This window comes from Harpia harpyja, chromosome 2 (genome assembly GCF_026419915.1).
Source record: "Harpia harpyja isolate bHarHar1 chromosome 2, bHarHar1 primary haplotype, whole genome shotgun sequence".
Lineage (NCBI taxonomy): Eukaryota > Metazoa > Chordata > Aves > Accipitriformes > Accipitridae > Harpia > Harpia harpyja.
Genome location: NC_068941.1, coordinates 82,658,155 through 83,234,870, shown reverse-complemented (window position 1 = coordinate 83,234,870; position 576,716 = coordinate 82,658,155). Strand labels below are relative to the sequence as shown.

The 576,716-nt window shown below is 38.8% G+C and overlaps 6 protein-coding genes across 21 annotated transcripts; 2 read left to right on the top strand and 4 right to left on the bottom strand.

The window, feature by feature from the left end:
- Window positions 1-2,753: 2,753 nt before the first annotated feature.
- RNF212 (ring finger protein 212) lies at window positions 2,754-24,617 on the bottom strand. The gene is made up of 12 exons (XM_052781022.1): window positions 24,506-24,617; window positions 22,843-22,904; window positions 18,699-18,773; window positions 15,886-15,942; window positions 12,745-12,803; window positions 10,538-10,602; window positions 10,379-10,448; window positions 9,524-9,569; window positions 8,110-8,173; window positions 6,206-6,278; window positions 5,232-5,428; window positions 2,754-2,791 (listed from the first exon to the last, which is right to left on the bottom strand). The coding sequence occupies exons 1-12, from the start codon at window positions 24,615-24,617 to the stop codon at window positions 2,754-2,756; spliced, it is 918 nt and encodes a 305-aa protein (XP_052636982.1).
- Window positions 24,618-27,166: 2,549 nt separating this feature from the next.
- Window positions 27,167-33,193, bottom strand: LOC128152669 (transmembrane emp24 domain-containing protein 11-like). Its single transcript, XM_052811234.1, is given in 6 exon segments — window positions 27,167-27,510; window positions 28,358-28,504; window positions 30,726-30,851; window positions 31,606-31,706; window positions 32,599-32,787; window positions 32,790-33,193. Coding segments are annotated over 6 exon segments (840 nt in total). The 5' UTR covers window positions 32,917-33,193; the 3' UTR covers window positions 27,167-27,360.
- A 5,174-nt stretch (window positions 33,194-38,367) lies between these two features.
- Window positions 38,368-45,374, bottom strand: LOC128138951 (spondin-2-like). Its single transcript, XM_052780731.1, has 6 exons — window positions 44,929-45,374; window positions 43,905-44,130; window positions 43,322-43,545; window positions 42,863-43,054; window positions 41,614-41,788; window positions 38,368-39,402 (listed from the first exon to the last, which is right to left on the bottom strand). The coding sequence occupies exons 1-6, from the start codon at window positions 45,094-45,096 to the stop codon at window positions 39,224-39,226; spliced, it is 1,164 nt and encodes a 387-aa protein (XP_052636691.1). The 5' UTR covers window positions 45,097-45,374; the 3' UTR covers window positions 38,368-39,223.
- A 142,947-nt stretch (window positions 45,375-188,321) lies between these two features.
- On the bottom strand, window positions 188,322-435,738 carry CTBP1 (C-terminal binding protein 1). 9 transcript variants are annotated; one of them, XM_052780713.1, is made up of 10 exons: window positions 435,639-435,738; window positions 381,622-381,782; window positions 228,475-228,629; window positions 215,447-215,591; window positions 211,374-211,580; window positions 205,300-205,514; window positions 201,220-201,350; window positions 198,897-199,024; window positions 195,311-195,428; window positions 188,322-189,794 (listed from the first exon to the last, which is right to left on the bottom strand). In XM_052780713.1, the coding sequence occupies exons 2-10, from the start codon at window positions 381,677-381,679 to the stop codon at window positions 189,608-189,610; spliced, it is 1,344 nt and encodes a 447-aa protein (XP_052636673.1). In that variant the 5' UTR covers window positions 381,680-381,782; window positions 435,639-435,738; the 3' UTR covers window positions 188,322-189,607. The 9 variants fall into 9 exon arrangements, with proteins under 9 accessions (XP_052636673.1, XP_052636681.1, XP_052636675.1 ...); XM_052780721.1 differs by lacking the exon at window positions 435,639-435,738 and adding an exon at window positions 232,045-232,261 and having other exon boundaries at window positions 381,622-381,781; XM_052780715.1 differs by lacking the exons at window positions 381,622-381,782; window positions 435,639-435,738 and adding exons at window positions 233,766-233,854; window positions 258,360-258,571.
- A 505-nt stretch (window positions 435,739-436,243) lies between these two features.
- Window positions 436,244-490,198, top strand: MAEA (macrophage erythroblast attacher, E3 ubiquitin ligase). 7 transcript variants are annotated; one of them, XM_052780728.1, is made up of 11 exons: window positions 436,520-436,598; window positions 444,213-444,310; window positions 453,890-454,072; window positions 457,714-457,917; window positions 473,774-473,896; window positions 474,773-474,886; window positions 476,972-477,048; window positions 483,609-483,717; window positions 487,551-487,684; window positions 488,374-488,569; window positions 489,005-490,198. In XM_052780728.1, the coding sequence occupies exons 3-11, from the start codon at window positions 453,965-453,967 to the stop codon at window positions 489,098-489,100; spliced, it is 1,161 nt and encodes a 386-aa protein (XP_052636688.1). In that variant the 5' UTR covers window positions 436,520-436,598; window positions 444,213-444,310; window positions 453,890-453,964; the 3' UTR covers window positions 489,101-490,198. The 7 variants fall into 7 exon arrangements, with proteins under 7 accessions (XP_052636685.1, XP_052636684.1, XP_052636686.1 ...); XM_052780725.1 differs by lacking the exons at window positions 436,520-436,598; window positions 444,213-444,310 and adding an exon at window positions 436,244-436,443; XM_052780724.1 differs by lacking the exon at window positions 444,213-444,310 and having other exon boundaries at window positions 436,447-436,598.
- A 25,393-nt stretch (window positions 490,199-515,591) lies between these two features.
- Window positions 515,592-574,392, top strand: UVSSA (UV stimulated scaffold protein A). Of its 2 annotated transcripts, XR_008234195.1 has the most exons (14): window positions 515,592-515,768; window positions 516,112-516,442; window positions 520,645-520,765; window positions 522,539-522,973; window positions 524,168-524,277; window positions 524,906-525,034; window positions 540,746-540,854; window positions 554,406-554,583; window positions 555,854-556,006; window positions 560,928-561,111; window positions 561,974-562,085; window positions 564,765-564,828; window positions 567,252-567,435; window positions 571,488-574,392. XR_008234195.1 is itself a non-coding variant. In XM_052780711.1 (13 exons), the coding sequence occupies exons 1-13, from the start codon at window positions 515,671-515,673 to the stop codon at window positions 571,579-571,581; spliced, it is 2,238 nt and encodes a 745-aa protein (XP_052636671.1). In that variant the 5' UTR covers window positions 515,592-515,670; the 3' UTR covers window positions 571,582-574,392. The 2 variants fall into 2 exon arrangements, 1 of the variants encoding a protein (XP_052636671.1); XM_052780711.1 differs by lacking the exon at window positions 564,765-564,828.
- Window positions 574,393-576,716: the final 2,324 nt, after the last annotated feature.

Here is a 576,716-nt window from a genome sequence, read left to right as displayed (position 1 = left end):
CCCAAAAGAGTGGTATGACTAAATAAATTTGTTTAGAGGTAAGTTAGCACCCTCTGGTGTATCATTAGTGTACTGCAAATTTCCTTAAAGATTAAAGGACATTGATTTCTCACGACAGCAAGAAAATTTTGGTGAAGATGGATGCCTAAAAGATGAATATAGAAACTTGTGTGCTTATTGGCAGATAGAGGAAGCTTTGCTTTTTTTTATTCTCGTCCTCTTAAAGAAGAAAATACTGAATTAAGTATTTTCAATTTTTTTTTAACAAATGATAAAAGCATTGAATTTGGCAAATTACATTCCTCAAATGGCTTTTTTTCTTTTTAATTGTTTTTTTTCTAGCAATTATTTTGCATTATATGAGAGCCACTTAGACGTACGTTTTGAAAAATTTCACATTATAGTCACTTCATTAACTTGTGTTTTCAAAATTTTCATTTCGTCTGAACTGGGAAGCAAGACCATGTCTTTCAAAGGTATTTCTACTCAGCATGTATAGCTCCTGTGCCTTTTTTTTACTCAGATTACATTCTGTTTTCTCTTAAAAATGCATTTCAAAGCTGTAACATCTCTGAAGATGAGCATTTTTTTTTCCCCTTCAGGATGGGACTGTGGGCTCAAATAGATTAAGTAGTACCTGTTAAGTAAAAGATACTACTGGATACTACTAAGTAGTTCAAAGCAGAAGTAAAATTATATAACTACCCATTTTTATACTACTTTTCTGTATTCATGTGATGGTCCAAGTTCTTTTCTCAACCTACAGCCACAAAACACACTCTGCGTCAAGATTTTTCCACAGAAAAGGTGAACTGGTGAAGATTACCAGAGCCGTGAAGATCATTATTGAATTTGTGTAGAAACCACTGTAGAGAGCAGCAATACAGCAATCATTCAGCTCTCTGGGTATACTTATTCACATCTTTGAATGACAGGGTGTATTTTTCATTATTGTTAGTTCTGTAGAACTAGCATATGTGACTCCTTCCTATATGATTCTTTCCGGGGAACCTTCAGACAAGTCCCATTCACAGACACAACTTTGCAGCTTTATCAACCTCAGAATCTGCCTTCATTCACAGCCATGCAATCGACAGCAGCAGGGTGGGGGAGTAATAAAACCCAAATATTTCACCTGATTGTAGAATGCAACTTTCAGCAATTATAAAAGCTATAGTATGACTCTGCAGTGTGATAAAATAAAAATTAGAAATAATACGGTCTTGTGATCCAAACAAACAGAAAACTATTGGGGCACAACTTATGTGGAAGCTGGCAATCATATTTTACTAGTCTCATTTTTCAAGTTATTCTAGCTCACCTGGAACTAAAGGAGAGTAGGAATTTTAAGAAGTTACACCACACTCCTTTACTTATATATGTCTGTGGTATCGTAAAACTAAATCTTTCAAATAGAAGTTTGCTTGAAAGGAAATTTACTTAGAAATCCCATCTAAAGTTGGAAGTATAAGAATATTGGGGAGGAGAAAACACACAACTTTCCATAGTAAAAAAGTAAAAGCAGTTTTACATTGAAATAAGGGAAATGTGAAGCTTAAAATTTGTTATGGAAGCTCCTGATCCAGAGATGTTCACAAAACAGTTGTTTCTCCACCTATTTTACTCTCATTCACAGGGCACACTTGCCAGTTAAAAACTCGTTGCAGTAGCTAGCTAGGGAGATGATGTAAGAATAATGAAACCAAATTCAGAGATAGTAAGAACAATCATTCACTCTTGTGTTTTCTGGGTGAATTAACACTTTGTCTCAGCATCACAAAAAAACTTCTTTATACTCCCCTTTCTGTTCTAACTTTTCTTTCAGGTCAAGCAAAACATTTCAACCCAAAAGAAATTCATCATGTACTCAGGGGACTTTCTCTCAAAAAAACAGCTTTTAGTTTTATTGTTTTTTAAATAGTCCAGGTAAAGTTAGGGACAAAACAAAACAAAGGTCCATATTTGGTGACTCAGTCATAGCAAAATTTTGCCAGACATACATACTAATAGTGGGGATTTCAACTTAAGAGTTATTCTCAAAAGAAAAAGGTTGCATTCTGGCACCCATCATTCAGAGTATCCAGTTGCTGTTCCTGTGTGAGAGTAAAGGTAGTCTCCACTGTGTTTTGTCTGTTCATCCCAGTTCCCCCATTTTGTTCTATTTTGGGAAGAAATCATTGCTACCTAAATCAAATGGTAAACTTCTTGGAGTATGGAATAGCTACTGTATTATGAGCTAGGCAGAGCGTGCTAGAATGTAATATCCCTCAAACCTTACCCCTTTCAACAGTGCAAACAAAAAGTGATCTATTGAGTAAGATCCAAAATTTGGAATTCTGGAATCAAAAGTCCATAAATTACAATTTTTTTAGGACTGGGGCTCATCTCTAATACAGGTACAACCATGTAAAATAGAGTTCTGCTGCAGCTCAATGCATTCACAGCAAGGAATGCTCATTGAATATATAATCATGTTTTGTCTTAACACTTAGTTTATAAAGGCTGTTTATTTATACAATATATTTTAAGCCAAAATTTCTAAAAACAGCAAGAGGATTTTGTAGTCCTGTTTAAAACTACCGTAGATGTTAATCAGCAAGATCAGTGATGTCTGAAATACATTATTCATGCTGAATAGTTAGCTATTTTATGCCAATTTGACATTTTATAGAAATTACAAATACTGTGATATCCAAAGACTGTGTAGGGCTTCTCCAGATGCTTATTGACTAAAACAATTCACAGATGTTTGCTTATCTTTCTGTTGAATGTCCTCCAAGATTAGTTGATCCTAGAACAAGAATACAAGTACAAATGGAAAAAAATTTAGTAAGACTAAAGGAAAACTTTATTCATGTAAATTATTTTGATATCTTAAGGAAGAAAGAAAGCAAAAACTATCAAAAATTAAAAATAAAACCCATACATTTTGATGAGAACTTTTGTATATCTCTCTTTATGAATCTATATATGCTCCTTTGTATTTATATAAAAGAATTAGGTTTCTCTTTCCGTAAAAGCATTTTTGCCTTATTCCAATTTCAGCTACGCAAGTGAACGTCCAAAGCATTGTTCTGCATATGAACTGCAATTAACTTGTAACTGTATAGCTCAAAGACAACTAATACTTAAGTTAAATATAGCTGCTCTTTTGTTTATCTTCAATTTCCAGTACATTATTTACAGATTCTATCAGGTTCATGCATTATTTGACATGCTATATCACTGTTCAGAAATTCCACAAGAAAAACAATTATGATGTACGCTTCCACAAGTTATAAGCATTCATAACTTGAGTGCAAGTGAATTTCTTAAAATACATTTATTTTGGTTTCATGAAGTTTCATGAACTCAAAACTGCTTGGGATGTGTTACTTCTGGAATAGAAAGGTCACATTTCTTAATATGGACTGAAAAATGCTTCATAGCTGAATTATCCTTTTAATGTAAATAACAAAGATTTCACTTGCACTGTAAACTCTGCAATATGAAGAATTAGGGTTCCAAGATGTGATCCGTCAGGGTACTACATAACCTTATCTAGGCTCCCTTTCCCACAGGAGGCTGAACCAGATGATCTTTCAAGGTGCCTTCCAACCTGGGCTGTTCTATGATTCTATGATTCTATGACTCTATGATTCTATGATTTTATGAATTAATCTGCCCCAGTGCAACTCCTACCTACACCCCTCTTGGGCTGGTCTCTATGCAGCTACTTTTGCTAGTTTTATGCTGCACTCAACAAATAATACCCTAGACTATCTCCCTTTTTACTGTCACTTGTGGACATTTATGTGGGTGTCTTGAGAGCTAGATCTTTAAGAAATGTGAAGCTGAGACAGAAAATTTGGCAAATGAGAGAACAGTACTAGGATTGAAAAAATCATTGGGATTGGGAAGATTACTACTGAAGTCTGTGACAGGATAACAGGTAATTATAAAAGAAATAAAATTAATATCATACAGATTATGGGAAGAATCACCAGCAATAAATCATAATTATCATCTAAGCCTTTTCTCCCAAACTGTGAAGACACAGAGCGTGTGACAGAGAAGTACAGTGAAATAAATAATAATATTTATAAAACATAAAAATAAAAGACCAGAAAACGCTTTTGTCTTCTTTAACTTTGTTCCCATCATGTCCTTATTCTTTGCTTTTTTGTTTGGTCTGTTTGTTGTAACTATCCAGAGTGTCTCTTTTGTGCTTTTCTTGCTTCGCAGGAAAAATAACCTTTAGTGTCCTCTCATCTTTTTTCCTTTGGTCCATCCTGCTTCCTCTTTTACACTAATATTCTGCATTCTTATCTCCATCCTTCATAAATTCTTGAATCTGTTTCATCTATAGCCTTTTTTCTGTCCCATGCCCTGTTCTGGGCTCCTTTTCTACTTCCCACCATTTTAATAACCTCACCTTTTTTTCTCTTCCTTAACACACCTTCCTTCCTCTGCTCTGTCTCATCATCTGCTCATTCCCTATCCATTGTTAATTTTCAGAATGAGTTCACTCATTTGTTCATTTCCATTAATATTGCCTAGTTCCTAATAACCAGGTAACTAATATTTCACTTCTTAATCTCAGAATACTGCAGTTTCCTTTTATATTCTTTCTTTTCTCTGTTGGACATAGTGAGATGTCAACTGTCACCCACTTTCTACAGCGCGACATTTAGTCACACAGGAGCTGCCTCCCATTCATTCTTTTCATTATAGACATTTTTTTCCTTCTTTTCCATGTGTCAACTCAACTATTCTGCTTTATTAAAGGACTCCTGTTGACTATCTCAGTCTTGCTATGACTCCCACTGAGTTTGCTGCACTTCCTCCACTCATGTGTTTCTTTTCTCTACTCCATACTTGGGACTTGTTGCAAGATTAATTTTTGCCGAATTATTACATGCTTTGCATTATTTAGAATGGGTATTTTTTCTAGAAAACAATTATGGATACTCTCAGTTTTAAATCTCTTTTAAAATATCATTCCAAGATGAAGCAAGAACACATTTTCACAGCAGATATTCTATTGCACAGAAGACTAAGGCAAGATACAGATCATAAACATCAACATTTTTCATATTTTGCTGACAGTCTACTTCCAATTTTGAAATATCATTTTTGTGTTGCTTAATTTACTTCTTATTTACTGTTCTCTAGTAAATGAGTAATAAGCATGTTATGCTGAAAATTTTTCAGGAAGTGTTAAATGTTGTTATTTTATAAAATATACTTGCCTAAATGCTGTCTTTGCAGAAGTCCAGAGATGGTGATTGGCTGTCTTGTTACAGATGACTGTGGGGAAGGTGATGTAAATGGATACAACTGAGGGGTTCTGAAATCAGAAGCAGCCCATGACCCCCTTCTACTGCTTTGTGATCCAGATGATGATGTAAGTGAACATCCACTATGTGGTAGTTTTATAGGTGTGGATCTGTTAATGAAATTAATTAGTGGATAAGATTTGAGGCTACTTTCATAGTACAAGAGATTTCAAAACCACTTAAATTCAGAGTGCTAATATTTTAATAGAAAATGCTATAATTTATTGTGTTCTATATATTCCTTATCAGATTTTTACTTCTTTAGGATTTTTACATATTTTAAAAAGCAGAAGGAGAAAACAAATGATATGAGAATCAGAAATGGAAAAAAAATATTTTGTTATATATACATTTTAAATTTGTGCTAGGAAGATTATTTGGCTTAATGATTATAGAGAACAAGAGTTTACTTTTTCTGGAACCATTTTAAGTTTTTTCTTTATGTTAATAATTTTCACAGTTTGAGACATTTTCAATGTTTAGATGAAAAACCTGAAACACCTACTACATGCTGCATGAAGAGGTTCAAGTTATTCAGAGAATAGATATTGTGTTGTCAGCTCTGATTTTTAGAAGAATTATAAAGCAGAGAGGTCGTTGCACTTTCTTACTATAAAATTACTACCCTTTGTGTAAAAGTACCATGACTGTAGATGTCCACAGCTACAGGAACTCAGATTATCTCTGCACATTTTTGAAGAAAGCAATTCCAAAATAAAACCTTCCAACAAAATCAAACACATTCATATAGGTGATAGCTAGCCTGCACAATAACATTCTTCAGATATAGAATATAGCCTTTAAACATACAGATTAATATAGGCCAGACAAGAGAAATTTCAGTCTCTCATAGGAGACAGCAGCATCCTGAAAAGGTATTTAATTACCTTGTAGATCCTGCTCTACTATTTTGACTTGACATTATTCCAGATGACTGAGTACCTCTGTAGGATACACTACCTGTAAGAATTGAATTTTTGAAAGCAGGACCAACATGAATTACACATTTTACTTAAGAGATAACCTTGGAAACAAAGATTAGTACTTTAAGTGTATTATTTGGGACAAACTCATGATCGGTTTATTCAAGGATTAGAAATGGTGCACAATTACAACAGACAATGAAAGATAAGGAATTGGTTGACAAAATGAAGTCACCATGTCACTTGAGAAAGGATTAAAATAGCCCTAAAAATTAATAATGTGTTTTTACAATTTAGCACAGACAAGACATTTGCTGAGGCATGAGTTGTCTTCCAGTACCTCTTGCTGGAAGAAGATCCAGCAAAAGTAAAAGCTATCAAAAGTCCTCAGCAGTACTCCAACAGAGGGTAAAGGTGAAAAATTGTCTTTAATCTCAATAGATTAATCCTATATAGAGGTTAGATGTCACAAAAACATCATATTGCACCATTCCTGCAAAGCTTTTTGAAGTTAAACACTTATGTTGGTTTATTTCACCTTGTCTCATTTATTAGACTATTATTAGATTATCCAGATAGCTCTGCTGAGGTTTTCCACTTCTTCAGCTATCCTTTTTTGCCCCGTCCATCTCTGAGAAGGAAACTTTCTTTAGTGCACCATTAAATCATTGTTTCTACTTGCCCTTACTTTTGCAAGTACGCTTTGATTCATTCAGCTTTGTCCACTGCAAAACTTTATGGGTTGATTCTGGTATGTGCTGAACAAATAACTGTTCTGCATATACTTTTACTATCTCATTAAGTATCTATTTATATTTAAACACAATAAAAAAACAGTTAACCTCAACTCTTGCCGTCGTTATCCATAAATTTATAGGCAAGCATGCATTTAGGAAGGATGCGAGTATATAAATTGGACATAACATAGCAAAAGCAATTTTTGCTCCTTCATTACAATTGCATTGCAATTGCATTTGTCATTGTTTCGGGACATTTACACCACGTAAAAACACAAGAGTGCTAAAAGCTCCTTAAGTGGCTAGAGATGATTCTATTAACTGCTGAAGCCAGGTGAAAGACTGCCTGAGAATGGACTGTTACAGAAACACGCTGAATGTAAAACCAAGAACGGGAGGGACACATGAATGATAGACCTGCAGAACATTAGGAATATCTGGGAAAATCCTCACGAATAAACAGTACTCAAGGAGACTGCACTAATATCAGTAGGCTGTCATTCATGTCTTATTTACCTCAGAGTGTTACCCAAGCTCTGCAACAGCCCCGGAATGAAAGGAAGTACAGGCAGGTAAAATGTCTTATATCCTATTACTGTGATATGGTGAAAAACAAAAATCACCTTTCTGAAGAAATTCTTGGTCTCAACTTAATTGCCTTGCTTTTGTTATGAAATACTTTGTAACTTCCATTTAGTTTCCCCCCTTTTGCTCATGTGATTTTTAACATGACATTATGGACAATGTTAATCTCTGGTAACTATAAACAAATATAATTATGAAGGTTAATAGAAGGTCAACAACATATATGGCAAGTATGCCTGTTCTGTTCAACCATACACATCATTACAGTATTTTCTTTGCAACTGTTGCCTATGATTGCTCAGCAAAAATCATTTTGGTTACAAGTAATTATACACAGAACAGAGTAGGTCAGTACTAGGAAGACTTATTTCATTCTTCATTTTTAACCATTTCCCATCTGCTGGATTGATGCATACATGATAAGTTCCTTTTACCTCAACACAATTCAAGTTTGCTCAGTAAATTGCTAATATACAGATTTTAATTTATTAATCCTCTTAATGCAATACAAATGTTATCCAGTTATGAACTTCGATTTTTACTCACCCATACGTCCATCTTGAGGTGGAGTTATTAATGATAATCTTGTTGGACCAGTCGGTGTCTCAGGCTAAATGAATGGCAAGGTATTAATTACAGTGTAATAAGTATGTTAATTATTTAAGTATTTTTAGCAATAATGTTACGTTTTTGAGGTCTATAAAGCCTGCAGATTTCTGGTGCTCTCTGCTGCCAGTTTTGTTCATAGCACTAAAATGCAAAACCTCAGAATTAAGTTGTTATTTTTTACAGATCTACAGGGACAGAAAAAGTACATGTATTTTAGTTTTATTCCAAGAAGTCGTCTCTGTCACATTCACATAAGAAAAATATCACTTACATAATTTTCTGTGCTAAGATTCCATTCTTAAGCTATCACCTGTTCCTGGATGTTCTCTCTCCTAATCTGAATACTAATACAGTGAAAAACTCCTGCCTTCATTCTCATGTTAGAGATGTCATTCCAAGCTTGCAATTCCTTACTCAAATATCAGGTTCTAACACTGCTTTTAGACCACTGACTTCTACACCTAGCTTTTTCTTAACACGTGAAGATACTATACACACATTGATGCCCCTGAGCATAGACAGAAGCAAGGTCACCTGGTCAAGCAGCAAACAAAATTGTTTATGAAAGGTGAAAGAAAATGACTGGCTTGATTTGTGGCTTAAAAAAACATTTATCCATCAGAAATGAAATTTCAGGAATGTTTTGAAAATCAGTGTGATGTGGAGTGCCAAGTGATTCACCTCTTGTAACTTCAGACATCTGCAATGACAGCATTTACATCCAGCCTGATCCCCCGAAATTCCCTTTATGGTCAAGGAAGAGAATCAGGAATGAGACCAATAAGTTCCCTTTAGAATGAGATGAATCACACATATTAATCCGTAGGTTATACCTATGGATATAGGTCTATCTATGGATACAAACAATCTATAGGTTATTAAGGAAACCTTGAGATGCTAGCATAAATCTGCCCTGCAGACATCTACATGAGGTCTGGTGAATGTGGAAATCTTACATATATTTCTATTCCTTAATATATTAGAACTTAAATTTAATTGCAACTCTCAGTTTCATGCATTACCAACATTTATTTTGGAAACAGTTACAACATTTTTATAACATAAGCGCACTGAGATTTCAAGAATTTGCCATTTAATTTAGCATCAGAAGTTTAAAATATAATTCCAGAAATCAATGTTGTGATTTATTTTCTTTTGGTTCCTTTTTTAGGAACATCTGACTTCTACTAAGCATCAAGCATAGCTGAAATCAGCACATACATAAGAATTTTTTTGAAGGAGGTGGAGGGACGATCCTATTTTTTTGCAGTATTAACAGAGTAGGAGAAATCAAAAGCATTTGTATGTAAATATACATACATATATAAACATATATAAAAATACCACTTACTTTCCTCATTGGTGAAGGTACAGGATCAATCTCCATTGACTCCATTCTTACAACAAAGTTCAAAATAAGTATGACATTGTAATAAAAATAACACATTCATTATAACGACTAAAATTACGCTATATTCTCATGTTGTATTTGACTAATAACAGAAAAGCATAATACATAATGCATAACACATATGAGTATTTAGGACTTGTTCCAAAACCCACTAGCAGTAAGAAAAATCTATTGATTTTGAACTTTGGTTTAGACATTCACAGAGAAAGTTATTTTATGATTAGCATTGTTATTCTTGTATTTAAGTCAGAATAAATATGCATGTTTATGTATTTGTCACTTGTCTCCACAACAAGGGCATTCTGAAATTTTATTTTTTATAAAAAATAAAGTCAAAGTCACAGGTATGGAAATCTTTTAGCTTGAGCAAGTTGTATGTTCAATTTATTTAAAATTTAATGAGCCTTGTTGGAGTTCATCCCATCTAACTTTAGACAACTACAATGTATATATAGGTGTCTGTACAAGTCATTAAGTTTTTCCGTGCAGTCAATGGGAAGAGTTCCTCACTAATTAATCAATCTATCCAGAAAGCCTGTAGAATAACGTGCATCATGCCTTAGAATTTTTTCCAGTGATAACAAAGGCAATCTATAGAAGTAGTTATGATGTACACTTGGATAGGTAAGACCCTCTCCAGTTCTTTCCTACTTACACAGTTTGCAGAAACAAAATGCAAAATCAGAAAATATACTTATTTTAAACTCACTACCAAAAAAAATGGCTTTCTGTATAAAATATCAGTATATTGTCACTGTTAAGATTTTCATTGAAAATTTACAGATTTGTACCTACATTTCAGAAGAGGAAGGATGACTAGGATGAAGAGAACATGAAGAATAACCATCTTGTTTTCTTGAAGGAACTAAAGTCATTAATAAATTTAATATTAGAACATAGCTATATCTAGTGATATGTATTCCATAGTTAGTATCTTAAACCAACACTTCTTACTGGAAAGTGGATTTCTACTTGCACTGGAAAATGGGCGTTGTGTAGTTTGTTCAGGAAGTTTCATACTAAAGGGGAAACAGAAGAAACAACAGGTATAAATTGAAAGCTGGTTTGGTTAGTTCATTTGTTTAGCTGGTCAATAAAGCATAAAATCAAAGCATTTTGTTCATCAATAGCTGGTTTTAACGTGACACTATTTGCAATGAAGCAAAATAACAATGTATTTGATTGATAAGCTGTTAACTACTTCTCTTTATCATAATGTCTGTATCAGTCATTACATGCCCAATAATATCAACTTAGGATAACATTATGTACTTTATGGAACAACAGATCTTAAAATACAACTATTAACTACAGTTGAGCCAAAAATCTTCATTTCGACGTATACATTTTCCAAACTTTAAAAAATCGAGTTATCAAAAGAAATGTTGGCATATTTATACTATTCATCAACAGCTATGTAAAACTGATACCTTTGCCAATGACCATAAATAGAACATATCTACTGGGCATGCAAGTCGACGCCCTAAGTCACACTTTCTTGGTAGACCTCTGAAAAATCTGAAATTCAGTAAGAACTCTGTGTGTGGTATAACCAAAATTCTATTTATTTGAAATGCAGACAAGAAAAAGGAGGCAGTGGATAAAAATGTATAAACTATGATAATCCACCACATACATAGTTTCCTTTATACTGTTTTTCTTTCCATTATAGTACACCAAGAAGCGTAAGAGAGCATAACACAGTATTATGTGCATGTCAGAGTCAAAAGAAAGTCTACACTGAAAAAGCACAGAAAAGGAATAAAGATCAACAAAATTTTGCAATTAAATTGCTGGCTTCATGAACTGGCTTATTAAGGAGATTTCAGCACCCTTGATCACTGGTATTCATAAAGTGGCATTCATGAAGGGCTTCTCTCAAGAAGATGGATCTATAGGGAGAATTACATTGTAACTATACACTAAGTGCTCTTAATACCCATATTCACTAAAAGGGAAAAGCAGACAATGCCTGTTAGGGTTTTTTCCCAGATATTTTTGAAATCTTAGAAAATGGGAAGGATAAAATAGGACATAGAAACAAATGCTATATGGAAAATTTCATAATTTCACCATAAGTGGATCACAGTAGATCAATCTGATATCTTGTTTTGTTTTATGTTCTGGTAAGCAGATTTTTTTAAACAGTAGTAAGATACTACATTTTTTCTGTGTTAATTCAATTTAAACATTAGAGTGCTGTATAGGTCATGTGGACTTTAAAGCAGAGATAAGAGTGATTAATTCAGGTATGTATGCTATAAATAACGTTAAAAGGGAAACAGCAACAAAAAAGGATGAAGACAGTGCAGAAATGTTTTTAGACGTGTCCCCTTCAGTTTAGTCTCATAACTGGTCCTGTTTAATATACTCCCTGATGACTCAGGGATAGCCCGTAGTTTGTGAAATCTTGAGACAGAAAGTTCTGAAGGTAGAAAGTTACATCAATATTGAGGAGAACTACATAATGATTTAAAAAATGTGATATTTTCAAACAAATAGTTGAAATAAAATTTAATGAAATGAAAAGTAATAGCACAGAGTGCACTTAGGGATCAATAAGAACTTTGTCTTTAAATTGGAAATAAATAAGATGGAAAGATTAACGTGTAACAGCAGGGGAATAACAATGAGCTACCTCTTGGCTATCTCCTTGCCACATTTGTGAAAAAAGACTAATTTGAGTCAAGAAGTTGATTTTTACAAGAAACAGAGAAGATGAGAATCATGTTACAAAAACCTGGTAATTTTGCAAATGGGCTAGATACTAGGAAAGATATCATAGCACTTTCCAAGCTGATGTTGGAAAGCCCGTTGGAAAAAAACCAAACATGTTCATGTAAATGCAAATAAAAATTTTAAAACTTAATATCTATATGATAGAGATTGCTAAAAATTCATTTTTAGAGTAACTACTGACTTGAATTTAAAAATAAAAGAATTCCTTCCTGACAGGCTTGATTAATGTGAAGAAAATCGACCTGGTGACAGAAATAACTGTTCATTTATTTTTATAAAAATAAGCTTCTTCTATTTATACAACACACTATATGAGAAAGGCAAACAAAGCATGACTTTTTTATTGTTTTATCAATTAAACTTACTGTTGTTTGATTACAAAGACTATTTCTCATTTACTTTTGCTGCATTAAACCTCTTACCATTGTATCTGATGCATTTGTTGTGTTACTTTCTTGAGAGATTCTTCCAACTTTACTGTCTGTGAGAAAATCATAGATTTAAACAAAATCTATTTGTGTGATATACAACTCCATTTTCATACAACTAGTATTCTAAAGTGTTGAAAGGCTGTTTTCTATTGGTTTTAATTTTAGATATCATTGCTATTCCAGATTTATTGGGGCAAGACTATAGCTGTTATATGGATCCATTAAACAGTCTGAAAAATATATGCTTCTTTTTGGCAGTTACAAACTTAGTTTGATTACCTTTTGTGAAGTGTGCTGGTGATATTGGATAAATGAATACTAAGAAAAGTGTTTAAAAATAGTTTGCTTTTATTTTTATTCCTCTTTTCCATATCTGATGCAAAAGTTATGTTGCATTTAATATGAAATTATCTGGAAAAGATACCAACAACTGTACAAAATACCAAATACCATGTTCCCATTATTTCTCATTTCAGATTCAAAATTTATTCAGTTCTTTGCAGTATCTATTTGTAATAAGCTTATGTGAAGAGTATTTCCTATGTTATAGACACAATCAAAAATATCTCCATTAAAGAATGTTATGAGCTTGCAAAATTGAAGAACATTAAGGTCAAGAACATTAGGTCAGCTCCCTAGTATGTGTATTTTTTACAGTCTTTCATTACACTATCATACATCATATTTTATGAAGGATGTAAAAATTTACTCAATAGCCTCAATACTTCATCTATATTTTACCCTTAATTTCCACTGTGTGACCTTAGTCCCTCATTACTTCACACTATTCATATTTTGATTTGAAGACAAATTATGAATTTTCTTGTTAACTTTTCATGCTTCTCCTCAAAATATTATTCAAATTCTTTAATAACATTACCTGATATACCTTTATAAAATCATATTTTTTGTGGGAGATATATGCTCTTTTTGCAGATATGAAACTCTGCAAAACAGATTAAAGACAACATCTAATTTATGTAAGATTTGGTTTTGTGTACTCTTCTTTTTTCTTTTTCCTAATGAAAGCTAGGTTTGATTAAGAAAGTGACCAGTATAGATGTCAGGAACAATGTACTTTACCCTGTCACTCTGTAGGACTGCATCATTTTTAGGCCAAAATGCCTTAAATAAGGTGAATAACTATTTGGGTTTCAATACCTTTGGGTTCTAGCACAACACAGGGTCTAGACTTGCCAGGAATATGGACATCAAGTGCCCACACCACACACTATCACCTGCACCGCAGTATCTGTACAACTGACAGAAACAGCAACATAGAAGCTTTTATCAATGTCGTGAGACATGTTGGTTGAGAGTGACAAGGATGACATACAAGAAATAAGGAAGGGGGCCACAAACAAGATAGCCAAGCATGAGAACCTGATTGTGAATTTCCTTATGCAGTACTCCACCTTTCTCAAAAGCCAACACCTGCAGAGTGGAGAGTGGCAGGAAGAAGCACTTGTGTCAAAGGGTAGTTTTGTGCTTCTTCATCTGCCCCGGGGTCACTGCCATTTGCCGAACTGTTTATACTGATAATCGTTCTTGCTCCATCCTTTTCCCACTCACCTTCATCTCAAAGACAGTGGAAGGAAGACTCAGATGGAGATTATAACCCTGAGTGTGAGCATCTACTCCCACTCTCTCATCCTGTGTGCCTCTGCCAGCTGTGATCTAGCCTTCCCCAGCTCCTTCAGACTCCCTCCCAGTAGCCCTGAAAGAGGGAGCATTGCTAACTGAAACTCACAGGAAGGAGATGAGTATGTCATTACACAAGGAAATGCTTCTCTTCCTTGCTTACCTCAGCCTCACTGTCAAGCTATTTCTCCACCAAAATAGCCTCACCAGTGCTAGCCATAGCTGCACATAGGATATTTAAGACAACCAGCCTCTTCTGACCCTGATCCAATGAAAGCAGATTTAAAATACTAATACATAGAATGGACAAAACAACAATAAAAACACCCAAAACAGTGTGCCATTGAAATAGCAACCAACTAAATCTTCAGCTCTTTCTGTACTGTCACCTAAACGCCTTCCTTGGGTCAAGCAGCATCCTTGAGTATTTTACAACCACTGCTAAATGAATACCTCAACAGTAAAGAGCTTAGAAACTTACCATCAAAAAGTAACAAAACTCTGCACAGATTCTTTGGAGATCAGATTTCTATTTATGCAAAATTCTGTTAAGAGCTTTATTTTACTTTGTCTACAGTTTTCAGGTTTACCATCTGGAGTCAGTACAATAGATTAGAAGGGGGCATAAAATCAGGATTCCTCCATGGCCTGGCTTTGTAAGCAAAAGGACAGGACACTAGGACTTATTCCAAATGCAGTCATGGAAGACAGTGGAGAATGTGACACAAGCACTTAAGTTTCCAAGCTGTTCTACCCATGAGAGCCATATCAGATGCTCTCCTCACACACAAAATGGCCAACTGGCCAGCTATATGAGTTTGCCTCTGTCATTTCATACATTGGGCACCTACTGATGGGTTGATTCACCAGTATTGTCAAGTAGCTTTAAGTAATATACCTGGCTGTGTCCTTAGAAATGAATGAAACAGCCAACTATTTTATCAAATATTTAGAAGTGGCTGAGAAATGAAAAAGAAATTTTCTTTCCAACCTACAGAGGAAGAGGCATAGTCACAAATCCAGTACTTCTCCACAGAATAATTAATTCTATTCCTCTTCCCATTGAGCTATCCCTATTTTGGGGTACTAGCCTTTAGCCTCATTCTCCATTGCTCAAGCTTCTCATTTAGTTTGTCAGCCCTAGTCTTCTTTTCCTCTAGGCTTATCATCTGAGTACCAGTCTCTCCCCACCTCTTCCACTTTGTCCTCCTACAGTGAAATGGTTTCTTCTCTCCCTGTCCTTTGACTCTCCATTTAATCTCCTTCACCCCACAGCTAAAATCTGTTTTATTAAATAATAGTAACCATAATTAATAAAGTCCTCACAGATTTTAAACAATTAAAAACTGGTATTTATAGTGACAGAAATGAGGCAATCCTGATAAATTACTCTAAGTATTCCAATAAAAGATGAATATATTTTCTAAAAATAAACCAAAGTAACAAGGCAAACATAAGCAACAAAAATAAGAAAATCACAATTAGAGTTACCTTTTGTCTGTGGTATGCTAATAAATGTTTACGATGTTTTTCTTGAAATTCTGAAATCTAAAAATAAATACAGTTATATCAAGCTTCACCTAATTACATTTACGCAACCTTAGCAAAAAAGTCATGGAGAAGAAATACTTCACAGTATTCAAATTTTTCTATATTTTAATAAGTATTTAACATATCTTCTTTAAATCCTCCCCAACAAAACATTCTAAGTTATTATCACTATTAGAGAAAATCTTATAAAGTTTATTTAATCTAGTATGACCTACCCGAGAGTTGGTAGATTTGTTTCACTGAATTTATATTTTAACACTATGTTCAATTACAAGGTAAAGACATTGGGAAGCCAGTTTAGCTGTGGTGTTTCTTACTCATTAGTGCTAAGCAAACACATAAAATTAATGGCAACATAAAAAGTAATGTGTCTTACTGGTAATTATAACTTGCCTTGTAAAAATATCCTGTTAATTAAAAAATAATTGTTAGACACACTGTCTGGTGGTGTGTAAGCACTTCTTGTGTCCAAATGAGGATCATAAACCATGACAGGTTAAAAGTAAAAACATACAAGGTAGGCAAGACAAGAGCCTGAGGAACAAATTACAATAGGCAATAACTTACTAATAAATCTTTCTTCTGATGTGTAAGAAAACTGCCAGAAAATGTGTAGGGATAGAGACAATCAAAAAGAAACACTCTGAGAAGATAAACCCATAGTGGAGTATCTATTTGAAATGGCTCCTTTTTATTCACTGTAGAAGAGCCTGGGAGGTTCCCACTGAATACTCATCAAAGGATCAGAAGTGTCTTCAGAAGAACTGATGGAAGAAACAGCCACTCAGAAAGTAATGGTTCTGAGCTGCTTCCAACCACTCAGAAATGAGGTCTTGGGTCTATAAAGGAGAAATCTGTAAAAATGTCAATTCAGTGCTCAGCACCAGTCAAAAAAAGCAAATCAGGTCTTAGAAGTGGTTAAAAGAGGAATAGAATAGGGAACATCATTATTCCACTTTAAAAAATATATGTTACTAAATCCTGAGTCTGCTTAACATCTCAGAAAAGATATAGTAGGTCTGGAGATAGTTCAGATTAATCAGAGGTATGTAAAAGCTTCAGTAAAAGAATGACCACATACAATATGAGTCTTCATGGCTGAAAAAAAGACATTTGAAGAACGGATATGTTAGCAGTCTACTGATGATTAGCACAGATGGAGTGCATGGGAATGGTTACTTTTTCCTTTAGAATGGGATTCAAGAGTATCAGACGAAACTAGCAGGTAGCAGGTTAAGACCTGAAAAAGGAAATCATCACACAGTTTACAACCTGTGGACTTCCCTTCCATAGTATGCGATAAATGCTAAATATTCAGAAAACAACTTGACAATTACATGGGGAAAAATATCTACCAAAAGCTTTTGAATGCAGAGGCACCAACCCCACCTTGAGAAATCCCTGTGTCACAAACTGTTGAAAGCTAGGAGGCTGTTCTGAAGACATATCACTACATGCCAGCCTTGCTCTCATATGAGAGAGTGCCCGCTGTTGTGACAGGATATTAGATTAGATAAGTCTTTTCCCTAATACAGCACAAGCTGCTCTTATGTCTTCTGATGCTGGCAGAAGTTCTGAACATACCTTAATGCCTTAATTATACTCCAATATGTTTTCCATAGCTTATCTCAGGCTACAGAAAACCCACCTTAGTCTTTTGAGACTGTGTCCTCTTTTTACTTTCTTTGATGTGTTACAGAAGTTTGTATTCACATGGGATTGGTGGTATAGCTGTCTGGATTTGTTCAGTTTACAGAATAACTGCTGATCATTGTACATGCTGTTAAAAGTGGAAGGCTTCTTGTTTACCTTGCGTCACCTATGCATCTTAGGAGAAGGAGTGCTGAGAATAGCGACCGTGCTCAGCGTTGGAGAAGTTTGTGAAGCATAGAGTAGAGCAAATGTGAATCCATAATAACCACTGAAGAAAGCAGGTGATCTTCCCCGCATTACTTTCCTGCTAGATCAGGAAGCTCACCACAAGATCAAACAAGTACCAGCCCAAAGGAAATGAGAATACACAATGAAGGTTACAGGTGGGTTCAGGGAGAATGTACTACCACAGTTCAACCTAAAGTGGTTGAAACTGCCACTGAAATGCTCAGTAAGAGGGACAAGGACAAGGACAATCCCAAAGCCAAGCTGAAGAGATGCAGAAAATGAGGAGGGAATAGCAGTTTATATGTATTCGTTTATCGCAGACAGCTACTAAAGTTCTGGACTGGAAACCAAGCCTGAATGAAAGGATCCTGCCTGGAGTTTACAGAAGGCAGGGAGGAAATTTACTTTGGAATCATTTATTGCATTTGTCTTAAAAAAAGCAGACCTGTTTTGATTTAAAACAAGAAAAAAAAAAGAAAAAGAGAGAGAGCGCATGCATTCAGCTCAGGTCTTTAGCCCACTCAGGTTTTCACTGTGTAACTTTTTATTGCTATAATTAGGGCACACTATCTGGGCATGTTTAAGGTTCTGGCACATCTAATTTTTCACCGCATGACATTGAAAGTGATTTTACACCATTAAAATAACCAGACTAGTGGTCCTCAGAGAGAGTTTGAAAACATAAGCAGTGACCGTGTTGAGTAATTTATGCTTTCTTAAGAACTTTGAAACGGTGGAATTAAGGAAGAAAAGATGGTAATAAGCATGCATTCATTTTCAAGCATTCACTCATATATTTTTCCAATTTATATAAAAATCAGTAGAAGTTGCTGATTATTTTATAGAGTTAAAAAGTTTTAAGGCAGATTCACCTGTGATATTTCTTTTGAATATTTCTTGCATAATGTATCTATTCCCATGAACAGTGATTGAATATCAGGATTTGTCTACCAAGAAAAGAAAGTGTACCAAGGTTAGCATTTTTATTTGCAAGTTATATTAAATAAAACATTTTGTGAAGTGTTCCTTAAACTGATTGATGTATATAAATAAAAAATAGACAGCTCAAAGGTGGGATGATACAGAAATTGAAAACAAGCACAGTTTTATTTAATGCCCTTACTAACCATCTGGAAGGCTTTGTGCTTTTGTTTAAATATATTACACACATATATACTTATTGTAACTAAGACAATAACCGTTTCCAGAGGACATTCAAGGAAGATGTTTTGGTCCCCTGGAAAAGGCATTGCCTTCAGACCAACAGCCAGGTTTCTGGCAGTCCCTTTCCAGGCTTTTTGGTTCTCACCGTCCCCAGCCACATGGATGCATCTTATACTCAGTTTTGTTTCAAAGTCCTTTTCAGAATAGCTCAAATGCTGACTGGGATCCCTTTATCACTCCTGCCTGTTGAGTAGCAGAATGCTATCCTAGTGGAAGAAAAAAGCCCTAAAATGATAGTTGAATTTTTCAAGTATTCTATGACTGAGACTTTTAATCAGAGATCATGATATGGCCTCAGAAATGGCCATCTGTGTTTTTAGAAAATGCTAAGTGCTCTGTACCTAAGCTATCAGTGTAATAAAGATATATTTATTATTTATGGTGAGAAAGAAATGCTACAAAATATAAAGCACATCTCAGAATGATACTGACATTTGGACATCTATCCAAATCTACAAAGCAATGTAGATAACTTAGTTAAGTGTTACTTTTATCCAGAATACATGTATTCCTAATTTATTCATGAGAAAAACAAACAAAATACAACCCCAAAATAGTTATACTAGTTATAGTACTAAGTTAAAATAGTTATATTACTAAGAACTAACAGTGATCATATTTCAATTATCTTCTACTGTAACAGTAAACAGCCTTTAAAAATGAGGAATTTAGCAAAAAAAAAAAAAATCTACCTGTAAACTGCAAACTGGAAGGTTCTCTGATGTATTGTGATTGTAAAATAGAAGATAGGCTTACAACTAGTCAAAAGTTCAATAAAAAAGCAAAACCAATCCCAACGTACTTAGATGATAAAAGAAGATTGTCCCAGATAAAAGGCATCCTTCATGTAAGGAACCACCTTTCAAAATCCAGTCAAAAAGAACTGAAACTGTTGCAGGCAAAATATAAATTAATCCCAGAAGTACTACAGAATCTCAGAAAGTTTAAAAAATTGAAAAATTAAAGAAAGGTGAATTATTGAAACAAATAGGATGTAGGCCAACTGTAAATGAAGCAACAGTTTTCTAAGCTACTAAGAAAATAGAAATATAAGCTATCACTTAAATTAAAAATATTGTATTGAAATAAAAAGGAATTAGGCTTTGTTTCATTTAGAAATGTACATATAGAGAGACAATATTTTTACCTACTCCAGAAATAGTATAACACTAGTATAAAGTCAAATATCCAAGACTAAATACAGCTGTATTTGCCAAACTTATTTTCAACATGTGTTTATATTATATATTTTTAATAATAAGAGGGAATTAAGTCTTATATGTATGAAAAATAATTACATGAGGAGCTAAATTAATAACCTGGATTTGCAACAGGTTTATATTTTTCATTCCCCATATTCTGACATCAGCTACTTTGATGTCCTGTATAGCAATTCATCTGAGCAAAGATGGCATGCACTGTTTGGTTACTGTAGAACTGTGCATGTGGCTGCCAAATGCACTTCTGATTATTGATGAGCTGTACTCACATTTCTCTCACCAGGAGAACTAAACTGCTTTTCCTTGCTTTCCCCAGCTACTAATTTTTATAGAACTCACAGGAGGAAATTAATTGTATTTGAGACTTCCTCTGCTTTTTTGAATTTGGTTGACATTAGCCAAAGCATTCAAAAATTTCCACAGGGTAAATTGACAGACTGAGAAAGAGAAAAGCAGATAGACAGGTAGCAACCACAGTCTAACCTATCTATGGTATTTAAGTAAAGAAAATACAAACAGGACAATAAAATTTCATCTAGAAAAATGACTGTATTCATAAAAATACATTTGTCATCTTTAAAATGTATTCATATGAGGCAAGCTCTAGAAACCTATTCAGGGTCCTAAAAAAGCAATGACCTTGGTTTAAGTACCTACCAGATCTGAAAAAAATAAGAAACAACCAGCTTCGTTGCTGATGTAAGACTCTTTAAAATAAAGGTTTGTATAACACTGTTAATATTTTATCTGTTGCATGGAGGAGTAGCAGATGTTAATATGATATTCTGAAATAATGAACAGTGAGATTCTGATTTATCATAACACTTCACCATCCTCTGGGAAAAAGCAAGTGGGGATCATGAGACATAGAAGGAAGATATAAAGGTGACAAGCATCCATTACTGTAAAGATGAGAATATTTAATGTGTAGATGTTGATTGCCCCAATATGCAATTTAATGAGGAGTTTTAACACATTTATAGGACCTCCTACTCATTGGGAATTCTTCCATAGCATCAAGCTCATAAAGGTTACCAGGTATATTTCCACTCGGGTGCCTGAATTATAGAGTCATGACTTTTTTATATGCATCTTTAATTATCATTCCAATCATTTTATCTGTTCTTAATCAAGGCTAAGCAATCATCATGAATGTCTTTTTTAAAGAATATGGTAATTTGCTTCCTTCCAGTCCTCCAGAGCAGTGGCAGGTTCTAATGAAACATATAATATTTTTGTTAGTATCCCAGTCATTGCATTTTTAAATTCCTTCAGTATTTTTGAAATAAATTATCAAGTTCTGTTGAAATGCTGCAATTTAAGACTGATCTAACTTCAAACTTAGCTTTGTTTTGAGCAAGGTGTTGGACAAGATCACCTCCAAAGGTCCCTGACAACCTAAATTATTCTGTGACTGAAGTTAATAACAAAACTTGCAGCCGGGATAGGCTGATATTGAAAGCTTATTAAAATACCTGCTTTAGAAGTTTTATGAGAGGCTTTTTGGGTTTTTTTATTTGATTACTGTGTGCATTGTTCCTTTGTATTATGTTTGCATTCTGTTGGTTTGCTGTAATTTTTTACTTTTGGTAGCATTGTCTTCTTCACCCTGTTTCAGTTTTGCAAGGTTCTGTGTTTACAAATATGAAATATAGTGTAACAGTTTTTTACTTTTTTATATACAGTATATAGAGGTAGAGATTTCTGTATGTAGATATCATCAGCTCAGTTTTAAACATATCTAGAGAAATCATGACCTCCTTCAAGGTCACCTCTTCAGGATTAGTCCCAAATTGTCCTCTGTTTCACATACATGATTGCCTTACAGCCTTGTAGGACTTTATGTGTTAGCTGTATTGAATACTCTTAGTGTTTTTCTTCTACCATTGTAAGGCAGGCTTATCTCTTAGGTAGGCATCAGTCTAGGAAAATATAAATGTTTTCACAACCCATTTATGAAATTAGCTAAGAAGAAGATGGTTCCTGGGAGAAATGGGAAAATTAGATCTTTCTAATGATTTATCAAGAAAGGGAATTAAAGGCTATTAATTCTCTAATGAATAACAAGAATTCCCAATAATTTTCCAGATAGTCTCTTAATCACATGGCCATGAGGAAAATAGTTAAGCTTAAGAGAAAACAGGGAAAAAAACCCAATACACTTGAAAATATTGATGCACCACCATGCAGATTTTTGATTCCATTCATTACATGAATAATTCATTACAGTCCACTTTCTCTGATGTACAAATGGCAAAGTCAATAAACACTTTTCCACATTTTGAAAGTTTGAAAGTTACACAGCAGCCAGTCACATTTCTTGAAAAGGTTGGAGTGATTTACAGTCCAGCAGAATCTGAAAATGTAAAAACTCTCTGTAGGCTTTTATTTGAAGAAATCCATAAAACTAAAAGCTGTTTAGTGCATAAATATCTAAGTCTACCAACCTATCATCAGTAAATACTCATGTCACAGTTGGCAAACAAAAGGGAAGTATTTTGTAATGCAAATAATTTAGCTGTTAAGCAAACTACAGATTAATGTAATACAGCAATAGTAAAGCTTCATTTACCTGTTTTGAAAGGACTAATGTATGACAAGGAATTCTACAGATCAAACATTCATCTTTTTTGCCTGTAAGGTAAAGGCACATTTAAAATATACATCAAACTGAATAGATATTGAATACCTATTTAACAGAATTTGATGCTTAAACCTTTTTTTGGAGCTTGTGGAAGGAATCTGAAAGTTATACAAGAAATGCAAATAAGCATGAATAAAGAATTTGATTCTATAACCATTATACACAGTTGCACAGGGAAAATGTGTGTGAATGTCATCAGGTGTTACTCCTGCAAATAAGCATTCATGTAAATGATTTTATGAATATCATTTGTGTCACTGAATGCAGGTGACTTTTAGTTCTGTTGATTTAAATAGGACTACTTGCCTGGTTTAATTAAATGTATGCTTAAGTGCACTAATGAGTTAGAGTCAAACAGATATATGACTTTTTAGATTGGGGCCCAGTCTGGCTCGCTTGATAAAATACATGAAACCTTAACTTCAAAGAAATAATAATTTTACCTTGTGAATTTTTCCAGTGAAAAATTAATCAAATCACTTTTTAAAACATCACCATTTTTTAAAATGTCTATTTGATTATTTGCAAACATATTAGCAAATAATTCTAGTAAAGGCATATTACTACAATATTTATAATTGATAATTTTAATAGCTGCTTCTTTTGTAAGGATTCTAAGGATCAATGTTTATAAACATCTTTAAAGAGTTAAATTTAAATCTGATATTATCATTATTATTGAATCCACAGCAAAAAAAAATACATAATGTCTCAGTTTTTTTCTGCCAAACAGTATTAAGAGCAGAAAGGAAAGCTGTTGTTCAGGTTCTAGGAGCCTGCAAGTTGTATTTAGAGGCTGCATTTTATGATCATCTCTCCTCAAGAGCAACCTTGTGAAAACTTTTAGTCAAAAGTTTTTAATTCTGAAATACAGGTTGATCATTTATTCTGTGTGCCCTTACAAAAACCAGGGCATTTAGCATGACCTCAAAGGCAAAAATATTGATATTTGTCTGTTATTTTTTTCCTTTTGCAAAGCAACTTCCTTATTCCGCTATCTTTTCCAAAGATCTTCAACTAAGCACATCACAGGAGCCCCAGAATATGACTCAGGAATTGCATATGACACAGAGGAGCTTCAAAACATTACCTCCAATCCTCCTAATGCTGCTGAAAATTTTCTAGTGTTTCAGTGACAATACTGAGATTTAAAATGTCTTAAGACTATTAGCAAAACCTGCACTAAACAAATCCTATGCTTTGCAAATTGCTCTTTCACTAATGAAAAAGCATGCCCTTTCCAAAATTAGACAGAACAGAATGCCATCTTATGTTTTTTACAATGCAAACATGGATCATAAGTATCCAGACTCAAATTTTATTAAAGCCTCCAGTTTTCTGTATCTAAGGCTTGCTCTCAAGGCCACATTGCTCCAGCCAGATTCATCTGGAGGCAGACACAAGTGGTTTTTACTGTTTAAAGCAAATCAATACCAAGAATTGAAAAGGTTGAGAAGAAGAAATGCTCAGGCCTTTCTTTTTTCCACAGTGAGTGAGAAATGTTAATGGTTAAGGTAGATGTGTACACACCAGCACTGCGTGACCCGCTGAAGCAGAGGGCCAAGCCGCCCGTGCCTGCAGCAGCCATTACCTTTCTGGAGGCAGATCTCACAGATAACATGGCCGCAGCTTGTGAGGCTGAACCGTGGGGTGGGCTTGCGGGGCTCACAGAAGCAGACGTTGCAAAAGACCGGGACGGCCATGGGGTGGAGGCGCAGGAGGGCCGGGCAGGGAGCAGGTGGCTGAGGCAGATGCTGACCCTCCTTGCCACCCCCGGGGTGAGGCCTACAGGCCTCCCTCCGCCATGTTCCTCCAGTCTGAGGCACTGCCGGGCCTCAGGTGACGGGGGGTGCTGCCCCTCCCGTGGGGGGGCCTGAGGGCAGCAGACCCCCCAAAACAAGGGTTTTTTCTGGCCTCTCACTACCAAACTGGAGAGGTGCCCACAACAGGGGATCCTCTCTGAGAGATTTCTCCCTCCCTTCCCCAAAGGTGGGCGACTGAACTGGGCCAGCCGCCAGGGCTCTGGGTAGGTGCTTTGCCATGAGACCGGTCCTCCTGACAGAGGCGGCCATGCAGCAGGGGCTGCCATCAGGACAGTAGGTGTGTGGAAAATGGTAATGTTTTTTCCCTCTTTTAAATGCAGGAATCTGGGAAGGTTATTAATTTACTGTCACAGGTTGGTTGTTGCTTCTTTTGGTGAGGAAAAAGAGCAAAACAAGCAGTTTTGATTTTCATTTCTTAGACTGAAAAAAACCCAGGGCTTGCTAATTTCTCTTGATGAAAATTTTAGGGGGAAATTCCCTTACAGACCTACTTGCAGTGTAGGCTGTAGCTCTGGGTACGACAGAGCCACAGACTGCATAGGAGGAACCTCCGGCTTTTAACTTCTTAAAGAGTACTGCCCCCAAAGTGCTTCCCAAAAGAGCTACGATTCAGCTTCTGCTTTATAGAGTTCATTAAAAATTTTGAAGGAGACTGAAAGCATTTCATCAAAGCAAAGATATTAATTATTATTACAGATAAAGAATGAAGCACTCTCAAGCTATAGTCAAGGCTCCAGGTCTCAGTGCTGGTTTGAGTCTAGACCTAATTAATACAGAGGAACATAATCAGCTCCTTTATAAATTCTGACATGGTGCCTGTCCATTTGGTTTAAAAGCTTAAGTGTATTGTAAGTTTGTCATTGGGATGTAGTTAGGAGCCTTACACTAAATATCAGCTAAGGTCTGAACCACAACCTCATAGCAACCTTTTGTTAAACTTTCTTCTTGGACTTCATATACCATATGGTTATGACACATCTTTCCTTCTTTCCCACCACCAAAGATGTTATTACAAGACAGGTTGTAAGTGAGTGCTCTGTAAAAATGAATTTAATAACACTTATTTACTGGGCATTTCAAGTGACAACTCTAAAGTCTCAGAATTTTTAAATATAGGACACACCTCAGTGAGTAGCTTGATGAGATTTTGATTGATTTAGTCCATAGAGCATTGCTTTTTGTCTCTGCTTTGTATCAACTGTATGGATTCTCACATACTCACAGCTGTATTTTCATTCCCATACTGTAAACATAAGTGAACTTAAAGGGCAATGTCATTTCCTTGCTAGTGAAAATACAGGGTGAGAAGATAGAAAAAAGAAAGCAAGCAGTGCCTTTAAAACAATAATTGGGCTACAGTTTTCAGCTTTCATGACCTGTTAGACTACTGAAGGGTCTGGAAAGACAAGTAGGAAGCCAAACCACAATATTCTGCTACCATAGTGCTCTCTAGAAACTTCTTCCAGTTTCTTGTTTTTACATGTTAACCAAGTGCTGAGATGGGTCATGTTATAACGACCTCCAACTCCTTCTTACACTACTGCAGTTTGTCAAGCTGATTATCTGAATTTTTAACCACAGCTTTTTACTTGTAGTTGCACAATACTGTATCTACTCTACCAGTTGTACGTAAACTAGCTAAATTAAGGCATAAAGATATAGTCAACCAAACTGCAATAACTAAAATGGAAATACACAATTAAGTCAAAAACTGGTAAGTTCCTTAGACAGTCATGTTACAGTTACTGAATAATGAAAACAAAAATAATTCTCCAACACAAAAACAGACTGAAGAATTTAGTGTAGGAATAGCTTAAAATAAAATACATAGGCACAAATTCAGTGTTTACCAAGAAACCTGTAATTTGGTTTACTTTAGCATACTTCATAAAAACTATAATTTACATAAACAACTGTGGGAGACGTCTGATCTCAATTCTATAGCCTAATGTATACGGCTTATCTGGAAGTAAATAGTAATTCCAAATTGTTTGTCTGGGTCTCTCTTTTCCATGGTAATTGCTGCAACCACTGATCATAATCTTAAGGGTGGGCTCCAACAGCACTTAAAACTTTGAATATTTAAAAAAAAAAACAGTCACAATTATATTTGAGAAAAAGCTAGGTGTTACACATACATAGGTTGAGTTCAAGACACTCTCACCAAATTAAGCACCGCAGGGGATATAGTTGTTTCTCTGCCTACTATCTGAATCCTAGTCAGTCTGAAATGCTGAACTGTTCATGGTAGTACCAAATAAGATTACTAAGCAAGTAGAGAAATTTAAAATATTAGGAAACATTTTTAGATTTCTATTTTATTAACAATCCAGAGTTGAACTTAAATGGTGCCTTAGTCACTGAGTCCTTCTTTGAGATTTAGCTTTATATCTGTAGAGAGAAAAAAACTGATAAAAGATGGGATTCAAGGAGTAAAATGTAAGGGGATGCCAGAGGTTGTGATATAGATGGGGAAACCAGAGTTAGAGTAAGAATCAGAATAGAAGATGAGAGAAGCTTGAGAATCATATACAACCAATTTTCTCATAGGTGCAGGGTTTCTTTGGATGTTAAGTATTACATGGTGTGCAATTTTTGAATCTGTGCCTTTACTTTATAAGACTTAAACAAGCTTCTTAGATATGAAGAAATCTCTGAGAGATTTGATTTGCCAGATTCCAATGGAGATGAGGATTAGTGTTTGTACAATAGCCCACCACAAAATATTGCTGTTGGTTTCTTCACTTGTCTTCCGAAATTTTTCTTCACGCTCCTAAAGAAAAAAGGAAAAGCATAATTATTACGTTTTGGCATCTGTATGTTTCATGCTGCTACCCAGGAAACTAGGCAGGTATCCCTCTTCTGCATAGTAATGAACAAACACTTTTTTCATGTTGATAAAAATGAAAGTTTGTTCTTATCCATAAGGTGGATACCTTTACAAATCAAACCTGAGAAGCAGACACACTGTCTCCTGAAGCAGAAAGGCTTCCCTTGTTGACAAAAGATATACTGTGCTAAATGTGTTCCATTAGTACAGGCTTAAGCCTTTCTAGGCTTACAGTCACTTCCATATTGCAGTCAAGAACCTTTCTGCAGTCAAATTTTTTTTTTTTAGGTAACTAGTTGATATATTTCAAACACAGTCTGACTGCCTGTGTATGTATAGAAATGTGAAGACAACGGGTGTACACTTGCTTGAAGGAGGGCTTTATTTCTAACTGCATGAAGATATATAAATATACAGTCATTTCCTTACCCACTCCAATAAAGTTTATGCACACAGACCAGCATGGAAACAACAGCTGGCAACATCACCAGCAACAGTACCTGCCACCTGCTCAGCTGCTGTTACTGACTCTGACCAAGAAAATTATATTTGGAAATTCCTGCTTTAAAATAACACCTGTTGCTATGAGTTTGCAGTGATTAATTAGTTTTTATGTTACAGCTTAAAAATATTTTGCAAGGTAATGTAGGCTATTTTGGTTAAATACCAATAGATTTTTATGAGTTAGTTAAAAATAACACTGCAATTAAATAATAAACCTCATAATACTTTATAAATCAATAAGCCTATGTACAATATTTTTAACATTTCCATCAGAGAACATACATACTCTTTCATAGTTTTGTTCTTTGGATATATGATGAATTTGCTCAATTAGATGTTCTAGTCTAAAGTTAACTTCATTCACTTTGTCTTTGGCTTGAACAACAGATTCATCCAAAAAATGTTCTCCAACTCTAATGTCCAAATGGATACGCTGCAAACAGAAAAAATATTCTCATTACTGTGTCTTCTGTGTTTTCAAAATTCCTAAGAAAAAAGAAACAATGGGTAATTTCCCTTTCAGCTCATTACAGGGAAATGGTTTTAGTTGCTTATAGAAATCCTTCCTAAAATAAGAATCAGGTGGGATATTTAAAGTGTTTCTTAATTTTATTTTTAAATTATTATACAAATTTACAATCTTAACTAATGTTAAGGCATTATTTTATGCTTGTATTGATTCAACTACCATGAAAATGTTTTCTGTTCTTTGTCAAAACTAGTTAAAAAAATGAGCACCATTAGGACTGCTCATTGTATTTCACTTTCCATCCTAATATTGCAGAAATTCTTCAGTAGGACTGCAAGAATCTTTTTATAGATGGACTTCTAGGTTTCCTCCACTAACAGTTAGGAATATAAGACTGGAAGGAGACCAGCTGAATCATTATTTGCAGTTTGTCATAGGTATTAAAGCAGAACCATCCATAAGGTTTCTTTTTTCTTTCTCCACACACGGTTTATCCAGTATGAAATACCTCCCAATATCCTATAAGCTGTCATACGATCTATAGCAAAAATTCCCCAAACCTGCCAAGCAATAGACACATAGAAAGAAAAGAGAAGAATGGAACTTGCAATATTATGCAACTTATTTTGGCATGAATTAAAAATTTTACTAAAACTAATAGGAGAAATTTCTCCTAGAAGCCAATTTGTACCTAAGACAAAATAAAAATTTTTAGCCAAACAGATAATCTGCGGAAATCCTACAGCTTGGTATTATCACAATAGAAGTTTGATCTACTCAGACATCAACGCAAAATGAGGAGCACATCTTCTTTCAGCTCTCTTAGAGTTAGCTAACCTAATATCCAGAAATCCATCTCACAGTCTTATGGTAGCCTTCGTCCATTAATTTATTTAACTTTGGTTTGAAGCAGTTCAGATAACCACCACTGCATCTGGTTCTTCCAGAAAACCACTTAAAGATTTAACTTAGCTAAAGACTGTTTTTCCTTTTGGTATCTTTATTCTTGCAGATATAGTTATAAAAAGCAATATTTTCCTTTTTTAATTCTGTGTTCTTAAGCTAAACAAACCACCCTTTTTAGTATTTGTGCTGTTAATGTTCTCCTTCCCTGCACCTGTTCACTTCTTTTAAACAGGATGACCAGAACTGTACATGGTGCATGCATCATGTAAAATGATATTAATACAGCTCCATCTAAACCAGATAAAAATCTCCTGGCGTATCCTCAGAATCATATTCATGGTGTGTAGTTAACTATGACCAACCAATGTTTTATCCCCCTTAGCTGATGAGCTCCACAATTTTTATTATTAGAACCTAAGTGCTCTTATAATGTGTATGATTAAATTTCCACTCATTTCCATAAATCAGTCCATAAGAACACCTACTTAATCCAGTGTAATAGTCCCACTTCAGTACTGTTAACTCTTCTCAGTTCTGTGTCATCTACATGTTCCCAAAGCTTACATCTAGGATTAAATTTAGCCTACCTCACATAAGACATTTACGAGAGGTTTATATCTAGCTGGTTACCTAATGCTTTTGCAGTCAACTGGGAAAAAAAAACCACCCCTAGAGAGTAATTCTCACCTGTTCAACTATCTGAGAAGAGGCATATAGATTAAATTTTCAAAACAGTGTTTATGAAATTGTTTGCTGACATACATTAGAGCCATGATATCACCTCTGATGGCTTCTTTTTTTTTCATAATCTGCATTAAGACCAACTTTATTGGTAGTAGACAATATCTAGTATGATAATATGTTCTTAATTTTAATATCTTTCAAAAATTACGATGTTAAATTTTCTTTAGGAATTCAGTCTAAGTTAGTGAAGACATGGAATAACTTTATGACAAGTGTTTGTGTTAGTCAATCTTACATGTCTATCTTTCTGAACCAAATAGTTGTTCTTATTGATCAGAATCTTTCACATACAAAGCACTGTACAAACATTAAATCACTCTACAGTTATTAGTCTTACCTCTTTAATAATTGACTTAAATATCAGAACAGAGTCTTTTTATCTCTTCATCTTCATAATTCTAGGTTTGTCTTCTTTAATTACTAGGAAATGTTGAATTATCTGCTGGAAATTAGACCAACTTCTAATCTAGTTTGTAATCTCTGCAGATTGTAAACAATTGATACTATTACTGCAAAGAATATTTAATATACCTACCAGTTTACTTCCTGCAAATGCCACAAATCTTGTGGAGTTAGACTGTAAACAGATAACATGCTCCCCAGATAGATAGGATGTAAAAGAAAATGTTCCTTGTGGCCCATACAGTTTTGACAACAGTACCTGTAATTTAGATATTATATATGTTGGGTATGTACATTATAAACACCAGTAAAACAATCAAAAAACAGTACTGTGAATTGGATGTAAAAAGTAATCAATTAACATCCTGACATCATTAAATTTATCTGAATTTCAGAATAGATTTAGAGGAAAATAAACAATTTTAGCTCACAGTGAACACTGAAATGTTATAGATTTCTGCAGTGTACAAAAACCAATGCTCTTTAAAGCATTTAAAGTTTGAAAACTTTAGGCACAGAAATAAATTGTCCATTGCTGAAAAAGCTCAGGACCTCATGACAACACAGGCAGTTGGTATGCATGACGGCTATATGCACCTTCAAGGTAATCTTGACTTTTGCAGTTTAGTTTATCATCAGCCTTCCTTTCTGCTGCTCAAGTACATTCTGTACCATTTTACTTCATTAGTGAATTTGCATTTTTTTAGAGTTTAACCTGTTTTCTCAATTGTCACTTACTATTCTTAGTGACACAGTTTCCCAAATCTGGTAGTAATGCAAAAATTGTCCACACACATCATTATCAAACATTGCCATTTCTATTTACTTTGATAGAAATCACAAGGTGCTTATACCTTTCAGCATCAAAATAATGAAGATGTAGATTTACTTTTAGATTAAGACTGTACATTTACTTTTTCCCCAAAAGTGCCTATTATTTTTAGATATTGCTGCATGCCAGTGCCAAAAGTCACCTCATAAATCCTACAGAAACATTTGTAAAGCATATTTACCTCAGCAGCAGGAGTTGTGACAGTCACAAACATTCCCAAACCAGGAGCAGACTCCAGAAAGTCTTGCTTATGTATATCCCAGCGTTGTACTTTGTAATTCCCTGAATAAAAACACAGATAAAAATCTGTTAAATAACATGCAGCTTAATATTAAACGTCTTTATTGCTTTTTCAGCAAAAATATAAAGATAAATGATTAACAATAAAACAATGTATGTATTTCATGTGCTTATGATTAAAATTGCTCAGGGGGCATTTTATAATGGTGTGAAATCCAATAAATTTTTACCACACTAGAAAATGTTTTAGAATACTACAAAAATGGTTGATTAACAAGTAATACTTTCTGATTACTTCTAATGCTCTGGCAAGATTAGCATACAGAAGGCATGCTGAGACCTCCAAAAGCATAAGTGTGCTGTATTCAAATTACATTTTTAGGATTGTCTTTCATATTTATCACATTATTTATAAAAAAGATGATTATATATTATTTTTACTATCCCCTTTCAATCTTACATTTACAGTCTTGTAGATGAATTTAATGTGCTTGTGATATCCCAGGTAAAATGGAACTTTAGTACATCTTGAATTGCTTCTTTCCAGACCAGCATTAATCAAAAAAGTAACTCTCCCATTTATATGGGAAAAACCATGTTACAGAAATTCTAGTATGAATGAGTAAATCAGTCAGAATGTACAGAAGCACACATTGAAGCAGCAATTCATCACTACTGTAGAATTAGAAGACATTCTTTTACTTCATATAGTCAGTTAAGCGCTCCAGAAACCTGCATTTCTTTGTGTGATGGATACACACAATGTGTGAGGACATTATGACTAACCCCTGCTGCAGGGAGTTATTGTCAGTGTGCCCTCTTTCTTATCACCATGGTTTTAGCATATTCATCAATCACAGATTTTCCTGCTACATAACATGCTATCTTTATTATTGCATAGGTTAGACATCATGTAGCATTGACAGGTACCTACCAATTACCAACGTGTCGCTGGGAATGTCTTCGATTATGCATTTCTCTTCTCTTTCTCCACTATGAAAATACAAAGCAAGTGAAAAAGAAATGCAAAAGTTCATAAGAAATCCTGTTAATTGGCTTTTCATGGTTTTTATGTATCCTAGTTGTACTGCTTTTGAAGATAACTGTTTACAAATGTATGTAGTCCTGTGGTCATTCCTTGTTTGCTTCTTATCAGTGTATTTTTGAGAGAGAAAAAAAACTGTGAGAAAAGGCAGCTGGTGGTTAAACATTTATAAATAACTACAGCATGTTCTGCAGAATGAGATAACATGAAAAAGATAACTTGTAAAGTCTTTCTTCTTTCCCAGCATCTAGATTAAAATTTTATTTTACACACATAGAAGAACATGAAACTGGAAAGGACCTCTCAGGTACTTGAGATCAGTTCCCTAGATTACTGTAAGCAAGCACATTGGCGCTCTCTTTCCATAAACTGCTCAGTTTTTAGCTTAAATGAATTTGTTAACTTATATTTCCCATTTATTCTGGGTGATTATTCCAGACCTTCACTCCTCTTTTATTAAGAAATCTTGTAATTTCCAACCTAAATCACTGTACATACGTATACTCATGCACAAAACCCACAGGGTCTCCATAAAAGGGCTGAAAGAAATATGAAGAAAGTCAAAAGAACTTGAACAAAGAAGAATCTGAAACACTAATGAATATGATACAGCAGGAAAAAAAATAACAAAATTAACATTTTCTGAATAAGATTTTTTTACATAAGAATGTATTTTCCTTAGATACTGCCTAATAAATTCTCTCAAGTTATAGTGTAAATCAAACAATGATTAAGGTTTTTATTTTTACCCTTTGTACTAATATAGATCAATCTATATGTCTGATGATTTACTCATTTACCACTCAAGTGTTCCTTGTCCTGTAAACTGAGATCACTGTGTCTGAAAGGTTAGCCTGAATGTGAGAGGATATGTGATCATTTTCTAGCAGGGAAGACCCACTTATGGGATCTTTTCCAGTATGGAGGACCCATTTTCGATCTCATTTTCCCCTTCAGAAGCTCACTACACTCCTGTTGAAGGCTCTATAGTTTGATCACTGACTCTCTCCAACCCTGCCATGTTCCTCAGCAGCACCTGGCATTCGCAGATGAAATTGTTCACTGGTGTCCTTGAATGTGTCTTTGATGAACCTCACAGTTCACTTCAGAGTTCTGTCAGCTTGACTTCAGGATATGGGATATAAGCTACCTCTACTGCACACACACATGCCACATATGTTGTACACAGTGCCATAGACAGGGAAAACACCATTTCCTTGCTGGAATTTTACCAGCATTTATTTTGCTTGAAAAGGTGGAAGTTGGATTTTATTTTATGTTTTGTTTTTATATAGCTGTCAAATGCTCAGCTGCATACGTTGCACCCTTAACACTATGCACACACCAAAGGATCATGACTAGCCCTCTTCTCATATTGTCCAACACCTCCTCTGAATTTTTCTTTCAGTTACCTCATAAAATGTCCCATTTCCATTTACTGTTATTTGGTTATACCTATACTAGTAAATAAAACTATGTTGGTCTTCCTATCCATTTCTGAGCAGCCCTTCTGGGAATCTGCTTTGGCAGGAGATGCATTCTGCTAGCGCTAGTAGCCGCAGAATTGGCTCCATCATAGCACAAGAACAGGTATTTTCCTAGTGTCAGGGAATAAGGGTGGACAACAACTCAGCTTCAATATCTGTAACCTAAATACCTAAAATTTCAGGATGGTAACTCTTACTGGATTATTTCACATCTGCAAAAGAAGGACTGATTCATGTTTATTGCCCTTCACTGTACCTACTATCTATGAAGTTGCCTCAGTAAAAAAATGTCTTTGTCTAACATTGGCACAGGCTTACAACCATCATCAGTTCAGTCCATTTCACAGCATGAAGTATCTTCACAGACATTCTAGCACAAGTAATAGTTCACCTCCTAGAAAAATACAACATCTCTGTACGGATAAAGAGATTGTCAGATGAGGAGACTTGATTCCTTAAACATTACTTCTTTTTCTTTGACTCCACATGGTTAAGGATAGAGGGATACAAATTGCATCTCATGGCCATTGAATCCTTAGAAATCTCAGGGGTGATATTAGGACTCCATTACTACTTCAGCATTTATACATCAGAAATAATTTTAGATTATACAGGATCTCATCACGTAATTGGACTCTTATCCCTCCACCACAGGGAGATCTTGACTGACATGCACCTGCATAAATTCTCATGCTATACTATACCCGTAAGAAGTATACGTTTGTCTGCAGATTGTGAGCTACTTAAGCAATCACCCTTTTATCTTTTAATTGACTACTTGAGGCTTCCAAAATTCCATGTTCCAATGGTAGAACACAACATGTACAAGGGGACACCAATTTATCCTTCACTCTGCCCAGACCAGTTGGGACAGGCAAATTACTTATGTACTTCTGGCTAGCAAATGCCACCATAGTAGGGCTGCTGGACTTCAAACAAACAAAAATAAGTCAGCCTCCAGGTGATCAGGTTGTCATGTGGCATATTGAGAGCTTTTTTGTCTCAGGAATTCACAGTACCTGTAAATTATCATGGACACGACTTCTGCATACTACATCCCATTAAACAGGATTCATCTGACTTCAGAATTGCTGTATCATATTAGATTTTTTTTCTGAACACATTAAATATTGTCATGGAACAGTCTGAGTTACTTTATTATGTTGGATCACTCATGACAGATCAGATATTCCCAATGTTCTTCATTACCTGGGAATATCATTAAATGGACTTTTTTGCCTTCAATACCATCAGGTACTCTCAGATCTTTTGTTTGCACGCCAGTTATATCCTGCTGGGGACAGTGCTCATTCAGTGGTCAGAAAGGCTGGCATACGCTTTCCCTCCCCTTCTACAAGTTAGGCACACATTCGTTTCCATGACCATGCTCAACTTCGTCAGTGTGGTGAGGGTATTAGAACTATTTTCAATGAATCCAACACTGTCCCTCCACAAAATGATCTTTAACAACAGACCCTGTGCCGTTTTGGCAATTGCCTGCAACATTTCATAGCAGGCTTGGTGGATGAGATTTGGTCAGTTAGAGTTGGCCCACTTATGCACTATGCTTACATAGTATAGAGTTGGCCCTCTGATACAGCTTCTCCCCAGTTGTGGGAATGCATATTTCCTTAGCAAAATGGAACGGGGCCTCAAACTGCGGTTAGTAAGTTTGTTTCACACACCAACCCTGGGCATCCATCCCAGTCATTCTGAAGTATTTGGTAGAACAAAATGTCAGCCCTCTCCTGTAGTCCACCTAAGGCTCAGACAGCCAACATTTATGGTATGGTACCAGGGAGAGCTTTTCAGTTGAGTTCAGTTCATAGATCACATCAGTCCTTCCTGCAGCCTGACTTATCTACAAAAGTACCCTCATTTTTTCCCAGTCATTAACCACCAAGGTGCTGTATTGGATGTCTGCAAAGAAGCCACAGCCCATAGAAAATCATAAATATAGATACAGCTTCAGCTGGCACTCCTACCTACCAGGAGATAATAGGAAGAGCTGCCATGTGTTCACAGCTAACTGTCCTTAAATTCCTTAAGGTACTGGACAAGTTGTTCTCAGTAATGAGATTCCCTCTTCCACTATAGGAATTGAATTTGATGTTCATGATTTTTGTAGGACCACAGTTCCAGTTTGGGGTGACTTTTTTGCTGCTACACTTACCTTTAACTGTGGCTTCCATTCTGCAAGAATATCTGCCAAGGCATCAAAGCTGATTCTTCCTACAAAACATTCTTGCTAAAAAAATTGTCTTTACAAATCCATTTCAAGTTTCCTCCCAAGGTGTTTTCTGAGATTAGTTTAACCCAGAAATTAATTTACCTGTTTCCTTCCCTAAATCTCATGGATTTAGGACCACAGCATCTTGGCTGCCAGCCATCTGTAACACTGGATGTAAGGGAAAGGGAAGGAAGAGCTCCTCTGTGTTTCTTCGCTGTCCCAAAGTTTTTAATAAAGACAAATCCAAAACTGTGCTGAAAGTAAAAGCTACAAAGGCCTAGCCATATCCACATAGGGACCACGTACCTACTAATCAGTTTAATAAAGATATGTTATGGGAAATGTGCTCCATCATTAGAATGTGCTTCACTGGAACTCACTGTATCCACAGTCTTGCCAAGAAATGTCTCCATCCCTGGTGTTTGCAAAATGAATGCCTGGAACTATATTTATGGCCAAACATTATACAGCCACAAGGGCATCCTTAAAGAATGCCATATTTACCAAAGTCTCCTGAAGTCACTGCTTGCCAAAAAAACCATATCCAGGTAACTGGATAGGAAACTTCTACTTGAAGTTTCTGCAGTGAATATTCATGTATGTAAACACTCTAAAATAGAAAAGGTATTTATCACTAACTGGAGTTTCCTGAAGTGTGTTGGCCTTTTACATATTCACTTCCCTTTCTACTCCACCTCTCCCTCTCATCCCTTCTCCTTCAGTGTCCTTTGGGAAACTTTTGGCTTCAGGAGTTTGAGTAAACACTGGGACTGCTCCACATCCAAATCATATCTTGTAGGACTGAAATCTTAGATTCTGGTCATGTATACAATTACAGATGCAGATAGATACTCTTTACTGGACCTAGTCCTTTAGCTGTTCTGGACATGTGGGGAAGCAAAACTCTAGTGTTTAGGGAACTTCCAGGAAGGTTCCTCCAAGGATAGCTTGTGGTTTGTGGGTTTGTTTTCACTAAGTCATAACTTAGACTTGCATCTGATTTCTGCCCAAGACCATTATTGAGTTTAGTTTATCACTCATTGATCAATGAATTTGAAATTAGTTCCTGTCCTCAGAGAATACTTAAATATATACTTCAATATATGCTTATGTTTTCTGAGATGGTGATAACTGTGTAACTATATAGTACACAGGTTTAACAGAAAAGAAAACACAGAATGAGCAAAAAGTAATATAAAAAGAAGAAAGAAAAAAATTGAAAAGGTGGAGAAATTAACTAAACACAAAATATGAAAATTATAGTACAATAACACTATTTCCATTACAGAATGGAAACAGGGGAACTGAAAAAAATAGGTATAATAAAAAGAGTAAGTGAAGCAATTTTGAAAAACAGGCAACAGTGGGAATCTGAAGAATGCAAGATGTAGAAATTCCTATACTTAGCTCTAACAACTGTGCATTTATCAGCATTTGCAGGACCAACTTAGTCTAGTCTGATAAAGTTTCAAATTTCTTTGGGTCTTTGGAAGATTTATCTCCTGGAAAAAAATTTAGAGAATCTTTTAAATGTTTCAGCCCTACAGAGAATACAGTGTGCTCCTTTACATAATAAATTTTCTGATATTTGGCATATTCCAAAAAGAACCTACTCATATCAACTCTCCTGTTCAGTATCTGTGCTGTGTATTTGTAACATTGCAGAGTGCTGTAAAAGTTTTGTGGGCTGACTGTAAACATATTCTATTGAACAGTGTTATTCCAAAATTCTTTTCCTAGTTGGTAGCCACAACTCTTTATAAGCCATATGTTACATTCATTTTATAACGGTTATTTGAGCATTAAAACTTGCAGTCAGGAACAGTCTCTGACATACTGTGTTTTGTTATATCCGTGTATACCTCGATTTTAGATAATATTAAAACATTGGTAAGTTTTCTCTGTAAAAATGTTAGGATGACACAAATAGCAGCAAGCACATTTAAAGAAATATGGACACATTTACTGCATATATAAAGACAATGATATAATTTATGTTATGGTCAACGTTGTTAACTTTGAGATAGTTCTCTCATGAGGGACACATACCACTAATGAGTCAGTTTTTAAATCTCAGCTAACACTTTTAATTAAGTTCAGAGGTTTTCTACTATTATCCACACTTCTGATTATTTCTAATAATTTTGTTGGCTGAGTGTCCTCATGACAGATATTCTCCTCACTTTTGAGAAAAGAAAAAGACATTTTTATGTATTCATAAGTCTCAAGACAAGTTTACTCAGTTATACTATTGTCTTAATCACACTGCAAACATCTGGTCACTCCGATTTATGTAAGTAGTTTCTGAAGAAAAGTATGTTAAACATGTTTAGAAAGACGACAAAAATGCCAATAAATTATAAAAACATAATTTAGAGAAAAAATTAATTTCTAGGTATAAATAGCTGTAGATAAACAAATTACAATATTTAAGAACGTTATTAGTTTAGATTCTGTCACTGAAAGATTTTTACATTGGTGAAGTATAATCTTTCCAAATGTCTTCTTTTCTGCCACTAGAGGGTACTCCAAGAACTTACAGTATATTTATAGCAAGGCTTTATTTGGTGTTTTTTGGTCTGTAAATGATCAAGTACTGTTGTCATACTAAACCTTAGGAATTTAACCCCCCAAAATCTTGATATTAAACAGGAACTTTCAAAACCAGTCTAATATACCTTTTCAGCAAAATAGTGCAGCATACCCAAATTATAAGGAACATTGACTGACATGTAGTTTAGATTTAGTTAATCTTATCCTATTTTTAAATTATCTAAATTATTATCTTTTCTTTATTTCAGACACAATTCTCTGGTTCACATCTTGTTTCTTCATCCAGATTTGGACAAGGCATTCCATTATTGGCAGGCTGAAGAAGTACGAAACGGGTTCTGATCTTGGTCCCTGTTTTTCTGCAAAGACCTCTACAGAGACCCCAGGAAGACCATTGTGAAACCTCACAGTCCAGTGGTGTTTCTGCAATATACACAATAAAAAGGTAACCTTACATAAATTTGTGCTTAAGGCAAATAGTTGGCAAAGTATTAAGGAATGATGATCAAATAGTGTCCTTTCTTATACAAAAATAAATGTGTTATTACTAAAATCCATACATTGTCTCATAAATAAAAATGTCTGTTTTCAGCTCCTACGCTCATCAACACTGGTATTACTACTATTATTATTATTATTATTATTATCATTATTATTATTACAGTCTAGAGACTGAGGTATTATATCAGTAGTGCAACATATTATCTATTAAATTGAAAATACAGAATTCCTATCAAAGAAAACTATGCTTAAAATAATTGCATTCAAATGATTGCATTAAAAAACATTTGCTGTCAATTTTATAACTCATTTGCCTTTGCATGGCTTACTAAAAACACCAGGATTAAAGCTTTTCTCTGGTTTATTTAGGTATATTCATATTTCTTTGCAGATAGATATTGTTCCTATAGTTGTTCATATTGAATTCCATTTAACTTTTGTTCCAATTTGCTTCAGAAATAAAGTCTCATTTTATTATCATTAAATCATGTTGCTATTGTTTGGTTTGTACACTACAGTTCCCTTTGCCAACAAAGATATTCTGTCATTAGAAGCTTTTTAATACTAAAAGGGTTTTCAATATAGTTTTAATTTGCTGCAAGAAAAGAAATCAGGAACTCTACTTTTCATAATGTATACTTCCACTGAAAATATCTCTCATAAAAATATAGGTGACTATTCCTTAGCAGGTTAAATAAAAATATTGCTTGTCACAGGAAATTGCATCAAAACTGTGTATTACAGCATCTGTGGGTAAAATACATGTGCACAAAACCAGCTTTAAATGCTGTACTAAATGTGTGACCTCTGGTATAAATTTCTGGTATTACAGTGGAACTCACCACTTCTGTTGTGATCACTCATTCCCATGTTTCTAGAGGGAATGAGGGACACAGTTTGATCTCTGGTAATTAAATCTGTCCTTTTGATTCTGGAATATGTTTTTAAATAATATACAATAAAGTGGAGATATATCATTAAAAATGATTTTTTAAATAACATACTTTAAATGCATTGTTTTAAATGTATATCCTAAAAAGGGCCAAATGTTCCTTTCAGATGTTGTGGGAAAGGCAGATGACTGAAATGGGATATGTAGCACTCACTTTTAATATGTCTTGTTTACCAATAGAAATACATTAAAACACTATAAATTGATAAATACATTTATCAAAGTATAAATCATGCATTATTAGCTGTTTAATGAGCTTTATTTTAGCTACTGTGAGGTGTCTTCAGCACAGAGTTAGAGGCATGCAATCTTCAGACATTCTGGAGAAGCTCTTGGAACATGGCAGCTCTTCTAGCTCTTCATTGGGGATTTAGCTTATTGTTGTCTCTCAAATAGTATTTAGGATGTCAGTCGTCTTATTCTTAACCCTTCCTCTTTCACTTTGTAAAAAATCACTCAAAAAGTGTGAAGAGAAAATCTCAGCAGACACTGTCTAACTGCTATCTTTCCCTTAGAGCAAATATTATGTTAATTACGTATTTGTTAATTTGAAGAATTGAAAATTACCCTTAAGACTGACCTGAGTCAGTAGTTTGCATGTCTTCCTACCTAAACAAGATTATTAGCTAATATTTTTAAGAAAAGAAAAATGAGAGAGAACATTATTTTTATTGTCAGGATGTATGTTTCTATCACAAATATGTCCAAACCAATTGAATTATATCAATTCTTATTGCACATAACTATCAAGCCCTCTGACCCAGCAAGAGACAAGAATAATAGTACTTTTGTTCCATCATCATGTACAAACTTACCGATGAATATTTACTTCAAAGTTGCAAAGAATTTGGGAACTCTGATTCTGATCAAGTGTTGATAAACAATAAAATTCACTGATTTATGCTGATAGTAAGGCTTGAGTAGCCCTTACTATGGATATAACCCAAACCTTTGAACCATAGCTCAAATACGCAATCCCTTCCTTATTCTTTCAGGGATTCTCTTTTATGTCAATGGGCTTGTTTGATTTCCCATGTGTGAGTCTGGAAACTATTCCTATGCAGATAGGAGAATATTCTCCCTAATCACCTATTTTATCCACATTGCCTGCCAGATTTCCACATATTTTCTGAGTGAACGGAAATAACAGAATTGAGCATATCAAAGTACTAATCACTTACCTGAGACAGAGTCTATTATTTCATTGCTTTTAGCTGGAAGATTAAAATAAGGTGCAGAAAGACCCAGCTGGTTTTTCTTTAATTTCACCATTGTTACTTGAGCAATAGGTGGCAAAATTTTGAGTTTGGGATAATAAAATGAGTTTGCTGGGTGACTTGGAGAGGAACAAGTGATCTGTGAAATAAAAAGGGGAACCTTAAAGGAACTACATCATATTAGTAAGAAGATAACTGTAAAATCATGTTTACACATCATGCTAATACTTTTTGGCAAGTAAAATGCATATAACCAGTTTCTATGAACCTCAGTTCACACAACTACTGCTGGTAATCCCAGAATTTTTATGCATAATGCTTTAAGAATGGGCACAATGATTTGTGCCAACCTTTGGATAGAGGACTGCGGTGGGAGGTACTGAAAACACAGTAATGTATGGAGTGGTTTGATGGGAAGAAGTGGATGTTATTACAAGGAAGAATACAAGCATATTAAATAATAGTATTAGGTATGCTATAGCAGCTGTCATATGCATATAGGACGCCAAATGTATTGTTTTCCAGCTTCTCTGTTCCTTTTCTCATTACTCATTAGCACAGCATTTGGCTCTAGAAAAACTGACCCTAAAGAAAGGATTAACTGAATGCTTATAATATTCAAAATATTTGAATCAAAATCCTTTGTTCCCCACCACCCTTAAATGATGAAAGCAAAGTGTGAGGCGTATAGAGCATCAAGTGAGAAAGAGATTTAAAGTGGGGTCACCGGAGTAGCAACTAAGTTCTCCTCTGCTTTCCCTTAGCTCCTTTCCCTCAACTGTAACAGTTTCAAGTTTCACCAATACTTTTAACTGAAAACTCCTCCCCACATCAGTATTCACTACGAAGAATTTTCCTGTTTAGATACACATTTAGTAATGCCAGGACTTTTGTGAACATTTTTATTTTCCTGGTGTTTTAAGAATTGTTAAAAATCATCTAAAAATACTCAGCTTTTAAAGAAAATACTTCAAATGTAGAGCCAAATCTTCACGAACCATCTGCATTTACCTCATAAATTTGAAAGATACAGAAAATAAACAAAAGTAGTAGGGTTATCAGCTATGTAATAAATTCATATAGAGCATCAGCACTCTCAAATGCTGAAATCAGTTTCACAAGAGTCTATTGTGTAGTCATTCAATAGTTATCTTTTAAAGGGAGGACTCAAAACATATAGGTATGAAGTGCTAAACTACGTATATACACCTACCTCTGTAACTGTGTCCTGTGGAATAGTGGCAAAGTTTGGGGAGGAAAATGTGAAACCACTATCAGTTCCAGCATCATAAGGAAATAGGTCTACTGATACTTCTTCCATCCAGTGATCTCCTTCACAGAGATTTAGGCTGTCAATACCCACAAACCAGTCAGGGCTTGGAACAATTCGTACAACAAATGAAACCTAAAGAAACAAAATGATCCATCAGGATTGCATTGCTTATTTTGAAATGCTCCAGTCCTGCTTATAGTAATTTTAACTTAAAATTTTTTAAATAAATGTCATTATGCTCTTCTACTTTATAGAACCTGTACAGTGCTCCCTGCAATGTGACATGCTTTTTAGTAACTCTTGCATTATACTGTTCCTACAAGTGAGAACTCAAATATTTAATTTTGGGTGCTAGTGACATAAAATAAACTTTTAAAATTAATATGTACATTTACTTACTAAGGGATGTCTTGAATGTGCTTCTAATTCAGTGAAGGTTTGTCCTGTACCACTGGAAATGGCAGGAGCAGAGAAGATTCCGTGTACACTCTGAATTTTCTCTCCAGCTTCTTCTATTTCTTTCATTAATACCCATGCTTCACCCTTTTCAGCAAAATCACGTACACCATTGCTGGCATATTCATTTTTTTTCCACATGCTGTAGTCAGAACTATGAGTAACACCTATTTGAGTGAATACATGGCATGACATAAAAGTCTGATCTAGATTGTCCCTATTTCTTCAGTTTCTCTGGTTTATATCTGAGGTTAAAAAATATGTGTATAAAAATGAGTGAACACGAAAACATTTGGCTTATCACTGTTTATTTCAGCTGCAGCCAATTGAAAACAGAAGTCAATTGAAAACAGTTGTAGATTTTTGAAAGCATTGTGGATACTTCAATTTCTGCATTTTACTCTTAATAACTTCAGCTATTTTTTTCCTTTTTCATTAGTTATCTTAAAATTGACTATTTAGAAGAAAAAAGATCACAGTGGTCAAGGCATTTATCTGTTTTTAAAACTGTACATGCTTCACTTACCTAGCATTGATGACCACTGTGCTGGGGGCCTATAAAGTGGATACTGCTTAGGGAAAGCAGTCTGACTCCATTTCCCTGTGAAGATTATGCTGTACTTCGCAAGTTCCTCTGCTGTGCAAATAGAATCATCACCCACAGGCAAGCTGCTGGCATAACCTAGTATTGTTACAAGTAATGTCCAGATAACTTTACAGGAGCAGTAGACAAACATCAGGTTTTCCATTCCCTTCCACACAAAAAGAAAAAAATGTTAGCCATATTAGTCACACTAAACTCAAAATTGAATAACAGTTACCTAATAAAATGTAACGTACCATAAGTTATAACCAAAAAGAAAGCATATATCTGAAACACTAAGAATTGTTATGCTTCTAAAAACATTATTATAATGCTTTCAGATTTGATATATACCACGCTATATACTACAAATCTGTAACGTTACCTGGGACAAGTGTTTCTAATGAAAACAAAAAAATCTTAACCTTGTCCATAGTACTACCTCTGAGAAAAATCTGTTTCTGATTTTCTTTTGAAATCTTATTAGAGCCACATCTTGAATTAATTAGAGTAGCAACTGTTTCTGTGGAAAACATTAGTGGTATATTTATTCTTCTAAAGATTAAATTGCAGGTTACTTTGCCAAAAGAAATGATTTATTTTAAATTTGTGTTCTACAAAGGCTGGTTTATGGCATAACTTTTTAAGTCAAATACATTTTATATTTATATAAATTACTTTGCTGTCATAACATGGGCACTAAAACATACATTGTAATTGCTTCAGATTGTTTAAGCTACACAGTTGTTAAAAAATAATATTTTTTAAAAGTTGCTGTCATAGGTTGTGTAATTTTTTAAAAAATATTAATATGGTAATTGCATCAGACTGTTGAACTCCAGCAATTGTTTAAAATAACAGCCTTAAAAACTTATTTTTAAATGCTTTTGTCCTTTGAGAAAACTACACAAATATAACTAAAACGCTAATAATATATTAATTTGTAAAAAGAGCTGTGAATACTCACTAAATATTTCCTCTGGAGCACTGGTAGGGGGAGAGCACCTGCTTTTGCTGGCAGCTGAGTTGGTCTGCAACAGAAGACAGTAGGAGTCTTGCTATTTATGCCTGAAGAGGGTCCCTTTGGTCCAACAATTATTGTAATCTTTAGACTTTCCAGGTTTGCAAAAAGCATGCCATCTTCTTGTTTGCAATCTTTTTGGATGAACTATCAGAGGTTTCCTGTCTGTCAACTGATTCAGGTTCCTATCAGAAAACTGTGATGCCGAATAGACGAAATGCTTTAAAAAAAACCCTTGGATTCTTAGTAACAGTTCGAGTTTTCTGGTGCCTTTACAGTTCTCTGCTCTTATTAATGCCTCCAAGCTATACAAATGAACTGATTCCAACACTGAAATAGTTCTAGTGAATACACTTTAAATGAGAAGCATGTTTTCTTGTAAGTTTTATTGTCTGACAGATGCTCCTTCCAAACATTTACAGAGAGCTTGCTCACTCTCACACACCATATGTATGTGTTCAAATAAAAGGGGTGAGGCAGCTAAAAAAGTCAAGAGGAAAAAAAGTTACATTTCATAATTGCACACACTCACACAGACTGTGCCTCCTGCAAATATGAATTAATTTAAAGTAGTACAGTGTATATTTTTGTGTTCTACAGTACCGTATGCTGGATGATGAAAGGGCTCTGTAACATTGTGGTTTCTTTGGAAAGAGTGGTTTTGGGAAGCTCTGAGATTTTTCTTTGCTGTCTTCAGAGTAAAAACCCCAAATAAAAATCTTACTACAGTTAAATCATACATCCTCTCTAGCACAGTACATATACTTACATCATTAAAATTATTTAAATTGTCTATGAAAAATTATGCATAATACAGTGACCTAATTAAGAAATAATGTTTAATACTGATTTTAAATTATTTTCTCCACCACCTTTCAAATAAGGGAAAACAAGGGCTTTGTGCCATGCCTGTAAGTTTAACAAATGCTGTTGTGGCTGATCAGCAAGTGAACCATGAAGGAAGTCTTTCATAGAGTCTTCTTTTGCAATTGTGAGGAATGTCACTTAAGTACTTCCACAGATCTCTAATATGATGGTACAGCATATGGAAAAAACCCCGCAGTTATTTTTCAGATGAAACTCCCAGGCCATCATATATAGCTATATGGTAGGTATATAGCTAAAGTGACATGCTATTGTCCACGGCGAGGTGGTTACCAAACAATCAGTCTGAGCTTTGTGGCACTTAAACTGGAAACTTACCCTTCCCTTCTGCCCTCCACCCCATGGTAAATCAAGAAGAAAAGCCAAGAGATGAATAAACTGGGATGTCTGAATGGAATTTCCATTGATTATTCTCCTGGTAAAATGGAATCTGTTGCAAGTTTCAACATAGATGGATTCAGCACCCATAACCACAATTCCTGTATATCTGGATAGATTATGGGAATTCTGTAGCAGGTTAAGCCATCTAGACATGAACATGCCCTTTATTTCCAAGACCCCCTCCTCCTATGTTAATGCAATGTTTTCCATAATTTATTTCTGTTCCAGGAGCCAGACTCCACTAAGAAAAAGAGCAAAGAGACTTCATGGATACTTTTATACCAGTTCTTTGAGTCTTTGTTGAAGGATAATATTTGAATTACATCCAGCTCACTCCCTCCTATGCACAGAATTCCAGATCCACAGGTTCCTTAGAGAATTGAGTCTACCTACATCAGAAGTGGGTGATCTTTCCAGCCTATGCAGCCCTCTAGAAGAACTATACAAAGGTCCTACAAGTTTTAAAGTATATTGCTCAGAGCACTTTTAAAATTACTTAAGGCTTACTTATTTATTACTAAGTAGCTTTAAGCTTCAGTAGGCTTTGTTGTTTATCATCACAATTACCAAACCAGCTAACTTCACATATTGAAACATACTGTGACACTTCCAGGACAATACTTAAAATGAGAACAAAGCAATTAGCTCTGAATCCAGCACAGAATTATTTAATATATTAGACTAGCCTTTTCCTTTCGAAGAAAAATTACTGCCAAAAGGCACATCACCAGACTAGATCATTCCGGTTCCATGACTACATGTTATGAATGTATCCAGGAACAGGACAATACATGCAGGCTGCATAATTTGGCACAGCTATTATAAGAAAAACTTACTAAATGATAAAAGAACTGAATCATTGGAAGTCATTAACTTGGGAAGTCATTTGAGGTTTCTAAGTACAGAGTAGACAAACAAATATCAAAAATCACAAAAGTTATAGTTGATTCTTCCCTTGGAATAGGAGTACGTGGTGCTTTGTACTGAGCATCCAAGAGGCCTTCCAGTTCTACAATTCTGTGTAATCAGTTTATCCTTCTTCTAGAGCTCCATTACTCCAATTTCTTGAGGTTATCTTACTCTTCAACATCAGATATGCAATTAATGGAATACAACTGAGTCTAGATATTTTATTTTCCTACGTTACCAGTGTGGGAATGTGACACTTTGAAGCACGTCTTCAGTTTGAAAACCGAAGAGGGATTCTTTCCTCAAAGACTGCAAACACTTACAGGGAAACTGGATTATAGTCCTTATTCTTGTTCTCTGATTCTGGTCCAAAATGGAGGTTTTCTTCCTTACCATTCCTACATTGGACCTTTCCCTGTTTACAATGAGGGCTCTGCTGTGACAGATTTCTCAGGATTAAAATCATCAGGACCTACAGACTCATTCTGGTCATTGTTGGATTCATAATGAAATTGTTGGGCAAAATACAGTGACTGTAAATTTATTTAATTATCTTCTCTCCTGTCCCTGCCCCGCCACCCCATGGCTGAAGTAGGGGGAAAACAGAGAAAAACATAGACCTAACTTGAGGACTCCCAGTCTTATTTCTTTAAATAGAAACTGTGCTAAGCATAATCAGTCTCTGACATTGTGAAGGACATCAAAACACCAAATGTATCTCATAGATGGGAAGAAAAAAAACAGAAAAAAAAAAAAACCCAAACCAAAAAACCAACCCAGATTTCCACTCAATGGATTACTTTCATGGCTGGGAAGCCACAGATGCCAAATTTCTGTGGGCCAGCAGTTGGAGAAAAAAATTGCTGTGGGATCAGAACCTATGCTTGCATTCATTCTTCAGTTTGTATGTCCCATTAGAAAGCAGCTGAAAACTCATGGAAAACTGGAAAAAAACCCTTCCATTCAGAAACCATTTTGCCTGTATATAGAATTGGACTTTCTTCTTTCTCTTTTACAGCAAAATACATTTTATTTTTCAAGTTTGTGTTTCTTCAGGTACACCTATTTTCTGTCCACTTGCATACCTCTATAGACCCCGAATGCTAGAGGGAGTAGACATACAAAGCTTGTTTTACTTGAGCATCAGTGCCAAATTGTGCCTTGTGTTTAATTTTGCTTGCACAAGTGTGCAACTTCTGCTGTTTTTTGTCAATAAGACAACAGTCTTACAGTTCCTGCAGCTTTACCAAGATTCACAGGACAAAAGTTGGAAAGTATAAAGCAAAAATGGTGTCCAGATATTTTTCGTTTTTAAATAACAGTCATAACTGTGTCTAAAATATTCTGTATTTTTGCTAACCAAAAATAATTAATAAAACAAGAAAACAAGGAAAAAAGCCCTACTTAAAAATATAGCAGTATAGTAAATATCATGTTGATTCTTGAATCATTTACATCATATGAAAACATTTATATGAACATGTTTAGGCTATCACACAGGAATATAGGACTTTAAAGGGTGTAAATTCCATTTTGATTAGTCAGAGAATAGTTTAGCCCTTTTTCTACTAAGCAACAAGGTTTGCATGATTAGTTACATCTTTTCTATTAAACTGTAAGATTAAGAGAAAGGAGGTTTAACTAAAATGATTGATCTGAAGTTCAGTTCTTTATTCAAAACAGAAGCTCTAGAAATTTTGTATTTATATTCCTGAAGTGTTACCACACATTACAATTTTACTAAAACAATTTCCATTTTGATGGTAAGGAGCGTATGTGCAACTTTGATATTCACAGGCTGTTTAATGTGCTTATGACTAGCTAGCATCTCTTTGTCTACCAAGAAAAACATAATATTGTATTACTTAAGAAGGATTATACAGCCATACTTTCTCTCCTGTAGTTACCATGGATACACATACGATTACGGACACTCAGCAATGCCAAAAGGTTTACATTCAGTCAAAACCCTCTGAGCTCTAAGTTGTAAAATCTCGGTACCAGAGTGGCAAGCAGCAGAATATTTTATCATGGAGAAATTGTGGTGTTGGTTTGGAAGCTTTTATAAAATAAAGCATTTACATAGGAGAATAAAGGATTCCCAATATTGGATGGTACAACAGTAGTGAAGGCAGCTTTAATCTCTGTTTATCTTTTGGGATAAAAATTTAGTTTGCAGATTAAGGTACCTAAAATGAGTGTGTACATATGAACTAGATATGTAAACTGCCACTATAAACAATAGAGGTCTACTTCTTATAGTCAATACAATCTAGAGAACTGTTCAGCTCACCCTTTCATCCATACCTTATTTGACCAGATGAATAACTGATGAGTAGCTCTCTGGTCTCCATTAACTATATTTATAAGCTCTCCATTGATCAGACACCTAGCTCTCTGTAAGCATCTACACATAAGTAATTGATTCAGGCATCTCTATCTTTTGCTGAATCCGAAGGCAAGTGGACTTCATTAGATGTTCTCACTGATGACTGTAATCAAGGTTCAACCTGCTAGTAGGGAATTGCAAATTCACTCTGTATTTTGAGTTTAGAAATTCCCTTTGTAAGGGTGTTGGGTTTGGGCTTGGTGGGGGGGCGATTCATTGTTGTTTTTTCTTTTTTTAATTCAGGGCTTACTGAGAATTCAAGTCAAGATAAGGAAAAGGATAAGAAAAAATCCCAGTTTTATTGACCACAATGACACTGATGAGCAACATCTTCTGCCATCTTCTGCATTCTTCTGTCATCTGTATTTAAGTCACTTCTAGTACTGAAAAACCTAATATGTAGGCCAGCATTAGATAACCAATTCAAGGTCCCCTGTGACAGTGACCAGAGACTATGCTTCTCTTTGGGCTTCTTCCCCTGCCCACAGCTTAGGTTCACCCAAACTGTGCAACAACAACAAACATATCATCTTTCCTGTTTTCCAAAAGAATTTGCAAGAAGATCCTAGAATCCCACCCTTTTCTGCATGTCAGCTTCTTATTTTCACCTCCTTTACACCAGTAAAAGGTGGCTACACAGCGCGACACACTGAAGAACTGACCCGGTTAATAGCAAATCTTTATAAGTTAGCTTTCAGTCAAATCAATTCCTTCATTTGACTCGCTGTTTGACACAAGAAACACACTAGAACAAGCAGCTCCCAACAGAAAAGAGGATGGAAGCACCCATGTCAGTGGAAACACGGGGTTCAATTTACATGGAAGTGACAGCGTAACCATGGATTACACATTGGTTAATGAGACTAGGGATTGTATCCATCAGTGCATCCATTGCCTGGGGGTTCTTTGGCTATTCTGGTTTGCTGAGCTCTCTAGAACCCAAGGTGTTTGACTTTTCTGGATAGCCACCTTCACCAGCACTTTTGGTTTCCTAATCTATCATTTATCATATTAATGCAGAAGTTGTCTTCCACTGTATGAGTATCCTTCAGAAATTAACTACTGTTAGTAAGGTCAGATCCATTTTTTCCTGTTTCACCATGGTCCTTCAGGCATAACATGTACAGCTGGTCGTTCTTGGCTCTCACAAGCACTCAGTCAGAACATCCTGATGACCTAACCATCAAGGTTATCTATCCAATTCATCTGTAGCAGAAACCATGATTTCTTGTAATCTCCTTTATAAGTAGAGTTATCTTGGCAACAATGAACTCAACTGGAAACAAATCATTTAAATCCTCTCCACCAACTCGGCAGCTAAATAACAAATCAGGAGCCTCCTTCCCATACGATGGCTAATGTTTATGGTGGGTACGAAGCAGACTCACAAGGCCTATGCACTCAAGCAGCTCCTTTGTCCTGGACTTCATCGTCGTTCAGACCACCGCATACCTGCAACGGCCAGCTGGTACTGCCACTGACTCTTTTTGTTTCCAAAGGGTCTTGCAACAGGATGTTAGAGGAGGAATTCACGCTATCTTTCTATCCACCAAAACTCCGCAGAGCTGAGGAAAAAACCCAGCTTCTTGACCTGTTCATTAGTCTGATATTCTGAGCTGTGGGATGAGGGTCAGCTTTCAGAGCACTGTGCTAATCTGTGGAGTGCATGCACCAGCAGTTTTAGCTCACTGGACTGTGTAGCATGCATGACTTAGCAGAACTCTGAAACAAGCTGAATATGTAGAAGATGCTGAAGGCAAACCTTGCAGACCTGAGCTGGACACTTGTGGGAACCCCTGCTTTTAAATTTACTTCAGATATTTGCAGGAAAACCTCTAAGTGAAACAAAAATTGCTCTGAAGAGAATCTAATGTGTATTGTATTACAGCTTCATTACAGTACAGGATATTTTGTGGTATTGTGCACACACACAGTGTAAAAAAAAAAGTGTTTTAATTACCATATTACTTAATTCCACCATTCTTCTGTAGGATTGAGTATACAGCCTGTGTAGAAAACTCTGTGGTCATTGCAATATGGTAGTTTTCAAGTTTACTGTACTTGTTCAACATACCAGTTTTAGTTTTTTGTTCCACTGTTTCCAATGTGAAGAGTTTGGGGGGTTTTTTTGTTGGACTTCGTCCTTCTCACATCCTTTTGTTGATAATAGAACTGTCTTTATTTCTAACCCTCACTTGTTAATAAATTCAGTAGTTTTCTATTATATCATAGACAATATTTAAGATAGCTGTCTATACAAAGGTTTAAGAAGAAGAGAACTGAAAACTGGCTAAGGAAAATGGAGGACAACACCACAGCAGGATAATTAAAAGAATAAAAATTAGTTCTCATTTTGTGGAAAATATGGATTGCATCTTCCAACAAATCCAGTCTTCCTATTATATCTTTCACTTCATTTGTAAAGTGGAATGAACCTGTACCATTAACATTTGTACTTCTTGTTTGCCATTGAATTTTCACTGGAGAAAGATTTAAACACTAAATAATTCTATTCATACCACTACAAAGACTACTTTTCAAAGTGTTCACTTTGTAAGACCAATTTGATGCTTTCTTTGCCTTGTAGAAATGTCAATCCTTTATCTCTGTGGCAACACTGTAGAAGACCACCAAATTATATTTCTAAAGCAGTCACTAGCAAGGCCACTCTTTGTTTATATTATTTCCTGCTTCGCAGTCAGTTTTGTTGATTTCTCTTGTATTTTTTCAAAGGTCTTAAATATATCAAATGATAGCTGTGGAGTTATTAGAGTTGCATCTTTAATTCATGTGAATAATGAGGTACTGTAAAAAATGAATTGATCTTTTCTGGGAAGTCACCCATATATCACAGTCTGCACATAGCTCCAATTCAGTAAAAGATCCATTATTTGCCACTATAGCACAGTATCTTCTTCCTACCCCAGTACTGGTGAGGAGTCAGTGCAGACTTAAGGGTAGCATCGGAATGAGGAGTTGTGGTCCACTGGCAGTGTGGGACCACATTTTTGGGACCAAGATATTTTTACCTTCCCCCATGGAAATTATATAAGAAAATCAGTACAACTTTCCTGTTTACATATATAATACTGTCATCATTCCTTAGCTTGGTTATAAATATGACATAATCACACTAACAAAAATTAGGAATTTCCAATTTAATGACAGCTGATGAAAAAAGGTTATGTCATTCGAGAGCATAAGAAGATCTTAGACATAGTAAAGGCCTCAGGCACTTGCAGTGTTGCATTCAGCATTCATTAGACCTCATCTAGAATGTTGTATCCAGTATTTCACCCCCGCCTTAACTTCCATACAAGAAAGACATTGATAAACTTGAGTCAGTTCAGCAGATAGCCACCAAGTTTTTTCAGCCTCGAGAAGGGAAGGCTTTCAAGGGAACCTGACGGTAGCCTTCCAGTGCCTATAAGGAGGTCATCAAGAAGATAAATCTAGACTCTTCACGGAGGTGAACGTTGGGAAGATGAGTGACAATGGGCATAAACTGAAGCAAAAGAGGTTCGGACTGGGTATAAAGAAAAACTTTTTCACCATCATAACAGTCAAGCAGTGGAGCAGTTGGCCCAAAGATGCAGTGCAGACTCCCTGCTTGGAGGCTTTAAGACAAGACTGGATAAAGTCCTGAGGTACCTGATCTAATCTCAAAGGTGACCCTGCTTTGAGTAGGAGATTAGACTAGAGACCTCCTGAGGTCCAAAAAATTTCACCTGTCTAATAATCTCATAGGCTCTCTCCACATCTGGGATTACTCTTTCATAAGTAATACCTGGAATGTAATTGCAAAATTAAGGTTTGTAAAGGAGGGGGATGTAGGGCTGATTTCTATGGATTACATGAATCCATGTCTATGCCGTGCAATGGAATTCAGTGCAGAATTCCCTGAGTTAGCAGCAATCAATCTCTCTCTGAAACTCGAGACACTGAAGTTAAATGAACATGGTGAACATGGAGCTAATTAATTGACTGAGAGATGGGATCTATAAATTCAGAAAGAGGGTCATGCAAACACAGTTATTTTTCTTTTGATTTCTGAGGAAAACTCCATGCAGCTATCTCTGCACATTGATCAATGACAGCAGCTTCCACAGAGGTGTTCGTGTGCTTGTGGAGGATCTCTGGATGAAACACAAATAATACTGTAGAGAACTAAATGCATGCACACGGAGTTTATTATGGGAAACTTCAAGTCTTTTGTGACCCTCCTTACAAGAAGTAATATTACCAGGCTTTTTTTAGAGACTTTTATAAACGTTGTGAAGTCAACTCCTATCAAATGGATATTCTTAATTAACAATACTCCTATCATTATGCTGACAAAATCAAATAGTCAGCCATCCTCATTTAAAACATTTGGACCTGGGAGGTTATCATAAAGACATTGTGCTGCATATATAAATATTAGTTTTATAACTTGGCTATAAATATACCCCCATGCACAGAAAGAAACTTTCAAGAGAATTACCAACTCTGACAGCAGAAAAAAAAAGTAGTTTTCATGACATACACACCCAAGAGCACAAAAGGTCTTAAAAGTAGTATAGAGCAGAAGAAACAAGACTGTTATATATAAGACATTATTGTTCTCTTGTCTACAACAAAAAACTTGCTCTTCTCCAGAGATAATGAATGAAATAAAATGTTCTATTCACCCTTTGGTTCTCAAAAAAACTCAGGGGAACGTGAACTGTACGAACAAATTTTTCCTAAATCAGTATTTTTGCCAGTATTGCAGAAAGTGAAATTATAAAAAAAAAGTATGCTATTTTGAAATTGAAGAAAGCTGCTGTTTAAATAATGGGTTATATAATTTCTTGTAATTGTTACTGCTGTTTCAGATCCCTGCATTATTAATAATCATAAGTGCCTGAATGTGAATTTTATTTATCAATTATTAGAGCGAAAAAGTGAACTCAACAAAGAGATAACAAATTTAAGTTTTCTCCATTATATTCTGCATTATCTACAAATTATGCATAAATTGATAGCACTTTATATTTCGGGAAGCTGTACCGCTCCTTTACTTCTCGTACTTCTAAAACTAAATCAATGTCAAGTATCATGCTAGGAGGCACTGTATGGCTAGAAATGCTTGAATGGATTTTAAATTCTCAAGCACTGGTATAAATATGAATTAACATCAACAGAAACACTCTACAATTACACCAGCGTGAACATAATCAGAATCTGACCTGTTCTTTTAAAAGATGTAAAGCTCATATTGTAATCTCTTTTGTCAATAGAAAAGCGATTGACCTGACCACATTTTAATTAAGCACCCTGAATTCTGTTTGCAGATTCAATTAAGAAAAGATATTATTCTTCACTTCTTGTCCTAACCTGTTCTTCAAAGTTACAGTGCAGTTTACTGAATATATTATCAGTTATGGGTTCTGAGAAACTGTCTGAGCAGTTGTTTGGACATTTTGTAATTATGAATAAAATGCACTATTAGAAGAAAAAAAAGAAAATTGCATTAAAGTGCTACAGCTACCATTAAAACCAATGGTAAATAAGCACAGAACTGGGGAAAGACTTCAGTGATCATTTACATTCTTCTCTTTCTCAGTCCCCACATTTAATTTGCTGTGTGAGCAGTAATAGCCCTATATGATCATTATGACACATTTCTGTCTCTAGAATTAGTATAACAGAAAAAAACAGACCAACCAAAATCAGAAATTTAAAAGCATTGATTTAATCATCTAAATAATGGGTCCAATATTCTGTAATGAATGAATTTATTCCTAAATGTTTCTTGAACAATATTTATTCAACTTACTTTACAGAAACACAGAAACACCAGTTGGAGAGACCTCTGGGGATCTCTTGTCCAACCTCTTATTCAAAGCAGGCTGTCACCTAACTAGGTCAGGCCAGCTCTGCCTTTGTCTGGCCGAGTCACGAAAAGCACCAAGGGTGGAAATTTCCACCACCTCCACAATTAACTCGTTCCAGTGCTGCAGCACATTCCTTGTGGAAAATTTTTTCCTCCCCAGCAATCTGAACGTCCCGAGGTGCAATCTGTGGCTGTTGTCCCTTACTACATCATCTGCCATTACCAAGCCGAGTTTTGGCTTTGCTGTCTTTGACAGGAAGCATGCTTCAAATGATTGCAGGCTGTTATTAGGTTGCCCTTGGCCTCCTCTTTACTAGACTAAACAAGCTCAGATCCCTCAGCCTCTCCTCACATGTCATGTACTTTAGTCTAGCTTGTCTCGATAGCCCTCCACTGGACCCTCTCGGGTCTCTCAACACCCCTCTTGATTTGAGAATCTCAGAACTGAATCCAGTGTTCAGTGTGGCCTCACCGGTGGTGAGTACTTGGTGTAAGAACTTCCCTCAGTCTGCTGGCCTTGCAATTCCTGATGCAGCCCAGTATGCATTTTGCTTTACTCACGATGCAAGCATGCTGCTTGCTCTCATTCAACTTGGCATCCACGGTAATCCCCAGGTTCTTTTCAGCATTGCTGCTATTTAGCCAGTCAGTCCGAATCCTGAGTTGATGCATGGGATTATTTTGCCCCAGCGGCAGAACTATGGACTCTTTGTTGAAGTTTTTTATGTTGGCTGCCTCCTCAAGATTATGAAGGTCTGCGGGGAGAGCAGATGCATTGTTTGTCTTGTTGGCCGCTCTGCTGATTTAGTATTGTCATCAAATTTGCCAGTGGTACCCTGTTTCATCAAGTGCTGTATGTTTATAGCACACTGTTGAATGATATAAAGAAAAGGCTTCTACCGTTTTTTCAAGTGTGGATCCTCTGCCTTTTCTGGAAGTCCCGAAGTCTTTCTCTGGGACTTCTCCTTTTAACAAGCCTTTGTTACCAATACTCTGTTTAACACGTCTCGTTTCTGTTACATCTCCTACTTCTCATGTTCACTATTTTGAAAACTACATCAGCATTTGCTTTCCCTGTTATTCTAATGCAGAAGCAGATGTCTTTATCTTCATAGTGATTTTGACACTTCTCTTGGCTAAGTAACTTTTGGCAAATTAGGTTGTGTAAGCAGCTTACTACTTGTGAGTAAAATAGTCAGAGATACCGTGATGCCAACAGTGAAAGAATTCTCAGAAGCATCAATCTGCCAAACTTTGGACCACCCCCAGCAACAATATCAATATTTGTCCTTTAATAATTGTCCCAGTGTTATAAAAACTGATATAAACACAAACAGTCATTTCATTGCATCTGCAGGTAAGTAGATCTCTCCTGATTCTTAGCACGAGAAGCTACATTTACAGATGCTTACAAAGGTGACAGTAGTGCCTGACCTGCCTTTTTCCTCATGATAATAGAATAAAATAAAATATTTCTGAAAAAAACAGTTTGTAAAATCTACTGTGAACTACATAGTAATTTCTGAAGGTAAATCTACACATGTTATGTCACAAACTTCAAACCATTATCACAGGAATCCCATCATTTCACAGTGTCAAATTATTTACAGAGTTTCTTTGTTGGATACCTCAACAAAGTCTCATCAAATACGGCAAATCAGACAATCAGAATTATACTTATTGCCAACCATTACTCTCTTACACCAATCCATTAGCATCTCAGCTAGCTAGTGTAACATAACAGATATTAACAAAGCAAAGTACGGTGCAGATTTGCTCAATAAAGATGATGCAGATAGGATTTAGGCTACAATGCTTCTACAAAGCATGTGGCATTTGGATTTCAGTTCGTGTTCAGTAACATTGCCAATTACCCCAAAACAGGAAAGGAAGAGGGTTTAAAAAGTGTGTAATTCTTTATGCTCAGTTTACAGAGGGATCAATGTCTTTTGTTGATAGTTTGGTCCTATAGCTTATGCATTTATTTCCCTGGATTGTACTAGGATTGCTCGAGGATATAGGACAGCAGAGAACTTGGCTGACTCTATGGGGTCCCACATGTCTATGAATTTGTAATGTTGAACCAGAGATTGTATAAATAAATGATGTCTTAAACAGAATAGAAAATATACTTTGTTTGCAGTGTGTATTATATGATAGGTGCTTTCCTGGAAAACTGAAATGTTTGATTTTAGCATCTAGATAAAGAAAACCAGGCAAAAAATGAGGGAAACAAAACAGTATTAGAGTGTGCTCTTAAATCTCTTGTACTAACAAGAAACTAGTTGTCATCACTAATTAGATCAACTCCAACATTTTAAACAGCAAGCTTATTTTTCCATGGTTTCTAGTCCATTATGGTAGCTATTTGTCTCCTACCAGCAGGACTGGCCAAATAAATTACACCAGGGATAATTTACTAATATTTCTGTGTTCATTTCCAAATAAGGAAGAGAAGGGCTCCATCCCAGAAAGCTTAAACATTTGCCTTTATGAGGTTTTGATGTGACTCTGAGGAGGTCTGAGCCTTGAGGTAGTACTAACCAATCTTATCTGTAGAATGAGCATACCCCAAAACACTAAAGTAATTCTAATCCTTATGTTTTCTTAGAGCACAGACAACCCCTTAAAATAGAGCAAATGCAGATCTTCTGGATGATGCAGATAAATAACAGGTTTGAAAACAAATCTTCCCCCTGTTTTTCTATTTTCTTTCAGAATGAGCCTCTCCTTCCAGATGGTCTGGAGTCCAGCTATTTGCACTGCCTTCCTGGGTTGCAGCAACCTTCACACCGTCTCCCTCTGGGTCTCTAGGAATGTATCCTCTCCTTGACCTCTGAGGCTTGGCTGTAGATCTGCTCCTTTGCAAGAAGCAAGCCATGTGCTTTGTCAGGAGTCTTTCAGTCTGCATGCAGGCATTGTAATCTCTTCCGTTCCCTCCTCCCGTCCACCTGACACAGGGTGCCACAGCCAGGAAAAGCAGAGGCAGCCTTTCTCGCTGCTGTTCTGTCACACCCTTTTAAACCAAATGAGAACAAAAACAACAAAAAAAACCAACAAAAAACCACCACACCAAAACCACCGTAAAATACAGACTAAACCAGGAACAAAAACCTCAGTTTTGTCATCTGTCATGAAGGCAAAAAGCAGTAGAAACTGGAGGCACTCTGTAGTGCCTCCACCTAAACTGCAAAGGCTTTCCCAGTTTTCAGGCTCACGTGCACCCTGTTCATTTCCTTACCTCAGGTGAGACCTGAGGTGAGACCCGGGCTCATCAACTCCCCTTAGGCCCTAGTTTCTGGGGAGAGAAGACGCAGGTATATGAGCCAGAATCGTTCAGGGTTATGCTCATCTTTCAGAGTCTGGATTACACTAGCATAGTCCAGAATGAGGATGATATGAATATACTTGTATTAGGCAATACAGAAAAGAGCAGATGGATAGATCTTACAAAATAATTAAAACGTGTCCACCTCTTTGTCTGACCTTTCTAGTCACCTCTCAAAGATGTTGTCAAATAATTGTCCAGCTTCTAACACTGCTACCTGTTGTCATGGCATGATAACAAAATACAAGATTAATTCCAGTCTGTGCAGATGAAAAAAAAAGCATGATATTAGAAAGTTTCTACTTCAGCAAAACTTAGTGAAAGAGGTGGTTATTACTGAATGTAGGTTTTTATAGGAATGTGACATTACTCTGAGTTGAAGTTCTCACCTGAAGTAGGAACAGTCTCTGGGATGTGCTACTGTTGGATGCTAGAGGAGAAAATAAACTAGAAACAGGAATTGAACCCTTTTGGTAATATGAATGGCTCTCCCATAACCACACCTCACCTTTTTTATACGCTCTTCTCTTCAGCAGCATTCATTGACTCTGTCAGATTTCAAAAACTCTATCAGTTCAGTTAAGCTACACAAAACTGAGCAATTCCAAACCCTGTTTTCTGCAGTTTACCAGCTTTAACTTTGCTTAGTCATGAAAAATATTACCACTGTTGGGATTCACCGTGGCCTGTGTGTATGTCAGTCCATACCCTACTGCTCACTGCTTCATCTTGCCATGTGTTTCTTGTCGTGTATAAACTCAACAGATAAATTAGATTCATCACATCTTCACAGCATTTCCTCATAGGCCTTTTCCTTGCTGATATTTCCTTCAGATAGATTGTAAATTCTTTCTGAAGCTTCCTTGAAAATCCATTCCACTCTACTATTTTTTATCTGTGGTAGCAAATATCTTGGCAGACACCAAGTCATTCATGTTCATGCCCAAAATGTCAAGGATCACTGTATTTTTCTATAGAGACATTCCATATGCCATTGATAGTGATTTTTCACTAAAACCTACTATGGTATTTCCATTATGAAACCATTGATAGCATTTAGGATATATTCCAGGTTGTATCAGCCCTTAATGAAACAGATTTCCAACTCCAACTTTTGCATTATAACAGCCATTCATAAGCTCCAGGAATTTCTGAAGAGGTAAAGACTATTTATTAAAAACCAAAAAAAAAAAAAAATCCCCATAAGTAGATGTTTGTAAGATCTGTAGACATCTTCATTTCACTTCTCAAGGGAAATCCAAGACAGAGGCTTCAGAGATCACACTGGGGAACAGAGAATATGTCCCACTTTTTATACCCACCTGTTCAGTATTCAGAAAAGGGAGACAGAGTTTCTCTAGAGAAACTACAAGAACACAAAAATTATATCTGTTTTTTTAAATTTAAAATTTTTAAATTGCATCCAAGATAACAGGTATATATATAAGCAGTCTAGGAAGCCTTGTTGTTTGTAAGTATTCTGTTTCTGAGATGTTTAGAGATCCTCTTTTCTGCATAGCAGAAGAGGCAATATCGCTAACAAATTAAAGACAATGATTTAAAAAAGAAATTAATCTTGCCCCCAAATCTGGAAGCCTTCACAAATTTAAAAGTGGAGGGGAAGAGACACCATGAGAATGATTTCTAGGAAATGTTATAAAATTAACAAAAGCAAACTGTGAGTATTCTCACCAGTTATAAAGGAAAACTATATATATTTCAGTTAAAAATATTTTCTTAGACAGGGTAATGTGGAGTGGTAGGTTTGGACCTTGTAAATTACTTGCCAAGCTATACTAATAATGTAAATGGAAATATATTATAAGCATGGTAGTACTTATACTAAAAGGACAGCTGAGGTGTTCTGCATATACAGTACTGAGAGAAAAGAGTAGTAGTATGCTTTTATAAGCCTACCTCCTTCAATTTATCCATCAGACTAGCAGACTGAAGGGACGTATTAAGATATCACAAATCCTTTTGGCAGTAACATCTGGAAAATCTCTAGAAGTAGCTTAATTTTCTAGAGTGAAAAAAGACTCTCGAGTCAGCCATAGTATTTGGTACAAGTCATCAAGGCTCTAAGTTTTCAGTCAGACACAAATATAGGGAAAGGATGTGGATTAAGACATCTTTTCACTCAGGAATATGGCAAGAAAATACTAGAAACTTACTGTAGTTACCTCATAACTGAGGTCCTAGAAAATAAATAAATAAATGCATGCATAAATATATAAAATCCAGACACAAAGAAGTAATTTTTTGGTCTAAAATCCATATAGATTTTTCATGTTATGTTACTACCCTCTGACCCTATTCAATTCGTTTGGGTGTTTTCAATATCTGTTGTTTATATCCTGTATTTTTAACTCTGATGTAATATTTCAGAGCATGAAAAGGCTATTAGGGTAACGATGGACCTTTTTTTTTTTTTCCAGCATTCTTTTGCTGACCTCTCTTGAGTAATACTCATGTGTATTTATTACTTAAGCATGTCAGTATTACCAAAGCACAAGAAAAAAGGGAGGAAATCTAAATAGCTTAGAAAATCTTGTACCTCCGCAGTTGTCACATGGACTGCTTTGCTTTGGGTTTTTTTCATGTGTACAGTGATGAAAGTTCATTTCATATTTTAGAAAAATTAAAATATTTAGGTTAGAATATCCGTTCACAGAACACCTCTCATATGTTCATATTTCTCTGGAAAATGTAAGAGTGACAAAATTAATTCATTCAAAAGAATGACACAGCAGTTAGTGGATTTAGTAATTCCAGGGGATTTTTGAACTATTTACCTGGCTGAAACTCTCAATCATATTTGTTCTTTGAAATCTTAATTTCTCTTTCAACTTATTGCATGGAAGTGTATTTAATTTCATAAATGTTTTTCATTTTACTCATACACTTAGTAACACTGAAATGAGACATTTCTTCTTTCATTTTCTCATCATGGAAAATTCATGAAAATGTGAGAGCAATGCAGTAGATGGAAAATTATTGCCTTCTCTCATAAACTTGACCAAGAGAGATTCAGAATATTTACTAAAATAATTTCAGAACACAGCAATATTTTCAAAGTTGGACAGGTGCTAAGTATTTTGTTTTGTTAAGTTGGCTAACCTTCCATAATCAAGTATATCCCTTTTCAAGTTAGTTTTAATTGTTTCTGTCCAGCTTTTCAGTGAGCTACTTAAACACAATCTTACCATACTTTTCAGATGATCAAATCTGCTTACTAATACCAACTTTTCAAGCAAGGGCATCAATATTCTCCACCTTGGCAGAAAGAAATCCAATTACTTATACACTTTTTAGGTTGTTTTGGTTCTAAGAATCACAGAGTGAGCCCACATCAACATTTTAGCTCAGGTGTCATCTTTTGAAGCAATTTTCCTGATCATTCCCATTTAATAATGCTTTCATTCTTGTTATGTACTGGTCTTGGATCCCCACACAAACTGGATTTTGGAATGAAAGTGAGTAGAAGGTGAGCTTTGGCAAACAGTCAGTCCACAGCATGACTAGAAGTAGCCCAGCATTAAAGCCTCCTGAAATGTGTGAAAGCCAGATCCTTAGTACAGACTGTTTCATTTTATTAATCTGCTTATATTGGTCTCTGCTACTTGCTAATGTGGACACAGTTTCCAACTGGAATTTGACTTCATAGACCCTCACAAGGTGCAGAACCAAATTCTCAAGTCATTTAGGCACTTAAAATGTCATTAAAATGTATATAGGACTTAAGGATGTGTTCTCCTTGGGACTTATGAAAATTTCATTAATTTGTTATCTGCATCTTTAAATGCCTAAGTATCTTTGGAAATCATAACCTTATATTTCTGTGCTGCAGTTCCACTTTCTTAAAATAAGGGTAAATAGTAAGACCCAGTTTGTCAGAATCTGATGAGGATAAATATATTAAAAATTGTAAGCTGCTCAAATCATGGAATAAGAGAGTTGAATCAATCCGTAACATAGATTGCTTTCAGATATCACAGATCAAGGTTAAACAAAGGCTAAAGCTCTGCATGCATGATTTGCAAATGCAGTTATGCTAATAGCATGATGATCTTAATTAGATGATCAGCTGCATATCTGACTTTTGATAATAAGTCCTAATGTGACTTGCTAATCAATGTCAGATATGGGAATAGAATGTAGAATTTCTGACTTGTGAATCCATGCACTAATTGCTAAGCCAGACTGCCTCCCTAATGTCATCCTTCATTTCAAAATGTTCTATCTCCTGCTTGTACTCATATCATGTATTATTTGAACAGCTTTTTGTAGATCCACAGACTGTTAAGTCCAGAAGAATCCACTATAATCATACTATCCAACTTCTAAATAATAAGGGCCAAAGAATTTCTTGCTGTTTCATATTGGGACATTATTGTTTTTTCTTTTTACCATCAATTAACATTATCAGTCTTAATCTTTGACTGGGCTACAGAACATTTTTTTCAAAAAGACAACTAATTTTGATTTCAAGATTCCGAATGATGAATTTGTCACTTTCTATGAGAAGAAATGTCAGTTATTAATTGCCCTCAGTGTAGTGAGATGCTTGAAAATAAGGTCAGATTCATCCTGGTTTTAAAAGTTGCATTTAATTGCCAGTTTAAATGTTTCTGACTTCTGCTTTCAGCCACAGTAGTATCTTGTTATGCCTTCAACTGCTAGATTAAAGATTCCTACATCTCAGATCATAGACTGCTGCATAAAGGAGACTATGAAAGAAAATTAATCACTTTAATCACATCGCTTAATTCACTTTGGGAAGTAGTTCAGATAGCTAAGAAAATAATAGAATTATTTTTGCTTCAACTGTATTGTTTTTCTTTTTAATTTAGCAATATTACAGACAAATCTTAAAAAGGTACTATTACAAAAATGGATCTTAAAGTGAAACTGAAAGATTTGCCTGGATTCATTCTTCTTTCCAATGGACAATCCCTATATTCTATACCTGAAGAGCAGGGAAAGAAAGGAGGGAAACCATTTTTTCTTCCTGAAACCAAAGTGTGTAGTTGTCAGCTGTGTCTTTGGGTTTTCTCGACACACCAGAAAATCATCTTAACTGGGATTCCCATTAATTAACTCACCGGAATAAATACAGCTGTCAAAGCAAAGTAGGGTATTGTGGAATTTCCACACACAATAGATCATTAGCCCTTCAATGGACGAATGTTAGAATTAATAAAACTGAAGAAGTACATGAAGCTGACATGACAGCACACTGAATCGAAGCCTCATTTATATAAAAGTATTACGTGAAATAGTACCAAAATTTTATATCAGGATGATGCTTGTGTATAAATTTGCTATCAATTGAAAATATTAATATAAAACTGAGAATAAGAACTTAACTTACAAAAAAGACAAAAGAAGGTGTTTTTCCTCCTGAATACATACTATTATATACAATGGTACATATGCGATAATATGTGCAAAAAACCAAATCTATGAAAAAATGTTATACCTGTATTTAATTTTATCTCTACAAAATTATATGGTAATAGATTGTGGCCTAATTGTAACATGATGTGTTATTTTTCATCTTATGCAAAATTTTGCGGTGGGGAAGGGGAAAACAGCAAGATGTTTCTCATTAAAAAAGTGCATGTTTGCTGCTGCAGCTGCAGCTTTGGCTTCATTACATAGTTTGAGCTCTCAAAGGGCATAGAAAGGAACACTAATAACCACTATGGCCCCAAACTTATCACCTCCTAAATACAAATGGAAAATTTAGACAGGAAGAAAATTAGACTTGGTTTCTCTTCTACTAAAAAACTTTCACTAAAGAAAAAATACACATTAAGTTATATAGTCAAACCATTGCTAGTGAACCAAATTCTAGAAAAGAAAATAATAACTTTTCAGTAATTTTGAAAATGTCCGATTTCCTTTTTCTCCCTTTGTAACGCGCTTTTCCAATCAGTCTCCTTTTCACCAAGAAAGCCTGCATGATAAAGAACTATACAAGCAGAAGTTCAGCTCCCACAGAGGAAAAAATCCACCATGTAATTCTTTTGAATATGTACACATGTATACCAAAAGATTCCATCTAGATAGCAGTAATATCCACAGTATAAATTGTGGAATACTATAAGAACATCCATTTATCATGAACTTTCAACTCCTCACCTTTGCTCTGCTCATGACTCCGTTCCTCCTGGGATGAATGGAACAGTACCAGACAGTCAGAAATCTGCCAAAAGTGGGAGTTCTATGAGACTGAACAAAAAGTTGATTTGCAAAGTGAAAATAACTGGCAAAAAAAAAAATCTATAGGGAAGTTCTGAAAAGTAAGGGGAGGGAAGGTTTCTGCCTTTCTTTTCCCAAATGCAGGATTCATTTCTTAGCATTTTTTCCAAATTAAAACACATGAAATATAAAATAAATTTTAAAAGCCTGGCAAAAAAAAAAATACTACAAACACCAGGGTGGAAAATGGAAAAGAATGAACCACAGATAAACACCTTAATCACAGCTCTTAACTGTATACTGGAAAGTGCTCAGTGGTACAAGGTTAGTTTATAAATTTGGATGGAATGGAATGAAATCATGTATTAAATAATAAATGAGGAACTGGAAAATAATAAATTCCGAAGACTCTGGAAACAAAAATTTTAATAGTTTAAATAACGAAAGGTCAATAAGTTTTACTTAGATGATAGAGTAAAATAACTTTTTGTCCTGTATTAATATACCTTGTAATTCCAGTGATTAATATTCTAGAGAAGGAGCGTCTTTGTTAGTTTCATTATGCTACAGTGTGAAAACTAGCCACATGCATCCTACTATTATCCTTCCAGTACACCCTCAGCCAACACAGAAAAGATCTGAATTATGTTTCTAATATTTACTAGGTTAAAAAAGAAAGGATACTTTAAAAATTAGATCTCCTGACAAATGAAAAAAAGATGGCCAATTTTCAAATGTTACCTTCTAGAGAATCCCCAAAAGGCAGACACATTTCTGCAGGAATTAAACAGAATTATTTTGTATATAATTAAAACTCTGAAACCATTGCTTACTTACCAAATTTGACCTTGGTGCTTAGTGATAACAAAAGATGTAATATCTCCTTTGTCCATCCATTATAAACACACATCAAATATTGCAGAGGGAGCATCTGCTTTTAAGAGGCACTTACTTTGGAATGACAGACTCAGACATGTAATGTACTAAAGTCATACATTTTGATTTCTATTACTGGCCTTCACAATTATCATCAGTATCTCTATAGTGTGTTTTTCCTATTCTGCCAAACAAACCATATTTCTGTTAATTATATGACTAAATTAGTCATTCCAAACTTAATACCTCCTAAAGCCATCAGCAGATGTTCCCTTTATAATCATAGATGTCATTCTATAAATGATTGAAAAGGAGATGTTAAATGGAGTGCTATGAGTAAATGCTAACTTTGGCATTCTTCTTGTCTAACTTTAGCTGTCTAACAGTGTAGCATCTGGCCTGCCTCAGTCAAACGGGCTGTCTCCATAGGCAGTGACACTTCCAAAAGGAAATTCATCCTGTTTAAAAACACAGAGAAGAAACAACCCTGTCACACTCTTCACTGTCTCTAGAGGCAGCCTGGTTATTTAGCCCAGGCAAAATCGCTACCTTTTAAACTGCAAACTGGTGAGACCGATGCCATCTTTTAGCTGAATATGGTGACAAACTGCAGGTCAGATTCAGTTCTTAGTTTCAGCTGATCTTGTTTTACATTTCAGTTAGATCAGAAACCCAGTCTTGCAGGAAAAAGGTGTCTCTGCACAGTAAGTCATACTTCTCGGCCACTTCCACAGGTGGCCTCCCAATCAAATGCAAGTCACATGAAGTCCCAGATAAATATTCTTAGACTGCTGATGCTTATTTTGAAGTTAAAATCAACAGTAATAAACAGTAATAAATTTATCTCACTTATGAGTTCAATATAAGGATTTAATGCAATATTTTTAAAACACAGAGGACACAGAGCAGAGAGGCAATGGGAGGAAAAGGGATTTACTTGGACTTTCAGTTGCATCCTTTAAGAATACCATGTCTCTTCTATTTTCTTCCTTGCTGCTCTATCAATCTGCACCACAATTTACTACTGAATGAGTTTGCAGGAGAAAAAAAAATTGCTGTTTTTCCCTCTAAATAGCTATCAGCGTGTTCTTTCTCTATAAATCCTAGTGAGATCCCTGGTGGTGGCATAACTGTTAACAAATACAGAAAGTGATATGGAATAGCTCCATTTCCCCAGCATATTAAAACTACAGTTGTCAGCATTTAATGTCTCTGATATCCTTAACCCCCTACAAGTTGTGGAATTAGCTAAAGCTTTGCCTCCAGGTATCCCATCAGGATGCTCCAATACAGAGATTTACATTCAGTGTAACTCTTTAGGAGTAAAATATCTTTTTTGACATACTTAATGCGTCATAATAACTGCAAATTTATTGTATCAAGCAATAACCACTTTCTCCTTCATACATGCCTGGAGCAAGGAAGAAACATCACTATTACCATAAGTATGCTACACTGAATGAACAAATATGCAGAAGCCTTACTGCAGACTTCAATCATTTACATTATTTTTAAATTATATAATTTTAAAATATGTTCTTTTTAGAGTCATAAATGAGAATGGAACAGATGGTTAGAGCTTAATTTAGAGTAATTTGTCTATTAAAATACACTGCATTGCCAGTGAGTCTTCATTATAACACTAGCTCATTACAAGGGAGTTGTAATTTATGGGGTAGACGGAAAGGTATTGGACCTTTAGGAAAAGTTTACAATCTTAGAGGATTCACTAGGAGAAGTGAACACAGATGAGCGTTTCAATATAGGATTTTTGAGGAAAAAAATGGGAAAAGCAAGAAAGACTTGAATTAAGATTTATGGTCCTTTCAGTCTTCCCAGTGTTTCTAGACAGAAAGGATATTCGCATGCACAAACAAAAGGACCTAAGGACCCTCTTTATATAATTTTATTAATGGATTTCTTAGTTTGCACTGACTTTTAACTGTTCATCAATGTAGAAGATTACTGTTTCACATTACAACAATAAAGACATTTTTATAAGTAATTTCTTGGAAGTATTTTGAATAAGCAAATGATGCATATTGGAATTCATTATTGTGTTGTTCTCTGTGTTAAAAACTTATTTTAAAACTTTTTCTTTTTAGTACAAAAGCCCAATAAGGCTGTTAATGTTTTCAGTCTGTATTAGAATTAATTTTATGTTCATTGTCTATCTTTAGGGGAAAGGAATGAGCAACAGGGAGGCAAAAAGCGTACATAGGATATAACAATTTGGGTTAATCAAAGCTAAAGGTAATGTGAGGGACTTTAAAGGGACATAGAATATAGAAAGTGTAAGTTTCTTTCAAAGAAAATTCTCTGCTGATATAGTCAAACTGACATTAAGTGAAATAAACCTTTGCGGTCTTCATATAACTTCCCCACGTCTAAGTTATGTTGTATAATATATATGCATATGTATGTATATAACTTCTTATATGGAAATGCAGTGTTCATGTCTGGTTGTGTACTAGCAGCAATAAGAGAACACTGACAATGATTAAATATATTTAAAACTGCAGTATCATGTAAATCCTACAAATTTTAATTGTGACAAAAAGTTAGAATAATTGATTAGGGATGGTGCTGGGGCGACAAGTTCACATCGTCCCACAACCCTGAGGAAAAGCAAAACCATAACTCCCACCTCCTAAATGAGGGCCATAATCACAAACTCCTGGCTAGTTTAGTATTCTCCATCTTTCTTGTTGAAAGATGGTCAATCAAACAATGCAAGATTCACTGGGACTAAAACAGGTATGGTTCTGTATCTAGTGGTTAGAGAATTATTTTAATGTGTCATTTAAATTTGATGTGTCATGCACATTTATTGTACCAAGCATTAATCCTTTTCTCTGTCATACATGCCTGGAGCAAGGAGGAAACAGAAGTTTAGGACAGAAAAGTCCTAAACTCTGGTTTGCCCCAGCACCAGATAAGTATTTTTTCCACAACTGTATAATGCCTGAGAATTATCCACATATCCAAAGGCAATTTCTGATTATTTTAGAACTAGGTTACCGATGAAGACCTGCTGTGCAATGTCTAATTTTCTAGTCTTATATGAGTGTGTTTTATTTGATGTAAACAAAGTATTCTGCTTTCCAAAATGACTGTATAAATTCAAGCTTTGCTCAATTTAGAAGCTCACACACAAATATGGCTAGCATGAAATGGAAAAAAAATGAAATAAAAATCCATCCTACAAGGCTACCAGTTTGTTTTAAAACACTAACTAAATTTCACATAATGGTAGTTTCAACTGGTAGCAAGAGCCTCATCTCCTGGATTATATAAAACTAGAAAAGTGAAAGAACAAGATAACATTGTATGACTTCCTCTTCTCAAATTACTCTGAAGCTTGCCAAATACGTATTTTCTCAAGCTTGTTCCAAAACCATGAATAAGTGTCTAATATTCCCCATAGCTTCTATCTAATTTACAAAGTATATTTTATAAATATTAGTAGATATGTTTTATCTTTTTGTGAAATATCCAACCAATTACTGAAGTGTAAGACATGGGTGATGACATTTGGTACTACAGTAAAAGAAAACATTTGCAAAATTTTATATGTAGTACGGACTTCAATTTTTAAGTAGAAATGAGCAAATAAACACAAACAAAACCCGAACACCAGAACTTGATGAACTAAGAAAAAAGGCAGTTTAAGATTGTTATGAATAAAATTTCAAGTCACTTCTTGGTATGCATAAACTATTTTAAAACATAATGATAAGAACTAATTTTTGAAAGTGTATAAAAAGCGAAAGAGTCAGAAATCTAGTCATATATCCTAGTGTAATCATTTTAGACTTAGCATCATAACTCCCAGTTGGTCACCCAAAGCACCCCTTCCACCTTGATTTTTTAGAGCAGCAGACGTTGTTTCATTTTATTCTAAGTCGGGCATATAAAAGCAAGTCTCTCACACAGTCCAGTTCTGTTTCTCCCTATTGACTACAAACGGAGCTTAAGGTAACTAGCTGAAACTTAAAAATCTAATTTCTGGGTTTCCAAAGTTCTATGAAAGCAATTCCACCCTATTTTTAAAATGTGATTGTGTTATATGTCTTCCTTGCAGTATATTTAAATACAAGCTTTAAATGAGCCATTTTATTATGGCATGAAGTCCAACGCAAACTATTCTGCTCTACCAGGAAACTGTCTAGTCCTGTTAGTTGCACATACAGGGCTCTGACATTCTGCATGGTGATGCCTATATGTGTTTCATACTTACATGGAAAACAACATCTTCCACCCTAAATTTGAACTTCACTGCCCTTGACTACCAGCTACTGGGTATTTTATGTAGTCCTCCTTTAGATGAAATATATATATATAAATATTTATAAAAATATTCTGGTATCACATAAGCTTCTGCAGGTACTTAAAGGCAAAATTCAAGTAACATTTTCAAGCAGTAATCATGCAATAAACTGAAGAGTTCAAGCTGCATGGCAGACAATAAGCTGTAGTTGTAGTTATTTTAATATTCTCCAAGATTTTAACACCTGTGAAAAGTCTTTGTATGCTACCAATACCAAAATGAGACACAGTGTTCCTTTAATAGTCTCATCAAATACAATTTCTTCCTTCTTAAGAAAATCCTCCTAGATCAAAGATCATGTTGGATATTTGTCAAATATCACTTGCTCAGTTTCAGTCAAACATATTTAATGAACTTTTTGAAGCTTGTGTTTTCCCACATTAGAGATCATTTCCTAGAAGGTAGTTCTATATATAAGGAGAAATAATTAGCATGAAGAGTATTAGACTACTTCCAGAAAGAATGAAAATATTAGCAATACTGGTCAATACATTTAATGAAAAATATATTCTGTGAAACAAGATTGATATCATTCTATAAAAGACTAAGTCTAGTCAAAAATTTAACTGTGTTAAGTTTAAATGCATTTAGGCTTATTTTAGATATACACCTGTCTTCAATTAATGTCTTCGAGGCACACTGAGATCCTCACATGAGAAGCACTGTATTTCATAAGTGCAAAAATAGTTTGACACTATCTCAAACTTTGGAGAATTTCCAAAACAAAACTCTAATCCTCTGGCAACCGACAATATGTTATGGGATTTATTACATTGCCTGCAATAAAAGTCTTGGCAGTGTGGCTTCAGGAAGGGTTGCAAGGATGGCCTTGGTCATCCCAATACTGAACCCAACTGCTGAAAGTCTACAGGGCTGTACAGTTACATGCTGCATGCCAGGATCCACACTCTTCAAGGATTCCCTGCGGACAGGGTGGACTTACTTAGAATCAAAAAATAGCTTCAGGATGAACAATGAAAGGATTAGTATCAGTCCTTAATGCTGAAAATAGTGATGCTGTGAATGGACATAAAACCAAAGCTATTTGTTTACCTATTAAATATTCCTCCCCTAAAAACATAGCATCCTATGTATTCCTGCTTTCCAAAGGTATCTAGAAATAAATCCAAATACAGACAGGTTCTGAAGGAGGGAAATGGAAATTCCCTGCTCTTATGTTTGGCCTCCCTGGAAGATTCAGTGTTGCAGGGCTATTAATTGTGGAGTGCTCAGCACGCTTTCAATGGGTATTGAAAAGGCAGGGTTTCATTTGGTTCCAGGCTTGCAAGCAACTGTAAATAAAATGCTCTGCTCTTTTCTCTAAAGAGTAACAACACTCTAAAGAGTGACAATAATGCCGAACTGTACCACAAATGGTTTCTGAAAGCAATAATAGATTTTTATAAGTTTAATAGAAATTCACTTTTCTGTATCTTACTGGAAAAATGATGGCTCCAGATGATTAAATGAAATGTGTGTAAATATTCAGAAAGGTTTTATAAACTGGAAACCTTTCACCTCGTCAAAGCAGAGATTTTTTTTGTTTGAATAGCAAATATACAATAAGATTTATTTTCAACATCTCTTAGAAAATGGTCAGGCTAATGTCTCATAGAAATAATCTGAATGTAAGAAGTCCAGCAAAGCACTTATTTACTCAAGTATTATTTTCTAACTGCCAAGCAATTTCTAAGCTACGTTATTCTTATCAATGTACTCCATAGTTTATCTCTTAAAACATTCAGCTTACAAAGCCTTCCTTTACAGAGACAGGCATTAAGATTCATAGCAGCACATAACTGTGTAATGGATGGGTGAATATTTGTTTGGTCTACAGCTAAAATTAACATCTCCGCCTCAGACTTTAGTTATGAAATAATGGATGCCAGTGTGCACTGGGGCCAGTGGCTCCCTTGGGCTGAACACTGAGAGCACCAGAGGGTCCCCACGGGGTCATCCCACTGCCAGGGAGCAGGGCAGGCTGGGGGCCCTTGGGGGCATTCCCAAGCCCAGTACATCGGGCATCTCCCTGGCGACAGGGACAGGCTGAGGCCAGGCTGGGACACCAGCCCACAGGTCCAGCCCAGCTCAGTAGCAGCCAAGGTGGTGAGGACAGGGCTTTAGCAGAGCTTAGAACCAGCATCCTACAGCATCGCTGGGGCAGGGACGGGTGGCCCTGCGTTGAGCTGAAATGGGGTCCTTGGCCCATGGATGGGGCATGGCTTGGGGTCACAGGTGAGGCTTCTCAGGGCCATTAACACCTACTGGTGTCCTCAGGGTCCTGACAATGTAGATCAATTTTAAAAAATTAATAAAGTAGTAGAAGATGGAAAAAGCAAAATCCTGTTAGCAAGAGGAAGGCTTTAAGTGTTGGAAGCCACCTGAATAGAAACTTTTCTGTGTCCTTGAAAACACTTCCTATTCTTTTTCCTGACTGTTTTGGATTTGTGTGGTGGGGTTTTGGTAGCAGGGGAGGGGCTGCAGTGGCGGCTCCTGTGAGAAGCTGCTCGAAGCTTCCCCGGCTCCAAGTCGGACCCACCGCTGGCCAAGGCCGAGCCCATCAGCAACAGTGGTAGCGCCTTTGGGAAAACAGATTTAAGAGGGGAAACCTGCAGCAGGGGAGGAGATGGGAATGTGAGAGAAACCCCTGTGCAGGTACCGAGGTCAGTGCAGAAGGAAGGGAGGAGGAGCAGGGGAGGAGAGGATGCCCCTGCAGCCCGTGGTGAGACGGCAGGCTGTCCCCCCCAGCCCATGGAGGGGAGCGGGGGAGCAGATGCCCGCCTGCAGCCCGGGGAGAGAGGAGCCCATGCCGGAGCAGGTGGGTGCCCCCAAAAATGGCTGTGATTCCATGGGGAAGCCCGTGCTGGAGCAGTCTGTGCCTGAAGGACTGCAGCCCGTGGGAAGGACTCACATTGGAGAAGTTTGTGGAGGACTGTCTCCTGTGGGAGGGACCCCACACTGGAGAAGGGGAAGAGTGAGGAGTCCTCCTCCTGAGGAGGAAGGAGCGGCAGAGACAGCGTGTGATGAACTGACCCCAACCCCCACTCCCCGTCCTCCTGTGCTATTGGGGTAGGAGGTGGAGAGAACTGGGAGTGGAATTGTGCCTGGGAAGAAGGGAGGGGTGGAGGGAAGGTGTTTTTAAGATTTGGTTTTACTTCTCATTATCCTGTTCTGATTTGATTGGTAACAAAGTAAATTGATTTTGTTTTTTCCCAAGTTGAGTCTGGTTTTTGCCCATGACTGTAATTGGTGAGTGATCCCTCCCTGTCCTTGTCCTGACCCACGAGCTTTTCTTTTTATTTTCTCCTGCCCATCCCACTGGGGGAGGGGAGGAGCAAGCAAGCGGCCTCATGGTGCGTTGTTGCTGGCTGGGCTTAAACCATGACAACTAACCAGAGTTAAAAATTTCAGTTCTAAACACAAGACTATGAGCCAAAGCTTTGAGCTGATCACCAAAAGTATCATTAGCTGCACAACTCTCTCCAAATAAAGCCTTCTATTCTCTGTGTACACAAAAATTGGTATAGTCCATTAATGAACTTATTTACATTTAACAGATTAATAGCTTCTGCTCCAGGATTTATAAGTGATATCTCAGTCACTTGAAATGAGACTCAGCACCATTGACTGCATCCAGTGACCTGAAAATATATTTTCCCCACAGCTTTTGCTGAAGATTTCAAGCATTAGCCTACACTTTTTATGACAACTGATGCTCTGTAATGTACATCACTCTAAAACATTTTACAGTGCCCTGTATCAGCCCTGAAGAACAAAGATAATTGGGAAAGCCAACATAAAAAGTACATACATTCTCAAAATACTTCACATCTTCAATGACTGCCCCCAATATACAACACATACAAATTACTGTGAGAGATGATATTAATGTTAAAGTTTTTTTGTTACTTTGATTACAAGTAACATCAAATACATTACAAAACTTTGATTTATATACTCAGTATTGGACATACACTTCTAAAAGGTTAAGTTTTTTACTTATGTTTGGAGGAAATTCATTTGAATGACAACATAATTTGAAAATTTTAACTCATTCCCCAGGAGAAGAGCTGCAGTCACACTTCACTCACCTCAATACAAAGTTTGTGCATAGGTAATTGACTCTTAAATGCTTCTAGAGAAAAAAAGAAATTATTATTTTGCTCTTCTGCATAGGCTATAAGATCATCATTGCTGAGATCCTGGCAACACAATAGTATAAAAATTTGGGGGTTGTTCAAGTGTCAGAAAATTAATTGAAACACTTCTTAGCAGCTTTTGTGCATGCAGTTTAGTACTTTCATAACTGTGCTAGCTGCCCAAATCATAACTGGAAGGAAGAACCTAGTAAAGGGAATAATTTAGGTTAAGAAACTTGCAAATCCCATCACTGTAAGATAGGTGGTCTGGCTCATGTACCTTTTTCAAGCTATAGCAGAACACACACAAGGTCAGTGGGGGCACCTAGCAGCTTCTTTTTTTGTTTGTCTGTTTTTTTTCCCCTAGGAGCAGTAACATTCCCTAGACATCTTTGGGTTTTAGTAGAATTCCAGCTACCAGGCTTGTGCTGAAGTGCTCAAAATTTGAGACACCTGAGATGTCTCTGCACCTGCCTTGTGTCTGTAGTGTGGTGGGACTGATGAACTAAACATCTGGTTCATCTTGCCTGTCAGGCAGTCCTGACAACATACAAAGCATAGACAAAAGCTGGCAAGCCTCTGGAGGGTAGAGTATTTCTTTGAGTTGTACTTCATACAGAATCATATAGATCAGCTAGAGTATCTACCTCCTTGTTGCCAGTGCTTTCTAAGCCAAATTTATTGATTTAATGTGAAATAACTCACCAACGTCTGAGCCAGCAAAATATCATGTTAAAGATGTGTACTTTATCAGCCCCTAAGTGAGAAATGTTACTGATTGGTTTCTTTGACCATAGTTTGCTGTGTGCACAGTATACTGTACACAGTATTAAAGAGGATGTGGCTGAGCAGGAAAAGAGACCACCTGTTTGTCTTATCCTGCCTATACACACTGGATCAGAAAGAAGTCCCAGGAAGGAGAAGCAAATTTCTACTTCCCTGAAGACAAATGACCACACTGAGCCTGGAGAATATTTTAGAATGAAGGTAGGGAGAGATGCAGTGAACTCAGAGATTCTTGCCCGGAAGACTAAGGGGAACAGGAGGATCTTACTGCAACTGTGAGCAGAGCCAAATGGCTCAGAGGTAATGGAAAGAAGATTTTTCTAGAAACATATAACTGTCTGGAGTATATGGTATTTAACTGATATTATTCTAACTTCTGGACACCCTGTATTCTCCCAGAACAGACACTCATCAAGTTCCCTAAAGTGGGTGGGCAGGATAAGTAGTCCCCACTACTAGAAACCTCATGAATCGTCTGATACATAACTGAATGCATCCTTACCATAGCCAAAAGAGTGGAAACTTTTCAGGTCTCATCCTGCTTCAGATTCTTTTTCAGAAACATCAATACAAAAGAGAGAAAAATAGTACAGCCTGCTTAAATTCATATCAAAAGAAAAAGGATCCAAAACCTCTGAATATCTCGAGCTGCAAGGTACATTATTCTGCACATTACCATGTATAAGGGTGACTGAGTGTCCACACTCATGAAGATACTGTTTTTCAGATGAGGAAAAAATTGTCTTAATACATAGACAGAGTTGTAAGAGAGAAATGTCTGCACTGGGTTAGAGGAAACCTCTGCTTGCAAAAAATAATAAAGGTATGAGCACAGTACTCTGTTTAGCAAAGAAAAAAGTCATCTGTGCAAGTGTCCAGTGACAACAAAAAAAACCTGAAAGTAGAGAAAACTATTTGTCTTATAAGAACCTTGAGCCATCCCAGACCTCCCCTGACAACCTTGGAGCATCCCGTATCTGAATCTTAAGTCATTCTCCAACAGCCCCAGAGTATTCTTCATCCAAATCATAACTCAAGTGAAATGGTACTAGCGCAGCTGGAATCCCCGTAATTTGTTGATGGCTATAGTCAATCATCTCCTGAACCTATAAGCAGCAGTACTAAGTGAGGCCCTTTGAGCTTTCCTGGACCACGGCGGGCTGCGACCAGCATCTCCCTCTGAGTGGGACGCCTCTCAGAGTTCGCAAACTTTCCTGTTTGTGAAGATCGGAGGTCTATCACCGAAAGCTTACGGGCCCTGGGCTGATACTCTCTGTTCCTTGAGGCTTGACTCTTCACCTGTTGAGAAATACGCCAAAGCATTCAATATGAATATTTTCACTGAACTCAAGGGGAATTTTTAACAGGTATACTGCTTTTGCTTGCTTTTATGTCTATCTCTTAGTGCCTTTATGCATGTGTGTGTACTAACCTGAATACTCTATAGCAAGTATATTACAAGTTATTGCTTTTCAAATCTACTCTTAAATTACTGTCATGAACTTTATTCGACTGTGAATGAATCTCAGGCTGTTATTATACTCATAATCCCTTAGATATAAGCCGTTGACCAAGTCTGGGACTAGGAGTTGATCCAGCCGCACCTAGACTCCGACAGGAGTTTAGAAAGCAAGGGGGTCTTCTCTGAGCCTCGTGACTCAGTGGGAGGGTCTCCGTTACCCTTTTAAAATTCCCCATCTCTGTACAAATCATGAAAAATCAATTCTAACTCGATTTTTCGTTGTATATTTCTCTTTTTTAACTAACTACATTTTCAGTCTCTGTATACCTAATATTAGCCTGATTCTAACTTAATTTTCCTGTGTGCATTTCATCCATGTATTAAGTAATAGAGTGAACCTTGCCATCAAATTCTGTGAAGTCGCACTTTTATTTAAATTCCTGTTAAATCATTTTTCTTTTGCTTATACCATTGGAAGTGATTTTAAGTGGTCCAAACCACTCCCTTTCGTGACAGCAGCTCATCAAAATATTTGTCCTGCAGATAAGAACCTACCCTTGACAGCACATTGCCATTTGCTCTTCTCACAGAATCAGTGATTTTTCCTCTGTATCTTGCAATACTAACCATTCATGAATAGCATCCAGATTTACACTAATCTCGCCAAAAAATTATTCATGAAAAGATAATCATAACAACAGATCCAATTCAAGTATTCCTAAACCTCTCTGCTTTGCTAGGGCTCAAGGTCAACAAACAAACATTCAAGTGCACTAAAAGTCTGGGCAGAAGAGCACTGAGGGACTGAAGGTCAGCAAGTGCTTATCTCCTGTGAGACTTAATCCAGAGCCACAAGTCTCTCTATTTAGATTCAATTCCATCTTTCTTGAATTCTTATAATCAAGCTCAAGCCTATCTTTTTTACATCCCCAGATACAGTATCCTTGCCCATTGGCAAATTTCAGACATTATCTCAGCTTTTCAGATGACATTTCCACAGATTATTATGCTGCAAAGCCTTCAACTTCCAGTATTCATGGGCTCTTATGTGGATATCGTCCAACAGTTAATCCCTTCTTACAACCTCTGAGGAATTGGAAATATCAATAAAATAGCCTGGAGCAGGTTCTGGAAAATTTCTTAAGTCTCTGAAAATATGGCTTACAAAACCCCAAAAAACAAACAAACCTTCCTGCCCCCATCAGCTGTTCATCCTCTTGGAATAAAGATAGATGTTTATCTCTAAAAAGGGAAGTGAAAAAACAAAATCCAACCTAATTTATGGATCATGAGCTGATGAACATCACATAAAGACTAATGACTAAAAACCTAAAGAAATGCTTCATTTACAACAGGATTACAACTTTAGCTATTAATCCAGTCACATAAAGATTGACTTCCAGCTGCCTGCAGCAGACTAAGACTTCTTGATGTACTGAATTGCACTGGATTGAAAGTATTGAATTGCACAGGAATTGGCTGGAAGGTCATATTCAAAGAGTTGCAGTCATCATCTTGATGCCTGAGTGGAGAGCAGTGACAAATGGCATTCCTCAGGGGTCAGTATTGGGACCAGTGCTGTTTAACGCCTTTGTCAGCAACATGGACAGTGAGATCGAGTGCACCCTCAGCAAGTTTGCCATGGACACCAAGCTGTGTGTTGCGGTCAACACACTGGTGGGAAGGGATGCCAGCCAAGAGGGACCTTGACAGGCTTGAGAGGTGGGCCTGTGTAGACATCATGAAGTTCAACAAGGCCAAGTGCAAGGTCCTGCACATGCATCGGGGCAATTTGAGGCACAAATACAGGCTGGGCAATGAGTGGATTGAGCGCAGCCCTGCGGAGAAGGACTTGGGGGTATTTGTGGATGAAAAACTGAATATGAGCAAGCAATGTGCGCTCACAGCCCAGAAAGCCAATGGTATTCTGGGCTGCATCAAGTGTGGCTAGCAGGTCGAGGGAGATGATTCTCCCTCTCTACTCCGCTCTTGTGAGACCCCACTTGCAGTACTGTGTTCAGCTCTGGGGCCCCAACATAAGAAAGACATGGACCTGCTTGAATGGGTCCAGAGGAGGGCCACAAAGATGATCAGGGGGATGGAGAACCTCCCCTATGAGGGCAGGCTGAGAGAGTTGAGCCTGGAAAAGAGAAGGCTCCAGGGAGACCTTATAGCAGCCTTCCAGTGCCTAAAGCGGGGCCTACAAGAAAGCCGGAGAGGGACTTTTTACAAGGGCATGTAGTGATAGGACAAGAGATAATGGCTTTAAACTGAAAGAGGAGAGCTTTACATTAGATGTAAGGAAAAAGTTCTTCACTGGGAGAGTGGTGAGACACTGGCACAGGTTGCCCAGAGAGGTTGTGGATGCCCCATCCCTGGAAGTGTTCAAGGCCAGGTTGGATGGGGCTTTGAGCAACCTGGTCTAGTGGAAGGTGTGCCTGCCCATGGCAGGGGGGGTTGGAGCTAGATGATCTTTAAGGTCCCTTCCAACCCAAACGATTCTATGATTCTATGATAGCCAGGGTCTTTACAGTTTCATCTACTGCCTTTTAAATACTGCTTTTTCTGTGTCTTTTTTCAAGTGTTTGATAAGTTTGCGGGACTACAGGTTACTGGAATGTAGATGGTGTGAAACATTGACACTGCATATATTTAACCATCACAATCCTTCCAACCGGATAGTCTTCAAAGAGTTTTATGTCTGTGACGTTATCAGTGGGAGTCACACAGTTATTTATGTCTTCAAAGTGTTTGGTGGTATCCTAGTAGTTCTTAACATACATTACCTTTTATATTTCTCCTGCACAAAGTCAAGTGATATCCAAGAGTCTTCTTGGTCCTTTTTTTGAGGCCCTCTGGCTGGCTGCCACTATTCTGTTGTGGTCTTCAGTCTCGCAGAGACTTTATAGAGTATTGATAACATTATCGCACATTCCATTGCACTCTCCATGTCCTGGCAAGTTTGCCCTACACTGTATTTCCACCATAAGTGGCTTTTTTGAGTAACTTTTATTCTAACCTCACAGCACAGAAGTTTCAAAAGCATGTCTTATAAACATTCAGGTACACTTGGTAGGGCTTTTTTATAGTCATTTTCTAATGACTTGGAGATAAGACTCTAACCCAAATTATGCAGTTATTCCAGATGCATTTTCTAAGCATATTAGGAATCTATTAGCTAGAGCTTTGGCCTGCTAGTTTTAGATGAGCATTTTTGCTGGTTTGCCATTGAAAATTACACTTTCACTCTAATCATTCTGCAGGATAATAGCATTTTAGAGTTTTGGTCATGATAATGATTTTTTTTTTTTCTTTAAAAGATCTGGGGTTTGAGCAATTGACAATTTACTTGAAGGATTTCTTACCAGTTCAAGACAGCTGCGCTGAAAATGTCAAGGGTTGAAATGATGCCTTTTTTGTAGGCAGCTACATCCATCTTTATTAGCTACAACAACATTAAAGACATTCTGTGTTCTTGTAGTTTTAAAGACTGTGTGAGGAACTATTTCTAGCTTCATCTTGCCTCTAGGTGTACCATTTCCTTGGTTTCCTTGTCTGTTGGTTCGTGGGCTTCTTACCAAGACTCTGTATTTGTCCACTGGCTCCTGAATGAGGTTACTGTAGATGAACAACACTTGGCCTCACTTTTCTAGTCTAATGTTGCTGTTTACCCATGTTCTTGGCATTAAATTGCACCTGGCTCCATAAACCAGTGGCAATTGAATTTAGTCATTGGTCTAACAGCATAGTTGCAAACATAGAAACGGAATCATTGGCATTCTTCTGGAAAACTTCATCCTCAGCGTCTCTTAGTCTTCTAAAATTACACTGAAGTTATCCTTCCCCTTGCTAGAAATCTTTACAGCCTTGGTGATTGTTACTTATTTTTTCCTTCTTGAGATAGCATGACTGTAGAGGATAAAGTGATTCTCTTTCCCACACATTGTGCTTTATTGCCTAAAGATAGGGCATATTTCTTTCTGCCTTTCTGCACATTGTTTTCCACATAATGTGCACCATGATAAGTATGCCCGTATTTCAGGTCACCTGTTTCCCTTCTTGATTCTCATGGTTTGAAGCCCTTGTACTTTGAATTTATTATCCATGTAATTATGTTGGTATTAATTTTTATTTTGTATTAATTCATTGTCTTGACCCTTTTACTGGGGATAACATTTAATGTCACATTGTCTGGAATGACATCTCTTGTGTACAATCCTATCCCTAGTTAAGTATTTTTAATATGTTCAAAGTTACATGTGGATATTGGATTTCTCAGCAATGAGAAGTCCTTTTTTAGCTGCTTCATTGAGGGTGTGAATCCAATGTTCCTCTATACTCTTACTACATGTGTGTTGTTAGAATGGTATGATCTTAGATCCACTTCCAATAAAGATGAGGGACCTTACCACCACTTGAGAGTATTCCTTGCAAAGATACTAATTTCCTGATACCTTACCAACAGGGTATTAGATGACTGGGCCTGCAGGCTCCCCTGTGCTGCATCCACACTGGGGGTCAAATTTGAAAATTCACTGCTTTGGACATGGAACCTAGACTTGAGAGCAGCTTTGTAGAATCCCTTTAACTGTAGTATAGATGTGTATAGATATAGGTGGCTGAAATTAAAGTCCTATATAAATATCTTTCCCAGCCTTTTTGGTATTTTTCCAGATAATGACATGTTGCAAACTTATTCTTTTCATATTTTCCTTCATTTTCCTGTCTATATCCCTCATTGTCTTTGTACAGACACCAGTCCTGCCTCCCCACTGTTTTCATGCTTGTAGAAGTAGAATTTTATCTAGAACTTCATTATTCCCTGTGATCTGAGACTTCCCATGATACCTCTGAGCTTTGTTTCCAGTGCTGACTTGTTTCCATTTACTACATTTTTGTGTTTGCTGATGCTTTTGTTAGATTGAGCACTGTCACAGTGCTTCACTTACTCTTTGCTAGCTAGTAACACAAACATACTTAAATCCTTGTAAAAACTAAAAATAAGCCTGACAAACCTATCAATTCAACTGTAAGCTACAACAAATGCTATCAGGACCACTTTTGCACAGGCTCTTGAATATTTTTATGGTACTTATAATATATAGGTCCCAGAGATTTGTTTTTCCTGTTCCTATTGTAAGGGGAAGCACTGAAATCTTATAAAATCCCTGTCTACCATCACCTTCTACATCAAAGCTTTTCATATCCTGGGCTGCGTGAAAAGAAGCATGGGCATCAGGTCACAGGAGGGAGGTGATTTTCCTCCTCTACTCTGCTCTCATGAGACCCCACCTAGAGTATTGTCTCCCCTTCTGGGGTCCCCAGTACAAGAAAGACATGGATCTGTCAGAGCAGGTCCAGAAGAGGACCATGAAAATGGTCAGAGGGATGGAACAGCTCTCCTGTGAAGAAAGGCTGTAAGACCTGGCGTTGTTTACTCTGGAGAAGAGAAGACTCCAGGGAGACCTTATTCCAGTCTTTCAATATATAAAGGGGCTTATAAGAAAGAAGGAGAAAACCTTTTTACCAGGGTCTGTAGTGACAGGACAAGGGACAATGGTTTAAAACTGTAAGAGGGTAGATTTACATTGGATATAAGGAAGAATTTTTTTTATAATGAGGGCGGTGGGACACTGGAACAGGTGGATGTTGTAGATGCCCCATTATTGGAAATGCCCAGTCAGATTGGATGGGACTTTGAGCAACCCAGTCTAGTGAAAGATGTCCCTGCCCAAGGCAGGCGGGTTGGACTAGATTATCTTTGAAGTTCCCTTCCAACGCAAACCATTCTATGATTCTGTGATTCTCCATCACTGTTTGAAGAGGTTAACAACTTGTCTGATCCTCCAAACGCTTACCATTCCCTTTAACACCTCCATTCAATCCAAACAGTTCATCAGGAATACTTTTGTCATTGTTTTGGGTTTCTTTACTGTAAAGTGTAAATTTGTTGAACACAAAACTTTGTTGGTAATGTATAAGTTTAATTAATTAACTTTTTATTAGAAGCCATTTCTGGGGTGCAGAATGAAATTCATAATAGGCAGGAGAGTTGTTGTCAAATGAGTCATTTCACCTGTGGCACACCAAATCAAAGCTTACCTGATTTCAGTTAGGGACTTGAATCAGGAGCTATTTGAAGTGGGCATTCTACCACAAGGACCATGGTTACTGTAAAGTGGAATTCTCATTTCCCCTGACTGCAGCTCTTCCACATTATGTAAATAAATGTTTATTGGAGCAGCAAATTGGACAAGTGCCTGACATAGTGCAAGTTTCTTAACCATGGCTCTTTTAAATAAAGTGAAGAGAATGTACCTTTCTTGGACTTAGAACTTTCTGAATTAAATTTCTGTATTTCCAAAACAATTTCAGTAAATTGCTTCCAGTTTACCACTACCTCTGTTTCAGGGTATTACACTGTCGTTTCAAATTCAAAACAGAAGAAAGTTGGAGACTCTGCAAAAATTCAGGAACAGTTGAGGCAACTGTAGCGGAAACAAGTATTATGCCCAGTAGAAGCACACTAAATACTACTGATTTCTGCATCAAAGTTACATGCATGATAAATGTTTCATGCAACATTAGTTCTTCATGGATGTTTCAGTAGTTTATTCCTCTGTACCCTAGTCTTAAGGAAATAGAGTAACACTTCACTGCTTTCGGTTTTGGCTGCCACTGGGCTGAAGCTGAGCTAGAGATTATCCAGAGGATAGTAACAATAATAATCAGAAATCTGGTGTAGCTGTTAGTCTTGTTCTGTTTTACATTTAACCACTCAAAAAGTAGAAGCAAAAACTAAAGATTTCCAAACACTTAAATATTAATTGTAGACATTACTAAAATTCTTATGCAAATTTTGCATGATATTGGTGGCAGGGCTACAAAACACACTGTCAGTCTTTCTCCTTTCTCATCTTCCCAACCAAAATAAAAATACATATCTTTTTTCATCATTTATAAGCCAAAGAGGCAATATCTTGTATTATTTAAGCTTGACCTCTCTTTTTATAGAATAGTAGTATTAGTGGGCATATGAGAAAGTTCTTGCCAGAATTCTCTTGACTACAATTTTTTATCTAAAATATGAGGCTATAAAAGTTGGAAATACAGAGACCTTGAGGGTCCATATAATGACACACTGGGAGGTAACATAAAGGCAAAGGATGTACAGCACTATTAAGAAATGCATTAAAATGACATTTTTCTTTATACATACTTGATACTAATGCTTAATATTTAACGCCAGAAAAAAAACTCTTATTAATATGTTTGGTAAGAGCCTACAAGTTTAGATGGGTATTAGAAGATAATAGGAATTTAACAGTATGACAGGGTTCCTTAAATCTAACACCATCTCAGAAAGGGATACCTTATGTAGTCTTGGCAACTTCAAACTTAGGTCAATTTTGTTTAGACATATATAGTCCAAAATGCATATTACAAATCTTTAAAAATGTGTACCTTTGATATTTCTCATTATATGTATTTTGTATCATTATACCACAGTGTTTTAAAGATGCCGTAATCACAACAAAGGCAGCTTAAAGATAAACATATAATCTAATCAGGATATATAATAGAAATATTTCCTGTGAAAGACTTGAGGAAGAGGAGGAAAAGGCAAGGACATGAAATATTACATGATGTCCAAAACCCAAGCACAAGAATTGAAAAAAGAGCAATTACTCGAATTGTTCCATTTTGCAATCATTCCATATTGGACTACAGAAGTGCCTGGAGCAGTTACCATCAGTGATTCTAGTAAGGAAAATGTAGCACGAGCAGTCTCCAACACATGTCAAATTTAACATCAATTGCAACAGGCAGCCAATTTCACAAACTAGCTGAGATGCTGGAATATCTAAGTCATACCATTGTCATTAGTGGGTTAAGATTACTTAAAATCTGTAGTTTCATTTTTAACTCTCTGTTCTTTTTTTTATAGTAAGCAATTTTAAAACATTTTAAAATTTTGTCTGTCGGTAAATCTGACTCGTACTGATCTGGCACGTGTTAGGCTTTTCATTTCTTTAAGTGTGACACTCCCTAAAGCCAAGTTACCACAGCTCTCTTGTACAGTTCTGTATTCGATACAATATTCAGGAGACAAAGGAAGTTCACCCACTTCTCTGCACAGAAGCCTCCAGGTTTGGTCATGGTCATTACCAGCTTGGAAGAGACATCTTCCTATGAGTAACAGTCACAGGCTCCTTAGCAGGCAATAACATATGAGACCCTATAACAATCTAGCATTTATATGTTGTCTGAAGAAAAGACACATTTGTATGAAAAAAGGAGGAAAAGTTATTATAAAATAGTGCTTTCATTTCCCCTACACGGAAAATCTTTACTGAGGTCTGAATTTTCTTTGATTTTGTCTATTTCATCCCTTCCTCCTCTCAAAAAATATTTGAACAAGATCATTAGGCTTAAGGATGTTTTTTTCAGCATTACTGACTGGATAATAATGGAAAAAGGTTTCAGGCTGTGCTATGAATAGAATGAATCACCGAATCCTAGTATTTCAAGATGGAAAAGACTTCCTAATTCATGTGCTCCATCCTTTTGACTAAGAGACTACTCTGTAAAGCAAGGTCAGATTCTTGGATATTGTATTAAACTGTTTAAACTGTAGTACCTTCAAAAATTTTTCTCACGACTGAAATTAAAGAACCAAAGTCTTTTTTTTAACATTATCTCTTAAAGGCTTTATTTAGTCAAAAGTGAATGGGAGTCTTACTATCAAAGATGACATTTATGCTATGTCAATAAATAAGAACCAGAATACTTCTGCTACTAAGATAAATGAAACATTTGTTTATCTACACATTCCTTTTGCTCTGTAAGTGTTAAAATACAAAACAATGACAAAAGTTTATGAGTAAAACATGAAAACAAAGCACATCTTTCTTTTTAATTTTGTTTGGTAGAACAGAAGGGAAAGGTCTCAAACTCTTATGCTTTCAGTGCTGTTAAGCAGATGTGTTCACTCATGATCTTCCACTTCAAAGATTTTTCCTACAATATTTATTCATATAAATTGCTGAAAGTTTTCTAGCTGCCTTGTACTTACAGCTACTGCAAAATACATTTTTAAACATCATAGGAAAGAGGAGATGAATCATTTTCATTTTTGCTAGTTCCAAAATATGTCATAATGACTTTAACAGTGCAAGAATCTCTGGATTACCTCTGGCAGGGGAAGGATATGGAGGAGGGAAGATGCCGGGGTTTCTTCTCTGTATTAACATCAGTGGAATCATCTGGAGTTCATCAAGTATAGGTCTGTTTCTAGTATCAGTATTTTGAAACATGCTTTATATATGGTATGAGGCTACTCAGCTGGAGCATTTTTTTTTCTCAGCTCAACCTCATTAACTGAATAAAATAGACTGCTAAGACCTTCACAATTTTTTCCCTATAGCTGCCATGTCCATATGACTTGTCCATCTACAGATTCTTTCTTATGGCATCTGTCAGTATCAGTAGGCAACAACATTTCAGATTTCATGAGACAGTACTCTGCAAAGGAATGAGAAAATATTGTCAGTTGAAAATTGACAAAATATGGTTGCCTGATAAAGCCACTGTGTTGTTCGTATACATCAGCTCATCCAAGAGAAATGCTGGTATAAAATATTTTCAGCCAAACTGTAGCCCATTGTGTACAAAATAAAAATAAACTTGTGGTGGGACATAGCTAGTACCATAGTACTGGGAATCAGGATTATTAAATATTCCTCTAATCAGTTTGTCCTGTTAAAATGGTTGTGTTGCAAAAATATCACAACTAAATGGAGGATTTTCAAGGCTTTCTTGAATTCCTGCAGATTTCACAGTACTGGAAGAAAGCAGATACTTTGCAGTGGTAGCCAGGGCCTCTCCACAGTACTGACACAGTAACATGGATCATTCTGAAGCTATGCTCCTGTCCGCATTGCACACATCTGGCCTGAATTCTGGCTTAGAGAAAACATTAAAAATGAAGCAGAATCCTTACTCTCCACCACCCCATGAGGCTCAGAAGCCTTTTTTCCCTCCTTTTCCCATCCATCAATATTCAATTTTCCCATCAGTTTCTTCCAGCACAATGACCAGATAATGTATTGAGGAAGTGTTTTATCACCTTCTCCAATTAAAAACATGAAGAATCTGCCCCAGAAAACTCTTATTTGTACCTGTAGGTCCTGAAGAACTTCCGTTAGCTGACTACGAACTATGCTAAATTTTCCTGCCTTGAACACTAAGAAAGGAACAAATCTTTGGCTGCCACCATCAATGTCATTTTAAAAGGCTGGGACTCACAGAATAGCTGAGGTGGGAAGGGACCTTTGGAGATCATCTAGTCCAACCTCCCTGCTCAAAGCAGGATCAGCTAAAACAGATTGCTTGGGGCCATGTCCAGTTTCATCTTGAATTTCTCCAAGATGGAGACTCCACAACATCTCTGGGCAACTTTTCCAGTGTTCAACCACTCCCACAATTTTTTAAAAAAATAATAAAAAAAAATCTTACATTTAAACAGAATTTCCTGTATTTCCATTTGTGCCCATTACCTCTTTTCCTTTTGCTGTGCAGCACTGGAGTCTGGCTCCACCCTCTTTACATCATCCCATCAGGTATTTATACACATTGATAAGATCCCCCAGTGAGCCTTCTCTTCTCCAAGATGAACAAATCCAGCTCACTCAGCCTCCCCTTGAGTGTCCAATGCTCAAATCCCTAATAATTTTTGTTTACCTTTGCTGAACTCACTTTAATATGTCCATGTCTTTCTTTACTGGGCAGCACAGTACTGGACTCTGGACTCCAGATGTGTCTCACCAGTGCTAAGCAGAGAGGAAGGATCACCTTTCTCAACCTGCTGGCAATGATCTTCCTAATGCAGCTCTTACCAAGGTCCCTTTCTGCAAATTCACTTTCCAGATGGTTAGTCACATAGTCACGCTTGAAACAGTCAGGCTCTCCCCTGGCAGGATCATTGGTGCCCATGTAGAAGAGCAGAGGGAGATAATAATCCAAGGGCCATTCAAGCCTAGGCAGCCTCTTTACAATGTCCCAGGTCTGAACTCCCAGCAACCAGCAAACCTCCCTGGACAGCAGGTCTGGCCATCAGATGGAGCCTCCCTTCCCTAAAGCGAGGAGTTAGTTGCCTACTACTATCACTTGCTGCTTCCTCCTGGTGCTCCTGCATGATTCAGGCTCATCAGACTTGGTTGCTTTGATGGAGAGAGCTCCTATTCCCTCATCTGAAGCCAGGGCACTGAACATATTCCATAGTTGCAGACCTGCAAGTGGAACATGAGCAATCTTCCTGATGCCAGAAGTCACCAGCTTCTAGCCTTTCCCATCATGGGAGTCTCCATTTCCCAACCTGATGAACACAGATTCTGCCTGTCCCTTCTTCAGTGTAGCTGGGAGCTCAGGGTATTGTCTCTGCAGGATCTCTGAGAAGATCTGCTCAATCCCTTTCTCCTCGTATCTGATGCTGTGCAGTCTGCTGACCTCCTCCCATGGCTCTTTTACCTGGGGACACAGCTCCTGCACCCATGCACAGCTCCTGCAGGCAAGGAGACCATCTCCCTCTGCCTCAGGAAGACTGGAGCTTGTGAATTCTGCCTCTTACATCTCATTTGAGGTAAAGAGGGTGTATAACACATCAACTTCAAGACAGATATGTCCTGCAGAATACAAATCTGCTGATGGTGCTGCATATCAGTTAATGGTAACAGGATCTCCATGGTGTAGCAGTTTCAGTTCATGTGTTCACTCACAAGAGCAAAACGGTTATTAAACTCAGCTTACCTAACAAGCAACACTGTCTGAACACATCACCCTAGTCACAAGCAGGCTCTCATGATCTGGTAAAAATTGCCAATCACATTTTTTTATTTTCTGGGTTTTTTTAAACCAGCTGCCTTGATTGCCTGCAGCCTTTCTCACAGATGTAGCTGTCACATTCTCTGACCTCTGCTCTGTGGTCTTTCTCTGTTTGGAGTCTAGGCACTGTGAATGTGAGCATCTTAGAGGTTGTTTCATATAACTTTATTGCATCCATATTATCTTTATTTTTATGTCTCATTGATCCCTGATCACATTTCTAACCTTAGGTGAAATCACATTTCTTGTCGTCTTAATTTCTATTTCCTCAGGCTATCATTTAAATATGGTTGGGGTGAGACTTTCTTCTGTGTTTTTAATTCTGTGAAGTATTTTAAGATATGGTTTGTGAGAAGGAAAAAACAGTATGTGAAATACATCTGTTCTCTATCCTTTGCACTCAGACTTGTAGTTTGAATGTAATCTTATATTTTGCTGATTATAAAAACCCATGATTTTATTAGTCATTGTAGTGCTGCTAACCTCAAGCACTCAAATACTGTGTGTAAAACCCCAAAAGTCCTATGGTGAAGCTTAAAACCATGAAATCTAAAAATATATACATGAGGACATTTCATTTCCTGGGTTAAAACCTTTAGGGCATATTGAGGTCAAATTTTCAAACTTTTTGTGCAAACAGGAAGACTATAAATAAAACTCTTTTAACAAAAGTTTATCTATCTCCTTCCTTTCAGGAGCATGGACAATGAGAATCATACTAGTCACAGTATCATAATAAAAGCTGGCAATATTTCCATTTTCTTGCTAGTAGGGTGAACAGTTTCCTATTTTTCCTGCATGCTGATATTTTTTTGCCATGCCAGGATTTGCAGATAATGTTGAACTAGGCTTTATTTATTTCAAGTGTGATGGACATTAGGTCACGTTCCAAAGGTGGGGAATAAACCTACAGACAAAAATTGCTTCAGACAGAGGAGAAATGAAAAGAAATACCCTCTGCAGTGGTAGAGATTTTTATCTATGTAGATGAGGCTCAACCGTACAGCCATTCAACGGCAGAAAAGCTGAGACTGATAAGGCTTCTGGAGAAGTAAGAGGGGGAAAATAGGACAGGGAGGGGAAAAGCTAACATGAAGTAGTGGAGTGTCATTTTAGAAGGTATTACTAGTAGAAAATTGGTTCTACATTTCATTTTCCACCATCTCAGGCTCTAGCCATCATCATTTGTTAATATAATTGGATAGTCAAGTTACGTACTTGGATGTTTTTGGCAGTTTTGCTGTCTCAAATACAGCTTTCATAAGCTACATGGTCTCCCTGCACTTGAATGACGACTAACCAAATGGCTGCCATCCAATCAAGGAATGGAAATGATTATGAATAGTTTTGGGATGTATACACACACATAATGATAGCTATGTGGCTTCTGTAAGGCCAGTCTCTCTTGAGTTGCAGCAAGATCATTCTTTTTATAAAGGGAGAATAAAGTTACAGGTATACTTCAGCTATTGTTATTCTGAACATGCAGTGATTGCTATACTCTATGCATACCTAAGCAGAGAAAGTGGGTAACAAAAAACGTAGGGTCTTCAGCACAAAGGCTCAGACATTTGTTGAAGATGCAGATCTGCAAAAAGCAGCCGGAAGATATGCCATCCTTCTGGATACCTTGGGACTAATCTGAGCAAACACATACCTTAATTACAAGATATAAAATACTCTTGGACATCTTCATTCCTCTCAAATGCTACTTTGATTGAATCTATTTCTTAGGGGGTATCCTGCCCATGCTGCTTCTCTTAAATAAAATCCAGCTCAGAGAATCACCAGGTATAAAGGAAAAAAGTAGTCTGAGCTAGAGCCGCAAAATGATTTACGAGCTGCAAAAATGAAGCATCATAAATCTAATTTTTTTGGCCAAGCCACATTCACAACCCTGTATTAGGTGACCAGACTCTCCAAGTGATGCCAGGGAAGTATTAGACATCTCAAAATGAGATTCAAAACAGTGAAGTCTCTGGGGAGGGAGCCATCTAGAACTGAGCAAAAAGGAATACCTAAGAACATGTCCTAAATCCTGCCTTTTATTTAAACCTGCAGAAAAATACCTCCTGAGTTAGGGGTCATTTCCTGAACATAGGAACATGTCATTTCCTGAACATACCTACCACCTCTCTTTCAAAAAGACGAGCAGAATTATTCTTTTTGTGTCCAACAGGAGCAAATTACACCACCATTATTCCTCCCTCCACCTCACACTGTAACCCCCAGTACAAATCTGATTAGTCTCCTCAACCAGGATATGGAAGAGACAGACTCAAATTCTATCCTGTCTGAGGACATTTCAAACCACATCCTCCAACTTCTCTGGAGGGCATCTTCAGCACAAGGCAGCTATGAACCAGTTACATTCTCCATTACTCTGGTTGAAAATGCTCTATTGCACAAGAATAAACAAACAAATCAAGATGCATTGGAACAGCAAAAGCAAAACATAAGAGTGATTCTTCATCCCAGTGTTCAGGACCATCACAGGAAGGGAACATCGTCAGGTACCAGTTTCAGTCCCAGTGTCAAAGCCTGCTTCTGCATTTTATCCGGTGCCTGCTTCAGGTAAAATATATTTACCGTTATGAATACACATTATGTTTGCCATATAAACAAAGGATCCATTCAGTTTTCATTCTTTACTCATTTTCTGTATAAGGAAACAGGCACAAGTAGAGCAACATGTCACTTCCTTGCAGAAACAGCATGGAAAAAAACATGGAATTCATCTACATCTAACTCACTCTTGCTATCAGTGAGCCAATATTTGAAAATAGGCAATAAAAATATCCATTAACAACTGACAGAATATAGGTCAGTTCCTACAATGAAGAACCCACTCTGGCCACACATGGTTTTAAGAGATTGCTCCCTTCTTTTTTAACCATCTCTTTGTAATACAAACCAAGCTACCATACAACATAAAATTAGGCTTAAATGCAGTGGTTAAGAATAAGGAATTTGCAAAACACTAAAATTCAAGCACATTTTAGCAAAGTAAATAGTTTGGTTTTTTTTTTCTTTTAATAGATAATGGAGGATATTTTCATAAATGTATCCTAGCAACTTAAAAATCTACGGATATATTGTGTTTTATTTCTAATTCATATTTGGAATATAAAAAAATAAATCTAAGAACAAAAAACTTATTAGATTTTTTCAGACTAAATAAAATCTTGAATTAGCTGATTAAAGCTGGAAACAGACATCCTGACCTCAGCATAATTAAAACACCCTGCAAGTTATATAGTGAAAGACTGCTGGCTCTAGGTAGTGCTTGTTAAATGTGTTCTGTTCTTTCCATAAAAACATAACTTAATTTTCTGTATATGGTTTCAATTTGTTCAACTGTCTGTATAAATTACCAGTATTACATTTCGTCTTTCCTGGGGAAAATACAGTTGAATTTCACGTCAAGAAATGTTGACTTTTTTTATTCTTTTCAATTCTTTACCCCACCCTGCTCAGTGGAGCTGCAGTTTTTCCTTTTGTATTTCCAAGTCAATGCCATCCAAATACAGGCTTCTCTTTGTTGCCATTTTTATGTGTATCAGTGTCTCCTAGGAGCAGTAATAATTCTCGTTAGCCCTTGCACAACCCCCAATCAAAAGGAGCAAATTATTTAGACTTATACTTCTTGGCTTTCACTCTCTTCCTCATAAAATGTCAGAATATCTCAAAGATCAGGAGATGAGCAGGTCTTTGCTCATTAGTCTGCCCTTAGTTCCTCACATCCAAATCTCCTCCTTCAGCAGGATGCTAAGAATTCTGTCCCTAAACCCCCAAAATTCTTGAGTAAATCCATTGTTATGAATGAGACTCGTGAGGTGCTGAAAGTTAAATATGTGCTTAAGTGTTTTGCTGGATAACAGCTGGAACATTCAGCACTATATGGGACTAGGATCTGCATAATTTCCTATACTTTTTATACCTAGAGAAAATGGCCTAATTCCTTTATGTAACAACACAAGGATCAGCAGAAGGGTCTTCTGTCTGAACCAGGAAGTTTAGGGGGAAATGCACGAAGAAAGAAATATGATCAGCATTTTTCAAAAGTTAATAATTAAAAATTAAAAAGAAAATAAGTGTGATGGTATATTATGTCTAGTTAGTGATAGGTCCAATTCAGAAACTTCTCATAATTTTAGGGCATGTTGTTTAAACTGTATAAGAAAATTAATGCTAACTCCAAAGGTTTGGATAGAAAAGTTGATGAAGTGAGAGGTTTACTTTGGAAATATTCCCATGTTACCCTCTTTCATTAAATAAATAAACACCTTTGATTTAAAAATTTTGCCTTAGTCAGTCCTCTAGCTGTTCATTTGTACACTATTGGATGTGATGTGTCAGCCTGTGGTCACAGGATACATTAAAGAAAAGGTGCTGAAGATACAGATGCAAAGCCCTTAGACCACTAAACACCAGTTAGAAAAACAGACTTTAGATCTGTGTTAAAGGATGGCCACTAGCATGAAAACAGAAACTTTTAATTCAGTTCACGCTGATATCAACTATCCACATCTCTGACTCATTTTGCTGCTTTGTGAGAGGGGTGTAGCAGTCCTGATACCTATCTCTATTCAGCATGGGATTTCAGGGCAAAATTGCTATAAAAAAGGGGCAGGAGGAAAAAGGAACAAGGCTTCCCATAAACAAACTTAATTACCTGAGAAATATGGCAAGAAAAAGTTGGCACATGAGGGAAAAGCATCTAGAGACCTGATCCTGCCAACACAGAGGACCTGCTTTTCCACTTCCTTATGCTTTATAGTGTCGTGCTTATGTGAAGAAACTAGAAATTGCTTTACTCATGCTGGTAGCATTTTACACTCACTTTTCACAGAGGTAAATGATGGCTCATGATTGAATGGAGGATGAGGTGTGCATCATTGGGCTTATGCTTCTGCTTTGAAAAATAGAAAGTCTTCAGAAATTTCCCCATCTCACCAAGAGGCCAGGGCAATAACTAGATATCTGTGTTTTTAATCCCTTTCACGTAGGTAGGTACATGTATGAGTGCGCGTGTATGTATATTTATGGAGAGAGAAAAGACAGATTATTTCTGACCAAGGACTTCATCATCAGTCAAGTAGAAAAATACTCATTGACCTCAGCAGTGAAGTATCAGGATCAAAGTTTCTGACAATCGCATTTAGAACATGTTTTTTAGTAAATGGAAAATACACATACATCTCTGCTTTTGTAATACTGTAGTTCTTGCTGGTTTTTTGTTTGACTGTCATACCCACCAACTTCTTTTGATGTTGTAGGTAATCAGAAAGAAGCTCAATGACATTTTCCAAGATGTTTCAGGGTCCTGCTCCTAAAAAAAAATTAACATATAAGAGGAAAATGAAAATGCTTTTTCTGTGACTGACTTTCCCTTTAATAAACATGTAACACCCATGACAAACAGAAGGATGGTCTTTTCCATTTGATTTAAAGAAGGTAAATCCATGTTTACAGCAATGCATTCATAGTACATTTTGCTAGGAAAGTACAAAAATATCTGCAGAAATTTTCTGAAACAACTGAGAAATTCCAGACTGTTGACTGCTTTCTACCTTGTACTTTGTGTAGCCACTGTACTGAGTAGGCTGAAATGCTACTTCTTTTATTTGGTAGGGATTCGAAGCCAGGTCATACCATGTATGACCTCTTAAGTTTTTTAATTCCCCTTCATAAGGTCTCTGCAACTTGAGTCTCCAAACTGTACCTCTCTCAGCTAACCATTCTGTTAGGTATTTTGCAAATAATTACCTGGTCAGCAGATCCTCTGAGGATCTGAGACAGTCACATCTGTGGGTATTACAAGGTAACAAAGTGAATTATAGAGGAACAAAGAGATGTTTGAGTCACACTGAAAATTTTTGTTAGCTGACCTATTTAATCCTTTAAAGTTTTCCCCTCTCATTGAATTTTTTTTCAATACAAAAGGAATTCAATATATACTTGCAATACTATGATTACAAAAAGTAAATAAATAACTAATCTCTAACAGCCACTGATGAAGTAATTCTTATCTGAACTGATTTACTTCTACCAAGTCAGCCCCCCGGGTACCTTGACAAAATATTGGTTCTGCATTAACCAGCTTCTGCCTCTGGACAGTAGTTCAGAAAGTGGAGTACATTATTACCGCACAGGGAAACATTATAATCTAATGGAGATTCTTTACCCATAAATTAAATATAATGAGCCAATTCAATCCCTAATATAAACCCCTGAATGCTAGGATTAAGTTGATCATGTGTTTATTTGTTGAGGAATGTAGGCAGTAAGAAAAAAAGAAGGTGATGCCAAACTTGGTGTCAATAACATATTGGTTGTGCAGAATACTTTCTAGAGATTGTCCACAAAAGTTTACTTTTGAGAAATTATTACCCCAGCAACTCTGCCAAGACTGAGCAGAGTAGATTATGTGCTGCAGATGCATAAATTAGACTAAAGACTAGTAAGATTTATGTACCTGGGGTGCTATTCTTACACATACCAAGGTTATTGACTTCGGTGACAGCACAGGAAATGCTCGTGCTTTTATGAGGATGTACTTTGTGTCCTAGTCACAAACTGGCCTTGTGCTGTTGTTCCAGATGGCTCCTGTTGTCTCACCACGTAACTGTCCCCCTTTCAGCTAGCTGCTACAGCCCTCAGCCCTGTGCTGGACAAGAGACCTGCAGTATGCTAAATTAACTCTGTGCTGATTACTGCTGTTTTACATAAGTTGCGTTGAGAAGGCATCAGGCATTTCCCATTCAGTTTATAACTCGTCAACATACAGATCATGTACACGACTCTGTAAACACAGAAAGCAACTGTTGTTCAAATCTGATGGCTAATGACTTTCCCATCTGTTGGCTGGAAGTCAAGGGCAGTTTGAACAGCACTTAGCACAACGTGTAGAGAGCACAAACACCACACAGCAACCATCCCCGGTAACTTATCAAACAGTTTTTCCAGATATACAGCTGTTTCAGAAAACCACGTTCACAGAATGCTTGATTATATCACTTGGAACTTTCTCTGTATACAAAAGTCTACCAGTCTAAGTCTTAAGGAAATTTAAAGGAATGAGCACTCCAGGACTGTATGGAGTTTTCACGTCTCCCAGTTACCACTGAACTGTGGTTTATTTGTGAAACTCCCACAGCAAGTTCTTGTAACTGACAGCTGATAAAACCTGTTGATTATCAAATATTGAGCAAAAGATTGCAAAAGTCGAGGAAAATGTCACAGAGTTCAAGCCTGCAAAACACGCCCCACTCTTGCATCCATCTAGAAAACACATATTTAATAATAAAAAGATTGAGAAGTACCACTGATGACTTACTGAGCTCATAAAATTTGTTGCAAGATGGAGTGAAATGACAGAGTTCAATGTCATTGCAGGAAGCCAGAATCATTCACTGGCTTGGAGGTTACTGTAAATCCATAACCAAGATCCAGATGACCTGTTGGTGAAGATTTCTTTGCTTGTCTATCTATAAATACAAGATACTGTGAACTGTCTGCTATGCAAAGCAGATGATACACATTTTCTCCTCAACTCTTTCTTCTCAGAGCATTAGACATCCTACAAGACATTTCAATTCTGTAACTCTGTGTGAAACACCCGTCTCCCAGAAAAACAAACAACAGGCCCGGAAACATTTGTTTTATTTTTAAAAGATATTGTGCTATTTTTTCTAATGAGATTAACTTTTGCAATAAAGGAAACAGGAAGCGGGTGAGCAGAGGGGTCAGAAAGGTAAAAGTTGTGCATATTTGTTTCCAGTCAATGTTGTGAAACCATCCCCTCCAAACTACCACAAATCGACTCTCAACAAATTGCACAACAGTGCTTGTTTTGAACTGGAAAGATCTCTTTCAGATGAGCAGAGAAAGATACCAGAAGATGTAAAACTAACTGAGAAAGAGAAATGTAGTGATATACGTCTAAGCAACCACAGCCAAAGCTCTCACCCAATGTGCATGAAGCTAGTGCTTAAGTGACAGAGGCAAAGGAATGCAAAAGACAGCTTCCAATTCATGCAGGGGTTCTGAGTATACACTAGAAAAATTAGGGAATATGCTAATAAAAGGGGTCTTTTAGATCAATCTTCTAAAACACAGATTATATTCAGAAAGTCAATATGCAAATCTTAAGTTCAGAACAATGAGTGGTGAATAAAAAGGAGAAAAATACAAACAAAAAAGCAAAAGAAAAAAAATCCCAAGGAATCGCTTTACAAGAAAAAACAGAAGAAAAATAAAAATATTCCAATGTGCAAAAGAAGAGTGAGTTCAGAATAAAACTCAGTTGTTTGCATATTTTATTCCAAAAGTTCTAGCTACCTCCACCCATGTACTAATGTGCTTTCCAGGTAAACTATATCTGCACAACAATACCTCTAATAGACTTCATGGAGCCAGCTGAACTCCCTTCCCTGTCATAGGCACCACTAAAATCAGAAACCTAGATATGTAACGTATGGCCAGAAACTGAATTTTTCTGCCTTTTGATGCCCAGGCAGATTAAAAGAAACAAAACAGGATATTAGATATTTTGACTTCCCATTTAAGCTAAATTATATTTATTTTTAAAAAAGCTCTTTGGATTCTTTCAGGGACTAGTGTCATCAGATAGGGTAAAACAATGTTAGGAGAGCATTAACCACAACATGACTGCCCCAGAAAGACACCACAGAAATGACCATTTGCTGATCCAGCTGCATTGACTAAACTCGTTGTCAGGACAAGCTGCAGTAGGCTGACAGCTCATCTCCCACAGTAAAAGCCCTAAACAGCGATTCTCCCTCACAGTAAAACTTTCATTCAAAGTGAACTATTTTTCACCATCAGTTATAAAAGAGGCAATATTCCTTTGCCCTTCCAATCTTCCAAACATGGGTTGATTATCATAGTGTCTCAAAAGAAAAGGACCAAAATCAGAGAAGGCCAATAAACTCATTGAGTTGTTTCCTTCCCAATTTATTTTGAAGCAGATAAAGGTATTTGGTTACACCTGTCTTTTTAGCTGTAAGGCTGTAGGTGTAAGGGCAGCCTCAAAGTGAGGATCAAGGCCAACTTCCCCCAACATACATATTATTTATGTATTTATATGTACATTTATACATTTTTATGCATGTTTATATATTGCTAAAGTGTCCTCAGAGCCGACATGGAAAGAGCCCATCTAGTGCACCCAGGAAATTAAATTCAGGCACCCAGTATTTCAAGATGCTGTCACTCTTACCCGCTCTGTCCTTGCTGGGGCTACATCTACAGCTCCTGTCTGCCCTCGCAGAAATGCTACTGGGAAGACCAGGGAGCCCAGCTTTAATCCAGGCTGCCTACAAGGACAACGGGCACGTCTGCCCCAGCGTCCTACAGTGCCCTTTGTAAGCACAGTTACACAAGGTGTCACCCCCTCCAGCCAACCGTGTCCTCCAGCACTACTCCGTCCACCTGCGCGCTCCTCCGACCGACCCCGCTCTGCACCCCTCTGGACCTCAGCTGTGGTGTCCAAACACAGCTCTAAGCTTGTAGATTTTAAATGACTCCCAGGACAACTGAACTAAGATACAGTGTAGAAGTTTTTGCCATATTTGCTGCCACTTTGGAAATTTCCAGTTGAATAAAATTTTCAGCAAAGAAAACTTCAATGAGCTTGATAAATTTTACTGATAAAATCTGGTGTGTTAAAGCATCTTCATATGCCAAACTTTGTTAGGTTATGCTTTGTTCCTTCTGTATTTCAGATATCCTGTAAGAAAGCATCCAAGTCCTTTAGTAACTCTTGTCTTTTGTTCCAAAAACTGTGACTAAAAGTGAGGAAAAATTGTAAAATTTACAACTTTTTTTACTTGAACTAAGTGTGACAATGGCAGTGGATGGATCAGATAGATACAAATCTAATTTCTGCAGAGCACAGTTGGAAGAGTAGAGACCTAAAACTATAGAATCAGAGCGACAACAACAGGAGTCTTTCAAAATCTCAGACATGTAATACAAGTTCATGGCAAGCAGCTAAGGTTCATATGACCCATTGGTCTTTGAATGATTTTATTTTTCTAGGCTTTTGAAGAGCTTCAGTTCATCACTGCCTCCACAGTCAGTTTTTGTTGTTGTTGCTGGGGGCTTTTTTTCAGTAAGAACGTCCTGTCATGAGCTCTTTGCTCATTTTATTGAAGGGTATTTTTTGTAGATCGTCTCATGGGAAAACTCCATTTAATATTTTTAAACCATCCTTGGGAAGAATCTCTATTGCCCTGAGGACACATCACTGGAGTTAGGAAAAAGAGCTCCAGAGTCGCACACACTGCATTCTCCTATGGGGTCCGCATTACAGAAACCACAGAACAGCCATTCACTGATATGTTTTTAATTATGTATATTTTTTACTTTACTTTGTGGTTTTCTTGTAGCTTTTACTTCTGTGACATCACTTTTTCTTTTTTACATTAAAAGCCAGAGACAGAAGGGGAAGCAGACACAGTCCGCCAGAAACATTGGGAAGGATTTTTCAGATTAAGACAACAGTTTGCAACTTTTTTTTCTATACAGTTCCTAATGATGAAACCTATTACTCCCCTTCCCTCCCAGACTTTTGAGATATGTCTCTTTGGACTGTGCATCTGTACACCTCCCAGAACAGCCAGTTCTAATAGCTTTAGACACATTAACAAACAAACAGATTAAATGATGTGTTGTCTTTAGGAACTGATTATTTGATGCCTGAAAAAAAGGGCTTTTAGGCTGTTATGTTAAATTTTCCTTACAGAGTAACCCAAACCAAAAATCCTACTCGTGAACTTTCTATTACTATATTTTTGCTATGCCAAGGGAAGAAAACTCAGCATAGGTGGCATAGGAAGTACTTCACACTGTCTTTACCCGGAGAGCTGCTCCTGCACTTATTCCTCCTTTTACCTGCATTCTTGCTGACAAAGGAGTTTGTCAGACACGTTTGATTCGCATGTAATAAAAGCCTGAATAGTTGTGGTTGCAAGGAAATGTTAAAAGTCTGTAAATACCAAGTGTGGTTCCCATCACACATAAAAGAAAACAAACTGAGCTCTATCTGGAAAATATCTTTCTCACTGTGCTTGAAAAAGGAACATCATGTCACAATGATTCACTGTTACATGCTGATTTCGAGTGAATACATGGAGAGTACACAAGCAAAACCCTATTATCTACGTACCATAGCATTGAAAAGGCGAGGGGCAGGCTATGCTATTATGGCCTGCATACAGTGCCCCAGGACCTATAAAGGGCGTTTCAGTCCACGCACTGACTGCATGCCTTCCATTACACTTAGTGTGGGGCCCAGCATGTCCCCCAGCGATTTCATCATATCTGCCATTACTAAGTTCTCAGAGCCAACAAACTCAGTTTTTTTCCTACTCTTTGTGATACAACATGAACTTTCCTTGTTTGGCTTATGATCCAAGAGACAAATGATGGGGAAAACATTTCTGAAGCTCTTTCATTTGTCAATGACAAATGCAGAGATTTATATGAAACACCAGCAAAATGGAAATATTGACTCTGATCTTTCAGTTCAGATGAAAAGTGCTACCTAGGTGAAAGTGTCATTATTGTTATGAATCAACTGCACACACGTCACAGGCATAACCAAGTAATGTTTATTGCTGGTAAGTTTTGTAATAATCATAGTTTCCAATGAGGACTCTTTAGTTAACGATCGAACTCTACGGGTGAGTTTTCGAGAATTGTCTAAGTAAATTCGGTGCCAAGTCAGATGGAAAATTGCTGAGAAATGGGTGCCTAACTCCCACAGGGCCTTTGAAAAAAGGCTCATCTTGCATTAATTGGAAGTGGGGAGGAAACAGAAATTCAATATAGTATCACAACAAAAGCATGAGAAAGAAAATGGCATACTGAGCAACTCTGAAGGAAAAGTTCTGTGTCACTGAAAGACAAATTATTGTAGAATCTTGTTATTTACTGGCATTGTGCTTTATTTCACCACCAGGAGACAGCAGAAATTAAAAAGATGCCCTGCAATGTCTCGGATCCTTCCTTTCAGTTCTCCACAGCCCTCAGTGGCAAACTCCATTCAACCACAATCCTATCTCCAGCATTATTCAACATCTGTATGGAGTAAAGAGGAGAGACAGACAGATACCACAGGGATGGGACCAGAATGAGTGGTACACGCTGCTGCTCAAGTTTCTCTCTGCTTCAGATCACAATATCATTGTCTATATTTTTCAGTATATGCCTAGAGGGAAAACAGATAAAACTGTTAATGATAGAGAAGATCAGGGTGATGCTGATCATTTCAAGCAAAACAAATACTTTCCACAGTATCACCTATTTAAGCATCCATCCTCAGATTGTTCAGTATCTCTTCAGCCCTGGAGGTCTTCTGTGCTTCTTGTGCTTCTGGAAGTTCATTTAATGACAGCATAAGAAACACTGACTTGCATCTGAAATGGGATCGAATATTGCAGGAATCCAGATACTGACACACACTCAGTGAGGAAAGCTTTTTCACTTCCCCATAAGCTTTCCTATCACAGCTCTATCCCTGAAATCTATTGTGTTTGGGTTTTTTTAAACAGTTACTGAGACAGCAGCAGAAGTCACCACAGGAGCCACATGAGGCTTTCATCCTCTGCACTTGCTCACTGCACTGCACTGAATAGACAGAATATTGTCTTGACACTTAAAGTCCTCCCTGGATTTCACTCTAATTAGCAGTTCTTTCCCTCCTCACTAATGGCTGTCCAAGGACATCTACTTTTCTGTGGAAACACGAGTGAATGGGGGCACCACTTCCTAGGGAGGACTGGAAACTGTTCAGGGACCACACACAGCTGGGAACTTACCCCAATAACAACTCAAGCAGCAACGCATCTACTGAAGCAACCACGTTTCCTCAAGTAGATGAAGAGTTGAGTGAGAGTACTACTGCTCTAGCTAGTTTTGAATACTTAGTGGGTCAGATACCACAATGAAAGAGGTTGCCCAAATAAGCAGGCACTGGGGCAGAGACTTTCATTTGACTCACTTATACTTACTTAACTAATGGGAATAAACAAAGGTAGCCATAAGCTCATGGGTAAGGGGCTGCACTTAGATGGTGCTCACTTCTGAGTCAAAAACTCAGCTATGACAGTGAGCTACAGGCTCTTTATTCAACTCCAAAGACCATTTGCACTTCTAAGAAGCATAAAGGACCTGATATATAGCGAAAATAAGCCCTGTAGTAACAATTCAGAGACCACCATAACATTTTACACAGTTTGAACTGCTTTTACTAATTTTCACAAAGAGAAGTCTGTAATAAAATGCATCCTGAGTTCTTGTTCTGCATCCGTATGTTAGAAAAATAAAAATTTATCATGAAAAATGATTTTTCTTATGATTCAGTTTTTTCATCTTGCTGAGTTGTTTCATGAGCCTCCAAATTAAATTTGTGGTAGAGCCGTGGGCTAACAAGGATTGTGCCCAGTTTATGTCAGGAAACAGCTGGCTGCAAGACAAAATATTTCACGGGATCCTTTGCAACTCTGTGGGTGCCAACCCTCACAATTATTCTTGACCTTTCTCCTGCATGCAGCTCCTCAGCACTCTAGCAAATGCTGCAGCTTTACACAATAAGAGCTGAAAAACCTAATGATGACCAACAGGCTTTTCTGAATGTGTTTTTTTCAGTACTTCTTTCATTTCTTGATCATTTGTTTCCTCCTATTTAAAATTGTTCTTGTTGAACTTCCAGTTTTCCCCCTTAGAATCATAGAATCATTTAGGTTGGAAAAGACTTTTAAGATCATTGAGTCCAACCATCAACCCAACACCACCATGTCCACTAAACCATGTCACGAAGTGTCACAGCTATGTGTTTTTTGAACACCTCAAGGGATGGTGACTCCACCACTTCCCTGGGCAGCCTGTTCCAATGCCTGACAACCCTTTCAGTAAAGAAATTTCTTCTAATTTTTAAGAATTTTTTTCTAATTTTTTCTTAGTAGGAGCCTGCAGTGGAAGTGGTCTGGTGAGAGGGAGTGGAGAGAGATGATGATGTGCAGCACCTTCTTGAGACCAACAGACTGCAATTAAAAGAGAAAATTATTAGTTACTATAGAGCCCCAATCCTAGCATTTTAATTAGGGTAGAAAGATTCCTCCATTGCTGAAATTCAAAGAACAGGTAAATATCAATTGTTTTGCAACAGGCCTCCATTTTGTCTTAAGAAAAAGCAGTCGGTTAAGTTGAAGGCGGGTGCTAGTCAAAGAAAATCATCCTCCCTTCCAAGTTCAGTCTTAGGTTTTGACCTAGTTTTTGACTTACAGGTTACAAGAAGGTGGCAGAGGTGCAACGTGATGAAAGGGTGGCAGCACTGCAAAACCGGAGAGCTGGCTTTGCTGTGACAACTACATGATTTCCATTTTTTTATCCCTGCAGTGATGTAATGACACCAAGGTGGGAAATGCTAAGCTTGACCTTGCTCAGAGCATATGAAATCCCAATGCTCGTGGGCTGCTGCAGCCTATGAAAAGGGGAATGTTACAGGCTTACAAGGAGACTGCAACCATGCTGGAAACCCCACATGGCCTCATTTAGATAAGGGCAAGCTTTCAGCTGGAAAATAAACCCTGTGAGTATGAACCTGGAGCATTTGTGAATTACCCTATGCATAGTGAATCTGGGACCATAAAGGGACCCCCCCAGTATCTGCAGTATGAAGAAGGTCTCTGGAAAGATCTCTGGTGTAAGAACACAAAATTAGTCTGTAAGAAGGAAGTGGAAAAAACAAAGCTGACTAAGATTTTTTCAGTAGGAATATTGGGAGTCTCAAGAAACCTCAAACCACTGTCTGTGTTTTATTTTAGCTGCATCTGATACATATTGACTGCAGGGAACAATTTCTAAGCGCTTTCCAAAAGTTTAACTGTCTATGCTTTTATACATAATATACCAATATTATGTAGTAAGGAAAGACTGGCAACTAAGGTTGAGAGACTAGATCAAGGATTTGAGATCCAACATTTGCAACAATCTGACTGGGGCATTTAAAAAAAAAATCTGTTTATTTTGCAAATAGTTCTTATTTCTAGAGCCAAAAAATGATTGTAAAATAATTAGATTAGTAACCAGGAGTCCAAACAAGTTTATTCAGCTTATTTTACTGCTTGTGTTGATGACACTCTCTTTTGTCTTCATCCAGTAGCGGGAAGTGCTTTATCATCTTCTGGTTTGGAAAAAGACCCAAGCAGCTAATGTAAAAAAAATATATTCTCCAGTAGCTGCAGCATGATTAATTTTCCACCCCACGAGATCACTGTGAGTTTGAAAGCACCCTAGAGCTTTATTTGCTACATTATAGTCATCAAGGATCATAAAGCATCTTCTTCCTTCCGCACTGCTAGCACTTCAGAGAGCCAGTATGGTTGAGTGGAATGAGCAAAAGGTTGAAAACCAGGAAATTTTTATTATAAACCTAAACCAGCTTGTGACTTGCCTTTGGCCTTGGTTAAATAATGCTGGACTCAGTTCTCTGAAGCAATATAGTCCTCTACTCCAGCTAAAGAAATTATAGACTCTAGCCCATATGACATGCAGACCTTGATATCTGCATTATAAAATGGGGATAATAATACCAATGTTTTTTCAACAGGTACTTTGAGGTTTATTGGTGAAGAGCAGTAGGTAACAGCAAAACGTTTTCATTAAGGTCTGTAAATCATATGCAAAAAGAAAGATTACTCATAGTTGTTCCACATCATTCCCCCCAGATAAGCACATAGAGGAAATCCTGCACATTACATTTCCCTGTTGCTATACAGAAAGTTGACTTGGGGACTTCTCCCTTTTCCACATCATTAGGACAGGCCAATCCCAGCAGTAGTGAATGAAAAATCTGGGGTTTAGGCGGCTCCCCCAACCCCCTGCAACCGTAACCCTCCATACCTTAGAGTTATGGTGGTGCCTTAGGAGTACAGTGGTACTTAGAGGTACCTAAGCCCCTCAAAACAATAACAGACATGATTACTGTAAAAGTTTATAAGCTTACCCAAAAGCAGTTCAACTCTTCCATCAATCTGTAATTCTTCATCTCCTATGGGGTAAAGGCAGCTGGCCAAATGGAAACATGCCCTGGGACAGAGAGGGACAGACTGAGGCGGGGTAGGTAGGACCACGCACATTACTTTTATTAATGCCACCACGGAAATAAGCCAGAGAAAAGAGTATGTGTCCAGATTGCATCACCATGACGGTACTACTCTTGAGTGGCCTTCAAGGATGATCCGTAGAGAAACAGTTCCTACTGGGGAGTGTATAGGAGGGAGAACATTGGAGAGAACAATGTACAACTTGCATAGGTATTTAGAAAGCTGCATGGTTTGGAGCAGGACAACAGATTTACTGCCCACTACTGCTGTGGACAGCCACACAGAAGCCATGAGGACTATTCACAGAAGCAAAAGTTAGACAAAGACTTTTCAATATCAACATCCCAGTATTGACCTGAGTCAGTTCTGCCCACAGTTGTGCTAGAAAGAAACAGATATACAAATATATTCAGGACACAACCTTCAGCATTACTTTTGAGAAAATGTGTTTCTCCTTAACATCTTCTGGTTCTGTGTCCATAAATTAATTATAGTTTAGCCACTCTGTCAGGTGACACTTGAAAAGAACTGTACAAATAATTATCTTCCTGTTTTTCAGGGTGGTATTGTTTAAATAATATTAATAAAAAAGCATGTAATCTGAAGCTAAGGTTCATCTGCATCTTTTTAAAATGCCATTACACTGAATTTGTCCCCATTTATTTTTACTCACATAATTTTTCCCATCCTATCCTTCCAGTTCCTTGCTTCTCCACACGAATCTTCTAGATGCCAGAAGAGATCTGTTTGGCTGTGTGACTTTCAGTGAAAATACAGAATAAAAACCAGAAGTATATGGAATATAAAACACAATTTTAGCAGTGAAAACTTCTGAGGTATATTTCTCCCAGTGTACTTTTATATCAAAAACATTTAATTGGGTTAAATGTAGCATTAATCTTCATTTCACATATTGGATGCATCAGGCTGATGGCCTATAGCTGCGTAGCTCCCTGCTATACAAACTCATCCCTTCAATTTACTTTTTGTTCACTTTGTTCAGTTTCTGAGGTGATGAATTTAACACCTGGTACCATTTTCCTCGTGCCTCTTGTTGTTCTCTTAAGGATATCAATGCAAGCCACAATCCATGAGTGTTTATGTTCAGTGTCACCCCAGCACTGCCAGCTGAAGACAGCATTGCACCATTTAAATAGATTAATTTTCTTGAGATGGACCTTGCTACTAGTCTCTTTTCCAGCTGGACAGAATAATTAGGTTGTCTCACCTCAGCCAACAGAGAGTTTAATCCTCAAGCCCTCGATCTTCCATAAATCTGTCTGCAGAGAGCCACTGCTAGAAATTCTTTGTCGTTTATGTCATATCTTGTAAAATCTGTTGAGCCTACTTCGAGCATGTGTCTGTTTTGACTTTTCCTGAAGAACAGTCTCTCTCTGGAGGGAAAGTCTGAACCGTACCATTTATCTTTCCATGCATTCAGATAGGCAGTTGTGAAAGTCTTTTTCTCATGGGGATATTTTCCAATGAGTCAGACTTGCTTTCTCTGGATTGACAAGTTCTGACAGCAAAGTATTAATACTATCTTGCAATATTAGTCAACCGGACTCCAGCTGAGAGCTGAATAAAAAGACAGACCTTCATCCTAAAGCAGATTCCCAGGCAAGGCTCCCATTAAAGAAAAACAGGACCTTTTCCTGAGTAATCAAGAGGGACTAAGAAGAGTAGGCAGGATTTCAGATGTCTTTGAGTGCATAGGAACTGACAGTTGGGCCCACAAAGTTTCTCCATAAAGTAACTCTATAAACTTATTTGTGTTTAAAATATATGACAAGAAACAGCACAAATGCACTCTTTTTGATAATCCTGAGCCATCAAAAATCAATAATTCATTCCGCTTCATAATCAAAGGCAGTTCACAACAAAAAGAGTTGGCAAAAAAAAATCTGAAACATCCTTTTCCTTATTTTTATCATTGCAGCACAACGCAGATAAATGAAACAGCTGAGCTAAAAGCTATAAAAGCAGCATTTCCTTCAGATTGAAAATTGAAGAGGAAAAAACAAGAAATGATCTTAATTGCTAATCCCCATTCATGCTGGATCTTTACCAGGTCCATACTAATGTCTTCTTATTCTAAATAATTTTTCTATTTCCTATCAAACTTCTTTTCTGAGAACTTCTAGCATCTATTCGTTATATGAACTTCTTTATTTCAGATTCAGTTCTGGTATTTAAATAGGAAAATACAGTGTCAGATTATTCAAAAAAGTAATTCTTAGAATCACAAATTCTCCATCAAATATTACAGCCCTTGTTGCTCACTAGAAGAACTGGATCTTAATTAAAGAGAATCGACAAATGATTTTTTCAAATTCAAGAGCATGGTTATTCTTCTCAAAAGAATGAGGGTCGGGGGAGAGAAAGAGGAAAAAAGAGGACAAAAGAAAGAGAGAGAAAATTAGCAAACCTGACTGGAACAATCCAGTCACACCTGAGCTCATTTCTTTGAGTCCACCTGAAAAATAGTCCCATCAGTTATGCTGCTTTTACACATGGCATTGCTACCATAAAAGAAGTATGGTTGCAGGTCCCAAGAGTGGGAACTGAAGTTCAAACACTCACCAGTCAGCCAAGAAATGTAGAAAGCCCCAATGATTAGCTGCAAGAAGCATACCTCCGCAGGAAGACGTCGGGGGAACATGCCAGGGGAAAGGGCCACCCGGTGCCTGCTGCCATCGAGAAGTGCCTTTCTGCCGTCTTCAGAGGGGCGTGGAGCAGATTCCAAATCCACGGTGTGGATCAGCAGGCAGTGGTTATGTTCTTTCCTTGGGATATTCAGAAAGCAAATGGATGGTTGAGCAGAGGGTTACAACAGCTCAGAAAAGCTGTGGATTTCAAAGATTCCTAGCCAGAAATATGATATGGAAGTGTTTCTTCCTTTGCACAGTTACCAACCAACACTCACATCTATTTTACATATTCATACAGTCCTCTTTCCCCCTGCACATGGACACCTCCCAGTCTTGTAATATTTAACCTTATAGCATTCTTCTCCATTTCTACATAGATTTTCCTTGGGCAACTGAGGCAGAGAGATTAAAGGTTGCAAGGGGGAAGGCGGAGTGAGAACTGTTCAGTATCAAAGCATTGTTATTGGGTCTTCAGAAGTGCCTAGATCCACAAGAAATACAAGGACCTGGGTGCAGAGGTGCTTTTAAATGCTCCCTGTGTGCCTGCTGCATCTGTGCTTAATATCTTTCCAAAACGTGGCTCTGAATTATTTCTGTCAGCTTAGTGAAGTGGAGAGTGTCAGAGCAAGAAATCCCAAGTCTCATTCTGGCACTGACCATCATTTTCTTCCTTTCCTTTTTAATTTCTCTCATTTTCTCTCTCTTGATGACCCTAAATAATGTAGATAGTCCAAGGAAAACAGGACCATATCTTTTGCTGGAAGAAGAGCAAAAGAATGGAAATTGACTCAATTTGTTCTGTAACAGCTCACAGCTGAGATACGTGGAAGTTGAAATCAGACAAATTCAGACCAAAAATAAAGCTATGCCTTTTTTTTTTTTTTTTTTTTCCAACAGTGAAGATGATTAATCACTGGCACAGCTTAAAGATGTCTGCAGGATTTTCCATCACTAGGAACTTATAAATCAGCATTGGATGGCTTTTAAAAAGAAATGCTCAAGTTCAAGCAAAAATTAATTCAGGGAAGACCTATGACCTCTGCTACATGGGATCAGATGGTCACAGTAGTCTTTTTTAGTTTTACAATCTGTTAATTAGATCTTTCTATCCCCTTCCCTGGGATCACCTTTTCAATTCTACTCCTTCTCAGCGTCAGAGGTAATTAATTCTTGAGTTCCTGTAGATTTTTCTTCTCAGGCACCTAGACAGGAGGCAGGTCTATTAAAAATACCATTAACCCCTGCAAAGCTCATTTAGCTGCTACCATTTCTCATACGCAGGACACTTGCTCATCAGATGTCAGCGCAACGTCTAGAAGGAAAGCCCAAATCCTAGAGCAGCAAGGCAAGTCCTGGAAAATCCTTGTGGGTTTTGGGGCATCAACCACATTGTGGAGCACATTTGCAGTAACAATGACAGCCAAATGTGGCTGTAGCCCGTTCTCAAGCTCAAATTCATCTTCCATCTATAAATCTGAGAACTATGTATGGTTTGAACTTCAAAGTGCTCTTCAAGAAGCCAGCCTGAGCATGGATGGTAATTTATTCATAGAGACTACACAAATTAGCCACAGGCCAATCCACCAGTAGTTTGACTATGAAGTTTGACTCTTCATAAGCACAGTACCGTTATTTTCAAGATGTGATATAAGCAACCTGACACTAATAGGAATAAGAAACACTTCAGCCCATTATGCTTGAATGTGATCATCCATTCTTCACTTAAAGGCAGAACTTCTGCATAATTCTCACTGGCTGTCCCCAGTAACCACAAATCTATTCACACTGGGGTTTTGCAAGAGACTAGCTAAGACCTGATTGTTGTTAGCAAAAAGATTTGTCTTCCAATCAAGTTTTAATGGCTCAAGAATATTTACCTTCTGGGTTTTTTCTCAAGATGCAAGATTTTAATTTGCAAATACCATCATTCAACATTTGTAGCCACTCCATGAAAAGTATACATTCAAGACACTTGTCCCATTTGGGTACACCTGCGTACCCCATTCTTCCTAGAATGCCTCTACACTTTGTTACAGGCGTAACTAAAGGATAGTACAGAAACACCCAAGCCAGCTCTAAACAAACTTCTTCAGACTCTGTAAGTACCCTAGGGCAGCAGCATGGACTTCAGTGCACACAAATTTTTTCTGCACCGTGATTGTAACATAAGAACACATTCATCACCATTCAGCACACACCGAGATAAGACTAAACTGATAATTCTACATGCATTACTTAGTCCCTGAGACAGGCAAATGGTTTAAATGATTTGGGGTTTTGGTAAATACGTCATTTAGAGAGACAGCAGCAATTGCTAGTGTTATCCTTATTTACATTTATATCCTTATTTCTAGTGTTATCCTTATATACAGGGATAATTTTTACAAATGATGACTTAATAATACACTTTTTCCTATGACCTCAAAAATGCACCTTTTTACAGTAAGGGAGATTTTATTGATGAGGCATACCCACAGCAGGTCATGAGGCCAGAAAGTAAATTAAAATCTTCTCCCTGTATGAAAAATATTAGACACAATATTTTATATAATATTACTGCACTACTGTTGGTTGCTTGGCATCAGAGGGAGACACTAAGTGCTGCCAGCTCAAAATCCCCCCAGCAGGGCAAGATTCATCTCACTTAACTGTATATATCTACAGTGTGAACACCTATATCAAAGCCAGTCACCTTTAGTTTCTTTTATGTCACTACACAGTTTTAAGATTGAGTTAATCTGCCTTATTTTAGATGTCTACTGTAGGGTGAGATGAATCACAACCCAAAAGTGCCCATTTCTCCCCACTGGCTATAAAAAAGCCTTTACAACTGTCTCCGCTGTAGACATCTGCACTGCAAACTTTTCCTGTTGATCAGCCTGTGTGGCTGCTGTCTCCAGCAATTGCCATTTTAATAGGTTGAGAGGACATGTGCCAAAACATCATTACTGAATAGCATTAATAAAATTATATAGGCAGCCCATGTCAGTCACACAGCAGATGTTTAAGTGCTGCAAAAATGCTGTGACTTTCTGAAGGATGTAGTTGTAGGTGGCCTAGAAAAAGATGAAGCCCTTTTTTATGCAGATACCTGTTTCCATGCACCAAAGTATGACAAGCACTGACTTAAACACTGAGCTTGGAAGAGTGGCCAATCCTACAGAAGAACTGCAAAGAGCTCCCAAAGAGCTCTGTTATATTCACAGAGGTGCAGATTGCACACTGGATACATTCATTGAAAATAAGTAATTTTTTAAACTTGGACTAAATTAAGATGATAAAAGAGATATCTCCCTTCCTGCTGATTCAAATAATTGATTTATCTCTTGATTGCTAAGCTGTCAATTACTGTGAGAATGAGGAATATAACAAACTTCAAAGACTTGCCTTTGAATTTTTATGCCATATGAGTGGCTTTGAAAAGTTTCCTCAGAGTGTCTATTTAGTCATTGAAACTGCTGCTTTTTTGCATAGGTAGAAAACCAACAAATTTCAGTGCTCTTTTTACTGGGCAATTATCCTTTTGCCATGTTTCCTGAACTTGTATCTACTTCGATATAACAATCTACCACGACAAACTCTTTTCCCAGCTTATAAAACTACCATTCTTCGAAGCTGATAGCAGCTGTTTTGTAGCTGTCATACCACATAATACGGGTAAGGTCACTCCCTGTAGCAAATTTGTAAGCTAAATTACAGAATTTGATCTGGTGCCAAATTCTAAAAGCAGAGATACCGCATTATGGTGAACTGTGGTGTCCAGAGTTTAATGTATTTCTTATTAGAATCAATGGAAAGTTTATTTCAATGAGGGTTGGATTGAGTCCTAATTACATGTCGACAAATGCTTCCCGTATGCCAATTCTGGCGTTAGGACTGCTGTTGATTAGATGTCCTTATAATGTACTCTTCAGTCCTGTGGCCAGTGAAACAATTAATTTCTATTGTCAAAATTAAATTTAATTAAAGCTAACTTTATTACTGAACACCAGATAATTCACCCTGATATTTAATTAGATAACAGTCTCACTTCCAGTTCTACCAGCACAATTTTCCACATGTTGTAAGAGTGTAAAATTACTAACTGCACAATGACCAGTGTCTATCAAATTGCTTTGCAGATACAGCAAGATTATAGCAATCCTGATTACAGTTCTCTTGATTCAAGAACAAGGTACATTGCCTTTTTCTATATCGTATTTCTTCCCTTGTCAATGATAGTAAAGGTTCTTAAAAGTCTTGGACTGGACTACAAGTACATGGTTATGTTTCATGACCACTTGAAAACATGAATCTGGATTCACCTCTTAACAAAAGAAGCATGAGTCTTCCTTCTGGTTTTAATGTAAGATAGATGAAGATCTCAGAGAAATAATCACAGGAAATAATAAGGAAAATCAAGGATTTTACATCGTAATGCATCTCTGTTTGATGTTAGTGTAGAAATTGGCCACCTGATAGCTGGACCTTATATTGGGCTGAAACTTTCTAATATATTCTTTTTATATATATATTTCATGTTCTGCTATGAGGCTGGTCCTGTGTATCGATGCGTGTGTGCATGCACATGTGTGTGTATATGTTTCCCAGTCATTTTTCTTACAGCTGTTTTTTGATGGTTGATCTTTTTTTCCCAAATGCAACATTGTTCTCTCTTTTTCATTTTTGTCTCTCTGCGTTTAATTTGTCTTCTGGGTTGGGGGCCACTGCTGGCTGAGGATCTGTCCTTCTTGTAACTGAGACACAGCTATTTCTGTTCCTTAGCCCCTGCTGTGCCAGAGGATTTATTTGTGTGTGGCTATTTGTTTCTGGGCATTGGATTAGACTACTAACGGAGCAGTTTGGGAGGTAAGGAATGCTGGGAACGGCTTTGTGTCAGCTCTGCTGAGCTCCAGAGCCTGGTTTTCAGTCTTCCTTTTACCTAACTCTCAGATTTTCCAAAGCTAGCTGTTGATGACATGGGACACCACTATTTTAGGAGATGTCCTTGCTCTGCCTAGTTCATAGTAATCTTTCAGGCACTTCCTCTTGTGTGCCTGCCTCAACTCTACACCGAGCAAAGGGTGAAGGTGTCCGCTGCAAAATTTCACTCAAAAGGCTCTACACAATCAACAGAATTATGAGTATTTACACCAGGCGAGGATCTGCCCCATGTTGCTTCCAAGTATATGACAAAGAATTATGTTCTTTGACAGTACAATATGTTCATATAGAAATGGGTAGGCTTTCATGAAAAAGAATAAAAAGTAAGGCTTCAAATTAAGACTATTTGATTCAAAAAGCAGTCAGAATAACTTCAAAAGCAGCTGCTTAGGACTTTAAAATTATTTCACCATCCATACTGTCTGGAGGAAATAAGGTGTGAATTCAACTACCATAAGGGACCACAAGGTGGGCCCAGCAAGAATAAAGCTTGTGAGGCTTGTAATGAATAATAAGATATACAAATTAATCAGCAATTGTCACTTCGGCACAGTAATCAGACATCAGATACCCACAGCACCTGGGGTGTAGTCCTACTGAAAAAAAATATATGAATAACACCTTAATGTAATAAAGACCATGACATAGGCTGTATTCAGTACAGAATTTCAGTTCTTTGGCATTCTCGGCAAAGGAAACTAGAGTGCTGTTCCAAGTGTTTAATAAAGCCAGCTAGTATGATCAAGTGTAAAATCTAATACCTTCTTTCTACAGTTTTAAATCTTCTCTAGTTGGAAAACAAACAGTGTGATCAAGCAACCTTTTTCCATACTAGGGACAATGATCCCACGTCACTAATGTTATGCACTTCACAGTATATATATTTTGTTTCGCAAAGAAATGAACATTTAGCTATTTTTTTCGATGGTATTATCAACAGCATTTCAAGTATATCAAGTGAGCTGGGGTGAAGAATGACTGTAAGATAAGGCATGCATAGCGTAAACTAAATTAAACAAAGCAGAAAAGATTACATATGGTTCTAAGTAATGTTATTCATTTTCTTAATCCTCAAATAGAGTCACTAAATTACACTTCCAGATTTAGTTATGATATTTACAAATGACTTAACTGTACATTTAAAGAGGGGAAACTGGCTACAAATGGGGGCAAGCTCATAATTTAAGGTCACAGTGGTGCCAGCACCAGAGCAAATGCTTATTACTGGGGTATTTTTGGTCATGGGGAATTCTCTTTCGCTAAGAACAAATCCCAGGAAAGCATATTTTTATTACATCTTCCAGGCTTTATGTAAATATACAAGACAGAGGACCTTTCTTTTTAAAATGCTAGGAACTGGAGGCACAGCTGAGATTTGTTGGAGAATATTTCCTTTCAAATCATTTGTATGAGCAACCCAAAAACTAAACTATAAAAAAAAATATGTAAAAAAGAATGAACAGGAAAATATTGTATGAAAAACATGGCATCTTGCTGGAGGCTACATAAAATCGCTTCTCTCTTCCTCCCCTAAACATAGCACCTCTAAGTATAAAAACAAAAAAAGTTCAAAATAAGGTTACCAGTTTTGTTTCTTTATAACTGAAAACAGAAGGTGCATTTTTTTAAGATTGTATCATTCTTGAGTTCAGTTGCCCAATTGCTCTCAGAAATGCTCTCTCATCTTTTGATATCCATTGTCCTTACAATTTTTTTCTCCAGAGTACCTTTCATCTAACATCTGTCTCCTTTTTCTTGGTAGAAAACCACAGTGCAGACCTAGACTTTGGAAGAAGTGTAAAGAAATAGAGTCCCAAAAAACTCGGATGTAGTACTGTGATTTACAGAAAATTAAACAGAGTTAATTTTGGCAGGAGCTAAATAAAGGCTATGTCATACAGCGAACTGAGCTGGGCAACACTCATAATGACTTTGGAGAGCAACTCAAGTCCAGAGAGCTCGGGTTAGTTTAATACAAGTTTTATTTTAGTAAGAATTTGGTGGGTAAAGAAAGAAAAATAGCAGCAGCAACTGTTGCCAATAGTGTAGGACTCTGCCGGTATAAACTATGATGATTAGAAGTTACTCAGTTTTGGGGGATGTCTCTCCACCATGTACACTTTGCCAAAGAGGTACTGGCTATCACCCACCACAGGAAATTACATTCTTATATTTATATACTTAGAAAGATACACCATCACATTGTGGTACCTGAAATCAGCCCCAAACAGATCCTTGCAGTTCAGTGGGAGATTGCCTAGATGACAGCAAGGGCAGAAGCTCCTGAAGGTTTTATTCTTATAAATCATTTTACTTGCATTCATTACTCCCATAGGAAAAAAGAAATAAATGTGCCTTATGCTTTTGAGATTCATTTCTAATGATTCTTTTCATCAGACAGCTTAAAGATGAGTAAGTTTCAACCCAGTGAAGCAACAGTGAAATACATGACGATAAAGTTGGAAACAAGTCCCATAGAGAACACAGAAACTAGTCTCCTCCCCTAACTGTCATTTAGGATTTCCCCCGGCACCCAGCTGTGCAAGCTGAGAGCAAAATTCAGCAAAAGTTCACTTCCTGAGTGTTACTGTTCAGGATCATCCTCCAAAATTAACTTGGTAAGCTGAGCCTGCCTTGCCTGTCTCTGAAACTCCACTCTGAACCATCACCCTTCTTTTCCAAGATGAAAAAAACTCCCTTCTCACTCTTTTTTATCTTTTTTTTTTTCAGAATTCCCCCTTTTTTTAATCTGTTAATATTTCTACCAACTATGTTTGTGACGATCCCCCAGTCTGCCCTCCTGCATCCAGTGGGATGAGTCCAAACACAAAACCCAGCCATGCCAAGTGCAACCCTCCACTATGCATGGCTTTTGGAGGTCATAATCTTATGTTCCTAGACTTAATACTTCTAGAATGCATAGAAACTTCTGATAATTACAACATTTTTAAAAATGCCATAGTAATTTAGAAATCACATAACATGAGTATTCATCACTGTCTTTCACTTGCTTCTGGGTCTCCAGTAGAGAAAACGCATAACAGATTAATCACAGAGACCTGGCATTTGGGGAGCTTTGTCTAAAAGCTTTTCACTTTTAACCAGGCTGGGTTAGCACTGGCTGCTCACACCTTGCCTGGATCTAAATGTTGGCATTTCTTGCCTCCCACCACTATTTTTGCTGCCAGAGCGAGGTATGTAGTGCCCCAGCTGCCACGCCACAGAGTTTGTGTGTCTCTGAGAGCAGCAGATTTTTCTTTTCAGGCCAACAGATAAAGTTTTGTAGCTGGTATGCAAGCACTCGGCTTTAACGCCCCAAATCTAATAACCAGAAGCATTTTTCTTTCTGTTCCATAGAAGATGCTGTCCTTGTTCAGCTAATTACAACCTAATGAAATCATAAATGCAGGGAGGAAAAGCTTCCCTCAGTGTGTAGGACTGACCTTAAGATCACCCTCGAGTCCAGATCTGCTGACTAGTTGTTAAACAACCCCGCAGCACGTTGCCCAGATGCCCTCTCCGGCCACAACAGCAGCTCAGCCAAACGTCCTGGCATACAGAGGAGTCTTCTTCACCTTCCTCCAGCCACCCTTTCTCTGCACTGCATCTGGGTCTGGAGCATCGCCTGCCCCACAGCGATCACAAAATCCCCTGTTCTTCACATTGAAGTGTTCCTTTCCCTTCTCTACCACCCACAAAAAGAGGAGAGACCCTGTGTATGTAGCAATCACTAGAAGAGGTCTGGAAAGGACACGTCTTACAGCTATGTTCAAGAAACAAGAAGTCTGTTCCATAGATTACACAAGACAGTAGAGAGAAGGAAGGGTAGCTTTAATTTCAGACTGGTCAAGGATACAGAATTAGTACTTAAATTCTTCTTTCTGAAAAATGAGCAAGATAAAAAGTTATAACAGAGGGTTCCCCCGAACTACTATTTTAAAAAGAAGATGAAGAAGTCTGGGCTTCTCCTTAGCTAACAGCATTTTCATATGTACTGAAAAAGTGAGTCACTAAACAAACTATACCAACCAAACACTGAGGTGTTTCTGGAATTGCATCATTTCTATGAAGAAGCTTGCAGCCTCAAAGCCGGCCAGTGAAAACCAAAAAGGCCTGTCTCCAGGTCTGCGTGCACACTTCAGTTTTTGGTGGCTTTGTTCAGGAGGAAATTTCTCTATGCATGACCTTCTGGCTCCCAGATAGAAGCCATTCACTTAGCTCATTGCATTACAGAGTAAAGAAGTGAGTCAAAATGCTTGAGGTCTTTCCCAAAGGCATTGTATGACCTTGGGCAATTCCCTTCAAGACTATTTGAAGATCTGATATTAAACAGCAACATCCACATTTAGTAAAATAAATAAGACACTTTTACGCTAGCAGCTGGCGGGCATCCTCACCTTCCAATGAAAATCTGAAGACCTTTTTAATGAAGTGTGCTGGAGCCAGAAGCCCGATTCTGCTTCCAAAAAAAAAAAAAAAAAGAAAGCACACCTCATTAGATGCCAATATGACCTTTCAAGTACCTAAATTCAGAATCATGAGGTTTCTTTTCTTGGTACTTCTATTTTACCCCGTAAAATGGTGAGATTACATTTACCCATCAGACACAACATTTTGAGGTTAACTTGACAGTTTGGAAAGTTTTCAAACTTTCAGCTGAAGAGCCCCACCAAGGCTTACAGCTCTGTAATAATTACAGCTATTAAAACACATATTTTGCCTATGAATTTCAGTGTATAGTGCTTCTACAGACAGCATTCACAAGCCATAAGCAGTCACAGTCAGTCATGCAGGAAGAAGAAATGGAAATTTTGGAAATAGCCTTTTAGGGTGGCGGAAGGTTCAGGAAGGGGAATTCATATCAGTGAAAACCAGACAGTGTAGGACCTACACATGGAAAATTACCCCACAGAGACCTTAATAATTTCAATTCAGTTATAAAACTCTCAACACAGCTATCACATAGGGAGAAATGGCTGACCATACCTCATACGGTCCTCATACCATTTTCAAGTCTGTATTTTCTATTGATTACTCTAATTAGGAAGCCCACCAATGTGTAGGAAGTGGTTCCGCTGTGTAATTCCTTAGCTATTAGATCCTGAACTGCTTAGTTTCTTAAGCAGAGAAGTTACAGTGTCCTAAAGATTGAGAGTCACATTTCTACACCTACATTCCTGCAGCTATCACTTTTTAAGGATGCTCATTGCTAAGCCAATACAAACTGAAATGAAATTACAGACTGACAGAAGAAAAATAAGAAATGCAAATGTGTCAGTCTTGAGGAAACCCAAGCACCCAAGACATGAACAGCTGCAATCCAGAGAGAGTGTTGCTCAAAATAATATACTTACTGTATTTCAAACTCTTAATTTCTGTTAATTCACACTGGAAAAATTTCCTCCCCTTACATTTGTTATGTGTCTTATTACATTTGGGAGATTGTTTGTCTCAATTTATTAGTAATACCAGAAATTTGTGTTTAGCAGTTTACTGTGCTGTTTCTGCCCACAAAGAGGTCAGGTCTCCATCTTTTATTAGCTCCATGTTTTTACTTTTTTGTCTCAACAAACCTCTTGCAAACTCCTACTACACACGGTTACAAAGGACCATGAAATCTAGCAGGAGGAGGTCCATTTGTTCATCCATCTTGCAGTCTCACAGTCATCTACTTCAATATGAAGCTGTAGATATGTTTATATTATCTCTAGCAGTTGTAGTACATTCATGCAAACCCAGCTCTCCTTAGTTTCCGTTTATCTTTATGTGTTTAATCCTACTATTCTGAACTGCACTGTCAACAAAATAGTTCTTTTCCAATAAGAAAATTATTAATTTTCATGTGACCAAAACTAATGACTATTTCCACATGCAATTTTTAGAGCTTGTTTCGTTCTCCTTGATGTAACCTTGAGTCTCAATTTCCATGGTTTATATTATTCAGTTTGGATATAACACCCCTATAATTTCTTTCCTGTTTAGTACTTGATATATGTTCTCAAAATTAATCCCATCTTAGAAAATCTTTTTGTCTTAGAATTTCTGCAAATAAATCACTGTGTTCTTAGATAATGGAAATAGTCAGTGATTAAATTCAATTTGATAGGGTATGAGTGAAATTTCTGTGACTAGTTATCAACAGTATCTTGATTTTAGGTTTGGCTTTATCATTTTATCTCCTACATTTACAGCTGCGTGTACTTTCCTTCAGCAGTTCTCCATATTTCATTTTGCAGATTGTTTTCTGCAGGCTTGTGAATATATGGGTATTTGGCAGTGATTTTATAACCTATAATCAGAACTGAAAATTATAGTGATCCCACTTGTGTTATTATAGCTTAAGAATGTGTCAGACTTTCCATTTTAAACTTTTTACTTTAAAGAATCTACAACTGCTCTTTCTTTACTGCCAAATATTTCTGCAAAATTTTCAATAAGAATAATGTTATTTATTAATTTGAAATTTTTCTCAGCACTTCTGGCAGTGAGTGTGAGGAGGTAGCTTCTCCTGAAATTCAAAGAAAAAAAAAAATCTCTAATTTCCTGCCTCTCTATTCAGTGACCACATCTTAGCCAAAAAAAGTTAGATGGGTCTTTTTTTAAGGACCTGTAGTATTAATGCAGTAGTGGATAGAGGGATTACTCTAGAATGACCGGAATTATTTCCTTTCACTGGAAACATAGTATATTCCTTCAAGATAGTGCCAAGATTTTTCTGCCAGAAGAACAAGAGAATGGATAAGAGAATCAGCTCTCTACTCTGATCACACAGCCTTATTTATTTTAATACATGTTATCATCCAAAGTAAACCAGATGTTCTCACACCCCACAGCATCCTCTAGATGAGGGAACTGTAGATGTGAAAATCAGAAAGTGCTCTTCTAAGAGCTGGCGATAGGAGTAGAAACCTGAAGAGAATCCAAGGTGAGACTGGCCAGGAGACACTCTCATAGCATCTGCTTCCTTGACATTTCCCACTGACATGACTAAAAGCTAGGATCCTTGCTCTGTGGCCCATTACAACACCTCCAAATGTTGCGTGCAACACCCTACCTTCTCTTCTCTTTTTTGCCTTCAGCAGGAGGAAAAAACTGTACAAACGTAGTAAAATTTGGCCCTCCAGCTTCTTAACCCTGTCGGTGAAATGACAGGCAGTGCACACAAATCCATCCTAGAAAAGAGTAGACTGCGTAACTGCTAGTATCTCTCACCTTGTTGCTCGAATTTTAGCTATTCTCAACTTCCAGACCTTTGTTCTGTCTGATGTAGCATAATGTAATTTCCTTTAAGTTTCAGCTGCCTATTCTACCACCAGCTCCCGTGGGACCTTGGGCAAACAGTATAACCCAGATTTCCAGGGAAGCTGGGAAATTACAGTACCCTCAAAGAGCTGTGAGACGGGTCAGCTTGCTCTGGTTTGGTGATCTTACCCCTGAACACTTTGGCCCTGACTAAATCTAGGCTTTGTGGGCATCAGAGTGGATCTCAAACACAGAGAGGCAACCAGCTGCCAAAAAGCTTTGCCATTTCTTCACTGTCTCCATTTACAAATGGGAGATTGCAACGGAAATTGGTTGTGCTGTAGAAAGAAAGAGTGCTGTAGAAAAAGTACAGTAGGAAGAAAGAGAGACTTCCAGCTTCATTCTGGTGATGCAGACCACTTGGGTCTGTAAATGAATCGGAAATCTTGTGAGAATAGTCCTGGTTCTGAGGCTCTCTGTGCTTTCATTTCCACTAATGTATGGAAATCTGACAAAACGGGATTTTGTCTCCTGATATTTGGACACATCCAGTTCTAGTCCTCCTTAGTGAGAAAGATTTCTTGCTGAGCTGGGTTTTTTCCCAGTTAGTTTGCACAAAATGCTGAGGATTAGAAGAACTCAGCTCTTGACGTACTTAGCTCATGTTTTTTACGTAAGTTTTAAAAAGGAAATAATAATTATGAAGATTTTGAGATATCACATGCCTCTTTTTCCACTACAAAATACGTCCTGTTGTCAGTATTTCCATTCGCTCTCATTGACTATAACCAAAGGCAATGAGCATAAAACCTGGAAGCACAGTCTCGCCTTCAGTGGATTTTCTCCAAACCTCAATACGGCATGTCTGACGTGAACACATATGGAACATCTATTGCCTTTGAACTAAAACCTACAGTGAGAGGTTCTTTAGAAAAGCAGACGGCGAAGCTGCCAGCAATGTGAATGAGAGTTGGAAGTAAAGAATGAGAAAACTTAATAACCTCTCTTCTCTGTGTTTCCAGGTGATTCCCTGGCTGTTGTGTTAGATCCTCAGCATCAAAGGTGGGTGGCAGAGATCAGAAGCAACCTTAAGCATCAGTATAAAAAACTGGACAAAGCAAAAATCCCTGTCCTAAAGGGCACTGCCCCTGCGAATCTTATTTCACACCTGCAGTCCCTCTGATGTCATTGGGTGAGCTCACGTTGCCTAAAATTCATCCATACAGACAAGGACCAGCTCTGGATCTTCTCCAACAAGTAAGCCATGCTTTAGACAGGGAAAAGGACTGAGTGGTAGATTGGCACCACACCACACTTTGTTGAAAGCTGGTTGGTCAAGAGAGCCATGGAGGAGCTTGCCTGGGGTGGGTAAAGGGCTGGTTTTAAGAAGTTGTCTCTACCCTACAAAGTCAGCCCTGACTCACTGGTTTCCCAGTGTATTGCATTCATTGAGGAAACTAAAAGCCCTGAAGCCAGTGCACAGACCCACAGACGGCATCACTTTCCCTCCCCGGGCAAAAAGCTCGCTCCTGAATAAAGCGTTGTAGTCACAGGAGTCATTTTTTGCCTGCAAACTTTACATTGGAAACCCTTGTGAATGTGACCCAAGCTAAACAGAGAGAGTTCATAAGCTTTTGGGGGTAGCATATTCCATATTTTCCCTGCAGTTTATTGGCAAATTAATTCTAATGCATTCAAATTACATCATGAAGTGTAATGTAGAAATATTTCATGAAGGTTACCTTAATAGAGTGTGAAAACCTGATGAACGGTAATTCAGAGGGAACTGCTTGGCCCATCTCCTATTTACTTGGAAACATTACTGCCTTAAAAAAGCCCTTAAATATATTACTTGTTTTTATGGCTCAAAAACCTTTAATTTGAAGATTTTTATGACTCCCTTACAATACACATTGATTTAAAAAATGTTTTAAACTAAAACGGATCATTTACTGCCAACTGTGCTTCGGGCATATCATTGATTAGTCCAAGTGTGATAAAACAACCTTGTTTTTATTCATACTTTAAGAGAATAATAAAACCTGCATACTTGGAAATACTGAAGCAATATCTTGGCCCAGAGCTATTTAAGTATGAATTATTCACATCTAGTTTATTTTTTTTCTTTTAAATTCATGAATCCACAGAATGGTTTTGTAAAGTGTATCAGTGAAACCATGTTTCTAATTATTAAAGGGGGGGGGTGGATCAGAATGCATCATATATGTAAAGGGGTCATTTTTTACTTGTCATCTTTTGCAAGCCACTGTGAATCTCCTTGGGAATTAGTTATTCAGTATTCACACTATATTTTAACTTGTGGCCCATACAGATAGAGTTACTTTGTTCAAATAACTTTTGCAAACAAATTTATTCTCACTCCCTGTAACACTGGAACTGCCTAAATATACACATTTAGGGATTTCACAGACAACTGACTGGGAGCCCATTGCCCAGAACTCATCTGGAGTAATCAGAGGAAATTACAGAAATAGAAAGACTGGTTTTGCATCTTCAGCAGAAAAGGGTCATGTAACAGAGATAGGGTGTCTATCTGGATATTACGGTGCTGCAAGTGGGACTTTTTCCTTAACTGCTGCAAAATGTCATAGACAGAAAAATCTTTTGTAAGTGAAAAAAACAAAACATTAATCCTACCTTTGCAATCCTTCCATCCTGTGTAACCTAGCAATGCTTTCTGTGTACACCATGGTCTGAACCGAGACAGCAGAAAGAATGAGACTGAGATAATTCTTTTTCTTGTTCCATCACTGAATTTCAGTAGGACCTCAGCAAATCACTTCACCTCAGTGCACCTCCAGTCCCTACACACATACACACACAAGGCTTTGGTTTATTTGGAGCATAAACTCTTCAGTCCAGAAAACACTTTTCTGTGTGTTTGTATAGTACTCTGTGTAACCCTGGGCTTGATAAATGGTAAATTAATAAAGAATTTTTTTCTTATACAATCAAAGAAAACTATATGGGTTGGAAGGCACCCTGGACATCATCTAGCCCAAAAAACAGTTCAGAGCAGGTCCAATTAGATCAGCCTACACAGGGACTTGTTGAGTTTTGCATATCTCCGGAGACGGAGTTTCCAAAACCTCTCTAGTTCTGTGCTCGTGAGCGATCAACCTCATGGTGAAACCCTTTCTCCTTTCATCTAATCAGAATTTCTTCTGTTTCAACTTGTGCCCATTGCCACAGGACTCCAGGAAGAGTCCTCTCTATATTCTCAACTAAGCTGCTGGACACAGCAATAAGATCTCCCTTTGCATTCTCTGTTTCTGCTCATACTTCATGTTCTCCAGCCCCTTGACCATCCTGAGGACTCCCCACTCACTCTGATATATCCATGCCTTTCTCGTACTGGGGATCTCAAAACTACACAAAACTCTAGATCCTACTTCACACATAAGATGATGTTCTCAAAATCTTCTGATGTTTTACCTGTAGGTTTTCCTCTCTTTTAAAGATATTTGTAATCAGTAGCTTAGAACTGAGTACAACTACCATAGTAGTACACCAAGAATGATGCTGTATATATGTGGCTACCATACCCATAGACAAAATCCTAAGAATACACCAAGTCCTCAACAGTAAGACAGACAAAACAGAATGATTGTTATTGGAAGAAGGCAAAAGCTGTGGGTAGCAAGCAATGGCTTTAGATGCTGATTGTCTCTGCCAACTTGAAAGGAACATCTCCAGACAGCCATAGCAGATAAAATAGCCCTGTAGAATGGAAACCCAAAATTGAGGAGAGTTGGCAGATACTCAAAAAATGAAAATTCTCTATGCCACTAACCACAAAGTGCCACCACTTACCATCTAGTCTTACAAATAATAACATTTCAGACAAAAATATATCATGGAATGGCATTAGCAGACTGTGTGGAGCTTCCAAATAGATCTACACTGAGATTTGCAACACTCACAGTTCTTCCTAGGACTTACAAATTTACTTGAATATTTGTTACTGAACACACCTAGATTTTTTTAAGTCTGAAAAATACCAAGCAACTCGGCACAGAACTTGCAGCCATACGATCTGCAAAGAAGCCAATCCCTTAACTTGGCTTCAGGGCCACATGTTGTTGTACTCTCCAGATGTATCTGCTGTGCTGGGCTTAGCACAAAATTAGCCTGGAGGAATTGTGTCATTTCTCACTTTTACTCCACAACTAGGTGGGTTAGAGGGCTTGTCTGAGATGGAGGAAGCCCCATGTTTAAGTAAATTAAGCTCTTCTCTGCATGGCGCTCTTTCTAGACCAAGGCGATTCTTCTGTACATGGCTACAAGCAAATGTCTGGAAGTCTGTGAAATTTTCTGTATGAAAGACAGGTGTTAGAGAAGTATCCATCGACAACAAAATGGGTCTTCAAGGTGCTGAAAGTAGAAGCTTTAATGTGGTTTACATTTTCTTGTGCATCTAGGGCCAGATGTTAATCTTTAAACAGGCATTACCATCCTCAGTACAGAACTGCATGTTTTGAAAAATTCCCATCTCCTGGTTCAACTCATCGAAATGTATTAACCTTAAATTCTACACAGGTATAGTCCCATCACCACGATGGGACTTCTCTGCAGTTTGAGGTAAACCAAGCCATGTGTTTGAATATTTGCACCAAGAGAGTCAAACAACAGAGGTATTCTCACCTCATTGACATTTTCCTAGTTTTATTTGGCTCACGAAACATTAAAATTCTGGAATCAGAAAGTAAAAAGTATTTTAAGCTGCTGGACATGATGAAAAGCAATGCCTTTGAGTAGCAGCCTGGCAAATCTGTTGGGGAGTGATTAGACATTAATAGCAGCTTCGTATACTTAATAAAGTTTGCATAGCCAATTTGCACTTTATAAAGTGTGGCATTGTTCTGGAGTGTGGCCCTGGCGTGGACTTTATGAAGCATGCAGGAGGCAATACAGACTTTATGAAGTCCACACTGAGGATAAGTATCAAATTAAACAGGAAAAGCACACCAAGCCCTGATATGTGACTTGGAAACGCATGCCCATCTGCTCCCTGAAAGCTCCCATTTCATTGATGCCATAGGTTTGCACTCAAAACACAAGTCTTGAGCATATATTACTAGTTTGTGAAATTATTTTAATATTAAAGTGTTCAGAATCTTAAGTAAATTCTAGTTGTAGTAGAAAAAAAAATCAAAGAAACTACAAAACAGGCATGAAATACACTAGTAGAAAAAAAATTCATCAGCATAGTCCTATGTGGTGACTTGTATGGATCTTTCCATAATAAGCTGTACAACACAGAGAAAAAGCATGATTGGCAAAACTGTTATTCTGTGGGTTTCTCCTGCAGACCTCCTTCTTCTGACAAAAATCATAAATTGCTCTTGAAAACCAGACACTCATTATGGGACAACTGATAATTTGCAGAAGGAAGGTTTATAGAGCACAGCAGAGGAAACCTCTTTCAAGTGTAAGCCCTGATCAGTGCAATAAAAAGCCATGGATCTTCCAGGTCTTCCTCTAATTACTAAACTTCTTTTTCTTCATAATGGCACAGCTTCAGCAGGACAGGGAAAGAGGAAAAGTGAAAAGGAGGAGGTGTGAAGATCCCACCTCTCAGATCAGCCAGGAGCCTCTCAGTTTGTTGCTCTCAGAGGAGGTAAGAGTAGGTCTTTGAACCCCAGAGGATGAAGAAGGAATTGAATTTGGGTGTCTCACTTCCCAGGCAAGTGTCTTCTGACCTCAAGCTATTTCATAGTGTTAGAAAAAATAAATTGCAGCTCCTGAATGAGCATGTTTTAAAGCTAAGTCTTCTGCTCTGATCATTGGATGCGAATTTATCCTCAGAAGTACCACGGCTGTTTTTGAGATAGGCATCTTGTAAAAAGCATACAGACAGGGCAGGTATCAACCATGAAAGAACTGAAATATCCAAAACTCTTGGGCGGCAGCCTCCCTGTCTTCAGGTCCTGGAGAATGGATGAAGGCACCTCACTGCAGCCTGAAGCAAGGCACCCGGGGAGGTGGGATTCAAGGTGCAACCTCTCTCTCAGAGTTTGTTCTTGGCTCTTGGCTTACCTTGTTGGTTGTTGCTGAGGTCACCCTGGGGCACCCAAATCCCCAGGAATTCCCACTGTAAAGGGAGCTGAAGCATCCAAACGTGACTTCTGCCGCCCACGTGCGAGGAGGCCGGGTACCTAAGAGTGCACTCTTGTGCTTAAATGTTAGACAAGTACATACCTTCCTGGTGTCTTGACCCCTTTCAGTCAGCAGGGCCTGGCCATCACGTCTTTACCTTCAGCGAGGGCACACACTAGCTCTGAATGGCTGTGCTCTAAGTTTCAAATTGGGCAAAATTCCCTTTATCCAAAAGGAAACCCTGCTTAATGAAGGGCGACAGAGGTTGGCTTTTGTAAAAGTCACATTAATAAGGCTGGGTTTTGGCTCTTCCTCTTCACACCCTTATGACCCACTGTGCAAACCAAAGTTTAAGTTTGCGACTTTCCTTCAAAACATTACAAACACTTTTATATCTCATTGTAAATATAATCTATATTGAGCTTGGCTTACATGGTAGATAGAGAATGAAACTTCCTTTTTTTTTTAATTTCTCAATGCATGGGTTGCCTGTGAAATGTAGAAAGTAGATGGTTTATTAAAAAAGACACAAAAAAATTAACAGCTCTAAACATTGTATGGATTGTTTTCCCTACTTATCAAGCTATCGATTAGATTAGATTACCTTAACTCACTTTTGAGGACAACTGACCATTCAGATCCATATTTTGATTAAGTATTCCACAAAACCTCTTAGTTTACAAGTTGGTCATTTCAGAATTATAGTTTTAGTTGTCTCACATACATAAAACATTTTAACAGGTTTTGGGTTATTACGCCGTGGACACTGGAAGGGATATTTTCCTTTTTAATTCAAAAATTATTAAAGTATGGAATTACAATGTAGATGACACCATCTTTCCAGCTACCAAATCTATGAGCTAAGATGATTGATTTTATCTAGTTTAAATCAGTATGAAATTGATTAAATGACCTGGCAAATTCTGTCATTCAGCTTGAGAGAGAAAAACCCAGTGCAATGTTTCAACAGCTGCTTCATTGCTTGTCCATTACTTAACAACTAAAATACAGCAGTTTGTGTATGACTAGGCAATGTACAGATATTGTTTTAGAGCATCATTATGAATCTGGTAAATAGGTTTAGGCTAAGGATATGAAAACAAACTCTCTGTAATTTTCTGTAGCAGTGTTTAAAGGGCTTATGATTGGCAGCATAACTGATTGTATTGACCAAAAGAGCCGTGGACATCTGGCTTTCTAGTCCTACAGATGAAAGACCATATGTTATAAAAAAATATAGTGTGAGAGGGAAAAAAATAGTTGTAGGCTAAATACATGAGCAGGGGTCAAAGCTAACGGCAATCCAATCCTGTCACCAATGTTGCTCCAACAAGGGGTGAATGATACAGGGCTGTTGGGCAATGCAGAAATGTTGTTGACTTGTTGACCAACACATAGTTGAGCTGAAGGCTGAATATCTCTGAAAACCTCAGGGATCTCTTTGCTTCACCTTCCCTGACGATGAGAAGAAAAATAGTTTACAACGCAAATACCTACAGCTTACCAAAAGTGTCTTACGTCAGTACCTTCAACTGTTTCACCAAGCTTCAACAGAGTACAGTGTAACTGTTCAAGATCAAATTAGGGCATATTACAATTTTCAACATCAATCCCAGTTTTCCCATGCTTGCATTTCTGGAAACAATGCATCCATTCAAATTCATTGCAAGTGAGTTATGAAAGGACTGAAGCCCTCCATTCACTCGTAATTTACTGTTTGATGCCTTTTTTCAAATGCTAATGTCAAAGTTGCGGTCATAAGCTTAAAATCATTTGCTTGTGCTGTTCCCTATTTGAGCTCACAAAAAGACATATGAATTTTATAGGCCCAGCTTACAGTGTGGGCTGTTAAAACAGCAATACCTCTAGTGGTTTAGAAAAAAAAAAAGTTATTTCTTAATGTAAAACAGGAAATAAAGATGTTGCTTTACATAACACCAAGTGCTACACAGTGGCATATCTTTCATTTTTGTCAGTGATCGATGAAAAAGAACATATACTGAAAATCGTGTATGAAAATTGTGCTCAAGAAATGAGGGGTACAGATTAGAGATCTTTACTCTTCTTCAATTCAGTATAATACATTTCAGAGACTAAATAAACAAAATTCACACCAAGTTGGCTGGCATTTTGAAAGGTGCTAACTCAGCATACTGCTGCAAGTTTCTGCTGAATTGAGCACTTTTTGTTCTTTGAAACAAACATCTGTGATTCAGTGTGATAGATTTTAATATAGTTAGACAATACAACAAGATGTGTTTTAGAGGAAAACATCAGTATGACTGAATGGTTCTTGCAAGCTCCACAATACCCACTTTTAAATTATATTGAATAATAGATTTCTCTCCAGATTACTCCTATCAACTAAGAATAATCTTTTGTGTTATTAAGTGAAGTCCACAGAGCAGATAAAAAGGTATTTTTTTTTCCCCAAAACATGGTATCAACCATTTTAAATTGGAATTTTTACGTAGCATACTAAACTACAGCATTTGTGTATGCCAATGTTTTAAGGTGACTTAATGCATTGAATTAAAAGGTGCCAAGGCACAATATGTAGTACAGCCAAGCAAACTACAAATCGCAGAATCATTCACTTCTATTGTTTGTTTTCACAGTCTCACTAGGTAAAGTTACTCAAAGCAGTTCTAAACAAGAGCAAGGTGGGGGCGGGGGGGAGTAAATTCATTTCAGGACTAGGAAAAGGATGTTATTCCCAAAACAGTTAAAAAATATGACCCCCAAGCCTGAACAAGCTTCAGTCTATATTGGGCTTTTAAGATTTTCATAATCAATTTAATTCCAACCACCAGCTAGGTGTGGCCTTTTATAGTTCTTCCCCCCAGGTTTTATAACCATTTTATGCAATATGGGCCCCAAATCAGACAACTGCTTTGATTTCAAGGTGCACAGGCTGTAAAAAGAGCATACGGTCATTGCTCCTTGCAATCCCAGACCTAGCCTCCTCAAGGAAGCATGAAAGTTCTCTAGATACTTGCAAAAGACCATTGCATAACATTTAATTTCATGTTCAGTAAACATTTCATCACTGGGTTCAGATGATAAAGCAGATACAGATGTTCATTAGCAACAAAAACATATGCAAACAAGGAAGCAAACCAAGAAGCTGCTAGCAACTGAAAAGTCCACTGCTGACCATCACATGTTGCAGAGTCACAAACATCTATCTTTAGACCAAAAAAGAAATCTGACACCCCCCCAATCTGTAGAGTCCAAATTAGATTTTTCTCATCCCACCCACACTTCAAGGACAAGGCCATTTATACAGCATATATTTAAGCCTCAGTGGCCTAAGCATGCAGAAGAATTTGCAACTTTCCAGCCAACCAGGATTTGCTCCTACAAATCCTTCCATACAAACAGTCTTGCCTACCACACCTTTTTCCAAAAATCTCCACTGGCTGAGAGGCAGAGACTCACAGCTTGGCTTTGCTGATCTTATTTCTGCTGGCAACAATAAGTAATAAGAGATTCCTCCTGGGGCCTTTTTCAGGGGTATTTTGTCTCCCAGCTTCCCAATGGAGGAGGAAAACAGAAAGAAGATCATCTGCAGGGACCGACAGCTTCTGGTTGTCATGTCAAACGTCCCAGACTCTATCCCTGTCCTCTGGAGGGAATCATTCACATGGAGAGGATTAGCCAAAAGGATTAGCGTGCAGCCCGCTTATCCACACGCACAGCTCATTCAACTAATAAACCAGCACCTTTATGCATTTTCTGCCTTTTAACCTCTCGGTTTCTGGACTTCTGATACTCATCCCTTTAGGCATCACCATATTTTAGGAGATGCTAAATACACAATTGATGGAGGTATGTTGGTGGCTAATCTGGCATGTCTGAGTCATTTCTCATCAGCCACAAGATGTCAGTGTTGCTGAATGTTATTATTCTTACCTGCAAAGAAGCATCTATAGATGTTGCTGAGGGTGGCTGTCAACACTGGGCTTTATTCAGTAAGTCTAACAAAAAAACCCGAGAAATAACACACAACCAAGGACAATAAAAATCTGTATGGCAAAGCACAATTTGGCATTAACCATAATAAGTAAAACTTGAACTACATGGTTACTGCTGCCACCTTCTCCTAACGTGCAAATCCTTGTGTCTTTTCACAAGGCCCAATTCATGCAAGACTTGAGCTTGGTAGACAGTCCTTGCACAGCGACATCACTTGGGAAGGGGCAACCAGAGATGACACCAGAACTGTTTCATCATGAAGAAATTAGTTCATCCCACCAGAAATGAGGCTGTCCAGGAACTCTGACTCTACCAGTTCTCACTAAATATGATATCTGAAATCAAAGAACATGCTAATAGCTATCTCCCTGTTTTATTCTCGGTGTGTACTTCCACACCCCTCTGGCTCTGGCAGCAAACTCTACCCACATGGCTCCATCATAGAGATCTTTCCATGCCCAGACTTGTTTCCTTTCTGTACCACTTCCCAATTGTATAAGCACACATTTTTGTAAGGCCAAACTACAAGTGAGTTTACTGGACTATCTGGTTTTAAAACAAACCCTTCCCAAAAGGCCAAGGTCAGGCAGAAGGAGAACTTTTGAACCGATATTGTTGTGGACTCAATGTATTGTGAAACTGCACCTCGGATTTCCTCTGCAGACCGACCGACCCATATGTCAATTATTTTTCTGCTTCCTTCTTGGTTGCAGGAGATTTGCTTCACCAAACACTGACTTGACTTCCACTTCTAAGTATAGCAGCGCACGGGTACAATTAGCATGAGAATTCCTGTTTACATTGTTTGCTGCCATTCATGTCCTCTGAACTTGTTTACTTTTGAAATCACAGGAAGCATGACTTTGGTGGGAGTAGAGACAGGACTGTTCACCGTGAAAAAAATTAGATGAATAGAGATAGATGAATTTATACACACTTACAGTTATAAAAATACACAATGGAAACATGGTTATTTGAGTTGGGAAGTTAAGTAGACAGTTTAATACCTTTGATCCATCTATACTTTCTTTTCGAAAATACAAATATATCTCCCAGTAGCAATTCCAAATATTTCAATTATGGGGAGCGTATTTAGGGGCAGAAGAAGATTTTACCTAATTCTTACAACCTTTCCCAGCTGCCTTCCCTGCCCCTCTTTTTCTCCCCGAAACACAACCCATTCTTTGAAAAATACTGCCATAGGCAAAGCAGAAAAAAATAAACCTCAGGGAAAGCCTTTCTTGTTTCCAAATCTCCCCTCCGCTTGCGCTGAACACCTCAACTAGGAAAATCCATTCCCAGTTTAATAAAAATCCTTCTTCATAAAGACAACTCCTGACAGATCCTCCCTGTTCCATTAAAGAGTCTGGCTGTAGTGACCATAAATCCTTATATTTATCTCCATCCCATCTTTGCATTGTGTTGAAGGCACCATTTTCTTTGCCGGAGTGAGAGATTCCGTTTGCCTGACACATTCCTGCCTCCCCTGTTAGTGACAGCAGGCACAAACATGCCAATATTCACAGGTCTCAAGTTGCTGGCGTGCCCGGCTGTTGTGCAGAGGCGCGGGCTGACTCCTCGCTGCGCGCACAGTGACCATTTGTCTGCACTTTCCGGCTGCCTGGAAATCTGGTAGCTTAATGCCCAAAGTGGTAGAGTTGGCAGCAGCGCAGTGGAGAGATTCTCAGAAAAGCCTGACGGTTTCTGTTGAACTAGCTTGCCTCATTAAAAAGTTGCATTTGCTGGGGTCATCTCAGGATGAGGATGACTGGGATTTACTTTTTTTTTTCCTGGGGTCCCGCTCAGTAAAGGATGTTTTCACGCAAATTCTAAAATTTCCAAGCTATTTACCAAAACTACGTAGGCTTGCTGAGACTCTGTACTACAAACCCTCGGGGAGATGGACGTTAGTTTTTAATATAATTCCTGGAAAAGTTAAAGAGGTGACTGAAGCAGGGTTATTTGATCCAGCTCATACGTACGTAGAGGGCTAGCTTAGCTAAACAAGGTATTGTGCTTCAAATAACTAGAGCAGTCTAAGAGGTAAAGGTTGGGACGGCATGGGAAAGGATTTCATCAGCCCAAAATTAATAAAGGCAGGGATGGAAATAGAAGACTTAGAAACTAGAGAGTGGAGGAGTATCTAATTTCAGGCACTCTAGTGTAAAGGTGAAGAAGCCTCATTAATGTGCTCTCTGGCATAAGCCAGTTCTGGCATCAGAGCCCTGCCCTAAGGGTATGCCTTTTTCACCTGCTTTTTTTTTTCCTCCCCCTAACAAACTAGGGATTTTGCTGGTGGGAAGTAGGGCGAGGCATAATCCCAGGGCACTTTTTTTTACTTTTTCTTTTTTGAGTGGGGACTTACAGAAAGAAAAATACAGTTCTTATTTTAAATTATAAAAGGGCAAACTTCAGCTGTATTGCTTAATTCAGTTTCACATGCAATAACCTTTCAAATGGTGCTTGAAAGTCAAGTCAAATTTCAATATAAATGATATTGCCAGGTTAACATTAACGTATGAGACACTGCCCTTTATGTTTCACTATCATCCCTTTGAATGTGTTGAACTGTAATTTTAATAGAATCATAAAAATCTTCAATTTCCTCTGTACATTTAACCAATGCCAAGAGCAGTAAAAGAGCTATGCTTCTGTCTCATTTGTAAGGTTTGCGATTATTTTAATATCTCTGTTCTTGCAGGTCTTGTGTACTTAGATCCTAAGCCTGTTACCTCTTTGCTTAGAAATACCTTCCCAGTAAGAACTGCTCAAACTATTTTGTCCTTACTTGCTTCTTCTAACAAGGATGTTTGTAAGAATTGGAAGCTACAAGTGAAAAAAAAAAAGGGAGGTATGGAAATATTCTGAAGCCAATGTGCTTCGTAATTTGACTTCAGTGAGTATTCAGCGCTGTGAATTAAACAAGGGCACTGGAAATTTATTTAAATATGTATCAGATGCTGATACATGGTCAGGTTTTAATGTGATAAATTTAAGCCCACAAAGTAATTTCTTGAGAAACATTCAAATGACAGAAAACAGTGGGAGAGCAAAGATGCAATCTCAGCTTAAACTACAGCCTTTCAACACATGGCTCTGTCGCTGCAAGAGGGAAGACGTGTCACCGCAAGAACCACGGGGGCAAAGCGGGTGCAGGAGAAGTGTCACCCCGCACCCGCAGAGACCAACGTCAGTGGCTCTGGCACCTCATCGCCAATGCAGCCACCTCGCTCTACCACAAACGGCTGCGCGAAGGGATGGAAAATCAGCCCGTGCCAGCTGGGAGCCGGGGATGCAGCCGTTTCTGTACTGGATGAACAAGCAGTGGTGGATCAGGTGTGAAGAGCCTGACTCATCCCTTCCCGCAATGCGGCAAACTTGGCCATGAGCAAGAGCTTTGTCTCCCCAGCCAAACGCAACCCTCGCCCAGCACGGACGGGTGTCCAGGGTCTGTCGTACCACCCTGCCTTGCCATGCCCGGCGCTTCCCAGCCTTCCCGCCCCACAAATCATCCGCTCCGGAGGTAGCTGTAGGTTTGGAGCAGCCACCTCGTTCGTGCTTTCCTTGCCCAATTTGAAAGAGGAATCACTTGTACCGGCTGAGTGCCTTTAGAAACGATAAATGCTGCACAAAGGAATATAGATTTCTGGTTTTTAATTATTCCGCATTCAGGCTGTGAACAAAATGTGACTGCTTGGACAGAGGCGGCTTGATTAGCACTTCATAATTCACAAATACGTGGATTCACTTCTAAAAAATTTTGGTTGCCTTTTTTTTTTTTTTTTTTTTTTGCCTTGACATCTCTGGGGAAAAGCTTTCATCAAAAGCTGCTCTGCTGTTTCTTCAGGAAAAATATTGGTTTGGCCATGTGAAAAGGCAAAATGAAATATTCCAGCTCGCCCCAATGCTTCTGGGGCTTGAAATATGACAGGAACATCATTTCAGGGATAGGAAAGGCATTTTGCTACTTTTATGAATATTTGTCCAAACTTGGCCAAAACAACGACTTCACCTTACACAGTTTCAGTCAACTCGCTAAGGTTGCAAGGTGCAACTTCCGAAAAACTGTGGAAGTGGAACTCCAGTCCCAGTATGCAGGTGCAGAACTGGAGTTCCTCAGGCTTCTCCTGCCAGGTATTGCAGGTTGCCCTCAAAAAAATGGGTTTATTAGGCATTAAGCCATAGGTTTCACATGTATTACAGGACAAGTCTTTCATGGATGACCACTGGCAGGTCATCCTATTTTTTTGGATGCCTTACTACAGACACCAGCACCATGATTTCCCCGTATCTTTGCTATGAACACATAAAGCACTAAAAAGTACTAAAGGCTCTGAAATAATAGAATATCATAATCATCTTATCCTGGTGCCTTTTTGACACAGAAGTGTCTGGGTCCATTCAGTATCTGTACGATAGATCTAATAATGCTGTTTTACAGCGCCATTGTGAACAGAAATGTAGTAGTTTGGGGGAATTGTTAAGATACTGTAAAAGTGAAAAGGACAGAAAGCAGCCTAGGATGAAACTAATAATCCCATATTAGTTACTAAACAAAGCCAGAGGCCACACTTAATATTGGGACTAAAATACCTGTGATCACATCATCTGAGAGTTCAGCACGATGCAAAAGAATCGGGTAAAGCTGGGATTTCAAAAAAATCTTTAATTATGGTATTTCTTAACCTTAAGCACTTGATTTACCCTTAATATTCACAGAGTGTAGGATCTTTTCTTGTACTCGTACATCAGCTATGCAATGCACCCTCTCTAAATTCACAGCATTTTGATCTAAAACAGCCTGAATATTTGGAAAGGATTTATTGTGTGCCTAATGATTGACTTCTTTTCTAATCATGGACTAATATTCTAATTTCTTAGGAATTTCCTTTAATGTTTTGCAAGATAAGCAATGATTTTGTATGATTGCATATCCTTACATTAGCATTAGCTACATCCAGCCTCACCATGGGTTTATTTTTAGTGGAAAATGTTCTGAGACTTTACAATTTAAGCATCAGTCGTGCAATGAGACTGACCTACAAGAACAATCTGGATCATCCTTTTTTCAGAAGGCCACATGTATAATGTCAGTGGGACATAACGCTTTAAGTCCAGAAAATGCTTAAGTGTGCTTCTGAATTGGGGCCTGGATAACACATCAGTTATGGTTATTTGCAAGTTACATTTCAATATCCAGCTTTTCAGGCTGTGTGTTTTTGTAGTTGCAACTTTCCACCTCCCCCGCACTGATTTAAGTGATGTTATTCTTGGCTAATAGTAATTGTGAGAAAATTGAATTCCATCTGTTTCCACCAAAAGCAGAAAATAGAATGTGAGAATCAATAGAAGACTGCACTTGTTATACACATTTGTCACAATCAGTGACTTTGCTAAGGAAACATGTCCGCAGGTATGATTTGCAAAATAAATAGCAAGTCGCAGCATCTGATCACCAGCTGGCTTATTTAAAAGTCAGAGGCTCTTCTGACAGCTATGGATCATGAACTTTCAGACATTGCACAGCCCCTCCAGACTTGTGCAAAGGGAAAGACGTCTTTCACTGTACAAATGGACAGATTAGAATTTTAATACAACTATCGATCTGGCTGTACATTCATCATCAAAGTTTTGGGTTTACATCTGGTAGTTTCTCCATCTTAGATGATCATTTTCTCATATTCATGCTGATTACTCCATATCCCTTGTAATTTCATACGTAGTTACTGTGCGTCACCAGAGATTTCTATATGACTAATATCAGCATCGTTTCAGGTTTTCTCCCTAGTTAATGTTGTCAGAATTGAAATCTCTGTGGCTTCCCTCGGCTGAGCTGTCTCACTCATTGGTCATGACCAAACCACAAAGAAGCAAACACACAGCACTTTAATAAGTCCTAGCAAGCCCGTACTTCATGTACAGGCACAACACCAGTCTTTCTTCAAATCCATAGTCTAGCCACCTGGTAGGACACACCAGGGTCTTATCTGCCTGGTTTTATCACAACCATAAGCTGGGTGGATCATTTCAGGAGTCCTTCAGCAAGAACTGCTAGATTCCTTCCCAGAGTATTGTGTGTTTAATGCGTACTTTATCGCAGTTCGCAACACCTTTGCCTAATTCTGCGACAGCCTCTGTGTAATACAGCCTATTTTTGCAGATGGTGCTGTGACACAGCAGTGTCAGCTCATGGCTTCTCCCTGTGTCAACAAAATCCAGTTTAGTGGTGATAGCGGAGCATCTCCTGCAGGCACCATCTCCCTATCCGAGCAGGCAGCACACCCTCTGCAGCCCACCCCATCCCCAAATAAAGCACAGCTCTGCAGTGCAGGAAGGCAGGACCCGTCCTTCTATCAGCCTGGTTGCTGGGTAGCTTGGGATCTCCTCAGCCCTGTGCAACCCTCACCCGCAGGTCGGTGGCACAGGGTGAAGCTGGGCTCACCTGCACCCACTGCCACCAGGAGGAGGACCACGGCCACCCCAGTCGCATTAGCCAAGAGTTCCTCCCAGGAATAACAGGCGTGGCTCGTGAATTTAAAAGGTGATCCGGGGGTTCCTCAGTCCTTACGAGACTTACAGTCAGGTAACTAGAATGGTTTTCATAAAATGTGGACACTCAACCTTAAAAGCTCAAGTGCCTTGAGCTTCAAGGTTAATGCCTGTTGTTTGCCAAAATACATAGGAAAAAAGGTGTGTTTGACTGCTGCACAGCAACAGTAAAAAGAAAAGTCATTAAAAAAGAGCATTGTTGGATGAATAATGCCATTATGTTAGTTAACAGTACGCCTTCATCTGGAACTCTGTTTGCCATACCTGGGCTTGAATTTTAGCAGAGCGTACATGCAGTAAAACCTGGAAAGTCCAAAGTGGTTAATTACAATGTTCAGCAGCCTAAAAAGACTCCCATAGGTAGAGAGATTTAAGGCAGTATAACAGCCTTCAATTTAGAGGGAAGCAAGTAAAAGGTGACAGAACAGAGGTGTGTAACATAAAGAACAGCTTGGGAAAAATAGGGTAAAATTGGGTGTTTAGTTTTTCCTAGAGGCTTCCCTATAGGTCAATGTAGTTATAACATAAAAATTCTTAAATGAGTCAAAGAAATATTTTCTACAGTGCCTAACTGCTATGAAAATGTTGGAGGAAATAAGGATTCAACAGCTTTAAAAGAGGGCAGACACTTAAATTTATATCTGCAATTATCCTAAGTGAAATAAAACATATGGAGATCGATCTGTAGCAGGGTACAGAACAAAAGCCAGCTGCTGAATTCCAAACTCTGAATGATATGGTTTTATCATATCAGCTGACAGTAAGGTGAAGCTCTTATAATACCATAATAATGAGCCATAGTTCCATAGTACAGTGAGTGCCATATGTAAACAAGTTTTTTCCAAGTCTCGCTTTTCAAAATTCAAGGGTTTTACAAATGTCAGTAACACATACAGTAGTATAATATTCATAGAGGTTACAGAGAGAACTGCAGGTATTATTCCTCTCCCAGTCTATGCAGAGTCTCTCCCTGCCTTTTCCAGCAGGAAACGGCCAGCTTAGAAATGGGGACAGCATGTGGCTCCAGTCAAATTGAACATAATGGGAAATGGAAAACACTGAATGAGGCAAAAGTTCATGAGTTTGGTGCCAGTAATTGCATACTTCTAAGCTTGTTTAGGTTTTGGGGGGGGGGTTAATGGAAAAAAAAACCAGTGAAATAAATCATATCTGGGAGGAAAATTAAGCTCTCTGAGGATGAAAGCATGAGTCAACTGAAGAGCCAAGATCTGAAGGTAAAAGCTGTGGCAGACCCATATCCTGCATTAATCAAGCAGATGATACAGAGAGATGTACCGTACTGACCAGCTGGTTATCTGCTTCCTGTCTACAGAGGCAAGATGTGCCGACTCCATGTGCCCTAGCACAGTCTGAACTGTAAACCAAACCCCACAAAAAGGATAACCAACGTCTATCTTGAGAACAACAACCCAACCCAGCACATCTCAAGCTGAACACGTGAGCCTCTACAGCCAGACGGAAAGGTAAATGTCAAAGCAGGGCTGAAACAAAGCCACATCCTCGGTATATTAGGCACAGATGGGAAACCTAATACACATATATATATAGCTGTAAGCATGCACATACATGCTGAGCAGTGAATTACGCCCACAACATTATGAGCCCAAGAATAGTAAAGTTTGAAAGGGCTGGCATCTTCTCAGATGAGATTTCATTGCCTGCCAGTTACCCATCTATACATATTCTTCCTTTAAACAACTACTGCAGGTTCATATTAATGCATTTTTTTTAAATATTACAGAAGATAGAAAGTCCCCACCCTTTGTTTAAAAGGTGGTGTGAAGGGTGTTTGGAAACATCCTGGTTTTAAAGATTTGGCCTCTATTCTTCCCACATGACTTTCTGAGTTTTGAATCTTTCAGGTGTACTCAGGTCTGATTTCCAGGTCACTTCTCATGACTGGAAGGAGCAGAAGCCAACCTGATTTTTAGAAACCAGTGTTTTCATTAAATGAACTGCTCACAAGAGCTAAAGTTTCAAGAATGGTCATTAACTAATGCAAGATTCATAACTAGAATCATTTCTTAGCAATACTTTATCAGATTAAGTTATTTTAATCACTTCGATACTGCCAAACACAGCTTTCAGTGCAGCTTGCTGGAGATCCAGTCTGTGCATACAGACCCACCGCCCTACCTGTTTGACTTCCTGCTATTTCCCCACAAGCACAAACCATTTCACCCACTGGAGGTCTAGCAAGGCTGTGTCTTCTGTTTCTTTTCTGTGCTAGCCCAAAAGAAGATAATCACAGGAAAGAAATTAACCTCTTCATCATCCCTGTCTTTCACGTGTACACACACACACATACATATCTTTCCATCCGGAAGGAAAAGCAGGTTCCCCTTCTCTGTGCAGCTAAAGCTTGATTCTTTTTTTACTACCAGCTGCTTCCAGCTGCCTGGTTTCCCAGTCCAGTAGAGATACTTAGCCTTTCTGACTGCAGCAGGTAAGTTCGCAGCATCCACTGCAGCAAAGCTCTGATGGTCTGATTGTGAATTGGGTTTGATGGTGTCATTAGGATGCTGGGACTGCCCTGCTAGCAAAAAAAGACTTATAATGACCCAAGAAGCATCCAGAGGAGCCACGGAGAGAGAGAGAGAGATGATAAGTAATGAGAGATTAAATTATATACATACAACTAAATGATGTGTGTATATATATATATTGATATGATGAAAAACACCCCAAAATGGAGGTGTGCTGGTTCACAAGGTACTCCAAAACAGTTTTATTCTGGCCCAGTAAAGATGAATACTGACTTGGCACCCATGACAGCCATGCTCCAGTCTCTCAAGCTGAATTAATTACAAAGCTGCACTCTAGAAATATTAATGATAAAAATATTATCACCACCACAAGCACTGCAGTGGGATGGTTGATAGACCACATTGCTACATTAAACAAGACCAGTAAAGATAAAGAAAAGTGATCCAAGAGGCTGAATATTCTTAACTATTATGGGACAGGGTGTTGGTGTAGATAGGTGAGGGTTTGGCACTCAGCATCTTTCAAAAGCTTCATGCAACAGCTTGCACTTGCAAACTGTTGTCAGTGGTGCTGCCCACCATGCCACGAGCTGAACAGACTTCATGTGATGTGAATCTTCTTGCATGAGAAGCCCTGCTAGCTCTGGGAAATCACCTCTCCAGGTGCACTGCTACTTCTCTCTTCTTCAGCAAACGTAACGGAAACAATTCTCAAAGATAACATTAATACCGAATTTCAGATGTATATAAACAAGATATCAATGATGTTCAGCATATCTCTGAAGGTTCGTGCTGCAATGTGTGGGTGAGAGTCCTGAGCAAAGCAGCTCCGTCTTTGAGTAATTTGCGAAGAACAAAACTGGTTCCAGCTCGTTCTTGCAAGAGCATCTCAGCACACAGCTTAGCCACAAAACATTTCCCGTACTGTGATATTTATCAGCCAAGCAATCTGCAGAACTCCCTGAATTTCAAGGGGAAAATGTGGCAGATTGTTTGTTAAATGCAAGTTACTAAAAGTGGTAAATGACTTTTTTTTACTACCTTTCCCTGATACATGCAGCTGAACACACAAGTCACTGAGTTCACTGGAAGTCTGGAAAAACTCACAGTTCCGGAGTTAATCATTAACATTGTGGGGTTACAAGGAGGTATTTTTAAGATTGCCACAGCATGTGGGAAATTCCCATGTGCATTCCCTGCAGGTTTTCAAGAAATAGCCTTTTCTATTTGGCTCAGATGCTTCTGTAATTGTTTACATAAATTCAATATGAAGTATCAAGGTCAGATTTTTTCCAGAAAGCCAAGGAAAACAATTTACCATTCTGTTGTATGAGAAAACACCAGAACAATTCCAGCATTAGCCAACTTCCTTTTCTTTCTCTTGCTTTATGTAGTATTACACTACATGGCAGAAAACACTGAAACTGTGCTTACTTAAAAGAGCGTGCAATCTGTTGGATGCAGAAATCCCAAGCTGAGAGAGGTAGCAACAAGTTTAACCTCACATACTCAAAGCAAGGCTATTTCCCTTCATTTTATTTTCCAGATACCCAACGCAAGCTGCAGTATCAGCTCAGTTCCCAGCAAAATCTCTAGGAACCTAAAAAATTATATTCATGTAATTATAATTGCTGATTTTTGAAGGGACCGCTATCTCACACTTAACATTACTAATGGACATGATAGCCAACAAGAACCTTTTTTTTTTTCCTCTCAAATTAGTAAAGTTCCTATCAAATCAAACCATTATCTGCTGACATTTTTTCCTAAAAAAACTTCACTCAGACGATGACGTTTGGGCTGCCTAACCCCAAGGGCTTTGGAGGCTTTTTTGAGAGCTGGAAAAGTCATCTAGTCCTTCAGCTGCTTTGGGAAGAGAAACCCTCTTCCATCCTAACCCTACTCAACTTGGATAGAAACCTACTGTAAGACCCCCTGGCCATGACCCCTAGTGGGTGTTTTGCCACTATCAATGGAGGTTTCAGGATTGAAGCCAAAGGACTCCAAATGTTGTTTGCCCACAGCTGTGATCATAAAGATGTTCTCTGAGCATGCTTTACCTAAGAGCAAACAAATCCACCCCATAGCTCAACATAATACAAGCCGAAAATGTCAGTATTTCTTCCAGGAAGGGAGAAGCCTCCTGATCAACCCCAATAAAACATACATCACGAATCCTGTAGGGCTGTTTAGCTGATGTTTGCATCACAGCTGGTTCTCCTGACCCGCTGTCATGCTCAGAGGCTCACACTGGGAACTCACTTCTGTGGATGCACTGCTTGTGAAATTTCAGCTGATATAGACAGTTGGAGACCAACGTAGACCAGTAAAAAGTATTTCTAAGAATTAGACATCTTTGAGAATGGTGCCACTATGTATTTTCACCATCTTCCTTTCACCTCCTCTTTCCATTGGAAATTTAGCACTCCTTAGGGTACCGGAGTTCAGCAAAGATGTTGAAGTTCCTCTAGTCTGTACTGCCTACCCAAACACCAGACCAGATCCAAGACTGGGCATTTACCAAAGACTGTTTTAACAAAGGCTCCTGAAAAATCCTTGCTGCGATGAGCAACACACCCCTTGCAAAACAAATATCAGGATGAGAAAATGCAGCCACTGAAATGTAGGTTTGGGCCAATGCTTGCAGGAAGGACACTGATCAATTAGTCTGAGTCCAGAGGAAAACAACAAAAATTAAGAAAGGCTTAAACCCCATAAATTATGAGGAAAGATTAAAAGGATGGGATATGTTTAGTCTAGAAAGGAGAAAACTAGGAGGAATCATGATAGCAATCTCCAGATGGACTTGTAGCTGCAGAAGAAAGGAAATTACCATCCCCTGTGCTCCCTGGGAGCCTGGAAAGAAGCAACAGTGTCACACTGGCCTCGAGGGGGACATGAGCAAGGCAGTAGGAAAGAAGTTTCTAACATTAAACAGTGATAAGCCCTAAAAGCATTTCCTAGGGAGGTTGCGGGACCTCTGTCACTGGAGGTTTTTGAAAACATGTGAGGCAAACATATGCCAGGAGTAGTTAGTGTGAAGCCGATCCCACCTGGGTGAGGAGGTGGACTGGGTGACCTCCCGAGAGCTGTCCCAGCCCTATTTTCAATTATTCTGTTCTTTCTTTCTTAAGATGTGTGGAGCGGTGTGTAATTGCTTGTCACAACCTGTTTGTAAAAAGCAATTGTCTTACGAAATTCCAATAGGATACTCCAAGATGGCACATTAGAAGCGAACGCTGAATCTTACCTCATTTCTTTACATGACTGCCTTTGACACCACAGACTCTGTTGTCCAGTCCTGTTTTTCCTCTGGCTGTCACAGGTTGGCTCCAAGATTTTTAAGAGCACATTTAGAAACTCCGGTGAAAAATAAGTCTCTGTCTCAATGAATAATTAAAAACAAAACTCAAGATGTATTTAGAAATAGAAAACATGGGTAACTAATGCTGTAATTGATGGTAAGACATTAGGAAGGAAAGACACACAGACTAGGATATATCCTCCAGTCATGTACTGCACTCTAAGATAAGCAAATACACAAATGAATTCAGCAATTTGGTTTTGATGCGCCAAAAACATCTCTGGAAAGAATATGAGTATACTGCTTATACATACTCCCCTTCCAGCATTCTCAGTAATTCAGGTCCAAAACTACAGAGGTATTTTAAGTTTTTAACTCTATTCCATTGGGAACCAGGTAGCTAAGCATCACTGCAGAGCTTAGAGCTCTGAGCCCAGATTTATACATCAAGTCAAATGTCAGCCTGAAGAGCCTTCCCAAGGTTGGCTGGCCATGGCAGGGCTCACCTAAGGACTCCAAGTGTCGTTTGCCCACAGCTGTGATCATAAAGATGTTCTCTGAGCGTGCTTTACCTAAGAGCAAACAAATCCACCCCATAGCTCGACGTTTCATGCAGGCCTGGAGCGCTTGGTAAAAGGTCAGAAAACCACAACAAAAACATTTCAGAATGTTTTTCATTACTTCCTCCCACCTAAAAATGTTCTGGTTTTGAGGCTGTGATCTTTTCAGAAATTTGCACAGACTAAAGTCTTCCTTATTCCAGGTCCACATCTCTTTTTTTTTTTTAAAAAAACATCACCTCCCTCATTTTTCAGGAATTCAGCTGGCAATTCAAATAGTTTATTTTTGAGTTAATAAGTTATTGTACGATGTCTACTAAAAACATCTGAGACAACCATGCTGTTGTGTGGGCTGACTCTCTGAATTATGTCCTTCTTCCTTTCTTTTTTAAGGGTTTTGCTGCTTCAAAACTCCATTTAGATTTCTTGCGATTGTTTGGACATGTGTTGCGTCCTGCAGACACTGCTCTCATTTACAGGCTTTGGAAGATCAAAGAATTGTTTCTAGCCTTTGAAGCTCACCACTTTAAAATCTACCTTCCAAATTACTGGAAGAGTTTTTTTCATCATCCTGGCTTCCTATGCTACCTTTATAAGCTTCTCTCCCTGACCCACACTAGCCCAATGCCTATCTTAATCTCACCATTGATTAGATGCAGTTGATGAAATGTGATGCCTGTCCCTCTGCTCGGTCACCGAAATCATCCTGCTGGAACCCTGCAATGCAAAAGCAGGTGGGGGAAAGAAGAGTCTCTCCAGGCTGTAGCACACAATATTGTCCAGCACCATTTCCATATGCCATGGTGCCTCCACAATCTCCTCATCCAGTAGAAAACTTTGAATGGTGCCACAAAGGTTTCTTCTGAAGGAGAGCATTTTCATTCCAGGGAGATGGAGACGAACAGGTGGAAATGTAGTTTGCCATACTGATTGCCTGCTCAGTGACAATTCCAAGTGGAAGTCTCTTGTGAAGCTCAGTCTCAGACATCCTGCCTGATAATTGATCTTACGCTGTATTTTTTACCCTGGTGCAACCCATCGTGGTGGGAGTCTTTCTCAGCCTCAGTGGTGACACAGCCATCCATAACTTCAATGGAGCCTGTGAAGCCACGTGTGTTCCTCCTGTTTTAAGTGGACTGCTATTTAAACATTTTTTTAAAAAAATCACAATAACAGAATAACAATGGGAATATTTTAAACTAATGAAAGGATATGTTCTGATCATAACTCATTAACTCTAGAGTGAAAAGTGCTACTATCCAATAACCCTAATTACAAGTAATAACTTCTTTCTCCTTGGAACGGAGAATTTCAATTCACTGCAGATTCAAAGCAATTTAACAGCAAGACTGACAGCAGGAACAAGAGAAGAGCCACATCTATTTAGACAACATAAAGCAGCGCTTGCTTTACAACAGTGTTTTTTGACTGACTGAACAACTGGGAAAAGTCAGCAGGGCTGCTTTTTGAAGGAAAAGACGGATATACGTAAATTCATTTGGGCATGACAAGCCGATAGTGAACGCAACAGCAACACAATTACGTGCCTTCAAAAGACAATATAGACGACATGTTTCTTTATTCATGTGATGCCATCAAAAATAAATAAACAAACGAAGTGAAAAAGGCACGTGGGCTGCAGTATTATCCCACCGCGAAACACTCACTTCTAGAGAGACCTTCTGCAAGGGCAGGAGTCCCCCAGGCTCTGCTCCAGAGCATACAGCCCCGCGCTGCCAGGAAAAGCTCTTCCACAGAATAATTAGACAACAAAACCAACTGTGAAAAGCTTTGGGAGTCTGAGTCCCCCGTCCTCATCCTTCACAGTAAATAAAGGGTAAGTGATTGCCTTCGTATGAAAACAACCTTCCCCGCCACATCAGAGAGTGGCAAAGGGAATTACAGAAACCTCCGAATTCATACAGGTCTCACAGCACAGTGCTGTGGCAAGGCGAGCCTGGAGGATTACGAAAGAGTAATTACTCTCTGCAATAGTTTCTCTTTGTGTTGCTTTGCTCTAAGGATGCTGTACAGATTGCTCTCCTCTCCGTTACCAGAGCAAATTACGTCCCGCAGCCTATGAGCCATCTCGTCAGATGGTTTTGGGATACCCTGGAACAAAGCGACTCAAGGCTGAGGTCTGCTAAGAACCTGGACGTGCAACCTGGGGCGTAAGTCTTCATGTGCGTATTGCAAAAGAAACGTCAAAAAGTTACAAAAGCCCTTGTAAACAACAGATAAATTGTACCATATTATTTCAAACTCATGCAAACCCAGAGAAAGTATTCACAGACCAGCACAGAAGAGCCTTTTTCTTCAAAAAAAAAAAGTGCGAAGAAATGCTTTACTGTTTCTTCTCAGTCAGGATGAGAGGAAAGGGCTCTTCATGTCCCTGCTGATACATCAAGGATCCCCACTTTTCCCTGTTCTCACTTTAATGCTGCAATCCACCCACCTTCCCATCTTGCTTTGAACCAAGGAGGACCAGCTGACGTTTCCTCCGAGACCACAAATATGATACCAAGCACAGCAAGCAGAATCACAGACCATTATGGAACCAGATTTTGCAATCCTTTTTGCTCCACTTCCTCCCTTGAAATTAAAGCCTCATGGGGCCGTGTCACACCATTGCAGCCAGAAGCCCTCTCCTCCTCCAGCCCAGTTTCTTCTGCTCCGAGCTGACACCACGGCTTGTTGCCATCAAGGACACAGCTCCCTACAGCAGTAGATCTGAATGCTGGAAGGGGAGGTTGCTTTTTTTTCCACATATCCGCAGTGCTAGACAGCAGAGTGAATTCAATCTATAATACAGGAGGCTCTTCCCACAGCTTTTTCTGGGAATATGGCAGAGTTACTGATGTCTTCTGTTTCCTGTAAGGCTTATTTCCTGTGATGAGTTTGAAAGTAAATTTAGAAAATACAGTTGGCTGTATATTTTGTTCTATAAAACACAGAATACTCTTGTGTTTGGGGATGGCAGCTGAGGGCTTTTTGAGGCAGATTTCAGCCTAAGCAATGTCAATCTCTGAAAAAAATTAAATTACACTGTCCCCCATAGTTGGGATTAATTAGTCTTATTTTCTCAGGCTTTTCCCTTAGATTAATAGACTGCCAAGAAGACAGAGCACAAAGGTGCTCATACCACCTCATCTCATGCCATTTAAACATCTTTGATATTTAGTCTTGCCTAGAGCCCCTCCTGTAGCCAAAAGAGACAAATACCTTAAAAAGGGCAGCACAGAGCCCACTGCTATGAGCGGGCAGTCTGCTCTCCTTGGGCAGTGCAGTGGAAGTTTGCACCATCTTTTTCGATGCTTGCCAAGAGATTGTGCTTTTGGAAGGCTAATGTTAGATTAGATGAGAGTAAAGGGATGTTTTTACTGCAGACGTAGCCTGAGCTCCTCCCCAAGTGCTTCTTCTACTCTTATCCTCTCCCGTTTGACACAAGATAACTTGCACCCAGTCCTGCTGTGCGTTCGGCCCCTCCTGTCTGGCTTACTGTGGTGAGAAGGGTCCCAGGTTCTGCTGGAACATAAGCTGGAAACCAAGGTTGGGAAAAAATTGCTGTCCCAGACAACTCTCAGAAATTTAAAAAAAAAACAAAGCCAAACAGACTTGTTCCACGAAGGCCAAAATGTTGCAGCGTGGAAAGGGCTAGCAAACCAAAACCACACAAAACTCACACTGGTCAGTCACGGTACTTCATATATATGTTTTTGAGAAGTTTCAGTGAAATACGAATCTTTTATTTCTTTTTGTTTCCAGAAGGCATATGGCAATTTCAGAATATCAATTTTGAAATGTCACTGTCTTTCAAACTGACCAATCTGCTGAAGCTTAACCTTTCCTGCCAGTATGTTCCACTTCAAACAATTGGCAGGTCCTGACGAAGTAATATTTAGGTAAAAAAAAAACATTTCTGACCAGTTCTGACAACCTTGCAGAGCACACTGCAGCATGGATGTAAGCTACATCAGGCAAGTGCCAATGTTTCCTTGGTTCCTTCCCACAGCTTCCCAAATGACACATATCAAATGGCTGTTGGTCCGTCCAGCCGGCCGAGAAAGTGAGCAGATGACTTTGGGGCCCTTGCACCCCTCGTGAGTTCAAATAAAGCACACAATAAAATAACCAGGCTGGTTATGTTTCCATTTACTTTTTTGCAAAACATTGAGCGTATAGAAAGCTGGTGCTCAAGATGGTGGCTTGAGAGGACAAGTCAATCTTCTTTAATCATGGTTTAGATTCTTCTTTGAAAGACATAGGCACTGGTAGATATTAGTCTAGGGTATTTTAACTGTGCTTCCTTTGGATGACAAGATTTTCTTAAAAAGAATTAGGTTCAAAAACATAAGCATTCATGTTCATGTTCACTCTTCTGCATGCTCCACGTTACCCTTCTCCAGACCTCTCTGGCATCTCTGTCCTCCCGGTCGCTAGCATATGGCTGAGCATGTTTCTGCTTTGGAGGGAGAAACATTCTCCCTGGCTGCTGCCAAAACTAAAAGCAGTTCCTGATACTAATTCAAGTTCTTGGAAGAGTGCATTATTCCCATTTGCAGCTAATTGTCAGGTTAGAGATTCATGATGGAAACTGATTCCAAAATAATACGAGAGGCACAGATGCACATCTTCAGCAAGCCTATTTATATGGCAAAAGCCCTATCCTAACTCCAGGCTACCGATGGACAGGACCTGACATCCTGAAACCATTCTCACAAATGTTAGGGGTGCAAGATAACATCTCAGTCTGGGTGGCAAAAAGTTCAGAGATTTGTACACCTTGAGATCATCTCCCAGGTGCAGATGCTCCACTGCCCGTGCGCAGAGTAGACACGGCGCCTGGGCTCTCTGCTCCCCCACCTTAAGCCTGCGTGTAAGCGTGTGTTTATCTTCAGGCATGAAGATTTTTAAAATGCTTTCATTGGCTTGCACCGGGAGGTAGATGGCAGGATTAATAGCTGTTCTTCAAAGCTATAAACTGCATGGTGTGTTTGCTCAGACTTTGAGCCATGAGTTACTGCTGTAATTAAATCCAGAAGGAGAGGCCATAATAACATTCTGACTTGATTTCCAGTGGCAGAGCATTGATTAAGAGAGCTACATAATAAATGAGAGGCATTTCAGAATCACACTGTTGATGTTATCTGTAATTTTTTTATAATTAGAAAAGCCTAAAGAAAATTGTATATTATAATTACATGCATTATTAATCCTACTCTGTTATAATACAAATTCTTCTATGATTACAGGTTGCGGCAAGCTTTTTGTAATTTTTTTTTAAGAGGTCCAGTGATTTGGTTTACAAAAGCCCTTCGAAACAACAGATAAATTGTACCATATTATTCCAAACTCATGCAAAACCAGAGAAAGTTTGAGTTGATGACTCGAAAATTCAAAAGGGAACAAATAGTTTAGGGGCAATTGTTTTCCTGTTTAAAGTCTGTGGCACAATGAAAAGAACATTCATATAGCTATCTTTTATGCAGTCCTTCTCACAGAAGTCTTGAATAATTGAATGTGGAAGGAGGCAAGTAGGATGTTTAATGATTAAAACCCAACAATATATAGTTCATTCAGCTCCTTTTGAGTGAAGTGACCTGAGCACAGGGATTTGTTCTTGAATAAAATTGTATTCTACCATCCTATATGACTATTTAGTGTATAATATATCTTTTCAACTCTGTTCGCTTAAATAAGAAGGGAGTTAGCAGAAGATACACAGAGATTCTTAACTCACTGGGAAAAGTGACTGCAACATACATAAAGGTCTGTATTTCCAGAGAAAGCAGAAACTCTTCAAAGTGAGGTTAGTTAAGACAACCTCTCAGTCATATCAATAACTGGTTACTCTTACAAGCAGTCCCACTGGATTCAGAGGGATTGATTTCTCATATGAACAACTGGTCAGCAAAGTGAATAAAGGTTTAATCATTTGGACTAAATTTCTTCAGGTCTGATTTAGCCTAATTCATTTTGCTTGATGCAACAGATAAGGCCCAGGCGCCACTATTCTTTTTGCAATTCTCCATGCCCACGTTTTAGAGAGACATTTGAAGGCTCTTTTTGGAGATACCAAAAAGCATTGTAACATGAGAATTAAGTGTAGATTAATAACTAAGTTGCACCTTTCATCACCTCTTTTCTATCCACAACTTAATTACAGGTACAAAACCAATAGGATAAATGGTAAGATGCATTGAAAGCCCTTTAAGTGCTTGAGGGTTAGCACAGCATCTCTAAGGTTTCATACACTCACATCAGACAGCAGGTAGATCTCGTACACTACTTGAGCTGAGCTGTTTGATGCAAGTTTGGGTGAACTTCAACATATCTGCTAATGTCTGATTCGCATCTTAACTAATCTGATGAACGAATTCCGTATCCAAAAAGAAACAAGAAAACTTTTACCAAATAGTAAAGCCAAAGCGAAGTACCTTCATCACCCTCAGGAAGACAGAGATAACAGGAGCCACTTGTAGTTAACCACAGACCTATCCTGAAACTTCAACAATGCGAATACGAAGCTCCCAGAGCATGGAAGTGGGTAAGTGGAAACACAAATAGGCAATTCTCTCATTTCTGACCCCACAACATCAGTAATCACCCAATCTCAGCAAGAACAGCCATCATGCAGAGCGGATCCCAAGATCGCTTCTTCCCAGAACTGAAATTGATGAGCCAAGACCACCAACATCAGAGGACCACCCAACGCCAGCCTTTGCCAGCCAGAACCATACAACTCCCATTTGGTTCATGGAAGAAATAAGGCTACATTAATGCCTGGTAACGACTGTTTGGAGAATTGTTAAAAGGAGGTTCTGAACACGTTCCAGTCACTGAGTGTTGATTCTGGCAGGCGCAAACTGAGCCATGCTTGGTCCCACACTGAGCCACTGCACTGCAGTCTGGGTCTCCCTCCAGATGGTTACAGATGCCTCTGAATGGGGACCAGCTGGTTAATGTTTTCTTGCCTTGGTTACATGCAGATAAAGCCATTTACGTCATGGTTACTTTTGACGGAAAGTGGTTTTGCTTAATTCACTTTAGGCTCAATAAAGGGCGTTCTTTTAGCTGGAGACAAAAGGGTTATTCTGACAGGTTATGGAAATGTTTTGCAGGTTTGCCTGTGATTTAAATGCTTGATCCAATCTTGACTGAATTCTCTTAAGGCAGACGTAAATGCCCCAAGTGGTGTTGTCACATTAAATGCATTGGTTGTCTTGTTCACTTATTAGTTGCATTTTGCCATAACACGCACTGACTGGCAACGAGCTTTGATTTCAAGACTTCTGGAGAGACTCCAACCTAGAAGAGCATTAGTCACCATCTGAATTTTGTCGTCATCAACTTCATGTTGTATTTCAAGATGTTTACCTTGAAGAACAGATTCTTCTAGCTCTAATTCTTGTAGGCAAGAGATTTCCTTCTTTAATTTTTGTGATTATTGATAATTAAAAGGGATGAAGAAGCAATATGAAGGAGAAATCTTCTTGCTCCCCAACTGCCCAGGATTACATCAGAACACAGGTTCACCTAGCTGAAACAACACTGATTAGACTGGAAATTGGCACTGTATCTGATCTTACCTCGGAAGTTTCAATGCCAGATCTCATCCCCAGAATATAGTTGACTTTTACCTTTATTATAAAGTAATTTTCCCTCTGTTGTGGGAAGAATTCACCTTTGTCTGACCTGCCAGATCCCACTGTATCAAAACTCCCTTTGCATAGGATTCCTCCATCCAAGAATTCTGAAGCACATTTCTTCTTCTTTATGGATTAACTGGGGTAACCCAATTCACCTGAGCAGATTTAAATGCCACCTGGACCAATCAGTTAGATTTTCTTTCTTAATTCATAGATTTTCTTAGTATTACTATTATAAAATTATTAATTTCTTAGTACATTATTTAAAATGTTAACTATTAATATTTTCCTTGCTCATCCACAAACAGATCAGATATCTCATGCCCTAAAGTACTTCTTATTCCCCTTTGACAATGAGGTCAAGGCACACAGCATCAGGAGTGTAGATGTTTATTTTTGGTCAGATTCATCCTTGGTGAATCTGGATTTGCATATTCGAAACTTGAGACTTAGAAAAACAGGCCTGTTACGAGCATGAAGAATAGCTGCTACAGTAACAAACAGTTCATTTCATCAAGAAGAAATGATTTCTTGTGAAGTGTTATCATTAACAATATAAAAATAACCACAGATTACCTTGCCTGTGTTAGGAAATGTGCTTTGCTGGTACCCTAAACATGGAAGCGCAATATAAATTTTGTGCATTTTCTTTTTCCACTAACTGCTTGCTGTGCCATAAAAAGAGTCTCTGACTGCTAAAGTAAATTGATTCCATGTGCCAACACCCCCACAAAATTAGCGAATCTACTAGTAGATGCACTGTCCCTTTATGGAAACCCGTATCACTTACTGCTCTGGGAATAAGTCTGATGGGGTGATTCAAGACCATCTTATATAGCACACAAGCAATTATTGCTGGAACAAGAACTCATTTTATACAAAGCTGTATTTATCCTTAGTTTGAAATGACACTGCTTCAAATTATCTGAGTGACTCTATAGAGACTATGTTCAGGCAGTTAACTCATTAACATTGCAGTCTCCAGATGGGCGAAGACAGATCACGCAGATTTACACGTTTAATGAATAGCCAAATACGGCAGCTCCTTTAAAATTTTATCTAAATATTTTCTAACATAGCTAAGAGTTCACTCTGATCTATTTTAGTGTACTGCTTACAAAATCTATAGTGCCTTTGAAAGCAATCCATGGGCCGGTTTGTCTTTAAAGGTGCTGTAATATTTGCTGAATATAGTTGGCGACTTTACTTGCCAAATTATGGCAAAAACTGACATCCCCTGACTTTGAATAAACTTTGCTTCATGTGTTTAAACTTCAAATGCGGCTAATACCAATGGTTCATCTACATGTGGTTGTATTTGTGCTGCTGGCCTGCACGTTTGAAGCTAAATCAAGTCTGACAGAACTGAGATGTGACACTATATTCTTACTTAAGAGACTGTGGAACTCCTCATAAGAGAAGCCCAGAAAATATTTACTTCTGCAGTATCCCAAATCCTAACGAAAAGGTGAATGTAGAATTTAACTGAGCCCTTTTGTAGTCATTTAAAAAAAAAAAAAAAGAAAGAAAGAAAGATAGATAGATAGATAGATTTATTAAAGATAAATCAGAATAGGAATGTTAAAACACTTACAAACGCTGGAGTTTTCATTCCTTGGAGGACCACAACATGGTATAAACCTACTATCTAGAGAGCTTCCCGATTCCTGCATCAAATTCCTACACCAAGAAAACACTACTATGCAGGAAGGCACTGTGCCTGTAAACAGACTGTCGTATCATGCAAGGCCACCAGTTGTCAAGCTGTATTCTCAGACGATGCCCCATTGCCTTAATTTAAGCCTTTTTCCAAAAGAAAGCACACAGAATATGGCCCATAATTTGCTATAGTGCCCTATGTTGCTTCAGCAGAGGTACAGTCTGCAAACATCCACAGGACTAAAAACAGAGCAGAGCTTTTCACTGCAACGTAGCAAGATTCACTGCTCAGAAACTGAAGACAACGCAAATCAAAATAATTATCATCATTATAAACATGTGTCTTCAAACAGCTGGAACAGTGGTGGTAAACTCTGCCTCCTCCAGCGCCCTAGTGAATACAGATACTGGTCAGAAATCAAACAGAAGTTATGCAGGAAGGATTCACTGGGCAAGGGTCGATGGGCAGAGCTGTGATTTTTTATAATTTGATGATATATTTTGGACAGAAAATCCATGAATCTAAATCTTTTCAAGTGTCATGATTTTGATTAATTCATCCCTCTCCTCTCTTTATGACATTTTTAAGAAATTTGCAGGCCTTTGCCTGATCCTTTTATCTCTCCTATGAGAAGTCTGCTATTTCACAAAAAGAAATGCGTGAGGTAATATACTTGTGTGTTATTAAAGCGTCTCTGCTTGTAGACGGATGCATGCTCGTATGTTGCCATGTTAACAGCAGTTATATGAAACATGGTCTCATTACTCGTTAGAAGCTCTTGGAATGAAAAGATTACTTCAGCTACACGATACTGATTTTTTGTGATCGCTGTACATCCCATCTGCATTTCTTTCTGACTCCAGCAGTCCTACTGTGAATGTGAATTTCTCAGAGAGAGAGAGAAAAGGGAAACTAGCACCTTGTTTAACTTCCAGCCTGATGCCAATACTCTTCTTATTGCAAGACAGAATAATCAAGGACCCAAAGTAAATTAATTCTCTATTCAAACATTCCTATCAGAAATTATGTATGGCAGGGTTCCCTGAAAATCACCAGCATATGGAGGATTTCTTCAGAGGTTTACAGCTCCCCAGGCCCTCTCAGATAAAGACAACATAGTTAGAGAAGGGAATAGCAAGAGAGTTAGAGTGATGAACAGCATCATGTTGCCTTAACAGAATGTATACCATCCAAATGATGGCATCTTTGATCAGTTGGAGCCAAGCCCTCCCATAACGGCGTCTGACAACTGCCCTCTCCCTACTCACCTCAGGTATTTAATTACACATAAGTGAATAGCAATAAACGAACTGCATTATGCAAAGCAGTACCCCCTCAGGAAGGAGATAATGACATGGCCATAAGAATTCCTCCCAGTAAGTCACTTACATCTCCAGATTTGCACAGAGTCATCAAACAATAGCCCTGGAAGGAATCAAAGTTGCCTTTACTTGAAGGTGGTATCGGCATATGTCATTCCTGACAGATGTTTGTCCAATCTGTTCCTAAAGACCCTACAGTCATAGGAACTTCACAACCTCTCCAAGCAACCTATTCCAGTGCTTTATTGCCCTTGCCCTTCGAGAGGTTTTCCTAATGCTCAGTTTAAATTTCCCTTATGTTAATTTATGAACATCACTGTTTGTCCTAACCATCATGAACACAGAAAACCTTCTTGTCCTCTTTAAAATGGTCTTTTATGTCCCTGAAGGGGATTTGCGTCAGCCTTTTTTTGTGCCACTACATAACCCCAGGTCTTTCGATTTTTACTCACAGATCAGAGGTTTAAAAAAAAAAAAAAAGGTAAAAACCCCACAACCTTTATCAGAAGGGGACATTGAACTCTGTTCTGTCCATCCACAACTCTCTTAAAAATTCATTGATCAAAGCTGGCCATAGTATTCCCACGCTGAGCAGAGCAGAGACCACTCCTGTCTGAACCTGATAGTGGGATGTTTGTCTTTCTCACAACAGCATGCAATTGCCTACCTGCAGTTAATTTTTGATCTGTTATAATGAAGGATTCTTTTCTGAAGAACTGCTTTCTAGCCATTTTTTTCCCAGCCTATTTTCTTAGCAAAGTGTTTCTGGCTAAGAGTACTTTGCACTTGTCCCCTGATGAATTTAACCCTGTTTTTTCAGACATTTCTTTAATTTATCACACAGATAACCCCTTCCTCCAATATGCTTGCAGTCCTCAGTTTTATGCCTGCTAAAAAGTTACCAAGCAAACTTTAATTTTTTTTAAATCAAGCTACGTGACCTTTGTTCCTCCCCAATCCAACCCGCAAGGGTTTTTTTTCAGTAAAGGAAATTAAAATGGTTTAACACAACTTATTTTTGACCAGCCTATGTTGACTGCTATTCATCTTCCAATTATTTTTGTAAATGTTACAGACAATTTGTTATGGTTGACTTTTTTTTCCTCTAGAACTGTTGTTAATCTGACTGGACTATAATTCCCAAGCTACTCTGGGAAAAAAATATTTTTTCTTCTTCTCCAGTATTCTTCAAGCTTATTGTAATTATCTGCAGACAGCTTTCATTCTCCATTGAGTAGCAGACCAATCCCCCCTTTGATCTTCGTCATTCTATTAATAGTTCTTACAGAATTATTTCTGGTTATCTTTGAGGTCTCATTTTGTGCCTCAGCCTTTCTGGTTTTATCCCTGAACGCTTGTGCTGTTCTTTCAGATTTATTCTTAGAAATCTGACCTCTTCTTTTTTTCTGTATGTTTCTGTCTGGTGTTAAAGTTACAGAAAAACCCTTCATCATCTACCCAACTTGGCACCTACTGAATTTCCCATTCTTGCATTTGGACAGTCTGAATTCAGCCCTTAGCTTACTCTGAAGAACTGGCAACTTTATCTTCTATTACCTTTACCTCTTAGGAGATCTTATTTACCAAATTTGAGTTTATTGATATCCGTCTTCTTGAAACCCACTGCTTTTATCGTGATCTCTCCCACCTTCCCCTTCTGATACAGAAGTCCTGAAGCAATTTAAAAAAATTTAGAAATCATCCAGTAAGTATAACAGTCCCCCATCATTTAATGATAGTAAAGTTAAATACACAGAGGAACAAAATGTAGCACTTCAGCTGCCAAGTAGGAAGAAACAATACTTAGGAGGGGAAGCTTTAAGAGAAATGGGAATCTACCAGCGTGTGCTCATGTGGTGTCAAAGCAACCCACAGCTTCGGTGGACCTTGGAGATTGTTTCCATCCAAAATAATGAGAAATTTTCTGATTGTCATGCTCTCTCAATCATAAAGTTCTGTTCTTCTGTTTACCCTCAAAATCAAAGTAATAATCTCGATAGTGCAGCCAATACAGAAAGCATGAGCATGATGCCTCTCGCTGAGCAGTGGCACCGTACTTCAGCACACTCTCAGAACCCTTTTGCATCAACAGCTTTCAATTTCTTCTGTGGACAAAGCATAAATTTTCAACCTTGAACTTCTTAGGACTCATTTATGCAATACAGCACTTCTCTGTGCCCCAGCACAGAAAGGGAGCTCATCCGCATCTCTTTTGAGGTGTCATTCATGAGTAGGCACATAAGATTTTAAGCACTTGCTTAAGGACACAGCTTGCCCTCATGGGCCATTTAACCCCAAATGGAATAACTTCAGAAAACATGGCAATTAGTCCAAATAAGCCTTTGACTCACAAGCATTTATCCACCACCCAGAAGCAGATATTTGAACAACTGTGGTTTTGGAACAGCATCCCCCAGTGCCTAAAATAACCCAGCGAGACCTCTCATTATAGAAATCAGCACTGAAACCAACCCCTTCTTCTGCACTACTTACTCCATACCAGCCTTCCCTTCCTGGACCTGCTGCCATTTCTCTATGGACAGCGATAGAGGTTCATCATCTTCTCAAGGGAGCAGGACCTGCAATCTACCTGGCAGCTAAGCAGCTCCTCGTTGAGGTTTCGTTCCTAGAAAGACAAAGCCCAGATGTACAACAACCCTCTGGCTATTCTACATATCCCCTGTGGGATTGACCCTGTTCGCTCACATGTAGTCGTCTCACCTCCTGATGCTGCCGAGAGAGAACCGAGACCCCTTTTTGGCTGATGGAGAAGGGACATGGCTTTTGGAGGCTGTAAAGGACTGAGCGTGGCATGCAGCAGCTGATGCCTATGTCTGTCAGCAGAGCTGACTCCAGCACGTAGCATACTCCAACAACGCACTGCACACTTGTGGAGATATTTCTTTGGGTGCCCTCAACACCGCAGTAGATGGATGCCTGTTTCAGGCCTTCCCCTCTTAACACAAGGCTTATGACTTTTGAGAAAGAGGGGAAAATGGGGATGGGGGTGTTTCGGATGCCTGTAAAATAATAAAAAAAATCAAGTTGGAAAGACCCGAACAGCGTTAGCCTTTCTCTTCAATATGCCTAAAAACATATTAAGAGAAAAATCTCGCTTTTTTGTGCAGTTAGACATTTTACTCTCTGGCCTGTGGAAATAGAGGCAACAGCTGCCCTTTTGGCTGGACAGATGAGCCCCAAAACATTGTAGGCACACCAATGGCCAGTTATTTCTGGGCAGGAGTCCAGGGGCTGATCTCAGTCCCCAGCCTTCTGCAGGGCTTGGGAGCAGCCTCTGTAGGAAAGCACGTGCTTTTTTTTCTCTCTCCTTTCGGGGTGATTATCAGCAAGAGCCACTCTCAAAATGCATCTCTCTCAACATTTGAAGAGGCAGCAGAATACCCTCAGTGGAAAATCCCCACATCTCAAAGATCCTGTGCCTGGAAGCTGGCCAGGGCTTGCTGGCCTGCAGACCAGATTGCGAGACTCGGCTTTGCAGCCAAGAATTTTCCCCGCTGGACCAAAGAAATGCAGGAGTCCGTTTCCAAGCAGCAGCGAGCAGAAAAAAAAGTGCAGGGGGTGAGACGAGTCCCAGCAGTCCACAGCAGGCGAATGTAAGCTGATATTTTGCATCTCTAGCCCCTGTCTGCTGTGTGGTCCAGCAGCAGCAGTGCGCCTGTGTATGTTTCCCAGGAAGGAGATGGTAGGAAACAGCAGATGTTAAGAAGACAACAAACCTGAGCCCTTCCAAGAAGAGCTGCCTGCACTGACCACGGGAGAATATCAAGGGAAGAATTGGGTTAAACTCCTCTTCCTCCTTCCCAGTAATGTGTACCACTGAATCTACCGACTCTGTCCCAGCACCTACACACCAGATGGTCTTCTCTTGAACAAAGTCCAGCCAGGGGAGCTGGTGACTCCCTTTACTCAGTCATCTCTGGATATATTACTCAGTTGAGACTTGGGTATAAATCCTAAATTAACCCGAGATAGCTCGAGCCCCATCTTCCACAAACTGTGGAATATTTGCCAGTGGGAGTCTGTTAAATCCCTGAAAAATAGTGTAAGCAGAAATGACTTGGAAGCAACTTTCCCTATCCCACCCCCTGGATCACTGCTCCACCAAAATTTCATAAACTTGTTCTTCTCGTTACCACTTGCTCTCCACAGCAGCTCTCGTTCCAGCTGGGGAAGGAGTGTGCTGAAAAATTAATGAGGAGATTTAAATATCTGATTAAAAGACAGGTAGATGGAGGGAGGATAAGGGAGAAGGAGGATTATATGTTTTAAGGGAAGAACAGGCTTATGGATGCCTCTGGTTCTGCCACCTGGTAGGTGTAACTTGTCTCTGCAGTAAAAATGGATCCAAATGTCTCCTCTGCTTTAGAGGAGACCAGATTCATGTCTGGATCTTGCTATTATCCTCCATTTTCACGAGAGGTCAAAACTGCTCTTCCTGGCAGTTCATACTGGCCTCTGCTGCTCCAGCTTTTGTTTAATATTTCCTACTACTTATTTTTGACACATTGTAGTGGTCAATACCAGGGGAAATTATGTTTCCTTTGCTTTCCGTAACAGCGTCTCCCACAGTTTACTGGGCCAGACCACATGTAAGTTTTCATTAGTAATTAAACAAGTTTCATCACTGCTTTAGGGGAACAAATTGATTGACCAGATTTGCAGGTACAGCTTTGTGTGCCTGCAGGCTTGAATCGGTCACTGCATTGACTGCGCTCTGCTCAGAAAACTTTTCATCCATTAAAGCTGATCATATCTTTTCCCCTCCTTTGCTGAGAAAAGAAAGGGTAATTAAAAAAAAAATAGTAGTCTGAAATAAAGTAACGCTACAATAATGAAGTAAAATTATATTAAAGGCAGAGCCTCATGCAGAAGGGCAGGAGAATTGAGTGTTCAGAGTGCCACGCCATTCCCAGTGGGCCTCCACACTGGGTAGGCTCTAATCAATGACACATGCAATTTCTGCAAAAGACAGCCCAAAGGCACACCGGGGTGAATTAGAGAGACAATTTCAACCCTATCCTGATTTTCCTGCTTTTATGAGTTTAAATCTGATCTTTAACTTTGTTTGAAAACAATTTTTGTGGTTTAATTAGATATAGTGACAATAAGTCAATAGCCAAGCTAACATTTTCTGGTCTCCAGCCTGGAAACAGTGAAGTACTGAGTCCATGGCAGAGCTAGGAGTCTATCTACACATCTTAAAAGCCTTTCAAGCCTGCAGTTTAGCTCACTCTTCCATGTGTACCAATCTGCTAAATGTCCTTATACGTGCTAATATTTTCAGATACCACCTTCTAAAGCCTGAAATAACATATATATGTTTCTGTTCTAAACCCACTTCTAACAGTCTGTGGTTTGATAGTTTAAATCTTCTCTTCCATTCGTCAAGCCTGCATTAATTTGCAGGGGAGGCATGATTCAGTCTGAACCTTATTGATAAAACCAACTAATGGCTGGAATTTACATAGAAATAATAGAGGCATCAAAAGCTATCCAGGAGTTTGAAGCATCAGAAATAATCACAGTGCATTGAATAAGATCATATGAATAATTCAAGAGCTTCAGAATCACAGTTTTGGATTCCTGTAAGATCACTGTTCTTTTTTCCAGAATTGTAAGCTTAAAAAAAAAGAAAAAAAATCACATCAAGCCTTGTACATTTATTTAGCTCATCTTAAAAAAATTTTATCCCACACCAGTAGCTCCCCATGACCAATAAGAGTAAATGTAGGTGTGTCAGACCAAAAACAGTACTGTTTTACAATAGTTTTCTAAAATACCTACTTCCTAGGCAGCAAAACTTCTGATGAGAAATAAAAAATAGGTATCACCTTCAATTTCTAATTTTTTTAAAATTTCTTTAACAATTTGCCCTAAATATTTCTGTCCTGCTCTACCATTAACTACTGCCGTAAATGTGGGACAATGGCAGAGTACTGGGCTAGCCCAGGACACCCTCTGGCTACTGTAAGTAGCCTTTTTCAAACAATCATCTCAGGCAATTCCTTCTTGAATGCAGCCTGTGTGGGTGCTGTGCCAAAACACTTATTGCAGTGACTGTGCCCAGGGCTCTGCACCGCCGCTCTGTGGTGTCCTCTCCCCTGGCCCACTCGCTGAATGCTTTTGGGGATCTTCCTCACACCTCAATTTCCCAATGGCTCTATCGGCCATTTTTATTCTCTATTTCCCCTTCCTTGGTGCTTCAGCCCCCGTTTGCTCTGTACTCGGAGGGCTGCTTTAGCCCTTGCATTCAGAGCACCGCATGGGAAGGGTGGCCCAGACTGCAGGAATTAGTTGCCCTTGGAGAGGGGTAGGGGGCAGGCCCAGGTTACAGCCCCGTCTCTAAATGTATTTATTATAAGAGATACAGCAGGATCTTGTTTGAATAGACAATAGACAGGAAATTAACAGTTAAGGCTGAAACTCTAGGCCTTCATTCCTGTGATTAAAAGAAAACAGATATCATGCCGAAAGAGAAAGACAATTTCAGCTTTCATGTAGCACTGTCCTTCAAACGGTGCTTCACATCAGGCATTATTTCTCTGCAGAATTTAGCCATTAATTTCCTTCGTTTAAAGTAAAAAGCATCCACAAAAGATTATAAAATGCTCGGTATTCCCAAACAGACAGATGATAATGGCTCATCCTGAATATGCCATTCTGTCCCTCCACACAGATATTAAATGGCGGAGATAAATCGTGGCTTGGGGGTTTACAGAGGCATCATGTCAGTGATAGCAATGGATTACAAACTTCCTCCTTTAGACAGCAAACACCCAATTACCAGCATCATCTTCCTTCATGCTTTGAATAGTGAAGGAGGGGCTGGCATCTGTAATTTTTCATTTCTCAATAGATGGAAGCTGATACAGTAATGCATGTTGCAACTGAACGCGTTGATATCCAAAGTCATTCATAAACAAAACGCCACATTACACAACCCGTGGGGACATTACGGTGAGAGCAAGGAGCCTGATCGATCTTTGCACCCCTGTATAGTGTGGGCGTGCGTGGGGAGGCATGCAAACACTCTGGACATGTTTGCACCATGAGCAAATACAATGCTTGTGATAAAAACATGTTCTTCAACACACACATAACACATAGAATAATTTTTTCTGATCTCATAGCTGACCCTGTTTTGAGCAGGAGGCTGGACTAGACACCTCCTGAGGCCCGTTCCAACCTGAATTATCCTATAAAATGGAAGGGAATGGCTTATATCAGGCAGCTGAAATCAGTCTTTAATGTTTGTTCTCTCCACAGACCAGGTAAATAGAGAGTTCAGAAAAGGTAGTTATACTGAGCAATAACAATTAAATGCTCATTACTTAATGAGAAATTAAAGGTTTATTAGGAAATAAGGGGGTGCCAAAAAGCTCTGTGAGTCCATGGCGTTTCCTTTTGGCCACATACAATAGCAGGGACCTTTGAACAGTGACCCTGGTGAACGCTTTTCTTCCAGGACAACAGAAAGGCAATACATGTCTTAATATCCAGAGACATGTGCCACCTGGGGCATCTTACCACAGCAAAGCTCACCGGTTCCTTTTCTTTAAGGGAAGGGTGCTGAAGGACCCAAATCTTTACTTCCCTATGTCTTTTTTAAGCCAGACACATTACATTAAGTAGCAACACGCTGCATCCTACCATTACCCCTGTTTGGCCTCCGCACACTCTCACCAAATTCGCAACACCACCAAACTGGATTAAGTGGTTCTCACGCTGGAGGACAGGGCTCTATTCAGAGGAACCTGGACAAGCTGGAGAAACAGGCTGATGGGAACCTTGTGCAGTTCAACACAGCAAATACAAAGTCCTGCATCTGGGATGGGATAACCCTACACAGCAGTACAGCATAGGGACTGACTGGTACTGTAACTAGGGCTGTGAAATCTTTTTTGCAAATAATCAAAATTTGACTGCACAAGGCTTGAGCAACCTCAGCTAACTTTAAGCATGGCCCAGCTGTAAGCAGAGGTCCGCTCAGGTACCTTCCTCATCGCAGGGGGGTTGGACTAGATGACCTTTAAAGGTCCCTTCCAACCCAAACCATTTTATGATTCTACGATTCTACGATTCTATGAAAAAATGTTCTTTAGAAACTTGCTAGCAATAAAACGTGAGAGAGTTAGCTGGAAACAATAATTAAACATAAATGATTAAAAAAAGATTGATCCCACTTGCAAGCATTTAAATATGCCAGCTGCTAAATTACAACATTGGCACAGACCTGGATGCCTGTGCCCATTTTAAACAGCGCTCGATGAGATCTGCACAGATAGCTGGCTGCCCGTGCTGGTCCCCATCCTGTGAGCAGATCAGTGTGCCTGAACCCTCTGTGACCAGAAGAACATTGAACCGAAACCCCCATGACTTCGTGGGGACTCCAGGGTGAGACATGTACGCACCAGTACGGCCTGGACCATGGGATCACAATTTAAAATGGCCTGGTGCGGTTACAGGGCTCTGCAAATTCCTTTTTAAGTTTCTGCTTGGGGAGAGGCACCCAAAACCTAGAAAGAAGAAACACCTCACCATTCCCAGGGGGAATACAGAGCAAGTGGCATCTGGAAGAAGATGGCTAGCAGGTGGGCACGTCTCTGATGCTGTGGTTGTAACCTACATGCATTAGGCACTCATAAGCACTGGATGTAAATCCCAGACTCAAATCCAGCAACATCCAAGCTACCTCTCCCAGCAGTTCCCCAATCCCATTTTTCACTGCCCAGCATTTTATTAAGTATTAAGGCACAGCACTGGACCCTTCACAGGCACACATTCCCAAGAACAGACATAGGATAAAGCTGCAGATAGGAAGGAAGCAATCACGTACACACATTAGCCCCTGTGAATAGGGACCGCGCATATAGGTTGGTTCGATCGCTTACTCCACCTGCTCCATTTGCAGGCTGAATCATTCCAGCATGAGCAAGAGCACTAGACAGGGTACGGGGCCTCATGTGAGGGTGCTCCACTTCCAGTTAGGGCTCGAGGCACACACTGTTTAATAGCTGATAACATAGCACCAGATTTCCGTACACCCATGCTGCCAGCTGGAAACAAAGGAACGACGGGCACGTATGGCTTGTCCTCAGGAATCTTCTCAGGTCCCTTTCACCATCACTTCTGCCCACAGGCGGGTATCAAGCTGCATGTCATGTGCGTCTCCTGCTTTCGTTAGTCATTTCGTTTGTAGGCAAGGGATCACGTCTGTTGCTCCCTTAATTATGGAAAAGTTGTCTGTGCACAATTTAAACAAGCCCCCGTTCTGCTCTGTATCAATATTGAACTTCCTGTCTCTTCGATGCTCCAGCTTGCAACCACGAAACATTTGTTCATAGCTGCAGGCTATGTCAGCGAGACTTTGACAGAGCAACGAAAGAGTTCCTCGTTCAAACAGCACTGGTGAATCGACCGGAGTGTTGCGAACGCTGTCAGGATTGCAGCCGACTGGAGCTGCACCGGCTCGCGGCTGGAAATGGTATTTTTCAATATGTACAGTGAATTCTGTTGCAGCACCTGCATCTCCCTTGGGAGGTGTTGCCAGTGCTCCTGCTAACCTGGCCTTTCAGCTGTGAGTGAGCATCCAGGCACGTATAGCAGTGCGTATAGCCTCCACTTCAGGAGGCTGGGGTGCTACTCTGCTAGATATCATATGGATGTGCAGGAAAGGAAAATCTCCTTTGCAACGGAGGGACACACACCCCAAGTACTTTGAAGGCCCTGCAAGTCCTTCCCACTCTCCACAGGGAAATCAAGCTCTGATCTTAGGCATCCAATTTAGGCATGCAGTACTCACTGACTTACTTAAATACCTCCAGGAAACATTCACAGCCCTGCAGGACAGGGCACAAGCAGTGAGAAAACACAGCCCAGGAACAAAGCTTTGTGTCCGTGTGTTTGCCAGAGGTTCCTTCTGACCTTCTCCAGACCTGTGGGTACCACCAACAGTGACCAGCAAGAAGAAACCCTGAGGGCACTGAGCTAGCTGGCTACTGAGTGGCAACAGATGATATCTAGGGGTACTTTTTGATCGCAAGTGATGCATGCTGCTCTAAATTGTTGTAGTCTGGCAGCAGGGAAGAAGGTTGTCTGCTGACCTTGTCCTTGCAGCTCTGGTGCGGGCAATGTAGAAACACTGGGGTGGATGGGAATGCTGTGTCTGCCCCAAGAGCAGGCAAACTTGCTCAACAGGGTCTGCTGCAGAGGCAATGGGCAGTTTTGCTTGCAGATCTTTGCCTGCTGCTCCCCATCCTGAGGAAAACTGAGCTGGCTAGTTCTGGTTCACATCCAAAGCAGATCTTGCTTTAGAGATTTGGTGGGTGCTTGCTGGGACACAGGGTGCAGGAAATCGCACCCCGAGGTCAGGGTCTGTCCCACAGCCCTGGGGACAAAGGCAAAAAGAAGCCCAGGAGAGACGTGGCTGACCAGGGCCCGGCACTGCCAGCAGAGAATGGCAGCGGCTGGCAGCATTGCCAGCAAGCGGGAAGATTGCAAACGGAGGGGGTCGTGTCCCAGAGCCCCCGACACACACCTCACCTTCCACATCTCCACACAACATGCATGGTCGGGATGCCCAACCCAGGCAGCTACAGCTGAAAACTCCATCTCAGTAGCCACAGAGGAACCAAAACACCACTTAGCCCATCTTCAATGACAAAGGTCTAAAGTTTATGGTAAGTTTTCTTGTTTTACTTCTCTCTAATTAGAAGAACACTTAAAAACACGAACTACGCACCAGCATTATTACGCACATCGAGATACACTGTATTTATGCCTTGAGTCGTTTCATCACAGAGGCAAAATCAGGCCTTTGCTGATTGCTAAATGCCGGGAAACTTTAATGAATTGGTTTTGTTATACAGGATAAATGACTTCAAATCTATCACACCATAAGCGAGGGCTTAACTTTCATTTGCATAATGAGTAAAGCAAAGTTGCAAATCACATTATTACACAGGTAATAATTATTTATGCGAGGGTTGACTTATTTCTGGTGGCTTCGGCGCCAGCTTTTCAAGTGATTGGTGATTTTGGACCCTTCTGTTCTGAGCTGTCCAGCCTGACCTAATCTTAAAAAGGCTTTGAAGGTCAGCACTTTCTGAAATTGAAACTTCACTGAAGTTATCCTCCTGCTCATACAGAAAATCACTACTTGCTTTTTCAAACCCCAGCTGTCGCTGCTCAGTCTCATGACCATATATGAGCAAGACTCAAGGAAACAGAAGATCTGTAGGCCACAAAAATGCTAGCAGGGTGTGACTGTTTTACTGCAGGAACAATAGTAGGGTGTATAACTCGATATATAGAAGAAAAATTTCACTAACCAAGACAATCCAAACAAATGTCACATCCCTGACAAGTGCTGGCACTTGAATTTTAACTTATGTCATTGGGACTTGCTGCCAGGTAAACTCCAAGTGTTACAGCCTGAACATTAGTCAGAGCAAAGGTCCATCCGGAGCCCAGTGTCTTGTGACTTGCACGGGGAAAGAGAGGACATAACTCTTGGCCAAACCCCCAAGCTTCTGGCAAACCAGGAGTTTAGCAACAGCTTGAGCAGAAGGTTGCATCTGGACCCCTGCTGGTTTTGGTTGCCACCACGTACTGACCTCCTCACAATTTCTCAAAGCCCATTCTGAATCCACTTTTGCTTTTGCGACAGCCTGTGCCAAGAAGGTCAGTGACCTCAGTTATATTCTGGGTGAAAAATACTTTAGTCAGATTGTTTCCTTGCTACTAGTTCTTGCTTTGTGCAAAATAGCAATGAGTCAAGATCAGCACACTTGGCTGAGCAAACCCTAACCCCGGAGAGGACCTTCTCCAAAGGCCCTAGTTCTTCCATAGCCATTACCAGTCCTTGGACCTTCTCCAGTTCTCCTTGGTGCTCTTGAGAAAGTGTGGCCAGATCTGCAGGAAGCATTTAAGCCGAGAGCATAATATGGCTTTATACAATAGTGAAATGAGGGTCATTTTATCTCACCTGGAGGTGTTCAGATACTTTTGCCTTCAGACACCTTCATGTCAAGTACTTGAGGCCACAGATGAGTCTGCAGATGGAAAAACTACAGATTTACGTGGACTTTCAGAAATTATGACTCCAGGTCTTAATTGCACCTCAAAGTATAGTGCCAGGGGCCAAGAGGGACACAATCCTAAAATTTAAAAAGCACACTCAGCATGTCAGGGCCCATGTGCTTCCCACTGCTGGCTGTTATCTCAGTTCAACACATCCAGCACTGCACTTTGAGGAAAACAAGCATGAATTATCTGTTGGTGGAGGGGCTGTCATGCACTGATGTGTCCAGAGCACATGAATGAAACCTCGGGTCCAGCAAAGACAGGCCAACAGATGATGTGTGCTCCTGCTTCCCTTCTGGAGCTTGAACCGACGTCGTCTTCTGGCTTAGTTTTGAGGTTTTACAATATGACTGATCAAGTGCTTAACTCAAAGCTCCCTCCCTGCGCTCTGCCTGGCTTTGGTACAAGCTAAAGCCACAACGTGCAGCTTTAATTTATACCACTAGAATAACATGCTCAGTTGTTCCACCAACAGAGAAACACACGTCTCAGAAACATCTTTTGCCAAAGTCTCCCTTTTTTTTGCAACAAGCCCGCTGGCCGATCCGTTGGCCAAGCATGTCCTTCACTACCCTGCAGCAGAGCCCCAGCTCCCCTCTGGCACTGCACATCCAGCAGAAAAGAGGGTCACCGAAGCACAGCAGGCACCACAGCTGCCCCCTCCTATTTCCCACCAGACACAAATCCTCCCTCCGCTGTGGCAGAGGGAGGAAGGGGGAAGATTTCTGCAGCTCCAGAGGCTTGTGGGCATCTCTTTCAGGATGACTGGGACTGCTAAATAAAAATGACCGTGTGAGAAATGAGTTGTCAGAGCCATTTTCCACCAGATTGGGTGGGCAAGAAGCATGTACACACCGATGCCAGCAGCTCAGCCACAGCTTCAGGTCCCTGTACTCCTGGAGCTGGGGCAGGCACTGCCGATGTTCCCATGGGGACTTCAGCAAGCTCTCCGCCAAGGGCTGACGCGAGCACAGCAAATGCTGTGTGTACACAGCCCCAGCTCCGCAAGCACAAAAAGCACAGACAGGATAATAAAAATATTGTTTAAGGTGGTGTAAGTAACCACATGGATATGCAGGAAGCCTATAAATTCTTTTCGGACTGCTTTGGTGCACTCACGCTTGCAGATTTCTCACGCAGGAAAGGTGAGGCAGAGAACAGTGCTTTATAAACTGCAGATAAGGACTTGACTGCAAGGTTTATTGATGGAAATGTGATAAGCAAGAATGAATGGCAGCACTGAAAAGATGGTCCCGCTTCCAAAGAATGAACGGAAAAGAGTGTTTAGCTGCCTTTGTAATCATGTGGCTTTTATTTCTGGCTGCAATTAGATATCACCTGGTGTCTCTCCCAGCTATGCAGAAATTGGGACTAATACAATAAGAGGTCCTTTCCCACGTGCAATTTTCAAGTGCCTGTATGACATTCTATTGCTCAGGTGATAGCTAACACTTCCAAAGGCATGTAAGTCAGGTAGAAATGCTTTCCTTTTCAGATATGGCTTGGATCTCAATCTGCAGGGTATTCAGGCAGTTAACTTCTGGTAAGGCATTCAACTTTCACCAATATTCATGAAAATCAAAGTGGGATGATTAAATAGGAAAAAGATAGCAAGAATCTTTCTGTATCAGGGTTTTAGGAGTCTAAGTCTCAATGATCTTCAGCTTGAAAAGGGCTCTGAAGAGCCAAAACTGTTTTCCAAAAATGGAGCCACAATCTGTCACCATGGGGTCTGCAGACTCACCTTCCCACTTCTACCACAGCAGCCAGGACTTTTTAACAGTCTCTCAGGACTTGCACCTCAGTGCCCTGAAACCCTACAACGCTACTTCAGGCAGGGCTGCGGGGGGACAGGACATCTTGTCTCTTGGTTTATTCAGCAGTACCAGGACTTTCAGGTACATGCTTCATTATCCTCCCTTTGCGTCCAAATGCTTTTTAATGACACAGCTAGGAATCAAGCAGAACTGAACTACCCCTGATGTTTAAACACCTTTGTTTTGCATTATGTATCCATGCAGAAAAGCGTTTGAGCAGTGGTTTTCTCTTTTCCCGGGATATCTTAAGATGTTTTTTCCCCAGGAGTGCAGCTTCTCTCCAAGACCACTTGGAAAATGACCTTTCGGCACGAAAGTGTGCGTTGGAACATATGGCCAATCTTTATCTTGGCATGCTGGGGAGGTTAGCGGAGGTCGCTCCCAAACCAGGTCACTGCTGCTGCACACCTGCTACCCAGCTGGAGCTGCTCTGGCTGGACACAGCACAGCTCCGCAGCGCAGAAGGGGCCGTCCCATGCACGAGGGACCACTGCGGACAATTTACAAAACCCCAGACAACTTCTACCTCCCGTTCCCCATCCACTCAGCTCCTCGATGCCTGTTTAATTTAACTAGCCACTCTGAAATTTAGGCTTGGAGATTAGTTGGATGGGAACTCGCGCTGTAGATGTCAACAGCACAAAGGGCAGATTTTAGCGTTTAGCGTTTCCGATTCAGACTGGAAGTCCATGGAAATGCTAGAGCGTTTCACTACTCCTATAAATCCCAGTCAGCAGAGAGGGCTGCAGCTGTATGAAATACTGACACCACTCTGAAATTATATATCCCTGCAGTACCGGCCCTGCTCCGCAAACTTGAATATCAGCCCCACAGCTGAATCTTTCTAAAATGGTCATCAGATGATTCATGCAAGTTTCTTCTTCAGAAAAATAACAGATGGGGTGGGTGAATGAATAAAGGCCAAAAAAATCACAGCAGACATATCTTCTCTAAAGCCTTGCAAATACAACCTAGACCTAATAGATTGTGGCAATGCACCTGCCAATATAACACTCTTACACCATCTCTTGGGTCCTAACATAGATCATGGCCAGAAGTGTCATGTGCATCGAATGAGGTCAAACGCTCTTGGGGTTCTGCTGATAGTGATGACTTCAGAAAACAGAATTCACATCTCTAGATGACCCTGCAGAAAGTCATTTATACTCATTCCGGGAGCAGCAATTCCCTGACTCACAAAGGTGCTGTAGGATGAGCAGTTATTGTCTGGTCGAGCCACCTCAGCTCCACTTCTACAGTGTAGCTGCATCTAAGACCACAAACAGGCTACGTGAAGCACAGCGTACTCTGTGTCCCTGTACCACCAATAGCCCTCGGACACTTGTGCCTCCGTTGCAGAGATATCCCACATCTCCTCTGCTCACTGTGTCAAAGCCTTCGGGAAGGAGCCAAGGCTGTTTTGTTGACACAATACCATGGGATAGATAGCAGCCAACTTAAGTCAGGCCCTTGCTCCTGACTTATCTCATAAATAGGAGCACACTTGGGCAACACAAAGAGACAGTCTGGACCCAAGTTTCTGTCCCTGCTGTCTACAGCTCCTGCGTACCAGTTCTGACCTGTACTTAAAATAGCAATGAGATAGGACTCTGGTGTTAATGGTCATAAAAGCACTTGAGATTAGGCAGACATCACATTTTTTTCCATTTAAAGGCAGCTTATTTTATCAGCAATCTGCATACTAGACTTACTTCTATTTGAGGCACTAAAAAAACCCAGATCCCAACATCTGGAAACACCAATACTAAGACCAGTAAAATAAAAAACATTTAAAATATAGGTTAAGAATAAGGCACTAGTGGGAATGCCACACATGTATCAGCGCTTAATACTTACCTAATGTGAAACATGGCATTATACAACCCTGTACAAACTAAACTGATCGGTCAAGGCTGGCCTTAGACGATAAGTATATGAGCCAGTCCCAAGGAGAGGCTGCCAAGGCTCTACCACCTTCATTAATATTTCTGATGCAGTGGCTTGGAGGAGAGAAAGTGGAAGAGCTGTCTCCTATCCTGCTGGTCTTTCTGTCCCATCAGAGGGGCCAAGAATGGGTCCTTCTTGCTGGTTCTGCTCAGTGAACCGCCAGCAGGACCCTGCTCCAGGCCGTGCCTCTCATCTCCAGGGCAGCCAACAAAGCTCTGAGCAGATCCAGCCTGGTGGGAGACACGATGGAAAAAAGTTGTTATTTAGCCCAAATCTTCCCAACCAGCCTGGGTTCACTCTTAACACATCCACTCTTCCCCGCTAGTTGGTCAATCCTGCAAACAAAGCAGAACTCTCTAAGACATTTGTGGAGATCCTTGCAGATTGGGTTTGCTGCAACTTGTTATAACACTAGTAATCACAACGATCCATACAGCAGAACACTGATGTAGTCACTGTTTGGTTTCCAGCATCAGTGTCAAGTTAGTGTCTACTGTTATACTGAATTAATCACATTTACCTGCTTTTGAGATGCACTTGGAGACCGGTAGAATAAGTCCTCTATGCATAATAAATATGCACAACTTAAGTGGAAACTGTTCAAATAAAACTTGGTGTCCCTGCAAAAAAAGCAACCCAAAAAGAGAGAGATTGAAACTGTGATCAACTGGAATTACCTCTTAAGTAGATTTTCACCAAATTCAGAGGATCAATTCCGTAATACTTTCTTAAGCCAAGTTAACTGCCCCACGAGTACTGGTGTAGGATTCCAGATGGAGACAAAATTGAGGACTCCACTGAGCAGGATAAGTGTCCAACTGTGCTTTTCAATGCCATGAAAAATCTAGAGAAAAGCCAAAGTGGATGGATTCCAAAATATTTTAAACAGGCAAACTCTTCAGTCCAGACAGCTGAGAAAGTCCTTGATACATGATCAGAGCATGAATGACAACCTGAAAAACTGTTATCAACACACCTTGGAGTCTGTGAAAACTTAATTAAGAGAGGATAATAATTGCTTTATAAAAAAAAAGGCGAGAAAGTGCTATGAAATTTGTAACTTTACTGAGTAATTTTGGGGTAGATAATTTAAAAGACCTGTTCCATCCTCTTGTAATTAGCTATAGGTGGGGTAAAAAGACAGCCATGGAACAGAGTGTCTTCATCTCACCAGACATCAACATCTGCAGTGTAGGTGTCTGGCCAAACAGGACACTCTCAGGTACCCCTTAAGAATGGGACGAAGTGCTCTGACATGACATGCTTTCATCTCCATTGATCATAAAGGGAGTTTACATGGCTAGGAGCTAGAACTATCACAAGTGTGAGCAAGTTTAGACTATGGCAGAAGAAAGTTAGGTAGGAGGTAACGGGATTCAAAGATATTACAATTGCAACCTTTGGAATATTGCTTTCATGTATTAAATTGCTTCGGTATTACATGAAGAAAGCAAGGAAGAGAAGCTTGTATCATGATTAGCAAGATTTGCTGATTTGAGCCATTCCTTCATTAAAAAGTGGCCTCTCCATCCTGTAGGATTATCTTGTATATTTTTCATCTAAACTGTGACAGAAGTCTTCCCATTGGAAGGGAGAAGCAAGGAAGGGGTGCTTCACAACTCCAGTTGTGTCTGCTGGCCAGGTTCTTCGTGTGGACTATGCAGCATTGACAGATTCCTCCCAGCTGGAGGAATAACTCCAGGATATCCTGGGAGTCCTACAATCATCCCGCACCAGGAGAGACACCTTTCATCCAGGGAGGCAGTCAAACTAGACACGGACAATTCCACACCCTGACAATTCAAAGGGACACAAATGAATGTTGAGTCAAGTAGGGAAAAGATCTCAAAATTTCAAAGGCAGATGTTCTGAGCAACACAGAGGTGCACACATTCCTGTTATTGAGGGTCTTCAGCACAACCACACCTGGGTTCAGGTTTGAAAACTTGCTATGAAATACAAAACCTTACTAGTGGGTAAGCAGCTTGTTGTACTTGGAGAACATCACCCCTTCCTTGCTTCTCCCTTCCGATGGGAAGATTTAGGATTGCCTTTTTTCCTCCAAAATTCCTGCCATGATGAAAAGCACAAACACTAACCGCTCAGGTGTTTCTGTCAGCGACTGGTTGATTAATAGAAAATTCCTTCCCCACGTCTGCCATTCACACAGCTAGCAGAGAGCTCCTGAGAGCAGTAAATTAGAGATGTAAGGAAAAAGCAGTGGGAAGGAGAGTTTCCAGGACTGTCCATGCATTGTTGGCATACCCCATTTATAAGTGGCATTGATCCACAGCTAACAGGAGCCAACTGAAGCACAAAAGCTTAACCTGGAAGCAGCCACCCCTGAAAGCATTTGGATTCATTTTTAAAAAGAGATTTATTTTTTTTACGCTGGTAGATCCAAACCACAGTGAAAGATTTTGTTTCAATTTTACCAATCAAAGCTGAAATATTATTTTTTGCAGAAACTGCTTTTTCCATCAAAGAAATTTTCAATTGAACATTTCTGATTGGTTTTAAAATTGTTTTTAACGTCCCCTGTCAGTATCAGGATTGGTTTCTGGATATACTCTGTTTATTTTACTTTCTCTCTTAGAAGATATAAAACCTGATGCAGCTTGAAGCTTCAGTAGTATTTTTATTGAATGCTGAGATTATAGCATTCAATAAATGCTATAAATCAAAAATAAAAAAAATTATAGCTGCCAGAGACTGAATTGTTTAAACAAACTTTCCAAGGCCCCAGTGAATGTATCTCCAGGAATGGATTGAGATGTCAGGCGAGCAAAAGCTACTTGATTTTGTAATTCAGAATGACTTTTTACTCATATAAACTTAATATAGCCCAGACAAACTCACAAAGCATTTAAACCATGTAACAGTTTAAATATTAGTTTAATAATCTAGTTGGTATTATTTGCAATGTCTGGAAATGCAGTATTATATCTGGAAGGCATCTAACCAGGAATGTGGAATACCAAAGCACCATGCTCTTCTTCTGCTCTTTTGGGACGGTCTTCAGTTAGGGAGGTTTGAAAAAGACCACACACACGTTTAATATTTTAGATTTGACTCTTCTAGTTGTAAAGTTGGATTCTATTGTTGGATTAAGACTTGAGTATTTTCGGGCAAGCCTAATGGTAACTCACCAGGCGTATTTGTAGGTCAGATCTTTGTTCTCACATAGTGTGACACTGATTAGACCTTGCCTTCTTGCACATGACCAAAAGTTGAGCAAGGTCTTTCTGTCACGCTGAGGTCACTGAATGAATCCATCTCAAAGAAGGAATTACTGTGGAGGAATTCTGTACCAGCCTTTGACACCAAAGTGATACATGCTAAAAATAAACCCCCAAAATGATTTAAAGAATTTTTACCCCCAATCGTTTCAGCGATCCGGTTACAGGATAGCACCACCAACAGCTGTCTTGGCACAAATGAAGGGTCGGGAAAAAGTGGCTGGAGGGAGGAAGGTATTTCTTAAACCAACTTTGCCATCAAAGCCAGTGCAGTGTGGACAAACACCCGTCTTTACTCCCCAGGAGGTTTATGAGCACACCTCGAGCTGACCTCGGGTACCGGCTTCCAGACACGACTGCAGAAGCAATTCATTAGCGACCCACAGTGCAGCTGACAGGTAGCACAGCAGGACGTGAACTTGATTAAAGACACTGGCAGGCCAGGTAGATTTAGATCAGCGTTAGCGTGATAAGGTACTGACCGCTACTTGCTTTCCTCAACCACCACCGCCTCATCAAAACACGTCCCTCCTGACACCAGACTGTCTTCCATTTCTGTGGCTGATGCTGCACCCAGAGTCCCAGCACACCACAATATCAAGCCCAGCACGGTAGAAAATCACTTGTTTTCTCCACCGCCCGTCCAAGATGTTTGGGACTTTCCAAGGGACCGCACGCCACCTCAGCGTATTTACTTTTCCCCACTGTGGTTGGCATACCTTGCTGGTATCACCGAGCAGTAAATGAGGAAAACGGGTATTCACTACACCACTCCCTGCATGCTTTTTTGTTTGACACTTTTACACTGTTAACAAGTTCAAACGGCATCCTGCGACAGGGCTCATGAGCATATGATCCCACCAGGCTGATGCTCGGCATGCCCATGCTGCCCATGTGCTGCTGGAGGGTGCTCTCCAAGGCCTTAGGGACTCATCACACACCTCTCTGCCACGTACATTTGCTGTCCTTTGCTACACAGGATGGATAAGCCCGAAACCCTGATGCTCCAAATTCAGGTTCAGCCTCATAGGGTGAGAGTTTCTCACCTGAAACCCTCCTGGATACCTGACCCTTGCTGGCCTGAGTCTCCTCAAACAGCCCTTCCAGCAGTACCACCGTGTCTACAGACTGGTCAGAGTTTAATTTAATTTCTTTTTTTTTTTCATATAAACAAGAAAACAGCTAAATGATTGACTGCAGCAATCTCAGCCAGCCCACGCTCCACGCAGACTATCTGCTGTCATGTATCAGGCCCTTTTACAGCGAGGCAAGCGGGAGCAGGGCCAAGAAAGTTACCTCGGCTCTGTCCCAAGTGAGAAAGCAATTGGGGTTTGCAGCAAAAGCCCTTGGTAGTAGGTGAATGCAGTGAGCAATTTCCCAGTGCAAAGCACTGCTCTTAAAAGCAGAACTCTGAGCACATGACATAAATCAGATTTCTGAGTGCTTCTCATCCTTTACTTTTCTCAAATCCTGCTGGAGAAGTACAAAAAGCTCAAGTTGCAGAGTACCAGTGCTGCTGATTCACAGCAGAAATAGCAATAACAACAGCCTGAGCCCGCTCGCCATGACCCTCTGCAGAGGTCCAGGACTGGAGAAACCACAGCTTTGATGCGGTGATGAAAAGCCTAACCCAGTTGATGTCTCACTATAGCGAGAAGGTGGAAGAAAGCTTTTCTCCCCATTGCGCCATGCCTCAGCACCTCAGAAATTCGGTGTGGCTGCTGGGGGATGTGCAGAGAATCACACACAAAGCTGCTGCTAGAGCAAAGTCGCAGCATTTTACCCCCGCGATGAACTTTTTCTCTCATTTCCATTTTCATTGAAATATCAATTTGCATTTATTAAAAAGCCCTTACCCTCCTCTCCAGAAAAAAAAAAACAACCACCCTGATCTAAAGAAAGAGATTGGTTTACATAAAATCCTATTAGTTTAGCTGATTGCTTCCAAAACATTTCTGAGAAAGCCTTCCATTACCATACAAATGGTGCTGGGCCTTTTTGCAGGCTAACTGCTAGATAGCGTAATGATTTGGGCAAATATTCATCAAGACAGCTGCTTCTGCAAGCGCTGATGTGAGCCTGCTGCACGCCATTTAAGAAAAGAGCGAGAAATAGCTGATCTCCTCCACGAAGGCAACAGCTAAACCAGCACCCTCTCCCTGCATCCCCACGGCAGCACCCCGAACACACGGGGAGCACACATGTGGGGGAGCCTGGGGGTCTGTGAAAAAGGATGAGGACAGAAACGATGGGAGAATTCGGGAGAGGAGAAGGAGGCCGGTAGCCTGGCGTGAACGTGTGTGGGGATCACGTGCCGGAGAAGAGCAGCGAGGGAGCGTGCGCGCTGCCTTGGCCGAGAGCTGCATTCCTCCTCGGTGTCATCATTTTCTCCTCCTCGCCGGAATAACCACGAGATCCCACAAGCTTTTCCCGGCCGATGAAGCCAAGAGAGCTAACAATGCTACAGTTTTACAGACCTCTACGTAAACAGCTCCCGGAGGTGCTTCCGTCAGGTCCATCCCTGAGGCACAGCTCCCTGGTCGCCTCTTTGGGATTGCAGGATGCAAACTGGGTGATGTGAAAAACAGCCGGGAGCGAGGAGATCACCTTGGTGGCTGGGCACTGCGGTGGGCAGGAGATTCTCTGGGTTTGTAAAAGGGAAGCTCACCACTGATGGTCTTGCAAAGTCTGCAAAGACAGCCAAGTCAGGGCTTTTGAGTCACTGGATAAATATGGTCCTGTGCAGTCGTGTGGGTGCTGCCTGTCCCTTTCCTGTAAACACAGAGCATTTCTTAAATACTCCCCAGAGGTGCTTTTGTGAATCAGACAGCCATGTGAATAAGGCAAGGATCCAGATCTAAAACACCATCATAAATTTGGTGAAGATCCCAAAACTGGGAAAAGAGCCTGCACAGAGCTTGTTTTTTTACTTTAACAACAATCATTGCAATCACCTTCAAGAGAACAAACATCTCACTAATAGCAGTCACGGGGTACAACAGGATGCAGTAACAACCTCTGTAACTACTGTAATGCAGAAACCCACAATCAGCCTCATTGGCCTTTAAGAAAAAAAGGGGGCGGGGGGGGCAGAATCGGTGACAGCTAAAGATACAGCATGAAAGCGCAGTAAAAATTCAAACGTTCAGCAGCTATTCCACATAACATTTACATGTAATTTCCTGTTCTAATAAGCCAAAATGGAACACACCCCCCCCCCAATCTAGAAGAGCTACGGTACCAAGGAGCTATCGCCAGCCATTGCCAAAAATAAAATAAAACATCAAATTCTTGGTACTTTTCATCAAGGGGGTGAGTGAAGGGAACACGCAAGTCCTAAGGCTGTGTCTCGACTTCCCTGCGAGCACTTGGCAATCCCACACCCCCAGCTCCAGGCGAATGAGTTGAATTATCCTATCTGGGCCTGACCAGCACTGGTAACCAGTGGCTCCTTGCTCCCAGCCTGTTTTAGGAGCTCTGCGTGGAAACCAAATGCACAGGTGGATTGCGAGGTGCTCTTCCATCTCAAGCGTTTCAGCGACCAGTACAAACCAGGGACACAACACAGGCTGGGCTGTTAATGAAAGCCACCCAACACGCAGTGAAGGTGTGTGTTTTAAAACAGGCACCCAGTCAGTTCAGCAGCTTTGTCCCCATTCTAGGAAAATTTTCCCAAAGACACCTCTTTCCTCAATTTGTAATTTTCTGAAGACCTAACACATCATTTGGGGGTCAAAATGGCACCAGAGCTGAGCAGGCACCCTCACTGTTTTTTGAGGTGACAAAGCACAGAGGGACCATCTAACAAAAGAGACTTAATCCCGTCTCGCCTTAATCCCAACTTGCAGAGGAAGCTGGAGGGACAGATGCCCTGAGGGACAGCCTTCCAAAGCGGTGGACTCACAACCTGTATCTGCCCCCGTGTTTATGCCGTACCAGTATGATCAGTTCAGCACGGCTCTTTCAACACCAGCAGCAACTTCCACGTGTGCTCATGGCCGTGTCTGCCACGGTGGATAGCACAACACCTATTTGCAGGTCAATGGCTATTCTTCTAACAACTGAGCTAAGCTTTCTGGGAATGTAGGACTTGGACTAACCAACTAGGCTGAGCTCAGAGGCAGGTCTCAGACCTGACGCTGAGGGTCAGCAGATGCAGAAGGGACTACCAAAAAACCAGTTTCCTTCACCTGCCTGCTCCCAGCCTGGCTTTCTCTGCAGCTGGCATGTGTGAACAAGAAGCAGCAGACAGGCAGCAGACAAAATAACTTTCTCCTTTCCCCGCACTTCAAACCCTGTCCACGATTTTCCAGCTGCAGCCTGTCCCTGACGCCATGAGAGAAGTAGAGGGGAGCCAAAGGGAAAAACAAAAAAGCCCTTTCTGAAGACATCAGGCCCATTGTACACTGGGAGGGAAAACCCTTACTGATTCGAGCCCCCTTCCCATCTGCTCCATGGAGGTGACTGGCTGAGGCAGCGGAGCATGAGATTTGATTATAATTATTGTCTTAACGCAGAGCTGAAATTGTTCCGAGCACGTGGAGCTTCTGGGAATAGGCAAGCATCCAAAATAATCTTTGGCCTGCAAACTCTGTGACAAAGAGATGGCATAAACCGACAGACATCGCAAAACCCTTCGGAGTCTACTTCCCATCGAGCAGGGTTGTCCCCGTCAGTCTGCAATTTCACCTCCAGACAGCTCCCGCTTTCGTTCCGGCCTTGGCAGACACGCTGTTTTTCAACAAGGAAAAAAATACGCATATCGAGGGACCATAAACCAGCTCAACCCAATTAAATCAAACCCAGCGGCTGCCGGGCTGTGCTTCTCTCCGCAGTCAATTCTGATCTGGTGCCTGCCGTGCAAAACCGGTGACATTATGGACTGCAGCAACACAATTAGGACCAAAGCCCAAATCTATAAAGGTATTTAGGTGCTTAAGTGGCAGTTAGACATCTATATATCTTTGCGGAGAGACACGCCGTTCTTGGGGCACAAAGAAGTTTTCCTACAGAGAAGAAACCAGCTCTATTACCACATATATTCCTGAGAACTCCTATACGGCTCTTTGCGTTGAGCAACACCTGTAGCTCAGGTTGTGAGAAGCCAGATGTATGGGGGCACGCCACCTTCCCTGGCCACTCCTTTTTCTCTTAAATTCCAGAAGTTGGAAGCATTTACTACTCCCCTGCTTCTCATTAAATAAGCCTGACTTCCCGGAGGCCGTGCAAAGCTTTTAGTAGTTAGCAGCACATGGTAAATTAGAAATAACGGGTTTGCTGGCTGGACTGTATCATGCTGTACGTCCTTGGGAAATACGTTTGCAGCAGTGCACGTCACGAGCGGATGCTTTCTGTCTACTAGGTGGTTCCTGGTAGTATAACAGAACTTGGTGAGCACCGGGGGGATTTCACATGATAATTGGCCAGTGCGCACAAGGCTTAGGAGTTGGGCTGTTGGCATCAGTGAAGCAGGATTTGGTCTCTCCCCTGAGTCTTGCTAATACCCAGATACTGCAAAGGAATCTAAACGGCTTATGCTATTCCAGGTGGGCAAAGCACTGTGTAGGGTAGGAGATCACATAAAGTCGATCCAGGAGAATTAGTATTTCTTCTGGCTGTTATATCCTGCCTAATTCTAACTCCTCCAGGAGTTATTCCACCACAGCATCTGTACAACGAGCTATGAAATTCCTATTGCGCTGACTTGGCTATGGGTACCCCTGCAAAGGAAATTCACTTAAAACACCCTTCAGAGCAATTCAAAGTTGGAATGGACAAGGATAATCTGCAAGCAGGTTGCACGGGTACTGCTCTGAGTTTTGAATGAGAGTCCTTCTCAGTGCCTTCGTGTTAAAAGGTTTATTTTTGTGACTCTCAAGTAATGCATAGCGTTATTTCCCTCTTCCAGCATGCCCCTTCTGAATCACATTTTCTCCTGGTATTTGGAAGAGCAAACGGCAATAAGAAGTGTGAAACCTTTGTGGCCTCGCCAAGTGTGAACCAGCCTCCCTGCTGGGAAAGGTTCTAGGAAAGGACATTTTGAACAATGGAAGCAGGCGCTGCCAATATTCAGTTCTAATCTTTTTGTCAAGTGCAACATGTTTTTGTTAATTTTACTGCTGCGTCAGACCTGCGAGCCCTGCCTGCTGTGCCCAGGCTCCTCTCCCAGCAATCCCACGCCGTGCTGATTTGCTTAACCTCTGGCTTGTTGCACATCTCTATTACTCTGAGCGGTCGGAGAAAGCCCCGTCCATTGATTATAAATGCTGAACGTCTTAAAGATATTTCATATCTGATTAAGCACTTTATAAGTCTGTTCATGCAAGTATCAGGCCAGATTTCCTCATTTTGTAGGCATAAGAAAATATTTTTTGCTTAGTTCAATAAAACCATTTGTATTCATCTTTACTGATTCCACTATTGTTTTCCCTTGCTCAGCAAGATGTATATTACAGTCTGTTTAATTGTGTGTTTGATCTTTACTACTTAACCAGATCTATTTATCATTACAATGCATCAGTACATTATAAAGCTTTCAGGCACATTTATCAACATAACAAAGCTCCTGCTACAGAAGAGTCCTCCAGGGAAATAAAGCAACAACAACAAATACTTTAATGCAATTCACTTAACAGTACAAATATTTGTAATTACAAAAATCTTTAAGTGTGCTTCTTCCATAAATGGCACATTTTACTTAAAATTGCTTTCATAATGTGATAGTGCCTCCAGTTTATGCAGCTGATGGCTTCCTCAAATTAAAGAAAGCAAGGCCAAGTTAACCACTTTCTTATATGTTCCCTTTTGCTAATGTGAAGGCAGAACTCCAGTTCACTGATGTGCTATTGAAAATTTGGTTACACCTAATAAAATGAGAATATTTTAAAAACACTAGTGCGTGATTAATAACTGCTATAAATACATTACGGTGTGAATGCAATGTTACAGATAGCTGCAAGCCATGGTTGAACTAAGTCTACAACAATCAATTAACCATTAATTGTAACATCTGTTAATCATTGATTAACCCTTTATAAATAACAAATACATTACCCTTGCTGTAAATTGAGACCACCAGGTTATATTACATGGCTATTCATGTTTCTCGTGTCTATCAAAGACAAATACATGTTGTCAATCTGTTGTAATTCCAGCACTATTTTTATATATTTAACATTCTTGGAAAATATGTTGTTACTCCATTAGCAAGTTATTTTTTTTGCTTTTGCCTCGTAGCAAATTATTGCAAACTGAAGTCAGCTTTTATGGCTGAAAACAGCCAGGTCACAAGAAAGGCCTGGGGATATTTGTTTTTTCTTATCATGCAGTGAGTCATACTCAGTTTTTCTATGGAAAGTGCCTGACCCGGGCATTGCAACTGCAGTTCTCTGCTATGGCACATGGAAACAGGACTCGCTAGCACTTGGCCTGACCTGAGTAGGCATCCAAGGGACCACGGTGGGCAGCCTGAACTGAGCTCTGAGCACCCTGTGCTTTTTGTTCAGAAATCAGGGTAGTGCCCAGAAGAACTTTTCAGACCTCCAGCTATCCTTCCACCTACAATGAAGAATCCTGCCTCCAGACAGCAGTAATGGGAGACTCATCTTCACCAGACCCATCACACGATTAAAATAGCCAGAACTCCTTGAAGCCACGAGAACTAAAAGTGAAATTATGAACACCAATACTAGAATTTCAGCACTAAGATTCTGAAAGCAAGTACTCAAAAGTTAGCAAAATCCAAATGTCCAAAATTTTCTGAAACCTCAGCGTGGCCACATGAACATTAAGATGTTTAAGTGACAAGTATCGTGCTGTATTTTCCATAGCATTACATATAGCCTTCCATTCAGAAGACCAATGCTCCATTAATAAATGACTGGTCAAAAATCTGCCTCACACCCACTGTTTCTGCTTAGACCCGACCTATTGCCATTGTTATTGTGCCTAATTTTAACACATAGGCTTTAATGTCCAGTCTGCCAGAGACACAGAGAAGCAGAGGAAACCTAATTCTGCCATGTTTCTCATCATTCCAGAACAGGATATTCCCATCACATTCCAAAACATGGTATTTCAGATCATCGTTTTGGGGCAAAACAAATTCTCTGCTCTTCCAAGTGAAACCTTTGCCAAGGGAGAGGGAGCGAACGTGCCACTGAAGGCCGTCGCAGGACCTAGGTGTACAGTGGATGAGTTTCACGTCCCAGCACCTATGAAGAAGAGGTACCACTACCCAAAAAAGCTACGATCAGCAGATCAAGAAGGTACACGGCTGCAAGCAGTATTGTTAGGGAACAGGACAAGGGCAGGACAGGCTTGGATGCGTGAAAGCTCTCTGAAAGGAACCAGCCAAAAGCACTGCTGTCACCATAGAGAGGGAACTGGAAACTTCCCTGTAAGGGCCCCTGAAAGCTATTGAGAAAACAAAAAAACAGACCATGATGGAAATCTGTAACTTGAGACATGTCCAGTAGGCAAAAGCACAAGGAGTATTCCACAGAGGACAAAATCTCATAGAGTCAGGATAACAAACAGCGTAATCTACGCCCAGGCTTTAGAAAATGCCTAGGGTGTCTACGTCTCCCCTCTGTTTTTTAATGAGCCTTCATACCTGTGCCTGTAAAATATGTGGAGCAGGGACTATCTTCAAATATTCATTTACATGTTTACAAATACAAGAAAGCATTTACAGAGCCTCTATCCTGAATAGGTCCCTGATCTTCGAGCCTTCTGTAATTTAAGAAGGGAAACGACACCCGTACTGTGATTAACAGGTGAGCCAGGACTGACACAGCTTTATTAACAGTCTCACCAGACTGTTTAATACCTTATCCTCTTCAAACTCTGTGAGACGATGGCAAATTCCACCGCTGAAATGCAATGGGCGGGCTTAAACCTTCAACGACTGATACATAATTAAGAATGGGAGCATTTACAGACTTTTAAAGTGAAGATTCTCCACGCGCAGTATCTAAATATGCCATAATAGCTTATTAAAAAAATAGTATTTATAGAGGCGGCTTAAAACAGTCGCAGGGAAAGCAGAGCGCGTTGTTTTAACGGGGGTTCCACAATGTCGCTTCCATGCACAAAGCGTCTGTTTTGCCACCTAGTGGCTATTGCGGGGGGACCGCCGGTATTTTTGTGCCTTTGTCATCCGCAGTGCCCATCAGCTCCCAGGGCTTGGGGGAAAGTAGCAGAAGGAGACAGCAGCAATTAAAAAAAAAAAAAAAGCATATGTAACAGTTACAAACCAGATCACCCGTAGTTCTTAAATTTAGCAGAGAAATCAGTAGAAAAGTTCACGTATCACAGCGCGGGTGCTCCAGAGCCAGAATACAGCCCTGGCTTGAAACAGCGAGCAGATTTCTGAGAAGAGAATTTGAGAAAACAACAGTTCAGGGTCTGACTTCGTTGCTATTGTAAAATGCAGAGGTTGGCATGAAACAAGCTTAGCTCATCTGCCTCACTGAAGCCAAAGGTTTGGGTTGGTACCGCAGCAGCTGCCACTCGGCACCTCCACAAGCTCAGGCTTGTCAGGTGGGAAAGCACATTATTACACTGCATTCTTCTATTACATTTTCATATATTTAACTTACCGCGAGGGTCAGACCGCAGTTTCTATCCCCTGACACGTTCAACCAGGTGAAGGCTACAGCAGGCAAACCTTCCCTCCCCAGGCTGAGCACGCACTGCATTTCTGAAAGTCCAGACCCCTGGAATGAACATACTAAAAGATAATTAAAAAAAATTAACATACCACAAACAACAAAACATCACCCTTTCTACCCAGCAATCTACCTCCCCAAAGGAATTTCAGAGGCTGATGGAGCTGAGCCTAAGCGTCTGTTTAAGAGCATTTCCAACATTTGGAGTTTTAAACCTCACTATAATAGATATTGGGCATGAATTATCAGATGTGGATTATCAAAGTAGTTTTTCAAAAAGAGCACCACAGGTTGGAGAAATTCCATCCTTCTGTGTCTTCTGGCGATGGATTTTCAGTGGGCTGTACATATCTGGAGAGAGAGGGGATAAGAAGCAGTACACAGAGGTATCTCTTTTGGATGGCACTGCATTTCTATAGTGTGCATTTCCTAAGTAATGAAGCCACTTTGAAACTAGAAAATTAGATTCATTGCCATGAGAAGTTTACACCAGACACGCTCGGATCTGCAAAGACGGTCCCTGGTTTATTCTACTGTAACCCCAGGCACTTAATTGGAAAGACTATATACACGAGGAACTATTCCTCTTAAGCTTTACTTAGGTCACTGAAGACAAGCAGAAGAGAGAGCCCAGACAGATGAATCTAGTTTTAAGAACAGCCACCGTCCAAGGGCTAGTCAACAGCCTTTCCAAAGGAAAACCTGTAGTGTCTGCTTAGATCTGAACTCACAGCTGTCTTTCACAAATACATCACAAACGACTGGGAATCACTGGCAGCTCCACTGACAATTAATTGCAGATGAAAACTCGAATGCTTTGAGGATCGCAGCAACATCAGAAACCTTACCCTACTTCCAGCAACGTTGGACAAAACACACAAAGAGCATTTTCCAAATGGTGAGGTTTGGTCCCAGAGCCTGTGTCGTCGGGAAAGACGTTCACTGGAATGACACATTTTGCTCTGGGATGCATATGAAAATTCAAGTGGGATGTGTGCCACAATCCAAGGGGTCACGATTTAATATTGCTCTTTCAACAGACTTAGGACTTTTATTTTTCTGTAAAATGGGATCCGATCTCAGCTACTAGTTACATGATGCAAAACCGTGCCTTTATCCTTTGAATTTACAGAGACTGAAAACCTCTAAAAATGAGCTTTGAGTCACAATGGAGATTTTTCATCTCTTACCTGTGCTTCTTGCAATACGAGGGCTGTAGTCTGCGCTTAAAATGGCTGGCCTGCAGGAGCGGAAAAAAAAAAAAAAGAAAAAAAAAAAGACAGCTGTTCAGAATATGAATTCTTGAAAACCTCCAGTTTCACCAATCCATTTCAAAGGACAGGCTTTCCACTTCATGCTTGGAATGGAAAGTGATGGCATTGGAGCTAATTACAAATGGCTATAACTTAAGAGAGAAAAATAAATCTATCACCATAGCTTTATAACACGATAAACACGTTTCACGTACACTAGGCTTTTAAAAAACATGGGCAAGCAAACAGCATGTGACCGAAAACCCGTAGCAAGAAGAAGTTGGAAGTCCCCTGACTCCATTTTAATATGAAAAGTACTGGTGCTGACAACAGCAAATACGTTACTGGAAAACACCAAAAGCAGATTCTCTTTCTGTTGTGGTTTAAGAAGAGTAAAATACAGCGCAGACTTAGCTTTACATGAGGCTTAACCAAAGTCCTACTAAACAGCAACGGAGACTTAAATGAGATTTACTCCGATGCTTTTAGGTGTGCTGCAGAGCAAGTACTGCTGCGTGCTGACTTCCCGGGCAGGGGAATATGCTGGGAAGCCGACAGCTGTGTTGGAGGCAACTGGCTTGAGAATTCAATCCATTGCATTGGGTGGGACATTTTGAAAGTGGCTGGAGGGATTTGGAAACACAAGTCTGAGATGTCAGCCCCTCGGGAGATTTATTTTCAGATGTTGATTTGCTGCTTAGGGTTTCTCCAGGGAGGACCAGCTCCACAAGCTTTTCCCAAACTATAGCACAGATGAAGAAACAGCACTGCCACATCGACACGCAATTGTCTACTTCTAGTATGTCAAACTTGATAACGTAAAAAAAGTTCTTGTGGCAATTTAAGCTAATAATTTTGCTCCTTTTTATTACTTTAAATCTTTGCAACTCAAAACGTATCGAAGTATTTAAATATTTTTTTTTAAACTTCCTTACTTTATTTCTTGAGCGGATCGTCAACGCTTCCAACCGGCAACCACTTGTCCTTTTTAGGCAGCACATGAAAGAAAGGGGATAGATATGTAGTTAAAGACTGTGCAAGTAACAAATGTCTTCAATGGATTGGCATGCTCAGAGAATGATCTACATCATCTTGGAAATGTCTCAAATGCCTCTAATCATCCCAAGGACATACTTTAGTCTGTTTATGGTGGCCTTGACACAGTGTCACCCCCCCCCCAAAACAAACGATGCTCCTTCAAGAAAACACTCTGTTATGGCTCTGAGCAGAAATGTAAAGGCAAAGAGAAGTGCTGAGACTAGATTTGAAGAGCTGTAACTGTTTCTGTAGTTACAGAAAATGTAGGAAAGAAACTCCAGATGAGGAACTGCATGAAAAAAAGACCAACTGGGCAATCCCAAGCCCAAAAGTGGATGTAAAAAAATAGAATATTGGATATGGGTTTAGCGAGGTAGTGTGCATGGAGGTCAGCCAAGGAGAGAGCTGAAAAACAACTGGTCTGTGTCGAGCTGGAACTCACGGATGAAAACTAGAACTGACCAAAGGACATTTTTTCTAAAAAACAGAAGAGTTTTAAAAGTAACTTTCCAGATCCCCCGAACGCTAGAAGGAAACAAGGAAGGACAGGAGGCAGATGCTGAGGGACAAGCAGCCTGATAAGAGGTACGAGAGCCAGATAAGGTCCGTTCTGCAAGAGGCAGACACACAACGGGTGCAGACGGGGGGACGAAAGCGAGCACTCGGACTACGAGAGCAGGACCACTGCATTGAGCATCTACTCAACATGGAGCTTTTGCTACTAATGAGGCGCTCAGCTCTACCTAGGCAAATGCGATTTGAAGACTGAGACGAGGATTAATCAAGTTCTTCAAGCTCTTGTCACTGCAGGAAAATAGCTTACCAAGGAAATCGGAAAGTCAATGGAAGCAAGAAGACAATAGCTGAAAGTCAGAGACCCGAAATCCCATAATTTCATCTGCAGAAGATAACCATATTGGACTATGTCATTCAAAAAGAGCCACAAAGGAAAGGATGTACAGTATAATGAAAGAAACTGGAAAAGAAAACAGATGAATAACACAGTTTAGTCTTCCTGGAAGATGTGTCACTGACCTCAGTACAAAGGCAAATTGGCTAAAATGTGACATGCTCACTAAATTCAAGTCAGCCCACATGACCTCATGTTCAACATGAAACAATAACTGGAATTTAGAGAGAGGGAAAGCCAAATTAAATAAAGCAGTTTAAAAATTATAGTGACGGTTATCCCCCATCTAAACAAACTATCAAAGGAAATAGCAAAAACCCCATCACTTGACATTTTAATATAAAGACTAGAAATCTTCCTGAAAGATTTACTTAAGTCAAAACAGTAACAGGTTTAATGAAGAAGCATATCACATTTAATGGCTTTACTAAGTGGTCGGACAAAATGATCTAATACTACTCTCTGCCCTTAAAACCAATGACTTTTTTTTTTTCTTTCTCGCTCCCCCTCCACCTTTTTTTTTTTTTTTTTTTCCAATTTACAAAAGGTAGAAAGGTTGGCGTGAACTGAATAAAGGAAATACTGGCAGCGCTGCCTTCTTCAAGCAGAACAAGGGACGTTATTGAAGCATCCACTGAGATTAAACGAGAGGAGAAGAAAACCCTTTGGTCTGAGGCAAGGAGTAAACTGTTAACGGCCAGACTACAGCAGTCACAGTCATTTGGAAAGTCAGCCTTAATCATTTGAGGTGGAAGGCTGCACAAGAAAATAATAAGGCATTTTCTCAAAAAAACATACTAAAGGAAAAAGCCTGGAGGCTTGTTATAAAGGAAGCTGAAGTGTTTTACCCTGAATGGAAAAGGCCTCTAGTTGTTGGCTTGGTCACAACCTTGTATGACCTTTAAACAATGTTCTCACATTTTGGACGGTAAAAACAAAGTTATAAAAAAACCCCCCAACAAAATCCCAAACACAAAAACAAAACAAAAAGATCCAACCCAAGCTGCCGGGCCTTCAGGACTGACTCCCAGTCACCCCAACTGGAAACCTGTCCCAGGACCTCCCTGCTGATAGAGATCTTTCCCTAACCCCCATTTATGCTTGTCTGTTCATATACCAGCATTTCTTTTAACATTTCTCCTTCCTCCTCAGCATTTCATTTACTATTTATAGTCACGTCCCCAACTCAGCCTTCACTTCAAGCTGAAAAAGCCAAGTTACTCTAATTTCCTCTCACATAAGCCCTCCACACCTTCAGTCATCTTGAGAGCCGGTCTTTGCTATGACTTCAGCTCAAGCTCACCCTTTTGAAAATGCATGACCAAAACTAGACATCGAATGCTCCAGGTCCTGTGTAGCACCTCTGATCCACTCTCACCCCTACCAAAAGTGCCGGATACATCTGCCATCATACTGCTCTTTTCCACAGCTGCCCCACAGTGGCAATCAATCAGGCCTACCATGGGAAATCGCTTACGGCTCCTTTTTCTAACAACTTTTTGACTTGCAACAACTTGACTTCGCATTTGCACAACTGGTATCTCTCCGCTTCTTTGATACCATCAAATTCTTGTGCAGGCTCCAGAGCCTCCTGCGCACTGGTGATACCTACAATCTTTCAGCTAGCAGCAGTTTCAGTGGTTGGCCTCCTTCTTGGCCAAGATCCTTAATTCAAATACCACCACCAAAAAAAAAAAACCCTGTTTGAGGCAGGCACTTTGATTACCTCCTCTTTCACCTTTCAACACTGCCTCAGGTCATCTGTGGCCCTCTGCTGCCATCACCTCCCCAATTTATATTTTCCCACTAAGTGCATCTTCTTCTGTCTGAACTTTATTTAGCACATCCTTTACCAGACAAAGGAAATCTAATCACATTTCCACTATCCAACAAAAGCAGTCGTAAAAGATATAAGGTTAGTCTGGCATAACAGCCTTTGTTTATTATGGTACACTTTTCTAATTAGTCATTTACTCCAAGCCTTTAATTTTTTTAATTCAGCTTTTCAGACCATAACCCAGAAGTCAGTACCCATCAGTCTTGTCATTGCCTGGATGGCTTTTCCTTTCTGCTCCAACAAAAGCAGGAAACTGGATGACTCTCCGCCAGTCAGACCGAAAGATATATTTCAAGCATTAGCATAAAAAATATTGAACATGTTACTACCACAGGGGCAATGCCCTATCACACCCAATACACACACACACAGTGCAGTATTTCAGGCTCAAATCCTGAAGAAGGTTGTGCCTGAGCAAGCACAGATGACGGCTCAAAAATATGCAGTTGAAGGACAGCAAGCTTCAGAACTGAGCCTGAGAACTGCACACAATAAATACTGGTGCCTTCATTTCTAGTTCATCAATTTATTGATTCACTGGAAACAAAGCTTACTTACATAAGCCACATCCAAACCGATGCAAGAGAACGAAAAAAAAAAACCAAACCACGCTCTTGGTTCTCCTCAGGAAATTTGGTTGTAAATGAGACTGTCAGTGATTCTTTGCAGCCAGATGTTAAATGTTTGTTTTACATATGTTAAAGAAGCATCTTCAGCCTGACAAAGAAGCATCTTAAAACATGAATTATCAATGAAATATGAAATGCTACTTCAACTGCAGGAGACTGCATTTGGTTTTTCCAAGTTTTTGGCCACAAAGCTGCTAGAAGTGTCTTTGCTGGGATAACCTGCAGCTTTAGGGCTCTTTTCTGTTATGTTTCATGGAGGGAATAGGAATGGTTTTACCATCAAATAAATTGTAATGGATGATGGTTTTGGCTCTAAATGTTCCAAGGCAAAAACCTTCCACTCTTCCATGGAGACAAAATTACACTTTACATAGTGCTCCTTGGGTACAGACCTGCAAATTTCAGTCTTTCCTGATTTGCAGCCTCCTAACATTTTCCTAACAGAAGTGGAAGCCACTTTGTAGACTTGCAGGAAATGAGGGACAGTAACTTTTCATAGATCCCATAAAAATAGCTCACTAACCTTAGGTGCACAGTTACTAGTTCAGATTAATAGCGAATAAATAGACAAGAGACCACCGAGGAGGTTTATGTTCAGGTTCACTTTTGCCCATCCTGGATTTCCTTCTTGCAGCAGCTACACTTTTGTCTTGCTTTTGTGAACTGCGTAGGGATGAAGGACATCTTATCCAGGAGCACAGGAAAGGCCAAACCAGCTTCCAGCTGAAATCCAACCTGCCTTGAAAACACTTCTGCCTGTGCTCAAAGAAACAAACTCCTTCAACGAAGCAAATACAACTACGTCCTGCTGCATGCTTCCATCATCACAAAAGCAAATAAAACAATGGACACTTCTCATGTTGGACTTCGGCAAAAGACGTTTATTATTATTATTATTATTATTATTATTGTTGTGTTGCTGTTGTACCTCCTCTGCTCTGCCCACAGTGGTGGCATAAATGCTGTTACCATATTGTAGCTGATGATGCCGGTGTACAAATCAAAATCCATCTTAATTTCAAACTCCATTAGAAACACAGGAAAAAAGATCAACATTTACGAAATGTAAAGGGAAAAATGGTATGGAAAGAATTTTTTTTTTTATTTTTCAAGCTTCCAAGACAGTATTACAAACAACAGAGAGCAAAGTAAAGCTAGAAATGAAATACTTGACAGCATCTGTTTAAAAATTACAGCTAAGAAACCTAATAAAAGTTGAATAAACAGTTACTAGAAATAAAAATTTTTTACACATATGATATTTGTCTGGGATTTTTATTTCTTTAAAATAATTCATACAAATGGTTACAGTCACAAACATGATTTTAACCAAAAATATTGCTAGCCTACCACATTACCAGGAAGGAATCAATGTAGGCAATGAAATGCTGCTACTTTTCAGTAGTCTAGTGCCTTTTTCGCATACCACCAATAATATATACTTTAACTGGTGACAAAAAGCACAATGCTCGTTTATACAAAACCTTATTTTGTTTTTCCTCAAAATCTCTTTGCAAGGTTGTCTTCATTTTGAAATAAGGGAATTCATGCCAAAATTAGGAGAAACTGTTTTTCTTTTGTTTACTAAATTATTCTAAAAAATAAGACAAGCAGGTAGAAAAAACAATGCACTGTGTGGCGTAGAAAGAAAAATGGGAAAAATTCATTGTCCTGAGAAGTTTGCCAACTGCCTCATTTTTGGGCATGTTTTAAAATATAAAAGAAAGGATTTTTAATCTCAAAATTGGTTTGTTGAATGCCTCCCTTATGTTTTTCCTTGTTGACAGCTAAGCAAACAAACCCTTTTTAATGTTCTAAAAACTGTACACAGACAAGTACATTCATGATATAATTAACTACTAACTTCTCTTGCTTAACAAAGAACCCATAGGACACAGAAACAGTGAATCAGTCCACTGGACAGGGACAAACTACAATTTATACGGAGGAAAAATGTTTCCAAATCTTCTTTTTGTCTCCCACCTTTTCCTTTTATACTGTATATTGGACCAGTTTCTAAACCAATAATCGTCTCCTCCTGTAAGTTCATGGTTTTGCCTTTAATCAAAATCCAGGGTTTTGTTTTGTTTTGTTTTCCACACGCTGAAGTTGAAATCTCCGATGTTGGGAATGCTGTTTTTGTAGGCTACAATTGGTCGCTTGGGTGGTCTCTATCAGCTTCTGGTTTGACAGTTTGGCCGGGAGAAGGAGCATGGGGCGGGTGGGCTACAGCAGGGAGGCCGTGTGATAAAGACATAGGGTTGGGGACTATTCCTTCTACTGCTGCAGGTATGCCAGTTGAAGCCACACTTACAACGCCTGGGGGATACCTGCTGAGAGAAGAAAACGAGAACATTCATTAAAACCAAGAGATGACTGACCGGAAAGCCCACCTTGCCTCCTTCCAGAGCTACAGAGATGCTTCTTTTGTTTTCAGACCAGTAGAAAGACAGTTGGTTAAGCTCCAGATGAGATACCATATGCAGATGCTGCTTAAAGAAAGCAAAATATGCTGTATCTTACCCAAACGAGAAATAAAGGTTTGCTAGATTGCTTCTTCAGATTTCAGATTTAATAGCATGAGTGACAGCATAGCAAAGGAAACAACCTGGAAGTCTTGCTCCTCTCAAAGTATACCTCAACAAGAAGTAATTCCGTGCAACACCTATCTGTTCTCTATGACTCTTCCTCAAGCTGACCTTCAAAAATTTTTTTTCTCATGCAGAAATTTTAAAATTTCATTGTTGTGGTTTGGAAAAATATTTCTTTAAACTAATCTTGCAGTCATAGCTTTCTGATAGCTCCCCAAAAGACCAATCATACCCACACGCTCTTAAGATGACAAATTCAAACCTATTGCACCTGAGTAACTTTTTCAGCATCAAAGTTGCCACTATACTTGTCTGAAAGAGAACCAATACTAGTTATACAGAGGACAAGTGCTTCACGCAGACTGCAAGAGAGAGAGATGCAAACACGAAAACTATGAACAGTTTTAAAGATTTCTTACTCTACCTGGATGAACACCAAGGCCTAAATATTTTATGAATTCAACAAAAAAATCATCCTCTGATTCAGCTTGATTTTATGACGGATCTGGTATTATCAGGCTAAAAAAAATATCTTGCAAATCTACTGTTTCAATCCCAAAGTTCAGATGTAATTGATGGACACTGGTATTTCACAGTGCTGTATATAAACAACAGCTACACATCAACACTCTTAACAGAAATGTTTTCTTTTTAGCCAAATACCTCAATACCCATTTGCAAGTGACTCATCCCTTGTTCTCTCTTGCTATATTCTGCTCACCCAAGCATCCTAGCGAGACCGTTATCCATTTAAAAGCCTAAACACACAAACCTACCACTTACTCACTGTGGTATTTGCTACCCTAGTATTTACTTAGAACTAAATGGGAGAAAAGGCACTTGCAGTCTTGTCAAGCTTTTTTCAATTATCACGTTACTCTGCTGTTGATTTTCTTCTCATCAGTTTAACACTGAATGCATCAGAGAATTTCACCTCATTTCAGTACCATCTTCTCTAAAGTAATGCGTGTTTGTGCTGCTCATCCCAAGTTCCCTCAAACTGATAGAAAATTAGTGTAGAACTTACGCAAAACTCAGAGGAGGAAAAAAGCTGGATGAAAGCACATTTACGTGTTGTTTTTTCTTCCACCACAGAAATATCACGGGAACTGTTTTTTGCCAACACTGTGCCACAGGGGCTCAGTGTGGCTATCTGACATGGCACAGGAACAACAAAGACACCATACGCTGGCCTGGTCATCCTGCGAAAGACTCCTACAGATCATAACACTGACTGTCATCTGGGATGGATAACCAGTATGTGAAAGATCATACCACCTGTAGGCCAGAGAACTTTGTTCCCAATTGTACACATCTTTACAGGGCTTCCCCTATGCTAATTCCTCTCCAGAGGCTCCTTAGAATTAATTTGCAGTTTCTAACGGAATTAGTTGCTTGTTTCAGTACCTTAATTTGAATCTTGCTAATCAAGTTTGCTTCAATTCCTGTGAAAACTGTCAGACTGGCTATTGTTTTATTTATTCAAATTTAATTTTGAAACAGCTTATCTGTTACTCTAGGTGCTTTGTAAAAAAACCCCATGAAATGACAAAACCTTCCATTTAAAAGCCCAACACAGCAACCGTTTCCAACACAATCTTTACTTTCTAACAACATATTCCCCGAGCATCAACACACTGGAGCTGGGAGAAATCAAGGAGAGAGCAAATTCTGTAACTGCGCTTCCCTCAGGAAGAAAAGTCAGAGCCTCCCCTTGTGAAAATGGACGGTGCTGAATCAGAAGCATCAAAAGTTACCTTATGAGCACATTAAGCCGTTCAAACTACACATCTGTAATTCTTCAACTCCAAATATTCTTTCTGTATATAAAAATATTCCCCTTGGACACCAAGTTATAATAATTGGGATTCTACCTGCCAGCAGCTCTCCTCAGATACAGGCTTCCTACAGACTTTTAGTAACATCCAAAAGCCTTACAATTGTTTTTCTCGTCCTAAAGCTACACAGTGGCAGTAGCCAAAAGACAGATAACACAGCCCTCTACAGAAACTGTAGTTTGCTTGACAATTCCTAATCCTATTTTGCCAGTCTCTTTTCATAATTTTTGTCCCTTTTTAATTGAATCATTAGTGTTGTTCAAATTGTATCTCTTAAAGGAGGGCACATAAACTCAAGAGTCTCTACACATGGGCATTTCTATCCTACATAACCTTCCCCTATGTTGCTATGCTTTTCTATTCTTAACCAGCAAATACATTCCCTCCAGCACTTCATAAAGTTGCTCCCAATCTTCCTCCTCTGGCAGCCGTAAGTTGAAACGTTTTCCAGGTAAAATGTCCATTGCATTAAAATTTTTGTGAAAGCAGAAGCGAGAGATCAGTTACACCTCCTCTGCTACTTCATACTTTTCCTTCCCCTTCCCCCACATAATCTTAACTTACAAAGAAAAATACAGTAGCACTCTTAATTACAACTGAAAGGTAACTTTGATTTCTATGTTAATCTCCTGTATTTTTTAAACTACAGAAGCACCTTGAACTCAATATGTTAAGCTCTGTTCAAGAAACTGAGTCTGTCCCAAAAGAGCTTAAAAATGTAAGTGCATGCTGTTACATTACATTACAGAGTCTGAAAATTACCAGTGAAATACCTCAACATGAACTAACTCCTGAATTACCAACTTGTAACTATTCTCATCCAAGTACCTCTTCAGTACCTGTTAGAAGGCAGAGAGATATGTCAACATGTCTATAAATTGCACAATCACTGTTTACTGGCTGTCAAATTTCACTTTGCCTATAACCTGCACGCTCTGTGACAGAAGAAAAGGCAGGGATTTATTTAACAGGCAGCTCAGTAATAACACAAAACCAGGGTATATTATGCTGCTTCACCGAGACTACTACAAATAGTTCCTTCTCAGGAATATCATTAATCTTTACTCATGGGATAGGTCCCGTTCACTTGACCTTTTGTGTTGATAGGGCATCTTGCATTTCACATAGTAAATGGTTTTGTATTCCACAGAATACGATGATATTCAGAAGACCTAGATTATATTCTGCTGATGAATGCTCAATCTTCTTTGCTTGTGATAATATCTGATAATTTAAGAGCTCTGTCCTACATCGAAATACAAGTGATACATCCAGAATAAAACAGCCTCGTTAGTTTTAGTTCACTAAACTTTAAACTTTAGTTCACTAAACTTTAAACTTTAGTTAGTTTTAGAGTTATTTGCAGTTTTTAACATAGAAATTATTATCCCAGGTCTTATCTTTTAATGCAATTACATGACTATGATACAGTTATTAGCATATCTGAAACATCATACTGCCTGTGAAAGACTCCAGAACTCAGTTAGTTGAACGTAATCTTGGACTGCAAAGAAATGACAGAAAAATTTGCTTCAAACAATCAATTCAAATTTTATACTTAATCCAGGTAGGAATTAAGCATCAGCAAACACTGCTACTGAAACCAATTCCTTCATAAAGCCTGAGCTTGAAGTTCCGCATATTTTATGCTGCACAAAATAGTAACTACCTTTACCCACACTCAAACACTATTCTATCACCCCTCCAAAAAGAAGCTTTCAATATTTTTTGTATGACCCTTAACTTCTCCCTCAAAATTCCCCAAATGAGGTTTCTTTATTGAAAAAACTGACTGAAACAATGTCTAAAAAAGGCATTCAGTTCTGAGTTTATCCGGCTTAAATTGAATACATATGGTCTTTACCTTGTAAATCATTAACTCCCAAAACATTCCTAAGTTAAAATCCATTTCTAGCTGTGAAGCCTGCTTCTGCTCAACTTGTGACCCCCAAAATGAGAACAAACAACTGCATTTTATTTGGGCACGCAACCCTGTTCCTAACTGCCATGACAGGGTTGGAGTTATTACCCCCAGTTCAGCAACACCTGCCTCTAAGCCTCAACTGCATTCAGCTATACCCTCAGTACTCCAAACTGAAGTCAATGAAACCACATGCTCTGTGGAGGAGAACACATGTGCTTGAACTTTTCATTTAAGCAAATAAAATCACCGTTCTTCAGATATTTAGGGCTACGGGTACTTTTTCCAAAAATAAACATCTTGACGTGATGTGAGATATATGCGTGTTGATCAAATCAAAGTTATTCTTTTCCTTTGGTGCACTTATGGCTACTGATATAAGGAGATTATGGCAAAGGGGCGGTGACGCTCCCCCCTGTCATCTCTCCATCACTTTCTGATGACACTGTTAAAAGTCATTGGGACACAAGAGCTTTGCTTCACTTCTCAGCAGTGCACAGCTGGGTTCTCATATGGGGTAACACACACACAAAAAAATCCTGTTATCTATTAAAAGTATGGGGCACCCCTCCTAAAGAAGGACAAAGATAAGAAAAATGTATGAAGGAGGACAGTAGAAATATTAGGACAAAGAGGTATAAAAAAAAAATAATGAAAGTACTGCACTGTCCCTTCCCTCAAGGCACTGAGGGAAGCAGCTGTCTGTAGCTTTCTCGGCCACTTTCATCCTATTTATGAGTAAATACCATACTGGAAGATAAAAAATTGCAGACGTTTTTCATAAATAAAAATTGTGTGAAGCTGGCTACTAGGAAAAGTCTGCTGCTAGAACAGCTGCTAGGGATAAAGGGACAGAGAAAGACTCTCAAGCAAACAAAGTAGCTAAGGAACGTACATATTAGACATAAAAAACTTGCCCCTTTCTATTAATTATTAAGAGCTGCTTTCACAGTTGATTGAGAATACGTAGATCAAGCCCCTCAAATGCTTTTACTTAAAAATTAAATGTGGAATTTAGAAAACACTATTTTAAACATATTTTCATAATCATCACAGGCTATTCCACTGTATTCACTACTGAGTTATTTGTTCTCTCGTATGTCTGGAGGTCACAAAACTGCATAACAATAGCTTATTATTGGAAGTCTTTCTGTAACCCACTGCTGTATCATTACCTTCAGCAAAAGGAACATAAACTTCCACTGCACTCACTGGAGATCACCAGAAGTGTTTTACTGGAATATACAAAACCCTGTATATTGTTCAGGTATTACTAACCACACAAAAAAGATAAGAAAAGGAAATGTACTTATGCACTACATGACCGACTTCAACTAGCAAAACAAGATCATTCTCCTGAATGCAACAATTATGAAAACAATATAGCTGGGGCCTAATCCAAAACCACTTCTTTTATTACAAGGAAGGTCTTTTATTTATTCTGGAATACATACCTCTGAATTAAGGAAGTACTTCTTTTACACCTGCAGCACACTTACCTGTATGCAGCACCATTAAGCTCTGGATGAACAACTCCGGGATCCATGCTGGCCCAATGTGTAGCTGCAGTCAAGTGATCTTTGTTAACACAGTTTTTCAGACTGTCTGGAATACGACCTAGGATGAAGCGAGGGAGAGAAAGTAAAAAAACATCAAAATTGCGTTCCTTATGTTCTTAATGTATCTATGTTAAAAATAGTTATAAATATTTGCATATTTACATCAATACATAAAGTCACACTAAGAGCTTATTTTTGATCCTTGCTGTTCTCCTTTTGTCTGGGACCTAGTTAATAATGGTTAAAATGTTCTGCGTAATTTTTACTTCTCTGTCTCTCTTGTCATTTGTATACAGGGTCTCAATAAAACCATAATCAACAGGAGTCATGCTTTCCAAGAAGCTAAAACTTGAATATAGAGCATGGCTGCCACTCAAATTCAGTAATGTAGTCTCCTGCTCTCTGTCTTTAACTTCACCTTCCTCCTTTTCTCTCCACGTGTAACAGCAATAAAAACACTTATTGAAGAATGTAGGATTCTGAATGGAATTTTGCCGTAAACCTGAATACGACCGACACTTTTTTCCTGTCCTCCTGATCTTCCCCCTCTTTATCTCAATTGCTCTTCACATTTATTTACTATAACGTATTAATCCTCAGCCATCTCTTTCATTCCTACAAAAAAATTAAAATACACTAGAAAACTCCCTTCTTCATTTCTTCAAAACTTTTGCTTAACCTCTGAAGTATAACTGAAGTTTTAAGACACGGGTACTGGAAAAATCTGTCAGCCTGATTCAGCACATACTGGACAAGCCTCTGACTGTCTTCTGCAGAACTACCTCCAGCCCTGCAAAACATGACATGAACAGATACAACACACATTTTCTTCATGGCAACAGGAATATTTCCACCTATTTCAATGGGAGATCAATTGGAGCCTTTGTTTTTTTCTGACATCTGTTTTGATGTATCTTTTCTATAGTTTAATCTTACTGTGCATTTGCACTCACAGAGGTAGAAAGAGGTAAGTTCAAGTCTACCACTGCTACTGTTGGCAACAGCACTCCAGAAACGCTTTCAAAAACTGACCATGCTCCATCATTAAAGAATTCAGGCTTTTTGTCTCCAACTTCCTACTGGAAATTTGATTAAGGACTTCACTACTCTTTGCCTGCTCTTTATATCCATCAGCCTGGCCACAATGGGGCTGTAAAAAAGACTTTTCACAGAATTGCTTTTTGTCTAGTGGATACCATCAAATACTTGTTACTCCATGACTTGAGCTTATGTCATTAAAACTTCCTGCGTCTCCTATGCACAAGCTGAAAGGGTTTCTTAGTTCAATATCGGACAAGATAAGGTAAATGCCCCATTATGGGTGAATTCCTACCATCCTCCTGATTAGAAATCATCTTCTAAATTTAACTGAAATATACAGCCATCTAAACTTCTGCCGAAATCGTCCATAAATTTAAACAGTATCTTTCTTCTTCTGATGCTTATCCTTCTCAAGTATTTTTAAACTGCAATCATGTCTTCCTCCTTGCCCCTCTCATTCTTCATTTTGCTAACTTCTGTAGGCATGTTCTACTAGTCTCCCCTTACAAAACAGTATTTATTTGTTTAAAACTTGTAACAACCTTTTCACTTGCCATGCTTGCCTTCCTGTTTCTTCCACTACTGTTTTCAGTGGTCCTCCTTATTTAATATTTTGCATGTTTCGATGTTCAAAGATATATTTAAAGATATTTAATCTCTGCTTATTATTTTTATTTTATACATCAGAACATCATTGACTTTTTGGTAACAGCAGAACCACCTAACATCTTTATCGTCAGATGGCAGTCATAGCTTGCATTCCTTCATCGTACACCTTTTTCCAATTACCTTCTCCCTCTACACACTCTCTCCTCTGTGTTCCCCTATGGCTTTCACATATCCAGCTTTATCCCACACTTCCTGTACCTTTCCTACATTTGTTTCACTGCAATTCAATGTCATTCTCACCTCCCTAACGTTGGCTGCAGTTTGATCTTACTACAAACCATGTGCAAACACTGAAGTGCTGACAGCTTCAATACAAATCAATGATACAGATCGCTGATAGCGCAATCACACACTTTAAGAAAATATAGGTCTGTCTTCCTAGGCACATGTGTTTGGGCTATTGCACAATATTTAACATAAAATTAGCTCCATATAGCTGACTCTAATTCAGTTTTCAGACCATAGCCTATTAATGCTTATTTGCACATCAATTATTCCCCTAGGTAGGTACTGTATGCTGGTTTGTGCAATCTCTCCCAGAGCTATTTGGGAGCTCGCAATAGTTATACAACTTAATTAATGTACTATTAGAGTTCTTCTGGAGTATAAACACAAGGACCAATTCCAGCAAAGGGATGGTCAGATTCTTTAGGTTACCTCTAAAACACAGAGAAATAGTGCTGTAAAGGGCAATTCAGATCAGGAGTTTAAGAGCTGCCTTTAATCACCATCCAGAGGAGAGTCTTCTTTCTGCACAGGCCATAAATGAAGCTAAATTGCCCAGCCTCTCTAGGCACAAGATACAGGAAAGGCTACTGCTAGTGCTTTTTGTATAGCAGAGCAATGTGTTGGCACTGAACTACTCTCAAGGTGACACAGATGGCCCCTCATGTCTGCAGAGCATTCAGTCTATATTGCCAAGGGGGAAACAGCAAAGTCCTACTAAAGAGAGAACATTAGTGCTTAATGAATCATTTTCCAGTATGAAAATCCTTCCTTTTATTTTAGGCTACAAGGGATTCAAACCAATGCCAAATGGCTCACTCTCCTCATTTTATTTATTAGCAGTGCATGTTCAAGACATAACTGTTTTCTCTTATGTGAACAGTTTACAATTACATGGTAGTTATATAACAAAGAGACTTTCCTCTTTAAAATGCCAGACTTCTTTAGCAATGCTTTAAAGACAGGAACATCTAAAATGCAGTATCCTCCCAACAAAATACTGAAAACTTTGTTTTGAGGTAGAGAATGTGTTGTTGAAATATGAGCATTACTAGGAACAGCATGAAGCTCTAGGTGTTTTATCTCCGAGCATTACAGCCTTAAAGACACTGAAACTCCAGACCGTCCTCTAGGACAAATTTGGATGAACTTTGGAAAATACAAAGGAGCCAAAGAGAAAAGATTGAAGGAAACAGAACTGCTCATGACAAGTATAAGGGCGCACCTAGGAAAACATATGAAAAATACCAGCAATATCTGGATGACTTGCAGTCAAACCCATCAAATGGGTAATATTTACAAGCAACAAAAGAGCAGTGGATTTTTCACATATAAGTACATTTCTGTTATATGGAAAAAGTACTTATTTTGCAGTGCCTGCCTTCTCTGTAATTGCAATGAACCTCCAACATGATCTGTTCTAGTTCTGAGAACAGACTTAGTGGGTATTTGCTTGTTTCTATGTCCCAAATATTAGAAGTAGTAAACAAAACCTAAGGTTGGCTCTTTCCAGCATCTTTCAAGACTGAAGAATGAAAAGGTTTGTTAAAAAGAAATACACACTGAAGGAGCTAATAAGGTGAGTTAGTACCTGTGATCGCCCTTCGGATCTCTCGTGCTGCTTCCTCCCGCATCTCAATTGAGGCTTGTTCACTATACCAGGCTGCATGTGGGGTACAGATCAGGTTTGGTGCATCCTTCAAGGGGCCCTGACTAAAGCTAAATGAAGATTTAAAACAAGATCAAATGACAAAAAATATTGGGGGGGGGGCGGGGGGGAAGAGAAGGGGGGGAAGAAGAGGGGGATCCAGATGGATTTGTACATACACAGATTAATTTCTACAACAGGAAAGAATTGCATTTCTATTCCTTGTTGGGTTTGGTTTTTAATTCTGTCAGTTAATTTAATACACTATTCATGGTACAAATAACCAACAATCACCTCTCATAGACTCAAGGGGTAGAACCTAATTCTAGTAGCAACATTAGCTTCTGTCCAATGCACTTATTGCTAACTACAGGCACTGCCACTCCAGTTCTGGTGCAGAAATGCATAAAGCAAGACCCAAATCAATTCAGGATGCCATTCCATTTGCCCATTTCATCACAGTTTTACTGCATTAGCCAACAAACCTGTTCTCTCAAGAGTCACTGTCAATGTGACATTTAAAGACAAAATCTTACAATTATTTCCAAATAAGAAGTGTGTCCATCAGCAGCCTCAACTTTTTTTTTTTAATTCAGTTATTTTTTTCCTGTTATTTTTAACTATTTTTTTCATTCCTGTTCCTTAATAGAAACTCCACGGAAAGAAGGAAATTTACTTTACAGATTGATTTTCAGGGAAAGCAATGAATCTGTGTAAAAGTGCTATCACAGATACAGAGTAAAGAAACTGAAAATAATGGAAACTTGCTCCTCCTGTTTATTTCCAGTTTTAATAATCTTACAGCCAATTGTAACAACAGGAGAACAAATATTTTAAGACAAAAGCGTGCTTTCAGAGTTGGTCATAATTCATAAAGTAATAGATTTCATCTGTAGTTCAATAAACATCAGAATATCTGGCAAAACTCTTGAATAAGGAGTTGCATGCTGCGATCAGATAGACATGCAGCACTGAAGCCAAAGGAAATTGTGGATGTAATCCTGCAACTGAATCTCTGCAGATGGCATCTCCATGCAGTAAATGGGGCTTCCTATAGGTGCAATGGTCTGCTTGTGCAGATCCGAGATCTGAATTGGGAAGAATGTATGTAGCTGAAAGTCCCTTGAGCTGTTAGACTCTGGCTTTGCACAGTACTACTGCATTGTAATGACTACATTTAGAAGTAAATGAATGCAGGGTATGCATAAATAAAATTAAATATTTGTGATGTGGCATTGTGTCTCAGTAGACATAGAAATTCTACCTAAATGGATACTATTCTATTTTTTTAGAGCTTCTATTCCCCGCCAAGCTGATACAAGAGAGACTGTCCTCTCTAGTCTATGCAACCTGCCCTCAAGTCCTGAATCTGTTCCTCTTCAAAAACTTATGTGGGTTGTTCCAGCTAAAATTAACATTTCTCCCTGCCCAGACTGAACAACTGAAAAAGGCTTGTCACATACAAGCACTAAGCTACAGCAGTCTATTCTCATAACTCTAACTCAGAAGTCAGGCTCAAGACTCAAGGACATATCAAATAGGCTCGTTTCTGATTAGGAGTGCTGATACCGTAATACCGATGCCACTTTGGGGAGTGGTACATTTCTGCCTAAAACACTGGACTTCTCAGTCAGTCATTCAAAAACTAAGGCTTGTACTACCAGCTCTGGTAATGACAGCAGAGTTACTACTCCTCTGACAGGGTAGAAGAAAACAAAACCTGCGCTCTGACCATTTTCCTTATCTTAACTTTTTTTGCAACCTGTTACATTTATGGCTTTCCTGCAGAGGCAATCTGAACAGAAGTATGTCTTTTCCTCCAGAAAGGTGTCATAAAGTAGTTACTTCTCACACCAAATCTCAACTCTGCCTTCTGAAAGAGTCTGTTCAGACATCAACATTAGCTGCCTCCAGAGTGGCATCAATGACAAAGGAGCACTCCCCTCAAAACTATGATACAAAGCCATGCCCAGGATTTGAACCCAAGTCCCTGCTATTTCTACTAAATAAACCCATTGGATTTCTTTTTTTTTTTTTAAGGAATTAAATCTTGGATGTCACTTTGTTCACTTCTGACCACATACACAAGCTCCATCTACATTTGCATTAGTCCAGTGCTGCACAGATTCATGTTGCTTTACTAAGGAGCATTTAGCTAGGAAATGAAGGGAAAACTCAATTTACTCGTTGTTGTTGATTGTATCATGCACTAAGACTTAAAAATAAGAAAGTGAACAAAATAAAAAGAAAAGAAAAGGAAAAGCACCTGAATGGTTCTGACTCATGTACATCTAAGGCTGCCCCTCGTATCCTTCCTTCCTTCAGGGCCTGTGCAAGTGCTTTTTCGTCTACTAACCCACCTCGAGCTGTGTTGACCAGGAAAGCCCCTTGTCTCATCTAGGGAAAGTTAAAAACAAGAATGATGAAATAAAAATAAATGAAATAAAATCGTTGTGGCATTATTTTTTACTCAAAAGAAGCATCCATTACAACAAAGGCTATTCAGCTGGTTTAACCTGTAACAGTTGTCTTTCCATTGGAAAGTACCACAAAATGTGATGCTTCTAACATAAAATGCTATTTCACAGCACTTAATAACCTTTTGTTTCTTGTAAGCAGTGTCTTTTAATAGAAGCGTTGTTTCAGATATTGTGCAGTAACATGATCAAAAGATACAACTGTGCATATGAAAGTGACAGATCATTTTATGCCTTTTTATTTCACTGTGAAATTGCATGAGACAGAAACTACAGCACATTCTTAAACAAATTCATATTTTGTAGTTTTCAACTTTCACACAAATAAAAGCCTACATGAATTTTCCAGAAAAATCAATGCTTTTGGATTTTCAAACACTTTTCCCTTTAGTTGCCAAAACACAGTAGATCTATGTTGTATTTATTTTTGTTACTTCAGCTTCCTCCTCCCTGTGAGACTGTTCAAATAAAGGTCTAAAGAACTCTTATATTATTCAATTAAAAGGCATGAAAATGAATTTGGTTGAGAACGCTGTGTACCCAGGAGAGAAGCTGTGCTGTGCATTGTGCAGATTAGCATTGTAGATGACACTGTGTGGGGAGAACTACAATAATTTACACCATAATATATCCACAACATGAAAACAAAGTGGCGGTTTAAATAAGAGAGATGGTACGGAAAAAAAATAAATTACTACATCCTGCTTCCAGCCACCTTAATACTTCACCTTTTACCAGATGTCTCAAAACACAGCTTCTGATCTCAGAAGCATTTCTGTGCATGAAAGTAAGCCTATGAAGAGCAGGAAACATGAAGATGAATGATAAAAATCTCATTCTGTACTGAGTCGATCTCTCACCGCAAGAACAAGAAAACCCCAACATTTTGACACCAAGTCAACTAGTTGAAACCTACACATCAAACTAAAACTTATGTAAATGGATCCTTACTCTGAAAGACTGACTTGAAATACCAAATTCATGAACAACAAGGAGGTTTGGATGAAAGTCAGCTACGAGAATTTTTTTTACATGAGATCATAGGAAATATTGAACAATTAACATGCATATGCTTGCAGTAAGGCTATAAGAAAAAAACAACAACCGTATTTTACTGGCCAACTCTGGGTTTAGTGTGGCCCTGTCTCTCTCCATTTGCAGACTCTTGGGCTCACAGGAGAACCATCTACTCGTCTGTATAGCAAAACCAAAGTTGACTTGCAGGAGCAAAACTAAGGGATACTTCTTTTAGTTTTATGTAATTAACTTGGGAATTAGAACAGTGAAAAAATGGTGGCATGATCTTAAGGTGGTCTAGTAACAACAAGACGTTCCTGATGGGAACTATCACTGCATCTCCACTACTTAAGTCAGGTGAGAGAACTAGATCAAAACTAGCACAGGAGGGCTCACCCAAGTGACAATCACACCTGCTGTGCAGATATCCCATATAGGCTTCTGGGAGCTTATACACCCTTCCTACTTTTGTGCTCTTGCAAATAGATAATTTGAGTTTTAAGTATAGCCTAGTGTACTTATATGCCCTTTGAAGGACTTCAAAATTTTAATCAAAGTGAACCCTGCTAAAATCTTCTGCCCAACCTTAATAACCTTGCTTGAGTATTCATTTTAGGACTATATACAAAACTCTAAAGCTAGTACTAAGTCCAAATCAAACAGAACATGGCTGCATAAATGCATTCTAGTGGGAATGAATTACATGACTCATGATAAACTATAAGGGTGGATGCAGCTGGAGATGACCCTTAACAATGGGTGGAAGCTTGGAAGAGCTTCACAGCTACAACTGCTGACGGCTGTTAAATTCACCTACACTAAACCTGCATAGCTGCTTTAAATAAAATGTATAGCATTTTAATTGCAGCGCCTTTTTCTCAAATCTGTAAAACCAAAGATGACCTCAGCTTCTCTTAAGAGCACTTGATTACCATGGGTTCAATAAACACAAGCTTGAAAGGCTTCTCTGAGCTCCTCTGGGACTACAAGGCCAAGCACAATGGCTAGGCAGAATGCTGACTAATTAAAAGGAAAACCTACTGAAAGAGAAGACTGCACCAAATTTTCAAAGACATTTTAAGGTTATGTAATTTCAGATTCTGAACATAATTCAGGGCGAGACTTCAGTGAAATGAGATGCACCGTATTTCCCTGTCCTTTGTTTAAAAACTGGTTATTACATGAGCATGCAGTATTGGACAAAAACGGCATGCAACGCTCTCTAAAAATTTTACGCCAACTCTAACATCTGTCAGCCTAAAAAAGCTATTCTGCTCTTTTTGATTCATATTCAGAAGATCTGCTCTATGCAAACTAAGCAGTCAGAGGTGTTACAATTTTATGGTTTTCACATCAGCTGTTACAATACAGACTGCTTTATCCAAACTTTTATCCAAAGCAAGAACTATCTTCTAACATTTTAATCCTCGTTTTAATCATGAAGGATAACAAATAGCAAGGTAAATGCTTATGATGTCCCTTCCAGTACAGACTTTATTATATGCATTTCATTTCAGATGGTATCACTCAGTTTTAACATGTTTTGTTTTGTTTGTTTCTCTGATTAATGCACTAAGCTCTCTCCAAAGCTCATTGCATTTATCCACCTCCACTCAAAACCTTCCTGTGGTACACTGGCCCAAGTTTCACAGTCCACTGCATAATGACTGACCACAGCTAAGCCTCCAGACAGTCCCACTGAATTCAGTGTGATCCTGTTTGGGTCTACATGTTTGCTTGCAAAGACATCTAACCATGTAATAACCATTAAATGTACCTGAGCACACAACAAAAGAGAACGTTCAGGGCAGGGTGACAGAGCTCTGTTCTCTTAAGACATTTGCATTTTAAACTTCTTAATATTTTAGAATTTTAATTCCCAAACCCTGATTTTATGTTGGGATGGATTGGCAAAATCCCTAAACTCTCAAATCAAGCAGTGTGTTATATTGTCAGTTTTCTGCCATGATCCTACATGACTGTGGAACATGTTCAGTCATTACTTCAGTTCTCCTAAAGTTCAACAGTAGTAGGTACAAACTATTTCTCAGAAGCCAGGCAATGATTTTACTGCAAAAGAGTGTTACTGTCATTGTTACCAACAAATACAAACACTACATATATAAAGAACAGCAAAATCAACTATTGTATCTTAGAGTTTCTTTCCTGTACACTATCTGCATTCTTACATCTCAATGTTGTATTTCTGGCTGTTATCTACACTGAGGTTAGAGTCAGAAGCTAGACGTTTAATGAAAAACCTTACTATCAAATTAGTCAATAACAGAGCAGTTACTACACCTAGATTTTGAAATTATTTTAATATTACCTAAAACATTAGGGAGAGGTTAGTACTAATTCCAAGAAACATTATTTTTCCAAATAATGCAATGCTGGAAATGCGATCCATCCATGAAGCACTCTGCAAGCATCAGGACTGAGCACAGGGGGGAGCCATTTAGTCATAATCCTTAAATTACATCTAAAGAACTCAAACTGAGGAACAAGAGTGAAAGGCAGAATTGCTACCTGAAAATACGCAGGTAAAGAAAGCAGCTACTAGAAGACATAGAAAAAGTGCTTTTACATAAACGCAACTTTATTAAATTTGAGCAACATTAAGAAGAACAAATTATTTCCACAAGTGCAATGCTACTGAGCAAAAAAGACAATAAAAGCAACAAAACATAAGCCACCAGCTATTTACTAATCAGTTATAAATCTGCTTGATCTCAAAGCAGCAAAAGGGAAAGAAATTTCTTTCAAATGAGAATGTGCCTGTTTACATAAATAAACGCTATACAGTGTCAGCCACCAGCACCGGTGTGGAAGGTGCCCACAGAGATTATTACCTGCTTTATGGTGAAGTCATTAATAAGATGATGATTGTGTTCATTCAAGTTGCAGTGCAGGGTAACACAGTCACTGTGGAACAGCAGATCCTGCAAAGTGCTCACCCGCTGCAGTCCCAGAGCACGCTCCATGCCATCTGAGAGGTATGGGTCATAGAAAATCACACTGAAGCCAAAGGCTTTGGCACGTAGTGCTACTGCTTGCCCAACACGCCCTAGAACAAGATAAACATGCAATGAGAACAGATGTGAAGCAGCTGGTGTAAGGTAGCCTCCTCCTTCCTATTGCAAATGCTTGTATCAAGCCATACCGTTTTGTACAGCAACTGGAAGAGGATAAAAAAGAGGTGGCTCCCATCCCACTTGAAATCATCACTAAGATCAGAAACATTACATCTGGGCTGTTTCACACTGCTTTGTTCAAAACAAAGCAGGAGGTTTGCCCCTTTTGCAACTGGAGATCTGAAAAGCCAGAAAAATGTCACGTAATCTGCAAGAATCTGTGTAATACAAGGGCTTGCCTGCTGGGCCTGTTTATGGTAAAACACTACTGCTTGTGAACATCCTGCCCAGGACTTACTCTTACCCATGTTGGACCAGCTGGCTTTAATAAAAAGCTATAAAATTAATCCTCAAAAATGGATGCAATAAAAGACAATTTGTTTAATCTGAAGCTCAACTGTTCTCAATGCATGGAATCTCCTTTCTGAACTAGTATTTTCTTTCGTTTTTGAATAACATCCTTTCAGCATTATAATGACTAAAAAGAAACCTGTCATCTGAGGCTCTAAAATTTTGTATCCATCTACCTAAATGATGAATAAATACAGTCCATCATATGGCACCTAGTTAAGAAGAGTGTGATACCATTTGGTATTCACACTGACCTTAGCTTTTCTCTGTTCCTCCTTCCTTACTGTCATATTTCAGAGTTGTGACTGAAACTGCTCTTTGGGCATGACTCCATGCCACATGTGTCAGGAGGCATCTATGTCCCTTTGAAACACCACCAGCAAAACACAGAGGAAAAAAAGTGAGTACATCTAGTGAGTAAGGGTATTTTGAAGAACAAGAACTCCTACACTTTTCAGGTTAGAAGACTACACACTAAATACTCACGTGAGAATATTACAAATGTTAGAGAAAGACATTTCAAAAGCATCACTAGACACGCCATAATAATCATGTCTCATTTAAAAAAAAAAAGTCAACAGGTTTTCTTTTGTAACATCTGAGTTTGTTCAAAAAAGCATCAAGTTAACACAGGGAAATCCCATCTCGTTCCAATTGTGCTTGAAGGGATTTCCCTTTGCTTTTCAGTTTCTCTTTGAATAAACTCAAGAAGCCACAGAAAGAAAGGTTTTTTTGTTGATCATTTAACCTGAACACAGCAATTCTGCAGTGCTTAGTGACAGATGTGCTTGGAATATTAAACAGTATGCTAATCTGATGGGGACTGTCTGCTTTTCTTTGGGGACACCAAGTTAAAATACTCTACAAAATCTTTTATTTCAATACTTGCATACATGTTATTTGTTTGCCTTCCAAGCTGGTTTTTTATAAACTTGAATTAGACAATTTTCAGCACAAACACTGTATTATTTTCAAATTTTGGCATGTTCACAGCTCAAGGAATCAGTCACACAACTGTAAACAATTTTTTTTTTTTTAAACGAAGCATATCACTTTTACTCCAGCTCCATTCATTTTCACATGCAACATTCTGTCATCTGTTCTTTTTTACACTCTTTACAACACTAATACCTGAGGGGATTCACGACAGTGAAATCTCTTACAAAAGACTCTCCAGTTAAAGCTACACTTTCCATTCATTGCAACCAGGCTAATAAACCAAAGCTTTCTTCAATGTGCACAAAGTTTCCTTCTGAAACACTTGGGAATCACATGCTTGTACTTCTAGCCAGAACTGTCCTATTACAATTATTTTATGGGATAAAACTCTTCCACAATTGACAATTCATATTTAGTCTTAAGTCGTTAGACAAATACATAGGTAGACACATGTAATTTGCCAATTCCTTTTTAAACTACAGTCAGACAATACAGTATAACCACAAACCTACGACATTTTTTTTCCTCTCCTGAAAAACTTTATTATCTACAACTCTCCTGGGCATGAGGGGTGGCTCAAAACCTACCTCAGCACATCAAGAACAACAGAACAGCACACAAAGCACCTCACCTTTGGGACAACTCTTATCTTAAAAGCATATACAATCGCTATGAATATTCATGGCTGTTTCCAGGGAAGGCAAATTCTGAAGTTCAAAATACTAAACAAACTTCTTCGTCTGTAGTGTGGGAAGAATGCAGAAAATGCATGTTGCATACAATTGCAAAAAAAAGCAGAAAGCAACAAAATCCTATTTTAGAAATTAGAGATTTATACAAAGCTCTAGCAAAGCCCGTGCATCATTTCAGTGACACCACAAGTGTGAAGAGAGACTCATCAAAAACGCCTGGGTCTCCTGTTACAGTCTGACCTGTCCACTCCCCTCAAGTCTCCCAGTTTGTAGGTGTCTCTGACCTTGACCTTGCCAATGACCCGATTTGAGTGTGACAGTAGAGTGGCTGCAGTTGTCAATGACCCCTGGCTCGGCCCTTGGGCCAAGAATGTGCATCCTATGCTGGTATTACAAAATTTTATAAAATGCCCTTGATACCATGGAAATGTTAATGCCCTGCCTGCAGACTTCCATGGAAAGAAAAAATGCTTTTGCTTAGCAGCTCCTTCCTGTCTACGCAACAGTAATGGAGAATCTGGGTAATTTTTCCTCCCTCTTGGAGAACTCTGAAATATGGAGAGTGCCATTTTGTTACATTTCCTGCTGAGCACATTAAGAGAGCTAGTAGGACTGCTAAGAGTACATCATTTATTGCATGGTAATACCACCCAACTCTTAAGCTTTAATATTGTCTGATAATGCAGATCAGTATTTTGGCCAACATCTAGTCAGGACCGTGGGACTGTTGAGGGAATACAGCAGGTGAGGAAAGACAAACTGAGTGATGACATTCATTAAGATGCAGAGACAAATGTATTTGGAGGCATTTCACCTCTCAGAGTGAGGAAATGCATTAGCTATTAGTCATCAGCATTTGTAACTGGGAAGGAAGGGGAAGGGAGTGTGACTTCACTGCCTTTGCTGCTATAAAATCATCATTACAGCAGCACCAGGTCCAGCTAGCTATTCATTGAAGTACTTACATGCTGCTGCTCATAAATATTCTTTTTAAAAAAAACCCTAAATTTCTAGATATAAGGTGAAAAGGTAGCTTGCTTTTTTTTTAATGCAGGGCTTACTATCCACACTTGTGATGCATCACTTGAAATATAGGACACTAGATCGTAATAAAGATTGAAAGTGACAAAGACAGCTGTTTAATGATGTGATATTATTATTTATGTAAGGCTCAAAGAATCACACACTTCACAAAGACAGAAAGAAACACAGGCTTTGCCCTAAGGAGCTCAGAGGCTAACCAAACAACAAAACAATGACGGATGGTATCCAACAAGCACATGAAGGAGGCATTATGCTGTTGAGTCTGTGCTTATCTTCAAGCTCTATACAAGCACAGGATGAGAGATGGGGTTAACTTTAGAGGAGCACAGAGTAATAGGATTAAGCAGGACAGACCAAGTGTCAAAGCAGGAATATGCATGAGAGGAGGCAAAGAAAAGTGATGGGTGATGGAAAGAAAAAGGCAAGTGAGTCATGAAACTTGGCTAGACCAGCGGATAAGGAAGTGAGTAGCTGAAGCTTTGGAGGGAATGACGTAGTCATTCCCTAGCACAGAGATAGGCAAGAACTAGGGTGTTTCTCTTTGGCAAAACAAGAGAAAAGCCCAGGAACAGATGTGAAGATGGTCTGGAGTTAGCTGTTGCAGCAGCAAAGTGATAAATTTAAGCAACCCTCTGCTGAAGAGACCACAAGTTTAAGACAAGAATAGAGAAATATAGCTGTGGTTGAGATATGAGATGATCTTGGACACATATTAACGAGAAAGGACAGAAACAGCAATACTATGCGGAACTAGAGAAAAGAAGGACTTAGATGATGAGAATTGTTTGGTTTGTGTGCGATACATTCACTTCACAGCCTCTTAATGGTTCATCACTTCTTATGTTGACATGTCTAAATAATAAAATAATAAATCGAGGAAAAACTACAGATGTGGGAAGAGGCCACTAGTAGAGAACCATAACCTAAGGGCACCAGTCTGTTGAAGGTGGTTATAGATACACATTTTAGTCTAAAACTAGAGACAGGTAGCCTCTTGCAGTGAGCATATATCACAGCCTAAGTGCCTGAAGTGCTCAAATGTGAAGTCTAGTACAGCCCTATTTCCATATCTTCTAAGTCTACATTTTTATTCTTCATTAATACATAGCTACACAGGAGTTTGTTAGAACACATCAGAATCAAAACGTTGTGCCTATTCACATACATGCACAAAACCAAAACACTGGAAGTTTTTACAACTGACTTTAAAAAATTTTCCTTGAAATTGTGGATATTCTATTGTAGGAAAAGAGAAACAATAAAAGGCAAGAGAAAATGACTGCTTAATAACTGCAACAGATGTGTACCTTTAAAATCAGACTTTACTAGCCTTTTAATATACTATGCAAACAAAAGGCTTGCTTTTTAAAACTAAAACCAAAACCTAGCTTTTTACGTAGTGTTACACACATATTGGCGATCTGATTATCCATTTGTTTCCCTGTGCTTTTCAGTCATTCACAACAAAAACAACACACACAAAATTCACTTAAGGAAGTCAATAATGAATGACTTTTTTTTTTATAATCTCAGTCTGGAATTTGTGCAGTACAAAAAATGCAATGCCAACAGGACAGATATCTCTAGCAAATATGCACATGGCACGCGAGCCAAGGCTTAAGTTTCAAAAAGTAGGTATGCATTTCCATTTTTAAAACACTGCAGGTGATTGTCTATTATTTATGTACAGATGCTGTGACTGTGAGTGCAATAATCACTGTGTGTTTAAATGAGGTGCATAATTACATGGGTATAGATTTGAGAAAGCAACTTCATGACTAACTTCTTGAAAGTCGTATTTTAAAGGCAATTCTTTGACTGTGAGGATGTTTTTGGTGTGTTGCATACTCATTTAAATGAGTACTATGTAACGCCAGGCTATTTTCAGCTTCCAAAAGTAAGAGTTCGTGGCTTGAGTTATTTGACAGCAATGTGTAACTGGAACAGTCATTTAAGTATGATGCCTTGTTGTCAAAATCATATTATTAATTCCTGTGGATGAATACCACAGCAATTACATCCACAATCTATCAGATCTTTGATAAGACAAGCACATGACTGAATAATTTTTATATAGAAACTGACTTGCTTGTTTTTCTTCTCTACTTCTGTAATAGACAGTAATTAATTCATCTCAAGCAAGCCTGTCCATCTGTTAGATGCTGAAACACATTTAGGGCCATTCAGAGAGGTAAGTAGGTGATTTTATTAGGTCTGGAAACATTTCAAACTTTCTTGCATATATTTTTCCTCTCATTTGAGCTGAAATACAATTTCTGATTCAACTCAACCAAACGTATGAAATAACTGCTCTGCAGGCTGTTACTGCAGCAAAGACTTTTCAGATACGTTAAAAACAGTAAAAGCAAAAAAGCACAAACAGAACCAGATGTGACAACAGATGAGAAATTCAACATATACACGCGACACCGGGCTGAAGTAGCAGGATCCTTGTCCTGGAAAAGGGAAGTGATGGTATCTCCTTCTCTTACAACCAGCGTGACTGACACCAGGCAATATGGCAACAGAAAGATGTACAGAATTCAAAGAATTGAGAGAGTATCAGCAACAAAATATGTTTTCTGAGGGAAATGATGATGTCTAAGGGGAAAACATTTGAGACATACAAACACCAGTGGTATTATACAGCATGCTGGACATGGAAAGGAGTGAACAAAGTGTTCCATTTTTACAGCTCAAATCTTCATGATTTTTTTAAAGCAACGGAAGGCAAGGAGTATTAAACCACCTCTCAAGCCAACATACCTAATCCAATAATGCCCAAGGTCTCCCCCCTGATCCTGGCAGCTCCAGAAGCCACTTCCCGAATCTGTTCAACGCTTTGTACTCTCGTGCCTTCTCTCAAAGCCTGGTGAAGCCAGGTGGTTCGCCTGTACAGGTTCAGAATGTGGCACATGGTAGAATCTGCTGTTTCTTCTACCGAGGCAGCTGGCACATTACACACTGCGATTCCTGCAAAGAATGGGGGAAAGGATACCAGTTGCCAAACGTTTCTTACTTTTTCCCATTTAACAGCAATTCAGGAGTATGATGTTTAAATTTACAGATACTTCAACACCTGCTTTGCACAAATACTAAGTTTCTGACCGTAATGACAGACAGAATACTTAATAGTTGATAAATATGTGCAAACATATTTTTTTCTGATTTTTTATTACTATTTATTGTGTTTACAAACTAAGGCAAACAGCAAACGGACCACTAAAACCACAAAAGGAAAGTACTGAAGATGTCAGATAGTTTAGAACACAAGTCTTGGTAAGCGTTTTACATGCACACTGAGCTAGGTGTTTTGAATAGCAAAGAGAAATCTGCCTTGCTCTCAACAGTGTGGTTAATGATCATTGTTTAGATTTAATTGAGTGAGTTAGCTTTCCACCACTGAGCAGATACCCTCCCAAAAGCTATCTATACAAGTTATAAAAAGGATAAAATAATTTATAATGACAACAACTCTTATAAAGCCCTCACAGGATGACTATTAGTATTTCCAATTCATGTATGGGTAATCATGATACAGGGAGAGACAATTTGTTGCGTTTGCAGAATTACGACAAACAGAATCCAAGTCCTTTCCTGGTCCCTCATATTGAAGGCATGTTCCTAATAGCTGAAAATTTACTAGTTGAAAAGGGCATAACAACAAGCAGCTAAAAGACCGTTACAGATTTCCACTGACAGTTGTGGAAGGTGGATTGATTCAAGACTCACAATATTCCTTTTTTACTTCAAAAAACAGATCAGGCAACAAGTGATTGTAATTGCATGCAAGTTATCCCATTCTGCTCCATGTACAGCAGTTAAGCAAAATGTTTACTTGAAAAAGTTTTGTGTCCTTTTTGACTTGTCTGTCTTCATTTTCTATTTACTACATGTTCTCTCTCTAATCATCAGCTCCCACAAATGTTTGTCTTTCAGTTCTGCTGACTGAGATCACAAACAGTATACAGTATAACTTCATGGTGGAGGAAAAAAGTGTTTTGTATCCTAAAAAGCACCCTAATACTGTTTTCACTGTTTAGTTATTTGGATTTTTACATAAATAAATATTCAATCAGTCCTCAGCTAACGCCAGTGTATCTTAAGAAGCAAGGAAGAAAAAACGTTCTTTTCAATAATAGTAATAACAATAATTGACAAATAGTAAGTTTATACTATATTTATCTATGGTTTACATTCAAATACCTTCATTCTGCTGCCCAGTAATTTTTTACAGCTTGCTTTAGATCAGTAAAAACCAACATAAGGACCTGCAGAAATATTTTTTTTTCCTCTGCTGTGGAGATAGTGTCTGCTGAGTCCCTGCTCTTAGACTTACAAAAAGATAAAACAGCATAATTTGCTGGAATATTAATCTTGGCAACTTGCTAACATCAATGGTAGTATGGAACTCGCCATTTTTTTAAAATGGGAAAAAAAAACCCAAGTGGAGAGAAAAGTAAAAGACTGAAAAATATCCCTTTAAGGGCATCAATATTGAACAGATGCATTTGTTTATATAAAAAGTCTTTTTCATGGAGCAAAAATGCAGGTTTTAGATGGCAAAACAAATTTCATAAGCATGTCTCTTGATAGCTGGCATCACAAAATATTTAAAAGGCGCTTAAAGAGTTATATTACATATTTGGGAAGAGAAATAAGGAATTGAACTCACCTTATACCTTCCTCCCTAATAGGTTTCCTTAGGAAACTTGGGGAACAAAAGTCAGATAATTTCTCTCATAAGCTGTAGGAATTTCTTTTTCCCTATTTCCCCCCAACTTCAAAAACAGCTAATTTCTGAAAGGCAGAGACATGGTGAACCACAAAAAGCAGCAAGAGAGAGGCAAGGATATGAAGAAAAGAGACATTTCACATAGGAAAAGACAGCGCACTCTCATCTCATATCCATTGCTTCTATGCTCCCTCCCTTTTCTCCTTTTCCCACCGCGTTCAGTGATCTTGTGCATAGGTTCAAAGTTGAAAAATGCAGGAGTCGACGGGCATCACCTTGACTCCCACTTCACTTGCATGCAGTTACACTCACAACTTGTACATATTTTCTAGCCAACAATTAATAAAATGGAGAAAAAGCACACCAGATCTTAAAAGATTTTATCCAAGAAACGTACGTTTTCATGCATTTTAAGGAGAGTAAAAGAGCTAACATGAAAATAATAGGAAAAGCTGGTAACAACACCATGAGCCAGCTCTATGAAAAATAACTCAGAAAGTTACTATCAAGTTCAGGAATATGTCTGACTTTATGGTCTAACTCTACACTATGTTTCAAGAGTGAATCAAAGCTTTTTAGAAAGAGCAATCAACTCTCATATTACCTTTTTGAGATGCATATTATTTCTATTAGTTCAACAAATGGAAAGCGATTTGTCCCAGTAGTAGCGAGTTAGTATTTAATTCCAACCATTTCACACTAACTGTTAAAATCAGACATTTTACAATGCAAACCTTCCAGTATTTACTGGCTTTTGACAGAGTGGACAATTCTATTTTGTAAATACTGGAACACAGAAACGGGATGGATCCTAACTGCATAACTCAGTCTAATCACAACATAGGAACTGAATGATTAGGAATGTGGCCATTTAGCATTTCACACGAATCAGAATTTCCCAAATCTGCTGTACTCTGGCTTGAAGAATTATGTGGATGCATTTAAATTATAAGCTTGGGTTACAATCCAGCATGCAGACTCGCAGAAAGAGCCAACAAACCTGCAAAGATTTTCCTCTTATCAAGGATTCTCTGCACAAGTCGGACTCCTGACGAGTCAGGGCCTTTGATCTGTACCTAGGTTTTGGCTTTTGATCTAGGATTTTACCCCAGGCCAATCTCTACACATATATGTGTTTTCTGGGGCTCACAACGCATGTGCCTAACTGTGGCACCAGTTACAATATGTGGTGATACAGCCTTGCATGCTTTCAGACCTGATCTGTTCTTTATAGAAACCCGCAAAGAAGTTGTTAGCCTCTGCCTGCTGTGCAAACTACACCACTATTAGAAACACGTTATTATTTTACTAACATTTACTGATAAAGAGACCATATTGCAGCTCCTCACTACATCAGTGGGGTTATTACTAGGACTAAGCACTATCACATTGAAATAAATGTTTCCAAGATCTTCCCAGAGCATAATGGGAAACACAGTTGGTCAACCTCAGTCTTAGAAAAGAAACAAAGAAAACGTAGACATTTATTCCAAGTAGTAGTTTGACCTGTAGATTACAAGTAAGAGATGGTTTAACCTAGAGTAAGAAAAGTACAAATCAGACTGTTGGTTTTTTACAGTGAAACACTAAGCACCCTCTCTTCATAGTTCCAGTATCTGAATTTACTCTGAAGCAGCAACAACTGATTCCCCTATAAAATCAATATTTCTATTTTATGGAGTGGTTTAGCACTGAATCTCATGCATCGTAACTAAGTCTCAGACAGTTGATAATGATCTCATTTTTTATTCAAACAGAAGTATGCCATGCTGATGGAATTCTATTTTGTGATCGGATTACAGCAGTAGTAGTTAAAATATACAATTGGGGTAAAAAAGAAAGAGATGAAAAATTATGGTCTTACTCCTTGGGTCTATATTGAATAGGCAGATTGTCATCCTGTCACAATGCTGTTAATATTATCACTTAATTAACTAATGCTAGTATCTCCATAATGATTTTTAAACACTTTGATGAGAAAATTACACAGCTTACATACTATGTTAGTATAAATTATACAGAAAACATTAATAAAAAGACTTAGATGCTATCAGATTTCTGGAGGCAAGTATAAGATGTAAAATACTGTCTTTAATAGTCATACCTAAATCTCCAGCAGATTTGATGTCAATGTTATCAAAACCACTGCCAATTCGGACAATTATTCGAAGTGCTTTAAATTTCTCCAGGTCTTCTCGTGTTAAAGTGATAGTGTGATACATCAGTGCACCCACTGCTTCATTTAGTACCTATAAATAAAAAGGAAGAAAAAATACTTATTTTTTTGCTTTCATAGGATCTCAGCCTAATCATGTATACATATTTTCAGGTATAAAAAGACTGTAAAAGCATTCAATCCAGGTCTTTTGTTTTAAGCGTTATTTCTCCAAATATCTTCCAGCCTCTTGTTAGCCTTTTTCATCTGATGTATCCATTGTAGCATGAGATTTGCTTTAGAAGAACTAAGCGACCTGTATTTGTGTTCTCATTAAGAGCGAAAACTCTTCTCATTTCACAGGAGATGCTCTGCAATATCGAACCCTAAGTACAAACATCACCGGACTCCATCTGCACATGCAGATGAAACACAACATGGGAGCAAGCACTCACGTTAAACAGTTAAGTATTTTTATGCTTAGGCAGCTGACATTCAGTTTTGAATGGAGTCACAGAGCAGTATCTCTTCACCATACACACAGTGGTACAGGCATTCACTGCGCTATTAAAACCACTTGATACCTGAATAGAAAACATTCAGTAATCGTTACAAAACCCTTAGACAACAGAGACTGAAATCTGTCAATTCATACATAAGAACAAAGTGTTTGTCCCTTAGTTTACTGATGCTGCAACTAAGCTCTCACTGATGGAAAACTAGATGTCTTATAAATTGGTATAACGGAGATGCCAAACTAGACATTATCTGTAAAAAACAGCACCTCTAAGAAATAAGAAATTAACCAAAGCAAAAATGTTGCAAAAGAAAAAAAAACAAACTTTCACATGAGAGAGAAAGCCAAAAAAGCTAAAATAAATTGACAGGATCTGAAAGGTCTGAATATCTTTCAAATTATGTTACAGTGCATCCAACCTACTCAAGAAAGGTTAAGAGGAAGGGGTGCGGAGAAGGGGAAGAGAGCCTAGCACACCATGCCCAGCAGTTTCAAATTCTGCTACCATACAGTGACACTGCACCCCACACAGCTGATACAAGTTTATCGTTCAGAAAGTGGAAACTATTTTCCTCTTTATATGCAAATCGGACGATTTCACTTCTTCAAAACACTCCTCTGTGTTTCTACCTTCACGGCACTACCTAATACCCTAATCGTTCTATGAGATACAAAACATACATAAATCATTTCAATATCTAAGCTAGATGTAATGACCTCAAGAGGTTTCTATGATGCACTTCATAGAAGTTCTACAGAGGCTCTAAATTTCTTATTCAATAGACTTTTGGGTCTGGTACATGTACAGACTCTGTCACCTGAATTATTTCTGCTTGTATGAGCATTTTCTAGGGTACTGCAAGATCAGTAACAATAATCAACATAAATAGTTTAAAAAAAACTACTGCAGCAAAACACAGTCTCACACACAGAGGATTACAACTGTTGGAGCCCAAGATCTGCAGCAGTAATTCTTAAAATTCAAATACATGAAGAAAAATTTTAAAAGAAAATAAAAAGAAACTCCACAAAAATGAAAGAAAACCGCTTCTTACTGACTACTTCACAAAATGATTTATGCTGTTTCAACAGGTGTTTCTGGATTGGTAACCCCAGTTCTAAGTCAGATAAAGACCAGAATCCTTTGAGCAGAATTTAGATTTACTTGTAAGAGCAAGAACTGAAAAAAACCTAGAAATTGCACATCCTTAAAGAATGCGGCTACAACATAATTCAAAGAACAGCTGTAGGCTCTGATCTTATAAACGATTATATACACACAAAACTCCTTGATTTTAATGGTGCAAACAAGTCCTTTGGAGATTACATCTAGCAGTCACCAATCAGAAAGACTGCACTCATCAGAACGTGTTTCCTTGAGCTGTTACATAGGATTAAAAAAAAAAGCCAACAGAACAGTTTATTGGGTTTGCTTCCACAGCAACTTTACAGCTGGTATGGACCAAGTCAAAGCCCATACCTGCAGCAGTCTATGCAAGAAATAGTCTGTCTTATACCTAAGTGCCCACCTAAAAAGCCCTTAGAGGTTTTTTGTCCCATTAATTCCTAAAAGAAAATTTTCCAAAATCTCACAGCTCCAATGATATGGAAATTTCTTCTGATTTCCAGCCTCAGTTTATTCACAGCCCAGCTTGTATCCATTTGTTCTGGCCATTTGCTTAAACCGTACTTTCTCTCCTTGGTGTTTACAATCTAAATGTATTTATATACAACGATCATATCCCCTCCCAGCATTTGTTTGGCTAGACTTCACAAGCCTAGTCCTTCTAGTCTTGTCTAGGATGATGCCCTTCCACGTCCCTGATCAGTCTAACACCCCTCCACTGTGCTTACAGAAGTCTAAGCCCAACTCTTCTGTGGGTGATCACAACTGCACCCAGCGCGCTTGCTACTGGAGGTCTCCCTCCTCGCTGTGTTATACCAACACTACCTCCATCACCAAGACTACGTGTGCTGGAAATCCCTCCTAATGAAGTCTCACATGAGATCTGATGTTTCTGCATGGCCATCGTCACGCTGCCAGCTGATCCTTTGTCAAACACATAAATCTGAATCCTTCTCCCTGAAGCGTGTGTTTCTGTCACACTCCCAAGTTTACAGTAGGACTTCTTTCTCCAAGTCACAGCACTTGTTACTTCAAGCCTCAAGGTCCTCAAGCTATGATATCCTGGTTCTCTCCAACTAGCCATGTCCTCCATTCTGTGTTTCATCACACACTTTTCCTCCTGCCCCTCCAAGGTTGCTCTAGATGGCTGTGATGCAGGAGAAAACACCCTCTGTGTAGTTGTCAGAAGAGCAAAAATTGAAGTAGGTGTGAGGACCCCCCTAAGGCTCATATGACAGCCAAGACTCTCCTCTCCCAGACTGGAAAAGGCCAACGGTATGTGTGGTTTTGTGTGTGCAGACAGAGAGCTGCCACTACTTTAAGGACTGCATTAAATGAGGGCTAAAAGACAGCTGAAGTGGCTCAGATATTTGTGTTTTAAAATCACAGTGTTTCATTTGGGAAGCAGCTTTTCACTTCATAATCATGCATATTTTATTAACTCAGCCAGTCAAGACTGTAATTTGGACTCTAAGAGGGCCGGCCTGGACCCATTACACTACATTTTTGGGCCCATCTAGGTTATGGCTTGGCACTAGGAGGAGATGGAAAAGTATTGGGAAGCTTGCGAATGTGTTCAATAAAAGGAAAAATATTTCTCAGCTATGGCTTAATGCTGACACTAGCCATTTCCACAGGCAGTTATTTACCCATCATATGCAATATGGAACAAACAGATGCAAATGAAAAATCTTTTTCAATTTTTTGTAGTGTTTCAGCCTCTTCTAGGATTATGGACCAGTTAGCAAGGAAATGCACTGCCAAAAATGTAATCTTCTGTGACTGTGTATTATTTCACATTAATTTGATAATTAAGTTATGTTACTGCTTTTTGCAACTGGCCATGTGATTGAAGTATGCCAAAAAGGCAGAAAATGATAAAAGAAAATCTGAAGCTAGAAACATTCAGCATTGATGAATATTAATAATGCCACTTACATATTAAAAGAATTAATAGTGAAAGTTTCTGTATTTTGGAATTATTTCTATAAATTATAGTCTCAGTCATTACATATACTAAATGTGCACAAGGAAGTTTGACAAGTTTACCAATGAGTAAAATCAAAACTTGAACATGAAACTGAAATCCAGCATAAATGTGAACAGTTCTAGAAAATGAAATAATATTTAGAAAAAATAACTGTGTATAGGAGTAATCTACTGATCACTTACAGAAGCACAACCAGTGGTCGATGCATGAGAGAAACAGGGAGTGGTTGTGTTTTTTTCATCATTTTCCATAATGAACTCGATTGATTCAACATTCACCGAATTCTAGTACAATTTTCTTACAAAGATATCAACTTGTGTCAATTTGAGTGCAATAACATATTTAACAAGCAAGCTAGAAATTTCAGATCAGCCCAAGTCTGTGGCAGTCAGACAATGCTCTTTCATGATGCTTGCAAGGAAAGGCAATGGGCAAAATTTGATAGAGAACAAGCAGAGTTAGCCGTGTACCTTCAACAGCCATTCCTGCTTTCATCAGACTACAACTGTGCTTTTCAGGAAGAAAGGATCTGAGATAAAAGTTCAAACACGGGACATGAGTTGGCTTCCTTCTGTTCCCAAATGATTATGTAGCCCATCTGCATAATTTCTGTGCCTTCAGACTTACTTCCAGGTGAAGCTACAGCACACTGCTTGTTGAAAGCCTTTTTCATACCCTCTTCAATGAGCTGACATCCCTTCCAATCACAACTGCTTGGACAGGTCTTTCTGCTGTCCTTCAACCTCAGAATGACTACTCTGCTTTCCCAACATGCCAGGTTTCCAAGGCTCTTAGAGAACAGATGATACTGTAGTAGGAGACATTTCTATTTCAAAGAATTCAACAAAACTTAGGTAGTGAATACTGAAGGTTGAAATCCTTTTAAAACATTTTCCTATCTATTTTTTTCACCTTATTTCAGCACCAGATATTTTAGCCCTCATGCCAAGCATCGCATAGTTACCATTGTGACACACGTGCCTCGTTATTTGGGGAAGAACTTTAGCATCATCTTTATTTTTACAAAAAAGAGTAAACGTATCATAACATGCTAAGAATAGAACAGTGAGCCCTCCTCTTCTTTGGTCATCTAAACAGACACTACTAGATTTTACTATGAGAGACTGCTCTCAGAGGCTTGCAGGTCAAATCCAGAACATAGGAACATAACACAGTATGTAAAATGCCAAACTACTTCAAAGCAGAGACAGAACATATTTATAAATTACACATTGAATATGACAATATATCATAATTTTTACAAAAGACTTCCAGTAAATCATCACTAGAAAGTGCTATATTTTATCTGGTCCTAGAAACTACAGGGTATTGCATTTCTTTGGACTTGCAGTTTGATGTGTCACCTCCAAAAAATTATGTTCCACTGTCACCAACAGACTTGAGATATTTTGCACATCTGGGTGGAAAAAATGTACTTTATCTAAACTGAGTAGGCCTTGCATTATTTGACTTGCAGAAAGCAGCTGCACATCAAATTTGTAATCAATAGTCTGCCACACAGAGGAAGGCTGCAGCAGACTTGTAGCTGCTCTCAAAGCCTCACTACAACATCACAAAGCGTCCACGTGAAACTAGTGCCGTTAAAACGAAAAAGATAAGCCAGTGTCCTCAAACAGTATTTAGTAGGTCTCCAAAACTGCTGGTTTGTGCTACTTTTTACAAGTTCCTGTCTCTCTTTACAAGACTATCAGCTCAATGTTAGGTTCCTATGATCCATGGCGCTCTCAGTAACCTACCCATTTCATGATATGCACTTTATTCAGCCACGATACTGTCTAGTGTAGACCCTAAATATTAATACTTAAGTTTATACTGCACACAAATACAAATAAGTATAAATATTTTACACAAACATGAACAAAACTTCCTTGCAGGCTCCTGAAAACACTCTCTAAAACCTTACATATCCACACACTGTATAAACTACATATATACACACACGACATATATGATAGTGTATTTCTAGTCTTTTTAAAATATACTGTTGAAAAATATATACATACAAATACACACACAACTATATAAATAGCCTGCATAGCCTATAGCAAACTTCCTTATAAAAACTACATTGCAGTCAGTCTTTCAAACCCAGGATTTACTGACAATTATATGCAGTTAAATGACAGAAGTCAATTTGAGAATATAGACTCTGAAAACACTATTACTAAGTAAAAGGCTTTAATGAAAAATCTTTAACAGGAGTTCCGTGTGTTAACTTGTATGTTCTATAAATAAGGCTGAATTGTGTTCCATTTCAGTTCAAGTCTATCAGATGCTATGATGGATTGAACATCTATACCAAAGGATCATTATGTTATGAAAGTCACTGATGACAATGTATCACCCCACGCAACTCTGTCTCAAAACACCTGTTAATAATCACCAGCAATTTTCGAACCCCAATGATCCTTACCTGTTACGGGGAAATGAAAGAAAAAGCTAGTTGATAACCAACTATATGAGACTTTAATCTGTCTGTAAAATTGATATATGCTGCTTGCTGGGTATGGCAGCACTTCCATTCTGCTTTTCAAAGGGTATTAGTTCAGAGGAGACACTGGCAACCTGCCCCTTCCTGTAATGCTGCACTTGACCTATAATGTTGCCACTGGCAAATCTCACAGATGTTGGCAGAAGGGTCACTGAATACAAACACTGATTTTGCATACATCCTTACTGTGATAGCTGTGTGTTAACTACTTTGTTGTATAACGAGGTGTAACGAAAGTTTTTAGGATTTCCTTTTGTTCATTTTTTCAAAGTCTTTCATAAGGAATCTGATCCAAGGCTCATTCAGTTTCAGTAAATTTGCAAGGTTTCGGATCAGCTCCGAGGTGACAACTTACTCTCAAGTACACATTACTGTTTAGAACAAGGCGGCTTCCTTTCAATCTACATTTGAGAATTTAATTTTGATGGAAAACTAAAATGCTGCAACTGCATCATGAATATAAACAGCATTGATGGTATAAGTGCAAGATTGCAGCTTTACTGTTAAACAAAGAAGAATCTGAAGCTGGAAAAATTACCTTACTTAACCATTGATGTAACAGGAACAAATCGAAGACTCAGCTGAACAACAGCACCATTCTTGATTTGTTTGTATCAGTTTCAAACATTTGTTGTATTATGAAAGCTCTTCAGCTCTTCTTTGAAACAGCCTTACATGAAACTGTAATGACTGGAACTGTTTCTATATTTAATTCGTATGTGAAAGTGCAATTGAAAAGTTTCAAGTCCTACACTACTGAATAAGAAGTTCAGCTTTTAACTTTTAACTTAAACTAAAAATACTGAAATGTAGTATCCCTGTGATGAACATTTTGTGCTTTTATAATAGGAGTCAAGGGATATGATACATTCTAACTTAATCACTTGTAAGGCTGGAGCATAGGGTTTACCAGACAGACTACTTTCCTGCTTCCAACCAAGCAGCCTACTCCCTTTAATGTTCTGGTGAGCTGGGTAGCTGCATGAAGCAGTAAATCCAGTCAAAAACACTCCCATTTTTTTCTTCTATCTGATTTGAGAAAGATGTAGGAAACCACATAATTAAAGAGAGAATGAGAAAAAGTACACTGCTTCAAACAAACTCTTGACTTCTTTCCAGCCTATATGTTTTGCTTTAAAGATCATTTCTAATCAGCTGTGCTTCCTGTCTTTTTCATTTGGGTTGCAAGGATGACTATTTTCTCTCTGCTTGGCCAAGATGTCTATTACCAGATCTTGCATATTATGTTTACATTTAGCCCTTTGGAGATACACAGCGCACTCCATGTTACAGAATATACACCAGAAGTCAGGAAGCCCAAAGACTAAAAAAATCTTAGGCAACACAAAGACCTCAAGGGTGTGCTTGAGTCTGTGACACCTTTGAAGGTACAGAAGTAGAAGGAAGGAGCAGAAATCAGAAGTGCTGGGTAGGCTGCCAAGGAGCCAGGAAAAGCAGTAAACCGTGAATAGCAGTGAAAGGAAGAGGGATCTGGGAAAAAGAGGGGGAGAGACAACAGAGCATGAGACAGTGAAAAAAGCAAGTTGACCTGGAATGAGGATGGAAACAAGCTAATTATTTTTAAATAATTTTTTTGGATGAGCATCTATATTTTTGGCAGAACAAACCAAAACACCATGTACACTTGGAGGCAGTGTGAGATGGTTACTGAAAAGACCTATTTACACAATTAACTGTAAAATAAAAACAATTTAAACATAGTGAGTAACTTTCATTGACAGCAATGCAATCTCTATTAAGAGAGAAATTTAACCACCAAAATCTTAAAGTAATTTTTACTTTAATAAGTGACAGAAGTTTCCTGATAGGATGCAGTGAACCCAGTTCCCAGTTACCCCGTGATATAGTTTGACAAACGTAATGCTCAACTTCACACAGCCATATGCAACATCTACAATGAAACAAACTTAGGAGTCAAAGCATAAACATATAAATTGCAGCCTTTCAGACTGACTTGAAAACAAACTACTTTTTCTAGGGCGGGTGGGGAAAAAAACAAAACAAGAAATCAGCAAAACCTTACACACAAGTAATTTCTGAAGAAATGTAATAACTGTCCTCTAACTACAAAGTTATTTCAAAACCTTGGGTCACTCTCAGTAAATGTCAGTATTCACTTAAGTACCGACAGCCTGATTTTCAAAAGGAAGGAAACATATCTCAGTCACCCTACTTGCCTTCCAAAGCAGTGGCACGGGGAATGAATGCTTTGACCTGAGATGAAGCAGAGTTCTAATACACGTTATTATTTACTTGTGACTTTAAACAAGTTACCTCTTTTCCATACTTCGATTTCCTCAGCCATAAAAAGAGAATGACAAATTAACTCTTTGGCATAAGGGAATTGCTACAGAACTGCAACTCAGGTATTACCCAATTTGGAGAAAACTTTTTTTAATTAACACACATAGTAAGGTGTAATAGTGTTTGCTAATGTCCTGCTTTTGACCCTGTATACAAACGGCATTCAAATCCTCATTTCTTTTCCTTCCTTTCTGTATGTGTTAAAGTCTCTCGGCCTACTTGCTTCTCTATGAAAAAATATCTAGCTTGTGCTTTGCTGTCGCACAAACTACTACAAATTCCCCCTTTCCACTCTACTTCCTTTGTTGTCTAGCCATCTTAAAAGACAGCGTTTTAAACCATCATCCTGTCCCTGAAACCTTCTTGTGACCAGCAGAAATCCCTTCTCCGCATTCCAAAATGTTTACTCCTCAAACGCCGACTCCTCACACCCCCTGTGATCAAGGCTCCACAACTGTGCAAGCTGACTTCATACCAGCTCTTAACTTTCCTAGCCATTCCTTTGTAGTCTTTCACTCGTTTCCTCCTCATCTGACTCTCAGTTCATGTCTTTTTTTTTTTTCATTACATTCATCTACAACCACCCATCTGTGTGTATGAAACAACATCAATCACCTCTTTCAAACCACATCCTAAATTTCCCAGTCTCTGGCCTGCCTCCTGCAACTTCAGACTATGTAAATGTATCTGTATCTACTACCCTATCAGATTCAGTACCTTTTGTTAATGACAAGAAATATGAAAGAAAAACTAAATTTCACCTTCTGCTTTCAGCAAGCTCTTTTCAACACTAAACCTCTTCTTGATTTTCAGTCATCTCTTCGTTCACAATGGGGAACAGTCTTTTGCAAATTAACATCCATTATCAAAATCTGTATTTTAATTAACAGGACAACATCATTTAGTGTGGCCAGGAATGTGCATTCATAAATACATGAACATTTTAGATACTGCTTTAAATATGCAACTTCTAATTTTTAGAACTTTTCCTGAAAACAATTTTATATTTAGTAAAGCACCATTCCCAAATAAGGTATTATACAAGCAGTACTAAAATACAGGTATTTCTCTACTGTAACTCTAAGGATGTGTGGAAAATAGCCACTTTTCACTGCAGATGAACAGTGAACAGTTTTTACATGGAAGTGAACAGTGCTCAACACTTCATAAAACTGATCTCTTAGTCTATGATGAAGTAATACAACAATATGATAATGAATTAAGGTTTGTGATTTTTATTGCAGAAATTTATTATCTGGCAGAACAGTGGTACTTTGCAAACCCAAATGTTTTAGGACTGCATCGTCCTTTGACTAGTGAAAATTTGTATTATGGCAGTGTACTGGTAGCTAGTGAAAATATTTTTTCCAGATATATCATCGAGAATGAATCATTTTGGTACAATAAAAAGCAAAGAATGCAAGCTTTACTATAATCCACTGAATACAACACTCTTGTGAAGATCAACAACAGATTACCTGTGTTACTCATCAGTTATTTAAATGCTTTTCCAAAGCTACAATTTGAGATACACACACTGACTTTCAGTCCCAAGATCTGTAAAGTTCATTTACTACACCCCACTGCTAACAGAAAATATTGAGTGTTTCTAAGGCAAGGCAATCATGTCACACAGGAATTCCCCAGTCTTGATGCATCAGAAGTAAATGATGTTGATTTCGGTAATCAAAGCATAAAACTACACAGGTGGTGCAGCTGCCAATGTTACAGTGTTCACCTGAAAAGGAGACTGCTATTATCTACTAAAAAAAGTGAAACAGCATTTATATTACTTATTCTCCACATTATGTAGTCCTTGTAAATGGAATCCACCTATTTCATCTATTAAACTTCTGACAGTGGTGTGAGATAGGAAAACAGTTAAGATTAAAGCAACTTTTCAACATGATTAAGAAGAAATACACGGAAATAAGGCATTGTATCACATTTTAATTCTCAATATATAAAAAGGTAAAAGGGAATTGACAGAAAAAAGCTTGGGTTGAATATTTCTCTAAATTAAAAAAATAAAGTATTATACTTAGATTATTATTGTCTTTGAACCTTACAAATTAAGCTTTTTTTTTTTAATTAAAAAAACCCAAAATAACAGTAACCATTTCTATGCATCTCCAATTACCAATGAAGACAGAGAAGTTTTCACTACTTTGCATTTGTTCTCAAGTTAGTTACTTTTAGGTTCTCATTCACTGCCACAATACTGCACAGCAAAACCACTGGTCTTTTTCAACAGATGTTAAAGACAAGGTTGAAATTAGCATTAGGTTTTGCTAAGATCTTAATGTTTTAAAATAGAATGTCACAACAAAAATCAAGTTCAGGTATTTATGCTATCCTGTTGACCATCCACTGTAAAGATGGTTTTCTATATGACAGTAAAAACACATTAAAAAAAGACACGAGATAAGAACTGTAATATTGCCAACTCTGAATCTAGCTTACAATTCAATAACCATCTAAAAAGAATAGTTTTAACTGTCCTGAGAGAAACATGCAGTCAACTGAGAAAAGGTGTGTTTGGAATGCAGATTATCTCCTAGTAGGAACAATTTTATTTTTTTCCATTTTCCTATTCACATAAGAATTTTATAATATCTAAAACACAGCTGAACAAAACAAGGTAGTGCTATTAAGGTAGTACTGATGTGGCAGAGAACAACCTTGAATATCAGCCTATTCCTGTGCGTGGAGAAGGGCAGAAGGGTAGGACAGGAAACCTGAAAGTCTCCAGAGATATCCACCAAGAACTACACATAGGGCTTCAGAGAGGGGTCATCTCTTGTGTTTGCCTGAACCATGAGAATTGGCAGTTCTAGTTTGCTGTGTTGATACAGCATACAACTCTTCAGTCTTCTCCTTATTGTTTAAAAAAGAAAAAAACGCAAGGAAAAAAAAACCTGCCACTTACAAATTTTCAAAGTTTTAACAATGAAAATTTTTTTTTTTCAGAATAAAAATATTTTTCCTAAGAAATAACAAGCTGAATATTTGGTCGATGGGTTCTCACAAGGAAGAAGTTAACATGAAATGGACTACAGAAAATTTGATTTATTCACCTGATAACAGAAAGGAAGTTAGTATTGGTATTATTTTCAAGTAGCTGGCTTTGTAAGAAAGTCATCAAAGAAAAGATTAAATCTTTCATCATATACAGCGACTTTAAAACGTTTAACAATGTTATATATTACAAGAACATGAAAAGTAAATAAACAATTAAACCAGTTATGAATTCAAGATAGTGCAAAGCTTCTGAAAACCTGTCACAAACCCAAGGGCTGCTATAATTAGTGTAGGACAAGTCTAACAAGGTATCTGTAGAGAAACAAGAATACCAGTGCAATTCAGTTCAGCTGACAAAACTCCATAACACCTGAATCACACCCAGCAGTATACAGTACCACACACACAAAAGTGGATACAGACACTTAGCTAACAAGCCTTTAAGTTAATACTTGGATCTGCACTTGTCTATCATGGATCTTTGCTGGAGTAGAAGAAAATAAATTCCTGTGCCCTGAACACCCTCCTCTGCACTTGGCTCCTCCTCTGCTGCCATACTTAGTACATTTTTTCACCTCCACAGAAGCTGTAAGGCCTGGTTTCATCCTTTATCAGGTGAAGGAATATTTGGCATTTGAGCCTTACTCTGCTAGCCAAAAACTTCACCAAAATTACTTCTACCTCTACAGAAATATGGATGTGAAAAGGTTCTATTGCTGTCTAGGGAGCAGCGAGGATTTGGGCTAGACAAGAGGCCTTCATGCTGAAAGAAGTCACTGAAGAGAAAAAGTAGGTGTATGGGCCAGCTGGCTCCCTTGTCTATAATCACGAAAAATGGGTATCCTTCTAAGAAAATGAGAAAACCTTTGACAACATTAAGAACTACTTGTTTTACAGCTCCCAAAACTCCAGAAGGCTGCAAACTTCTGGAATAACATACAATTAGAATACTTTTTAAAATTCATTTTCTACGTAAGTTTTGGGTTAGCATTTATTTTGAAACTCTTCTGTAGTGTCAATTGTCAGTGCACAAGGCCTCCTAACCTGATTTGTACAATTCCTTGGCTAAACAGAGAAGCTTGAAAGTTCCTCACGTGGCCAATCCAATACTGAAATTTAGCTTTCCAGCTGAAGGCTGAGCAACAGTGCTTCCAAGAAGCATTTCAAAATACCATGTAATAATACAACTTTCCCACAGGTAACGCTCTCCATCAATCTAATTCAGTAGGTAAGCACACAGATAACATCCAGCCAAAGATATACTGCACAAAAGCATAATTCAACACAGGTATTTTCATCTTTGTTTCATCATCATGTTTCATCATTTATTGGAAATGACCAGTAACTCACTCACTAAGGTAATCGACCATTAACTAAAATGCAATAGCTAAACACTTTGCCATAGCTAACACAACACTGTATCTATTCATAATCATGAACATATTTGCATTTTCTAAAACACTTTAATTATACCTCTAAATATTACCTTTTCGTGAATTTCTTGTGTAGACTGAGCATCACAAAATGCCACCGTGGCTACATCCTTCAGAATAGGCATTTCTACTGTACAATCCCTGCCATCCAGCAATGCTACCAAAGGGCGCGGGTGCATGGGCCCATTCATGATCGGAGGTCGAATGCCTACAAAGAAACAGAGAAGACTTGTTATTCAAGCCATGTAAATGTAATAATAAAAATAGATTATAGCTAGTCTGTTTATTCTGATGGCAGAAAAAGATTTCAAGGACTGAAGCTAGAAAAACAGGAACAAGTTTACAGTCAGCAATCAAACAAACACAGAAGACCTAAGAAAAAATGCCATGGAGGTTCAGGAGGCTGAACAATGGAAGATGGATAAACCCATTAAGGGAACAGTATATTTGTTTTTTAAAGATACATCCTTACTGCACTATTAAGAAGTGTCTGTGCAGTCTTATCCAAGGTTTATGTTTTGATTGGATTCCACACCTTTATGAGCTCTAGATAGAGTGAGAAATATCTTGTCCAGGCTTGTAAGAGTATAGCTTATGGAATATGATAAGCAACTCAGTGAGAATTTGATTTACATATATTTGATTTACATCAATTTACATATATGATGATGGTCTGCTAAGACGAAAATTTAACTGGAAAAAAGCCTTCAACAGCAAAATTTTGAATTTATTGAAGATCCAATATACAAGTGTACAGGCTAATTGCTGATCTATGTAGGTGTGCTTAGACAAAACAATTCTGTATAGCTTTGTCAAACACATGCATCATACTTAATCCACCATTGAAAACTTATAAAATATGAACAAAATGTCCCTCCCTAAATCGACATCATGCTTGGAACATAGTAGAGTGACAAAGAAATACACATTAAATGTCTAGGGGAAGGAAAATCAGTTGAAAGTGCAGACTTCATTTATATCCTCTTTATGGAGTCTTAAAATGAAAAGTAATCATTAAAACAAGATATTTAGAGAGCATCTTTTTAACAGTATAGATGCTATAAATATACAAAAGTACTCAAGGGAATAATATTAAACCATTACACTTACACAAAAGTAGTTAAGGATGGGTGGAAAAAAAGGGACTTCCTGAAGAGATAAGGAAACGCAAAAGCAAGAATAAAATACATTATTTTTTTCCGCTTTTAAAATAGCTTTAAACACTCCAAAGTGAAGCAGGCTAGATATTTTTTGTATGCAGATTTCCACAACATGTTTTTGTTGCAGTGTGAATTTAAAAACATTGCTTATTGCTTGATAACACAAGTTAGTCCAACATTAATGCAAAAGACTGAAGCTCCCCAGCTACCTTCTATAAGCAATCCCTGCATCTAAAGTCCCAGCCTGTGTCAAAAAGCAAGCCCTAAAAGACTGTCATCCGCATTTTAAGTGGATGGAAAAAGCAGTAGAATCCCAGATGTACAAGATACCTGGTGAAGAAAAACAGCTGCTGGGAAAAGAGATTTTCACAAGTCAACAGAAGCAGCATATTGCTTCCCCACTGGGACCAAGCTCAGGTCTGGGGCTGAAGCAGTACTGCTAAAGAGACTGTTACCCTCATAGTCTCAACTGTCCAGCCTGCACCCATAAATTTCATGTCCACCCCTAACCAAGTCATGATGATAGGCCAGCTCTACTACAATCTGGCATTTAAGTTCTTTACCTATTCAAACAGTTTTTACACTTGAAGAAGATAGAAAAAGAGTCACTACGTTTGGTTCTTTTCTGTTCTACTCCCAGCATCTCCCAACAACTGATGATGCCAATGGACTGACTCTGCAGTACTCTCACCACAGCAGACAGGCATTCAGATGTGAAAAGTATTCACCAGAAGTTTTCCATGGGTATAACACCCATGAAAACTGTTCTCTGTTGTAAAACCATAAATTCCTAACCTCTACTGTGACAGACATGCTTAAAAATACTTCTGGTACACAGATTCTTTTCAGTAATATCAAGCCACCAAAATTAAATGGAAGCCTTTTTAATACCATTTTTTAAAAATCATGCATCGTGCTAATTTACTATTGTTACCTGTTTGAACCAGGAACGGCCACATAACCTTCATACAGTCACTTTTAGTAAATAAGCCACACACTAATAATGTGGTACAGGACACAAACACTACATGAATACACAATGTAAAGCTACACAGTTATCCAGAGAATAATTACTATCCTTTAATGGGAATTTAATTATAAAAACCCACATTAAATTTACTTAGAAACACCCTAGAATAAAGCACGTTATAGACTTGTTCATGATTCTTTCAAAATAGTATATGTAATAGCATTAATAAAATGCAATTATGTCTTGAAACAAATGTAAAAATGACATTGCAAGTCCTATTCATATTGCATTGAATAACTGCGCTCATTTTACAAGTGAAATGTTATGGTCATCATCTCAATTGTCAGTCCAGCAAACCCAGGATTTCAACAAGTTTGAATGCTAGCTAAAATAAAATTAAAAAAAGAAAACACAACTTTGATACTAAAGTTGTTGAAGATGAATGAGGAAAAATATGGCACAGATGATTCCCTTAGAGCTACAGCTAAAGCACCTTTGTCAACTAAAGAGTACATATAGTCTGGACAGATTACAGAAGTAAAAACTGTCACTTTTAAGAAACACTGTTCTGACTAGAGCTATCTCAGAAAATCATGAAATACAGTATCACAAAACACAACCCTTTAAAACAATGATTTCTCTGAAATACATAAAGGTGTGGTCTGGTTTTCCCCTCATGCCAGTGTATCTATTGATTTCAACCAAGTTATTTGTGTCTAATGTTGGTGCTAAGCGACATGCCAAACCAAGCTCCAAAGCACAGAAACAAAAGTCAGAAAAACAACTAGAAGGATAAACCCTCCCAGAGAGAATCTCAGACTTTAAGAGTCCCCAGAACTCAAATACATCCAGTGACCTTGACCACGAAAACCCTACAGACCTTCGCTTGCCAAAATCCTTTTTGAACTTCAGCATAGACTTCCTGTTGCACAATCTTTCTGCCTAAATGCCATATCACTGAATCGCAGACAATAACTCAACACTTAAGTAAACTTACAGTAACTTAATCACAGTGGCAGTCACTATTTAAAAGTTTACATTTGGAAAGACACAGTTTCACTATGAATCAGAATCCTTTGAACAAAAAACTACTTCTTCCACCATTTAGATATGCTCTGCCTGTTTCTTATCTAGAAATGTCATACTGCACCATGTGTTTGGCTTTGCAGCAGACCCTTGGAGTAGCAGGATAAAGCAATGTGTATTTAAGAGCAGTATTTTCCATGCCTGCATTAACAGTAATTCATGCAACTCGGTGCCAGGGAGGAATAACTGTAAACCGGTCAAAAGTGACATTCGACACCAAAAATGTGAAACTAATTAAAAAAAAAATAATAATTTCACTTAGCTGGCTTATTTAATAATATGGTATAGCATTTCACATAACACAGATAACAAAAATTGTACCATCCACCCCCACATCCTAGAACCGTTGTTATGGGAAAACAATCTCAGTTTATCCTAACTTGAGACTTTCAGGAACCCCTACCAACCTGACATTTCTTAATCTGAGCTTGATTTCCAGGGTCATGAATTCGATTTCTCAATGCTTTACAATCTTCAGTATTCTGAGGCAAAATAGCAGCCTGTCATTCGATCCTCATTTCCATGTCTTTAATTTTTCTTGCAGCCTCCTGTAATCTTGAACCAAAGCTTTTAAACTTCTTATCCACTGCAACCTCTGTAGCCTGGATGGTGTTCAAATTTTTACTAAAAATTAAACACAAACAATACATTAAAACAACATTAAGGGTCTGACTTGTGCTCACAGAAGCCAGGAAACTCAAAGTTAAAGCTTCTCACTGCATCTGTACCCTTCCCCCTTTCACTGCTGGCCTTCCACCACACCTGCTGTGCTGCCGCCGGCCATTAACATACCAGGGAAACCAGCGGACTGTTAAGACGCGCAGGGCAGCTTGCGCAGGACAGCAGGTGTATTGTAAATAGACGTACCTGGAACAGTCGGCACCACTCAGGCGGCAAACGTTTTGCCTAGGTGAGCAGGGATCTGAGGATAGTGTGTGATCTCCAATACCACTCGTTCTGGAGAGCCAAGCACTCCAGTGAGTACTGGAGATGGAGTGAGAAGCCTTAACTCTGAACTTGCTGGTTTTGTTAGGTATAAGTCAGGCCCTTAAGGTTATCTAAATGTATTTAAGGAAAAAAAAAAGTTTCCCATGACAGCTCTAATCCAGCTATTAGTTTGGGGTTTTTTTTTCCCTCCAATATGGAAATAATCTGGTGGTGAAGCTCTTGCCCCAGTAACGGCTACCGTGCCACTGACTGCTGGAATTTCTCTAAAATAGTACCAGGTACAATGGGCACACACACACAGACAAAGCAGTTGTCCATATGTAGCAGCTACTTGCCATGCGGCTAACAGAAGAGTGCCTTTTCAGAGCTGCAATCTGGACTAGCTGCTCTTAGAAAAAAAGTATCAAAACCTTATTCTAGCCCAGCTTTTATGGAAAAAAATCTTGGAAATTTAAAAAGCAGCTTTCAGCTGCAGAACCCAACAGGAGGCCAGCCCCATGCACAAGCATTTCAACTGATTGTGGGTCTTGCCAACAAGAAGATTAATGAATTTATCATCCAGCTTTGTAACCAAAACAGGAGAGGCAGGGTTGTGAATTATTACCTCCATACCTCTGGCAGCAGGGGAACTTACAAATTATCAGACCAACCTTAGCGCAAGATGTATTTTTTTAAACTGGAAAGAAGAAGAGCTACCTAAGCAGGCTGGTTTCCTCCCCACTCCCAAATCCTACCTGCACCTCCCTCCTGTCGCTCCTGAAACAAAGGTGCATCTTTGTGTGCTACACTCCAATGGGGAGAGTTGAAGCCGATATCATTAGGCATACTCACAACCGGAGGATAAGTTAGTTCTCCCTGACATACTCTAGGCTGTTATGATGTGTTCTAAACCTTTTGTAAAGCAACCTTTTATGTTACGAACTGACAGTAACTACGGTGATCGCGTTGCACAAGTAACATAGATCTCAAAGTAGGCTGTCACCGTTTGCTGACATTAGAAAAACATACCAAAATGCAACAAGGTAAGCTATTAAGATTAATGATTATTAACAATGTCATTTTCACATTTTTTCTGCCGCTAATTAATATAACATCATTAGGATCAGGAATGTATCAAATAAGGCACACATGTTAAAAGTAAAGGACATTGTCAGGTTTGTAGGCCCAAAATTTGACCTACCTTTCATTTTCTTAAATCTGTTTGCAAAGTCCATGTAATTCTTTAAATGTGTTTTTCTTTTTTCAAAACAAATGCTTCAATTCTTTTTTCTGAAAAATACATCAATGCCAAAAAGCATAACACTTATCAGTAACCCTATAATGACAAACCAATATGCACATGAAATGGAGGACAGCAGCCTGGCAAAGGAGAGTTTTCATTTTCACGTTTCTGGGGATGCTTACAAGTGCAAAGATTAAATGAGCAGGAAAACTCCCTTGACAATGTCCTTTTAAAAGAATTTGCCCTAGAAAACTTCCTTTATGCACTGTAAAACATCAAAGTGATTTAAGTTTTTAACAAAATGCAAACTACTGAAAAATCTAATCAATATTTACAAAAACAAGACCTGAAAATGACAGGTTGGACATTCAACTAATTTACAATCTTGCACATGTAACATGAGACTAATCCCCTGTGGCATTTACCTTTACTTTATATTCTTACCTAGGCTGTAAATTCGGTGAGAGCTGTCACTTATTTACCATAAGCCCTCAAAAAATTTACATATTTTTTAAAAATAAATGCTAATATTAATTCAAGTAAAGAACGAGTTGTCAAAACAAACAAAAAATATCCCACTCATAACACGAACATAGAAGCTGTTATGAATTAGATTTGCCAATATGCACTATTAAAATTCCTAGAAACGCCATACTTTAAAAAAATATTTTAAGGTTCCTGACACATCATGCATTTTTAAATATCGGACTTTGTTTTGTGCACCATGACCTCAAGTGACATTTAGATTCAAGGTAGAGCAAAACTCTAAAGGCAGTCAAGTAGAAATAAACTTTAAAATACAATGCAGGTACATGGATCAGTAAATGGATGCAAGAAAAAAAAAAAAAAAAAAAGAGTGCTTACCGGCCTTCGGTATTTTGATATTCAGCATATTTAGATGCTGAATATGCAACGTAAAAATCTCCTGATTCCACCAGAATCAGAGCCAACACCTTTTGCCACCAACTTCAATATGAGCAGAATGCAATCTCCCATGATCTGGGATGTGGGATTGCAGGGGGCAGAGGGGAGAATATTTTAAAACAAAGAACACCAACAAGAGGCACGTACAAAAAGGTGACAGCTACCCTCAGAAGCCTGAATTACTTAGCAGATTAAATTTAATTTCATTCTTTTCTCATTTAATGTTTCTAACTATGCTTCCTAAGGTTTTAGGAACCTGCTGCAAGTCTTATTGAAATGAATAGGAACAATCCCAAGTTGATTTTCAAAGGAACAAGATCTGGACTTCACATACATTCACACTCCACTTACATACAAGAGAAAACCAAGCATAAGCTTCACTTAAGGCATATGTGCAGTCTCTACAGGGCTCAGAGGTTAATTCTAAGCACGCCGAAACTTTACTGGAAGAGCACAGCTGATGAATACCGTTGCGGTCTATACTTTTTATTTACCCAAACTCAGTAAAAACAAGTCATCTTCCTTCTTTTCTTTTTAATTTGCAGGAGACCAAGAAAAATAAAAGTGGTTTCCGGCGCTGTGTTGACCCAATGATGTGCAGAGCAGTCACACCCACTTATATCCTCTTGCTAATTGCGAAGACTGAAATACACCCAGCCATTCTCCAGGACATTCACAGCTCATTCCCTTACACAAAATATATAACCAACACTACTGCTATACAATTACCACCCTGGTCCACAGTCTTCCACGGTATTCAGATTTATGCACACATCACATCATTATTTTACCACCTGTGAGAAATGAGCCTGGGTATCCAAGCAATTGCTACAGCACACAACACAAAGGCCTCAATGCAGAGTATTTTGAGACAACCACCTTATGTGTTTTTCCCTTTTGGTACAATTGAAACAAAATAAGTCAATGATTTCTATTTAGAAAATCCTACATTTCCCTGCTGTTACTGGAACCTGAGAGTCACGATTCCTCATTACTTTTCCATATTCATATAGCAAGTAAACTTGCCATTCTCAGCTAGTAGTCCGATAACTGTGAGGATATGGATTTCTGTTGTGTTTTTCAATAGTGATCCCTAACCAGTCTTTTTTAAACCTCCAGTAATTTTGCTGTTAGTTGTCTAACATCTGTTAGTATGCACACAAAATCCTAAATGCTTGTCAGGGTACAAAAAACCAAAGGTCTTGCAAGGCGCATCTTGAAAGCCTATGATCAGAAATAAAGTTCTGTTAAGGGGAAACAAAATAATCTGGCAACATTTTCTATTACTACACATGTACTTCAAACATCCACATGAAAACTGGAAATATTTCACATCTGTCAAAAAATTACTCAAATTACATATTCAGAGCATGCTATAACGATATGCCTTATCTTAACTAATACTTCTCAAAATAAGAGTGAAAACAATATGAATCACACCTATTTAACGTCAAATGAGCAAGCAGTAATAGCATAATGCGTTACTGTAAAATGTTTTAATTGTCTATCACCATTTAAAAAGCAAATCAAACGACAATATTCAGTAACAACTATATCAAGTACTAAAACAAGAAAGCGTAAGTATCAGCAATAAAACATACACAAAACACAACGTCGCAGAAGCACTGTTTTCAAGTAGCAGATACATGAAAGCAAACCCCAGAGAAAGGCAAAACATTTTAAAGGACTGAGCTTTCCCTGGATATCCAGCATTTCAGTTCTTGTCCACAGTAAATACTTCACTGTTTCAAGAATTTTTAGCTTTATTAAGTAATAAGTAAAGGAAGGGGGGGGGGGGGGGGGGGATAAATAAATCAGTGGTGCTGGAGCTGCCCTAGCTGAGTACACTCCCATTAATCCCAGCTTCAGAGAAATTCTGGCTAAGGCTGCCAACTTTTGCTACTTATCCCACGAGTTTTACAGTGACTGCAAAATGCCCCTGCCCGCACACTGTGGCGAAAACCACAAACTACTTGATAACTTACAGGAATCACCGCAGTGAAGCTCAGGACAGTACCTACAAATTAAGAATCAAAGAACTTGACAATTACAACACTCCAGCAGCCACATTTACCCATAACTAATTATGGACATCGATTTCCCAGTTACTGATGGGGCAGTGTCTCTATAATACAGACTGAATGCATGGATCAAGTCTGCATCAAAGGCATTCCCACAACGCACCATATGCTGGGTATACATCCACTTTCACCATCTCACAAGACAGTGACCATGGACTAGGCTGATAATGGCAACTCGGCAGGGGGGAACCCACCTTAACACACACCCAAACTCTAGTTTAAAATAAACTGAGCTTATATTTCAGCCCATAAACTTTATAGGTTGGTGGGTGTGACTTTAAAAAAAACAACAAAAAACCCCCCAGAAAACTCCTGCTGACAGGAACTGGAAAAACAATCTGCTTCAACAACTGTAATAGGAGCAGAATGATTAACTCCCCGAGCCATTCCAGTAACAATACAGATCATGCCAAGATTTACTAAAACACTTTCCACAGAAGAAGCAGTCCTGGAGATTCTGAGGACAATATTTAGGATACAGAACACAAGCCTACAGAACAGGTTGGCGAAACAGGGCTGTGCTACTGCCATATGAATTGAAGTACATCCATGGCCCTTATCCTTGCTCTTTTACCCATGTATTCGATATAAAAAAAGCACACAAGCACTGCTTTTTCTTTTTTAAATCATGTTATCAGAACTGGCATCTTGGCTGTGACTTTGATAAAAGCTGAAGAGCCATATAACATTAATTTAAAATGTAATACCCTCAAGGAACAACTCTTGATTTGCCTGCTGTAAAATATTATGTATTCGAACTATGAAGGAAAAATGAAGAAAACAGTTACTTTTTTTCTCTCCTCCAAAAATGTTTCTCCTACAGCAAGTTATTTTATTCCAGCAGGTTTGGGGTTTTTTTGGTTTTTTTAAACCACTGTCTGAGCTGTAAGTATGCTTTGGGAAAAAATACCACTTTTTAGCATTGTCAATACAACCACTTTCAGAGTATTAATTTCACATTATATTTTAAAGACACTGCGAAGGATTTATTACAGAATATAATTTCTGAATGTTGCCTGTCCTAATGACTACTCTCTGTGCTTCTTTTCCCATATTTTAGATGTTGTACAGGATGCTGTCTCAGAGAAAGAAACCCAATAACCCGAGCGGAGCCAACATCAAAGGCTTCCTTTATTCTGATCCCAAACGCTGAAAGCAATTTCTTTAACAGCACACCTGTACTTTGACCCAAGAACGTTAAAGTATTACCTGGGGCACTCCTTATTTTCCTTATCAAAAAGTCTGAGATAAGCAAGTGTGGGGCCTTGGATAATAAAATTAGTTTCACAGGGTTTAATTTTTTTTTTTTTTTTAAGGTCAGCAGAACACAGTCAAATGACACTAAAAATAACAGTACAGGAGTATTTTACATATTGAACACTGAGCTCTCCACTTTCCTTGTAACTTAACTTTTTGGTTTTTTATGTTGGGAAAGCATCTAATGTGATTCACCATTCTCTCAGCTGAACATCATGGTGCTATACATGTCAGCAATCCTTACAGTGGAAAAAAAAAACCAAAACCCAGACTTTTAAGACTAGCATAATTCGAAAGGGATAATTCAACAGAGTATTAAGGTTTCTGGTAAACGAGGATAATAAAACTCCCTTTTGAGTTACACTCCATTATGTTCTTCTGAAAAACCAAAGCAACTCTGACAAATACTGAACCAGTGCAAAGGGCTCCTTAAAGCTCTTTTTTCTCTCTCTCCCTTTTCAGTTCCTCCCACAGCCACTGACCTCTGCTGTTCTCTGTCAATATTAAGAAAATGGTTGATGATGATTACAAACTAGAGAACAGTTTTGTAAAAATGAGAAAGTCTGGAGCATACTGAAATCAAAGTCCTGCACCTCCCATCCAGGGTCCTCTGCAGTCAAACCAAGCTTAAATAAATAGGATTTTCTGAAAAGATGTTCATTTTGAAGGTAAGCAAACAGGATGTATAAAAATGACAAGCTCACTGAGAACGGGCCAGTAACAACAGTTGAAGTGCCAAATAAAACAGGCAGTTTAAGGCAAAAGCTGGGTTTATATTATCATGTTACATTTAATCATAATATAATAAAAGTGTATGATGTAAGAGAGCTGTTCTATTGAGCTTTTCTTCAAGTAGAGCTTTGAGTTTCAATTACAAAGGCTCTGGTCCCAGTATTACAGTTAAGGCTGTACTGAAAAACACAGTTAAAATCAGGAGTTATTCCCATGACTTGATGAGAGAAGCAAAGTATTTCTTCCCACACATACCACATACTAAAGGGGTTTAGAGAAGGTTTTTGAACGCTTTGTTTCCACTGAACTGGTGAAAAGTCAGAAGTGTTTAAAAATGACCCATATTTGCATTTTTTCACTAGGCTTTATAATGTTTCTTTTAGTCTCTGTAGTTTAACCACTTTCAGCTTGAAAATGGTCTATTCACATGCATAAAAATGCTTTGTCTACTTTGTCACAAATCATGTCCTATCTCTGTAAATTGCATAAAACATTTATTTGTGCTAAAAACATCAGTTGCAAGAAAGTATTATAAAAGGAATTATTGACTCCATTATTAAGAGTTACAAAATCTTAAGGCAAAGGGCTACCCTTCATTCTTCACACAGGTAACATTTCTTAACAGGTTATCCCTCCAACTGTATATTCTTGGTTTGATTGAGCACTGTATTTTGGAAAATGAATTCACTATTACATTTCTCAGCAAATGAAGTTAAGATGTCAGTTTGTAGTTTTATTCTAGCCTTTTCCATGTATGCTTTATCTTAAAAAAACAAACTTGTTACAGCTCCTGTGTCCCCCGATCTGCAGGCAGAGACATTTACAAAATCTGCCCACGGCACATATGTGCGTCACACAAATGTCATCTCCCCCTCTCACAGTGACAGCCTCAGACTTCTGCAGCGTTACAGTTTGTGAAAAACGGACAGTTATAAAAAACGGACCCCAGCAACTTCCTTTCAAAACAAAATATAGATTGACAACAGATTGAGAAGCAATTTGAATGGAAACCAGACCAATGTATTAGATGCAGTAAAGAATTTCCAAAATAAGAAACCTTACTCTATGGGTTTTCTACATTTTCTGAAACTAGAAACAGGAGGGATGTCAGTAGCAGGATAAACAGCAGCGTGCTGAAAGCCATGCAGGAGCATTATATCTCTAAAAGCAGACAGTCACAGGAAAAAATCAAATGACTTGGAATTTTATCATCCAAAGATAATCAAAGGATCATCAACTTCATGCAAATAAACACAAAGCATACCTTGAAACTAATTCTGTTGTTCAGAAAATGGACACGGCATAGAGAAAGATACTGGAAAGCAAGTCTAACTGCTTCCTGCTGGCTGTAATTTCTGAAAAAATGGGAGGAAATGACAGCTTAGTGCTTGCCCAGTGCAAGACAACAGCTATCAGATAACTCCCAGAAACCAAGAAAGCATTATGACTATTTTCCAGAGTGTCATGGAAGCTAATCCTTGCTCTTGAGATCGAGAAACAACAACAGAGCAACAGGTCTTCATAACACATTATTCTCCCTATTTTATGGATGTAAAGCAAACCAAATTAGTGCAAGTGTTCAACTTTCAGAGGAAATTGTAGCTCTTGCAATATTTTCTTCAGATCAACCTTTTCATTCTTTCTACCCCTCCTGGGTCAGGACTGTCATCCCAGTGACAAAAGGAAGAGAAGAAATGAGTTCTGAGAATAGCAGATGAAATCTGGAAAATAACTCTCTGTAGTGAGAATTCTACATCCATGAGTAGCCCAGAGGGTCATTTATTAGGTCTGCACTGTAAACCAGATTAAAATAAGGTACATACAAATAGTGAATAAGCTGGTGCTGGTCAAAGAGCTAGAGTGCTTTAAGAGGCAACTCCACCTGTGTGTTCTCATATTTTTGGAAAAATAATTAATTAGCATTATTTCTTAAAAGTCTACACCACTACAATACATTGTGAAATGTGACCCTAGGCGGCTTTTCTGAGGTGCTACTCAAAGTTAAGAACACTGGTAGCATCCAGGCTTCCCACCAGTATTCTCATCAGAAAGCTCCTTTCCAAGTTTTGAATCCTAGTGACTATAAAATTACCTTGCAGCAAGTTGCAACAGATCAACTTCTTAACAAAATATCATTAAGACACTTTTTATTGCATTATTACCTTGCAGACAAATAACTTTGTTGTTTTCTAACTTTATACAATGCCTACCACAATCTCACAGCAGCCAAATGACTTGCAAAACGAACTGAGTTACTGAAAACTGCACAGCTAATAAAAGTTTTAGTCTTTTTTTTCCTTTAAGGATATAAAATTCTTCCAGTGACATTCTGACACCTATGTTTTCATCCATTTCTTTTCATACTCGTTCTATAGGTACTTTCCAGAACACTTAGATAAAATACTCAACTTAAGCAGTACTAAATATTCCTTAAAGCATGTTAACTACTTCATATAAAGATAATTAAACTTTATGTCAAAAATATTTAAAGAACAACACGATTAGTAGCTTAATTCTCTGAGAGGTCTGGCAAGCACCCACAGCAGAATATGTGAGAGCTCCGCAACAGAAAGGAAACCTTTGATTTCAATGAGTACTGTACCCAACCTGTGGACAAATGAATTTGAGAAAGACGCTCTCTTCCAACACTGTAGGAGAGCAGGGATCATGCAACAGCAAGTACACTTAACTTACTCACTTTGTCCTGAATTTTGGGGGCCACCTTATCACAAAACAACACAACTGGCAAATGCTGTGTGAACTGCTGTTTACCATCGGTCAGAACTAAGGAGTTTTTGAGTGCTGCAGGACACCAACCACAGACAACAATCTGGTTAAAGAATTAAAACTATGTAGAAAAAGGCTATGCTGATTACTGAAAATTTAGTTCCAGAAAGAACATGAAAGAAGAGATCAATCTAAACCAGAAAAGTTACAATTCAGTTTGGGGATTAAGTCAATTATAGTGGATTTTTTTTCCCCCCAACATGGTTCTCACTGCTGCCCTTCCTGGACTAGGAGTGCCATTAGGCACTTCAGGGAACGATGGGGAGGAAAAGAAAGTAGTTTACAACAGCCACAGAAGTGCATCTTGTCTCCAGTTACTCTGACAAGCACATTGAGATGATAAGAGGGTGGCATCCATTTATTTTTCACTATTCTCTGTTAACAGACCCATTTGTTTATGAGAGAATGGAGGGGGTGGGGAGAGGGGAGAAATGGTTTTATTCTGTGTGTATGATGAGATACTGTCACACAGGAAGTGGCACGGCCTAACTTCTTTTCACAGCTGCATCATGGTTAGTAAAAATCTGATCTGTAAGCTGTTGAAAGCAAGACAAAAAGCCCTCATCTTCTGTACTAAACTCTCAACCTCCGAGAAAACCACTTGCAACTAACTACGAGGAGGCTCTGAACAGTTTCGGTAGAAGAGTTTGGTATGAAGCAAACCATTTCTTTTTCCACTGAAGTTATTTAAAGACAATATTAAATGTGAAAACATGGGGTTTACACCTATAGGGTTTTCTTTGTTTTGCTTTCTGTTTTTTTTTTTTTAAACTGTCCAGAGGGAATGAGCCACATGGTTGCTGAGTAATACCATGAAATTCATAAAATAGGACTAGTGGCATGAACAATGTATTCCTGATCTGCAGATCTGTAGTTCTTTCACTGAGATTTGTCAAATCCTGCATAGACTTACGCTTTTTAAATTCAACCGTGTGTACTTAACTTAGGGAATAAAGAAAAAGCAGTGCAGCAATACACTCAAATAGGCCAGATGAACTGTTTATTGAATATGTAAAAGGGAGTTATGAGCAGTATCAAGTGAATTTGTTTGTTTTGCATGCTCCCTATGAAATGCTTAGTGAAACAAAGTGTTTGAAGTCTGGAACGGGATGGAGAAGTATGAGCCAAAGTAAATTAATTCAAACCTTATTTTTATTCTGCATATCCAATCTGTATAAAGCTCTTCAGACAACGGTCTGTAGCTATTAGGAATTAGAATGAGATTGAATCTCATCTTAAAGAACCTGAAAGCAACTACACCGAGAGCAGACAGTCTGCACCCGCTTATAGCAGGGCTTAAATTAGATATCTAGTTATCTATACTTAAAATAGTATGTATTCAGATACAGTTTCAAATTTCTATAAAAGTGAACAAACACTAATAGTCTAACTATTCTTCATGATGAAGACGTGTAATAATGCTACTTGTTTTTCTCCAAGCAGCAGTTGCTACAGCATACCATCATGTCACCATGAATACTGCTGCAGTAAGTATAAAAACGTCTAGAAGTTCACTTCTGCCAGTATTGAGGTATTTCAGAAACTGCAAACTCCACTAAGTCACAAATACCAATGAAAGTATTCCCCCACTTCTGTCAGTACTGATCAAATCTCTAACATTTTCAAGTGAAATTCAGCAAATCCCTACAAGAAAAAAGGGCGCTCTTCAAATAAAAAAAAGGAACTGTAACATCAATAAATACATTAATAAAAAAGAAATTGAGTGGTGTGACTTTCCATTATTGAAAAGTGTTACATACTTTCTGGGCTTAAACTAAGATTCAGTGTTAGTCTTTGTTTCACTAATTCTGTCGAGTTATAAGTATAAAAATAATTTTTATACAAAGTACTGTCGTCTTAATACAGTGTATACGATGCAGCGAAGTACTATCCTCCCCCCCACTGCTTTACAACAAGAGTACATTTTCCCCTCTAAGACAGAAGGAAAGATAATTTACATTGCATCAGAAAGCATGCAAGTATTAATGATGGGGAATGATGAAGAACGTAAATGGTTTCCATTTTCACATTCAAAAACAAGTACCTGCAAATTAATGCTAAAAGCAACTGGCCTATAAAGGAGCCATGTTTCCATGCCAACTGATCACAGAAATACATATAATTCAACAAAAAATGAATAACCTGCAAAACAAGAAAATAAAAAGAAAGCAGAAGTGCTGGAAATCAAGATCCTGACCATAACCAACTATTTTACAAGAACAGGAAAGAACACAACAAAGGATGCAATTTAAGATGCGAATGGTATACAGCTAATGGCACTTCATCATTACAATACTTCTAAAAGCTGTCATTCTCTAGTCGGCAAGAAAAACAGGATACAGAACACCTCTATTAAGAAGGAGGGAACATTCGTACAATAGTAGCAATTCTTATGGAGGTTTCACAGTTGGTAGACATGAAAGCACAAGTTACTATTCAGTGCACATCTTTCATTAGGATTTTATTTTTTGTCTTTAACTAAGAAGGTCTTGCTTTGCTCCTGATTCACACCGAGTTGTACTAGCGTTCTGCAATCTGTCAGCAGAGTTGCTTGCAGAGTAAGGTAGCCCGCTATTTGAGTGTTAGTTGCAAAATCAAGCGCATTAGGAATGAGCAGATATATATCTGCACACAAGTGGCTCACGTAATGTGCATATCTATATGTGATGTAATTAAAATTTTGTATGTGTATGAGCGATTTCAACTTCACAGCTGATAAAAAGATACCACTTTGTGTACTACAGTGAAAAAATAAGTTAGAAGTTGATACACAAAATCATGGCATATACGTTCCACACATATATGTATTTGTATGTGGAAAAAATAGACTCATTTCAAGCAAGGAAGCTTAGAAATATTGAATAGAAAAGAATGCTACAGACCTAAATATAGCTGGTTCCACGATACTGACATTTACATGCAATAAAACCAGCAGTTAGAGTATTTGTTCTTTAAAACCTAGAGAACTAAATAATCTCCCAACTAAAAGCTCCATAAAACCTGTGTTCTAAATGAATACAAACTGAAGACAGGACAATAAATTTCTGTTTCTTAATACGTCTTTATTTTATCAAATAAGCAACAGTGCTTTTCCTCCTATTTAGTTCTTGAAAACATATTAAAAGTCATTAGAGGTTTAAAACAAATGAAAAATTATGGTCACAGAACTGGAAGTTGGAAATCCCACCATTAATGCATTTCAGTGCATTTGAGTTTTATTATTTTGCTGCATTCTGCATGAACAGAGAACAGAAAATTACAAGTGCCCGTACCCATCCTACTGACTTCACATTTATGTAAACATACTGATTACATGACGATGGGCCTACGCACTGCATGGAAAAATGCAAAGTTTACATAAAATGATTTTTAGGTTCATTTACTAGCTTCAGTCTGCGTAGGGACCTCTGACATCAGTGGATGAAAGGGAGTAAGTGTATGGCCATGTTCCAGCTTATCCAGATAGCATGAAAGATTAAGGGTTTCACCAGACTTTCTTCCTCTGTCAATTCAGAATTCACTAAGAACTGAATTTTTAGATGTGACAGTTGTTTGCTGCCCTTTTAAACAAGCATCAATAACAAAACCCATGCATTTTCTAGGAAAAGCTTTGCCATTTAAAGGCAAAAAAAAAATATTCTGGTAGAAAAGACCTAAGCTGAAAAGCTCTTCAGTCACTAAAATGATTTTTTAATAAGAACAGTGTTTATATCACAGCCCAAGAAAACTGTAAACATTAGCATCTCTGAAATTCTTGATGCTTCTCGCTACCTTTCCCCAATCTTTAGGTAAAGTTGGCCACACCTAACTGACCCAGCATTACTGCAGTTTTTGTAGAAGCTGAAAAATGATACTTCATCTGGGTGGAGAGGCCACGATTTCTGCAAGAGTTCTTCATGTATAAACTACTACTTTGAGGCAGTACACACTAAATTCTTGTTTGGGAGCCTCAAAAAAAAAAAAATTTTTAAATATCTACACATATACTTCAGATACACTGAATAGTCCCAATCGATAAAACTCTATGTAGAAGTTACGCACTTTGTGATAACCTTTGCAGTATGCAAAACTGTTCAGCAGCTCTTAAAGTACAAAGATACGAATTCTGATGGGGAAAAATGTATTTTAATAAATTCCTACCAATCTTTAGTATTATAAAAATTACCCCTACTCAGAACAGCAGCAGCAACTGAAAGCTGTCAGCCAGCCACAAAGCAGACAGTACCTGCACACCCAGCTCCACACTTCCCTGACAGTTTATTCCTGCTATGATTTGGAAGGACCAGGAGTGGCAAAGCTGAGTAAGACAGAAGGTCAGTTCAGCTTCTCAGACCTTCACCTCTTTTCATCTATTGTCAAATAGACTCTACTGTTCTACAAACACCTTTCTACTTTTTGGAAGCTTCTGAAAGTTAGTTTTATACTAGCTACATCATTTCACTACCACGTATGAAATCATCCGTAGAGTGCATTGATTTTTCATACAGCACTGCCTTGGGCAAGATCCTAAATGGTAACAGAGCAGAAGACTCCATGTTATTTAAATATAAACAGGAGAACAATAATGAAATAAAAAAAAAAAAAAAAAAATCATTGTCAACAGAACAACAACTGGGAGGGCAAACAGCAACAATTCCATGTTCAGCAACACTTCTCCCATAGCCTTGGCCAGCACAGTCTGTTTATATAAATGAAAGAAAGAATGCTGCCCTGAACTTGCCCATTATCCCACAGAAAAGGTATTGTGGGAATGTTAACTTTCACCTGGCTGACTTCCAGATGCCGGCAGGAAAAGACGCCCTTTTAAAATTTTAGCCAACTTAAGAATACTCCACATTTTTCACATTTTCCAATTATTCCAAGTTATGTATAAACTAACATAGACCTTGAACTAAATCCATATAAAATGGACATAAGATGATCAACTACTCTGCAAAAGAATGAATCAAGGGGTCTTGCATCCAAACCAAACAGCCAGTATCATATTTCACAAACCATGAGAGCTTTTGAAAAAGCCAGTGCATTTCTAGAATAGCAGAAATGTTTGCAATGTCCGTAAGAGCACTTACTGGACAATGGAAGTAGCAACTAAAAAAAGTGCCATCCCGATTTCAGCAATGCAGCCCGATGCTGTGATGCAGACCTGGTACCACGTAACAAAGACGTCGTTTGAAGCCTGCATTCTGTCATACAATTAACAAGAGAGAAATGCATCTTGATATGAATCTAATACGTGAATGGGGCCCATAACAGAAACTGCAACACAGAAGAATCATAGAACAGAATCATAGAATTGTTTAGGTTGGAAAAGACCTTTAAAATCATCAAGTCCAACCATTAACTTAGCACTGCCAAGCCCACCACTAAACCATGTCCCTAAGCACCACATCTACATGTCTTTTAAATACCTCCAGGGATGGTGACTCAACCACTTCCCTGGGCAGCCTGTTCCAATGCTTGACAACGCTTTCGGTGAAGAAATTTTCCTAATATCCAATCTAAACCTCCCCTGGTGCAACCTGAGGCCATTTCCTCTCACCCTGTCACTAGTTACTTGATAGAAGAGACCAGCACCCACCTCACTACAACCCCCTTTCAGGTAGTTGTAGAGAGCGATAAGGTCTCCCCTCAGCCTCCTTTTCTCCAGACTAAACAGACCCAGTTCCCTCAGCCACCCCTCATAGGACTTGTGCTCCAGGCCCTTCACCAGCTTCGCTGCCCTTCTCTGGACACGCTCCAGCACCTCAATGTCTTTCCTGTCGTGAGGGGCCCAAAACTGAACACGGTATTCGAGGTGCGGCCTCACCAGTGCCGAGTACAAAGGGACGATCACTCCCCTAGTCCTGCTGGCCACACTAGTTCTGATACAGGCCAGGATGCCGCTGGCCTTCTGGGCCACCTGGGCACACTGCCGGCTCAAATTCAGCCGGCTGTCGACCAGCACCCCCAGGTCCTTTTCTGCCGGGCAGCTTTCTAGCCGCTCTTCCCCAAGCCTGTAGCGCTGCATGGGGTTGCCGTGACCCAAGTGCAGGACCCGGCACTCGGCCTTGTTGAACCTCATACAACTGGCCTCGGCCCATCGATCCAGCCTGTCCAGATCCCTCTGCAGAGCCTTCCTACCCTCAAGCAGATCAAAACTCAGGCCCAACTTGGTGATGTCTGCAAACTTACTGAGGGTGCACTCAAACCCCTCATCCAGATCATTGATCAAACTATTAATAGAACTGCAGAGAGCCAAGCACGGCAACTGTGTGGACTGGAGAAGACCCTAAAACAAAACGAGCAAAAATCCCCTTTCTGTTTTAAACAGAAGGCATTTTTCTTGCTCTTTTCCATCTGGCACTTCAAGTAGCTGTCTTTACTTAACAGTCGTCTTGAAGTTTTTAATAGTTGTACAATGTGCAAACTCAAACTGAAAGAAATTATCCCTTACTACTTCTCTTCCAAAGTTCAACTGTTAAGTAAAAATAGCTCGCAATCATGTCTCCGCTCCAAGCCTTCATATCTCAGCAGGAGCAGGAGTACTCAGTGCTAGCATAACATCCCCGTATTTCAGTGCACAGCACATGGAGCTGCAGCCTCATCACTTACCAGTATTTTGCTGGTTTGTTTGCATGCATGTCCTGTCAAGCTAACTGGTGAAATACAACTTCCCAATTCAAATATACTGGAGGGGTTTTTTGCTGTTTAAAGAGGAAGAGCTTTAATGGTGGAAAGTACATTTTTAATGTGAAAAAAGTAAGCCCTTCAACCGCAGCAGAATGTTTTGTGTGGCATTGTGTTCAGTCAAGCTACAGGTTGTCTTTTTATTAAGTGCATTTACCTTAATGCAGTTCACAACTGAAAGCACACTACCTCCCAAACCATTTCGCTGTGATAAAACAAGACACAAACAAGATCCACCAAGCACCTACTCAAAGCACCGTTAACAACAAAATCCTAATCTAATTTGGTGCCATTTCTAACAGATCCCAGAGTGCTCTCCCAGGTAACCTCACCATCACTACCTGCACTGAATGCACAGCAGGACTGGGCACAGAAAAATTAAATTAATTATCCCAGGTCACTCCTGAGGCTACTCACAAGTGTGAGAAGACCACCAAGATCATCTGGGCCATTCCACTGCCACTTAGAACATTTGCTAGCACTGCTGTCTCTGCTCCCCTCTCTCTTCCAACTCTCCTGTCAATAATTAGACCAAATTTCCCCTGAAAGTCAGCTACTCTGCTCTTCACTTTACTTCAGTACTTACCTAAGATTTTTAGTAATGAGAAACTTCTTGCAAAACAAAAACAAAACAAAACAAAAAAGAAGACTTCAAGAAGGTGATTCGGTTCTCATGTAGGACATTAATTTCCTAACATAGGTGCTTCAGTGAAGTTCCTTTTTCAGAGCGGTACGAATCCCCACAAAGGAGTTGTATTTATGCTCAAGTATGCTTGTAAACTAGAACACAAATGCCCAATATAAAGTTGTTGCAAAGTATCACATTTTGATTTGGTTTTGCTGATTCCTAAATATCTTAATGCACATGTGAAATAAGCCTAGTTTACACTTAAACAAGAGTTCAAACAGGCTTGCACTAGCTTAACTAACTTGATTTAAAATTGTACTTAATTAAATGTGAGCACTTTCCCAGGTATCACATGGCTTATTCATGGACTGCTTCTTTCACTATGCACTTTTGTGATCAAAGAAATCTTAGACGTAACAGACGAGGTTATTTACTACTTATAAAAATAATCACTGTTTAATGTTCTTTTTGGAATTAGTCTTCTAAAATGAAAACTAATTTTTACTAATTCTGTTTGAAAATCTGAGAGAGAATTAGATTATTTTTGAGATCCTTTTTCTCCTGCACAGAAAAATCCCCTCCTGCCAATAAGTCTTTAGGGCATTTCAATAGCTGCTAGAATTGTGTAAACCACACTTTGAAAAATTCATCATTCCTCTAAGATAGTGTCCCCAGGACAGTCAAAAACTCCAATCTTTATTTTCAATTTCTTGGGGTTTTTTTTTTCCCCTTTGATTCTTTGTGGGTATAAGAAAATATTTTCTATTTATGTATTTGTTAACAGATTTTTTAATGTATTTTTTTTGAAAACAAAGCCACAAAGCTCACGAAAATTGCTAACACAATTTAACAGGCTTAAAAACAAGTCCAGAGGAAAGATGCTAGCAAAGTTATAAAAACAAATGCAAAATTGTAGTATTCATAGTACTTCAGGTTCTAAATTACCAACTCAATGCAATAGACTGTTTTGTACTTTCTTTATTCACAGGACTAAGAAAATAAGATTCATGATTTTGGTGAGTCCTCATAACCCTAGTTCTTTCAACTGAGTGACAGAACTTGTTCCTCAACCACAGGTACTGAGCCAAATCAATCTTCGGACAAAATTTTAACAAAAGGGTTATCCTGTAATAACTTGGGCTTAGTATGTAGGATGCAGCCAGGATCCTAGGGATTTGTAAGCCCACTCCAATTCCCCTCAATATCAACTGGAAGCTGAGGAACTCAACATCCTGCAGGATCAAAATCTGCTAGGAAAGGAAAAGTTGTGCCTGCAGCTTACTGTTCTCCAAATTCCTACTTAAAATCCTTTTTTACTGCTTGCTCTAAGGAGATAGTTCTCACTGCTGAATACATAATGCTAGATTTAAATTTTAGATGGCTGCAGGGTAGTCATGAGATAAATACCAAGTGTATTTGTATGCCTCTGTATTTACAGTAAGAAAGAAAGTCATCCGGATTCAAGGATTCAAAACATGAAACCTTTTGAACAAAGGCATGGTAAGAGAAAGCCTCGAACAGAGGAATGCCAAATACAAACAACATACACAACCAAACCCGAAAGGCAATGTATTGTGAAACCCTTTCAAAACCATACAATACTACGGGAATTAAGTAAACTTAAAACTCCCCTGCAATACTCTCGTCATAGCTAATTTGTGATTTCCTGTACGCTCAGTACTAACAGTACAATGGAGCCTCTATTGTGAGCCTCCTCCCACAAGCTTTTAAAAAATGCAAGACATTCTTTTTATCTAGACTGGCATGGCTAAAATACATCTAGGTCTACACAGATAAAAGGTTATTTTCTTAGATGTTGCTTTTGCTTGTAAAAATAAAAAAATAAAAATCTGCTGTCTAGTTGTGCTGAGTTCAAAGTTCACAAAGGAGTAGTGCTTTGGTGGCTAAACTGCTGGCCACGAACCTCAAACAGAGCAGATGTAGGAAGCTGCTTTAGTTTTAGGATAACAAGAAAAGATTCCGCATTAAGAACTATCTGCAAATTCAACACAATTCAAACAGGCTTTGACAGTCTCGCAGGAGCTGAAAAATCAACGAAAATTTGACAGAACCAAGGAATGAAGCGACTGCAGTATTAACTACAAATCTTGATTGAGGGTGAAGGTAGTAAGTCCTTTAGGTGCAAGTAACTGGTTTACAGAAGTACTGAAAATTGATATTGCATTTTTTCATCTTAAAGGATGCTGAGAGCTAAAGCAAACAAACCAAAATGAACAAGACTTCCCACACCAAAAGCTGGTAGCAGAAATGAAAGGCAGTAATCCTGGTACAAGGCAGACTAGGAAAGGAACACAACTAGCAGAGGTAGACTTTTAGCATGCAGGAGAGAGAGAAATTGGTGAGGACAAAACCCCAAACCTAAAATGCTCCAGTGGCTTTGGTCAGTATCTTAAATGACCTTTCTTAGTCAAGAAATAGTATATTAAGATAGAGAAAGACTTAGCTAGCCAGTTCCGGTCAGCATGGGAACGTACACATAGAACACTGAATTACTGAAGATCACTTCTCAGTAATGCTGATTATATGAACGGGAAAATCAACAACGTGAGAAAGACTGTGATACACATTAATACTATTCAGTGAAGCACTAGACACGCATTAAGATGGCTGGTAGACCACTAATGTGAAAACGCTCATTATCTGGTTGAAAATAAACAGTTTAACATATCTGGTACAACACATTAAAGAGAAAAAATATTTAAGTATCAGTTTAAGAGTTTGGAGACTGGCTTGTGGTTATCTCTGCTAAACACTTTTGTCCTGCATGACTCTGCAAAGACTAAAGCTACACACTCAGCAAGAGACAAACTGGCTGGAACCATCTAATGAAATTTGACTCATCTGGGAATTTTGATGAAGTGCTCCACACCACTGTTTCTGCTAAGCCATACATTTTCTTTATGGGATTCAGAGTGCCATGCTGCAAATATGCAAGAAGCAATGGTAATTTTGGACAGTTCGGCTTAAAATAGAGGGCTAATTCTGAAAAACCATACTCAGGTAAAAATCCCACAGAAACCAACAGAAATTCTGCAATTATAAATTAAAGATACTGGGATCTGCACCAATGGCAAAGACATTATTGTCTGTCAGCCCCTAGCAGCACCTCTCGCTGACTATGGGTATGACTAACAGCTGCCTGGGGCAGCACTCCCTTCCTGCAAATCCTCCTGCAGATCAGCCCAATCTGACTGGAGAGCACACATCTTAGTATAGCTCCTTTCTGGCTCATTCTCCCAACTTCTGACTCACCCAGGGGCTACGATGACATTCTGCAGAGTGAAAAAATGTATGTGTAGTAGAAGATGATGAAAATACCCTGCAGTGCTGCTTCTCTCCTGGCTTTCTTTTGAGCTCTGACTCGCCAGTGCACTGGCCAAGTGTGACGCAGGACAGCACATTGGCCGTTCCTCTGCCTGGCCAGGTACAGGGCTTTATGGTCCAGGGTGTATGCTCCTGCCACAGGAAAGGAATACAGCTCGACAAGAATGCAGCAGGGAGAGCCTTAGAGAGTTGGATTTGCCATTCCTGCTGTCATCAGACAGCTGCCATGGGCAAATTCCTATTGATCACGTTTGGAGGGTGGGAGAAAGGAACAATCTGCCACATGGCAGCAGCAACAGCAGTCAGCATGGCTTTCAGAGGCTCTGACATGTGCAAAATAAACAGCAGAACCACTCTCTCTTGCTACCCCTAGAACTCAGCTTTCCTAAACCACTGTCTACTTTACCTGTGGTTAAACTCTGCTCCGACTGTCCAATGTGGATGAGAGCCTACATCCCTTCTGCACAAGACCAGGCACATTTAGGTAAATGTGCGTAACACTGGGCTGCCCATCGTAGTTTCCCAGCTACAAACATTTGTTGCTTCTGTCTCAACCAAGCACTGAAGGTGGCAAAAGCAACACTTACTTTAAAAGGCAGCAAAACAGTTACGCGCTCGTCACGTTCCACACGGTAGTGTGAGAATTAATTGCAAAGCTTCCAGCATACCCTGCTGGGACAGACCTCTCACCACTCTTTATCACGGGGTGTGTCCATGTACAACAGCGGAAGATGGCATCTTATCAAAAAATATTGGGGCTGTTGAGGAAGACCATTAGCGCACACCCAACAATAAGAAATTTGGACTGCATACGTGACTTCGGAATTGTGTCTCAAGTCAAGTAAGAAATGTTTCTCTGCTTCCTTCCTTTTTTTGTGAGTTGGCATCAGAGCTCCCCTAAAAAGACTAACAGGAGATGAGGGGGTAATGTGGTGAGTTCTGGCACACACAGAGAGTCAGAAAGCATGAACAACTTTCACTGCAGACTTACATAACTTTGCCGGTGGTGGCACAACTCATGGAAAGCGATTTGGGCACGGATAAGGGACATTCGGTGACCTGTAAATCGAACTATTAAAATATGCCTTAAAATACCTAATGTAAAGCAAAATTATATAATCACATTACCTCGTGTTTTAATACTGAGGCTACAAAGGCTGCATATGTAACAGAAATAAAAGCTTTCTATTAAAACCTCAACTTTACAATTACTCTGAACAATTGTCCCCAGCCCCGAGGCCAGCTTTTTCTGCTCTCTGTAGAGAATCCCTTCTGGCTGACTACCCTGACAGGTACGCTGCAAGAAGTTGCTCCAAAAGCCCCTTGAAAAAGGCAGGTATAATAAAAGATGAAAATGCAGAGATGAGCAACAGTCATCCAAAATAAATACCAACATGAAACAAGCTATAGCATTAGCAACGTTTAGTTCAAAGAAAAAAAAATCAAACAATGTCAATTTTCAATTATGTTGATTAGACACAAACTGGATAATTAGTAAATGGAATAATAATACAGGAAACATGATATGTTTGAGATGAAATGACAAAAATATTTCATAAAAGAGACGAGTTAATTTATAATCATCTTCCTCAAAAATTAAATTCTTGCTCTTCTGCAGCAAACATAAACACGTTATGTTTTGCATATCAAAAAATAATTAACCTATTCATCTAATACATAGATATTGCTCAGGAGAGGTTTCTTTTGAGCGATTTCTTTTTATCTGGAGTTTAATTTTACGTTGTGAGGGAGGTTTTAATCATTATTTCATGACGTCTACTTTTGCAGCACCCACAGAAGTAAAGACGTCAGTGCAGGTAGCCGTCCTTCTGCCAGCCAAGCGAGCAGCGCTGCCAGCTCCCGCCGGGCTCTGGTGCCGGCGGCAGGCAGAGCCCGAGGGTGTGGTGGAGGCACGCTCTGCTCCAGATACTCCCCGTCCCCGACGTGGCCGCAGATAGCAGCTACGAGGCGGCACAAATGAGACGAGGCCAGGGACTGTCTCGTATTCCTCAAGGAACCGGCTAGGTCTCTGGTCAGGTTCAAAAACGATTTGAAGTTTTCACTCATTTCAACCATCAAACCAAACCTGAACATCAAAGGATAGGGCCCCACAAGCGCCTAAAAAAAGTCTAATCCAGGGACTCACGGCACCCTTTTTCACATCATAAACAATTTGAAATACTTACTCCGCTTCCCCCTCCCCGCAATACCACCACATAAGGTCGTACACCAGTTTCAGCCAGACAATGCTCTGATGCCGCCAGATTCCCAAAACCCTTCTGAGCACGTTAATCATTTGGGGAGACGGGCTGAGGATTACTGTGCCTTGGAAAGGATCCTATCGTAATCACAGCTCAGAGATCCTAAAACGCCCACCACAACCGGAAGCGCTGCTGCACTTCTCCAGTTCTCCCAGAGGAATACTGGTGAGGGAGCAAGGGGTTGTATTTCAGCAGGAAATGTTAATTTTAGATTTATCTGTAATGCATGTTTGCCATCTTTTCCCAATCAATACATAGATTAAAATGAATCATCATCTTTGCTCTCAAGGCGGCAGAGGAGAAAGAGACCCAAAAACACAGCTGGGAACTTCTGTCTTCCCAAACTGTAAATCCGTTGCTACGCTGTCTGGGAGTGAGAAAGCACGTGTGGCAGAGGAACTAAGGCTAAAGGGCTATGTACTACAACTTTTATCCTCACCTTCAATTTTAGGACACGTATTAAAAGTGTAACTCCATCTCTGCTCTCTCACTAAATAAATAATTACGGGGCCAGAAGGTTAGGGAGCCTCAGATGAGGCTGCTATGTTGCTATACTGCCAACTGCTATGGGATCTGAAAGCTTGACACATGCTGGAGAGTATCACCTCATCAATGTTCCCAGCTGGCTTGGGAGGCGAAAACCCAAATATTACTCTTAAAGGCAGGTCTCTAACACACAAGTAGCCAACCTCTCCAGATAAGCTTCAAGAAACATAGTCACTACAAATGCATGGTAGGTAAGGAAAGACAAAATGGCAACAAGCATATCGTAGTCCAAAAATATTTGCCTGGTTTCGAGTAAGTGTTATATTTCATAGAAGCAAATTAAAGTTCACGTTGCTTCTCAGCGTCTTTACTTAAAAGACATTTAAATCTGTGCCTTTCCATATACTTATCACTGTTCAAACTATTTTCTTCTAAAATAAGCTTTTTTAAAATTTTTTTTGTTCATTCTTACTGTGTTAATGTAAACAGGTACTTTGGTATAACGTCAGTTTTCTCCCCAAAAGGGACTACCCAGCCTAGTCACCAATCTGCGGTAAATGTTCTTATTTGATAAGGAGGGATTGACTTTAGGTTTCAAAATGTTGGCAAGTGCACTACCATATCTGTATGGTAACACTTCACAGTATCCAGCCCAATCCTAATCTCTCAGATCACACTTTCGGCTAAGTACTGCAACTGCTCCGTTTACATTGTAAATAAAACGCTAATTCTTAGAAACAGAGAGATTAGTAAACTGAAGCATTGCACATTTTTAACAAAGGGCAGATGCTATTTATCTTTATGATACAGAAGGACAAGTCAAGAGCTAACCAAACTGACAAACGTTAAGGGCACTTGTAATTTGTTTTGTCACGCTATCAGGAACTCCACATTATGATAAAGTATCATAGCGTATACAATATTTATGATGATGAGCTTTTTACATGTAGCATACTGTGCGCTCAAAAGCTGCATGCTCCAGCTACTCCTTAACTATGTACGACAACACTGAACTGAAAAATTCAAAGGTGACTGTAGTAGTTTCATTTCAAAATAGTAGTTTCATTGACTAAACTCTTCCAATGAGCATGACTACAGCAACTCTCAGGATTGCTACTATTTTATTTGCCAATTCAGTAAGGAAATAACATATCCCTTAATGGAGAAATACTGGATCTACACTATCTGGGGGGTGTGGGTGTTTACAGAAGGACAAGGACACAGAACACACCACTGACGCTGCACCAATTTATGCCCTTAATGCTATCAAACGCAGAGAAACTCCATTCACATCCCAAGTATTATTTTATATTAACAATGACAAAAATGAGGGAACAGTTTTAAGTCCCTCAATTTCTCTCATCTATTTATGAATTGCAGCTACCTCATAAACATCTATTCCTTGTTCAGACTGGAAAACTGTGGCAGGTTGGGGGGAGAGGGTTGTTTGTTTCTTTTTGGTTTGAAATATACTAGTGAACTGCAAGCAGACAAAATATTTTGTCACTTGCTTACTCTCAGGGTGGTTGACATAATAATAAACCGAAGAGGATATTATTTGTCAAATGTTAAGGATTTCCAATATTGAAATCTCGCTGCCTTTGGGGGTCAATAAAGAGCAACGTTACAAAACATACTAAAGTTAGCAGTTTGGGCTGCTAATTTTACATGCCTGTTTCACCAACGCACAGTTAAAAATAGATAAAACAGATAAGAACACTGAACAAAGAGATGCACTGGACAATTATCTTTCTACTGGCATAGTCTATAGTGAGCTTTTTAACCTTTTCTATTTATAAAAGATATAGATTTTTTAAGTAATACTCAATGGGATTTCAATCTACAACTGAAATTATTTAAATGTATTTTATTTTTCTTAGTATTTTCTTGTTCCCTTCCTAATGGGATACAATAATGAGATTTAAAATATTTTAATAAGGGCATCAGGCTACTTGCCAACGGGCTCGAATGCTAAATAAGAATCTTTACATCTTCTAAGAGCCAGGAGAAGGAATCAGTGCGATGCACTTGAAACATGTATGTACATCGCAAATATAATAGTTCTAATTCGCTAGGAAAAAAGTACACATTCACTTCAGTTTATTAGGCCTCATTATTTTCAATGAGGCTAAGGGGATGATTATCTTTAGCTGCTCCATCATGGCCTAAAAGCAAACATTCTTCCCGATAAGGACAACAGTTATTAAAATATAGGGTGATGTTAAAATGTTTAATTTAAGTTACAACAGGTGAAATTTTGAAAACCATGGCCAATAGCAGCGTTTTCTACCGTGATTCTGTCCAGATCGGTACTATGACTGAAATCCTGACTTTTGAATTTAATTTTTTAGAGGAAAACAAAGCAGCATAACAGACTGACTCGCATCTACACAGTAAACAGGCTTATTCTCTGCTCTGTAGCCTTCTTTTGGTATCATTTGCTTACAAAATGATGTTTATAAACAGAATCGACATTCTGTCTCCTTATGTCTGGGGGAAGGAAAAAAAAAAAAATCACCTTCAGATTAACATGGTAATTTATGCCAAGCAATTCTGGAGGCATATCTGTAACATCACCCCATACATATTATTCATGTTACCTTAAAAACCAGCAGCAATCCATAAATGCATTTGCTAGCACGTTTTTAAAAAAAAAAAAAAAAAAAAAGCAAGAGGAGAGAAAGAAAAAGAGAAATTCAGATTTACGGAGGAGAGCCTTACCTCTCAGATACATAACCCGTCCGCACATTTAGCAAAATCATTTCAACAGCCAGGCCTTAAGCACTTTTTACAGCAATAAAATGCCGCTTTTAAACTTCCTGTTTATTGAAATATTAGCACGGCTTTTTTTTCTCCGTGGCACTTTACCAGCATTTCTCTGCAGTTAAAAGCCAGGGCACCGCTCAACCCAAGAGCGAACGGGACCGGGGTGGGGGGTGAACCCTCCCCAAATTAACATTCTGGATGCAGTTTTAGCGCCGTTGGACTTTTTTATTGAAGGATGAATTATACCCGCAGCCGACTCTCCAGTCCCCTGACTGCGCCTCGCCCGCCTTTAATTTTTATTTCTATTTATTTTCTTGATTCAAATATCGCAGCTACCGCCAGCAGCCGCCAGGCAAAGTTGCGCCGGCGATGCGGCCGTCAGGGGAGCCCCGCTCCCCGCCGGGGAAGGGGGGGGGTGCTCGGAGGGGCCGGGAGCGGCGGTGACGAGCACACAAAGCGCGGTGGCGGCGGCGGCAGCGGGGGCCGATCGCCTTTCTCTCCCCCCCCCCCCCCCCTCACCACCACCACACAGCCCACCACCACCACCACCACCCCCCCCCCCGGTCCCCCACCGCCGCGACCAGGCCGGCTACAACGCGACGCGAGGCGAGATCGTTACCTAGAGGCAAGCCCTTGTTTAGTAAGTGAGAACTTCCCATTTGAAACGCTACGTCCGCGCTCGCCGCGGGGAGGAGGCCGGGGGGGCACCGCCGGAGCTCCGCGACGGCGAGGCTGGCAATAAAAATACAAGCCGCCGCCGCCGCCGCCGCCGCGGCATATGGCGGCTACTCCGTGGGCGCCCCTGAAGTGAGGCGCCTCGGCGCGCGCGCGCCCGCGCGCGCCCGCCCGCGCGCCCGCCCTCCCCTGCGCGCCCCCCCCCCGGCCGCGCGCACGCGCGCCGCCCGCCGAGGGGCCTGGGGTGGGGAAGGGGGGAAAGGGGGGAGCGCCCGCTGCCTCCGCCGCCGCCGCCGCGGGCGGGGCTTTCGCGCCCCGGCTCGATCTCCTGGTTCTAGGTACGCACCGAAGATAGAAAGCGAGAGGGGCGGGCGCTAAGCGGGCCTAGAGCCTCACCCTCCGTTCGCCGGCGTACGGTTTGTGGTGCGACAAAGCGTGCACCGAAACCTTGAACTGCTTTTAGGGCTTAAGGGAGCTACTTTGGCTTGGGTTGGTTTTTTTTTGTTTAAACTGCAACAAAGTTAGTGCTAGCTGCGTTCGACACCCTCCCCGGCATCCCAAAACGTCGGCACTTCTGCTGTTTCTTTATTTTTTGTGATTCAGCTAAGGCTTTTCCCGCTTATAAATTAACAAGGATGGAAAAAAAAAAAAAAAACACCAAAACCCCAGAACACTCCAATTTTGCTCCTAGCGAGTGTAAGTGAGGTTTGCTGCCTTCTGCCTCACTGATCCGCCCTCGGAGGCCCTGCGCCACACTCGAGGCCCAAAACTGTCCCCATGGTCCCAGCAGGAAAGCGGCAGGGCTGGGGTCGGCACCACCAACGGCGGGGGGACGGGTTTAGAGGAAAAGCAGCAAATTGGCCAAATACGGATATTCTTTCCCATTGGGGATGTCCCCCGCACATTCCCATAAAGCCCAAAGCATGTTGGACAATGGGTGCCGGACCCTCCTCAATCCTCACCCTCGGTCCCTAAATGCGAAAACACCATTTTATCAGTAAGTTAGTCCTCGTTGAAAGTCCCCTGTAACACCTCAGGTGTCCGGTTCCCACACAGAGCTCCTCAGGACGAACGCCTGGATCTGCTGCCCTGGAAAGCCCCGCCAGACTACAAAAAGAACCAAATTCTACTGTAACAATACTGTCCAGTGGCACCAAATTAATCACAATTTATTGACCATATTTAAGCTCCTCGCACCATCCTGTGTGGGGGCATAATTAACAAAACGTCACTCCCGCGCGGGGTCGATCCTCAGAAAAGGCTGCTGGAGCCAACCGGCGCCTTTTTGGGGAGAAGAAAGGCCAGGTCTCGATGCACCCGAAAACCGGCGGCTGTGCTGAAGCACCCCGGGGTCAGAAGCCCCACGGGCCACCGGTGTCCCCGCTGCGCATCCCGGCCTCCACACGCAGCCCCGCGCCCCTCTCACCCCCTCGGGCGGGATAACGCCTGCTTCCACTGACGAGGAGGACGGACAGAAACGCAGCATTTTGCCTCTGCGCTGTCCCAAACGGAACCGAAACCGAGATTTGGGTCAAAACCAGCTGTTATCGCCAGCGCCCAAACCCCGGCGACCCCCTTTTTTCCCCCGCTCCCTGCCACCACACACGGGGGAGGGGGTCCCCCCCAGAGCCCGCCATTCGCCTCACCGCCGAAGCAGCGGTGGCGGCGGCGGACGAAAACCAAAGTCGACGCGGCGCCCCCGCGGCCGGCTGGGTCAGCTGACGGCGGCCCCGCCCCGCCCCGCCCGGGCGATGAGGGAGGGGGGGTGAGGGTGGCGGAGGCCCGCAGCGCCGCCATGGCCCCGCGCCGCCGTCTTTCCCCCCGGTTTCTCCTCTCCTCTCCTCAGCACCGGGAGCTCCGGGTCCAACCATCTGAGAAACTTTTACTCCTCTCACGCAGCCGCCCCGCTCCTCCTCGGATCCGCGGCCGGGAAACAGATGACAGGGTGTTTTCGCTCGTTCCGTCCCCTCCCCACAGACGAGCCCGGCTAAACGAGAACCCCATCTTTTGCTTTTTTTTCTAGAAATAAAACGCTGGGTTTCTGTCAGCGGTTACGCCGCAAAGGGCCCCAAAGCCCGCGCTGCCACGGCAACACCTCAGGGGTGCGCGGAGACCCGCCGCCCCCTCAGAGAACGACTGAGGGGGGGGACGACGGGACACGAGAGGTCAGGCTCTGGTAAAATTAAGATACAAGCGCCGATTCTCCTCAGGCGGAGAGAAATGGCAAAGCTCTTACCAACTTGGAGGCGAGGGCAAGCGGGCCGCCAAGCCGGGCCCCGGAGGAGCCGGGGGTGCCCGCGGTGAGGGGGAGCGGGCTCGGCGAACATCCCTCCGTGCCGCCGCCTCACTCCATGCCGAGCTCCCCGCGCCAAGTTTCGGTACCTCCTCTCAAGGCGTTTTTAATCGTGCAGCGGGATGATCGGAGAGTTAATTCTGCCGACTGAACTCCCGGACCGGCCGTGGGTGAATTTTCAAAACCAGCGTACAGAAAGGGAGGGGGTAGACACGAAGATTTTAGAGCTTTTTTTTTTTTTGGATTCTGCAGGATTGGTCTGCAACACTTAGGATACCCGCGGTGACGGGTATTATCAGAGGTAGCTAATACAAATAGTTACAGGGACTCCCGGGCAGCATTCACTAGTAATTCACTTTGTTAAGTGACACGCCCGATACTAGGAGCGGATCATCTCCTCTGTGTTTCCATATGCACAGGCTGTAGATTTTCCTGGGGGTTTGGGGGGATTGGTTTGTTTGAGAGGGGAGTATCTGAACCCAAAGGTTATAAAGGGTGGCTTCAGCCTCCAAGTTGCGTGTGTTTCAGGAATCCATCTGGGGCACAAGTAAAGGATTTTAGCTTGTAGGCAGCCTTTAGCAACTTGGCTCCAGCTCCCTAATAACTTGTTTTTCCCCATCATTCTCCAGGTAGTGTCCATTTCACAGGGTTATCCAGCAGGATCGGGAGGTAACTCCCAGGACAAGTTTATGCAGCCCCTGACTTTCTTCATTTTCCTCCTGTATTCATGGGAAAGCCTTTTGTGGCTCAGTATAGATGTCTCAGGCATCCCTCAAACAACAGTTTCTGTAGATTCTCACTGTGCATCACTAGGGCAGCATCTAGCCAAGCGCCTCATGTGGGGTTTGTATAAATAAACAAATTTGGTTTTAATCACTTTAAAGTGGTTAACCACTTTATTGCCATTTATAGATGTCAGCAAATATAAAAATATATACATATCAAAGCTGTAAGAAGAAAATCATGATTTTTTTTTTTTTGCACTACTTAAGTTGCCATGTGGCAAAGTATCAGCAGGAATGAGCATTAGGAGTAGAACATACTTAAACCGCAAGTGAAATATCTGTGAATACCAATATGGATATGGACATATCTCCGGGAAAAATTAATAGCAGAAAATGAAAATTCAGAAATGAAGTTAAGAGTTCAGTTACATTTTTTTATGGAGAAAGATAAACAGTTACAGGCAATGAGACCATTTCCTCGGTGGGGTTACATGACTGGGCGAATGTTTAGTTCTAAACTGGAACTGCTGCTTCGAGGAGGGAGGGGAGTGTGGTACAAAATATTATGACAAGGGGAGTGCTCTAAGTGAGGATAAGTTGGCATGATGAACAGATGGAGTATTCAATAACAGGAGGTTATTAATACTGCAGTTTAGTATTCTCTACGCTACTTCATGAAGGGATTCATATGCTTGCTCTTTTTCCTTTCTGATTGTACACAGACTTAACAAATACACGTACTGTAGGTAATGGCGGACTTATTTCCCTCCTGGCGCGCGCACACACACGCATCACAAATTCATGTTTCCTGGGAAAACATCAAGGGCTGGATCCTCAGCTGATTGTAACTGGACCAACTGTGTTCCTTTCAGTAGCAGAAAGCCGATTTGCACCTGCTGAAGGAGAGAGGTTATCTGACCCTGTCTCCCCAATCAAAAGGTCTCTCCACCCTGCTCTTTGACAGCTGCCACCAGGCACCTGCTCTAGAGAATAAACTATGAAGACTCTGGGATGGAAAAGAAAACAAAGTAACCCAAGAGTGATTAAAGTCTTCCTTCAGAACACAATGCAATGCTCTTTCTGTTTAAGAAAGTCAAGCTCACTTTCACCCAGAGTTCAGTCCTCCTCCCCTACACGGCTTCCAGTGGCCTGGTTTTAGACTGGACATGAGAAAAATCCAGGCACAGACCAGCTGACTCCAGTCAAGCCTTCCGCTGCCCCCATCCGTTTTATTTCCTATGTTCTCCAGCTCGCCTCTGGGTCACCAAACATTGTCACCTTCACATCTTTTGGACTACGACTTGTACAATGTAACTAAATCTTCCACAAAACATAACAATCCCCATCCTCTTATCACATTTTGGCACTGCTGTCACTGCAACTTTTTTTTTTTTTTAACAGTAATGTTACACAGCTGAGTGTCTTCTGTGTTTTGCACTAAGAATTATAGCATTTTTCAAAGCCCCCAAACTGTTTCTTGGCTTCTTAAGAGTCAGCTGGAGGAGCACATGTGCTGAAGAGTAAATACATTGTTTTAAGTGTATCTGTTAACAGCCATATGTATAATTTAAGTACAAGTTTTATTCCCCTCAGAATGTCTAATCATAAGGGCATGACCTTGGGCTTTCACAAATTAGATACATTAGGGTACGATATCTTTAGCAGATGTGACTTTGAAGATACTGAAAGAGGAAGTTTTACTGTTGTATCGTCTAAGCAACGAGCCAAGATGCATGTTGAATGCTCTCTAAAGTGAATAATGAGGTTTGACAGTATTCTTACATCTAGATACTGAGATTGTGTACTTACAGATTTTCTTTAGTTTGTCATAGCTGTGCATGCTGGCTCTTTCATGCATGTTTTGCTTCACTATCAAATAAGTGTCATTCATTGTAAAATCATCATTTTAAAAGCTTTGTGCATTTTTTAATCAAAATGTAAGATTACATTTCAAGGGAATATCTTAACTTTTGTGAACAGTAAATCTTGCAGATGCTATTAGGAGATCCTAAAAGGGATTTATGACAGAAGAAAAGAATGGTTGGATAAAGCAGGCCCAACACTTAAACTTTATCCTAAAAATAGATCTTTAAAATGTGTAATCAAAATAAGTCAATACAATTTATTTAAAATCTGGAAAGAAGACTTTGTTTGGATTTAAATCTTTCCTTAATTCTTTTGCTCAGATCCTGAAAAGCATTTGTTCATAAAACACACACATAGAGATCAGTCTACTTTCACTTTGCAGTTGCATATTTTAATTACAGCTGCTTTTTTTATGTATAACTTCCTCTGTGTGAAACTTCCCACTGTAGGAAGTTAATGCTTTCTGGTTGATGTGAAAGAGAAAGGCCATAATGGAGAAACATTTTCAGCAGGTTCTGAAGGGAAAATGGAAAAAAGAATAATTGACAAAAGAGAAACACTTCATCTTTAAGAAATGGTGGTCATCACAAGCATGAAATAAAATAGATGACCTTCATCTACTGTAAAAAAGAAGGTTTGCTGAGGGATCAAAGTCGTAGATTAAAGTTCCACTTAATGAACAAGAAGTTCAGCTGTGTCAAACATTCAAAGTCATTTTTGAAATGCCAAATGCGCATTGCTCCTTTCTCAGAATGGAATGGCAATACTAGCTCTATGCTGGAAATAACAGCCGTACAAAAGTGAAAAAGCTTGCAGTGCGCTGAATGAATGGAAGAATAAATTCCCTTCAAACCAGTGAACACAAAAAACCTCTCTCCTCTGATGTTATCTGTATTAAGTGACTAAGGGATTTTCTTCTTGATCTCACCCTGTTCATACAAGTGCTAAAAACACAAGAACCAGGGTGGAATTAAATCCTCTGCATTTTCAGGTTATCGTGAAACGAGAGGTATCGTTTTCCATCTAGGCAGGAGGAGTTAACAGACCATTTCCAGGAAGGTCTGTGTTCTGGCTGAAGAGAAAAAGAAGATAGAGATGAACAGCAGAAGAAACCTATCGAGAACCATTAGTGGATGTCAGCCATTGTCCATCTGTTCACAGTGGAATAAATCCAGACCTGAAGGAACAACTGCAACCTGCCCCATATGGCTCACTCCCTTCTGTGCTGGCAGGGCTTCTTTGGGGATTTGACATTGGATGAGGTAAAGGAGAAGCAATGCAATCTGTGTTCCCAGGAACGAACAGCCAATTAACATGAAAGAACAAAAAGTGGGTTAGTAACCCAGGGGAAGATTTTCTCCTTCTCACCTGTCTGAAATCCTGGAGCTCATTCAAACTGTGTAAGTTGCAGAGATACTATTCTGAGGCTCCTACTACTAATGAAGTCCTTAAAAATTTAACTTTAGCTAGTACCAAAATTATGTGGGCAGTGGATAGCCCCTCAATAGGCGAGCGAGACCATTGATCCAGCTGTCTTCCCAAGGTGTTAAAGAAGGCATTTGGAAAGAATGTATTACACTAAAAATTTCATTTAAAATTATAATACAATATACTTTCAACATAACAAACTAGCACAACAACATTCTGCATTCACCTTTACAGAACTGGATTGCAGTAAGCTACTATTGAGCAGTAATTTACTTCTCAAGTTTTAAATCAGTCTGGGCCTGGTCATGTATTCTTTTCTGCATGATTAAGGGCAGTAGGCTCAGATCTGTACAGAATAGTTATGACATCTGATTGTCTCTTTAAAATTATAATGAAAAACAGATACTCTTTGTGATGCTGCATTCTGTATGCAAAGAGAGAGACATACATATTAAAGCCAACTGAAGGGATCAAAACCTGCAAGCTTGTAGTAGATTCAATAACCTGTTTGGTGGTAGTAATTTCACAGGTAATATGGATAATAACTAACCGTCCAGTGGCATAAGCAGAACCAGTGGATGTCCTGAGTGAACTTGCTGTTATGGGTATGTCTTCAGTCTTAGGACAGTCTGCTGAGAAACTCAACGGATGCAGAAAATCTAATTCAAAACTGATGTGCAAGGTGTACCTTCGCCTACATGGATTCAAGGGCAGGCCACTGCCTACACCACTTTCAGAAGAAAGGAGAGAGATGCTCAGGCTGGAGGCTTGATCTCTGCTCTAGCTCTGAAGCCATAAGCAGTTCAGATTTGCCAGTGTCACTTCAAATGTGAGGTGATTATCTGCTCAGAAGTGGGATTAATTATTTTGGGCCTGGCATCATGCTAAAGCAGCAGTAGAGGCATCTCTAGGAGATGCTGTATGGTCACACCAATTTGGACCAGCAGTAAGTTAGTGGTCTCTGTGCTGCCATGTAATTTGCACTCTATTATCCTCTACCTCCTCTTTAGTTCCCTTATAACACACTTGGCATCTTATTTTTCTCAAAGTTGCTCAAGTAGCCAGGAAAAAAAGCTATAGCTGTATTGGAGATAATTTTAAAGTTCCCAAACAATTATATTCACACTTACAAATGTCATTCATTCACTAGGTGGCACAGAGAACATCATACTTCCTTGTTTGAAACACATACCACAAAACTGCGGACCCCCTCAGGAAAAATAAAGGTAGGTATGAAATCAAAGCAACATATCACTAAGCGTTTATCTAGAGACTTTTCTCTCAAACTAACCATGAGGCTCACCAAACTGAAAAACAAGCAAGGATACTAAAGGATGCAAAAAGCAGAACAATGTCTGTTACGTGAAAATGTCCATTTGCTGTCAAGGACCTTGAGCACAACCACGCACTGGGATTATATACATTTATGACATTGAAACGAACTCTCTTGCTTTGTCAAATTTGCTTGGGATGATTACAAGTTATCAGTCTTGAACTTCATCTTCTTCTAAATTGAACACTGCTTTGTACCCTCATGAAATACTGCACTACCAGCACTCCACTATCACCTAGTGCTAAGATAAGAGAATGGTTCATCCGTGAGCAAAAAGTGACCTCTAGTGAATCATCACACCAGCTCCTGAGACAAACAACATCTCCCTGGCAGCACCTTGACTTTCACTGACTGATCACATCCACGTACAATTAAAATCTGGTAATGCTACACCGTAACAGTAGTCAGCATCTGTACACCATCGGCCAAGCACTTCAGGTACCTTCAGTAACTCACACTTTGCACAGAAGCTATAACAAATAGCAGAAAACATTTGCACATCAAAAAACCTGAACGCATACGTTTGAACATAATAAAAACTGCCTATTAGAGAATTTAATGGACTATAATAAGAAGTGTAAGCTCTAACTGGATTTTTTAAACTTGTTTTAATTTAATTTTAAAAGTAGTATATCCAGAAATTTGTAAATAAAGTAAGAAAAACATCCTATTAAATATGTAAAAATAATAATAAGCTCCATGAGCAGCCCTTTGTGCTCTTAAGAAGACAGGAAAATTAGAGTGGAGAAAAACAGTAGCAAAGAGACAGGCAGTGAAAATCAATTCCATACTTACAACATATGGAACAATATACAGGCTAGGCAATCCATAACAGTGAATGGTTGATGATTTTAGAACAGTAGAAAGAAAGTAGCAAGGTTTCATGCGTAAAACACATACCCCATTGGCCACAGAAACACAATTCATGTTCTCTGCCTCCATATATCCAGCAACATACTAGTATTTTTATACCCCTCCTAATATGTATATATTTTTCTAACAAACATTTTACAGGCAGTTATTGGGAGGTATATCTTTTTTCTTTTACTAAACCAAAATAAAGACTCTTGTGCAACTTTTTTACTTCTCATTCTTAAGACTTAAAACTCAATAGCTAAAAAGTAAACTGCAAGAAATCCTTATCCCTATGCAAGACTCTTAAGATACAATTCAGATCCTAAAGGACATCAGTTTATGTGCCAGCTTACACAGCGAGATGGTAACTTCCTGTATATTGAAAACGCTCCCCTTGTATAGCTGTATAATGTAAAGAGAGAAGCGGACTGTTATCCTAGCACAAATACTGCCTGATCAGTATATTGAAAACGCTCCCCTTATATAGCTGTATAATGTAAAGAGAGAAGCGGACTGTTATCCTAGCACAAATACTGCCTGATCATACTACTTATATTCATAGAACATACAATTTCACTACAGAAGAAAGTCGATTCGAATAGGTGATAATCAGTATCAACAGATTTACTGCTACTTGAGTTTATATTTATTGCCAAATACCCCGACTTACAAACTAAAGCAGCACTGTGCATCATGACAGGATGGTATTATTTAAAGATTATTGGATAGACTTTCCAAAGGCCTTACCAAATTACATGAAGAAAATGCTGCAGAGATAACACATCTCATGAAAATGTTTGCTAAACCGTTGCCTTTGGAATGGTTCAACTCCTCTACACAGGAAAACACCATCTGACAGAGATGTTTTGTTGCATTTGTATCACAGCACAGCACAACTGTGGTCCTACAAATGTCTTTTGGGAACTCCATCATCTCATAACGACCATTACTCTCGACAGCAGAATCGTCGGTGCAATTTTAAAGATAGTTACTGTTGTGCCAGGCAGGCGTTGGCAAGGCGGCTGGGCTGATACATCTGCAGTATTTGTGATTCATGATGACATTGTGGAAAGCCCACAAAGAGTTCATCATGAGCTATAAACAAAAGGCATTAAAATAAATAAAAGAACTTTCTATGATAGTTTTAGAAGGTAGATTTCCTAGAACAGGCTACTGAATAGAAGAGGATTTGGAACATTATATCAGCTTCTGAAACCGGTTTCAGTTAATGCACCATGTTGCTTATCTTACTCTTTCCAGGTTTTTTTCATTTATTTTATCAAGACAATTATTTAGTCTCTCAACATATGCTGTCTTTTTTATGAAGCAGGGTACCTAATACTGCTTTTGTGTAATGAACTATGATTTTTCACTACACTGATGTGCCATTTGAGCTACCAGGTCACAAGAAACACAGTAAGCAATTAAAAATCTGCAACACTGGTGCAATTAAAAATGTTAAAGTTTTAATTTTTATTGCGTAATTCTAGGGAACATCTTAGGGTATACAAAACCTATTTTTTAACTTGCTTCAAATTCTCATGTTTTATTTGGGTCGTATTTATTCCTATGACCAGCAGAAGAGTCATTGATATTAGAATCAGGTTTTATTAATTTGTATTACTTTACGTATCTGAAAGAATGATCACAGTACAGGGTTGTACATCACCTTGGGAAGAGTAAAGTTCAGCAGACATACACAAAAAGGGAACTACTACCATGCAAACAGACTGGGTTCTTAATTAAAATGATTTGATACACCTTATGAACAGTACAAGTTATATCACAGATGATGAAGTTACCTTAGGAAAAATGTACTTTAACTAGCGGAGGCTAAAGACAGCTGAGCTGTAATAATAAGCAAATGTATATAGATAACATATAAATAATTAATTAGCTTTTCCTGAAAGACCTGGAAACAAATGAGGATACTTTGTGTATCGTTGTACTGTGCCGATCTGTAACTAAAGTGGCTTCTGAGACCCATGACCCAGAAAGGTTAAAGTTTGTGTCTTTCCCAGAGGCTGCACCTACATGATTAACATTACAGAGAAACCCACATCAGAAAGAACCATCACAAGAGAGGAATGAACAATAATTCATGTAGATAATAAATAGTCTAAGGAGAATAAAAACCCACCCTACCTTGGTTCAATAAGTGTATTTTGAATGTTTTTCCTTTTAAGCACCACAACTGTAATTTCTACTAAACACCAAGTACTGAGAGGGAAGGGGTGATTTTTTTTTTGTTTCTTGAGGTTTTACAATCACAACCAGAGCTAAGTGTTCTCAGTCTATTCCTGGATCTTTCCTGACAAGAGATTTCCAATTGTGCTAAAATCTATGGATGTTTTGAGATGTAGACAGATGTCTGCGAGGCCAAAGGCTGAGGTCATCAAACTCATCTCATTTGTGACCTAAACCTAGTCTCTTGGCTCTTTAAAAAAAAAAAAAAGGGGGGGGGGGGGGGGGATAAAAGCGATGGAAGGGACACCAAAGAAATTGTTTGCTAATTTGTCTAGAAATTTGTTCTAGTTAATTTTTAATCTAATAGCACACACAGGTTTTTGTAATATACGGCCAACATGATACACATTGAGAAGATATATATTTGGTCATCTATCGTTACTACTCCTCACAGTGTAATTATTGTTTCTGGCATTATTAGCAGGCAACTGTCTATTATTTCCTGATCATCTAACCAAGCAACTTTTCGAGAACTCATGCTTAAATCTCATTTCAAAGGCAGTTTTACTGTACTAAGTGGGTGAAATTGCTTAAATTTATACTATTTTACATAAATCTTTATTTATCCATGAACGGTTCGATTTCTCAGTTCTTGAAACATCCCAAGAAAAAAGTGCCACGCTGATGCTGACATAATTTCTGCTGCTTAAGGAAAGATAAAATTGGGTCTCTCAAAGCTGCAGGCAAAATACTACAATGGATAACAAATATTCCTTGTGTATACATGACTGGAACGGCTGTCTCCATTGGGCACTGACTGTACGTTGCAGGGCACAGAATGGATTCGGAGAAGATTTTTTGTTTGAATCAGTTCATGTGTACATGCAGTATTCAAACAGCTTATTTTACAATCACTGCTACCTGCTCCCTGACCCCAGAGATGCCTTCGTGCTTAAAACAACCATCAAACCTCCAAAACACTACAAAAACCCCACAATGTAAATACTTACATATACTTATTGCACAGGGGCTTCTATTTAAAAAAAAAAAAAGCAGAGATACACTGATAGTAAATTTTCTGAATCTTATTTCCTTTGATGGCTGCAGGGTAGCCTAAATTTTTACATATAATCCACTGTTACCATCACCACTGTTTCTGTTCTGCTCTTAAAAAAAGAGAAAAGGAAAAAAAGGTTTTGTACAGGAGCATTAATAGTTCCACTTGCCCTGTGGCGAATGGGGAAAATACGTCAATGTGAATTATTGTACTGTCTCCATGGATCAAGGTTTCTCTTAGTGCTTTCAAAATTCCACTAACAGAAACAATTGCTAAGAGCATTTGCTACTTAGCCTGCTATGCTGGAATCAAATAAGACCCTAGGATCAACTAATGCTAAAATATTATCTTTTATATTGATTTTCTCCCCCTACATTAACTGAGGAAAGAAACAGCTTAATAATTTTAGCCAGAAAGAACAGCATATCACTCTCACAAGGACATTCAAATAATTTAAATAATCAAGATAATTGCAAAATAGAATTTTGAGCTGCTTACACTACCAGAAAGGTAAGAATATCACAGTATAATTTTACTTCATTCTGACCCAAACAAGCTGTACTACATATTCTACTTACTACACATAGAGTTACAGTAGGGAACATAATATCTCTTCTCTACAGAAACCAAGAACACCCACACAGATACATTAGAAAAAATAATTCTAATTTTGTGCACATTCATATTCGAAGGAGTGAGCCAAATACTAACAAAGAGATTCCAAGTCCATTTTCTCTACTGGAAGGCTATTTTATGGGTATTTATTAAATTCTTCTTTTATCTCTCTCTCCTAGTACTGGATTATGATCTCAATTAATAAATAAATTACAACTGTATAAACTCACGGGCCATTGGGAAGATCTGGTACGAAAATTCATTTCTAAATTTCTTGATCTGGCCAACAAGAATGCAGTAGAACAAGAATGAACGACTGATGAAATCCAGACACTGTGTAATTACACATTATTGATTATTTCTACCAAATAGTGAATTATTTTCACTAGAAAAGAATCATCTTGATTCTTATACTACATTCATCACCAGGATTCGTAAACATCTAACAAATTCATCTAAGGCAGCCATGAAGATGCAATAAATTAGAGCTTTGCAGGGTCTCTGAGTTAGCACTACTGACATTCTGGTTAAAAAAGTTAGTGCTATACAAAACTGATAAAAACAAACACATATTAAAACGATTATGAATCAATTAGCTTAGGACACATTTGTCAATGAAAAACTCTCTCAATAGAGATGTTTCAGTTGGGTATCTGTCATCATCTTCACCAATGATGTGGACATAGATAGAAAATCTTTGCCAAAATGACTGTGAACATCACAAAAACAATAATAACTGTCTGTAAAAAATAATAGCAACAGTGCAATCACACAGTCATTTTGGATCACAGATAAATTAAGATCACAGAAACAAAACATGCTTTAATAAAACCAAGATGGAAAGCTTTGCCATTAGAAAAGACTACTGTCACACTGACAGGGTAGGGAACTAGAGCCTTAAAAGTGATGTACAACTCTGTGGGAGCTCTAAGAACCACACCTCGACAAGAGGAGATAACGTTTTCCTTGAAGAAATAGTTACATTCAAGTATGGAAGAAATTTTTGCCATTGCAGATAGGATTACTGAGATTATAAATAGTTACCTATTGCTGCCAGCTCTGGCATCCATATTCTGTATGTTCGAAAGGGTGCAAAAAGAAAAACTCGATGCTGGGGAAAAATGCCTTGAAGAACACTATGTATTCAGACTGCCAACAAAAAATTGAGAGATAACGTGATTATGCTTTGTAAGGAGAAACACCAGGCACTAAAGGACTGTCTAATCGTAGAGGAAGACATAATGAGAACGAGCAACTTAGAAGGTCATTCAAAATCTGTGTTTTCTAGCTTTTTTTCAAGTGAATGTTATTGACTATACTATCAAGGGTTATGGTGGTGTCTTAATCTCCTGAATACTTCAAATGCCTTTCTGAAAGAGTCCAATAAAAAAATTGGGGCTGAACTGTATCAGGGATATATGTGATACAAAGAGGTTCAAAGTAACCTGGAAATTCCCTCCTGATCCTGCACTCTGGGGCTCCAAAAACTTAGAGATGACTAATCACTGGTCATTGCTCTGCTACCTATAGGAATGAACAGAGATGATCTGTCTTTCACTGAGCGTCATCTACTGATAAAAATCTCTCCCTGCTCGTGACGTCCATTAACAGGAAGCAATTACTACTGAGAAGTTGTGATGAAGAGGGATATCTTATCGTAAAACAGCTAACTTCCAGGAGAGAGCTCACAAGTGATCCCACTGAGAGCACCACGGACAGAGTAGATGGATTCCAACTGGACTTCAGCAGGAAGTCCCACACAGCATAAGAAACACTGAACTCAAGGACTTTTAGTACTAAATTAATAACAAGTTGTTTTTACTGTCATTAAATAACTCAAAGACTTTGGGGTTCATGCACTTGTCTACCCAAGTGCACTGAAATAGGGATGTTTGGAGACTAGCGATGAATAAACAGATCACCGTGCCAGGTGGTCGAAGCATGGCCTGCGATGAGATGAAGTTTCCGTAGCACCTTCATCACACTACATAGGGTATGTTGCTGGCAGAGGTGTTTCAGTAAGAGATAATGAGATGGCAACGTGTACTTCTTAAATACCAACGCTACTGCCACCTTGGTCAGGTTTAGCTCGGTTAAGTGCTTCTTAAAGCACATTCTCTATAATGCACTGCAAGACTATTCTTGTATCTGACAAGTCGAACTGGATGTTGCCCATTAATTTTTGGTATTTAAGCTGTTGACATCTTAATTGATGACACAGCACAGTCTTTTCCATTCAGTTTGCAAAAAAGTTGCGCAAGATGGAGCCTAGAGGAATTCTGCTGGCAAGTGCTTCTGTAAGGGAACTGAGGCATCTCGTAACTGGGAGAAATTAGAAGGGTTAAGGCACTAGCCAAGATTCCGGAAAAGTACAATCAATTCCTGATTCTGTCACCAGCCTCCTATCATCCTTGTCATCCTGATCCACTTCCCTTCTATGTATCCAGGTTCCTCATCTTTAAAATATCTATAATATTTGCTTATTAAACACACGTTTACTGTCAGAGCAAAACCATAAAATATTAGACATCCTACTACAACTGAAGAGTCACTCTCAGTACATCTAATGAGACCAAGGACAAGTATACATTGATCCATGATATAGATCTTAGTTGTGTCAGCAATATGTCATCATTCTAGTTTCAAAGTGGATATATAGATTGTGCTACCCTATAAAGAAATATCTTAAAACAATCTGTAGGAAGTTGACTATCTAACCTGCAGTTTGCACTCCCCCCCGATCTGTCTCATGCACCAATAGATTTCCCTATGCTCAATTAACTGAAGTTCCCACTGCTAGGAAAAAAAAAAAAAGAAATTTGCAGGCCTGTAAAATTACATTTGTTTTAATAAACATAATACTGTGTTTTGGATATATCACCTAGAGCAGCCTCAAACTGAATCACATGCATATTTTAACATACGGTTTGGTGTCTTCTACGAAAGCTGAACATTTTACTATTCCATGAAGAGTAGAGTTGAGGAGAGAGGAGTGGTCCTTTGTAAGGTAGATAATCCTAGCAGGTCCAGATTAGGAAAAAAACTTACTTTCATTCTAACACAAAAAGCCAGTTGGGAAGCTAAACTGTAAAAATGATGGTAGAGTTCTGTTGGGCAAACTCTTGAAAGATCACCAAAACAGTAATAAATTAATCATCTGGAGACATGGAGTATGGAAAGGAGAAATTAAGATCAATAAAAATTGTATTCCTCTGTTAATGAAACATTTCCACCACCAAAAAAGCTACTGTTGTTAGAATAAGACTGTCGACCTCAGCCTTTTATTTTTTTAATGATAGGTATACCTATGTCATATAGAAGAATTAAACACAGTGAGTGTAAGACAATACTGTTTTCCTATGAGATGGCTATCTCAGCTCCTTGCTTTCAGCAATCTGTGTAACTGTACTCCAATCACAACCGTACTTATTAATAATACATGTCAGTGCCTCCATCTGCCTGTATGCTCTTCTCATCCTGAATTTTGGCTTTATCCAGCAAAGATGTGCGCGTGTTTAACTCAACACGCACTGTAGGTGGTGCCGCGGACATCCCACCACTCAGGTCCACACACACAGATCCTCTGAATCCTGCTTAAACCAAAGTCTGCCATAAAGTTGACTCCTCCTCACTCCCCCACAGTGCTACCATTAACTGCATAAAACACTTCTGGGAGAAAAAAAGTAAATCTTTTTCTGGGACCTGAGAAGCACAACATACACTAATCACTTCTGCAATAATTATGGCACATGAAGTAAGTGTGAACTATGCATTGCTCTGCAGTTTCCACAATCAATTTAGTTTGAAAACAGCATTTTTCTGTTTTCCAATTTATTGGGAAAACTAAGAAGTAATTTTTTCTTCTTTATGAACCAAGCCTTGATGTTATTGAAATCAATGAATGTTTGCCATTCAGGTATACAAAACCCCAGCATACTAAGACTGAAGTTTCAAGTTAAATTTGTAACTATTTACTACACAAAATAATAATTAACACAAGATAATTTCTGCTTCCCAGAACTCTAAAAGAATTATGAACATGAAACAAAGATCACTTATTCAGACAGTAGTTTTCAGGTGGTTAAACTGAAAGACTAGAGGGATTCAATTAAACATTTAATAACTGTAGAGGACAGTACAGTTCAGTGTGCCAAAATAAACTTCAGCTCACAGCTGTATTAAAAATTTGAAAGATTTTCAGTAAAATAAATCCATATTTTATTAACATGCTTGCTACAGCTGAAGGAATAACATATGCCATCATAAAATAAATGTTTAAATCAGTACTGTACACCGTCTTGGATATTGCCTGCCTTAAAATCAACTCTCTCTGTAACTCATTCTGATTTTTACAAAAATATAGATAAGAACAACAGTCTTTTACCACGCACAGTCTCTTGGCTAAACTCTCTCTCCCGTTACAAATTAGCTACAGGCAAGATGATAGGAAAACCAAACACCAGCTGTAAACAGGTATTTGTGGGATGAGAAGTCAGCATCTTTGCTGACATCAGGCCGGGCAGCGTATACAAGTTTCAGAAGGCAGAAGGGGATGATTTTTGCAATGCAGTAATCCTTTCCAGGAAAGTCCTCTGAGCTCCAGAGCTTGTTGCTCCTGCAGCCAACCTGCCACCGGGATTTAGCTTCTGCCCACGATCAGGTGAGGGCAGCGAAGTTGCTTACACTTGTCCCATCTTTTTGCAAGGGCTAAGCAGAACCTGACACCTTGCTCAGATTTCATACTTTGATGATTGGTTAATATTAGCAAGCAAATTCCCTGACTGTTGAAAAAGCTTCCAAGAGGAAGGTGTTAATAGGTTTACTGAGGGGAGTAAAATCTTCATTGGCTTTGTCCTACGCTCCTGACTCTGCTTCAGCAGAGTCAATGCTAACCTCCTCTTGGTGAAGACCAATTACAGAACTAAACGAGTAAGACTCAGAAATACATACAAGCTTTGAAATCTGAAGATACTGGTTATAGTCAAAAGCTGCAGTTCAACTCTAGTATCACTGGGTGCCTTCATCTGTTACTGGTAAACAAGCAGGATCTTCTAACGTGACAGATCCCTGCAATCCTCCACTAGCTGCCGTCTCCAGGTAGAGTAGGTCCCACTAAACACGACCTCTGAGCCCCACCACCCCACCAGAGCTTTACCCCTCTGGTTGCCCACCAGACCACAACCATCCCACCACAACCTCCCAACTTGAGTAACGCTGTGGGAGGGAGCGCCGACAGCCTTGTTAGAACAGAGGGAAACAACGTCCACTGGTCTCCCCTCATCCCCAAATCCAGCCAGGTTTTCACCAAAGTGAATCTGCTCGGACAGGCAGGATCTAGCTGTGCTAAATTCACGCCGACTGTTCCCAGTCACCTCCTTCTGCGTCACGTCCCCAGAAACACATTCCCAGTCCTCATACTACCAATGCAGCGGTAGAAACTTTTTCTTGCCCTTGACATTCAAGTCTCAACTTGAGCTTAGATTTTCCTAACACCATCCCTGCATGCCAAGGCAGTATTTCTAAATTCCTCCTTTGTAGTAGCCTCTCCCTCCTTCCACCCATACGATGCCCTTAGATTTCCAAGTTCACTGGAGGCTGTGTAATGACTCCACAGATCCGATTTACACTTATCGTTTCCTGAGCAATTTAATCTAATGATTTGCTTCCACGTTTCATTCAAAAAGAAGGTTTTTTTCTTTTTAAACAAAGCCTAACTTAAGAAGCACTGACATCTATAATGGGACTTGGATGGCAGCATATGAGTAGCATTTAAAGGCCTACTGGGAGCAAAATTACAGCTCTTAAGAAGAGTGTGGCTTCTAAAACTTAATTTAACTGTTGCCTAGGCCTCTTCTTACATTCTTATCCGTGCTAAACAATACAAGCAACGAGGTGACTATTCAGAAAAAAATACCCATTTTTATTTTTTTAGGTGCAATTTGGGCAATTAAAAAAACCAACCACCCGGCTTAAGCAGTATTTCCTAGAGTCTTCTCTTCCAGCAGCCACAGAAATATCATCCTTTGGTATGTTTTTGTAAATGTGATTATAGGTCCATTTATATGTGACATTTTAGTAGTAATTGTACAAGCACAGCTAAGTAATTATACTTGAAAATTTGATGATGGAAACAACTTTTTTCTTTCTTGCATTCATCACAGCTGAAAAGAGAATGCAGTGGGGTTTTTTAATAAATAATAACCTAATTTCTTGATGTTCTAAGTACAAACCTTGTGATTTAAATATAGTTCAGTCTGCTAAATGTTCCTGTGAAAGAAAGATAATTTAAAACTCCATCAAGTATAACTGCTGACGAACTGATTTTTGTTTAGTAAGGAGTTTGCTTGGATTAAATAAAATTCTAGCATTTTTTCGCATTTTGTTTTATTTAATGGCAAATAAACTGCCCTAGAGATGAAAAATGTGGCCAGATTATCAAAATATTTGTTCATAAATAATGCATAAAAATCTTATTAGACTGATGACAGTTGTTAAACTGATGGCCTTTTCATTCCTAATCAGTAATTTGAGGTAATTTTTTAAAAGTACATTTTCACCTAAATGATTTTGATGTTCATCGTCTCAAACCACATGGACCAAATCACAGGAGCGCAGCCCAGAAGAGGTAAGATTGCTGACATAGACCATTGAATTGAGCAGGGAAACATAGTAGGGCACTACGCCAAGGTGGGGTTTGTACCTGAAATCACTACACCTGTAAGTTGTAATAACGTTGATTTATTTAGATTTCTCTTCAGAGGAAAAAGTTTGAAGGAGGACTTTCCCCCCTTGCCTTTTAGCGCAGAGTTGGGCAGGGTGTCACTGGCTGCTTTGCAAGAGAAGTCGGTGAGCTCGGCCGTCCTCCCCTGGGTAACCTCAACTGGTCTGCCCTTACCCTCAAACTCCTCCCCGGCATTTCCCACGTTGAAACACTAATGATTTGCTCCTTTTAACTTCAATGGTGAAAATGACCTAATTGCAAATTTTGACATCTCTGTGAGATGGTAGGAGAGGGGAAAAAAAAAAAATCATCCTGCAGAAAGTAACATTTCTAGGTCCTACTTCTGATGCAAGATATCTGTTGAAGCCTGATGATGTTACCGAATTAACTTCATTTGCACTGATCTCCTGTAGTACCAGACTGAAAGACAAATCTGAAAATTCTCCTGACAGTTTCTCAAAACACACACAGATTTACGCCTTCTATTTATTCTGCAATTTGATCACAATTTTTTTAAAGTGTTAATTTATATAACAAATTCATGAGTTACAATCATAGACATCACAGTAACTCTGGAAAACCCACACAGATTTCCCTATCCTCAACATAATAATGAAGAAAACACCACAGTCCTCTCACAAAAACACGCTTCAAGCTTTGAAGCGCATCCTAGGGATAACAAACTCTGGACTTTGATCAGAAAACCAGCAAGTTCCAGAGCTCAGGACCATGTCCTCCTGCTAACTCTTTTCTCCTCTGTCCTTTGGCAGCTGCAGGTACCACTGGGAATTGCTTACACCAATCTGTTGCAAACCCCTGCTTCTACATTTCAAACTGAACATCATCCACAGAACTCAACTTCAAACTTCTCTGTCCTCCCACCTCCTGCTTTTTAAATGTAGCCTTAACTTTGTAATGTTGCTCTCCAGAAAATGGAGCAGAAAATGTTTTCAGCATAGAAAAATGTTCCCTAGAAGCCTTGCATGTGAAACTGCAGGGCTAATGCGGTTTCATGACCCTAAACCCATCACTGGTGCATCCCGTCCCACCACTTAGTTCCAAGACTGATGCAGGGTCATGCAGGGCACCACCCGGACCTGCGGGATGTCTCCATTGACCCAGCTGAGAATAACCAATTTACAAAGGGATATTTGTATGCTTCCCCATGGAAACCATGTGGCGAGGCAAGCCCGCATGCCTTGTACCCTAAGCACCTCTTCCACCAGCATGTCCCAGACAGGGAAGGAGAAGCTGAAGGTCCTGAAGACCTGCTACATTTTGGGTTTGTACAACCGTATTTGAACCCATGTAACTGAAATGTATTCATCTCCTGGAAATTAATAACAGACGTTTCCATTCTCGTATTTACAGTATGTACTTGACAACAGGATTTTCGTCATTTCTGCCTTCGCTTTAACAGCACAAACATTTTGACACCAAGGGTTGCAAAGAAGATGAACAGATTTCATGTCAACACACACCAATAAGAAAACAATATACCCTTAGGTCATCAGATTTCCTTGAATTTTCTGTCTGGTCTTGAACAAGGAGATTTCTTCCTGTGAATGGCCATTTCATGTTCAAACTAAAGGGAAGGGCAATCCAACTGTGTCATTTGATTAAAAAAACATCTCCAGGAAGTAAATATTTGCTCTCTGCTGAATAACTAGCACGTTTGGAGCTTAAAAGGGATTTAAAGAAGGAGTGATTTCCTTAGAAGGTATAACCAGGCATGTAACAATAATTTATATAGTGACTTACTCTTTTTGTACGGACACAGAATATAGCACTCCCAAAACCCAGACCAAAACACTGTTGTGTTGAATGTTGTGGAAGGCAAGGGGGAAAGGAGAGAACTCCTAAAAGCTTTGTAATTTAAGTATAAAGCAAAATAAAAAGTGTTCCTCATGCTTCAGACATTTAATAAACGTAGAACAGTAAGGGCCAAATGGTACCTCATGGGGGCAAGCAGCTTCTCCTACTGAAAATGAACTATTGGACTAGATGAGACACTACAGGCCACATTCAGTATCTAACTCCATATAGCAGATGAAGTGAAACAGGCTACAAAAAATACATATGCATATATTTGTGTGTGTGACACATCAAAAACCAAACTCGCTGTTTGGGTACCAAAACACAAATTCAATGGATGCAGCTAGGCCATCTCAAGGATGTTTAAATTGGTGTTTGTCATTCTGGTATGAGACAGAAGCATTACATTTTAATTGCTAGCCTTTATAGCCATGTACCAAAATACTTCTAATAACCGAAAGCACAAATGTGATGATTAAAATATAGTCAATCTTACTAAGTTGTCCTCTAGTCAAATGCAGGGAAGTAATTATTTTCCCTAAATTATTTACTAAAGACATTTGCAAGAGGCAACGTGCCTGAGTAATCACCACTTCAATCTTTGTTTCTTTTCTTAACTTCACCAAGGGAAAATCAAGAAGCTAAACTGACAACGCATACAAAGGGAAGAAAATAGTGTTTGCGAAACAAATTTAACGCTTCTCCCTTCTGGAATCTTACTGGGTATTAGTACTGTGTCATTTGCAAAAATACAATTCAACAGATCTTTCAACACATTTCTTGCTAGCTTCTGGAGATACGTGGCTTTGGTGCAGCATTGCTTGTGCTGCTGCAATATGAAATGTAGGTAGAAAATAAAAATGCAATTCATCTGTCAAACCATACAATGAAATATTTAAATACATATCTAAAACATTCAAACCCTGAAACTCTTCTGGCCAGGATGTCAGTTTTTCCCAGACTGGGGAACACAAGAGGCACACAAGGTGCTAGAATATTATTTTCATCTGCAACATCCAAACATGGTAACAGACTGAGAAATACTGAGTAATATTCAAATAGTAGAGTTCAACTGGAAGGGGGGGGGGGGTAAGTATTGACCCAGATACATAGAACTAAATACTTTTTCTTAGAAAGAAATAAGAATTAGAAAGAATTCCTCATTACACATCTTACCCAAAGGTACCAAATGTCTCTGTTTCACCTAATTACATCTTTAATGCTACTCCTACTATTTGAGTTTTTACTTCTTCTAATGGCCTACACGGTCCATCGATCCATCAGTACAAAAATTCCAGAAATGATAATAAAAAGTATGTCAAGAAAAGTAGCACTGACAGTATCAGAGAGGAAATTTAGTCTATTAAATAAAAAAGATGAGTAGGGGTCAAAAAAATTTTAAAAAATTAGAAACAGATGGGATAAATAGCATCAACAGAATGTGAATAACACGTATTTTAAAATACTAATGAGAAATTGGAAAATAAATATTGAATATGCATTTGATTAAATTATTAAAAAATGGCATTTTGTGTGTTATATAGAAAATAAAATAGTCACTGAAGTTTGTACATATTCCAAACACTTGACTACTTTGACACAAAGTATCTATGTGAAGAGAAACTAATTCAATAATAAAAAGATAATCAATGGTTTCCTTGCCTAAGGTAAAAGTTCTAAAGGTGCAAAGCGTTTTTGTCATGAATTTTCTTTTCTTGTATCTGCAGAAGCAAGGTGCGAAAAGCAGAACTTATCATACATCGCCTGGCTGCCTGCACTGAGCTCCCCAAACACGTTGATATCTAAATGACCAACAAGTGCTCCCGGGACTACCAAACTGATCGACTGGACCTGACCTGGGTTAGCTTTTACAAGAAGAGAAGAACGAAATACTTTGGCCATCAAAACGTGAAAATGGATCCGGAGTTCGTGGTTGACTGTTAGAGTGCAACATAAGATCCATAAAACTCTTCCATCAAGACTTTGGTACTGATGAAGTGAAGAATGCTGTAACCCCAACATACAAATATAAAAAAAAAAAAAAAAACAAACAAAATCACAAACCCCAGAAACACCGATCTTAAGATCTTGAGGGAAGAAAGAGGAAGGGAAACAAATGTTCTGCTGCAGTGGGAACGCTGTCATGAAAATTTAGGGGGAAAAGGATCAGTGATGAAGGCATCTCTTTGCTTTAATTACCATTGAACAAGTGTTCAAGGTCAGGCTAGATGGACCTTTGAGCAACCTGATCTAGTGAAAGATGTCCCTGCCCATGGCAGGGGGGTTGGATGAGATGACCTTTGACGGTCCCTTCCAACCCAAGCCGTTCTGTGACTGTAAGAACAGCCACAAGAATGGCTTCTGATCCACTGTAAATAAAGATGATTCTGCCTAAGGCTGACACACCATAATGAAGAATGACCTATAAAATAATCAAAGACCATCACCCTTTATAAACCTATTCTGGATGCTTTCTGCAAACAGCACAGTGTGTCCCCAGCACTGGTGGAAACATCAGCCTCCCTCCAAAAACCATTTCTCTTGACCTCGGCATCAGGTTTCCACACTGCCTATAGTCAGCACAACTCTGAATACAATCTTTAAAATAAAAACTTGGCAAGACGACAGTATTTTCAACTGGTCATTTATATAGTCCTTCATCAGCCCTTTGACACAAACAGGGTTATTATACTTTCACACCATAACACAAGCAGGTTTGGGGAGGAGTAGGGTTGTTTTTCTGGACACCCTTTTTTTTTTTTAAATAATGACAGAGCAGCTAGAATTGTCCTGCTTTCTTTTGCAAAAAAAACAAAAGAAAACAGACTGAAAATTGGCACTTTGGTTAGCGTCTGATGCAAGTTACGTGGAATAAACAAAATCCGTTTTATTTTTTTATTGAGTCAGCAACTGCAAGAAACCAGATGACCTCTGGAACAAACCCCAATACGTACTTATAAATAACAAGTTTTCACACGGTTTTGTTTTACTTATTTAATTCCTACTATCTCTACCATCTTTCTGTAACAAGAAGGTTTTCTTCTGACCAGCCGAGTAGTTAACATAATGCAGCGGACAGGCTGGCTTATTTGAGGTGGGTGATGACAAACATCTTGGACATCCTGACAAATGAGATAAATGTCCTGGCACTCATAGCTTATTTGATTATAGGGAAAATTACAGTAAAAAAATAAAACATTGCTGCTATTCCACAGTCGTCCTCTTTTATTTTAGTTTTCCTGGTAAGAACAACTTCCCTTAAAAGCAGATGCTATTCTACTTTATTTATTTAATATGAAAAATGGAAAAATTGTATGTTGAAACTGCTATGAGCATGCACAAATACATTTACTGTATTTGCAAACACATTTAATTATTAACATTATTCTTGAGTCCTGGTGTTGGTCCATTATGTTTAGAGTGATATAATATTAGTAGGTGGTTAATCCCAAACTGGTTTTCTATAATTTTTACATGTTTTTAACTAGTTTTACATCAATTTTACATGACGCTTTTACAGCAACAGTTTCAAGATTTACAACTGTACAACTATAAATCAAGTTTTGCTTTCTGTCAGTATTGTCTTTAAAGAATTAGGAGAAATTTTGTATATAAAATAATGAAATATATTTTAGAAGTCACATTACTGAGGTCTATTTTCCAGCCAGTATTAAAGTACAACTAAAATTTATTTGCTTTTCATTGAGAGTGTAAAATGCCAAACACCACTAAAACCCACTTTTCTTTTCGTTAAATATTTTGAACGGTACCAAAGAGAGTGAGTACTGTATTTTGTAACGGTAAAACTCAACAGCTTCTAGAATTTCTTGCAGTGAATGCATGCAAGACTCAACCACTACCCTGCCAACAGAGAAAAAAAGTACATGTAAACTACAGACTTTGCAGTTGAAGAGACAGCAAAGGTGAATAGGCCTCAAATGAGACACATCATTTTTTAGTTTCATAGATACGTTACCTCTCACATGCACACAACGATGGCACGATTCCATTTTTGAGCCAAAGCTCATCCAATAAAAATGTGCACATGCAAGTTTTTGGAAGGTATATATATGTACAGATCCTATGTTTAAGAGAACTGAAGCTTCTGCATGTAGTAGAAGGCACTTACGCTGCACTGGAACCAAAACTAACTTGGAAACCTGCATTTATTGCTGGAAAATCAACGGGCTGAGAAATACGGTATCTTAAAAATTTTCCAAACAACCTATTATTATCCCTATTCTAGTAACATCTAAACATGCCAAATGAAATCATAGCCCCATGGCGTGAACTCGGAATGAGCAAATGTCTCTCGTTAGAGATGAAGTAGATAAGACAAAGGGAAAAAAAGACACAGCCAGTTGAAGTGACTTGGCTGACATCAATAAATCCATCACTGGCCAAACCAATAATGTAAAGCCAGTCAGCTTCCTACACCAGCATAGTTAGGAACCTGACCCCTCAAACTGGTATTTACAAACCGAGGTATCTAGGTATCCCACTTACTTGTGCACAAAATTCTCCCTCCTTCCCCACCGCAGACCCTGAGGACACTTGTGCAAAAACCAAGGACCAAAACACTTGATTTGTGTTTTTGGAAACCAACATTAAGACTATTTTTTAATGTTTTTCTTCATGCCTTTCCCCACTCATCTAAAAATAAAAAGTACTTTTGTAAAAACAAACAGCAATAACATTTCTTCTGCATTTCTTGTCCTTAACCCTTTAATCACCCACGTTACCACTCACACAATAATCAACAGAGGCATTTACATTGTCAACCATACCAGGCCAAGAAAAAAAGTTAGCAATGAGAAATTTTAAAAGTTCTTCTGGTTCAGATAATTTTAGTTTACTTTTTTTCTGGGTGGACAGTCAGTACTAGGTAGCCCTCTTATGAAACACAGCAATTCCTTTGAGCTCAGTCATATGCAGAGCCCAGAGCCCCAAACACGCTGGGTACCAACAGAGCAGACTCGGACCTCTGCAAGGCATTTCACTGCGAAGGGCTCAAAAGGGAAAATAACGCTCGTTATGGCACTGCTGTTCCTAATACCAGTTTGAGGAGGGGAGGACTGGAAGAGCATTGGCACAAGAAGCCAGTTGAGTTGGCTTCCAAGAGATCTCGGCACAAGGACGCATCAGGAACACGACTGCACAGCTGAAAACCATCCCAGAAATTCAGCCTCCTTCTTCCAACTTGGTAAGCTGAAAGGACTGCACGCTATGGTTCTCTCTCAGTGTCCTAGACCTGTGCGTATTTGTAGAGGGAAAAAGCTCAAAATTAAGTTGCTAAAATATAATTTACATCATCGAAAAAGAAAAATAGGAGGAAAAAATGTCCTGTGTTTTATCAAACATAAATTTATCTGCAGCCTGACAAAAGCAAATAAAAAAGGAGGGCAGCATATGAAGATGCACATTAAAGATTTAGGAAGGGTCTTTTATGCACAAACTCCATGAAAATCAGACTCGAAGCATGTCAGGGCTACTGCCTACTTAACAGCGTAACAAACAAGAAAAGTGGAGCTGTATGTTAGAAGCTTAAACCTCCTGTTTCGCCTTTTGTAATTTATGAAAGCACACTTCAGCTGATGGGAAACAATAATGTCTCTGAAGAGCAGCATTAGGAAGGCCTAAGTAAATCAGTCTTCCGTATAGCTAAAGAGAAAACCAGCATACGTTACACTTTCAGCTCCCAATGAAGAAAATCTACTGACTTTGGATATGATAAAACTATTACCATATACTGTCACTTTCTTCATTGCCTTCAATTAATTTTTTCTCTGTCACATCCAGATAAATGCTGGCAATCTTTACTCCTCAAGCCTATAAGCTGTTTTTCATTTTTTATATTACAAAGTCTATATAATATGTGTGTGAGAAAGAATATGATTTAAGAGTAGTGTAATACTTTAAAAATGCATTAATATATAATAACTTCTCCTACTTAATCCAAGACATTTTTTAAATTAAAAATACATCAAATAAAAATCTATGGGACTCTTGTCCAAAATGACTCAAACCACACAATAAATCCATCACAAAACTATCTTTGTGTGGTGGAATCATGAAATGACTCTGTCACATGCATATATAATTGCACATTTCAACCTTTTGAGGAATAGTGAAATATGTTGAAAATGAACTTACTACATTAATTTTGAGAAACTGCGGTTCTATTAGTCTAAACAGAAAGTGTAGCAAAATACTTGCAACTAAATATATTAAAATTAAGCATCAAGCCATTAAGTACAGAAAGTAAAGCTATGAAAGCATCTAAGGCAAAGATAAATTATTTGTTAAAAACCCAACAGCATAAAGGCATACTTCAAAGTATTTTCCAGTTGTGCTTCTTGACCTGTGTTTGAACACTCTGTTGCTTGTCTTCCTCGGTTCCTGGGAATCCTCCCTTCCTACAGCTGGCTGATATCTAACTCTGATTAAAACTAGATGAATTCTTGTCCTAAGTCAGACCAAAGACTCAGACAGCCCAGCATGCTGTCTTTGGCCATGGCCAAAAATGAATGCCTCCAAAAAGCATGAAGATCGGAGTATCCATATAGTAATACTTTGCCAAATGTGCACTAACTTCGTGCTCAGGAATCTCCAAAGCAAGAGCTGATGGCTGGGGGTTTACCAATACCCAACAGATTTCACTTTTACTTGCCCAAATCATGCCAGAATAGTCCAGAGCTCCATGTCACCACCAAGATGCATCTTCCTCTGCCTCAAGCCCCACCACAGATCTTCGGTCACAATCTACACGCTACTCTTTGAGGTAAAAGAAGGGGGAGAAAGCTGAGCTCTCCTGGTACCCCAATGATACTTCAAAAGCACGAGGAGAAAACGCAGCACCAATTAACTTCATTTAAGACTCAAAAATCACCCAGATTCTTCAAGCAGAGCACTTTTTCAGCAAGTATAATATTTAAGTAAGGAGAAATTATCTCAGCTAGTAAGAAGTGATTAGTTCTGGAAATATGTGTAGTTAGGCCAGAAATAAAAAGTTTAAACGTTATCTGGGAATCAGGAGGACAGACTGGGAGGTGCTTTAATTGCACAGATGGAGCACACTTGAGGCCAAGAAATCAAGTTACAACTGATTTTTAAAAGTTGAATTATTCACCTCTTAAAAGCTTCTCACTAGAGTCTGCTTTTTCATTTTTCTTTTCATTATCACACGTGAACAAGAGATTAAATAATGGTGAAATTAACTGAGCTTAAAACAATTTTCTGGAGCAGGACTGTACACAGATAAAAACCATATAGCCTGAAAGGCCGACTTTAATTATTTTCTACTCTTGGGCTTAAAAGAACCACAGCACAAGACAACAATCTCTTCACCTGGCAGTAATAAACATATAAAAACAGATTAAGACAATTCCCTTCCAAAATTTTCTGGCTAGACCACAGTAAATATCCAAAGAGAAGGAAGGTCTGCCTAGAGATGTCTGTGTAGATTGCATAGTTGCTTATTTGATTTACAAAGCATTCAAAGAGATTTAACACTTCACAACAGTTAGACGTAAGTATGGTTGAAAGGTGTTTTTTTAACCCGACAGAGGTTTTTATTCATTTTTAGCTCCAGACCTGAGCCCATCCTTCACGCAGGGCTTTGCCCCCTCACCCTGCACTCACAGAGCCAGAAGGACGTCAGAGAAAGGTCGTCCACCTCCAAGAAGGATGAATGCTGGATGTAAAAAGCCTAAAAACCCAGTGTTAATGTCACAGGTGTTCTTAGCGCAAGCTATTAACATCAAAGATGTTTAAAAGAAAATGGTTTAGAGATTGAAATATTGAGACGTTTTGATTAAGGTTAAGTGGAGAACTCCAGGACTGGCATCTCAGGTTATATATTTCCTACATATTTAAAGGTCACATCCGTAGTATCAGATGTTTTAAAACTTGCATATACCCAACACTGAAATACATTCGTTAGAAAGGACTAGATTACCGAGGGCACTGGAAATTAGATGCCTGCTCAAAATACAGCTTGCTGCAGTCCACTGCCCTGACCTTCCACCATCCCTAGCTGCTGCATTTGGGGGTATTAGAGTGCTCTTAGTGCCCGTGGATCAGATGTCCAAGAGTTTGTTCTGTCCGTTTTTCAGTCTAACTGGCAGATATAATCTACCTCCGTGATCTCCCAAGGCAGCAAGGTCTAGATGTTCACCACTTGCTGTGTAACTCATTTATTTCATCTGGTTTATGCTGGTCTCCCATTAGATTCATTAAATTGCCCCCCTGCTTCTAGTATGGAAGGATTGATGGAAGAACAGCTCTGCTCAGCCATGTATTTACTGAGACTTGTAAAGAGTCTCTATAAAAATGGCAGATTAAAAGTCAAAGTTCATACTTTAGAAACTAACACTTTTAAGAGGGGCTGTTGTACACATGGGACTCACAAAGCCATACACCCCAAAATCACTGCAGCTCACTTTCTTTAAGCAAAAAGTCTCCACCTCTGAAGAATCACACAGCATTTTTTCCAAGTAAAACTCTACGCTTGCACCTTACACTGGGATTCAATGATAATTCAAACAATAACACATTTTACTCTAGCCAAGTGTGGGAAGAATGTGTGTGTATATTGCTTTTCTCCCAAGTATCTTCTGGTACACTACTACTTGAAATGCTCTTTTATAAGGAACACAGCTTAGATATTTTCATACCCATTAGCGATGGCTAACTGTGGAAATCCACATAAATTTAACAAGAGTACAACACAGTTTGCTATTTTTAAAGCTGGAATATTTTATACTGGGGTCTTTTACCACATTAAAACACAATGAAAGCTAGGCAGCTAATTATCTAAGAGGTAACAAAACTTTTAAACTACACACAGATGTTGAGCTGCACTAAAAGGACAATTATTTGCCAAAATCACTGCCAAATTAAAGTTCCTATTTGGAAACTTTCACACACTTGTGTTTGGTGCAGCTGCAGCTGTTTAATTGCACATAAATTTTGTTTTCCCCTTTCCGATTGTTATTCAAATGACATTAAAGAGCAATTACAGCAGAATGACAATAACTAGTCCGTTAAAAGTTCAAATTGTAGAAGATCTGTTTTAATTTCAATTCAATAAAGTATTAGAACAGTAAAATAAATGGATCTCTCTGTATGCACATAAATGTTCTTTTCCTTTATACACACAGGTATGTAATCAATATACATTATCTATTGTGTGGGCATCGGGTGTAACCGTCAGCCCTGGCTGCTGTAATTGTAAGCTTTTGGGTTGGTGCTCATCTGCAGATGCGGAGAGAAATAGGCATTTTGGGGGAGCAATTTATTTGATCAGTGACTTCCAGATTGCATGAGACAAGCAGTGGCCATGGTGCCACTTGCACAGACTATAGGGGCATCAGGGGCGGCTGTATCAGATATATATGTTGCAGGCACCTATAGACAGCCAGGTAACTCCCATGCGATTTTGGACCCTGATTTTGCCAGGGTCTGACCTCAGCGGTATATACCTGGTACGGATGCTGAGCCTCACACATCTGATTACCAGGCATTTCATTTAGCTGACTGTACAAATCTTCAGACCACAAAACTCTGCAGACTTCATCATTTCGGTATTTATACTGCACCTAAATACTCCCAATGGATTTGATTACCTCTTGTACAAAAACCGCTCTTTCAAATTTGGCCTTGGAAATAGATCCGGAGGATACAAATCAGCGCGACTGAACCAGAAGAACGGACACCACCGAAACGTGTGCCGGTGTAGCACCGCTTACATCCCTAAGGGTTCTGCTTATCAAACTGGGCAGATAAAACAGTACTGCATATCGTAAACCTAATGGATTTATGAGATTTTCAGCTGTGCATCAACATCAGTGTGAGAATTTCTACCACCGAGATGGCAATATATGTGTTTTCACCATACAAATATTTGCTATGTATTGTTCTTTACCCTTGGTAAGTGGAAATGAGGAACTCATTTACCTATGTTTAATATTTGCATGACAAAGTTAAGTTTCAAAAACTGCAGTTTCCTATTACACATATCTAGAAAATCAAGATAAGTAGCTACCTTCTTAAATTTAGGAAATAAACTAACCCTTCTAAGATAAGAACAGTTAATAGGGGCAATAGTTTTAAACCATTTATATTAAAGTTGGGAGAAGACTTGTTAAGAAGAACCACGTATTTCTCTACACAGCAATCTGAAGTCAAAATCATTATTAACATACCAAGACAAAATTATTTGACTTTCTGACAAATACGAAATTTCTAAAGGTAATTTAAGCAGTGAAAATGTCATCTATAGCATATTTGGTTATTTAACTAGAAAAAAACCCTAACATTTGATTTTAAGTAAAGTCTGTATAGGAATTTTTTTTTTATTTACAGTTTTCTATTTTTATTAGAAAACTATACTTTCCTAAAAAGAAAAACGGCTGACTTGTCTTTAAGTCAAACTCAGACATTTCTACTTTCAGTCTTCTACCTCTTACGTCTCCCCGCCCCAAATGCAAAAATGACTGCCAATTAAAAAAGATGAAGGAATGACAACTTCATGTTAGATAGTAGAGACACTGAGCAGCATTACCTGTGTAACCCAGCGTATTTATGAAAAACATGCTATTTATCACCTGCTATTCATACAACAAAGTAAAAAAAAAAAAAGCACACCCAAATGCTGGGCTTCTTCAGTCCAGGAAAATTAGCTATTTTTAGTAATGTTGCCTGGAGAAAAAAAATTTTGCCTTAGCCAGACCAACTCCTTCCCATCTTACCTGTAAATCTCTAACCTAGAGATTTACACATCCTCAGACATGCAAATACTTATAAATTGCATCATTAAAATGACTGGTTTAATCACATCCGTATGGGTGAAAACTATACATTAAGTATCCCAAATCAAATGCCCCAGTCTCCAATTTCTTAAATCATTATCTCCACCACTTATGTTGAATCCTTAAGGAGAGATTTCCTTTTTCTTGGCCAAAGGGAATCAATCCCTCAGCAGCACAGCTACAAGCTCTCGTTGTCTGCAATATGCTATGGTCTACTTTCCCTAATCATATTCAGATGAATTATCGTTTTTTAAATTGAAATGCTTTAAGAATAATTTTTTCAGACTCGGCATAAGTTAGGCAGTATTCCGGTCCCTGAGAAATACTCTGAGCCTGCAGATAGCAAATCATTAAAATTTTGAAGACTCAGTAAAAATGGAATCAGAAGATCTATCAGACGAAAATTGGTCAATCTAGTCCACATCCTGACTCTGGAAGTTGTCCAAGCACCTGATGTTTGAAAAGCAAATTTTCTGCAAGTAAGGAAAAAATATATTTATTTCTGACTCGCATTGTCAGTTCTCCTCATATCATGAAATCGGAGGGTTTTATCACTCCTAAAATCTTCATTTACATACACTGTTTAATTACTCAATTATTTAATTATAAATTCTAGTCTATTCTATTCTAAACAGGCACCCATGAAGCAGTTACATTTTAAGTACAGTCCTTTCCAAGACTTGGCATCAATGCTTTTAGCAATGCTAATAACTAATCAGCTCAAACCCTTCTATCCCTTAGTAAATATGCACGTACAACCAACCAAATTTGGATTTATTTTTTTCCCAACCACTGCAGAATCTCTCACGATCAGGGCTGCGAACTCTGTTTGGTACTGTGTTGTTGACAGATAAATATCAGATACCTGTACTTAAGAGGAATTGTCCTTCAGGAGCTACAAACTGTTTCCTACAAGCAGAGCAGGCAGCTATATGGAAGCAGGTATTCAGAAAATCGAGAATTACCTGCAAGTCCTGGGCTTCATAAAAAAAGCCATGTCTTATAATACCATCTGATCTTGAATTTATCTTGAAGAAATTGGGTACCAACTGTTATTTTCCCTGGGCAGCCAATAAAAGATATAACATCCTTCAAAAGCACTTCTTGCCCATTTCTGAAGCTAAAAATTATTTAGTTTCTTCTTGTGAGAGGGCACTGAGAGGGGATACAGAAGGGCAAAATGAAGAGAGTTGTGAAAAGAGGAGAATATCTCATTTCTATCAACTCTAGGAATCCTATCTGTGGCCTTGAGATGATGTCAGAGGAGGAGTCAAAGCAAGGAAAATGTTCTTCTCCTGCGCAAACCTGCCTTTCTGGGTATTCTCTAAGTAATGAATTGAACCAAGATTAAGATCTAAATTGCTTTCTCTTTTGAGATTCCAGAAATGTGAGTGATATACCAAGAAGCTTTAGAAGTTCCAGCCCAAAACAAGTCAGATCTTTCATGATAAGCACATCCCTCAAAGAACAAAGCAAGCATCAGCTCTTTTTTATATATTATGAAATATTATAAACTAGAAGATCCTTTTGTGAGTACCAATGTAAACAGAGATCTTCCTTTGCTGTTTGCTCCTCTGTTTCAGAGCTTGAAGAGATACACATATCAATTCCTTTCCCTCATAAATCAGAGATGCCAAATTTTAGGATTTCTATACAGCAAATTCATCTATACCTTTAGTAGCATTGCTCCAGGAAAAAAAAAATCTGATTTTATAATGAAGTGTGGTCATTAACACCTGTTAATTCATGAGCTAGCTTCAAAACGCGTCTGTGGAGATACAAGTAGAGAAGAGACTATGCAATACGTAAAAGACTGTGATTTCATGGGAATCTTGAGTTTGCGCACCAAGAGGTCCAGCAGCTCTTGAAAGAGCACCATCTCGGTGCCACCAGCTAAAAAAACCAAAACCTGTTTTGAAGCATAATCCCCTGAAATAAGGGTGGAAGAACTTCCTTTACTGGGAAGGAAGAAGAAATGCTGAGGTTTTACAACTATTACTGGATCTGAAAAAAGAGCACAGCTCTCTACCAGAACTGATTTTCTCCTCCCTTCCCTCATTTTTCCAGGGTTATCACAGATATGACTTCTAAACGGCAATGTGCCTTACATAATGACTTGCTAAATATCTCATATATCCATTGCCAGCAGAGTTATTATCTAAAGCGGAGTTATCATCTAGATCTAATAAACAGGAAAGCAGCACGGAGAAAATAAGGAAAATAGTATGAAACCAGAAATTACGAAAAAAAAAATACTTTGATGAATGACTAACCATCTCTCTGAAGTTACTTACAACATTTATATATGAAAAGAGGATTGCACACAGTTTCAGAAGTCCATGTGTTATAAGCTCTGATGTTATATCCATCTCCCATAAGAACTAATTGAAGGATGGAAGCATTTGCCCTGAGGTACTGGATGGGAGATAAAAGGGTAGTCAAAATACAGATGGGGCTACGATGGTTATGGCTAGTGAAAATAATGCCAACGTCCACCAGACAAGTACATCCAATATGTAGACTCAGTTATAGAGAGCAGCTTTCAGTGCCAGGGCATGAAGGTACCACACCCTAGAAGAGAAAGTTCATTTTATAGAGAGCGTTTATTTTAAAAATTAAATAAATGGGTTTGGGGAAATGCTGGAAAGCAAACAGAATGGCCATTCAAAAACTTTGCGATCAATGAACCATTCTTCAGACGTCTGTTGCTTTAAACTGAAATTTTTCTGAAATAAAAGCCAGGCTAACTAAGACAGGTTTGGATAACTGATGGTTTAGACCTCCAGGATTTCTTTAGAAAATCACACACGACCACCAAAAAAACATAACTGATTCTTTGTGTGCCTCCTGACATTAAAAATATACTTTCTGCTAAAAAGGCTCAGCTAACATTAGCATTTGTTTCCACTCCATTTTATCATGCTCTCTGCCACGCTGTTTGGAGGAGAATGATATATAACATTTTTCACAAACTGTCATACACTTGCAGATCAGTGGGTTAATGTATCAGCCTTTCACCTTTGGAAAGCACAGTTCAACAGCCTGGATTACTTTGGTAATAAATGTAGTATTGTCTTAGTTCAATACAGACTTGTGTTTGAAGAACTGTAACAAAATATTTTTATAACCTTGTGGAAAAGATAAGAAGTTGGCAATTCTCTTTTATGCCATAGATTTCCTCTGTAATCTCAAGAAAGCTAATTAAACCCAGCTTTTGAAAATAATTAGGTATCTAACACTCTGATTTTACTAAGTCTGGTTTAAATAAAACTACTTTCTTTGATAAAGTAAGCTATGATATGAAATAACTATAAATTATTTCCATAAATAGGTTCACAGCAGGTAAAATAGCTGATAGGCCAATAAAAATAAAATGTACATCTAGCTCAGGTAAGAGCTAAAAAATGGGTTTATTTTAGGAACAGGGAGAAAAAAACATTGTTAAAAATCAGATTTTCAACTTGAAACCAGTTTCCAGTTTTCAATAACAAAGGTGTGAAAAATAGAGCTTGTTAAAAAAAACAAACAAACCCATACTGGGATACCTTACAAATGGCGAAAAGTTAGTTAGCAACCCTGTAACAGCTCTATCTAGCAATCATTTTGCTCACGGATATGTATCACCATGGATTTTAACTTCAGATTCACCCATGACTATATATACTGTAGAGCACAGTGGTCAATGTAATCTTTACAACCAGTATGTTTAAGGGATTTACAATATCATAACATCCATCCTTCCCCAAAAGTGGATGGATTTTTAACTTAATATTGATGGTTTTAAGACCTCAGAGCCCTAGGCAGGATATATTGTTTCTTAAAAGAAAGGAAAAGCCTTCTAAAACCAAACACACCGCAAACAAGCGCACAACCAGATAAGTTCCTGCTTTCGTACAACTAATGGGCACGTTAATTCTTTTACTGTAATAGGGATTATAAAAAACCCCTATTCTATTGATTTTAATGGTGCTGTCACTGTAGCAGAATAATACTTTTCCAGTATCGCTTTGCATTACTGCTTCAACCTCTGATGACAGATGAAAAGTACTGAATCTTAGCCAAAAGCTGAATATACCATTATCTCTTTTTGCACAGCTGCACAGACACATCCTAATACAGAGTGGTGCTTTCTACCATTTTGTTTAGGGCTTAAAAAAAATAATAATAATAAAAAAATCCCATATCCTAAAGGCAAAGACAACCTGAAACTTTGCTCAAAGAAGCATGAAAGCGCAATTCCTTTGCAAAATGTATGACTACCTTATAATGTCACATTACCATACTTAGAGTTAGTAATGGGCGGCTGAACTCTGAAATATTGTTTGGTTTTTATTCTCTGTTTGTTCCAGTCGGTTCAGCAAATTCCAGAAATGCGATAAATAAATGCATAAAGGTTTATATTAACTCAGTCTAAGTTATAATGTAATTCAGATACTATTGGGAATAGAGGCACATAAGCCTGAAAGGGACCCTTTGAGTCACTGACTCTAGTTTTCAACTACTATTCACACTTAGTTCATATAAGCCCTTTTAAAAAACAGATCCCGCTCCACTTTAAAGCCAGCTTGGTGTCCAGACCCACTGTGTCTGTCAGAGCAATCGCTCACGGTCAGAAGCCTCCCAGCATCAAGCCTAAAAGCAGTAATTGACAGTTTATATCAATTTATTTCTTGTCCTAATACTGGCATTCAGCTGAAGTAACGCCTTGCACTCCCTACTTCTTTAATTTTCTGATATTCTTGCAGAGAGCAAACATATATCCATGCTCTCAGCCCACATTTTGTTATGCTCCCAGCCACTCTGACCTTCTCAGGACACTCATGTCCATGGTTTCCCTCCATCATGTTAACAAATCTTTCCTGCCCTGTCCCGGTATGAATTCTTCATTTGTGAATGTGATGACAAGAGTGACACAGGATCTGAGATGAGACAAAAGCCTTATTCAATGACATTTTGATTTCCCTCTCTTTAGTGGAAGTTTCTTACACTGGGCATCATACTTGACCTCTCTCATGGCTATATTTCATTAGGGGCTTGCAGTTAACCTGCAGTCACCTACCACAACCAGTATTTTCTCTTCCTCTGTCATTTCAAAAAGCGGAATAATATGAACTGGGAAGAGCATCATTAAAAAAATACATAGTAGCAGTCTCTCAGTACATATCCTTGAACTTCATGGTATGAAATTCGATACCATTTGTATTTTAGCATCCTCACCATCTTCCTCCCAGATATTCTGATCATTTACTATACACTGATAATTCTGTCCTAACCCACATTCTCAGCATATTTCATGCGAACAACCTTCCTGTAAGATCACTAATGAAAATATTAAATAAAATACATACCAAGACCAATTCAAACATCACTAACAATCCTCTATCTGCCTTACCTTCCTCTACATGAAGTCCTCTGTCACACTCTCCATTCTTTTAAGTAATTCTCACCATCTCCAGTTTCACTATTTCCTGAAGTGACACTTATTAAGCACTTCAGTGAAGCCCAGACTGAGTAGAAGTATCAGTTACTTATTCTTAGAAACCTCAGACTATACTTTATGCCATTTCTATCTATTAGATCAGAAACTATTTCCTCAAAACACTTTCCAAAGGATGGAACAGGTTGGCAGCCCTTTTAATAAGCTTCGCTCCTCCTCTTAAAATTTTGGTTGCACACAAACTATTTTCCTATTAGTAATTGCTGTTTCTCTAGCCTCGTTGCCATTAGCCATCTTCTCCATCATTACCCTTTTGGGAAAGGCAAGGGAAGAGGTAATTTGGGGATAACCAGTTGCACTTAATCTCAACTTCATCCGGCATTAAGGCAGTCCCACTTCTACTTCCCTGCTTTTCTTTTATTAACCTCTATCTATCACGTAAACTTTCTTTTGCAAGATTAAGTCAGCTTGACTTTTGCTTACTTTCTCTTAATTACTACACCTCTAAGATGCCACTTTTTCTTTTCTTGCTCTGGATTTCCCTGCTCAGTCTGTTTTTACATTCCTCGGAGGCTGCTCATTCCCAATACCCTTCTAGATGTTGCTTTTCATCTCTGCCAGGCCAGAACACCTACGCTTTGGTTGAGGACATAAGGTAGGAGCAGTGTTTATAACTCTGACCTCCAGATATTCTACACCTCCGAACTGAAGTCCTCAAACACCTTGGCCCAGCTCACCTTGCCAAGCTGTTCTTTTAAAGTTTCTGAGCTGAAAACCTCACACTTGTGTTTTTTATTATCCTCAGGACCTGCAACACGACAGCACACATCCGCACCCACGCCCGCACGGACAGCGAGGGAGCATCCGTCCGTCTCCTGCCACGCTGCTGAGCGCGAAACTCCATCAACCAGCTTCAGTCTTCTGCTTCCAGCCCTCTGCCCAAATATTTTCCAAGAGAGGAAACGTAGCAGAGGATGCCGTGTACATTTTTAACTCTGACACAGTCAGAAGTTAACACGTTCTTCAGTTACCATTTCTTCACAACAGTTTTATTGCAGATACCCATATGAGGTCTACTGGCAAAAATGACACAAAATGGAGCATTTAAAGCACTGGCTTGTATTTCCAACGCTGCTTCTGTCTCACTGAGAAAGGAACTAAATCAGCCTACCTGCAAAAGCAGGTGGTTGTAGTTACCTCTGTGGCTCCCAATGTACTACTAAATTCCATGCAAATATTACATAGTGATATCAGAAAGGCCAGAAGAAATTAAAGCATTGTGGGAGACCCTCACATAAGTTAAGGGTATGTGATCACTATTATAAATTGCAAGGGGACAGCCATCTCATTTTACTAATGAGGATAATACAAGAATATTACCTTGAAGGTGGGATGTATCTTCTTACATAGCAGTATTTTGCACCGCTGTAGCACAGCTGCTTGTAGGGGACTGCCACGGCACTTTGCTAAGACAGCAAAAAATATTTTCCACAAAACCCATGTGTAATCTGAGTACCTGTTTTCTCTTTTTAGGTAGGCAGGGAGACTGCTGCCTAGGTATCAAATGGTGCACAGAACAAGGGGGAGCGTTTCATGTAAAAAAAGCCAAAAAATGCAAGATATATTAGCAGAAATGGAGAAAGTATGGGAGAAAGCCTGAAAAGCAAGACTTTGACAAGTTTTTCAGTCTCCAGAGGATCTTTACTTAATTCTAATTCAGCCTGGTAGAATTTGCTATTGGTACTACAAAGTACCAGTCGCAACACGAACAGTCCTCTGTGATATTTAAGTTGGGTTTGAGTAAGATGTCTCATACTAGCTCATCAAGACTGAAATTTTTGGTAGGGTTGTGTATATATATGTAAAACTGCTTAGTGCCACAAAATAAATGTGTTAATACTGTGCCTAAAAGACAGCACTCCCATTTCAACAGTTGTTCCAGTAATTTACTCCTGTGTTGCGTAATAAGAGAGTAAGAACTAAATTCACAGCCACAGAAGAAAATACAGTGTTTGTCATGGTTTATCGATGGCAAGTCCTCCACGTATCTGTGTTCAGCCACCTGTCTTCAACAAATTATAGTACAACATAGGTGTATCCACACAGAACTGCTCCCAGGCTAGTAGGAATAAAATACCACCCAGTGACATTGTCTCTGAAGCGGTTTAAGCACACAGTGTATTAAAATAAATTTGAACAATAGGCTCAAATTATATAAAAAAATCCCAACAAGCCTCCCGTTCTTTACTCTTATGTACAAGGACAGATAGGTTCTATTCCCATATGCATTTGTATAATTTTTTTCTGATCAAACCATTTTATTCCACTAAAAATGCTATCAATATTTCAGATAAATAGTCCTTTCTTTACACAATGAGTGGTTGTAAAGCTGAAAACTGTCAAAAAACCCCAAATGGTTACCACTGACCTAGTAGAACAGATTTAACCTTCTCCTTAGAACAAAAATTCATTTCTCCTACTAAAAAAAGTCTTAATTTTGTTGCTAATGCTGTTAGCAGCATCCTGCTATCCTTCGCAGCGCCCATCTAACCTGATCTTATTCCAGCATGACCAACTCAACAATCTAATTTTAAACCTTAGCGGGTGAAACATCGAACTGGGGGCACATCAAAACTCATCTGCAATGTAATATTTTCACATTCAAGAGATGTAATGACGAAATCCCGTTGCAGAGTATGCAGTGAGGCTCCCCAGCTACAGGTGGCTGGGGGTGGGAAAGCGTTCCCCCTCCGCAGCCTTCCCAAACCCCAAAGCAGCTTTACCAAAATGCCACGTGCATGCGGTGCAGTGGTTATCCCAGAGCACGCACAAGCAGGAAGGATTTGGAGCTCAGTTTAGAAGCTCACGCTGGCCTCGTGGTTGCAAGTCTTCCTGTGGTGTAATAAAAAAAGACAAAAAAAAAAAAAGATACCATGCTGAATTCATCAACTGAGACATTCGCAGGACAATATTTGTACTCCAAAGTATCTGAAAGCCAACTCTTCTGGAAGAGAAAACTGAGTAAGTCCTTTCCCATGGGCATTTTCCTACAGAAGTAGACTGGCAAAAAGTTAAGTCAGTCTACACGAAAAAGTGAAGTCAACCTGGGTTCTTTTGGGGTGATATGGTCATTATGTGAAAAGTTAGAGCAAGTGATGCACACTGCTACAGGCAGGAATGGGAGCTAGATTAGACCGATGGGAAACCATGGCACGGATCAAATACTGAGCGAAAAAAGGTTGACGACAATTCCCCTCCCCCAGCTCAGAATGAATGCATTCAGTATATTTTTATCTATGTATCATGCTCTTTTGCTCCATCTGCTGGCTCTGCAACAGTAGGCAACGTATTCTACACCTACTATAATTACAATACCAATAAAAAATGAATATAAAAATAATAGTGAAAAAATATTTATCAGAGTCTACCTCATGAACTTTTAACCACATATTGTCTTTGCATTTATAGATAGATGTCTAGTTGTCTTATCTTTTACTTAAATGAGTTTATTCTAGCTTTTGGGGTCATTTCCCCCCCCTATATACTGTGAGCCTAAAAACCTATTTTGTCACTTATACATTCAAGCAACCGAAAAATCTTACTATGAGTATGAAGAGTTTTCAGAGTTCAAATTCCTTTATTTCTCAATGATATAATGAAAAATGAAAAGTAGAAGGATTTTCTTACACCTTAGAAATCACAGTAAGTCTGTATATTCAAATAGATTATCTATATATAGACTTAGATGGATACAGGCGCTTGTTTAATAAATCAAATTCTATTAAGGAAAAGGGTTTTTCCAGGGCGTTTCTATTACTCCCCTGGAGGGAATCATACTCCACCGCAGAATCAAGAACTGGGACTGGATGGGATCTAAAGAGGTCCTTAGTCCATCCACCACTTACAGTAACACCAAAGTTACCCCTCTGAAAAACCTCTAAATGCCATCAGCTCCTGAAGCAACTTATTCCACAGTAATACCAGCGTTGAAACAAATTTGCTGAACAACTTAATCATTTTAAAGCTATAATTTAACACAATGTTCCACACTCAGAGATGGATAACACACGAACACATGCAGTGTGTTACGGTGGCTGATAGTATATCATCTTTGGGCTTGCAGCAAACCCGAAGTACCCGATTTGGCACGTTAATGGAGCAACCTGCAGCCCTGGTGAGCAGAGGTCAAGTGTGTTATACCCTCCTGCCACCCGGAGCTTATGGCACAGGTTTAAGTAGGTTAAGATGCACAGTGGAAATTGTATACATTCTTTAAATACTATTCACGCTGGCGTAAAGGACGAAATAAATTAATTGCTATGCCGATAACTTTTTGGCTCTTCAAAGTTAGAGCACATGCATAGCTAGTAAGTAGGGGATTTTTACTTTTTATTTAAGTCTTGCAATTTCATTTTTCAATTATCAAAAGCACATACAAATTTGACCAGAAAGAAGCCTGGTACAGGTTGAGAATTCTGGTATTCTTGTGAAAGAGAGACATAGGGAGAATCTTCCAGTAATGCTCAAATCTTTTTAAAGTAAGCATGAAGAAAAAAATATGAAAAAAACCCAAAGCTAGAGTTTAAAATCCATTCTGTAATAGGATCTTAACTCAGACAGTAAAAGTTTTATGATATCAAGTTCAATGTTATTCCAAAGTTAGTTCTCCTTGAAATTTGGGGCTTGTGGAATAAACCACTACAGACTTGCTCTGTTCAGAAATTCTCCCATAGTATCTGACCCTTCTTACAGACAAGGAGCCAAGTTACTCGGTACTTTGGTTTGACAGGGTGCTGCCATTCATAACTTTTTAATGTTCAAATACTGCAAAAAGATGAAGCTTCTAATTTTGCATTTAGATCATATTAGTTGATGCCTTTCTCAGTGGTAGGGGAACATACCTTGCGTCCTCCGACAGAGCAGTTTAAGATGAGGAAGTTGCCAAGCAATGTACAAAGAACAGTAATGACATTTTTTTGGAAAGCGAAAACAAACATTCAATATTTCAAATTACACTATTAGATGATTGCACAACTCAAATCTCAAAGTATATGCAGACCACATGAGGTACCATATATCTATCTATGTGGCAGCTAAATAATAACAAGGGATATCAATGTAAAGAGATCAGAATTGCATATCTATTGTCAGCTTAGTGTGATTTCTAAATAGACAAAAAACCCCTTGAATTTTATTTTTTAAAAGCCAGTACAGGGAGAAATATTACCTGACCTTAACAAATTTTTCTTCCACAGATTTTTTTATAATGTGCCTAATTTTACACTTTGACAGCTCCTGCGTTATTCATTTTAGGTCACGCAAGAACATTGCAAACAGAACAATGTTCCAGAGGACTATATTGAATAACAGTCAAAACCGTGTTGTTTAGTGAGATAACAGAGCGTGGATACGGCAGCACAATAGCAGAATTTGCCTCTTTCAGAATTTGGCTCCATCCAGACAAGCATTCTCCTAGCACCTCATCATGCAGCTACAGGTGTTCACGACACTAGCTGTAAATTAAATAATGAGTACTTAGAAAAAAAACTAAACGTGTGGGTTTGTTTTGATCTTTCCCTTAGAGTCACAGGGTAGCAGAGGGTCTGTGCTACCTACCGGACCGCTAGCAATTCTGCACAGGGAGAGGGAGGCGAGTGAGGAAAGGATGACAAATGCCAACTTTAAAAATATATATCAACAGTAAGAGTTAAATTCCAGTCTTCATTAAGCTGTTTCATGTCTGTCCCCTGTTCCTCAGTTTCTCACGTGGTAAAAAAAGCTCACAATACTTTCTATATCTTTAGAATATAATACTATATATGCGCTGCTTGCTAATTATTCAGTACTTTTATTTATGCACATCCCTAAAATACTTCTCCAGAGTTTCAGCTGATGGTAGTACAGATGTCTGTCTTTGAGAAGTCAGAGAGACAGCAATTATCTACAGGCTTAAATGAAGAGTAATGCATATAGATTCCATATTAATTAGTGACAAGTCATTTCTACAAGTAAAGATTTTTCCCTCTTCCCTGCAGATACTTATGCACTCATTTAAAATCCGAGTGCAACTGTGTAATACAACCAGCTTAAAACAATACAATTGAGCTTGCTTAGAATACAAAACAACACAAAATTAATTTTTGCAGTAGTGAAATCTAACACACATTTCAGGGGAAACAAAGTAAAGCCATGAAGCACAACTCTTTCTCCTGGGCTTCAGTACTAATTGCTTGTGGACTTTGCAAGACGTTAGAAATGGCAGAAAACCACAGAGTCTTTTCTCAGTGGAAATCATAAGAAAAATATCGTTTCTTCTGACCACAACAATAAAGGCTTTTAAACACACAAAGTCGTCAAAAGACTTTCTAAGCAACTCAAAAGAAATCACTTCAGACAGGAGTACTACTTTATATGTATATCCAAAGCCCTGCAGGCGTACTAGAGTCGTATTTGTTAATTCTGCGCTAGTCTGCTTTGACTTTACCATGGGGCTTTTGAAACATTAAAAGAAATGGTTGAAAACATAAAGCTTAAAGAAAACTCATATTGCCTTATACTGTAAATATCCTATATCAGGAATTGGGGATGCTTGATGTCCTTCCCTTTTTGTTTGGCAATAATCAATCCAAACAATTTCTCTCCTTTTTCCTTTAACCCACTTCCAATTGCAGAACAGCTCACTGGAGAAGACTCACCGAAATGATGGAAAATCACCGTAACTGCCACAACCCAGGATCCTGCACATGATTGCACATGTGCATAAAGCTGTTCTTATGAAGATGATCAAATATGGATGTGTCGCGTTTAGAAAATCCAGTCCTTTACTTATTTATGAAAATTAGCACAGCCGATACACCCAGTGAAACTTTGTATTTTCCACTACAAAAGCCCAACCCTTTCTCTCAATGTCTCTAATGTCTGGACTATGGGAGAAAAGTTGTCATCCGCAGAGCAAGAGTAATGCATGAGTCGAGGTTGGATATACCACTTACTTAACGTTGGCATCGCTCCCTCCCTGCTCCGGCTCTTGACCCTTCCCACCCTCCAGGCATGGCTGCAGCACAGATGTTAGCTTTTAGCGCAAACAAGGTCTAAAATTTCTTGTCCCAGATACAACTCAACTAACCCTCATCTGGAGTTGGCCTAACCCACAAAAAACACTCATCTTCTCATATGTTCATAGAGCAGCATTAATTGGCAGTCCTGAAGGACTCATCACCTACTGACTCTTCGGACAAGGACAGCCCTACCTTACCTGACCAACCTCACCACGTCTAACACCTCGCTCCTGAAAGCAGGCACCTGCTTCTGAAGATTCAGATCATTTATAGAAAATATCAATGACACCACGGACTGACTGGTATCAAAGCACAAAAGGTTTTATGTTCTCTCTTCTCCTATAGTCCAGTCTGAATTTGAATGGGAAATAAAACTATATGGATTATAACGATGATTTAAATCAGTCATTCCTGGTTTTATCAAACAAAAAGTATGCTTTTCCAACAAGGATTACCAGTTTATTTACAAATGGACATCTTTGTGTCTTTGAATTAAACATACCTTGCAGCCTGTCTTTAAAAGTATATAGATGCAGCCACCCATAAACACAATTTGGTTTTATCCATATATTCAGTGTATTTATCCATGCGCAAAGGATATGACCAAAGAGCATTACTGGTCACACACATAACTAATGCATGAAGTAACTTAAGTAAAATAAACTTGTGGAAGGTTCTTATCAGTAAGTTATTTTGATAGCTTTTATAGAATAGAGGAAACAATCCTGGGAAGGTACTAAGAAAAGTTTTCTCAAGTCTAGCTGCAAAGCTGAAGGCTGTGAAAGTCACCTTGCAAAACTGGCAAAAACTTCTCCTCCGGTATTGGGACATTTGATGCAGGAATGGAATGACTTTTAAGAGAATGGCTTGGTATCCTTAGAAACAATGACTGTATTTTTCAAAATTGACTACTGCTTGGGCCTGGAAGTGATGATAAACCATCCTCTGAAAAATCACATACTTTCATGTTCTCACACAAACATAAAAGGTATCGAAAATTTCCAGTTCATTTTTAAATCGTTGGCCCAGAGGTACATTTTGGAGCTATGAATACACCATTCCCCTCCCAGCCTGAAATGCTGTTTAATTGAGTTAATAAGTAGTCTACTTCTCAAATAATTTTAAAACAAAATATACTTTTCTGTACTTTTCAGGCTTTTCAAGTTTTCTAATGAACAGCATAGTAACAAAGTATTTTCATATCCTAATGTTTTCTCCCTTGATTTCACTGCACATCAGACATCGCACCGTTCCAGTCCATCCAACAATATACCTGTTGTTCCCAGTACAACCGCTGGAGTGACTAACAAGGCTCTGCTGTTCACATTTCAGTTTAAAATGCCACATTCAGTATATCCTGAAATAGTTTGTTCTGATTTCAGAAGAAAAATATGTTATTCAGGACATACTGCAAAAAGAAATCATCACAGCATTATAAGCACCAATTTTCTCTCAAAAAACAATGTTCACATTCTCACCTATGTACAGAGATATGCACTTATAAAAGTTCTGCAATTTAGAAAGTCCACAGGAAAATAAAATTCAAAATCTGTACTTTACTAGGACCCAACTGGTTTTCCCACAATAACCTGTATACAACAAAATATACACTATCTATGCAAATGAGAAGCTTGCCTGGGCAATGAAGCTTAAACGACACCTAAACATACAACGATGAAGCATACAGTGATTTAAACATCATCAGCAGTGGAAGTATGGAGCTAAATTAACGGGCTCCCCTTTGAAAATTGAACTCATTACGAAACCTCGGTTAGAGAACAACTTGACTGCAGCCTACCTGACCATATCTCAAACCTTTTGTGTAAGCGTAAGCGGAAAAGATAAATCCTGGTATATGTAGAATAATACCCTGATTATTTATTAGAATGTGCTTCTCCCTATACAAATGTGTTAGATCCATATTAGGTTCGTTCCTATTAGGTAAAACTAATTTATTTGGTATAAGGCAAATGGAAAAAAACCAAGACCATTTTCAAATTGCCTAAGGTCACTTCATGGGCAAAACAATGTATTTAAACTGCAGAGATGACAACATGCTTAATATGACTACATAGAAATTGCTTCCTTGATGACAATACATTAAAATCCTCATTGAATATTCATAGAATTTTTGACAAGATTGAGTGACACGTAATCCCAGCCCCAGCAAGCACCGACTTGATAGTCTCACTGTGCGAGGATGGATGCCACACCAGCCAGGCCATCTTTGTTCCTCCCAGGGCCAGGAACGGCTGTACTAAACATCCCCGTTTCCAGTTTTTAATATCACGTCAGGCTGACACAAATAGAAGAGAAGGAAATCAAACGTACAAAGCTCCTCTGTATATCGGATGCCAGGGTGAGGATGAGCCTTTATCACAACTGTACAATAAGTGAGTGGAAGAGCTGTAATTTCCTTATAGCGTGGCAACGGAAAATTAGAGAAATAGCAAAGAAAAATCTGTCGAGTGACTTTCACTTACTAAGTTATGACCTCTGCGTGATAAATAGGTAAGCAGAGTTTAAATGATGTAAAATATGTCAATTCAGAATGCATTAGGATGCCATTAACAGACAGTAGCTTAGACATCGGGAAAATATTAAGATGGATAGATCACTTAGCAACAATAGGACAAAGAAGGTTTTAATAAAGGCAATGCAAGACAATGAGATACTAATACCACTGACGATCCGGAGTGCCTTTTTTTTTTTTTGTTGGATGTCTACCAATGTGATAAAAAACAATTATCATTGAGACAAACAAGGGTAGACAATTGAAAAACACTGAAGCCAAAGCCTTGTTTATTAATCAAGAAAGAAACTTGACTGCTAAATTCTGTACCGATAATGGAAAGTGATTAATACTGTATTTCAATCCTAGGATAAAACTATTCATAATTTTGTAACTGCAAGAGTGATACATAACATATTCCTTATGCCATCACTCCCATGTCAGGCAATGTTTATGACAACTTAGTCTGATAAGATTTTCGGATGACCTAAGGCCAGAGTGGCAAAGCACTTGTCTGCATCATGACACTTCCCTGCTACCTGTATCCTGCTGGACATCAGGCCATGAAGCAATCGATGAAAGAGAAGCAACAAACTCGTGAAACTGTACTGCTCCTCTTAGGAGTTTACAAAAGACAATGAATTATATGTAACTGCCTCACAAGGTAACTTTAAAGTGATGCACTTTCGTTTGCTTTTTACACTTGGAAACAAATGAAATTTTAAAATACTCGCAGAAATATCAGCCTGGAATGGGGGAGTGTAAGGAAGACATACGTGTATAATACTGCACAACAACAAAAATGAAAAATAAACCCAAATAATTAATTTTATCTTGTTATTTTCTTGTACTCCCCAGGCTGACATCTTTGCAACAGCTCCAGCCACACAGTTAGCCTGGCACACACAAAACTCATTTTTATTGTAATTCCAGATCACTACCATTTACCTTTGATTTTTACACTACTGCCTATTCACACAAGCTTCTCATCAAAATTTCGTATCTACAGCCAATATGGGGGTGTTTGCACTAAAGACATAGGAGAGCCCAGCAATGCCCCTTAAACCCATCACTTCTAAGTACATGGACATGACACGCAACAGTTCAGAGACTACTCTTGAATCTGTCTTCCCAATCTACCAGCCCCTTTCACTGTCAGTCAGCCTGATGATGTGAGTATGTATGAGAGTGATCTTCGAGGATATTATAACTCCTCCAGCATGAACACTTAAAAAAATCCAAATAAACAAAAAAACCCCCCAAAACGCTACTCTTTCTGCTTGGAAAATTTTAACATTCATAGCAAAAAAAAATCATTTGTGACACAGGAGGTTTTGTGAGGCCAAAGCTCTGCCTTGTTTGAATAGGCAATAACATCAGCAAAAACAATCAGGGCAAACATTTTGGACGTGGAGCTGCACAGCACAGCTGGCTGCAGCTGCAGCACCAAAGCATGCCACGTACCCCCACAGAGCCAGGCAGCAGGGACAGAAAGAGGGCAAAGCCTCAGGGGCCACAACCCGGATGATAAATCCACTCCTCATTTTCAATTACATTGTTCTAAGTAACTTTTTAAATGAAGAAGAAAATCTTTATTTGCCAAACCCTGAGCTACAAGTGACAGGCAGAGCCCAAATACAGCAGTGTTTTTTTTTTAATTTTTTTAAAACCACTTACATGACAACTGTAAGTGCAGACACCCGATAGTACGGATAATGACAGTAACACGCTGCTCTAAGCCATGTACCTTTCGCAGACAAGCTTTTGCTTTCATTTGCTACACAATCCTGCTCAATGCCTCACATGGCTGCGAATAAATAACCCATTTTAGGGAAACAGCTCCATGATAAAGGTAACGAAGGGACTGCTGCACTCCTGTAGACCACAGAGCTCATTCCTCTGTTGCCAACTTCCTTTTAATAATTCATCTCCCACATCCCAGTCTCAATTCCCACAGACAGCATCCTTCTGAAGAGGGGCATTTATTGCACCACAACTGCACTGCTGGGGGGTCGCACTGTGTGGGAGCAGAGTTTTGCCATCAGCCTCTGTTCCTCGTATACTTTGAAAGCAGAAATAGGTTCATCAGCTTAAGGAAAATACCAGATTTTGAACTGCGTGAGGAAGTATTTTTGACAAAAATGACAACCTTGCCTATGATACAGCATCTTGGACAACTGCTGCCTGGGACCTGTCTTGGGGTGGGCTCACCCGCGTGCAGCCCCACCACAGTCATTAAAATCCTGCTGAAGTCCCCATTGGTTTTAACTAGCATTTAACTAGATACGACTTTGCAACTTCTTTGGTGAAATCTATTTTTTTCAGTATTTGCGAGTTGGCCTCTTGGAAACAGCTGTTGTACCTAATATTGCTTTGTTTTCACTGTCCTTCATCCTCCTGGGAGCAGAAGAGAGACACATACTCTTAATATATTGCCCTGCGCTCCTACTCGAGAAGATGCTCTCAAGAGTGTGGCTTCTTCTGCAGTGTGAGCTGGAGCTCCCACCACCATCATCCATCCAACCCCTCCTGCTGTGCAAGGGCATACAGACGGAGATGATCTGTGGACTATGAGGACAGACAGCTTCATATGAAGCAAACACTTTGGAAAATTTGAGTAAAATCAGTCCAACCACTTTTTAAAGTTATTTGCATTCACCCCAGATAGAATGCAACAGTGCTATCGAAACTGCTTACAGAATTAAAAAGTGGCTCAACTAAAAAAAAAAAAAAAAAAACCCCAACAAAAAAAAACCCCAAAACCAAACCAACATTGCATTTGGTTTGTTTCACAGAACTTGCTAAAAAAAGGATGATTGCTGATATCATTAGACAATTGGCCTGATTACATTTAAAGTTCGAAACAGCTTTTGCATGGTATTTTTCAGTGCTTTGAACATAAAGCCACCTGCAACATAAGCAGACAGGGGAGCCTTTGCCAGGCCCTTCCCCAGTTAAATTATACTGTTTATGTTTCACACTTCTTACAAGCATTTTTTTTTTTTTTGAAACTGCCCCTTTTTTTTAATGCAGACAGCGCTAAAGATTAAAATGCATTCAGGAAAGAGGTGCTGAAAATTGGAAATAAACCCAGGGAAACTTTGCAACAGCAAAGGAAATGAAAAATTTCTAATCACAGGTACTTAAGTGAAGCCTACTGCAGCACATACTGATGGGCTCTGATGCATCATAATAATAATTACTTATTTCCTTGTAATTACATCCAACGTGCATTTGTATACTCTGAATCACTTTCACAGAAGAAACAGCATAAACTGGAAAAATCTTTTAAAAGTTTATCAAATGCTTGCTTCCAAAAAGCAATTTATGAAATGCAAACCCTGCCTGGCAATGGAATCTTAGACCAAGATTGACTCCATTCTCATTTCACATATGCAGTATTTTCAGCAATATTTTTAGCATTCACTAAATTTTAACACAGTATATTTACTTCTAAATAAACACTAACTAGTCATGCTAATGTTTTAGTTAATGTAGCATTACATGCTACAAGTTTTTAATCTGTTCCATTTCTCAACCTTAATTTAGCACCGACGTTCAGTTTTTGCATATAATAAATATACTGTTTTACTGCACTAGCCAAGTTTGTTCTTTACACAATGTGAAAGCATATCCCCAGGAATCACCTGAAGCCAGCGTTAACATCTGTGCAAAAATTTACTCTCCTTTAGAATGTCATTTGGAAATTTTCCTCAGAAAATGTTCCTTTCCCCACTCCTAGACACTTGACTGACTCCCTCCCTTCCCAAAAAGCCCCCAGAACAGTCCAGCATTATTGGCACGGACTGACTAGTGATTTAGTTGGAAGTTGCTTCTCTGCAGAAAGCAGCTTCATCAGTGTTATCTTCAGTGCTTGCTCATTAAAAGGTTTTTGATGTATGCAGTAATACATTCATAGAATCATAGAATCATAGAATCATTTCGGTTGGAAAAGACCTTCAAGATCATCAAGTCCAACCATTAACCATGCCCCCTAAACCATGCCCTGGAGTACCCTGTCCACTTGCTTTTTGAATACCTCCAGGGATGGTGACTCAACCACTTCCCTGGGCAGCCCACTCCAATGTTTGACAACCCTCTCAGTAAAGAAATTTTTCCTAATATCTAACCTAAATCTCCCTTGCCTCAGCTTGAGGCCATTTCCTCTTGTCCTATCTCCAGACACCTGACAGAAGAGACCAGCACCCACCTCACTACAACCCCCTTTCAGGTAGTTGTAGAGAGCGATAAGGTCTCCCCTCAGCCTCCTCTTTTCTAGACTGAACAACCCCAGATCCCTCAGCCGCTCCTCCTAAGACTTGTGCTCAAGGCCCCTCACCAACTTCGTTGCCCTTCTCTGGACACGCTCCAGCACCTCAGTGTCTTTCCTGTAGTGAGGGGCCCAAAACTGAACACAGCACTCGAGGTGCGGCCTCACCAGTGCCCAGTACAGGGGAACAACCACCTCCCTGCTCCTGCTGGCCACACTGTTCCTGATACAGGCCAGGATGCCGTTGGCCTTCTTGGCCACCTGGGCACACTGCTGGCTCATATTCAGCCGGATGTCAACCAGCACCCCCAGGTCTTTCTCTGCCGGGCAGCTTTCCAGCTGCTCTTCCCCAAGCCTGTAGCGCTGCATGGGGTTGCCGTGACCCAAGTGCAGGACCCGGCACTTGGCCGTGTTAAACTTCATATAATTGGCCTCAGCCCATCGATCCAGCCTGTCCAGACCTCTCTGTAGAGCCTCCCTACCCTCAAGCAGATCGACCCTGCCTCCCAACTTGGTGTCGTCTGCACACTTGCTGAGGGTGCACTCAATCCCCTCATCCAAATCATCAATAAAGATATTAAACAGAACAGGGCCCAACACCGAGCCCTGGGGAACACCACTCGTGACCCGCCGCCAGCTGGATTTCACCCCATTCACCACGACCCTCTGGGCTCGGCCATCCAGCCAGTTTTTCACCCAGTGAATAGTGCACTTGTCCAGGCCACGAGATGCCAGCTTCTCCAGGAGTATGCCATGAGAGACAGTATCAAAGGCCTTGCTGAAGTCTAGGAAAATAACATCGACAGCCTTTCCCTCATCCACTAGGCGGGTCACCTGGTCATAGAAGGAGATCAGGTTGGTCAAGCAGGACCTGCCTTTCGTAAACCCATGCTGACTGGGCCTGATCCCCCTCTTATCCTGGAGCTGCCGTGTGAGTGCTCTCAAGACAAACCGTCTTCATTTGATGCATAACGAGAAGTTAAAACAAGTTGGAAATTTATGTATCATCAAAATAAAAAAATCAAATATGTCACTGTTACACACAGAAAGGTACCAAAAAAGATCAAGTCATAAAGCCAAGACAGCATCTAATGCCTGGCTGGTGCTTACAGAGACAAAGTCTATTACTTGTTACTGGTTTTAATTGCAACAGCAAAGCCGTAGCTCTAAAAAGACCAGCGCAACTGCAGTCATATTATCCAGCTACCAGAAACGGCTGGACAAGTTCTCAGGGTGCACGTGATGTTTGTGAGCCTGAGGGTCTTCCCTGAAACAGCACGTTTGGAAGAACAGTCTTGCAAGGGGAAATCCAAACTGTATTTGAGAGACTTCAATTCGGAACAGGAATGTGAAAAAGGATCTCATTTTATATCGATAAAACCACCTTTCAGCAGGGATGGTGATGAGGCTGACGTCTCATCACGCTGCCAGCCGACTCCAGACACGAGGCGCAGCCAAAAGGGCTCCCGAATTACCCCCTCCCTAGGTGAGCTGATCACCGCCTGCACAGGCTTCTGGCACCGCATCAAGATGTCAAGAAGCTTTTTCTATCAAAAACTTCAGGAATAAAATCACAGAAACTCAATACGCTCTTCCAAACCTCGCTCCGAAAGCACATAAAACCCCATTCATCACCACTCACTTCACAAGCACTGATGCTGAACTACGCAAAGTCTCCAGCTATATTTAAAAAAGTCTAAAGTAACTTGATCCAGTAACTGCACAAGCTTTACACTATTTATCCAGCTGCAGGGCAACTGGGATAGTTTTTTTTTAAACACATGAATTTTTTGTAACAGCATTAATTGTTTGATAGAATAACATGACGCAGGAGTTGATAAACTCATTTCACATCTCTGAATATGCCAGCTCGCCCTTTAGCCAAAGCTTTCTCTTTGATTTTGGCCATCAGACTCATCCATAAAATAAACTGTAGATCTCGACAGATAACTCACTCAATAGTTACCTGTGGCACATAAGCAATACAATTCCAGCAAGGAAGAAAGGTTGTTATTAGCCTTCACGGTCCGGCAATTGTATTATTACCAACACATTATTAAACAGCAATTATTGATTTGCCTGTTACGTTTTAGTTGGAGCCTAAAGAAGTTAATAGAGAGCACAGCTGATTGGGAAGAGGGGCTGGTTTTTGTTTTGCGTTTTGCTTGGGTTTAAAAAAATCTTAACTATTTGGTAACCCACAATTCACAGCTTCAAAACTTTTAACTTTCACTATATGAAACAGTGGATTTTCCATAAGAGAAAATAAAAACAAAGATGGGATTTAAAAATTAAAACCCTAGAAGAAAGAGTAGCATAAAACCAAGCAAGTATGATTTCCAACGATAGCAACGTGTGAGTTACAAGTGCTCTGTCAGCTTCCCCTCTCTGTAAAAGCTTATGGGACCACCTCAAATAAACAGAAGGTAACCAATGAAAAAAACCACTTCAAATAGGAGATAGGACTTTTATGCATTCACTTTTCTTTCACAACCTACAGTGGAATTACAAGAGCAGCTCTCCATATATGCCAGAACACCTTCACTGCAGCGCTTGACGTCTGGCTGAAACTTTACTTTTTTCAAAGAGTTTCACTTTCAGAAAGTTTCACTTATTTTGGAAGAGCACACAACTTGCACAGATCCGTCAAGAGCAGTCATGGACGCTGGGGAGGATTAACTTATAAGACATACGTGTGGTGCCAAAACCACCCAACCTACTTCTAAGATTTATATGTGCAGCCTTTCACTTCTGAAGCTTCTCCTCAACTGTACATGCAGGAAAGAAGACTTCTGCAGATATGAGATTTTTATGCTAGTAAGACTCAACCTCATGTCTGTAGAATCATAGAATCCTAGAATGGTTTGGGTTGGAAGGGACCTTAAAGATCATCTAGTTCTAAACCCCTGCCATGGGCAGGGACACCTTCCACTAGACCAGGTTGCTCAAAGCCCCATCCAACCTGGCCTTGAACACTTCCAGCGATGGGGCAGCCACAGCCTCTCTGGGCAACCTCTTCCAGTGCCTCACCACCCTCACAGTGAAGAACTTCTTCCTTACATCTGATCTAAATCTACCCTCTTTCAGTTTAAAGTCATTACCCCTTGTTCTATCACTACAGTCATTCTTACACAGCTGGAATTTGCAAACGCATGTATAAGTTTCCTGAATGGAATACATATATATTATGGGTATTTCCTTCTGCAAAATCCCGTTACATCTCAGTTGATAAATAACATTCACGCTTTAATTGGAGAAAACCAATGCCTTACCACAGATGACTAACAAAAAAGCTTAGCAACCAAGACAGACAAACGAGTATTTTTTGCCCCCGTGTCCTTGAGCAGAAGTAAGAAGCAATACATACCCAAAAGAAAAAATTAGATATTAAGCAACAAGTAGCGACTAGGAGTAATTGCAATCTGCTGACCTGTGTGCGTGAAACACAGAGATGTAAAACCAACCTCTCAGCCAACACTGGCTTTGTAAGTCACGGATGGAGAACGTGTAAGTACTTTCACCCATTCCACAAAATTCCACCAATTTTTCAATCACCAGTTAAATGCATCATTCAACATCCCTATTTTAGCATTTTCTGAGACAACATGATCTCTGCAAGTATCTGCATCTTTTATTTAAAATTACTTTTCAAGCAGCAGAAGAAATTGAAATAAACTGAATGAATTTAAATTCATTACCAATTAAGTGTAATTTAATTCATGATTCTTTCAACTTTCTCATGAGAATTGCGAGCTGCAGGAGGGATGCATACCTGACTGACAGAGCTTGATTTACTGCTGCTGGTCCCCCAGGAAATCACATATAGCTATATATAGCTATCAGAAACCTCTTGGCCCAAAAAAAAGATGTTTACAAAAATAGATTTTAAGAACAACATCTGCGTAAGAACTGAGCATGTGTTTCTAAAAAGGTAACAGCATGCTGGGTTTTAGGAAGATAATTAAACCCCAAAAGTTACCATCCGGGATGGTTAAACAGCTCACACGCCAGAGCTGGGAACCTAAATGCTTACAGACACAAAAAAGCCAGAAGCAGCTAATAAACCAGACAAGATCCTGATTAACCAGATTTCAGAGGTTATAGGTGTCAGAAATGTTAATTACAGGTATATAAAATGGTTTTTCCTGACTTCCACCTCTGTGACCGACCCAGTGAGCCAGTCAAGGTCTTGGCTTAACCAGGAAACAACATAAGCAGGTGTGTATGACCAGCAGCCCTAGAAATGGAGACGGCACCCATAACCAAAGAGAAATCCACGGCAACTTGCAGTTCAGCTGAACGCAGAGCATCGGACCGGCTCTTGCATTTTCACTTGCTTCCCACAGCTCTACTGCATGGGTTATACCTACATTCCCACTGTGCACTTAGAACAGCCAATAACCGCCAAATGCTGCCAATGCAGGAAAACCACACACACTGGAAAACAAGAACAACAATTATTTATCCCACACCAGCTCACAAATACATCATTAATTCTTTTGTCACAGCTATTTACTCCTTGGTCCTGCCTGATTGCTTGTGTCTGGTGTGAGATGTTCAACAACTTTTACCACCATCACTCTGCACCTTGCACCCCTGTATGCACCATCCTAGTGCTGAGAAATGTGTAATCATCTTCAGTTAAAGTTTAACTTTTAGTTTGCATTTTGTAATAACAATTTAATAAATATAAAAACTAAAAAATATGGGTTTTATAAAAAAGTAAAAATAAGCAACCTCAGTGATTTGCTCCTAGCCAGCAAAGGAAAATGATATGGTGTTGACTCAAGCTCTTGAGGAGTTACCTATAATAATACAGAATATAGAGTAATGCCCAAATTAGCTATAATGCATAGAACTGTCAAGCACTTGTGGGAAAACAGGAATGTCCAAGTACTTGTCATAGACGACCAGTGAAAAAGATGCCAGCACCCCACAAGAAAGGAGAATCTCAGAAGAAAAAGGTTTGCCCAGCTTAACTCAGCCACAGAGCCTCGGCAGGAGCACGCTGGTCTCGTGGCAGAAAGAGGTGCGAGGAGAGCTGCGGAAAATCTGCTTTTCTTCTTTCTTTTTGCATCCTTCTGAGGCATCTTATTTCTGCTTGCAGGGGCTGCGATAACTGAAGAGGGTGGTATATATAAAATAGATTGCTCTCCGTGGGTTTAAAAGGAAAGCAGTAGGTATGGGTATGAAGAATCTGGTCAGGAATTAAATTTGACACAGAGTAATTTCAGAAATAACAAGATAGCGTATGTGAAATTCTAAAGGTTCAAAAAAGTCCTAAACATGAGACAGATTTTTCTTCCTTTTTTTAAAAAATTTTTTATTTTTCCAAGCAAAGAACCCCTTCCCCTAGCCCACCTTTATTCAAGGTACAGAAGAAGAGATTCCACATGTGCAAATGTTATGTTTAAAACAAGTTTTCCTAAAATATACGAAAGAATTATAGTACCGCAACTGGTGCCTTACAAAATACAAGAATATAAAAAAAAATTCTGCAGCATCTGGAAACGCTCCACTCGGCCCCTTGGGGCTGCTCAGGTATTCTTCTGCTATGGACTCCCCACTCAGGTCTAATATTTCAGCAGAAAAAACGATGAAGTTGTGAAAACTCGCCAATATTCAACCACAAACTTTGCAATAAGAAAAGCAGATTTTTCTTATTATCTAAGCTGTTATTCCCTTAAATTAGATGACTAATTGCATGACTATTCCTTTAAATTAGATTACTAGGAATAGGAGCACTTTTAACTATAATGAAAAAAATCTCTTGAAAATACTTCAAACTCAGGTAACTGAAAATTCCCACCTTTAAAACCTGGTATCACACAACTTCATCATAAGTTACAAGTAACTTAATAAAAACATTGATTAATAAAGTTTATCTTCCACATCAAGCAACAATCAAAGCAGCAATTCAGCTGCAGAGAACTATTTTACTTGTAATAATTCATGCTCCGGGGGCAGAATAATTTCTTGTTTCCTATGCTAAAATGGCTATATTTATATATATAAATGGTTACATATATTCATGTATATTAATTTTTATGTGTGTGTGTGCGCACATATATGTATACATAAAATATATATACACGTATATAAGCTCAATATCTTTTTCTTTTGCCCGTGGTGCTCATTTTACATGAACAACTGACATGCTAATGTTAACAGGATACCGGTATTCATAAATCACGAATGACGTCCTTCCTTCAGGTACGTGGGGCATACATGAATTAGCCCAGGTACGTGTAACGGCATCGCCAGGGAGGGCAGCGGTAAGTGCAGAAGCCACCCAAGAAGCTGCGTTAATGCAGAAGCAGCTCGTTCAGACTGAAACCAGTTCTGCCGTTTGAAGGGCTGCAGCATTTAAGCTGTTTTATTTAAAACCAGCTCAGTGTGCTTATGGGAGCTGCAAAATACACCTAATAAATACCATGCAGGGATACCCACCGTAACTCTCCTACACTGCTGCCAGCACCAGTAACCTGGCACGGTATTTTCTTGTGCTATGGGCATCTCCAGCTAGATAAGAGTCTGGTCTGCGTTCAAACCTTCTGCAAGAGCTTTTTGCAAACGGCTCAGGCAAACCTCAGCTGCATCTGGGCTTGCTTCACTGTAAAAGGTGCGGTCCCCATCAGCCAGACATTTCTATTACCCTATAGCTCACACTTTCACAGCTTCAGGTTTTCAGATGGAATGGCTGGCAGAAAATTCAGACAAAACTGCAAGTAAAAATTGTTGATTTTCCAATACTAGAGAGAACCACTCGAAATCCAAAACCTTGTTAAAACACATTTTAAGTAACTTCTATGAAATCTAGCGATTAGTATACATATCCCCAACATTTGTAAAATTCTAGAATAACAAACTGTAAAAAAATCATCTGTAACATGCAAAGGAGCATAGTTGAGAAAGTACTTGCAATGTCTTAAGGGATTATTTAAGAGTCTCTTGTCTACTTGCTTAACAAAGACTACTTTTACTTAATAATATGTAGAAAGAAAAGGTATTTGGAAGTCTCTCACTTTGAACTCAATGGCAGGAACTGGCATTATAGAATCACATTTCTATTACCAGCCGTTTAATATGAAATCCTTGCATTTGTGAAGTATTTACTGCCACAGCACACAAGGCATAAGTGCATATTTCCAAATATAATCCCCCATCTGATCTACAATTCATTTTTTATAAACTCTGTAAGTGCTATAGTAATGCCATTCAACAACCTTATTTTCAAATTGAATCAAACTCTGTACTATCATCTAGACATAGTTTCATGATCTCCACCGTCTTGCTCTCAATAGACTGCCAAGTGAGTTCATCTGAGCTGAAATACCATGTCATGAACTTAGTAGAAAAATGATTTAATGTATCTTCCATGTGCTTTCTCCATACAGAAGCCAGGCTGCATGATTTCTTTCCTTGTGTAAACAGCTATATACAAGTCACATGAGATTCCCTGGACAGAAGTCAGGTCAATGGAAAGTCTTATTTGTTTCTCCATGTCCATCCTCGTGATGAGTCCATCAACAATTTTACCAATATCCAGCGGTGAAGCTAAAAACCTCTGGTTTCTCTTGCTGAACCGCTTCCCCCCAAAATACTAACAGGTAACAAAGCAAAGACTAATCGAAACTGATTTTTGGTGAAGTGATTAACATCTACAGATTTTTCTATGACAAAAACAAAGGCGCCACTGGCAAAAAGCTCCTGAGCAGCAGTCGGAGATGGATAGGAATTCACAGGCATAAGAAGAAAAAACATTTTTATGTTTTGAATGAATTAGCATTTCTGAAAAAGAACTAATCGGGAAATCAATCGTATTATATCAAACAGCGGCAACCAGTCAAAACCGTTTGCCAAGTCAAGGCGGTCTAAATGCCACCACCACGGTGGCAGCGCCTGCCGCCCAGCCTGGCACTCGGGTCCCCGAGGAGGGGACAGGCACCCGTGTCCCCAGCGGCTCTCCCCTCGCACACCCCAGCCACCACCACAGCCGGAGCTGGGCGGGATGCCGAAGCTGGCAGCTCGTGCCACGGGGCCCTCGCTGGACACCAACATCCCCAGTTATCTCAGAGACGCTCCGCGTGCCCGCGCGGGAGCCACTCTTTTGGAGCAATGCGCAAAATTAGAAAACGGATGTTTGTATAAGTACTTCTCAATAATAAATGATTATCTGCTCAACTATTAAATAATACTGCCAAATGGGTCTCACTCTTGGGAATGAGAACATGGGAACAAAAATGGCAAGAGTAGAAGCAACGCTCGGAACGAGTAACAACTGCACACCAACCACGAGGAGTGGCGGAAAATACACTCCCAAGAATGTTCAAATAGCTTATTTCTACAGTTCATCCTTATTCAGCATCTTCAGTCCACATTTAATCATACTGAAGCATATGCCTAAGCACTTGTCTTAAAAAAAATACAGTATTTCCTTGTGTGGTTGCTGTGCTTTTTATTAACACAACTGAAGTATCTTGTATTACGAGTCCAGTTAACAGTATCACTGCGTGCTGTACAGGCTAAAAGCTTTGCAGTTTAACTCCACAGCTGGCTTTCCTCCTGAAAACGCCTCCGCTCTATACATTGCCTCATTTTCCTTGCAACTAAAAGGAATTAATGGCATAAAAATGAAAAAGAAAAAAAAAAAAAAAAGAAAACCAAGTGCCTGCAGCAAGTATTTTTGGTTAGCATTTAGCTGCTGCTGGTTCCCGATGCCCACGGAGAGTGACAAGTATAACTTTAAAACCATAAGAGAATGAACAGAAATTCTTTTCCTAAGAAGCTATCAAAAAAACCAAACGCTACTGTATTGCACATTACAGTTTTCTTCTGGGTGGGCCCTGGATACAAGCACTGAGAAACTAAAAAATATAAATTCCAAAGATACCTAATAGAACCAGAACTTCATTTCATAGAAAAGAACTGGGAGAAGAAAAAGAAGAAAAATGCCTCTTGACTGTTCAGAATTGCTTTATAATGATCAGGAATTTTTACTATAAAAGATTAAAAAAAAAAAAAAAACCTGCCATATGACCAGGTCTGATGACACTATGGACAAGGGTCTTATTTTTTGAATATTTAAGTTATTAGCATGCATTCAGCTACTGAATGGAAGTTAGGTCTAAGACCAACAGACATCACCGGAAGTTATCAGCATCCACCCAGAGTTGGGGGAGTTTTTTAAAAATCTGTTCTTCTGTTCAGTGACCAAATGAGCAACTAACTACTGCCTCAGAAACTATAATATTAACCTCACTTCAATGGAGATATTCTATACCAGTAACAAAAAGCGAAGGTCCCGCCACAGTACAGCTCAGAGCAAGTGCTGCAGTGAACACAACCCAAACCTCACATCTCTCTGAACACAGGGGGATGCATTTATCCACCCTTGTGCGTTTTTAAAATATAAAAAATATCAAGGATGAAATATAGTTCCTTGACGTGAATATTAACACAGTCATTACTTAACCAGTTTGTTGGAGGACTTTTAGACAACTCGGATTTGTGCAGACAACATGGCTTTTAAACAAAAAGAAGGTACGAAATATTAAAGAGAGAGATGAATCAATTCCAAACCTCACTACCCAAGTCTTGCTTCATCTGGGCCAAAACCAAGGAGGTATTAACAAAGAGCACTACACATCCAACTAAAACATCAGGTTTTTTATTAACTTCCAAATGAATTAACAAAAAAGCATGAAATGCCTTAGTGTGACCCTCATTTTTCCTTTGCAGGAAAGTTAAGATTTTTGTAGCTTAAGTCAACTACATTTAAAAAAGAGAATCTCCAAAGCAATTGAGTTACATTGTGCCTCCATGATTCTCTATTCTCTGAAGATTTAAAGACCAGATAGGTAAAGCTGAAGTTACCGAGCATGTCTGCTTTCTGTTAAAACTCTCGTCTAATGACGGAGTCGAAACACCTCTACACCTCGACTGGACATGCGGTACGACAGTGAGAAGTGGCTGGTACCTCCTTGGCAGCTCTACATCTACATCAGCATCTGCATTAACTGGTGACCTGTGAAACAACCGACACAACTCGTTATGGATCCGCTGCAGTTGACGTTCCACCCTTATTCATTAATTACAGTTAACACAGTCTGTATTTAATTACCTTTTATGAGCAGGAGGCTCAATTAGATGAGTAAGGCTGCTATACAATAACGCTCCGTTTATGCAGATTCTATTATTATAAATCAGAAAATTAAAAAATGGAGATAGTGCTTATGATTCCTCATTAACGCTTCGTAACAAATAACAGCCATTCCTTTTCAATCTCGATCCCCATGTAGCTCATTACCAAGACCCTCACAGTCAGGCCCCCAATCCTGCGTGGGTCAATACTAATACAGCAGTACACCAGTGCCCATCCCCACTGACCCGAAAGGGACCTGCACCCAGATGAAAGAGCAAATTCGATGACAGCCCATGTGAACACTAGAGATCATGTTGACAAGAGCAACCAGTGCATCCTCTGCTGAAGTGCTGCCGCCGTGGTCCAAACCCAAACCTACAGAAGTTGGGGCTGGCTCGCTCTCCTCTGTGCTGCAACCCAACAAGATCCAGAAAACTCAGGTTCAATCTCCTCTTCAGCCATAAAGCATATAGGCAAAGAGATGTAAAAGATGGAGAAGTGACAGGGAAATCCCTTTTCCCTTCAGCTGCATCAAGTTGAATGCTTTTAAAAAATGTACTTTTCTGTATTTTACATTTAATGTTTTTAATGTCTGCCTAAATTCAGATTTTTCTTTTTTTTCTCTTTTTTTTTTTTTTAATCAAAAGTTTGCCAGTTGTTTGGCTTGTTTTGCACCGTGTCTGCCATGGCGCCATTACTGTGCACACTCTTACTACTCTAAGTTTAAGAAAATAAAGTACTTTTTTCCAAAGTAGAAAACCAAGGAACTTAACATTTACCATATGATGGTATCAAATGCAGGAAGAAAAAAAACTATGCCTTGATTCCCTTTCTGGGAAATTAGGCAAGGAGCACAGGATGTTTTAGCACAGAGAAAAACAAGTCTTTCCCCAAAAGGCAATAAGTGGGATGTACCCAGGGTCAGGGTTACAAAACTCTGGCAAACGGTGATTGATTTTCTTGATTTTCCTTCCAGCCGGGGAGGGCTGAGCGCTCCGGCAGTCCCGGGCATGCCTCGGTCCCCCATCGGGTGCTTCTCACCTTCTCAAGCTAAAGCCTCAGGGAACAGCAAAAGGTTTTAGAGTTAGCGATGAATGGTGCTACTGTTTGGGTTTTAACTGGTGGGAAAAGCCTTACTCCCATTTTTTTGGTTTTCAGTTACAAGTAGCACTGGCAACTAAAAAAATCTCATGACTTGACATTCTTTAAGACAGCTCTAGTTAAAAGTAAGACAGTGAAACCAGCGCTATGATACAGAATACATTTGCTCATTCAAGCACTGGGCTCAATGGGCACTTTGCAATTCTGAACTGGACTTTCAGATTATTCCTTAAAAAAAAACTATTGTATCTGTGAAGCTTTTCATAATTTTATTTTGAATTTAAAAAAATATATATTTTCCCCCCTCATTGTAAAGAAAGCATCCACATCTGAGAGAAGTTATTTTCCACCCACGTAGCAATTCCACCTATAATAAAAGGTCACTTATTACCCCACTTTGCGAACACAAAAGAAACCTCCAGCTGAATGGGGTCTCCACCGAGGGGAACAGATGGGCCAAGCATATAACACAGCACTGCTGTATTGACTGGTGATGGAACCGAAATCACATCGCCATGGCAACTCCTTTACTGCCTCCTCCCTCAAGACAACAAGAAATAGCTCACGAGAGGTATTTTAGGAAATCCATAAAAAGGAGAAAAATTGTGTTTCTTGCTTTCCAATTATTTAAAACGTACCTACAAAAGGTGCTTTCAGGAAACGGGCGGATGGCATTTACTTCCACAAAGTGAAAAATAATCTTTGCCTGTACCATAAAGACTTGCAATGAATGCCGGGTATCGATCATCCTTCTAAAACGTTAACTGCAAACTTTATGGCGCTTCCACTAAAAATCCTTACGCCGATTTTCTGATGTATCTGCTTTGGGTTTTTTATTTTCCTAATTAGATAAAGAGAGCTGTCTGAAGCAAGGTCTAATGAGAAGCAGCCTATTTCTTCTCTGCAAATTGATCTGAACTTATCCGGAGGTTACACCTACCTGCAAAGCTCACGTCATTTGCTGTATCACTATCGGATTTATTCAATACAAATGCTGAGGACTCTTTCTGCTTTGCAAAAATCCCTTAGAAACAAAAAGGGAACAAGACTGCACCGAAAACAAGACCAAACTCCCCGGCGCGAGGGAGGGAATGGAAAGCTGGTGGGTGCCAGCAAACTCCAACGTCTTTTAAGCAGGATATCCCCAAGCTTTTAAACAGTAATAAACGCTTCATTCTCAAAATACCATTCTCTGAAGTGCTTGTTTCCTTCCAATTGAAATTAATTGGGTTTTAATTTTCAGTAGAAGATTCCATCTCTATTTTCAGACTTGTTTACAGTGATCTACGTCATACAGTCATTAAAACTGCGAGAGATATTATTTACAAAAGGATGGATCTCTGAATGCAAACTGCTTATTAAATAGGCCTAGTGAAATTCTTGCAGAAAGCTTAAGAAACTAATAAACATATTTGATTTTTATACCATTACCTCAAAACACCAGGAACATAACCCAAAGCAGTTCCAGCTGTTTCATGTGTACTTGAATAATTTTGGAAACTTTCATTTCTGACGCACCCCTGAAGGGCCCCACTTAGATTGTAAATGTTTTTGTTTTGGTTGGCAGAAGCCCCTGGACAATCTCTGATTTAATATCAGCTTTAAAGCAATAATAAAAATAATAATCTCACTCACATGCCAAACCACCCATGCTGCTGCAGACCCCAGGGGAGGGACCGGCTGTGGGAATCCGGCTCATCAGTTCCCATCGTGTTTTCTTAACTCTCTGCAAATTTGAAGACGCCGTAATGGAGCCTTCCTCGCCCCAACCCCTGGGCAGCTGAATTCAGTTGCTTTCCATAATTAAGCGGTCCCAGCACTGGCACAGTAGGCTGTGTTCAGCTGTTGCAATTCAGGGTAAGAACAGCCAAACTACACGTGATTTCTGAAGATTAAAGATTTTGGGGGAATGGTCACAAAGCTTCCCAAAGTGAGGTACAGCAGGTAACAGAAACACAACTCGCAGTGCCTGGCTGCTCATTTTTTTCTTGTTATATTCTGAAACACAGCGGGTTTTTTCCCCCACATCCAGGAAGTATCACTATTTAAAATGTACGTCATTTTTGTTGGCTTTTGCCTGCTTCTTTTTTCTTAAAGCATCAAGTGTTCTTCTTCAAAAAAAAGTCAGAAAAGGGCAGAAAATCTCCCCACAGCCCTCCTCTCCTGCTTGCCACTGCACAGCTCACACTCCCTCATCTTTTCTGTTTCCATTTGACAACACACACTTCAAGTTAGAGCATTTCCAGTCCTTTCTGTGCAGAACCCATCGGACGATGCTCCTGTCACCGAGAGCTCCTGTCCAGGGAACTGCAGATAACGGGACCTTTGCTTTCTGCTGCTCAGAAACATCTGGCTCCATCCCCAAACTCTTGCACACTCGCCCCAATGCTCTCTCGGCTGTGTTCGTCATCCTCCGCACAACCCTCAGCACTGATAAACTGAGGGGTTAATCTTCGGGTTAAAAATTACCACTTTATATCTAGCTTGAATTTGTCTAACCTATGATACCTTGGACTTTTTTATTTTTTTTCCTCCTCTTGGAGTATCAAAGTATCTCTCTTCTTTCTCAGATGACATGTTTCCCAGGCCTTTAAACCATTCTTGTGCATCTTCTCCAAAACTTTTCCCACCTGAAGGACCCGCCTGCCCCAGCCCCACTCAGTCCTGCTGGGGAAGCAATTCCCTGTGCCTGAAACAGAAGCGATACCTCATTTTGGCCATAGCTCTGCAAAGAACCTCTGGAAATTCACACTTATCTGCCAACCCATCCTAATTCAGAGTCGCTGCTTATCGAGATAACGCACCATCGTAAGTACAACAGGTAGCTTTTGCTTCTCTGCATCAGACTTCATCTTTCCATTTATTAAATCATAGATTAAATTAACCACATTAAACCAGGTGATCCAGAGCCAACTGTGCCTATGACTTCTTCTCTTCAGTAATTTCCATCTTTGTCTCAACTACAAACACCATCAATGATGTCTTTACAGGTTTTTTCCATATGATGGATAAAAATGTCAACAAGGATTAAGGCAAAAAATGATTCTCTACAGGACTCTCGTACAAACTGCCCATTTTTTATCCACTTAATCTTTACAGTGTTCATTTTGTATCCCTCTAGTTTTCTAATTAAAATGTTGCATGGGTATCAAGTCAAATGTCACAGAGAAACCTAGATTGTTAAATCAACACTATTATCCTCATTAAAAATAATCCTATAAAAAGACCCGGCAGTTTGATAATTTATATGTAATAAATCTGTGTAGACTACTATTATTTTTATTTCTACAGTTTCAACCTGCAGTTATTTTTTTTAACACGTGGCAAGCAAACTAGTAGTAGGGGCAAAAAGAAGTTGTAATCAGCAGAAAGGAATTTACACCAAGGAGGAAAATTACTCAAAACCTTTTGAAGCTAAACCTCAGAGTTCAACTGGGCACCATTGAAAACAGGTGCCTGAGTTGCAGCTGTAACATCATTTTAAGAACATCTACCTCTACCAGTGACTCCCCTGATGCACCATTCATGCTCCTGCAGCCAAATCTGTCATTCCAAATAGGAAGATGACTCATCTTGAAAAAATCTCTTTTGGCCTCTTTATTACTCACATCCCACCTGGCTAATTAAAAAAAAAATGGTTTTGGACTCGGTGGAGGAAGAGAAAGGCACAATAATATTCATAGAGCTGTGGTGACATAAAGATATTGGTACATTAGGAAACTTGTTTTGTCATTATATCGCATTGTGTAAATAGAAAACACAATTAATAAGGACAGGCATGTTAATTTTGGTTCCTCTCAAAACCTGGAGGCACGGGGAGGAGAAGGGGGAATGACAATATTTGGCAATAAGAAGAAAAACAGTTCCAAATGAGACATTCTTCAACACCCTTAACTAGCTTTAGTAACAACTGAGAATAAAAATAAACTTATAAACACTTTCGAGTCCTTTAGAGTGCTCCATTTAAACAGCATATTTAATCTAAGTCACATGTAACATTATAACAATGCTCTTTTTGCCCTCAATATGAATTAAGAATATTAAATATGTATGTGAAGTAGTAGCCTACGCTGGAATGTCTCCAGAATGGAATTCTTAATACAAAGTTTTTTTCCACTCTTTTTCTTCTTTTTCTTTTTTTTTTTTTACTTCAAGCCACAGAGATATTTAAAACTAGGTCAAGCTTACAACACCCAAGGAAAGTAAAAGGATCTGCAATTTCTTGGATTAATTTTTTTTTTTAAGTATCTTCCTTCAAAATTTACCATAAAAAGATTTTCCATTTCCTTCATGAAAACAACAAATACAGATACGGATTTCTCTACCTCCCTTGAAACAAGCATACACAAAAATAAGGTAACTACTAAAACACAGCTTTCTTCCTGTCTCTGGTAGGCACTGCTTCTCTGAAATCTCTGCTATCAAGTAAAGTCACTCAACCTATATGTCCTCTAGAGACTAACCCACTGCGCAAGAGACACAGATTTTCTAAGAAATTAAAAGAAACCAGATACGCAATTTTCAGGAATAAACGTGTATAAAAATAAACGTGACTCTCTGGTTTGCTACATATAGGACTAAAAGGGACATACCCAACAACCTTAAATTGTCAGCAACGGCCTCTTCATTTGTATTTTATCACTTTCTAAATTCTAACAAATGCCAAAGTCAACTTTTATTACTTTTTTAAACAGTAAATAGACTCAGAAAATTAAGGGAAGGAGGCATTACCTTCCCCTCTGCTGTCTGTCCCACACGGCCCTGATGTGCCAAAAGAACCTACCTACCCTTTGGCCCACCTGAGAGGCAAATCATCTGGCCACAGACTGTTGTGTAGACGATGGGATACATCTCCCACCACCAAAACTGAGGAACAAACCAGCTCAATTTCTAACAAACCCTCACTAGCCACTCTTTCCTCCATCCCCATTTATATACTGAGTAGGCAACACAGTGCTTCCCAATCACTCCATGGACTTCCACCCTTATTAAAAGATAACATTTTTCACCTTTTTGTGTAGTGTTCATCATCATCCTTGCAAAACCCTGCTTGCCGTTAGATATGGCTCACAGATTCCCTACGTTACAGTTTTCAGTGGAAAGTGATTTATCTAACTAAAAACACATTTAACAAGACAAACTCTAAACAAGTGTAAATTTAAATTTCAAATTTCATCTCTCTGAAAAAATGCTGCAGCCAGATCAAAGAAATGAAATCGGCTGGCTTGCTGCAATGCATGAACACCACCAACTCCAACTGCTAGAGCTGTGGAAGTGAAGAGGTGGGATGCTTGAGAGAGGGACTGACAGCATCAAGGAAAAGCAAAACCTGACAAGGAGAGACCTGTAATCCCCCCAAGAAACTAACTTCAGGCTCCGTAGTAGATGCCGTAAGGATCTCATACAACAAGGGCATGCAGCTAAGGAAATACTCTATCAGATATATGGAGCCCGGGTAGAGGAAGGTCAGTGGTGAACCTAGTTTTCAGTCAAGTCTATGGTAAATGAACAAGAGAAGACCTCTGGTTGTGTTGGTAATGGGGCAAAGTAAGTATTAATAGTGATTAATAAATAAATGCTTGTCTACTGAACTAATGGTCAATGCTGGATACCCAGAAATGGCTTTGGATCCACACACCACCAGAAACAACCACTGGAACAGCAACAACCTGGAAAGAAGAAAGAGCCAACACAGGATTAAGAGAAAACCTTAGCATAAAATCTTACAACTTCGGTTGAAAAGGAGCGCAGGAGATCACCTGGTCCAACCCAACCTCCTTCTCAAAACAGGGTTCCAAAATGCACTACTCATTTCTGATCATTTGGGAAACGTACATACTGGTCAAGAAGTCCAGGTAATGCCGTGAAGCTATAGTACCACCAGTGATAGAAAGATGCTGCAACACAAGTAACTAGAAGACCAAATCCAAGTTGTGGTCAAGGTTCATTAACAGCTAGTGATCAAAACAGTCAAGAGATGTGAAGCCATTTACAATGTTTAAATAAATCAGTGTGGATTAGTGCCTTGTTTGCAACAGTAGGTTTTATCAACGGGATGAAACTTCCTTGAGACGCCCAGGAATTGCTGGGGTTAAATAGAATAAAGAAGGTGCCAAACTGCTGATAGACCATCAAGTGATCTAGTTGGATCAAGACAAAAACAGATTTGCAAAAAGACCTAATAAATGAAATGAAGAGCTGGGCAAAAAATGCTGGATTCCTCTATAGGGACTGATATCCTCACCCCCAAAAGATCAACCAGTGCTGTGACAAAGCTAACCGAAGAAAATGTGTATTGACTTAACAGTCCTTGAGCTGTGTATTTCTGGTGTTAAAAAAGGCAGAATCGTACCATGGAGAGCCTGTAACAGTTTTTCTTTTCTCTTACATGGTCTACAAAGAGTTAAAATGAAAATCAAAATTCATGTTTGCTAAGGGACCAGGGGACTAGCAATGCTGAAGCTGCTGGATGAGCGCGAAGGGTTAGCACTGGTCCAGGTGGGAAGTCAGTCAACTGGAGTTTCCAAATTTAAGCAGTAATTTCCGAAGAGTTGATCTACATCCAAGAAAGAGCTCGACGACCCCAGTTCAAAGGCTCCTGTCGGATTGTTTCCACCACGAGCGGGTAGGAGTTTGGAGCCTCAGTTCCCTCCTGCAGCCTGATGGACCAACAGCGGGAAACTCCTACCACCGCCAGCTAAAAAGCCTTTCATATTAGGACAACCTTCTGTCTGAACCCTTTTGTGACAATGACAGATAATCACACTAAATTATGAATAAAAGAGGCAATGACTTCTTTCTGGAAAAGCACCAAAACTGAGGGGAAAAGGCTTATTAAAATATTTCTAATACATCTCTGAAAAATTATTTGTCTACAGCTTATCAGTGAACACATCTTGGCATGAAGAATGTACAATTCCAAGAGCATTTGTTATCTTGACCTAATTTACATATATATAGAAATATATTTATATAATATAAATTTATATAAAACCAATTTTTAATTAGAAAGACACAGAGCCAAACTAAAAGGGAAAAATGGATAAGATTTAAAATACAGTTGCTATTCCCCTGCCTCTTGTAGGGTTTTTCCTGACTTGTGAGGAAAGTATAAAGCAACCCCCATACTTTATTCACCAAAATGTATTGCTGATAAACTGCAGCGACTTTCCAAGGCATTTCCACAACTCCTCAAATCACTAGGAGCTTTAACTAATACTCCCTCTCACTGCAACCTGGTTTGCTTGAAAAAAAATTACATTGCAGTTATGTAATGCTTCTTTAAGCCATGGAAACCTAGGCAAAATTTTGTTTATTGGTATCCAAAACCCCATCTAAAACGACGGCGTTCAGATATTTCCTCGCAACCAGCCCCACAATTTACAAGCCCACAACACTTTGCAAATCTATATGGCAAGATATTTATTACAACCCATCCAAAGTTTCTTGACTGTTGATTCAGTATCTGCTTCCCATACTCCCGCTGAAGGTTTACATAAGACCTTTGCTTTTAATCTTCATGTATTTGCTTTAGATGTGCCCTGACAACCACTTAGAAAAGTAGCATTTTCCTGACAAAATGAATCATTTGCCTTCTACCACCAAGCTGCAGATCTTTGTTATTGAAATAGAAAGGCTAGAACATGCCCTAGGAAGTTTCTTTTTCAGCTTTGAAATTATAGGGAGCAGATATACTCAATTTGAAAAACCTGTGATAAAAAAAAAATTAAAAAAATTAAGTGTGACACAATTTCCAGATGCATGGGCTTCTAATGGGAACAATATATTGTGATGAGCAGATTGCAAGAGGAAAAATACAACATGGAATTATGCAATTCCTTCCTAAGTCAAAGTGCCAACACCATGTTCTGCCGAGAAAACCTTTTTGTCCCTCTGATTTAAAGATAAATTTCATGTGACTTTTCTTGGTTAGAGAAATGGAAGAGAAACAAAACCAACACACTGTCCTGATGTGTTAGCATTAAACATCTCCTTTAAGAAATAAACTTCATCTCTTTTATTGTTACATAAAGTTCTATTTTCAGCCTGAACAAGTGGGAAAAAAGAAAAAGAAAATAACCACAATCATTCTCAAACCAAGGGTCCATTAGAGGTCTAAAAACATAAAGGAGAAATCCTTTTTAAGGAAGAACAGACTTTGATTTCCAGCCCTATATTCCAGTTTCCACTACCTTTGCTTGGCAAACCATGGTCAGTGCTAAACTCCTCCTCATCCAAAGCACCTGTAACAGTCTCACCCTCCTCAAACTCCTCGTGTCCTTTCACAGTATTAACCACTTCTGGTTTTTTCAGCCTTGACTTTCCCAAGGCTATCCCTTCCTACTTCTATTTTATTTCTGACATCCCTCTCTTCCCAGAAATAAGTCCTCCTCCTCCTCCTCCCACATCCACCAAGGTTCAGATGTTGACATCCTGCTTTTCCCTCTGCCCATTCTATTCCTTGATCTGAGCAAACTCCATCATCTTTATGCTGACAGCTCAACCTCTGTGTTTCTCTAAGATGAAACTAATTTTAAATTTTGCAGAGGTACAGAGTGTGCATTCAATAAGATCACAGTAGAACTATCTCTTCACTCTCCATCCTCCCCTGAGACTTCAGTGGTCTCCAATTATTCCTCTTGCCAGATAATGCCATCAGGCCACTGCTTCACAGCAGAGCATCATCAGAAATTTGCCTCCCACTCTTCCTGGGCCTTTTTGGCTAGATGCAAGTTGTGCTACTTCTACTTCACAAATTAAAAAACTGATGAGGAATGCAATTCTTTCTCATGACCTTCAAGTCATCTACTATTTGTTTTCCCAATGATGAAAACCACGTTCCCCCATCAAGCCTTTGCCAAATATCGCTACTTGGCTATTTTATTCCCTTGTTCTTTTCATCATCTCTCTCTTTAAGCCCCTGCAATTAACTGGGTTTTGGTGACTCAGGCACAACTCAAGATTTTTTCCCCAATGCATGTAAAAGATGTAATTACAGCTGCTCACCTCCATTTTCTATCTACTAAGGATACACAATACCATTTGCCTGCTTGCTGTATTTGCCTCCAAGCATTTTGGCTTGTATAGACAGCATTATTCCTAAGTACATAATCTTTTTTCCCTTAACAAAAAATCCCACACCAATGTCTCTCTGTTACAATACCACAAATCATTATTATTAGTCAACAGCATAAATGTCCACCAAGTGACAAATGCACTTCTGGGGGGGGGGGTGCTGAAAAATCATTCGCTTTAGAGTGGTTTCCTACTACTAGCTTACTTCATCTGCAAGTTGAAATATAGAGTGACCTCTCCATATGGCACTTTCAACATATGGAAAAAAAAATACAGATACACAAATGTTTTGTGTAAACCACAGGGAAAATGCAAAGCATCCTTCAGCTCCCATTTATCTCCTTTGTACTGATACCATAATTTAGAAAAATTAAATTTTCCAAGGTTTGTCTCCGATAATAACTAACATTTCTAAAGCACTTTTTCAGAATGTTGTTTTTGAAAGAATGGACTATAAAGGTCTTCAGTAGTAAGCAAGAAGGTCTTTTGTGAAGGGAAGTACCAGTTACTGATGCCTATCAGACAATCAAATGTGCCCTTGTGTGGGCATGTACACTCTCATTCTCAGAACAGACCTGCTGATGACTGAGCTACTGCTTTCAGAGAAATTTTTTTTTTCCTTCAAAATTCTTCAGAAAGTTGTTTTGGTTTTTTTAACAATAATTCCAAAATATTTCAAAAATGATCTCAGGTTATTTAACCAAAATATATCATAACATGGGTGTAGCCACAGAGAGAATCGTCTTTTTATTTTCCATGAATAGGAGAAAGGTTCAATACCATAAAATTAGACCCATATGGAGAAATGACAGGACAGAGTTTACTAATATGTCCTAAAATCTGAAAAATAGACTTGATTTAAAAAACCAAACAAACAAACAAAAAAAACCCAACCTCTCAGACTCTTCTACCTGATAATCTGCATTCAAGAGCTTAATGCAAGATATGCGTGTAGCCAGCTACTTTGTGATACATTAGCACCCACAAGCAGATTTACAGACCTAAAAGCATTAATTTACTGTTTTCCTGGAGGCAAACAAAACAAAACAGTGTCTTCCCAAGGTGTCGCACTCCCGCTCCACATCAGGGAATGGCCATCTCACACACTGGCTGTCCTCCGCAAGCGCAACGTCCACACCCACAAACAACCCATCTCCAGCAAGGGATGCAATTTGGTGGTCTCCAAACAGCCGGACCTGAAGGGTCCCAGCTGGATGAAGTAAATCTTTATAAGCCTGTACCGCAGTAACCAGGACATGCCGCTCCCACTGACTGACTTTCCAAAGTGCCCGAGATCAATGTGTCACAGGGATGTAAAAAGCTCCTGTTCAGGCGTTGCCTTTTCAACAAGATAAAAGCTTTTCTTGCAGTGTGTTCTCCAGCTGAAAAAGAACAAAAAGGCACTGGTGGCAACACAAGCAAGTGATCTTGGGGATATATAATCCAAGCACAGAGACTGTTGGGAATATTAATCCAACGGGCTCCAGCTGGTCAAGAGAAGACAGAGCACCAGGACTCGGAAAGGACCGCTGAGACTTTAAGAGCATCCAAAAACACGGCACTAGCCCTGACCATGATGCAGTATGGCTGTTTCACAGTAACCTTGCTCCATCAGGAAAAGAAGAGTAAAAGCAAATGAAATGTAAACTCTGCAGAAAGCTGATTTGAAGATTGCAGGTAGTTTGTCATTCCATCTTCTACTACAGCAACATCACTCAACTATATGGTTTATAGCTCACATTTTTTTCTTGACATACATCTACCTATTAATAAAAAAGTTCCTCAGCAGCAACATACTCAACCTGTAACTAGTTGCATGTGTTATCTGCTTCTCCTTATCTTCAGATGTTAAAATTGAGTTAATCTCTCAGCAGAAAAGCACAGATTGCCATCATTGTAACAGGTGCATCACATCCCATACAAGCCTCATCGATGCTAAATGATCCCCAACCAGAAGAAACAAAGCACTGCAGGATAATAAAAACTCGAGGCGCATGTGGACCAGAAGAAATACTGCTTACTAATAAACTCAGAATCTTTGACGTAAAAAAAAAAAAAAAGATGTCTCACTTTCTACCGTCACTGGTGAAAGTACTTTACTGGTTGTTTCCTCATGACCCTGTTCAAAGGGTTGATCCATCCTTTCCCCAAGTGCTCCCACAAATACATACTGTCCCATACTAAATGTGTAAGTCTAGATGCGCCGCACTTCACCATCTGCTCTATTCCCACTTTAATCCAGCTCCCACCTGGCTGGCACAGCCCAAAGTCTTGCGGCAGAAGATGGGCACGGCAACCTGGGGCTCAGCTGGGAGCTTCCCATTGAGAGCCTGCCAACATTGCCTTGAATCCCCCCTTCTTACTATGCTCTCCCATACCCACAGCAACTGTGAAACCACTATTAATTAAGCCCTTCCACCTAACCCACTTATCTAGAAATAGCAGTATTGGGGATGCGCTAAAAACAGCAAAAAAAGAGGAGGGAAGCTGCACGTTTTGCTTCCTGGATAACTCCTCTTAGAAAAGCCAACTCTGTTCTGATTTTCTCCACTATTTTTTCTCTTTCTTTGCTTTCTTCTTCAACTTCTCTTCTGTATCTTCCTTTTGTTTCTCTCTGCAAGAAGAGGAATCAGGTTAGGAAAAAGGAACGGTGGAGAATGCTGATCTAAATTGCTTCACATCTTCAAAAATGTGGAGAGAAAGTGATGGGGCGTGGGAAGGGAATGGAGCCCTGTGGGTTTGCTTTTCCAGAGATGACTTTCTTTTTCCTTCTGTCTCATGATTGAAGGAGATATGAGAGAGTAAGAACTGCTGGAGATGTTGGTAAATACTGAAAAAGGAGAAACATGCAACTACAATTATTTAGAGAATAAGAAGCAAATGCTAAAGAAAAATAAACCCCACAAATACAGACTATAGTCTCTTTCCAGAGGGAAAAGGATTTACTTGGTCTGAATTAAATCTGTTTATTTTTCACATTAATTCAAGTGTGGATTTCATATAGAATTCACAAATATATATGTCAAATACAGCAGTGCATACCAGTTTAGATGCATCAGAAAACACTCTTATTATAAGAGGGAAGACACACAGTTCTGTTTCCTGAAAGATGACAAGGAACCAGAAAGAAGTAAAAGCATGACCTTAATATTGTAACTAACAACATTAAAATGTTCTTGTCTACAAATTCTGAGGCACCACGATGCACTTTTTGATTACACTGATTTTTGCAAGGTCAATTATATAGATTAAAACCAACTCCGGCATTCTGCACTGTTGTCTGGAACAAGGTTAACTTCTGGTTCAGAAGAAAGAACGCTCAGAATAAAAATAGGGTACATGAACATGCCTGGGATCTGAAACACAGGTTTTATTCCTGCAGCATGCGAGCCATTTTCCAGGTACCCAAGCAGAAGGCACCCTGCTAGAGCTGCCAACAGAGATCCTCGTTTCCCTCTGAAATGGCTAGCAAGTCTTTCCTCATCACCCTCGCAAAAAAAGCAACACAGGAATGAGAACTGTTAACCTACCGCCACTGAATACAAGTACAGAAGGTGAATATTTATTTAAACATAAGGGGCATGCTTTTGTGATTTTTGTTTTCTTACTTGTGACCTTCAGGAAGGAAGGACGCGTTCAAAACCTCAGTCACTGTTCGTTTGCAGAGGTAATACCACTCGTGCAATAAACCTAGCATAAGCACCTAATTATTTGCCTGCACCAACTAAATGCATCAGTGAAAACATTTTCTGTTTGGTTTTAACTCATTTAAATTAGAGGTATCTTTCACTGAGATAAAAGTTTTCCAGAGGAACAAGGTTTGCACTTAGTGACATTTTCAGAAAGACACAAGAAATAATACAAAATAACTCTTATTTCTGCCTCCTGACAGGCTTGTTGGAGTATTTTAAAACAGCTTTCTAAAATAATCCAACTTTTTTTCCTGCACAGATTTGCCATCAGGGAACCAAATCCTATCCTTATATGGTTACAACAAAACAAAAGTCCTGAAAAGAAGTACAAAATTGAGTCCATTTTTTAACTTGGGAAACAGAAATACTAAGATACAATGAAGTTTAAAATCAGTTTCTTCAGAATTAGCAATGGTCAGATGCTTAAGAAAATAATCTTCCCAACGATCACCCTCTTGTCCTTCACCCCAAATCATTCCTCTCCATCTAGTAAGATCTTAACCCACTAGAGGTACAAAGCTAAAGCAGAGATTTTATATCTAACAGGCAGTATTCAGGCTTTACCCACTGAAATATTTTTATACGCGCAGACATGGTTACTTTTACCAGTAAAGAATTCAAACTGCTATGGCAAGGCAGTAATTATTAAAACCACAATATACACAAAAAGAAAGGAAAAAAAACTTAGCGTAAAACATTGGGAAAGATCTTCAGAACAATGGACTCTGAAACAGTTTACAAGAATCTAAAATAATGTCTGTGCTAAGCTAACACAGAAATCAAACTATCTGAAAAGAAAATCAATATTAGGATTAATGTTCCAGTTCTCTCCAAAGCAGGACAAAATGCAGCTAAAAAGCTTGAAAAGCCAAGGTTTTCTTTTCTATTTTATCAAATTTTTGCTGTGGACCTTACTCTATTTAAGAAGTTGCATGAGAAGCAAATTGGTCTGAAGCTGAGCTGAGCTGAACCTCACCCAAGGTTAACTGCACCAAACGCAGGCCATTTCCTCTGGTTTCTTTTTATAAAAAGAAAATATTACCAAAATACAAAGAAACAAAGGATGCTGCTATGGTGGCTCGTACAAGCATGTTGCACTTCTGATGTCTGCAGTATTCAAAGTCTGTGTAAGTAAACTTTAAAGGATATTGAGAGATGAAGTTATTTTCATCCACTTTTTCATTATCTGACACTACAAGTTGAATCGTATGTAAGATTTAACTGTACTACATACAAAAGCAGCGGCACACCAGTGAGCACTTCATTAATTAAAAGCCAGAAAAGGAAGTTTGCTAAACGAAGCAAATGTTCTTATCGCTCCTATCTATATTCATTAAAACTGACAGGAAACCAAATATCACCATCTGTCTACTTGCAATAAAGACACTAAAAACAGCTCCGGGGTAGAAGAATAATATAAAGTATAAAACTGCAGTTTTTCAAGTTTCAGTTTTCAATGGACAAGAGAGAAACCGATGTCAGACAGGGGAGAATAAAGGATGACGACCAGGAGCTGGTACGTGAGACTGGAAAAGAAATTACCTGGTTTAGAATATAAACTGAAGTCCCTTTGACATCTCACAAAACAAATGATGAACCTGGAGTTTGCTCCGTATTTCTCATTCAGACCAACGGGTCCGCAAAAAGCCAAGTATTGCAACGGCACCTCATTTGCCTATTTAGAAATAACTGCTACCAAAAACATTCAGAGAATTATATTATGCTACATAAACTGCAAAGTTTTAATGCTCAAGCAAGTCCCAGGAAACACTTCTATAGCTTTATTATGTACTGATGCAGTCTTTATATTTACAAGAGAGAATTTTTTTTTTAATTATTCCTTTATTTGGATTTTGCTTGCAAGTCCGCAGCTTGGTATAAAAGTTGAATAAGATCTGATGAAAGAAAGAGGATCGCAGAGGTACTAACTTAGCTCCGAAAAAAAATACCACGGCTCACACCAGCGGTTGCAGAGGTCAACCGAAGGTCACTGATTTAAGGTAGTTTCCAGCAGTTGTGCAATTCCTACCTTCTAGTAATCGCCCTTTTTTGCACTGCAGGAGAGAGGAAAGAACAAACAAATAGATGGTAATAAGATATTTAATGACAGAAATGAAAATAAACTACTGCTCACATTTTCAACAGCATAGCTCTGTGTTGTTAATTCTGCACCATCCCCCAGCTGCATTTTGCATAGCAATGAAAAGCGCTTCCAGTTCCTCTCAATGCTGCATAAAATATTAGCTCTACAGTCACAGTTTTTAAGACTAAATAAGGTTAAAGTAATGTAAGGCTGAGATAAACAGAGAAGAAAACTCATTGTTAAAACTGCCACCCAGCTCCCAGCCCCCCGTTGTGCCTAGGTACCGGAGCACATATGGTGCGGGGCAGATTGCTGGGATACCTACAGGAAGCATAAATGGGGTTAGGAGAGGAGGAGCGATGGAGTTAAAGACTAAAATGAAGGCTTATTGATTTTTATTATTATGTTCCTCCAGAATAGTACTTTTTTTTTTTCGGTAGTTTAATTTTCTGTCCAAAGAACAATAATTCATACATCTAAAGAGGCTCTCATTAATATTCTATGAGAATGCTTTTTTAGGCTCGATACAATTACAACACAGCAATTATTATTCTTCTGTTAATACTTTAACAATACTAACAGACCCATTAACAGCTCAGCACAAGCAAGAGAGGTATTAAAGAAACAGAATGTAGGACTATTTCTGTTTACTAAAGAAACCACAACAAAATTACAGAAAGTAGTAAAGTCTGAGTGTAAAAAGTTACTGTAAACTGATGTGCAAATGTGCCATCAGATTCCTCTTTGATTCTGAGGAACCTTCTTTTGAAAGTCAAGGCAATCTCTGAGGATATAGGAAAAGTAAAATGTTTTAAGTGATGGTTAAAATTCAAGGGTAAATTCTCTTTTATGTTAAATATATAATGTAGAGACGCAGCACATCCATTATCTGTCCATGACAACGAAATCATTGGGATGTTTACAAAGGACTTTGGAAAGCCGGTAGGCAAATGTGGAGATATGTATCAGAAGAGAAGATACAAAACCATCGATAAAAAATTCCTCTGTGTGGTTTAACGCACATCCAGACTCAAGCTGGAGAATGTTTGTTTGTTCTAAGGTGGTTGTATGCTATCTTTAAAAAACCAAAAGAAACATTGTTGTGATGGGAAAGAAAAAAAAAAAAAAGCAAAACGTTGACATGTTAGCTTTATAAACCTTTTAATAAAAGGCTACGTAGTAACAAGCATATGCCAGGTTATTATATTTTGAAAAATTTTATTTTATAGACACCTTATTAGAGCTCCTGTTTTCCTACTACGAGTAGAAACGGTGGAAGTTGCATTTCATTTTATTTACTAATAGGAAGCATACAAAGACTCAGGTTCTTCAGGAGCACAGATTATCAGCGGAAAAGGTAAACTTCTTTGGCAGCAAGAGCGAGCACAATTCACTCCTGCGCTCCTCCTGTCCACAGCTCCCACAGTAACAACGGGGTGTAAATCAAAGCACCTTCCACAGCACATATTTGAGAAAACCAGCCCCACACTCCAGGCTCCTTGGATTTTAGAATGCCAGGCTGGGAAAAGCCTTCTGGGGAACTGAGAAAGGATCAATTTCCTATAATCCTCTTAGAAAGGTAAATGAAGCTCAATCCTGAAACGCATGGTGTTTCTTAGTCCCTCACGTTCCTATATTGTGAGGCTGTTTCCGAACTGTTTTCCTTTAATTACATGAAACTTTGTTCTAATATTATATATACCCAATACTATCAACACTATTAATTTATAATCCATTTATTTATATATGTATACATCAAAATATCAATTTATTAATGACCAGTCTGTATTTTTTTTATCTTGTACCTAACTTGTCTACGAGCTGAGAAGTTTCCTTTGCCTGGTCTTTATCTACAGATAAAGCTAACCTTTCTGTAAGGTCACCATAAAGCACCCACTTTTTTCTGGTTTTACCAGACCCCCTTGCTCATGGGATTATGTACACTGTGTTTAAATTCCAGATGGTTTCACCCTTTTGTACTCAAATGCATCACCCTCACTTCATCCTGATACATACAATAAAACCCAAGTTCGTCAAGTTTGATACTAGCTTGCAATATGACTTACTTTGGCGAGCAGATCGCTGTAACACCTCCTCATCCACTGTAACACCTCCTCATCGGTATTATTCTTGAATTCACTTTAGACGGTCAATAACAGTTTTCCATACACCTTTGTAAAAGCTCCCTAAATATCTGCTTTTAAGAAGCGAATGCTAATGTGACAATATCCTAGTCACAACGCCTTCATGGCTGTTATTTAAAGCACAGTACCATTACATCTGTATGCCAGTAATGTAAGGCTCATCCTGCTTTTGCTCTACAGCATTAAAAAACCTGACCCAAGAACAAGTCCATCCTAGGTGTACCTTTTAATCCACACAAACACAAAATAATTTATTACTATTTACATTACTTTAAGTATTTTTGAGCTGCTATTTAGATGGCCTTAGTAGTAATGACTGCAGCAAGCTGGAACAGGTTTGCCATACAACAGAACCCAGGGTAGCACTAAAAATAAAACCTGGGTGTCTTGAAGCCTGGGAAAAGTAGGGCAACGCTACAAGGGATTCAGTGCAAACCCTCAGAAGATATTCCCCACACATACAAAACTTCTTATACATTAATTGGAATGGACAGATATTTACAGACAGAGAATAATCCAGAGCTTCTACAGGTTTCTTTGACGCTCCAATCACCCCCATTCCCCTTTCCCATCTGTTTAGTCTCTCACAGTTCTTTCTTCTGCTCTCTACCATCTTTTTTTCCTTGGACCAGGCTCAGGCCAACTATTTCTCCCCATGCCAGCTAAGCCCAACTTTTCCCCACACCCAAATGATGTGACACAGATGATGGCTGAAAACCTGTCAGAGCAGGGTCTCGGTGAGCTCCGGTACGGGAGGCCCTCTCCTCTTGGGTAACAAGCCAACCTTTTTCTACTATTTCTTTATACTCCGCAGTAATTATAGCCCTTTTTTTTCTTTTTCCCAGTCTATCCCATTATTTCTCTCTCTTTTACATACTATCCATTACTTTTCAGGGTTTTTTCCTCTTTTATCCTCCTATCTCTATCACGGTCCTTAAGAGAAAGCCGAGGCTGTCAAGTACCACACATCTGTCATTTCAGCATTATGATTAGGAAGCAGATTCTGAAAATCCTGGTACCACCATAAAACTGGCAAACTAAGAAATCTCACCTTAGATTTCATCAGTTTATCACTGTTCTTGTACCCTTCCCTAGATATCTGCTGCTGATCACCATCAGAGACAGGATACTGAATTAGACACACTCAATCTGAATCGGTACGGCTGTTCTTACAGATTTATTGCTAAAACAAGTGTTTCCACCAGATCTAAGAAAAATCAGCAAGAACTAAAATTACAGACTCTTGCATTTTACTACAAGTAGCTTTGTTGTGTGGAAGTCCCCCATTTCATCATCTACGTTTGTTAAGAATACTATGCAAAGAAAGTTAATTCTGGTGACGATTGGCACGTAAGTAAAGCACTCAGGTATTTTACTTGGTAGTGGTAGGAAACATTAAGTGTAGGAAATTCAGCGCAAAATATTTTTCACCTGCTGAGAAATATGGGTGAAAATGCTTTGAACGTGATTTCATTAAGAGCATCATCCTTCTTAGCATAAGAAAGAAAAACAATTTGTCGGGAAACATCCACCATTTAAAATATTCCATGTTGTTTTCCAATGCTGTTTTCCCACAGACACAAAGCACAGGTACATTTAGTGGTTTGGGCGGGGTGGGGGAGAAGGTGGTTGATGTTTTGGAAAAAACTACCAAAGCGTGTTTTGCTTGCTTTCGCCTGATCCTCAGCTACAGCAAGAAGTGGCTGCTGGAAGACCTAACTTCAAAGGCCTGCTGCAGGAGAAATTGTCATTATTTGATCCACTAAATCTAGAATTTAAAAACTTATTAAAAAAAAGCTTAAAAACTTTAAAAAAAAAAAATTAAAAAAAGATTCCAAAGAAACAGAAGGTTTCCTCAACAGCACAGTCCCAAGTCCCATTGGCCAAACCCTTCCAACAACATACCTGCCCTTGGGTTCCAAGTTCGAGTAAAACTCCACTCCTCCCCACCAGTCTTATCTTGCCAAATTCAGAGCAGGAGGAAAACACCCAGAGGACTGGCATCCAAAGGACTCCACCACACGCTCGCAGGCAGAGCACGGACACACATGGCAGCGCTCCCAGGAGCCGGCTCCCGCAGTTGGTTTTTATTAAGGAACGCGCACGCTTCTGCGCTCCAGTCAGAAATATTCGGGGGCTCTAGCACATGAACAATAACTCAATAATTACATTTCCTTCTCTGTATCATAAAATAAACACAGTCTCTGAGATAGACTCTTTGGATTTATTTCCTTTCAAAAGAATTTAGTAATTGAAGGGCAAAAAAATAAAACCACAAGTAAAGTGCACGGGTTCAAAATGTGCAGTAAATACTTTTGAAAGCCATGTTCTCATCTGGGAGTATTGCAACAGATGTTTATCATGAGCTACTGCAATAGTTAATCTAACTCCGAGCCAGGTTAACTCTTTGCCATTGGAAACAAGCCTTTTTTCCACGGGCAGGCTACAGAAAACAAGGAGATATGCCAGAACTACTGACAAGAAGCAGTTAACTGAATGAAGGGGGGGGGGGGAGGAAGCCATAAAGCCCAACCAAATAAACCAATGTCTGGCCCAGAAGACTTAGATGAACAGGTGTATGTGTGGGTGGGAGTGGGGGGAAAAAAAAATAAAGAAAAAAACATTTAAACAAAGCCTCCGCTGACATTCTGGTCACTGAAGTGGGTACACACAAAATGAGCCAAACAACATTTTTTAACAATTCAGCAAATAATGGATATTTTTTTTTTATCATCTTCGGAGAAGATGGGAAACACGATTATTCATCTTGGTTTTCAAAGTACGGTACCAATATACCATAGTAACAACACAGAGGTTATTCGATTTAAAGATATTCTGAGTAAGAATGAAAATGGGAAGGTACAAAACTACAATTAAAATATGGATCATTCAAATAGCAATTCAACAGTTCAGAAACATTACAGTATTTCAAAATACTAAGAATTTTTAAAATCTAGCTTAGGTATCCATACATCAAACGGTGGTAGCCTACTAGACTATTTTTCTCTTTTTTTTTTTTTTTTTAAACTGAGTAATTTAATAGTGGGGGTTTAGTTTTTATGTAACTACTTATAGTACCTATGTATGCAATCTGGTATTTATTCCTTAAAGATACAATACAAATCACAACTTAAAGCATCGTTATTTAAAACTGAAATTGCCGTTTCTTAATGGGTGCAAATCAGATCCCTGTTTGCAACCTTTCCTAAAGGCAAGCGAAGGGCTAGTAAGTCCCTGCCCAGAGCCATTCCTCTGCTTCTGATTTCACAAGCATTTTATTTTGGGAAATCCTTGAGCATATATGGGTCCCGTGAAAAACAGCGAGCAGTCCATCCCCTTTCACCATCTGAAAGAGAACAGGCAGAAGCATGCACCACATTCTCAATGTGCTTGCCTGAGCATCACCTACAGCTCCCACATCCCTGGGACCACGCAGCACCGTGGCTGCACCGCGATCCGTGTAAAACTGCTGGGAAGCAGAGCCGGTTTGAGGATTTACAGCCTTGCACAGCTTGCAAGGCTACACACAATTTTCATCTGAGGCACGCACCCTCCCCTTCATATTCCCAGCTGCAGTAACAGAAGAGGAAGAGTCACAAATTCTGGAAACTTTGGTCTAAACTTCCTTCCTGACTGAAAAAAATCTCAGCTTCTTGGTTGTTGGGGTTTTTTCAAACAGAGAGAAAAACAAACACTAATCTGTCAAGTGTAAAGACAATCTAAAGAGGTTTTGTTTATCTAATTGCTAGGCAGAACAATGAACGAATAAAAAGCCGTAGGAAGTCCTTTCGACTCTGCAGTATTTCTACTGGTAATGCAGAACAAGTTTCTTTCTTGGTATTACTCCTAATCAACAAAAGCAATGGCAAACGTTATCAGTCCTTTTATATCTGATGAAGAGATTGATGTTACTTATTCAAGAAAATCTTCATAAATATTCCTCCGATGACCACAAAGCCACATGCTGGCGGTACCTCTACCCAGCCCTTTCATTCCTATATTAAGGCCACTGGAACAGCCACCCATTAGTCTGTTGACTAAAATACAATCATTTGCAGCTTGTTTTGCTTTTCCCCCCCCAGATATCAAATGTCCTAAGTGCTGAGAGGAAGGTTTTGTTTTCTAAATTTTTAGTATTCCAGAGAAATATACTGACATTACATTCCGCAAGTGTTGCCAAGAATGTCTTTTGTGTTCACAGCTTCAGTGTTGATGATAAATTTTCAACATTAACAGTACAAAGTATGATTTAAATCAAAACCTAAATCATAAATGTAAAAGTAATTTAAACTAGTGAACTGGAAACCTTGACTTAAATAATTTGATTTTGCAAATACAGTTCTCCTAAAGAACTATTTGCTTTCAATGGCTGTTAGTTCTCGCTGAGTAGGTAAATAAACTACATGCATCTATTTAAATGATTATGAAGCCTAATATACTCCAGATCTTTTATTTTTTACATTTTATTAAGTAGACAATTTACTAGGCAATTATTTTTTTAACTATGATTCCTAAGTGCTTGAGAAATATTTAATAAGTCCTAAAGCACCTTTTATGATGATGATTATTCCCATTTTATAGAAGATAACCCAAAGAAGAGATAATTAAGTAGTTTGGACTCTTTCCTTCACCAGATTAAACTAGCTCTAAGATAATATGATTGATCTCCACTACAACAACTACCTGTTGCACATAATTTTTCACTCTGACCTAGCAATCATAGTAATTTGCAAATATCAGTAAGAGAAGAATTAGCTGTAAAGCCTCAGGAGACAGCAGCAGAAGGCTGGACTAGATACCTGTACAAGAACAAGGAGGTTTTGCTGGATGATTTCACCAAGATACAACACTTGGTACTATTTTTACTTCACCTTCTAAAATTCAGATGTAAAGGTAACACATGGCACAGTCTGCTGCTATTCTTCACGACCACAGAGCTTGCTTTATGAACAGCCTCAATTATTTTGCCATGAATAATGATGGCAAAAATAGCAGTGAGCATTTAGATCGCTTCCACAGCCCAAGCGAACCGTCACACCAGACTTTCCAACTTGTACAACCTCTAGTTTGAGTAGTCATTTCTTAATATTGTGCCTCAAAATCTACAGGAAGTTGTGCCAACAGCACTTACTGTGAATGTTTCAGAACAATTTCCCGGTACTGAATATTGCATATCCCAACGTGCCAGCTAGGCTGAGACCTTACACATTACAGAGTTGCTGCCCTGAGGGACAGTGCCAGATCTGAAACGTTTACTAGTCAAGATAGGTGATTTATGAAAAGTGGGAGAAGCGGTACAGAATTAATTTTTAAGGTTTTTCACAGTCTCTCACCATTGTACCCATTTTTCACTGCTATGAAAAGCTACTTGTGCCCCAAGTTGGCCCATGATGGGAAACTGCATCTTTCCTAAAGCACCTCCAGATCTTTCCCCCCCCCCAAGTCATCCCTTACTGAGGAAGAGCGTCAATATCTCTAAAGCTGCTTTGTCCTCCTGTAAACTTGCCTTTGCTATGATACTTACAAAAATTTTACCAGTTAGACATTAATGACCGTCACTGAGCTTTGCCAGGAGGGGTGAGAGGCAGAACACCAAGTGCTAGAGCAAAATAAAACAGTAAAAGACACAGTGGTCCATGACGAGACAAATTTGGTAGATGTGGCCATACAAAATGCCAGCTCTTTCCTTCTGCCTGAAGCCCTAGCCTCCATCAAGGGAGTGACCACTAATCGGCACGTAGAGGATGAGGGCCTCGAGGAGACAACCCATCGCACTGATGATGAATCCCACATCTTGCAAAGTCCAGCTGGATTCATCCATCTCATTGCAAATCCTCATCTTCAGCTTCAGGAAAGAGAGTGCTGTTGTCTCCAAAATAAATTGTAATGGTGTATGCCAGACCCCAAATCCCACCCCACCAGCGAGCCACACGTGCTACCCTTTTTGCCTACGTACTAGCTCAGGAATTAGGGGGACGAGGAGGGACCACCGGGAGCGAGAACAGGATGAGCCAGTTATGGGTCAGGGACCTTGCTTGCGCCTAAGCAAGTCACCCTCCTAAAACGAAACCAAAAGAAGGTTTTTATACTTAAAAACATCTGCATTTCCTGCACAAGCTTCCCAACAATATATTAGCAGGTGAATCACTTCACTGCCCTGGTTGCCCGTCCCCCCGTGCAGGCTCCAGTCCATCCTGCCCTGCCATGATGCTTTAGACATGACGCTGCTGGTTTGCGAAGTGAGCAGGCTCCAACGGGAACGCCGGCCCCGAAAGGCAGATGTTGTGTAAATTCATATTTCATAAACACAGTTAATTGTGACAAGAGGGCTATAAAAATCCTTGTACTGCTTAAATTATTTCTCCACTTAGAGCAACTCTACCACCAGAAAATGTTACACATTGCACTTTATACTGAACTGGCAGCGCACAGTGATAACATTACAGCTCTATTAAATAACAGATATAAAAATCACAGATCATTAAAAACTACAAATTACTTTTTCTGCCGTCATTCAACATAACTATTTAAAAACAAACATACCATGCAATTGTCGTTAAAAGTTTTCCAATCTAACACTGCATGTGTTTTAATATGAAAATTATACTTTTGAAATAAACATTGCTGCTATCAGGGAAAAGCACTACTACAAGTCGCATCGCTATTAGACAGAAACTACCACCTTAAGGAGTCAATAATCCCTCAGACTTTACCAAGGAAATATTCTCTCTCCATCCAACAAGGTCACAATAAAGGAAAAAAACAAAAACCAGCAACAAAACAACTAAACGATATCTGCTAAAACCATGATCCTTTGATTCAGACGTATAGGTAGGTAAGAGATAGGCAATTCAGAGACTGTTTTTTAATAAATTTATGATTTATGTATTTACTGATACTGATCCTTCAGTAATCTATATCTAGCAGGTTCATCGTATCCATATGAATCTTCTTGCATACACTGGAGTCTAAATTGTTATGCAACTCCTATAATTAGGAAAAAAAAACACCAAAAACCCCCAACTAATTGAGCTTTACTTTTTCTAGCTTCATTTTTTTTTCATGTTTGGTTATTCAGAAAAGTATTTATTAAGAGTTTATTATCTATTTATATGTGGAAAAGATTTTTTTTTAATAACATCCATGTCCTTTAGGTAATAGTCTACATTTACTAACATTTACTAATTTAAGGCCAAGAGTAAGAAAGTACAAGGTTTTTTCAGCTCTGTGGGGCCACTGGATCTGTACGTGGTACTAGATAAGCAATCCGGTACTGTGCAAAGAAAAAGACAAGACTTCATCTGCTCTCCCTCACCTGTCTGGGTGAGAAAACAAGCAGGAGGCGTGGAGGGGTAATTCAGTTCTGCAGTACTCACGTCATCTTTCCTATTTCAGTTAGCTCTACAAGCAGGCAACGCCTGCCAGCCTGGCTGCAGTTTGTTTACACACTATTAGAAATCAGAATTTGCTAATTACGCTAAAGAAGTCTCAGTAGGTACCAACTAAGCATAGATAATATTTTGTCTGTTTTCTCAGGATGCTCTGGAAAAAATGACATAAAATATGAAAATTATGCATGCCGTTATGTAATGAAATCAAAATACAATAAAACATACACATGGATATTTCTACTTTTACACAGTAGTTACTGAACTGTAGCCGGCTTCAATTTAAAAGTACATATCGCTTGTATAAATAGTATTTATTTCACAATAAAAAATATCCTTCATGTGTAGCTATCTACATTTATCATATACTCAAGTATTCACAATCATTTGAACATAACACACTGTTAAAATCAATTTAAACTCCCTAGATATCTATCATTTTAGACGATCTAAGTGATTTGGGTAGATAATCATAAAACTGCAGGCATGCAGTTTTTGTCTAGGAGCTGACAAATCACCAGTGGTGCAACAGGTGCCGTTTCCATTCATCATTATTTTCTACAAAGAGGATCACACTGGCGCAGTCCCTCTCGGCGGTCAGGCTGCCTGTGCACCCATGGGTGCACGGGCGAGAGGCGAGGACCCGGGAACCTGCAGCAGCGCAGCTCCTCTGGCCGCTTCCCACACCCCAGAGGCACAGGGGCTGCTCCTGCTCGGTGGGGCCAGACTGAAATTCTTCCGTCACTCACCGGAAAAACCTTTGCTGCTTCCTACGGCTTCAGGCTAGCAACAAAACCGTGAAGTTTTCAGGCCTAGCAAAAGACCTGGACTCACAAGCATCCTTCTGCCTCTATGACGCACAACAAGGGGTTAACAGCATCACGAGCAAACTCAGGTGTAGATCACACTGACTTCACTGACAGCACCACTGGCTTTAACCCAAATTTCTATATAAGGCACCTTCAAGGTTCAGTGGCAATTTTATTTAAAAGAAAGATTCAGGCACCGATTTTTAACCTGCTCAAATCAGGTATTTGTATCTCAAATTTCCACCGTTCACTTATGTCACAGAAACGATCATGCAAATATACAACAATTTCAAATACTGCCTCCAGCTGGGGATGCTACATGGTATATTTAAATTTCTAGCTAACTACTAGATGGCACAGAAAGCATGCAACCCAACCGTAACGGCAACGTTACTCAGAGAAAAGTTGCAAAATCTGTCAGAAGATTTTTCTGCCTTAAAGCATATCTCAATCAGAAATAACTTTTGCCATGAAAACCACTAGGAAACTCCGAACGTAAAAAGGTGGACGCGGTTTTAATACGAGATGAAATATACAGAAGAAATATAATAAATACAGTTGACCGTAAAGCACCTCACAAAAAGGAGATGAGATTAGATATGTTACGAAATAATACGGAGCCAAATTTGTCCCTGAACCATATAACAGATTCACAAGGCAAGATAAAAATGGAGGGTATTTCCCTTCATATTTGTTATTTTAGATTTACACAAAACAAAGTACGTTCAGATAAGGACACATAATCGCGTCAATTTCCAATTAGCTGCAATCTCGGGCTGAAGGGGAAACAGCAATTTACCATTTAGCAAGTCCACGCAAATAACTTATGGGAAGGATCCAGGATTTTCAGCAGGGATCTGACGCCAGCCCGAGCCGATTCCCATCGACTTTCTGCCGCTCGCCGCACGCATAACCCCAATTTTAGATCCAGCGGAACCCGCAGCGCAAACTCCGCGCTCAGAAAGTGAATTTTAGCCCACGGCCCCCCCCCCCCAAACCCGCGCAGCACCCACAAACCTCCTCCGGGCTCCCTTCGTGCTCCCACTGACACCCGGAGCAGGGTGCGGGCAGGCAGCCGCGATCGCTCCCCTCCTCTTAAATGAAATAACGGACTCGAGCTGTGCCGGCGCCATCCCGCAGTTTTAAGCCCGTCCCGGCGGAGCTGGCTGGGCAAACTTCTGCTCAACACCGGCTCTTGTGCCCCCCCCAACCCCGCTCCCCACAGGGACACGCACACCCACCACCCACCCCCCCCCAAAAAAAAAATCACCCCGAGTGGAAGGGAGGGCTGGCAGGCGGAGGCCGGGCTGGGCGCCCCCCGCTGCCCCCCGCGGCGTTCCCCGGCGGGGCTGCGGCTGCGGCTGCCCCCGGCCCCGGCCCCGACCGGCCCGGCCCCACCGCGCCCCGCTGCGCGCTGGCGCAGCCCGGGAGCGCAGACACCCCGCCCAACGCGCCGCCGGAGCGGGGAGGGGGGGGGGATCAAACGATAAAATGAGTATTAAATGACAACAATAGCAGCAAGGGTAAGGTGAACCGACCGGTTCGGCCGCAGGGCGGTGAGCGGGCCGGGGCACCGACCGCCGCGCCCGGGCCGGGCCGGGCCCCCATCCACCCACCTTGCATCCCCGCCGCCGGCTCCCCACCGGAATATGCCGCTGCTGAAAATACGGGGCAGGCGGCGCGACCAATCGGGGCGGAGAGCCTGCCGCCCGCAGCCAATGGCGGCCGCCGCCGCCGGCCCTCCGCCAACCCCAGCGCAGCTCATTACCCGGCCGGCAGGGCAGGGCGGGGCGGGGAGGGGCGGGGGCCCGGCGGGGCCGGGCCGCGGGGGGGGAGCGGAGCGCCGCCGCGGAGGTGGGGAAGGTGCTGCGGGACCCGGCCCCGGCCCCGCCCTCCGCTCCCACACAACCCCTCTTTTTTCTCCTTTTTCCTCTTTTTTCCTCCCTTTGTTAACCCTTTCCTTCCTTCCTCCTCCTTTCCTCCTTTCCTTCCTTCCTTCCCCCTCCTTTCCATCTTTCCTTCCCTCATCCTTTCCATCTTTCCTTCCCTCATCCTTTCCATCTTTCCTCCTTTCCATCTTTCCTTCCATCTTTCCTTCCTCCCTTGTCTTTCCTTCCTCCCTCCCTTCCTTCTTTCCTTCCTTCTTTCCTTCCTCCCTTCTTTCCTTTTTTCCTCTATTCTTTTTTCTTCCTCCTCCTTTCTTTTTCCCCCTTCCCTTCTTTTTTCTTTTCCTCCTTTTTTTCTTTCAAGAGGGCCTTTTGCCAGATATTTTTCTCCATAGCCCCCCCACCAATGTACATCACACAGACCAACAACTTCAAGAGCCCCCCAGGGAACCTGTCGTGCTAAGTGTGAAAGGACACCCCTGCGTAAATCAACACCAATGGCTACTACATGCCAGAGACTAATATTTTAGAGAATCCAGAAAGGTGAAGGGATGAAAACCCCTCCAACTACTCCAGCTAAAATCGGAGGAGACCCAGAAGAGCATCTGTTCAGCCACTGCTTTTTGGTAAGACAATACACAAACCCAGTGCCCGACTAGAACAAGCTCCCGGGGTGCCGAACCCAGCCTTTAAAAATACCAAAACAAAACCAGCAGATGTTCCAACCACGCAACTTCACTTCAGCACGCAAAGCTTTACACTGTACCACCACTGCGAAATCATTAGCAAAGTAAACTTTCTTATTAAGTCCGACAATTTTGGAAATAAAGATCTGATTTACTAAAAAAAAAAAAAATTTGAATACATAGATTGTTTTTTTAAAATTGAAATTAATTAACGTTTGTTCATAAAAATAAACTTTTTCAATCTACAAAACTCATGATTGCTGTATGTTACAGCAGAAAAACTACCAACTGTGGAAGAGGAGATAAAAAAAGCTCAGAATTTTCTTTTGTTTTTGCGGTCTAGTGACCCTAATAATTTCTAGGTTTAGAGTGAACAAAAACAGTGAAAATCTGTGCCTCCCATTTCTAATGTTGTGCTCCTTCTGACCTCATCCCCAGCATTTAAAATCACTAAATTGTATTTGCTGAAGACTCTTGCCTGAACAGGCCATGTTACTAATTTGTTCATAGCGTTTGGCTAATACAGGATAATACATGCCGTGAAGTGATAAACCTGATATCAACCCAAGTCTTGATGATAATTTACAGGAGAAAGCTTTTCTTTTGCAGATCAAGAAAAGCTTATTTCTAAGGTGCCCCAAGAGCCAAGAACTCTGTGGTGCTACGAACTGCTGACAGGCAACCAATAACTGTGACAAATTATACATTCATGACATCTGCAACAATCGATAAACTGACTCACCAAATTAATAAAATATAGATCACAAAGCATACATTTTTATTAAAGAATAATTTCATGATAACCAAGTAATGTGGATGCTTCCAAGCATAAGATTAAATTACATGCTGAGCAAATCTGGCATTTTGTGATAAACTGCGAAAATAGTCTTTGCAACAGCAACTGAGGAAGAACATTGCTGACATAGTCTATAAACATGTTTTATAAAGCATAACCGAAAGTAACAAAAAAAAAAAAATCATTGAAGTGGTGGTTAGAGAATTCTCTACCAAATCCATAATAATTACTTTCTAGACTTCTCCTTGCTTTGTAATTTATTCCTTCAAATACGTTGCTGATTTTGGTGTTAAAAGTAATAAAAACGGATTACCTACATAGGGGAATATTTACACCAAATTAATTCCTTAACTAGTCCGACTTCAACAGTCATCATTATTGGAGTACACAAAGATTTCTGGTACATTTAGGATGACGGAAAAGTTACTTAAATATACAAGGCAAGTGTCCTACCTGATAGATGGACACTGCTTATCAAAATTCTGTGCCTGCTGAATAACTTTAAGTATTTGCTTGAACTTTGGAATACAATGAATCCCATTGGACTTGCAGGTCTGAAGCTATACATGTGGTATTTTCCTGCATGGATATTTTCCACTACTGAGAAATGCATCAAGAAGAGCTTTTCCAACCTCTTGTAAAGGTATCGGAGAAGTCATTCCTTCCCCAGAGTGGAAGACAGAGCATCTCGTAGGCAAAGGCTTTACTTCGGGGAAGAAGGCACTTAGGCACATCCTCAGTCTCCATTATCCTGGTTAGGTTATCGCTACACGGCTCTGAAACACGTCCTAAAGGAAGAATTTAAAATACTGAGATCCTGTTTATTAAAGTTTACAATTATTAGTTCCTGAAACTCTTTAGTACTCGTTCTCTGCAGGCTAACTATGCCATACCAACAGCATTAGAAGGCTGTCCTAAAATTAGTTTTAATCCTCTATAATGACAGATACGTGGCGCGCTCTCAGGCAGTCTTCACGTGATTGAAACCTTGTCAGATCTTCCAAATATTTCTTTTATAGTGAAACATCCAGCATTTCCTGGAACCATACTGTCATACTTCCAGTGAGTATTTTACATCCATAATGTTTCGCCACTTTCTAAACTTCCATGGATTTCCTAGCTAAACACATGATACGAGGTCTTTCCCGTCCTTCTTTCTAGCTAATAAATAATGGAATCTTAATTTTGAAATGCCGTCATGAAACAAAAATCAAATAGAGCCTAAGTAATATAAAAACAATATTTGTTTATACTAGATCCATTATGAATTGAATTCCTTTTTTAAACAAATGACATTTAATAATACATTAAACACATAAACAGGAACATATTTGAAGTTATAATTCCATCAGCTCTTTCTCATGACATTCATCTTCTGAAAGGCCATATCCACATTTCAATCTAATCATTTATAGAACATTGTTAAGTTAACAAACAGACATGGCACCTTAAAAATGGCTTACTACTTAGTTAGGGAAGACAGCAGCTTATCTATGGCAACCTAGATCAGTCAAAAAAAAAATCTATTCTCTGGCATATTATTAGTAACTGGAAATTTATTATAAAATGTTACATTCTTTCAGAATGAAATATCTTTATTTGGAAAATATACCCAAATATTCCCACTTACAAACCACTATTTAATTCAATATTTTACAAATTTTCTGCACTGTGATCATTTAATTTACTAAGAAAATATCCACATTGCTATCAATCTTTTCAGTCACCAAAACGTGACTACAGATAGCAGCAATGCATATTTTAGAGAAGCAGCAAACAGGACCAGCTTCAGAATTACACCCACAACCCTCAAGATAAGATGAGGCGAGAGCGTTTTCTCTTGCCATAAATTACCACTCCCTTCTTTTGGCAATTATTTAACTTTCAAAAATAGCTGCAACGCAGACAAATTATGAGCTACAATTACGCAAATTTATCCCTGATATTAAGACTGCATACATGCATATATGTATACCTACTTAGTCTATTCTAAAATGTATCTGCATGCATAATGGTTAAGTATTATAATCAAATACACCAGGGCGTTTTTACCTTATCGCCCAGAATGACAACATTTCTATGCTAAATATCTGTAAGCCATTCCAGTGGTCAAAAATGCCCACTACTGCTTTTTATCTGTATGGTACCAGCCACTTGATCCTGGTGCATCCTCTTCTAATAAACCTTCCTCCTTCCCAGACAAGAGTGCAGAGACCTAAGTTGACAGGAGTCAAAAGGAGCACCAGCCAAGCTTCCAGGAAAAAAAAAAAAAAAAAAAAAAAGTTTTTTATATATATATATATCACTGAGTGCAACATAGAAGCTGCATCAGGTTCGGAAGTCCATACTCTGAAAAGACATGAAGGCTGGAAGTATTAGAAATACCGCATACATAGCTGGTCTGTTCTTGGCTGCTGTTGGATACTTCAAGACCAAGTTGCCTCATTCTTTTCTTGGAAACTGGAATTATTGAATATCTTAAGTCACTCAATGAAAAGCAAATTAAAATTTGACTACTCCTGCACTACTACTCTGACTCAAAGCAAGCACCTGCCACTTTGCCAGAGGTCTTGGTAGACCACTTGGTAGACCAACGCTTCTACTAAATCTCTATCATGCTGCGAAGTGCTGCCTCTCAAACAGATAGCTGCATTTCTCTTGTTCATATATCCACTTATCCAGATATTCATCTCAGATATGGGCTAACGCTGCAGATCTTTAACAGAAGGGCATTGTTTTAACTCCCATAGCTCTTCAGAGCCTCTGGTCCTACCAGCATGGCTTTACATTGGGCCATTAACCTACCAGAGCCTGCTGGGTGAGGGAAGGGAGATTCTCCAGGAGGTAGCACCATGGGCAGGTTTGGGGCAGGAGCTAGGCAATCTCTGTATTCTCAGTGACATGGACGTTTCTTTTACTCACTTATTAAAAAGTTGTATTTACACCATTCATTATGTAGTGAACGTTACACAACAATGAACTCAAGTTTTTTTGTTGTTATTTAAGCATTTATTATTCTTTGCAGTTTTATAGGGCTTAAAAATCCCAGATTCTCAGAGATCTAGGCTCTGCACAGAAACTTAAGAAAAAGATGGCAACCCAATACAGTTGTCTTTTTCCACACTGGTTTTCAATCGTGATAGAATATATTGCTACAATAAAAAGCCTTGATACTTTCTGATTTAAAGCACAAGAACAAATGCTATTTTTAAAGTCAAAATCTGTTATAAGGATAGGGTTGGGGTTTGGGGTGGGGTTTTTTTGGAAGAGTAGAGATCTATATTTTTTTTTTTTAACTTACAGTGAAAATTCTGAATATTCTACATGCGCATTCACATCATTTTGCAAAACTGTCAACACTAGATATATGCTTCCTTCTTTGAACTATCTCCCTGTGTTGCAACCCTCATCTAAATTTGAAAATATTTTGGTAAACATAGCTGATGTTTCATGGGTGTAACTTTGAGACCATAAGGAATTTAAGAAAACAGTTGATACCGTACTAAAATCTAAAATAGGCTTTTAAGAATCTATCAGCTTTCTCAGATCAGTAACTAATATGATAACCATCTAGAAATAAGGATCTCTAGCTTATTACTTCCTCCTAAATTTTCCTCCCTGGAGTTTTGTTTTGGAACTTTTGAGCTCCTTTTGAAGGTTATTTGTACATTCTATTGTGATGACATATTTAACACATTAGTTAAATATATTATTCTCTTAACATTACACATTTAGCCTATATATCAAGGGACTTGTATCACAACATTTATCACAATGGGCTTTCACTCCAAGAGCAGATTGTCTCAAGTATAGTCATGAACATCCACACTTTTCCCAGATAAAGAAAATAGTTTGAATAAAGCATTAAGAGTGCTACTGATGTAACACATTTCTTAGAAGCAGAGGTCCCAGAAGGATTTCCCTTGGGATGTTACAGGAGCTATGCAAAACAATTCCTTTCACAAACTTGAACTTCCTTGTTAAGGAACCCCCTACATTTTTTTGCCACCTCTCTCCTTGGAAAACTGTGGTGGACTTGGGTGCTCTGCCCATCAGGAATCCTCTTCCAGCATTCAGCCTCAATTCATGCAGCATTTGTTGGTACCATTTTTTTGTCCTGCAGCCATTGACTTTCAGTTCTTTTACTTCTGCTCCATACTCTATCTCTCTAAGGATGAATACTCTATACTCCTCACATATCCCTCTTAGTGATAGTCTCTTCACCTCACGTGTTACTGTTCAGAAATTACAAACTCACACTGATAGAGCAGAAAATTCTGTTCACTTGTTTTTATGCATATCGCAGGGACTGCTAAAGCACATCCCATGATCATCCAAGTACTATTTATCTATAATGAGGATCTTGTTGCAAGTTCCTATTTTACAAAACTCTGCTATTACTCACTGAGTAATATGATATGACCTTCAATTTTGCATTTTGAATTTGAGTCCACTTCTATTAGCCCAGTTTTCAATGTCATCTCAGTTATTTCTGTACAATATCCTGATTCTCTTCTATATTTAGGATGCCTTCCAATTTTGTCATTAGCACAGCCCCTCTACTGATGCCAGGTGATCCACATTAAGCAAGTCAGGCTCAACACTCCACTGGAAACCTCTCTTGCACACCACACCTTCTAGAAAAATATTATTTCATTTGGAATAACACCTGTCAGTGAATTTATGCAGGAAGAAATAATTCTTCTTTAGCTGAGTTTTCCAGCTGCAACCACTCTGCTTGCTTTCTGGTTCGTCTTTAGGCTAAGAGTTAAGATATATAGAATGAAATCATGCCTAGTGTCGCTGACACACGGACCGTGTCTGGCCTCCACGACATCATTACTCAGCAGATGGTTGTGAGTAACATGTTCTGCTTCAAGGTCTTTTGAAGACACTGGGTGCATACTGAGGAATTGGCCTCTGTGGTTGGAGTCACACACACAGTCGTGCTCTGTGGATGCTTTACTCCAACACCAAGGTCTCACCGACCTTCAAGAGGCAGGCAGAAACCAAACCTTAGCTTGAGTCTTCACTTCTGGTAGCTCATAAGGTAGAAGCCTATAATTCTTGGTAGCAGTAAATACTAATTTTTATGAGTCTTGAATTAATTCACAATAAGCTCCTTAGTACTCTATAAAATACACAACACTCTTAAGTGTTGAGGGCTGCGCTGAAGCTTTGGGGGTTTTTTGGAACAAGAGATAATGTCTGGATTTTGAAACACGGTGGTGTTTTAGAAATGAAGAGTGAAGACTCCCCCAGGGAGGTGCAAGAGGCTGCCCCGCACACCACACAGCTGCCTTTGGCACGCCGGAGTCTTCAGAACCTCTACAAAAAAGTGGTTCTGCCAAAAAAAGTTAAGTAGGTTTAACCATTTTTAGAAGCACTGCCAATACCAAGGCATCAAACCAGAGTCTTTGCCTGTACCTGTCTCCCTATCCCTAGAATGATCAAACAGTATCGTTAAATCACACAGTACCGTTAAAGCAGTTCAAGACCGCCCCCGAGGCATTGGACCCAAAAGCAGCAGATCTGCGGGCAGTCACGGCGCAATGAACCCACTGCCTCTCTCAAGGGGAAGATCCTCAGCTTGAGCAGGCCAGCGTATGTACATACTTATCGCCAAAAGGGTGGAATTTCTGCAGAGAGACGTCAGGTAGCTTTAGGACCTCTGCTGAGGCGTGTTCAGTGAAACGCTGTGTTTTAATTACGCAATTACACAGAACTCAGAGACCCAGCTCTGAAGTTTTGCAGACGCAACCCTCCTTCCTGGCACAACCTACTCCAGCAGTTAAATTCTGAAGCCGCATGCAGGGCGAGAAGATTTTTCTTAAAGCCTTCCAACAACATCAATAACACAGTCCTAGTTATGAACTTCAGTTAGCTATGTGCTCATTAAATCACAGCTGTTTCCCCTTGATGTAGTATTAGATCAGACATCACTAAAACTGCCTCTGTGTATGTATGTATACAAATACACTTTGCCCTTTGTTCTGCAAAAGAAACTCTTAACAGGAAAGTGTTTATATTAAAACTAAGTAGAATTAAATGTCAATTAACAATTAATAATAGTCTTAAGATAACATTTCAGATCTATCATAATCCTATAATAAACTGACTGCAGAGCTGACATTGTTTAGGTTTCAGCTATTGTTTTGACTCAGAAAGAAACTACCAGTTGATTAAAAAACCTGAATGATCTTAAGCATTAACACCTCAATTGAAAAATGCTCCCGAGCTTTGCTATTTGCTCACAAGGAGGTCAACACACCTCATTTCACTTGCCTACCTGCTCATCACAGCTTTGCATACATGAGGAAGGGTTTGGGTTTTTTTATATTTAGTTATTAATTCGTGCTTCTTTAACAAAAGCAGATGGACATTTTTTCCTACTCCTCTAGTCCTTCATAAGCTCTTTGGATCACAGATAACGCAGAACCTATTTAGCCTATCTGGAATGACAATACTGTTCAATTTGGATAGTATAAACCTATTTTTCAATGAAAGGGATACGTTTGTTTTCAAAGCTGTGTGAAATACAGAAAACAATCCACTAACTGAAGATATAAAACTAGGTAAAATATGCAATCATTAACATCCATCACTGTATTTTGCACTCACATTCTCACTAGAGTAAGACTTCTTTGTACAGCCTATCTTGCAACATGAGTAAGAATAGAGCAGTTTTGATGGGTAGATCAGAAACAACAGCTTAAAATTTATTTTTAAGTTTGTCTATTCCTATGTGCCTTTTTGGAAGAGTTTAGTTGCCTTCAGAAGCTCTAAAAATGGTTCTGCAAAAAAAATAAATAGGCTTAACCATTTTTAGAAGCACTGGCAATCCTAAGGCTTCAAGCAAGAGGTTTTGCCTGTACTTGATGCTTCTTTCTGTGAAGACAAGACCTCTAATTCCACAAAAAGCAGCAACTGATACCGTAACGAAGACTGAACTCCACCATACTGCAAAGCATCCAATTTCAGTTCTTTGCTAAAATGTATTGAACCACAAATACATTTCAGTTTACCAACATACTTCAGGCCCAAGTTCATTTCTACATAATTTTACCTTTAGCTTGTAGGAGCATTTAATGATGTACCACGTCACCTCAATTCTATATGCTATGCAATAAGCATTTTACAACCTTTGGAAAAGGAGATAAAGCTCAACAGCTAGCTATATTCATCTTTTTCCACCATTAATCTAATGAGAAGGTGGCAGATGAAGCTAGAGTAGGCTATAAACATCCTCCAGAGCATTCTGCAGTATGGCATGCGTGGTCTCGGTCACTTGCTGTAACGGGAGCATGCATCCTTATTCTTTCTCCAAAAGGCAACACTGCTAGAATCAGCTGCTTACGAAGTACCCAGTATGTTATTTACAGTGAAATAACACAGGGACTGGAGTGACTCTCAGTGAATCCATATATATTATACATGGAGTGTATATAGCCTACGTATTGCCCCATGGTCAGGCTTAAACACCTTCTTTTAAAGTTACCAGCTAAAACGCGTTTTGTACACTCTTCTGGGACAATGGAAAAATAGAAGTGTTTTAACTTAATCCCAGCTGTAAATCCCCACTCCTGACGCACATCTCTCCTCCTCAACCACCTGAATGAACCTACAATTGAAGAGACGAGGAAGAGCAGCTTCCATTGTATCACAAAGATTTACATAGGACTTACAACACTTAGATTATTTGAACAAGGTTACTTTTATTTAATCACAGAAGAAAAACTCTATCAAGTTTAAAAAAAAGAAAAAATGGGAGTAGTTTAACAAGGTAGGAAAGATCACTGCAGCAGTCCTTGGCATGGACAACACTTAACAAGGGTTGAAAAGCAACAGCCATTCAAGAAGAAACTAGTTTCATCTTGTTTGAACTAGAAACTCCCTACACAAACTAAGCAAACATCCTTATCCTTTCAATATCCCGAACACTTGAAGCCAAAGTAACAAAGCAAATAAATATGTTCAACAGTATTTTGTCATTTTGTAGCATCTCGTATCAGGGGCACCCAGAATTTTCTGGGTAACGCTAGGAAGTATTATTATTGTTTTGCACTGGTAAAGAAGCTAGAAGAAATATTTTAGTCCCACGAGAGGGTCCACATCACTTGACTCAGTCTCCACACAAACAAACTTCACAGGGTATACATAACTAAATGCCCTTCACAGCGATTTAAACAGCCATTTAATCATTCTAAGTGTCAAATACGTTAGAATAAGAAAGCAGGAGTCATTTAAAAAAAAAAAATCAGATTTAACAATAACACATACACAAAATTAAAAAGGTAAAGGATTGATTAATGACAAGCAGCAGAATGATGATGCAAGAATAAAAAAATCGATCTTCATTGAAATTACTGCATTTTGTGCAGAAAAATCTTTGCAGACCACCATACAGTATGGTGGCCTTCCAAGACTGACATCCACAGTATCTTAATAGGAAATTTGGTCTTATCCCTTCTCTTATATCCGGCACTAACATACTTCCTACTATAAATACTTCAAATGTCCATAACCAATAGCAGTATTGATTTTAGTGATCATAGGATAGCATTAATATACAAAAATGGATTTTTATTTCTATTATGAAATATTATTAATATTGTATCTAAGTAATTTCTGAACTGTGTCTATAAAGACTGGACTTAAGTATTTTCTAAAAGTGTGCAATGAGAAAAGAAAACTATTTTCATATCACAGTAATATTTCAGACATGAAACACCATTATAATGACATGTCATTTAATTATGTAACATCAGATAAATAAAAAGATGCTAAAAAATGTCAGAAGTTAAGCATATAGGGGATACCCCCTCATTTTCCTCAAACTATTTTTAAACAAGTTCTCATTTTAAAATTGTTCAGTTATTCCATTTGCGGACCACAGTATATTTTGAATCTGACACCACCCCCCAAGAGAAAATCCCATCACCAAAGTGGTAAACTTGTTCTTTAAAAGTGACAGTATTTGAATAGACCAAACTGGGCTTTTGGGGGAAGAGTAAAATATCTTAAATTTACAGCATCAGTAAACAAAAGCAAGAGATATCTGTATTAAATGGCTCACTAGAGCATGTAACATTTTACAGAAATAGGATTTTACAAGGATACAGAAGAGTAGATTTTCTGTATTTGAAGAGTCAACCAAAAGGGATGGGAAGAAAAAAACAAAAAAGATACAGTACAAGGCAATAGGGTCATACCATGAAAAGATTTGAGGTTTAATATACTTATTTGTGATTTTTTTTTTTAATGAATTAGGTAGGTATTGTTACAATGGAATAACAAATACAAATTTTTTTTAGTGCAACTGAATAGGGGAATTAAAAATATATGGAATCGCTTTTAATTTGGGATGAAAATGATTTAACACACTCATACAGCTGGTGCTTTAGCAAGTGATAAACACCTTAACAGAAGAAGAAAAAAAAAAATTTTCTCTAAGCTTGCTTTATACTTTTTTAATGTAAAAGTAGATGGACAAAAATATTTATGACAACTTCTTAAAGAAGCGGCAAAACTGACATTCAACTTCAACGGATCTACAGGATCAGCAAGAAACAGGATCCACAGCAGGCAGAGCCCAGCAGCAGAGCTCCTGCCCAGAGCTACAGGGTGTAAGAAGTGGAGCAAAGAAGCTGTAAGATCACAAAAACTGACCTTGCAAAACTATTTGTAACAATTCCTTCTAATCTCTCTAGTAATTAAAGAGTTCAGGACCACATAGTGCAAGCCAATGCATATTCTGTACATTAAATGTTTATTTTCTTTCATTTTTTCCCCACTGAATTTAGACCATGTTACAGTCTAGCTCTTACAAAAACAGAAAATTGTATGTCAAAAAAGAGAATAAGAATACAGAGCCTGTGTTTAAGATAACATCTATGGTCTCAATAAAATATGTAAACCAACTTGTTATGGCTCATTGTCTAGCCATGACAAAACAATTGTCTTGGAAAGGACTGTCAACAAAAAAAAAAAAATGAAGAAACTTATTGATTGTAAAAAAAAAAAAAAAAATACTCATTTACCTAAAACTTTCCGGCCTTACTAAAGCTGAAGAGCAGAAACAGGCCCACATTACCTATTAGTTACACAAAACCACAAAACACTACTGCTGAATTAGAAAAGTATAAGTAAACAGAGATTGCGTTAAATTAGTTAATGCTGTTTTGGGGTTCTCCTATTTCCTTGTCATTGAAGTCTGTAGCAAGAACAGAGATGTGTGTCTGTAAAGGAATGTAGCACCCTCAAGCATGAGGGGAGATGAGGGTGAGAGTGTAACTAAATGAGTCCTCTGGAAGCCAACTTAGTCTCAAACGCTTTAAGGTTTCTGACAGTCAAGGAAACCCGAAACCAGAGTGACTGAGGGCTGTGAAGTACTACATGTGTGGAAAACATTTTTTTCATTCTGTTTTCTTATGCTTCTCAAAAGTTTTATTGACTTACTCTGGATTTGAACAGACACATTTATTTTGATATTAGCCAACCAACCAGTATCAAAACTATGTAACTGAAGGTGTTGCATATGAATGTAAAATCTGATATTGAGTAGAACTGGTAGGAAGAACTATAAGGTTCATTTGCTCTTGGATTATATGAATCCCTATGGTTGAATCTTGACTGTTTTCTTCACTAATGTTAGTAGAAGCACATAATTGACATCAGTGAAACGATGAAAGCATTGAACAGGAAGGATGAGCTGTTGACATCAATTTTTCCTTCAGACTAGAACATTTATCCAGTTACCTAAAGAGACCATGTTGGTTTTTTAGGGAACAGTTGACATGGCTGATGAGTCTATGATGGGTCAGAGAAGGTTGTACCAGCCATTGGGGAATAAAGAATGACCAGGATCATCACCAGAATCTATATAACCTCCCATATATAAAGGGAAAACATGAAAGGTCTTGAATTTCATGACATGCTCTAGGTGGCACTGAGATTAGTGTCTCCTTTAAGAAGAGATTTGAAGATGTCTCTTCAGAAATGAAAAAGAAATTGCTGTTAGGAAAACAGACATACTATCCAGTCCTGTGTAGAATGGCAGTGCATTATCCTACAGAATACAGCATATCACAGAGAGTCCAGACATCTAATCTCATCCAAAGAAGTCAAGTGCCCATTAATCTCTAAATTTAAAGGTATTTTTAAGCTTTTATTTATCTTAGTTGATAGGATTTTAAAAAAAAAAAAAATCACTTGGTATACTAACATACAGAAACTAGTCTAAGAATTGAGCTGCACAATAGGCTGAATGAAACATTATTAAAACAAAATCTTGCTGTTAGTATTGGATAAACATACATCCCCATCCATGACCTCCAAAAACTCTACAGAGCAGCTGAATCACTGAAACTCTCCACTGTGCATCTCCGATGTGACAGCATACACAGCAGAGATACTAATGTATCCAGGACTCTTGCCCCCTGTAGGCAACCAAAGGCAACCTGTATCGTCTCCATTTCAGCCGGAAGTATTTTACAGATTTATCAACTTTTATCACCTCAAATGCTTTGCCAAAAGTTTTATCATCTGAAGCTCAGAAAACATGTTACAGTTTTCTTGAATATACTGAATATCTAGCAGGCCTACATGGTTTACATGTATTGGCAGATTTCAGATTATTTAAAATGTTAATTGGTAATTTGTGAAAATAGGTTTTGTTGAAAACAATAAAATTATAGACATGTGATTTTGTCTTCTATTTATATTACTTGCTTTAGCTTGTTATATATTACATTTTTGTTATATTGCTCACACAACAGTGGATTTGCTGTTTCTGGAAAAACATGTAACTGCATCTTCTTTTATTTCATCACAGTACATTGAGATATACTGTCTCTGTGCAAGTGCATGTCTACATACAAGAAAAAAACCACCCTACTACCAGTTTTTAATGTAAAGGTTAAGATGCAGTTGCTCTCAAGCTCATTCTATTAAACTTTTTTTTCCCCTGATTAATGGTTAACTGGCAATAAGTCTGCACTTTTTTAGTGATATTTATTGCACATTACAAGCATCGTGCTGAGAAGCACATATGTAATAAGGTTTATTTCTATTTTCATGCTACTCCTTGCCAAAAAAGCACCGTGAAACCCATCTGTTGTATTTCCTGGCTGAGGCTGGACAAGAAAAGGAGACTCTACGCAGCACTCTATCACTGCAAACGATATTGATCAAAGCAGAGTTTGGAGATGGAATTGAAAGTGCATACTCAGAGCAGGCATTCTGCCTCATTGATATACCCAGATGAAAATATATATAAAATATAACACACAAAGAAGAAATAAAAACCAGGAGACATGCAGCTCTGGAATCCGGTCAAGCAGGTACCTGAGATAAGGACCTAATTAGAGGCTGAAGCTTCTGAGAATTGTTTCTGTACATTTGTCCACGTGTACCTTCAAATATGCAAATTTTTTGTACCGGTGTTTTTCGTTTTGTGCCAGTATTATAAATGAAGTATCTACCTGAAAAACTGAAGTATATTTGGGGTGCCTTTTTTTGTACCTTGTACAAGCAATGCGAGTGCTCTGATAGGGCATGCACAGTTGTTTGTTTTGGTTTTTTTTTTTTACTTCCTCAAAGAAAATAGATACTGTCTTCTTTATTTGCAGGTGGCATGCCTTTACAATATTTTAACCGTACTAACTTCCTCATTCAAGACATGAGAAATGTTCTTCCTTTTATCCGTCAAGCAAACTGATGCAACACATAATTCAATGTTACTTTAGTGTGTGAAGGAGCATAAGTAATCAGGATGTTGGTAAGATCAGTTGAGATGATGCAAATGGATTCTGATCCATGGATGAAGAAAGGCCACCAAAATATCAGACTTAAAGGGAAACAAAAATATCTGATACATGACTTATTTTGAAGGGAACAGGGTAGACAGAACACCCAAGAATGGCTGTATGTTGACTACCTGGGGAAAGTATTTCAGAACTTGAAACATTCTCGTATTTAGGAAAGCAAGGGTATATAAACCATAACTGAAACGTACAATTGTCAACCACAAAAAAACCCTCCAAATGCAAATTAAAGTACAGAATAATTGTAGGCAGTACCATCACAACATACAAGGGTTTAAATTAAAAGATAAAGCAATTCAACCTCTGAATGCTGAATTTTGAAAAATTGTTTGCAGTGTGGACACAAATACCAACACGATTGCAAAACCTAGGTTTAGGCATAAACACACAACATACTTTTCCTCACCCCCCTTTGAAAAGTAAGCATACATACTGCTTTTAAGGAGTGTTGCTTTCAGAGCTCCAGAAAGTAATGTTCTCAGTATTAAAAATACAGCACACCAAGAGCCTAAGATACACTTGGGCTCCTTAATGCACTCCGATGCAGGAATAAGAGAGTTACCTTTATTGTGAAGATACAGTAACATAGCCAGCAGGGTAGCTTTCAAGAATAACTGCTCTCCCATCCGAACTTCAGGTGCAAAGAAGTTAATCTAAGCCCTTCTTAGGCTCAGATCCTTCCCACCATCTAAAGAACCTAAACAAGGTACCTTACTCAAGCTAGAAGTTCCTTTATATTTGACTGGAAATAATAGAAACTTCCAGATCATGTCATCTCAAGTAAAATCCTAGTCACTTTATAGACTACATTTCTTCTTCCACTCATTAGGAAGCTAGCTTAACTGTGGCTCATCACATCACTGCTAAACACAGGTACAATATTCTGAATTCAAACCAGAAATAAAAAGTTCATACAGCAGATCTCTGCAGAATTTGTGAAACCTTCTTCTGTGGATCAGAGTCAAAAGATACTTCCACCCCCACAGTTGCTAAACTACTGCCTCCTCACTGAAACTGCCGGCAGTATGACCAATTGCTAGCAACAGTAGTGAAAATGGCCATGCAGTTTTGGTAATATAGACATTAAACAGCATCTTGTCAAAACCAAAATTTCATATTAGTATTGATTATCTTAACAACTTGAGAGATTACATTTCAATAAACCAGAAAGTTACCCTTTAGCTGGGGACGAGATTCTTTTATGTAGGCATGTTTGGTTTGATTTCTTTGACTCTTAAGTCCAATAAATAGTTTCCTTTTATCACATAGATGTTTGGGGGAAGGCCAAAGCAAACAGTTATACCAGCTTCATTCTATGCATCTTCACATCTCTCTGTAGCTCTATTACTTCTTGGACTGACATTAAAGGCTCAATCAGAAATGCCACAAGTTTACCGGATATTTCCCCATTCTTCCCTCAACTTTATTAGTGCAGTAGAAAGATGTTATTCAAAAAAACCCCACAAGTTAACACAATACTATATTGTCCAGTCTATAAATCCATCATGCAGATTTTACATGTTTAGGGATATAAAGAATGCTTGACACAGACACAGTGGTAGTTGAGACCATCTCTGAGACTGATAAACCATTCTAGAAATGACACATCACCCCCTTTTTTCGTAGATGCCTGTCAGTTAATATTTGCATCACAGTCCTTATTTTAGGGTATGATCCTCAGTTCAATGCAATTTACTGGTAATTACATTTTTAATTTTTTTTCGAGAGATAAATCTCATCCTAATGAAACCATACCTCCCTTACGTAGTACCTAAATCTCTCGCTGTTTAGAAAGATCACTTTCACAAAGTACTGGATGCAGTCCAAACCCGAGAAATTACTTCTATGTACAAACCCTCAACCATGTTAGAAATCTTGGAGAAGTCTAGTAAAGTGGTTCTTGTAACTGTATTACTAAAGCAATAAAATCAGCAGAGTATTTTTACTATTTGTTTAGTAATAGCACTTGACAACCACAGAGCACTGTAACAGTAAACTAAAATCCACTTGTATTTTTATTACTCCTGCTTCAAAAAAAGAAATAAAAGATATCACTCGTAATATTCTTGTAAGAAGTAGTCATAAGTTTCCTCATTTTCTTGATGTCATTTATATAACTGCTGTTATAGTTAGACACTTGATGAGGCAATATTTAAATAAAAGGACAAAACCCCTGTACTAATAGAACGAATTTGTTTTTAAGAACTTTTTGAATTACTGTACACTGCTAGCATATATGAAATCAGTCAGAAATGTAACAGTGGTTTCCATTTGAAAACTCCCGAGTATAAAAGAATCTGTCCTTTACGCATGATAAAATCTAGTGACACAGCAAAATATTGCTGCTGCAGTGTCCTCAAGGTATGCCCTTCGGAGAGTCCTGTGCTGCTTGCTCAGAAGTGCTGCAATAATCCATTAAGTAAAAATCATTTACATGCACAAAAACAGCTCAACTGCTGAATCATGAAGTATATAATAATTATGTGATACAGTTTTTTTAGCTTGATAATGTTATTATTTTCTTTCAAATTTTCTCTGTAAATATGTTTCAATTATTCCTTAATAGAGACAGTCACTTGGATAGGTGGATTATTAAATACTAAGTAGCATTATTCTATAATAGCTTATTGGGGGTTTTTTAACTATATACAGACTTTTCACCTTGCTGTAAAACCAGTAATGAGTGACACCTCAGACAGTGTAAGTAAGTATTATCATCATTTGACAGGTAAGGAAACAACTACACTGGGAAATTGCTTCCACAAGGACTCTAAACACAGCTGGTTAAGCCTTGTTCTGATCTCCCATATCTTTAATCACATACCACACCACTTCTAGAGATCTGATGATAGATTTGTTACATACATCATCCACATGTTGTGCATTACCGCAGGTACCTAATACACAGAGGGCTACTTTTTATTTTTATTATTAGGTATCCTGCTTCTCTTTCTTTAAATGCTTCAGCCATTCTGAGTTAGACAAAAAAGCAAACTTAAAAGTGGTCTCTAAAATTAATATTTCTCATAACACCTATCGTCCTGGTTTCAGCTTGGATAGATTTAATTTTCTTTCTAGTAGCTGGTACAGTGTTATGTTTTGGGTTCAGTATAAGAAGAATGTTGATAACACATTGATGTTTTCAATTGTTGCTAAGCAGGGTTTAGTCTAAAGTCAAGGGTTTTTCAGCTTCTCATGCCCAGCCAGCAAGAAGGCTGGAGGGGCACAAGTTGGCACAGGACACAGCCAGGACAGCTGACCCAAACTGGCCAAAGGGATATTCCATACCATGTGATGTCATGCCCAGTATATAAACTGGGGGGAGTTGGCCTGGGGGATCACTGCTTGGGAAATAACTGGGCATCAGTCAGCGAGTGGTAAGCAACTGCATTGTGCATCACTTGTTTTGTATACTCCAATCCTTTTATTATTATTGTCATTTTATTATTGTTATTATCATCACTATTAGTTTCTTCCTTTCTGTTCTATTAAACTGTTCTTATGCCAACCCACAAGTTTTCCCTTTTTTTTCCCCTATTCTCTCCCCCGTCCCACTGGGTGGGGGGGAGTGAGTTAGCAGCTGTGTGGTGCTTAGTTATCAGCTGGAGTTAAACCATGACACCTATAAAATAAAGCTGAACTTGTGAAAAACACTATTATTTATTGTACTGACAGACCTAATGGGAAAGTATTAGAAATGCACAGCAGCATCTACCTGAGGTCCTAGACATTGATATGCTGGGATAGCATACTGATGCACTGCAAGTGGGCAGCGTTACTTTATTTTTTCACTCTAATAATGAAGCTAATGAGTCTGGAAGCCTCAAATAACAGGAGAAGGACCCTCCAAAGTTGTACTAAGTTTGGACAGGGAAAATAGAAGCCTTCCACAACCAAGGGTGCGATAAAAGCTTGTGATGGGTTAAGACCAAAGGTCCATCTTGCTCAACAGTGTTTTTTTCCTGCTGCTAGATTCAGAAAAAGAACAGTGAGAAAAAGAATATGAAAAAAGGGCAAGACTAGTAATTCATCTCCAGAACCTCTCCCTGCCACTAGCAATTTGCACTTCAGGAGGCGTGTGAATCAGAAGTGTTTCAGCAAACCCACTGGATTCTTCTCCTACAAACGTACCTATTCACTTTTTCAACCCTCATGAAACTTCAGTAACCTATGATATCCTGCAGCAAGGAGTTTCATAACTCACCTGATGTGTGAAGAAATGCTTTCTACACCTACATGCAGCAGTTTCACTTGATGCCTGCTGGTTATTGCATTGAGAATGGAAACAGATTTGCAAAGATAACAGGCGAGAGGTTTTGGACACATTTGCGGGAAGTAGAAGCGCTACTTTCTAACCCAGGGCTGAGGAGAGTATTTAAACTGCTACACTTTCATGAAAGTAGGTCAAAAATCTTCTTGCTTACTCCAAGAAAGTGACTTGATGTTCTGACTATCAATAGTGTAGAGTGTAATGCCGAGTCAGGTACAAGCATAGCTCATCAAGACTTTCCCCATGAGAAACACTATTGCTCCCTACCCCCACTTGCCAGCTGGATCCACATACAGTCCATGGAGAACATCAGAAACTCCAGGCAAGTCCTGAACTGCTCCCTAAAGGCACCGACTTTCAACTGCAACAGCCCTCACCAACCTCCCTGGTCTTTATAGGATGCCACAGATAGCTTGGATATCTGAAGTGGGCAACCTTCAAATCAGATCAGCAAACCTAAAAAATCCTGAGTGCGTAAGTTAATTCTGGTACAAGTTCTCATCTTCAAACCATGCTAGCTTTTTAAATTCTTGTTTCCCTCATTTGGCTGGTAGCAAACCCTGAAGAGGCCAGAACACAGGCAGGCTAACAGTCTCAATTCAGGCTCCAGCTGCAAGATCAGTAATCAATATACTGCCAGCAATTTGTGATTTAATTAAAAAATCATGGACATTGCTGTGTCCCCAAAACATGAGGTTAGTACGTTCTATCCTTATTTTGAAACACGGTTAAAAAAAAATATGAAAATGAGAACTGGAAGAAAATAAAATGGCCAGAGACAATATCTGAAAGGACATTAAGAGTTTCCTAATTACCTGATTTAGCTGACAGCTAGCCATGCTTATGCTCAACTGCTGCACAAAACTTCAATGGTATTTTGTAGATACCATGGTGTGGGTACAGGTAGCTTACTAAAACTTCTGTAACTCTAATAACCGCATTTTCCACTATCACTTCTGAATTGACTAATGCAAAATTCAGTGAATGATATCCTAGTTTATCATGCAATCTTTAATTTTCTTCCACTTTATTTTCAGCAACTTTAAATGCTTTTGGAGAAGACGTATTGTCATGTTTGAAAAAAAAAAAAACAACCAAAAAAAAAAAACCAAACCAAAACTGAGCAGGATTATACCCAAGCTTCACAGAAACTGAGTTCTGAAAACATCCCATCCAGCATACAAGCTTCTATCAAATTTTCTGCCATTTAAAAAAATATGCTAATCTTAAGCATTAATGGAACATCTTCAAATGGTAATTGTATCTTAAAATAACCTAACTGCTGAAACCTCAAGCCTAGATATATTATTGTCTTAGTAACAGCTATGCTGATTCTCTACTTGCTGATACCATACGATCAATATTATTCTTAAATAAGCCTAGAATGAGAAAGCTCTAGCTTACCATTACCTTCTGTAGAGACCAAACAAAAAACCTTTCAGCAAATAAAATAAAACTAGATCAGTGTCCCTGATCTGAGCTAATTATTAAAACACATTTGTTAATACTTTACTATTTGTGGACAACATATTTAAAAAAAAAATTAGCATCACAAATCATGACTGATGATGGAGCAGGTGCAGCTGAACACTAAACCTCTGCTTGAAAGTACCTGGTCCAAAGTCCTGGTTTTAGATATCATAAAAGACAAACTATTGACAATAATGTCAGCATTCCTCTTGTTTCTTGAATGGTCACCAGTAGATGAATACTGCTTTTTTTGGGAAATTAACTTCCTTCTTCAAACTTATAGTTTTATACCAAATAAGTTTTTATTGTCTCACCCCATAATACTTTAATGCTACTAGAAGGACGTAACGTAAAGAAAATGTACTTGTTAAAAAGGCAAATGCATCATTAATAGAAAACACCAAAAACATTATGCACATATCAATAGGGAGAACAATGTCATCTGGTTTTGGATGGTTAGGCAAAATAGTGTCGCGTTACTGCCAATCTACAAATACAGATTATTCTACTAATGACAAGGATATGATGATAGCTTGAACTTGCTTTTATTTATAATTTTAGCTTTTCCTCCCCCTCCGTGCTCTGTCCTTCACAGCCAACGAATGTCTGCATAAAATTACTTCCCTAGAATTTTCCAGTTTTCAATACCTTTAGTTAAAATCTGAAGTTTTAGCAGTTTTTCCAAGGTAAATTATTTTAGATAAATTTAACCTTTCGTAAAGTAGCCCAGCTAAATTAAATATGATTTTATGGACTTTTGACAAATCATGAAAACTCTGCTTCTACTTTATAAAGTGTTTACTTAAAAGACAATTTAAGGTTTATAAAAGCGGTGGCATCTGTAAAACTGGCAACCTAAGTCAGGATCTGTCCCATGCTTCAGCTATGTTTGAAAACTTGTGAAAAGGCACAAAAAAGCCCACTCATACTGCAGAAGGAAAGGGAAAGTATCCAGCAGCCTTTTAAATTAACTGCTACTAATAAATCATCCTCCTATTGTGTGGCATGTAAGTGTAGTTCAGTTGTAACACCAAATTAAAGTAAGATTTTCAACAGAAAATATACCTCTATGCTCCTATGAAGGAACGGTGATAAGCCTTTGATTTCTGTACTTCACAGGCAGTTCTGACCTACAGAAGTGTTGTAAATAGGAGATGAATTCCAGGAATCAAAGTGCCAGCTTTGATAAAACAACAAGCTCTGCAGTACTCAGGCATGAAGGAAAAACAGGAAGGGCAACAGGTACAAACTGCATGCAGACCAGAAAACTGCACAAGCAAAAGGACCAAAAAACTGAACCAACTCAAAGCAAATCAGAGGTCATAGTAACTCCAAGACCAAGGAGACAGGTAGCAGGAATACCATAACTATACGTTTAAACAAGCTTTTTTTAATAAAATATGTCATTTTGGGGTACAAAATATTTGGTTACATTTTCAAGTGATCTATACTGTGTATCTATACCCACATATACTTTAAAGGAGTTTTAAAGGAAGTATAATGTTATTAAAAATAAGTATGCCAAAACGTAATAGTGTTCTCTTGTCTGTGCTAACTGGGCTCACTTACCACTATCATTAGTATAAACTTTTCCTGTTAAATCGAGCATTCATAAGTGACTTGTACAGAATGAAGCTAAAGAAAGTACTTTTTTTTTCGTTGAACTCCATCTTCCTACATGAAAATCTTCTGACAAATTTTATCAACACAAAAGGATAAACTTTCCTGTAAATCACTTAAAAGAGAGCTTTTAAAATTGCATACAATATAAGGCTTTTATTTGGAACAATCCAACAATCTTTGTGTAGCAAATATGTTTTCCAATTAGATGATTACATCATGTCAAGGAGGTACAAGTCAATCACACTTCTGGAGCACTTCATGACCCAGGGAAGACCACAGCTTGTATCCAACAAGCCTTTGGCACAACCAGCAGAGCTGACATGGAAACCCCATTGGTATTTCTTTCGTAAAAGAAGAATCTACAACTAAGGGGCAGGACACTTCCCATGAGGAACTCAGAAGTAGAAACTGAAACACATGCCTGTAGCATGGGTTTCCTCCAGTTACTCATGCACAGACAAAATGAGAGATGGAATGATCTACCATATTTGACATACAAGTCTCCAGACTTGCTAGCTTTTGGAGACATAAGCCTATGTCAGTAGAGATGGTTGTTTCAGCATACTACTTAGTGTTTTCCCAGCTAAATCACATCAATGCCACTGTTTGCAAAAAAGCTTCAAGTCGTCTTCATCTAAAAGGACTATAACTGACCACTCAGTAAACAGTTAAACATTTTTAAACTATGTAGAAAACTATTATTTTAGGAATGTATTTGCAGGTGCTTCCATTCAAAAGACTAATGCAATGAAAAATGAGAGCAAATGAAAGAGAGTTGAACATTAAATTAAAAAATTAACATTTAATGCTAATTGATTTCCAGTGGAAAACCACTTGCAAAATGAATAGATCACAAAGAACATTTTAAGAAACACTAGAAAACAAGGAATGAAATAGAAATTATTTTATCTCATTAGAAGAGAGAACCAGAAAAACAAGGAAAATGAGACTCAGAATTGCAGAAAAAAAAGGCAGCTAAAGACCACATTTGACTCCAAGACCACACTCTTTTCTTTCTTTATCACCAGATGCACTAGTGCTATTACTTTGATATACCAAGGCCGTGAAGGACTTGCTCTAAAGTTTCTGTCACCAACTATTCCAGGATGCAACCATGCATTTGTTGATTACTGTAATTACAAGGAACCTATAAAATAACCACTGATTTATGGTCAACGCACATAAAAGGAAGCAACTGGCTAAAAAATTCTTCATCGGATGTTTTCAGTTCTGGAATGAACTCCCTTTTACTTTCATGCATCAACATCTTGGACAAGGTGCAAAACTCATCTGATCTTCTGACATTTGGGGAAGTTTCACAGACTGACACTCAAAAATTAAACAGGAAAGGATTTTGTAAACTCTAAGATTAACAAGCGTTTCATAATTCCAGTGAAGGATTAGGACCCAAGAAAACTTCAAAGCAAGCTAGTGTCTACTTCAAAAACATTGCAATTTAATTTTATTAAGATACAGCTAAGAGATAAGGGAAGAATGAAGAAAACGTGGATCTGGAGGTATGATATGGTGATTTTAGAAATACTTCATGAGGGCAAGTTTCTTATGAGGCTAGAGGGGAGGAGGCAGGGACAAGAATAGCCCAGTGATGGGGGCCTCACCTCGGAGAAAAGAAACAGTCCACAGTTTTAAGTCTCCATCCACAAAATTATATACACAAAAGTACTAGAAACAGGAAAGAAAAGCTTGAATTTCCCTTCCTGAGTTAGAGCACTCGTTACTGAGCTCAGTTATCCCTTTTCTTTCTGGCACAATGAAGATTTTGCATTACCTGGAACATAGATAGCAGCAAACAACACAGAAAGGGTAACGAACCTCCCTTTGAAAAACTAATAATCTTGGGATGGATGATGATCTAGAAGACAAAGTTTCCCCATTCCTGGGCTGGCACTCTTACCTACTGAGGAGCCACTGTTAAAAGCAGTGCCGCTGTGCAGAAACAACTTTCAAAGACTCCCTGGTCTAGGGAGGGAATATGATTTGAGTGTGGTGATGGAAGGCACTTCCTTAGCCAAGGAATGACCAGGTAGCACTTCTTGTTCCTGTATGTAGTATCTAAGCACCTTTTAGACAGATTTTCAAAGAAAATCAGGCTTACGTAATTGTGTCTGTCCATCTACCCGCTGGGCCCTCCTTAATTAAATCCTTAACTCACTAGCAAATTTCAACCAAGAGCTGCCAGTAGTCTCAAAGAGAATTAAGTTCCTGCAAGTTTCATTAAGGAGAAAAAAAGAAAAAAAAAAAAAGGCATCCAGATGAGAAGACAGACTCAAATTAGAGGCCACACTTTGTGAAAGGCTGCGGTAGGACATCAGCAGTAATCCCTTCTGTGACACCAGCCGGTCCCCAGACACGCACTGACTCACCAGCACACAGGCATCTCGGACGCAGCCAACTGTTGCCTTAGGAGATATGCTGGGACAGGAGGCACTGCAGATGAATTTCTTAAATAAAGCACCATCATGCCTGCTATCGTTCTGCAAAGTGGGGTCCAGCTGATGCGTGCTGTATGTGATCACAGAAGGCCTGCTTGATGCGCATCTGCCTCCAAAAGAGCTAATTCTGTTTGAGGATCCTGCCTTGTCTTAAGCACAAAATGCACACTAAACTGCTCAAACCTGCAAGAGGAAAGAAAATGAAGATGCTCTCAAAGTGCGGAGGTTACTTAAATTTCATCCATAAAGTGCAAAGAGCTTTCAAGGTGCTGATGATTTCAGATGGGTTTTGAAGTACTGAGACACCTGCCTTCCCCATAACTCCTAACTTGGGTGTCTATATCCTTTTGCAGATCTGGACTGAAGCATGTTGCTAGGCTGCCAACAACTGCCAGGCAACAAATCACAGCACGTAGATTGAAGTCACGCTTACAATGCAACATATTGAGCGTGTTTTATTGTTAAGAAATCGATAATCTGCATTGCCATAATCAAATGTAAAATGTGATCATATTTTTCCCAGGGGAGGAAAAAATGAGAATAAAAAAAACAGTAAATCATTCTTATTGCCCTTCCAAAGTAAAACTTATACACACATTTTTCAATCTGTTATAAAATCAAATTAATTTCAATATTAATGAACAAAGCTACTCACATTGCACAACATGTAATTAAGATTCCTACTACTTCTTTCTGAGCTCCTTCTATTCATTGCCCCACCAAATTATTAAAACAAAGCAGTTACTATGGTAACTAATTCATTCTCTGCATTATTATATTGTTTCTAAACATCAGCGTCTAGTCATTCTGACTTACATGCCCTAAATTCCAGTTTGAAATTCTAAACTTTTGTCTTGTTTGTCAGAAAAGCCCTTTACAATCTATGCATTCATGCAGATAAGGATAGCTAGAGTGCAGCTGCTTTTGTTTATGGCAAGAAGAAGTAACTGTTACTAAATTATTTGAGTTTGATAAATTGGTGGTGCCTGCATGCAAGCGCAGAGCAGCACTCGGGGAACAAGCATGGGAGTTTGCGGAGCACTACACAAACAGGCAAACATGACCATCTGCAGGTTAGATAAACTAACAACAACAACAAAAAATGGCTGGCAGATGTTGTAGAAACTAAGTAACACCTGCCTAAGTGGTATTTGATACCCAGAAAAAAACCCACATGGGTATGACTGATGCAATCTTCAAGAAAGAAAGGAACAGCAGGGAACAAGAAATAGTGATAAAATTGCCTGGGAAAAAGTTTTATTAGCATTTAATAAAACTATTTTTTCAAATGTACACTCCTTGACAAAAAGAGACATTTATCATGTATTTAATTAACACTTACAATTATTCTTAATTACCTATTAACAGGAGTCACAGTCTATTTGTATTTTGAGTGTCATCATCTAGCACACAAGGAAACTTTCTGAAAAATACAGGTAGGATCAAAAGAATAAAGAGTCTTTCCTCTTCATCTTTTGCTGTCCTACTGCCATTGCCTGTAATTTTTACCGGGTTTTTTGGTGTGTCTCCATTTAATTGGTGGAATGAGAGGTTTGAAAATTCAGTGCATAGGATGATACTTTGAAAAATAAGCATCAGGAAAAGGGAGACATAAGTAATTTTGAACAGCTAATTTCTGGCTTCAGAAAAACCCAAACACATCTACTCAAAGTCACAAGCAATTTAAATTTAATTCTCACAGAAAAGGAAGGAAGAAGGAATCTTCTTATTTAAGCATCTGAGCAGGGTCACAAACCACTGCAGAGTTCTGGATCTACAGTGGTACCAATGGGTGTGCTTTTACCTGCTGCAAATGCCAGGTACTTTCACAGTTAGCAAAGCCTCGTTTTTAAAAGGGATTCCAAGATTATTACAACAGCCGGCTGTTATTTATATCACAGTAACTCTGAAAGTCTCTGACTGACTGTTTCCTGTCAAAGAAAAAGAAAAGGCACAGAGGCGGAGAGGCAACTTCTGTTTTCTAACCGACTATCTGGCTTCAGAAAAGCTAAAAGATAAAACACAGGTTTCTGAACTCCAAATGACCTGTCCATCAGATCACAATGACTTTTCTAAGGAGAGCAGAGATATCTGCAAGATATTCTTCCCCTGGCAAAGCCTCCAGGCGATTCCTCTTGTTTAAGGAGAGGCACCCTTCAAGTTCAGTACTGACCTTGTGGAACAAGGGCACAAGGATGAAGCTGTAGATGCCTTCAGCACTAGAAGACTGTCTCCACTTTTATTTTCTTGTTTCCACTTGCCTAATCACACTCCCATCCTGACTGCACTAAGGGAGGAAACAAAACAAAATCCTTTTTTGCATCTCAGACTGCACTTCCCTAAGGATGGGAACTGCCTCTATGAAAGCTCAATATGTCTGCTTTAATTAGATGACTATTTAAATTTTTCAGTATGTTTACCTAGACACTTAATCTTTGCACAGTTCGTTTTTCCAGAACACAGTGTAAAACAATGTATAAATCTAGGGCTTCCAGAGCATCTTCCTGACCCCAGGCAGAAATAAGCATATATTACCACCAAGTGCTTAGACTTCTAAAGCTTTTAAAAGTTCTACCAGGAGCTCATCTGCACTGTATAAAAGCTAAATAACTAGTCCAAAAAGTTTTTTTTAATCCTCTGAAGATTACTCAGGAATTAGATGATGAGGTATGGTTAAGTATTGGATTCCAATTCAAATATATATGATAGTAAAAATACAATGATTACAACCCTGTAAACCCAGCATCAGGCTATACTGTTTGATGTATTTAACACTGTCTTTGACACTAACATTAAATAAAACTATTTTGACTTTATTATAGCAGTAGGATGTAGTGTACTGGATATATCATAGCTGAATGTAGCTGCTGTCTGTCACAAGCAAGCAGTGTTTTTTATTTCAATATACCAATGAAAATGTAACTATACAGACAAAATGTAATGCTGGACACCACGAAAACACAGCTTTTCTTTAAAACATTCATAACTTAAATCAGTGACCTGAATATTTCAGCAAAATTTATAAATATCACTGAGATTCTTTTCTCTGCAGGTTCCCCCCTCCCCCCACCCAGTCTTCTTGTTAAAATAATGCTTTTCATTAGCAGCTACTGTTCAGCATCGTTTAGGGCAAAATGGGTTTTTAAGCTAATTTTCTTTTCATACAGCTTGCATTGTTACTAGTAATACCTCTGTAACATTGTAGTAGCTTAAATGCACACAAATTCGAAAGCTGTTTAGGTAGCACATAATGAAGATTCAAATTACAAAAGCAGGTTACTGCAGCAATCCAAAAGAAAGCCAAAAACGCCTTGCACCGTAAATGCTGAATATTAAGGATAAAAACAAAAACCAAACATAAGCCTGTGCATAAGCATTTCAACTATAATTGTAATGAGATAAAGGATGTTTTTGCATTCGGGCAAACATACCCCAAATATACATACAGATAACTTTCCTTAATGTGTGGGAAGTGGCAAATGATCTTGTTATGTGATGATTCACAGGAGCATCATTTTCATTTTATTATTTCGAAGTCAACTTATCTTAGTCATTAGAATAGCCTCCCTGTTCTTTGAAGACAACTCTTACATAACAGATTAAATATTTTTCCAAATTCTCTATATTTCAAACTCATATAAATATTTTCAAAGTTCTTACAGTCAAAACAGAAAAATAGTGTTGAATTGTTAGAACACCCTTGTATGCAACACAAGAATGTATGCATTTTTATTTTAAGACACTTGTATCTGAAAATAACTTGGTTTACTGATAGAATATTCTGCTTGGGTTATTCATAGAAAACTCTGTTTGCTTAAACACTTTCATTTGTTACAGTTGAAAGATTTGATGGCTGTTCCTGCAGAAAGATTTCGGTAGCTTTTACTACCTGATTCCTAATCTAATTTATACTGGATTGCTAGGGAGAAAAGGAATTTTCCCAGATCAAAATCCTTATTTATTTGCTGAAGGCACTTAAGGTTAGAAAAATCACATTTTTGTGAAAGTTAATTGGTATTTTATGAAGGAGCAATTTGCACTTAGGAAACAATAAATGATAAAATATTAGGAATCTTTTAGCTCCCTCTGCTGCCCTAATCCTTCAACAAGCCGCCTTCTAAAGTCTGTCAAAGACACCAAGCAACTAGGCAGTCCATTAATCTCTTTTTAAGAAACACTTAGCATATTTAGTATGCCTAGTACTAAGATCAGTATGCATAAAGAGAACTCTATCAAGTATTATGTGATTTACAATTGTCTGCACATTTTATTATTTCCTTTCTTTCTCTCATATCTGCAGCGAGTGAGACAACTATGAACACTTTCAAATTCGGATGTCAGTTAAGAAAATTGATAGCTCGTTTTCCAAGGAACCTGACATCTGCAATTCCCACTTACATAAGAAAGAGCTAAGTGTACTCACTGCCTGGAAACATTTAATCCTTCTTCCTTTTATTTACAGATCAATTTACACAGTACATACCAACTTTAGTAAAAATCCTTTTTTAAATGCAGGGAAAACCCAAGCATCGCCAAAGTAGGCCATCTCCCTCATTAATATGCGGAAAACCTAACTGCCTAATTTCACAACTGCAATGGCTCAAATCACAGTTTACGCAAGCCAGATAGGCTCCATCAGTGGTCATGAAATAACACTTGGTATTCGTCAATCTGGTACTTTCCACTTGTTAAGAAGCCAAGCTCTCTATTACATGCACAAGGAAAAAAAAATCAGGGAAAAGAATGTGTTTTTTAAACTAAGTCACTCTGTATTTCAAGATTTCTTTATAAATTTGGAAAGAAGAAAACTGAATTCCATTTATATCTGCTTTTTTCTCTGCATTCCTCCTGGAACCATCAATATACCACATCAACTATGAATTGAAGATTCATCTTATTACATTTCATGCTATATAGCACCACAAGCAGAAAAAAGCAGCTTTAAAAACAGATGTTTTCTTATAGGGAAAGAAAGCCTAGACCATATCCTTGAAAAGAAACTATTCCTTTATTGGGCACTTTTACTGTCCTTCAAAGAGCATAATGCTTGGGTATCTGCCAGTAATCGGACCTTCCCAAAGAAAGGCTGCCCTTCATAAAAGCAAAAGATGAGAGATTTTATCTGAAATTTCAGAAATTCATCCCATTAATATGCACTTTCTTTTCCAATTTACGATCCCAGCCAACTCTTCTTTTCTTAGGTAATAAAGCAGCACTGTCAAAATAGCTAAAATACATTTAAAGTTTTCTTCTGGGCACTTTTAAAAAGGAAGAGGCAACCTGTGAATAAAGAATAACCTTAAGATGTATACCAGTGCTGCATAAAAACAAAAAAAGACTTGAAATGATTGTTGAGAAGCTCTGAGCTGTGCTAAGATGCTTTTTGCTTTCTCAAAACCAGAACTACAAAAACATGTAACATCTGTCTGGGGGCATGTAGGGTCTTCACAGACTTGTTGTACTTGCCTACACTACAGTCTTTGCTATAAATACCACATACGAGGTGCTCTGGAAAGAAATTTCTGTTCTCAAGCAATCAAACTGGAAAAGGTACTCTCACAACTTTGCAGTTACATTTTCAGTATGTGCTGTAGTCTAATCTGTGATATCTGTGTAAACAAGCAAGAAGAAATGTAAGAGGAGACATGCCTTTCCTCCTCCTAGTTCCACCAATGTCCCTAAAGCTCTCTCCTTTAACGAGCTTCCTAAAGCTTGGAAACCCACCAAAAGCAGTGGCTGACTGAGCACTAGGTATTGTACAATGTAATGTATTTAGAGGAAATTCACTTTATCAAGCCCGTTCACAGACAATTCAGACAATGTAACATTTTCTTCGCACTGCAGCCACCTTCTGTTGCCTTCCTACTTCACCTATTAGCTCCCAGCAAATTCAACAGAGGTCAGACATCCCCAAGGTAACTTCCAAGCAACGGTCAGTGAAACATACACACATTTAATTAAAGATTTCTAGAATATAAGCAAATACACAGCATTATATTGTAACAAAACTGTAAACAAAGTACAATAATAGCTTAATTAGGGATAACAACTTTTCAAAATGCCAAAAACATTTAGAATTTTTCAAATTACCCACAAAATGAACACATTTTATTTTTGCACTGTGACACTTCCAACTGTTCTGCCAAATGTATACTACTATAATTACGCTTTGCAATCACCAGCATCACCGGAGAGGGGGACAAAGAACAATATAATCAGTAACTAATTAATCTTTCACATGCCATGATACTATTTATCTTCAAGGGAAGAATCCTAAATGTTATTTTATAAATTGTGAAGCGAGTTTAATATTAGCATCTCAGAGTGCCTGGAATCATGTCTTTGTGCCTAAGTATAATTCACAGCTACTGGTAAAAGTCAGAAACCAGAATCTAATATCTGGTTTTTTCAAGGGACAGTCTTCAATTTCCATCATCTAAGGAAACTCTACTTTATAGAGCTATATAAACTGGGGTGTCAAAGCACATTTTATTCCACCCTTTTGAGATGATACGCATAAGAAAATGGCAGACCATTGAAATGTGCATGAAAATATAATTGCAAACAGCTTCAGGATTAAAAGCAAATATTCAATTCCGTATTTAAGAAATCACTGAAGGGACTCATAGGTACCGCAGAGACAAAATTAATTACTCAGCTACATTAAGAGAGAAGTTAATTGCTCCCAAAGTAATAGAATCAGGTTTTTTCTGCATTGAGTATCACTGAAATTTAGTAATACTACTACCATACTATCGTTAACTCCAAGGTAATATTAAATCCAGCGATGCCTGTTCAATTTGTTGCTCAATTTGCATGACTAGTTACTATAAGCAAGTGTGCAAATTACCTAAAGCCACATGAAAGCGGTTCAACTCAAATAACATTGTGCATGCAGTTACCTAACTCACAGGAGCATTTGTGGTAATCCATTAACTCCACAGAAAAAGCTGTGTGCAACCTTGTGCACATGTTCCCAACATAAGCATTTCATTTTGAGAATCAGGACCATAGCCCTCATTTTTCAGAAACTGAATTTCAACTGATTATCATCCCCTCCTCAAACAAGGATACAGACAGTAATGAAATGCTGTATGTCACCACCAGAATGATACCAGTGTCTCTTTCTGGATACAACAATGTATTAATGTCTGCCCATTACAAGTTTTTATGTTAAACAATTTATGAAAAAACACATAATTAGTAATAGTAATAGTTAGTAAATCATTGTAGCCCATTTTTAAGTGGAACTTGCAACCAAAAAAAATGCATCTTAAAAGTATTTCTCTTCTGAGGGCAAAGGTTAAGTGAGAAAGCTATACACAAACTGATGAACAAAAAAGCTGGCAGAGAAGACAAACCACCTTTAATAGCTATACAGCTCACTACATTTCTTGAGCTTTGTAAAATGTTATGTGTATTTCTAAAATATAAAATGTTTAGGTTGTGTTATGAAAGGCACATATATCAGAGAACAACTCTGCATATTTGATTTTTTAAACCTGAACAGGAACATAGGTAGGGAAAAGCCTTTTTAAAACAAACCAACCCCCTAGTTTTTATCCCACTTTACGCAGTTGCAGGGATAGTAATTTAAAAACATCAGCAAGATATGTGTTTACAAACCTCAAAGAACTCTCAGACATTTGAACACACAGACACTCAGGAGCAGAATACAGCTCAGTTGCTTTAAAGAGCCAAATTGGATTCCCGTAACCATAAAATTTCAAGCATTTTTCCATACCCATTGTTTCACCCCCTCTCCTCTTGATTATCTTCTGCCTGGTCCTCCCACTCTATTTTTCCAGCATGGCTATTTGTCTAGCATGTGGTAAATGGGATTAGGAAGCAAAGGTAGCTAAAAAACTTTTCCTATGTTATTTTTCAACTGGATCAATTCCCTACACTGCATGGCCGCACAGATTTTACCATAGGATGCAGTGAATTGTGCAGGGCTGGGAAAAACAAGCCAGACAAAAGGCGCTGATTAAACAGCATCACTAAACGTGAACATGAAGTCTGGGGGAAGCCACTGCTATTTTAAAGAGCCACAGTGGCTACTGGTCTGCGACCTCTGTCCCTGACAACATTCCTTGCCACATCATCACAGACTCTATTTTCCTCTTAAGTTGTCCTGTTGATCAGTATAAGCAGCCCAAAAGGAGGCTGAAATTCCACCAAGTGGGTTGAGCTGATGTAACTGCTGGCTGCCATCAAAAGGGATGGGTTTCTCTGTCCTCTTCACAATCTGCCAATTCAGCTGACTAACACAGGCATTTTTTATTGAAGGGTCAGACACAGAGACCCTAGTATGAGGACCTGAGACCGGGAACAGAGAGGAGGACCATGCACTGCACCAGCACACTCCTAGGTAATTTCCAGCTGACTGCAGAGCTGCCCAGAAAGAGGAGCAGCCTTCCCAAATTCCCTGTCCTCAGCAGCCAGTTGCCCATTTCTCTGAGCAGGGATTAGTCTCCAGTGAGCAGATTCAACTGACCGCTTGGCCAACCAGTCTAGGTGGGACATGGTAACAGTTTGGACCTGGCAATCAGGGGCGGGCTTGGCCGGTTTTAGTAGAGACTAACAGGGAGATTAGTCATCTAAACCAAATGTGGAACTGCACCCTTTGATACTTTGATGAAAAGCCTCTTTCTCTGGCTACGTCAGGGTAAACGGTCCCAGCGCCCCACATTGATCCTTTCCAACTACCCCCTTCAATGCAACTGCTTTGTCAGCTGAACAGTGGCCTAGACTGAGGAATTTACCTAAATGGAAAATATACCAACAAAAAGTTTATTTTTAGTATGAGTCATCTTCTCAATCTAGCTCATTATACGGTTACACTCATATTGGCACAAAGAAAGGCAAAAAAAAAAAAAGACAGAATCAGCTGCCAGGGACTGCTTACACCAACACAGCTGCTAGAAAAAAGTCTCAAGACCAATGCGTGGAGGAGCAAATGTTTCAACTGCAGTTCATTGCTTCAGTATTAGACATGATGCAGAGACCATGTGCCCAGAAGTCTGTGCACTTTCTCCCGTCCTATCAAAATGGGTTAGTAAAGAAATTAACTATGCCCTGGCCTTTTAAGGAGAAGCTAACATTTTAATATAAAAATTCATTTAGCTGAAATCATTCATGTATATTCTTAAAAATAGTACACCTTATCCCTCAACCTGCTTTCACACCAACTCTAAAAGCAAATGAACAAAGAATACCAGGTATACAGAACTTGGTCATTTGTGACTTAGGGTAAAATGACTGATACAAATGATTACACTCACCAGAATTCAGGATATTTTTATTAATACTCATTAAAGTTTGGGGGTCTTCTGGGATTTTTTTTGTGTTTTGTTTTCATTTGATTTTCTACTTCCTTCCTAGGATCAGGTACAGGCTGTTAAATCAATCTATAGGAAGCAAGCCTGTAGAGAAAGACTCTAGAGAGCATTACGTGGTCATCTTATCCTTTTGCGATTCTTACTTCATATAAAACCACGATCTTTCACAACATTCAGGTAGAATACTGTAAAATACTAAGTTGAAAGCAAACTTAACTGTAGAATAGTACAGAGTTCACACACTAGTTGCTTTTATTTGTCTAGATCTATTTTCACCCAAACCCAGCATTTGTGCATAGTTAATATAATCCCAACAGGAATCGCAACTCAACTAATAATACACTAAATGACCAAAAGAAAAGAATTCCAGTCTCCAGAAATATCAGTAATCCATGAAATTAATTGACGCAGTTAACATGAGAAATTGAAATGTCTAACCTTCAAATATGCGATCCAGACGTTGCCGCTTCACTTTGTGTTTGTCCATTAGAGACATAAGAGTAGAAGCTCAAAGAACGTCTCCACACAGCTTGGTGACAGTCTTCTCAAGCCAGCCACAAGTCAGAAATGCTTACTGTCTTTTATAAACTTATTTTCACCTGTGAACAGAAAGATAAACTTCTTAAACTTCAAAACACAGATCTTTTTCCACCTCTTCCCAGGAAGATGATCTATGTGTTATTTAAACAATTAAGAAAACACATAAAGTTCTGAAATCATATTAGGTAACCTGGTATTTCACAACAAACTGCCTTCTAAACATGTAGAGATGCAAAGCACACAACACAGCTCCAACAAGCCAGTATAAGAAATGCTCCAAGACAGCTGCTGTTTTCTGCCTTTTGACTCTCAAATCCTTCCTTGCCCTTTCACTAAACACACCGCCAGCTAAAGAAGGTATCTCAGGCAGGCACAAGTACATGATTCCCATAAAAAGACAGAAATGTGTCCACCTTAAATGAAACTGTAAAGCCATACTTTTGCATCGTAATGCTTACAGCAAGAGAAAGTACTCTTTTCTTTCTTAACTTTTAAGCTTTCGATGATAACCAGAGTTTGATACTTGGAAGTTGAAGGAAACAATTCAAGGGGCATAGACCCGAGGAAATGCATCATGGTGACAACACAGAATGCCAACCTCTATATCAACCAAACGGCATTTAAGCAGGTTTATGCATGACTAGGCAAGCTCTTTGGCAGCAAATACAACTAAGCACTTTTCAGATACCGTGTAGCTGGGCAAGACAGCATAAGGGTATTGCAACAAGCAGTCTGCATTTTAAGCCAAACCACTGAGAAGCAGTAAGGGGGATGGGGAGAGAGGGAAGAAAAATCCCTCAACAAGAATCTAATCATAGCGGTAGATTATAAAATGCACAATAGCAAGTGGAGGGGGTAAAACTAAGTATACAGATCCTCTAAAAAGCATAATCAGAGCACCACTTTTATCTACCTTTCAATATCTCAATAGACTTTGAGAAACAAACTCGGAGAACGTTGTATTACAAGCACAGTGCACACTAAAACGAGCCAAATAATTCACTTCCCTGTTTCTTTTTATTCCTGCCCAACAGCTTTCAACATCAGTGGATAGCATTAAATGGCCTCACAAGTGACTGAACCTAGAAATCTGCTTGTTTCTTTCTAGAGGCTAAACTTTTCTAAAACCAAATATAAGCACATTTCATCAATGTAATATGAAGATTCATGCATTCCGAGTGAAATGATAAAGAAAAAAATTTTGAATATCAAGAACTGCATATTTGCATTAAAATAGGTATCTTTACCAGCACTACCCTGCTTGGTGCATTTGGACTTTTAACAGAAGTTCCTTTGTGTTTATTTTCATTTAAAAATGGAGTTGATAAGCAATATTCATCATGCTTTTAATACTTTATTCAGCTTCATCCTCTTCTTCACTTTCTCTCCACACCTCTTCTTTATCCTCAAATTCAAGATTCTTCTGCTGTTTTGCATATTGTCTGACTCCAGCTGACTATAACATCCCATTATGAATGGGAGAAGAAAAAACAATGAAGAAAGCAGAAGCCCAGTTTTTCCTCTTTAAAAAAAACCAAAAAGAACGTTTCCATTTTAGAAATTCTCTATTACATTTCCAAACATTGATTATTCTTACAAAATACAACATTCTTCAATATGAATGTGGCTCTAAGATTGCACAAGCATTACATCAAACCTAACATGCATTTTAAAACCTTAAAAGCTAGCTATATAGCCACCTGCCTTTGCTTAAGCCAAGACCCCAAACTTGTGTAGAGGATCAGTCCTAAACTAGTCTTTAATTTATTTGCTTATCACTTCTGTTTTATAATGTAATTCCTTCAATAGTCACCTGGAAAGATCTAGATGATAAGAAACAGAAACCAGAATATAATGAACATTTTAAATACTAGTCTTGGTTTAAATTTTTATAGCTTATTTAATCTCCTGTCTTGTAGAAACATACATGCCTGCTGGCCTCCTTGTGCTGTTTTGTTTATCCATTCAGCAAAAGGTTTTTCCACCATAGTCATTCTACATACAAAGCTGGATGACAGCTGTAAAAAACAGGCCATCTGTAACTATTGACCTGCCATTGAAAGTGTCACCAGATGTTTTCTATCCATCTACAGTAGCTTCAAAGTGTACCATATAAATCAAGTAATTTTTTCTTTTAAACATTGTTTTAAAATTATTTTTATTCATAGTAAGTTGTCATAAGTTTCAAAAAAACATTTTTGAGAAAAAAATTAAACTAACATGTTAACACAGTTCTAAATTTAACCCTCATACAGTTTTATTATACTTTATGTTCTAACACAAAGAGAAGATGATGATATGGGAAGCATTTCCCAGCAAAACAAAAGCCTTATAATTATGGGACCATTAGTTACTGCAATTACTAAACCACAACATGAATAATTGTATTTGAGAAATTCACTAAAAATACAAGCACACTGCCTAATGAATTAAAAATCAGAACACAAAATGGCAAGTAGTATTTAAGATCAGACTTCTGTAGTTCAATATTTTAAGACAAAGTGAGAATCCAACTGATTTAAGAATATATACTGCTTATCATATATGTCAAGCGTTAGCTACAAAGCTATCTGAGATACCATCAAGGTATGGAACCCTTTTGAGCAGTACAAATTTTAGATTAAAATATACACTGTTGAAAAGAATATTAGTTTTTTCTTTCAGTCAGGCAGATGATTCCAGAGTTTGAAAATATTTTTAAAGAGAATATGCCTCTGGGTATTGCAACCTGGAGCACTTAGCTCTTTCTTGAGAAAGGAAGAGCTTTACTCATTTTAAGACTTCAAGATAAAAGGAAAAGGGAATCTCCAGCATTTTTGTGTGAGAGTGAGCAAATCCTACAGGAATGATAAGTAAATAAGTCAACTTCGATTTCAGTTTTCAAAACAGATAACAGTGGTAATGGAGTAAAGGATAAACATAAGCTACGACTGAGAAGATTTGAAGGAATCTTCTCTCCAGAGAAAGAGGATAAAAAGGAAGCAAACTAAGAAATTAAAATTTTTTTAAAAGGCAAAACAGTAGGCTAATTATAGACATACTTGTAGGTTGAGACAAACTCCAAATTACTAGGGAAGAACTTCCATCAAACCCAAAAGGTTGTAGCATGCTATGCAGGACCATTTCCTTTGCATCAGCCTAATGGGAGAATTTTGTGTGGACCAGATCATGTTTCTACTAAATTCGAACAGGGGAAAGCCTACCAGAAAAAATTGTCAACTGTATCATGCATAACCTCCGATAAGTTAGCCCACTCAAAAAGATTCAGAGTATACACTCTTCTGACCACAAACTTTTCACCTATACAGCTGGGAAAGGCAAAAGGCTGATTTCTACCTTCACTTCACTGTCAGCTTCCTTTGCATGGAAGGATTTGTAAGCTGTCCCAAATCAGATGATAAAGCATAAGAAATCCAAAACAGAAATGAAATTCACAGAACAGACTGATAGATCATTAACCCATCAAGAATAAGGTTGTGAAGCTTCATGTTACCTTTGGGAATCTCAATCTTCATTTAATTTAACAATGCTAATATATGTTCTTTGGTCTGAAACTACATTAAATCACTGAAATATTTTTTCTTTCCACTATCGACTTTCAAAGGTATAAAATAAGGCTACTGTAAGTAGCATTATATTCCATATTCCATTGCCATCGTTTTTTGATGACACAAATTAAACTTTTCTTCCCACTCAAATCAGTAAGATCTCTATTTTCCATGACACCTCACAAGCCTCAAAATGTCCATTCTGTAGAGCTCTGAAAGCAATAAGTAAAGATAATGAAAATGTTGTTCCTCTTGTTACAAATATTTTAATTATCCTAATGCAGTAACTGTTCATTTCATATAGTAAACAGCTTTGTGTCCGATAGTAAACAAATCATCTAGTCCAACCCTCCTGCCATGGGCAGGGACATCTTTTAGTAGATCAGGCTGCTCAAAGCCCCATCCAACCTGACTTTGAACGCTTCCAGTGATGGGGTATCCACAATTTCTCTAGGCAACTGTTCCAGTGTCTCATCACCTTCGTCGTAAAAAGTTTCTTCCTTATATCCAAGGCAACCTTACCTAAGATTTCATGGCAAAATTGTCACAGTCATCAGTGAGCTGGACAGTATGCTCACAGCAACTGGGACTGCTCACCAAGCAGAAGGATGACTTCTGCAATGACTACAGTTGCAACTGTATGACCACCAATATGAATACATTACCTCAAATTTGTTCACCTGAACAGGTGAGAAACAGAAACCAGTTTTGTGGGATTTTAGGGGGTTTTTTCATCTTCCTCCACCCATGGATGTTTGAGTATCTCTTCAGTGAAATGACCAGAAAGACTTGCAGGATGCACACCAGCTTCATGGCTGGATGTCAAATACTCCTAGCATCTGAGATATTCTGTGCTACAACTGCTTCCCCAGCTTGTGGTGCTAAAAACAGAGCACCAGAGTACAAATTTAAACCATATGCTCTGGAATTCTGAAATCCATTTTATGGACTTCACTATTCCCAAAGCATGAAGTAGTAAGCTTTTCTGCAAACCTAACGCAACGCACAACCCACAAATAAGAATTACTCACTCTACAAAAATTACTGATGTTCCTCAGAAATTAAGTTTCGGGTTTTCCCCTTTTTTGGGGAGAAGTACAGGCTACAACATATGCTGAAGACAACTTAGACTGCAAGAAAGCTATGGAATGAGAATGGAAATGGAAGTCTATCTAAATTTCAAACTATTTCTCTAGTACAGAACAACATATCTTGTGTTTGGCAAAAAAGAGGATAGTATCAAGTTGATAAACAGCAGAAAGTAAAGTGACATGTAAAAATGCTAAGTCAGAGAAATTAGCTTAATGTTCAAATAAAAGCAAAGATGCACTTCCATAGTAAAGAAGTCAATTTTCTGGGGCAATGGCAAGAGATGGGCTCTAACTCTGAGAAAGGGGAAAAAAAAAAAGCTGATCACGAGAAAAATATTCAATTTCAAAAAGCTCTACAATTTCTAGTTGAACATTTCTAGTGTCAGTAGCAGCAGTATTGGTTCTGTATAAAAGAAAAAATTTCAATCAGAGGAATGGTGGTTCATATTGGAAGTTAGGTGATACTTGTGTCTCGCTCAAGTTACAGTATACTACACCTAAACATATATTATAACTTTAAGATATCTGAACTCAATTTTTTATTTCTAAAGTTCAAAAGTATTATTCAACAGTACTTATCACTAGGAGCTTGAAAAATGCCCAATTAAAAATATAGAGGAACCTCAAATAGGAGGATGAGAAAAAGAGGACAAATACTTTTGGTTTTATGTTTCTTCAAAACGCAGCAATACTAAGACTGCTACAACAACACAGAACATCCTATTCCAAAGTTCTGCAGGACAGTATTTGTTCTTACATTTTATTTCATGCTGCTGTCCTTTTCTGGAGATACTGTGACTTATACTAAAAAGTTCTGCAGTATAAAACCACCACATCACTTTCACTGTACTCAAAATTACTCTTGCAAAGATTTAAACTGCATTTAAAAATAAGTGTGACCCAAAGAGCAGAACAAAAAGAGATTAATTGCCAGAAGAAAAAGTATTAGGTTAGACTTTCTGTGCAAAAATTGAAATTATTCCATCTTGTCTTACAAAAATTAATACTGAATTAAGAAGAAAATATATAATTATATTTGCCTGTCAGACAATTTATCTTGCCATTAAGTGTGATTAAGCCACTTTGCCTTACCATTAGATGTCAGTACAGTCTAAGTGAAACCGTACAGGGAGCTTCAAGATCAATAAATTAATCACAGAAGTGAAGTGATTACTGAATTAGATGCCAAAAAGAATGTTAGATGCTATTCAGAAAAGGACTAAAGCCCCAAACATTATAATGGCATTACCTAAATCTGAGATGCATCTATCTCAAAAAAGATGGAGAACTAGAAAAAGTGCCAGAACAGGCATTAAGTACAGTCCAAGGCATGGAATAGCTTGCTGAAAAAGAAGAAAAGAAATGCACTGGTACTCCCCAGTCTGAAGAAGACACAACTGTGGGGAATACAACAAATGCATATAAAATGTGCACCATGTCTCAGTTCAATGTCTAGGGAGCACACAGTGAAATAGTAAGCCAGCACATTAAAAACAGGAAGCTTTGTCATGGAGTATGTAATTAAATTGTAAAATCTGGTGTCACAGGTATCGTGGATGCCAAAACTTTAAGTGGTTCTTAAAAGGAATTAGACAAGTTTATGAAAAACCCATCAGTGGTCACTTATAATAATGGTCATGATGCAAACCCAGGTCAGAAATCCAAAAGCTGGTAAATACCAAAGGCAAAAAAAATGTCAGTGCATGCTTGCTTTGTTCTCACACATAGCAATGGCTGCACTATGTTACGCTGACCAAATGTCCATTCAGCTCAGCATCCAACAGTTGCCATGAAATGAGATGATTCATGAAGAGCAAGACCAGAACAAACACAATACTTTCCTTAAGCATCCACTAGTGGCCACTCTTGGAGACAGGACACAGGACAGATGGACCAGCAGTCCCTTTCGACACATGGGAACACCTTAGATTCTTAGGAAATGCAGAGATATGCTACCAAATGGACTGATCCAGCTATGCAGAAAGTGAGGTCCACAGCTCACAGGGATGCACAAAAAACATCCTAACACAAAATAAAACTGAAACGAGTTAGTACTATTATGCCTAAAAGATACTGCTGGAATCATCAAACTGACAGTCTCTCCAATATAGATCATAATAGACACCTAGAAAATCATCATAGTTAAAAAACTGCCAGTGCCATAGACTCCACCATAGTACATGGTAAGCTCTTCCAGCAACAAGTGTCCTTTATTACTGACTGGTTTTGCTTAACCATCAGTTTAGCTTAAACTTCCAGTCATCAGCTTTTCTTACAGCTTTGCCTGGCAGATGGAAGAACTCTCTGATGTTCTTTGCACAGGTACCTCTTGGGTATCACTAAGCCATCCCTTGATCTACTTGGAGAAGAGACCAAGCTCCTTGATACTCTCTTAGAAAGTCATGTTTCTAGTCCTAAATTGTGTCAAATCTTTGCATCCTTAAATTCAACAGCAAGTCACTGAAGTACTGGTCTGCGAGTACTAGAACAAGACAAAGTCTTGCAGGAGCAGTTACATCAATGTCCAGTGCAGAAGAACCTTTACGGTTCTCCTTCACAGTCCTCGGCTAAATTCTGGGACCACATCTAAGATAAAAAGACTTTGCACTTGGTTCAGCAGTTTATTCATCACCAGTGCACAGCCACTTTTTTTTTAGGATGGGGTTCTCTGCCCTGTGAGTACAACTGACAGTCTCTCATTCTGTATTTATGACCTAAAATTTGAACACAATTTGATAAAGGACAGCTTATCAAAGCAAACTTGATTGCTCTGCAGCACTTCTATCTCTTTTTTTTTAATCGCATCAGCAGTTTTTACCATATTTATCAGTGAAGTGTTTTTTTCATGTTGATAAAAATGTTCAAAATAAGGCCAAGAATGCCCCTTGTCAGCATGCCATTAAAAACAAAGCTTATGTGGTTTTGACCTATTGTCCACTATTTTTTGATACTGAGAACAGCTTTTTTTGTACTATTCTATGTTTTTAATCAAATTACTTTAGTACCAAATAAAACATCTTCCAAAGCGTAGTGTAATAATTAGATAATCATAAGCCCTTATTTTTATGGCACAAGATTATAAAATGGTGGTTTTGACATATTCCAATGATGGGGAATCCATGAATGCACATCCACAACACAATGTTACATTTTACAGATCAAGATCAGCTTGCAAGTGCTCTAAATTGTAGCTATAAAAAAAAACAAGCTATTAGAATACCTACTTGGCAAAACAGAAAATACTACTGAACTCAACAAAAATACTTAACAGTATAATTACCAGATTATTTCCCACTGTGGCTCCCTCACCACTGGGCTCCTGGAAACAGTTATCTAGCCTCGAAGGCATCACTGACCATCTTGCCACAATCACAACTTTCATACCCGACTAGAGAAATGGTTTAATTGGTAATTCTTTTCCCTACATTTGGGTGTCAATCTACATCTCCTGACATGACATTTCATTAAGAAATTTCCAGCCAACTACACTCCCATCTCAATCACAGTAATATAGAGCATTTTTACACCTTGCTAAATTCTATAAGCAATCTCCGTCGCAATTACAGGAATTGCTTGTGTAGAAGATTAATGCTAGTGGCTAGGATACAGTATCCTTTAACGCAATTAAGTGTGGGGAAACAAAGAATTAAAAGTACAATTAGATAGTCTCATGCATCTGAGACTGACTATTGTATATGATATAATACATTATAACCAACACTAGCATACACTACTCATTTTCCAAATTGATTGTTTTGTCTATATGCAGCATTTAAGCTCATCTGCTCTTTCTTTTATTCAGTAGTGTGAAGGCAGAGAACTAGAATCACCACAGGCTTCTTCACTATGGAGTTCTGCAAAATCTGCTTTTCAGAGAGATATGGGGGGTATAGCTTTTAAATTTAATTTTCCCTCTTCTGTTCATACAGTGATGAGATATAGTGTCTCTCAAGAGAAAAGACCTTAAAAATTTGGGAATCATGTTCTTTATCTCTACATTCCAAAGTCCCATTCAAGAGCTCTCAAATGTCACAGAGCAGCAGCTTGCTTGGTTTTCAAGATGCACTTCAAAACTACTTTATCTTTCCTGTAAAACAGTTTTGAAATTTGCAGAAGGGAACAAACAGGTGATTATGCTTTCACACACTGTAATCATTAGGTAGGTGTTCGAGATCTTACAAAGCTTCTTCATGCTCACATCAGGATCCAAGATCTCTACATTACATATAGCACAAGCTATTTTGTTTTATTCCAAAAAGGTTTTAGTGCAACTACATTCGTCATAGCATCTCAGTATCTTTCTGCAATATAACTGATGTAACTATAAATTTTCACAGTTTATTCTCTCTCATATCTGGGAAGAGAGCTGTATATGCAGCCTGCTATTTTTAGTTTCCTTATTTGAACATATATGCTGTTTTGTATCTTGTTACAGAAGAAAGATCAAGCAAGAAGTGCACTTGGCAGCTGGTCTGGAAAGTGGTAAGACCATAAGAGTCTGATGGAAATTCATTTCAGTCCTACGCTACGCTAGGAAATAAAATTTCCAGCCCATATTAATCAAGAAGAGCTAACCTTCAAGTTAATTAGAATGATCCTGTTGCTGAAGAAGGCAGTTCTTATCTAAAAGTTTTAAACTATCTCAAGTTCATAACGTTTTACATCTTGAAGATAAGGCCAAAGCCCTGAATATAATATTCTCTCAAAACTAAATAGAGACTTTAAAAAATATGTAAAAAGACTGAAAGCTAGACATGGACAAAGCAGCATTTCTCAAGAAATGTGGATAAAAGCCAAGGATGTGAGACAAGAGAAGTAGCACTGCAGATTATACCCAGCGCCCAAGCTGCTAGTTCACATCCTCAAACCTTTTAACCAGTTATCAGGCAGATGACTATAACTGAAGTAAGAATTATTCCTCGTAGGATTCCTTGTGGAAGAGACATGGTGGTGGCATACTGTATCACTATATACTGAATATGCTGCTTCAAGAAACTCTTGAATCATTTTAGTGTATTGAACTCCTGTCAGAGAGAAAGATGACATTTCTCGCCTATGAGAATGCCACGCTTGTCACTGAGAACAAGAGACGTCCACTCACCACCCATCAGCAGGTCCCTTAGTAGCTAGTAGTACCCTGTGCTGCTTTCCAAGGCACATTCTGCCATAATGCCGACTTTTTAAAAGGTCTAGATAAAAGTTCACATAAATTAGATGAACTTCCCATTGATTTCTGGTGTAGTATGAGCTCCTCCAGTAACATCAAAAGAATGACAGTTGGCTGGAATCAGAGTACTTGGAGAAAAAACAGAGTTTTGCAGTACTGTATCCAGGAGAAAAAACACGGATTTCTTCCATGAAAGACTCATTGTGCTACTTTTGATTACCAGTAGTCCAAGTTGTTCATAACTCTTCTGCAGACCAACTACTCCAAAAATACTACTCATAAAGGGTGTTCATCAGAAGATCTGCAGGGATCACTGTGCAAAAAACTGCTCTTGGAATCTTCATTCATAGCTGGGAAACCCTAGTATTTCACATTTTCCTTATTTTCTGAGCCTCACAATATTTGCTGTCCTCTGTTCTCCTCACTACAACTTCCTCACCTCTTCCTTAAGATGACTCCTGAACTCTACAAAGGCTATTGCTTACTCCTCCTTGCTCCTTCATGGGTTTTAGCTACACTGCTAGGAAAACAAAGCTCCTAAGTCTGGCAGAATGCATGAATTTTCAACTCAGCTCTCTGTAAGGAGATGTAAGAACTGAGTGAAACTCTGATTCTCCTTTTAACTATGGGAGCCTGTATGGACATGATTCAGAACTGGTTACCATTTGCCTCTTCTCTTTCACTTTCATAGCATTAGCATCTCCACTAAAATACTTGGAACTATTTCAAAGGTTAATGTTAGAATCTAAATAGCCAGATGATATTGTCCTGTCTTCAGAAAAAAAAAAAAAAAAAAAGGAGACAAAAACCAAAAGCAGCTTTTCGAAATACCAAATTGAAAACAAACTTCAGAGGAGACAATCCCAATGTTCCTTCTAAAACAAAGACTAGGAGATGCTAGTATTACACTTTTACTGAGAAACAAAACATTTTCCTTCCCTGTCTGTATACTAATTAATTGTAATGCTCTACAGGAAGAAGGAAAAAATTACTTTCTAACTCTGAAAATATATTCTACATAGAATGGGTCAGCACTTCCTGCAATGTGGGGAGGAGTATCTGCCATCCCTCTACAGAGATCTCCGAGTTGCCTAACCCCAACTTTCAATAACTGTCATTTGGGGCAAAATAATACAAGAAACTCAAATACATTAAGAGGTCAACAGCCACCAGACCAAGCATGAAGAGCATTGTAACAGGAATCCATGGCTGAATAGGTTGAGGCAACTTCACTAGTTAGAACTGCAGTGATGCCAAAAAAATCCTGTAAGAGATCTCTTGATTCAAAAAAAGAATGTTAAATAAAACATAAAAACATCAGAATGGAAGCTTAGCCCTCAAAGTCTTTCACTGACATATTCTGCTTTTACCTGCTAGAAGCAAGAAGTGAAATAACAGTCAATAAATCCCACAGTGTCAAGAGTAGCAATACCACCAAAATTTGAATTTTCTTTTCATCTTTTATCAAAGATGCCCAATACATTTTTACAGGTGTTTCATAAAGGAACATTAGAGACATTGCCTCACTAACTTTCTCATCTTCGTATCTGCTCTAATTAGGAGGTTGGTAACAAAGTATACTTAACTGCGAGCAGCAAATAAAAGGTTTACAAATATATGCAGCTACAACTTTATTTTTCAGTTAGTTGAGCTGCTGAAAAATTATGCACTTCCATCTTTGCCTCCCCAAAAGTAAGGAATAAATGATGTGCTGTTCTACTACTTTCTAATGGATTTAGTTTGCAAAATTGTTGAGCACTATATTAGCACGTATATGCAATTTTACAATAATTTCATAAATTAACATGTTTATCACCACTGATATTGTTAAGCTTCTTGTTTCCAATCCATTTTCAGTACGCTCACATGCCTCTGCCGCTTTTTATTCACCTGATCACAACTTTATCTATGTTTTGATCAATTACTATTTTTCGCTGAGCGAGACAACAAACAAAGCAAGTAGCCAACAAAATAAGTCTTTGTTTTTAAAACCCTCTTAAAACAAACAGACTTAAACCAAAAGCAAACAGTGGTCTACAACACGACCATAGGATTTTCATATGTAGAGATCCAAGAATGCAGAGTACATCTTATGGTCTCATAATAAACACTATGATCTTTATGTTTTAATTTACTGTACATAAAGGCATTTTAAACCAGGTAAAACTAATTTAATAGTTATGAAATCTGCATATATGGAAAAACATGGGAACTGGGGCACTAATTTCTATCAAGGATAGGTAAACGTTAACCTTGTTTTGACTGCTGGTATTATTTCTCCAGATGTAGTTCAAAGACTGCCCACCAAAGATAAAGATCCTGCAACCATTTCCTGAATATTTTTAATATAATTGAAGAACGGGTCTCCCTATACATAATTAGATTTGAAAACGTAAATGTCTTTTGCTCAAATAAATCAGGAGTTCAACACTCCAAATGGAGTATATCTGCAATTATATTACAGTTCAAAAACAAATGAAAAACTGTCCTCTGAAAATTCAAGTTTTAAAATAGACCAAAAGTACAACATGTGCTTTTGTTTTATCTGATAGTGTTGCATATCTGGATTGAGATTGTTAGCTTCTCTGTGTCAAGATCTAGACGAAAATTATCTGTATAAAGGGAGTAAAATGTCAAATTCTGATTTATCTGACAATTCTACAACAGATGGCCTAAAATATTAGTGATTCAGTTGTTGCTGGCATTGGGTCAGTTCTTTACTTGTTAATTAAGGACCTTAATTCTGAACTATTATGTCGCTGTAAAATGCCCATCAGGAAAAAAGAAATATTAGAAAATGCATGGTTAAAGATTTTATAAAGCTTGGTCTCCATTTGTGCAAGAATTTCCATTCTGGCTGATTAATAAAATTCCAGTTGTTCTAATAAAATCCACATCTTGCCTTTAGTAAATATTGGCAGTATGCAAGTGCAGAAATGCTTGACCCTATCCACTTCACCTCACATGCCAATATATTTTATAGTTTAAGATGCTCAGATCTCAGATGCTCAGTCTCTTTCTTCCAGAGGGCACACTCCGGATATGGAAAGCAAGTCAGAAGAGGGGTGACAAGAGGCAACTACTTCTGCTTTGCAGAAGAGTTATCCAGAGTCAGTCTTTCCCCACCACAGACTGGAGCTTAGGTTAGGAGTTCACTCATAATTTGTATCACAAAGCTGAGTTTGTCCTTCTTCAGATAGGGCCTGCCTCCCTGCATGCCAGCACTGGATCTCCGTATCTCCTCTTCCCTCTTGCAGCAGGAAACAGAACATCTGATCTTCTCTAACTTCAAGACCACCACAGGTTGCCCCAAGCTGCTCAGAGCAGCTCTAGGCCACCCAGAGAAAGGTCCCTGTCGCACTCTCCCACGTCCTGACTTGGGAACTATCCCAACAAGGAGTTGAAGGATTGCCATGCCACAGACTTCAAAAATATGTAACACTTAAATGGGCTACACACAAACAGATTATTGCACTGGAAGCAACTAAGGAAAAGTGAAATACCTGAAAGAGACAAAATTCAGTACACTTGTTCATTAAAGCCAAGATCATCCTAGATTATATCCAAGTTATCCTATAACTGAGGAAAATCACATGGCACGTAGTACCTACACAACAACAAAAAATCCCTCTCTTATCCCGTGTCCTCTGTGTGGAAATACATTCCCCCAAATCACTTCCTCTAAACTCGTCTACATTTGCACTGGTGACAAGAACACTTCACCATCAATGACCACTGGAAGCGATTCCTCAAACAACTTGAAGCTAAAGCTTGCTCCCTCCTGAGGCATCAGTTTGTTATCTGATGCTTTGAAATCTATATGCAAGAATGCATAACGGTTGGCAGTTATATGACTGGGTATTTATAAATTCTAAAAATATTAACATATTTTAGAAAGCAAAAAAAATTTACCACTAAATAGACTTTCACTTTACATTAGATGTACATTCCCTGCAAAAAATACAACTAGGCAGTAATCAGCCTCGATAATATATCTTTAAATGTAAGACAATTACTTTTTTTTAATAGAAGGAAATTAAATTTTACATCAGTACAAGATTTTCAAGTATTACTATGCAATGATAGACTTAACAGTAGCCAGAAGATGCATTTGAAGGAAATGGAAATATTAAGCTTGGCAATCCACTAACTCTTATAATTTGTTTACTTTACAACAACTAAAGACCCAAACACCACTCTGAAATACTGTAGTGCACTGCTTTACTTTTAAATATTAGGGATATCTTTGACTTCTGTATAAGGCAAACATAGCAACCTCAAACCCTTTAAGATAAGCCTCAAAAAGTATTTCACTTCATTTAGAAGTTACACTTATTGGCACTTTAAATAAAACATACTTATAACTACAACAATCAACTTTTAAAAATGTGTCCTTTTAAAATAAATCCTTCTTGACACATTTCATTTTGATTCCTGTCCATGTACAAGCAGTGATCTAATGTTATAACATAAGCTATCTATGCAATACTAGAAGTTATATTGGTCAGACTTGGTAAAGGATAAAATTGCTGTTTCTTCGCTTTTTGTTTGACATTAGACTGCCATTTGTAATGGGCTCTGTTTGCCCCAGCATGTTAAACGGGAGAAGTGCATGGCGGAAACACAACGGGTTCAGAAAGCAACAAAGCATCTGCCACTGTTCCAAAAGCAAATCACTCGTTCCATTCTAGTTCTAAATATTCTATTGTTTATTAAAAATACCAAATTTGACAACATAGAAAGAAACAACAGAAAATTAAGAACCAATAGAACATCCTATAATCCTGAAAACAAAAATGCGTGCCTATAGATCCAGCGTGCAGTTTTTGATCACAGCAGTTAGGATACTTTTTACTGCATATCCTAAGGACTGAAATAGCTACAGCATAAATTAATAATAGGGAGTCTATAAAGGTTGAATTGATACTGACATCTTGGATATTATTACTGTAAATGACAGATTAATGGACAAAAGCATGAGATCCCAAAAGTCATCCTTGATATTTAATTACTAGGAAGTAACCAATAATCATATTAATTAGCACAGTTAAAAATCCCATAGAGCAGTAAATTATTTCAAAGGAAATTTTGGCTATAACAATGACAAGTTAAGTAATAACTTACACCGATGCCAGCACAGAATAAATGATTTAATGATCCCCATAGAAAGTTTTATTTTACTGAGATCAATATCTGACCCCTATTATACACTAAAAGCCATGCCTAAAACCAATTACAAGAACTATTGTTCGGAGTCTCAATTACAAAAAAACTTCCTTCCCGATTGTCATTCCATCAAAATTAAGTAGATAATGTTAAACTAAATGCATCTTTTCAGTATCTCAACAGCAATAGTAACTACTGATATTTTAACATTTTATAAAAAAATTAACTGTAACTCTTTGGTACTCAAATTCCTGGATGATTAAAAAAACCAAGCATTTTGCAGCAGTATTTGTTCCCATATGCAACTTACTATTATCATAGCTAAGTGAACATCAATAGCAATAATGATATAATACTGCGTGTGAAAACTAAAGCAAATCCTATAAACTTCAGAATTTACATTCTTAAAAGTCTAATTTTCAAAAAAAAATCCCTTTCAAACTTGATTTCCATCAAATGTAACAATTACTTTATGCAAAACAAAGGGTTTGTGATAAAACAAAACTTTTTAAACTAACACTATTTAGCTATTCTCTATGTAACGTTTTTAGAAGCAATACTCTTTATACCTCAGTTTTGCAGAAACAGAAGTTATTATCTGAAGATAATAGAAAGATGGAATAGATATTTATGTCTTAACTGTAAAAACTTATGCTCACATGTTAAAATTGATCACTTTTAAACAATAAATTACTTTTTTAAATCCTATTTGCCAATAAAATTGGATAAGATGCATATAATAAAAGTAATATATACAAAGTGAAAAAAGGTTATTATTTAATTGCATTATAAAATATCCCTATTCCAATTCTGCAAACTGCCTTTGCTCAGATCACATCCTGTTTGTGTATACATCCTGCTTGTGGATGATATCAGGCAGTAATAAGGATAACTGTCACGTGTCAATCAAATATCACTTTAAAAAGCAATTAAACTGACAAAGTATGACCTGAATGATGGAATGTTCAATTAAAAATTGAGAAGTAATGGAAATAAGATTCTCGACTAACTCACCTCACCTTATGTTTGCCATGATCTAAAAGCAGGCTGAAGATACTTATTACTGATCAGCTGTTAACATGTTAATCTAAAATAACCTGGGTTTATTTTTATATATATCTATATATGCATAAAGGGTCTAACTCTTCAAATATCTTCATTATAAATTTTCTAGTGGGTTTATGCAATAGGCACTTTTAAAAAACTTACTGGCTATTTAAATCCAGAGGCATTCTAATTTTGACATTAGACCAGCTGATTCACATGGTCATTCATACCTGCTACTCAAAGATGGGACAGAAACCAAAGTATCTAAAAACAAAAAGCAAAGAACTTACATGGCTGCTTTTCACATCAATATTAATTTTGTACTACTTACAGTATTGTTTCCCTTCTATGAGCAATTCCCTTAAAAAGCTTACTTTTTCAACCAAGTTTGTTTTCAGGAGCAGAAATATAGCTTCCAGAAATGGTATGAGAACAATTAATAATCTCTTTAGTACTAGGCAGTGTAGTTCTAAACTAGACATTAACCTGGAAATACATCTGGACAACCATTATGGAAATATATGAACATTTGAGGTACCACATCACTTAATAGAAAGGCTTAAATAATGAATACAGATTTAATGAGGAAGTTCTCCAGTTCCATTGCAAAATTTAAATTTAAACCAAAGGCAAACTTATAATGAATTTCAGAAAAGGACTTTCCTACAGTAAGATCATTAATTGCTTTCAAGTTTTTCAAATGGACAAAAGATAAGAATAAAGCATCCATATAAAACATAGATGTAACTGTAAAAATCCTATGTTATTAAAAGAAATGTGCATCAATTAATCTAGACGGTTCTCACTCTAATGCTACTTTATGATTATCAAGGTTAAAATGAGATCATGAAATAGAGAAGTTAAAGATTAATTTCTCAGAAGTTTCTACAGCTGAAAGTGGATGACAATACATTAAGTACAAGGATTAGAAATCTAGACCCTATAACAATAAGAAATTTAGACCATCTGCATCATATCAACTATTAGTTTGTGCATTACGCTAGGCTTTCCATCAAACTCCGGCCCTTAAAAAACCCTTTTTGTTTAAAGCTTTAAAGACTAGAGCTGTTCTTATTACTGGTTTTGCAAATCACTACTCAAAACTACTCTTTAAAATATAACATACCTGAAAAAATTCAGCAAAAATGATGCTTCTAAAAAAAGTTTATATCTAAAGTCAACTTTCAACATTCAGAATATGAAAATAGCAAGACCAAATATCAGGATAAACACAACTGTTTTAGAAAAACTTCAGGAAGAAACCAATAAATATGGAAAAATGATTTAAAGAATTACAGGGGATACTGAATATTGGTTATTACTGAATACTGGAATATAAAGCACAGAAGGCTTTTCTCCTCTGAAAATATTTGCTTGAAAGAAGGAACTGTATATTGGATTTGAACTTATACCTGCTGCTTACTCTGAAAGTTAAATTAGAATGAAGAATTCATGATTCCAAAATAACTTGGAGCAACCAGTTACAAAATTACAATGAGAAAATATTGGCATTCATTTAATTCATCTGCTCCAACCTTTTTACTAAAGTAGTAAAACAAAGTTCATACAAAGGTCCTTTGTTCTTAAAACAGCAATAAAGAAAATACATTATATAGATTCTAAATAAGTACATATATCAGAAAATAGAAAGTATTTCCTATAGCTACAAACTAGCAGCCTTCCCTCCTCCACACACAACATTTTTTGGTTTAATTCTCAAATATATAACAACAAATGTACAAGAAATGATGTCTCATGGTTTTAAGACTTAAAGTAAGTTTGGCAATCAAGGTATCTGAAGCAATCTTACTGCAATCCTTAGAATAAAAATTATACCCAACAGAATCAGAAGCAGAGTAGCTTTATTGCTCTGAGGTTGCACCTGAGATAACCAGGGAGGAGCTGTAAGAATTAATTAGCAGATAAGCATAAGGCAAAATGGCTCAAAAACCCTGCTCTGTGACACACTGTCTCCTTTCCAACAGAACAGAGACAAGTTTTTAGCTATTAAACAATTTCCCATTTATTGCTACAGGTAAGCAAAAGGACTGCTGGTTGACCAGAAGTTGCAGGACTCCTAGCGCACAGCCCTGACCAATATAACTTAATACAATCTACAATTTGCTTAGACAACGTCTAGAATTAAGCTGACTATACCCCCGTCATGTTGGCAAACACTGAAAACTCCAGAAAGCCATTTAAGTAATTTGCCTTATGTTGTAAAATAACCTATGGAGTTTTGTATACCCCAAGTGAACTATTACTTCAGATCCGCTCTGTCTTCCAAAGAGGCATGGACCAGTTTCAGAATTCTTCATTTTTAACATTATGACAACATTTATACGGTCTTCATATCTCAAATACATTTGCACAGCTCCAACTATAATCTAACTGAAGTCCTTTAGGCTAATCCTCTGGGAAAGTCTCCATGAAATTCAGAAGTCTGTTGTCATGGAGCACCTTTTATTTCAGAGCACACTGATAATTTGTTGTTCCCATAGATCTACCAAGGGAACCTTTTTACACCTTTAAAGACGTTGTACCTTTTTTTCCCCTGAAAATGATATGAAAGCTATCTTAACTGTTCTTAGATGCTTGAACAATCAGGACATTAGATAGAGTATGGGCAGACCTGTTGAAATATAGACAAAAGTAGACAGTGTGACAACAGTTTAAGTGTGTTGACCCACCTACTACCGATATGATAAATACATTTTAATCTAGCTTTACTGTGTATAAAATGCAATCCTTTGGTGTATGAACATTAGATGTGGAAAACAAAAAAAAGAAAGTCTATAAGCAGTGGAATCATCATTGCTAGACTAGACAGCTAGTGCCTATATGTCAGTAAGACTGTTGAAAAAGAAGGGTCATTAGAAAATACACTGGGACAATCACAAAACTGAAAAATATTCTTAACAGAAGAGACAATTAAAAAAAAAAGCAGCTCAATCTGTCTAGCTAATCAAAGAGAAAGTTATGGTTTGGCTTGTTCAGAGTCAACTTGTTCAGAGTTTTTCTAAGTATTTATGACAGATTTCCTCCCAGCATCTGCCATCTCAACAATACACACACCCTACGTACCTACATCACATTTCTTACAAGAGGTCAATGAAAAGGTAGATCTGCCAGTTTCTAGGACCGTAATACATAGAAGTATAAGGAATGTTGCTATGTTTTTAGCAGATAAGAGCTTTAATAACAATACTCAAGTAATATGATTTCTTAGAAACTTTGTGTAATGTCTCCTGCCAACCTGCTGCCAAAAAATTAAGGAATTGCTTGATGCCAGCTACAGTAGAGCCTTGCCAAAGGACAGTTCAAGCAAGGCAACTGAGGTCTCCACAGGACTAGACAAGGCCAAATTCAAAGAAAGCGAGGGGGTGGAAAAACAGTGTACACCTTGATACAGACCTCCTAGGAATCCAGTCAAGGAGGAGCTGCTTTAGGAAAAGGCAAGGAAGCCAGAGATGGGCAATGGCAGCCCTTTCTGTGGAAAGTGGAGGCTTGAGAGGATGGAGCTTTGCTAAGCAATGGGAAAAGGCTTTGTTGAGAGCTCACAGGTGAAGATCAGAGGGAAGGCAAAAAAAGGGGATGTCATGGTGCTATTCTGCATGTAGCAAATTTCCTCTGCTCACGCTGAAACAATCATCTTCAGTCCACTGAAACCAGTAATACCTTGCCTCCCCAAGAATATTCTGCCATAACGCTGCTGAACAGCAGCCTCACAAACTCAAGGTGCAAATGTGAACAGGTCACTGGGCAAACTGCTGATTTTTACAGAAACATGACAAAGACTTATTCTGTTGGCATCCAAAATCGTAACCAACAAAGATCAAGTATTCCCACCTTTGGAAAAGAAAAAGAAAATAAGTAACAAAGCACAAACCTCAAATTACTTGCACTGCTTCTAGTTTTCAGTACTAAAATCTACATGAAACCTCACAAAGTAAAATCTCAGAGGAAAAACAACTTTACTCATTTATGAAAAATCACCACTCAGAGCAACTCCCCTCCTTTTTCTACCAACGAGGCAGACTTCCACTCTAGTATGTTCAGTATCACAGATTTTCAGGTGATCTCACATTTATTACACAAGCTTAAAATGGAGTACCATACCTAACAAAATGACATTCAAGTGATTCTGCCTGCATGCCTCGGATTTAGAATAATTTAGTCAGATTACTATCCAATTGTTTTAAAGGTTTTAGTCTGAAGAAAAAAATCAGAGGGGAAAAAACCAAACCAAAACAAAAAAGTCCTGAGTACAGGCACCTCAGAACTCCCTAGTTTTACATCACCCACTAAAAAGAGCTCTGAGGAATGTGACAGCCAGTCTTCCCCTCATCTGTGATACCTTGATGTCTCCTCCTAATGCATTTACTTCAGTTTGACAGCAACAAGCTGAAGATGATACCTTTTTCCCAGCCCTTGAGTGAGATACTGAAGTTCCTAAAGAGACTAATACAAATGAAAATAAAACTAGTCCCTTTATAAAGGCCCAAGACATCAAATATATAATAAAAAAATATAAACATTGTATCAGTGCCCATCTACTAGAACTGATATAAGCTCATTTGAACACAGCAAAGTCAAACATGAAGTTTTTACTTCTTTCCTTTAAGTGCATTTACATAAAAGCAGCAAAGACATTTTATTCACATATAATTATCCCTAGAGAGATATTTCAAATTTATTTATTTTTTTTTTAAGATGGTGAAACTTTGAACTTCGGATTGCTATATATGATACATTAAAAAACCCTTAAAGAAACATTTATGTTCAAATATTAGTCTCATAATACTCACATTGCCAACAAGGGAAACCGAATCTACAAGTCATGAAAAAACTTGGAGGCCACCAGTTTAAAATCTCAGTTTACTATTTCTGCAATAATTACAACTTTGGTCTCTCACAACATAAATTCACTCAGTGTACCAAAAAAAAAAAAAAAAAAAAATTGAGTAAAGCAGTAAAAAAAGACCCTTACTGTTTGATATCGATCCTCTTACAGTTGTTCCAAAGAACAGTGTTTCGTCTTGAAGATAAAATATATACTGTCTTCTCTTCTATTGACAGTCATAGTAACTCAGCTGTCCTCTATTGACAAACCTGTCATAGGCTTGTGCCTGCTAGAGCAGTTTTTTTCCAGGAAAAGACCTCAGAAATGTATTTGTAATATTTTCAGTGATTTTTTTCTCCCTTTCAGAAAAAAGTTAACCACATTTCATTTTTACCTTTTGTTATATCTTCCTTCCCATCTGTCCTGTTCCTCTCAGCTACAAAGAACTGAAAACATCAGTTGTAACTGTGAAGCACTGTAAAATGGTATTTTCTTCATTACTTCCCACCATAAACTACAGTGTAATAATGCCGAATATTGTTCACAACTGCATCACACTGCAGAAATGCCTGTAGTACTTCCTTTTTGGCAAAGTAAACTGTATCTCTACACGGACAGATGTGTTTTTCTTAATCCAAAAAAATCCCAGCTATAACAGTTACCGATTTAAGCACTTCTAGCACATATTTATTGTCTCTTCCTTGTCCAAATATAATTTATATTTGGTATGTGCTGCAAGAAAACAAAATATTGCAAGGCTAGTCTAAAACTAGCTAAGGTCTTTAAAAGCAACATCTAACTTCTGTGATCTGTTCAATCAACTCCAATTAAATCACTTCATAAGGATGGATTACTTCTATAAGTAAATACTGCAGATAAAGTCATTACACTTTTTTGGGGAAGTGAGATATTCATGTATTCAGGAAATTTATAGAACAGTGCAATTAGGAGAGACCCAGAAAAAAATTATTATAGCTGGATACCACTGATAAAAACCTTAATAGTGTCCATTTCAGACAAATACAATTTTTCATGCATGAGCACAAAAACCTCAGTTCTGGAGACATGTAGTTGTACATACGCACCTAATAATGCACTACCACTTTGAAGATAAAACTAATTTAATCCACATGCTTCTGTTATAGGCATCAATTCTGTTTATTAGAATAATTACAAATATTTTTCTCTCTCTCATAGTTACAACACACTAAATCATTAAATTCAGAAGAAAAAAATTACCAAAGACATTTCAGACACCCTTTGTATTCAGAAATTCCACCCAAGATGACTTTAGACTTGTTCTTATTGTACAACCCAGAGACATGAAGGACCTGTTAAGTCATCTTAATAGAGAACTTGTCCCTAGGGTGTCTTCTGCAAGTGATTCATTTCATTGACTCTGATAGTAAAAGGGTCATAAGCAGAAGCAACAAATATGCAATATAGCACTGAATGTACATTCTGGATTTATTAGAGAAAATGTAAAGTATTGCAGCACCAAAACCTAATACAGCGTTAAATACAGCATAAAACACAACAAATACCTCTATACCTTACTTCTATTATATATTTTACAAATATTTTAAGTCACAGTGGATTAAGCTATTTTACTTTCAGCACAGAGCTCTGGAGGTAATATGAGAGCTACACCTTATTTCTCCACTTCAGAATGTTCTTATTTATATTTCATATGCAGTTTACCACAGCTTAATTTAAATAGCTGTTAAATAACTGTTAATCCACATGCTTTTTGTTCCTCAACCCATTATATGCTTTTACACTGCATTCAAGAAGTACAGTACTTAGAACATCTAAGTTGTTTTTCTGTATACATGCCTAAAAATATACAGGCTTTAAAAGACAGCAGTCAGTATGCATCATTGCAACATACAATAGCAATGTGTAACAACATAATGTCTGTAGAAAGCATGAGATTCAGTTTTCAGTGTGAGGAACAAAGACTGATGTTGTAATATGTTTCTTTTTTGTAAGTTGATAGAATAAACACACCACTGGAACATTCCGTCCAGGGTATGAGATTTAAAAAAAAAAAAAAAAAAAGCCAAATTAGGTGTTTAATGCTGCCAAAGTGAGTGGGACTTCGCCGAAAAAAATCTCACATGCATTAGAAAAATTCAGTCAAAAAACAAACTTAGTACTACACATTCTTTGTGAAGAATGCACCGCAATCTTCTGCAGATAAACTCTATTTGTCCAGAAAAAGATCAGAAAATGGGGTGAAGCACTCTCAAACACAGTGATGGACAAATGAAGCCACCTTTAAATGCAATTGTGGAAACAGTATGAAAGGTCACCAAAAAATAAATGTGCAAATCCTCCCAATACATGTCAGTCTGAAACCTCTTCAGGGTTTTCTGAGTAAAATGAATGAGAACTTTAAATGTATATTCAAGCACTGGCTTTTCCCATATTCAATAGTTGACAAAAGGTTTGGAATTCACAAATTTAATCTCTAGCAGCAAATAAACAGAATGAATACAAGCCAAATTTTATCATGCTGCATCAGCACACAAGTTCAGATGATACAAACTGAAAAAAGAAAAAACAACCAAAACTTAAGCTGCTACTAGGCTGTTGTATCTTTTGGAGCTTTTTTTACCTTGTCTTCTCAGAGATACTAGATTGTGTTGTGACAAAGTAATGCAGCTTTATTGAGTTTAAAATAGCAGGCAAAGATTAACGTATAGAACAGCTTTTATGGACTTACCAGTAGTGTGAAGGCTGGAACTGAAAATTCAAGAGACATACATAACCACAAGGACACCCATGCATCTACTACAGCATCCAGGAGGTCTTCACACATTTGTTTGTTGTTTGGTTGGTTTTTTTATACTAGATATGCTTTTAGCTAAACTTCAGCATTTTGTATGTAGTTCAAAGAACCGGACTTACTCAATTCAGTTTATTTTCTGTGCTGATTCTGAAGCACAGTCATAACCATATCTAGCCAGTGCTTCAGCACTGAATACGTGAATTATAAAAAACTTGCTTGTGATTTAGCTTTTTGCTGATGGCATTTATACAAGATAGGCACAACAGACAAATCTTGCAGCAAAAAAAGCAGAGGCTTTAAAAAAAATTGATTAAAAAAAAATCAGTAAACTTTAATTGACTTTGAATCAATGACACCTCACCTTCTGTCCCGTAAGACAGGAAAAAAGGTCACCGAAATAAGATGTAACATGTGAATGCCCCCAAAAAGTAAGTGCGTGCCTGTGATGCATCAAAAAAATATAAGCCTTCTTCCCCATAACTGTGTGGGAAATACCATCCTGATTACTTCTGTTAGCTATTGCTACATTTCACTCTTCAAAAGCATTCATAAACTATTCAAAAACCCTCAAGTGGGAAAATGTAGCTGTTTATCAGAACATTAACACTAGGTTCCTATATATCTAAGTCAATTGATTTGATTCTTTACCAGCTAGATAGATAAAAAATAAAAATAAACTATTTTATGAACATCCTGCAGTTCCTCTGAGAGCAGCTGTTACTGTAAACATGTTTCGCTAGAGGCAAATTCTGTTCTTTCTCTTTTCATATAATTCCTGCTTTCCTCTAATTTTCAAGGTTGCTTTAGTAAGAACAAGACAATAGGCAGCCAAGCCAGATAGCACTGTGTTTTAAGTTTTACAGAAATGTCTCCCCACACAGTAATACATATTTTATACATTCAAATCTTCTTCCCAATCCTGAGAATGCAAAATTTGAGGCAATTCTTTGTTTTGTTGTGGGCTTTTTTCAGGGAAAACTTTTACAAACCGTAACAAGCTACACCACTACAGTAACAAAGCTACTCAGTACTAACATGCAGTTTTCTGCATGAGATTTTGACTTACTATATGAATTCTGCTTATTTCAGTTACAGTTTAGTTTGTATAAACATTTTGCTTTATAATAAAAACAATGAAGAAATATGTTCTAGGTGATTTTTCTAAATTCCCCTACAAAATCCAAGCAAAAACCTGCTGCTGCTTTGTACTGAAGGGGAATTGGTGCAGGGAGGGATTTAGTATCACAGAGATCATACATACATGCACTGATTATTTGAGTGTTTACTAATATGACAATCATCTCTCACTAAAGTATAAAGACACAGAAGCACAAAAACACATGAAGGAGAAGGTATTTATGTACAGTCAACATGGATTCACCAAGGACAAATCACGCTTGACTGACCCAAATGCCCTCCTGGGGCAAAAGACTGCGGTTTGGACAAAGCACCACATCTCACATTGGTCTCGTTTGGAAGGTAAGGAAGCACGAGCTGCGTTAAGGGGTTAGATGGGTTGTAAACTGGCCCAAAGAGATTAAATCAGTGGCTTGGCTGGTGGCATGTAATAAGCCAAGCAACCCCAGGAGTTATTATTGTTTGATACCTTTATCAGTAAACTGAAGGAAGAGACAGAGTGCATTTACAGCAAATACAGTGACAATATCAAGCTTGGAAAGGGGGAGATTGATATGCCATATGGTAGAGATTCAACTCAAAGGAACCTTGATAAACCAGAGAACTGGGCCAACAGAAGGGCACCCATAAGAAGTAGAAAATTGCACACCTGGGCCAGAATGACCACACACACCAGTACAGACTGGGAACAGACTGCAGCCCTGCTGGAAAGGTCTTGCAGGTTACTGCTGTGGGTGCAAGATGAATGTGAGCCATCTCAGGGAACAACAACGATCATGGAGCCAAACTTTTCTCAGCAGCAAAGACCAGAACAGGAGTCAAAAGAAAAGTTGCAGCTTGGGAGATTCAAACTGGCCTGACTTTTTCCCCAGGGGGTAGGCAGTGCAGCGGTGGAATAGGTTGCCCAGAGAGATGGCAGAAGCTGTACCCTGGTGGTCTCCAAAATGAGATAGACAAAGCCAGAGCTGGCATGACCTTGTGCTGTCAACAGCTCTGCTTTGATGGGGAGGTTGGATGAGATATTCTACAGAGGTCCCTTACACACCACGGGCGTGTGATTCTGATCTGCAAGAACCATTTGCAAGAATTCTTCCATATCTTAACAAGACATTGTCCTTTAGCAAGGTTCTCTATGTTAGCCAAGAGAAATCTATTTTCACATCAAATTTACCTACTGTAAGAAGAGATTTTCTCATGCAAGCACAATCAACTTCTAAAACTAGACTTGTTAACTGTTTCAAGTACTGTTACTGAGAAAAATGCCTCCAGATTTCAGCTGTTCAGTAACTGGTACAGTAACATCTCCCTAAATCTAAAAGCAATATTGCTGTTGGGTGAAAGGAATGTCTGTGACAGTTGCTATGTCCAAGCAAAAGAAGGAACTGCAAATGTGCCTCCTCATCCTCTCCCAAAGCTTCTGTCTGTGAGAAACATTCAGCACTAACTGAAAGGTTAACCGTAGATTAATTGATTTATTGGCTTGTGGCACAGCAAAATATCTCAGTCTCTTGAGGACAAACCTTGGCTAGGGTTTTTCTTTTATTTTAGCTGAACGTTAATATGTATCTGTGTGGTAGGAAAGACAAAATTAAGTCTTGGTCACAGCAGACATCATCAACATCACGTTTATGACTTAGGCTTGTAACACTGGAGCCAATTTTAGATTCAGGCCTCTCCAGATGCTCACATTCAAGCTAGGTCTAAATATTGCTGATTCAAAGGTTTGTAATTCACATGTAACTGAGATTCCAGTCCAGGCTTCTACTAACAGACACTTTCATTATTTCATTGTGTGGGTTTTTCTCTGACCTGAAAATACAGACCTTCCCTTCTTATAGCCTCCAGCATGCTACAATAAAGTTTACTTGGCTTAACTTTTGAATATTGCATCCCTTTTCCTGCATGCCACCACTTCTCCGTTATGTTGAACACAAACTATTATACTGCACTCTGAAGACTTCTGTAGCATACCCCAGTGACAACTACTGCCTCTCACTCAATAAAAAGGAATTAACTTATGTTTTCCCAGACTTATGAAGCCAGACTCCAGCAACAACACCTGTGGCATTTTCAAACACGCACATCAGAGCTTTCTGCTGTGAGATGTCTCCTTCACACTTGGGAAAAGCTCCCACATAAACATCAACAAATTCACTTAGCTATTGTGATTCATAACCTTGTACCAATCTAAACAAAATCTAGAGTACCTCGATGCCTGAGTGGCTAGTAGACACCCTCAGAGAACAAATATAAAACCAGATGCTCCACAAGGAAAAAGGTAGAGAAAGATTTAGCACCATCCACATTTTATATACAGCATACCAAAATGCTTTACTTTAGCTGAAGGATTAAAACGCACATCCTCACCTACCAAAAGTGCTCTGGGCAAGGGAAGTCTAGAATAGGGTATCTTCCACCCATCTGGTTACATCTGAGGCATGGCACAGGTAAGAATTCAAAGCTGAAAGGGGTGGGAGAGAAAGTATAAGACAAAAAGTATAAGTAAAAAAAAGGACACCCAGCTAAGACAGAGACCTCAGGATTGGTTATCTGCTTTTGAAATAATTTCACCATGTTGTAGAAAGCACTCAGGATATTCAAAAATAAGCAAATTTGTCAGTTCAACTTCCAAAGCAGGTTATTCAAGAAAATTATACTGTTAAAGGTAAGGAGGCAGTGTTCATTTTCCAACTTCATGGCATACAGACAATTACTGTAAAGCCAGCATTCCTAGTGTCTTATTCTCAGGCTACAGAAATATTTCTCCTAAAAGTATCCCACTAAACCAGTAAACAAATACATGTTGCCACCTGCTAGAAATGGGAAACAACTGTTCACAGCACACTGTAGAAAGAGTAGCGCAAGTCTCTATTGGTACCATGCATAGTAGCTGTAAACTACTTGTCTAACTTGGCAAAGGGAATATTAGAGAAACTTTACAAGTCTTTGCCCTTGTTTATGATGAGACATTAATTTATATCATTCCTGATTAGATCCATGCAAATACATTTGATCTAAAAATAAGACTCCCCGTTGAAGCGCATGAAGCTAATTCAAAACAAGACATTCTTTTTCTGGAATGTGAGCAGCTGTGCAGAAAATAATTGGGATTGCTAGTCAAGGACTGCTATTTCAAAGTATTCCCCATGTAAACATGGCTTTTGTTATTGTACTCTACTCTTCTACTCTATTATTCTCTATTGTACTTCTATTTACAGTATATTGTAACTCCTTGATATCATTAGAGAAGAATTAAAGGTAGAGAACCTTGTTTCTCTCAGCAGGGGAGCCACATCGGTGTCCCATCCTCCCCCAAAATTATCTGTCTGTTATCAAAGCAAGGATCAGAACACAAAGCAATACAGTTTCATCCCACAGAATGCTATTATAGAATAATCATCATATGACTATAAAGAGCTTGAAAAAGCAAATTCTTAAATGTGCCCAATAGTGACCCTTGAAGCACTTCTTACTATTTTCTCTCTCAGCAAATCTTTGGATGTACTTTACCTAGTTTATAATCTCACTTTAATTTTCATTCCATTCCTGAAACTCTGCCATCTGTTATGCCTGAATTGCTGGATCAGCCTCTCTGTTATGCTATCCAAAAAAAAAGTTTTTGTAGTTCATGTCAGACTTGTACAATTTCTCCAGTGAATAAAGTAAAAATTAAATTTAACCTCTCAGCATGATCGAACGTACTCCCAGTGCCCAGATATCTGGGTTCTGAAAACACAGTTTTGTCTTCAGAAGATTTTTGAAAAAAATCAACACTGAGAATCAGCATTTGTTTCCTCTGGCTGTAATCCTCTCTCTATTACTATGTCTCTTGGTAATCTCCAGTTACAGTAGTTAGACACTACAGAAAGTCAAGAGCTCAAATGAATTTTTCTTTATACTTAATGTTTGCAATAGGAAATATGTTTAATCAATTCTAAGTAGGAAGTTACAATTTTTAAACTATTTATTGATAGACTTACAGTTGGTCAAAAACACTCCAGGCAGTTTGGCCAAAAAAAGTGGTCTAGGGTTACTTTTGAAGAAGCAGCTGGATTGGTAACTTCCTGAAAACTTCTTGTCCAGAGAACATACAGACAGAAGTTGGCAAAACATCTGCTAAGCAGCAATAGCTCTGAGTATCTCTGCCTTTCAAATTACTGGAAATCCAAGGCATGAAGCTCGCACACCAGGCTGGTCATGAGATGAACACATCCCAAGCAGTTGTTACAGCCGTGAGCTTTGCTCAGTGTAAGTAATCCCAGAACAGACAAGAAGCAGAAGCACTGGGTTTAAGAGCATGAGAATCCAAAATTATGGCGAGGGAAGAGGAGACGGGGGCTAAACGAACAAGAGAGAGCACAAAAGCTGAGCGTGGTTTTACTCTCTCTCCTACTTCGTTTCACAATTTTGTCATCAAGTATAAAATCCTGCAACAACTTCTTAAACTGATTTTTGTAAGCAATCAAGAGATAGCTCCCTAGTAATGAAGCTTCTATTTGAAATCACTTTACCACTGGTTATACCATAATTTTTTAGTTATTTTAATTCTAGTTATATATTGTTTAGGTTTTTTTTGAAAACACTCATATTTAGCATCCATGTATTAAGGAGATAAGTGATTAAGGTGATTAAAGAATCAATAAAGACATAATATTCTACCAAAGAACCAGCAGCATTTTGCATAGCTTATATTAAAAAGGACATTAAACTTACTGATTAGTAAAAATAACATGGTTAGCACATGTATGCCAAATTCTGTTCTTAAGGCTTGTTCTTAGTGTCTCTTCTCAATTATGTTTTATTGCACAGAAAACTTACTTGACACAATTAAATCAGATTAAATGAACACGATTAAGGGTGCAAAATCAGGCATGCCAATGTTTGGAAACACTAAAATTAGAAAGTAACATGGCTCTGCATTTTTCTAAATGTAAAGAAACATTATTAGAGAGATCCTGCCTTATTCAGCAAGAATTTGCTTATTGTACACTATTCAAATCCTGCTCTGAAGAAAGAAATTCCTAATGTGCTTTTCTTTGGCATTTTTCACTGTAATACCTGAATACTCATACATTCATTTATTTTCATACAATGTGTATGGTGAAGGAGGGGTATTTTCCAATCTGCAAAATAAGGAAACTAAGGCACAAGAAGGTTAAGAACAAAGGTATTAAATGACTTCAAATAGCCAATATAAGATTCCTAGATCTGATTTCTCAAAGGACACGATATTGAACAGCGATTCATATAGTCAAATATTAAAGCCTTGTGTTAAAGTACACAATACCATTCCAAAGGTATGGTCAGTCAGCTAATAAGTCAACCTAATAGCTCGCTGCTGCTAAAAGAAGGTAATGTTCATTCTTCTCCTTTCCATTCTTCCAGACAAGAGATTCCGCTCTTCACTTGTACAGCTTCGTATTTGACTAGTCAGCAAATCAATATATCCCAAAGAACAAAAATAAAACTAAGATAACCACAAAAAATTATGAGCTTCTGCTGACTTAGTGAGCTAAACTAGTTTGTCAAGCAGTCTGGCACACAGATTTGATGCAAAGGAAGAAAAGCGATACAGCTACAGGACGGGGAATGGGATTTCCCCTCTTGGAGGCAATCATCTGTTGGATCAGGTCACACATTGCACCCAGCTAAGTGACTGGCTTCTTTGCATCTAGGCCTGCAATGGCTCAAGAACAGACTGCCAAAGCTGGCAACTACCCCAGGAAAAAAAACAGCAGTCAAACCTTTCTAGCATTGCATCAGGAAAAGGAAGAAAAATCCATCTCATTTCCCCAGGAAACAGATTTTCTGATTTTAACTCTAATACCCACCATTGCTGTATTCCTAAGGAACAGATCTATCCACAAGAACCACCTACTTCTTGGAAAACTGTACACATTCCAGTTTTTGCAACATAAGGTAAAAGAGCTCATAATATTAACTTTTTACCATAGTTTTGCGCAGACCCTTCTACACACCACACTGCTGGACTTCCACAAATAGGCTGCACAGAAATCAAGAACAATGACACCTCCCATGCACTGAATAAAGCAGAAATCTTGTTGACAACAGAATATAAAGATAAATAATAAAAGATGTCATCATAGTGAAAAGCAGATCCAATTTATTTCATCAGAATGCTAACATTTACCAAGTTCTGATGGTTTTACTTTGGAAACGTGGTAACTTATTTTAATATGTACTATGCACCCACCGAGCCTCTCAGCACCCTTTTATTAAAATGAAGGAATAAAAATTCCGCCACATGGAATATTACTGATAGTCCAAAGTTCCATCCTTGCCATAGTAGCTATGCCACATGGACAGTGACAACTTCGGACTGAGACTACAAAACAAACAGATATAAATTGTCTCTGGGCAACAAAACCAGGCCTTAGGGCTTCACTCCATAAATACTCCCAGCTATGCTGATGCAACTGTTCGCAGGAATGCATGGTGGAACACAATACTGAAGTGTTGGGGGTTTTTTTTAATATTAAAAAAACACAACAAACAACACCCCCCCCCCCCCCCAAAAAAAAAACATTTTAAGCAGTTTACTTCATTAGTAAAGTTTATACAGCCAAAAGGAATTAGACTTCAGTGGAGGATAAGGGAGGAAGGAACATCAAATTTTATTTTCACATATGAAAAATCAGAACACTATTTCATTAGTCATGCCACCATGTATTTTTTCCCTGGTCTCGATTCAACATGTGACCTTCTCATTGACAATGGGAAGGGTTAAGTAACTGAAAGATACAATAGTCCAAACTTTATTGTTGTTTTCAACTCCTTTGTTCTTATTTTGACAGCAATGTTATTTTAATGGACTACAGGTTCATAGCTAGAACCTCTTTACTGATTTTTTGAGATGTGTATTTGCACGCAGTTCTTTTTTTCAGGTTTTGATCAAAATACTTGTGCTTGGGGCAAATTCCAGTAAACTAATAACCAGATACAATTCCAAAAGCAATCATCCCAAATTTCTGACAAGCACTGGAGAGTCTGAACAACTCTCCTTTTACAATCATGCCTCAGTTGCAGATATGCTTCATTCTCCTTACCACCTTCTGAGATCAAGAAATACTTTGTCCATGGAATTCTTGAAAATATTCTTGAGATATTTCTAATTCCACATGCACTTTCATTTTAATGCCAATTTTTAAGTTGCCTTGTTTAAAAAAAAAAATTCCTTTTTTTTTTATTTGCAGCATCCCACACTAGCATAAAATTAACACTTGGCTAATATGTTTATGATGGATTTGTTAGTCACAAACTGCTTGTTCCAACAATATTATAGGTGACGTTAATGACCAAGCTGCAAAATTTCTTTTTAAATCAAATTAAAGCTTTTTCATTTACTTGGTTTTTAACAGCAAAATCCCTGACAGAGCTATATTACAAACAAAAGATGTTTGTTTGAAATACTGGAAAGAATTCTAGTCTGCTGTTTCCATCCCTTTGTTCAACCTTTGGTATGGTCAATCAGATCAGCTCCTATGCTGGTGTCAGGCAATCAATAAACAATATTCATGTCTGTACAATTTTTGGCAGTTTATTGGTACTTTACAGGCTGTAATTAAAATAACTAGCAACCAAATAGTAATCTAAGTATTGTAAATACTGAAACACACAACTTGTTAGCCAGCTTTTCACAGACCTAAACATCCAAATGCTTTTCATATACTTTAGGTACTTCCAGAAAGCAGCAGCAGCAGCAGCGTATTGCAAAGTTTCACAAGTTGGTTTATCCTACTTTTCACTCACAGTTGTGCTGAGTTGACTCTAACCATCTCTCTTAACTAGTCACCAATGAAAGAGCAATTCTCATTCTTCAGAGCTCCTACAATTCTATTTCCTGGAAGACTAGGCAAGCATGAAAATGCTTGACAGACATTTTAGAATACTTTAGGTTTATTTTCTAAATTCCTTTTTAGCAAAAAATGTATAATCCTCATATAAAAGTGTTGCCATTCTAAATATTTTGGAGAGAAAAGTTCAAAAGAAATGAAAGCACTCTCTTAGATTCCTCCTTTCCCCTCCTCTTTAAAAACAACTAATTCTTTAGGCTTCTTAGTGTCAAATACTTAGATACTACAAATGCTTAAACTACAAAAGGTTCTGGTATACTATTTAAAGTATCCTTTATTTATTAAAAAAAAAGAAAATATATTTATTAAAATATATGTTCAAACTTGAATTTCAAGCACTTGGGAATTAGACAAATTTTAATCACAGAAAGGAAAACTTAATAAATGTTTCTGAGACTCAGCATACTTGGTCCTGCAATTTCCCTGTAGCAATGTACACACTGAGAATGAAAAACAAGGAATGTAAATTTATGAGTAATTCTAGTAATACAATGAGATACTCATTATTTTAAATTACAACATGCAAGAACATTTATAAAACAGTCTGTGAATTCTCTTTTCCAGCTTCTCCTGAATAGGAATTAAACAATATAAGCTATAATTTAAGATTTAGTTACTACATATATATATTCTTGGTTCATTTTTAACATACTAAAGAGGTTCAGCTGCAACATAAAAAGTAACAAAAAAGACAAAGTGAACAATGAAGTAATACCACCTACATATTATTTTGGTTAAAGTTATTTTATATCAATTCATTCTACAGGGAAGATTTTCAGAATCATTCTAATAGCCTAACATGATTTATTAGGGGACAAACTACTTCAAAAGTAGCACAAGAATTTCTGCATGTCATTTCTTTGTAAATTATTAAGTAGAAAACAAAATAGGTAAATGAGCATCACAAATTTACTACTGCAACACAGAGCCATTGTCTGGAACATGCCAGAAAGGAATGCAAAATATAGTGTAGTGGAATTAATGGGAACTCAGTTTTCAAGCAACAGTACCACTTAGATCAATCTAGAGAATAGTCTGTAATAATGAGTGAGATAACAGGACACACTAGCCCTCAACAGAATATAAGATAAAAAGCCCAGATTCATTTCTGAACTTGAACAGACTGCTAAGAAAACCCTCATGATTCTAGGGGAAGATATCAGATATTCTACGGATTTATCTTTAAAATTTCTTGGGTAAGTGGTTCCACCTGTTTGGATATCTAGAAACATGCTTTCTTCTATGGAAATTTCAAATTAAGGGGGGGGGGGGGGGAAGAGAGATCTTAGAAGTTTTAGTTGCTTCTGTGGGCACGAATCAGTTTTAATTTAAGAACAACCAAACAAATCCCAGTCCCTGCCATGCTAACATAGCACATTCCACATAGCCTTGATTTCGATTTCAGAACCACATGAAGTACTGCCATGTTTCCATGGGCTATTTTGGCAACACACAGCAGACAATTCTTCAAATCATCCAAAAGGAAGTTTTCAAGAATTTGACCCTGAGAAAGAGGCAGACAAAAAGAACCAGGTTTGAGAGTACAAAAAATTTTTCATTCCTATGGTAAAACTTAAGAATTTAACTGCCAATCAGCCATTGCAAATAGTCTGGGAAATAGTCTTATTAAACCTTTGGATTAACGAACAGTTCAAACTGCAAAGTCTAAACAACATTTAAGTATTTCCACATCAAAAGTTTGATTTTTTTTTTAAAATAGCAAGCAAATGCGTTTCCATCCAGACACTTTTGAAGCAAATCTGCTGTAAAAAAAATTAAAGTCCTTTGAGTACAAATTTGCAGTAGATAAAACCTTAAATAAAAAAATACAGTCATTAGTGAGTGCCCGCTTTAATTAAAAGTTCATTTGAACAATTTCATCAGACTATTTCTGCAGGTGGCCCTCTCAAGATCCAACTTAATTAGATCTCACAAAACACTCAGGCCATGAAGAATAAGAGAAAACTTACTGTTTCTCCAGCATAACTTTGAGTCGTCTGTCCAGACACACCATGAGATACACCCCCCCCCCAAAAAAAAAAAAATCCATCAGCCCTAAAACTGCAGACAGAATTGTCCTTACGGATGAAATACAGATAAATCTATGTATCAAAGTTTTGGGCACAGGTTTCAGGTGGAACAGTAAATAGAGTCATTCTCCTCAAGAGTCTCATTTGGTTTACTACATGTGACTAAGACTATGCTGGGAGGACGCTAAGATTTTCTCATTAAATCTCTCATCTTTGGGGGGATGGGAGGGGAGAAACCCAAAAAATAAAAAACAGGGGACTCTCAAACATTTCCAGAAGTGCAGACTGTGAATGGGTACAAACAGTGATACTGGAACCTGGTCCGTTCACCTGAATTTCCACCCACCTCTCCTGGAGATTCAGCCACCTAAATCAGTATATGCGGCCAAACGAGAAGGTATGCAAATGCTGAGCTTTTATTGCATAAGTAGTAATTGCACAATTACATAACAGTAGGTCAACAGCTTTGGAAATTAAGAAGAAAATTCTTTAAAAACTCCACTTTCAGAGAAAACAGCTTCATTCATGTGGAAGCATGAACATAATGAACTCCCAAATGCTTTAGCAATATAGTCATGAATAAACTCATGAGGGCTGAATAAGCATTTACACAAATGCACTTAGAGAGTTCATAAAATAGCAGGCCGCACCAGATTAAAAAAAACCTACAGGATGAAAATGCTCCAGAGCTGTGTCTCGTATCTTTAAAGCCAAACTGCAGAATAGGAAAAGCTGGCATGTTCTGAAGAAAGATTTTTCAAAAGCAACGAAAAACGAAACACAGATCACACCAACTCATTGACTGGCGCTCCTAAACAGCTGCATACTAATGTCCTCGCATACATTAGAAAGTATTAAAGAACACTTTGAAATGAACATACAACTTGAATCCTGGCAAAATAACCGATAGCATATAGTACTGGCAGCTTCATACGGGAAAGTAGTTAAACATGCTAGTTATTGCTGAGTTAACTGCCCAAGAATACATATGCCAAACAAACAAACAGAATGTTGACTGGAAGTTATATCCCTTTCATTAAAAAACACAATAAAAAAAAAAAGTGAGAGGTACTGAAACTTTTCATGGCTGTCCTATTCTATTCTTAGGTTCATAGAAAAAGAAAGTGGAAGAGAGACCTCAAAAGGTCATCTGGCCCGCTCCTTTCCCAAGCCCGGATCATCTATACTTCTCTCATTCCTGAAAGAAGTTGTCTAAACTGGAGCTTAAGATCTCAGATAACAGAGACTGTGTAGGAATTCCAGGCAGCTGATCCCAGAATTTCCATATCATTAAGCTTAAAAAAAAAAAAAATCTGTTGGTTTGATTTTAATAAAGTTCAACCTGCCTGACTCTCTCTTGCTGTGATCTAAGTTCATTACTTCCTGCACTCTCCACCATGACTCTACAAAAACTTCTTGCACACCTGAAAGCCGTCACATCTACCCTTAGTAACTTTCTCTTCAGATTAAATTGCAATTAGTCCTTTTATTCCCCCTTCCAAGTCAGGTTTTCCAAGACTTAGGTCTACATGACAATTTAATACAATTTAATTTAAAATTTAATAAAATTTCATACAATTTAATATAATTTTATATCTTGCTGTTTGCAATGAAATCTAGAGTAAAATGGAGTACCATGAAACAAAAAATAAAATCTTTAAAGAATCCTAGAACAATCCCAAGCCAAACAAACATTTTAAAAAGCCAAATGAGACATTAAAGGATTTCTTTGAACTCCGTATTTTAGCCAACCTCAACATCATCACAGGTGAATTAATGTGTCACAATTTATCAGTAACTTTCACTGATAAAATCATGAGCAAAGTGACAAGCCAGATGCTTTTTCTCATACAACTATCACACTGGCAAGCACCCTCTTACTTTCATTGCTCACCTATCCTAAAGTACTCATATTGATGGGGAAAAAAGTAACTATGAATGGTTTCTTCAGAAGTGACCAACCACCTACACTGCTTCAGTTTCACAATTCATGTCTGGTGTGGACCTCACATGTCCCTCTCACTAGCCATATTAGTCTATGTCACTTCACAGAAAGACATTTCTTCAATTACAGATTAATTTCCTTGATTTTGTCTCCACATCAAACATGCTATATTACAAAAACACCTGACCCAAATAAAAGCCAAAAGCAGCTGTTATTTTTTAAGGTAATTCTTCCAGTAACCATCATACAGAAAAATAGAAAAAGCTACAAAGCTTCTTTGAAGCAAAAGTGAAAACTTTTTCTGTAGATAATTTGCAAACCTTAGGTTATCAAAATTGAAAATCTAGTCTCTAAATAATAGGTCTAATTATTGCCTGTGCTAGCTGAGAAAAGGACTTTGTGTCAGCCAGACTTTATTAAAAACAACTTGCTTTAACACCTCAGTTGATATCTCACCAATATTCAGACCTATATTTTTGGACAGTAACAGGCAATACCAGACAACCCATCAGACAGCAAAGTGCACAAGTTATTTCTGGTTGTTAAAAAAAAATACCTAGTAAAATTAAACTGAGAAGGAATACAAAGGAATCCTAAAAGCTTTATCTTAATTTCATCCTAGTGATCGCTTGGCCATACCATGACTTACAATACAACCTTTCTAGATCACTGAGCTTATCCCCTACTGATTCCAGTGGAAGTACAGGGAAGAAACAATGTTCAGCTTTAAAAGGAATGAGCCATTACAGTACCAGTGATATGTTTTAACACCAAACAGATGTTAACAATGTTCTATATTGCTTGGCAGCGTTTCACTGCGCTGTAAAGGTGACTAAGACGTAAGACAGAGGTGGCAGTTATTGCCTTTCCTTTCAGGTCTACGTCATCTTTGTAGTTCATCGACTATAATCCAAATCCATTAAAACCATACAAACTATACAGAAAGCTAGAAACAGGATATAAAAGTGACTATCAAGTTAACCTATGACTTGATCAGCATCAGATACAACAATAGTTTCATAAGACAAACTGAATCTAGAGCAAAAAACTTCTATGTCATCTTTAAATCACACATTTTCTTACTGCTATCTTGAAGTACAGAGATCTATACCTCATAAAAGCAGCAACCACTTCAGCCAGGAGCTTCTAGCCTTTTCCAGGGTATCGGAGTCTTGTTTTAACACAAACTTTTGGAACATCTGAGGGTTCATCTGATTTTTTTCAGTGATCAAAGAAAAATCTAAACATCTCCACCATTAATTCCTCACCAAAAAAGCATGGTTTTCCCCCCAGAAGCATACATCTAAAACACATGCCCACAATCAACCATCTTCCTAAATTTGATCTAGAATTAGAACTAAATGTAATGGTTGTTTCAATGTTATAAAATCAAGTATGAACCTCACCCTCCAAAACCAGGCAGGGGAGGGAACAAATTCCCTTTCTCCTCCCCCTGTTTCAAAGCTCACTCAAACACTTAAAGCAAAAAGTTACATTACTTAATAATTTGAATATCATAGCAAAATTCTTAATACAACCCACATGGATGCAATGACCCACAATGAAGATGGTCTACATTTGAAACATGGAGAATTGAAAACTGACAGCATCCCTTTTTTGTTATTCTGCTTTTACATGTGAAGTATATTACAGGGTTAACAAAGTTGACTAACTTCAGTCTTCTTTCTATCCCCTTTCCTCTCCCCCCCACGAAATTAAGAATATTAAAGACAAGTGTTTGGGTCAACACCAAATTTATTCTTTAACACCGAATTGTGAGACACCTGTCATAAAACATCACATGTTAAGCATGACTGTGTCCAAAATGCTTTAGTACATCATTGATCTTACAACACATACATCTCCAAACAAACTATATCATGAAGTCTTTCTTTATAAGCCTGTGTTTAGAAAGCAAACAGAGGCAAATACAAATGATTAGTAGTTTATTTCAAATCTTCTTGCAACAGTAAATCCCCAGTCAAAAAGAACAGTAAAAGGGAATCATACTTAGTTTGACAAACAGCAGCCACAAAAATAAGGTGGCACATTCATGCTCCCTCCTGCTTTATCATCTAAGTAACACTATCATATTCTCCCTAGATAAGGGACTTCCAAATATCAAAGAACCACCACTAACTAGAGAAAAGTAATGCAGAGAATGAATAGAGAAGACTTCTCACCGGGGGGGGACACGTTGCACCAACTCTCGCTATTCAAATGCATAACTGTATTTCCAGGCTCAGACAGTGAATTTTCTGCTCTGCTTAAATAGGTATTGGGTCTCAGCAAGCAATCCATGCACACACCACATGGAAAGGAGAAGACAAAAACTGTAAAGTTTAGAGCTCTACCACTAAAAGCGGTTGGTGAAAAGATGCCAGATGTTTTCTCTAGAGAAGAGGAAGACATATAGATCATCAGGTGACTACACAACTTGCTATAGGACACTTTCTGCTAAGGAACAGAAAGGTCCATTGAAACATTCCTTTCTAAGCCTCTACAGGCTACACAGACATTGACAAGGCTGAACCTTCTCTCTTACCAGTACGACAAAAAGAAAGGTAGATATTTTTGAGACTACAGCCTATCATCATCTTACTTGCACTCTCTCTTTTAGTCCACGGGGGCCCATGAAAGACAGCCTCTCACTACCAATCAGCTCAACATACCCATTGCACATTTGCTGTACTTCCAAGCATCACTATAGTTCATCTGCACCACTCGTCAGGCTTGCAGAGAAGTTTCTGTTAATTGTCAAAGTTACTTAACTACTGTTTGTGTGAATCCACCTTCTGTTTCCTGTTTCATACTCTAACAGACTCTTCAGGGACACACTTTTTTTTTTTTTTCAGATTGACATAGTGTCCAATAGAACAGAAAACTGGTCTATAACTAGGTTTAATAAGGCACTATAACCAGGCTAAATATAAATTCTGGATAGATTAATCTCACACAGGATTTAGCACATAGTTCTGAAAACAGAAAACTCAAGACCCTTTTTGGATTGTACCAGGATCTCTGAAAACTCAAACAATGGAAGCTTTTGGCCTGTCAATTCAAATTCCAGATTCTTGTTGGATCTGGGGTTTGCAATTGGCCATATCACAAATTCTTCTCCCACACAAGAACTGTAGCAGAAATTCCCCCTGGTGCTTACTTAGCATAACCTTCCTAATTACTCAAGAGTCAATGCTGAAGAGGGAAACCTTCATCACAAAGTCGGCTCTGGGACATGCGACTGCCAATTGCCATGGCATGTTTGTCTTTGACAATGTGAATTATTTTCGGTTGAATGTAATGTTACTTATTTTGGTAGCAAGACTAGGGGGACAAGATGTTTGTTTATTTTACTGACAAGCTGCACCCATAAAGCTTAAGGGATACACAGCACTTGACAAGAAAATATTACTGGAAACCACCTTCTTTGATACATCACTTATTTTTACTCACTTTGTGTATTTACCAGTTTCATTACTCATAATGGTTTTATGAAAGATCTATATTCTTCCTTCGAGAATCAGCACACACATAATAATAGACAATTTCTTTGTTACTGTATAGTGATAGTTAATGTGCCAATATTTTATTTCATTTAAAATTTACACTGAATTCAGTTTTAATTTAAGCTTGAGTTAATTATCCTATCCAGAGGTATGTATCCAGAAGTTGAACAACTAACAAAAATGGAATGTTGAATTATAATCTAGTGCCTTATCCTACTCTTTTTATGAGACCTATTTTTATTGTCAGTCTTGACATCAATGTGAACACCAATTTGAAAAAACACTGAATCAGGCTGAAAACTGTGTAAAACTTTCACGGCAGTGAAACTAAATAATGCAGCCATTAGGATAAAGAGAAATGGATTATTTTGACAAGTAGCTGGGCATAACACTATTTCTAAATTAAAATTTTACTACAAACCCAAGCTGATGAAACATATAACATTTTTACTGTCAAAGCGCACTAAGCCAGAACTCTACAAATACCTCTTAAAAATCATATTAAAATTATCTGATCTTTATAATACCTATTGTTTATATCATGCCTTTCATGTCAAGGCTCTAAAGCACATGCAAAGACTGCTAATAGCAAAAAAGCTACTTTCAGAGAAAAACACATCACTAAATAGGTTCCTTACTGTAGGCTAACTTCTCAAGATGATGGGACAAATTCATATCTGCACTGCATATTTTTAGCCACTTTGCAGTTAATAGGCTGCTTTGGATGTTTTTATTACATATTCAGTGGTTACTATTTGCAACGATAGTAACTGTCATTTTCAATTAGCATTGGGTAACAGCCTACTAACATAAAAGACTTTCTATACTTACAATAAATAACTGTTGGCTCAAAAAAAAGCTTTCATAGCAACTTTAGGTATACTTTGGCTTCATGGACTTCAACACATGCACACAAGAACTTCTTCCAGAACTACACAAACTTGATTACTGCCAACTAAGGCCAATTTTATACCAATTACAAATTCAGGAAAGAATGCTGAAACTACAGCAGGCATACTCTTAGAAATTAATGCTTGCACCTCTAAAAAAGTCCCCTATGAATTCACTAACAAAGATGGTAAATGGTAACATGTTTTAGTAATTAAAGTTTAAAGCCAAATGATGAAATTAAGACAACACCTTTCAGGATACAAAGTTATCCCAGTCTGAACGTTACAGTTAAGATTATACAAAACCACTCACTTTTTATAACACAAAGCTATTAAACATATCATGAAGGAGACGTACTCTAAGGAAGAGTTGAAAAATTGACACTGGATATTAAACAAGTTACTGTTCCACATCCAGATCATTTCTTCTCAAACATTAATTTCTAATTAGGACATTGTCAGAATTCACAGTAAATAACATTATGGAAACGGCTGTCACTCAGACAAGTGGCTTCCTGAAAATGACACCAGCCCAAGTGTTCACACTACTCCCAAAACATACAGCAGAAATACATAGCATGGTGCTCTGCACACTTCAACCTTACCTTTCAAGTGTCAGAATGTCATTGCGTCTTCTCAAAACACTAGAAAAGACACTCGATGGCTCGATGGTAGATGGCTCTACCCCCATCGATATAATCTGAGGATCTCCAGCTGACGATACTCTGATTCATCAATATTATGAAGATGGAAAAATGGCTACAACAATTGAAGCATGGGGATAGAAAACAGCTGACAAAAAGTTGTTTCTTGAGACAGAAGTGAACATAAACACACTGAGGAGCTTTCAAGACTGTACTCATCATTTTCATTAGAACATGCTGCCCATATTCTAGGAGAAGGGTCAGTTTAGCATTTTATCCTATATATACCTCTACACCCAGAAAACACCTGCTTACATCTTCAGGCTTGCTAACAGACTATCCATTTCTCCCAAGATGGATCTGGACCATCACAATCTGTGAAGCACCTCGAGACTAGACTGCTGTGCCTTTTCCTTACCTAATTCAGGCATTGCTCTGTCTAGAAACACATCCAAAGGAACAGAAAATCTTACTAGCATTTCTAGGAAACTTGTGACTAGCAGGCAAAGCTATCACCAATGGGCTCTAAATCAGGGGAAAAAAAATTATATATATACATTTAGAACACACTACTGCAAGGCAAAACACTGTCAACCAACCATAAACACTGAAAAAAATAATGAGGAACAGAGGTAAAGATGTAGTCAAATACAGAACAAAATAGCTTAAAATCAAATGCAAGCATTCGAAAGTCAGAATGACATTAAAGAGTGCTTAAAATAGCTGCCATCCTTATCTATGTACGTACTAATTTTGCTGTACAATGCTAATTAGAAACTTGAAACTATCTATTCGTACAACTTGTGTACTCTACTAACTTCTCGTCCTCTATAGGTTTATACTGCTTCCCCCCAGTCACAGCAGGAGCAGGCAATCTTTTCCATACAAGTTTTTAGCAGGTTAAGTCTTCCCTTAACTGGGCGGGCAGAGACGCTCAAGTTAAAAGCAATTTTTACAATTTTAACCTACATTTAATTAAGTCTTATTCAGAATAAGTATCAATAAGGTCCAGAAACCATGGTATACAATCAGGATGCAAGTGTGTTTCTTTTGATATAGTCACGTCAGGATCAGAAAAGTTAAATTTTTAATTGTTCCTACAGGGATGAATACATCACCTTGTTTTTGACATCTTCACCAGTGTAACAATGTAGAGCTGAAAGTAATAAAGTATATCTTAAATAAAGCTTTTTTATCTGCTTAACTTTTATGGTGCAATGACTCTACCACAATCTTTACTTTCTTGAAGGTGACTTCCTAGGAGGTAAAAACCTGCAAAATCCATTTTCTGTCCCATAGTTATTGAGTGGAATGGGAAATGTCAATTTTTTCTCCAGAGAATCTTTCCCAGATACTTTGACGCTAAAAGTAAACAGGATCTTTTCTTTAATTCCTATGCCAGCATTTGGGGAAACTCACCAACCCGTGCACAACAACGTAAGTGTAACATATCTCTTCAACTGTGTCTCTCAGTCTGAACTCCACTGGTCACCTTCTCTCTCCACTCACATTGAAGGATATCATGGACTTTGTTTTTCGTATCTATTTGTACCAGAGGGCCTGAGGAATGATATACGAACTGCACTAGACGAAATTCACATCACTTACACGGAAAAGTCAGAATGACTATGACACTGGTATCACACCCTCCCTGCAGAAATGGAAGGTGAAAGAAGAGTGGATGTTCAAAAAAAGATACTATGCTTAAAAATACTTAGAATAATATATACTTTAAATATCAACTTCTATCTCTACTTGTCTGTCAGAGTGTAGCATAAACAAAGTACCAAAAAAGAAGAGGGCGCACACATACATTTTACGATTTAAGAGGAGATATAAGAAAATGTCATGCCGTACTCTTTCTGGAGCCATATCAGGAAGCAAAGCAGGAAAATTATGAAAGATCTACAAAAAAGGGCATGCAAAGGCTTTCAAACTCATTATTTCCTTGCAAAATGCAGGGAAGATATTCCAATTTGCACAGGCATTACCAGTTCACACCATTCTCACTGGTTAACTTTCCTCTACAAAACCCAAGCACAGTTATCTGAGAAAGGTAGAGAAATACATTAACAACATAGCATAAGTTATAATGATTTCCACAGAAACCCCATCTAATCTTTACTGTTCTAAAGGGAAGCTGTCATGTAGTTGATGCTCTAAGACTTACCAAGCTAACAAATGGCAATTTACTAGACAGAGCATGCACTCAGTTTCTCAAAGCTAAAAGAATCCTTCTCCACATGCACACTTCTTACTGAGAATTATAAACAGAAGCTGTTTGGATACAAAAACTTTTATTTATCCTATTATTTACATGCTAAGACATATTCCAGGCACTGTGTAGACAAAAAATACCATTGTATAAACAAATTTTACAGACTAAGCCATATTGGCTTGTTCTCTGGATGAAGAAAAATATTCCTGTCAAATGGAAAACTGTTGGAGAAATTTGTTTTTAAGATTCTAAAGTTCTTTCTATTCTAAAAACTTGTTCTTTGAACAACAAAATAAAAGTATATTTTGGGGCTGTTTCAACTATATCCAAGAATAGAAATCGGCAAATAGCCATCTTCAGTAACAAAATACTGACTCTGCTATATATAAAGATACAAGTAGATAATTGAAGCAACACCTGAAGGACACTGTGGAAATTTAAGATGCTATTTGTACTTCAAACTATGATTTCTTAAATTTTACCATCAATATTTAACTGCTCCACTCCAGCAACTGATTAAACTGATCAGTCCTTGGCAAGTCATAAATGATAAGCTTTACTATGAACTGTGATGAATAACTTGTACAGGCTGATAGTCCACTCTAATTCTTTCTAAACTTTGTTTCACACCTTTTCAGCATTAAGCTATCCCATATACCCTACACTGCACCTGAAACCAATTTACATAGCTTCATACGATGCGCAAATAGAGCAAGAATCATCTGTCAAAGATCTTAGAACACTTCAGACTTCACGTTGCATTGGAGAATTTCCATGACCATGCACAAAAAGAACAAGATAAATACCGTAAACCTTAATCCTGAAAACCCTTATTCACTTCAGTAGACCCTGTGACTTTAGTGAAACTATTCAGCTGTTTGAGATTGAGCACAAACATAGCTGTTTGCACTGGAATTCTCAGTCTTGCATTTCTTGGGTTTGCAATCTACAAATTTAATCAAGAAGGCCAAGGGTTCTCCAATACTAATGTAAATAGTCTCACTGGGGAAATGGAGGGTTCTTTTTTTTTTTTTTTCAACATCCCAAGATGCTGCTGAAACTACACTTCCAGCTGAATCTCAACAGAACAGCCAAACACATCAATGAAGGCCCATCTTTTGTTCAAAATTTTAAAACAGAGATTGATATCTGTCAATGTTCAATATCAAGGCACTAACTAGCCAGCTGATACTCAGCTACCTAAAAAACTTCTAAATTAGCAACAACGGTCTGGAAATACCTCATCAGCGCTATTCCTGAGCTTTCTTCTGGAAACATTTTATTATCAAATCACTAGTGATTTAATTTTTTTTATCCCTTTATGACTTTTGATGCAAATATCATGTGAGTATCTACCATCCATTGGTCACATGTGCTGCTGTAAGACAAAATATTGCTTGTCTCGAAATTTCATCAGTAGATATTGGAGTACTTTAAAAAGGAATTACCATTATAACCCTTCCATAGATGGAAAGCAGAAACAGAAAGGTGAATTGACTTGGCCTAATCCAATAGCAAAGCAAGGAAAACACTATTTGCTCCAATTCCACTATTTCTATCCATTAGGTTGTACAGCATCCTGTGCCTGAAATATCAGGTATATCGCTCTTAAATACGGTACATCCTAATAAAGGAGGATGATAAAACAATTTCAAAATACATTGAACAATGAAATGAATTGTCACGCATCAACAGCTATATCTGAATTTTGCTCTAGTTTATGGAAGCTTTCTGCTTCAATCTAAAATAGCAATCTTTATATAAATAAAAATTTTCATCTGAAATAATAATCCATTATTAATGCAATAACAATGTACCATGCCATACAAATGTCAACTCCAACAATAGGAAAAAAAGCAAAATGTTGTCCACTAACAGCAGCAATGGAATTCCTTTTCCTCCTCTTCCTCCCTTTTAGGGCAGAATACAATTAGTGAGTTTCTAATACCTTTCAAGAAATGACAATTTAAAAACAAAAATCAACAAATTTTGAGTTGATAATTTCTATTGTGAAAACAATTTGTAACAAATGTGAATTACATTGCTGTTGGGTCTGCTATTTATGATTTTGCCTGAAATCCAAAAGTGTACATTCCATTCACAGGTTTAACCCACACTGTTGCACCGTAGTAGTGAACGCAGTCTCTTGAACAGGTATCTGACAACACACTTTTAGAACACTTGAGAACGGGAAGTGTGAGATTATGACCCACAAAAAGCTAAAAGTGTTTCCTAGCAAATCCATAAACACCTTAAAACTTTTAACACCAAGAGTCTAGGCTATGCTGAACTACTAGTTCCCCTGCGGGCTTCTCAGAAGGCAAGTGTTTTTCAACCACTATGTTGGGCAGGGGGGCAGGGAAGAGGGGAAACTCAAAACTTTTAAATATTTTATTAAAGATGTTTCTAATACATTGCCAAAACCCCAGTACATTTTAACCTCTGTTACTATAAAGCTGAACATACCTCATACTTCCAAGATATCTCTGCACTGTCATAGTGAATGTACTTTTCACTATTAAAGTGAAATGGTCCCTCTATACTGGAAATTAAACCTGACCTCTCCGCTTTCTGTTTCCTAAATATGCCAAACAGCTAATCACTAATTAGTATCTCTGGTGGTTCTCTCAGAACATATGACTTTTATGTGCAAGCATGACAATCCTCCCATATCCCTCTGAGCTGATCAGCATAATCTGAAGTTCTTCCCTTAAAAGCTCAGGATAACACTGAACCCTCTCAACTCAAGGAAACTCAACTCAAGGAAAATCAGAAACATGGTCAAAGTCTCTCTGGCTGCAGTTCAAACTCCCCCAATATTTACCAGCTAGAGCACTAAGCGCTGATTTTATTTTCCACTTCATGTGACCACTATTTTTGAAGTTTAAAAAAAAATAAATCTTAAATACCTATCATATGCATGCTTAAAAATAGGAATGCTATGCAATCCAAATAAATCAATATCGCTTAATTCTGCAAGAACCTAGAATGAGTTAATTCAGAATATCAGACTTTACCTGATTTTATGCCGTCGCTTGGTACTGTAAAAAATCTATGCTGGGTTCTGGGTTTGTTTCACTGGAGTAGGATGATTATTTTAATATGGAGAGGATTGATTTCATTCCTGTATGCATGAGCTGCTGTTGATATTCCCAACCAGAAAGATTCCTTTCTAGAATTATCATCAATATATATTACAAGGGAGTGTTTACTTCCACCCTGCCTCTGTTCTAAAAGCCTCCTCAGTGTTAATTCCCAGAGCAAGGCTACAGGTCCTCTGCTCAAAATTTCTCTTTAGATTTTCTAACCCTTTTCTCCTTAATCTCCATTATACGAAAAGAAATCCACATATGCATGGTCTGTGAGAAGCTAAGTAACTTTACCTCTCACCATAGTTACCACATCTGATTTAACCACTGGCTCCGGACATTGAATCATTGTCCTTTAAGATTTCAGATTTTATTTGTGTATGCCTCGATACAGTCAACAAGCATAAAATCCTAAAAACAGACTGATTTTAATATCATTAGTACACAATTACATTTCCATTTATGCGACCGTAAGATAACATACCATCCACCTCTGCTATTTCTGTACTGTGTGTGTTGTTTTCCAGGATCTCAGAAGCTAAAATGTTTAAATGTGTTACTATGACTGTTATTAAAAAGATTTTCTGTCTAATTCAATTCTTTGAATGATTCTGAAACAATTTTACATTCAGATTTCCATTAGCGTGCTCAACTATTCTATTAGACTTTTTTGTTTCTCATGGTAACCAATTTTATTTGACTTAACAGAAGCTGTTCAAATATTTAAAGGCACTCCGAGATGGCAGGAGTTTATCTAGGAGCATACATGTTGTGTCACAGATATTCCTTTCCTTGCTCTTCCTCGCCTTTTTTTTTTTTCTTCTTCAGAAACAGTAGCAAACAAATGAGATCTCGACTAGCCACATTGTACCGGGAACGTGCTCACTTCATCTGTTTATGTTAATATTCAAGTTACAATGGGCACATTTCGAAATTACAAGCTCGGTAGTTAAAACAGATGCTTCTTACGTTCCTTCATATGCACTGTATCCCTTTGCCAGTATCGTCAGGCGCAACGCAAGAACTAAAGTATAAACATCTGCAACACCTCTCTGTTTTGTTAACATTCTTTCACACATTTTCTTGCTAACTCCAAAAAGGCTCAACGGTGTAAAAAAAAAAAAACAACAGTGAAATTGGAAACATCTGCGAGATAGCTACGGAAAACGGAATGAAACATGAATAAACAAAAACATGGCGAAAGTGGCCTGGGGTTGTTACACTGTCAGATCATTTTTCCAAGCCCAACATCAAGGCTTTTGTTACAACCAAAGCGGTCATTTGCATGGAGAACCAACAGGGTTTCTTCTTCTTCAGCGTTTCCCCGATCGTAACACACACTCGCTCTCTCCGACACACACAGAGGCAAACCTCCTCTCTTGCAAACAAACAACACGGCTAAACGTACACATATTCGCAACTACGGAATCTACAGATCGCGAACAACGCTCCGCATACCGAATAGTTTGCTACTGAGACGTAATTTAGGTATAAAAATAACAGACAAACCTTTGGAGCGCTGCCCCAGCCGGAGTTCCTCTCCCTCTGCTCTGCTGTTACTGACAAGATCAGGCTGAGATTAACAAGTCCATGCTACTCTGACAACCTTACTCCTCTGCCTTTTGCACGCACGCCGTGGGCTTTAAATAATATCAAACTTTCAGAAAGTTAAAAACGGAATGGATTAAAGGAATGTAAAGCACAATGGCAGGAAAGCAGAAAACACTGCCTGGACAATTATTACAGCAGCACGCAGGGCACTGCTCTGTAGTTAAGGCTGTGTCAGCACTTTCTTCCTAAAGCCCCCCATTTTTCAGGGGGCTGTAACTCGGAAAGAAAAAAAAAAATTGCTCATGGCCAAAAAATTGCTCACAGGTAAACCCCCTCCCCTTTGCATTTTAAAACATCCATTTAGACCGGTCAGAAAGTTACAGGAGTCTGGGCACTTTATCACTAAGTCCCCACATGCCATTTTTTATGCAAATACAACTCTTCTTTTTTAAATGAGATTTCACAAGAATTTGATCTACACTGTGAATTTTGCCCCCCTCCCCTTTTTTTATAACAGCAAATTAATAAATACTTCGACACCTGAAAACTGCTTTGCGTAAACATGGAATAATTTCTAAATAACTTTTACACACATGCATTGCCTGAAAGGTACCAGATTAGTAACAGAGATATGAAATTGTCTGCTCACACAGCTGATTCAGCACAGACAATGGCCGCTACTGAGGTCTCAACTCTAATCCATTATGGCAACTTTGTAACCTCAATTGCTGAGGGCATCTACATTTTCCCCTGATAAGGAAAGTGTCCTTATAATCATGCTAAAATAAGGAAACAAAGCGTTCAATCTGCAATTACTACTTTACAACGATGCTCTAAGCTGTGGCACATCAGGGCAATCTCTCCTGCTGTTGTTGATCGCTGGGTTTTGTTGGTGAGGTTTGGGGTTTTGTTTGTTTGTTGGGTTTTTTACACTCCTGGTAATTTCCTCTCAGATACAGAAATAAAAACACTAACTTCTCCAGCCTATTTACATAATCCAGATACACTAGCACACTCTTCAGTTACAAGCTTAAAGTTACAATACCAAAAAAAGAACTATACAGTCATATTATTACTTTCTTTTAAAGTAAAAATATGCATTTAATGTAAAAATTGTGCAACGGCCTAAGTCTGCTGGGCAAGAAAACCAAAGCGTTAAGTTTTACCCCTTTTGACTGATATGGAATAGCCAAGACAACAGGCAGCTCATTTGATCCTTACAAAACTCAGTATGTCAACACTTGTTTATCAAAAGGTGTCCCTCTGCTCTCCAGGAATTTCTGGCTCTGCAGTGCTGTTTCATATGTATTACATAAAATCAAGTAGCATCCATTAAAATGGAGCTATCCATTAAAAATACTCGGTTGCTGTAAATAACTCAGTAAAGCAACCATTTCCCCAGTAGGAATTGTCTCATCCTCATTATCTTCTAAAAGTCATAACACTTACTGAATATCTGTCTCAAGGTATCTGATATTACTACAGGTCATCTCGCATTTCTATCTTACACAGGCAGCTGCCTGGCATATTTTGAATACAAGCTGCTTTGATATTAACACCTTATTCTGTCAATGTTGTACACAGCAGTTGTTAAAAAAATACCAAAATTTCTCCCATTATTCAGAAGAAAAAATTAACACAGACCGAAGGTAGGATCCTAAATATTTCACAAACATCATAACTCACCAGAAGAATATAGTGAAGGTTTCTACTTCTCCATTATAAGATGGACAGTACAATCACCACCCATCCGCTCAGGAGAAGAGAGCCCTTCTGGCCAGTGGGGCAACCTGTGCGCCAACCTGATTCGATATAGGAGTTTATATCACTGGCTTATGCCAGTCTCATCTGATAAATGAGAAATGATGGTGACACACATTCACTTCTGCCACCCTGGCACAGAGGTTATAATATCCTCAAAGAGGACAGAGTAGCAAGTGTAGTAAAATCTCAATCCACAGCAGTTTTCTTCAGCACATGGAAGCAGAGCACTAAGGTTTCTTGCTTTGCTCCACCAAGTAACATACAGAGTATTTATGTTTTTGAAAGATACATAATTTGTATGCCATACTTAATGGTAGACAGATGTTTTTCTCTAATCATTAATCTGGAGCAAAGCGGAAGACTATTAGAAACACTTTTAAGATACTGTCAAATGAGTAAGGTTCTCCTAAAGGTTTGGAGTATTCTATATGCACTGCTTAATTTTAACTAATTGCTAATTCACATTAATAAGACACTAAATGAAGACAAACATTAATAGATTATGATTCAACTGGACAATGCCAAGATATACAAAATGGAAGCTGATTTTTATTCTTCCTTTTACACCACTAGGGGACAAGGAAAAATAAACAAGATAGAGTACACAAACCTTCCTAGTAGATCCAAATTTGTATTCCCTATTTAAGAATAAAGCAGTAGAATTTATAAGAACTGTAAAAGCAAAGTTGTATTGGTAATTAAACTAAATTTAATTAAATTAAGCCTTGGCTTTATAACTTTGTATGGTAGGTTAAGCAGAAGACATTTATTAACCTAATATTATAGAACAAAGTACAACCTCTGTATATGAATAACCATACCCAGGAATAACAATAACCATAAATATTTTGTTAAATTCAGCAGGAAACTACAGATTTTAACATGTTCAAAAGATCATTAGCTTAGTTCTTATCTCCACATTTATCATGCCAACATTTATATTACAAATCAACAGCTGCAACCCAAAGTTGAAAACGTGCCAGAAATAAGCATAGGTTGCATCAATATTTGCACATGGAGCCTAGAACATAAATTAGTTGACACTCAACACTTAAAGCTTCCTCTCTGAAGTTGCAATATTTAAAGGTTAAAGATTAGACATGCTCCCTCTTGTGTTAAACTAAGAATACACGGAATACATGCTGTTTTCTCTGACATGATGGTTGCTTGGCCATCTGTTCCATTAAGCAAACCCTTTAACTTTGGCTACTAATGTCTGACAAACCCTCACCAATAATTCTCCCGTTTAAAGACAGATACAGTTTGAGCACATAACCTGTATCCATAGAATATTTGTGTTACATTAAATTAGCTACTGTATTATCAGAAAGGACCGTTAAGAAATTACATATAAAAAACATCTGTTGCAAGTAAGTGTTTTGGACAAATACATATATGACTTGGTAAATTACATGGAAAGTCACATTTCTTCAGTCCCTATAAGCATCACAGGCCTGAAGAGTTAAAGTATGCCAAGTTCAAGTTGCTCAGTAACATCAATGATATGGTATATTGAACAGCAAATTTCCTTCTAAATATTAGCTTCCGGAATATTTAAGGCAGACGGGAACAACAGGAAGAATTTACAATGCCACATAATTATGTTTGTAGATACAGCAAAAACTGAGCTAAGTTTTCAGTCCTTCACTTGACAAGCTCAGGTGAACCGTTCCCTGCGCAGAGCCTCAATGGAGTCAAAATCCTCCTTACACAAATCCTCTTGCAGAATCTGGCCCCAAGATCATGCCTAGACATGAATGTTAATCCCAGGTGTAACTAACACAAACATTTTTACTAATATATTTTTTAAACAAAGGCTTCGCACCTGGTGTGGGCTTGGCAAATTATGTGTAGGCATACATTTGCTGATTATGGTCAGTATCAGACTGAATGTCAGGGCAGCTGAGAGTAAACACAAGTAAATAGTTTGCAGTCCAAAGCTGAAGAGAATCTAGCACTCAACTACACGACTTCACACATTTTCCTTTATTTACCACCAGCCCTTTGTGGTGGATAGAAAATGCTCTCAGTGCAAGGGAGCCTATGCATGTGGAAAATAAACAATGTTACCAACTATTCTAAGAAACACACTTGTTAAATATGACTTGTTCTTTCAAACCATGAAAGTTAAATGTGTTTTATCTTCCTGGAAATATTTGTGTTTATTCTTCTACAGTCTTCTGCAGACCAGAAATAATATAACCACAAAGTTTAGAAAGGACAGCAAAACCCACGATGATTATTAATGGTACAGGTTTTGGGGTCTCTTTAAAGCCTCAAACCACAACAGCACACTACCTGAAACATATCTGCTGACAACGGCAAGCACCTGCATCGAGAAACAGAACTTTTGCCACCAGCTTCAACACCAAAAGAAAAGTTTATATCACTGCACGTACAGCTCCTGATCAGTGCGTTTCCACTTTCTTACTGTTAGGTTGCAGACCCAACAGCTTCAAGGTCTGACAAAGTGCCTTCCGTCTCACTAAGGTGCTCAAATCACAGTGAGAAGCTTCATGTAGGGTACATGTTACGGCTGAGTCTCCAGACGCTGCACCCTACATATTATCAAGAAAGCAGCTTTTATGTCAACGGCCAGAGGATTAATACTCCAAGAGTGTTTTTAGTCCCTCAGACGCACAAGTAGAGACAGTCTGCAGGACCAGCCCCCCCCTTTTATATGGAAACATTCACGTATGCTCAGCAGAGGAATTACTGCTCATTTAAACCAGTGCTTTTCACCTTACAGACCACCAACTCCCGTGGACCACCCTCAGGGGCTGAAGAGAGGTCAGCAAGACAAGCGAGCCTTTGGAGTGCAGCGTTACACCAGCCAGAGAGATCCACAACTCCCTCCAGATACAGCTGGCAGCCCGCAAACCCAACCAACCAAAAAAAAAAAAAAAAAAAAAAAAAAGAGAGAGGAAAACCCCCAAAGTTGAAAACCGCTGCTCTAAACTTATAGCGCACGCCGGTACTCCGGGCAGCGGGCGGTAAGGTAGGGCGGGGGGCGGCAGCAGTTAGCAGCAGCGGCAGCTCCGCTCCCCGGCGTGACTGCGAGGGCAGCGGGGGTTGACGTCTCCCCCCCCGTGAGGGAGCTGCAAGGCTGCACCGCCCGCGCACGCCCGGCCCGGGGAGGGGAGGAGGGAGAAGGAGGGCGCTGGGCCGGCGGGAGAAGCTGCCAGCCGGCCGGGCACACTCCTCAAGGGCCGAACAGGAGCCAACACCACCCCCCCCCCCCCTTCCCCACCCCCCTCCCCCGCGGGGAAGGCGAGACCGGCCCGGCTGCTGAGGGAGCTGCTCCCGCCCCGCGCCTCGTCTACACCGGGGAAACTTAGAGCGCCGGCCCGCCCGGGAGCGGGGGCCGCCGCCGCGGCCTCCCCTCCGCGGTGAGGAAGCGGCTCCGGGCCGCCCCCCGCCCTCCCCCGACACACACCCCCCCCCCACCCCCCCGCCCCGCCTCAGCGGTGAGGGCAGGCAGCTCGGCGGCGGGCTGGGGAAGGGAAGAAGGGAAGCCGCGCCGGGCGCCTCCCGCCTGAGGGAGAAGCGGCGGCGAGCGCCGGAGGACGGCCCAGCGCCGGGGAGAGGGACCTGAGGGGAAGGGGACTCACGCTGTCTCCGCTATTTAAACCTCTTCCCGCCGCCTCCGCCTCACTGACTCTCACTCACTCTCTCCTCCCCACGGAACTTACTAGGGGCGGCCCCCTCCCCTCCCCGGCCAATATACACACAGCCACACGCCGGGCCGCCGCCGCCGCTGCCCCGCCCGCCCTCCGCAGACGCGCCACCCATTCGCGCAGCTCTCTGCCCGTCAGCAGAGCGGCGCAACGGCGTTGGCTGAGGACGCTGCCCATCAAAGCGCGCTCCGCACCGCCTCCTCCGGGCTCCGCCCCTCGTCCCGCCCCTCCCCTTCCCGGACACCTCAGGGGGGTGTTAAAACGGCCGTTTTAAGTCACCGTCAAAATTTACTTTTAGGTCCCGCCTACTGAGCTCCAGCGGAGATTCTGATTGGGCGATAGGAAAGCCGACTCTACCGCGACTGGGTGGCCGGATGTCCATAACCCCCCAAAATCCCGCCTATCTCGCTACCGTCATGCCGTTTCATTTGTCCGCGCATCCGGGCGGCTCCGCCCATTTCCACATCGCTGCCCAATCAGGCGCGGCTTCTCAAGCTCTAAGGCGGTGTCAACGCGCACGAACGGAACGTGCGAAAGGGCGGCCTTCATTGGCTGGCACCTTCTCTCCCGGCTTGTTGCTCTTCCGCCACCACCGTCCCGCGGAGCGTACCACGCCGCCGCGGCGGCTAGGGGTGGAGGGGGCGGGCCGCGGTCGGGAGCTGAGCGGCGTTGGTTCGTCCCGTCTCCATGAGGGATGGGGCGGAGGAAGGCCTTTATTGCCCGTCATGCCGCGCGCGCTGTAGGTAGCTCCCTCCGGTCCGGGCTGGGGGAGGGCGGGGGAGGAGGAGGAGGAGGAGGAGGGAGGAGGTTGGTGCCTAATCCAAGATGGCGGTGCAGGAATCAGCTGCTCAGCTCTCAATGACTTTGAAGGTGCAGGAGTATCCCACTCTCAAGGTGGGTGCCGAGCCTCCCCCTCCTCCCCCCGGCACGGAGGAGAGGGGGAAAGCCGCTGGCGTCCCGCCGGAGCAGCGCTGAGGGGGAGATGAGGGCTTGGCGAGCCGGGCGCCCCGGTCCTTCCCCCCCTCCCTCGCCCCTTCCTCCCCCCTTCCTCGCCTCAGGAGCCCCCGGGGCTGCGGGGTGGGGGTGGGGAGGGATTCCCACCACGCAGTTGCCCGCCCGTCCCCCGTTTTCCTCCCCTTGACGTCTCGGCTTATGCCGCTACGGCTTCTCCTCCTCCCCTCCCCCTCGGCTGAGGGTGAGGGACGTGCCTGGAATATGCCGCTCTCCCCGGGTGTCTCCGTGCCCTGAGGTGATAGCGGGGAGGTGTGTGTCGTGTCCCCCCCCCCGGGCCACGCCAGGGACACAGAAAGGGCGGTTGAGAGCTGGAGGAGCTGGCCGAGGAGGGAGAGGAGAAGCCGGGTCCCCGTGGCGAGGCGGAGCTGTGGTCGGAAGGGGGGTGTGAGGGGAGGGGGGGGAGAGGGCTGGGACGGAGTCAGGCCGGGGGAGAGGGCTCAGGGGCGTATGAGGGATGGCTCGGGAGGACGGAGGGTTGCTTTCGGTGCTCGTCCCAGCTGATTAGCTGAATCTACGTGGCGTTGTTAGGAGACGTGTTAAAGGGGAGGGAGTGGAGGTGGTAGAATATGGTTCCCTGGCGTCTCGGTCCCCCGAAGATGGAGATGAGCTTAAAATACAAACAGGGACAAACGTACTGGAAAAGGCTGGAGGCCTGTCGAGACGAATAAGCGAAATACTTACGGTTTGGTAAAAGCGTGGAGCGTTCGTTAAGGTACTGGGTCTGTCTGAAGGATGGTAGTTTCCCAAGACTGCATAGCTGGTCTTTGGCTTTAACTAGGTATTGTAAAGCAAATGAAGGACTCGGTACTGAGCGTTAAGGTCATCGCCTCTAAGAATTGTTGAACTGGAAGGATGATGCTCATAGGAATCAATGGAAACCTTTGTTTGGAGTCTTGTGTTGCATATACAGTAGGTCTACCACATTAATAGCAATAGCTGTGGAAGGGAACTAGGAGAAGGATCTCTATTGCAAAATGCTTATTTAAACACCTCTCATGTCAGTGTATCAACATTTTTTCATCTATAGAAGATGTTTATGCAAAGTAAACTTTGTTGTGCTGAGATCATGCTGCGCTTTCACATGCTGAGTACTGTGTGCTCTTTGCAGTGTTTGTTTTGCAGGCTTTCTAGCCATGTTCTTGTGCATGTCCTCCTTTTCCACTCTCCTAGCTTCATTTTGCTTAGATCCAAGAAGCAGAAGGGCGAAGTGTTGGTTCCCATTTGACGTACGAAGGCTTCTTTCTGTCGTCGTGAAGTACTTTAAAGCTGACAGCATCAGGCTTAAATTTTAAAATAGCTGGAAAGAGCGCTCTAGCACTTTCCACAGCCAGAGCAATGTGAAGGCATTTAAAGTTAAGAAGATCGTTTTAAGACTGCATTTGAGATGTATTCCGGTTGTTATCACAGCTTTGCTTGTTAACATTCCTGAAAAATTCCAGGCAGTGGGGATCAGTGAGTTTTTGTTTTGTTGCTTATGGCTTAAGATGAATTGTCAAGGTGCCAGCCATTTAAAAGGTAGAGAATATTTTGGACTAATTCTTTTATTTCGACAAGCATTCTTCTTTTCCTGAAATATCTTAACAAAAATATACATAAGAGAATGGAATGTCGTTTGTAAAGTTGGGAAGCTAAATAGCAAGAGGGTGAGACACCCTTGCACTGAAACTCTTTAACTTCCTAGCAAAGGCAATTGTTTATTGATTCTTCCCAGCACCTGTTCAACTTCTGGGTTGTTCCTGTAATCTTTTAATACCGTTTTTCATTGTTTAAAAAACCTGCCAGAACAGTGTCTGCTCAAATCTTTTGAAAGTATCCCCTTAAATGTTCTTAACTGTGAGTCATATATCAAAACATTTTAATGGTGAAGGTGAAAAAGCAGCAGGGAGAAATGAACACTAAGGCTAAAGTCTACTAAAGTAAGTTGATATCAACTCCCATTTCGTTCATTAGGAGGCAGGTGCCTACAAGTTTCTCTGGGACGGAGCCTCTGTGAATTTTTATTTCCAGTTTATTCAAACACTGTGTGAGATGAATGCATATCATTTTTAGTTTTTTAACCAATACAGTAGCTCAGATATTTCTCTTGGAGCTCTGGACACTGGTGATTTTCCCTGATGCGAGTAAAATATAAAAGATTGTAGATTTGTATTTATATCCTTCCTGTTTCCTCCCTCTAGCTTCCTCATGCCAACATCACTAGATAATAGTTGTGTAATAGCTCTACATTTACAGTATGTTCCACAGAGTGCCTTTCATGTGAAAGAGTGCTTAAAACTGCAAAGGGAAATCCCTTTTCCATAGCTAAATTCTGGTTGCTGCAGGAGTGGAAGTGTTTCAGCCATTCTTCAACAGTTCAGCTCAGGGGAAGTAAATAGACTTCTTCAGCTGAATTTAGGGAAGCTATTTAAGTGTACAAAATAATACTTGAATATTCCTCCCCCCCCCCCTTCAGTCCCTTCTCAAGGACAAGAAGGTTGCCAGCTATTCTTCCTCCAAAGTGCTGTGGAATCTTTTTTTTTTTTTTTTTTTAAAAAGCCTACTGATAGAGAATTATGCTAGTCTCATGTGAGAGCATGTAATGTGAAAGCTGGCAATTTAAAAACGAATGAATGCGAACATTGTTATTGTTGTTCTTTGCTGAAACGCTAATAAACAAGTGATGACAGGAAGCTAGGTAATTCATCCATGTCTTTGGAAGTGTGAATAATTATTAAGCTGAACTAGCAAACTATATGGAATAAGACCCTAAAAGTGGAAGGTGGAAGACCTGAAAGCAGAGATGATCACTTGTGAAAATATTCTCGTCTGGGCTGTTCATTGGGAACAGTTTAGGGTTAGCTGGGCTGCAACCGCTTTAAAAAACAGCTGATCAAAAGGAAAGCTGTAGAAACGCAGAATACTTGAGCACCTTCTCAGAGCTGCTGTTTGGCTTCTTTTGTTGGCAGCTGTGGCAGGGGAAATACTGGCAGCAGATTTAATAAGATATTAGTTTCTCATGGAAATACATGTTTACCTGACTGCTAAAGAGGGGGACAGACAGGAGAATAGGATTATACGAAGCGTACGTTGTTTCTATCCTGAGTCCATGGAATTGCAGAATAGCTAAGGTTAGAAAGGACCTCTGGAGGCAGTCTAGTCCAATAGCCTCCCCTCAAAGCAGGGTCAACTAGAGCAGGTTGCTCAGGGCCACATCCAGACTGTTCTTCATTATCTCCAAGATGGAGACTCCAGTCTCTCTAGGTAAACCCATTCCAGTGTTTGTCTGCTGTTATGGTATTAAAAAAAAAAAATTTTTCTTTTGTTTACATGGAATTTTCTGTATTTCAATTTGTGCCCACTGCCTATTGTCCTTTTATTGGGCACTGCTGAGAGTAGTCTGGCTTCATCTTCTTTATTTCCCCCATCAGGCATTTATATACATTGATGAGACTTCCCCCGAGCCTTTTCTTCTCAAGGTTAAATGATCCCAGCTCTCTCAGCTTCTCTTCATATGTCAGATGCTCCAATCTGTTAGTAATCTCTGTGGCCTTCTGCTTTACACACTCTGGTATGTCCATGTCTCTCTTGTACTGGAGGCCCAGAACTGGACACAGCACTGCAGATGGGTCTAACTCATGCTGACTAGAGGGGAAGGATCACTTTCATTGACCTGCTGGCAATAATTTTCCTGAACGCAGCCCAGGGTGATGTTGGCCGCCTTTGCTTCAAGGGCACATTGCTGTCTCATGGGCAACTTGTCCACCAGGACTCCCAGGTTCTAGTCTACAAAGCTGCTTCCCAAGCTGTTGGTCTCCAGCATGTACTGGTGCATGTGGTTGTTCCTTCCGAAGTGCAGGACTTGGCATTTCCCTTTGCTGAATTTCATGAGGTTCTTGTTTGCTTGTTTCTGCAGCCTGTTGAGGTCCCTATGAATGGCAACACAACCATCTGGCATATTAACAACTCTTCCCAGTTTTATATCATCTGCAAACTTGGGGATGCACTCTGACCCATCATCTAGGTCACTAATGAAGATGTCAAACAGTTCAGGTCAACTTCTTTTCCCGCTGAAGCAGAAAAGGTGCAAGATCAATTTTTTGCATAATTGGTTGCACTACTTTATTTTTTTCCCCTGTTCATAAGGTTAGCTATAAATTGGTTTCTAACATAGCTTAGTACTTTGATATTATGAGCCACCGAGTACTTTTGACAAAACTTTGAACATATAGCAGCAAAAGTTGTTCAGTGAAAGTGGCTCACACAGAACTTGAGAAGGAGAGAATTAACAACTTGTAACATCTAGTGCACTGTCAGTACATCAGTGTACAAATATATATATATATATATGGCACTGGATAGTTACCTGATTTGTAAAGTGCTTTTCAAGTAGAAGGTTGACACAATAAGCTAAACATGGATATTAATAACAGTCAACTCTGTAGTAACTCATTGTGAACGTTCATGTATCATGCTAAATCCATCTTCAAACTGGGTGCTCTGACTCACCAAGTGTACACTGAATGTCCATACCAAGCATTCGTGTGTTGCTGAATAATGCACTTCCTGTTTCGACACATCATGTGTGCATGTCAGCAAACAAGCATGATGTCTTTTGTACTGCTGCTGTTCTTCTGCACCGGGCTCTGTGTGCCACTGTTTTAAGAAAAATCTGATACTGTGGGATTTCGGAAGAAGTTTGACATTGGAAAGTAGCAAAAGTAGGAGTTGGCTTCTGTGGGAGTTGGTCACTTTTCCACCCATGCCCACTCACTATAAAACACATTCTAGAGGGATTAACGAAGGAAGAAAACACAGTAAAAGGCAGTAAGTAACAGTGTGTGGCCATGAGCTAGAGATGTTGTTTGATTATTAGTACTCCATTTTGTGGCTGTAGGAAAATACTTCAAGAAAAATACTCTCATACATTTTACAGAAGACCTCCTGTTAGTATCTTCAAAGTGATTACCTACCTGACGTTGCAATTCACAGTTGCAGCACACTTGATTTGTAGTGTTTTCACAGGACAGTGCCCTGTCATCTTGTGAGTTTGGTTTGTGTATGTTTTCTGGTGTAGAAATAATATGTTTGTGTGGTAGCTAACATGTTGGGGTCTTTAAATGTTGACATAAAGCAAGAATATCTGTGAAATCTTTGATTCTTTGCATAGTGAATGTTTTTCAAGAGCTGGGAAACGGGGGTAAAGATGAGCTTCAAACATTTGCTAGATAATTGTAATAGGAGGAAAATGCTTCACAACTTTGTGTGATAGGAGCTCTTACTGGATGGTGTGGACCACCCAGTGTCAATTTTTCTTCTCTCTCTCAACCTCTTCCCATGGTCTTACAATTCAGTAGTTCCTATATTAGCATAGTAGTGCACCTTTTGGGCCCATAGATTTAGCGAAGTACTGTTTTGGCAGATAGGTATTTTGCTATAAGGGCATGCTGGCAAAATCCATCAGTCCTGTAAACTTAAGAAACTGCCTTCATTGTACACTCGGCCTCCCATAGCTTACAGCCTGGAGATACACTATATAGGAAGTATTTGCTAACCCAGAATGTGAAATACACTATATTAGTTGATTACTTAGAATACATTATTGCTTATTTAAATTTGATAGCCAGTAACTTAACTGCTCCACAACCTACTTTTGATTCACCTCAGCTTTTTTTGAGTGCTCTGTGGATTACCTTGAGTTGTAAACTAGTGAGAACTAAAGTAAAACAGATAATATATTGAGTAGAACTTTGGTTGTTCATAAATTCTGATACAAGTCTGCTGAATCAATAATTCTTAGTTATTTCTCTTAGGAGAAATGCTGTCACTTCAGCTGGAATAGGTTATTTTGGGAGCAATCTGACTGGAAATGGGATCTCTAGCCTAAAGGCTTCAGCCAGTATCATGGTGTCTGAACTGTACAAACACACAGGAGGATGACAACTCTTTCATTTAAAAGAGGTGATACTGTAATTAAAATGAACAAATATTTGGAGGAAAAGAAGGATCAAAACAAATGAAGGGACTTACTCAGGACACAAACCTGCTGTGTGACTTTAGCTTGGCAACTTGACCGCTTCTTTGGACAGGGAGGAATGTTTAGGTTTTTGTTATTACTCAGATATTTCTACTAAAAGGAGAAAAGTGAAGAAATTTCTTTTGAGGCATGAGTCCAAGATGGCAGCTATAAGATGTGGCTCTAGACAAGACTCTAAAATGGCAGTCAATTTGCTTACATAAGGATGCAAGACAGTTTTATATAACTGTAAAATGGCTTTGTAAAGAACTTAATTTTGTTGTTGGAAGCCTTGTTCAAAAGTTCATAATGTATTTAGTAATAATTTACTAGCAGTTTGTGTAAAAGTATAATATTTTGAAGTATTATAATTGCTTCTGTTGAGTAAGTACGTGTGTAGCAGATGGGTAGTCCAAGAATTTTCACTGCTAATTCTCTCCTGTATTGAAGTAGCAGCTTTGAATATTATACTGATATTTTCTTTCTAGACACAGCTGCTCTAGAATATGCAGTACTGTCTTGAGTTGTAAGACTGCCATGTTTTTAACCAACGGAAACTACTAGGCTTTACACTTCAAAAGCATTGAAACTGTTTTTAAAGAACTTTTTTTTTTTAAATCTAAATTATCTGCAACTGCATTTAGGCTTATGAAATTATTTTGTCTATTTTGATCTGTATGTATTCAAGAATTTATATTAATCCTTGTACCTAATTGAATCTAAATCTAGCCATTATTCTAAGCCTCTCATTCCTGAAATATACTATTTCACCTTTCTTTTAACTTTCTTTTCCTTTTCTGTTTTTTCCTAGAACAAGGAAAAAATATTACTATTTCAAGGGATTGATAAATGCTGCACATCAGAAGAATTCATTTTGTGCATAAGTGGTGATATTTACATTTTGGATGAGTTCAGTGACAAATAGTGGTGCTGACTTGGTTCTGAAATAATCCAAGAGTTAATAGAGGAACAAATAAAGTGTATAAAAAATACAGAATTTCAGTAATTCTGCATGGAAAAGCTTAATTGTTATTGGTTTGAGGGAAAACTTGCAATAGTTTATTGTACCTTGCCTCATTTTTCAATTGGCATCATGTGTACTAGATGTCCTCTACTTTTCTGTTTTGTTCAAGGTGAGCATGGTGATCTAATTTAGTCTCAAGGAAACAGCTTAATGCTCAAAGGTATTTCTTGCTGGGTTTACCTTTTCTTGACACTGTTTATTAAAACTATTTAGGAGATGCTTAATTTTTATTCCATATTCCCATTCTTCCTCTTTCCTCTAGCATAAAGTAGAGTAAGTTGTCTTTGCTTCTATTCTTTTGAAAGGCAGTTTCATCACTGCACTTCTCACTTTCTTTTTCCTACCTATCTGTGGCTAGGCTTAATTTCATATAAGGGCACAATATATGGCATTTGAAAAAGCTTATTTATACCTCACAGTCTTCAACTGCATTATCTTGCAGACCTCTAGATTCATACAAATCTCTGGTGCTTTTCAGGTGTTATAAACTAACACAATTGAGGAGAGGAAGTACATTATTTTTCTGACCCTTGACAGGAGAGCATACTTCTGTAATGGTTTCCCCCACCTAATCTGGTAGGACTCATTTTATTTTTCTTGAAACTTTTTTTTCTTCCCACTAGTTATCTGACTTCATGTACCTGAAAAGATTTTTTTTTTTTTTAAATCCATTTCAAATTCCCTCCTGCCCATGTTTCAGTTCATTTGAGAAGATATACAATGTATGTGTTTTAAAAAAATTTACACTTCAAGTGGCAATGAGTTGCTTTCACATGGGAGACTGTAACGCTAAAGAAGGATGATTCACGCAGACATCAGTAAAGTCAGGATATATAATTAAAACTTCCCTGCATATGAGTTGGTACTGCTGTCAAGTTAGACCTGATTAACTTTTCTCGCAAATACAGGAGGAAATTGGATGTTCTTTTACAGAATTGCAAACCTATGTAAAAGATGCTTGTTTCTGTTGTCTATACTGTCTTCTGTGAAAGTCAGTTTTTAGAAAATAAACCTCTGAAAATTCCTGTTAACAGGAGTCTGGGGAATGATTAATGGTCTTACTTTCACCACCAAATAATTTTTCCTTCAATTGTGATGACTTTTGTGAAGTATCACTCAGTCTATAATTTCCAACAACCAAATGATAGAAAGTAAAAACCAGTTTGTATAGCTTTCTGCTACATCTGAACTAGTTTCTTATATGCAGTCACTGTGGGGTAGAAACTTTCTGATCAAGGTTGTGGTCTGAAAGAGATTGGGTTTTAGTTTCCATTTTTATTTGGAATTCTTCAGGCTTGAATCTGCATAAGTGAAGAAGGAATCTAGTCTATTTTGTAGGATGTGACCAGATCAGTTTGAGAACTGGTGTGTGAAAGGTCTAGTGTAAGGCTAAAGACTTGTGGGAGGATAAAGGCTTACGTTTTTCACAAAACTTTAATTATGAAAGAAACATGTGCAAGTCAGTCTTTCAGTATTACTGTGTACCAGTTAGGAAAACTTGTGGGCAACATCAGGCTGGCATTTAAAGTTTCACACAGTAGCCATTACGCTTTGGCCTAGTGTCCTACACCTCTAAAGGAGTAGAAATGCAGGATGTAATACTTTTTATATATATATCAATAAAAGCTTATTTGGCTTAGGGAAAATCCCTTTCTCCTGTGTCCAGTTCTTCCCTTAATTCTCTGGAAATTCTCTGATAAATGCTGAAGTAGTCTGAGGATTTTTTTGAATAGCTGTGGAAGAAAGACAAAGTAGAAGACTTCATTTCAGTGCTTCTACATTCTTAAGCAAAATCTTAGAGAGATTCTTAATACGTGTAATTGATTTTTCCCTTCCAACCAATGGCTTATTGATGCAGAAATACTATCCTGACTATTTAAATATGGAATAATGTATATCAGTTAATGTGACTTTAAAAAAAAAAAGAAGTCATGCCATGCAAACTTATTGGACTTACATGTTAAAAAAAAAAAAAAAAAAGAGGTGATGAGGTGGCAGTGGATTTGGCTGATAGTTTATTTGTGTTACTGAATGCTTTTTTTGAGATATCCCTTACCAGGAACTCTTGAAAGAAAGAAGACAGAATTCCTTACATGGGTAGGGAACTGGGCAAGATAAGAAACAAACATCAAGATTTAGTAGCCAGCCTCTGTAATGAAAGAAGGTTAGCGTTAGGGTTCTGCTGGTGTCTCTGCCAGTACTGCTGATATTCAGCTGTTTGAACAGCCTGGAAGAGAGAGTGAGTGCTGAGATGATCCAGTTACCTTGATGATACTAAGATAGTAGATGTATTACAGATACAACCCAAGTGTGAAGCATTAGAGAAGAGTAGTGAAAGACTGAATGGGTATTAAAATAGATGAAATTCAATATAGACAAGCATAGTGTGATACAGTTTTTAGGTATGGTGGAAAGAAAAATAATCGTAGTCTTATATACACAGTAACTGAGACGGGAATGATCATCATTGCTTAGTGGGATCTTGGGGTTGTAGTGAATGTTTGCTGGGAATGATCAGGTTAATATTGACAAACTTAGGACAGAAGTGTTTGGGAAGGGAAGAATGGAGAATTTCATTACATAGCAATGAAAATCCATGGTTTCTTCTTCTCTCAAGTAGTATGAGTTACTCTTATTTTCTCCCTTCCCTCATCCTGAAAAAGGATGTAGTAGAACTGGAAAATGTCTACAGAAGGGCAAGAATGATTAGAGATATGGAACGGCTCTCCTCAAAGAATGGTTTAGAAAGAGCCTCTTCAATCTCAAGAGACACGAGAGGCATAGGAGAGAGTGAATGTTCCCTTTTTTGCTTCTAAAACAAGAACAAAAGGGGTTCAAATTAGGCTAGCAGTTGACAAGTAAAAATCAAGGAGTGTTTCTTCACACAATGCATGAAGCTGTGAAATATCTCACCACAGGATGTTGCAGTGCTAAAACTCTACAGGTCAACAGCAACCAGCAGAGTTCATGGATGAGAAACACCCCGTGGTGTTTCTACTATAAAACTCCTACCTCTGGCTCAAGAAGCCCAAAGAGACTATCTTGGATTAGTAACTTTATGTTCTTGCCTTTTTTTCAAGGGCCATCCCCTTTCTGGATGTTGTCAGAGAAAGGATGTTGTCAGAGGAGGACTTTTGGTCTTACATGATATGGCCATTCATATCTTCATGTGGAGATGAATTGGTGTCTAAATTAGCAGTGGGGATCTATGATCCAGCCTGTTTCTAGATGAATTCATAAAATTAAGTAGGAAAGGACCTCTGCAGACAGTGTAGTTGAGGCTTCTCCTGGAATCTGGCCTAACTTCAAAGCTAATTTGAGTTGCTCAGGGTTCTGCCTAGTTCTGAAAGTTTCCAGGGGTAGAGATTCCACCACCTTTCTTGGCTGCTGTTTCAGTTCTTACCAACTCTCCTGGTTAAAGTATTTTTTTTCCCTATGTCCAGCTGGAATTTTCTTTGCTTCCAGTTGTCAATTCTGCCTCTTTCCTTTTTGCCCTGTAACTCAGAGAAAAGTCTGGCTAGCTCTTATCTGTGACCTTCACCTTTAGCTGGTGGAAGACTTCTATCAGATTGTGCCGCTCCCATCTCCCTTCTCTTCTGCAAGTGAAACAAGCCTGCCCCTCTCAGCCTCTCTCTGGATTTTGTATCCTCCAACCAGTTAACCATCGTGGTGGCAGCCTTCTGGACTCTTTCCAGTTTGTCGTCTTTGGTGGGGGTGGGAAGTGACCTTAAAACCAGACTCGGTGTTCCAGAGGAGTCTGCGTGAGTGCTGAGCACAAAGAACAATCACTCCTCTCAACCCACTGCCTTTAATCTTGCTAATGCAGCCTGGTGTGTGGTTAACTTTCATTGCCACAAAAGTCTGTTGCTGATTCGTGTCCAACCTGCTGTCCATCAGAGCCACCACATCTTTTTCTGCAGAAGTGGTCCTAGCCAGTTATTCCACAGCCTGTGCTAATGGATGAGGTGGTTTTGTGCCGGTGCAAGGTTCTGGTTTTTGCCTTGATTGCATTTCGTAAAGTTCTTGGTGTGTTTCTCCAGTTTGTCATTTCTTCTGAATGGCAGCTGTGCCACCCAGCATTATCAAGCACTCCACCAATTTGTTGTCCTCTGTGAGCTTTCTGATTGTGTGTTATGTTCCATAGTGCAGACGGTTGAAGACGACATGTATGTTGGAGCTGATAACATTCCTTTGGAGTCAAGTAATACTTGTAATTGGCCACCAGGTAGCTTTTGAACCACTGACCACTATTCTTTGAGCCTGGCTGTCCAGTCAGTCCCTAACCTGTGTTGTATTCTAGCCATTCAGTCCACATCTCACCAGTTTGGCTACAAGGGTGCTGTGGGAGACAATATCAAAAACCTTGCTAAACTTAGCATGAAAGACTACCAGTGCACTCCTGCCATTCAGAGGTAGTCACTTCATCACTGAAAGCAAACAGTGTTGTCAAACTTGATTTGCTTATGGCAAATCTAGGCTGGCTATTCCCAGTCACTTTTATGAGCTTGGAAATGGCTTCTATCTGAATTCCCCCCCCCCCCCCAACTTTCCCAAGAACTAAGATGAGGCAGACCAGCCTATAGCTTCCATGATCTTCCAGGTTCTCTTTTTTTAAGAGAGACAAGAAACTCAGCTTTTTCAGTCATTGAGGACGTTCCTTGTTCACTATGACATTTCAGAGATGATAGGAGCTTTACAGTGTCATTGGTGAGCTCCCTCCCTCCCTTCTGGTCCCATGTACCTGTATATCTTCAGCTTGCTTTAGACTTCACATGCAAATAGTACCTCTCCCCCCAGGTAAGTCTCACACACATCAGGAAGGCTTTGGAGAAGACATTACCAGTAAAGACAAAGGCGGCAATTAGAATTGAGACTTTCTGTTGTCCTTTGTTGTTAGGTCACAAATTCAATTCTGTAGATGCTTTTCTTCATCTTCCTTATGTTGCTCATCTGTCTATAAAGCTCTTGTAATTACAATTGATTATTAGTTTGAATTCTAGTTGAATAAAGTAGATGTACATGTTGGCCATGATGGTAACGAATGCTGGATTTCTAGCTGTGACTCAGAATGCTTTTCCTCCATCATGGCTGGAGGACTGTAACACCTCTGCAACGAAGATCTTGCCACAATTCATATTTCTTTTGCTATCTTGTACTTTCTCCTAATCAGAGAGCCCTTCAACAGTGTATGTCTTCACTTTATTTGGAAACCGCAGGTGCTGAGTGAGTGACTGACTGTGTCTGTCATGGAAGCTGCAAGTGTGTGACGAGGCTAAAACTTTGCCACATTCTCGAGATGCTATTAAGCTGCTTAGTGGAATTCAAGGTGCTAAAACCAGCATAAGTCTAGGCTGGTTGTCTGACTCCCACCAACATAAATACCGTTGAGGTAGCAGAGCTTTTTAAGCTTTGATCATTATAATTAATGAACTTCTGTGAAGGGAAAATGATTTGCATTCTGCTCTCCCTTTCTATATTGTTAAAGGTATAAAGGTATATTGATGGTATGTTCTCATGGCATGTTTTTTAAAGCAAATTTTCTCTGAGCCTGTAAAGATAAGCGTGAGCTAAGGTGAGAGTATTTATCGGCACTCTGTTTCTATATATTCGATTTATGGATGAAGTACTAAGTGTGTGCACATAGATATATTTAGAAAACCTTAAGAAAAGAAAAATTAAGAATCTCATTAAAATGTTGATAGCGAATGTAAAAACAAAGGTAGATACACATTGTAGGATGCTGTGTAGAGGACTGACTGGTTTAACTTTATTTATATTTCTTTAAATATTTTTTTACAGACTGATAATAAACACTTCAAGTATCTACAATTTGCTAACCGTCAGAATACAGTATATGCAAGCATTTAATACATGCTGTTCTTTTTCTAGTTTTAATACGTATTCAGAAATATCAAGAAAACTAGATCACTTAGTAAATGAATGGCTTATTGAAAAATTTATTTTGATGGAAATATATTTAGTATTATTATTATTAAATTCACTGTATTGAAGGGTATTTCAAATAAATTTGATGTGGCTTATTAAAAGAAATATTACCTACAGTTGCACAATTTGAACAGTTTTGGCCACTTCAAGTCAGTGTTGCCTTGGTACTTTATTAGCATTCATGGGCTGGAAGAGGACTGTGTTTGGGCTGAAGGCCAGATAGTAAACATCACAGTTGAGTTCCTAAGTGTAAGCTTAAAAACTGCTTCTGACATTCTTAGCTCTGCTGTTTTCTACTCCCTCCACTCAGCTGAATAACCAAGGTATAGCTCTCATGGCAGTCCTTCTCTTCCACCAGTTCAAGCTTTTAGACCCAGAAGGGTCCTCTCCTAAGTCTTGTCTCCACAGCTAGAGGTTGTTGGAACATGTTCTGGGACAGTACAGCAGAGTTTTCTGGCTTTCTAAAACCAGAGTGTACTAACTCCTGAAATGAAGAAAATACTTGGATCAGGTTATTCAGTTGTCTTGCCTCTCTGTTAGCACTTAGCACCTGGAAACAGTCATGCTACACTTGCAGAAGCCTCCAGCCAAGCAGACTTTCCTTCACATCACAGTAGCAAAATTTTGATCTTGGAAAAACCTGTGTTGCTATAATTTTACCCCTTGTGTAGGCTCTTCTAACATAAGTCAAATTTCTTTCATTAGGTTTAAGTTTGACCTGGTTTATTACATGCTTAAGTTGAATAATGTGTCTGCAGCTGTGGAAGCTGATGAACAAAAGCAGCAGAATCTATTTAGTGACACTGTATTTAAATGTGCTGCCCAATAATATTTTACATCTCTCCTGTGTATCCTCTTATATGCTCATGGTGTGAGCCAACTGAGGTGTGGTTTTTCAAGCTCTAATGAGTAGGACAAGTTGGTATTGTGCTTTTACAGAATACATTCTGGTTGGTTCTTGCTGCTTTGTTTCAAATTTTTTCAGTGTTTAGTAGCTGGTTATCCTTAAGGTAATGCTTCCCTAGGCTGAGTTCTGTAGGTCACTCCTGTCCTTACAGAATAATTGTGTAATCCAGGCTTGGTCACAGAATGGTGCTGGCAGTAAAAATCAGAAGTCTCTAATAGGCTTGTGGCAGCTAGTGATATGTAAATTTTGCAGCTGTCTCTTGGTGCAAAAAGTTTGGTGTTCTGTTTTATAACTGTGATCCCAGAAAATTGAAGTGAACCATAATTAAGAAATTTTAGAATTACATTTTCCAGAGCATTATTTTCTTACATTCTCCTTCCATTTACTTTCATTATTGGAGAAAAAAAAATAAATTTATTGATACAGTGCCTGTAACTTCTGAAGAGTTCTGCAGCAAAGCAAAAACCAGTGCTGGGAAATGGAGTCTCTTTTGGAGCATAGGAGCTCCAAAGTACAAGTACCAAAAGAAACAGCGGATCAAGATGCAGAGTCTGGATAAGATGCTTTCTCAGTAAGGAGCATACCAGTTGCAATTCCTAAATTTTGGCATTTGTTGAATCTAGTCCTGTAAAGTAAGTGTAAAAGCTGCACCTGGATATGGTTTACGAATATTCTCTAAAAAACTGTTGGCTCTATGGTAAGAAACAAGTGCCTGTGCAAATTATTAAAAACTCTGGTAAAGAGTATTTACTGTCAGTTTCAGTTGTGCAAATGATTTCATTGTACCTTTAAAGTCATTTTCCTTGTTATGGTACACTAAAACTATGTTTAGCAATGTATTTATTTGTATTTACTTTCAGAGTATATAGTAAAACAGTTGAACTCCTGGCTTCTTCCACACAGGATATTCAGATATTTTGGGGGAAAAAAAAAAAAAGATAAAACAAGATTCAAAAACCTATTGCATCTAGACACATTATAAATTATATATAATGATGCCATCTGAAATTGAAAGTCCAATTGTTCTAAACATCATATGAACACAGACTGTGCCAGAAACTTGCACGCTAAAGAAACTGAGCATGGGAAACAGGAACTGTTATTGCTCTTGTGTGCAGGTAAGAGAGTAGGGAAAAGGGAGATTAAAGCTAGATTTTTTTTTTTCAAACTAACTAGATCTGTATATTCAGTTCAACTGACTGCTCAAAATTTAACAAAAACACTTTTTGTAGTCAAACAGATACCTCAGATCAATAGTAGCTTCTGAAAGTCTTGATGTAGCTTTTCAGTATGGTGTGGAAAGCTGATTAGCAAAGTACTTGCAGAAATTAAATTCAGTAGACGCAAGTAACTGAAGGAAACATGTTATTCGATTAATAGTAAGAAGAATGCAGGGGGGAAAGGGAAGAAGTTGTCTTAATGCTGTTTTGGAGTTGAAAACAAGCTTCCATCTTCAAAAGCATGAGATATCAAAATAATGCCGCCTGCTGCCCCCCCCCAAACACCTAGTTTGTCTATGGGGCTTTAAAACCTTTTATCTTTTTTGTGGAAATGGAGAAGGGAAATAAGAGCTAAAGATGGAATAAAAGATGGTTATATAGCCAATCAAGTAGGTGATCAAGCCTATTAATTGTGATGTTTTATGTAGTTTGAGTTTTGGGGGTGTGTGGTGCTGGGATTTTAGGTGTGGATGTGTAAGGAAAATAATCGTTTTGGTTTGATACTTCCTGTGGTAAAGGCTTGTTCTGTCATTTGTTTAGGTCTTAGTTTGGGGTGCTAAAAAAAAACATTAAATAGATCATTTCAGTCTTTCTGAGAGGAAGAGGAGCCCTTTCATGTCTTATCAGGAGTATTCTTGTGTTATACTTCTACTACAAATAAGAACAACCTATTGTAGGTCATGAAAAGTCTTGGAAAGCAAGTACTTTGGCACATCTTCCTTACTCTGAACCTAAACTGTTTCTCAGTGCATCTCTAATTGTGAATTGCGATCGTTATGTAGTAACGTCTCTCCTAATAGAGCCCAAAAGGAGAGTGGACCCTGGGGATACTTTCTTGCGTGCAAATGATTAGAAGGAAGAAAGTGGAGGCAATCTTGATGTAATTGATTAGAAGTGATATACTTGAAAGATTTGTAATCAAACATATGTGTGATACGTACCAAACAGAACACTGATTTGCATTTCCTGTTTTACCTTTAATACGTGTAATCTGATTGCTAGCTAAATTATGCCTTTGATTAATGGAAAAGCAATCAAGATTATCATAACTGCCTGAAAGAATTTCTCCTGGACTTTTTCAAGATAAAAGATACGGGTGAATTAAGTGTATAGCACTGGAATGTTTTTAGTTCTAAAATTCCTGTTTCCATGAAGTAACAGAACTTCCTGTCTAAATTGCTTATGCTGTCACTGTAATGGAAGCAACATGATGGGAGCAGCTTAACATTTGCTGTAAGCTTTCCTCAAATCATTCAGTACCCTAAAATTGGACCAGGCTGTAGACTACTCCCATATATGTGCCCTTAATGGCCATCAGTAGCAGTTTTGATGTAGCTGTCCCATAAAGGTGTGGGACAAGTAGGACAGGAGACCTTCAAGGCTGATTAGTCTCTAAGCTAAGGAATGGAGCCTTAGAGGAATTTAAACTTAATCATACAGTATAGGCTTTTTTCACTAAAAGAAAACTTACATGGAGTTTCTCTTAGCATTCATTATAGTCCTACTGGAATTAATATTAGAAAGTAGTCCTTCATGGGCGCAAGTAGATAGGAGACCTGTTAGATTTCCTGAATAACCATTGGTGTACTATGTATAAATTTTTCAGTAGCCAATATGCATTATACGTGCTTTCTCAAAGGTAACTTCTCTTCTTTTATCAGTTCCTGAAGGAAAGAGACGTGAACTTAAAAAGCCACCTTCTGAAGGGTGATCTCTTAGTTGTAGTTAACTTGTAGCTTTTCGTTAGATGCACATTTGTCTTTGCTTTCTGTTCTTCCTGAACTGTTTCCATCAGTGCTTACTACAGTCAAAGCAGGATAGGTGAAATTGGTATCAGAAAAGAATCTACCAGTTTTTATTTCCTGTCACTGTTTTTTTTTAATCTTTGAATTGTTAGCTCCTTGCTGAAAGGGGCTTAAATAAGGGCTTTGATATAAGAACTCAAGTTCAATTAACCACTTGTAGTGTCCTGGAACCTGGGATTTCTTCTGACTGCATCAGATAAAATCATCAGTCTCTAAATTCTCAAAGACCTGACTTTTTTAATTTAGAAATTCTAATGACTTGATATTTCTCATTTAGGTGCCATATGAAACACTGAACAAACGGTTTCGAGCTGCACAGAAAAACATTGATCGAGAGACTAGCCACGTTACAATGGTTGTGGCAGAGCTGGAGAAGACGCTGAGCAGTTGTCCTGCTGTGGATTCAGTTGTTAGTCTCCTGGATGGAGTAGTTGAAAAACTCAGTGTTCTGAAACGAAAGGTAAGTGGTGTTCTACCTTGTGATTGCTTTGTCTTTACAAAGTTAACAGAAGTAGTTTTCTGCAATGCTGTTTGCTTGGATTTGCTTTTCAAGAGATAGGTATTACTGGCACTGTAAACAAAGGCCTTAGCATGCACAGCAAAACACCAAAACTTACTGTATCTTGCTTCACTGCACTTGTGAAATGTGACTTGGTGTTCTGTGACTAAGTATAACAAACCTCTGTTGAGAGGTAAAATTAATATGAATTTATAGTCCTGAAAAGGAATTTCTCTACCCACAGAAAAGAAATAGTAGCAAAATAAATTGATTTGTATCAATTCCTGCTTGTCTGATGGAAAGGTTTGTGCTTTTGCATTAACCGATCACTTGAGGAGCGAAAACCAGTAGAAGATGAGTCTGAAAAATGTTTAAACCCCTGGGCGGGGTGGGGTAGCTGTATGCAGTGTTGAGGTTTCTTTGCAGAAGAAAGTGTGAGTTGTCCTCGATTGTTACTTGAACGTTTTTTATAAACACTAAACTTGCAGGCTGGAAAGTTCCTAGGGAATATTACTAAAAGCATTTTAAACAAAGTTTAGCAGGATAACCTGCTTCTAGCTGTTAAGCTTGAATGCTTGTATGGAATACAGCCAAACTTTCATGCCTTTACCACATCTTTCCAAGAAGAATGAGTTAAAAACATAAACTTTATAGTATAAGCCATCCTTGTTCTGGATGGGAATATTACTCATCCTGAGACTCATCAGAATGCTTTCTTGAGACAAATCTTGCAGAAAAATGAAAATAGCTCTGTCGCCTGCCTTTAGAGCAGTGCTTTTCCAAAAATAAATAGGTGAAACAAATGGTAGCAGAGTCATTTCATTAAAACTTAAATGAAATAACCAACAGATATAAATCTTGAGACTATATTAAGTGAAGCGTCAAGATACCTTGGAGGTTTGTAACATGAAAATAACGCTGTCATGTATGTTGATTTGGGGTTTTCTGCTTGAACAGGTTAGCTAGGTGTTGAAAAGCTGTTCTGCAAAAGACTTCATAAATCTAATTGCTGTTTTCATCTTTGGTTCGTGAGACTTAAACAGGTCGTGAAGGATATGTTTTCTTCACTTCTCTGCTGCTTACAGAAAGAAATTACTGCTATTTCTGAAAGAGGTGTTAGATTTTGCTTGTAGGTGTGTAGTAATGATGTGGAGGAGTAAGTTATTTACTTGTTAAATCTTTGCTGACTGCGGGGGTGTGTCTGAAAGGCATTGCTGAATGTTTTGGGTGCAAGGCTCCATTTTAGTGTAATTGCTCATTTGTTTTTGACTGCCTGAAAGACTGTGGGGAATCTTGTAGCTGCTCAGAAAGAACAAAAGGCAAAAAAATCTGTTTAACAGTAAAAGTCTTCTGAAATACAAAGGTCTTGTTTCGTCTCCAAACTCTCAACTCCAACTGTCTTGTCTGTAATCTCTGCCCCGAGCAAAATGATTGTTTTCTTTAGGGCCTTTGGACCCATGTGGGATCTCTGTTTCCTCCTGTGTTTAGACAAGGATCCGATGAACTGCTGAGATGGCCCTAATAGAATTAGATGGTTCCTTTATTTAACACCTTACGCACTCTTAAAAAAGAGCTTTTCAACACAGCAGGTTTCCTGGGTTCTGAAAATGATCCTGCGGAAGCCTGGGCCTTTGTATCTTGTTTAATATGCTTGTTCCCTCAAGTTCTGTTAATGTCCAGCAGGGCAAGTCCAGATAGACGTGCCTCAGAGGGTTTTGAAAAGGATCTGTAGCCTTTCTGAACACACTAGAAGGATCAAAAAACCAGCAAGAGCTGTATAAGTCCAGATACAAAACCAATAAGGAGAGCCCTTTGGGAGTGAGAAGGGGCTCAACCTTTGTGCCTGGCTGCCTTGAATTCTCCTAGCTGTATTCAGAATAATTCTCGAGGTTGTCTTCATGTCTGATAATACTGTGGACATCTAAGAAGTGAAAGTGAGTTTTGGCTTGAGGTAGTGTTTGCTTGCTGAATAGGAAAAGGCTTAGTTTATAACTTAAACAAAATACTGATTTCCAAACCATATGTTACAAAATAAAGCTAAATTCAGTAATAGAAGTAACTCAGACTGCAGTAATAAAAATAACTCAGGCTATAGATGTTTACATTAATTTTAGTAAAATAGTATCTTGTATAGTGATTAGGATTTTAGATACTTGAATTTGGTATCAAGGACCAGATCAGGCTTAATTGGGGCAAAGGCTTAGTAGGCTTTTCTTGCACAAGCTTTCATTTATTTCACTTTGCTTTTCAAATATTGACCCTTTCAGAAGAAATCTGTAAATGAGCATGCGTGGTACAAGCAGTCAGAACCAACCGGTGCTTCCAGAGCTGGAGCTGTTATCCAAGGGTGATACTGCAGCCTCAATAGCTTGAGTGCTGGGAAGATAGCTGTGCCAGCATGGAGTGCAAAGTGGGCTGCCATAAACCAACCAGGTTATTTGGTCTGTGCTTGGCTGGCAAACCTGCATGGACTTCCCTGTTGCCATAGCTGTGCAGTTATTCAAACACAAACCAGTGAGTTTAAAGTCACCACAAGTAAGGCAACCCAACCTGAAATTGCATCACTGGGTGGTGTATTGCAGATGGGAAAGATACTAAGCCTCCATCGTCTTCTGGTTTGCTTTTACCTTAGCAAGCATATAAAAGTACTGCAAGCTTTCTTTGTGTTCTGTAGCCTGGCATGACCCACAATTGTCACGTGCTGTATACTGAGTCAGCTAGCTTCGAATTATGATATGTCTGTAATAAAATTGCCTAGTAAAATTTGCAACATAACTAATCAGCCATATAACTTTAAGGTTGAAGGAAAGTATGACCTGAGTGTTTGTTTAATTAAAAAAAGTTGTGGAGATATTTTTGGGGTGTGTGTTTTGCACTGGGCATGCCACTATGTTCCTTTAAAAAAAAGTCCTTCTGCTTCCTCTGGACAAATTTATTTTCCTAAGTAAGGCTCCTAACAGTACATCCATGTTTCCAGAGTAGCAGAGGTAAGTAAAATAATACCAGTTTAAGAAAGCTGGTAATTTTTTTAAAACTACTCTAAGATCCTTGAATTAAAGGTGCCAAGAGGCCAAATGCTTATATAATTTTCATTATTGCATGACTGATTAAAATGGCTCCAATGTATTAGAAGTAATGTGGGTTTACTCTGCATCACTCCTCAGTAGAACTAATTCAGTAGGACAGCTGCTTGAGGAAGAAGCCGTGCATAGGTTAGAGGTGGAAATTCATGATTTTCAACTGTTTAGACCAGATGACTGCAAACCTTCACAAAGCTTTTTGCAGACTATTACAGCAGTTGCTGCTGTAGTTGTTATGTTGCTGGTTTTGGACTAACTGCACATTAAGCAGAAAAAGGCATGTACTCATAATGTCAAATAAGTCAAAATTTACTTATATGCAAGAATATCTCAGAACTGGACCAGCCACACTGAAACTTACACACTGCCATAGGTAACATCTTTCTAAATGAAGGAAATGCTATTGGGAGTGACTGTATAGTATGTAAAGAATGCTTACAAACAATTCTCACTGTGTTTTGCTTTAAAAACAAATTGAAAATTTATAGCTCTTATTTGTTCCTGTTAATTTTTACTTTTTAGGCAGTTGAATCAATCCAGGCTGAAGATGAAAGTGCAAAACTCTGCAAACGTAGGATTGAACATCTGAAAGAACATAGTAGTGACCAGCCAGCTGCTGCAAACATGTGGAAGAAGAAACGTATGGATCGTATGATGGTGGAACATCTTTTACGCTGTGGCTACTATAATACAGCTGTAAAACTAGCGAGACAAAGTGGTATTGAGGTTGGTAGCAATGTGCGCTAACTTACTAACAAAATGGTAGTAAAGAGGAAGTTGGCAAATAACAACAAGCTGCTTTAGCCCTGTAGCAGCTATTTTTATGTATTGGCATGCCTTTATTGCTTATGTTTATCTGTTAATCTTTTTGGCCTGAGTTTGTTCTCCTTACTTGACATAAATTGTATTTTAATGTATTAAATAAGTCAAAATTGAAGGCATAACTTCTAGTCACAAATTAAATGCTTTTAGATAAACACCTTGCCCTATTAAAACTTAGAATAAGTCTCAAATGTCATACAGAATTTCTTGTTAGAGGCCTTTTAGGCTGCTGATAAAGCAGTTAGTGGAGCTTCCCATCTGTCTAGGCACGCTTAAATGATATGTGTAGGTGACCAGACTGAGCAGAATAGCGTATGCTGATTGCAGGAACAACTGTTTTATTGTATCATTCTACTATTTAACACAGAGAGAGAAAAGCTGGCTTATACTTTGGAAAGTAAATCTTGATACAATTTGGGGTCTTAGTAGCCAGTATATCTGGCATGGTCCATAGAAACTTTTTGCTGTTTTGCTTATTTTGTCATTTATGATTCTGTGGCTGTCACTTTCCTTTTTACTGGTTATCTAGTTGGTTTTGCTTCCATCTCATAATTGCTTATGAAGTGTTTGGAGTTTGTGCGCCTTGGTATAGCCTCTTTATACAGAGCAACGAATCCATACTGTGGTCCTCTGATAGCCACAAGGATATTAAAACTGATTCTTTAAGAATTTGCTATTTATTTAGAGCAATCATGGTTTGCTAATTTTAGGTAGTATTTGCTATGTGATCCTCAGTGATTCTTGAATCTTAAGTTCTTTTGATAGTCCTGATTGCAGAAGGTATGCAACTCTTCTGGTTAAAATCTTTCTCCTGTAAAGATGCCGAGAGTTTAGTTGTACTATGTGACTTACGTACTTTGCCTTTCTTAGGTGACATAGTTGAACACATCTCTCTGAGCTAGTTGAGGGGAAGAGATTTTTGTTACTGGTGTCAAATTACAGCATATATACCTGTTCTTTGTCTTGTACAATGAGCATATTTGTCATATGTCTCTGTTACTCCTTGGCTGCTTTACCGGTCTGATCCTGTTTAACCAGCAGTGATTTCAGTAAATACCAGAAAGGAAACAGCAAGTAGAGGTTGAATGGAAAGGAGAGGGGTAGTGGGTTACAAACTATTAATACAAAATAGTCCTGAAGAAATTCACTAAAGAGGCTGCTATGCCTCACTAAAGATAGCCCATGCATGTGACTCAAAAAAAAAAAAACCCAAGACAATTATTCTGGGATAGTTGCAGCTGAATGGTCAGCAGCTCTTCCACTTCTGGTAGATGTTTCCCTCTGTTTTGAGCAGGAGCTCATCTCCAGCTGAATCATCATGCTACTGTACCTACTAGGTCTGCTGAAAAAGCACTATGGAAATATTTCCACTTTCATAGCAAGTTCTATTATGCCTGATTTCAGTAATGTTCAGCTTTGGTTTAGACATGAGCATGTCATGATACACTGCAAGACCATGTGGTATGAAGCATTGCACTTGTGAAGCCGTAAAGCTTTTTATTCTATTTGCTGAATAGAAACTTTTGTGTTTAAAAAAAAAAAAAAAGTTTTAAATAAGCTTATTTAACTTCTGCCTTCAAGCCTAAGTATTTTTATTTGCATAACATCAAAGTAACTTAAATAATACAAAACTTAGTTGCATGTTGTTGAATGCACTGAGGCCATATTTCTTTTCTAGTTTGCTAAAATGATGTAATTTACTCAACATTAAAGTTTACATTTTGGCTAAATGAGGATAAGCTTCCCTCAGTCTCTCAACATTGTACTCAGTCTTCCTTACTGTATGGTGATTCTCATTGTGAACAGCTTTGACAACAGTAAGATACTGAGACTTGATTGTTACACAGAATTTGTGGTTTTTCTGGTTTAATAAGACAACATCTCTGTTTCTTTTTGCTCCTTTCTTGCTGAAGGGTATGAGCATTGAAATGTTCTCTAATGGTTAATAATATAACTTTGCTGTAGAGATTACAAAACTTGATGATATTCTTCTCTCATCCAAAGTAATCTTTCTGTTTACTGTAGTCTCAGCTGTAATTTTAGTAAATGTCTCCACCACTGCAGGGTTCAGAAGCACATTGCTGTATAGTGAACCTGGTCATGTGTATTACCCGATTTTTTTTTTTTTTTTGATATAGCAAGACAATATCGTTACTACTGGGTAGTCATTATAGCCTACGTAGGAACCTGAAAAAAGGTGGGGTTTTTGCTCAGCTTGTCCACCAGCCAGAGGTGAGGCTGATGGACAAGTTGAGCGTGACCCAGCAATGCGCTCTTGTGGAAGGAAGACTCAACAGCACTCTGGATTGTATTGGGATGAGCATCACCAACAGGGGAAGGGTGGTGATCCAGCCCCTCTACTCAACACTGGTTAGATCCGTCTGGAGTACTGTATCTAGTTCTGGGCTCCCCAGCAGGCACACTGGGGTGTAGGATCTCCTTGTACATGGAGATATTAAAATCCAGATTGAACTGGGCAAGGTCCTAAGTAACCTGTTGTAGATGACCCTGCTTTGAGCAAGCAGACTACACAACCTCCAGAGGTCCCAATCTCAACCATTCTGTGATTCGTTTCTGTGAGCAAATCTCAACCATTCTGTGATTCGTTTCTGTGACTGCAGGCCAAATGGCTAAAAGTGCCCTTTGCCGCTATTTGAAAAGGCTGAAGGAAATGGCTCTTTCCACTTCAGTTGTAGCTTGTGGATCCTAGAGTAAGCGTCTTTCAGTAGCTGTTAGACCAGTCTTGGGAGCAAGTCTCAACCTGCTTGTTTCAAGTTCCTTGCATGGCTTCCGAATGCTGAGAGGCCTGCAGAGCTGTTAAGGTACTTCATGGGTGGAAACAGTTTAGAAAGCATTCTGTTTCAGTGACCAAAGCAAATCATTAAATCATTCATATGTTTGCCAGTAATACACAGCGGATGGTTTGCTCAAAGATTGACGATGCACCATAGTGTCCGATTCTAGTAATTATTGATGGGCTGACAAATTCTTGTCTGCTTTCTAAATCAAACTACCTTCACAGGAATCATATTCTTGAATCCTTGTCAGGGAAGATAAGCACTTAAAAGCCATGGTTATAAACTAGGAAGCAAACAACTATGAAAAGAAATGCTGGATGGGAAAAATTATAGGGAAGTTTAATATTAGAGTTATGAGCTACCTCAAGTTAGGAATAACTTCTGGCATGTGGCGCATATAAAGCATAATGTTATATGGCAATATAAGAAATCAATTACAAACATGTAATGTGTGTGATATGTCTTTAAAGAAAAGTAATGCTGCTTGGGAAAGTAAACTAAAATGTGAGTAATATTAAAATAAGAGCTGACAGTCAAGGACAGAAATGTCACGTTTGTGCCAAAGTAAATATGGGGGGGAGATTCTATTGTAGACTTTTTTCTTGATGTCTTCTGGCTCCCTAATGATGTGAAAAACAGTTTGGGTTGAAGATATAAACTAGATGTTAAGTTTTTGTTATTGCATATAAATGAAGCTCATCAGTATCAGCTTGTTACACTTAATAATGATCTTATTTTGACTCTATTATGACCTTGGAGTGCAACACCAATATAAAAATGCTTATTTTCATCTGTGGATTCATATATTCAGCTAGCTGGTAGGGTTGTTAACTTAAACTTTGCAATTCTGTGTTCTGCTACATTAAATGCTATCTCATTTCTGTGCCACCCATTGATAGGCAAATCTAGTTTTGGAAATGTGGTGTTCTAGTAGGAAGTTGGTTGTTGTTTGTAGGTAAGTTTTATAATTAGGTTAGGTATGTAGTTCCTGGGGTGGTGGTTTTTTAAATTTCATGCTTTTTCTAGCCCCTTTTTTAATAGGCTAGGAAGAAAAAAAATATGTATAACGTCCTTATGTTCTTTGCTTAATTATGTAATAGCCGTAGTGATTTTTGCCTAGATGATGGAAAGCAAATGCAGATTCTGAAGCTGCCAGTCTTCCTTATCATATGCTGTAAATCCTCTTTCTGTCTTTGCTTAGTTTATTAAAAGAATATATGTCCTTGCCTTAATGCTTATACTGTACAAAAGTTGTACAAGTGGCAATGTTTTTTCTGTGAAGAACAGCATAAATTTAAACCAAGTGCCTGTGTGTTAGGGTAGGGAGCAAATGATTTAGACATCTATAAACCACTGAGGGACAGAAGAACTGCTACACCCCCAAGGGGGGTGGGCAGTGGCACTGTAAGGTTGCAGGTATAAGAGAATGCTTGAGTTGAAATAACTCTTTTAAGTAGTTTAAAACTGGTTAACTTGACCTTGCATCACAGATTATGCATGCCAATCAGAGTTTTGCAAATTAATGTTCTTAGATCAGTAATTCAGTAGGTGCATCATCCTTCAAAGACACTTAACTAGCCATTTGCATTAATACCAAGTGTGCTTTTTGCTTTTGAGAATTGGGGGGGGGGGGGGGGGGAATTGAGTATTCCATTGATTTCAAAAGTTTTGTCTAGACATGTGACTGTTCTAAACATTGGCCTGTATTAGAAGGGCTTCTTGACACTTCAAGCAGTATTAAACCAATTTACAATAGTTCTATAAAGATAACAGTTTTCTTGAAGTGGGAGTTCAGATCTTTGGTTTTTGTCAAGGGTTTCCTTCTTGAGCAGAACTTCTAAATATGTGGTAATGGTTATTCCCTGGAGAATATCAAAACAGGGCAGATATTACAAAGCCATTCTGAAAACATTTCATTATCTTTCAAACCGGTATAGTAAATATATTTTTTAAAAATAAATTTTTATTAGTATAAATAAAAGGAATAGTAGTCACTTGAAAAGCTGATTATCCTCCATTCTTCCCCTCTCCAATTTGGTCTAGTTCGTCCTCTTTTCTACTGTATAAACACAGCTTCAGTTCTCATAATTTGGAAGCCACTTTGAATGGATTAGCCTGAGTATTCGGAAAGATATGTGCAACAAATTCAGGTGTGTTCCATCATCTTAATTTTGTTATGGAAAGTCATGAAATCTTATTTGATGTTCTTTGGAATAAGAGAAACTTGAATTCTTCAAGTCAAGCTGCATGGCTTTTAACCAAGTACTTGATCTCTTCTTTGTACTAATCTACATCATTGTTCCTTTTTTCAACCCCAAAGTTAAAAGTTCTTTCCCTGCTTTATAAAAGTATTCCTCAACACTCTGAAATGGATCCTTCAGCTGAGACCTCAGTAGAGTACCGCTGAATGATTTCTTTGTCTGTTACAGGGCAAAAATCTTACTGAAGCTACCACTTTTAAAGTCATCCTTTCCCTGAATAACTGTTCCTACTTGATGACTCTCTCAAAAAGTGGGAGATGGCAAATGACCTGCACATTTGAGCACCACAAACAGGAACAGTATTAAGTCTTAACTCAAAAAGTGAATGAAAAATGCCCACCAAGAGTACTATTCTAATCAAAATGTGATAGGCTTAGGTTTGCTTAGGTCTCTCTGAAGCTCATCCCCTGGTTGTTGACAGAGGAGAGCAGGTGGTATTGAACCCATAGCTGCTTGGATTTTTAAGGGAAGTTCCACATTTAAGAAGCTGATTGTCTTTGCCTGTCCCACTGGACTGTAAGTTTCTTATTCCTGTGTAGTTCATGTTCCTCCTCTGAGGGATGTGCAGGATAAAGGCATTCTGTGGTCAGTGAATGTCCACAACTGCAGGCAGATGTGCAAGTACGATATGGCTTCTGTGTTTTGGAGACTGATCTGTGCTCCACTGAGTCTTTTAACACTGCTAGAGCTGCATTCCACTCTGTGAATGAATAGACTATCATTGTAGCAGACTGATAGTAGTATATATGCATGGAGGAAATAAGCATGTGCTTTGTTTGATACAGCTTTGATAGCAGTCTTCTCCCCAAAAGCCTGAAATGGCTATTCAGATTTAACTTCCATGGTTAGGTGAATTAGGAGTGAAAACTAAAGTAGTCATAACAAGTTAAATAATACAGTTCAAGAGCATTGGATCAGTAAATTTTTAATACTTGAGCAGGATGGATGTCAGTAATATGTGTTTGCTTCAGTAAGAAAGTCATACAAATATTTAGAAAAACTTAAGTTTGGGTGAAGGAAGCCATATGATCTTAAAGTTAAAAGCTAAATAAGTACTTCTCTTAACAATCATACCAGCATACCCTTAGAAGTCTTCCCTGTTAAGACACGTAGTCCAAGAATGGCTTGTAGGCAAACATACAAATATGTATTAAATTAATTCATCAAAACAAGTTTATATTCATAACACTTCAGTTTTTAAATAGGTAAATAATATTCAGCATAATGCTTGAGTGTATTCTTTGCTTCACTGTCATGCAGAAGATAGACAAGCTGACTTTTTAAATTTGGGCTGAATGGCAAAAGGTGTCTTTTGTTTGGAGCTATATGTGTCCCTCTCATGAGCTGCTGTTCCCACACTAGAGATGTTTGAGAAGGCTACATGTGAAGGAGCTCCTAAACTGGAGCTCTTATTTAAAGGTGCCGGGATGTTAACTTGTGCTGTTTTCAGTTACCTTACAGCACTAGGCTATAGACGAGCAACTCAAACTCCTTTAAATGTGTTTTGGCTGTTCTTAGCGTAGGCATGGCAACTTTCAGTAGATTGGTATAATGAATGTCTGGGTGTGTTCATCTGAATTTCAAAGTGCTGTAATTCCTGAAGAGCCTTACATCTGCAGTTTCTCTGAAGCATCTTTGGGAGTTAGAATTATGTAAATGTGAAATAGTCAAGATCGATGCAGAATAACAAACTTTCTCATTACAAATCATTTGACACCTCAAAAGCCAACAACATGAAGTGTGCTGTGATGTTGAATGTCTATTTTTTCAGTCCTTTTAGACAAAATGGGTTACCTATAGTGTATCATAATAGAGCTAATTTATTACAAAACACTTAGTCGGGAAGGCTAGTGATTCAAGAAAGATTCTTGAATTGAAATTTTATCTAAAGGGAGAATAGTGTTATCACCTGTAGATTGCCTGGATATAGAAGAGGTTTGGTTTCAGTTATGCCTCTGAGATTTTTTCTTATTGTACATTCTTCCTGCCAGACATTCCTTCAAAGTGTAAATGTTACTTTACATTTAACACTTTCTCTTATTACTGTGCTAGATGACAGGAGTTTGATTTTTGTGAATGTGTGTAGCTTGCTCATACAGACTGATCCTGCTTGGACAAAAGCTGCAGAGCTCACGCTTAACTGGCAAAGGATTAGTTGTCTTTCCTCCACTAGAAGAGGCTACAACAGAAAATGGCCAAGGTAGAGCTAAGACCAGAGGCTTTTTTTTTTTTTCCTTGCCCAATGATGCATCTTAAGCTCTAGAGGCTTTGTCGCATTACTCTAGCGTAGTCATTTATTACTGCGTTTAGCATGGTATAATGTACTGCTGGGTAAAGTGCAGCCATTTGCTGAGCTACAAAAATTGCTGAGGCAGGAGTAAAGGATGCATTGGGAAAACAGCTTGCTAATAACCAGCCTAAGTGCTAGCTGCAACTGTGAGGCTCTACCGAAGTGGCTTATATGCATGAGCATAAGTAGGCAGATTAAACATTTCTCTTTATTTGGCTCTGGAGCAGTCAGTACCAGAACATGTGTAGTTTTGGTAACCACACCTTAGGAAACCTGTTAGAAAAATTGGAGGAAGGTGACTGGAAAATGTAAGGGGGTGGGTGCTTTTCCTAGGTGTGAGAGCAAAAATTACATGCCGAGGAACTTTATAATCTAGTACAGAGAGGCTTAGGGAGAAAACAGTGCACAGAATCAGAAGTCAGAAAAATTCAAGTTTGAGATCAGGACACAAGGTTAGAACATGATTTAATCGCTAGAACCAACTACCAAAACAAGTACCAGCATCTCCTAATGTTAGATAAAGACAATAATCTTCTGACAGATAATCAGTCAATGTAAGTTACTGGGGTCTTTCAAAAGTAACCAGGTACAATTAAAAAGTCTGTGCTATATGGAGGTCATGGAAGATGCTATCATATGAAAGCTCAACTGTACACCATGGGATACTGTGTTTACTTTGTAGACAAAAACTTTTCTGGCTCTTCTGTTGATGAATCTGTGGTTTGGCTGTCTGCCTCTGCTTTTTTCTAACAACTAGCTCTGCAGCTGGCTTTTGAGTAGGACATTCTGTCAATTACTCTGTTTATTTTCTCTGTAATCCTGTTAATGTGTGTAGCATTATAACACTTAATAGTAGTTTAATGAACTTCAGACAACATTATTTTATGAGCAGAGAGTAAGGAGGCCTCTTAATGTTAATTTGTGCCTCATTTTAACTGATCTTCAGTAACTGTGATGTTGCTCTGTTGTCATCACCTATGCCATTGTTTTCTTAATAATTTGTTTCCCTTTGATCTCAATGCAGTTTATACATACTCTGCATTGACTTTGAAGGAATTGTAACCAGCAGCCTTTTATTCCTCCCCTTGTATAGGGGCAGAGGAATTGGGTGGCGGTCTCAATTCATGTTACTGCCATCAAAACCTATTGCACTGTCCTACTTTTCACCTGCACCTCATGTTTTTTTTTCTGCACATATTTTCAAGTAGGCAGTGTTACTGTGGTGTGTTCCAGTCTTCCTGCTCCTGCCAACTGATGTCTTTTTTGCTGTTTCCCCACTGTGGAAATATGCTAACCTCTTTCTTCTTCCCCAGATGGTCCTTTTGTCTATCTTGTAGCTCCTCGTGTCCACCTTCTTTCCAAGTTGTGTAATGGTAGGCATGGCATCTAGCTGATCCCTGGATTTGCTGTGTATTCATCACAGAGGAAATTTTAACAAATTAATATAGAAGACTAATTTGACCTTTTTGTTTGTAACTGTTCGTTATTGCATTTCTATTTCACTTCTATAGAACTAAATTATATTGAAGGTTATGTTGTAAGTTGAGGGTATGTAGTTCAGTATGTGAGTAGTCATTGAAAGCTTAACACAGCTTTTTTGATGATGTTGTTTTAGTGGTCTAAGTGTTTATTGTATTTCATGTACAAATAGTTTAAATGAATGCTTACCGTACTACTGAATGCTAAAGTGCATCAGCAAAGCCTTTTTTAATATGAAGGTAGTGCTCTTATGCATGTAATATGTACAGATAGATAGTCAATCTTATTAAAACTGTCATTGGTACATACTCTTGGTAACAAGCCACTGATAGCTTGAGGCATACTGGCCTATTTTCAATTTCATATTGATGCTAGTAAGCAATTAAAAATAAACAATTTGCATGTTCAGAAAAATACAGAAAGTGTCTTATGATATTATGAATCACCTATTTTATACAACAAATAGCCTATTTTATGACTGTTGTTTTTTTCCACAAAGGAAGCTTTCTTTTCTACAAAACGCTATCTTTTTCCACCTGAATCAAGTCTTTTTTTACCTTGTCTAAAGCCTAACTTTTCTTTTTTGATGAATTACCTTGTTTTGAGGATAGCTCACGGGGGATTTGAAAATACCAAGTACTGCATGTTTTAGTACTCGTTTCTATTTGGTTTTGAGCCTTGTTAAAGACTCACAGTTTGTATGTGAAATATTCTGGGTTTTATTTTAATACATAAATGTTCATGTGAATTATAAGGGATTTTATCATACATTCCTTCTGACAGCTTTCCATACTTGTGGCTGGAGATGTCATAAAATAGAAGTACTTCAGCTCGTGTGCAGCGTGGAGACCAATGGAGAGGAATGACTTGACCTGACTGCTCCAAATTTTAAAATATGTTACATAAATTAAAACCCTCACATGAACACTACATAAATTTTGAGCAAAATCTATATTGCTGCTAGAGAAATGATGCTTTTGTTCTTTTTAAGCCATTTTTTATATAGGATCAGATGCAAATTGCTATTTTGTTGTGTCTGGTGCTGAAATGTATGAGCAGTTTCATTGGTGAATTTAGAGTCACAGGTCTAGATCTGAAACTGTATATTGAGGAGTTTAGGTTTTATATTTGAGAATGGACAAATCAAAATACTGTCTTGCATATTAAAGAGACAAAATCATTACTGAGTCTTCAAAAACCATTTGTAGTGAAGTTCAAATTTTTACCTGCCGTGAAACAGAAACTCTACCTCTCATACTAATCTGCATATTGCTATCTTTTAGTTATGACTGTGAAACTAATGAATGATTGTAACAAGCAAAAAATTTTAGTTTGCTTGAGGTGTAGTTACAATGTAAAGATGTTTCACTTTTTAAAAAAAAAAAAAAGTTGGATGAAGGCTGTGTGTATGTGCTGTTTTCTAGATAAAGTCAGGGCTTTCTAAATGCATCCTAGGGGCACTCTTAAATTGCCATGTTTGAAGAGGTCACTTCTACTGTGTGACTAAAACAGAACTCTTGGGTGGAGTTACTGTTGTTGAACTTTGATATCTTTATTTGACTACTGAGATTCAGTTAGTTTGTAGTGAAGTGAATAAAGTTTGCTTGAGGTCTTTTGGAATTCTGTGCAAATACTTGAGCCTATTATCAGTAGTTGCACAAGTCCTACCAAAGAAGAAAGGCAAACAAGTTTGATAGGCATTCACTATTTTTAGCAAGACTCTGCTTTTTTTTTTTTCTATTTACTTAGGTCCTGTAAATATGTGGAACCACTACTGCTTTTTTCCCAATTCACTACTGAATTCTCTTAATTGTGCATGACCTTAAACTTTGGCTTAAATTAAAGGTAGTCCACACTTTGATATATGGCTGCTGATTTCTCACTTCGTTCACAACTTTGTAACAGACATAGGTGTGTTTTAATTTCAAATTCATGTGAAGCTAAAATAATCCACTAGTTAAAACCAAATTACCCTACTACCTTTATACGCACTTTCTCATTATTCCACAGCTATTATTCTTCATATAACCTTCACTGTATTTTTGTGAATAATTTTTCCTTTCTGTAGCACAACCATGTGAATTCATGAAATTCTGGGCCCATTTTTGTTTTCTTCTTAGTTTTGGTGTCTGAAATTGCTGTTTAAAGTAGCGATCTATTTTCATTACAAAGCAGTTATTCCATGACTTCTAGAACTCATGAAGCATGTCTTCCTGCAGGTTTGTCCTATAGCTGATGTAAGGTATATTCTGAATGGCCCGTCTGTGGAGAAAAACTTCAGCAGATCTTTCCAGTGTTGACTCCTTGGTATCTGACAACAGTACGTGTTTGCTGCAACCTTTCCCTCCAGCGAGGGCAGGTGCTGGAGTCTCCTGAAAACGAGACACTGCTAAGGAGAGCAACCTGGCAAGGAGAGAGGTCTCCAGAGAATTTGGCCCCCCTCAACTCCTGCTCATGCTGACCAGAGAGTCCAAAAGCTGTTCAAAGGAGGGGATGTGCATATACATGCTTGGGATGTTCTTAATAAGAACCCATCTCAGAAAATGGAAATGCCATACAGGGATATAGCTTTTATGTTGGCCAGGAGTACATATGTAGCAATAATCGTCATAAAGGAATCCTTGTTCTCCATAGTATTTTATATCTTAATAATTGTAGTTCTGTGCAGAATCATAGGGTTGGTAGCCTCCCTCCCTGGAGGCACTTGCAGCTTAAAAAGAAGTGGTGATATTTTAAAAGCTATTTATATGTAAATCAGGCAGAGCACAGAGTGATGGATAGATGCATTCTTTGTTTAAATAAGTCTTTCTGATTTCACTTAAGTGTCTTCAGCCTTCATGTGCAGTTTTCTCTAATAATACATGTTTATCTCTAAAGTTTGCACTGTTGTAATGGAACGAAATAGTCTTTTTATGATAAAGTTCATCCAGTGCCTTAATAGTTACCCTTCTGATACCTGGTTAGTGACTGCTGAATAGAAGGGAAGGTTAGTTCACTTTAGTCCAATAGTTTTTTAAGCAGAAATGATAAAATCTAGGTGGTACTTTCTTGCTTGTACTGGAAGGAAGAAGAATACTTATGCTGTGTTCCCCCTCTCTGTGTTTGGATAGTTGTCAGTAATACTTACAGACAGAATTCTTCTCCCTGAGCCATTTGAAACTGTTTTTCAATACAACTGTAGAAGCCTAACTAAATGAAAGTTTGATGTTAATCGGTCTTCCTACCCAATGTCAGGTATTCTGCATTTGTAAGCAAGTTAAGGCAAGGTAATTTAGGCAAAATTATCATGGTGATGCACAGGAGGCTGGAAAGTCTGTGCGAAGAGTTGTGGTTTGATAATACTGAAATAATCTGTGTGCAGGGTTCTCCTATACTTCTGCAGTATTGGAACTAAAGTATTGCAATTGCTTTTACAATGTGAAGACTGAAATTGTGAAATGAAGGAAGACCTTATAGTGTTGCAAAAGATGGTAATTAAAGACTTTAGAATTGCTTTTTAATTTATATACAAGTCAGAAATCGTTTGCTGTGATGCTGAATGCTGTGTCAGTTGGAGGGGGGGGTGTGGCAACAGATTTCTTGTTTCAGCTTTTTCTCTACCTGCAAAACTGGTGGCAATATTTCTCTAAAACTGCATATTTACTTTCACTCAATTTTATGTGTAAACAAATTATATAAGATACTCCTTTTGTAATAGCATGCTAAATCTTAATGCTGGTTTGGGAACTGAGAAAGACAATGTTTCTGTATCGTCTACAGCCTATGCAACTCTGAATTGCAGAATGCCTTCAGAAGACTATTCAGGATTGGGGTCTTATGGGGATTTTTTCTGACAGACATGAGATACTTACAACTGCCAACACGGTTAACTGGTTCCCATCCATACACGATGTGGCAGATAAGTACTTCCCCAGTACTGGCCTGTGTAGAAGAGCTGTGCTGGTTTTGATAAAGCCAAATAATCCTCTGATACTCCTTTCTTCGATTTCCTTAGTCCTGGCTAATGAAGTATACCATGGAGAACCATCAAGAATAGGCACCACCAAAAAAGGAAGACAGGAAAGCATGATCAGATTAAGAAAACTTGGGTGACATGAGCATGTGTGGGTTTTTTAAAGGTTTATTGCCTAATTGTGTCTTAGTATTTTTCTTCTATCAATCTGCATGATTAAGACTTCTAACTACTTTTTATCAAATGCAAAAGCTATTTCTTTCCCTACAGATGGATTTCTTAATGCTTTTTTTTATATTGTTCCCTTACTTTCTATCTAGTCAGCAGAGAAGAAAATCCTATTTATTGGTGCAATTTAAATGTGATTGTTAGTTCTGAAAGAAACTCTTTTAATTAAAAATGTTCTCTGTTTTCTGGATACATACTGTCTATTTAATAGAGACGGCTGCCAAGCTTTGACTTCTTTTGGCAACCGCAAATCTAATTAGCATTTCTGTACCAAATAGAACCTTTTTTATTTTAAATTTGCAAAAGGAACGTAGGAATTCTCTTTTTATTTAAGAGTTTTGTCTGCCTCTGCAGCTACTACAATCTTTTTGCTCATAGTTGAGGGTTGCTATACTAACACCTGATTGAGAAATGCATATAGTTGGGATTCTCTCACCAGCTCATTGACTTTAAACAAATGCTGCCCTTATGCTGCTTTAGAAAATAATTTTTCTTTTTGTGATGAGGCTTAAACTATAAAAAGTAACAAATGAGTTGAAACCAGTGATTTGTTGTCTGCCTAGCATATCTAGTTCTTTTTTTAATGTAGAAGAAAACGCTTTTGTTTTAATCTGGTGTAAAAGCAAATGCTGTTCGTTAAGAGGGCACATAGATCAAATAAGCTTAAGGAGATATATGGAGATGCTATTATTTTTAACTCAAATTGAATGGTCTTTCCATTCAGCAGCAATGAGGAAAAATATACAAGCAAGATAATGAATATGGTTGCATTACATGTCAAATTACTTATACAAATTAGTTACATGGGCAAGAGGTTTTTTGTGGTCATGTTATCACGCACAGGGCCATAATGCAGTTGTTCTTTCCTCTTGAGAATATCAGAAAAACTTCAAACTACCAAAAAGGAAGATTACTCTCATGTTCTTGTACGAAAAACTTAAAAAATAAGTAAATAAATTCCATTTGTGGAATAGGTTGAAATTCTTTCAGTCCATTTGCCAACATGTTGATAAAATACAGTATTTTTTTATCCTTAAGGGAATGGGAGGAGTCAAAGTCCAATCTTAATTTGGTTCTTTAAACTTGTAACTGCTTTAGCTCTGACCTCAGTCTGATTTACCTGGATTTGATACCACTAGAGCTGCATGAGGCCCTTTATTCTTTTGATGGTATAATGGTTTTGTTGCTGTGTTTATACAATCTATAAAATGTAGTTGCATGTCAACTATCCTTAATATTTTGGTTTTAAGCTTGTGTTCCAGTCATGAGAGAAAGCTTTAGTAAAAGCTGCAACTTGTGCTGCACTTTAGAAATACGTGTGGCCTGTTTGCGTTTTTGTAAATAAGCATTCTGACAAACCTAACATGATCTGGTCCATTTTTCCAATAGTATTAGACTTCTTGTATTTATAAGGAAAATTTTGCTAATGCAATGCAAGATGTGAATATGTGATATGCCTGATGCTACTTCTATTTTTTTATCTTTGTCTTGGGGAGGTATAAATTCTAAGACTAAGTATATTCAGCTGTTCTAACAGCTGAAAATGCCGTCTATTTCTCAGAGTGGTTTGTTCACTAGAGCTACTGTAATATTTGTGATATTCAGCATTTCAGTTGTATAATTTTCAGCATTTTGCTGTGAAGTCTACATAAAAATGAACTTGTTCAAAATTAGAGTGCATATTAATCAAATACGTTAGTACTGGATTTCTGTTTGTGTAGTGAATTATGGTTTCCCACTGTATTTTCTTCAACAAGGTATGAACTGTCACAGCATAATGTATTTATGCAGCTCTGAAATAACTTCTGGTGCTGCCAGTTCAAAATGGATCCAGTTTATATCATTTGGGAACATCTACCCAAGCCTTTTTTTCAGCAGAAATACATGGAAAAAAAGAAATTATTTGATACCCTACTAGATCTTAAATTGTATTCAGTCGTGTTTGCCTTGGTTGGTAAGAATGTGTGAAGTTGCTGGTAATTACTAAGTAGCATAGGCATATTACAGGTTTGCCCCAGGCAAATTTGATAGTAGATTGCTGCTTTTTCTTCCAAAACATCTGCTTGTCATAAGCACTTGAGGAATCTTGCAACCCTCCTGTTGTCTAACTGTTTTTAATATAGTATTATAATTATAGTATTATAGATATTTGTTTTATCACCTCACTGTCGGATGTTGTAGAAAGAAGTATTGTAAGCAATTGAAGGTCTGGATCTTAAAACTTTAAGCAAGTGAGAGAAAATGTATTGGAGACCTTGGACCATTGTAGGACTTTGCTTAAAACTCAATAGTTACAGATGGCTAGGTGAAGTAGATTTAGATTCTCTTCTGCCTTACTTTAGCAAATGTTATGGCATTCTCATGGTCCAATTGATGTAGTAGGCCAAGCTGTAAGGAAACCAAATACTCCTGGAAGTGTGGACTGCACTGAAGTGATCACGGGATCTGGTCACTTCCTGGGCAAAGCTCCTAGGTTTAATCTTTACTCTTTTTCTTTTTTTTCTAGTTCTGTTGTATAAGTAGACTCAGAAAAATATTGTCACTATCTCACTATCAGAATATCTCAGTGCATGGAAATGCAGTCTTTAAAATATACTGTAATGTCTTTTTGTTAAGTGCTATCCTAAAAACCAAAGGTCTCTAGAACAGAGCCTTTTTTTTTTTTTCTCTCTATTCCAGCTCTGAAGAATGGATTGCTGTGTAAAATATCAGTAAAATTTAACAAGACCTGTTTTCCTGTTTGTTTTTGAAGGACTTGGTAAATATTGAGATGTTTTTGACTGCTAAAGAAGTGGAAGAGTCATTGGAAAGACAAGAGACTATGACTTGTTTGGCTTGGTGTCATGATAACAAATCCAGGCTCAGAAAAATGAAGGTATGAAAATGTAATGTGGTCATGTTTTGCTTAAATTTTGTTTTTCTAAACTACTTGGATATTTGATGTGGTCAATTTGGTTTAAATTACAGGTCTTGAATGAGGCCTTGTATAAAAGTAAGGACAGTAAGTACAAAACTCTTCTTTTAAGAAGGCATAGGTAGTTGGAGCTAAACTAGCTGACACAAATGCCAAACCTGGAACTGAGTGATAGGTCATCTTATAGATGCAAGTGTTGTCTCAACAAATTACACTCAAATAAAATAATAATATTCAGTTGGTTTTAGTGTGATTTACAGACATCTACGTGTAGAAGTATGTAGCGTTTTCATGCATGTGAACTTACAGTTATAACTCTTTGCATCCTGCTGAGAATATAACTCAGTTCATATATGAAGGTATTTTAGGAGTGAGATTAATTGGTAAACCTATGTCCTCAGACTTAACACTGAGAGAAATTACATACAGATTTTTGCCTTAGTATTTTTTAACTGTTGTATATAATAAAACTTGAGCAAAGAACTAACTTTCTGTGAGAAGCTACTGTTGAATTTTTTTTTAAATAAAAGCTGAGTCTAATCAAGTAATAAACACAGTCAGTCTTTTTCAAGCTATTGAATACCATGACCTGAACATCCTGTATACTTGTTCCTATGCACTTGGTTTAAATTTCCTTGTCTCTTAAATTTTGCATTTCAAAACATGCTGTAATCTTTTATAGGGCTTGCAGAAATCTGTTTTTAACTGATATTAACCAAAATCCCTGCCTCCCTCAAAGATGTTTGTGTCTTATTTTTTAAACTAAGCGCTTTCTTTAACCAAAAATGTTTGAGTGCACTTAATGATAAGCAAAGAGTGACGTTCTCTGTCACTCAGGGGCGCCAAAATGAGAATGAACCGAAGATGGGACGCAAAAGTAAATCGGCCAGTGATTACTCTAAAGAAAATGATGATCTTGTTATGGAAACCATTAAAGGAAAACCAGAATTGGTATGTAAACACTGTTGCATAATTATACTGCTAAAAAATCCCCCATGCGTAATCTTAATATGCTAAGTAATATAATAATAAAATCTGAACGTCTTACTCTTTCATCACCAATCTTCAACAAACAATAAATAAGGAAAAATCTTCCCCATCCCTCTTTTTGGAAAACAACAACAACAAAATCTATTTCTGCAAGCCCTACTCTTTTTTTTTTTTCTTTTTTTCTTTAAAAAAAAAAAAACCAACACACAAAAAAACCCCTAAAACACAAAAACCAAAGCTAAGGCTGCGAGAGATCAGAGTTGGAAGAAGAGAAATCACTATGCTTCTTTTTGAAACACAAATAAACATTTCTTCTGTTTCTGGTTGCTTAGCTACTCATGAGTGTTAATGTTCTAAAATCCCAGCCACCACCTTAATTTAATGCAAGTCTAACCTAAAAATTAAACTGGATGTTAGCCTGGGAAAGCACATAGCCCTATAGTCTTTCCAGATGTAAGCTATCTAAACTCTTGTGAATAGCTACTGTGGAATTGTGTGGAGATATACAAAGTTGAAATGTATGCATCGTCTGATTCTCTAGGACTCTTTTCTTCTAATTACACTTGTCCGCAGAACCCATACAGCCATTGGCTTGCAGCTTACTTGGAGAATCATAAAAACAAAACAGAAACTCTGAAGATTGTTTTGGGATGTGGGTTTTTTGCTGTTGAAACATTTTAATGAAATACTAAGCCCTAGGATTTAGTATCATTAACAATTAAAAAGCTTGATAATTTTTTAGTAGAAACGAACTTAGCTAAAAATCTGAGGGGTTTGTGCAGATTTGAATAACGGTATATTAAAATAGTCCTATTTGAAATTTTCAAATAAAGTAGAGAAGAAATTTTTATTCTCTGCTAAACATGGGCTTGAGTACAGAAAAATGCATAGTTGGAAAATAATTTATTTGCTATTCCTTAAATGAGTATATTTTAACATATGACAGAATGCATCATTTTTATGTTCAAATGGCTTATTTCAAATCTTAAAATAAGTAATTGTTGCAATGTATGCATTAGTCACCCCAGGCAGTTAACTGATACAAATTTGGAGTTGCTCACATTCCTACTGAAGTCACTGAGGAATTTTGATATTACTGTGCTGATGGACAATAAACAAAAGGCAACTATTCATTAGAAGCATGGGGAAGGAAAAAAAAAAATTTTTCCAAATGGAACAGGGTAACTCAAGGAATACAGTTCTTTTCAAGATTCAGAGGGCTTCGGGTTTTTATTCATAAGGTAATTGTTAAGATAATAAAACAGTTGACTGTGTCCCTGTAAAGAAGCATAGTGACTTGTTCTTTTATGGGGGGGGAGAATCTTTTTCTTTTTAATTCCACATATTCAAAGTTTTTTTATAGATTTTGTGAACTGGTGATGGAATTTGATTTAAAGGGACACTGTCAACTTCATTAGGCTTCAAATTTTACCTTTTTCCAAAAACAGGTAAATGCCACTTGGTTTTCTTGTTTGAGAGTTGTTTCCAGCATGGCTTTTAGATGTTTGACAAGGAGAGTGGGATAGAAGTTTGAAGAAAGGGAGGGAGGGAGGGAGGGGATTGCAGCAACTTAAACTCTGTGCTGTTTTTTGTTAATATTGAAGACTTTCCAAATAGTGTTCAAAGACTTGTTTCTTCCTTGCGGTCTTCTGGGTAGACCTCTCTTGTCTAAATTATCACATAGCCCCAAACTTCTGTTGAATCCACTACTTTAAATTGTAAGAAAGCACAAAGAAACCACCTGTTACTCTCACTTGCATCTCAGGTAACAATGCTTTCAGTCATTAGGAAAAAGTTCATCCCTGCTAAATAATGAAGTTTTGAAGGAGGCAAGAAGAGGAGGTTTTTGTTTGCTTTTAGGGAATTCTGTGTTGATGTCTTGTCCATAAAGTCAGCATTTCAACTTTTTTTGCATGAATGCCTAAAAGCAAGCAAACAAGGTTGCATGTTATTAACACTCTTTTTTGTTGTGCATACATAGTACTTAACATACTGTGCAGTGCAGTTTTGGCACCAACTAAGACCTTGTCTTGTCTTTAATCTCAGAGCTGTCTGGAGTTCAGCCTAAGGATTCAGGAGTTCATTGAACTCATTCGACAGAACAAGAGACTGGATGCTGTGAGGTATGAAATTAGGATGCTTACCAAACAATTTTCTTAATAAGCTGGTATTATGCTTCATTAGAAACATGTGACTATTATTGCAACACCCAGATGCCTCACTGCTGTAAAGGATCTTGCTAGTGTTGTGATCAGTCTTCGGATTTAAGCTGGGGTTTAATTTTTTTTTTTTTAAAGGCAAGGCATCATTCCACAGATGCACCTTTTTAAAAACTTAATGTTGTCACTGAAATTCTGCATCTTCTTACTCTTCAAAATCAAGGTTTAGAAAATTAATCTGTTTTATAAACAATTGTATTTTCTGGTGGCATATAATGTAATGAACATATTTACCCTTAACTAATTTTCAAGAGGTACAGCTAGCTTCTCAGAGGAATTTATTGGAGTTTTAATCGCAAAAAGTACTAAAAGGTTAATGAAACACCTATCTAAAGCTTAACATGTCAATTTTTACTGAATTCTCTTCTGCTTTACTATCTTTGTTAAACTTTTTGTTTTACAAGTTATGCTTTAGGCCAGGTTCACCTTTTCTATTGAATGCATAATTTGGAGTTTTGTATTGCCATGTATGTGAGAATGAGCTATGTGGTGTTACCCCAACTCCCTTCCCCTGGCCCCAGATGAAGAAACCAACTCAATATCTATTTTCATCTATTTTGAAGTAGTTCAGTGGGGACTACTTTGAGAAGAAAGTAACACTGCCCAAGGTGGTGTGAATCAGTAACAGAAATAGAGTCAAACCTAATCACTGCCTGACTTCAACCGCAAGACAGTCTTTCTGGCAATACTTACAATATCAGCACATGAAGCAATTTACGCTTTTTAGTTAGTCCTGATTTGATTTAAGGTGTTGGATAACGCATATTTAAGGTACCAGGATAACACAGGAAACCAGTTCTGCTGAAATGAGTGGAATTTCAATACTGGGACTATAAAATGTGTTGATAATTCCGATAAGCAGTGATCTTGCCAGCACCACAAAGTATGATGCAGGTGGCAGAGCTACTGGAACTTACACATGGACGAGGGAGAGAGCAGCTCACAGCAGGCTCTGTTCTGTAAGAATATTGAAACCTTAGGGAGAGATGACAACATTTATGGCCAGACTTGAAGCTTTGCTGATACATTCTGGTGATAACACTGTTGCCACTTAACATTTCTGACAAGTTTTATGTTAAGGAAGTTGCAAGTCACACTGCCTTTAAAACCATACTAGCTGCTCCAGAAATTGAAATCAGCAGGAGGCTTGTGTTTGTGGCAAAGCTGCTTTTTGGTCAGAGGAGCACAGAGCTATAGAAAACACACAAAGTATCATAACATAAGCACAGACTGAAAGCATTCTAGCGCATTCCCAAGTTTTAGATGTAGAAATTCTCCTGCAGGGAAAACCACGTAACTTTTCTTGAGTAGAATGGGTGAGAAAGACTTGGTTAAAAACAAGAGTAAAGGAAAAGGTAGTACAAGTATGTGGAGAGGCCAGTGTAATACTAACACCATCCCCAAAGTTACTCACCTTAAGTTTTAGTTATTTGCAGTTGTTATTTCTAACTTCATTCAAATGTGTTGCTTGCTTTGAGCTAACTCATATCATTCCTGCTTTGCCCTACTTGCACCTAAATCATTGTTGTGTTGGCCCTAGCCAATGCAAATGTACAATCTGATAAACTCCAGCTAATTTTAATGTTAATAATTTAAAAAAAAAAAAAACCAACACAAAAAAACCCCAACCTACATGATAGCATTTAGATATGTGCACTTGTCCTTTGATAGAGTTCTCAAATCCTAAGGAATTGTCAGGTACTTATGTAAAGGATGAAAGAGACTCAACTACATTATCTGTCTTCAGAAGCCCATGGTGTTCTTTATATCCAACGAATACTGTGCCTTTGTGACTTTAGCTTTATTGTCTGCTAAGTGTGCTTCTTTGCCAAATGTACAGTCATGTATCTTAACAATGAGTAGTCCATGCTCTAAAAACTATTTTATTTGAGCAGCAGCTTCCTTATGTAGCTTGGAAAACAGAGGGCAGGTGTAGAGCTGAAAGAAGGAGATAGGCTGAGAACTGGGACAAAGTAGATAAGGTCATTCTGTATTTTATTGTTGTTACTGGATATTTGTTTCCCTCTGATCCCTTTTTCACATCAGAACTGGTAAAATTTGCAAGTTGTCAAGCCTCAAAAGGACCCAGCACTCTTGGCATGGAATAACGTGTACTCTCATAGCCTCTGAGGTTTAAAACTTACAGCTCCTATCTACATTGCAAATAGGCATCCACACTGAATGTTGTTAGGGGTGAAGCGTGTATATTCCATATACCGATTGAAATTCAGGGTTGACATATATTTTATACTCAGCAATTATAACTTGCCGGTCATAACAATGCTGTTTTAACTTCGTAACTTCTTGTAAAATGGAAAGGAGCTACAGAAGTCCTTCTATATCTTAATTCACTCCTTTTTAACTGGGTGACTTTTGATAATTTTGTATATTCGGAGTTCAACATCTCAATGCTGTCCTTAAATAGTGTGGCTTAAAAATATTAGTTTTCACCATTTCATTCTACTTTGCTTCAAAATAAACATGTAATGAATAAGGAAATATATTTTGGGAAGGTGTAGCATAAATCTCATTGCTTCTAGCAAACCGTTGCAACTTGTGTTTTTATTAGCTTGCCTCTGTTAAGTGCCTGCAGCAGGATTCTTTCAGTATTGTGTCCGTGGTGCAATAAATAGGTCAGGCATCCATTAGAAAGCAGAGAAAGAGGCTGTTTACCAAGTAGTTTCCTGTATGAGTGGAACTCGGAGAACTGACATTTTGTTGAAACGCAGCTGGTGTTTAAATAAGTTTGAAAGCTTTGCTTACTGCCTGCTGAGAACCTCTAAAGTGACATATTGCTTTTAGGTTAAAATTGATGTGAGCTTTAAAATTATACATCTTATTAAGTAAGTGTTTGAATTTCTGTAGCTTTTTAGACTATGAGTACGAACGGACCTTCCTTGAAGGTAGCTTATCAGAGTAGTTTTGAAAGTGTAAGTTTCAAGACTGTACAAAAACTTTCTTGAATACAAAGAGCAAATCTCTTAAGTGCATCACAAAGTTTTTTGCCTAGTGTCATTGGCCTTTAACTCCCACAGTCTCTTTAGGTTGGTTTTTTTTGAAGCTCATACCATTACAGTAACAATGACCGATGACACTAATTTCACACTTTTGGGGCTCTCACTAATTTCTTTCTGGGAAATCTGAGCATTCTGCTACTTTGCTGTTGTGGGATGCTAGAGATACAGAGTTCTTAGCTAAAAGCTTAACAAAACACTCTGTGCACTTCTTGTTCTTGGGATATAAAGGACAAAAGGAGTAAATAAAAATAGCTGATGATGGCAGTTAGGAGAAAGTGGTCACAGTCTATTCATTTTAGTAAACTTCTCTCCTATAAGGGTGAATAAACACAGTTTGTTCCTTTATTTTTATTACGGGGTGGGGAGGGGATGGGGTTGAACAGGCATAGAAAAATAATAAAACTTTTGAGCACTTTGAGTATAAATTTTGCTAGTAGTCATCATGGTCTCTGAGATAAAGGCATTCAGGCGTTGGTCAGAAAGACTGAGCAGAAAGAACAAGTCCTTTCTTGATAACACCTTAAGTTTGTATTCAGTTATTACTACTTCCTGATAAGTATGTTCATTCTTATATTCAGGCATATGTAGATATCCGCATACACACTGTATAGCTTATACTTTTTTTAATGACTTAATGTACCCTTAGTAGACAGCAAAATGTAAATCTTCAAGTCTTCGTAAATATCCTTTCATTCATGGATTTGTCAAGTACAACATATCTGCTGTACCTGTGTGGGCTAGAGGAACAGCTATTGCAAACAAAAGATGATGGACTTTGTCCCCCCAGAGTTTACAGAATTGTTCTGGGATTTGAAAAACCAAAATTTTCTACCTGTTACTCTGATCTGTCACAAGAATTTAGTTAATAGTTTCGGTGATGGTCCACTGGTCATAATTTTAAAAAATAATTAAAAAAAAAAAAAAGGTTTAGCCCTCTGCTGTAGCTATACTGACTAGTGTGTGCTAATGGTGGTAAAAACATTGCAAATAAGCATTGTGAGGTTCATATATACCTCCAATAGCATAACGTTTGCACAAAGAAATGGAAATAACTGAAAGAAAAGGGAAAGGGTGAATAATGGCATGAGGGCAAATAAGGTGTCATTTAAATGTTGTGCATTGAGTACTGACATAGTACTGTTTCTTGCTTCCCAATCTAAAAAAGACTTTAGAGTGCTATGACTTAACTAATTTGCTTCTCTTTTAAAGGAGATCTTGCTTCAATTTAATTTCTCTGTGTTGACACTCAGAGGATGAAGTTCAGACATTAGCATGGCAGGCTTTGTGGGAAAACTTCTTGTTTTCTTAAGGGGCACAGGTAGAAGGGAAAGTCAGGAGATGAAGACTAACAGAAGGTCACTTTAGAAAACCTAATTCCTTCTGGCTGAACCCAGAATGGCCACCACATTCCATCACGTTCAGTACTTTGCAAATGATGGAAGTGTTGGAGTGCTGAGCACTTCTCCTTAGAATGGCTAGCGCACATGCAGCAGTTATATATCGTACATACACAAACTGAAGTGTTAATTTTAGCTCTTCTTGAACACATACAGTAAGCGTGGCCAGTATTTGCCTGTTGCAGCTCAGGGTCTTCCTATAAGCAAGGGGCGTGTATTGTTGAAATGCTGTCTGTAAGAGCAAATTGTCAAGGCCTGATGGGGAGTAGGACCACAATACTAATGAGGCTGGGGCAAAACTGAAGTACCACTTCTGTTTTAACATCACAGAGCACGAAGTGCACAGTGATCAGTTCTTTTAAGAGGGTTTTTTTTTCTCTTCTCCTTTATGCGTGCACACACAGTAATTTAGCTTAACTAGTAGGTCTCAATTTTTTGCTTTGCCTAAGCTTTCTTTTAAATAGCTGTTGCTTTCATCTGTGGCTCTGCACTAGTACTTTTTTTAGCTTTCTTCCAGTACATCCAGGCTGCCTAGTCTTCTCTCAGGTCATGGGTTTTGTACTTCTGCTCTCATAACAGTAATCACCTGGGGAACAATATTTACATTCCTGAATTGCTCACCCAAGATAGGAAGTTGTGTGGAAACAGTCTGTCCTACATAACTTCCATTGCTTCCTAGTTTGGGTGGGAGAGGAAGTAGGAGTACTGAAACACTGCTAAAGAGACTGTTCTCATGGTATTGATGACCTAAGTGTAGTTAGTGGAACACAGAACTGGGGGGGGGGGGGGGGTGTGGAATTATCTAGGGTTTTTTGTTGGTGTTTTGGGTGTTGTTTTTTTTTTTAATTCAACCCATTAAATAGGCAATTGGAAGATACTGTATCTTCCTAAAAGTAATTTGTAACTTTAGCTAGATTTTACCAAGACTCTTGAGAAGTCAAAAAGAGCAAACACCAGAGTACTTCGGAGATGACTTGCTACCTTCCCCATAATACAAACCGTGGAGAAAATACGGCATAGGGAAGACTTTTCTACACTTACACAGTGTCAGAAATTCAATATAGGGCTGATTCTGTACTCAGCCTACAATGCAACATCTGTGCACCACTGAAAACAGGAGCTTTTAGCAGAAATGCTGAACTAATCATCCAGTTCAAAGGCTGGAGGGTTTTCCTGCACACCTAAATTCTTACTTGAAAATTTATGATCTTGGAAAGACTAGGTAGTGGAGGCTTTCATACAGGGTTTTAAAGTAGTTGCATTTCCTTATAATCTGATAATAATTCTCTCATTTCTTAGTATTAATTTCCTAAAAAATATTAAAGTTTCTATTTTTACTTACGTTTCTGGTAATTCTGTCATTTCTTTCAAATATCCAAGTTTTCAGCCTTGTGTGTATCTCTTATAATCAGTATGCATTAAAGTACAAAAACTTGTACTGAAGTTCTACTTAATTTTTTTATTTCCCTGGCAAAAACACTTGCACTTAACAAGGTGTTTTCTACTACATTACCCTGCAATTTCTTGTAGTCTGCACAGAAAGTGATATTGCCTTCTAGCCTATACCAAAAAAAACCCCGAAACATTTATTCAAAAGTAAACATTCTCTCAAATATCAGTATAAACAAGGTAGGTATTTGAACACTCTTGATGTTTAATGGTTTGGAATAGCTGATTATCAGACTGCATTTGTCTTACTTGCGAGTGTACGCCAAAGGAGTCTGATACATTTAGTTTGCGTAAGCAGAGACATTTCTTCTAATGATCATGGATCTGTTATTCTAGATGTAGGTGAGGTGAGACTTCATGCTACAGTAAGAAGTTCTGGTTCCTAAGAAATTACGGTGTAAAATTGCTAATTCTCAGTCATTCTTGCATTCACATTTGCAGGATGTATTTTTTCAAGCCCTTTTAATGCATCACCTTTTGGAGTTCATGTATTGAGAGCAGAATCTAAAGTTTTTCTCTGAAATCTAACATAATTATGTAAATTTATGTGATTTAGAAACAAGGCTATCTAACTTATAAAGGTATAAATTCTGTATTTCAGACATGCAAGAAAGCATTTCAGTCAGGCTGAGGGAAGCCAGCTGGATGAGGTTCGACAAGTGATGGGAATGTTGGCCTTTCCTTCAGACACTCATATCTCCCCCTATAAGGTAACGTTCTGTTTGAAATTCAGTGGTACAGCAGAATAATAAAATACATGTTGCAGTTCTTTTTCCTTACAAGAAAATGCATTGATAATCTGAAGATCAAATGTTGTTCTAATTTTACTTTCTACAATCCACTTTTGTAATAGCCCTTAATTTTAATAACCAGTCCTTGCCTGTACATTAATCCAGGTAGTATTTGTATTGTTGCAGTTGGATCTTAACAGTAATGGGCAGATTCACAGTGAGCTGGGCTTGCCACAAACCCAGCACTAAATATCTGTGGGACCAGAAGCATGATATGCAAATATACAGCAAGAGACAGAAGATGGGGAAGTACAAAGGGGGGGGGGGGGGGGGGGAAGAGATAGTTTTGTTCAACATTCTAGGCTGTGGCCTTAATACACTAGCAGCAGGCCTTAATTCTGCTTCTCAAATTACTGTTCTTGCGGTGGTTGGGATGAAGAAAGGAAAGATGATTTGAATGATCTGAAAGCAGTATTTTTGATGCTTAAAAGTAAGTGTTCATTTATTTGGATTATACAAATCAATGTAGATATTAGTGGTAATATCTACATCTAAATTTGAATCAAGCAAAATTCATAGGTAGGTACTGTTTCTACCGATTTTGAGTTTGTTCTGTGGTCATGTGCTAATTCTCTTCACTTTTTTTTTTTTTTTTTTTAACTCGGCATGGGAGGCAGAAGGTAGACAAGAGTTGAGCTGGCAAAGCAAGACAAGAATCATGTGAAATGCCAAGCCAGCCAACATGTGGCAATGCCAGTATATAAATGTGTTTTTTAAACAGTTGATAATAAAATCAATGGTTTAACAAAACAAACACCACCAGCACCATGGCCCCCAAACAAACAACCCACAGAATTAATGTGAATTTCTTTGCTAATCTTGGAGTCCTAGAAGGGATCCTGGTACTTTGGATTCTACATCTGATGTGAGTTAAGAGCATAAATGATAGATGTGTTAGAAGGCTGGGTATAAGACAGAGCTTATCATTGTCTTAGTAGTTAGAGAGAAATAGGCAGGAAATAAAAATCCTTTATTTTGTTCTAAGGGCTAGTTTGGACAGAATGTTTCAATGAGGGAGAGCAAGGAGAAAAGCTAGTATTGTTTCACATACAACCATACAGTTGGAACAAATTCCCTACTACTTTTTATGGATCTGACTTAAAACATTCTAGTTTATGGAAGTTATGTTTTGGGTCCTCTAATAATTACCTAGATAAACAGAATCATAGCGTGCACACTTGTTTGGAGATACCTTTAATATGTTGACCAAGAGTTCTGTGCATAAATGGCTTCTTAAAATGGCTTAAAGTAAAATTACTTTTAAATCTGTGAGAAAGTTTGTCAGATCATAATATCTCTCCTGAATTGATTTTTATTAATCCAAGGGAAGAAGCATCTTCTGTAACCAATGAATAGAACTTTCTCCAGCTTGTTGTCTTATCTTTTAGGACTTTAAAGAAAACATATTTAATGTGGCAAAACAAACTATTTTCTTTTTTTATATCCTTTGAACAAGCTTGTGTGCTGTGGCTGGAATTATTCCAACTGGATGCTTTGTAAGCTGCTACTTTGTGTCCCATCACCTAGGCCCTTAATCATAGAGTAGTAGTGTATCTCTTTATTATGGATCTGTCGTAGGCTCTCTCTGTTCAGTCTTCTCAAGAATTGCCTTAATGCTAGAACAAAAGTTTCATCCTGGAACTCTGGGAACATTCTGGCCCTTAGATGGGGCAGGTGATAGAGAAAACAGACATGCAGTCTGGTGGCAGAAACGGTGCGTTTTGCTTTAGTTAAGGCAAGATACATGTATGTATTTACTTTTGCCCCCATCTGTATGGGTTCTCTGCCTCAGTTCTGCTTGCTGGTTTGGAGCATTTAGAAGTCAGACAAATATTGCTGATGTCCAGGATTCTCTCCTTACCTGTGGATTTTCCTCTGAATCTTTCTGCCTCTTCCTCATAGGAATTCTTTCTTTCATGCTGTTTCTCTTCAACCATAGGCCCACAGTTGATCCAGCTGTTTCTGCTGCAAGACTTTTTCCTTTTCTCTCTCGTCTTAGTATTCCTGCTGGCTTTTTTGAATCTCTTGAAATCCATCACTTACACTTGTGCCCTTTTTCAGCTTCTGTGTAATTCCACTTTCTAAAGGCTTGTCAGAAAAACACACCAGGACTGGTTCGTGAGCTGCATCTCTTCCCTCCCTCATCCAAAGATGTTCCCAGTTTAATGGGAGCTATTAAAACTCTGTCGATCCCGTCTCCAATCCAACACTCGTTTTGTCTGTGTTCGTGGAGACATGCAACTTTGTAATCTCAGCTAAGATTTACTAGTTGAACAGTGGGGAGAAGTGCGTTATGTACAAGTAGTCAGTCTTTAGTTAGAGAGAAGGGATGGAGAAATAATTCTGCACTTACTCAAACAACTGCTGCCAAATCCAGTTTAGCACATCCTTAAATGTTGGCCTCTTATAGTTCTACAAGGTATTACCCAAGTATATCTGAAACATAGTTCTGTTAACATGTAATTTTAGGGTAATGATGAGAAATTTATTCATAGAACACTAAAAAGAAAAATGTGCTATGGTACCATTAAATCGTTTGGATAAAAGTTCTCAGGCCAGTCTGATCTTCTTGGGGTGGGGGAATTCCAGGATACAGGCTACAACAAGAAGTAATGCTGCAGTCCCTCCATCTCCAGTGTCTTGACTTGAATGAACAGGGAACTGAGGAGAGGCAGAGTGGGCTACAGTAGTACAGAGCAAAGCATAAAGACTGGTGTCTACGTCATCGTAAAATCACTGCCTAGTAATTTTGGTATAACGTTTTGAATTGGATGCTGCTACTCAGTGTATTGTCTGTCACTAAGTCTTTGATTTTTTTTTAAAGGCCTGTTCTATAAACTCAACAATATACTAAAATATATTATTGTTTCTCCTAGTTGCCTCAAAGTGTAGCATGCACAGTTGATAATATGAACTTATTTCTAAGGTAACTAAACATTGTCACTTCTCATGACCCAAATGCAGGTTATGGATACAAAGGAAAAGGGGTACTCGCAGAAGACAGGATTAGGTCTTTGCCTGTGTAGGTAACAACTATATTTTCAAAGGGTCTTTGCTTCTTATGTGACTCTTTCACAGCATTATTTTTAGGGTTCACTATATCCTTGACCTGTGGGTTTAGTTCTTGCCTCCATGAAAAAAACATCCCTACTTTAACTACTGTTCCCTGTTTTTTAGGTAACGCACAGCATTAAAATATATATTAAAGAACTTTGTCCTTAAATGCATAGCTTACCTAAGCTTTCTCTAATCTGGGGTTGTGCCAATTCTTCAAATTAAAACCTTTTTACAAAATTCTGTAAACAAAGAGGTATCAGCAGAATTAGCCTGACTTGAGGTAAAAAACGCTTCTGACTTCTCGATGTTAAATGGTTCTGAGGCTATAGAGTAAACATTCCACAATACTAATGTTGCTTCGTAAGTAGGCCGGTGTTCTAGAAAACTAAATGCAAGAAATAGCCTTACCAGGATTTACATACCTTAATTAGAACATTTGGTAGATGGCAGAGGGAGATTGAATATTGTTATGCCAGCTATTTTAAGTAATACTTGATTTAAATCGTATTTCTAGTAAAGTAGTGTTAAAAGGTACACTCTAAACAAGTACATTCATACTATGCATTAGCATGTATACTTTTATGTTGTGATGGATTCAGTCTAGTGAGTTTTGCAGAATTTACCACTCCCAGGCTTTTCCCCCCCTGGGGACAATTAGATTGAAAACAACTTATAGTTGTGTTGGTTTTTAACAGGATCTCTTGGACCCTGCTCGATGGAGAATGCTGATCCAACAGTTTAGATATGATAACTACAGACTACATCAGCTGGGAAACAATTCTGTTTTTACTATAACACTCCAGGCAGGCCTTTCAGCTATAAAAACACCGTATCCTTTAATGCAGATACTACTGTCGAGTGCAAAAAAGCATTGTGGGGTTTTGTTGTTCTATGGCTGCTTTTCAGAGCTCAAAGAGGAAATGTGACACTTGAATATTTTTGCTCATGAGTTGTTTAAATGGAGTATGAATGGGTCTCCCTATTAAATTAAGGGGCAATTATAATAAATGGTATTATGGTTAAAAAAAAAAATTTTAAGGTGAAATCTACATTGTCTTTGCATACTAGGCTGTCTTTCCATGTGTCTTAAGTTAGTGAATATATCTGCAAAAGTTAGTGAGCTGGGTCAGAATTATTATTTTTTTTTAAGCACTTACACACAAATTTACCCTGTCTGATTTTATGTGAATATTCAAATATATCCTGCATCTTTTGAAACTTAGTTGGATTTGCTACACGCTATGGTGTATTAGAGAATGACTGGCACTACTAAAGTGTTCTACATCAGAAACTTTACCTGTAGAGGGTGCCAGACAGTTGTTGCTCACTCTTGTTCCTTGAAACAAAGGAAGTGCTTGATTCTTGTATGGACACATTTAAACTTGAATTAAATGGTCCTGTACATTCTAATAAGGTAGGCTATATTTGCACAGTTTACTATCTTTTTTTCCAGTGTATGTCATTAACTAATTGGTTTTGCATTCTGTGGTGGTTGTTCCTTAACTTGCTGTTAAACAGACAGTGTTATAAAGAGGATGGGAGCTCAAAAAACCCAGACTGCCCTGTGTGTAGCAAATCCCTGAACAAGCTGGCTCAGCCTCTGCCTATGGCACATTGTGCCAACTCCCGACTAGTCTGCAAGATTTCGGGGGATGTAATGAACGAAAATAATCCTCCTATGATGTTACCAAATGGATATGTCTATGGATACAATGTAAGTGTTGAAATCGATGACTTACTGAAGTCTAAAATAGCAGTGGTTATAATAACTTTCTATGTCAAAATAACAGCTTATAAACACAGTCGGAAAGCTAGAAGTATCTTCTATATTAACAGAAGAAAAGTAACTTCTTGCAGTAATTTCTAAAGGACTGTATATTTATGTGATTAAATTGGTCTTCAACGAAGCTAATATCTGATCAAATATATGAATTTATAACAAGAAATCAAATGGCATTAGAAATCTTTCCCTCTGGAGAGTGAAAATGTAAAATAAGTAACTTCTGTGGGCAAAGAAATTTTGACCTCAGACTATAACATCTTTTTTTTTTTTTTTTTTTTTAATAAAAAAAAGGTTATTTGCTGAACAGTTAAATAATGCTTTGGGTTACTATTGTGAATATTATCTTTTGATTTCATTCTTTTTCAGTCTCTGCTTTCTATTCGTCAAGATGACAAAGTAATTTGCCCAAGAACCAAAGAAGTCTTCAACTTCTCACAAGCTGAGAAAGTCTACATCATGTAGGTCCATAAAACACATGATGAAGTGCCGCTGGAATTTTGACACGGTGTATATTGGCATACCCTGTAAAGGGGGGGGCCTTAATGTGTGGCAAAGAAGCAAAAGCTGCCACCTTGGGGATCAGACCTGTCGGTGGCATTATTGTTTCTTGCGACCAAAGATCAATGAGCAACAATAAACACTCTTTAAAAAAAAAAAAAAAAAAAAGAGGGGAATTACGACTTAAGTTTGTACTTGAATAAAAACAAAAACAAATTTTGATTGTTAAGGTTTTGTAACATAAGGTCAAAAATTGGACTCTTCTCAAAAGTACTTTCATCTTCTAAAGGATAACTTTCTTTAAAGATGGACACTTGCACTGGGGGAAAAGTTACAACAGATTTGAAATTAAATCCATTTTTCTTCCCTCTTTTTCACAATTGTCCAAGACCCTTTTGTTATCAAAGATTTCAGTACTACCAATATGTTCTCCTTTAATCTCCTCTTTGCCTTCTTTATGATCCTCTCGTGAAGTAATCCTGAAAGTGAACTATGTAACTTATTTCCATGGGAAGATATTGGTGTCTTTGACACAAGACTGGCTTCTCTGGAGGATCAACTAGGGACTGGTTTGAAGGAGTATGAAGTCTTTTTCCAAACCCAAATATTTTAAGGAGGTTGCATAAGTATCAAGAGGAACTGAGAACATTTCAGGCAAAATCCAATGCTTGTTTAAATGTTCTTTTTCCAGTCTACCATAGTGTTAAAGTCCTTCTAAAGTTATTAGTTATGTGCATAGGGTTCAATATGAAATCATTAGTGCTACTGCCTTATTTCTTGCTTTGAGAATGTACTCACATGAAAATGAGCTGGTATTCTTAAGTGTTGGGCGAAGTTTCTGAAGATGCCTTGCAGGATGATTACATAATTTTAGGGTCTAAATAGTATTCATTACTGAAACTAATAGTTCAATTTTAACAACTACAGAACACATCCTTATGACTTTTCAGAAGAATTAAACCATTGTAGTTTAAACAAAACCATATTGTAGAGGTTTGTATTTAGCGCTTATTTTTGCATGTTGATGTTGATTAGCTAATAAAAGATTGTAAATGTAAAACATGTTAATAAAAATTGTTTTCCATTTCTTGATTATATAAAATTAGAAAGCTGCTTTGTATTTAAATGTAAAATAATTAACTCTTTTGTAAGGGTCTATTGAATGGAGTGCCACTTCAGAATGTTGTTTTCTAGTGTTCTGTAAGATTAAAAACAAACAAACAAAACAACAAAACAAACACCACCACCACCACCCCACAACCCTAAATGTCGTTCTTCAGGCTCCAACATCAGAGCATCTCAGTCAAATACCTATTTTTTTTGTTTTAACTTTTCATATATGAAAGTACACTCTAATCTACATTCTTGTCAATTTTTTTCTGTCACTTCTCAGAAGACTACCTAATGTCCTAGAGACTTTCTGTTAATAAAATTTTGTGGCAGATGCTAGGTGTGAGCTTTTGATGCGTGACTGAGTGCTTTAAAGAATGCTGACAAATAATAGTGGAGGGACTACACCTATTCATGTTCAATACTCAGAGATCACAGATATATAAACTGATTGTATCAGCCACTCTGAAACTGTAAATACAGTGAGATTTCCAGTGAGGTATGTCTGAAAAGGTTCAGATGCTTTGGAACAGCTCTATCTGGAACACTGCAGAGCTGCCAGCTTGGCAGAGACCAGTGTTCCTGTACTTACTGCTGGAAGGGCCTGTTTCCCTCAGCTTTTTCTGAAGTGGCAGATTTAGCCATTCCTTAGAACAAAAGCAATGTGCCAAGAGTAGGTCGAGGCAGATAATGAGCGAACTTGCATCAGTAACTGGAGTAATTGGCTCTCAGTTTAAGCAGGAACTGATTTCTTCCTTCCTCCTGGGGTAAAAGTTGAAGCATCATCAACTCAAAAGGGGGGAGGACATCACCCTGGGGAGCAGCGTTGCTGAAACCCAAGTGGAACAGCATCTGTTTTTCTTTGGCAGACTATTCACAGCATCGTAGCAGAAGGGCACGGTTAACTTTGAAAATGGCAACCTTGTTCTTCCCTACTTTATAGAAATGCATAGAAGGCCAAAGCACGGGGGGAAGGGGTAGATTTCTTATCAGCCCTGAGGAAATGCATGGTGATTGCACAACAATTGTAGGGCATGGAAATTGTTGCTTTTGCTTCTCTAAGTACTATTTAGAGCTGTGGCTTCCTGAGATTTCAGCCCTTTTTGCTTTCTGTGGCCTCAGCAGAGCGGTGGAGAAATCCACGTTCCCGAAAAAACTAGTTTGGGAAGGGAGGGGAGGAGAGCAGCTGTCCTACAACAGGAGGGGGCCTCTCTTTATGGGAAGTGACATTTCAGAGGGCCAGGTGCCAACATGAGGTCTGAGTCCCTGATGTGGTATGTTTTAAAGAAGCTGCTCTGGAAAGAGCCTAGGGGAGCTTCAGCTGTTTTGTTGGCCACGATTGCTCGCTTTAGAAATCTCTAATCAAACAACCTATTTTGACTACAGCAAGACCTGTTTGATACAGGCAGTTGTAGGCTCCTGGCTGACCCCTGTGGACTGTGTCCAGGACATGCACCTATAGCCTGGCTTTCATTCTCAAACTTGCTCTGGCATGACTTAAGAAGCCTTCCAGCTTTATAAGGGTCAGAATCGGTGGCAGGGATGGATTGCTTTGGTGCAGCTTGGAGTCCTGGTTTGTATTCCATGCAGCCTTGAGCTCAGACTCCAGAGGTGTCAGTTCATAGCTCCTATCACAGGTGGCTTCAGACATCAAACCAAGAGCAGTATGTGCAAGCTTACAGAGGCTTTCCTCAACAGCTGAAAGTTTGGGTAAAGATCTTGTTAAACCTGTCTCATTCTAGCAATGTCTCGCAGAGCAGTAAGATTGTAAACACAGGACTGGGAATCAGTTATACAACCTGACTGTAACCTGATGTCAAAACTTCAGCAAATACGGCCATAACCTGCTATACAGAAACCAGGCCTTTTCTGCCAGTTGTACATCTTGTGTTACCAGCGATGCCTGTGTTTCATATCAATCAGAAAGTGGCCATCAGCTACTTTAGATGAGATTCCTCATCTTTTTTATGGATAACCTGCGTCATCTAAATGCCTGCAGTGTGCTGAGGTGGAAGACAAAAGACAATCCATTTATGTCCTTAAGGGTACAAGTTACTGCTTGTACAATGAAGGACATCCTTTCGAAATGGAAGAGGTTGATTAGTAAAGTGAAGACTATCTCCTCTCAACATCTGGGTGAGCTGTAAATGAACAATATCCTTTACTGTGATGTGTTTTCAGTATTGCCAAGCAATTTAACAAAATGAGACTTGAGGCTCTGGATTTTGGTTATGGTGTTGCTGTTTGAAGGCAACAGTTTGTCCCAGTTGTGGCCAGGACATGTTCCTCTGATTTTCACAGTTAACACCAAGGTTGAGAATTTCCTTTAACCTTTCCTTCTATTTATTGTGGTCCAAACCCCTAGCCTAATGCTGAAGATTCTGCAATATTGAGAAAGGAGAGAGAAGTATTGGTAACTGTTTGTATTGGTAGCTGTTCATATTGACTGTTCACGATGCTGTGGGTTTCTTCGATACCTGTTTCAGCTTGAAGTATTCCATTATGTACCAGGCTGAGGAGGGTTCAAGATGCTGAGATGGCAACACTTTGAAGGCAGGAGGTAGTGAAGCTGATACCATGCTCGGGCAAAGCATTTTGCAGGAAGCTTTAAAGTCTGATGGACTGCTATGGTTTGGGGTTTTTTTAATATTATAAGAATGTCCTTTCCTACTTATTAATAAGATTACTTCTTGGAAAAAAAGATTATTTGGGAGAGGAAGAATGACAAAACTATGTACAGCTGGTAATAAGCCAAAAGGAAGCCTTTGAACATTCTTAATAGACCACCGTTCAGAAAAAAAGTAATACTGTGGCTTTCTTTTTTCCTGCTTCAGGTAGCCTGAGCAGAGTGTGTTGGGAGACGCACCAAACGCTTTTATCAGGGCGTACTTTGAGACCCATGACTACACTGTGATCTTGTGCACTTGTGTCTCCTGTAGCACGATACAGAGGTCACTTGGTGTAACAAAATGAGTATTTAAATCTCTTCCGCCCTGTTTTTCCATGTTCTATAATGAGGTATCAGATTCTGCTCAGCATGTAGTTTCTTCCTGCTATGTCCCGAAGTCTGCAGCACAATTAACACTCTGTCCCAGAGGCAGGCTAATGGACCTTTTGGGCTTCCCTGTTTCAGTCTTGTACTCCTTAGGCCAGGGTTTTGGGTTGTACTCTCCAGCGTACTCCACCCCGAGGCTATTTTTTGTTTTGTTTACCTGGCTGTGAAGAGTGATTTTTCTGTGGTGTGGCTTTCTGGCATTTGGTACAAATAATCTGCATCTTTAAAGGCAAAACAACGTGCTGTTTAGTGACAACGTGCTGTCCCAGCTGTCTAGCTCCATGCTTTCTGAATTAGTGCACCAAATAAACCCCAGCCCAGATCAACAGGATAGTTGATCAAATCTGATCTTTATCTGATCCTTGAACAGGTAAACTGCAAGTAGTTGCTTCTGGTCATTGAATTCTATAGTAACTATTTGTTTCTACTTGATGATGAGGGGCATCTGTGGTTAGATACTCACCAGGATCTCCCTGCCATTATGCTTTGCCAAAGATTCAGTGTCTGGCTGGTTCTGCAATATGCATCAGGCACACTGAAAAGGAGCAATTTTTTAAATTTATTCATTTATTTTAAAGAATTGGCTGTTAGCTAAGCTTTGAGAATTTTTCAGCAGCTTAACTTTCTCCTTGTTTTAAGAAGAAATATAGGATGGGCAGAGGTGGACAGCAGAATCTCTTCTTATCTCTTTACTAACATATCTTCTTATAGCCAGGTAGGTTCTGTAAGTAGAATAAAGTATCTCTGGCACACAGTCAGGGGAAGAAAATCTGCAGTCATGGCCAGCCAGAGGGAGGAAGAAGCTATAGCCCGGTTATTGCTGGATGTGAGGGCTGAAAAGGGTTTTGGCACAATAGCTATAGAGCCAACGCAAAGTAGTTCTACGTTACAGTTGGCTTTTGTGAGAAGTTCAAGTATCTGAGCTAGTCGTTGAAAAAAAAATCATCTTAAGAGATCTACTCCTGATTTCAGTTTGAACTGAATTCTAAGACTCTAAACAGAAGTTCTTCATTTCAAAAATGAAATTATTCCTTATCATTGCTAGCTAGCAACAAGTTAATTTCACTGAGGAGCTCACAGTTTTGAATAAGATATTTCAGACTCCACCATAAAATCCTGCTATTTGACCACGTTAAAATTATCAGAGATCTGTATCCTAAGCCAGAGGAAATCAGCTGTAGGATAATTAGCACCACAAGAAGAACAGTAGGAAATAGCAGAACAAGAAGAAATAAAAAAAGCTGCTGAACAAGAAAAAGCTGTTTGGTTTGACTTATTAAACATGAGAACAAGTGTCAGGGTAGAGTTAAGAAATGCTATCAGCCAGCTATCTTTCAAAGAGATTAAAATAACTACAGGAGTTTTTAAAAGTGCAAGTAAGAGGAAAAAATTAACATTAAACTACTATGTGGTAAACATCCAGCCTTGATTACAAAACTACACCCAGCACCTTACTGCTTGCTCCTAATAAAAATGGCAATGTTCAGCATGGGGGGGTGGGGTGGAAAGGGAGAGAAAACTGAGAAAAACTGAAATAACTTAGCAACATGGAACTGAAAAAAAGTGTGTGCAAGTCACAGAAACCAAGTGATCGCTCTCCCGGAATTGTTAATTGTTCAGATCTAAGGGAAAGAAGCTGTTCTAGTACTGAGCCTGGGGATGGTATCACGTGAATGGAGAGCCTCTAGTGTAGTCGCTGGTGTTTAAGGGGAGGGGAGAATAAAAAATCATCCTGAAGGATAACTGTAAGTAAGCGTGAAGGGGAGATGTTTACTGAAGATAATTATGCCATACCACCCTGATGACCGCCGTTGTTGAGTCTTCTCAAACAAAATCCAGCTGCAGTGCAGTATTATGTGTGAGGACATTAGCTAACAACTGGAGAAGATGGGAATTGGAAATTGCATGAGGATCTGGCTAAGGAAGATGGGATAAAAGGCAGCGTGAAGGGCAGGGTAGCTGATGGGGTTCCTCAGGGATCTATCGTGGAGCTGATGCTAGTTGTTCCACAATAAGCAGGAATGTGCTGATGGGATAAAAATAGTAGATAGCCTCAGCCCAGAGGATACTGGAACATTATCAGGAAGAAAAACAGGTAACCTTGAGGACTAGACTAACAAAAAACCGAGATTGTTTTAGCATTACAGGTCATGCAGCTGTTGATTAGGACCTCACTTGAAAGAGTCCTCATTATACACCACGGTCGTGGAGGCCTTTGGGCCTCCCGTGTGTTGCACCTTTGAAACAGAGAAATGCAACCCTAAAATGGTGCTACCGTCGGCATGAAGGAGCGAGGGCTGCAAAGGGGCCTGGTGCTGCTTTGCTGGAGCTAGAGTGCAGTCCTGCTTGCTCATGTCCGTATCTCTTACGCTGAAGCTGGAGCAGAGGGAGCACTGAGCTGGGCAGTGGAGTGGACTAGAAATCCCTTCCCAGCCCAGCTGGCTCAGGATAAGACATTTCCTTCATTCCCAAATTAATATGGAAAACCAAGGCTGGTTAAGTGGGGGATAACACCCGAGGGGCTGGAACCTACATCTGTACCTACTCCTTTGACCCTATTTCCTATCCCATAAGACTAACTTTTATATTGTGCGTTTCTCAAGGAAACAGTTTTATCTACCCCACAGAGCAGAGGAGCAGATTTTCCCAGGGAGCTCATCTGAGTTCCCAGCCAGGACTTTTTCCTGACAGAGCCAGAAGGAAGAATGAGGAAAGATGATAAAGTCTATTCACTTCAGGACAAAAAGATCATTAACTAACTTAAATATTTTGTTCCCCACCCATGGAGATTAAGCACAATCATATAGACAAACTCCCCAAAAGGAAATAAACAGATAATAAAATCAGTAGACAATTTCCTTTTCCTTCTTTGCAAACCACAGCAAGACAAATGGCTCAGAAGAGCCAAGACCAGAGCTGTGGGAAGTTCTCCAGGGTGCACATGCATACCCCACATGGAGATGTCTCCTCTGTTTAAAGTAGCAGCTTTAGGGACTTAAACCGTAGAAATATTTTATTAAATATTGAAGGGGGGTCGGGGGAAATTGGTCTTAGGAAAGCTCACGCTGGCCTGGATGCAGTCATTAAGGAAAACATTATATAGGGCTCTACATTAATTCTTTCCTGGTAGACCATCACCCTGGTGTTGTGCTGTAATACCCAGCTAAGCTAACCTCTCAGCTGGAACTAGGCCTGCTCCCCCAGCTCTATCCCCTGCTGACAAAATTGCTGTGCAGGAGGGTGAAAACCCAACAGGCAGGTTTTGAACCCCTGCCTGCTTGTTGCTGCCCCTCCTCATTTTGGAAGACTGGGTGGTTCCTCAGTATAAGCTGTTTTGCTGCATGGTGTGGGAGAAGAGTCTGTTTCTCCATGAGGATTGTGACATGATTTTCCTGCTCGTCTGTGCACAAGATCTCGTGGCCACCAGAAATTATTTGATCCTATTCATGGCCATAAAGAACATGAGTTTATAGGGCTGACTTCCACCATAGGAAACGGAGAAGAATTCAGGCCGGCCAGTGAGGTGATGCACTGGGAGAGTGTCCCTGTGGGCGGCTGCTGGAGCAAACAAAGCAGCAGCACTGGCTTGTGCTGTCTCTTTGCCAGGTGCAGAGAGACACCTGGGCAGTATGAGGATATATGTTATGTAGAGAAGGGTAAGCCACAGCTCTGATCAACTTAGTCTGGCGTAATTTTCCGATTTCAGGAGTATTACAACCTAGTTCCGACTCTTTTCTAGAGTCGGCATGAGGCTTGAACAGAACAGCCTTGAAGTGCCTGGAGTCTGTAAATGGATCTTGTCCTCAAAGCGTTTGCAGCTTGATCATCATCTGGGTACGGAGGGTGCCTAGAGCAGCTACGCTGCTAACCTGCGTGTGTGGAAACCGAGACAGAGCCAGCAACAGCCCTGGAGCAGGATGAATACCATCAAGTGTGTGATCTCATCTTGTTAGACGGTCAGACAGTGAAGAATAGAGGGGAACGGATGTTGCTGATGAAAATCTGTTGGGGTTTTTTTTTTTTTCAGGAGCACCTTGTAAATGTTGATCTCAGATATACATATGCTCTGATGATCCAGACTTTGTGGTATCTGTTTACTTTGAATTTCACTGCCATATCCATTGCCAGCCATCTATCTTCAGTGATGCATTATCCCAATTCCAAAAGCAGTGAATAAAAAGGGTGCTGTTTTTACAGAAGAGCTAATTATTCAGCTTAACTGCTAGGGATACAAAAAAGCACAGTAGCTACTGCTGAATCGCTGTGTTTTGATCCTTCAGTGAATAACAGACCTTCTTTGACGTAACAGCTATAGTGTCTTAATTTTTATAATCACTGGGAAGAATGTCACCTGCCCTGTTAAGAGAGATATTATCCTACCCTTGGCCAAAACATATTCCCTATCTCTATGTTTGGAGCCCTCCTCTGAGGAGGTAAAATTAAGAATTCCTCAATGAAGTAAGATTAGCAGTTGCCACATCCAGAAATACCTCTCTTATTCTAAACCAATTAGCAAAGGATAATGACTGGTTTCTTTTGCATCAGGAAACCATAAATAACATAGCCTGTGATCTCTGTGTTTGAGGATGTGAGATGCTGGATTAAATTTTGATCTGAATGAGGTATTTGTCTGAATTCTTTCCCTCCACACCTTGTATTTCCAGGCACAGCATGAAAAGAAATCAGAGTGCTGGTACCATTTTTGTCATCCAGGCTGAGGAAGCCAAGACGAACCTTTGGGCCAACAAACCTAGCACTGAACATTCAGGTGTCTATTTAAAAATTATTATGCAAAATAATACCTCTATCTAGAATCTGACAAGTTTAAAATGAATCATTATTTTCATTATTTCACCCCATAAGAAAAAATCAAAACATCAAAATTGTTCTAGCAGCTAGGATAAAGATTATGGCCTGGTCACACATTGAAAGCAGCAAAACAGAGCTTTGGGCTCCTCCAGAAAGTCTCACACTCAATTGAAGTGATACTAAATTGCCTAGGCTAAAACGTAAAGTCTCATAGAGCAATGGTTTCTTGAATGTTCTAAAACTTTGTGCAAATCCCCTTAAATATACCGGTATGGATCAAGTCTCTTAAAAATCCCAAAGATTAAAAATGCAACCTCACAGCTCCATCTGCTCCAAGCAGTCCTCCCTGCTGTGGGCAGTTAGAGGGGCTGCTCTTATGGCTTCTACCCTCAGAGGAACCTTCCTATCACCCGTATTGGTCCTTAGGTAATTGAGTCTTGAAACTGGGAACATTCTTGGAAACTTACAGTAGTTGCTTTTAACTCAAGGACTCTTCAAAGTGCCATAATATCCTTTTTCTTAAACTCTATTTGCAAAATACTCTCCCTCCAGCCTGTCCTCTCTCCAGGATCCACTGACAACTTCACAGCAGGGGTAGTCAGGGCTCCTGCTTTAACATTTACTGTCTAACTGAGTCACTAGGTTTTTCATATCCTGCCACCTCTGTTTTGTGTAAAAAGTCTTCTCCGTAACTTAATGCCTTCCAAAAGAGCCAGGAGCAATAGATCTCCAGTGTCCTGATTTTAGATGTCGAGTCTCAAAACTATTTACAATCCAGAGTTGTTTGGCTAGAGCACATCTGTCAGAAAAACATCATCATGAGACAGAGAATCTGTTTCCTCACTGGTAAAATATGTGCCTGGTTTCCAGTTTGAATTCATCTTTTGTTTCTTGTGTTTTTCACTGCTATACTCAAGATCATTTAATATGTGGTATTTTTCCCTGAAGATCCTTTTATTTTATGAATCAGTTACCTCTCAAAACTATTTAAATCTTTACTTATAGGCACTACTGCAACCATTTCTTTTCTGCGGTTTGTTCCTGTACCCTTCCTGTATGTCACTGATTTTTTTTAAAGAACTTCGGAAAATATATATTATTTTAGTATTGGCTGTGCTGTTTACACTTTTTACAGAGGTAAATGGCCACTACCTACAGCTTTTTGTTATCGCTCTGAAACTGTTTAACCCTGCTGTTGCCACAGTATGATTCAATATAATATAGACATATTTGAAATAAGCTGGTGGTTCTGAAATAGTAAGAACTGCCGCTTTTCTAAGCAGTAAATCCAGAACATGGATCAATGTTAAAGTATTCCTGTGCAGTTTGAGGCCAGTTACCTAGGATACTTTTGAAGAGACAATATAGTGTATTTGTGCAACATATGCATTTGTTTTGCTAAGCACTACAAACAGGTTTTTATTGCACCGTTTAAAACAGAGTCCAGGCAGTGATATAAGCATATGGAGATGAGAGAAATCATACTGATTGTAGATAATTTGGATGTCCTGGTTTCAGCTGGGATAGAGTTAACTGTCTTCCTAGTAGCTGGTACAGTGCTATGTTTTGAGTTCAGAGCGAAGAATGTTGATAACACTGATGTTTTCAGTTGTTGCTCAGTAGTGTTTAGACTAATGTCAAGGATTTTTCAGCTTCTCATGCCCAGCCAGTGAGAAAGCTGGAGGGGCACAAGAAGTTGGCACAGGACACAGCCAGGGCACCTGACCCAAACTGGCCAACGGTGTATTCCATACCATGTGACGTCCCATCCAGTACAGAAACGGGGAAGTGGGGGGCAGGGATTCGCCGCTCGGGGGACTGGCTGGGTGTCGGTCGGCGGGTGGTGAGCAATTGCACTGCGTATCATTTGTACATTCCAATCCTTTCATTATTGCTGTTGTCATTTTATTAGTGTTATCATTATCATTATTAGTTTCTTCTTTTCTGTTCTATTAAACCGTTCTTATCTCAACCCACGGGTTTTGCTTCTTCTCCCGATTTTCTCCCCCATCCCACTGGGTGGGGGGGAGTGAGTGAGCGGCTGCGTGGTGTTTAGTTGCTGGCTGGGGTTAAACCACGACAGTCCTTTTTGGCGCCCAACGTGGGGCACGAAGGGTTGAGATAACGACAAACCTGACCAGAGCTTGTTAAAACAAATTTGTTATAAGCATTCATTATATCGGTCTAATAGTTGCTGGTCATTATGTTGATTTATGTGTTCTTAGAGTTGTTGCTCTGGTTTTTAAAGTTTTGTTATGTATCACCTCGCTTGCTGTATGTAGTCCCTCTTCTGCTGCTTATCATCCGTGGGAGGTGGATTAAGGTTTTCGCTTTGATGTATTGTATAACACTGGTTTATGGTATGATAAAGTCGTCGGCTGTGGGATTAATCCGGTACTTGCACCCAGCATTGTCACCTTTATACTGTGGAAGCCATCTGTGGGAAACTATTAATAATTATACCATTTACCTTTCCTCCTTGGAAAACCAGTCTATGGGTGGGATACCTTTCTTCCCCTCTCCTTTCTCCTTCAGTCCAGTTACAATGGTGTTTGAGAATTTTGAAAAATTTGAATACTCTTGGGATGTTGGGACCAGCACGGTCCTAGCCCTACTGCTAGGAATTAGCATGCTTCTGAATGTGGTTCAGCTCTCATTTAAGGTTAAACAACTATTTAAGAAAATCACCCAGAGATCTGCCCCAAGGCTGGATAATTATGAGTGGCAGGGTGTGTGGGGTAGTATGGGCAAGTACCTAGAAAAGTGGGCACCTCCAGTGTTTTGGAAATTCACCCCTGAACAAGTGCAGAATCCAGAAGAACTAGTAAAATATTTGGAAAAGGTATGCTGTCACCCCGGCAGCTCCAGAGAGATACAAATTACTGCAACGTGCTGGGGCCTGGCCCATGCCTATCGAGCCCTGTTCGACACCACTCAGTACCCTCAAGGGGAAGAGAAGGTCTCTGGACCTAACAACAAAACGATGAGCACTGTGGCTATCCAAACCTCAGCGACAGGCACTGCAGCCCCTCCAGCCTCGGCAATGAGCACGGCAGCTACCCAAACCTCGGCAACGGGCACTGAGGTCCCTCCAGCCCCAGCAACGAGCACAGCAGCTACCCAAACCTTGGCAACAGACACTGCGGTTATCCAAGACCCGGCGAGCGGTACTGCAACTGAACCAGGGGACCAACCTGCACCAGTATCAGTTGCCCCCGTACAGAAAAAGAAATATACAAAAAAATCAGTTCGCTTAGCGAAGGATGAAGGCGAACCAGGGTCATCACGGGAACAGGAGGAAGAGGCAGAACCAGAGGTAATAACCCGGTCCCTATCCTTGAGTGAGCTGCGGGATATGCGAAAAGATTTTGGCCGCCGTATAGGTGAGCATATTATCACCTGGCTCCTCCGATGCTGGGACAATGGGGCTAATAGCTTGGAATTAGAAGGTAGGGAAGCCAAGCAGCTGGGATCGCTTGCCAGGGAAGGTGGCATTGACAAGGCAATTGGAAAAGGGACACAAGCCATCAGCCTCTGGAGGCGACTCCTGTCAAGTGTGAAGGAAAGGTACCCCTTTAAGGAAGATGTTATATGTCAATCAAGCAAGTGGACAACCATGGAAAAAGGTATCCAATATCTGAGGGAATTAGCTGTGCTAGAGACAATTCATCATGATCCGGACAACCCACAATTACCCAAAGATCCAGACGAAGTCCAATGCACACGACCCATGTGGCGGAAGTTTGTACGGAGCGCACCATCGTCCTATGCCAACTCACTGGCAATAATGACCTGGAAAGACGAAGAGGCACCGACAGTGGATGAAGTGGCTCGCCAACTCCGTCAATACGAAGAGAATCTCTCCTCCTCCCTACAAGCCTGCATTTCGGCTGTGGAGAAGCTGTCCGAGGATTTCCAGCAATTCAAAGAGGAGATGTCCTGTTGCCCACCTGTAAGGACCAATGTCTCAGCTATTAGGAGTGAGCGCTCCTCTGCCCAAGAGAAAGAATATAGAAGGTACACACCGCGAGGTGCCCTGTGGTTTTACTTATGTGATCATGGAGAGGACATGAGGAAATGGGATGGAAAACCTACCTCGGTCCTAAATGCACGGGTACGTGAGCTGCGAGGAAAAAACACCACAAAAGGGGATTCTACCAGGAAAAATGCCGCTCCGGTTTCCAAACAGAGTAGAAGGGCTGATCTTATTTCTGATCCTCTTGAAGGGACTTCTGAGCCAATTTTACGAGAAGTGAATACTGGATACTCTGACCAGAATTAGAGGGGCCCTGCCTCCAGCCAGGTGGAGGAAAGGGATAACCGGGTCTATTGGACTGTGTGGATTCGATGGCCTGGCACGTTAGACCCACAGGAGTATAAGGCTCTAGTAGACACCGGCGCACAGTGTACTTTAATGCCATCAAGTTATGAAGGGGCAGAACCCATTTGTATTTCTGGTGTGACAGGGGGATCCCAAGAGTTAACTGTATTGGAAGCTGAAGTAAGCCTAACTGGGAATGAATGGCAGAAACACCCCATTGTGACTGGTCCAGAGGCTCCGTGCATCCTTGGCATAGACTATCTCAGGAGAGGGTATTTTAAGGACCCAAAGGGGTATCGATGGGCTTTTGGTATAGCTGCCTTGGAGACGGAGGGCACGGAACAGCTGTCTACCCTGCCTGGTCTCTCTCAAGACCCTTCGATTGTGGGGTTGCTGAGGGTTGAAGAACAACAAGTACCAATTGCTACCACGACGGTGCACCGGCGGCAATATCGCACCAACCGAGACTCTCTGATTCCCATCCACAAGTTGATTCGCCAACTGGAGAGCCAAGGAGTGATCAGCAAAACTCGCTCACCTTTTAATAGTCCCATATGGCCCGTGCGAAAGTCTAATGGGGAGTGGAGACTAACAGTTGACTATCGCGGCCTGAATGAAGTTACGCCACCGCTGAGTGCTGCCGTTCCAGATATGCTAGAACTTCAATACGAACTAGAGTCAAAGGCAGCCAAGTGGTATGCTACAATTGACATTGCTAATGCGTTTTTCTCAATCCCTCTGGCAGCAGAGTGTCGTCCACAATTTGCCTTTACTTGGAGGGGTGTCCAGTACACTTGGAATCGACTGCCCCAGGGGTGGAAACACAGCCCCACCATTTGCCATGGACTAATCCAGACTGCACTGGAAAAAGGTGAAGCTCCGGAACACCTGCAATACATTGATGACATCATCGTATGGGGCAACACGGCAGAAGAAGTCTTTGAGAAAGGGAAGAAAATAATCCAAATCCTTCTGAAAGCCGGTTTTGCCATAAAAGAAGGTAAGGTCAAGGGACCTGCACGGGAGATCCAGTTTTTAGGAATAAAATGGCAAGATGGGCGTCGTCAGATCCCAATGGATGTGATTAACAAAATAGCAGCTATGTCTCCACCAACTAATAAAAAGGAAACACAGGCCTTCTTAGGTATCGTGGGGTTTTGGAGAATGCATATTCCAAATTACAGTCTGATTGTAAGCCCTCTCTATCAAGTGACCCGAAAGAAGAATGATTTTCAATGGGGCCCTGAGCAACAACAAGCCTTTGAACAAATTAAACGGGAGATTGTTCACGCAGTAGCCCTTGGACCAGTCCGGACAGGACAAGATGTTAAAAATGTGCTCTATACTGCAGCTGGGGAGAATGGCCCTACCTGGAGCCTCTGGCAGAAAGCACCTGGGGAGACCCGAGGCCGACCCCTGGGGTTTTGGAGTCGGGGATACAGAGGATCCGAGGCTCGCTATACTCCAACTGAAAAGGAGATATTGGCAGCATATGAAGGAGTTCAAGCTGCCTCAGAAGTTGTTGGTACTGAAACACAGCTCCTCTTAGCACCCCGACTGCCAGTGCTGGGCTGGATGTTCAAAGGGAGGGTCTCCTCTACACATCACGCGACTGATGCCACGTGGAGTAAGTGGATTGCACTGATCACACAACGGGCTCGCATAGGAAACCCCAGTCGCCCAGGAATTTTGGAAGTGATCACGGACTGGCCAGAAGGCAAAGATTTTGGAATGTCGCCAGAGGAGGAGGTGGCACGTGCTGAAGAGGCCCCGCTGTATAATAAACTGCCAGAAAATGAGAGGCAATATGCCCTGTTCACTGACGGATCCTGTCGCATCGTGGGAAAGCATCGGAGGTGGAAAGCTGCCGTATGGAGTCCTACACGACAAGTTGCAGAAACTGCTGAAGGAGAAGGTGAATCGAGTCAGTTTGCAGAGGTGAAAGCCATCCAGCTAGCATTAGATATTGCTGAAAGAGAAAAGTGGCCAGTGCTCTATCTCTATACTGACTCATGGATGGTGGCAAATGCCCTGTGGGGCTGGCTACAGCAATGGAAGCAGAGCAACTGGCAGCGCAGAGGTAAACCCATCTGGGCTGCCGCACTGTGGCAAGATATTGCATCCCGGCTAGAGAATCTGGTTGTAAAAGTACGTCACGTAGATGCTCACATACCCAAGAGTCGGGCCACTGAAGAACATCAAAACAACCAACAGGTGGATCAGGCTGCCAAGATTGAAGTGGCTCAGGTGGACCTGGACTGGCAACATAAGGGTGAGCTATTTATGGCTCGGTGGGCCCATGATGCTTCAGGCCATCAGGGAAGAGATGCAACATATAGATGGGCTCGTGACCGAGGGGTGGACTTGACCATGGACACTATTGCACAGGTTATCCATGAATGTGAAACATGTGCTGCAATTAAGCAAGCCAAGCGGTTAAAGCCCCTGTGGTATGGAGGGCGATGGCTGAAATATAAATATGGAGAAGCCTGGCAGATTGACTATATCACACTCCCACAAACTCGCCAAGGCAAGCGCTATGTGCTCACGATGGTGGAAGCAACCACTGGATGGCTGGAAACATATTCTGTGCCCCATGCCACCGCCCGGAACACTATCCTGGGCCTAGAAAAGCAAGTCTTGTGGCGACATGGCACCCCAGAACGAATTGAGTCAGACAACGGGACTCATTTCCGAAACAACCTCATAGACACCTGGGCCAAAGAGCATGGCATTGAGTGGGTGTATCATATCCCCTATCATGCACCAGCCTCTGGGAAAATTGAGCGATACAATGGACTGTTAAAGACTACATTGAGAGCAATGGGGGGTGGAACTTTCAAACATTGGGATACACATTTAGCAAAAGCCACCTGGTTAGTCAACACCAGAGGATCTGCCAATCGGGGTGGCCCTGCCCAGTCGGAATTTTTACATACTGTAGAAGGGGATAAAGTCCCTGTAGTGCACATAAAAAATATGCTAGGGAAGACAGTCTGGGTTACTCCTGCCTCAGGCAAAGGTAAACCCATTCGTGGGATTGCTTTTGCTCAAGGGCCTGGGTGCACTTGGTGGGTGATGCGAAAAGATGGGGAAGTCCGATGTGTGCCTCAAGGGGATTTAATTTTAGGTGAGAACAGCCAGAATTAAACTGTATATTAGTTGCTATATAACCCTGCTACTGTATATTATCCTTACTATAATTATGTGCTATATCCATAGTACTATAGTAAGAATCACTTAGATCAAGCAAGAAAAGAACTGTGATAAAACTGAGCAAAGCGCAGTAGTGATGGAACCAGAACTGACTCCAGCATGCAACAATCCAACGGTGCACACCATCCTCCTGCTGCGCCAAATGTCACCTGCTTGTCACACTGCACTGAAGCCCAATTCTGCTCTACCGACTGAGAGGACTTTGCACCATCCCTCCTGCCCAGAAAGACTGGTATGACAGATGGAGCCCAGAGTCGGAAACTAAATGAACTCAATGAACATTTTATGAACATGACCCATGAACTAAAGGAATGATATCTTTGTGTGTGTATACATATATATATATATCATTGCTCATATGTCTTAAAGGGATGGAAAAGTGATGATTGATCAGGATGTAACTAAAGGTATGGGAACTGTGCATGACGTCAATGGTATAGAATAAGGGGTGGATACTGTCCTGGTTTCAGCTGGGATAGAGTTAACTGTCTTCCTAGTAGCTGGTACAGTGCTATGTTTTGAGTTCAGAGCGAAGAATGTTGATAACACTGATGTTTTCAGTTGTTGCTCAGTAGTGTTTAGACTAATGTCAAGGATTTTTCAGCTTCTCATGCCCAGCCAGTGAGAAAGCTGGAGGGGCACAAGAAGTTGGCACAGGACACAGCCAGGGCACCTGACCCAAACTGGCCAACGGTGTATTCCATACCATGTGACGTCCCATCCAGTACAGAAACGGGGAAGTGGGGGGCAGGGATTCGCCGCTCGGGGGACTGGCTGGGTGTCGGTCGGCGGGTGGTGAGCAATTGCACTGCGTATCATTTGTACATTCCAATCCTTTCATTATTGCTGTTGTCATTTTATTAGTGTTATCATTATCATTATTAGTTTCTTCTTTTCTGTTCTATTAAACCGTTCTTATCTCAACCCACGGGTTTTGCTTCTTCTCCCGATTTTCTCCCCCATCCCACTGGGTGGGGGGGAGTGAGTGAGCGGCTGCGTGGTGTTTAGTTGCTGGCTGGGGTTAAACCACGACAGTAGTAAGTAAACTTACACTGCTTTTAGACACATGTGAGTGGACTTCTCAGCGTTTCCATCATTTCCTCTGGAGCCACTTTAACCAACCTGTGGTTATGGTTCCCATGGCAGCACTTTGGCAACTCAGTTGTGATTTCAGTTCACCATCGTTGGCCTTTCAAGAAAGAGCCACTTCTCTGCCAGGTGCAGTTATTTTAATTTTAATACAAAGGGAAAAAGAGGTTTTTTCACCAGCTTTTTGGTGCTATCAAGTTTTTTCATTAATTTCTTAATAAGCCCAAATATCTTCCATGCATTTTTGTACTGGCTTAAGAGTTTTGGGCTTCTTTTGTTGGTTTTGGTTTGGGGGGGTGGTGGTTTTGTTTGTTTTAGGGTTTGGGGTTTTTTTTCGGGGGGGTAGATAAAAGGCAAAGTATGCCACTAGAAACTTTTAATGCTTCTATGTTTTTCTGAAAGTTTTACTACATCCATTTTCCTCTACAAGCACAGGGAAAGCTGTGAGTCATTCTGCTTGGAAAATACTTCCATCTTCAGTGCTTTCTCAGAGACAAGTATTCTCTTTTTAATTGTCATTAAAAGTAGTTTGCTTCATGTGATGCTCAGGAATGCCTTCTTCAAATTAAATCTCTTCCTTGCCTATTTTATTGCAAGACTCTGATCACATTAAGGACTCTGATCTGTTTAAATACTTATTCCTGGCCTGGACACAGTATGGCCTTGCACATAGAAGATGCAACAAGAGAATATGTGAGAATGTGTTGTAAGTGGAGTTCTTAAGTGACATTTTATATATATATATATATGTAAATGTGCGTGTGTGTGTATACAAATATAGCATGCCGTATTTATATGTATGTGGCATATACATATATATTTTTTATATGTGTGTATGTATACAAAAATTTTAATTTCCAGCTTTGATTGCTGAAAACCCCTGGGCACTGGCTTGTATCAGAAACAGCGTGGCCAGCAGGAGCAGGGAAGTGATTGTTCCCCTGTACTCGGCACTGGTGAGGCCGCACCTCGAGTGCTGTGTTCAGTTTTGGGCCCCTCACTACAGGAAAGACACTGAGGTGCTGGAGCGTGTCCAGAGAAGGGCAACGAAGCTGGTAAAGGGCCTGGAGCACAAGTCTTATGAGGAGCGGCTGAGGGAACTGGGTCTGTTTAGCCTGGAGGAAAGGAGGCTGAGGGGAGACCTTATCGCTCTCTACAACTACCTGAAAGGGGGTTGTAGTGAGGTGGGTGCTGGTCTCTTCTATCAAGTAACTAGTGACAGGGTGAGAGGAAATGGCCTCAGGTTGCACCAGGGGAGGTTTAGATTGGATATTATTAGGAAAAATTTCTTCACCTAAAGGGTTGTCAAGCATTGGAACAGGCTGCCCAGGGGAAGTGGTGGAGTCACCATCCCTGGAGGTATTTAAAAGACGTGTAGATGTGGTGCTTAGGGACATGGTTTAGTGGTGGGCTTGGCAGTGCTAAGTTAATGGTTGGACTTGATGATACTAAAGGTCTTTTCCAATCTAAATGATTCTATGATCTTCACGGGTCACCCCTAAGGTTTTGGATCTGAGCCATCAAACCCATTGCCCCAGATCAACGCTCCAAGCCTCTAAGTTCAAATCCTACACTTTAAAAAGAAAACAAAAGCAAATAACTTGCTGATAGCGAAAACGAGGTGCTCCCTTGCAGGACGCCTTACAAATAGCGAGCAGGCTTTCTAAGGCGGTGCTTTTTTCCCCCAAGAACATCCAGCTCGGCCCCAGCTCTTGCCTTGCCGGACGGGCTAGAGGTTTTCCTGCATTGCCATCTGCTGGGAGCTGCGCCCAAGCGCAGCCCCGCCGCCCCCCGCCGCCCCCCGGCCGCCGGCCCGTCCCCTCCCGGCCAAGGTGGCTCGGCGGGGATGGGGGATGCTCTCTCCTCCAGTGAGCCTTGTCTCCAGGGTTCCTCCTCCGTGTGCTTTAAAAACCGGTCGAAATGCCCCGCCGGCTGCTTATGTAGGGGAAACGGAATAGGATTTGTGCGTGTGGTTAAGTAGGCACACTTTGGGGGGGAGGGCGAGGAAGTTCAGAGCTTTATAAAGGTCGTTTTTGCTCTTCTCTGAAAATGTAAGGTGCTTGATACTTCTCAGAGCTCTGCGAGCATGAGTAATCAGTTACATAATTTTCCCCCCCAAAAGACAGAACTTTAGAATTTTTTTTAGATCAAATAAAGTATTTTCAAAATAAGTTTAGAAAATTTTTTTCCTAAACAATCAGGAAGCTGTGCCTCTCAGTGGCTGTGCCTTTTCCGCGGCCATGTAAGAATGTGGTGACAAAAGCAACGACAAAGTATTTTCTGTGATTTAAGATGCAAGAAGGCTGTCACAGTTACCCAGCTCAGACTGCTGCTGGCAGCGCAGTTTCCTTTACTATCCCTATAGAACTATCTTATCCATTTGAAATTACTGAGTGCAAGTTTTGTGTTTAGATTTAAAAAACTCAAACAGTTTCCTAGATCTGGAGCAGAACTGGACGTTCAGAGCTCTGCAAGCCCATGCCAGAGGCTGTTGAAGGGATCGCTCCAGAGCAGACTCATGCATATCCGCAGATCACAGATTCACACAGATTCTGCCAGGAAAAAAGTCTCACCCTGGCTACGTTTTACTGATGTATGAATAACTGACCCATTTTTTCATGGAGGAAATTATTAGGGGATCAAAAAGGTTGGTCTTTCATCTACTGTCCCTCTTGGAGGGGTTGACGTTTATGGCGCGCTTAATAGCAAGTCAAAAAAACTTTGTGTATAGTTTACAGAGGCATATTCACCACTGCTTTTTCTGTATTTTGTATCAGTTTTACTGTTACGACTTGTGCAAAGAGGAAAAGTAGCAGTGATTCATTTAAGAGGCCTTTTAATGCTTGCATGAAACAAGCAGAAACACAGAAATATGGGTGGCTGCATGAGTAACGCCGCTGAGCTCGTGCTGGGGCAGGGACATGTTGTTGGAGGTGCTGCGGCTCAGGGGATGGAGTCAGCAGCCCAAATCCTGCACTCAGCTTTTCTGGGAGGCTATCACATGGTCTGCTTAAAATCAACTTATTCTTCATATGCGTTGACTGTATCTACAAGTCTTGTTCCACGCTGTATTGAGGTTCAATTGCCTGAAAGTTTGTGAAACATTCTGGGAGTCTTAGTAGTGCACAACATAAATGAATAGCTGTATGTTGGTCAGTAGGACTGTCATGATGCGCTTGCTGCAGAAACTGAGGGCACACAAAGGGCACCTAGTACATGAAACACGAATAAATATTTTCCTATTCTGCTCCCACCTACATATCGAGCCACAGAAGTGCAAAACACCTCCTTAAAAGCATAAATAAATAAATGGCTCCAGACAGTTCACAAGACTTGCTACCTTCTTTTCAAGACACTTCCTTCTTCCTTTTAGTTATACTTCAGTATTTCCTTTTCTCTCAAACTGTGGTCTTTGCACTCTGTTTTTCTCCCAACTACCTTGTAATCTCCTCAAGCCAGGGAGAGGCCTGCAAAAGCTGACCTGTATAAATAATCTCTTCATAAAAACAAAGCATTCTTTTATCATAATAGTAAAAGAAACTCCTTACAAAAGCTTGTTTTGATCCGTGTGGCTTTCTTGGTCGCTGCTTATAAAAGACGATGGATATACCAGAAAGGCCTGAAGGCTGAGAGCATGCTCGTTTGGGCACTCTCCTGGTGCTGACGGAATACAGTGGATTTTGACGGATGACTGAGGGCTCGCTCCTTTTTTATTGATCGCAATATCACTGTGGGTTCAAGCTACCTGGTGCATGAACAGGACAGAGACATCTGAAATGGAAAACCACTGATCGGGTGGGTTTTGTGCAATGGCTGTGTGATACATGCAGACCCATCGCTTGTCTGGGTCTGATAGCAATGACAACAGTTTCACATCAGGAATGGACTTCATCACTCCCATTGTGACTGGAGGCACAGCTTCAGAGCAGTTCTATCCTTTTCCACATCCTTGGGAAAAGAACTAAAAAACAATTCCTTTGGGTATCTGAAGCCACAGCTCTGTGCAGTCTCTCATTCAGAGAAACCAGCTCAAGCGACCGCAGTTCTATTACGGGCTGTGGCTTTCCAAGGATGGGACAGCTCAGACATCAGGCAGAAAGAGCTTCAAAAACATACCACCAGTGAGTCAAAGTGACACCCAAACCAGTCTCTTTAAGTTGTTTAAGAAACTTCTGCTAATGTTGTATGTTTGAAAGCAGTCCTATTTGCATATGTGTGAAAGTGGTATTTCTGTTGCTGTATGATTTAGCATCAGAGTGTCTTCAAGCAGAATTGGGGCTGGATTTCCTCTTATTGGAAGCTTGGGGTTCTTCTCTTCCTCTGCACTCTCCTCTTCTATAGGTTAACAAGCTTTAAGCTATTCCTTTTCTGAACCACCTGATCTGAGTGTTGCCTTACAGGCTGGTACGCCCCAGACCCCCAAAGACACCTGCATGCAGTGCAATGGGGCGTGCCTTGATCTTCTTTGGGTGCATTCATGTAGAAATACTAACTTCTGATGTGGGACATATATTGTCTAACACAGAAAAATGCTCATTAGGTTCCAGTTAGAGTCTGCATAGATCTTTCCACAGACGAAAAAGCAATTTACCCTCATTGATACTATTCAAGTTTGTCAACATTGGCATGCAGTTTCAGGAAACGCTGTAGGATCATTTTTTTAAATTATTCTAGACGTGAATATAAGCTATGTGTAGGAAGGTGCTCCTTGATTTGTGATGGTTCTCCTACAGCTATTCCTGCCCCATCCAACTTACAAATAGTTATTTAATTAGTGATCTAGACCATACAGAGCGGGTTCATTCATCTCCTCCTATGACAGAATTATAAAATGTTACAGTAGGCTGAAGTGTTGTCACAGTCAATATTTCACATAATTAGAGGAGGTCGCCAAGTATCTTTGGCCTTGCATTATTGATAGTTTAATGAATAGACTATTGCTCCCTTGAGAACATCTATTTAAATACAGTCCGTACCCCTTATGAGGTAGTTCAGAGCTTTCAAATAACTGTCATCCTTTTGCTCAAATCAAAACGGTGGTTAAGCATCTATTCATCTCACATAGAAGGTCAGTATTTTCTTTGCAACCTAACTGGCACAAACCCTGTGACAATTTAATATCAGTGTTTATCGTGTTTCTGCATGTTCAGGCCTGAAACCAAAGTTATTTTAACTCCAAATTATTTGTAGGGAAGCTTTTTTGCCCAAGTTCCATTTTGGCAGGAAAAGAAACCCTCCTTTTTAATTTCATATCATTAAGCTGAATACAGCTATCTCAAACGTTCAGTAGGGTTTCTTTCTGCCTGACATGCACTTTTATTGCAAAGTTGGAAAACAATCCCAGGCAAAGAATCATCAAGTAAAATGGTGGAACTCTCTCCTACCTAACCTTCTTTTATAAAAAGACTATACCATAAAATTTAGTATTACACAAAAGTCTGAAACAATCCTTCCTAGAGCCATCAGTTTGACTTTTAAATTTGTGATGGAACACCCAGACCCAAATAATTGGTGTCAGTGGACAAAATTCTAGGGTTTTCTTTGCCTATGTATTTGGCCAAATATACTGGACCAACTGGAGGTGATCTCTGGATGGACCAACTGGTGATGCCTGGAGATATCTTGTAGAACATTCCCATTGCAAATGCCTCTTGCCAATGATGACAATGTTGGGTATCCTCAAGAGGTGGTGGACAGGACAGTGTTTCTGGAAGAGTCTCTGCTCCTGCAAGGTGTCACTCACTTTGGAGAACTCACAAAGTGTAACTGTGTTGCTCTTGCTGATCTGTCAGCACAGAGGTAAGAAATGCAACTTCTTGGATCAACAACCTGTCACAATCCACATGACATGAAGCTGCAGACTCGGGCTTTGCTGAAACCAGTTGTAAACTGATAGTAACGTTCAACCTTAAGGCTCTGAAGGGACAGCAGGTGGTGTTTGGTCCTGCCTCTGCACTCCACAGAGTCCCACGGTCCCCTGTGCTGAACGGCCCAGAACAGTCATGTCAAAAGAAAATCATTACAGGTACATAGTGGTTGTGACTTTGGCAGCTAAATTAATTCTTCGGTGTTCTGGCTCTCTTCAGCCTTTTATCAGGTTGGTCCAGATGAAGAGAGTATGGAAATATTTGAATGGTGGATATTTACCATGTTCATTAAAAAGCAGAAGGGGAAAGAAACTCAGAAACTTGAGCAAACATGATTTTATGTAATTGTCTTTGATTTAAAAAAAAAAAAAAAAAAAGCTTAGCTCTTGCTGGGATTTGCCTAAGGGACTACCATGAATGAGTTACACAACTCAGCATTCATCAACTGATTCTTTGCAAAACCATATGGCTCCTTGCAGGGATTTCTTTAAACATTATGCATGGATATGAAATTGGTGCCTTTGTAGATGTTAAGTCTTGAGCTGCTTGAGGCTTATTTTGAAATACTGTTTCTAGATAGTACAGCAATGCTAATTTTGCAAGCAATAACCTAATAGAAAGCAGTTGTTCAGGCACTTTCAATCATATTAAGAAGAGAAATAGAAAAATAAGAAATATTGAAAGAGTAAACTGATCTAAACTTTAAAGATGAGCTATGCCATTCTGTGTGGCTTTCACATGGAAATCCGTTTTACTCGATGGAAGGCAATGAGGAAAGGAGAAACATTATTGAAAAGTAAGATGTCATTGGTTTCACGTATCAAATCAGAAATAACAGAACCACAGCAAAATGTATGTATTCATTTACCGCAGTAAATTTGGTTGAAAATACAAGTTCATTTCTTGTAAAAAGTGTTTAATGACATCTTCCCCTACCTCAGGAGCCAGTAGAGACAGCTGCAACACCAATTCACATACATTACTTCCAACACATGCCTTAACTGTGGCTTAATGGAAATACCTTTCAATTATCTGGTAACGTTTTCAAACAGGAATAGATATTTTAGAAGTCTCCCTTCTTTAGGATGTTCAGAGCAGGCACCTGCAAGGGCTCGATCTTTCCCAGTGGTTGATCAGCACTTTCAGAGATGAGGGTCTGCAGACATTTCTAATTGAGCACCCAAAACCGAAAGCAGGTCAGGTGCTACCACGAGCGAACCCAGGGCAGCCTCACAATCTCCAGTAACTGAACCATGCTTGTGTGGCTGGTGCAATGGGAGACCAGAACACGGACAAATCTTTTAACCTCTCTCTCACCGTAGGTGACCCTAAGGGCAGCAGGACACATGCCAGGGACATGCCCTCAGAGTGCAGCTGCATGCAGAGTAAAATGCTGGATGCTTTCCTGCATGTGGGAAAAGGCGAGGGAGCACTTTGGTTAACCACATTACCTGACTGCAGCAGAGTACATACCATGCTTTAAGGATGGGACCCAGCTAGGTAACACTCCCCTGCTATGCTCAGTACCTCGGCTTCTCTCTTATTGCTGTGATCCTTCATCAGCTTCTCTCTCCATATGCTGACGGGTTACCCATAACATTCATCAAGCGGTCTGATGTTCTCAAGTGGAAGGTATTGTACAAACACAGTTATGCTCTAATACTCTCCTTGAAAGTCCTGACAACTGGGCTCTATTCACCATTGTGTTTCCTTCCAGTTTTTTAGAAGTACCATTTAGCTAGGGCTACACAGTAACAATCCTCTCATCCCTGTAATCTTCTAAAGCCAACATAATTTCCAAGTGCTGCAAAGTGGAGGATCTTTCCCAAAGAGAAAAATCCATAGTTTACACCACTGGAAGCCAAATGTCACAAAGCGCTGGGAAAAAAACACTGTAGTTTCAGCTAGTGAGCACTGGACTGTGCTTGCTTATTTGCTCATGCCACCATATCCTTGCATCTGCAACCTACAAATCCATGATAAGAACCTCATACTGTGTTTCACATGGTGTATACAGACCCCACGTGAGAATGGCATCCAAGCTATTGTGAAAAACTCTGTGGACCCTCCAGGCTTTGGGTAGCAGCAGCTCCTCAAGAAAATTCACTTTCCGATGCAGAAGTGAGGAGGGGGGCCGGGTTACAGGGTGCCACGAATGAGGGCCTGGTTCCCTGCCTTCCTCGCTTCCTTTCCTGCCTTGCGTTAGCTTCTTGGCGAGCGAGAGGGCAGTGGGCAGGGGGAAGAAGAGGGAGGCCGAAGGCCTGGCTCCCCTCACCGCTCCGAGGAAGCCCTGCTGTAAGGCGTGAAGGCCGGGGGGGAGGCCCCACACCTGACCTGTCACCACCTTCGCCCGGGGGGGGTCTCTGAGGCGCAGCACCTCGCGCGCCTGCCATCGCCTCAGCGCCCCGCCTCGGCACCCAGCCCTCCGCGACGCCGACCTCCCTGCGGCCCTGCGGCCTGCCCCGCCCCAGCCCCTCCCCAGGCCTCTGCCAGCCCTCCAGGCCAGGCCCTGGCCTCAGTTGCTGCCAAAATAACCTTTCTGAGCGATTCTTTGGGAACAGCCGAAGTAGGTTTGTCATCATGGGGTGCTGCTGGGGTGGGGGGGGGGGGGGGGAGGGGCCGGCGTTTCCCGCCGGGCTCGGGGGCCTCGTGGGGCCGCTCGCCTCCCTGGGCTGGGCCTCTGCGCCCCCTGCGGACAACAAGGGGTTAACCCCCCCCTCCGCAAGCGAGGCGCGGTTCCTTTAAGGCTTTCCCCGCCTTCCCCTATTCGCGCTTCCGGCTGGTGTGACGTCACGGGGGCGTCACAGCGCGGAAGCGCGGGGAGGCGGGGGGGGAGCGTAAAGCGAGGTGGGGAGGTGGTAGGCGCCGGGGGGGGGGGGGGGTGAGGAAGGTACCACCCGCCGCGGGGCGGGGGGGAGCAGCCCCTCGAGGGGCGGGGCTTCTTCTGAGGGGCGGGACTTCCCCTGAGGCAGCGGCCCGGCCCGGCCCGGCCCGGCCCGGCCCGGCGTCCTGACAGGGCTCGGCGGGGCGGTTGTCCCGTCAACTCGGCGTCTCGCCGCCGGCAGAGATGGACCAGCGCCTCGCCGAGCTGGTGGAGGAGCTCACCACCTCGGGGGAACAGCGGCTGGAGGCCGGCAGGATGAAGGAGCTGAAGAACATCTGCAAGTACGGCCGCCCGGTGCGGTCCGGTCCGGTCCGGTCCGGCCTGGCCCGGTGCGGTCCGGCCCGGCCCGGTCCGGCCCGGCCCGGTGCGGGGTGGGAGCCGGGCCTCGCTGCCTCCCCCCGAAAGCGACGCTTCTCCCCGGGCCGGAGAGCCGCGGAGGCTGCCCCCGAGGGCCGTCCTGGGGCCTGCTGGCTGAGCTGGGTGCAGCTTGCTGCCAGCAGAGAAGCTGCTGGTTTAAAATTTAAAATACGTTAAAAAAAAAAAAAAAGTTGTGTTTTTATGTGCCGAACCTCTTTTTTAATAACTCCCGCTCCTTTTTTTTTTTTCCTTTTTCTCCTTTCTCAGGTCTTCAGACGAACATATCAGCCATGCCTATCACCTGCTGATGACGCGGCTCAATGAGGACCACGCTGAGATGCGCTTCTCAGCTTTCCAGATCATGCAGGAGTTGTTCGCCAGATCACATCAATTCCGTACGCTAATTATTTCCAACTTCCAAGAGTTCTTGGAGCTCACGGTGGGGATAGACCATGAGCAGCCTCTTCCCCCACCCAAAGAGGTGGCACAGAAACTGAGGAAAGCAGCCATTAAGTCAGTGCAAGACTGGCATGAGAAATACGGGGAGGCCTACAAGAAGCTTTCTCTGGGATACCACTTCTTAAAGCAGAATAAGAAGGTACTCTGCATTTTTTACTTCTATGTGTGTTTTTAGGTGGTGATCACTTGGAGATGTTTAAAGTGAGGAAACCAATAAATATAAAAGAAAAGCTGTTGGAAATGACACTGTCTTTAGGAGACATCCTGTTGAGCATGGTCTTTGAAAAACAAACCCCAAACTTTTTGTTCAACTTGCAGTATTAAAAACCCCAGGCTTGTACTCAGAGCTGGGCTCAACTAGCCTTTTCTCAGGGTGCAAAAAGTATTGCTCACCAGTAGGTTATCACCCACTGATTCCTACCCCAAGCCCCAAAATCTAGCCCTTTATAGAAGGGAAATAATGTTATACCTTAAACTGAGGATAATCAACCATTAATTAAGTCTTTCTATGCCAGTTTAAACTAGCCTGCTTTCTGTACTGAGCTGTCCAGTTCTAGTGTCCTCCTGCTCTACAACAGAGACGGTCAGTGTAGGTGCTAGCTCCCCTCAGCTGCAGCATTAGTGTGTCATACAAGAAGTTTTAATAAAGAGAAGTTTCTTTTATGTAAACACTTGCTTTTAGATCTCCCTTCTAGGCTTCAAGTTATTATGTTTGGAGCACCCTTCTGCTTTAGTATCTCTTCTGAGGTGCAAACAATAAAATTGGGAATGATATTCCAGCATTTACGCTGTCTACAATGATAATATCAGGCTTTCAATAAACATTCTCTTTGTCTTCAGAAAGACAAATGTTCAGTGTTCTTAACAGTAGATGAAAAACCTTTGTGATACATGATGAATTTCTGTTGTTCTAGTTCCATACTAAGCTAATAGTGTACCTTACTTGTATTATTTTTTATCTTGTGTTCTTCTTCTATACAGTTTTTGGCATCTGCTCTCAAAAGGTGATTGTCTTTGAATCCTCCCTTATTGTCTTGTTTAATAAAGAAAAAAAACTAAACAAAAGTGACAAGGAAAAATGCAAGACTGAGACGAGGGAGCTTTAGCACATAATACAGTTTTACCATATTGAACACACAAGCGTACAAGAAGTCTGCTTAAGTTTGGCGTGTCTGTCTGCTCCTGCCCCCAGTTATGACTGGGTGATCACTTTTTGTATATTTCTTCTAGAAACTTCAGTACCAATAGAAACAATCTTACCTAGTTTGGTAACTCTTGTACTTAGAATTGAGATGAGCCAACTGACCTAACTGACCTTTTGCCAGCTTAATACTTGAAGTGTGAGAAGTAACGAAAAGATTTGAGGAGGCGTTTGTACTTTCTAGTAGTAAAGTACATCTGCTGTTCTGTGTTACAGGTTTGGCACAGTAATATAGGGCAACTTGAGAGGAGTGTTAGCTCTGTGTGTGGTTTGTGGTTTTGGCAGGTTTTTGGTGTGTGTTTTTTTTTAATCAACAAAATCACCTTATAAACAGTTGGAAGATGACAACTGTTGCCCTTTTAGGGTATAAACCTGGAGAGCTACCCACTGTTTTAATGTTAGTAGGTCCATATTAGTAGGTACCAAGTAGGTACCTATATAGATGTTTGACTTTAAGAACAAACAATATTTCAGTATATCTGAAAATAATTGTTTTCAAACTCCTGTCTAAAAGTTTAAAAAAAGAAGAAAGGGGAAAAAAATCCCAGAGATTTCAAATATTTCCAAATATTTGCACGTTTAGGCAACTGAGTCATATTATAGTATCTTTGCATTAGAGGAGTACATGGATGGAATTAGAGAGTGAGCTGCAATTATGGAGTGAACAGGATTTTGAGCAGCTCAATATAGAGTATCTTACTGCTGTACTTCAGTATTTTCCCCAAAGTTGCAGTAGTTGTCTAGGCCCACTACTTACACCATTTAAATCAAGAACAATTGTTTGCACCTCGTCACATCCAGTTCCATAGTTGCAGGCTTCATATAGCCTGCACCAATACAGGGGCAGAACAACAACTCTGGTCTCGGTCCATATCACATAAATGAGGTTGGATGGGTTCTGACCAAGTCTGTTAGTGCTGACCCCAGGTAACGAGTCCATGCACACATCCGTAACTCAGGCCCCAAGTTATTCTGACCGTGTGAGGCTTCTGTAAGAGGCCAGTGTGCCCTGTTTTGGGCAAGGGCAACTTGAAGCTTTGTGCATGCTGTAGACTTGGTTGGTGATAGATATCTAGTATGTGAGGTGCACTCTTGTTATCAATGGCAAACCACGATGATTGGCAGTTGTAAGAGGGGCATCTCGACAAGTGCAAAAGCATAAAACAATGCAGCAGAGCAGCACATGGCTGGTCCTTTTGGGACAAAGAAGGGGAAAGAATGGGCAAATGAGTCTACTGTAGGCATTCTGGTATGCAGCAGAAGTTGTCATTTAGGAAACTCTAGCTAATTTCTTGTTTTCTGTGCAAGTCCAATCTGACTGCCTAGAAACAGTAGCTGTAGTTCCTGGGTTCTGTGTCTTTGTTCCATTTTTGTGGGTGATGTTGCTCTTTGGGAAGATCTGTTTCTCCTGCTACTGTGCGGAGAGCTATGCAAACTTGGTAGAAAAGTCAGATCTCAAAAATCAAAAACCTCACCCTGATGATCCAAGTGCTGCTGTAAGCTGTGAAACTAACTCTTTTACCCACCTTCCCTCTGCAGCCCCCATTCCCCAATAAAAAAAGAGATCGGTAAGTGTGCCTTTCTTCCTAAACTGATGGAGACTCTCCATGCCAGTTTCATGAAAGCTGAAGCATCCTTTTGCTCCTAGAGGCTTTTATATAAAAACAATTTGTCTTTAAAGTGTTTGCATAAATAATACTTGTAAAAAGTGTTGTAAAAAAGGGATTATTCAGCAGTAGGAACGTTTATATAGCAAGACACTTTACTTTAGCACGTGGTTAAGCCCAAGTTCAAGCATTTGTTTTTTAACTTCTATATGCAGTTACCTACTTGCTTAATGCTGAACAAATATTCAGATGTTTCAGTAAATTTGAGATGAGACACCAAGAAAATTCTTGATTGTGCAAAAATAAGCAAACTTCAGTTGTAGGATGTACTTGGTTTGCTTGACTCATGGCTAGTAAGTCCATGTACATGTTACAGGAGAGATCTTCTGGGACTAGACAGAAAGTGAGACTTACTTGTCCTGCTTAGAGTGATCTCAATGTTGTCTGGACGTGCACCTCGTAAGTGAGATTCAACTTCACTGTTTTACTCTTGTGTGGCTCCAAAACATTGGTGTAGGATGTCAGTGTCTGGGAACCATTATTGTATGTTGACAAGCTTTATCATCTAACAGCGGCAATAGCAACAAATGTTCAATGGGCGCTTGTGATATAGGCAGAGCACCAGAGAGTCTGCGGACTCTATTAGCAGAAAAGTACAGGCTTGCTCAGCACTCAGTGTAAGCTGTATTGAAGTTAATGAAAGTTATGTGGTAGCAATCAAAAGGAAATACTGTGTTTTTCTTTTTTGAAGGGGTTTCCTTATGCAATAACACAATAAAGACTCCTTTCCTTAAAATAGAAGTGAAAAATATTTATATTTTCAAGCCCTTCTAAGAGCAAACTAAAAAAAAAATCCCATTGCAAATATTTTAAGAAACACCATTTTGAATCACTCAGATTTATGATTATATTTTAGTCGTAAGAAATTAAAGTGACACTGAATGATAACCTTTCTCTCAATCCCTAAATCCAACAAATGTAATTGTAAAATCCAAAACTTGGTCTTTTTTAATGAATTTGAATGTCTTCTCTTCTACTTCCTTGCTTACAAAGTTCTTCAGTAAGTGATATGTATATTTGTGGTAATAGTGCTTACAAATTTTCCTAAATTTCCTTTACTAATAGTGAACCTAGTGTGACGTTTTCATGTAATTTGAATACTTACCCTGTGTAGTCTCTTCCTGCCCGTTCCTCCTAACCCCATGTCTCCAATGCTGTGACAGGTCTCCCAAAGCTTAGTTTGTTCCCGCAATTTAGATGCAGAAATCTAAGCATTTTGTTTTTCTACCTTATGATTTCCTTCTGAAAGCCATTGATTCTCAGCAGTCCCTTATTAGTCGAAGTAAAAACTCCATTCAGAATTACTGTAGTTATTGATTCTAGGAGGAGAAGAGATAAAAGGAAGTACTGCTGAGCTTCTGGCTGATCGCTGACATTAGAGGATTTTTCACCACAGATAACGATCTTAGGAAATGGATTTTCTATATATTTCTTACGAGGAATGTTACACTCTTTTCTTCATTTCCTCCTTAGGTGGATTTTCAAGATGTGCATGCCAGAACTGTGGCTGAAAGGAGGAGGGAAGAGGAGAAGCAAAAACGATTGGATAACATTTACAAAGAAAAAGCCAAAAGAGCTGAAAAAGAAATGGAAGGTGAGTTGCTTTGGTTCTTTTAGTGGGTTTTTGTTGTTGTTGTTGTTGTTATTGGTATTTAAAGCAACCTTTTTTAAGGTTATATAAAACAAATTCTAAGAGAATAGCTATTCAAATAATAGCTGACCAGAGAGGGTGGGAGAACAACATTTGTTAGAGTGTCATGGTTTAACCCCAGCCAGCAGCTAAGCACCACGCAGCTGCTCACTCGCTCCCCCCCCCCTCAGTGGGATGGGGGAGAAAATCAGGAAAAGAAGTAAAACTCGTGGGTTGAGGTAAGAACGGTTTAATAGAACAGAAAAGAAGAAACTAATAATGATAATGATAACACTAATAAAATGACAACAGTAACAATAAAAGGATTGGAATGTACAAATGATGCACAGTGCAATTGCTCACCACCCACCGATCAACACCCAGCTAGTCGCCGAGCGGCGATCCCCCGCCCCCACTCCCCCCAGTTCCTATACTAGATGTGACGTCACATGGTATGGAATACCCCGTTGGCCACTTTGGGTCGGCTGCCCTGGCTGTGTCCTGTGCCAACTTCTTGTGCCCCTCCAGCTTTCTCGCTGGCTCAGCATGAGAAGCTGAAAAAACCTTGACTTTAGACTAAACACTACTTAGCAACAACTGAAAACATCAGTGTTATCAACATTCTTCACATACCGAACTCAAAACATAGCACTGTACCAGATACTAGGAAGACAATTAACTCTATCCCAGCTGAAACCAGGACATAGAGCTTGACCCTCTGTCTCTCTCCCCTAAAGAATATCAGGGGAAACAAGTGACAGTCCTTTGAGCTCAGGTACTATGGAGAGATTTTTTTCTTTTAAAAAAAAAAAAAAAAAAGTTAGCTAGTAAGGGTCTGGTCTATGCATTCATACTTTTCTGAATTACAACCTCAAGCAAGTATATCATGAGACTTTTCAGAGCTAGTGCCTTAAGTTCTGTGTCATTGACCAGGCACAGACTTCTCAAGAGCTTGTTGGCTCATGACCTTAATTACATTGTATATACAGTCATCCTGTTCCAGAAGTATAGGCAATGGTCTGCACGGGAATCCTGGGTGCAGGATTATCTATGAATAGTATCATACTGCTGCTAAAAAATGTGTCTAACTGGGGCCTGAATCTCTAAGTGATATGTACCTAGCAAACATATTTCTGTAATACGAATGAAGAACAGAGATAGCAAGTATATTATGTTGCAGTTACAAAGGGTTATTTAATTAAATTACTTCGGTATATGCAATGCATCCAATTGTGTCTGCATTTATTCTGCATGCTGGGAACGTTTTCATGCATGAGGGTGGAATTTTAAAGAGATTTAACCATCTTAATGTCACTTTTATTGGTAGTATCTTTTTGAGCAATAGCATATATTCATGGCTACACCTACAAGCAACTATAACATTCATGGCTGTAGAATGAATACCCACCAACATCACTAAGAATATCCTCATTGAACCTTGTTCTCCTTCAAATTCTATGAGGTACTTGTGTCACCTTTGCGTAGTGAAATTTTAGAGAGGATAGGGAAAGGAGGAACACTGATTTGAAATTCTTTGCTCAGGAAATTCCTGCTTAAGAAAAGTATTGTCACAATTTCTGCAGCGGAGAGATCGGTATGGCTAAATTACCACTGAGTACTGGATAAGTGGATTACCCCTTTGGCAGTCATATTTGTTTTGTAAATCTGTGTCTGCTCTGGAGGCATTAACTTTTTTACAGTATATAACAATATTCTAAAACAATTTTGTCTTGATAGAAATGTCCCAAGAGATTGCCAACGCACTGACAGAGATGGAGAACTGTTTCCAGCTTCTGATGCCAGATCCTTTTGACTTCACTGCAAATGACACAGAACTGGAACCCAACAAACAAATGTCTGCTAATGAGGACAGACCTGCATCCCCATTGTCTTCCCGGATGGAAGTTAACCAGTCCTGTTTTGGATGCATGGATGATGAACAGCCATGCTGCAGCAAGGACGTTCTTCCTGTTTCTCAGTGTGTTAGAACTGATAAAACCAAAGAGTTAGAAGAGAAACAGGAGAAGCCTGAGCAAAAAGAATCAGATGGAGGCTCGTGCTCAGAAGCTCAGTCTAGTGTCCCAGCTCTCAATGATGACGATTACCAGACTTTTGTTAGGAACCATGGGCTTATTTCACATAAGTATACTCTAGACCTTGAAATCTCCACAGGTACCTGGAAAAATTTTTCACTTATAGCTGGAGGCAGCCTTTGTCTAAAATGCTTTGTAGTTGCGGTTGGTTGTTTGGGTTTTTTTCTAAGACTTAAATGCTGGGGTTCCTGGACACCATTTTGATTTGGGATTCCTGGACACCACTTTGATTTATTTTGGAGTTCTTTTTTATTTCTGGTTCATCTAGTAACCATTTTTAGGGCTGGGTGTCCTTGTGTGTGATTAACAGATTTTATTAATTACCTTCTGAGACTGAACTTTTGTATTAGTTGTAATCACATTATAGCACTACATAGTACCTAAAATAAGATGAGTTTCCTGTGTTTAAAAAAAAAATCTGGTTACCATGTATAATTTTCTTTCTCATACGCTTCACTACTCACCTCTTGCTCCCTATAGCTGGGGTATAAGCTGCTAATTTTAAGATCTTACAATTGAGTGTTTCTTAAACTTTTTTTTTTCCTTGCTACTGACAACTTGAAAGAAGCAGTTAGTTTTGCTAGGAATTCTTAAGGATTATGATTATACCTTTTTTATATAACTTTGCTAATGTGAGTTACCTCTAGAAAAATTAGGATGGTTGTGTTTTGGTAGTCTAAGTGAAGTCTCTTACAAATACTGTCCTAATGCAATTTCATGTGCAAACAGTCAGTAAGGCAGGTATCTACTTCTGTGCTTGCAGACAACAGAATTGGAAATGTATCTGTGCGGCTTATGAATGACTAATGGGTGAAAAGTACCATTTTTACTTGGATAGTGTCATACTTGGCTTCTCTGACAATCAAGTCCCTATTGCCGTTGGGGCAGGGATTATTTTATATTGAATATGCAGAAACTGGTACAGTAAGGCCCAGTTCATTTGAACTTAGGACAAGATGTAATGTAAATAGTAAGGCTGCACTTGTCTGTGGTTTATTTGGCGATTCCTTAGTAGTGATGGTTTTAACAACTCTTTCTGTTATCACTGGACTGAAAGCTTTTCATCTTTTCCTCTGATTTTTTTGAATGTGTGGGTGATGGTAGAATAATTAATACTGAACAGAGAAACAGTCTGATGTTTGTAACTTTTCCTGAAGTCATCAAATATTGTAGAAAAGTTCATGTCAACTTCTTCTGCTTACCTTCTTGAGCTCTTATAGTGAAGATAATATAAGCATTGTGCACTAACTCTTTTTTCCCTTGTTTTAAGCAGAAATAAAAGTGCATGAGAATGAAGATAATACTGCCATAATAAACAATGTCATGGATGCTCACAAACTTCTCAGAAATAAGTTCTGGCCTTCTGTGCAGTCCTGGATTCAGGTGGGACAAAGAGACAATTTTTTTTCATTCTTTTTATAAAAAGATGGAGAAGCAAGGGCTGGGGTACAGTAAGTCTTGAGGAAGAGTGAACATAAAGGAAATTAAGGTTGAAGAAACATTGGTGCAAATAGAAAAGATTTCTAGTTCAGTAGGCATGGACAAAAGCAGACTACAGGAGCTACATGACTTGTTTGATGGCTCTCAGCATTAGGTATGCTACCTACAGTCATACTTTTTTTTTTTTAAAGAGATAGTAAAATGGGACTTCTTCACAAAGGATTAAAGTAAAACACAGCTTGTTTTTGTCAGACGTGTCTGTATCGGAAAAACAGTATCTCCTTTCTGTCAATTGATATTACTGCTCAGGAGCCTCGTGCGTGGAATTTGGCGTATGGAAGGACACTCTCGGGAGATGTTTATACCAGCTGTTCATTCTTTGTTTGTCTTTAGCAGTTGCTATTAGCTTTTATATTCTAGATAGGAAAAGAAGTGGCTTCACTAATTGTTACTTGGAAAGTAAAGGAATTTGTGACAATGTTGTTTCACTAATTATGAAGGAAAACTGAAAACGTTTTTTGGCTCAGATGACTAGAAAAAAGAATAAGAATGTTGATTTCTTGCTTTGCAGTTATTTACTAGAGCAGGAATAGATGATGATCGCCTAAGATGTGCCATTGATCTCAAGAATAAATTGGAGACTGCTATGAAGAAATACAAGGAAATGAACATTTCCTTTAAAGCGAAAAAAAGAGAAGTGGTGAGTTTCTTAAAATTCTGTTTTACTAGAGGGGACCATTAGTAGTGCTTAGCTTGTATACAAAAAATGCACTTTCTCTTAAGCCTTAATCTGGGAAACTTTTCAACACAAGTTTTATTGAAAAGTACACTAATTCATCTGGTTGTAGCTTCACTCAAGGAAGTTGCACTAAACACCTGTACAGTATGCCAGGGGCCTGGTTATTAGACAAAACCGCGTAAGGCAGCACTGTTGTTTAGGATAGAGAAGCGGTTAAGTTCAGATTTTATTTACTCTTAGTTCATGTGTAACACTGTTATGTCCTCAGCTTCTTTTGTGCATAATTCTCAGTAAACACTGTATTACTCATGTTCTTTTACAACTTGCCAAACTATGCTAGTATCTCACAATTCAGGAAAGTAGTGTCTCTTCTATGGAGCATTTACTCTCTCTAGTGAGCATGTAACATGATTGAGGATATCTTAAGAGAGTTAGTTGTTATATAAAGCTTTAAAGCATCAAAATAGTTCACAAAGATTAGCTACCTATGACAGGTTTTGTGAAATAGGTAGAACTTGTAAATAAATGGAGGCTGAAAGATCAAATACTTTATTCAGATCCAAAAAGGAGTCTGCAGCTTCTTTATGTAGCTAAAAAGCAGAGCTGCATAATACTAATTCCTGTTGGCTGCTGCGATCAAACAATATTACTGTATAGCTTGACATGAAAATAAGTGTGTTGGGTCAGGGTCCAGAGTAGAGTCTGGTTTATGACTGGATTGTAAGAATTTGATCTGGACATTATACCTTGGACTAAATTGTGGTAGCCTCGTTTAGCATGACTGAGTGTTGTAGACTTTGCTTTCATTGTGCAAATGAAGCTTTATCAAGATTAATCTGGTTCATAATCTTAATACCTACTGATGTACCACACCAGTCAAAAATGCCAACTCTGAATGAAAAGTACTGAAAGACTGTCTTGTCAGGGGTTTTTTTCCTCCAGTGAAATATGTGTGCTACCTTTATGCAACCAGCTATGAAGGAATCCAGACATCTGCTGTCATTCCTGCCATTTGCTTGACAGGACTTCATTTGCTGCACCTCTGCATGGAATATTGGTTGCTATATTTCTTGCAAGATATAAAGGACATTCAAGCCTTGATTTTCGTGTGTGAGTGCATACATGTGTATGTGTTTAAAGTGGTATTGTTACCACTTCTGGAGATTGATCAATGCTATCTATATAAGGTTTGAAAGCTAATAAATTCCATTGTTAGAAGGAGAAAAAAAAAAAAAAGAAAATACATAGCAGTGCTCACAAAAAATACATTCAAAATGAAGCAATGCAGACTGAGGTGTTAACTTAAGCATTGAAAACAGTATATAATTATTCCTAGGGTTTTTCTCCAGTAGAAAATACCCAAATTTAGTGTTAGTGCTGAGTTACTTTGAATTTATAAGGTGAACATAGAGAGCTTTGCACTGCAGAAGGAAACTGTATAAATTATCTTTTATTTGCATGTCAAATGACTTTGTTGAAACATAAAAACACGCTAAAATGAGAGTCTGATAGAACAAAATAAACAGCATCTCTTAGACCATGATTATTAAATCCCCATCTGTCAAATATTTACATGTCAGCATATGAAACACTACACGTAGCTCCTCTTTAATTCAGCAGTGCTGCTCATGTTATGTATTGTTGCCTCTGTCTGTATGTCCTTGTGTCATTGGAGCTATAGTTCTTGCCATGCTAAAGTTTTGCTGTCTCCTGTATCTTTATATCCAAGAGAAGAAGTACTGATAGTCTGTCCTTCAAAACACTGGCTCACAGCCATCCTGTCCTGACAGAGCTCAGCTTTACAGATGTTATTTGTTAGCGCATGGAGTCAGTGAGTGCTGCTACCTCCTCGTGCGTAGAGATGAGCACACCTAGAAATGAAGGGGAGCATTTAGTAAGCAGAGAGAGAAAGAGTGTGTAAATGAAGCATGTGAGTGTGGAGGGTCCCATGTAAATTGTCTAGCTTGTAGTTGGTCTGTGACATCTCTACATTTGGATATGATAGCAGTTTTCCTGGCAACTAGTGACTGCAATCTGAGGTACCTATATTGGAGAACGTAAAGGAGAATTATTTGTGTACTTGCTCATTTCGAGTGTAATTATGGTCCTGCACCACAGGCAAGCCTTACCTTAAGGGAGAAAGTGGTTTTATTTTAACAGCAAATACAAAACAGAACGATGGACACTTGGAAACTTGGCTGGGGACTTGGGCTTGCCTGGTCTCCTCAGACTTTCTAGTTTTCCTTCGTGCTCGTTCTCCATGCTCCTCTGGTCTCTAATTTCTTGCCTTTTCATCTGTTCTACTCTGTGCTTTGTTTCTGTTCTGCCTGGGGACAGGGGGAGTAAAAGCTTTACCCATCCTCAAATTGAGATCAAGAAAGTTGATAAAGGGAAGGGTTTAGTGAGAGACAGTGAAACTGGAGATTTATTACTATGAACTCTACTATACCTCTCAATCCCGCAGAGATTTAAATTTCCACTTAAAAGAAGGAAGGTCCTGGAGTCACTTACCATTGCTACGTGTCATTGGTACTCTTGTTGAGCTGAGCAGTTACACGTGCACGTGGCTGAGGTGCAATATATATATAAGGCATATATATTTGGAGTAATTCTTCATGCTGTGGTTCAATGTGAATGCACCAGCAATGTAGCTGGATGTGAACTACATTGAGAGGAAGAAGTTGGTGGTTACCTGGGCTGCCTTCACAGAAGAATCATTTGGCTGGTGCAGGAAGGTGTCTGCTTTTGGCAATCCTCACTGTTACCTCCATGCTTTCTATTGTTTCTCGCTTCATTTTCCAGATCACGGAGCACTGGACTGCAAGGCAGAATCCTTATGCAATTAAAGCATGTTAGAAAATTAGCACAAGTAATTTTCTCTGGAGTTTTTTTGCCTTTATCTTTGCTGAAAAATGGAAAAGCCCCACTGCTTTGCGAACTATAGGAGAACTTTCTGTAGGTTTACAGAACTTCTCTTATATGAAGTCCCTTGAAGGAAAGCACAGAGCTTTATACAGTGAAACATTTTGACTTGAAATGGTTTATAGTGACATAAGATATAACCACTTCTTTCTGTTCTCCTCTGTAACAGTGAAGAATTCAAACCGTCGGAAAGCCTTAATTATAAGGAGGGCTGTCATTTTTACATAATGCTTAAACCCTACCAACACAAGCAGGTTATGGCACCTTTCTGCTCTTACCTCTCAGGAGATGTGGGAGGAGAAGAAAAAGAATGACAAAGGTTATCCTTTGACTGTCTAGAAACAAATCCCTTGCAGCAAATTTTATAAATGTTAATAAGTCCCCACTGCCCAGACTATACATTCCTTCTTCCCATTGCTGTGCCCCCAGCAGATCAGAAGTCATCAAGACATTTCTTCCCGAGCTGTTGTTTTTTTCAGAGAGGTGGGGGATGGACAAAAAATGACAGTCTTACTGTGTTGGTCAAAGGCAAGTGAGTTTTTGTGTGCTTACACAAGTTACGTTCACTGTAGTTAAATACTTGTTTGGGGTGTGAATCGGGTGTCGGCTTGTGACAGGAAATGTATTTTGAAAGTATAAACAAGAGTTTTGAAATCCATTTTTCTGTGAAACTGAGTTTTAGCTGCATCTGGGGAAAGAAGCAGAAGCTGTAAAAGGGGTTTTATTTCACGGTACCTGGATGCCCGGACATAGCCCTTCCTTTCTCTGAATGCCTGCTCAGGATAATCTCAGTGCCCAGTAGAGGGAGTGCATACTGCATGCTCGACATTTTTCTCTACGCCACCTTTGTCCAAAGCTAGCCATCACCTCAGTCTGTGTTTCCAGGTAAACTTACTACAACAGTAATACACCAGAGACACTTCGAGTTAATTCTTGACTCTATTTAGATGAATTATTATGGAAGTACCGTTGTAATGATTGGCTGAGACTGGCATTTAAATAGAAATTCCTGTTTCCAAAGGTTTAATTCTTTTGTAGAAATAACTTGCTTACGGTTGAAATGTTCCTTTAAAAATAATTTTTCCTGGTTAGAAATAGTTTCATTTGTTAATGTCTTCCCTCTTTTCTTAAAATACTATTATTTTTCTTCTTTAATGTCTGATTTGCAGCTGATTAGATGCAAATGATATTGCAGTTTTAAAAGTTATGAGAGGACAAGCGTGTACTGTATTTTAAATCATGCATGCTACCTTTCACTTACATAATTTCTATAAAGGATTGTCAATTAGGGTAATATTTAAAGTTCTTATGTTATTAATGGAAATGAAGTTCATTAGCTATATTTTGTACATTGAGAGTATGTTTATCTCTTATTTAATTACCTTTGGGAAGCCATAAAAAGGTTTACCCCTCAGGCTGGCTATAACTTGGCCAGATAGAAGCTAGTAGGCAATATGATGTGAGAAACATCCAGCTCATTTGTCTGTCAGCAGAGTGATCATTTAACAGGCCTATTACATTTTGAATTTTTAATTTCAAGTTATATTAACAACCAAGGATATATAGTTCTTCATTAACTGTCTTCATTACTTTTTGTTTTACCTTTCCTTATCTTCTGTCAAATCTATGTGTGCACTTGGATCTTGATTTATTCATGTACTTAATTTTATCCATGTGAAACATCTGGTTGAATTCAATAATGCCATTAATAATTAGATTTGGAGAAAGGCTGTCCTTGTGTTGTCCAGAACCTGATCTGATCCCCAAACCTTACTGCAATACAAGTCAGATTTCTTCTGAAAGAATAATGTCAGAAAATTGTTACAAATTATAATTATGTTTGCAAGTTAAATATTTGCTGGCCATAATTTAGTCTTAAAATATTTTAGTACATAAAAGGATTAAAATTTTAATATGTAATAAATTAAGCCAAAAGCTCTACCAATTACTTGGCTGCAAGACTATTGCTGATTTTTTTTTCCCCTGTATCTTCAACTACAGCTTGGCATTTTATCAATGCTAATGAGTTATTTCTACCTAATCATTTTGTAGCTTTATAACCAGCTCTTTTTTAAGTCTGTCTTTTAGTTAAGTTAGTGCCTGCTTTAAAAAAAAGAAAAAAAGTCACACTTGAATTTTAGATTAAAAGCAAAGGCTATATTGTTTTCTCTTTCTGCTTCTTTCTGTAGCCATAGAGAATCCAGTCCAGCTGACTGCTTTCTGCTTTCTATAACAGCTTCTTGTACTTGCATCCTAATTTTTTCCTCTTTTCTTCATTTTAGAGAAGTTGTTTCTGGGGGTAAGTAGTTGTCTTTAGTGATCCCTCACCATGCCTGAACCCACATCTGCTAAAACATACTCAGACCAAGGAGCAAGAGAGACGCCTTTGTAAAAGAAGTCTTTTCCTCAGGTGTTGCTTTTAAATTGCACACAAATGAAAACCCTAACTCTTAACAAAGTTGCCCTTTGAAAACTAGAAGTGTTTAATGTTGAGATTTGAATAGTAACTTGATGTTGATTGTTGGTATGTTTTCTAAAACTTAAGAGAAATATAGGAATATTTGATAATTAAATCAGCATTACACCTAAAGATGTCCTTTATCAGATTGTATACATCATTAGCATGTAATGTGTTCAGAATAAATAAAGTTTAATAATGTTTGTATGGTCAAAGTAGTAGCCCAGGCAACATTTTAAATTTTTTCTTGTGTCTAGCTAATATTTATCAAAAAAGCCAGGTCAACCATAACTGTAAAAGTAAACACAAAATATTTAATAAGTCATACAGATGCTTATGCTTCCTCTTCTCTCCTCCCCCATTTTAACCATCATATGATAATTATTTCTATCCATGAAATGTCTCTTTCGTAATCGCTTTTCAGCTAAAAGAGCTTTTCAGGTTTTTTAAGTCTTATTAGGATGTAGGACTGTAAAATTAACCCTCAAAACAGTACTCTCTTGTTAAAGTGTCTGATCGGCTAGTGTAATGTTTTTTGGTTTTTTCTTTTCTAGAGCTGAATGTTGCTGTGATATATTTTATGCTTTGCGCTGGCTATTCAGCCTGCCGCTGTTACAGAGTTATTAAAAATATCTTGTTATGCAGATCTAGCCATGAATTCTTAAAGTTGTCACTGTGACGACCTCTGATCCCTATCTGATTCGCAGGTCGCACAATGCAATTTGGAGCTCTTCTAATAGAGTGTAAAATAAAGTAGGATGTCTCTATCATCAGGTTAACCTTTATGTTAAGTATTTAAGTTTTTCAGGCCGAAGGGTCATCTCCCTTGATTCATCTATGAATACTGAGCAGTGTGTACTCTGTAAGTAATAGATATAAATTTGCTTCCTGCTTTTTATTCATCCTACCTTGCAGGGGAGAGCAGTATATCGAAGTGAATTGTATGTATTTGTGAGGTTCAGTAAAGGTTCATTGCTAAATGTATATTTATAAAACTGGAAAAGGAAGAAAATTTTCAGGCTTGGAACACAGACTAACGTATTTAAATTTAGTTAATGCAATAATATTACAGTAAATATATTCACATCTAATGATATCTTTGTGCCTAAAATCCGCAATCAGGAATATATGTAAGCTTATGTGTGTCTTGCATAGGATATTTTGTTGACTTGTTGCCTGTAATAAATTAGGTTAATTGAGATGTATAGTTATCTGTTAAAAATATAGCATTTGCAATAATTTTTAACAAATGCGTAGTTCAGATTCATTCATAAATGTGACCATTGAAGTAAGCTGCAATTTAGTTACTGATTGTACAGTGTATGTGTGTGCAGACTATATCATGAGACAGGGGCATATATACATTGGCAGTGGATAAAAAGTTTTAGTAGCATGAGTTTGATCTGGTCTAAGCGATAGGTGGTAATCCATAAAATACAGTAGGACTTTTTTGCATGAATGACTGCTAATGGGAATCTTGTTACATCACATTTTAAATGAAAATCACATTTCCTAAAATTTCATAAAGAAGATGACTAGTAATGGGATATTTTTTTCCCTTCAGCTCTAAAACTCATCTTTTATAATGTATAGGCCTCTGAATCATAAAGAAATTAAATAATTCAAAATGCTGCCTAAAATATTTCAAGGAGTCATAGGAATACTGCTCATCTCGTAAATAACTTGGACTAGCTTAAAAGTGCTGGAAAACCTAAAGACTTCTCTGTGGAGCGGGAAAGAAGGAGGTATTTTTGGTTGACCTTTGAGTTATCAGACCATAAAACAATATTTTGGTCCAGGAATGGGTGTAGCCAGTCCTGGACCTCACTACAGCCTTAAACAATGGCTTTAAACAATTTCATCTGGACTGGTGTGCAGGGAATAGTGTGTAGAGGAGAAGGGTTAGTCCAGAAAGAAGGGAGGGGTGGTTGAAGCATAAGGTAACACTTGTAACCTTGATGGTGGCTGTATGACAGCTGCTTTCTTTAGTGACAAAAATGAGGGGTTTTCTTCTGCTTTTAGGAACGGGAAACATCTTGGGAACTCTGCTCTGGGTACCTTCCTGTCTGAGCATGGACTCTAAATGTGATTTCATATCACTTGGCTTATAGCTTTGCTGGCTTCATCACACCTCAGTCTTCAAACCTGCAAACCTTTCCTTTTATGTTAAGATGATGTAAACTGAGTAGGCATTTTACAGAGTTTCCTTACTCATGGTTATCCATGAATTAAGAAGAAACCAAGTTTAGTTTTTAAAGCACAGGTTATGTGTACAACACTATTTTATGCTTGCCTCTTCTTTTGTTAAAATTATTTAATCCATTCTACAATTCCTGAAACATTAAAAATGAAATTCTACCAGGTATTTCTTAGTGTGTTATGTACTTACCAAATCTACTTCTTGGCAGGTTTTTTGTACAGGTTGCTGTTGTACTACTAGTGGGAGCTGAACAGGGTAGTGGCTTCTATATTTTGGTAGCGATTCTAGGGTTGGCTTAAAGATGATCTAAACAGGAGCAGCAATCAAAAGGGATAGTCCTCTCTCTATTTTCTCCCCTGATGATTCCCAGTGCCTCCCTTGTACTAGTGATAGAGCTCATGTTGCAGCAGGGACCTGAACTGACTGGAACCTAATCCAGAGAAGATTTCTGTAGCACCATTAAGCTCAGTTAGTGAGACTGTCCCTTTCAGTAACTGAATAAACCCAGGTAATACAGATCCGATTATGAAGGTCAGTCTTTACTTAATCAGAGGACTCGACTTGGATTGATGGAGTGATAGATGATTAGCTCATCTCCCAGTGTGAATGAAAAACTGGATGAAAAAACATACCAGATACTACTGTTAAAATACATTCTTTTTTACTGTGTAATAAGATGTAGTGCCTGAAGTTTGTATAGTAACTGCATGGGAGAAGTACATTCCCATACTTCTAAAAGTAAGATGTAACCTTTATTTTTCTATAAATATTACACAAAGACATTTAAGGGACTAACACTACATTCACTTTTGATAAAACAAATTAAATATTGATATCAAATGTAGGTGGTCAGCATAAATTTTGTAGGATTCAATTTTTTTTTTTTATGTTGGGGAGCTTTATTAGCTTTAATAATGAAGGGTAGCAGACTTCTGGTTTAGCTCTCTGGGATGTATGGAAAGGAAGGGCATTGTTAGACTTGGAGATCTTTGGTAGTTTAAATAAAACTGTTACACCTCCCCTGAAAGTGGTATTTATTTTATGAACAGTTTGGATTATGCAAGAGAACTTTGCCTTTTTAATGTACTTTCTTAAGGTTTAAGAATATATATGCAACCAACTACTGTTGATTTTGGTGGGTGGTAGGAGCCCAAGTAGCGAGGTATGAAAATACATCTGAGGATATATCTTGAGCGGTGACTGCTAAAGAAGTACTAAACTTGCCTTGCAATATCTTCCTGAGGTAATAGTTTTGTTAAATGCACCAATTTTCCAGACTACCTTTATTTGCTGTCCTCTGTGAGACTGTAAATGCATGTGCTAGTCTGTCCATTGGGCATATTGGACATACTAATTTCTTCTGAACAATGATTCATTAAGATCCAGAGTTTTTTGAGCTGCCTTGCACCTTGAGACCTACTGGTCTTTTTCAGTAAATTTTTTCTGCTTTTTATTAAAATCCTTCCTAAGCTTATGTGGGACCTTGAGCGTGCTAGGGTCCAGAGATGCAGTAGCTAGTAACACAGAGTGATAAGGTTTTGTGCAATGCGCCTCATCACTATTGACCTTCCAAGGGACATATCCAAGCTCTCTTTATCACTGAGTGGGATGGAGAGGGCTTTGGCACAAGTCCTGGGTGAGCCTCAAGCTTGCATTTCCAGGACTGCAACAGTACTCGCAGACTCTGGCTGGTGTACATTGCTTTAAAGAAAAACTGGTTCATTGGGTGATTTATATTGCTAAAGCAATTTGGAGCAAGATACACTGGTTCTCTAGCATTGTACTTAGGCTAACTGTTGGGCTGGAACCCTTTAAGCATTTTTACTAACTTCTGGAAATTATGAAATAGTGTGAAAAGTGCATTCCTCAATAAAAGTCAGAGTGGCCAAGTAGCCTATGTGCTGTTGAGCAACTACAAATAGAATGAACAGTGATACTTTTACTGGTAAACATAAAATGTGATTTGCCTGGACCACATATCTAATTTGCAGTCATCTAGGTTTGAATTTATGCTCAAATCACAGAGCAAAGGGGAGGGAGTGTGTGTGGGAGGTCCCTATAAATACAGCTCTTTTAGTAGTTTGTTTTCCTCGTGTTTGCACACAGGAAAATTCAAGCACGGTTCTGAAATCTGTCAAAATGCCAGCATTTATTTCCTTTTCATCCTGTGTTGGATAATATAAAAGGATGGAAAAGGAGGAACTTGTAAAAGTCCTTACATGTAAGTCACTGTTTGACTATTCAGTTTCTATTACTGGCACTGAAGAAATTATTTTTATCCAGTCAGTGTTTGCTTACGTAGATATCCCCAAATTTCATTTAAGATGACTGAAGCATGTTTTGTGTTGCGGTCGAATAAAAAAAAATGTATTTGCTTAAGGTTGCCCCTTTAACTAGGTTCTATGGCGATAAATATTCTGGTTCCCTAACCAAAATCTTCTGCCTCTAGAAAAATATTTAGTTGGCTTTGAGTAGATGCACATGAGATATTGGCATGGTGGAATAATTTGCAAGATCTTCCAGTGAGGATATTAGCATATAAATAGCAGATGCAATGACGACCATCACAGCTGAGTACATTTAATTTTTAGTTTATAAGATAGAATGGGTTTTTAAATGCATAGCCATCAAGCCTGCTGAAAGACAAATGAAGTTTAGAGTTCACTTGTCTGAGGATGCCTTACATCATTTTTTTTTTTTAAAAGGGAAACAGACATGCATAAAACTGAACAAAAGTGATTTCTTGGGTGAAAAGTAATTGAGATTGCAAACCAAGTTAATTAGACCATGCAAAATTTATTTAATGGTCCCAGCTGTAGTTTGCAAGTGGTGTTTTAGTAAGTAGATATGACTTCTTCGTGTGCTATCTTTTTCTCTTCCTTCTTTTTCTAAAATAATTAGTAAACGCTGTACATCTAGTCCTATAAACTGATTGCATTGTATATTTCAGTCATTTTATTGCTTGTTTTAATTATGATTGCAGAGGCTAAGGTTTTTAAATCCTCTTAACAGAATGTAGCAATCAATTTGTATAAAACTGGGAAAAGGACCAAAGGCTTTTCTTTACATCTTTGCAAGTGTTGTGTGGTGGGTGGAGGTTTTTTTTGCATTGATTACTGGTTGGGATGGATGAGCAGGGCATTTAGCTGGAGCTGTGGTTGCGCTGAGCTACACTAACAGCTGGAGGCTCTTGGAGTGTTGACTCCAAAATAAAAGATACGATTGCATTTCTACTGGCATCCAATGTTTGTTTTCAGTATTTTAATAAGATGGAGACTGATAAGGAAACATCTGGTTTTTTCCAGGTTTTTTTAATGAGTTAGGGAGCAAATGGTTTGATTGCACTTGTCTAGCTGGAAAAGTCAGCACTATTTTAAGTTTTAATGAGAATTAGGAGAATTGAAGAGCCATTGTTCTAACTCTGATTACAATGAAAATAATACATGTATATTTTCTGCATCTTTTTACTGTATTCTCATATGCAAATAAGTTCAGCCCAAGAATCTGGAAATTGTCTAGCTAAATCCTATTTCCTCTCACAGTGAGATATCTTGTCAGGAATACTACCACATTAAAAAAAAAACCAAACAAAAACACCACATAGTTTCGCAACATCATGATTTATTTAGATAAATGAATAAATAAATAAATAAATGTCAGCATTATAGAGCAGATTAACACTGAGTGGAAAAACTTGCCTTCTCCATGCAACTTGAAGAGCAATGATGGTGCAAGTAGCTTCTGATGTCTGGGAATCTGTTTGGTCTCCCTTCAGATGGACCAGCCTCTAGTGACAGAGAGAAGGTAGTTCACCTTTCGTCTCTGCTAGGACTGCAAACTGCATTAGTGACTTTCCTCGTATTACCTGGTAATGAGAATGGATTTGAGAATGGGACATTTTTTCCCATGTTCTTCAACAGGTTATTGAGAAACAAGCGGTTGCGTGACTACTTATCTTAGAGGTACTTAATTTTATACACTACAAGAAAAGCTTTACGTTGTAGTATTTATCACTTGAGCTTATACTTTACTTCCCTTCAGATATGGCACACTGGAAATGGCATATTGCTTGTTTTTATCATAGTCTCGTTTTTCTTGTTTGCAAGTACCTAACCGCTCATTCCTAGAGGATTATAATTTACTAATTCTGCTACTCAAAATGTTGTCTTAAATATTTATTTCTTCTGATTTAATTATGGATTGTTGATTTTTTTTTTTTTTTAAGTGACTGAAAAAGTTTACCTATAATGGAAAAGTAGATGGTAGGTGGCTGAACTTTCATACCGCATCTGTAGAGCTTGCTTTGGAGCTTTCTTCATGTTTGAAAAGTGGAATTAAAAAAAAAAGATGCTTTTCTGACTAACAATGTTGCCCATGAGCTCTCCCCCTTCCTGTAGAAAGGGAATAAAACAAAACAGCATAAATGGGATGGTTCTGATGAAGTACCACTAGAAAGAAGTAAATTGAGACATAACTACCCACTACTACCATGCAACTTCTTAAATTTCCACCAGTGATGACTTTAATATTTTAAAGTAAAAAGATAAATAAGTTATCTTGTTAAAGATTATATCAAAATAAAGACTTTATGTCTGTTTGAAGGGAAAAGGGGGCTTAATTCCTTATAGTTAGCTAAGCAGTTAATTTTTTTACAGGAAATCTAAATTTAATAGAAGACCCCAGGGAAATTCAAGGGTGTGAACAATAAGCATAATATTTTATGAAAATGACCCCCATATTTAAAATCTGGCATTATATGTTATGCATTGTAGCACCAAGTCCACATCTACCTTTTAGAAAATTAAAACACATAAATTCTGTTTAGTGTTTGATATGCGCTGCACTAGCTGAAAGCCATAATGCCCCTAAAACCTTGGGTTGCTTTTCACCTTTCATAAATTCCTGGGTAGATTCTATACAAAAAATAATTTTCAGCTCCGTGGCTCATTGTTATTCAAACTTGATTGATTGTCGTCATTTACTCAGTGAGGAAGTTAAGTGCTCCTGTCATTTCCGAAGAGTATAATTGGGACGTTTCACAGGTCAGCGGTAGTGACAGGTTTCCCTTTTGATTAGTGTTAGACTGATAACAAAAATTACAGTTTCCTATGATTAATGTTTTCTATAGTACTTGAATGCACAGTTCATGGATTGTACCTAAACAAAGTGAATTTGCATCTGATTATGCCTTTTCTCTGTCAGGCTTTTCACATGCTTTAAAGTTTTAGACCATGCAGGTAATACAGCAAAGTTGCTTCTAATGCAGTTTTCAAGTTGAAGATTAGTGAAGCCCACTGAATTTTAGTATATTAATGTACAGAGAGCTATGTGCCTGCAACGGCACGTGAATAAATTAGAAGAAATTTCAATTAAAGATAGTACTCTTCTAAATTCTTTCCAGTCCTCTCAGATATGCCGTGCACATGAGTGCTTGTATTATATCCACTGATATTTTAGGTATAATCTGGTGATTTAAGTTAAATGATCACTCTGAGTTTTCTTTCTCTTACTAGTTTGACATTATTTCTCAATTCCTTAAACCTGTTGCTATTTATTTGTTCACAGACTATGTCTGAGTAAAAATTATGGAAATACACTGAATTTACTTTCCCTGTTCTATAATGTGAAAGTTATTCAGCTTTTACATTATGGCACAAAGTGGTAGACTAAGGTCATCCATGACGAGTTTTAGCTTGGTGAAATCTTTTTTAATAGCTAAATGAGAAATGGAACCTGAGTATGGAAAATACAATGTTGCGCTGTTTCTAGGTGGAGAAGTAGGAGTTGACGTTATTTCCAAACTTAATTAAATTGTCCCTAACAGGTAAAAAGGGGATGACAACACCAGCAGAATTTTGAAACCAAAATACAAACAAACTTCTCTTCAATCTCTAACCGCCTTCTATTGTACAGAGTACAAAGCCTGATGATGTTTTTCTTTCTAAAGGCCATTGGGAAGGTCTTCTGAAAGTTGCAGTTTAACCCAGATGTTCTTTCATGTCTAGTACCTTTGTGACTTTGTGATTAGTGGTAGAATATTTGACCCTGTCTTTGCATTAGAACTCTATTTTTGTTTCTGCTGTGGAGGTCAGGTTCAGCGTGCATCTGTCTTGGCCATGCCAGGTAGGGCCTGAATTGCTTCTTGCCTTTAGATGAGGAAAAATGATTGCAGTGGGAAACAAAAAGTAAACTAGCGTGCAGGATCCTCCAGCATAGCCTAAAGGTTGGCAAGTCTCGAGGTAGTGATAATTAGGCTGAAGAGACTACATTGTGGTTGTTACCTGTCTTTGGCAGCAGTGTACTTTCAAACATGATTATGCTGGGACTATTTTAAAATGAAGACTAATTAGGTGTTCTTTGGTAAGAAAGCAGTAGTAAATCTACTCTATTCTTCAGGACAGTAAATATTTTTTTTGTCTTTTTTTTTTTTTTTTCCCCCACTGGAACTGCAGCTTTCTTAAAGTCATTTTTTAAACAGAGGGAAGAATTGTAATTCTAACTTGCACCATCCATTCATTATATGTTAGTGTATCAATATGTGTTTTAATATCAATTAATGATCTTTATTAGAAATTAGTTCAGTCCAGCTTTCAAGTAATACTGACCAAAGAGAAATGCTATTTTTTTAAAATTATTAATTTTAAATTTTTAACTACATTCAACAAACCAAGACTGGTTTCTAGGTTTTTTGGCTTCAGAGTATGTGTGTGATTTAAAGGAACTCAGCTGTGCAGCTGTGACACACGATTAGAGTAGTGAATTAAATTGGGAAAATTCTGCTGCAGGCAAAACCTGCAGTATCCTCTGGTGCTTGTAACAATGAGTAGTTGATATGAATATCAACGTAAGTCAGGTGCAGTAAGAATAGTAAAGAATGTGGCTGAAAATAGTAAAAATTATACCATTCCTTATCTATTGCTTTGGCTTGCTGCCGTGAAGTTGAAAAAAGTGATAGCCTGTGGTAAGGTTGGTTTTAGTGGATACCCTTATTATTGTGTCCTAGACTTGTAAAAGTGCATGGCAAACATACAATAAAATGCTAATTATGTTGTTTTTAAGAATTAGGTGGCTCCCAAGGTGGGCAAAGGAAATAAAGCATAAAACCTCCATCATTGCTGCCTTTTTAGGGTAGTTAGCATTTGCTATTTTAAAGTTCTGATAGTACAGGCCATGTCTGAGGTGGCACAGATTCTTCTAGCTTATGTGTAGTATAGAAGAAAAATTCATTTTCAGGTATGGAACAAGCTTAGGAAAAAAAAATAGAGACTCGCTGGCACATATACAGTAGTAGCTAGCTGAAATGATGTATAGGAAGCCACTTATGTGAATGAATTACCCTGGTTAGTTGGCAGGAACTCCATTTTTATTTTTTAGCTAGTCATAGATATTCAATTTCAAACAGCAATGTAGACCAAGTGCACATTTTAAAAATCCCGTTTTGTTGGCCTTGACCACAGTAATGTGTGCAGTCTAATGGTATGAATGGTTAGGATGTACCGAATTAGTTAAGAAAAGAATGTATCAAATTATTTTTAGTGCTATTGTGAAGAAACACAGTGAAACACTGTAGTATACAGATCTGAATATTCTTACTTTCATCAGTATTACCTTGCCAGTCCATCAGCTTCTCCTCCTGTTTGCCTGCTCTGGTTTTGAGCTCTTAAACAATTTGTGACACTATTTAACACGCCACAGACTATTTGGGTACAGCTAAATGAGTAAAATCAACCAAAGGAGAAGAGATAAGGCTATAATTTGCTCATTAATTCAAAATCTTGATGTTATTTTAAGATTTTTTTGGTCTTATTTTATAGCTTCACACTTTCTCAGACTTCACCAACTGCATGTGTTCTAATGGATGTAAGGGGCTTTAAAGAAGCCCTTAGGATAGAGTATGGCTTTAGAGATAAAATGTTAAGCAAAGGCCTAATCTTAAATAAAGATTAAATACATAATTAGGGAAATACTTTTGACACAGAGCAGTCTCAGTAGGGCTATCAAGATGTCTGTAAAATATTTTCAATGTGAAAGGAAATGAAAAGCAGTCTTCACATTTTAAGAAAAAAAAAACCCAACAAAAATATCTCTGTAGATGAAAGCCTTGGATGATGACGATGACGATGATGAAGATGAATTTGTGGAGGTCCCTGAGAAGGAAGGTTATGAGCCCCACATTCCAGACCACCTGCGTAAGGAATATGGTGAGTTTGCCCAGCTGTGACAAGCTTTATCCCTGCATGTTACTGCTGCACTAAAGTAAATAAACAGCCATTCTGAAGTAATAAAGTGATCAGCCGTGTGGGTAATCTCTGACTGCTATGAGGAAGTCATTACACAGATACAGGAGCAGCGATTGGCTCTAGATAAACAAATACTTTCTATGAGCAAGAGCAACTGAGACGAGAAGCTTATTTCATTCCATCGTGTTCCACTGTAGTTTAGAGCCAGAAGCAGCACTGTGTATGCCTATAAGTGTGCTAAACACATACTTACTGGGGGTGAAGGGATTGCAAAGTAAAGCTGTAAATGAACCTGAATATTAGAAATACTGGTAACAGTCTGATGAGATGGGATAAGGTTTTGTACTATCACCTGCATTAATAGCAGTTGGAGATTTGCAGCCACATAGGGTGGCCAACTTACAGCTCGGAAAGGCGGCTTTTTGTTTTTTTTTTTTCATTGGGTGTTGCTATCACAAGACATTAAACGGAGCTCAGCATTCAAGTGCAAAATTATAGCCACTAAGAACATACCAGATGACAAAATACAATCTTGGCCTTGCCTTCTTTTAATGCATTCTAAAGATTTTTTTAAAAATAAATATATACTTGTGTTTTTGTGAAATTGAGAGGGGAGTTTAATGAGGAAAGTTCATCTCAAGTAGTTAAATTTGAGTGCGTTATTCCTTGTCCTTTGTACATCTGGCTTATTAAGTGTCCGTGTTCCTCACCTAAGGACTTGCAGCGTGCCCAACTGGCTGGTTCCAGTTTGTTTGAAGGAGGTAGATGTCTCTGTTCCTCCATGTCTTTAAAAAAATTGTGGAAATTAGCAACTATATAGAGGACTGAGATTAGACTAGTGCAGTGGTGAGCTGGTAGCTGCAATGTGGTTTGACATGACCCTTAGCATATGTGTTGCTTGAAACAGTCTGTAGGCACTTACTTTGTCCAAGCAAGAGTTGGGGAAGATGAAGTGGAACTGGGAGTATTGAGATAGTGAAATGGGAAGTGGATGTGTGTGTAAGACAAGAACACAGAACAGAGGTGAAGGACTGTAGGACGCAAACTTAGGAACTGGGCAGCTTTTTATTTTTTTGTTTATGGAAAAAAATGTTATATTTTGATAAAATTATACCAGCATATGTTGGCTTTCAATCTTGCAATAAATACTGAATAAGTTCTAATTATTGCTAGCAGTAGGACTTTCAGAAAAGGAATATAGTGGAAGAGAGGGGTAGCAGTCTTCCGGACAGTTGCGAAAAGCTTCTTATGTACACGGCTAATGAAAGAGTCCAAAAACATTGGTAGTGATAGTAAATGAATGAGCAAATGAGGTTAACTTTTAACATAGCTATGGTTCTTTGGGGTTTTTTTTCCCTTCCCTTGGCAGTATTCCTTGTGCGAAAATCGGTATTTTCTTAATACTTCCAGGCACTGGAACTTGTTTTTTGTATCTTTAACAGCAGCCTGATGAATCCTAACATTGAAAGTTCTGTTATACTTGTCAACTTCCACTGGAAGTGAAATGTACTCATCTCTTCCCTCTCTCCCTTTCTACCTTTCCTCCCCTGTCTTCCTCATGGACACACATTTTTAAAAAAATAAAGCATCTTACCACCCTTTGTATCACATTAACACAATACTTCGCTGCTATTTGAATTCTTCCTCATGGAAAAGGATAAAAGAATAGCCTACTAGCTACTCAAGGATATTTTAAAAATCTATATAAAATGGATTAAGAAATTCCCAATTTGTATTTAAACCATTGCTGATGGGAAAATACATTATAGTGAAGAAGCCGATCAATCAGAAAACAAAACCTCTCTCTCATTTTGTATACATGTAGTTATGTAGGAGCTAATGGTCACACCTGGCTGTTCTTTATCTGGTGTGTTTGTTAAAAATAGCATTTTGAAAGAAATGAACCATTCTTGATGTTCCCGAAGTCATTCAGCTTTTCTTGCTGCCATTTAAAGTTATTATGTAAACTCCCAGTTCAGGAAAGTCTGAAAAGAATTCAGAATTCCTGAAAATAATTCAGGTAATCTTTTAAGCATGTGCTTTCTTCTATCTTCATGTACTTAAGTGCTTTCTTGGACCAACTGGTCAGTTACTAGTTCAAAATCTATTTCAGAAGCTGATATATAACTACTGCATAAATAGCTGACTTCTATGTAATTACTTCAGGTCTACATGAAGAAAATGGAGAACTCTATTTGCTCTGCTAGATTCTGTTCTGCACATGTTTTTAATAAGCAAAACCAAAATAAGCATCCCTTTGGCACATTTTGTTTGGAAAAGTGAATTATCATATTGAAATACACAAGAATATATTGATTTCATAGTAGCATGTTATCATCAAGAGCTGGCTGTGTTAGGCAGCCACCTCTCTAATTAAATATGGTTCTTTGTTCCATGTGCAAGTGCAGTTACATAGCAGCGACTTTAGCTTTATCTTAATACAATCCAGGTGGGGTTTTGCTACATTTCTTTAGTTCATGAGGGCTCTGAGCTAAGAAAATGAAAGTCTCTGCAAATGGAATATCCTAACTGGAACATTAAACCTTCTATGTAAAATAAAATCTCAGTGCTATCTATAAGGTGTGAACAATTTAAAGCTTTTTTCCTTGTCTTGTTACTTTTCCTGAACAAACCAGGAAAAGTGAATAGCTCCTCAGATTAACTTTTTATACTAAACAGGAAAATGAAGTTGTAAAACATGACATGTGGAAATGGATTGAAATGTGACATTTAAATTACTGGTTTAAAAGTAACTTTATTCCCTTTCACCTCTCTTAGGAAAATGGAAGTATCCTACCAACAAGGTAAATTTCAAGCTGAGATGCTATTTCTGATGATGCATACATGTATTTGAGGTTCTCCTGAATCTGAAAAGTTTGGGGAAAATGAAAAGGTATTTAGAGACAGGGGAAGTTTTGTATGCATAGGTATATAGATACATGCAGTTGTATTATCTGTATGTATATGTAGTTCATGATGATCTCTTCTCATATTGATGATGATATTTAATATAAAAGATGAACTGAGCATGGGTGCAGTTTGGGTGGAGGGAGAATTAAGTCAATTTGAATCTCCGTGTATAAGATGAAATGTAAATTTGTTAAAAGAATTTAGGTGATTAGATAACTGAAGTGTGAAGATATAACCCATTAGGGGTGTCATGCCAAATTAGCATTACCAGACTTTTAATGACCTCTCATTTGTATAATCCTTATTTACACTTGCACCTGATGTCTGCAACAGACAAGAGACTAGCTATTGTGTGGTACCACAGATCCATTTTAAATACATTGTGTTGCAAAAGAGGAATATTGGGCTGAAAAAGAAACTGTGAAAATAATTTTCATAGGGTTACTCTGGTTCTCAGCACTCTGCACCGATGTTGCTTAGACTCGTTGCTCTTGTATGGCTGGTATTGCTAACCCCTTAAAAATTGAGGTGTTATTCATTTAAAAGAAAGCTCTTGGGAGAGAGAGAGTCTTGTTTCCACTTGAGATTTCCCACATTCCAGGCTTTGCTGGTCAGCTGTCAGTTGCATTGGCTTAACGCCTTAAGGTGGATAAGGTAAGGGATGGAACTGTGCAGATTCTGATGTCGTTCTCGTGCCATAGACAGAATTTGGTGCAGATGCCAGGATAAGAGATTCCTTCCTGCCCTTGGCGGTATTGGCATAGCTTGCAGCTGAGCTCTGAACCGCATGGGGAGGTGATCCATTTTGAGAGGTGTGCTTTGCCACATAAAAATGGAACAGTTCTTGGATCTAGTTCAAAGCACCTACCTCCAGCAACTGTTGTCTACTAATGGGTTTTCTCAATTCATAATTCTTGTCTGTGTCTCAATGCATGCATCCATGAACTTACTTCTGCAGCACTCTTTGAGGTACAGGGAAGTGCTATTTGCTTGTTTTACAAGTGGTGACATGAGGAAGCCATCTGACTTGAGAATATTAGCATGGAAGCAGGCTACCGGTTATCAAGTTTCATCCTCATCCAAAATCATATGAGAAATGACTGTACAGTCAAGAACACAAACCATTATTTCAAATCTGATTAATCAGATTATTTCTCTTGTATTTGAGCCTTAAGCCAAAATGTTTTTAGGTCCCTGATAGCTACTTCAGTGGTTCGCATGGCATCTTAAAGCCTGCTTGGGATTTCTTTCATATGAGGATCAAAGCTGCAGTTTTAAAATCCCAAGGGTTAGTTCTATCCATTTCAGAAATTCTTCCCTCTTTGCATCACGGAGTGATGTGCCTTTGTTGGTTAGATGTCCCCACGCTGCCTGTCCTAATCTGATGGTGTCTGGGTCATGCCTTTTCTGTGTGTTAAGTAGCTTTTTTTTTTTTTGGTATGAAATGTCATAGCAACACGGGAAAGAAGGCTTATACCCCAGTTGAACAAATAAGGTGTACAAAACCAAACTGTTCCCTTAGTAGAGAAGTTGCCATCTGTTTTTTACATAGAATTAGGAGTGCTTCAGGCTACACAAGATACTCTAGTGCAGCTCTTACTGAGCATTTTAGAAATATGAATAAAGTTCCTATTGCGGCCATTCATTAAAACTGTGGGGGTTTTACAGCTTTTGCATTTTCTCTGAACATTAAAGAGCCTGTATTAGAAATAACAATAAAATATTGCATAGACTAATGCATTATTGAATTTTCAGATTTGAAGCAGTAAAAGTCATGCATTTTGGGGCATTTATTCAGAAAATTGCACTTGTTTTGTATTGACTAGGTATACTCTAATCTGTACCTAGGCAGCAGACTACCATGCATATTGTTTTTAAAAGCTTTATTCTCTTGACTGGCATCCATCAAGACATGCAGGCGACACAATGATTAAAAGCAAAACCGCCTTGGAAATGTGGAATATAATAGAATCATCATTACGGATTAAGAAAATAGGGAAATTAATTACTGGTTATTGGAATCTGATTCTTTTATTCCCTACAGAAAAGATTTTCTAAATGCTTTTAAATGGTTTTGTGTGTGTGGTCAAGTACTAATGTTTCATCTGTGTCACGCCGAGAGCAATGGCACTGAATATGAAGCCTTGCATGTTATCTAACCACATGTATTGCTGCATAGCTTTGCCATACTGACTCTTTCTTAGTTCTGTTTATATCCTTCATTTTTTATGTAGGAAGTAGGAAAACAGTGTTTCTAGTTACTGCGTACAATAGTAATGTGCTCTTTTATCCTACATCTAAATGAAGTTTCTCCCATAAAAACACCGTTTCACTGTTTTATGTAACAGATTTAAAGCTAAAAATGGCAAAAAGAGTACGTATGCAAGTGTTGATAAGGTGAAATAGAAACGACTTACTTTGGCCTGTGAAGAAGAGATGGCTTTCATACTGGTCTGTTTTCTTCCATAGAATCATCTAACAGATTTAGTGGATATGGAATGATTATCTGTTGATTCTACCGTTAGGTTTTCCTCTATTGTGTGGGGGTTTTTAATAGTACCCGTGAAAATCTTCTGGAGATCACAGGGGAAAAGCACAAATCTTAAGTGTTGAGTTTACATCCCTAACTACAACATCTAAACATCTCTGAAATACTCAGTGAAAGACTGGTTTTCAGTGTTTATTAGTCTTTTAGGAAAATACTTTGTTTAGTTTTTTGTTGCTAGGATTGATTAGGGTTCCCAGTTGGCAGGCATATTTGAAAAACTTACTAAAAGTCATTTTGTAATAGCTTTTAAAATGATAGGGTGTTGATCAAGTCTAGGCTCCCACAGGAGGGAGATTGATTATCATGTCAATGATCATGAAGTAGACTTGACTCAAGGCTGACTCAATGCAAATAAGAGGTTACAAGTGTGGGATCGGTACAGCAGCTTCTGTTGCTAACAGGTAGCTTCATTTCATACAAAATGTAAGGTGGGTTTATTTGGGGCAAGATGTAAGTCTGAAGAGCAGTCTGGCCAATTGTTTTCATCAGCTACAGGCCATAAAAATGTGCATCACCATGATTAACCAAATGATTGTGCTCTACCTTAGTTGTAATGAAAATAAGTGGTTTTGATGACATTATTATTTGGGAATGAAGTTGCTGAGGTTCTACTGACTGTTGAATCACTAAGTAGACACACATGTGCTGGCTAAATGGAAATTAAAAATTATACTTAAGCTTTTTCTTTCCTTACTACAGTGATTTCTCAGTTTGTCTGGTTCTGCTTTAAAAGCCTAATAGCTTTTTGGTCTGGTTTGATTTGTCTGGTCTCAGGAACTTCCTGAGGGAATTATTTCTGCATGTGAAGAACATGGAGAAACAGCTCAGTGGAGACCACAGCAAAAACAAACCTGCAGACTTCAGAATGTATGAAGCACAGTTCTCAGGAACTGAATTTGAGATTTAGAATTACATTATCTAGGCTAAATAAGGACTTGTGGGTGTTACTTGACTTCTTTAAGGGGAAGAAACAAATCAGGTTTTGCAGAGGGAAGTACAGGCAGAATTACCTCCTTACCTTTCACTGCCCTGTGAAATTTGGGTTCCTTTTTTCCAGATTTGGAAAATGCAATTAACGCATAGTTGTGTTTCTCTCCTTAGACAAGAGTCTAGTATTTAGAATAAGATTTCTATTAATATTACCATAAATCCTTTAAAAAAAATAATCAGACAGTTGTTACATGATTGAGATAGCATGCATTGATTTACCATAAAAGTATAGATAAAAGATACTCAGCACTGAAGTTAGGACCCCAGTCCTGAACTTCTGTAATCAATTATGTGTTGTGTGGTCTCAATTTTTGTTGTTGTTGTGTATACAATATTAGAAGTATTTAATTATAAGTTTACAAGTGAGGTTGCCTCATTGTTGTTAGTATGCTTGAATATATCTGCATATGGACAAACACATTTTCTATATAGCTATACTTAAGACAGTAATTGAGTAAAACTTATTATAATACAGTATTTGGAATGAAGATAACTTTGTACATTTATGAAAAAACATGATTAGCACTTCAATAAAATGCTTCTGCATCCATGTAGAAGTATTGATTGTAGATATTTCTTCTGATGCATCCTAGTCATGCAAAGACCCTTCCTCGCTCTCAGGCAAGGTCCTTCTATGTAAGTAAGGTTCCCAGAAAATCTGGCAGGACATGGGATATATTTGATTCCTACTAAAGTTCTTAGAAATTAATAGTCATTGCGCAGGATGCTGATTTTCCGAGTGGTTTGCAATAGTAGTGTACCTCATAGGAACTGTGTGATGGCCAGGGACTGCAAAATGATAAGCAAGAAGTTGAAAAGATCAAGATGTAAGGTGTAGAAAGGTTTTAATCGAAACTCTGCTTCTTTGATTTATTCTGATTCTTAGCTATGATTGTAAACCAACAATAAATAGTGTTAATTAATGAGAATTAACATATAACAAAATAACATGTTCTGTAACTCCAGTAAGCCAAACAAAGTATTTATGTAATGATAATGAACTCTTCTAGTTAACAAACGTAGTTGTTATCTTTTTTTCTTTAATTTGAATTTCCAAAGTAGAATTCTAAAATTTTTAGAGTAATGTAAATGAGCATAGCTGCATTCAAAGGTGCTGGGGGCATATTTTTTTGTTGTTTAAAACCTCTGATTATAAAAGACCCCTTGACAACTTTTTAAAAGTAGTATAATTTATACAGAAAAATTAATATGTGCAGTTGTCCATGTGGTAAGTTGCTTTGAGTGCACACACAGCTTATGTGTGTTGTGAGAATATTTGCTAAAACCACCTCTGGCATTTCAGCATCCTCCCCTAGCAGCTCCAGATAGCAATTTGTTTAGTGGCGTTCAAGAGTAAGATAAGAAACTGTGTCTATCTAAAATAAAAGAGGAAGTTTTCTACCACAATAAATGGTAAGTGTTTTAATCAGTGTTACCCTTGTATGAATGCTTTTAAGGTTTTGTTCATAACAGATATTTTTATTATTTTTTTCCTTATTTTAGAATTCTGTGTAGATGAAGTGATACTAGCAAGAAAAGAGCCTGATTATTTTTTCTTAAGTAGAGAGAGATGAAATTTGATCCTAATTAAAAAAAAAACAACCCTGAATATTCCTTTAATTTGTGATGGTTTCATAAAGATCAGATCTCTGTCAGGGACGACATATCATTCAAATCTCCATCCCTTATGAGTAGCAGAACCTTCAGAGATAATGAAGTCTTCCTACTGTATGATCACCTATGTTAATTTTATTCCCACATACATTTGTGCATGGAGAGGTATACCAGAACTGATCCTGAAACACTGAAGCTGTTTGGAAGCAATGCCCCAGACATTGACTTGAACCCTCTGCTCTGCAAGCCCATATGAAGTAATCCTTGCAAAGTTCTGTTCACTTTGCAGTAAAGCTTATTGTGCTTCCTGAGTAAAATATATGCAGGTTTTTTCATTATAAGCATAGTAGAGGGTAAGTGGGGAAATACTGTACCTGAACTGCTGGATATTCCTGACAGTCTTGGAGAGTGTCTGTACTAATATAAATCACATACATTCAGCTTGACTAAGATTCAACAAATGGGAAACAGAAATTATTACATTTTTTTCAGAAAAGTTGAAGTCCATAATACTTGTTTATATTCTATCTCTGTTTTTTCAATTAAACTTAAGTGAATCTGAAGTAGCTAGATTTCTTCTAAATCCACACAGCTGAGGAAACCTGTGCTTGCTCTTTCTCTGAATTTTCACTGAGGGGCTTTTATCTCCCCCTAATCCCACCATTTCTGTCAGGACATAATCTCTTTCTCAAATTTACATTTTAATTACAAGGCCAGCTGAACTAGCTAAAATCAATAATGTCAGCATTCAGCAGCCTAACTTCAGCTGAAACCCCAGCCTCTCTCTTTCCTTCTATCGATTTATCTTGTGAACACGGTCTACTTTATTGCTTCAGGCAAATAGGTGCCATTTGGTCAATTTAAACAAAAAAGGGGATTTGAACATTTTTATGATTCTTTCTAAAAGCTGCTATTGGAACAATTTGAACCCAGGTACCGTACTTGTGTTAAATAAAATACACAGAACAGCAGAGTTCCGAAGAGGAATTTTACTTTTAAAACTGCACTTAATCCCATCTATGTCTTCAAAACAAAAAAAACCCACCCTGACATTGGATACCATTCAGCTATGGCTGTCTGCATAGTGACTTCTGTCTTTATCTTGTTAGCAAAAATTAATTTTATAAACAAATACCTTTTAAAAAAATCCATGGTAGAGGTGGTGTTACTGGTGTTGTGTATTTACCTTTAGCCATTTTTTCTGTTAATGGTTTAAAATAAGAAATCAATGGGAAAATATTTTGTTCTTGTAACTCTTGAGAATTCCTATATTGATCTTTTGGATGTGATTTTATCTATCTAAATGTCACATTGTCTATTTATCTCTCTTGCCTTTTTCTGTGTGTTGCTGACTGCTTGTCTCTGCTGTTCACATCCTCTCCCCCTCAACAAAATCAGTGTAGTGAATGAGCAAGCATGCTTTCTGTAAACATCATAGGAAAAAATGGGAATAAAACTAAAGTTTCCTGAGAACTTTTAACACATATGCACATATTCTCTCTGAAGAGGAAAAAAGGTGAGACACATACCTGCTACCTTCTGACTTGAAGACAGTTTGTAAATAGTATGCATACAAGTGCTCTCAAAACTGTCGCTTTAAACAATGCTTTTCACAAAGATATTCTTGCCCTTTAAAAAAAAAAAAGAGAGAGAAAAGACAATTTTAAATGCTAAATACAGTGTAAGCAATTCTACATTACGGATAACAGTCTATCACATTTTTCTCAGCTAACCTTGTTCATGCCAAAGGGACTGTTTGTTTGTAGCTGTTTCTATTGTAAAAGGAAGTTTACTCTTCCAAATCCTGATGATTCTAAAGTGTGGTTATAACAGAATCTTTTGGGTTAATTCTGTTTCACTTTGATACAAAGCACCTGAGAAGGGCTTTTTCCCTTTCTAGCCTATGACAGGAGCTGAGATGGACTCCTGTCCTGCCCCCTTTCCAGATAGATAAATTCAACATTGCTCCCTTAATATTTAACTGAAGTGCTGTTTGAAAAAAAAAAAAAAAAACAAACAACAAAAAAACCAACATTTTTATGGAAGCACCATTTTCCCTCTTGAATGGCAAGTCCACAGCCTAATAAATGTCATGAGATCATTTCTTTTGCTATTTAGCCTAGACACTTCTCTGCTTAGTTCCATCCTATTATGCTCAATTACCATTTCCCTTATTGCTGCTCTTCTGCTAATTTTGAGACCCTTTTCCAACGCACAGATTAGTCCTTTAAATGACTTTTTAAACAATGTTCTTTAAAGCCTTGTTGACTTTGGGAAGGGAAGTTAGATAACAAGGTGAATGTGGCATGTTCATCACTTTCATTAGAGTATGTGATATGGGCATGGCTGAGGAAGGGAGTAGTAGTGTCAGACATGCTCAGCAGCATCACCAGCCAACAGCAAGGTGGCCTGTGTCTGTCTACAGCTGGTTCTAACCTCCAGTCTGAGGACATAAAAATTAAAAAAGGGTGATCCTTCTTTGCATCACAGTCCATGCTAACTTCAGTTCCCAGGAAGCACTGGACAGCTCGAGCAGCACTGTCTTTCAAGATGCCCTGCCTTAGGAATGTGGACTTTGGTTTTGGAGTGTTTTCCAGAGGGGAGAACAGGGAGTGGGGGAAGAGCTGGGTTTGACACTGGCTTCAGACTGTGGTGAATGTCTTTTTTCCCCACTCTGCAGTGCTTGCTGCCTGCAAACGTTTGGCCAGTTGGGTACTTGCTGAAGTCTTTCTGGGACAGCCGCAGGACTGGCACTACCGAAATACCCATTCTCAGATGTGTGTTCATTCCTGTGGGGTATCTACATGACACTCAAGTAGCCTTTTCTTAGGAAAGGTGGAATGCATCAACCTGCCAGAGCTGAGTCTGGTCCCTCTATGGACATGGGAAAATACTATCACGCACAAGGTGAATCACGGATATACTTGCCTCCCCTCAACCGTCTTGTTAAAATGGTGCACATATCTTGTTGTCATACACTGGATAAGCAGAAGGAATGTATTGAGTTGTTGTGGGAAAGTGAGGAGAAGACAGAGAAGTCTCCATGAATGCTTGTTAACTGCTGATGGCTAGTGCTCTCATCCTCTTTCTTTCTCCAGATCCTGTTTCCTTCCCTCTCTTGTTTTGAAAGGGGCAGGTAAGCCATCTGCCACAGTTGTTGTTACTGGCCTCTGCCCTGAACTGCCTTGCCCTCAAAACGTTTTCCTTCATTGTTACCAGTGTAAGCCATACTAGAGAAAGACATGGGGTCTCAGATGGTCTAGAAGACTCCTCATCCTTGAGAGTATTCTGGGGCTCTTTCTCCTCTCTGGAGTCTCTTGTATTAAGATCTAGGAATGACTGAAGTGACCATTCACCGTATGCAGCAAAATGTAAAGGGTTTACATGCACACAAGCCAGATCCAACTGGATGTCTGCTTTTTTTCCCCTCTCCTTCTGAGGGGCTCTAGCTTTGTGGATTTTGAATTCGGACTGTTGGCTCCCTCCGGGGAGAGGACCCCAAGCAGGGGGTTGACAGAGCATACTTCTCAGTGCCCTGAGCTTGGAGCCTTGGAAAACGAGGAGGAGAGGTCATTCCCTGCGCAAGGACTCAGCTCCTGATCTAGGTACTCGGAAAGTTTAGACCCATATGTATCTAGGGGGTGGATCTTGAAGGTTACAGGGAACGTGTGGTACAAATCAATCAAGGTCAGAATGAATTACTGCAAGACCTTATGAGGTAGAAAGAAGGGGTCAGGGCAAGTTGCTCTGATTTTGTTTGGGAAAAAAAGGTTTTTCTCTGAAACGAAAATGTTTTGTGTACCAAAGCTACCTGCCGCTATGGGTCCTGCAATTTCCCACTCAGAGGGCAGGTCATACCACATTAGCTTTTCCTTTTTTAGTTGACATCTTGTGATATGTTTAATGATGAGCAAACCAAATTAGCAAAGCAAGAATACTTCTGGATACAGCTTCAGGGCTGGCTAGAAGTGGGCAAGAGTCTAGAAGTCCTAATTAAATAATGGCTAAAACATGTCAGGTAAACTCAGGTTGCTTTTCATAAGGAGGCTGAGATAACTTGCTTAAAATTTTAGTCTTTTGAAACCATGACTTTTTTGTGTTGATTTAAGGTTTTTTTGGGGGGTGGGGCCTTGCATTTCAATCACTTCTTTTATAAAAAGGCTTTCTGTTGGGAAAAATGTAGTCTGTTATGTTAGTGTGCGGGATCACGTCTTTCCATTTTTAGCTGTCATTGGCTGCAAAGTTCTTGTTACTACTGCCAGCTAATAGAGTTGCTTCTCTAGCTCAGCGGGTAGAGGCATGTGCTGTCTAACTACTCAGCCTTTCTAATTGCATCATTACAGTCTGTGCTGACTGTCTAATCTAGCTGTATAAAGTAATTAAGTTGCCCCACCACTGAGCTGCTGGTGCTGAACATCAATGCCTGCCTGGTACTGCCTTGCAGTGGGCTTTTTCCTCAGGTGTAGCTCAGGCATTTACTATCTCTTGAGTGTACTCTGTGGGTATACTCATTGCTTCTGCCAGCACTTAAGATATTTTGTCTTGGCAAATTGTGTGGTTTAGTATCTGTGAAAGAAGAATGTTCTCTAGATAATTCTGTTTGCAGATATATTTACGAATCAAACCTCAGCTATTATCAGTGGTGCTGCCCCTTAACAAATCAGGAAGGAAAAAAAAGAGTTATTTTGTTTTATATTCTCAGCTCTGAGGGGTCATTATGGTAGCTGAGAATCATCAAAGAGCAAGGATGTGCCTCACACACACTTTTTTTTTTTTTTTTCCACTGCGTGTGCTTCCCCGCCAGCCATGCTGGGTGATGATGGTTCCTGTTCTCATCAGTCATGTGTTGCAGTGAATCCCCCACCCAGAAGTGGTTTCTCTTTGCCAGGCTATAAGAGTTTCAGCAGGAATTTTTGCTAAGACACCACAAAGAATTAATCTTAGCACACAGGAGGATATGGATGTATGCCTTTCCTTTTGCTTTCTACTGCTCTTGGATTTCTTTTGGGACTCTAGGTGTTATACAGTAGTGCCTATAGTTCCTTTCTTCTATTTTACTTTGATGTAACATTGAATACAGAAATGACATACCAGCAAGCGGATGTGACACTAGAAACTGATATACAAAAAGCAGTATTGCAATTTAGGCAAACATGTATTGTTAAAATCCTTCTTTCCAAGGTGAAGTAACATCATTCTTTGTTGTCACACCACGTCATACAAATTTAAAAGTTGATTTGCTGTAGTTAGTTATTCAGTAGGTTTCTGTCCCAAAATAAGAAAAAATTTTACAGGCAGAAATATCACTCTTGTCTATGAGTGGGATTGATGTCTAATGCAAACTGAAAGCAGTAAGACATATAATCAGCGTCCTGAGCTGTTTGGCCCCACTGTGAAGTGTTGAGGGTGGGAGAAGTGAATCACTCCTAAACATTGAGGTTTTTTTGCAGGGCTAGAGCCGCAGTCACCTCCAAAAGCACCAGTGGGGAAGACATCAATGGGGACAGCTCCGCTGAGCTCCCACACCCAGCTGAAAGGGAATGAAGACGAACTTGATCCAACCTGTGCAGCTGCCACACTGAAACTTATTAGAGACAAACTACCAAAGTTACCACCTCCACATGCCAGGTTATCTTTGGTTTAGTTCTTGTAGAAACCTCTTGCTCTTATTTGTATTTATTAGTAATGAAAGCACACAGAAAAGCACTCATGAATTAGATAAACTGTTAAGACTGTCTTGGTTGCATTTCGAAGTTACAATTCTTTTACTGAGATGTACATTCACTGCTTAATATTTGGGATTTTGTTAGTGACTGCACCAGGATCTTAAGAAACCTTTTAGTACTCACTTGGTTTAGGTTTTCTTTGGTGCAAATGGCCTGTATGAAAATATAAAGCGTTCCCTTCTCTCCTAACAAAAAACCCCATGCCCATTTGTTAGGGTAATTCTTGGTTTGCAACTAAACAGAACATATCCTAATACTGAATTAGCAAGTAGATTCAACCATCTCTTGGTTTCTAGTGACTTATGCTGTCAGTGCTGCCTGGAGATGTGTTATACTGATTCCAGAGAGGTATTTGTTGTCAATCCCGTTCAAAGCTTGGTGAAACTCCAGCCTTGTCTAGCATTTATCAGTGATTTGTGGAAAAGACTGGAGTAATCTACTTAGTGGCATGTTCCTGAAAAGACACTTTTGCATTGGCCAGGAAAGCCCCCAAAACCTAGCAAACTGGAATGTAATTTCAGAAAAAGAAAGGGGTTTGCTTCATTAGAACGCTGGAGTATTCAGGCATACATTTTTATTTTTAATCTTTAAGAAGTTGAGGTTACAGTAAGGTGACTTAGACAATTTGTAGCTCTATCAGTGAATAACCAAGGTCTCTGCAGTACTACTGTGGTTTTTGAGGACTAATGAATACTGCAGCAGTGTTGCACAATGAGTATTTTAAGTCAGCAAGATGGAATTTTGTCAACAAAAACAAAGACTTTGCAATCTGTGTGACTGCCATGCAAACATGAGCATGACTTTACAGAAGCAAGATCTTCCTAAAAATGGTTTGCCACATCAGTAGCTCCTGTTAGAGTACAGCATGTGTGATCCACTACTGCCCCCATTAGATCTCTAGCCTTCTACACCCACGGTATGATACATTTTATCTAGCTTTAGGTGAATGTGCAGTTAAGCTTCATGGTGCAATGTGCTGTACTTAGAGTGTGTAGTGTTATGGTCTGTATCCTTTTTTTTTTTTAAAAAAAAAAAAAAAAGCACAATCCTGTAAAGGTAGTTGTAGTCCTAGATCTAAGATAATATTAGCATTGGTGTGAAAATCTGATGAAAAAAGAGAAAAAGTTGTGATCATTGCTGTTCTGTATTGACTTTTCATCAATTTTCTCCAGTGACTGTGCAACTACTGAGCCAGCAGCCTTGGAAGAGCCTGACAGTAAGAGAAGAAAACTAGAAGAAGAAAGAGCTAAAGCTCCCCTCATGCCTTTTGGATTAGATCTTCACTACTGGGGACAGGATCAGCCAAGTGCTGGGAAGATTCTCAAGTAATGCTCTTTTTCTTTTAAGACAAATTAAACAAATATATAGACTTACTTGTACTCAGAGGTCATGCAGTGGGGTAACTGCTATTTCTTTTGATAATTACTTTTCTTCTTTCCCTTGTGTTGTAGGACCCATAAACAAAGTCAGAAATTCTACCTTTAAATGTTATTTGTTTTCAGAAGGTGTGATACTAATTAAATATCCCTTTGATGCTTCAAAGCACATTTTTTTCTGCTCTTTTCATGTTTGTGTATTATTGGCAGCATGACATCACTTACTCCAATTTAAATTGGTATCTCATTATGCAAAGTGCTATGCAAGTGCATGATAGATGTTCCCTCTGCTGGAGACTTTACAGTCTAAATAAATAGCAGGCAAGGCAGGAGAAAGGCTAGGGAGGTGTCAGGGTATTTTTCCTGACTTTACAGAGTGGTAATTGGGGAAATTGATATGATTGTTCAGTCACACAAGAAATAGGTGGCAGTTACAGGATTTGAATTTGGATCTTTTACTTTCCATTCTTGTCTGGGAAGGTTTTGTGTTTCTTGGACATGAAGCATTGCTGACTTAGGGAAAGCTTTAGCAATGCTGGGGGTAAAGATGGTAGATATACATTGGAACTTGTTTCTAGCAGTCAGTTTTTAAAACCCCTTTTTAGCACTAGTATTTTTATATGAAAGTTGGGATGCAAAGTCCACCCTCCTGCTATGTATAAATTTCATTTAAGTCCACCAGAACTTTAGTATCAGTGTGTACCATACCTGGCTTGAAAAAGGCAAAAATCATTGACTGGCTGGGTTGAAAATCAAACTCTTATATTCTCAGCAGTATTACTTTAACTTAGCTTGTTTTCTTAGCAAAACAAACCAAAAAACCCCAACCCATAATCACAGTATTAAGACAGTGTTTGCAGAAAGAAACAAGAGGAAAGCTTTGCCCCTGTACCTGATTGCATAAAATGCTGAATATCTTTTAAATCACTGAAAGCCAGTGAAATTTGATATATAATAGTGCTTTAACAGTCACTTCAAGCTTTGGGTTCTGTCTCATGTGGTGTAAGTTCTTCAAAGCCTATAAAATGGTTAATATTTTCAGCAGGGCTTTAAGAAGGATTTGTCTGTGATAATGCCAAAAAGGTAGTAAGGCTTTATTTTACATTGCAAATGAGTTATTCAAGTCATAAGTGAAATCAGAAGCATATTTCACTGCCTGCCTGCCTTGTGCTGTACTGTTTTATTTTTATGCTTTCCAATAAAATAGAGGGCACACTTCTGAACCTTACAGTCTATAACTACAGGTATGCCAGTCTAACTAAAGATAATTTAAGTAACTCTGCACACACAATACCATTGACCCTGGGTATAAAATATATTTATTGAAAAATTAAGGTAGTCATTGGCCAACTCCTTTAACTTTTCTATATGCACACATACCGCCTCTGTAAGATGCCTAGGAAAAATAATCAAACCCCAAAACCAGACAACACATATGGAATGTGTATGGAATTTGAATTTTTAAAATCTGAAGTGAAAAAGCCTTTCTTCTTCACCTATTTAACACTACACTTACTTAATTACAGCATTTACAATAAATTAAGATTTTGATAGTGAGAATGTAGCTACGGGGAAGACTATTTTCTAAAGAAGTTTTGTTTAGCTGCTAAATGGTGAACTGTCACCTTCTCTAGAAGGTGACAGTAACTGTGGGCTTCACAAAAAGTTTGGGCCAACCCATTTTCCCTACTTCTGCCTTCACTCACACAACTCATTAAGCTAGTTTAAGAACTCTTAAAATGAGTTTATAAAGCTGTAGTAGTACTTCAGGGTTTTTTTTGGGGGGGGGGGGGGGGGCGGGGCGGTATGCTGCACAGTGCTGTACTGTGTAGAGACTGCTATCCCAGCTTAACCAACTATTTTGGATAGCATGGGCCTTCCAAACTCATTTACCCTCCTCCTTGAATTAAATTAGCTTACTCTTAGGGTCAGAGTAAATTAGCTGGTGCAGCACTTTTTATGACTGTGATTAGGGTATTTGAATTAGCTCATTGGGCGCTTGCTCTGGGATCTCTGTATCCATCATACTGGTTTTAGAATTTATATTTATTCAAGTTTTTTATAAGCTTCCCATCATCTGAGGAATGAAGTTGATATAAATTTTTTTAAAGAGTGTGACATTTCTCCAGGACCTGGACTTTCTTTTAGATTTCAGTTAACCATTACTTATCTTTTATTCCTCCTAATGTATAGCTATGTAATTTCCACTAAAGCCTCTGTTATTTGTCTAGATCAGTAACACTCCTTCTGTGAGTGTGAGTGGGGTGTTCCCCTTCTGATCCCTCTTACAAAAAGGTTTTACTTGTCACATGCATCATTTTTTCAAACAAGGATCTCTGCCTTTTTTTAAATGTTGCTTAAATTACAACAGCAGGAAATCAGAAAACTTTGGGAATTAGCACTGCTTTGTTCTTTTCTTACCTGCTTGTAATTCATGCTGGGAGAAAATAAAAGGTATATGCTTGTAGTAAACAATAATATTTATGAATATCTGTGTAGGAATCAGGCTATTTTAAGTCCAGTTCCCAAATACTGATCAATGATACATAGAGTAAAACATAATTTTAGTTTCCTTGAGATTTGTTGGATGCAGATTTGGGGGTGGGGGAGCGGGGGGAAGCGGAAAAAATACTAAATAGAACTTTCTCCTAATTGGAAAGGTTGGCGTGCACAACTGTTAAATGCTTCTTCATTCTCATGTAACTGTAATTTGATAATTTAGAGGGGGAGGGGAGTTCAGACCACCAAAGGACGCTAGAATTTTACTAAGAGATTCTATAAGGCTACCTTGCACACAGAAATCCTGTATGGTGTCTTTTTAGGAATGCTTTCCCCTCCTTGTGTCTGTAAGGTTAGTAACACAGAGCTAGCAGTCAGTCTTGTTTTCAGGATTGTATTAAAACTAAGCAAATAAGAAATTTATTTCATTCTTTTATTTACTGTCTATTGTATAATCTTGCCACATAATTTCTGAAGCTAAAATACTATACCATTCAAAGGTTTGACTAAAGTCATATTGGTATATTATAAAGATTCTTAGAGCTTTTTTGTTTAGGCTATAGTTTGCAGAATTGTGTCATTGAAAACTCTTTTTTTTTTTTTTTTTAACCAAAAATTGTGGAAACATATTACTATGTTTAATGTTGAACTAGCCTCCACTCTAACTCTTTTGCTTTTATCCCCTAATTTACCAGAAGAAACTTATTTGTACTTTATGACAGGTTAGAATTTTTCTGACACTAGCGAGGTATATTCGATGAAGAAATTATTGGATAGCATGAATCTCTTTAACAAGGATTTTACTTGTTGAATGTTTTTCTGATGATTTGGCAAATCATAGAATGGCTCCAAAATTGCTTAATTCTAGCTATATATGTTGTAGGTTGCTAAGGGCAGATAATTTCCTCCATTTTTTTTTTTTCCCTCATCATCTGCTGAAAACTTAGATAAAATTAATCAAAACTCTTCAGGCCCACTAAAGTAATTCTTTAAGTATTGGCTTATGTGCTTTGCTGAATTGAGATCGTTGTGATTAGTGAAGCCAGTGTTCACGTATATATGGCTCTGCAGTCTACAGAAGGCAAAGTCTCAGAAATAGGAATGACATCCAAGGATATTAATGAGTGAGAGGAATTGGATATGGATAGAGAAAATCCTCTCAAATCAGTCTGGGACTGATTGGGTGGAAGAGCTATGTGGAAGAAAGGGATTGTGAAGTGTCCTTTATGAATTTTAAGTCCTTATCAAGACATCTGTCATCTAGATATCTCCATTTTGCTTGTAATAAGCAGCAGACATGCAGGCTGGAATTTTTTTTGCTTAGTTTAGCTGTATTTTTTCTCGTTAACTTTATATTTCCTTAAATTTGGGATGGGATTGTTGTTGTTTAACTTCAGATGTCTTGAAGTTGGATATCTAAGCTTAAGCTGGTCACCCTAATTTCTTTTCATGATTAGGAGAAAGAAACATTTACCATCAGAAGGATAGTCATTGCATCCTAAGATTAGCATCTAAAATGAGTCAGGTAATTACTCTCTGGGGTTGCCTGTTTCTCATTATAGACTATTGGCAGCGTAGGGTGGCTAAAATGAAACTATATGAATATTGTTGAGAAAATTTGAAAGTACTACATCCCTCAAGGGTCCTTGCTCCCCTTCTCTCCCACTCCCCATGTGCGCTGACATGGTACTAATCTTTCTTGTATATTTGCCTATATGTGTCTGTAAATATAGGTAAGATCTCTGATTTTAAAATAGATTTTCAATGGATTAGCTTAATTTCCTAGAGGAACACACCACAAGTTTCTCAGACTTATGCACACTGTATAGGAGAACGTGGAAGAAAGAATCTCTGTAAGGTTCAGCTAATTGTTTGCTCTCTTCCCTGGTCTCAGTATATTGCAACATACTCTGATTTCAGCTCCTGCTTCTCTGCTGCTACAGGAGTACAGCTACCAGGAATAAGATCAGAAAAGTTAAGATCAAACTGTTTCCTCCCCGATTTATCTTCTGTGTTTAATCATAGAACTATTTTGTTATGAAGAACGTTAACTACAGAATTACAAAGTTACTCACTGGAACTGGATATTGGATAACTGACTCTGAATGTCAGATCATGAACTAGAGCTAAGACTTGTAATAGGTTAGCAGGTTAAACAAGAAATCAATACTAGACAGGCTTTGGTGATATTTTAAAAACATCTTCATAATACAGGAGTCATAAGAAAGAATGGTAGATTCCTAGGTTTTTCCAATTCACTAGTAAATTTTCCCTTCCTTTACATGTAAGTTTACCACAGGATGATATTGGCATCTTTATGTGCTTTCTTACAACTTTCTCTGTGTATAATTTTCATTCATTGTTTTCCCAGATTTACTTCTGAGCATCGATTTTGGGCACCCAGTGAAGTAGAGGAAGAGGTGGAAAATAAAGAAATAACTGAAATGTTAAAAACTAGATACATAACATTTGCTGGCAAATTTGAACCAGTGAAACATAAATGTCGAGCACCAATGCCTGATGGAAGTCTGTGTGAAAGACAAGATCGGATTAAGGTGGGCACCAAGTTACGTAGCACCCAGGATATGTGCTATACGGAGAAGATCTCATTAAAACATGTCCATAAAAGTGTATTTCACATTGTAAATATAGCTCAAGGGAGTGGAAGAAAATTGTGTCTGAAGAAGTTTGCTGTTAATATGTGCTTCATATGGGAAGCATCTTTTTGGTAAGGAAGCTGTAAACATTTAAGGAACTCTCAAATATCTTTGGCATTCGTCATAGGTATTTATATTTTATTTATTACTGTGATATATGAATACCTGGCAGTAAAGCAGAGACAGTTAGTTGATTGCCAAAAAGTTTTCCTCATTTAGAGGCATATTTGATATTAACTGTTTTTAGAAACTTGGGTGTTTGAGGAGCAAAGAGATTTTATTTACAAATTAGGTTTTATGAAAGCTAAATCCTACACAGCCTTCAATTATGAGCCCTATTGAGCAGAAATACTTTGCTTAAATACTTTGTTGTAATATCCCTGTTCTTCTTGTATTATTTGAGATTGAAGGATCTGAATGCACTAAAATACTTTAAATGGGATTGTTACAGGATAGGGATATAGTATAAACAACATACGACACAGCATTGGTGCCCTTGTTCCAGACTTGACAGGATGTGCAACCTGGCATCTTGAAATTGGATATTCATACCACAAAGAGCTTATTTCTTTGAGATTCTGAATATATTAAATACATGATGTTTATGGGATCCTGGTGCTTTCTAAGGGGGACTGGGAATCAAGTGTAGAGTTTCGTTGCTTGATTCCAGTGTCTGGCTTTAAGCTATGCTGAATAACATGTAAGCATTGTCTTTTCATTCAGAAGTTTTGAGATGGTTTTTTCCTCTTTCTTTCTGAAGTGCCCTTTCCACGGAAAGATAATTCCTCGGGATGAATCTGGGATTCCCATTAATGCAGAGGACAGAGCCAGAGAAGAAAAGATGCGGTTTGAGAAGCAAGCGGCTCAGCCAGGTTTGTGTCTGCATGGCATTTAAAAAAAAAAAAAATTAGACAGAGGTGGGAGATAAGCTTCAAATGTAAGTGTGATATCTTTATTGTGTATATATATAGTATACAATATTTACAATATCTACAATGTATTTACAATCCATACAATAATTGTATATATTGTATCCATATATTTCATATAGTGCAGCTACAGTCTATTGTATCTACATGGTATCTACATTGTATCTCTATATTGTATATATTATATCTCTATCTAGATACAGTGTAGATACAAGGTGGGCAACAATCTCAGTATACAGTTGGACAACAAATGTGACAGGCTTTATGGAAGAAGAGAGCCGATTCTTCTGTTGCTAAAGGCATGGGTTGAGATCTACAGAGCTCGACCATATTTCTGTTTTGCTCCTAACCACATCCTCTCATTAAATTCCCGTTGATTTTAATTTGCAGATCATTTGCAGTGATTCTTGCTTATGTGGTAAATATGGATGCAGGCGTACACAGAATAACGTTAACATTGCCTTTGTTCTTTATTTCCAATAGTTATCATAATGTTCCTAACACTTCTCAGACAGACGAATTATAGCCTTTATCTTAAGGAACATGTTTCTTAAGGACAATTAAACCTATTTCCTGGGAAATGCTTGACAGTAACTGTTCCCATGCTTCTGAAAATAAGTCATCTAATCTTGCTGGTCCCTAGCAGTTGTGATTTATGTAATGTAATGGTAATATTATTAGTATCACTGTGTTACCACGATTATTGACAGAGTGGGGTTTTTTTGTCACAATGCAGGAACTTGTTTTTCCTATATCTATTCATATCTATCATATTCTGAATTTCCTATATCTACTCACTTACTACTTGTGTTTTAGAAGGTGAATTCTTGGCCTTGTTATACTGCGCGTCTGTGCAGCATCGCTAGAAAATACTCTGAACCAGGGAAGCCCTCACCTTGGGCTTTATTGGCATTATAACTAGTCTGGATGTTCTAATAGGTGTGATGTTTGTGATGGGCTTGAGGAAGGGAACAAGCAGACCTGTGCTATTTAATTGTTTACATGTTACTGTGCAATACTCTGGTTTTTGTTTATAAACAATGGGGATGGGCAACAAAACTAACAGCCTTCTCCTTGCATCCTGGCTGCTGCTTTCAGGTGTGGAGGGAACGCTCATCCTTCCCCAAGATTATATGGGCATTTTTAGCCAGGATAAAGCTCTGGACTGCCAGTTAAGGAATGCAGGCAATGAGAAAGACAGCAAGCAATGAATACACAGGCAGAAAGACTTCCAAGGCGAATAAGAGACTTTTTTGCAATAGTGCAACTAAACCTTATTAGTGATGGACAGAAGGTAGATGTTCATAGAGTGCTGGGGGGACTGCAACCAGGAAGCTACTGGAAGTTGATGGACTGCAAAGGAAGATGGGAGAGAGGGATCTATCCAGCAAAGACATAGTGTATAATTAGAGGGGACAGATTTGTTTTCAAAGCTTTTATTTAATCTGCCTTCCTCCAGAAGGTCTTGGTTTTCTCTGGTTTAAGTTATTTATTCTAGGTCAGTATTCTGCTTTCTAATTAAACTTACCCATAGGCTTTATCATTTTGATAACTTGTAGTATACTCCCTTTAAGGAGTTATTTCTCTTTAAGCTCTGACTCAGTATTTCACCAGTTTCACAGTCATATATATTGTTAACGAGGCTACTAAAACTTCCATGAAATCCCTTCAGAGCATAATGAACAGTTGTTGATCTGTTATCCAAAAAGGTCTATGTCAGATGAATGTGCATTTAAACATACCATTGACCAATCAACCCAGTTTCCTTTAGTACTGATTTGGCTATCTTTGAGTGACTGTGCTTGGCAATTACCAGCACCACACAAATGCAGCAGTTACTGAACACCTTCTGTATTTGCATGTGTCGAGAAGTGGTATGTTTGTAGGCAGTTTCCATCCTTGTCCAGGTGGAGTGAAGTGCTCTAAACTGGCATCCAGCCAACAGCATGGGCACAGCTGGACTGTCACAGCGAAACCAGGGCAGGGGTGTGGATGTTGTGCTAAAAAGGACAGTTCCCAACTTAGTTATGACAAACTAAAACTAGCAAATTAAACTAGCAGGTGTTCTTGAGGGACTAGTTTCAAACTAGAAACTAATACTCTGGTATATAAAACAGTTGCACTGAAAAAATATTGATTTCCCCCCCCCCCCCCCCGTGAAATTGCCATTGCTTGAGGCTAGACATAATATTTATTTTTATTACAGTGTCAGCTTGGTGTTGTTAGAGGCTTCTCACCTCTGGCCCACAAGGATGTGTATGTTAGTCCCAAACCAGTTTTGACATTGCTGCATTGCATTATTGAGAGCCATTGTTAAGCTGAGATGTCATACAAAGGTCCATCCCGTCTGTCTGGGGAGATACTGAACAAGCTATGGCACTTAATTTATTGGACAAAGCCTTACAGGTTTCTAAAGCCATACGTATACCAGATGTCACTAAATACTTCTGTCTGCTGCTTTTTGTTGCTTTCTTTTTTTCTGTGACTCACTATTTTTATATTTCTTTTATAATATTTTCATCAACCTTTTAAAATGGTCTTTTGTTTGTTCATTTTGGGCTTGTGGTTTGGAGTGGGCATTTGGTTGGTTTGCATTGGGGTTTGTTTTTTTTTTTTACAAAGGACTTGAAGCAAGTCTAAGCAGCGCTGCTATGGAAAACATACAAGTGGGAACCCACTCTGTACAGTAAGTACTTTGGTTTTCCGATTGACAACATCATTTGCTAATGGCGACAGTTTGAAAAATTTTGAAAGAACATTAAAATTTTGGGATCAGTTGCATGGTTAAATTGCACCAAAATTCTTCCTACATCTTTTTCCTATTGGATAGTAGGTTTATTTTCATCCTTGTGTGATTGAAGGGGAGGTTTGTGTGATAATGACTATGTTTTGACAACACCATCATTGTTATTATGGAGCATTTTTTAACTTAGTGTAAAATTTTAAACTCCAGCTAATGTCCACAAAATGGTGCTTTGGGCTCTTCAGTCCTGAAACAATGAATCAGGTGGGATTACGCTGACCTGCTAATCTGCAGTGTTCATCCTTTTCCAATAGTTCGCACACAGGAGCAAATTAAGTGCCTATTTTTTGTGTCAGCCCTGAAGAGTATCTGGTTTTTCAGCCCTTAGTGACTTGTTAACAAACAGGTATCAGGACAGGCTGGTGAAGGCAGGCCGCTGGCCAGTCAGATGTGAAATAGCATCTCTTTACTAACTACAGTATTGATTCCCGCCTACCCTTGCAAACTGTGTAATTTTCTTTTCCCTGCTGCTAAACTCAGTAACAATGTATGAAGAGCTTTAGGGGCCCATCAATGCTCAAAAAGGCTGCTCTTCCCTGGCATTCTATTGATTTTTCTCAAAGGCTTTTAAATTGCTCCTTCATTTTACTCAAATGCTCATTTCATCTCTACTGGATGCCGGCATTTTTTCGTTGTGTTTAAACAATTGCTCCATTCACTGGGTTCCTAAACTGTGACGCCTTCTTATTACTGGGAGATAAACTGTTTAGACAGTTTTCCTTAATCTTGGATTAATCGTTCCTGTATCTGAATTGTGCTGTTCTGTATTCCTTCACTTCAAAAAAAAAAAAAAAAAAAAAAAAAAAGTCGTCTGTGAGGTCTTATGATCTATCAAGTATATGTGTTCTGTTTTCTCTCTCTATGCTTCTCCTGCTCAGTTCTTGCACAGCTTCATTTTTTTCCTTGTGCTTTTTGGTGTGTTGGATTTTAATCAGTCCTTGCTTTCATGTATCATAGTAGGTTAGATCTAACCTTTCCTTGGAAAATTGCTCTGGTATTCCTGAGCACCATGTTCTTAAGTTGAGGACATTGCCTCTGACTTTCCTGAAATGTTGTTACCAATATTTGTCACACTCAGTGACCATCTTGGTGTATAAGTGAAATTGTTATAGTCGTTTAAGACTGTTTATTTTTCTCTGTCTACATAGATGTTAAATAAGGGTAGTAGACATTTGGTGTTACAATTTCTGTAGGCAAGAAAGGCAGACTGACATACGGGAAACTACATGACAAATGACCGGCAATTACTGGTTGTTAAAATACAGGATTCTGGCATTTATGCTGAGTTTGGACCATGTTACTCTGAAGTAGTGCTTGCTACATTTTTTTCCAACCCATATGCTCAAAGTCTTTCTAATGCAATGCCATTTTTCTAAATTTCCCCTTGAAGGTCTCCATCCTCTAGCCACATTTTTAGTTTCTACTTTGTACTATGTTACCTCGTTCTGATATGCAAGACTCTATGCTAAAGGTGAAAGACCACGGCTTCCTCAAAGAGCTTACGGTCTAAATTGTTCATGCTTTTTCTTGTGGTGGCATCTGTGAACAGATTTCATTTACAGTGTATGGTTGGATTCTGAACCATTAAGATTTTGATAAAACTGTAAAACAAGCTTTTGATGAGATAAATTAACTCTTGTGCTATTGTCAAGAGAATAAAATTGATTTAGATAATTAAACTGAGGAATTGTGGGATACTTAAAAGGTAGTATCTTTTTCAGATGCAAAATTGGGCTTGTGGCAACAGGATCATGTTGTCTAATTCAAGAATGCTGTTTAGGTGTCAGATACCACTTCATGTTTTGAAGCAAATATGATTCTTTGATGCAGAAAAGTTACAATGTCATCACCCCTACTCTGCTCAAAAGTTGACATATTCCATTTTGGGGGGGGTTCTTTTTAAGCTTATTCAGAATCTATTTCTGAAAAGAAGTTCCTCAGCTACGTTGTTGGCATTTTGTTCAATTTCTAAATAATAATCACTGTGTTTATGTCACCTTTCCTACATGGAATTGTTTCCTTGGAATTTTGCTACTGTGCAACTGTGAAAACTTGACTTAAGTCTTCGTACAGAACAGTTTTGTCTACAGCAGCTAATAATAGGTACTAACCCCAGACTGGCAGGGCTTTTTCATCAAGATCTGTCATTTTGGCTAACTGCTTTATCCTCCCCTTCCTTTGTGTATGCAACTTACAGCACAGTGAGTCTGCCCTCGCCTAGCGGTGTCAAGAACCTGTACCCTAGGAGACTGCAAATTCCACCTGGGTTTGGAGTTTCAAAGTGCATGCTTTTTTCTTTTACACAGAGTGGCAAGATCCAGAATTCATGAGAGAAGTTGAAGCAGCTACAGGAGTGGATCTTGGTTCCTCTAAAAATAATGGAAAAGGAGGGAAAAAGAAAGGGAAGAAGAAAAAATATCCAAATCTGACAGACCTGAAGCAGCAGGCTAACACTTCTCGTTCCCGGCTTGAGAAGAAAGTCTTCAATAAGTAAGACGCTTATGTTCTCTAAAGCCTGTGAAATTGCTGTTTCCCTTTGTTTCAGTGGTGCTTTCTGTTTCTACATTAACATGCACTTACTAAACAACTTTCTTCACTAACTGCAGAGCACAGATACCTTCCATATCTCTGGAGGGTAAAGAGTAGAAGGTACTGATGACCAAAGTTATTTCTTTGAGAGTAATTTTCAGCTAATTTACAAAATTTCCCTATGAAAGATTTTTTTTCCATCCTTCTCAATTTTTTTTTTAATCCTTTAGTTGCTGTAGTGGCTTCTCTGGATGATCATTTATTAATCACATGGATGCTGCTTTATGCATACAAATAGTACCGGATCTGGAAAGAAGATGATGTGTTCAGAGTGACACAGCTTACAGCATCAGACGCACTGTAGTAGTGTAGATGGAGTGAAAATGAAGTTTTTCCTTTTGAAAGCCTAAGATGGGCTATCCTGAGCAGAACTTCAATTAATAAAAGGATCTGTCAAACACTTGGCTTTTGGCATGTAACGCTGTCTTGACAGTTGCCCTTGAGCCTCTGGTGTATGCTCAGAGACCTTCCCAAACTTTTGACTGCTGCCTGGGCTTCCTTTGTACTTTCTCTCACTCTTGCCTATACTAAATTGCTAGCTGGGCCTGATGCAGTGCCCTCCAATCCAGTATGTACACACAGTGATCCCTTCCTGTGTAATTATTCAGTGATACACTGCCATTGCATTTTTCTCCTTCTTTACTGAGAATGCATTCAATTGGCTAAGAAAACATTTGGATCCTTGTGTTACAGTCCTCGTTCACTTAACCCCTGCTGTCTTTTGTAAATGTCAAGGACTGGAACCTGCTGCAGGTCTCTTCTCAGTGTAAGAGTTTGAAGATGATTATTCCCTGTACCAGAGGCATGTGGACACAGTATTCTTCCTGTGATGGTGCTGTTTCCATATGTCTCCCTTTCCTCTCAGCACGTGTGCAAACAGTAGCTCTTGGCCTACCTTTAGCTCAAGAAGAAACTGTTTGGATGGCATTGGCATTTAGACATGTCGAACAAAGGTGTGTCTGTGACTTATGTAGACATATGTGAGTTAACTTTAAAGCAGGCATGCTAGCTCAGATGGAAGTGGGAGCCTACCAACCCACCAAGCTGAATGGGTTTTAGAACGTATAGTAGCTCCACATGTCCACTCTGTTATGCCATTTCCGATATCTAGTCTCGGCTAGATGTGGCTGCAACATAAATTTGCCTAACCAAGCTCTGGTCTTTATCAAATGGGAAGTAGCTGCAGATATTTAAAGAGTTTCACATGTCAAAATGAAGTAGTCAAGGAGAGTGAAAAGTGTAAAGTTGTCAAATCAAAAAAGCAAAATTATTATTATAAAATCATTCATGGTGGGTTATTCGCTAAGCATACTGGATGAGTTGAACAGCATCCAAAGCACAATATTTGTTTAAACTCTATTTTCCCTTTTCTGATGTAATTGTTACAATAACAAAGCCAAATCCACATTGCTTTTAGTTACAGAACTAACACGTTTTCTGTGAAATTCTCATGTCACCTGATCTTAGTTAGAAGTCAAAGACATACAGTTCTAATGATCAGAATTTCATATCAACTTTAACAAAATAAATTTAAAAAGCTGTTTTTGGTTTACTGTGGTTTGTGCTAATGATTTTGAGTGTGTATTAGTGCCAGGCATAGGGAATCAAACCTGTCATGTTTTAATAGGTTTCATGCTTTGCAGCACTAAGCAAGATGATAACCTTGGCTCCTTATAACAACCCCAAATTACTTGAAACGTATAGGTGATAAACCCAGGCTCTAGTCTGCCAATAAAGTTAAGTGAAATTGCACACAGATCATCAAAGTGGGATCTCATTTCATTTACAGTATCGCACAATCCAGTGGTGCTAATGTAAAACCTACATGACATGAAAGTGTCAAGGCCACTCTGCACTGCTAAAGGCTCACTTTTCTCCTACCAATTAGGCAATATTTGAAGTGCAAAACCATGACCACATTTTCCTTACTCTGGTAACTTTATTGGCAGAATTTTGTTAAAAGTATACCTCTTCCAAGGTGTTTTTTCGAATGTTGGTTTTCATTACAGTGGCTGCTGAGAAAATCTTTAACCCCACCATTTAGAAGTGTTATTAAGAAGTATCCTCTGTTTTCAGGTGTTTCAAAATGGCTTTTGAAATGAAGCTGTTACAGAGAGCAGTTAGCTAAAACAGAAGTCAACTTGCCTCTCAGAGATAACCACAGGAGCAGAGCTGGAATAGTGTGTAGGGCTTGATCCTGAAAAAGGCTGGTGCACACTACCAGGTGGATGTCTTGCCTTCATTTTACTGGACAGCCTGCAGCATCTTCAGCAGTGATAAAGGCAGACAGTGACAACATAGCGTCTAACAGCACTAGACTTGAAACCATCCTCTTTGCGTGATGGAACTTCCCAACTGCATTTCTGATGTAGAAATCAAAGGAGACATCAATCAGTGCCATGTTCTTAAATGGGACATAGTCCCTCAAACCAAGCCCTTAGCTGGTATACTTCCCAGGTTGGCAGAGCATCCAGGTCTTTACAGAGAGGTGGTAGGAGATAACTTCCTTCTTTGTAAACAGAGGCAGGGTGACATCTGAGCACACCTGCAAATACCAGCCTCAGATTTTCTGACCTTTTGTGCTAGAGGTACCTACAGTAACCAATAAAAATGGGAACGCTAGAATCCAGCAAAGAACAAAATTACCTAGGCAAGAGGCACTCAGCTGTGCACAACAGCTACCGTAAGTTTCTGTGGGGGCAGATGTATGCAACAGAGCATTCTCTTGACTTCCGCTACTGCCTTTCTTCTGCTTTCTTACCCCTCTGTAATCATGAACACATTCATCTGCCTTACCAGTTAAAGGCTATATAGTATGCCTTTTATGAGAATCTCCAGTTCCTATTCATGCTGTCTAGTCATCATTTTCCTCACCCTCAAAATCTCAGCTGTGTGATCTTCACTCAAAAGTTTGTGGAGGGAAAAAAATGCAGGTGTCTTCATTCACCCATTCAAAAGCAGAGCAGTCACCCCCAAAAGAAGAGAAATCTCTGGGTACCATCTTTACTGGGAGGAAACAATGGCAGCAAATGAAGAGCAACAACATGGGGGCAAACCCTCATCAGATTTAGGAGCACCAGAAAGCTTAAGAGCTCCCAAGTTCATTCCTTTATTTCCTTTTTGAATCTAAAGAACACTCTAGAGCCTTCTTCAAGCACAGCAGGCACTGCAGAGGGCTCGGCTAAAATGCTTGCCCATCATGAGGTAGCAGAGATCCCATTCCACTTTATATAAGAATAAGGTATTGGACATACTGTCCCACCTGTGCTAAAGTCTAAGTACTTAGCTGTTCTGCAGCAGTAATTTACCTCTCTGCATAGAGATACATGACAATCTCTAGTGTCTTCCTAAAGTAGTGTTGTCCTTGTGGATTAAATAGTTGCTGCTCAGGAATGGGAATGCTGCTGGTGTGAGCAAAAGAGTCTTACTCTGCCCACAGCTGATGAAATGGGTTTTTAGTAACCTGTGAAAGGAAAGCAGCTAAATGAGTTATAGTTACATGAACCGAACAGCAAGCCCTTCCCTCACAAAAACCTTCTAGATTCTGCAAGTCAGATTTCATAAGGGTTTCTGAGTGTTAGTTTTTTTAGATCCTGTTAGATACTTTTAGTTATTTTTTTCCCCCGAGAGCAGTTAGGTGCTTTTGAAAATCAAACTTGCTATGTGTGACTGTCAGAAATAATGCTAAGAGGGTGGAATGCACAGCCATTAAACTGAAAGACTTTAATTTGTTTATTCCTGTTAATAAAATCATTGCTGAATTAAACTATTTGTATTGCTGCAGCTAATTTAGTTAACAAGACAAATTTGTTCAGCCTCATCAGTGCAGTGTTCAGAAGCCTGGTAGTGATTAATCATAGTTCATTTTTTTTGTCCCCAGCATTCATAAACATTCTCTGAGATTGTGTAGAATCAACATAATTGTTTTTATTATTTTTTTGTTTCTCTTTCAGAGGTGCTATGAAACGGGTGGTGAAAGCAATGAACCGAGTGGACCAAAGAAAGCATGAGAAGTTTGCCAACCAATTTAACTATGCACTGAATTAAATTGTTGATCTTCTTTACCCTTCATTTTATTACAAGAGTGCAACTGCACAAAACCTTTATCACAGATCTTCATATTTACACTAAAATACTGTGCTAGGTGCATTTTTACTGGGGTAATTTTTTTAATTGTTTTCAACTTTAACTTATTTGATAATGAATATTAATTTTGGCAAAGATATGGTGGTATAGAATGAAATGCATTTAACAAGTTGATAATTATTTGAAATGTAGATGAAATAGAGCATGTTATATGACTTGTACATAATCTGGGTAATATGTTCAAGTTTGGGGGTTTTTTCCTTCCTAAGGGACTCATGTAATTTATACCTCCTTTGCCAACATGTGTGTTGTAATTTGCCTCCACTTTCATGCCTTCAGAAAAAAGATGCCTTAGAAACACTTAGATTTCTACCAGAGATAGCAATACACAGAGTATTTGCTCAGTCTACAACTCTAGAAGGTGTACCACAGCAAGCAGCACAGTGATTCCTGCAGTACCTCTAAAGACTTCTTGTGTACACACTAAAAAAAAATCCAAATCAACTGATGCCTTCAGGTAATGAATGGAGTAGAGTTTGATTTCAGCAAACTGAAATCCAGGAACTAATTGAAACTTGATAGCTGTGGCACTAGTGGAGAAGCTGAAATGACAAAGGTTATCCTGGTCTGCTGCTTGTCTTCCCAAGATGGTATCCCAGTATCTTTCAGAACTGTATCTGGAGAGCATGCTGTGAAAGTTTGTAGAGATACTCAGAATGTGCTGTAGTTTAACTGATACTAAAAAGCTCCAGTACAAAGCAAAAGTATGAGGTTTTAAAAATCATTCAAGTGTCATACTGCACTACTGAACTGCCTGGCTTCAATCGCTTAAAATTACATCAGGCTCAAGCCTGAGAGTGCATAGTCACTCACCTGTTGGAGGTCTTTTCTTGTGCATCAAGAGACTATAAGACTTTAAAAAAGGAGAAAATTTAAACTCCTCAGTGTAGCTTCTGACCACCTCCGTCAAAAGCTAATTTACAGTTCTGCCAAATACCTTTTGACTTGCACAAGTACTGCTTAGAAGGCAATTAATGCTGAATCTTGATAGTTTATTTTGCAAGAGCTCTGCAGTTTGGAAGACATTTTCCTCTTCAACACAGGTATTTAGAAGATGTACTTCTAAACTACCAGAAATAAAATAATAAAGAGCCAGAATTTCAAAAGCTATCATCTGCTGCACTGGAAAGCAAAGCCACTTCTACTATCAGGCTAGCTAACTTAGTAGTGAAGGCTTCAGGTGAAAATGTAGACAAGGACAAACTAAGTTCATCACTAGGTCAGTTGAATCAACTGCTAAACTGATGTTATTTCTTATCAAGGATAAAGACACACACAAAAAAAAACCCAAAACAAAACCAACACCACCACAACCCTGCACATTTGAATGTAATGTAGATCATTGGATGCTGGGATCGCAGAACAGTCTAAATGAAACTGTTTGATCTTGGAGATTAACGTTCAAGAGAGCCGCAGAGGTCATCGTGCCACTATTCCAGAGATTCCTGAGCCTGCACAGACTGAAGGTGTTCATTCATAAGACATGTTTTCTCTCCTTGTAAAAACAGTGGGCGTTTATATTGTGCAGTGGCACTTAACCCTTCTTTGCTGTGGATGTGAGATGTCAGCACTAGAAAATTTCCAGCAAACAGTAGGTGCACTTTACCCCATGGAGTTCCCATTTTGGGCCTTTAGTAAAAAAAAAAAAAAAAAAGCCCAAAGACCAAGATTGGAAAGGGAAATGGTAGAAATCTGTGACAAAAGAGTGTGCTTAGCAAGTAATGCTCCATTATGACGCTACTCAGTCGTATCAGTTCTAGAATTATCAGCTGAAACTTCCTATCTGGACCTGAGTGTCCAATCCACCTGATCCTATTGTGTGATCTGTATGCTCCCCCCCTTTCTTTATTAAAAACACACATGCATACAAAAAGGTGTTTTTCTAGAATGCCTCTTTCATGCAGAAGGAGAATTTGCAGAATTAAGGTTTCCCAGCAAGTGACTTGGAGATGGCTAACTCAAACACAGGTGCATGGACTTTGGACCAGGTTACTGATAACTTTTTTTAGAGCTCTTCTACTTTTCTTTTTTTCTGGTCTTGTTGCAATAACTTTTTGTGTCAGGTGGGGAATATACCCAGTTGGATATGAATTTTTTTGTTCCTCTTTCTGCCTTGAAGTAAGAAAGACCATAGATTCTTCATAGGAGAATGTGTTAAACACCCATTCCTTGTAGCACTGCCTTTATGCTAGTCTGACCTCTTACCAGCATGCATCTTCCCCTCATCCAGTGTTTGAGAAACCCATGCTTCCCGTCCCGTGTTAATGATTGCCTCATTTAATCAAACGATTTCTCTACAAGGGCAATTCAGCATATATACACAGAACAGGTCTTGAATTTTGCCACATTAAGCATTCTCATTAGACCTGGTCAGACATAATTTAGAGGATTCAGGGAGCTTTCTCCTTTTCCTGGGTTTATCTGTAGCTCTGCTAGAGGAAAATTTTTAAAAAGGCACCTATCTCCAAAGATCCAGCATACCTTCATTAGATAGAAATCCTTTTAAGTTCAAAATAAATCAATCTACTTCTTAGATACATCACACCTCTTTGTGTTTCACTTTACTTACAGCAGTTTACAAATTTGAGGTCTCTCAGCTCACCAGCTATTCAAACATGTTAGTTGCTAAACTGTGTGACATTTCTGCTGGAATTTTTCTATTCCTGTCCTCAAGGCTTCTGGGAAAAAAATAAATACAAGTATCATTCACATAATCTCTGCTGTGTGTTTGGGGTTTTTTTTTTATAACTCACTCAAATGCCTTTGCAATCGTACTATAACATACTTCTTACTGGGGATACTGCATATGATTTCCAGGTACCTAAACACCTTGGCTGATTTGGCCCTTGGAGCGTTGTTAAGGTGAATAGTTGTAATATAGGTTGAATATTCTGTATTTCTAAAAGAACATGGTAACTCTGAGCCGAAGTGAGCAGTGCTGATGCATATAAGTCATCCGTTTATAACTAGTGCTGTTTCAGTAGCGAAACAAGGACTGAAAGCAAAGACTTGTCCACGGTTATTCTTATGTGAGCATACGGTTGCATCTCGGAAGTAAAAGCCAGGAAGGAAAAAGCTACAGCGTGTAGCAATTTAGTGCTCTTTAAGGTTGGAATGAAGGGTCTGGCCCTCTAGCATGACGCAGTTACTGACATAAGTGAGCTTGGCATGGAGTTTGTAAGCAGGGCTTCTGAATAAAAGCAATCCTTCAGCACATCCCCTCTGAAGTTACTGAGGCAGAATGATGGGTTCATACTCATCTTTTGCATGATACCTTGCAATTTCATTTTCTCTAACCTTACTTGAGACTTGGCTTTAGCAATTCAGGTCTGGCTGAAGATTTCTGTTAGAAAACAGTAACCCTTAAAAGCTCTTAGAAATTATGTTCAAAAGATTTATTTGGGGATTGGTTGGGTTTGGGGGTTTTGTTTGGGTCTTTTTTGGAAGCAAGACAGACAGGATTTGTAAGTGGTTCTCCATGGACAATGCATCATGCCATGTAAAACAGTTTGCAGGTTGGGGAGGACATCAGTGAGTTCAAAGTGGACATTATTGAAAAAAAACATCTTTCTTTTGTGAAAAACAAAAAAGAAACCTGTTCCACTTAAAGTGGCCTAGCTAGAAGCAAGAAGTAGTATTGAATCTTGGGAACCCAGGCCGCAAAACCTCAATTCAGTATGTATCAAAATAGTTGAGCCGAGATAGCCATCTGGTGGTCTCTAACACTCGTGCAAATACCTGGCTGTTTGTGCGGCTCTGTTTGTAGCTCGTCCAGTGCTATTAAACGCATTAATGGTTTTAGTCATGGAGGTGATATAAATGTGTCTGTAGGTTATGCATCAGAAAAGGTGAGGACATCTGGATGTTACAGCAGTACTTAAGTGATGAAAACTGGTCATTTAAAACCGTGCCTTTTCAAATGATACTACCATATAGGAAAACTTCATGCCTTTAGAGTGTAGTCTGACCACGGATAGTAGCAAATAGGCATAGAAAGGGACCTTCTGCAAACTGGCCCGAGAAGGGTCTAGGTGCCAAAAACTGTCCAAAACTACAGCCCAAGAAATGCTTAAGTTTCCTGGGCCCCTAAGGGTCTGTACATACCGTGAGCTGCACTGGCCTTCCCACCTAGACAGGAGTTCTTGCTTAGGCCTAATAAGACCCAGGGAAAGAATTGTATGAGCACTTGAGAAGGCTTGATCTAGCGTGGATTTTCACACCTTGCCTAACACCCACCAAACACATACCTTTAACAAAATCACTGTTTTTAAATAGGCAGTGGCAATCGTAGTGCACGTAACAGCTATAATGCTGGAGCGCACGTTCAGGCTAGGTGGAGTTCCAGGTCCCTTCTCAGCCGAAGAGGTGACAGTCCCATGTCCTGTCTCAAGAGAGAGCCCAAGCTGACTTAAATGCAAGGTGACTTAAATACAAGGGAGCTGGAAGGAGATGGTTCACATTACCCGTTCTCCTGTGGGAACTGAAACTGAACCACAGTGGAGCCAAAAATGCTTCGTGTAGGAGACTAGACAGAAGGTAAAAAAGAGCCTTCCAGATTACAGGCCCCAGACTGGGGCAAGGGAGGGCTGGGTCTGGATCCTCATTCACTAGACACCTACCATTAAAAACACCACTGAGTTTCACAGCTTCAGGAAAGAGCTCCCTCATAGCAATTGCCACCAGCTAGAAGATCAGCCCTTAGGACCTCTTGGACACAAAGCCTGGGAGAAGGCTGTTACTCTGGTAACTACTGGAGAGAAATTTCTCCGTATATCTGTTTGGGGATGCACTGGGACAGCTACGTTAAATAAAACCAAAACAATTAACTAACAACATCCTGCTCCTGGGTGAAAATAATACTTGAATTTGCATCTGGAAACAAAAGAGAGTTCTGCCCCAAGCGGTGCTTGAGGAAAACTCCACAGTGCTGAGAGTGCGGATCAAAGTCCACAGCAAGGTGAGAAAGAAAAAACAGGGTAGAGACTCTAGGTGTCAGGGAGAGGTGAGCCAGGAGCAGAAGGTGAAAACAGAAAGAG

Coding starts and splice junctions, on each gene's coding strand:
- RNF212 (XM_052781022.1), bottom strand. CDS start 24,617: ATGGCCGTCCCGGTCTTTTGCAACGTCTGCTTCTGTGAGCCCCGCAAG. Junction 10,603..12,744: donor CAAATGCATCAGATACAATG/GTAAGAGGTTTA, acceptor TTTCCCCTTTAG/TATGAAACTTCCTGAACAAA. Junction 5,429..6,205: donor AGTAGAGCAGGATCTACAAG/GTAATTAAATAC, acceptor TTTCATTAACAG/ATCCACACCTATAAAACTAC.
- CTBP1 (XM_052780713.1), bottom strand. CDS start 381,679: ATGTCTCTAATGGACAAACACAAAGTGAAGCGGCAACGTCTGGATCGC. Junction 211,581..215,446: donor CAAATCTGCTGGAGATTTAG/GTATGACTATTA, acceptor CATTCTTTGCAG/GAATCGCAGTGTGTAATGTG. Junction 189,795..195,310: donor CTTAATGGTGCTGCATACAG/GTAAGTGTGCTG, acceptor TTCTTCTCTCAG/CAGGTATCCCCCAGGCGTTG.
- UVSSA (XM_052780711.1), top strand. CDS start 515,671: ATGGACCAGCGCCTCGCCGAGCTGGTGGAGGAGCTCACCACCTCGGGG. Junction 522,974..524,167: donor AGACCTTGAAATCTCCACAG/GTACCTGGAAAA, acceptor TGTTTTAAGCAG/AAATAAAAGTGCATGAGAAT. Junction 524,278..524,905: donor CTGTGCAGTCCTGGATTCAG/GTGGGACAAAGA, acceptor CTTGCTTTGCAG/TTATTTACTAGAGCAGGAAT.
- MAEA (XM_052780724.1), top strand. CDS start 436,530: ATGGCGGTGCAGGAATCAGCTGCTCAGCTCTCAATGACTTTGAAGGTG. Junction 436,599..453,889: donor AGGAGTATCCCACTCTCAAG/GTGGGTGCCGAG, acceptor TTTCTCATTTAG/GTGCCATATGAAACACTGAA. Junction 477,049..483,608: donor AAGAGACTGGATGCTGTGAG/GTATGAAATTAG, acceptor TCTGTATTTCAG/ACATGCAAGAAAGCATTTCA.
- LOC128138951 (XM_052780731.1), bottom strand. CDS start 45,096: ATGCTTTTTGCAAACCTGGAAAGTCTAAAGATTACAATAATTGTTGGA. Junction 43,546..43,904: donor ACAGTGGTCATCAATGCTAG/GTAAGTGAAGCA, acceptor TCACTCAAATAG/GTGTTACTCATAGTTCTGAC. Junction 39,403..41,613: donor AATAATAGACTCTGTCTCAG/GTAAGTGATTAG, acceptor TGTATATTGCAG/AAACACCACTGGACTGTGAG.